The sequence below is a fragment of the Chlorocebus sabaeus genome, chromosome X (genome assembly GCF_047675955.1).
Source record: "Chlorocebus sabaeus isolate Y175 chromosome X, mChlSab1.0.hap1, whole genome shotgun sequence".
Lineage (NCBI taxonomy): Eukaryota > Metazoa > Chordata > Mammalia > Primates > Cercopithecidae > Chlorocebus > Chlorocebus sabaeus.
Window position 1 is genome coordinate 81,982,907 of NC_132933.1, and position 462,303 is coordinate 82,445,209.

General features: G+C 40.3%; 4 protein-coding genes, 1 non-coding gene and 2 pseudogenes across 12 annotated transcripts in view; 3 read left to right on the top strand and 4 right to left on the bottom strand.

Annotated features, from left to right (window-relative positions):
* Positions 1–5,293, top strand: part of SLC7A3 (solute carrier family 7 member 3) — a 5,847-nt gene extending 554 nt beyond the window's left edge. Inside the window, exons 2-12 of the mRNA XM_007992003.3 lie at positions 522–916; positions 1,556–1,714; positions 1,927–2,104; positions 2,305–2,417; positions 2,543–2,765; positions 2,939–3,078; positions 3,178–3,280; positions 3,833–3,999; positions 4,181–4,347; positions 4,696–4,804; positions 4,931–5,293. Coding sequence (XP_007990194.3) covers positions 547–916; positions 1,556–1,714; positions 1,927–2,104; positions 2,305–2,417; positions 2,543–2,765; positions 2,939–3,078; positions 3,178–3,280; positions 3,833–3,999; positions 4,181–4,347; positions 4,696–4,804; positions 4,931–5,061 — 1,860 coding nt within the window. The 5' untranslated portion in view covers positions 522–546 and the 3' untranslated portion in view covers positions 5,062–5,293. The remainder of the gene's footprint in view (positions 1–521; positions 917–1,555; positions 1,715–1,926; positions 2,105–2,304; positions 2,418–2,542; positions 2,766–2,938; positions 3,079–3,177; positions 3,281–3,832; positions 4,000–4,180; positions 4,348–4,695; positions 4,805–4,930) is intronic.
* An 18,754-nt stretch (positions 5,294–24,047) lies between these two features.
* On the top strand, positions 24,048–372,951 carry TEX11 (testis expressed 11). Of its 2 annotated transcripts, XM_007992000.3 has the most exons (30): positions 24,048–24,105; positions 24,950–25,007; positions 56,750–56,871; positions 63,463–63,547; positions 75,802–75,881; positions 84,811–84,891; positions 84,986–85,105; positions 96,942–97,022; positions 114,075–114,160; positions 173,951–174,005; positions 177,482–177,577; positions 186,853–186,934; positions 189,498–189,576; positions 221,722–221,873; positions 223,989–224,074; positions 233,615–233,752; positions 260,957–261,059; positions 274,746–274,870; positions 279,413–279,498; positions 280,329–280,385; positions 299,787–299,827; positions 301,175–301,261; positions 303,319–303,389; positions 304,831–304,947; positions 314,491–314,563; positions 343,003–343,152; positions 344,389–344,497; positions 345,569–345,689; positions 371,896–372,060; positions 372,708–372,951. In XM_007992000.3, the coding sequence occupies exons 2-30, from the start codon at positions 24,971–24,973 to the stop codon at positions 372,798–372,800; spliced, it is 2,778 nt and encodes a 925-aa protein (XP_007990191.1). In that variant the 5' UTR covers positions 24,048–24,105; positions 24,950–24,970; the 3' UTR covers positions 372,801–372,951. The 2 variants fall into 2 exon arrangements, with proteins under 2 accessions (XP_007990191.1, XP_037844828.1); XM_037988900.2 differs by lacking the exons at positions 24,048–24,105; positions 24,950–25,007 and adding an exon at positions 36,882–36,963 and having other exon boundaries at positions 372,708–372,900.
* Positions 60,520–60,875, bottom strand: LOC119620907 (large ribosomal subunit protein eL37 pseudogene; annotated as a pseudogene).
* Positions 78,977–79,544, bottom strand: LOC103232139 (WASH complex subunit 3 pseudogene; annotated as a pseudogene).
* Positions 119,706–119,885, top strand: LOC119620908 (small integral membrane protein 30-like). The gene has a single exon (XM_037988902.1). It carries the CDS (start codon positions 119,706–119,708, stop codon positions 119,883–119,885), a length of 180 nt encoding a protein of 59 aa, XP_037844830.1.
* A 23,782-nt stretch (positions 372,952–396,733) lies between the features above and the next one.
* On the bottom strand, positions 396,734–453,790 carry DLG3 (discs large MAGUK scaffold protein 3). 7 transcript variants are annotated; one of them, XM_007991996.3, is made up of 21 exons: positions 453,069–453,451; positions 450,012–450,065; positions 449,684–449,734; positions 449,164–449,288; positions 448,787–448,956; positions 448,341–448,477; positions 447,863–448,007; positions 446,619–446,778; positions 444,830–444,986; positions 444,307–444,409; positions 422,411–422,525; positions 409,968–410,144; positions 409,656–409,731; positions 408,775–408,874; positions 405,014–405,055; positions 403,653–403,703; positions 402,948–403,049; positions 402,176–402,348; positions 401,645–401,754; positions 401,233–401,324; positions 396,734–400,060 (listed from the first exon to the last, which is right to left on the bottom strand). In XM_007991996.3, the coding sequence occupies exons 1-21, from the start codon at positions 453,423–453,425 to the stop codon at positions 399,954–399,956; spliced, it is 2,604 nt and encodes an 867-aa protein (XP_007990187.1). In that variant the 5' UTR covers positions 453,426–453,451; the 3' UTR covers positions 396,734–399,953. The 7 variants fall into 7 exon arrangements, with proteins under 7 accessions (XP_007990187.1, XP_007990184.1, XP_007990185.1 ...); XM_007991993.3 differs by lacking the exon at positions 408,775–408,874 and adding an exon at positions 406,788–406,833 and having other exon boundaries at positions 453,069–453,446; XM_007991994.3 differs by lacking the exons at positions 405,014–405,055; positions 408,775–408,874 and adding an exon at positions 406,788–406,833 and having other exon boundaries at positions 453,069–453,447.
* Positions 447,626–447,767, bottom strand: LOC119621044 (U4 spliceosomal RNA). Its single transcript, XR_012092101.1, has one exon. It is a non-coding gene; the product is annotated as a U4 spliceosomal RNA (small nuclear RNA).
* Positions 453,791–462,303: the final 8,513 nt, after the last annotated feature.

The window sequence follows — 462,303 nt, forward strand, 5'->3', positions numbered from 1 at the left end:
GTAAGGAGGGATGGAATTGAGTCGGTGCTTACTTTTAATCTGCAGCAAGGTTGGTCCCCTCTCCTTCTGGGGGGTCTGGGGGCTGTGTCTGTTTGAAGCCCCATGGGCAAGCCCCTGGGACCAGCTCTGTTTAATTCCCAAATAGCCACAGGCCAAGGAACTGACACATTAGGTTTCAGGATTCCTGGGTTGAGATTAGGATAAACCCTAACAGTTCCTGGCAAGAGAAAGAGACCTAATATTGATTGAGCACTTACTAGGCGCCAGCCATTCTACTTCAGGGGGCTTTCACGTGCCATTTCTGAAATGAGCCCTTCCAGAAACCTTGTAAGGTATTGTAATTCCTACTTGTATATGAAGAAACTGAGGTCAGAGGTAAAGTGACTTGCCTCTGTCCCTTCCATATCCCCCTCCCCATTTCCCAATAGCTCCTTTGCTTGGTGGAGTGGGTCTTGTAATTCGCTTTCAGAGTTTAGGGATAATGAGCCCTATTGAAGGGCTTTTGTCTTGTTTTTCACCAGATCATCCTCTTCAATTCCTGCTAGAATGCCGTGGCAAGCATTTCGCAGATTTGGTCAAAAGCTGGTACGCAGACGTACACTGGAGTCAGGCATGGCTGAGACTCGCCTTGCCAGATGTCTAAGCACTCTGGATTTAGTGGCCCTGGGTGTGGGCAGCACATTGGGTGCAGGCGTGTATGTCCTGGCTGGCGAGGTGGCCAAAGATAAAGCAGGGCCATCCATTGTGATCTGCTTTTTGGTGGCTGCCCTGTCTTCTGTGTTGGCTGGGCTGTGCTATGCAGAGTTTGGTGCCCGGGTTCCCCGTTCTGGTTCGGCATATCTCTACAGCTATGTCACTGTGGGTGAACTCTGGGCCTTCACCACTGGCTGGAACCTCATCCTCTCCTATGTCATTGGTGAGATATGGTAGGGGAGGGAGGGAACTGCACAGCCAGCAAAGGGGTTTGGGGTCAGGAAATCTGGGTGGAATGGTGAAGCCGAAATATTCTTTATATTATTCACAGGTCCTCAATCTCCCTAAATGTGTGGGTTTGTTGGGGGTCTGGGAGGGTTGAAGGTGTGGAGAAATTGGTCATTCTACCCATCTCCGTCCTGGTTTCCTTAATTAAGTGAATGGTTTTGGTTCTTAAAAAGTAAGAATAGGCCGGGTGCAGTGGCTCACGACTATAATCCCAACACTTTGGGAAGCCGAGGCAGACAGATCACCTGAGGTCAGGAGTTCAAGACCAGCCCGACCAACCTGGTGAAACCCTGTCTCTACTAAAAATACAAAAGTTAGCCGGGCAGAGTGGCTTATGCCTGTAGTCCCAACTACTCAGGAGGTTGAGGCAGGAGAATCTCTTGAACCTAGGAGGCAGAGGTTGCAGGGAGCAGAGACTGTGCCACTGCACTCCATGCTGGGTGACAGAGTGAGACTTGGTCTCAAAACAAAACAAAACAAAAGTAAGAATAGGTGAAAATGGCAGGGACTTGTGTGAGCCTGGGGTCTGGGAAGAAGGGAACTTGACCACATGTTTCTCCCTCTGCTACACCAGGTACAGCAAGTGTGGCCCGGGCCTGGAGCTCTGCTTTTGACAACCTGATTGGGAACCACATCTCTAAGACTCTGCAGGGATCCATTGCACTGCACGTCCCCCATGTCCTTGCAGAATATCCAGATTTCTTTGCTTTGGGCCTTGTGTTGCTGCTCACTGGTGAGGCAAAGAGCAGGATATAATGGTGGGGGGGTTGGGCCAGGAGGAGCTAGGCCCTGGGGCCAGGGATAAGGGTGGGGGATGGGCCTGAGAAAGGCTTAAGGAAGGTGATAATGGTGGGGAAGAAGAAAAGCTGGAAAGGAACCTAGAAGCAGGGCAACAAAGCTTGGACTGAAGACTTTCTGGGAGTACTGAATGTATTTCTCCCACAGGACTGTTGGCTCTCGGGGCTAGTGAGTCGGCCCTGGTTACCAAAGTGTTCACAGGCGTGAACCTTTTGGTTCTTGGGTTCGTCATCATCTCTGGCTTCATTAAGGGGGACCTGCAGAACTGGAAACTCACAGAAGAGGACTACGAATTGGCCATGGCTGAACTCAATGACACCTATAGGTTAGATGGTCACTCTTAGGAGCTGCAGAGCTGGGAAAATGAAGGGGAAGAGGGAGATCTGTGCTGAAGGATTCTGGATGGGGATGGGAAAAAATGGGAGGCTGGACTTTGAAGACCTAGCTAACTGGTTTGACATTAGAGAAAAGACACAGAGTTGGCTGAACACACCCTTACGTTCTCCACCCCTTCTTCCACTCTAGCTTGGGCCCTCTAGGCGCTGGAGGATTTGTGCCTTTTGGCTTCGAGGGAATTCTCCGCGGAGCAGCGACCTGTTTCTATGCATTTGTTGGTTTCGACTGTATTGCTACCACTGGTAACACAGTCATTCCATTCTGTTTGGGGCTTGGGCACAGTGTGTGCCCAGGCTGTATGCAGACTGGGGGTGGTAGAGGAGTGGGCCTGCTTCCCTGATTTAGAAACTTGCAACCCTTCTTGCAGGAGAAGAAGCCCAGAATCCCCAGCATTCCATCCCGATGGGCATTGTGATCTCGCTGTCTGTCTGCTTTTTGGCGTATTTTGGTGTCTCTTCTGCACTCACCCTCATGATGCCTTACTACCAGCTTCAGCCTGAGAGCCCTTTGCCTGAGGCATTTCTCTACATTGGATGGGCTCCTGCCCGCTATGTTGTGGCTGTTGGCTCCCTCTGTGCTCTTTCTACCAGGTCAGTGTCAAATGTTTGTTTTCTTCTGCTGTCAGAGTCTCAGGTTATAGCATTCAGTACCAGAGAATACCCCTTAAAAGGGCTGTGAGGGGAAGGTGGAGACCCTTAAACATACAGGCTTGGGAAGAGAGATCCCCGTCAACTCATGCCACCCTGGACATTCTGCTCTCCAGCCTCCTGGGCTCCATGTTCCCCATGCCTCGGGTGATCTACGCGATGGCAGAGGATGGCCTCCTGTTCCGTGTACTTGCTCGGATCCACACCGGCACACGCACCCCAATCATAGCCACTGTGGTCTCTGGCATTATTGCAGGTAACAGACCCTCTTTCCCTTTCCCTTAGTTGTTTTGCCAACTTCTTTAACTTTGCCACTCCTTTCTCTCATTTCTTGTTTCCTGTCTATTAATTTTAGCATCCATGGCATTCCTCTTCAAACTCACCGATCTTGTGGACCTCATGTCAATTGGGACCCTGCTTGCTTACTCCCTGGTGTCGATTTGTGTTCTCATCCTCAGGTGAGACTCTCTTCCTCTGCATACTGTGATTTGGATTTTCATTCTTGAATGAGGAATGATGGGGATCTGCTGCTCCTCTTTCCTCCTCCGCCTTCAATTTTTTTTTTTTTTTTTTTTTTTGAGACAGAGTCTCGCTCTGTCGCCCAGGCTGGAGTGCAGTGGCGCGATCTTGGATCACTGCAAGTTCCGCCTCCCGGGTCCACGCCATTCTCCTGCCTCAGCCTCCCGATTAGCTGGGACTACAGGCGCCCGCCACTGCGCTCAGCTAATTTTGTTCTTGTATTTTTAGTAGAGACGGGGTTTCACCGTGTTAGCCAGGATGGTCTTGATCTCCTGACCTTGTGCTCCACTTGCCTCGGCCTCCCAAAGTGCTGGGATTACAGGCGTGAGCCACCGCACCCGGCTATTCCAACTTTCTTTGAGGAATCTGGGTATCTCACCCTGCCAAAAGGAACTTCCCTTAACGGTGATGAGAAAGGTTAAGCTGCCTGGGAGAAGATGGTAAAATGAGTAAAGGTTGTTCTTAATACTGCCATCTTACTTTTGCCTCAGGTATCAGCCTGATCAGGAGACAAAGACTGGGGAAGAAGTGGAGTTGCAGGAGGAGCCGATAACTACTGAATCAGAGAAGCTGACCCTACGGGGACTATTTTGCCCATTCAACTCCATCCCCACTCCACTCTCTGGCCAAGTTGTCTATGTTTGTTCCTCATTGCTTGGTGAGCAGTGGAATTTTTCTGGGGTGGCTCTGAGGTCAGCGTGATTGGGTGGAAGCGTGTGGCATTTGGTGGCTGAGGAAGAACTAGAGAGAGCGCGACTCTCCTTGGAATGGGGTTTCTAATGTCTTAGCATGTTGGTCTTAAGAGTTGGTTTTGATGTCCCTCAACTTGACCTTTGAAGCTGTCCTGCTGACCGCTGTTTGCCTGGTGCTGGCCCAGTGGTCAGTTCCATTGCTTTCTGGAGACCTGGTGTCGATTGCAGTGGTTGTGCTGCTCCTGCTGCTCATTACTGGGATCACTATGGTCATCTGGAGACAGCCACAGAGCTCCACTCCCCTTCACTTTAAGGTAAATAAACTCTCTCTTTTTCCCTTGCCAGCCCATCTTGGGAGAATAGGCTCCAGATATCTTGAGGTCTAATAAAGTTTATAGATATTCTTTAATTGAACATGAAAGGGAAGATATAGGAGGTACCTAGGCCAAAGACTTCTTCTCTGTTCCTCTTTAGTTCCTTTCCAGTTCCATTTACCCAAACTGCATATTCTCGAAGTCTCATGAGGTATGCTAAATGAGCAGCCACTGAAATGCAGAGGACAAGTAAGAGTTGGATTCGCCCTTTTCTGGCCTGCATAGGATAGGGATCTCTTTCTAGGTCACCCTGTGGTATATACAAAGAAGATTTTACTTTGCTTTCAGGTGCCTGCTTTGCCTCTCCTCCCACTAATGAGCATCTTTGTGAATATTTACCTTATGATGCAGATGACAGCTGGTACCTGGGCCCGATTTGGGGTCTGGATGCTGATTGGTAGGTATACACTTGGGAAGAGTAGGCTTCTTTGGTGTCCTAGCCCAACTGCTTTCCCTCTTGGTCTCAAGTAGGAGACCTATGAAGCCTTTACACCCCCACCTCACAGCTACCTTTCCCCGCTAGGTTTTGCTATCTACTTCGGCTATGGGATCCAGCACAGCATGGAAGAGATTAAGAGTAACCAACCCTCACGCAAGTCTAGAGCCAAAACTGTAGACCTTGATCCCGGCACTCTCTGTGTTCACTCAGTCTGACATCGTCACACCTAAATGCTGTCTGGTCCCCTGCACAATAATGGAGAGTACTCCTGACTCCAGTGACAGCCAGCCCTCCCCTGTGATGGTGGTGGTGGATACTAATACAGTTCTGTATGATGTGAAGGATGTGTCTTTGCTATTTCTTGTCTATTTTAACCCGTCTGCTTCTAAATGATGTCTAGCTGCTTACCAACTTTAAAAAATGATATTAAAAGAAAGTAGAAAAATAAACTGTGTCCTGTTTTTTGCTTGCTAAAGATGTAGAGCCTGACTTTTAAGAGTGAAGAGCCTCAGAGAAGGGTCCTTTGTGTTTTCTCCAGTTACCACAAAAGCATCTGCTGTGCCTGCGGGTGCTTCTTGTTGAATCAGGGTTTGAGGAGGGTGGTGTAAGTAGGTAGCCATCTGGTCCAGTCACATTTAGAGGAATGGTCTTGAGATATGTTTTCCCCTCATTACACTAAAGTTTAGGCTCTGGATAAGTAGATAGCAACACTTGTCTCTGGGATTGGGGTGGACTCTGATAGCAACACTGACATTGGTTAGGGCCTACACTGAAGCTATTGGCTTCTGTTCCACCTCTTCTAGTTGGACCAGTCCCACACTCCTGTGACTGCCTGAGCATCAGAAATTTTGGCTGGGGTGTTTGGCTGCTGGGAGGGGTGGATGGTCAGGGGATTTGGTAAGGGACCACATATATTAATATATGGGTACTGATTGCTGCAGAAGTAGTAGGAAAATAGAGGTCAGAGCTCTGCTCAGACCAAGAACTATTCACTCATCCATTTATTCAACAAACATAGGTGAAGCTCCTATAAAACGTTAGGTCCTGTGCTGGGTGCTGGGGATACAAATGTGAATAAAACATAATCCCCGCCCTCAAGGAACTCACAATCTTGTGGAGAAGACAAGCAGGTAAACATGACTACAAAACAATGTGATTTGTACCAGGACAGTGCAGAGTGCTGTGGAAGCACAAAGAAGGACATGCTTGACCTGAGTCTGCAGTAGATGGACTGAGGGAAGAGCTTGGCTGTCAGTGTACCGTGTGCAAGAAACCACGGAAGTATGAAAAAACAGATTCAAATTGTGTTTGGGGTGTAGCATACAGTTTAATGTGGCTGGAGGGTAGCATATATGCAGCTGTGGTAAAAGATAAAAGGCTGTATACATGGCCTTGTATACTAAGGAATTTAGATGTTATAAGTGTGTGTGTGCGGAGAAAAAGAGGTGGGAAGGCCAGGTGCGGTGGCTCATGCCTGTAATCCCAACACTTTGGGAGGCTGAGGTGGCCAGATCGCTTGAGCCCAGGAGTTCCAGGTCGGTCTGGGCAATGTAATGAGACCCTGTTCCTAAAAAAAATATAAAAAATTAGCTGGACATGGTGGCGCACATATGTAGTCCCAGCTACTCAGGAGGCTGAGGTGGGAGGGATCCCTTGAGCCTGGGAAGTTGAGTCTGTAGCGAGCTGTGATAGTGCCACTGTACTTCTGCCTGGGTGACAGAGTGAGATTCTGTTTCAAAAAAAAAAAAGGTGGGGAGCCACTGGACAACTCTTAAGCAGGGGAGTGGTTGGATTTGTGAGTGTGAGTCTGGCAGCAGTAAGGAAGATGTCTTGGAAGTGAGTGGGACAAGCTAGAGCAGGAAGATAATAGCTACCATTTATTGAGCATTTATTATATTCCATTACTCTGCATACAATCCCATTAAGTCTTTTCAATAACCCTATGAAATAGATGTTAAGGTAGTTATTTTTTGCAAATGAGGAAACAGGCTTTAGGTGAGAAATATGCTTTAGGTCACATAATGTAGAAAGGTCAGAGCCAGGAAAGAAGCCCAGTTTTGTTTGACTCTGCAGCTTATACTCTAACCACTATGCAACATTCCTAGTACTAATTGGCTATGTCACTTGGGCAAAATATTTCAGAGTTTTGATCAGTTGAATGCACAGGGTAAAAAAGAAGTGAGTGACATCTGGGTAAAGTTTCTAGGTGAATGACCAAACCATTAACTAATATAAGGGAGCATAAAAGGAAAAGAATATTTGGAAAATAATAATTCAGTTCCAGGTATGATGAGTTTATAAACATACATGTGCTTTTCGCTTCATATATAGGTGAAGATATACAGTCCTACAATTGAAATATGGAGCTAGGATAGAGGTCTGGGCTAAAGTTATAGATTTAGGAGTCAACAACTCAGAGGACAAATATAATGTGATAGAGGCTGTGTGGGGCCAAAGATGACCTTTGGGCAAAATAAACTAAATCAAAAGAAGAAAAGTATTTTGCAGCACAAATTGTATAATTTCCTTTATACACAAACAGCTCTTACAGATCAATAGGAAAGAAATGAACAACCTGATAGAAAAATTAGCAAAGGTTGTAAATAGTTTTCAGAAAAGAATATAAAACACCAACAAATAGAAGAGGGATGCTCAACTTCACTATTAAAGAAGTGCACATGAAAACAAACATGAGGTGTTAGTTCTTACCTTACAGACTGACAAACAAATTTAAATGACTAGGCAAAATGAGGCAATAAAGAAAGTGAGGCAAAAGTCAGGGTAAACAGGCAGTCTCATGCATGATTGGTGCTGTACATTCTTGTAACTTTTGTGGCAGGCAATTTGATGATAAGAATTAAAAACACATTCCTTTTCGTCTGACAATTCCACCCCACCACCTGAATTTTTAAAATTTACATATGTATAGGAAAAATTTACATACGTATAAGGATGTTTGCTTTTCTTTTTTTCTTTTTTTTTTTTGAGACCGGGTCTGATTTTATTACCCAGGCTGGAGTGCAGTGGTGCAATCACAGCTCAATGCAGCCTGGAACTCCTGAGATCCAAGAGATCTTCCTACCTCAGCCTCTCCAGTAGCTGGGAAGGATGTTTACTTTTATAGGAATTTAAAAAATTATAGGAATTTTTAAAATTTACATATGTATAAACATTATAAAAATTTACATGCGTATAATAAGGATGTTTACTGTGGCATTGTTAATAACAACATAAAACTCGGAAGCTACCTAATGTGCATCAGCAAGAAACTAGTTAAATAAGTTATAATACATTGATTCTGGGAATACTTACGCAGCCATTAAAAGAACAAGAGAATCATGTGTGCCAATAGGTGACACAAAAGACCTTCAAGACACTCTGTTAAGTAAAAATGAAAAAAAAAACTCGCCGGGCGCGGTGGCTCAAGCCTGTAATCCTAGCACTTTGGGAGGCCGAGACGGGCGGATCACGAGGTCAGGAGATCGAGACCATACTGGCTAATACGGTGAAACCCCGTCTCTACTAAAAAATACAAAAAACTAGCCAGGCGAGGCGGCGGGCGCCTGTAGTCCCAGCTACTCAGGAGGCTGAGGCAGGAGAATGGCGTAAACCCGGGAGGCGGAGCTTGCAGTGAGCTGAGATCTGGCCACTGCACTCCAGCCTGGGCGACAGAGCGAGACTCCGTCTCAAAAAAAAAAAAAGAAAAAGAAAAAGAAAAAAAAACTCAAGGCCGGGCGCAGTGGCTCACGCCTGTAATCCCAGCACTTTGGGAGGCCGAGGCAGGTGGATCACAAGGTCAGGAGTTCAAAACCGGCCTGGCCAAGATGGTGAAACCCTGTCTCTACTAAAAATACAAAAATTAGCTAGGCGCAGTGGCAGGTGCCTGTAATCCCAGCTACTTGGGAGGCTGAGGCAGGAGAATTGCTTGAAACCGGGTGGCAGAGGCTGCAGTGAGCCAAGATCGTGCCACTGCAATCCAGCCTGGGTGACAGAGTGAGACTCCATCTCAAAAACAAAACAAAACAAAACAAAACTCAAGTCACAAGGTGCAGAATATTTGTGAAAGAACAAAAGAGAATGTACTTATACATCATATTTTTTTCTGGAAAAATATATAAGGAATTGTTAACCTCTGGTTTCTCTTCTGTACTTTTTCTTTTTTTTTTTTTTAACTGAGTACAAACAATACTATTTTCATTCCTTTTATGATGATCATAATAGTAAAAGATTAGGGGAACTCTAACATTTAAGGGATAGACAAAGGAGGGGGACTCAATAAAGGAGTTGAAGAAGGGATGACTGAAAAGACAGGAGAGTGTGTGGAAGTCTAGGGAGGAAAGAACTTCAGGAACAATGAATAGGCAATGCCCCAAGTGCACAATGCCAAATGCTGCCTAGAGAGCCGAGTTAAATAAGACAAGGACAGAACAGGGTTCACTGGTTTTTGTTGGTTAGGAGATAGTTGCTCATTTCAAGTATCAGGTGCTGGGGGTGGAAGCTGTGTTGCAGTGGGTTGAGTGAATAGAGGGTGAGGAAGTGGACACAAGGGGCTATAGGTTAGCATTTCAGGCAGTAGCTGGAGGGAATTAAAGGAGAGATTTTTTTTTTTAAAAGATGAGTGACTCTTGCATTTATATACTTAAAAGAAGATTGCCAATAGGGAGCACTGATACATCCTGGTACTGCTGTTTAAATAACTCTCATGTGAAGGAGGAAGTGGTTCTGTGATTTGGTTCTCTAGTCAGTTTTCATTCAGAGCAGTGTTTCTTAGACTTCAGACATCTGAGTATAACCTTCATGAATTTTTCTCTACCTGTGTAATTCCTGTACTGAGTATTAAAAAAAATATATTTTAAAGCCTAGATGTACTTATTTTAAAAGGAAAACATTTTACCATGATAAGTAGAAAAAAGTATTTAATATTTTTCTAATATGCATTTAAAGAAATATCTCACTATTTAAAAATGTTTGACTGTGTAAAATAAACACACATTCCACACTTTGGAAACATTCATACAGTTGGACACTATGCTTGAAGATGGAATTGAAAATTACTTTAGGCATGGTCTAATCTTAATCTCCACAAGAAGACAGAGATCACATTGAATCAAATAAGTACAAAGACATAAAATAGGAAATAATAAATGCCTTAAGAGAGGTATGCATGAAGTACCGTGAGAATTCATGTGATGACGTTACCGCAAGGAGTTCTGGGAAGTCTTCACAGAGGTCAAGGCTTTTAAGCTAAAGCTTAAAGAACAGGTCAAATGTGTAATTTAGTGAATTGGAGTGACAGCATCCAGGAGGATGAAATCTTGTGTACAAAGGCAAAAAGATGGGAAAGCTTATAATTCAACTTGCCCAGAGCCTAGGGATGAAGTGGAATAAGGCAGAAAAGGTAGGTTCCAGTGAGACTCTTTTTTTTTTTTTTTTTTTTTTTTAGATGGAGTCTCGATCTCTCGTCCAGGCTAGAGTGCAGTGGTGCAATCTCGGCTCACTGCAACCTCTGCCTTCCAGGCTCAAGTGATTCTCCTGTCTCAGCCTCCTGAGTAGCTGGGACTACAGGTGTGTGCCACCATGCCAGGCTAATTTTTGTATTTTTAGTAGAGATGGGGTTTTGCCATGTTGGCTAGGCTGGTCTCGAACTCCTGACCTCAAGTGATTTGTCCTCCTCAGCCTCCCAAAATGCTGGGATTACAGGCGTGAGCCACCGCACCTGGCCTTCCAGTGAGATTCTTGAAGATCACTAATTCGAGGGCCTGCAACTGAATGGTAATAAGTGTTCGGATGAGTGTTAAGATATGTGAAGGAGGCAGTGGTTCTGTGATTTGGTCAAATAATTCCTTCCACCTCTGCTACCTTGTTATGTACTCATAGCCTAGATCTTGCAAGAACACAGGCCTCTGAAATTACTAGTTCAAACGTTAAATTCTCCCCAAAAGATCCTGAGTAACCAAAGTAAACTTTTTACCAAAAAGAACAAAGCTGGAGGCATCACTCTACTGCATTTCAAAATATATTACAAAGCTATAGTAATTGTCTTGCTTGGAAAAGTTCAAGATTTGGCATCTGGTAGGAACCTCGGGCTGCTTCCACTCATGGCTGAAGGGGAACCTACACGTGCAGAGATTACATGGTGAAAGGAAGCAAGAGGAGTGAGGGGAGGTGCTAAATTGTCTTTAGCAACCAGCTATCCTGGAAAGTAATAAAGAACTCATTTCCCCCACACCCCGAGGGCGGTAATCTATTCGTGAGGGATGTGCCCTCATTACCCAGACACCTCCCATTAGGACCCACCTCCAACACTGGGGATCAAATTTCAACATTAGATTTGGAGTGGTTCAAGCCTGTAATCCCAGCACTTTGAGAGGCCGAGACAAGAGGATCACTTGAGGTCAGAAGTTCGAGACCAGCCTGGCCAACATGGTGAAACCTCGTCTCTACTAAAAATACAAAATTAGCCAGGCGTGATGATGCACATCTGTAATTCCAGCTACTCAGGAGGCTGAGGCAAGAAAATCGCTTGAACCCAGGAGACAGAGGTTGCAGTAAGCTGAGATCGCACCATTGCACCCCAGCCTGGGTGACAGAGCAAAACTTTGTCTCAAAAAAAAAAAGGGGGGGGGATTTGGAAGAGAAAGGCATCCAAACTATAGCAGTAATCAAGCAGCATGGTATTAGGATAAAAACAGACACATCGACCAGTGGAATTGGATACAGAGCCCAAAAATAAACCCACAAATCTATGGTGAATTAATTTTCAACAGGTGCCAAGAACACGCAAAGGGGAAAGGGCAGTCTTTTTAATAAATTGAGTTAAGAAAACTGGATATCTACATACAGAAGAGTAAAAATGGACCCTTATCCATTATACAAGACTCAACTCATAATGGATTAAAGACTTAAATGTAAGGCTTAAAATTATAAAACTGGCTGGGCCCGGTGGCTCATGCCTGTAATCTCAGCACTTTGGGAGGCTGAGGCAGACAGATCACCTGAGGTCAGGAGTTTGAGACCAGCCTGGTCAACATGGTGAAACCCCATCACTACTAAAAATACAAAAATTAGCCAGGCATGGTGGTGCATACCTCTAATCCCAGCTACTTGAGAGGCTGAGGCATGAGAATCACTTGAATCCAGGATGCAGAGGTTGCAGTGAGCCAAGATTGCGCTGCTGCACTCCAGCCTGGGTGACAGAGCAAGACTCTGTCTTAAAAAAAAAAAAGAAAAGAAAAGAAAAGAAAAGAAAGAAATGAAATTAAAACTACCAGAAGAAAACAGAGGAAAATCTCCATGACATTAGTCTGGGCAGAGATTTTTTTGATATGACCTCAAAAGCATAGACAACAAAAGCAAATGGGGGCTGGGCACAGTGGCTCATGTCTGTAATCCCAGCACTTTGGGAGGCTGAGGCTGGTAGATCAGGAAGTCAGGAGTTTGAGACCAGCCTGACCAACATGGTGAAACCCCGTCTCTATTAAAAATACAAAAAAAAAAAAAAAAAAAAAAAAATCAGCCGGGCATGGTGGGGCGTGCCTGTAATCCCAGCTACTCAGGAGGTTGAGGCAGGAGAATCGCTTGAACCCGGGAGGCGGAGCCTGCAGTGAGCTGAGATCAAAAAAAAAAAAAAAAAAGGAAATAGGATTGCCTCAAACTGAAAAAACTATGCTAGAGTGGAGACAACCCATGAACTGGAAAAAAATTTGCAAATTATACATCGGGTAAGGGGCTAATATCCAAAATATACAAGGAGCTCCAACTGCTTAATAATAAGAAAACAAACAACCCTATTAAAAATGGGCAAAGGATATTTCTCAAAAGATGTCATACAGGCTGAGTGTGACGGCGCGCATCTGTAATCCCAGCAGGTTGGGAGTGCGAGGCCAGAGGATCTCTTCAGCCCAGGGGTTCCAGACCAGCCTGAGCAACATAGGGAGACTCTGTCTCCACCAAAAAAAGAAAAAAGAAAAAAGAAAAAAGATTAGCTGGGCACGGTGGCACATGCCTGTGGTCCCAGTTACTTGGGAGGCTGAGGTGGGAAGATTGCTTGAGCCCAGGAGGCCGAGGCTGCATGATTGCGCCACTGCACTCCAGCCTGGGTGACAGAGTGAGACCCTGCCTCCAACAACAACACAAAAACCCCAAACAAAACAAAACCAAACAAACAAAAGAGATAACATACATATGGTCAATAGATACCACTCGTCAATGAAAAAGTGCTCAACATCTGTACCCATGATCTTAGCCAAAAGGCCAAGAAGCGATTCAACATCTCTAATCATCAGAGAAATACAAATTAAAACCACAAGGAGATATTTTACCTCACTCCTGTTAGATTGTCTATTATTAAAAAGATGAAAGATAAATACTGGCAAGGAAGTAGAGAAAAGGTAACCCTTATAAACTGTTGGTGGTATTGTAAATTAGCATGGCCATTTTGGAAGACAGTATGAAAGTTCCTCAATAAACTAAGAATAGAATTACCATATAATCCAGTAATTCCACAACCAGGGATATTCCCAAAGGAATTGAAATCAGTATGCCGAAGAGATGTTTGCACTCCCTTGTTCATTGCAGCATTATTCACAACAGCCAAGATATGGAAACAACCTATGTATCCATCAAGGGATGAATGGATTAAGAAATGTGGTATACGGCTAAAGTGCGGTGGCTCATGCCTGTAATCCCAGCACTTTGGGAGGCCGGGGTGAGTGGATCATGAGGTCAGGAGTTCAAGACTGCTTGATCAACATGGTGAAACCCTGTCTCTACTAAAAATACAAAAAATTTAGCTGGGCGTGGTGACAGGTGCCTGTAATCCCAGCTACTTGGGAGGCTGAGGAAGGAGAATCGCTTGAACCTTAGAGGCAGAGGTTGCAGTGAGCCGAGACTGCACCACTGCACTCCAGCCTGGGTAACAGAGTGAGACTCCATCTAAAAATATATATATACATATATATATATGTATATATATATTTTCTGTCATTTGTGGCTAGGTGCAGTGGCTCACATCTGTAATCCCAGCACTTTGGGAGACTGAGGTGGGTGGATCATTGAGGTCGGGAGTTTGAGAAAATTCTGTCATTTGTGACAACATGGATGAACCTAGATGATATTATGTTAAGTTAGGTGAAATAAGCCAGGCACAGAAAGACAAATACCATATTATTTCACTTATATGTGGAATCCAAAAAAGTCAAACTCATAGAAGTAGAGGGTAGAATGGTGGTTACCAGAGGCTGGAGGGAGTGGGGAGGTGGATGGTAAAAGGGGAGATATTGCCCAACAGGTACAAAGTTATAGCTAGGTAGTGGGAATAAGTTATGGTGTCCTATTGCATAGCAAGATGACTATCATCAATCATAATGTATTGTGGGCCAGGTGCAGTGGCTCATGCCTGTAATTCCAGCACTTTGGGAGGCAAAGTGGGGAGAATCATTTGAGCCCAGGAGTTTGAGACCACCTGGGCAACATAGTGAGACCCTGTCTCTAGAAAAAAAAAAAAAAATTAGTCGAGTGTGGTGGTGCACATCTGTGATCACACCTACTTGGGAGCCCGAGGCAGGAGGGTCACCAGAGCCTGGGAGATGGAGGCTGCAGTGAGCTGTAATTGTGCCACTGCACTCCAGCCTAGGCAATAGAGTGAGACCCCTTCTCAAACAAACAAAAAACTAATGTATATTTCGAAATAGCTAAAAAAGGATTTTAAGTGTTCTTACTGTGAAGAAATGATAAATATTTGAGGCGATAGATATGCTAATTACCCTGATTTGATCATTCCACAACATATACATGTATTGAAACATCACATTATATCCTATGAATATATACAATTACTATTTTTCAATTAAAAATAAGCCAAAAAACCCCACATCAAGTTCTCTTTCTAAAACTTTCCAAGCTTTTCTAGCTCACTGGCTCAAGTAAACCCACTACAATTCTTTGGCCTCATGAAGTCTTCAATTCACTGCCCCTCCTACCACACACACTTTCTCTCTTTTCATCACTCTTCCAATCTTTTTTTTTTTTTTTTTTTTGAGACATGATCTCACTCTGTCACCCAGCTGGAGTGCAGTGGCATGATCACAGCTCACTGCAGCCTCGACCTCCTGGGCTCAAGTGATGCTTCCACTGCAGCCTTCCAAGCAGCTGGGACTACAGGCACTGGCCACCATGTCCAGATAATTTCTCTTCATGAGACGAGCCTGTTGCCCAGGCTGGTCTGGAAGTCCTGGGCTCAGGTGATCCTCCCACCTCGGCCTCCCAAAGTGTTGGGATTATAGGCATGAGCCACTACACCCGGCCTCCTCCAAACTTTGCTTGCTCCCTTTTTCACTTAAATTCCTGAATTTATTATTATTATTATTATTATTTTTTTTTTTTTTTGAGACGGAGTCTCGCTCTCTCGCCCAGGCTGGAGTGCAGTGGCCGGATCTCAGCTCACTACAAGCTCCGCCTCCCGGGTTTACGCCATTCTCCCGCCTCAGCCTCCCTAGTAGCTGGGACTGCAGGCGCCCGCCACCTCGCCCGGCTAGTTTTTTGTATTTTTTAAATAGAGACGGGGTTTCACCGTGTTAGCCAGAATGGTCTCGATCTCCTGACCTCGTGATCCGCCCGTCTCGGCCTCCCAAAGTGCTGGGATTACAGGCTTGAGCCACCGCGCCCGGCCCCTGAATTTATTATTATTATGACTCTTGCAAATACCTTCAGCTGCCTACACAATAATCCATAGTTCCCCTCCCCCCACCTCCTGGAGGAATCTGCACATTCATCTTCTTTATACTTTAACCTGTATAGTTGAGGATTGGTGGAAGCAATCACACAATGGGCAGGTTAGTGACGATCAACCTTAATCAACGAGGGCTTCAACATAGCTAAAAATCCCCCTTTACTCTTAACTCTCCCACTCTCTAAAACCACTCATTCTTACCTTATTCACATTCTTCAAATCTCTCCCTCCTACTCTCTGCTGTTGACTTTGCCTCATACTTTATTGAGAAAATGCATGCCCATCAGATAAGAACTCCTTCATTTTCCTGTGGAGTTTTAAAAATGAAAATAGTGTCTCTTTTTCTCCCTAATGATAAAAATATGTGTTCATTGTAGAAAATTTAAAAACACTGAAAAATGGGGCCAGATGCGGTGGCTCATGTCTGTAATCCCAGCACTTTGAGAGACCGAGGCGGGTGGATCCCCTGAGGTCAGGAGTTCAAGACCAGCCTGGCCAACATGGTGAAACTCCGTCTCTACCAAAAATACAAAAATGAGCTGGGTGTGGTGGTGCATGCTTGTCGTCCCAGCTACTTGGGAGACTGAGGCAGGAGAATCACTTGAACCAGAGGTGGAGGTTGCAGTGAGCTGAGATCATGCCATTGCACTCCAGCCTGGGCAACAGAGTGAGACCCTATCTCAAAAACAAAACAAAAAAACAGCTGGGCACGGTGGCTCACGCCTGTAATCCCAGCACTTTGGAAGGCCGAGGCAGGCAGATCACAAGGTCAAGAGACTGAGACCATCCTGGCCAACATGGCGAAATCCCGTCTCTACTAAAAGTTAAAAAAAAAAAAAAAGAAAAAAGAAATTAACTGGGCATGGTGGAGTGCACCTGTAGTCCCAGCTACTCGGGAAGCTGAGGCAGAAAAGTCGCTTGAACCGGGGAGGCAGAGGTTGCAGTGAGCCGAGATTGTGCCATTGCACTCCAGCCTAGCGACAGAGCAAGACTTTGCAAAACAAAACAAAACAAAACAAAACAAAACCCAAAAAACTGAAAGAAAGTAAAATTCTCCCAAATCTCACCACTCAGAGATAAACATTGTTAACATTTTGGTAAATACTCTTCCAGACATTTTTGTTTAAATATGCATTCAGTTTTACATAAATACATACCTTTTCTGAAAACATTTTTCTTCTAAAATCTCAACAGTAGAATGTAGACATTTCCCTAATTTTATAACTATGAAATTGTTATAAATTGTTGTCCAGGCTAGTCAAACTCCTGGTCTCAAGTGGTCCTCTTATCTTGGTCTCCCAAAGTGCTAAGGTTGTAGATGTGAGGCATTAAGCCCAGTTGTTTTTGCAATCTTTCGTTTTTTTATTTTTATTTTTATTTTTTATGAGGGGGCACCCTGATTTGAACCATCACACCAGTTTTCCTTTTCCTTTTCCTTTTTTTTTTTTTTTTTTTGAGTTGGAGTCTCTCTTTGTCACCCAGGCTGGAGTGTGGGTCACGATCTTGGCTCCCTGCAATCTCCGCCTCCCGGGTTCAAGCCATTCTCCTGCCTTAGCCTCCCTCATAGGTGGGAATACAGGGACCCAGCACCATGCCCAGCTAATTTTTGTATTTTTAGTAGAGATGGGGTTTTACCATGTTGGCCAGGCTGGTCTTGAACTCCTGACCCCAGGTGATCCACCTGCCTCAGCCTCCCAAAGTGCTGGGATTACAGGCATGAGCCACTGTGCCCAGCCATCACAACAGTTTTTAAAGGTTGTATGTGTATTCCAAACCATAATATATGTTCCATATACAACTAATCTAGTTGTATAACTTCACCAGTAGTCTGCTGGTGAACATTTACGTGGTTTACAATGTTTCGGTGAATGTTTCCGTTAATCTGTCTTTGCAAATTTTTCCAATTTCTTCTTTTGGAAAAATCCTAAAAGGGTAATTGTTGGGTGACAGGGTACACACATTTAAGATTTTGATACATATTGCCAAACTGCCTTTCTTCCAGAAAGTTGCATTAATTTAATTTGTATTCCTACCAACAGTGCCCAAGAGTGCCTGTTTTGTATATTTTGCCAAATTTAAGGTTTTCCTAATCTTTTTAACCTTTGCCAATCTGATAGATTAAAAATTTACCTTGCTTTGATTTGAATATCTACGATTACTAGTGAGGTTGAGTATCTTTTTTATTTTATTTTTAAAAAAGTTTTAATTAATTAATTAATATTTGAGCCAGAGGTCATCTGTCGCCCAGGCTGGAGTGCAATGGTGTGATCTCAGCTCACTGCAACCTTCACCTCCTGGGCTCAAGCAATCCTCTTCACCTCAACCTCCAGAGTAGCTGGGACTACAAGTGTGCGTCACCAGGCCTGGCTAATTTTGTGTAGAGACGAAGTCTCACAACATTCCCCAGGTTGGTCTCAAGCTCCTGGACTCAAGCAATCCTCCCGCCTCGGACTGCCAAAGTGCTGGGATTACAGGCATGTGCCTTCTGGCCCAACTGAGTATCTTTTTATGTGTTTGTTGGTTGTATTTCCTCCTTTGTAGGTTGTCTGATCATGTCCTTTGAGCTTTTATTCACCAGAGTATTTGTCTTTTTCTTTTTAATTTGAAGAGTTCTTTTTACGTTAGAGATGTTAAGTCTCTATCTGTTACATGTGTTGAAAAAGTCTTATTTTAGTCTGTGGTTTGTCTTTCAACCTTGCTTATAGTGCCACTGAGAGGAGTTATTTTTAAAAAATTTTATTTATTTATTTTTATTATACTTTAAGTTCTAGGGTACATGTGCACAACGTGCAGGTTTGTTACATATGTATACTTGTGCCATGTTGGTGTGCTGCACCCATCAACTTGTCAGCACCCATCAACTCGTCATTGACATCAGGTATAACTCCCAATGCCATCCCTGCCCCCTCCCCCCTCCCCATAATAGGCCCCAGTGTGTGATGTTCTCCTTCCCGAGTCCAAGTGATCTCATTGTTCAGTTCCCACCTATGAGTGAGAACATGCGGTGTTTGGTTTTCTGTTCTTGTGATAGTTTGCTGAGAATGATGGTTTCCAGCTGCATCCATGTCCCTACAAAGGACACAAACTCATCCTTTTTTATGGCTGCATAGTATTCCATGGTGTATATGTGCCACATTTTCTTAATCCAGTCTGTCACTGATGGACATTTGGGTTGATTCCAAGTCTTTGTTATCGTGAATAGTGCCACAATAAACATACGTGTGTGCATGTGTCTTTATAGCAGCATGTTTTATAATCCTTCGGGTATATACCCAGTAATGGGATGGCTGTGTCATATGGTACTTCTAGTTCTAGATCTTTGAGGAATCGCCATACTGTTTTCCACAATGGTTAATCCCACCAACAGTGTAAAAGTGTTCCTATTTCTTCACATCCTCTCCAGCACCTGTTGTTTCCTGACTTTTTAATGATTGCCATTCTAACTGGTGTGAGATGGTGGTATCTCATTGTGGTTTTGATTTGCATTTCTCTGATGGCCAGTGATGACGAGCATTTTTTCATGTGCCTATTGACTGTATGCATGTCTTCTTTTGAGAAATGTCTATTCATATCCATTGCCCACTTTTTGATGGGGTTGTTTGTTTTTTTCTTGTAAATTTGTTTGAGTTCTTTGTAGATTCTGGATACTAGCTCTTTGTCAGATGAGTAGATTGCAAAAATTTTCTCCCATTCTGTAGGTTGCCTGTTCACTCTGATGGTAGTTTCTTTTGCTGTGCAGAAGCTCTTTAGTTTAATTAGATCCCATTTGTCAATTATGGCTTTTGTTGCCGTTGCATTGCCAAGACAATCCTAAGTCAAAAGAACAAAGCTGGAGGCATCACACTACCTGACTTCAAACTGTACTACAAGGCTACAGTAACCAAAACAGCATGGTACTGGTACCAAAACAGACATATAGACCAATGGAACAGAACAGAGCCCTCAGAATTAATACAACACATCTACAGCCATCTGGTCTTTGACAAACCTGAGAAAAACAAGAAATGGGGAAAGGATTCCCTATTTAATAAATGGTGCTGGGAAAATTGGTTAGCCATAAGTAGAAAGCTGAAACTGGATTCTTTCCTTACTCCTTATACAAAAATTAATTCAAGATGGATTAGAGACTTAAATGTTAGACCTAAAACCATAAAAACCCTAGAAGAAAACCTAGGCAATACCATTCACGACATAGGCATGGGCAAGGACTTCATGTCTAAAACACCAGAAGAGTTATTTTTTATGTAGTAAAACTTACTGTTTTCCCTTTTTGATTTGGGTTTCCAGATCATATTTAGATCTTGCCGACTAGGTAAAATTAAAAAAAAAAAACTACTACATCTTAGTATATTAATAAAACTATAAGATATTCACACTTATTTTTAATAGAAATTTTATGATTGAATTTAATTTTTGATTAATGTAGAATTTATTTTGGTATATGAAATGAGAGGTAAGGATCTAGTTTTTTTTTTTTTTTTTTTTTTTTTTAACAAATGGCTCTCCAGTCATTTCAACACTTTTTCTTGAATAATTCTTTGCCCCACTGATTTCAATAATTTCTATTTATTTTTGGATCTGTTTCTGGACTCTATTCTGTTCATCTATCTGTCTGCACTATTGCCCCACAATTTTATTTGCAATAGTTTTAATATCTGGAAGAACAAGCTCCTCTTCCTCCCTCCATTAATGATTTTGTTTTTAGAATTTTCCTGATGTAATTGCATATTTATTCTGGAAGTATTTCTCTTCTTTTAACAGGGCATAATGCTACTTTATTAACTAATTTATGTTCTCGGTTGCTTACTGTCTTTTAATCCACTCTATTGATGAGAATTTTAATAGGCTCTCATTAGAGTCCAAGCTGTTCAGCCATCTTATGTACCATGTATTTCACCATTTCTGTAACATTTTGTTAAAGGGTAGGACAGAAAACTTATAGCTTATGTTAGGAGGGTAAAGGAAGATAATCCACAGCATGTTGAGTGCTACTTAATGGCATTTTACTGCTCGCTCTTGCATATCCACCTCAATATGTACCTGCCTCTTTTATCTGCTCTCCTTGTCTTTCTTTCTCTTTTGCTTTTTTCTTCTGTTTCTTTTAATTTTCATTTACTTGTAACATCTAAGAAGACCATCTGGATAAAAAAACAAACAAAAAAATTGAAGATATCCATGCATTATCAGGGTTTTCACCCTTTCTGTATATTTTCCTTTATTCACTGGTCCTTTCAGTGCAATGGTGTCAGCTCAGTAGCCCTAACTTTGGAGTCATATTTACAACCGATATTCATCAATAGAGTCATGTGATTCCTATATGCCTTATATAATCCTGAATAGTATGATATCCATTCTACTACAGACATTATTAGTCATTAAGAACTCTAAGATGCATGTGAAAGGGCTGCTTGTAGTCTTGAGAGCTGAGGTCTAATTATCACCCTGCTTGTTCATCTGTTCATCCATGAACAAAGAAGCTATGGTGGAACCAGGGGCTTAGGTGGGATAATGGAAGTAGGAAGTTTGTCAACCAGGAAATGGGAAATGATAAGGGGAACTAACATTTGTTAAGTGACTACTACTATATGCCAGCCACCCATTGTTCTAGATGCTTTATGTGCATTATTCTATTGAACCAGAGGCCTAGAATTACTTTTATTCCCATTGCACATGTGAGGAAATTGAGGTGCTAAGATTCTTTTAATATATATGTATTTTCTAAAATAGAGGCTGGGCGCGGTGGCTCACACCTGTAATCCCAGCACTTTGGGAGGTCAAGGGAGGTGGATCTCCTGAGGCCAGGAGTTCAAAATCAGCCTGACTAACATGGTGAAACCCCATCTCTACTAAAAATACCATAATTAGCTGGGCTTTGTAGCAAGTGCCTGTAATCCCAGCTATTTGGGAGGCTGAGGCAGGATAATCTCTTGAACCTGGGAGGCAAAGGTTGCAGTGAGCTGAGATCGCGCCATTGCACTCCAGCCTGGGTGACAGAGTGAGACTCCGTCTCGAAAAAAACAAAAAACAAAAAACAAAAGAAAAGAAAAAGAAAGAAAAAAAATTAGAGATGTGGTCTCATTGTTTTGTCCAGGCTGGTCTCAAACTCCTGGGCTGAAGTGATCCTCCCACCCTTGCTTCCCAAAGTGCTGGGATTACAGGTATGAGCCACTGCATTCAGGCTGTTTTAAAATTTTAATTGTTATTATTATTATTATTTTTCGTATAGAGACAAGATCTCACTATGTTGCCCAGGCTGGTCTTGAACTCCTGGGCTCAAGGATTCCTTCTGTCTCAGCTTCCCAAAGTGTTGGGATTACAGGTGTGAATCACCATGCCCAATTTAGATGCCAAGATTCTTAAAACTGGCTCAAGGCCACACAGTATATGGTGCATGGAGAGTCAGTCAGCTGTGGCATACTCCACTGCTCCTTTTCATCAGAATTCTTTCCCTAATATGGCAATTGAGGATTATGAAATAAAGACATACCAAATTGCAGGATGCAAAAGAAGAGGAATTAATAGCAGTACTTTCTGTTTTCCCATTTTTCTTCATTGTACTATGTAATCTAGATACAATTTTGAAGAGGGAAAATAAATTACTTTTAGAAATCTCATCTTGTCCATGAGATCTAATGACTGATTCTGAGACTTTCAGGATCAGGAAGGAACTCTGTTAATGTTCCCAGAAACTGGAGCCACAATCTCTCTTCTTTATCCTGTTAGCCAGCTCCATATCTGGCCTGAGGTGCACAAGGCTTAAAAGAGGGGTGTATAGGAGGAAGTGGGAGGCTTATTAATGCTTTGATTTTGTGTTTGTCTACAAATCTGGAGGCATCATGTTTTCACACTCCGAGTGGAGATTAGCATCATGCTTAGATTTAGCTGGAATCAAATTTTTACTTACATATTCCATCCCTCAAGCCATTTGGTTTGGAGATGGATGGGACACGGGAGCTTGCTGTGAGACTGCAGGGGAGTCTCCTAGTTTCTTAATGATTGGACAAAGGCATGGCAACAGAAATGTCTTAGAAATAAAAGGTTTATTTTTATTTTATTTTATTTTATTTTATTTTATTTTGTTTGAGATGGAGTTTTGCTCTTGTTGCCCAGGCTGAAGTGCAATGGTGTCATCTTGGTTCACCTCAACTTCCGCCTCCCGCGTTCAAGCGATTCTCCTGCCTCAGCCTCCCGAGTAACTGGTTACAGGCATGTGCCACCATGCCTGGCTAATTTTGTAATTTTTTTATTTTTTTTATTTTTTAATTTTTTTTATTTTTTTATTTTTTTTATTTTTTTATTTTTTTAATTAATTAATTTATTTATTTATTTATTTTATTTTTTTATATTTTATATTTTATATTTTTATATTTTTTTATTTTTTTTATTTTATTAATTTTATTTTTTATTTTTTTAAATTTTAAAAATAATTTTGTAATTTTTTAGCAGAGAGAGTTTCTTCATATTGGTCAGGCTGGTCTCGAACTCCTGACTTCAGGTGATCTGTCTGCCTTGGCCTCCCAAAGTGCTGGGATTATAGTCGTGAGCCACCGTGCTCAGCCTATTTATTTATTTATTTATTTATTGAGACGGAGTTTTGCTTTTGTCGCACAGGCTGGAGGGCAATGTCTCGGCTCACTGCAACCTCTGCCTCCTGGGTTCAAGCGATTCTCCTGCCTCAGTCTCCCAAGTAGCTGGGATTACAGGCATGCACCACCACGCCCGGCTAATTTTGTATTTTTAGTAGAGACAGGGTTTCTCCATGTTGGTCAGGCTGGTCTGAAACACCCAATGTCAGGTATTCCGCCTGCCTTGGCCTCCCAAAGTGTTGGGATTACAGGCGTGAGCCACCGCCCCTGTCTTATTTTTTATTTTTAAGAGACATGGTCTCGCTGTCGCCCAGGCTGGAGTGCAGTAGCGGGATCATGGCTTATTGGACCTAAACTCTCAGGCTCAAAAGATCCTTCCACCTCAGTCTCCCAAGTAGCTGGAACTACAGGCCTGCGCCACCACACCTGGATTTTTTTTTTTTTTGGTTCAGGTGCAGTCTGGCTTGTTGCTCAGGCTGGCCTCGACTAGTCTCTTCAGCTTCTAATATTTCTGCTATTTCTGACCTTTGTCACTCTTGCATAACCAGTGATCAACAGTGTCTACTTGCTTTATTTCTTTTCCTGTTCTTTTTTGTGTGTGACGTCTTGCTCTCCTTTCGGCGGTAATCCTGGCCATCTGCACTTTTCCTTCAATTCATTGTCGTATGCTTTCAGTACTACATCATATTTGCTTACTCTCAGTGATTCTCATCCTGAACTCACCCAGTGACTGACTCTCTGAACTGCATCCCCAGGATCTAAGGTCTAGTTTGGGTCGCACGGCTTACGCTCCGTGACACAGGGTAAAGGCCAAGTGGGAGTGGCTTTAGTGGCCTAGGGTGACGCCGCTAACGACGCTAGGGGGCGGAGCTTTCTGAACGTCCTCGTGCGCTGTGGACGGAGGTTGTGGAGAGAGCAGGGCGGCATTGGTGGCTGCGGCTGAGGTGAGTGATTTAGTGGGCAGGAAGGGGTAGAATAGGCTTCAAGCGTAAGTTAGCTGGGTAGTTTATAACTAGCAAGAATATATTATAGCCATTAGGTCAAAACTTTTTAGAGTGGCCCTAAGGCAGTGACTTTGTACTACCGAACTGCTCGTGACTCTCAAGGCGAACGAAGAAGGGCAAACGTAATGTTTTTTGACGAGGATGAAGGAGTATGGGGAGCGGTGGTGGGCCACTGAACACCGGAGATAGTAGTTACTGTAGTTTAGATGCTAAAGGACCTAAAATACGTTGAAGCGGGACTGTTGATGACCGCTGGGGACAACAAAATGTTTTTTGATGAGGATAGAGGAGTATGGGGAGCAATGATGGGCCACCGAAAACCGGAGATAGTAGTTATTGTTGTTTAGATGCTGAAGGACCTAAATTACACTGAAGTGGGACTGTTGATGACCGTTGGGGGCAGTATGCTGAAGGTGCTAGTTTTCTCATAGAGCGGGAAAAAGGACCATGAGTGATTGGATGCTTTGAATGTGCGGTTGGTAGCGGATGTGGATTTTGAACCAATTAGGAAGAAGCAGCGAGACCCAGCCAGACCAATCACAGGGTACCACTCAGCTCCACTTCCCCCGTTGCCAGGCAGACTTATGGTAAGAAAAGGTCCCTTTGATGTAACTTGGCAGCCTGGCCCTGCCCCTCACAAAAGCCCTTTCATGGGCTTTTAACTTTACTCGGCCTTTTTTTCTGCCTTTGGATAACAAGTAACGGGAAACATTTCACTGGAAAGAAATTTGTTGAGAAACTAGAGGATGAAACAGAGTATTAAAAATATGTTGTTATTTCATAGGCTTGAGCCCGAGATTTAAAAATGGACAAAGATGATTTTCTTTACATGGACTTTAAAGGTACGTAGCTTTACGTGGTAGTACAAAATAATGTCAAACTGCTGCTTCATTTAAGATCTAAATATTGCCGGGCGTGGTGGCACACGCCTGTAATCCCAGCACTTTGGGAGGCCAAGGCGGGTGGATCACAAGGTCAGGGGCTCGAGACCAGCCTGACCCAACATGGTGAAACCCTGTCTCTACTAAAAATACAAAAATTAACCGGGCGTGGTAAATCCCAGCTACTCAGGAGGCTGAGGCAGGAGAATGGCTTGAACCTGGGAGGCGGAGTTTGCAGTGAGCAGAGATCGCACCACTGCACTCCAGCCTGGGCGACAGAGTGAGACTCCATCTCAAAAAAAAAAAAAAAAAAAATCTAAGTATTTTGTTTCTGAGTTTTGTCTTTTTGCAGTCTCCTTAGCTCCAGGTTTTCCCATTTATGTACCAGAAACAATGTCGATTTTTAACACACTGGGAACCTTTTCATGAACTAGTGTAGGGAGACAGAATTCATAATTCATAACTTGTTTTTTTTTTCAGGATTTTTATGACATGCAAAATAAAACGTTTAATCTGAAAGATAAATCTATTGCAATAAAAATAAGTTTAAAAAATTACTGCAAGATCTTGGAGTGCCTTTCCATAATCATCTGTGAAAAATAAATTATATCCTGTGTAGTTTTAGATTTAAGTGCATTTTATTGTGTCTTAATTCTTTGGAAAATTGGTAATCCGTGTTTGCTATTTTTGGGAACTCTTAATAAACAAAAACAATTTGATTGATCAGAACACCAGATTCCTCAACTGTGCTAGATATAGGAGAGTTTATAGTACTTTCTTTGTTTCTGGGGAATAATGAGACCTGTGGTACCTTCACATTTATATAATAATGAAATAGGTGGTAAGAAATGTGGCTACAAATCTATGATTTTAAAAAGTTCAGGTCAATATTTTGTTAATACTTGTTTTTTGTTTGTTTGGTTTGTTTGTGTTTTGAGAGAGAGTTTTGCTCTTGTCACCCAGGCTGGAGTGTAGTAGTGCCATTTCGGCTCACTGCAACCTCTGCCTCCTGAGTTCAAGCGATTCTCCTGCCACAGCCTCCCGAGTAGCTGGGACTACAGGCGCGCACCACCACGCCTGGCTAATTTTTTTGTATTTAGTAGAGACAGGGTTTCACCATGTAGGTCAGGCTGGTCTCAAACTCCTGACCTCAGTTAATACACCTGCCTCGGCCTCCCAAAGTGCTGGGATTACAGGTGTGAGCCACCATGCCAGGCCAATATTTGTTATTTTAAAACGATAACAGTAAAACCCACTACTATTTAAGTTTTAAATTAAGATAAAATATCTTAAAGGTATAAAGATGGAATAAGGATTATGATTCCTAAGTAGATAATATTTAATACTTTGTATTTACATAAATATTTGAATCACACAGAAAAGTATACAAAATAACATAATGAACATCTGTGTACCTACCACTGAGTTCTGTCAAATCTTAAGTTTGCCATGTGCTTCAGATATTTCAAAGCACTAAAAGATTACATGTACCATTTTTCTTTTTAAATTTTATATAAATAGTTATTTTATATTTCTTTCTCCTGCAGCTTGTCTTCTTTTTTCCTTTTTTTGCTCAGCATTGTGTTTATATATATATATATATATATTTTTTTTTTTTTTTTTGAGATGGAGTTTTGCTTTTACTGCCCAAGCTGGAGTGCAATGGTGTGACCACGGCTCACTGCAACCTCTGCCTCCCAGGTTCAAGTGATTCTCCTGCCTCAGCCTCCTGAGTAGCTGGGATTACAGGCACGCACCACCATGCCCGCCTAATTTTTTGTATTTTTTGTAGAAACGGGATTTCACCGTATTGGCCAGGCTGGTCTTGGACTCCTGACCTCAGGTGATCCGCCTGCCTCGGCCTCCCAAAGTGCTAGGATTACAGGAGTGAGCCACTGTGCCAGGCTGTGTTTTCAATATTTACCCATATGAATATTTTTAGTTCATTTATTTTCACTGCTGATGAGTAGTTATTTCATTGAATGTAAATGTACCACAATTTATTCATTCGGTCTCCTTTGTTGGACATAAACATTGTTTCAAATATTTGCTTTTACAAACAACAATGCTACAACGAACACTGTGTTTCTGAGAGTTTAGCAGAAATTTAAAAACAAAACAAAACAAAAAAAACAACTGGGTGTGGTGTTGCATGCCTGTACTAGTGTCAGGAGCCAGAGGAGGGAGGATCGCTTGAGCCTAGGAGGTGGAGGCAGCAGTGAGCCTTGATTGCTCCATTATACTCCAGCCTGGGTGACAGAGTGAGATCCTGTCTTAAAAAAAAAAAATTAAAGACCGAGAAGGAATAGAAATGTGTCTACATAATTACACCCATTGGGGCTAAATAAATGTAACTCCTTTTCTGCATGTCATCTTCAACTATTTGAAGATAACTTATCTTTTACCCCGGAAAGTGTCTTCAGATTGAGCATTCTCAGTTTGTTCAAACATTCCTTATATTACCTGGTTTCTAGTCCCGTTATCATTTTGTGTGCTATCCTTTAAACATGCTCTGTTCTTTTCATATTATTTCTTAAAGTGTGGTACCCAGAATAGAACACAATTCTCTATGTTTGATATGATCAGCATAAAATACAGTCATGTGCTGCATAATGACATTTCAGTCAACAAAGGACAGCATATACAACAGTGGTCCCAGAAGATTTTAATGGAGCTGAAAAGTTCCTGTCACCTAGTGATGTCGGAGCTGTTATAAAGTTGTAGAGCAATGCTTTCTTCATGTGTTTGTGGTGATGCTGGTGTAAACAACTCTACTGTGCTGCCAGTTGTTTAAAACTATAGCACGTACATTTATATACAGTACATAATACTTGATGGTGATAATAAATGACTATGCTACTGGTTTATGTATTCACTATACCATACTATGCTATCTTATACTATTTTTTATCATCATCTTAGAGTGTACTCCTTCTATTTATAAAAAATAAAGTTAACTGTAAAATGGCCTTAGGCAGTTCCTTCAGGAGGTATTCCAGAAGGCATTGTTATCATAGCAGGTGACAGGTCCATGCATTTTATTGCCCCTGAAGAACTTCCAGTGGGACAAGATGTGCAGGTGGAAGACAGTGATAGTGATAATCCTGAGCCTGTGTAGGCCTAGGCTAATAATGTGTGTGTTTGTGTCTTAGTTTTTAACAAAAAGTTTAAAAAGTAAAATTAATAATGTTAACAGAAAAAAGCTTATAGAATAGGGATATAAAGAAAGAAAATATATTTGTACAGCTGTATAATGTTTGTGCTTTAAGCTAAGTGTTATTACAAAAGAGTCAAAAAGTTAAAAATAATTAAAAAGTTTGTACTTTAGGAAGCCGAGGCAGGCAGATCACTTGAGCTCAGGAGTTCGAGACTGGCTTGGGAATCATGGTGAAACCCTGTCTCTACCAAAAATACAAAAAATTATCCTGGCTTGGTGGCACGCGCCTGTGGTCCCAGCTACTCTGTGGTCCCAGCTACTCAGTAGGTTGAAGTGGGAGGATCACTTGAGCCTGGGAGGCAGAGGTTGCAGTGAGCTGAGACTGCACACTGCATTCCAGCCCCGGTGACAGAGGGAGACCCCATCTCAAACAAACAAACAAACAAGCAAACAACGCTTATAAAGTAAAAAAGTTACAGTAAGCTAAGGTAAATTTATTATTGGAGAAATAAACGTATTATTTTATAAATTGCATATAGCCTAAGTGTACAGAGTTTATAAAGTCTACAATAGTGTACAGTAATGTCCTAGGCCTTCACTTATGTTCACCACTCACTCACTGACTCACCCAGAGCAACTTCCAGTGCTGCAAGCTTCACTCATGGTAAGTGCCCTATACAGGTGTACCTTTTTTTTATCTTTTAAAAATTTATTATTATTGTTATTTGAGGCAGGGTCTCATTCTCTCACCCAGGCTAGAGTGCAGTGGTGTGATCATGGCTCACCACAGCTTCTACCTCCTGGGTCCAAGTAATCCTCCCACCTCAACATCTTGAGTAGCCGGGAATCACAGGCATGCACCACCATGCCCAGATAATTTTTAATTTTTTTGTGGAGACGGGATCTCCCTATGTTGCCCAGGTTGGTTTCGGACTCCTGGGCTCAAGCGATCCTCCTTCCTCGGTGTCCCAAAGTGCTAAGATTACAGTTGTGAGCCACCGTACCCAGGCATTTTTAGTCTTTTATATCATATTTTTACTTACCTTTTCTAGGTTTAGATATGTTTAGATACACGAATACTTATCATTGTGTTACAGTTGCCTGCAGTAATCAGTACAGTAACTTGAGGTATAGGTTTGTAGCCTAGAAGCAATAGGCTATCCCATACAGCCTAGATGTGTAGTAGGCTATACCATCTTGTGTAAGTATACTCTATGACAGGGGTCCTCAACCCCTGGGCCATGGACCATTACCTGTCTCTGGCCTGTTAGGAACCTGGCTGCACAGCAGGAGGTGAGCCCCCGGGCCAGCAAGCATTACCGCCTGAGCTCCGCCTCCTGTCAGATCAGTGGCCAGCAGCATTAAATTCTCATAGGAGCCCGAACTGCCCACATGAGGGATCTAGGTTGCATGCTCCTTATGAAAATCTAACTAATGCCTGATGATCTGAGGTAGAACAGTTTCATCCTGAAACCATCCCCCCACCATCCGTGGAAAAATTGTCTTCCACAAAACCGGTCCCTGGTGCCAAGAAGGTTGGGGACCACTGCTCTATGACATTGGGACAATGATAAAAATCACCAAATCACACATTTCTCGGAATGTATCCCTGTCCTTAAGTGATGCACGCCTGTAATCTTTCTCTTTAGATTTAGGACTGATCATTTTTCTCTTTAGATAATAATATAACTAAGACTGAATTTGCTTTTTCTTTCTTTCATATCACATTAGTTATTCATTTTGAACTCTGTCCCCCAAAGCCCGTCAGTCTTTTTTAAATATTTATTTATTTATTTAGACAAGGTCTCACTCTATTGCCAGGCTGTAGTGCAGTGGCGCTATCCTCCTAGGTTCAAGTGGTCCTCTCACCTCAGTTTCCTGAGGGAATACAGGCATGTGCCACCATTCCTGACTAATTTTTGTATTTTTGGTAGAGATAGGGTTTCACCATGTTTCCCAGGCTGGTCTCCTGAGCTCCTGAGCTCAAGCGATCTGCCTGCCTACGCCTCCCAAAGTGCTGGGATTATAGGCGTGAGCCACCATGCCTGGTCTCAGTCTTTTAAAAATATATGCTGCTGTTAAGTGACATCTTGATTGGTGCAGTTAGTTTTGAAGACTTACCTGCAGGACTATACTTTTTTCTTACATTAATCCCATTGCTATTACTGGAGATTTAATTTCTGTTCCTTATTATATAATCTATCTTATTTGTGATTTTTCCTCAGCTTCTTCTTCCAAATCATTTACAAAACTGTTAAATAAAACAGGGCCAAGGACAGAATGTTATGCTGTTACAAACCTTACTTCAAGTTGACATCAATCCATTAAGCTTTGGTTATGCTTATGCAGTCTGCCTGATTTGCGCTTGTCTCCAAAGTCTGACAACCATCTCTTGTTCTATACTGGGCATTATCCCTAGGTTTAGAATTTCTGGTTCTCCTTTTGGAAGAGCTCTTGGGGCTCACCATATATCCATTTCTGTTACAAACTCTTCTGTTCACCTTTGAGGCTGCCTTCTACATGTTGAACAAAGTTTGATACCACCCTGTGCTCCTGTTTCTGATCTATGGCCTCCAGGGATTTACTCTCCAAAGCACTTTTCTTTCTCCCCTTCCCTCCTTCCCTTTGTTCCTCCTTCCTTCCTCCCTCCCTTCCTCATTTTCTTTATGATAAATCATTTCTTTCATTTTCTTTATGATAAATCAACTTTATTGAAGTGTAACTTACATACAGTAAAATTCACACGTTTTAAGCGTGCAGGTTGATGCCTTTTTTTTTTTTTTGGCAAATGTAACTCTTCTAAACACCACTCCAATCAAGAAATTGAACATGCTCATTTTCTTAGAAAATTTCATCATGCCACTTTGCATTCAGTCTATCCCTAATGCTCCACCTTAGGCAACCACTGTTCTGTTTTCTATCACCTGTAGTTTAGTTTATAAATGAAATCATACAGTGTACCCTTTTCTCTTTTTCTTTTTCTTTATTTTTTGAGATAGAGTCTCTCTCTTTCGCCCAGGCTGGAGTACAGTGGTGCAGTCTTGGCTTCCTGCAGTCTCTGCCTCCCAGGTTCAAGTGATTCTCATGCCTCAGCCTCCTGAGTAGCCGGGACTACAGGATGTGCCACCACGCCTGGCCAAATACCCTTTTTTCTTTTTCTTTTTCTTTCTGTCCTTTTTTTTTTTTTTTTTGGCTTTTAAGCAACATAAATTTATTTCTCACAGTTCTGCAGGCTTGGAAGTCCAAGATCATCAAGGCACCAACAGATTCTGGCGAGGGCCTTCTTGCTAGATGGCAATCCTTTCTGTGTCCTCACAAAGTGGAAGAGGGCAAACAAGCTCCCTCAGGCATTTTTTAAAAGAGCACAAATCCCATTCGTGAGAGTGGACCTAATCACCTCTCAGAGGTTCCACCTCTTAATACCATCACATTGAGGATTAGGTCTCAACATATGAATTTGGGGCCAGGGATCCATGAGCATTCAGACTGCAGCAAAGACATCTTCATGCCAAATATTCTCTGATCCAAGACCTTGTTCTTGAATGTTGTCTCCTTACCATGGTATTTTTATGTGCTCATTCTCTAGTTTATCTGTGTCCATTACTCCGGGGTTTCAAACACGGTCTCCAAATACAGCATGAGGCTGGGCCTGGTGGCTCACACGTGTAATCCCAGCACTTTGGGAGGCCAAGGTGGGCGGGCCACTTGAGCTCAGGAGCCTGAAACCAGCCTGGGCAACATAACAAGATCCTATCTCTATTAAAAATAAAAACAAAAATTAACCAGGTGGTATGCACCTGTATTCCCAGCTCCTCAGGAGGCTGAGATTGGAGGATTGACCGAACCAGGGAGATCAAGGCTGCAGTGAGCCACGATCACGCCACTGCACTCCAGCCTGGCTGACAGAGCAAGGCCCTGTCTCAAAACAAACAAAATCAAATCTAGCATGAGTGAAGAGTTGAGATGTATTGCATTACTGGAAAGGAAATGTCTAGGTTTCATCTCTTAGCAGTACCCTTTTTTCTATTGCATCTTTCACTAAGCGTAGTTGTTTTGAGATTCATTTATATTGTTCCATATACAAGTAATTAATTCCCTTTTACTGTTTAGTAGTATTCCACTGAATGATTATATTGCAATTTGTTATCCATTCCTCAGTTGATGCACAGTTTTGGTTACTATGAACAAGTTGATATGAATGTTCATGTACAGGGCTTTTTTTTTTTTTTTTTTTTTTTGAGACAGGGTCTTGCTCTGTCACCCAGGCTGGAGTGCAGTGTCACAACGATAGCTCACTGCAACCTTGACATGTATACTTTTTGAAAATGGACTTAGGTTTTCATTTCTCTTGGGGGAAATACCTAGGTGGGAAATTTCTGGGATGTAAAAAGCTTTTGTAACCAGCTTCCAATAGGTTATCTAGAGTATTTTCTTTCTGGAAAACAGGTTTTTATTTAAGCAACCCGGTTTGGCGGTTTCCTAAGCCGTGCCACCTGATTCAGAAAAATTTCTTCATCTTGACAAACGGAAGGCACATCCAAAACAGAAGACGGCTTAACATGGGAAATAGCAAAAAGAAGCTGAAGGATGTTGAAAGAATATTGGCACTGAGATAATTTAGCTTAGTTGTCCTCAACATTAGGGTTAATTTTTCTTAAAGAATGACAACTGTTTATCACACTTTGGAACTCCTTTTCCTATGATAAGTTTGGAGACAAATTCTCATTCTCCTTTATACACACACACACACACACACACACACACACACACACACTTTATTAACTTTTTTTTGAGACAGAGTCTCACTCTGTTGCCCAGGCTGGAGTTCAGTTGCACGATCTGGGCTCACTGCAACCTCCACCTCCCGGGCTCAAGCGATTCTCCTGCCTCAGCCTCCCAAGTAGCTGGGATTAGAGGCACCTGCCATCACACCTGGCTAATTTTTGTATTTTTAGTAGAGTCTGTGTTTCACCATGTTGCCCAGGCTGGTCTTGAGCTCCTGACCTCAGGTGATTCACCTGCCCTGGCCTCCCAAAGTGCTGGGATTACAGGTGTGAGCCACTGTACCCAGCCTTTTTTTCTAGATTTCTTTCTTTTTTTGAGGCAGAGTCTCACTCCATTGCCCAGGCTGGAGTGCAATGGCATAATCTCAGCTCACTGCAACCTCCACCTCCCAGGCACAAGCGACTCTTGTGCTTCGGCCTCCCTAGTAGCTATGACTGCAGGCATACCAGGCTAATTTCTGTATTTTTAGTAGAGACGGGGTTTTGCTGTGATGGCCAGGCTGCTCTTGAACTCCTGGCCTCAAGTGATCCACCCACCTCAGCCTCCCAAACTGCTGGGATTATAGGCATGAGTCACCACCACTGGCCTTCATTGATCTTTTATATATATATATTTTTTCATTTCAATTTCATTTATTTCTATTCTGATCTTTATTATTTCTTTTCTTCAATTAACTTTGGGTTTGGTTTGCCTTTGCTTTTCTAGTTAAGAATCATCATTAAGTTATTTGGAGTTCTTCCTCTTTTTTGATGTAGGCACTCATAGTGATAAACTTCACTCTGAGTAGTGCTTTTGCTGTATCCCATATGTTTTGGTATGTTGTGTTTCCATTATCATTTCTTTCTTTCTTTCTTTTTTTTTTTTTTTTTTGAGATGGAGTCTCGCTGTGTCACCCAGGCTGGAGTGCAGTGGCGCGATCTCGGCTCACTGCAAGCTCCGCCTCCCGGGTTTACCCCATTCTCCTGCCTCAGCCTCCAAGTAGCTGGGACTACAGGCGCCCGCCACCTCGCCCGGCTAGTTTTTTGTATTTTTAGTAGAGACGGGGTTTCACCATGTTAGCCAGGATGGTCTCAATCTCCTGACCTCGTGATCCACCCAGCTCGGCCTCCCAAAGTGCTGGGATTACAGGCTTGAGCCACCGCGCCCGGCCTATTATCATTTCTTTCAAGAAAATTTTAAATTTTCTTCTTTTTTTTTGAGATAGAGTCTCCCTCTGTCACCCAGGCTGGAGTGCAGGTTGCTCACTGCAACCTCCACCTCCCAGGTTCAAGCAGTTCTTCTGCCTTTGCCTCCCAAGTAGCTGGGATTACAGGCACCCACCATCACACCTGGCTAATTTTTGTGTTTTTATTTTAATTAATTAATTTTTTGTTTGTTTGTTTTGAGACAGAGCCTCACTCTGTTGCCTCACTCTGTTGGAGTGCAGTTGCACCATCTTGGCTCATTGCAACTTCCGCCTCCAAGGTGCAAGCGATTCCCCTGCCTCAGCCTCCCAAATAGCTGGGATTACAGGCATGCGCCACCACTCCTGGCTAATTTTTTAAAAAATATTTTTAGTAGAGACGGAGTTTCACCATGCTGGCCAGGCTGTTCTGGCCAACATGGTGAAACTCCTGATTTCAGGTGAGCCGCCTGCCTCAGCCTCCCAAAAATGCTGAGATTAGAGGCATGAGCCACCATACCTGGTCCTTTTTTTTTTTTTTTTTTTTTTTTAATACAGGACCTCGCTTTGTCACCCAGGCTGCAGTGCAGTGGCATAAACATATAGGTATGCACCACCACGCCTGGCTAATATTTGTATGTTTTGTAGAGACTGGGTTTTGCCATGTTGCCCAGGCTGGTCTTGAACTCCTGAGCTCAAGTGATCCGCCTGCCTCGGCCTCTGGATTACAGGAGGTGCTGGGATTACAGGTGTGCTCGAGCCACAGTGCCCAGCCTCTATATTTTCTTTTTCTATTATATTTATGTTGATTGTTAGGGAGGTAGACATTAGCTAATTTGTTTCATCAAGTCTTCAGAATATAGTTCCAATGTATACTCAATACCAGCCCTGTCCAGTAGAAATATAATGTGAGTTAGAAATGTAACTTAAAATTTTCTAGTAATCACGTTTAAAAAGTAAAAATAAATAGGTGAAATTAATTTTTAATATAATAATAATTTTAATGCTATGGCCCAGCATATTCATACATTTTTGTTCCAGCATATAATCAGTATACAAAATTGCTGAGATATTTTGCATTCTTATTTTAAACTAAGTCTTCGAAACCCATGTGTATTTTACAATTAAAGCACATCTTAATTTGGACTAGCCACGTTTTAAGTGCTCAGTAGCCACATATTTCTACCGTATTAGACAGTGCAGATCTAGACTAAAAAGTTTAGTAGGAAAACTCACTCAAGATAATTGGTTTTCACTGAATCTCAAAGGACTTTATTTGGAATCTTCCCTGAACTATCTTTTCCTTTAAATACAACAATGGGATCCTCAGATTAAGAATGATAGAGTTATTAGGAAATATCCCAAGAGAGGGCCACATAGTTTAGAATCATGAGCACACTTATTATACAGCCTGTACAGAAATCTCATTGAGATAATCACTGATGCCACCTGGTATGCACCTGTTAGGGGGAATAATACAGTTTATGGCTGGGCGTGGTGACTCACGCCTGTAATCCTAGCACTTTGGGAGGCCGAGGCGGGCAGATCATGAGGTCAGGAGATCGAGACCATCCTTGCTAACACAGTGAAACCCCGTCTCTACTAAAAATACAAAATATTAGCCGGGTGTGCTGGCGGGTGCCTGTAGTCCCAGCTACTCGGGAGGCTGAGGCAGGAGAATGGTGTAAACCTGGGAGGCGGAGCTTGCAGTGAGCTGAGATTGCACCACTGCACTCCAGCCTGGGCAACAGAGTGAGACTCCGTCTCAAAAAAAAAAAAAAAATACAGTTTATGAAATAAAGACATTGAGTGACCCACAGAATTGAACTTTCTTAGTATGCCATACAGTGTCTTCCAAGTTCTGGCCCCTACATACCTTTCTAATGGTGTTTTCTCCAGCCATACATAACTACTTATGCCTGTTTGAATTCAATGTGCTTTTTCACACCTCTGTGCTTTGCCCTCTGGCGTGTTCTTTTCCCTCAGTATCTGCCTGGAAATCTCTAACTCATCCTTCAGCCCCACCTCAAGTAACACTTCAGTGAAGCCTATCCTGCTATTCCTATATTCCATCCCTCAAATGGGCATTTGTGCAATCCTTTTACATTCTTGTAGCGTCTCCCACTTACAGCACTTATTACATTATATTATAATTTTTAAATTTTTATTTATTTTTAATTTTTTCCCTTCATCCAACTTTGATCTCATGACTGATTACTACTATAATTTTTAGAATTTAATTACCTTTGGTAGTGTAATCCTCATGATGGCATAGACGGCTTCACTTATCTTTATATTCCTAGCAAGATACCAGGCATTTGAGCAATGTTTGTTGAACTAAATTTTACAAGGAGACATGTAGACATCAGCCAAAGCAGAAAGAGTGCGGTTTCCTTGGATTCTGTTCAGGGCTGAGTTGCTAATAGCTTTGATCTTGGCCAAGTTAGTTAACTTCTCCATGCTTTATTTTAATCATTTGTAAAATTAGAGTGTGTTACTGGAATTTTAAGGTGATTTAGAACTTTAAAAAGTTTGTTGATCAATCATGTATGAGACTGTGTCTTGTTCATGTCATATCTTTGGTGCTTAACAACATACTTGGTTATCATTACAGTTTTATTGAATGAATGAATAAAATAACTCTTGTCTATTTCTTTTGTTTTCTTTCCTTTTTTTTTTTTTTTTTTTGAAATAGAGTCTCTGTCTGTCGCCCAGACTGGAGTGCAGTGGCATGATCTTGGCTCACTGCAACCTCCGCCTCCTGGGCTCAAGCAATTCTTCTGCTTCAGCCTCCCAAGTAGCTGGGACTACAGGTGCACGCCACTATGCCCAGATAATTTTTGTATTTTTAGTAGAGACGGGGTTTCACCATATTGGCCAAGCTGGTTTTGAACTCCTGACCTCGTGATCTGCCCGCCTCGGCCTCCCAAAGTGTTGGGATTACAGGCATGAGCCATCGTGCCCGGCCAACTCTTGTCTATTTCATTCATATTGCCCACAAGGATAGTAACACACACATATATATATTTTTGAGATGGAGTCTTACTCTGTTGCCCAGGCTCGAGTGCAGTGTCATGATTTCGGCTCACTGCTTCTTGGGTTCAAGCGATCCTTTTGCCTCAGCCTCCTGAGTAGCTGGGACTGCAGGTGCACGGCACCACATCTGGCTATTTTTTTTTTTGTATTTTTAGTAGAGATGGGGTTTCACCACGGTGGCCAGGCTGGTCTTGAACTCCTGACCTCAAGTGATCGCCTGCCTCGGCCTCCCAAAGTGCTGGGATCATAGATGTGAGCCACTGCATTTGGCCTATGTATATATATTTTTAATTGCTGGTTAATTGTTAGTGGATACATAGTAAGTGTATATATTTATGGCGTGCATGGGATATTTTGATAAAAACATAAAATGTGTAATAATTATACCAGGGTAAATGAGGTATCCATCACCTCAAACATTTATTCTTTGTATTACAAACAATCTGATTATACTCTTTTAGTTATTTTCAAGTGTACGATTAAATTGTTATTGCCTATAGTCATTCTTTTATGCTATCAAATACTAGATCTTAGTCATTCTATTTTTTTGTACCCATTAGCCATTTTCCCTTCCTCTCCTACCCGTCTCCCGCAACAACCTCTCCCAGCCTCATTCTGCGCTCTATCTCCATGAGTTCAGTTGTTTTAATTTTTAACTCACAAATAAGTGAGAATATGCACAATTTGTGTTCTGTGCCTGGCTTATTTCACTTAACATGATGACCTCCGGTTCCATTCATGTTGCTGCAAATGACAGGATCTCATTCTTTTTTATGGTTGAAGAGTATTCCATTGTGTATATATATGTAGCACATTTTCTTTTTCTTTTTTCTTTTTTTAGATTTGAGATGGAGTCTCTCTCTGTCACCCAGGCTGGAGTGCACTGGCACGATTTCAGCTCACTGCTCTGCCTCCTGGGTTCAAGTGATTCTCCTGTCTCAGCCTCCCGAGTAACTGGGATTACATGCATGCACCATCACTCCTGGCTAGTTTTTTTGTATTTTCAGTAGAGATGGGATTTCACCATGTTGGCCAGGCTAGTCTTGAATTCCTGACCTCAAGTGATCCACCGGCCTAGGCCTCCCAAAGTGCTGGAATCACAGGCGTGAGCCACCACACCTGGCCCATTTTTTTTCTTTTTAATTTTCATGGGCACATAGTAGGCTTATGTATTTATGCGGTACATGAGATGTTTTGATACAGGGATGCAATGTGAAATAAGCACATTATGGAGAATGGGGTATCCATTCCCGCAAGCATTTATCCTTTGAATTATAAACAATCCAATTACACTTTTTAAAGTTATTTTATTTTATTTTTTGAAACAGGGCCTAGCTCCATTTCCCAGGCTGGAGTGCAGTGGTGTGATCTCAGTTCACTGCAACCTCCACCTCCCAGGGTCAAGCGATCCTCCCACTTCATCCTCCCATGTAGCTGGAACTATAAGTGTTTGCCACCATGCACAGCTAATTTTTGTATTTTTTTTTGTAGAGACAGGGTTTCTCTATGTTTTCCAGGATGTTCTTGAATTCCTGAGCTCAGGCAGTCACTTTTCGGCCTCCCAAAGTGCCGGAATTACACGCCTGACCTTAAGTTATTTAAAAATATACAATTAAGTTATTATTGACTATAGTCACCCTATTGTTGTATCAAATAATAGGTCTTATTCATTTTTTATATATTTTTTGTACCCATTAACCATCCCCACTTTCCCCCCAGCTCCCACTACCCTTCTCAGCCTCTGGTAACCATTCCTCTACTCTCTATGTCCATGAGTTCAATTGTTTTGATTTTTAGATCCCACAAATAAGTGAGACCGTACAATGTTTGTCTTTCTGTGCTTGGCTTATTTCATTTAACATAATGATCTCCAGTTCCATCCATATTGTTGCAAGTGACTGGATCTTATTCTTTTTTCTTATTCTTTTTTTTTTTTTTTTTTTGAGACAGAGTCTTGCTTAGTCACCCAGGCTGGAGTGCAGTGGTGTGATTCTGGCTCGCTGCAAGCGCTGCCTCCCAGGTTCACGCCATTCTCCTGCTTCAGCCTCCTGAGTAACTGGGACTACAGGCAGCCGCCACCACGCCTGGCTATTTTTTTTTGTATTTTTAGTAGAAATGGGGTTTCACCATATTAGCCAGGATGGTCTCGATCTCCTGACCTCGTGATCCTCTCGCCTTGGACTTCCAAAGTGCTGGGATTACTGGTGTGAGCCACCGTGCCCGGCCTGGATTTTATTCTTTATTATGGCCAAATAGTAGTACTCCATTGTGTATAGGTACCACATTTTCCTTTTCTCTCTCTCTTTCTTTCTTTCTTTCTTTCTTTCTTTCTTTCTTTCTTTCTTTCTTTCTTTCTTTCTTTCTTTCCTTCTTTCCTTCTTTCCTTCTTTCCTTCTTTCCTTCTTTCCTTCTTTCCTTCTTTCCTTCTTTCCTTCTTTCCTTCTTTCCTTCCTTCCTTCCTTCCTTCCTTCCTTCCTTCCTTCCTTCCTTCCTTCCTTCCTTCCTTCCTTCCTTCCTTTCTCTCTCTCTCTTTCTTTCTCTCTCTCTTTCTCCCTTTCCCTCTCTGTCTCTGTCTCTCTCTCTCTCTCTCTCTCTCTCTCTCTCTCTTTTTCTTTTAGGAGGAGTCTTGCTCTGTCTCCAGGCTGGAGTGCAGTGGCACAATCTCGGCTCACTGCAACCTCTGCCTCCCGGGTTCAAGCGATTCCCCTGCCTCAGCTTCCCGAGTAGCTGGGACTACAGGTGCACGCCACCACGCCTGGCTAATATTTTGTATTTTAGTAGAGATGGGGTTTCACCATGTTGGCCAGGTTGGTCTTGATCTCCTGACCTCATGATCCGCTCGCCTCGGTCTCCCAAAGTGCTGGGATTACAGGCATGAACTACTGTGCCCGGCCCAATTTTTAGATGTTTGAAGATCCCCTAAATTGTTCTCCATAGTTGTTGTACTAATTTACATTTCCACCAACAGTGTATGAAGGTTCCCTTTTCTTCACACCCTCACCAGCATTTGTTATTGCCTGTCTTTTGGATATAAGCCATTTTAACTGGGGTAAGATGATACCTCATTGTGATTTTGATTTGCATTTCTCTGATGATCAATGATATTGAGCAGCTTTTCATATGCCTGTTTGTCATTTGTATGTCTTCTTTTGAGAAATGTCTATTCAAATCTTTTGCCCATTTATTGATCAGATTATTAGACTTTTTTTCCCGTAGAGTTGTTTAAGCTCCTTATATCTTCTGGTTATTAATCCCTGGTCAGATGGGTAGTTTGCAAATATTTTCTCCCATTCTGTGGGTTGTCTCTTCGCTCTGTTGATTATTTCCTTTGCTTTGCAGAAGCTTTTTAACTTGATGTGGTCCCATTAGTCCATTTTTGTTTTGGTTGCCTGTGCTTCTGGGGTATCGCTCAAGAGATTTCTGCCCAGACAATGTCCTAGAGATTTTCCCCAATGTTTTCTTGTAGTAGTTTAACAGTTTGAAGTCTTAGATTTAAGTCTTTAATACATTTCGATTGGACTTTTGTATATGGAGAGAGATATGTGCATGTGGATATTCACTTTTCTCTGCACCGTTTATTGAATCCAGTGTATGTTCTTAGCACCTTTACAAAAGTGAGTACACTGTAGGTGTGTGGATTTGTTTCTGGGTTCTCTATTCTGTTCCATAGTCTATATGGCTTATTTTATGTGAGTACTATGCTGTTTTGGTTACTATAGCTCTGTAGTATAATTTGAAGTCAGGTAATGTGATTCCTCCAGTTTTGTTCTTTTTGCTTAGGATAGCTTTGGCTATTCTGGGCCTTTTGAAGCCCCATATAAATTTTAGGATTTTTTTTTCTATTTCTGTGAAGAATGTCATTGGTATTTTGATAGGAATTACATTGAATCTGTAGACTACTTTGGGTAGTATGGACATTTTAACAATGTTGATTCTTCCAACCCATGAACATGGAATAATTTTTCATTTTTTGGTGTCCTCTTTAATTTATTTCATTAGTGTTTATTTATTATATTTTTTAACTTTAAGTTTTGGGATACATGTGTAGAACATACACGTTTGTTACATAGGTATACTTGTGCCATGGTGGTTTCACTGCACCTATCAACCCATCATCTAGGTTTTAAGCATGCATTAGATATTTGTCCTAAGGCTTTCCCTCCCTTTGGCTTCCACCACCTGACGGGCCCTGGTGTGTGATGTTCCCCTCCCTGTGGCCATGTGTTCTCATTGTTCAACTCCCACTTATGAGTGAGAACATGTGGTGTTTGGTTTTCTGTTCCTGTATTACTTTGCTGACAGTGATAGTTTCCAGCTTCATCCATGTCCCTGCGAAGGACATGAACTCATTCTGTTTTATAGTTGCATAGTATTCCATGGCATAGATGTGCTACATTTTCTTTATCCATTCTATCATTGATGGGCATTTGGGTTGGTTCCAAGTTTTTGCTATTGTAAATGGTGCTGCAGTAAACATACATGTGCCTGTGGCTTTATAGTAGCATGATTTATAATCCTTTGGGTGTATAATCAGTAATGGGATTGTTGGGTCAAATGGTATTTCTGGTTCTAGATCCTTGAGGAATTGACACATTGTCTTCCACAATGGTTGATCTAATTTACACTCCCACGAACAGTGTAAAAGTGTACCTATTTCTCTGCATCCTCTCCAGCATCTGTTGTTTCCTGACTTTTTAATAATCGCCATTCTAACTGGCATGAGGTGGTATCTCATTGTGGTTTTCATTTGTATTTCTCTAATGACCAGTGATGATGAACTTTTTTTCATATGTTTCTTGGCCGCATAAATGTCTTCTTTTGAGAAGTGTCTGTTTATATCATTTGCCCACTTTTTGATGGGGTTGTTTTTTTCTTGTAAATTTGTTTCAGGTCCACATTGTAGATTCTGGATATTAGACCTTTGTCGTATGGATAGATTGCAAAAATTTTCTCCCATTCTGTAGGTTGCCTGTTCACTCTGATGATAGTTTCTTTGGCTGTGCAGAAACTCTTTAGTTTAATTAGATCCAATTTGTCAATTTTGGCTTTTGTTGCTATTGCCTTTTGTGTTTTAGTCATGATGTCTTTGCCCGTGTCCATGTCCTGAGTGGTATTGCCTAGGTTTTCTTCTAGGGCTTTTATGGTTTTAGGTTTTACATTTAAGTCTTTAATCCATCTTGAGTTAATTTTTGTACAAGGTGTAAGGAAGGGATCCAGTTTCTGTTTTCTGTGTATGGCTAGCCAGTTTTCCCAGCACCATTTATTAAATAGGGAATCCTTTCCCCATTGCTTGCTTTTGTCAAGTTTGTTGAAGATCAGATGGTTGTAGATGTGTGGTGTTATTTCTGAAGCCTCTGTTCTGTTCCATTGGTATATATATCTGTTTTGGTACTAGTACCATGCTGTTTTGGTTACTGTAATCTTGTAGTATAGTTTGAAGTCAGGTAGTGTGATACCTCCAGCTTTGTTCTTTTTGCTTAGGATTGTCTTGGCTACACGGGCTCTTTTTTGGTGCCACATGAAATTTAAAGTAGTTTTTTTCTAATTCTGCAAAGAAAGTCAGTAGTAGCTTAATAGGAATAGCATTGAATCTATAAATTACTTTTGGCAGTATGACCGTTTTCATGATATTTATTCTTCCTATCCATGAGCATAGAATTTTTTTCCATTTTGCTTGTGTCCTCGCTTATTTCCTTGAGCAGTGGTTTGTAGTTCTGCTTGAAGAGATCCTTTACATTCCTTGTAAGTTGTATTCCTAGGTATTTTATTCTCTTTGTAGCAATTGTGAATGGGATTTCACTCATGATTTGGTTCTCTGCTTGTCTATTATTGGTATATAGGAATGCTTGTGAGTTTTGCACGTTGATTTTATATCCTGATAATTTGCTGAAGTTGCTTATCAGCTTAAGGAGTTTTGGGCTGAGACGATGGGGTTGTCTAAATATACAATCATGTCATCTGCAAACAGAGACAATTTAGCTTCCTCTCTTCCTATTTGAATACCACTTACTTCTTTTTCTTGCCTCATTGCCCCAGTCAAAACTTCCAATACTATGTTGAATAGGAGTGGTGAGAGAGGGCATCCTTGTCTTGTGCCAGTTTTCAAAGGGAATACTTCCAGCTTATGCCCATTCAGTATGATATTGGCTGTGGGTTTTCATAAATAGCTCTTATTATTTTGAGATATGTTCCATCAATACCTAGTTTATTGAGAGTTTTTAGCATGAAGGGATGTTGAATTTTATCAAAGGCCTTTTCTGCATCTATTGAGATAATCATGTGCTTTTTGTCGTTGGTTCTGTTTGTGTGATGGATTATGTTTATTGATTTGCATATGTTGAACCAGCCTTGCATCCCTGGGATGAAGCTGACTTGATCGTGGTGGATAAGGCTTTTTAATGTGCTGCTGGATTCGGTGCTGAGAAGAATGTATATTCTGTTGATTTGGGGTGGAGTGTTCTGTAGATGTCTATTAGGTCCACTTGGTCTAGAGTTGAGTTCAAGTCCTGAATATCCTTGTTAATTTTCTGTCTCGTTGATCTGTCTAATAGTGACAGTGGGGTGTTAAAGTCTCCCACTATTATTGTGTAGGAGTCTACGTCTCTTTGTAGGTCTCTAAGAACTTGCTTTATGAATCTGGGTGCTCCTGCATTGGGTGCATATATATTTAGGATACTTAGCTCTTCTTGTTGCATTGATCCCTTTACCATTATGTAATGCCCTTCTTTGTCTTTTTTGACCTTTGTTGGTTTAAAGTCTGTTTTATTGGAGACTAGGATTGCAACCTCTGCTTTTTTTTGCTTTCCATTTGCTTGGTAAATAATCCTCCGTCCCTTTATTTTGAGTTTATGTGTGTCTTGGCATGTGAGATGGATCTCCTGAATACAGCACAGTGATGGGTCTTGACTCTTTATCCAATTTGCCAGTATGTGTCTTTTTTTTTGAGACTAAGTCTTGCTTTGTTGCCCAGGCTGGAGTGCAGTGGGTTGATCTCAGCTCACTGCAACCTCTGCCTCCCAGGTTCAAGGGATCCTCCTGCCTCAACCTCCCAAGTAGCTGGGATTACAGACGCATGCCACCACGTCCAGCTAATTTTTTGTATTTTTAGTAGAGACTGGGTTTCACTCTGTTGGCCCAGCTGGTCTTGAACTCCTCACCTCGTGATCCACCCGCCTCAGCCTCCCAAAGTGCTGGGATTACAGGCGTGAGCCACTGTGCCTGGCTAGTCTGTGTCTTTTAATTGGGGCATTTAGACCATTTCCATTTAAGGTTAATACTGTTATGTGTGAATTTGATCCTGTCAACCTGATGCTATCTGGTTATTTTGCTCATTAGTTGATGCAGTTTCCTCATAGTGTTGTTGGTCTTTATATTTTGGTGTGTTTTTGCAGCTGGTACCGGTTTTTCCTTTCCATATTTAGTGTTTCCTTCAGGAGCTCTTGTAAGGCAGGCCCAGTGGTGACAAAATCCCTCAGCATTTGCTTGTCTGGAAAGGATTTAATTTTTTTAATTTTTTATTATTATTTTTTTTGCTTATGAAGCTTTTTTTGGCTGGATATGAAATTCTGGGTTGAAAATTATTTTTTTTAAGAATGTTGAATATTGGCCCCCACTCTCTTCTGGCTTGTAGAGTTTTCATAGAGAGATCCATTGTTAGTCTGATGGGCTTCCGTTTGTGGGTAACCTGTCCTTTTTTTCTGTCTGCCTTTAACATGTTTTCCTTTGTTTCAACCTTGGAGAATCTGACGATTATGTGTCTTGGGGTTGTTCTTCTTGAGGAGTATCTTAGTAGTGTTTTCCATATTTCCTGAATTTGAATGTTGGCCTGCCTTGCTAGGTTGGGGAAGTTTGCCTGGGTGATATCCTGAAGTGTGTTTTCCAACTTGGTTCCTGTCTCCCCATCACTTTCAGGTGCACCAATCAATCGTAGGTTGGATCTTTTCACATAGTCCCATATTTCTTGGAGGCTTTGTTCATTCCTTTTCACTCTTTTTTCTCTAACCTTGTTTTCTCACTTTATTTAATTAATTTGATCTTCAATCACTGATACCCTTTCTTCCACTTGATCGGATTGGCTATCGAAGCTTGTGCATGCTTCATGTAGTTCTCGTGCCATGGTTTTCAGCTCCATCAGGTCATTGAAGGTCTTCTCTACACTGTTTATTCTAGTTAGCCATTCATCTAATATTTTTTTTCAAGGTTTTTAGCTTCCTTACGATGGGTTCGAACATCCTCCTTTAGCTTGGAGAAGTTTGTTATTACTGACCTTCTGAAGCCTACTTCTGTCAGCTCGTCAAAGTCATTCTCCGTCCAGCTTTATTCTATTGCTGGCAAGGAGCTGTGATCCTTTGGAGGAGGAGCACTCTGGTTTTTAGAATTTTCAGCTTTTCTGCTCTGGTTTCTCCCCATCTTTGTGGTTTTATCTACCTTTGGTCTTTGATGTTGGTGACCTGCAGATGGGATTTTGGTGTGGATGCCCTTTCTGTTGATATTGATGCTCTTCCTTTCTGTTTGTTAGTTTTCCTTCTACCAGTCAGGTCCCTCAGCTGCAGGTCTGTTGGAGTTTGCTGGAGGTTCACTCCAGACCCTGTTTGCCTGCGTATCAGCAGCAGAGGCTGCAGAACAGCAAATATTGCTGCCTGATCCTTCCTCTGGAAACTTCATCCCAGAGGGGCACCTGCCTGTATGAGATGTCAGTTGGCCCCTACTGGGAGGTGTCTCCCATTTAAGCTACACGGGGGTCAGGGACCCACTTGAGGAGGCAGTCTGTCCTTTCTCCAAGCTCAATCACTGTGCTGGGAGAACCACTGCTCTCTTCAGAGCTGTCAGACATGTTTAAGTGTGCAGAAGTTTCTGCTGCCTTTTGTTCAGCTATGCCCTGACCCCAGAGGTGGAGTCTACAGAGGCAGCCGGCCTTGCTGAGCTGTGGTGGGCTCTACCGAGTTTTAGTTTCCCGGCTGCTGTGTTTACCTACTGAAGCCTCAGCAATGGTGGATGCCCCTTCCCCTGCCAGGCTGATGCCTTGCAGTTTGATCTCAAGGTGCTGCGCCAGCAGTGATCAAGGCTCTGTCAGTGTGGGACCTGCCAAGCCAGGCATGGGACACAATCTCCTGGTGTGCTGTTTGCTAAGACTGTTGGAAAAGCAGAGTAGTTGGGCGGGAGTGTCCCGTTTTTCCAGGTACTGTCTGTCATGGCTTCCCTTGGCTAGGAAAGGGAAATCCCCTGACCCCTTGTGCTTTTTGGGTGAGGTGATGCCCTGACCTGCTTCGGCTCACCCTCCGTGGGCTGCACCCACTGTCCAACCAGTCCCAATGAGATGAACCAGGTACCTCAGTTGGAAATGCAGAAATCTGTGTCGATCATGCTGGGAGCTGCATACCAGAGCTGTTCCTATTTGGCCATCTTGGAATGGAATCCTGAATTAACCTCATTATCATTATATAATGACCTTTGTCTCTTAGTTTTTTTCATGAAATCTGTTTTTTCTGACATAAATGTCAATACTCCTGCTCTTTTTTGGTTTCCATTGACATGGAATATCTTTTTCCATCCCTTTATTTTCAGTCTATGTGTGTCTTTATATGTGAAGTGTGTTTTTTGTAGGCAAGAGATCAATGGGTTTTGTTTTTTCAATTTAGCCACTCTATGTCTTTTGATTGGAGAGGTTAGTCCATTTACATTAAATATTATTATTGATAAGTAAGAACTTACTCCTGCCATTTTGTTATTTATTTTCTGGTTGTTTTGTGGTCTTCTCTTCCTTCTTTCCTTCCTGTCTTCCTTTAGTGAAGGTGATTTTCTCTGGTGACATGATTTAGTTTCTTGCTTTTTTATTTTTTGTGTGTTCATTGTATATTTTTAGGTTTGTAGTTACCATGAGTCTTGCAATACTATCTTATAACTCATTATTTTAACCTGATAGCAACTTAGCACTCTGTATAAACAAACAAGGAAAAAGAAAACGAATAAAACTAATAAAAAGTTTATGACTTAACTTCATCCTCCTGCTTTTTAACTTTTTTGTTATTTTTATTTATATCTTATTGTACTATTTCTGGAAAAGTTGTATTTATTATTTTTCATTGGTTCATTGTTTATTCATTCTGCTTAGGGTAGTTTACACACCACAGTTACAGTGTTAAAATAATTGTGTTATAACAGTGTTACTTTTTTGTTGTTGTTGTACTTACTATTACCAGTGAGGTTTGTACTTTCATATAATTTTTTTTTTGAGACGGAGTCTCACTCTTGTCGCCCAGGTTGGAGTGCAATGGTGCTGACTTGGCTCACTGCAACCACCGCCTCCTGGGTTCAAGCAATTCTCCTGCCTCACCCTCCCAAGTAGCTGGGATTACAGACGTCTGCCACCACTCCCGGCTAATTTTTGTGGTTTTTGGTAGAGACGGGGTTTCACCATGTTGGCCAGGCTCGTCTCAAACTCCTGAGCTCAGGTGACCTGCCCACTTCGGCCTCCCAGAGTGCTGGGATTACAGGGATGAGCCACCATGCCCTGCCCAGATTATTATTATTATTTTTTTATTATTATTATTTTTTGAGATGGAGTCTTGCTCTGTCGCCCAGGCTGGAGTGCAGTGGCCGGATCTCAGCTCACTGCAAGCTCCGCCTCCCGGGTTCACGCCATTCTCCTGGCTCAGCCTCCTGAGTAGCTGGGACTACAGGCGCCCGCCACCTCGCCCGGCTAGTTTTTTTGTATTTTTTAGTAGAGACGGGGTTTCACTGTGTTAGCCAGGATGGTCTCGATCTCCTGACCTCGTGATCCGCCCGTCTCGGCCTCCCAAAGTGCTGGGATTACAGTCTTGAGCCACCGCGCCCGGCCCAGATTATTTTTTATTGCTCATTATTGTTATAAGAGAGGATCGAAATCCTCTCTTTAGCATTTCTTGTAAGGCAAGTCTGGTGTTGATGAAATCCCTCAGCTTTTGTTTGTCTGGGAAAGTCTTTCTCCTTTATGTCTGAGGGATATTTTCACTGGATATACTATTCTAGGGTAAAAGTTTTTTTCCCTCAGCACTTTGAATATGTCATGCCAGTCTCTCCTGGCCTATAAGGTTTCCACTGAAAAGTCTGCTGCCAGACATATTGGAGCTCCATTGCATGTGATTCGTTTCTTTTCTCTTGCTGCTTTTAGGATCTTTTCTTTATCCTTGAGCTTTGGGAGTTTGATTATTATTTCATGCCTTGAGGTGGTCTTCTTGGGTTAAATCTACTTGGTGTTCTATAACCTTTTGTACTTGGATATTGATATCTTTCTCTAGGTTTGGGAAGTTCTCTGTTCTCTGTTATCCCTTTGAATAAACTTTCTATCCCTATCTCTTTCTCTTCCTTCTCTTTAAGGCCAGTAACTCTTAGCTTTTCTCTTTTGTGGCTATTTTCTAGATCCTGCAGGTGTGCTTCATTGTTTTTTATTCTTTTTTTCTTTTGTTTCCTCTGACTGTGTATTTTCAAATAGCTTGTCTTCAAGCTCACTAAATCTTTCTTTTGCTTGATGAATTCTGCTGTTAAAGGACTCTGATGCCTTCTTCAGTATGCCAATTGCATTTTTGTTCTAGAATTTCGGATTAAATTATTTCAATCTCTTTGCTGAATTTAGCTGGTAGAATTCTAAATTCCTTCTCTGTGTTATATTGAATTTCTTTGAGTTTCCTCAACGCAGCTATTTTGAATTATCTCTCCGAAAGGTCACATGTCTCTGTTTCTCCAGGTTGGTCCCTGGTGCCCTATTTAGTTCATTTGGTGAGGTCATGTTTTCCTGAATGGTGTTGATGCTTATAGATGTTCTTTGGTGTCTGGGCGTTGAAGAGTTAGGTCTTTATTATAGTCTTCACTGTCTGGGCTTATTTGTATATGTCTTTCTTTGGAAGGCTTTCCAGATACTTGAAAAGACTTTAGTGTTGTGATCTAAGCTGTATCTGCTTTAGGGGGCACCCCAAGTACAGTAATGTTTTGTTTCTTGCAGACTCATAGAGGAACCACCTTGGTGGCCTTCCATAAGATCCAGAATCATTCTCTAGATTACCCAGCAGAGGCTTTTCTCTCTCTTACTTTCTCCCAGAGTCTCTCTCTCTGTGCTGAGAGCCTGGATCTGGGGGAGGGTGACAGAAGCATCCCCATGGCCACCACTGCCTAGACTGAAGCTAACACAGTACTGGGTCTCCCGCAAGGCCTCCTGTAACCACCTTTGTAACCAAGGCCCGCTGCTACCACCTTTTTTCACTCAAGGCCCTAGAGCTCTACAATCAGCAGGTGGTGAAACCAGCCAGGCTTTTGTCTTTCTCTTAAGGGTGTGGAGTTCTCCCAGGCCCTGGGTGGGTCCAGAGATGCTGTCTGGGAGCCAGGACCTGGAGATGGAAACCTTAGATATCTACCTGGTGCACTAATTTACTGTGGTTGAGCTGGTGTTGAAACCACCAGACAAAGTCCTTCCCACTCTTCCCTCCTTTTTCCCCAGGCAGAGGAGTCTGTCCCTGTGGGGATGAGTCCCAGGCCTGGAAGATTCACCAGAAGTTGACTGAAGAGCCCTTGGGCCTTAAGTAAACATTGGCAGTAGCCTGGCATTACTCCCCATGGGCCATGGGGCCTTGCTGCTGTGGGCCTTGGGCGAGACTCTGAGATGTGTTGGCTTCAGGTGTGAACCACTGCATTCACAGTTATCCTTTAGTCTCTAAGTTTAGTGTTCTGAATGTGACTAGATAGGTTTCCTCACCAGAATCAAGTTGGAAATTCCTTTGTGATTAGCATGATATTGTCAGCTCTTGCCTCCCTCCACCCCCAGCCAATTGCCTTCCAAAACTTAACATTGCTTTATCTTCTCATGAGCCCAGTTTGTAGACTTAGGTTTGCTCTATTCTCTGAGCTTGTTCTATCCAAAGGAAGAAAGAATAGCAGCATTGGTTTGGATTAAGTTATACTGGCCATCAGATTTGAGCTTTAACATACTAGGGGCATATTCTAGGCACCTGTTTAGCTTTGGAGTTGTATCATTTCTTTTTTTTATTGTGGTAAGAACATTTAATATGAGATTTGCTGTCAGCAAAATTTTAAGTATACATAATTATTGACTGTAAGTATAGTATTGTATAGCAGATATGTAGCGCTTATTCATCTTGCTTGACTGAAACTTTATGCCCGTTGCTTAGTAACTCTCCATTACCCCTTTCCCCCAGCCCTTGGAAACCACCATTCAACTCTTTGGTTCTATGAATTTGGCTATTTCAGGTATTTCATGTAAGTGGAACCATGCAGTATTTGTCTTGCGACTAGTTTATTTCACTTAGTATAATGTCCTCAAGGTTCATCCATATTGTCACATATTACGGAATTTCCTCCTTTTTGAAGACTAAATGGCATTTTATTATGTGTATATACCACATTTTCTTTATCCATTCATTTGCTGGTGGACATTTATGTCATTTCCACATCTTGGCTATTGTGAATAGTGCTATAGCGAACATGGGAGTGCTAATATCTCTTCAAGACCCTCACTTCAATTCATGTGGATAAATACCCAGAAGTGTAATTGCTGTATCATATGCGAGTTGTATTTTTAATTTTTTGAAGAACCTTCATACTGTGTTCCATAGCAGCTGCACCATTTTGCCATCCTACCAACAGTGTACAAGAGTTCCAATTTCTCTACATCCTCACCAGTACTTCTTATTTTCCTTCCTTTTCTTCTTTCTTTCTTTTCCTTTCTTTTTTTGTGGCAGTGTCTCACTCTCACCCAGGATGGAGTATAGTGGCACGGTCTTGGCTCACTGCAACCTCTGCCTCCCAGGTTTGAGCAATTCTCCTGCCTCAGCCTCCCAAGTACCTGGCACTATAGGCGGCGCCACCATGCCCAGCTAATTTTTGTATTTTTAGTAGAGACGGGTTTTACCATGTTGCTCAGGCTGGTCTCGAACTCCTGGCCTCAAGTGATCCACCTACCTCGGCCTCCCAATGTGTTGGGATTATAGGTATAAGCCACTGCGTCTGGCCTTATTTTCTATTTTTTTTTTTATACTGGTTATCTTAATGGATGTGAGGTGATATATCATTGTAATTTTAAATTTTAGTTTGCATTTCCCTAATGATTAGTGATGTTGAAATTTTTTCCCATATACCTGTTGGCCATTTGTATATCTTCTTGGAGAAATTTTTGGTACTTTAAAATATTTTCTATCTCTTTGTTGAAATTCTCACTTTGTTCATGCATTGTTCTCTTGACCTCAGTCAGCATCTTCATGAGAGTTGTTTTAATTCTCTGTCAGATAAATTATATAGCTCTATTTAATTAGGGTTGGTTTATGCAGATTATCTTGTTCCTTTGTTTGGAACATCTTCGCCTGGTTCTTCATTTTCCTTGACCCACTGTTGGTGCCTGTGTGTTAGATAAATAAGGCACCTCTCTCATTCTTCATCGACTTGTCTTGTACAGGAGACGGGCCCCACCAATTAGCCTTGCCAGAGATTCTGGGGGCCTCTACCACCTCTTTCTCTCCCCAGAGAGAAGCTGGAGGCTGTGGTTTTTGTCTGCTTGTTCTGGGCTGAGCCAGAGTGGAGAGCCATGGCATGTACCAGCACAAGCCACTGTCTCCTGTTCTCCCCTGAGCACCTAGAGTTTGCCGGACCGATCAGAGCCTCAAAACTAGAGAGATACATGCAAGTTCTTTTGGCAGCCCTGGAGAAGTTGGGGCACTAGAGGCACAGATCAACTCTTTCCCTCCCCACCAGGAAGCAGAGAGCTGGAGCTTTTCATCTGTGGAGGTGTGTCATTTCTGCTTGTCATGATTTTCATAAGGTTAGCCTGCCCTGCATCCATCCCTAGTTACCCTCCAGGATCAGGACATTGCTCAGAACTACAATACACTGCTGTGAATAGATCCGTTGAAACTATGGTACATGCAGTTCCATCTGACTTCTGCTTTATGACTCGCTGCTTGGATTCTCTTGTACCATATCCAATTTGTCATTTGGGACTTCCTGGAACATTATATAGGAAAAATTATTATCTTTGTGACTGTGGATAGAAATTACGATTTACAATGTAATTTTAGTGTAAGACTAAACCTGTTTGCCTGATTTTGCCAGGCCCTTTTGACACTGTTTTGGATATTTTGACTGTCCTCATTCAAACCAACCTCTGCAGTTTGAATAGTTTTCTTTAGCCCACAATCAGAGCTATAGTGTAGTGCTCTGAATGCTTTTGGCTCATTTCTTTCTTCTCTGCTATTTTTCAGTTGTCTGAGTGTCCTAGCTTGTCACTTGTTCCAGATCCTTGCTGATAGAACCAGTATAGTGGAAAATACAAGATTTCAAATCAGAAAGCCTGAATTCAAGTCCTAGCTTACTACTTTCTATTTTATTACCATCAAGAAGTTACTTTATCCAGCAAAGAGGCCTGATTTTTTAAAAAGTCACTTCATTTTGTTAAAACTTAGTTTCCACATCTTATGAAATAAAAATATCTTCCTTACAGAATAGATTGAAGATTAAATGAGAATGCATATGCAAAAGATTTGAGACTGGAAAACAATATGCAAATGTTAATTTTATTGACATTTCTGGTTCTTTTCTCACTAAAGAAGTTGCATATAATTATTGTGACTTAGAGTAAAATCTTGAATTGATCTTGGCAGGTCTTTGAGCTGCTTTGGGTTTTGAATGACTGGTTGAGCTGATGGAGGTCACAGGGAAAGACTTGGCAGGACAGTTGATAGATTTTTGCATGTTGTAACAGAAGCTCCCTTCCTCAAGGACAGGGAAAATGTTTATTTTCTATTATACTGTACCTAGAAAGTTATCTACTTAATCAGCATTAATTGATACAGATTAACATGACTGCCTCAATCGAGTGACCCCTCCAGTTTTAACTAGGATGCATCTCATTTAAATTAAATGGACTGAAATCATGTTGTAAATCATAGTTTCTTTCTGTAACCAGGAAAATAATTTAATGAATTTTTCAAAATGTACAGTCTTGCTTGATAAAACCTTAATACAGTTTGCTGTCTTCTCATCTCAGGAGTAGACTGCATTTTGTATTTGAAACAGAGTCTCTGTCACTCAGGCTGGAGTGCGATGGCGTGATCACAGCTCACTGTAGCTTCAACCTCCCAGGCTCAAGCGATCCTCCCACCTCAGCCACCCGAGTAGCTGGGACCACAGTTGTGGGCTACCTTGCCTAGCTAATTTAATTTATTTATTTGTAAAGATGGGGGTCTCCCTATATTGCCCAGGGTAGTCTCGAACTCCTGGGCTCAAGCAATCCTCTTGCGTTGGCCTCCCAAATTGCTGGGATTACAAGCATGAGACACTTTGCCCAGCCGTAGACTGCATTTATAGAAGTTATTTTCATCGGGTGCAGTGGCACACACCTGTAATGCCAGCTACTCGGATGGGAGAATCACTTAAGCCCAAGAGTTTGAGGCCAGGGTGGGCAACACAGCAAGATCCTGTCTCAAAACAAAGACAGAAACAAAAAAATAGATTTTCTTTTCTGAGCTTCTCCCAGATGCAAATCTCTTCTTTATAGTGTAACTCTCAACCTTTCAGCTGTGTGATCTCTATCACTTACCCAGTTTTGCTGACTGCATTTTATCCTTGAAGGACTGCAATGCTGTCATTGCCTCAGCTGGTGTCAGTGAAGTTGCTCAGCTGAATAACACTGAAAATATGTTTTGAAAGGACCAGAATTATTTAGACAAAAATGAGTTAATAAAACATTAACCATTTAAGAGAACATTCACAAATCAAAATATATGTCTTTATAGTCTCATAAACTAACCAGAAACTATTATTGGTATTCTACAATAATATCTTAGGATTTTTTTTTCTTTTTTTTTTGAGAGACAAGGTCTTGCTCTCTCACCCAGTTGGAGTTCCGTGGCTTGATCATAGCTTAACTGCAGCTTCCACCTCCTGGGCTGGAGTGATCCTCTCACCTCAGCCATCGAGTAACTGGAACTACAGGTGTGAGCCACCACACCCAGCTAATTTTTAAGTTTTTTGTGGAGATGAAGTCTCACTATGTTCCCCAGGCTGGTCTCAAACTCCTGAGCTCAAGCAATCTACCTGCCTCAGCCTCCCAAACTGTTAGGATTACAGGCATGAGCCACCACGGCTGGCCAGGCTGTTTTTTTAAAAAAGGAACTCAAATTAAAAACGTATATTGGTGGCATGTGCTTGTAATCCCAGCTACTCAGGAGGCTGAGGCAGGAGAATTGCTTGAATCTGGGAGGCGGAGATTGCAGTGAGCCAAGATTGGCCACTGCACTCCAGCCTAGGTGACAGAGTGAGACTCTGTCTTCAAAACAAAACAAACAAATGAAAGTTTATATTGGGGTTTTGTTTTCTTCTCAAAAATATTTTTTTAAAATCTGTTTTTAAACAATATTTGTATTTTTAAAAACATCCATTTTAAAATCTCCCTGATTCTGCTATCAATATTTTGAGCAAGGTCTATATAAATATATGTCCCTCAGCCCAATACTTACCTAATCTTAGAGGAGTCAAGATATTTAATAGCAGTCTTTCCATTAAACAACTTATGGGAGACAGAAAGATAGAGGATTTTTTTCTTTTTTCTTTTCTTTTTTGTTTTTTTTTTTTTTTGTTTTTTTAGATGGAGTCTTGTTCTGTTGCCCAGGCTGGAGTGCAGTGGTCAATCTCAGCTCACTGCAACCTCTGCCTCCTGGGTTCAAGCGATTCTCCTGTCTCACCTTCCAGAGTAGCTGGGACTGCAGGCACGCGCCACCATGCCTGGCTAATTTTTGTATTTTTTCTTTTCATATATATTTTTTCACCTAAAGTATTTAAAATATGTGGTATTTTAACATAATTGAACATAATTTGCTTTGTGAAGTCTTTATTTGAATCTGTAGTCTTATGTTTAGCTAGAATTTTGATTTTTAATTTTTATTTTTATGAGTACATAGTAGGTGTATATATTTATGGGATACATGAGATATTTTGATGCAGACATACAATGTGTAATAATCACATCAGGGTAAATAGGATATCCATCACCTCAAGCATTTGTTTAACTGAAATTTTTGTAGCTGATTTATTTTTTATTGTAGCAAGGTAAAAGTTCTGTTTATTTTAGCAGCTTAAAAATCTTTTAGAAGGTGCTTTTATGGTACTGTTATGAATATTAATAACATTTTTGCTAATCTGAGGCTCAGGAATGTTGCAATAAATTAGAACTATGTAGCTTATGGACACTTATGTCACATGAGTTTGAAAAAAATTTTTTGATAATATGAAAGGCATCAATTGAGATTCTACATCATGCTTATTGTTTAGTTTTAGGGTTTTTTTTTTTTTTTTTTTTTTTGAGACACAGTCTTGCTCTGTTGTCCAGGCTGGAATTCAGTGGCACGATCTGAGCTAACTACAACCTCAACCTCCCAGGCTCAAACAATTCTTATGCCTCAGCCACCCCAGTAGCTGGGATTACAGGCGGGCACATCACACCCAGCTAATTTTTGTATTTTTAATAGAGATGGGGTTTTGCCATGTTGACCAGGCTGGTCTCGAATTCCTGGTCTGAAGTGATCCGCCTGCCTCAGCCTCCCAACGTGCTGGGATTACAAGCATGAGCCACTGCGCCTGGCCTAGTTTTAGTGTTTTTTTTTTTGTTTGTTTGTTTTTTGTTTTTTTTTAAATGGTGTCTTGCTATGTTGCCCAGTCTGTTTCAAACTCCTGGGCTCAAGGGATCCTCCTGCCACAGCCACCTGAGTAGTTGGTACTACAGGCGTGGAACATTGTGCACAGCTAATGCTTGGGTTTTAAGGAATTCCATGGCCTAGTAAGATTCAGCTATGTGGAGTCTGGAGCTGAGACCATTTAGAAAATGGTGACATCATTTGTGCAGATTCAATAGCTGGTTAATGTTGTTGCTAATTGAGCATGTCATTTTTTTTTTTCTCACAAAGTAAGGTCAAGACTTCAGAGCCAGCAGTTTGCTATGTCTGTCTAATGCTTGAAAATATTAATAAGTTTTTCAGTTTTACAGGGCACGTATCCAGATCTTTCAGATTTTCTACATTTTCTAGTTTTGAAGACACTGTTAAGTTCAGTTTTGTAGGGTTTTTTTGTTTGTTTTAGAGAAAGGGTCTCACTCTGTAGCCCTTGCTGGATGGAGTACAGTGGCAGGATCATAGCTCACCATAGTCTTGAACTCCTGGACTCAAGTGATCCTCCCAACTCAGCCTTTGGACTAGCTAGGACTAAAGATGTGTGCCACCATGCTTGGCCTGTTTTGTACTTTTAATATTACCTAATAACTTTACTATTAGTGAAGTCAATGCATTTTCCTTTCTGAGAATGAATAATGATTAAGTTATAAACAAGTGACTCCCAAAGAATGCAAATTTTATTTGAAAATTATACTCTCGCTTAAATAAACTTTAAATCTCCAGTTTGGTTTTACTCTAAGGATCAAGTTCCTTCATGCTATATTCATTTGGCCAATGATTTAGGAATAGGTTTAAAAATGTTTTGCTACTTTTAGCCAATGGTAATAGTTCACAGCACATTAATCATCCATTGTTATTTCAGAAGTTGTTGAAAACCTGGTTGCAAATGATAATTCACCTAACATACCAGAGGCAATTGATAGACTCTTCAGAGACATAGCAAATATCAACAGGGAGTCTATGGCTGAAATAACAGACGCTCAGGTTAGTATAAAAATAATTCTGTTTATGACAAGTTTTGATAATTCTTCATTTTAACCAATGTATTATATAGGTAAAAAAGTAGTCTTAACCCTTGCTAAACATATAAAAATCTATTTTTGGATGTTCACACCTAATTTAGGGGAAAAAAATTTTAGAAACCAATGGAAAAATATGTGCTCAAGTTTAAACATTTATTATTTATTAGTAATGTTATATATTATTCATATTTATTAACCTCTCCAGGCTTCAGTTTTCTCATCTGTTAAATGATAATAGTAATACCCACCTCTAAGTGTTGTTGTGAATAGTAAACAAAATAACATACATAAGGTCCTGGGCACACACGAGTTCTCTTTTCCTTCCCTTTGCAGCAAAGTAGTGGAGCCACCCAGTAGTGGAGAACTCAGTTGACTATAAGCCTTCAGAAGTGCTTTTTTTGGGGGTAATTTTCTAATGTTTAAATGAAGGTCTGTTACTTACTTAATATGGAAATTGTCTTGAGGCTTGAAACACTTTTGAGAACATTTACCTTGGGCAAATACTTGCATTTTGGTGATTACTTATATGGAAAGGTGAGAAGAAAGTTTATTGTAAATCTCTCTTCCTCTTTATATATATGTATCTATATATGTATGTATGTGTTTATGTATATATAAATACCTTTATTTAGATATAATTTACATACCATGCAATTCACCCATTTCAAGTATGCAATTCAATAGTTTTTAGTATTTCACAGAGTTGTTGTGCACCTATCACCACGGTTAGTTAATTTTAGAATATTTTCACCACCTCAAAAAGAAACCACGCCCATTCACAAACACTCTCCATTTCCTCCCATCCCCTTCCCTCCCTCACCCTCAGCCCTAGGTAACCGCTAATCTACTTTTGGTCTCTATGGTTTTGCCTAATGAGGACATTTTATATAAATAGAATCATACAATGTGTGGTTTACTGACTGCTTTCACTTAGCCCCATGTTTTCAAAGTTCATCCATGTTGTTGCATGTATTTGTACTTCATACATTTTTATGACTGAATAATATCCCATTGTATGGCTATACCATATTTTGTTTGTCCATTCATCTATTGATGAACGTTTTCATTGCTTCCACCTTTTGGCTATTATGAATAATCCTGCTATAAATACTCATGTACAGATTTTTATGTTTTTATTTTTCTTAGGTTTGTACCTAAGAATGAAATTGCTGGGCCATGTGTTAACTCTAAACTTTTGATGAACTACCAGATTGTTTTCCAAAATGGCTGTACCATTTTACATTCCCACTAGCAGTATAAGAGGGATCCAGTTGGTGGTGACTCATGCCTGTAATCCCAGCACCTTGGGAGGCCAAGGCAGGCGGATCACGAGGTCAGGAGATCAAGACCATCCTGGCTAACATTGTGAAACCCCGTCTCTACTAAAAATACAAAAATTAGCTGGGCGTGGTGGCGGGTGCCTGTAGTTCCAGCTACTCGGGAGGTTGAGGCAGGAGAATGGTGTGAACCCAGGAGGTGGAGCTTGCAGTGAGCCGAGATCACACCACAGAACTCCAGCCTGGGCGAGAGAGTGAGACTCCGTCTCAAAAAAAAAAAAAAAAAAAAAAAGAAGAGGGATAGAGGAATCCAGTTTTTCCACCTCCTTGCTGACATTTTTCATTATTTGTCTTTTTGGTTATAGTCATTTTAGTGGGTTTGAAGTGTTATCTCGTTGTGTTTTTTATTGCGGTAAAACACACATAACATAAAATTTACTGTCTTAATCATTTTTAGGTGTATAGTTCCCTTGTGTTAAGTATGTTCACATTGTGCAGCCATTCTCCAGAACCCTTTTCATCTTGCAAAACTGAAACTCTATACTCATTAAGCAACTCCCCCTTGGCCTCTAAAATTCTTACAAATTTTGAGATCAGCTGGTCAACCACCATTCTACTTTCTGTCTCTATAAATTTGACTACTCTCAGTACCTCATGTAAGTGGAATCATATAATAATTGTCTTTTTGTGACTGGTTTATTTCTCTTAGTATAAGGTCTTCCAGGTTCATCTGTGTTGCAGCATGTGTCAGAATTTTCTTCCTTTTTAAGACTGAATAATCCATTGTATGTGTATACCACATTTTGTTTATCCATTCATTTGTTGATGGACACTTGGGTTGCATCTACCTTTTGCCTATTGTGAATAATGTTGCTATGAGCATTGGTATGGAAATTTCTGATCAAGTCCCTGCATTCAATTCTTTTGGATATACACCCAGAATTGGAATTGCTGTATCATACGACAATTCTGTTTTTAATTTTTTGAGCAACCGCCATACTGTTTTCCATAGCAACTATAGCATTTTACATTTCTATTAATAGTGAACAAGGGTACCAGTTTCTTCACATTATCACCAATACTTGTTGTTCTGTTTTTTTATTGATAGTAGTCATCCTAGTACTGTGAGGTGGTATCTCAGTTTTTAATTTTATTTATTTATTTATTTTTCAGACTATCACATTCTGTTGCCCAGGCTGGAGTGCAGTGTCAGGGTTTCAGCTCACTGCAACCTCTGCCTCCTGGTTTGAAGCAGTACTCGTGCCTCAGCCACCCAAGTAGCTGGGATTACAGGCAGGCGCCACCACACCTGGCTAATTTTTGTGTTTTTAGAAGAGATGTGGTTTTGCCATGTTGGCCGGGCTGGTCTCGAACTCCTGGCCTCAAGAGATCCACTCACCTCGGCCTCCCACATTGCTGGGATTACAGGTGTGAGCCACTGTGCCCGGCTGTAAATCTCTTTTTAGATCATAACCTCTTACTGTACTTAGCTGTTAGTGAAAACAAATTACAAGATTCCAAGAGTTTGGGTTTGTTTGTTTGTTTGTATTTTGAAACAGTGTCTTGGTCTGGAGTGCAGTTGCATAATCTCGGCTCACTGCAGCCTCGACCTCCTGGGCTCAAGTGATCCCCCTCAGCCTTCCAAGTAGCTGGGACTGCAGGCGTGTGCCACCATGCCTAGCTAATTTTTTGTATTTTTCATAGAGATAGGGTTTCTCCATGTTGCATAGGCTAGTCTCGAACTCCTGAGCTCAAGCAGTCTGCCCTCTTCGGCCTCCCACTGTTAGAATTACAGGCATGAGCCATAAGAGTTTGGTCTTATTTTTCAAGAAGATCTACTTGGTTTTGGAAATGCCTTGAATTTATTTTCTTTCTGAAAAGTCTAATCTTCATATTATTTACTTCTGTCTGCAGCATGTATTTACCATGCTTATCATTATACATTTGTGTAAACCTACGACAAAACCTGCCACATCTTAGGTGCTTAATACACATGTGTTGAATAAATATGTTTTGTGATTATGAAGTATTTACAATCATAGTTTATCTTATCCTTTCTAACACAATATAAGAAAGTACAAAAAATTGTTTAAAATCGTAAAGTAACATAACTTTACAGAAAGTTTTAAAAAATGGATACAAAATCACATGCAAACACACACTTGAATATAACAACTATTATTTTAATGTATTTTCTTTAATAGTTTTACTGTTTAAATGTTACTTAGCTATAATTATACGGTACATGTAATATTTCTGACATCATAAAAGGCAATTTGCTCTGTGTTCCCAACATTTTATTTTATTTATTTATTTATTTATTTTGTATTTTTTAAAACCAGAACATTTATTGCATAACTAATCGTTGACATTCTTAAGATGAACTAGATGCTGCAACAGCTGCCCTCTTGTGTTTAGGTGTTGTTCCTTCACAGAATCCATGCCTGAATCTGCGGTATACAATTTTTAAGTGCCTCATTCGGCCAGTTCCGGTGGTATTTCGTCTTTTAGCCTTGGCACTCCAGTTATACTTTCTCTTGCGCTTGGCAGGGTAGCCACATTTGCCACAGGTCGACTTCTGAAGGTGGTAGGCCTTAGAGCCACAGCGGCGGCACAATGTGTGCATCTTGTTGCGACGCTTTCCAAACGATGACGTTCCCTTCGTCATCTCGCTTCTGCAGCTGAGACCAGAGAGCTCAACATTTTAAAATAAACATTTTCAAACAGAAAAGTTGAAAGAATATTACACTGGACACCTCCGTAACAGCCACTTACTTTTTACAGTTGTAAACCTTTTACCATATTTGCTTTATCACATATACATTTGTCCATCAACCCATCTTATTTTTTGGGTGTATTTTAAAGTGAGTTGCTGACAACAGTACATTCCCCCCGCTAAATGTTTTAGTGTGCATATCATTGACCAGAATACAATATTTTATTGAAGTTCTTTTTTTTTTTTTTTTTTTTGAGACGGAGTCTCGCTCTGTTGCTCAGGCTGGAGTGCAAGTGGCATGATCTCTACTCACTGCAACCTCTGCCTCTCGGGTTTAAGCGAGTCTCCTGCCTCAGCCTCCCGAGTAGCTGAGACTACAGGTGCACACCACCACGCCCGGCTATTTCTTTTGTATTTTTAGTAGAGACAGGGTTTTACCACGTGGGCCAGACTGGTCTCAAACTCTTGACCTCAAGTGATCCACCTGCCTTGGCTTCCCAAAGTGCTGGGATTACAGGCATGAGCCACCATGTCCAGGCACGACCACTATTTTAAGTGGATGAATACTATTCCATCAAGAAAGTTTATCATAATTCACCTGTTTATTTCTTTATTATTGGATATTTATATTGTTTCTCTTATTTATTTATTTATTTATTTATTTATTTATTTATTTATTTATTTTTATTGAGATGGAGTCTTGCTCTGTCTTGCCCAGGCTGGAGTGCAGTGGCATGATCTTGGCTCACTGTAACCTTCGCCTCCTGGGGTCAAGTGATTCTCATGCCTCAGCCTCCCGAGTAGCTGGGATTACAGGCGCCTGGCACCACACATGACTAATTTTTGTATTTTTTAGTAGAGACAGAGTTTGACCATGTTGGCCAGGCTGGTCTCGAACACCTGACCTCAGGCAATCCGACCGCCTTGGCCTCCCAAAGTGCTGGGATCACAGGCGTGAGCCACCGCACCCGGCCGAACACTTTTATATATTTCCAAATTGCTTTCCAAAATGCCAAAACAGGTAGCTTCTTTAAGCTATTTTAGTCTGGATGTTCATTTCCCATCATAATATGTCGAATCATTTGTTCTTCTGGGTAATTTGGAGTGCAGTATTAACTCCATGTGTTTTTAGTGATACAAATGAAATAATACTTAGTATGAAAGTCGGCCGGGCTTGGTGGCTCATGGCTGTAATCCCAGCACTTTGGGAGGTCGAGGCAGGCGGGTCACCTGAGGTCAGGAGTTCGAGACCAGTCTGGCTAACATGGTGAAACCCCATCTCAACTAAAAATACAAAAATTAGCTGGGCATTATGACGGATGCCTGTAATCCCAGCTACTTGGGAGGCTGAGGTGGGAGAATCACTTGAACCCAGGAGGAGGTGGTTGCAGTGAGCCGAGATCACGCCATTGCACTCTAGCTTGGGCAACAAAGTGAGACTCCATCTCAAAAAAAAAAAAAAAAGAAAAAGAAAAAAGAAAATCATTTGATCAACTGTGGCACTGAGGATACTATGTGATGGAGATGGACATGATAATTAGCCCCAGAATAATAAGTGAAATGACAACCATGCTGCATTAGGCCATTTTCATTGGTATAAAGGAAATACCTGAGGCTGGGTAATTGATAAGGAAAAGAAGTTTATTTGGCTCATGGTTCTGCAGATCGTATAAGAAGCATGGCACTGGCATCTGCTTCCAGTGAGGGCCTCTGGAAGTTTCCAATCATGGTGGAAGGGGAAAGGGAGCAGGCATCACATGATGAGAGAGGAGGAAAGAGAGAGGAGGAGGTACCAGGCTCTTTTTTAAGAATCAGATCTTGCAGTAACTAATAGACTGAGAACTCACTCATTACTGTGAGGACAGCACCAAGACAATGAGGGATCCACCCCCGTGACCCAAGTACCTCCCATCAGCCCCACCTCCAACACTGGGGATCAAATTATGATATGAGATTGCCAGGGGAAAAATATCCAAACTGTATCAAATGCTAAATAAATCATCTATTTAAACTGAAGCTCATCAGAAAAATGTGGAATGGTAAGTGAGAAAAGTGGCGTGGAAGAAAAGACTTAAAACTAACATACATTTTGTACCACTGCTGTGCATAAATTGGGTTAAAAAAAGAGAACTAAAACAACTAAAGAATAAATGATACAAAGTAATATAATTAATTGCCAAGTTGTATACAACTTAATGAATATATGAATTCAAAGAAGAAAGAACAACGTAGACTGTAAGGGTTGCTGAAAGCTTCATTTATGTTGTTGGTGAGACTGAAATGGATTTGAGTTACAAAAAAACAAAGGGAGGAGGTATATCAGGTGAAGCCAATAGTATGAATAAAGACACATTGATAGGAATGAACAAGTTGTGTTCAGGAAATAGATAATTGCTAACAGTGGGTAAGTTTTTGAGGGGAGAGGTAGTATGGGACTAGATTATGGGGGGCCTGGAAATGACCCATAATAGTTGCATAAGCATACAATATTCAAGAATGAAAATACTGTTGGAGGTGGCCAGTATTTTAACTAGCTAAGGAAATGTTTCTCTTTGACCAGATTGAAGAAATGGCAGTAAACCTATGGAACTGGGCACTTACCATAGGAGGAGGTTGGCATGTAAATGAAGAGCGGAAAATTAAATGTACGTATACATATTGTGACATGTATTATGAGGAGTGTTCTTACTATATATTGGATAGTGTTCCTGCAGTTTAAATAATGTTTTGGCCAGTTCTTAGATAGAGATTTGTTAAAAGACAAACAAAACAACCCAGGAACACTGGTTTCTCAAGCAAATGGCCTCCCTCAGTTTTATGATTTTTTTCAGAGGTTAGCTCCTTATTAACAAACGTTTAAAGGTATCACTGCAAGAAATAGTCTGGAGGAGAACAACAAAGATGATTAAAAGGTGAGACAGTGAGAACTTAAAGAAATGTTAAAGGACATGGATTATTTCTCATGGAGATGATCAAAATCTTCAGGGTTCTGAAGGACCATCAAATAGTAGTTTCCCCTCTATTAATAATAGAATAAGTGTTACCATATGACATACTCAGATTTTAAAAAGTGTAAAGAGTAGTTTCCTCAGGAAGTGGATTGATAAACATTGGAATGAATTACCGAGAAAAACTATGGAAATGATTTCTACCTGTGAGAGCAAACAACAAGAACGAAAAAACAAAAATCTCAAACTAAACTCATCTTCTTGGATGCTTTGAATGTGGTTCACTGTCTGGCAATGTTCCAGTGCTTTAGCTAAATGGGCAAAGTCTAGTGTGCTGACAGTTACTGATTTTCAATAGGCATAGTGACAGCAAATGCATTTATGGGAAGTATATTGCCCATTATAAAGAATACATTGACGTAACAAACCAAAGGGTGAACCTCTGGACTGCTTGACATTGTAAAGACAAATGACTTTTATCTGTATGCAACAAATAGAATTTACTACTAACTATCTTTGTGAATATAAACAAAACTGTATACAACTTCCATGTAGGTATAGGGTAATTGTGCTTAATATAATCAATAATATACTTACTCATGAGTCCACTCTATTAGCATGTTTAGAGAACAGTTCTAGCTCTTTAACTCTTAGATAAATTGATATCATTGCCCCCAGGAGCCTTAGATCCTGTAGTTATGGGGAGGTAAGAGCTAGGAATTTATCAGTGGAAGAAACTTAGTACACAGGTGAACTGTGTGATATTAAAGTGCATTAATTCTTAACTCCTACTGTTCTGCATATGAAGAAATATTGCTTTAGCTGTTTACTGCTTATCAAATAGGGATATGGTAGATGAAGTGGCTGTCACAGCCTCTTCCCATGTACTGTCTCATTTCTTTTCTTCTTTTCTTTTTCTTTTTTAAGGGAAGGCAAGGGGTGAGGGCAGAACCACACAGTGTTGATGGGATTTGGGCCAGGGAGATGAGAGAGCTAGGGAAGAGAAAAGAGAATGTTAAAAAAAAAAAAGCGGGGGGGCTGTAAGAGGAAAAATACTAAACAGGTAAGGAAAGTGGAGAAAAAAGGGGAAGCAAGGAGAGGAGAAAGGCAAGGGGGGAGAGAAGAAGAGGGAAAGGCAAGCGATAAGAGAAGAAAAGGGAAGGATAAGAGAACGGACAAGAGACAGTAAAGAAGAGAGTCCCATGTACTGTCTCAGTTCACATAGCAGTTCTTAATCAGATATTTGGGTGCTTGTTATGTGTATCATACTTTTTTTTTTTTTTTTTTTTTTTTTTTTTGAGACGGAGTCTCGCTCTGTCACCCAGGCTGGGGTTCAGTGGCCGGATCGCAGCTTACTGCAAGCTCCGCCTCCCGGGTTTACTCCATTCTCCTGCCTCAGCCTCCCGAGTAGCTGGGACTACAGGCGCCCGCCACCTTGCCCGGCTAGTTTTTTGTATTTTTTAGTAGAGACGGGGTTTCACCGTGTTAGCCAGGATGGTCTCGATCTCCTGACCTCGTGATCCGCCCGTCTCGGCCTCCCAAAGTGCTGGGATTACAGGCTTGAGCCACCGCGCCCGGCCTCATACTATTTTTGATACAGTGGAGAACAGATTGTTAGTGCAGGAGGCCTCCAAGTTAAAATAATTTTATTTCAAAAATATGTTTATTGGAATATATTTTGTTTCCTTAAAAACAAATTTAGTGTGCCTGGATTATGTGCTATGTGATGAAATAAGTCATGAAGATTTATAAGCTATAATTCGTTATTACTTGGAGGAATTATGGAACAATGAACAGGAAAGTCAGAAGTAGATGAATGACTTGTAAGTTTTAGTTTTAGACCTGTTGCATTTGAGATGACAATAAGGTTGGAGATGTGAGACTAGAGCTTATGAGAAAGATCAGGACTGAGCCTATAGATTTGGCAATGATTTACACAGAGGTGGTAGTTGAAGACAGAAGAGTAGTTGAGTTCTCTGAGGAAAAAAATAAAGAGCAGTGGTTCTTAAATATTGGTATAAATGAGAATCAGGCTGGTCGTGGTGGCTCACGCCTGTAATCCCAGCACTTTGGGAGGCCTAGTTGAGTGGATCACCTGAGGTCAGGAGTTCAAGACCAGCCTGGCCAACATGGTGAAACCCTGTCTCTACTAAAAATACAAAAATTAGCTGGGCATGGTGGTGCGTGCCTGTAATCCCAGCTACTCGGGAGGCTGAAGCAGGAGAATCTCTTGAACCCTGGAGGCAGAGGTTGCAGTGAGCTGAGATCTCACCATTGCACTCCAGCCTGGGCAACAAGAGTGAAACTCCGTCTCTCCCCCTCCCCCCCAAAATCAGAATCACCTGTGAAGCCTGTGAAAAATACAGATGCCCAGGCCCTACCATTGGTGGTTTTGATTCATTTAGGTGCAGGATGAAACCTGGGCATATCTATAATTTGAAAAATATCTCAGGGCTTCTCATGCACACCAAAATTAATCAGTGGTATTGAGAGAAGAACAAAGTAATGAGATTTTAACTCTGAATCTACCAGCTTCAAAGTTAAAATAAAAAGAATAAAGATAGATGACCAAAAGGAACAGTCAAAAAATTCTACACGATATTGGCTGGGTGCGGTGGCTCACGCCTGTAATCCCAGCACTTTGGGAGGCTGAGGCGGGTGGATGACGAGGTCAGGAGATCGAGACCATCCTGGCTAACACAGTGAAACCCCGTCTCTACTAAAATTATGAAAAATTATCCAGGCGTGGTGGTGGGCTCCTGTGGTCCCAGCTACTCAGGAGGCTGAGGCAGGAGAATGGTGTGAACCTGGGAGGCGGAGCTTGCAGTGAGCCAAGATCGCACCACTGCACTCCAGCCTGGGCAACAGAGCGAGACTCCGTCTCAAAAAAAAAAAAATTCTACTGGAGATTTATTAGTCATTTATTGAGTGCGTTCTCCTTATAGGGTTCTTATACCATTTTATGGTATGTAGTAAATGAAAGGGAAAAGGTAAGATACCAGGACAAAGACACCAATCTTAAATTATGCTTGAGGATTTCGGAAAGAATAGTTTAAAGCTAGATAAACAATAATTTACACATTTATAAATGTCAGAGGGTTTATCTAAAGTCAATTCAATTTCAGGCTGTGGGTAGAGCAGAGTAAAGTGGATGTTCAAAGGTATCAGTCACCAATTACCTAACCAAGATGTTTATAATATAGAGGGGTCAGGAACAGGCTGGTGAGAAGACAAGACGGAGCTATGGCAACAAAGAAAACATCTTTATATGGAAGTAGCATTCTGTTTCAGTCTCAGCTGCCTTTGGCTTGAAGACTTATTGGTGATAACTATAAACAGCTGGATTACAAATGTGAGGATTGGAACAGACAAAGTTCTTAGACTAAGATATTTCCCACACAAGGACCAGGATATTTCAGGCCAAGGGAGTAATTTTTTTTTTTTTTTTTTTTTTTTTGAGACAGGATCCGGCTCTGTCACCCAGGTTGGAGTGCAGTGGTGCAATACTGACTCACTGCAACCCCTGCCTCTTGAGCTCAGGTCAACCTCCTACCTCAGCCTCCCAAGTAGCTGGGACTACAAGGCATGCACCATCACACCCCACTAATTTTTGTATTTTTTGTAGATATGGGTTTTGCCATGTTGCTTAGGCTGGTCTGAAACTCCAAGGGAGTAATGTTTTTCAGAAAGGTTATGGCCATTATGAAATGTTGCTCTGAAGTTAAGGAAGGTGATCTTTGAGAGTGCAGTTTTAGTAAAGTGGTAAGGATGCAAAACAGATTGCGGACATTTAAGGAGATGAGTGAGTAGCAAAACAGTAGAGCTAGTAGACAGACTTTTCAGTTCAAGAAGTTTGTCAATCAAAGGAAGAGGAGAAATGGATGCAAATTTGAAGCATAGTGTGGTTAGTTGATTTTTTTTTTTCAAGGTGAGGAGATGGGTACATTTGAAGGTAGAGAAGAAGGAATAAGTTGAGAGGGAGGTACTCAAGATACTTTTAGAAAGGGGCAATAATTGAGAGACCAGAGTCTTTGAAAATACTGAAGGATTAGCAAACTTTGGAACTTTGGAATAAAAAAGGAAACATTTTCTTTTTCTTTATTTTATTTTATTTTATTTTATTTTATTTTACTTTAAGTTCTGGGATACCTATGCAGAACACGCAGGCTTGTTACATAGGTATACATGTGCCATGTGATTTGCTGCACCTGTCAACCCATCATCTAGGTTTTAAGCCTGCATGCATTAGGTATTCGTCCTAATGCTCTCTCTCCCCTTGCCCCCACTCCCTGACAGGCCCCGGTGTGTGATGTTCCCCTCCCTTGTCCATGTGTTCTCATTGTTCAAGTCCCACTTATGAGTGAGAACATGCGGTGTTTGGTTTTCTGTTCGTGTGTTAGTTTGCTGACAATGATGGTTTCCAGTTTCATCCATGTCCCTGCAAAGGACATGCACTCATTTTTTATGGCTGCATAGTATTCCATGGTGTATATATGTCACATTTTCTTTATCCAGTCTATCATTGATGAGCATTTGGGTTGGTTCCAAGTCTTTGCTATTGTGAATAGTGCTGCAATAAACATGCATGTGCCTGTGTCTTCATAGTAGAATGATTTATAATCCTTTGGGTGTATACTCAGTAATGGAATTGCTGGGTCAAAATGGTATTTCTGGTTCTAGATCCTTGAGGAATTGCCACATTGTCTCCCACAATGGTTGAACTAATTTACACTCCCACCAACAGTGTAAAAGCGTTCCTATTTCTCTGCATCCTCGCCAGCATCTGTTGTTTCTGACTTTTTAAATGATTGCCATTCTAATTGGAGTGAGATGGTACATCATTGTGGTTTTCATTTGCATTTCTCTAACGACCAGTGATGATGAGCTTTTTTTCATATGTTTTTTTGGCCGCATAAATGTCTTCTTTTGAGAAGTGGCTGTTCATATCCTTTGCCTACTTTTTGATGGGGTTGTTTGTTTTTTTCTTGTAAGTTTGTTTAAGTTCCTTGTAGATTCTGGTTATTAGACCTTTGTCAGATGGATAGATAGCACAAATTTTCTCCCATTCTGTAGGTTGCCTGTTCACCCTGTTGATAGTTTCTTTTCCTGTGCAGAAGCTCTGTAGTTTAATTAGATCCCATTTTTCAATTTTGGCTTTTGCTGCAATTGCTTTTGGTGTTTTAGTCATGAAGCCTTTGCCCATGCCCATGTCCTGAATGGTATTGCCTACATTTTCTTCTAGGGTTTTTATGGTTTTAGGTCTTATGTTTAAGTCTTTAATCCATGTTGAGTTAATTTTTGTATAAGGTGTAAGGAAGGGATTCAGTTTCTGTTTTCTGCATATAGCTAGCCAGTTTTCCCAACACCATTTATTAAATAGGGAATCCTTCCCCCATTGCCTTTTTTTGTCAAGTTTGTTGAAGATCAGATGGTTGTAGATGTGTGGTGTTATTTCTGAAGCCTCTGTTCTGTTCCATTGGTATATATATCTGTTTTGGTACTAGTACCATGCTGTTTTGGTTACTGTAATCTTGTAGTAGAGTTTGAAGTCAGGTAGTGTGATGCCTCCAGCTTTGTTCTTTTTGCTTAGGATTGTCTTGGCTACACGGGCTCTTTTTTGGTGCCACATGAAATTTAAAGTAGTTTTTTCTAGTTCTGTGAAGAAAGTCAGTGGTAACTTGATGGGAATAGCATTGAATCTATAAATTACTTTGGGCAGTATGGCCATTTTCGTGATACTGATCTTTCCTATCCATGAGCATGGAATTTTTTGCCATTTGTTTGTGTCCTTGCTTATTTCTTTGAGCAGTGGTTTGTAGTTCTCCTTGAAGAGATCCTCACATTCCTTGTAAGTTGTATTCCTAGGTATTTTATTCTCTGTGTAGCAGTTGTGAATGGGATTTCACTCATGATTTGGCTCTCTGCTTGTCCATTATTGGTGTATGGGAATGCTTGTGATTTTTACACATTGATTTTGTATCCTGAGAGTTTGCTGAAGTTGCTTATCAGCTTAAGGAGCTTTTGGGCTAAGACGACGGGATTGTCTAAATATGCAATCATGTCATCTGCAAACACAATTTGGCTTTCTCTCTTCCTAATTGAATACACTTTATTTATTTCTCTTGCCTCATTGCCCTGGCCAGAACTTCTAATACTGTGTTGAATGAGAGTAGTGAGAGAGGGCATCTTTGTCTTGTGCCAGTTTTCCACAGGAAAACTTCCAGCTTTTGCCCATTCAGTATGATATTAGCTATGGGTTTGTCATAAATAACTCTTATTATTTTGAGATATGAGAGCTTTTTAGCATGAAGGGGTGTTGAATTTTATTGAAGGCCTTTTCTGCATCTATTGAGATAATCATGTGCTTTTTGTCATTGGTTCTATTTATGTGATGGATTACGTTTATTGATTTGCCTATGTTGAACCAGCCTTGCACCCCAGGGATGAAGCCGACTTGATCGTGGTGGATAAGCTTTTTGATGTGCTGCTGGATTCGGTTTGCCAGTATTTTATTGAGGATTTTTGCATTGATGTTCATCAGGGATATTGGCCTGAAATTTTCTTTTTTGTTGTGTCTCTGCCAGGTTTTGGTATCAGGATGATGCTGGCCTCATAAAATGAATTAGGGAGGAATCCCTTTTTTTCTATTCATTGGAATAGTTTCAGAAGGAATGGTATCAGCTTCTCTTTGTACCTCTGGTAGAATTCAGCTGTGAATCTGTCTGGTCTGAGAGTTTTTTTTTCTTTTTTTTTGGTTGGTAGGCTATTAATTACTGCCTCAATTTCAGAACTTGTTATTGGTCTATTCAGGGATTCGACTTCTTCTGGTTTTGTTTTGGGAGAGTGTATGTGTGCAGGAATTTATTCACTTCTTCTAGATTTTCTAGTTTATTTGCATAGAGGTGTTTATAGTATTCTCTGATGGTAGTCTGTATTTCTGTGGGATCAGTGGTGATAGCCCCTTTATCGTTTTTTATTGCCTATTTGATTCTTCTCTCTTTTCTACTTTATTAATCTGGCTAGCAGTCTATCTATGATATTTAGTTAATCTTTTCAGAAAATCAGCTCCTGGACTCATTGATTTTTTGAAGGGTTTTTCATGTCTCTATCTCCTTGTGTTCTGCTCTGATCTTAGTTATTTCTTGTCTTCTGGTGACTTTTGAATTTGTTTGCTCTTGCTTGTCTAGTTCTTTTAATTGTGATGTTTGGGTGTCGATTTCAGAACTTTCCAGCTTTCCGATGTGGGCATTTAGTGCTATAAATTTCCCTTTTAACACTGCTTTAGCTGTGTCCCAGAGATTCTGATATGTTGTCTCTTTGTTCTCATTGGTTTCAAATAGCTTCATTATTTCTGCCTTAATTTCGTTATTTACCCAGTAGTCATTCAGGAGCAGGGTGTTCAATTTCCTTGTAGTTGTGCGGTTTTGAGCAAGTTTCTTCATTCTGAGTTCTAATTTGGTTGCACTGTGTTCTGAGAGACTGTTTTGATTTCCGTTCTTTTGCATTTGCTGAGGAGTGTTTTACTTCCAACTATGTGGTTGATTTTAGAATAAGTGCTATATGGTGCTGAGAAGACTGTATATTCTGTTGATTTGGAGTGGAGAGTTCTGTAGACGTCTATTAGGTCTGCTTGGTCCAGAGCTGAGTTCAAGGCCTGAATATCCTTTTTAATTTTCTGTCTCGATCTATCTAATATTGACAATGGGGTGTTAAAGTCTCCCACTGTTATTGTGTGGGAGTCTAAGTCTCTTTGTAGGTCTCTAAGGACTTGCTTTATGAATATGGGTGCTCCTGTATTGGGTGCATATATATTTAGGATAGTTAGCTCTTCTTGTTGAATTGATCCTGTTACCATTATGTAATGGCCTTCTTTGTCTCTTTTGATCTTTGTTGGTTTAAAGTGTGTTTTATCAGACTAGGATTACAACCCCTCCTTTTTTTTTGCTTTCCATTTGCTTGGTAGATCTTCCTCCATCCCTTTATTTTGAGCCTATGTGTGTCTCTGCACGTGAGATGGGTCTCCTGAATACAGCACACTGATGGGTCTTGACTCTATCCAATTTGCCAGTCTGTGTCTTTTAATTGGGGCATTTAGCCCATTTACATTTAAGGTTAATATTGCTATGTGTGAATTTGATCCTGTCATCATGATGCTAGCTGGTTATTTTGCCCATTAGTTAATGCAGTTTCTTCATAGTGTCCTTGGTCTTTATATTTTGGTGTGTTTTTGCAGTGGCTGGTACTGGTTTTTCCTTTCCATATTTAGTGCTTCCTTCAGGAGCTCTTGTAAGGTAGGCCTGGCGGCCACAAAATCCGACAGCATTTGCTTGTTTGGAAATCTCTTTTGCTTATGAAACTTATTTTGGCTGGATATAAAATTCTGAGTTGAAAATTCTTTTCTTTTCTTTCTTTTTTTTTCTTTTCTTTCTTTCTTTTTTTTTGAGATGGCATCTCACTCTGTTGCCCAGGCTGGAGTGCAGTGGCGTGATCTCGGCTCACTGCAACTTCCGCCTCCCGGGTCCAAGTGATTCTTCTGCCTTAGCCTCCCAAGCAGCTGAGACTACAGGCATGTGCCACCATGCCCAGCTAATTTGTGTTTTGGTATTTTTAGTATAGATAGGGTTTCACTATATTGGCCAGGCAGGTCTTGAACTCCTGACCTTGTGATCCCCCCACCTCGGCCTCCCAAAGTGCTGGGATTACAGGTGTGAACCACTGCACCCGGCTGAAAATTCTTTTCTTTAAGAATGTTGAATATTGGCCCCCACTGTCTTCTGGCTTGTAGGGTTTCTGCAGAGAGATCCACTGTTATTCTGATAGGTTTTCCTTTGTGGGTAACCTGACCTTTCTCTCTGGCTGCCCTTAATATATTTTCCTTTGTTTCAACCTTGGATAATCTGATGATTATGTGTCTTGGGGTTGCTCTTCTTGAGGAGTATCTTAGTGGTGTTCTCCATATTTCCTGAATTTGAATGTTAGCCTGTCTTGCCAGGTTGGGGAAGTTCTCCTGGATAATATCCTGAATTGTGTTTTTCAACTTGGTTCCATTCTCCCCATCACTTTCAGGTGCACCAATCAATCGTACGTTTGGTCTTTTCACATAGTCCCATATTTCTTGGAGGCTTCGTTTGTTCCTTTTCACTCTTTTTTCTCTAATCTTGTCTTTATGCCTTATTTCAGTAAGTTGATCTTCAGTCTCTGACATCCTTTCTTCTGCTTGATTGATTTGGCTGTTGATACTTGTATATGCTTCACGAAGTTCTCCTGCTGTTTTTCAGCTCATCAGTTCATTTATGTTCCCCTCTAAACTGGTTATTCTAGTTAGCAGTTCCTGTAACCTTTTATCAAGGTTCTTAGTTTCCTTGCATTGGATAGAACATGCTCCTTTAGCTCAGAGGAATATGTTATACCCACCTTCTGAAGCCTACTTCTGTCAATTTGTCAAACTCATTCTCTGTCCAGTTTTGTGCCCTTGCTGGAGAGGAGTTGCAATCATTTTGAGGGGAAGAGGCATTCTGGTTTTGGGAATTTTCAACATTTTTGCACTGGTTTTTCCTCATCTTTGTGGATTTATCTACCTTTTTGATCTTTGAGGCTGGTGACCTTTGGATGGGGTTTTTGTGTGGGGGTCCTTTTTATTGATGTTGATGTTGTTGCTTTCCGTTTGTTAGTTTTTCTTCTAAGAGTCAGGCCCCTCTTCTGCAGGTCTGCTGCAGTTTGCTGGAGGTCCACTACAGACCCTGTTCACCTGGTTATCACCAGTGGAAGCTACAGAACAGCAAAGATTGCTGCCTGCTCCTTCCTCTGGAAGCTTTGTCCCAGAGGGGCACCAGCCTGATGCCAGCTGGAACTCTTCTGTATGAGGTTTTTCTAGATCCCTGTTGGGAGGTCTCTTCCAGTCAGGAGGCACGGGGGTCAGGGACCCACTTGAGGAGGCAGTCTGTCCCTTGGCAGAGCTTGAGTGCTGTGCTGGGAGAATCCTCCTTGTCTGGATCAGCTGCTCTCTTCAGAGCCGACAGGCAGGAAAGTTTAAGTTCACTGAAGCTGTGCCCACAGATGCCCCTTCCTCCAGGTGCTCTGTCCCAGGGTGATGGGAGTTTTATCTATAAGACCCTGACTGGGGCTGCTGCCTTTCTTTCAGAGATGCCTTGCCCAGTGAGGAGGAATCTAGAGAGGCAGTCTGGCCACAGCTGCTTTGTCACACTGTGTTGAGTTCCGCCCAGTCCAAACTTCACCTTTTCTTCTTCTTCTTTTTTTTTTTTTTTGAGTTGGAGTTGGAGTTGGAGTTGTGTTCTTATTGCCCAGGCTGGAGTGCAATGGCATGATCTCAGCTCAATGCAACTTCCGCCTCCCAGGTTGAAAAGATTCTCCTGCCTCAGTCTCTCTAGTAGCTGGGATTGCAGGCATGCACCACCACTCCCGGCTAGTTTTTTTTTTTTTTTTTTCCTATTTTTACTAGAGACGTGGTTACACCTTGTTGGTCAGGCTGGTCTTGAACTCCTGAGCTCAGGTGATTTACCCACATCAGCCTCTTAAAGTGTTGGGATTATAGGTGTGAGCCACTGTGTCCAGCCAAAAAGAAACACTTTCAAAAGTTTTCAAAACTGGAAATTCAAGTTAGTATAAATATACGATTAGTAATTATTTTACCAAAAGTGTTTTTTAGAACAAATTAATTTTGTTAAGTGATGAATAGATTTTACACTTTATGATGGGCAATAGAAATCTGACCATTTCAATTACCCTGTAATTTCTGCTAGGCAAATCTCTTTTTCAAAGGACTATTAATTAGAAGTGGTGTTAGCATAGGTAGAATGGCTGCTGACATCTAACATAAAGGTAACTAGTTCATTTATTTGTGAAGCTGTTTTTAAAAACTTGAATATGTTTTATGCTGAAATAAACTAGAGAAATAAAGAGGTTATAATTATTCAAATTTCCCTATTTTCAAAGAAAATGAGCTATATAATGAAGTTGTCTGTATTTTCTAAATTTACTTTAAGAACTGTTATGACATCTACAGAAAAGAGTATGTTTAGGCCAGTTGTGGTGGCTCACACCTGTAATCCCAGCACTTTGGGAGGCTGAGGTGGGAGGATTTCTTGGGCCCAGGAATTTGAGGCTACAGCGAGCTATGATCATGCCACTGTATTCTAGCTTGGGCGAGTGACAGAGCGAGACCCCCTCTCTACAGAAAAAAATTATATATATATATTTAGAAAGTTTCACGTTTTAGGAGAAAAATAAAAAACTATTCTGATGTCCAGAGATTTTGTCAGATGTCGAATAGCTTTAGGTCAATTGAATTTAGAATTATTTTTCTGTTAACATGGTATACACAAGAGCATCATGTGGAATCAGGTATTTTTAGTGAGTCTTTGGGACTTAAGGCTTTAAGAAATTAAAATTTAAGTATTAAATATCTCTCTGGGCTGGGCACAGTGGCTCACACCTGTAATCCCAGCACTTTGGGAGGCCAAGGCGGGTGGATCACCAGAGGTCAGGAGTTCGAGACCTGAGTCCCCATCTCTACTAAAAATACAAAAATCAGCTGGGCGTGGTGGCGCACGCCTGTAATCCCAGCTACGCGGGAGGCTGAGGCAGGGGAATCACTGGAACCCGGGAGGTGGAGGCTGTGGTGAGCCAAGATCACACGTCACTGCACTCCAGCCTGGGCGACAGAGTGAGACTCTGTCTCAAAAATAAATAAATAAATAAATAAATAAATAAATAAATAAATAAATCTCTTACTGAAGCATTCAGTAAATGATCCATTTAATAAATTTCAGGTCATTTACTTTTGAAAACTGAGTTTTTAAAAAGGCTTTTACAATTTTTATTTTTAATAACAACAAAACTGGCTTCCTTTCAATCATCTTTTATCTTTATTGGTATATATAAAAGGAGAATGAATGTTTTGTGTTTATCATTGCCTAATTACTTTTTTGCAGTACATTATGTTGCTTGCAAGTTGCTGAGTATGTGTGAAGCCTCATTTGCCTCAGAACAAGGTATTCAACGACTGATTATGGTAAGTCTTAATTTAGGAGAAAGTGGAGATGAAATGAGATGGTTGTTACTTCTATGAAAATGGTTAAAGTTAGTGTGAAACTGGAAGGGGGCTGAATCTTTTAGTGCTATCCTTTTTTGGTGGTGTTCCTTTTATAATGATATATTTACTACAGTTAAAGTTCTCAGAATACTGTACTTATTATAGTGGTTCAATGAACCAAATACTGAACTTATAATTCTGGGTTGATGATTTATTTTTTACTTTTCTCACCTCTAACTTGATAGAGTAACTGTTTCTTCATCTAAGGGAATGGTAATACTCAGTTCTAAATGAGTTTTTCAAATGAAAAATTTGAAGCACTAAGTAAATAAGGAAAAGAGTACAGGATTTGAAGTCTGAAGACCTAGGTTAGGTCTGCCACTGACTAGCTATGTGACATTGGAAGATTACTTAGTTTTCTCATTTGTAAAATGAAAATGGTAATATCTACGTTAGAGTGTTATAGAGTTAAAATTAGAGTTTTTGTGAAAAATGCTTTGTAAACTATAAAATGTATGCGTAAGTACATAGTGGTAGAATTTGTCCATGTAAAATGCTATGACAACAGCCTGATAAATCCTGTATCATATATAATATGATAAAACTGAGTTGAACTCAGGGTTCACCTTGCGTGTTTTCCTTATTTCAAAGATTGTAGCCACTCCAGTGCCTTCACACAGTTATAGTTTCTCCAGCTTTTAGGGTTGTTTAGAGTGGGACAGTCAGTTTGAATTGAGCTATTCCATCATGGCTGAAAGTGGAAGTCTTCCTCTTACATTTCTGTTATTTAGAAGATTAAAAAAAAATTTTTATTTTGAGAAGGAGTCACCCTGGCTGGAATGCAGTGGTGTGATCTGAGCTCACTGCAACCTCCATCTCCTAGGTTCAAGCAATTCTCCTGCCTCAGCCTCCTGAGTAGCTGGGATTACAGGCATGCGCCACCACGCCTGGCTAATTTTTGTATTTTTGGTAGAGACAGGGTTTCACCATGTTGGCCAGGCTGGTCTTGAACTCCTGACCTCAAGTGATCTGCCCACCTCGGCCTCCCAAAGTGCTGGGATTACAGGCGTGAGCCACTGCGCCCGGCCTAAAAGATTAATTTTGTAAACATTTATTTCCACCCCCCAAAATACAAATGTATGTTTATGTAAAATTAAGTTGTTCAGAAAAGTAATTAAAGTAATAAAAAGTGATTTTCTGCTCCATCCCTCTCTATCTGTTCTCTCTCTCTCTTTTTTTTTTTGGACAGGATCTCACTCTGTAGCCCAGACTGGAGTGCAATGGCATGATCTCAGCTCACTGCAGCCTCCACCTCTCGGGTTCAAGTGGTTCTCCTGCCTCAGCTTCCCGAGTAACTGGGATTACAGGTGTGCCACCATGTCAGGCTAATTTTTTTTTTTTTTTTTTTTAAGTAGAGACAGGGTTTCACCATGTTGGCCAGGCTGGTCTCGAACTCCTGACCTCAAGTGATCCACCTGCCTAAGCCTCCCAAAGTGCTGGGATTACAAGAGTGAGACACCGCACCCAGCCTTATCTGTTCTCTTGCTCCTTAGGGCAAATACATTTTTTTAGTGGAAAAATATTTTTCCCAGTGTTTTAAAACATTTTATTTTATAAAAGCTCAGACATATATAAAACAGGTAAGATAGTACAGTGATTCCCCCCATTTACCCATCACTCAGTTAGAGTAATCATCAACTCATAGCCACTCTTGTTTCTTCTATATCTCCTCGACTAGCAAACCCCTGGCCCCACTGCATTATTTTTATTATTTTTAATGTTTTTTTGAGATAGAGTCTTGCTGTGTCACCCTGGCTGGAGTGCAGTGGCATGATTTCTGCTCACTGTAACCCCTGCCTCCTGGGTTCAGGTGATTCTCCTGCCTCAGCCTCCTGAGTAGCTGGAATTACGGGCACCCACCACCACACCCGGCTGATTTTTGTATTTTTAGTAGAGATGGGGTTACACCATGTTGGCCAGGCTGGTCACGAACTCCTGATCTCAGGTGATCCGCCCACCTTGGCCTCTCAAAGTTTTGGGATTATAGGCGTGAGCCACCACTGCGCCTGACCAACCCACTGGATTATTTTTAAGCAAATTCAAAATGTATAATTTTGCCCATAAATATTTCAGTATGTGTTTCTAAAAGACAATGTATTTCTTTTTCAGCTTGTAATGCTTAATTTTTTAAAACATAGAGGAAACTTGGTGGTGTATACATGGCCATTTGATGTTTTTAGAACTAGGAGAGTTCAATCTCTTATAGAATGTAAATGTACCCCAACACATTTATTTATTTATTTATTTTCTATTTTCCCACAAATTATTGGGGTATAGGTGGTATTTGGTTACGTAAGTTCTTTTTTTTTTTTTCTTGAGATGGAGTCTCACTCTGTCGCCCAGGCTGGAGTGCAGTGGCATGATCTTGGCTCACTGCAACCTCTGCCACCCGGGTTCAAGCAATTCTCCTGCTTCAGCCTCCTGAGAAGCTGGGATTACAGGCGCCTGCCACTGCACCTGGTGAATTTTTGTATTTTTAGTAGAGATGGAGTTTCACCATCTTGGCCAGGCTGGTCTTGAACTCCTGACCTCGTGATCCACCTACCTTGGCCTCCCAAAGTGCTGGGATTACAGGCATGAGCCACTGCGTCCGTCCATGAGTAAGTTCTTTAGTGGTGATTTGTGAGATTTTGGTGCACCCATCACCCGAGCAGTATACAAGACATCATATTTATAGTCTTTTATCCCTTGCCCCACTCCCACTCTTCCCTCCAAATCCCCGAAGTCCATTGTATCATTGTTATGTCTTTGCATCCTCATAGCTTAGCTCCCACATGTCAGTGAGAACATAAGATGTTTGGTTTTCCATTCCTGAGTTACTTCACTTAGAATAATAGTCTCCAATCTCATCCAGGTCACTGTAAATGCTGTTAATTATTCCTTTTTATGGCTGCATAGTATTCAGTTGTATATATATACCACAGTTTTTTATCCACTTGTTGATTGATGGGCATTTGGGTTGGTTCCATGATTTTGCAATATGCATGCACATGTAATTCTTATCAAAATTAAGCTTAGTCACTAAAAGAAGATTTGCTATCTGAACTTTGTTCTGCAGTTTTTTCACTTTTGCCATCAGGCACTGGAGTATCTGATGTCTCAAGAAGATCTGGGTCTAGTCCTTCTGATATCATTTTGTTTCTTATTGCCATCACTGGTACACTCACTTGAACCATTTTGAGATATATGACATATCTTGAATCTTTAGCTACAGTTATTTCCTGCTAATACTTGACTTTCCTGTGGTCCAGAGTCTTATGTACTGTCCTGCTGTTATTACCCTGAGGTGACTTCAGAACGTGATCCATTTGTGACATTAGTGGCACTTTAAGGAGATACTTCAAATGTGCCATCATCTAGGCCTGGTATAGATGACAACTTTGCATCTACAATATAATTTTCTGGATAAAAAGATAAAGGTTTGCCAGTTTTTCCTCACTAAATGTAGAAGAGCAGTTAAGGAACTATACAGTGTGCACCACAATTTGGTTTAGAAAAGTCACCATTCTTTTCTGTTGAATAACTGGCACCTTGATCAAGTCTATGCCTGACTCCAACGAGAGGAAGCCCATCTTTATCCATCTCCTCAGCAGGCAGGGGACCCAGGACTCACCCATGAACTCCTACCAGATGGGGCCTGCCCAACCCTGTAATTGTGTCCCAATGCTTCCCCACGTCCCCCAAGACAATGTATTTTTATATTCAACGAACCCAGTTCACTTTATCACACTTGATAAAACCTAACAAAGATTTCCCCAAATCAAATATCTAGTCCTCCCACCCCCTCTCCAATTGGTTTCTTAAAATCAGGACCAAAGATAATCCATACTTTGTATTTTGTTAATATGTCTGTTTTAATGAAACTACATGTTTTCTTCTCTTTTTTTTTTTTTTTTTTTTTTTTTTTAAATCTGTTGAACAGATTTATTTGTTGAAGAAATGAGGTTGTCCTATAGAGTTTTCTAAATTCTGGGTTCTGGTGCATCCTCATGGTGTCACTTAATAGTCCATTGTTTCCTCTAACCCTTGTTTTCTATAAACTGATAATTAGATCTACAACCTTGTTCTGATTCAGGTTTGATATTTGTCAGAATGATTTATAGGCAGTATGTTTCTGAATCCTTGGATTCAACCAATCATGGATTGAAAATATTACCAAAAAGTCTTATAAAGATAACAATACAATAAAAAAATACAAATAAAAATACAGTATAACAACTATTCACATAGCATTTATATTATATTAAATCATCTAGAGATGATTTATAGTACATGGGAGGATGTGTATAGGTTATATGCAAATATTACACCATTTCATGTAAGGGATTATATAATGTATTTTTATATTATATATAAATATATATTATATTAAAATATAAAATATTTTAAAACATGTACAAAATTCATATAAAGTATGTGTTCAAATATAAGCAGGCAAGTATATACTCGTATCTCCCCTCATTCCCCCATTTTCTTAGATAAATGGTAACATTCCATATATACTCTTCTTCACCTGATTTTTTGTTGTTGTTGTTGTTGTTTTTGTTTTGTTTTGTTTTAGATGGAGTCTCGCTCAGTCACCCAGGCTGGAGTGCAGTGGCATGATTTCGACTCACTGCAACCTCCGCCTCCCGGGTTCGAGTGATTCTCCTGCCTCAGCCTCCCGAGTAGCTGGGATTACAAGCACCTGCCACCATGCCCGGCTAATTTTTTTGTATTTTTAATAGAGATGGGGTTTCACCATATTGGCCAGGCTGGTCTCGAACTCCTGACCTTGTGATCCACCCGCCTCGGCCTCCCAAAGTGCTGGGATTACAGGCATGAGCTACCGCGCCCGGCCTCTTCACCTGATTTTTTTCCCCCTAATTTAACATTATATCCTAGAGATTACTCCATAGAAATATGTAGAAATATTCCTTATTTTTTCTCATCTGACAAAGGGCTAATATCCAGAATCTACAAAGAACTCAAACAAATTTACAAGAAAAAAACAACCCCATCAAAAAGTGGGCAAGGGATATGAACAGACATTTCTCAAAAGAAGACATGCATACAGCCAACAGACACATGAAAAAATGCTCATCATCACTGGCCATCAGAGAAATGCAAATCAAAACCACAATGAGATACCATCTCACACCAGTTAGAATGGCAATCATTAAAAAGTCAGGAAACAACAGGTGCTGGAGAGGATGTGGAGAAATAGGAACACTTTTACACTGTTGGTGGGATTGTAAACTAGTTCAACCATTATGGAAAACAGTATGGCGATTCCTCAAAGATCTAGAACTAGTTGTACCATATGACCCAGCCATCCCATTACTGGGTATATACCCAAAGGATTATAAATCATGCTGCTATAAAGACACATGCACACGTATGTTCATTGCGGCACTATTCACAATAGCAAAGACTTGGAATCAACCCAAATGTCCATCAGTGACAGACTGGATTAAGAAAATGTGGCACACATACACCATGGAATACTATGCAGCCATAAAAAGGGATGAGTCTGTGTCCTTTGTAGGGACATGGATGCAGCCGGAAACCATCATTCTCAGCAAACTGTCACAAGAACGGAAAACCAAACACCGCATGTTCTCACTCATAGGTGAGAACTGAACAATGAGAACTCTTGGACTCGGGAAGGGGAACATCACACACTGGGGCCTATTATGGGGAGGGGGGAAGGGTGGATTGCATTGGGAGTTATACCTGATGTAAAGGATGAGTTGATGGGTGCTGACGAATTGATGGGTGCAGCACATCAACATGGCACAAGTATACATATGTAACAAACCTGCACATTATGCACATGTACCCTAGAACTTAAAGTATAATAATAATAAAAAGAAATATTCCTTATTTTTAATACCTGTATTTCAGTTGCTGTATGTACCTTATTACGTTCAACCAGCCTCCCTTGATAGACATTTGGGTGCTGCAATGAATTGCCTTGTGGATATGTCTTAGCCACTTTTAAGGCTATTACTGTAACCATTTCTGTTTCCACTCTCACGGTTCTCTCTATGTATCTTAGTTACATGCTTGTATCACTGTATTGGTTTGGGAGGGCTGCCATAACAAAATATCACAGGTTGGTTGGCTTAAACAACAGATATTTATTTTCTCACAGTTTTGAAGGCTAGAAGTTCAAGATCAAGGTATCAGCAGGTTTGATTTCTTCTGAGTACTCTTTCCTTGGCTTGTGGATGTCCACCTTTTTGCTGTGTCCTCTCACACGGCCTTTCCTCTGTGTGTGCGCATTCTTTGTGTCCATTTGTGTGTCCAAATTTCCTCTGGTTATAAGGATATCAGTTAGATGAAATTAGGGCCTGCCCTAATGACCTCATTTTAATGCAATCCTTTCTTAAAGCCCCTATCTATAAATACAGTTACATTCTGAGGTGTTGGAGGTTAGGGCTACAGTGTAGGATTTTGAAGGGACATAATTCTGCTTGTAACAATAGCTAATTCTTTTTTTTCTTTCTTTTTTTTTTTTTTTTGAGACAGGGTCTCACTCTGTTGCCCAAGCTGGAGTGCAGTGGCATGATCTCAGCTCACTGCAACCTCCACCTTCAGGGCTCAAGCGATTCTTGTGCCTCAGTCTCCTGAGTAACTGGGACTACAGGCATGCACCACCACGCCCAGCTAATTTTTTGTATTTTTAGTAGAGATGGGGTTTTGCTGGTTGTTGCCCAAGCTGGTCTCAAATTACTGAGCTCAGGCTATCCACCCGCCTCGGCCTCCCAAAGTGCTAGGGTTACAGACGTGAGCCACTATGCCTGGCCAATAACTAATTATTGATTTGTCAGCTTTATTTATGATCTATTTATTTGCTATTATAATGGATGAGGATTTATCTCATATTATATCATGTTACCTCCACCATCCTCTCTCAATTTTTGTTAATTATATTATACTATTTTAAATTTATCTGTTGGCTGTCTTTTAAAACTTTCAATTGTATATATTTTATATACACACACATATAATTTTTTGTATATATGTATGTATTTTAAAAGTATACTTTTTTTGAGATAGGATCTTGCTCTGTCACCCAGGCTAGAGTTCAATGGCGCGATCTTGGCTCACTGCAACCTTGGCACCCTGGGCTTAAGCGATCTTCCCATCTCAGCCTCCCAAGTAGCTGGGACCACAGGTGCGCACCACCATGCCCAGCTAATTTTTTTGTATTTTTAGTAGAGATGGGGGGGGTCTCACCGTGTTGCCCAGGCTGGTCTCGAACTCCTGAGCTTAAGAAATCCATCCACCTCAGCCTCCCAAAGTGCTGGGATTACAGGCATGAGCCACGGTGCCTGGCCTAAAATTATATATATATATAATAAAAAATTATTATATATAATATATATATTATATATATAATATATATATAATAAATTATATATATATAAAATAAAAAAAATATATATATATATATATTTTTTGAGACAGAGTCTCATTGCCTGTCGTCCAGGATGGAGTGCAGTGGCGTGATCATGGCTCACTGCAGCCTTCACCTCCCAGGCTCAAGCAATCTTCCTGCCTCAGCCTCCCTAGTAGCTGAGACCACAGGTGTGCACCACCATGCCCAACTAATTTTTAAATTTTTTGTAGAGACAGGGTCTTGCTATATTATGTTGCTCAGGCCGGTCTCGAATTCCTGGCCTGAAGTTATCCTTTCACCTCAGCCTCACAAAGGGCTAGGATTACAGGCGTGAGCCACACCATGCTCAGCCCAAGTCATGTATTTAAACTTTTCTTTCTTTTTTTAAAAAAAATCAGATTTGGAGTTTATCTCTTTACTTGCTACTTTGTGAGGATATTTCCATTCTTTCTATCTCTCTTTCCCTTTAACCTTCCACCTTCTGTCACCTCTAACATTTGCATTTTTAGCTTTGTTGATCTCAAATAATGAAAACTGAAAAGGCATGTTATTGATTGTGACTATTATTTAACTCTGTGGATTATAATTTTATATCTCTGTATGTTTCCATCTGCTAGCTCTCTCAATTCTATTTTCTCAGATATTCTGTTGTTGAGTGTGATGTCCTTTCATGGCATTGGTTTCCCTCAATTGTTTGGTAATTCTTGCTCATATTTGATTTGAAATTCTGTGATGATCTATGAATATGGTGTCACACTGTGTACTATAACCTGAATCCAGTGACTGATGAAGAGGTAGGACTGGATATTTTTCATTAACTTGTGTTGTCAGCCACCTAGAACTCTGTTTCTGTCCAGCCAAAGTAATTGTACTCTCTGTTCCTTTCTGGAAAGGAGGGAGGAAGATCCTTTCTTGGGGAGGCCTACTGCCTGATGTTCCTACTGTTCACATCCAGGGCTGTTTCCACATTTTGCATTTTTGTGCATGTTGGGATATCTACCAGTTACAATACTGTGAGCTCCTTCAGTGAGACTGAATGTAAAGGTACTTAATAAACATTTGTTGGATTAATCCAAATTTTATTGCAGATGGAATTAAAAACTAGAACTCCAGTAGTCTAATGCTTATCATATACCTTTCTTCAAGTATGTGAAGCATTAAGTTTTTCAAAACTTTCTCTTCCTAAGTTACCTCAATGTTTTCTTTTAATATTTCCTCAGAAGATGTGTTTTTAAGTCTATTAATTTCTGCTATTATTTTTGTCTTTATGACCATTTCTCTTAAATTGTGGAGTTCAAAGTAGAACACAGAACTCTAACAAATGCTAACTGTTGCTTTTTGTTTTCTGTGAGTTACATGACTGAATATGGACAGAGGATTCAGTATTTTCTCCAGTATTCCCCAACCAATTTGGTGGAGGTATGAATTTTTTAAAATTATTTTCTAATTTCTCTCTTCTAGATGAATATAAGAATAGGAAGAGAATGGTTGGATGTTGGAAATTTTCTAATCGCTGATGAATGTTTTCAAGCTGCTGTGGCCGTAAGTTACCATTGATTTTTAGCTGAGGCAATTATTAGTAGTAACATCTGTGGTTATTGTCATTGTTACATTGTACTGTGGTTTTATTTTTCAGAGTCTGGAGCAATTATACATCAAATTAATTCAAAGGAGCTCCCCTGAGGCTGACTTGATCATGGAGAAGATTACTGTTGAGAGAGACCACTTCAGAGTGCTTTCTTACCAAGCAGAGTCTGTAGGTATCATGGGCACCAGGGTCTTCCAGTGGGGCATTTTTTCCATATGTAAATGTAAAAGAGATGATATATAACCTATTGGAAGAAAGTCAGATGTCACTGGCCTTTTATAGGATATTAATTTGACCTTTTTATCTCTGTTATATCTGAAGGTGATGTTACTATTGCTGATTGGAATCTATGGGGTGGCTAAGGGTGAGAAGACTGATATACAGTTAAACATCATTTTCACCCCCTGCATGTAACACCTGTCATTTATTTATGGCAGCAGTCCCTACTTGAAACACCTGTCTCTGTGACTCTCTCTTACATTCACAGTCTGCCTAAAATATTTGCCTGAAAAGAGCCTTCTCATTTGCAGTTGTTCTGAGTTGTCTATTGATGCTTTCTAAAAGTCTGCTGCGATCACACACTGTTTAAAGTTATATTTTACCTCTGTTTACCTTGTGGATTTCTTTGTCATCATACACTTAGGTGTGCATTTGAGCTATGATGAGTTTGCTTTCTGTTATTACACAATTCTGGAAATGAAAAATCCTCCGCTGGGCATGGTGGCTTGTGCCTGTAATCCCAGCACTTTGGGAGCCTGAAGTGGAAAGATTGCTTGAGCTCAGGAATTGGAGACCAACCTGGGGAGCATAGTAAGACCCCCATCTCTACCAAAAAATAAAAATAAAAAATTAGCCAGGCTTGGTGGTGTGCACCTGTAGTTCTGGCTACTACGGAGTCTGAGGCAGAAAGATCCCTTGAACCCAGGAGTCTGAGGTTAAACTGAGCTATGAGTGAGCTATGACTGTGCCACTGCACTCCAGCCTGAGTGACAGAGCTAGACTCTGTCTCAAAAAACAAACAAAATAACAAGAAAGAAAAGTCCCCTTTTTATTTTTTAACATATTTATTGAGATACAATTCATATACCATAACATTCACCCATTTACACTGTATAATTCAGTAATTTAGTATATTCACAGAATTGTGCAATGTTCACCACAAGCTAAGTTTAAAACATGTTTGTCACCCCAAAAAGAAATCCCCATCAGCATTAGCAGTCATTCCTCATTGCTTCTGACCCTAGCTCTAGCAACCGTGAATTTATTTTCTGTCTCCATAGATATGCCTATTTTTGACATTTCATGTTAATATAATCATGCAATAAGTGGTCTTTTGCGATTAGCTTCTCTCACTTAGCATAATTGTTTTCAAGGTTCATCAGTGTTGTTGCATGTTTCACTGTATGAATATGCCATGTTTTGTTTATCCATTCATCTATTGATGAACATTTGAGTTGTTTCCAATTTTTGTCTATTGTGAATAATTCTAATGTGAACATTCATTTACAGTGTGTGTATGTATGTTTTTAATTTTCTTTGGTATATAACTAGGGGTGGAATTGTTGGGTAGCATGGTAACTCTAAGTCTGTGTTTTTAACCTTTTGAGAAACTGCCAGAATGTTTTCCATAGTGGCTGAACTATTTTATTACACTTCCCCCAGTAGTATCTGAGGGCTCCAATTTCTCTACATCTAAAAAGTTTATAGTTTTAGCACTTACACTTAGATCTGTGGTCCGTTTTAAGTAAATTTTCAGGTATAATGTGAAGTAGAGATCTAACTTCATTCTTTTGCATGTGGCTATTCACTTGTCCCAGTACCATTTGTTGAGAAGACTATTCTTTCCCCATATTGAATGACCTTAGCACCTTTGTCAAAAATCAACTTATTATAAGTGTAAGGGTTTATTTCTGGACTCTTGATTCTATTCCATTGGTCTATATGTCTAGCCTTATGCTGGTACCACACTTGTCTTGATTACTGTAGCTATGTAGTAAGTTTTGAAATTGGGAATTGCAAGTCCTCCAGTTTTGTTCTTTTTAACGTTTGTTTGGACTTTTCTGGGTCCCTTACATTTCCATATGAATGTAAGGATCAGCTTTTCAATTTGTGCACAGAAGCCAGCTGGAATTTTGATAGGGATTGAATTTATAGAACAATTTGGGGGATATTGTTATCTTACGAATATTGTGTTCTGGTCCATGAACCTGGGATGTCTTTTCATTTATTTAGGTTGTTTACTTTTCTCTCATTTATTTATTTTTATCATTTCTTTTTTGTAGAGACGAGGTTTTGCTATGTTTCCCAGGCTGGTATCAAACTCCTGGCCTCAAGCAGTCCTCTCACCTTGGCCTCTCAAAGTGCTAGGATTATAGGTGTGAGCCACCATGCCTGGCCAGACCTATGTGCAGTATTTTTGTCATTCTTTTAGAGACAGGATCTTGCTCTGTTGCCCAGGCTGGAGTAATGTGGCCCAATCATAGCTCACTGCAGCCTCAACCTCCTGGGCTCAGGGGATCCTCCTCCCTCAGCCTCCCGAGTAGGTAGGACTATGGGGGTATGCCACTGTGCCTGGCTAGTTAAAAAAATATATATATATTTTTTGGGTAGAGGTAGGGTTTTACTATGTTGTCTAGGCTTATCTTGAGCTCCTGGGCTCAAGTGATCCTCCCACCTTGCCCTCCCAAACTGCTGGAATTACAGGCATGAGCCACTGCGACTGGCCAGACCTATGTATTTTAATTGTCCACAAGCTCAAACTTAAATCAGTGATGTGATATAGCTGCAAAAAAAGCTAGCACGGTCCTAGGCTATGTTAATAGATACATAGTGTCCACATCTAGGTAGTTAATTCACATTTTGAATATTGTGATAACTTCTAGACATCACATTTTAAAATTACTGGGTTAGTGTACAAAATATATCATATGAAAAATATTTGGAGAATATAGTGATGTTTGTCTCAGAAAAAGAAGACAGTAGGAATGATAGCTCTCTTTGAATATTTTAAGGACTATTGTATTAAAAAGGAATTAAACTCCAAAGGATAGAATGAAGAACAATGGTAGAAATTCTAGGAAGACGAATTGTGGCTTTATGTAAGTAGCTTTTTATCAGTGATAGTAATCGTATAATGGAATAGCTTTCCTGCAAGATTCTAAGTCTGTTTTCACTGGAAAACTGTAAGCAAAGATGTGAGTATCCTAATAATTATACATTGCAGAAGGAATTCCTTCATTTGGTAGGAAATTTGACTACTGTGATCCTTAAGTCCCTTTTAACACCAAGATCCTATGATTTCAGAAGGTCTTGTAGCATTTCTTCAGTGTGGTGGATGTTGATATCTAAATGGCATCTTCTTTATATAGCTGGTTAAAAGTGTTAGTTGTTATAATCAGTAATGAGAACTATATAATTCTTGACTTTGATAAGTGATGACATCTTCAGAAGTTGAAGTGAAGGCTAATTCCTTTTGCTGTAAGTTCATTTTTCGTTTCTAAGACACTCTCACCATTAGAGTTTATGAGTTTTGTTGATACTTGCTTGGGAGAAGACATCTTTAAAATGGCGGTTAATAGTGGTGTTTGATAATGAGTTTTCTCTGTCCTAATAAAGCTCCTGAGAGGCCTTATCTTTTTCTAGGCACCTACCATTTAACCAGTTAGATAATTGCTTTATTATTTATTAAATTATTCAACAGAAAGGAATATCTTCTATGAACAGACTACTATGCTAGGTTTTGTGGAGTAATGCAAACAATCACATATCCTATCCTCAAGGATTATAGTTTAGTTGGTGAGATAAAGGATGCATATACAAGATAGAAAAAATTGGATACTATAATAGTTGTACAGATAAGTGATCTACATGCAGTGTTCAGTGCTGTGTGTGAGTGGAGATATAATATATGGTCATTTTCCTTAAGAAAATTATAAGCTAGTTTGAAAGATAGGCCATGAGTACATGTTCTAAAACTGGAAAAAGGAAAATATTAAGTGCCAAATGAATGACTTAGGTTAGGTGGGACACAGACTTTGTCTAAAGTGGTCACATCACCTTCCTAACAATTGTTAACATTTTATTTTTCCTCAATCCCTATATCCACTTGCAAGGTGAAGGATACTTTTCTGTGTATGCATGTGCCAGATTATTCTTCTGTAATCTTTCAGAATTGTAAAAATAACTATAGATCTTGGTGTTTCTCCTAATTCCCCATTTCCCTTGGTTACTGGCAGTGCCTCTTTCTGCATTGTGCATCATTTGCAGATGCAAGGATCGTGTATTTTGCTTCTGCTGCCTCCCCTATTTAAAGTGAGACCATTTGTAGAAGCTGACAAGGTCACACTGAGGAAGGGGCTATGAGCTTACCTATAAAGACTATGATGGAGGCTATCCTGGAGACACAAGCCAAGTGAAAGCCAGCTTTCTCTATTATATCAAGGACTTTGGTTCACTATCTTTCCTAGTAGCTAAAAAAGTAGTAATGTAAAAAAAAAATTAATCTGCATTGTCAGCTTCTAGCATAGTACATAGCACGTAATAGATATTATGTAAATGTGTGTGGTACAAATGAATCTGCTCTCCCCCTATTATTCCTTTCTGATCTTTTTGCTCCCCCCCCCCCATCCTATCAAAAGAGTGGCAAGTAGTATGTAAAATGTGAAAGACCGAAAAACACTGGTACAGGCAAGTACTACAAGAGTGTAGAAAAGTGGGGAGATTATTGTGGACTGGGTTGTAGGGGAAGACACAGAGGATTTAGAGCATGATTTGAACTTTGAAGGAAGAAACAGACTTAGGAAAGTGGGGAAGAGGGCACAGAATATTCCAGGCAGAGCAAAGGTTTGCACATGAACAAAGTCATATAAGGCAGTAATGTGCATGCCATGTTTAAGGAAGAGTGTGACCAGTTTATATGAAGGAAAGTATTTTGCAAGGGCACGATAAGTGCTAAGTCTGGAGAAGTAAGTAGGGCCAGGTTGTGAAAGCCCAAATATACCTCTTTGAAAAAATACTTTTGATATTTTCCTAAAGGTACTGGGGTAATTGAAAGTGTTTAGGAAGAGGTTTGGTGGCACCTAGGGAAGAGTAACCTGTAATCATGTTTAGACTTGATTGAAAAGTAAACAGGGCTGGGTGCGGTGGCTCAAGCCTGTAATCCCAGCACTTTGGGAGGCCGAGACGGGCGGATCACGAGGTCAGGAGATCGAGACCATCCTGGCTAACATGGTGAAACCCCGTCTCTACTAAAAAATACAAAAAAACTAGCCGGGCGAGGTGGCGGGCGCCTGTAGTCCCAGCTACTCCGGAGGCTGAGGCAGGAGAATGGCGTAAACCCGGGAGGCGGAGCTTGCAGTGAGCTGAGATCCGGCCACTGCACTCCAGCCTGGGCGACAGAGCGAGACTCTGTCTCAAAAAAAAAAAAAAAAAAAGAAAGAAAGAAAAATAAACAGAATCAAGGCATAGTGTAATCATGAACTGGTGAAAGCCTGGACTATAGTAGTACCAATGAGAATGAGAAAGAAGGGACAGATATAGGAGACATATAAAGGAAGCAATCATTTACGCTCAGTGAGAAGGACTTGAACCATTGAATCTTTGGAGGCAGGAAAGGGAGTATAATAAAGCCTGTTAATTCCACAAACATTTACATGTTGTTAGGAGGTGGGAGAGTACGGTCAAAAGTAGAGCAAACACTGCTAGGCATGGTGGCTCACACCTGTAATCCTAGCACTTTGGGAAGCCAAGGTGGGAGGATCATTTGAGGTCAGGAGTTCAAGACCAGCATGGGCAACATAGCTAGACCCTATCTCTGTGAGAAAAGAAAAAGAAAATTAGGCAGGCATGGTGGCACATGGCTGTGGTCTCAGCTTCATGGGAGGCTGAAACAGGAGGATCACAGGTTGAGGCTGCAGTGAGCCATGATCACACTATGGCACTCCAGCCTGGGTGATGGAGTGAATCCCTGTCTTTAAAAAATCAAATTTAATTACATTAAAATTTCAAAAAGCAGAACAAACAAAAAAGAAGGAATACCAGAGATTAAAGAGGACTAGAACAGTGTGGGTCATCCATGAGAAGAGAGCTTGGAGAACAGGATGATCAACAGTGGCCAGTGCGTCAGAGAAATAAAATAAAATGAGGTTGGAATAAACGGCATTGAACCTGATGTTTAGGAAGATGATAGTGACCATAGAAAGCAGTTTCAGTAGTAAGATGTCTCAGTTCATTTCGTATTGCTATAATGGCATACCTGAGGCTGGGTAATTTATTATTTATTTATTTATTTATTTATTTATTTATTTATTTATTTATTTTTTTGAGGCAGAGTCTCGCTCTGTCGCCCAGGCTGGAGTGCAGTGGCCAGATCTCGGCTCACTGCAAGCTTCGCCTCCCGGATTTACGCCATTCTCCTGCCTCAGCCTCCCGAGTAGCTGGGACTACAGGCGCCCGCCACCGCGCCCGCCACCTCGCCCGGCTAGTTTTTTGTATTTTTTAGTAGAGACGGGGTTTCACTGTGTTAGCCAGGATGGTCTCGATTTCCTGACCTTGTGATCCGCCCGTCTCGGCCTCCCAAAGTGCTGGGATTACAGGCTTGAGCCACCGCGCCCGGCCGAGGCTGGGTAATTTATAAAGAAAAGGGATTTATTCTTGCTCATGGTTCCACACGCTGTACAAGAAGCATATGCCAGCATCTGCTTCTGGCCAAGGACCTCAGTAAGCTTTCAGTCATGCCAAAAGTCTAAGGGGGAGCAGGCGTGTCACATGACAAGAGAGGGAAGAAGAGATACAGGGGAGGGTGATACCAGACTCTTTCAAACAATGCCATCTTACAGGAACTACTAGAGCAAGAACAACTCACTGTTACTGTGGGGAGGGAGCCAAGTCATTCATGAGAGATCTGACTCCATGACCTAAACACCTCCCACTGGGCCTTACCTCCAAAATTGGGGCATCACATTCACATTTCTCTCTTTTCTTTCTTCCTTCTTTTTTTTTTTTTTTTGGGGGGGGGGCGGTATTTCTAGTAGAGATGAGGGTTTCCCCATGTTGGCCAGGCTGGTCTCGATCTCCTGGCCTCAAGTGATCTGCCTGCCTTGGCCTCCCAAAGTTCTGGGACTACAGGCATGAGCCACTGCCTAAATACTTAGTCTTTTCTGATGAAATTGGTGGTGGTGTTAACAAATGTGATTTGATTTGATTTGAGTTTTTTTGAGACTGAGTCTCGCTCTGTTGCCCAGGCTGGAGGGCAGTGGTGCCATCTCGGCTCACTGCAACCTCCACCTCCTGGGTTCAAGCGATTCTCCTGCCTCAGCCTCCCGAGTAGCTAGCTGGGACTACAGGCAGCCGCCACCATGCTCAGCTAATTTTTGTATTTTTAGTACAGACGGTGTTTCACCATGTTGACCAGATATGGTCTCGAACTCCTGACCTCGGGTGATCCACCTGCCTCGGCCTCCCAGAGTGCTGGGACTACAGGCATGAGCCACCATGCCTGGCCAACAAATGTGTTTCTAAAAACTTTTAAAAATTTTGAAATAAGCATAGATTTGCAGGAAGCTACAAAAATAGTAAAGAGAGATCTGTGTATCTTTCACCCAGTTTTTCCCCAGTGGTAATATCTTGCTTACATATAGTGCAATATAAAACCAGGAAATAGACATTGATACAATCTACAGACCTTATTTAGATTTCACCAGTTTTATATGAACTCACTTGTGTGTGTTCACGTATGTTTATATAGTTCTGTACAATTTCATCACATGCGTAGGTGTAGATTCATACCACCACAATCAAGATACAGAACAATTTCATTACCACACAGATTCTTTACATAACCCCTTTATAGGGATACCCCTTTCCCGTCATCCAAAACCCAGGCAACCAAAACCTAGTCTCCATCTCTATAATTTTGTCATTTTAAGAACATTGTATAAATGTAATAATATACTATGTAACCATTGGTTGTTCTCACTCAGCATTTTTTTTTTTTTTTTTTTTTGCGATCCATCCTTGTTGTTTTATGTGTTAATAGTTTGTTCTTTTTGTTTGTTTGTTTGTTTTTGAGACAGAGTCTCGCTCTGTCGCCCAGGCTGGAGTGCAGTGGTGTGATCTCAGCTCACTGCAACTACTGCCTCCCGGGTTCAAGCGATTCTCCTGCCTCAGCCTCCCAAGTAGCTGAGATTACAGGCATGTGCCACCACACCTGGCTAATTTTTTTGTAGAGATGGGGTTTTGCCATGTTGGCCAGGCTGGTCTCAAACTCCTGGCCTCAAGTGATCCGTCCACCTCTGCCTACCAAAGTGCTGGGATTACAGGCATGAGTCAACACGCCCAGCCCTGTTCTCTTTTTATTGCTATGTAGAATTCTATGCTATGGATGTACCAATTTGTTTAGCCATTCACCATTGAAAGAATTTGGGTTGTTTCCAATTTTTGGCTATTGTAAATAAGTTGGCATGAACATTTTCATACAGGTTTTTGTGCGGACATAAAGGGTATATTTAGTTTTTTTTTTTTTAGAAACTGCCAACTGTTTTCTAGAGTGGCCATGCCATTTTACATTCTGTGTTTTGTTTGTTTTGTTTTGTTTTGTTTTGTTGTTGAGACAGAGTCTCACTCTGTCACCCAGGCTGGAATGCAGTGGCATGATCTCAGTTCACTGCAACCTCCGCCTCCCAGGCTCAAGTGATTCTCCTGCCTCAGCCTCCCGAGTGGCTGAAACAACAGGTGTGTGCCACCATGCCTGGCTAATTTTTGTATTTTTAGTAGAAATGGGGCTTTGCCATGTTGGCCAGGCTGGTCTCAAACTGCTGACCTCAGGTTATCTGCCCACCTTGGCCTCCCAAAGTGCTGGGATTACAGGCGTGAGCCACTGCAACCGGCCACCATTTAGATTCTTACCAGTAATGTATGAGAGATCCCATTTCTTTGCATCCTTGCCAGCATTTGGTATTGTGACCAATTTTTTTATTGTAGCTATCCTAATAGGTATATAGTGATATCTCAATGTGGTTTTAATTTGCATTTCTCTAATGGCTAATGATGTTGAATATCTTTTCATTTACTTATTTGCCATCTGTATCTCCCTTTAGGCAAAATATCTGTCATTTTTCTTGTCTATTTTCTATTTCGATTGATCGTTTACTGTTCAATTTACGGGATTATTTATATATTCTCGATATGATTCCCTTGTCAGATAAATGTTCGCGAATATTGTCTCATTGCAGCTTGTCTTTTTGTCCTTTTTAATAGGGTCACAGAATACAGTTTTGATAAAGTCCAATTTATTGATTTCTTTTTCTTTTATGGATCATGCTTTCAGTGTCATGTCTCAGACATGACATTCACCTAGCCCTAGGTCTCTTAAATTTCCATTTGAATTTTAAGATCAGCATGTTAATTTCTGCAAAAAAAAAAGCCAACTGGAATTTTAATGGAATTGGATTAAACTTATAGATCAACCTGGGGACTATTGCCATTTTAATATATTGTCTTTTTTTTTTTTTGAGACAGTGTCTCACTCTATTGACCAGGCTGGAGTGCAGTGGTGCCATCTCGGCTCACTGCAACCTCTGCTTCCTGGGTTCAAGCGATTCTCCTGCCTCAGCCTCCTAAGTAGCTGGGATTACAGGCACGTGCCACCATGCCTAGCTACTTTTTGTATTTTTAGTAGAGATGGAGTTTTGCCGTGTTGGCCAGGCTGGTCTCAAACTCCTGGCCTCAGGTGATCAGCCTACCTTGGCCTCCCAAAGTGCTGGGATTACAGGGGTGAGCCACTGGGCCCAGCCCTGATGGTAGTTTTGACTGCCCAAAACGTACACATTTTTAAATACTGACTTACAGTTTATGAAATGCTTTCACATCTGTGATCCCATTTGATCCTCATAAGATCCATCCTGTATTGTAGACATTACTGTCCCTATTTTATAGTTAAGAAAGTAGAACCTCAAAGAGATTGTGACTTATCTAAGTTCACTGAGCCAAGAAGTGGAAAAGCTGGGAATGCAAAGCTCATATTCTTTTCACTACATCAGTATAGGCAGGACATCACTCCACACCTAATGAATCACAGTCTCCAAGTGGTGAGAGCTGGGCATGTGATTTTCAGAAAGCTCCACTGGTGAGTCTGATGCTCACAAAAGGTTACTACAGCACTGTATTGTGCTGCCTCTTCTTTAAGACTTCTTTTACTTGAAATCTTTATCTTTGGGGCTTGAAATATTTATTTCTAGTCATAAGAAGACGAATAAATTTTCAAAACTAGCCTGAATTATTAGAGCTTTGATTTCTCTAAGATAAAAATCTGAGTAATGATAGACACTACATGAGTTGTTTGAACATTAAAGTCTCATATTGTTTTATATGTTATAAGAACAGACAGCAGCATCTATCCTCTGATATGGGGTTGTCACTCAGCCTTCCTCTTTTATAGTAAGATTTTCTCCACCTTGAATAATGAACTAATCAGCAAGTATTCATAGAATATAGTGTAGAAAGAAAGGGATATTATTTTCTAATCTCTGTATAGAGATTTGGCTTATTGAGGCACTTGTGTTAGCAATTTATTTTCCCCTTTAATAATATCTAGTATTAAAGCCTTATAAGAGAGTAGCTACGGAGCAAGATGTCAGGCTTACTATTCAGCAGTTAGAAGAGAAAACTAGAGAGAAACTGGCGTCTTACGTGTTGTTTATATTTTCTTCTCTCTACTCAATTCTTTTATTATTCAAAGCACAATAATATTTGACACCACGTAAAGAAGAGAAGAAAATAGCAAGTGTAGTACGTATCCACGGTTTTCTTACAAAAATGCTTTGTCAGCCCTTTTTTTTTTTTTTTTTTGGTGACAGAATCTCGCTCTGTCGCCCAGCCAGGCTGGAGTGCATTGGTGTGATCTCAGATCACTGCAAGCTCCGCCTCCCGAGTAGCTGGTATTGCAGGTGCCCACCACCACACCCAGCTAATTTGTGTGTGAGAGAGTGTATGTGTGTGTGTGTTTTAAGTAGAGACAGGATTTCACCATGTTGGTCAAGCTGGTCTCAAACTGCTGACCTCAGGTGATCCACCCACCTCGGCCTCCCTAAGTGCTGGGATTATAGGCGTGAGCCACCATGCCTGGCCAACTAAGTTCTTAAATGACTGAAACAAGCCTCTTCTGTAAGTGCTAAAGTAATGTGTGATTGATGTTTTCATTCATTTGGGGGTGTTCAGTCATAGAATGGTAGAAATGAAAGGGACCCTACAGATAGTCTAGTACAGTCTCCTCACTTTATGAATGAGGAAACAATCTGTGAGAGCTTAAGGCTCAAAGTTACACATGATAAATGGCAGAGTGGCTCTTTTGGCTTCATGATGAGATTGTACTAAGCTGCTTTTCTTTTTCCTTAAAAAACTTTTTTTTAAAGAGATGGGGTTTTGCTCTGTCATCTGTGGCAGGAGTAGAGTGGTATCTTCTTAGCTTACTGCAGCTTCGAACTCCTGGACTTGAGCAATTTTCCTGCCTCAGCCTCTAAAGTAGCTGGGACTGTAGGTATGTGCCACCATGTCTGGCTAATTGATAAGCTGCTTTTTGTAGTGGATATACACAGCAGTTCAGACTATGAGGTTATTGTGAGCTTATTTTAAGACAAAGACTGCTGTTTAACTTAATTCCTCTAATGTAAAGGTGAATACAAGAGCTATTCAAGTTGCAGAAGCATCTAGTAGACCTGGCATTATGTCATAATATAGTAACATAAGGTAGTACAACCAGTTTTTGCATTTCCAGAAAAAAGTAAATGACTCCCAGTTATTCAGTATCAACTCTGTGTCACCAAAGATTACCACTTATTCTTCTGTATTTTGAGCAAACTTTGTTTAGCTCGAACAACTAGTATTGCTAAAAATATTAGAAAACAAAATAAGACTTTTAAATACTAGTTAAAATGCTAAAATCGACTTAGAGACAAATAACCTTGTAATTTCATTTTAACCAGTTATTGACATTCTTTGTCTTTTTCAGGCAGTTGCTCAAGGGGATTTTCAAAGAGCATCTATGTGTGTACTGCAGTGTAAAGATATGTTGATGAGGCTCCCCCAGATGGTGAGTGAAGTCTGCATTCTCCAAGAGTTTGAAAATATGCTATATCAAGTTCCAGGAAGAATCATTACTACTTCATGCAACCTTTTGGAAATTCTGTTTGAGATCAGTTCCACATAAGTAGCTGATCTTTGAAATATTTTACTTCCTTTGTTCTTTACCAGAAAGGGCATTTGAAAAAGCCATATGGAATTTTTTTTTTCTTTTTTTTGAGATGGAGTCTCACTCTGTCGCCCAGGCTGGAGTTCACTGGTGCGATCCCGGCTCACTGCAACCTCCACCTCCCGGGTTCAAGTGATTCTTGTGCCTCAGCCTCCCAAGTAGCTGGGATTACAGGCCTGTGCCACCACACCTGGCTACTTTTTGTATTTTTAGTACAGATGGGGTTTCACCATGGTGGCCAGGCTGCTCTGGAACTCCTGGCCTCAAGTGATCCGCCCACCTCAGCCTCCCAAAGTGCTGGGATTACAGGCATGAGCTACCACACCTGGCCAATATGGAATATTTCTTAAAATTTTCTTTGCTTTATCTTTTATTGTCAAACCATCTTGATAACATTTGCTCCATATTTCATGCTATACAACAAAAGAAAGAAAAAAAATGAGTTTGTCTGCTGACAAGGTTGATAGCAGTTAATCATGTTACTGCCATAGTATTTTTCTATACTGGGATTTGGAGATGTGAGAGATTTGATAGGATAAAGCCTGCATCCTGGACTGGATCTCATGAAAATTCCTAAATACATAGTTTTTTGCTTTTTCATTTTATCTTTCCATTCTTTCTCTCCTATTTCAGTGCCTATGCCTACTTCAGTCTTTACTATCACAGAGGGATTAATAATGGAGATATAATTTGGTATTAGGGAGAATGTTCCCAGTATTGCATACATCGTACCTATTTGTGAGATTGGTCTTATTTTTTCCCCAAATTGGGTGTCATAATGTAGAACTTAATTCAGTAAACATTTATATGTTGCCTGTTATGTGTCACATCAGACATTCTTCTAGGCTTTAAAAACTTTTAAAACAATTTCATATTTATAGAAAAGTTATAAGAATAGTACAAAGAACTCCTGTATACCCTTTGCCTGGAAACGTCATTCAAATTTTCCAATAATGTTCTATATAGAAAATGGTTTCAATCTAGAATTATACATAGTCTTCAGGCTCCTTCAATCTGGAAATCTGGAACACCTCCTCATTCTTGCCTTGCTATTCATGATCTTGGCAGTTTTGAAGATTACAGATCAGTTATTTTGTAGCATGTGATTTAATATGGGTTTAGCCCAAGTTTCCTCATGATTAGAACAGGTTATGAATTTGAGGCCAGAAAATCACGGAAGAGATTCTATGTTCTACTCATGGCTTCCTATTGGGTGGTATACAGGATTGACTTATACTATTATTGGTGGTGCTACCTTTAATCTCTTGATTAAGATCGTGTCTTCCAGGTTTTTTTGCTGTAAATCTGTATCATTTTGTGAGTGATACACTGAAACTATGGAAAATCTAATTTCTCATTCTACTTTCACCAACTTTATTCTTTTTTCCTCCAATTTTCTAACTTTATTGGGGGTATAATTGACAAAATTTGTATATATTTATGATATATAACATGATATTTTGATATATTATACATCATGAAAAGATTACCACAATCAAGCCAATTTATATATTCATCAACTCACACAGTTTTTTTTGTGGAGAAATATTTAAGATCTACTTTCTTAGCAATTTTCAAGTATACAATACATTATTATAATATTAACTGTAGTCACTGTGCTATACAGTACAGCCCCAGAACTTATTCATACAGCCTAAATGAAACTTTGTACCCTCTCTCCTTTTATTTGACAAGATAGAGTTTTGCTCTGTTGCCAGACTAGAGTGCAGTGGCATGATCCTGGCTCACTGCAGCCTCAACCTCCTGGGCTAAAGTGATCCTCCCACCTCAGCCTCCTGAGTAGCTGGGACTACAGGTGCGTGCCACCAAGGCTGGCTAGTTGTTTTTTTTGTAGAGATGGGGGTCTCACTATGTTGCACAGGCTGATCTTGAACTCCTGGGCTCAGGCAGTCCTCTTGCCCCAGCCTCCCAAAGTACCGGGATTGTAGACGGGAGCCACTGTGCTTGGACACTTTGTTCCCTTTGACCAATGTCTCCTCATCCATTCCCCAAACCCATGGCAACCACCTTTATACTCTCTACTTCTATGAACTCAGCTTTTTCAGAATCCACATGTAAGTGAGATCGTGCAGTCAGTATTTGTCTTTCTGTGGCTGGCTTATTTCACTTAGCTTAATGTCCTCCAGGTTCATCTGTGTTACCACAAATGGCAGGATTTCCTTCTTTTTTATGGCTGAATAGTATTCTATTGTATACAAATAGCACATTTTCTTTACCCATTCATCCCTTGCTGGACTCAGGTTGATTCCATAGCTTGGCTATTGTAAATAATGCTGCAGTGAACAAGGGATTGCAGATATCTCTTAAAGATACTTATTTTATTTCCTTTGGGTATATATCCAGAAGTGGGATTGCTGGATCATATGGTAGTTACATTTTTAATTTTTCAAGCAACCTCTATACTGTTTTCTATAGTGGGTGTACTAATTTACATTCCCACCAGCAGTGTACAAAGGTTTCCTTTTCTCCATGCCCTTGCCAACACTTACCTTTCGTCTTTTTGATAATAGACGTTCTAACAGATGTGAGATGATATCTCATGGTGATTTTAATTTGCATTTCCCTGATGGTTAGTGATGTTGAGCATTTTTTCATATACCTGTTGCTGATTTGTATGTCTTCCTTAGAGAAATATCTATTCAGGTCTTTTGCCCATTTTTTCATTGGGTTGTTTACTTCCTATTGAAGTGTTTGAGTTCTTCGTATATTTTGGAGATTAACTCTTTATCAGATGTATGATTTGTGGATATTTTCTCCTATTCTGTAGGTTGTCTCTTCACTCTTTTGATTGTTTCCTTTGTTGCGCAGAAGCATTTTAGTTTGATGCAATCCCATTTGCCTATTTTTGCTTTTGTCACCTGTGGGAGTCATATCCAAAAAAAACCTCATTGACCAGAGGTCTATCTCTCTCTTTCCCTCTAATAATTGCTTTATATATTTGAGTGCTCCAGTGTTGGGTGCATGTGTATGTAAAACTGTTATTTTCTCTTGCTGAATTTTCCAATTTATCCTTATATAGTGACCTTTTTTTCTCTCTCCTTAATTTTTTTGTCTTGAAATCCATTTTGTCTGATATAAGTATAGATACTCCTGCTCTTTTGTGGTTTCCGTTGTCATGGAATATCTTTTTCGATCCCTTTATTTTCAATCTATGCGTATCTTCATAGGGGAAGTGTGTTTCTTGTAGGCAAGAGATCACTGGGTCTTGTTTTTTTTTTTTTTTTTTTAATCCATTCAACCACTTTTGATTGGAGAGTTTAGTCTATTTACATTCAGTGTTATTACTGATAAGTAAGGACTTACTCCTGCACTTTGTTTTTTTTCTGATTGTTTTTGGTTTTCTATTTTTTATTCTATTCCATTTCTTTCTTTCCTGTCTTCCTTTTAGTGAAGGTGATTTTCACTGGTGGTATGATTTAATTTCTTGCTTTTTGTTTTTTGTGTATTCGTTGTTTTTCAGTTTCAGGTTACCATGAGGCTTGCAAATGCTATCTTATAACTCATTATTTTAAATTGATGACAGTGTAACACTGATTGCATTAACAAAGAGACACACACACACATACACAAACTAATAAAAACTCTACACTTTAACTTTGTTCCCCTAATTTTTAACTTTTTTTTGTTTTTCTTCCTTTTTTTTTTTTTTTTTTTTGAGATGGAATCTCCCTCTGTTGCCCAGGCTGGAGTGCAGTGGCGCGATCTCGGCTCACCACAAGCTCTACCTCCCGGGTGTATGCCATTCTCCTGCCTCAGCCTCCCGAGTAACTGGGACTACAGGCGCCCGCCAAGACGCCTGGCTAATTTTTTGTTTTTTAATAGAGACGGACGGGGTTTTACCGTGTTAGCCAGGATGGTCTCGATCTCCTGACCTTGTGATCCACCCGCCTCGGCCTCCCAAAATGCTGGGATTACAGGCATGAGCCACCGCGCCCAGCCTTTTTTTTTGTTTTTGTTTTTCTTTATGTCTTATGGTACTGTCTATGCTTTGGAAAGTTGTAGTTATTTCTGTTTGGTTCATCATTCATTCTTTCTACTTAAGTCAAGAGAAGTTTACACCCCACAGTTTCAGTGTGATACCATTCTGTCTTTTTCTGTGTGCTTACTATTTTTTTTTTTTTTTTTTGAGACAGAATGTTGCTCTGTCACCCAGGCTCTGGAGTGCAGTGGCGTGATCTCGGCTCACTGCAACATCTGCCTCCCGGGTTTAAGCAATTCTCCTGCCTCAGCCTCCCAAGTAGCTGGGACTACAGGCGCACGCCACCAGACCTGGCTAATTTTTGCATTTTTAGTAGGGGTGGGGTTTCACTATATTGGTCAGGCTGGTCTTGAACTCCTGACCTCAGGCAATCCACCTGCCTTGACCTCCCAAAGTACTGGGATTACAGGCATGAGCCACTGTGTCCAGCTGTGTGCTTACTATTACCGGTGAGTTTTGTACCTTCAGGTGACTTCTTCTTGCTCATTAACATCCTTTTCTTTCAGATTGAACAATTCCCTTTAGCATTTCTTGCAGGACAGGTCTGGTGTTGATGAAATCCCTCAGCTTTTGTTTGTCTGGGAAAGTCTTTATTTCTCCCTCATGTTTGAAAGATACTTTCTGCTGGATATACTATCCTAGGGTAAACATTTTTTTTTCTCCTTCAGCACTTTAAATATGTCATGCCTCTCTTTCCTGGCCTGTAAAGTTTCTGCTGATAAGTTGGCTGCCAGATGTATTGAAGTCCCATTGTATGTGATTTTTTTTCTTTTCTTTTACTGTTTTTGGAATTCTTTCTTTATCCTTGACCTTTGGGAGTTTGATTATTAAATGCTTTGAGGTGTTCTTCTTTGGGTTAAATCTGCTTGGTGTTCTATAACCTTCTTATACTTGAATGTTGATATCTTTCTCCAGGTTTGGGGTATTCTTTGATATTATCTCTTTGAATAAACTTCTTACCTATAGCTCTTTCCCTACCTCCTCTTTAAGGCCAGTGGATCTTAGATTTACCGTTTTGAGGCTATTTTCTAGATCATGTAAGTATGCTTCATGCTTTTTTATTCTTTTTTCTTTTGTCTCCTCTGATTGTATATTTTCAAATAGCCTGTCTTGAAGCTCACTAGTTTTCTTCTGCTTGATCAATTCTGCTGCTAAGAGACTGATGCATTCTTAAGCATGTCAATTGCATTTTCAACTCCAGCATTTCTGCTTGATTCTTTTAAATTATTTCAGTCTCTTTGTTAAATTTATCTGATAGAATTCCGAATTCTTTCTTTGTGTTATCTCGAATTTCTTTGAGTTTCCTCAAAATAGCTATTTTGAATTTTCTATCCAAAAAGTCACATATCTCTGTTTCTCCAGAATTGGTCCCTGGTGCCATATTTAATTCATTTGGTAAAGTCATGTTTTCCTGGATGGTATTGATGCTTATAGATATTCTTCAGTGTCTGGGCATTGAAGAGTTAGGTATTTATTGTAGTCTTCTCGATGTAGGCTTGCTCATGCCAGTCCTTCTTGGGAAGGCCTTCCAGTTATTCAGAGACTTGGACCCCAAGTCTAATAATGCTGTGTTTCTTGTAGACCCATAAAGGGTACTTGATGACTTTGGATAACATCTGAAAGAATTCTCTGGATTACCAGGCAGAAGCTCTTGTTCTTTACCCTTACTTTCTCTGAAACATATGGAGTCACTGTCTCTGTGTTGAGCTGGGGGTGTGGTGATGCAAGCACCCTGGAGGTGTGGTGATGCAAGCACTGGGCCTGTGCTGTGTCAGACTTGAAGCCAGCACAGCACTGGACCTTGCCCAAGGAAGGCCCTTCCCTTTAGGATGGTGAGTTCCCCCACAACCCGAGTGTGTCCAAAGATGCTCTCTGGGAGCTAGCAATTGGAGTCAGGAACTTTAACAATTTACCTGATGTTTTATTCTACTGCAGTTAAGCTGGCACTCAAATCACAATACAAAGCCCTTCCCACTCTTCCCTCCCTTTCCACAGGCAGAGGAGCCTCTCCCTGTGGCTGCCACCATCAGTGGTCCATGGGGTGTTCTGCTAGGCTACCACTGATGTTCATATAAAGCCCAAGGTCTCTTCCATCAGCTTGTGAATGCTGCCAGGCCTGGGACTCACCCTTCAGGGCAGTGGGCTCTCCTGTGGCCCAGGATGAGAAATGCTGTCCAGGAGGCTACACCTGGATTTGGGGAACCCAAGAGCCAAGCTGGTACCTAGAGTGCAGTACAAAGTCCTCTTTACTTTTCCTCTGCTTTTCTCAAACAAAAGGAGTCTTTCACTGGTGCCACCACAGCTGGGAATGTGCTGGGTGTCCCCTGAAGCCAGCACTTCTCAGAGCCCAAGGCCCATGGTGTACTCCCTGGGTCATTAACGGTTATTCCAGGGTTATACCAAGGGTTCTTTAGTCAGCAGGTGATGAATCCTGCCAGAACTGGATCCTTTCCTTCAAGGCAGTGGGTTCCCTTTTGGCCCAGGATGTGTCTAGAAATGTGGTTTGAGAGCTAGGTCCTGGAATGGGGGCCTCACTACTCTGCCCAGTGCCCTGTCCTACTGTGGCTGAGCTGGTATCCAAGATGCTAGACAGAGTCCTCTTTACTCTTCCCTCTCCTCTCCTTAGGCAGAAGGAAGGAGTCACTTTCATTGCTACGAGCTTTACTGCCTGGGGTTGGGGAAGGGATGGTGCAAGCCCTCCCTTTGCTGTGCCAGCTGGTGTCTCCCTAGGTCACGTGGCAAATTCACTGGCTCTAAGCCCAGCCTTCCACTAGGAGTTGCCTTGGAATTGCAGTACTTGTGCCCTAGACTGCCATTCAAGTTTATGTAGGACCCCAGAGCACTTCAGCCCACAGTGGCGAGGCTTGCCAAAAAACTCAAGTTCCCACCACTGGGATGAGGGTAATTCTCCTGTGGCTAAGGCTGGTCCAAATGCTCCCTCTGTGCATAGGCGCTGGCTGAACCCAGCATGACTTTTTTCTCCACTGTGACTGTGCAGCACTGAGTTCAATGTAAAGTTTCCCAGCCGCTGTGCTCTTCCTCTGCAAAGTGCACAGATTCTCTCTCTGCACTGCATAGCTGCTGTTAGGGGATGGGGGAGGGGTGGCCTTGGCGATTCAAGACTGTTTCTCCTGCCCCCTTCAATGTGTTTTTCTACAATATGTAGTTAAAACCAGGTACTGTGAGTGTTCACCTGATTTTGGTTCTTGTGATGGTGCTTTTCTGTGTGCAGACAGTTGTTAAAATTTGGTGTTCCAGTGGAGGGGACAAACAATGCAGGCTTTTATTCCATGATCTTGCCCCGCCCTTATTTTAACATTTTTTTTTTGACACGGAGTTTTGCTCTTGTTGCCCAGGCTGGAGTGCAATGTCACAGTCTTGGCTCACTGCAACCTTCACCTCCCGGGTTCAAACGATCCTCCTGCCTCAGCCTCCCAAGTAACTGGGATTACAGGCATGAGCCACCATGCCCGCCTAATTTTTGTATTTTTAGTAGAGACTGGGGGTGGTTTCATTATGTTGGCCAAGCTGCTCTCGAACTCCTGACCTCAGGTGAACCACCCACCTCGGCCTCCCAAAGCACTGGAATTACAGGCATGAGCCTCTGCGCCCGACCAGCATCTCTTATAAGGTGATTATTTATTTATTTATTTATTTTATTTGAGACTGAGTCTCGCTCTTTCACACCCAGGCTGGAGTGCAGTGGCACGATCTCAGCTTACTGCAACCCGTTTCCGGGGTTCAAGCGCTTTTCCTGCCTCAGCCTCCCAAGTAGCTGGGATTACAAGTGTACACCACCACGCCCAGCTAATTATTGTATTTTTAGTAGAGACAGGGTTTCGCCATGTTGGCCAGGCTGGTCTCAGAATTGACCTCAAGTGATCTGCCCGCCTCCGCCTCCCAAAGTGCTGGAATTACAAGCGTGAGCCAACGCACCCTACCCCTATACATTTTCTGTATTACATTTTTGGCTTCTGGGTCTTGTCTAAATTCTGGGGGAATGTTGATATTTTTATTATAGCAGGTAATCAATCTCGTAGATTCAGGTAAATTTTAAACTCATTTTTTTGTAGGTTATGGTTCCAGTGTTGTTTCAATTTTGCAATGCGCTTCAGGTTTGTTTTGCATACGCAACACTCATTGGTCAGTCCTGGTACTTGGCAGAGGTTTATCTGTTAGCTCAGTTATCAAAGTTTTTGTTATGTAAATTAGGTTGAGATTCCTGGTTGTTGAGGTTGTAGGATGAGCCTTGAACTTAATCAACTTTATTTTGTTGCTTTTCTGAGCTCCTCTCTCTCTCTCTATGATCTTCTTGGTAATTTCTGGTTCTCTGAGCTATCCTTTTCAGTCCTCTAACCAGTAACTATCCATAATCTGCAGTTGCACTGTGACTGGGGCCAAGCAATAGGAAGACACAGGCAGAGGAAAAAAGCAGTGGGAGTTTGCCCCATCCTGTGGGAACTACTACTGCACTGAATGGAGAGTAAGGTTTTCCTCTCTCAAAGTTTTGAGTATTATGGTTTCCCCTAGCTACCACTGCTGTTGCCACCATGGGATTGCCTAGGGCCTGAGCACAAGAGAATGGAAGAAAGATGAAACAAAAACCAAAACTGAATATTTGCACTTTCTCTGAGCAACTCAAGCCAGAAGTAGAGAAGCACCCTCAGTCTGTACCACAGCATTCGCTTCTGAGTTTCTGGCTGCATTAAGTTTAGGCTAGGGCGTATTACAGGAAAAGAATGGTAAACTTACCACCAGTTTGGTGTTAATTTGAATTCTGGTGTTCTTCCTTTAAGGCTGTGGTATGGTTTCAATGTTTGATGCCACCCACCCCCGCCAACCAAATCTCATGTTGAAATTTCATCCCTAATGTTGGAGGTGGGGCTTAGTGGGAGGTGTTTGTATCATGAAGGCAGATCTCTCGTGAATGGCTTGGTGCAGTCCCCATGGTAATGAGTGAGTTCCCTCTATTAGTTCCTGCTAGAGCTGGTTATTTAAAAGACCCTGCCATCTCCCTCTGCTCTCTCTCTTGCTTCCACTCTCTAGCCATGTGATTTTTGTGCAGACCAGCTTCTCTTTGCCTTCCACCATGAGTGGAAGCAGCCTGAAGCCCTCATCAGAAGCAGATACCGGCACCACCTTGTACAACCTGCAAAAACGTTAATCAAATGAACCTCATTTTAAAATAAATTACCAAAGGAGTGACAGAAAATGTGAAAAAAATTACTCTTCCTCAGGTGTTCCTTTATAGTGACACAAACCGACTAAGGCCGATGTGTGTGTGTGTGTGTGTGTGTGTGTTTCCTTTTTCCTCTTTCCTTTTTTGAGACAGGGTCTCACTCTGTCACCCAGGCTGGAGTGCAGTGATGTGATCTCACTCACTCTGCCACCCAGGCTGAGTCACCCAGGCTGGAGTGCAGTGGCATGATCTTGGCTCACTGCAACTACTGCCACCCAGGTTCAAGTGATTCTCCTGCCTCAGCTTCCCGAGTAGCTGGCATTACAGGCATGCCCCACCATGCCCGACTAATTTTTGTATTTTAAGCTCACTGCAGCCTCGATTTCCCGGGCTCAAGCAGTCTTCCCACCTCAGCCCTCTGGGACTACAGGCACGTGTGTGCTTTCTTGATCAAGCCATGAAATTAGCTAATTATCTCAGGAGTCCTTATTTATTTTAGTAGAAAATCTTATTTAGAAGCCAAGATCTGGGCATTACGCATCCTCATTGCTTTTGGGATGTCACTGCTCTCTCAGACCCTCACAGTGGAAAGAGCATATGTGTGTGTGTGTGTGTGTGTGTGTGTGTGTAATATACACTTATATACTTCCATTATATTTATCTATATTATTTATTATCTATCTATCTATCTATCTATCTATCTTCTATCATCTCTAATATACTGAAAACCATGATACCGTCTGTTTCAATCCAACAACAAAATATTCATCCTAATTTTGTCCCTTTTCATATTTCTAATTCTCTTCTCCAGTAACAAAAAACTTGGCTTCAATTATCCTTAATGTATTTATGTATTTAATCAGTACCCCTGTATGTTACCAATCTTCCATGTTCTCTGCCACTCTGTTCACTGTGAGGACGCCCTCTTCTCCATGCTCATGCTCTGACTATTCATTTTGGGTTTCTCTCCCTGGGTGCTTACCCTCTTCCTTCTACTCTGACTCCCTTTACCTTACCATTATTTCATGTCTATATTCTCTCACCCTGTTTGGGCTCTGAATCTACATACTCATCTCCTGGGTGGAAGAATAATACTTTGTTTGTTTGTCTGTTTGTTTGAGACAGAGTCTCACTCAGTCTGTCACCCAGGCTGGTGTGCAGTGGCATGATCTCGGCTCACTGCAACTACCACCTCCCAGGTTCAAGCGATTCTCCTGCCTCAGCCTCCCGAGTAGCTGGGATTACAGACATGCACCACGTGCCTGGCTAATTTTTGTATTTTCAATAGGGCTGGGGGTTTTACCATGTTGGCCAAGCTGGTCTCAAATTCCTGACCTCAAGTGATCTGCCCGCCTCAGCCTCCCAAAATGCTGGGATTACAGGCATGAGAATACTTTCTTATACTAGACTGATCGCATAGAATCTTATCGGGGAGACCACTCAGTCCTCAGAATCTCTGTCTCCCTGGAAAATTATAGAACTATAAAAATAAATTTTTAAAATACCTGTTATTCAAGTGGCCACTGCTATAGGAAGAGAAAGTACATAAAGAATGGATGCCAGCCATGGAGTAATGGGTGATGACATCAGTATGCCTCTAATCCTATTGGAGACTATTATTCTAAGCGAAGTAACTCAGGAATGGAAACCCAAACATCGTATGTTCTCACTCATAAGTGGGAGCTAAGCTATGAGGATGCAAAGGCATAAGAATGACATAGTGGACTTTGGGGACTCAGGGGGAAAGGGTGGGAAGGGGATGTGGGATAGAAGACTACAAATTGGGTACAGTTTATGCTGCTCGGGTGATGGGTGCACCAAAATCTCACGGATCACCATCAAAGAACTTACTCGTGTAACCAAACACTGCCTGTTCTCCAATAACCTATGGAAATAAAAAGTTAAAAAAAAATGAAATTTTAAAAAGATGTCTTTAATCCTTTTAAGATGATTTTGTGAAGTCCTTAAAAATCAAAACCAAAAAAACATACTCTTAAGCAAGTCAAACTTAATTAACTTCTATTTTAAAGTAAATATATGCCACACAGCACTTGTAGAAGTTTGACAGAGATGTGAAATCAAGCAATGAAATGGATAGCAATGCAGTAGTCTCCCCTTATCTGTGGGGGACATGTTCCAAGATGTACAGTAGATACCTGAAACTGCGCATAGTACCAAATCCTATATATACTATGTTTTTTCCTATATATACACACCTATGAAAAATTTTAATTTATAAATTAGACACTGTAAGAAATGAATAATACTACTAATAAAGTAGAATAATTATAACAATATCCTATAATAAAAGTTATGTGAATGTGATCTCTCTCTCTTTTAAAATACCTTATTTTATTATACTTACCCTTCTTTCCTTGGGTAACTGAAGCCATGGCAGGAGGGAAAACCATGGATGGGGTGAACTACTGTAATGATTTAGTGTTCAGCTTCTATAAGTTTATAGTAATAAATTTATTAACTGGAATAACTGGGATACAGTAATGTTTTATTTAATGGAACTTCCTGATTTAGTGAGAGTTAGAAAATTCTTTTATTTTGAACATTTATTTAAAAAGATGTTTGCATATACTTACTTTTATAAGTGGAACATAGGATTTCTTTCTTTAATATTTGAGACTCATGTAATTAATTACTCAAGATAATGTTCATGATCTGTGTACAGCCTTGTAGGAGGAGCTACTCATTAGTATGTCTAGTTGTGAGACATTTCACTGCTTTGAAAATCAGTATTCTCATCTGTAAAGTGAGAGTGTATGACAACATGGTCTCAAAGATCACTTCAGTATAAAAATTCCTAGTCCTCAATTTAGGGAATCCCTGAGCCATAGCGCAGAGGGTATGTATGCCTATGTGTGTATTTTTTATAATAAAAATCTCTGGTAGCAGCTTGTTTACTTAATTCTTTACCTCCTTCTCCTGTTAATCAGAATTTTATTTTGAGTAGTTTGTAGGCTTTGGCTTGCTTTTTTATCTTTTATTTCTATCTTTAGTTTCTTCTAGAATTTATCTTCTGTATAGAGTTTTACTTCATTATGAAACTTTTATTTATGCAAAGTAAATGGCCAATTGATGTCTGAAACTCTTTGAAGTAATTCATTCAGGATTCAGCTAGATTTCATTGCTGCTCTATGGGGCACAAAGCTTCTAAATGAGGTCTAGGCTGCTTACTCTTTATTACAATTCTTTTATTCTCTTTTGCCTATTTAAATTTACCATTTTATAGCCAAATATTTGAAAGATAATGTGTAAATATTCTGTACATTTCTCTCTGTAGTAACATTCCATCTCTTGGCACATAAATGAATTACTGCTCTTGACGTAAAACTCAGTTTTCTGCCTGTTATGGGCTAGTAGGCATATAATTGCTTTCTGTAGACCTTTCTGCCCACTGCTTTACGTATCTGGGAGCACCTAATCATTTAAGTTTATTTAGTTTCATTCCAAACTCAAAATCATTTGAGCCTTAAAAATGACTCATTGGAATAGTTGTAACGACACGTTCCGTAAATTTTAAGTGAGTCGTATACTTTTAAACTAAATATCCACAGTATATGGAAAGTTTGGCCAGGTTTGTTCATGTTTTTGAGGCTCTTTATGTAGCCTTTAGAACATTTATGATTCATTCTAACAAATATCAATGTTAATTTTTAGCTCAGGTTGTCACTGTTATTTTTTAAAGTATAGGGTTTACTTTTTTAAAAAAATATACTTTAAGTTCTGGGATACATGTGCAGAATGTGCAGGTTTGTTACATAGGTATACGCGTGCCGTGGTCGGTTTGCTGCACCCATCAACCTGTCATCTACATTAGGTAGTTCTCCTAATGCTATCCCTCCCCTAGCTCCCCACCCCCCGACAGGCCCCAGTGTGTGATTTTCCCCTCCCTGTGTCCATGTGTTCTCATTGTTCAGCTCCCACTTATGAGTGAGAACATGTGGTGTTTGGTTTTCTGTTCCTGTGTTACTTTGCTGAGAATGATGGTTTCCAACTTCATCCATGTCCCTGCAGAGGACATGAACTCATCGTTTTTCATGGCTGCATAGTATTCCATGGAGTATATGTGCCACATTTTCTTTATCCAGTCTATCATTGATGGGCATTTGGGTTGGTTCCAAGTCTTTGCTGTTGTGAACAGTGTTGAAATAAACATATGTGTGCATGTGTCTTTATGGAGAATGATTTATAATCTTTTGGCTGTATACCCAGTAATGGGATTGTTGGGTCAAATGGTATTTCTGGTTCTAGATCTTTGAGGAATCACCACACTGTCTTCCACAATGGTTGAACTAATTTACAGTCCCACCAACAATGTAAAAGCATTCCTATTTCTCCACATCCTCTCCAGCATCTGTTGTTTCCTGACCTTTTAATGATCGCCATTTTAACTGGTGTGAGATGGTATCTCATTGTGGTTTTGATTTACATTTCTCTAATGACCACTGATGACGAGCTTTTTTTCACGTTTGTTGGTCACATAAATGTCTTCTTTTGAGAAGTGTCTGTTCATATTACTTTTTAATGCCTACTTGTTACATGTAATTTTTTTTCAGCGTGTATCTATACATAGTTTAAAGAGCAAAATAACTTTACAGGTCTTGTTACAAAATCACCAGTACCTATGAAAAATTAGCCAGGCTTGGTGGCGGGTGCCTGTAATTTTGGCTATTCCGGTGGCTGAGGCACGAGAATGGGTTGAACCTGGGAGGCAGAGGTTGCAGTGAGCCGAGAACACACCACTGCACTCCAGCCTGGGCGACAGAGCGAGACTCTATCTCAAAAAACAAAACAAAACTAACCCTGAAAAACCAAGATCACCAGTACCCATCCCGACTTTCGGGCTTATTTTTATCTCACATAACAGCTACTTTTAGTTATTTTAGTTGGCTCTTTTTGTATTTACCTCCATGTATCTTCATAGTGTTCTTATACTGTGTGTTGCTTGATTTTTTTTTTTTTTTACTTTTAGATATTATATATTGACTCCCCACTTTAGAAGGTGAATTTAGTTCCTTTTCTTTTTCCCTCTACCTCCAACACATATGCTCACTTCCTGTCACTCCATCAACTCTATACAGTTTACCATAACTTTGATTAGATTAATATTTAGTGTTTACATTCCAGCGTTTATGTGAATACCATCATAGTTGAATCATATAAAGTATCATGATTACTTTTCTTTTCTTGCACAAAAGTTTGTTTTTCCCTGGAGTTAATTGTATTAGTTTTCTTGATTACTTAGTATTTCATTCATGTACTTGGTATTATTTCTTCCCTAATTATGTAAACTTCTTTTCAATATGTTAGAATGTATTAGTTATTTTATCAGTTTCACTTGCTTAAAGAAATAACTGTCATAGTTTCTAATCTCTCATCTGTACAGATTGTTATGAAAGCATCCTGTTCAGTTATTGTTTTGAGATTTTCCTCCTCCATTGACTTGGGAATTCCTTTCAACTCCCTCATAGATTGTAACCCTGTTTCTTGAATTCTATGTCTTTCTTTTTCTGATTTTACTCCCTAAATTTTGGGGGGCATATCCTCCAGTAGCTTCTTGAGAAAGGTTTCATGGGATGAAAACAGTTTGAAGAGTTTGCATGTTAAACATATTTTTATTGTACCATCATAATTTATGCTTTCACTGGATATAAAATTTGGACTTGGAAATAATTTTTGCTGAGTATTTTGAAAACATCAGTTAGATTCTCATCTAGCTTCTGATGTGACTATTGAGAAATGTGTTGCAAGTTTATTTTATTTTACTTCTTTTAAATATAAAATTTTTACATTTTTGGGTATATGATAGATGTATATATTTATGGGGTACATTAAGATGTTTTGATATAAGCATGCGATTGATAATAATCACATCATGGAAAATGGAGTATCCATCCCTTCAGGCATTTGTCCTTTGTGTTACAAACAATCCAACTGAACTACATTAGTTATTTTTAAAAGTATATTATTTATATAATAATAATAATTATTATTATTTTGAGATGGAATCTGTCTTTGTTGCCCAGGCTGGAGTGCAGTGGCGCAATCTCAGCTCACTGCAACCTCCGCCTCCCAGGTTCAAGTGATTCTCCTGCCTCAGCCTCCCAAGTAGCTGGGATTACAGGTGCCCGCCACCACACCCAACTAATTTTTCTATTTTTAGTAGAGAAGGGTTTCACCATGTTGGCCAGGCTGGTCTCAAACGCCTGACCTCAAGTGATCCACCCACCTTGGCCTCCCAAAGTGCTGGGATTTCAGGCTTGAGCCACGGCGCCCAGCTTAAAATTTATAATTAAATTATTATTGACCATAGTCGCTCTGTAGTGCTATCAAGCACTTGGTCTCATTCATTCTTTCTTTTTCTTTTCTTTTCTTTTCTTTTTTTTTTTTTAAGGGACGGAATCTCACCCTGTCGTCCAGGCTGGAGTGCAGTGGCATGATCTCGGCTTACTGCAACCTCCGCCTCCTGGGTTCAAGAGATTCTTCTGCCTCAGCCTCCTGAGTAGCCCGGATTATAGGCACCTGCCACCATGCTCGGCTAATTTTTGTATTTTTAGTAGAGACGGGGTTTCTCCATGTTGACCAGGTTGGTCTTGAACTCCTGGCCTCAAGTGATCCACCTGTCTTGGTCTCTCAAAGTGCTGGGATTACAGGTGTGAGCCACCGTGCCTGGCCTATTCTTTATTTTAGATTCAAGTATATAGTAGGTCTGATGTGCTCAGACATGCATATTGAACTTCTGCTATCTGAATGTACTGTAATTCAAAGGGAAACTTTTTTGAAGCAAGACAGGTCTTTACACATTACTTATTAATAACTTGCTTCAGACCTTGGATTCTTAGTTGAGGATCTACTTCTGTAGTCTTGGGTAAAACTTATAAAGGACTTTTTATGTGGGTATAATCAAATTCTCTAGATAGGTGGTTTCTATAAATAATGAGGGGATATTTGGATAAATTATTAGCATTAAAATTTCTCCTATGCCATTTCCCAGTATTTTGAGAGATGAAAATTATGTAAAACATGGCATTAATGCAGGGACTGAGATGCTGATTCCCAAGGCAACATTCATATACTTGTTCCTAGTTTCATTTCAATGGTAATTTATGTAAAGAAAATGATTGTTGTTGCAAAAGAGTGTCCATGAAACTATTTCTAAATAAGTCTTTTGACTAGATAGTGCTTTGGACACATTTCAGAACTTCAGAATTTTTAAAGTTGTCTCAATTTTGAAAAAAAAATCATTCATTTCCCAACCTCACTCCTCATCAATAGTGATTTTTTGTCTTTGAATATACTCTCTGCTCTAGTGCCTTTAACTGGATCTGGCAACCAAAAGCAGGGTTTTAGCCTGCCCTTTGGCTGGGCAATGATTGGGTTTCTCGTTTCCTGTTACAAAGCATCTTTTAACTTCTATTAGTAATTTATTATAATACTTTTTCATACATAACTAATTCCCCAACCTGAATGTTTTGCAGTTCTTCTTTATACAAATTGAGAGGTTTTGATAAGGAAGCTTATTTTGATGTATAGGACACATTAAGTATGTTTTTGTTTGTTTTTTGAGACGGAGATTTGCTCTGTCTCCTAGGCTGGAGTGCAGTGGCACCGTCATGGCTCACTGCCACCTCGGCCTCCCGAAGTGTGTTGGGATTTAAGGAAATCATGAATCTCATGGATTTTTTTTTTTATATTGCAGACTTCAAGTCTTCATCATCTCTGTTACAACTTTGGAGTAGGAACCCAGAAGAATAATAAATACGAAGAAAGTTCTTTCTGGCTTAGGTAACATAAACAAAAAACTGAATGTAAATTCAGGAATATTATCATAGATGTCAGTTAATATTTACTGTAGAGTACTTTGGCAGTTTAAACCTTCTCTGACTTCAGAAGCCAACATGCTATATTTATTTACTCTTTTAACATGTATTGTTTATTATTTTTACACATTGCCAGTTCATACAAAAATGTGTTCTCCTTCCTTCCTCCCTCCCTCCTCCTTCCTTCCTTCCTTTCTCTTTCTCTTTCTTTCTTTCTTTTCTTTCTTTCTTTCTTTCTTTCTTTCTTTCTTTCTTTCTTTCTTTCTTTCTTTCTTTCTTTCTTTCTTTCTTTCTTTCTTTCTTTCTTTCTTTCTTTTTCTTTCTTTCTTTCTTTCTTTCTTTCTTTTTCTTTCTTTCTTTCTTTCTTTTTCTTTCTCTCTCTTTCTTTCTTTCTTTCCTTTTTTCCTTTCTTTCTTTTTTTCTTCCTTTTTTTTTCAGGGTCTCTCTCTGTCACCTAGGCTGGAGTACAGTGGCATGATCTCTGCTCACTGCAACCTCTGCCTTCTGGGCTCAAGCGATCCTCTGACCTCAGCCTTCCAAGTAGCTGGGACTGCAGGCATGTGCCACCATGCCTGGCTAATTTTTTGTATCTTTGGTAGAGAAGGAGTTTTGCCATGTTGCCCAGGCTGGTCTCAAACTCCTGAGCTCAGGCTATCCACTTGCCTCGTTCTCTCAACGTGCTGGGATTACAGGCATAAGCCACCACACCTGACCAGTGTTCTCTTCTTAATATAAGTGCTTACTCCTCTCTCTCCATTCCTCCTTTATTTCTCTGTCAGGAGTACAGAAAATTTTGTTGTTGCTTTGATACTTATTGTTGTCTGGTAACACCAGAGTATAAGGTGGAGGTGTGATTGGGAGTAGTATTAGCTAAAATCATTAGTCTTAGATGAATTTTGGCATTTTAATATCAGTCAAGTAAGTACGTATTTAACACTGTATGCTGAGTACTACACTAAGATTTGGAGTGTTGTGAGTAATCTGGAAATATCAAGAAAATTATACAAAAATATAGGAACTCTGCAAGAACCCTGTCTTTCACTGAAAACCTAGGCCCAGCACAGATTCTGACACACAGTAGATACTCAATAATTGTTACTTAAATGAATATATGTGAAAAATGTATTTTTGTGGAGATGTCACATAAGGTGCAGTGCTTTGAATATCAGGAGATTATGGAGTAGGCTGGGCACGGTGGCTCACGCCTGTAATCCCAGCACTTTGGGAGGCCAAGGTGGGCAGATCACTTGAGGTCGGGAGTTCAAGACCAGCCTGGCCAACATGGCAAAACCTCGTCTCTACTAAAAATACAAAAATTAGGCAGGTGTGGTGGCACAGGCCTGTAATCCCAGCTACTCGGGAGGCTGAGGCAGGAGAATTGCTTGAATCCGGGAGACGCAGGTTGCAGTGAGCCAAGATTGCACCACTGCACTCCAGCCTGAGCGACAGAGAGACTCCGTCTCAAGAAAAAAAAAATAGATCATGGAGTAAAATATATCCAATCAATTCACTAAATGTTTACCCTTTCTGAGTGTAGGATTAGTTTCTAGTTATTTGGAGATACTCCTATGATTATTTTAACTATAGTCTAACTTTTGTGACTATGATGTTTGTCATTTAACAAAATAAATACAAATCTGGGCACTGAGATTTTAATACTCACAGGCATATCTATCACTAGCAAAATGTTGATGCAAATAACTTATGTAAGAGACTTTTTAGAGCCCAAAGATTGATCAAACTCTATATAAAGAACTCTTCCTAATAGAACAGGCTAGAGTTCTATTCCAGGATTTGACAGTATTTGGGAGTAGAACATTCACAAAGTTTATGGCATCAATGTATCAAAAGACCAGTATGCCAAGAAGGCAGGAATAGGGAGGTCCAAAAAAAAAAGAAAGGATGCTGGTGCCCTGGATGGCTTCTGGAAGCTTAAGACTAGAGGTGAGCTTGGAGTTTATGCCAAGAATGAGGGTGAGTTAGGAGTCATAAAAATAAATGTTCTCCAGGAACAGTAGGCTGAGGCCTGACATGGTTATTTGCACATACGCCATTGGTTGTTGACTTCTTATCTGTTATCATTTTCTAAGGAATCTCATGGAAAGAAAATATGATGATGAGATATTCACATTATAAGCTAGAATATCTTAATGGCTATATTTGTAGGAATACAATCTGACCCACAGTGATATTTTCATAAAAATCTTAAATAAACAACAAATTTATATAGCACCAGTATGAGTCTTTTGTGTTCACATCACTAGAATAATGTTTAAGAAAAGAAGAAAAATTTTAATTTTAGCCCTAGTAATTACATATGATTTTAATCTTTCTGCTTCATTTTTTCTTCCACATCTTTTGGGAATATAAAAATAACCTGGTGAAATATTCACAAATGTCTTTAAAGGAATTATCATATTTTAATGTTTAAAAAGAGGCAAAAATAATTATCAATATTATTAACTGTAGGAATTGTAACACAGTGAATAGTTTTTCTAGTAGTAGACCAACTGTCAGTCAGAATTTGTTGTCATCTAAGGCATTAGTGTTAAATTGTTAAATATTGTGATACTTTATTTAGAATTGTTGTGGGGTTTAAATATGGTAATGCATATATTATAGAGTATTCAGTAACATGCCTGGAAAATAGAAACTGCTTAACAAACGGAAACTGCTGCTGCTATCTTTAGGTGATGTTTGCTATTTATTAGAGATGGACTCTCTTGTGGCCATTCCACCGGTTTATTCTAAAATTTATCACGGTCAGAGCAAGCATGGATTACTTACTAAGTTCCCAGATAAAATGTCGTGAAGACAAACATCTACATCTTTCAATCTCAGGAACAATTAGAAAAAAAATTTTTTTTTTTTTTGTAGAGATGGGGCCTTGCTATATCACCCACGGTGGTCTCAAACTCTGGCCTAAAGTTATCCTCCCACGTTAGCTTCCCAAACTGCTGGAATTACAGGTGTGAGCCACTGCGCCTGACCCTTTGGAATAATTTCTTCTTGCTTTATATCCACGTGTTAAAAAAACTGTTGGCAGCAGTTGCTGATGCAAGCAGAGATGAATAGCTGCTAATTAAGCAACCTTTTCTGTAAATTTTATACCAGAAGGAGGTCATGGAAAATGAGTACACATTCTACAGGCTTAACTCTTTTGAGAACAGTGAATATCTTAGACTAGAGGTTATATATAATTTGGAAGTACCCATTCAGTCTAAAAGTAAAAACTTCATTTTTCACAAATGATAATATATAAAAATGCTGTAGTATATTAGAATTTTGTTGAAATTGAAACCTAGAACAATACTAAATGTAAAGAGTGATAGTGGGTATTTTTTAAAACGCTCATTTATTTCCCTTGATTTTTGTTAACATCTCAGTGCAGGACCTTTCTGCGTTTTTATCACCCTCCTGCCTTTTCTTTTGTTAAGAAAAGTTCATAAATAGCTGCTGCTCTCCTTGCTTTCTGCCACACTCTTTTGATCATGTTCCCTTAGAGATACCACAGTTAAGAGAAAGCTGCTATAATTATGAATGAAATTGAAATTTCTTCAGCTTACTTTACTGTGAATTGTCAACGTATTTGCCTCAATGTATTAAATGACAAATTCTCTTAGACTTTTATAAAATATAATATTTCAGATTTTTGAAATCTGAATGCAAGGTTTGGAAATAATATGTTTAAGAGTTTGTTGTTGTTGTTGTTGTTTGTTTAATAAAATACCATTTTTCCTCCTTCTCCTCCTCTTTTGTAAGTCTTGCAGTATTGAGCTCCTATGTCTGCTCCTGGCAGAAGGCAGGGCTAAGTAGATGAGAAGAGACTGTTGATACAGAAATTTCCCTCACAATCTAGACAACTTGTTAGTGGTCTCCATTGTTCTGGTGGAATTTAAATTGTGTTTAGCTCTTAAAGTCCTGTCTAATGATTAGGACATATATTATGCTGAACTTGGCTTTTCAGAAAAGGTATACAGAACTTCCATTTGAAAATGGAAATACTGTAACAAATTAGTATTCTACAAAGAAGAATCGCATATTAATACAAATAAGTTCAACTCAAAAGGCTTTGGGGTTACATTTATTGACCACAAAGACTTTGCAGATTTTTTCCCCTGGGAGAAAAATGCTCTACTTTCCAAACCTTAGTCATATTCCTAATTCTGGGTGATTTTTTATTTATCTCTAGTAGCTTTATTTCTGTCATTTAACTGTATTCCTTGGCACTGCTGACCTATAGCAATATCAGACATTTCTGCGGCTGATAAACACGTGAGAAGTTTACTGTTTTCCTTTTGCTGTAAGAAGACCTCCTACTACTTTCTTTTCCCCTCAAGCTTCATTGAGATATAATTGACAAATTAAAATGTATATATTTAATAGTGTACACTGTGATGTTTATATATATATATATACACCCTGTGAAATGATTACTACGATAGAGTTAATTATCATATCCATCACCTCACATAGTTACCATTTTTTCCTCACATGCCTTTATAACAGAATTTTATTAGTAATCTGCAAACACACATTGTTCAGATTTCACTGATTGTCTCATAAAATCTTATACAATTTATTTGTCAAGGCCTATGTACTGTGACTGATTAAGGTGTCTCTTATGTCTACTTTAATCCGTAGGTTTTTTCCTTTTTTTCCTTGCAATGTATTTGTTAAAGAAGTCAGGTAGTTTCCTGCATTTTGAATTTTGCTGTTTGTGTCCCTGTTCCTTAACATGTTTATTTTTTCTGTGTTCTCTGTATTTCCTATAAATTAGTAATTAAGATTCTAAAGGCTCTTACCAGTTTTTTGGTAGAAGTTTTTCACAGGTGGTATGGTGTACATCCATCAGGGGTCTTGTATATTAGTTGTTCTGCCTTTTGTGATATTAGCAGCCATCAGTGATCATTGCCTGGATTCTTTATTTCATCAGTGTTTTAAAAATAATAGTATTCTAATTGTGTCATTTTACTTTTCCTTTATGAGCTGGAATACTTCTCTAGAGTACAACTTCCCTTAGCAACTGTTAGATTACTCTGAGGTCCAGTTGTCCAAGTTGCCTTTTTTTGTGTGTGTGTGTGGTGAGAATATTTAATATCTACTCTCAGCAAATTTCAAGTATACAATGCAGTATTATGAACTATAGTTACCAAGCTATACATTAGATCTCCTTGTAAGAAACAAAGAGATAAGAAAGAAAGAAAGAAAGAAAGAAAGAAAGAAAGAAAGAAAGAAAAGAAAGAAAAGAAAGAAAAGAAAAGAAAAGAGAGAGTGTTAATGGAGACAATGCCCCAAAGAAATCAGCAATTTTCAAATGGATAACTCCTTTTAAGACGGAATGACATTCCTGTAATGGCTGTTTCCTGGAAGGCAGTGTCATGTGGAACCCCTTAGCCTCAGCATCCAGAGCTCCAGGAAGGGAACATTTCCAGTCAGATAGAATTATATATATACTATTTCTTTGGAAACTTCAGCCATCAAGATTCAGCCATCAACATTCCACCATCATGACTTCGGTTTCAACACAGTGGCTCTTAGTCCTCATTTTACTGCTTTTGTTGCTGCCTGTTGTCGAAGCAGTAGAAGCCAGAGATGCAATTCCTGTCTTGTTAGGTGTGGTTCTCAGCATTACAGGCATTTGTGCCTGCTTGGGGTTATGTGCACAAAAGAGAAATGGACAGATATGACTTTGAAGGGCATCCCAAATCAAACTTTGCCCTGAAAACCTTTGTACTAGTGAAGCTAAACTTGACCTTTGGTGTTTAAAAGTTTCCAAGAAACAGTAAATAGGGGAGTTCCACATTCTTAGTTGTGTTCCATAAAATGAGAACAAATTGCTATGTATAAGAAAAAATGTTTTCCTTATAATAAATAATGCACTGAAAAATGCAGCCTATAATTTGTATTTGCTGGTTAGAAAGGGGATTCAAGAAGTAAGGTGGCCGACATTTACATAAGTAATATTTCATAGTTTTAGAATTATCTAAGCTGGGCATGGTGGCATGCGCCTGTAGTCCCAGCTACCTGAAAGGCTGAGGTGGGAGGATCACTTGAATCCAGGACGTCGAGGCTGCGGTGAGTCATGGTCACACCACTGCAGTACAGCCTTGGTGACAGAGTAAGATCCTGTCTCCAAAAAAAAAAAAAAAATCACATGAAATAGGAAGAAGGAAGTTCTTGCCCAGAATCCTAAGAAATCACCACTATCCAGTTACAGTCACTGCCTCCAGAATCATTGAGGAGTCCTTTCTCCATATTTTCATTAGACTTTTGTTATTGACCAAGTTAATATTCTATTTAGATGTCAAATAGCCAAACATAGATGCTTTTATCTCTGGAGAAAAAACATTTAGAAAAATGCATTCATTGGGCCGGGCGCGGTGGCTCAAGCCTGTAATCCCAGCACTTTGGGAGGCCGAGACGGGCGGATCACGAGGTCAGGAGATCGAGACCATCCTGGCTAACTCGGTGAAACCCCATCTCTACCAAAAAATACAAAAAAACTAGCCGGGCGAGGTTGCGGGCGCCTGTAGTCCCAGCTACTCGGGAGGCTGAGGCAGGAGAATGGCGTAAACCCGGGAGGCAGAGCTTGCAGTGAGCTGAGATCCGGCCACTGCACTCCACCCTGGGCGACAAAGCAAGACTCCGTCTCAAAAAAAAAAAAAAAAAAAAAGAAAAATGCATTCATTGTATCTCACATTGAAGTGGAGAAAAGAGTTAATGTAAAAAAATCCTTTATTTTTATATTTATCGTTTTAAACTTTTATTTTAGGTTTGGGGTACATGTGAAGGTTTGTTACATAGGTAAACTCATGTCATGGGAGTTTACTGTACAGATTATTTCTTCACCAAGGTATTAAGCCCAGTACCCAATAGTTATATTTTTTACTCCTCTTCCTGCTCCCACCCTCCACCCTCAAGTAGACCCCAGTATCTGTTGTTCTCTTCTTTGTGTTCATGAGTTCGCATCATTTTAGCTCCCACTTACAAGTGAGAACATGTGGTACTTGGTTTGCTTTAAAAAATCACTTTATATTGACATTGAAATGGAGAAAATATTTAATGTTAAAAAACTTTATATTAATTAATTAACATTCCCATGGTGAGAAGTACTATATTAAATATAAACTCATTATGTTGTTTTAAAAAAAGGGACAAAATGATGTTGAAGATGAAACCTGCAGCAGCAGGCTGTACACAACAATTTGTGAGGAAAAAATTAATCGTTCGTGCCCTAATTGAAGAGGAGTGATGATTAATAGTACAAATAATAGCCAACACCATAGACATCTCAATTTGTTCTGCTTATACAAATCTGACTGGAAAACTGAAGTGGAGCAAACTCAATGGGTGCCAAAACCATTGTGCCCAGATCAGTGGCAGATAAGAGCAGAGCTTTCATTGGAAATTTTAAACAAGTGGGATCAAAATCCTGAAGCATTTCTTCAAAGAATTGTAACACGAGACAAACATGGCTTTACCAGTATGATCCCAAAGAGAAATTACAACAAAAGCAATGGCTACCAAGAAGTGGAAGTGGTCTAGTCAAAGCAAAAGCAGCTCTGTCAAGAGTAAAGATCATAGCAACAGTTTTTGGGGATGCTCAAGGCATTTTGCTTGGTGATTTTTCTGGAGGGCCAAAGAATGATAATGCCTGCTTATTACGAGAGTGTTTTCAGAAAGCCAAAATTTTAGGAGGAAAACGCCTGAAAGGCTTCACCAGTGTCCTTCTCCACCACAACAATGTTCCTGCTCATACCTCTCATCAAACAAAAGTAATCTTGTGAATTTCAATGGGAAATTATTAGGCATCCACCTTACAGACATGATTTGGCTCCTTCTGATTTCTTTTTGTTTCCTAATCTTAAAAAAATCCATAAAAGGCACCCATTTTTCCTCAGTTAATGTGAAATGTGAAAAAGATTGCATCGACATGGCTAAATTCCTCAGTTCTTTATGGATGAACTAAATGGCTAGTATCACAAAGGTATCTTAAACTTGATGGAGCTTATGTTGATAAAATTTATATTTTAATCTTTTAATTCAATGTTTCCAAAAGTTTTTTGAAGTCTCATAATATTCTGCAATTCTACAGATTCCACGGGTTGTCTCTTCACTCTGTTAATTGTTTCCTTTGCAGTTGTACATAGTATTTAGTTAGATGTAATTCCATTTGTCTATTTTTGCTTTTGTTGTCTGTACTTTGGGGGTCATATCTAAAGAATCATTTCCCATACAATATCAAGAAGCTTTCCCCCTGTTTTCTTCTAGTAATTTTGCAGTTTCTGGTCTTACATTTAAGTCTGTAATCCGTTTTGAATTGATTTTTTGCATATGATGGGAGATAAGGTTCCAATTTTATTCTTCTGTATGTGAATATCCAACACCATTTATTGGAAAAACTCTCTTTTCCCCATTGTATGTTCTTGGCAACTTGGTTGATCATCAGTTGCCTGTAAATATGTGGATTTTGTTCTAGATATTCTATTCTGTTCCATTGGTCTATATGTCTTTTTAAAATGTCCATACTGTGCTGTTTTGATGACTATTAGATGTCTAGTGTATTTCGAAATCAGGAAATATGATGGCTCCAACTTTTTTCTTTTTGCTCAAGATTGCTTTGGCTTTTTAGGTCTTTTGTGATTCCTTATAAATTTGAGTATTATTTTTTCTACTTCTGTGAAAATGCCGTTGCCATGTTGATAGGGATAGGACTGAATCTGTAGAGTGCTTTAGGTAGTATGGACATTTAAAAATATTAAGTCTTCCAATCTATGAACACACGATATCTGTCCCTTTATTTGTGTTTTCTTCAATTTCTTCAGCGTTTTATAGTTTTCAATGTACAAGTCTTTCACCTCCTTGGTTAAATTTATTCAGAAGTATTTTATTTATTTTTGACACTATTATAAATGGGATTGTTTTCTTAATTTTTGTATATAGTTCATTGCTTGCATATAAAAACTGATTTTTATGTTGATTTTGTTTTGTAACTTTATTGAATTTATTAGTTCTAACAGCTTTTTGGTAGCGTTTTAGGGTTTTCTAATACAAGATTATGTCATCTGCAAACAATTTTACTTCTTCCTTTCAAATTTGAATGCCTTTTTCTCCCCCCTCATCTTGCCTAATTGCTCTGGTACTAAGACTTCTAGTACAATGTTGAATAGAAGTTGTGAGAGTGGGCATCTTTGCTTTGCGTTTTTCCTATGTTAGAGGAAATGTTTTAACCTTTTTACCATCTAGTATGATGTTAGCTGAGGACTTGTTGCATGATTTTTATTATGTTGAGGCATATTCCTTCTATTCCTAATTGGTTGAAATTTTTTTTTATCTTGAAAGGATGAATTTTGTAAAAAAATTTTTTCTGTGTCTATCAAAATGTCCATATGATTTTTATCCTCTATTCTGTTAAAGTGGTGTATCACATGTATTGATTTTTATATGCTGAACCACCCCCACCCTCGTATCTCAGGAATAGATCCTAGTTGATCATGGTGTATGATGATTTTAATGTGCTGTGTAATTTGGTTTGCTAGTATTTTGTTAAGGAATTTTTCATCTGTGTTCATCAGGGATAATTTTTTTGTAGTGTCTTTGTCTGGCTTTGATATCAGGGTAATGCTGACCTCATAGAATGAGTGTGGATAGGTTCTTTCCTCTTCATTTTTAGAGAAGAGTTTGAGAAGGATTGGCATTAATTTTTTCTTAAATATTTGGTAGAATTCACCAGTGAAGTCATTTGGCCCTGTGTTTTCCTTGGTTGTGAGATTTTTGATTACTGATTCAATCTCCTTATCACTATTTTATGTTTCTGTGTTTGTTAACTTAAGGCCTCCAGCTATATCCACGTTGCTGCATAGGACATGATTTCATTCTTTTTTTATGGCTACATAGTATTTCATGGTGTATATGTACCATATTTTCTTTATGCATTCCGCCACTGATGGGCACCGAGGTTGGTTCCATGTCTTTACTATTGTGAATAGTGCTGCAATGAACATACAGGTGCATGTGTCCTTTTGATACAACGATTTGTTTTCTTTTGGCTATATCCCCAGTAATGAAATTGTGGGATCAAATAGTAGTTCTGTTTTAAGTTCTTTGAGAAATCTCCAAACTGCTTTCCACAGTGGCTGAACTAATTTACATCCCCACCAACAGTGTAAAAGAATTCCCTTTTCTCTGCAGCCCAGCCAACACCTGTTATTCTTTGACTTTTTAATAAAAGCCACTTTGACTGGTGTGAGATGGTATCTCATTGTGGTTTTGATTTGCATTTCTCTGATGATTAGTGATGTTGAGCATTTTTTCACATGTTTGTTGACGACTTGTATGTCTTCTTTTGAGAATTGTCTGTTCAAGTCTTTTTAACCCCCACTTTTTAATGGGGTTATATTTTGCTTGTTGAATTATTTAAATTCCTTAAAGATTCTGGGTATTAGACCTTTGTTGGATGCATAGCTTGCAAGTATTTTCTCCCATTCTGTAGGTTGTCTGTTTACTTACTTTGTTGATAGTTTCTTTTGCTGTGCAGCAGTTTGTCAATTTTTGGTTTTGTTGCAATTGCTTTTGCTGTGGACTTAGTCATAAATTATTTTCCAAGGCTGATGCCACAAGGTAGTCTTCTTTGGCTTAAATCTGCCTGGTGTTCTATAATCTGTTGCTTGAATATTGATATCTCTCTAGGTTTGGGAAGTTCTCTGTTATTATTCCTTTGAATAAACTATCTACCACTATACCTTTCTCTGCCTCCTCTTATATTTGCCCTTTATGAGGCTATTTTCTAGATCTTGTAGGAGTGCTTCATTCTTTTTTCTTTTGTCTCCTCTGACTTGTATTTTCAATAGCCTGTCTTCAAGGTCACTACTTATTTCATCTACTTGTTCAGTTGTGCTATTAAGATACTCTGATATCAGTATATCAATTGCATTTTTCTATTCCAGAATTTCTGCTTGATTCTTTGTAATTATTTCAATCACTTTGTTAGATATATCTGATAGGAGTCTGAATTCCTTCTCTGTGTTATCTTGAATTATTCTGAGTTTCCTCAAAACGGCTAATTTGAATTCTCTGCCTGAAAGGTCACATATCTCTGTCACTCTGGGATTGTTCCCTGGTGCCTTACTTAGTTCATTTGGTAAGAGCGTATTTTCCTGGATGATCTTGAGGCTTGTGGATGTTTGTTGGTGTCTGGGCAGTGAAGAGTTAGGTGTTTACTGTAGTCTTCATAGTCTGGGCTTATTTGTACCCATCATTATTGGGAAAGCTTTCTAATATTCGAAGGCATTTGCATGTTGTGTGCTAAGTTTTTGGTCACAGCAGCCGTATCTGCCTTAGGAGGCACCTCAAGCCCAGTAACACTGTGACTCTTGCAGAGTTTTAGAGGTCTCATCTTGGTGGTGTTGGATGGGGCCCAGAAAAATTCTCTGGATTACCAAGCAGAGACTCTTTGTTCTCTTCCCTTGCTTTCTCTCTAGGAAATGGAGTCTGTCTTTCTGTATTGAGCTGTCTGGAGCTAGGGGAGGAGTGATACAAGCACCCCTGTGGCCACTACCCCTGGGACTGTGCTGTGTCTGACCTGAAGCCAGCATAGCACTGGGTCTCACCCAAGGCCTGCTGTAATCTGCTACCTGGATACCACCTATGTTTGCTTAATGAACGAGGGCTCTACAATAGCAGGTGAGGTGATGAAGCTTGCCAGGCTTGTGTCCTTCAATTCAGGGAAGCAAGTTCCCCCTGGCTCCTGGCAGGTGCAGAGATGTTGGCCAGGAACAAGGGCCTGGAGTCAGAATCCTTAGGAAGCTACCTGGTGCTCCTTTTTACTGTGGTTGAGCTGGTACCCAAGCCACAAGACAAAGTTTTTTCCTACTCTTCCCTCCTCTTTCCACAAGCAGAGGAGTATCTTCCTATGGCCACCACTGTCACAGGCCCATGGGGAGTACTGCCAGGCTCCACTGATGTTCACTGAAGGCCTAAGGGCTCTTCAGTCAGTTTACAGCGAATGATGCTGGGTCTGGGACTCATCTTGCAAGGCAGTGCACTTCTCTCTGGTCCAGGATAGGTCCAGAAATGCCATCCTAGAGTCAAGGTCTGGAATTGGGGACCCAAGAGACTGCTTGGTGCTCTACCCTACTGTAGCTCACCTGGTACCTAAGCTGCAAGATAAAGTCCCCTTTCATCTCCCTTTTTCTTTTGTCAAGCAGAAGGACACTCTCCACATAGCCACCATAGCTGGGAATGTGTTGGTTCACACCTGAAGCCAGCATGTTTCAGATTCTCACCCAAAGCCCACCTATGGTATGCACTACCTATCACTGCTGATTATTCAAAATCTGTTGGCTTTCTAGCCAATGGGTGATGAATCCTTTCAGGATCTGGTCTTTCCTTTCAAGGCAGCAGATTCCCTTCTGGCCCTGGGTGTGTCTAAAAATGTCATCCAGTAGCTAGGGCCTGGAATGGGTGTCTCATGACTCTTCCTGGTGTCCTATCCTACCATGGCTGAGCTGTTATCCAAATTGCAAGACCAAGCCCTCTTTACTCTTCCCTTTCCTCTCCTCCAGCAGAAGGAAGGGGGTCTCTTGGAGCTGCAAGTTGTGCTGCCTGGGCTTGGGGGAGGGGCAGGGTAGGCACTCCCTTGGCCACCCAGACTGGTGTCTCACATGCCCCCTAAGTTTATTGGCTCCAAACCCATAAGGACTTGCCTCGTGGCCTAGACTGCCTTTCAGGTTTGCTCTTGCTTCTCTAGTTATTTTAATTGTGATGTTAGGGTGTCAATTTTAGATCTCTCCTGCTTCCTCTTGTGGGCATTTAGTGCTATAAATTTCCCTCTACACACTGCTTTAAATGTGTCCCAGAGATTCTGGTACATTGTGTCTTTGTTCTCATTGGTTTCAAAGAACATCTTTATTTCTGCCTTCATTTTGTTATGTACCCAGTAGTCATTCAGGAGCAGGTTGTTCAGTTTTCATGTAGTTGTGTGTTTTGAGTGAGTTTCTTAATCCTGAGTTCTAATTTGGTTGCACTGTGTTCTGAGAGACTGTTGTGATTTCTTTTCTTTTGCTTTTGCTGAGGAGTGTTTTACTTCCAATTATATGGTCAATTTTAGAATAAGTGTGATGTGGTGCTGAGAAGAATGTATATTCTGTTGATTTGGGGTGGAGAGCTCTGTAGACGTCTATTAGGTCCGATTGGTCCAGAGCTGAGTTCAAGTCCTAGATATCCTTGTTAACCTTCTGTGTCATTGATCTGTCTAATATTGACGGTGGGGTGTTAAAGTTTCCCATTATTATTGTGTGGGAGTCTAAGTCTCTTTGTAGGTCTCTAAGGACTTGCTTATGAATCTGGGTGCTCCTGTATTGGTTGCATATATATTTAGGATAATTAGCTCTTCTTGTTGAATTGATCCCCTTACCATTATGTAATGGCCTTGTCTCTTTTGATCTTTATTGGTTTAAAGTGTGTTTTATCAGAGACTAGGATTGCAAACACTGCTTTTTTTGCTTTCCATTTGCTTGGTAGATCTTCCTCTATTTTTAAATTTTGAGCCTATGTGTGTTTCTGCACGTAAGATGGGTCTCCTGAATACAGCACACTGATGGGTCTTGACTCTTTATCCAATTTGCCAGTCTGTGTCTTTTAATTGGGGCATTTAGCCCATTTACATTTAAGGTTAATATTGTTATGTGTGAATTTGATCTTGTCATTATGATGTTAGCTGGTTATTTTGCCCGTTAATTGATGTAGTTTCTTCCTAGCATTGATGGTCTTTACAATTTGGCAGGTTTTTGCAGTGGCTGGTACCGGTTGTTCCTTTCCATGTTTAGTGCTTCCTTTAGGAGCTCTTGTAAGGCAGGCCTGGTGGTGACAAAATGTCTCAGCATTTGCTTGTCTGTAAAGGATTTTATTTCTCCTTCACTTATGAAGCTTAGTTTGGCTGGATATGAAATTCTGGGTTGAAAATTCTTTTCTTAAGAATGTTGAATATTGGCTGCCACTCTCTTCTGGTTTATAGGGTTTCTGCTGAGAGATCCGCTGTTAGTCTGATGGGCTTCCCTTTGTGGGGGAGCCAGGCACGGGAGGGAATTTCCTGGTCTGCCAATTGTGAAGACTGTGGGAAAGGCACAGTATTTGGGCAGCAGTGTACCGTTCCTCCAGGTACAGACTGTCACAGCTTCCCTTGGCTAGGAAAGGGAATTCCTCACGCCCCTTGTGCTTCCCTAGTGAGGCAATGCCCCGTCCTGCTTTGGTTCTCCCTCTGTGGGCTGCACCCACTATCCAACCAGTCCCAATGAGATGAGCCAGGTACTTCAGTTGGAAGTGCAGAAATCACCCATCTTCTGCATCAGTCAACCTGGGAGCTGCAGAGCAGAGCTCTTCCTATTCGGCCATCTTGGAATGGAAAACCCGGTATTCATTATTTTATAAATGTTTTTCGTGTCTTGTCTTTTGTGTGTGTGTGTGTGTGTGTGTGTGTGTGTGTGTGTGAGATGGAGTCTTGCTCTGTCACCCAGGCTGGAGTGCAGTGGAATGATCTTGGCTCACTGCAATCTTTGCCTCCCAGGTTCAAGTGATGCTCCTGCCTCAGCCTCCCAAGTAGCTGGGATTATAGGCATGTGTCACCATGCCTGGCTAGTTTTTGTATTTTTAGTAGAGATAGGCTTTTGCCATGTTGGCCAGGCTGGTTGCTGGTCTCAAATTCCTGACCTCAGGTCATCTGCCTGCCTTGGCCTTTCAAAGTGCTGGGATTACAGGCATGAGTCACCGTGCCTGACCAAATATTTTTAATATGTGTCTTATAATTAGTTTTTTAAAAAAATGTTTTAGAAATTCAGCAGTGAAACCATCAGGTCCTTGGCTTTTCTTTGAATGAGACATTTTATTACTGGATTTAATTTTTAATCATTATTTGTTCAGATTTTCTGTTTCTTCATGAGTCAATCTTGATATGTTTATATATCTAGGAATTTATCCATTTCTTCTAGGTTATCTAGTTTGTTGATGTATAATTGTTCATAGTAGTCTCTTACAATTCTTTATTCTTGATATCAGTTGTAATGTCTCCTCTCTCATTTCTGATTTTATTTGATTACTCTCTATTTCTTAGTTTAGCTAAATGCTTGTCAATTTTATCCTTTTAGAAAACCAACTTTTAATTTCATTGATCTTTTGTATTTTTTTGGCCTCTATTTTATTTGTTTCTGCTCTGATCTTTATTTTTTTTCTATCTGTTAACTTTGGGCTTTGTTCTTATTCTAGTTCCTTGAGGAGCAACGTTGCTTATTTGAGATATGTCTTTTTTGATGTAGGCATTTATTGCTGTAAACTTTTTTTTTTTTTTTTTTTTTTTTTTGGTTTGAGACAGGGTCTTTCTCTGTTGCCCAGGCTGGAGTGCAGTGGCATGATCTTGGCTCACTGCAGCCTTTGCCTCTTGGGTTCAAGCAATTCTCCTCCCTCAGCCTCCTGAGTAGCTGGGATTACAGGTGCCCGCCACCACTCCTGGCTAATTTTTGTATTTTTAGTAGGGATGGAGTTTCACCATCTTGGCCAGGTTGGTCTTGAACTCCTGACCTTGTGATCCACCCACCTCGACCTCCCAAAGTGCTGGGATTACAGGCATGAGCCACTATGCCCAGCTTCCTATTAGTTTTGGTATGGATTTTTATTTTCATTTGTCTCAAGATACTTAAAAATATTTTTTTAATTTTTAAAATTTGTACATATATATACATACACACACACACACACACACACACACATATGTATATATATTTGTAGTGACAGGTTCTTGCCATGTTTCCTAGTCTGATCTCAAGAAAACCTCCTGCCTGGGCCTCCCAAAATGATGAGATTGCAGGCATGAACCACCTCTAGATGCTTTTAAATTTCCCTTTTAATTTATTCATTGACCTATTGATTGTTCATGAGCTTGATGTTTAATTTCCATGTATTTATGATTTTTCCAAAATTCTTCCTGTTATTGATTGCTAGTTTCATACCATTTTGGTCAGAAAAGATACTTGATATGATTTTAGTGTTTTAAAAATTTGCTAAGGCTTGTTTTATGCCCTATCATATGCTCTATCCTGGAGAATGTTGTGTGTGTACTTGAGAAGAATGTGCATTCTACTCCCGTTGGATGGAATGCTATATATATTTCTGTTGGGTTCATTTGGCCTATAGTGTGGTTTAATTGCATTTCTTCATTATTGTCCTAGACCATTTAGGCCAACCAGTTATATATACTGTAACAAAATACTATAAACTATGTAGCATGTAAACAACAGATATTTATTGTTTACAGTTCTGGAGAATGGAAAGTTGAAGATATAGGTACTGTCAGATTTGGTGTCTGATGAGGGCCCATGTCCTAGATAGGTGTCTTTTCACAGTAATCCCAAATGGCCAAAAAGTATAGGGGTTTCTCTTGAGCCTCTTCTATGAAGGCACTAATTCCATTCGTGAGGGCTCCACACCCATGACTTAATTAGCTCTCAAAAGCCCCACCTTCTGGCCAGGTGTGGTGGTGCACACCTGTAATCCCAGTACTTTTGGGAGGCTGAAGCTGGAGGATTGCTTGAGCCCAGGAGTTTGAGACCAGCCTAGGCATCGTAGCAAGACCCTATCTCTACCAGAAAAAAAAAAAAAAAAACAGCAACAACAAAAAACATAGCCTGGTCTGGTAGCCTGCATCTGTAGTTCCAGCTCCTTGGGAGGCTGAGATGGGAGGATTGCTTGCATCTGGGAGGTTGAAGCTGCAGTGAACTATGATAGTGCCAGTGTACTCCAGCTTGGATAACAGAGTGAGGCCCTGTTTTTGTTTGTTTGTTTGTTTTTTAAAGCCCCACTTTTCTAATACTATCATCTTTGTGGTTAGGATTTCAACATAGGAATTGTGGGGGAACACAAATATTCAGACCTTTAGTACTTACTGATTTTCTTTTTCATAGATCTATTCTGTTTACAAAGTGGGGTACTGAAGTCTCCTACTATTGTTGTATTGCTGTTTATTTCTCACTTCAGTCATGTTACTATTTGGTTTATATTTTAGGTGATGTTAAGTAGATATATATTTACAACTGTTATATCCTCTTGATGCATTGACTCCTTTATCATTATATAATGCCCTTCTTTGTCTCTGGTGACAGTTTTTGACATAAAGTCTATTTTTTTCTGATATAAGTATACCCAATCGTGCTCTCTTTGGTTACTATTTTTACATCCCTTCAGTTTCAGCCTATGTGTGTCCTTAAAGCTAAAGTGAGTATCTTGTAGAAAGGAAATAGATTTGTTGTTTTATCCATTCAGCCAGTTTGTGTCTTTTGGTTGGAGAAATTAATCCATTACAGTTAAATTAATTATTGATAAGTAAGGACTTAACTATTGTTGTTTTATTAGTTGTTTCCTGAATGTTTTATAGTTTTCTTTGCTCTTCCCTTCTTGCTGTCTTCTTTGTGACTTGATTTTTTTTTATAGTGGTATGGTTTGATTCCTTCTTCTTTATTTTTTGTGTATCAGCTATAATATTTTGCCTGTGGTTGCCATGACAGTTATGTAAAACATCTTATACTAGTTTATTTATTTATTTTTATTTATTATTGTTGTTATTTTTTGAGATGGAGTTTCGCTCTTGTTGCCAAGACTGGAGTGCAATGGCGCGATCTCAGTTCACCGCAACATCCACCTCCCGGGTTCAAGCAATTCTCCTGCCTCAGCCTCCTGAGTAGCTGGGATTACAGGCTTGCACCACCATGCCCAGCTAATTTTGTATTTTTATTAGAGACGGGGACTTCTCCATGTTGGTCAGGCTGGTCTCGAACTCCTGACCTCAGGTGGTCTGCCCGCCTTGGCCTCCCAAAGTGCTGGGATTACAGGCATGAGCCACTGCGCCTGGCCACCAGTTTATTTTAAGCTGATAAAAACTTAATTCTGATCACATAAAAGTTCTGCATTTTATTCCTTCCGCGCTACATTTTGTTTTTTGATGTCACAGTTTACATCATACTATATTTTGTATTAATGAACAAGTTAATGTAACTGTAGTTATTTTAAATACTTTTTTCTTTGAATTTTAAACAAATTGAACATAAGCTGGGCATGGTGGCTCCTGGCTGTAATCCCAGCACTTTGGGAGACTGAGGTAGGTAGAATGCCTCAGCCCAGGAGTTCAAGACCAGCCTGGGCAACATGGCAAAACCTCCTTTCTACAAAATAAATAAATAAATAAATAAATAAATAAAAGAATATAACATTTTACATGTGTATGAGGTCCATGTATGTGTTTGTTACATACATAGAATGTGTAATGCTAAAGTCAGGATATTTGGGGTATCCATCACCTTGAGTATTTATCATTTCTGTATGTGGGAAACATTTCAAGTCTTCTAGCTATCTGAGATTGTTGCCCAACTCTGCTATTGAACATTAGAACTTATTCCTTCCAACTATATATTTGTAACCATTAACCAGCCTCCCCTTATCTCTCCTCTCCCACCCACACACCTTTCCCAGATTCTGGTATTATCATTCTATTTTCTACCTCCATGAGATCAACATTTTTAGCTCCCGCATATGAGTGAGAACATATGATATTTGTCTTTCTACGCCTGGCTTCACTTAACATAATGACCTCCAGTTCCATCCATGTTATTGCAAATGATTGTATCTCATTCTTCTTCTTCTTCTTCTTTTTTTTTTTTTTTTCCAAGACAAGGTCTCACTCTGGTTGCTCAGGCTGGAGTACAGTGATGTAATCTTGGCTCACTGCAGCCTCGACTTCCCGGGCTCAGGTAATTCTCCCATCTCAGCCTCCCGAGTAGCTGGGACCACAGGCGTGCACCACCATGCCTGGCTAAATTTTTCTATTTTTAGTAGAGACAGCGTTTCACCATGTTGCCCAGGTTGGTCTCGAACTCCTGGACACAAACAATCCACCCACCTCAGCCTCCCAAAGTGCTAGGATTACAGGCATGGATCTTATTCTTTTTATGGCTGAAAAATACGAAAAGGATATTGCTGCATATCGAGCTAAAGGAAAGCCTGATGCAGCAAAATAGGGAGTTGTCAAGGCTGAAAAAAGCAAGAAAAAGAAGGAAGAGGAGGAAGATGAGGAAGATGAAGAGGATGAGGAGGAGGAGGAAGATGAAGATGAAGAAGAAGATGATGATGATGAATAAGTTGGTTCTAGCGCAGTTTTTTTTCTTGTCTATAAAGCATTTAACCCTCCTGTGCACAACTCACTCCTTTTAAAGAAAAAAATTGAAATGTAAGGCTGTGTAAGATTTGTTTTTAAACTGTACCGTGTCTTTTTTTGTATAGTTAACATACTACCGAATGTGTCTTTAGATAGTCCTGTCCTGGTGGTATTTTCAATAGCCACTAACCTTGCCTGGTACAGTATGGGGGTTGTAAATTGGCATGGAAATTTAAAGCAGGTTCTTGTTGGTACACAGCACAAATTAGTTATATATGGGGATGGTAGATTTTTCATCTTCAGTTGTCTCTGATGCAGCTTATATGAAATAATTGTTGTTCTGTTAACTGAATACCACTTTGTAATTGCCAAAAAAAAAAAAAGTTGCAGCTGTTTTGACATTCTGAATGCTTCTAAGTAAACACAATTTTTTTTTATTAAAAAAAAAAATGCATTTGGAAGATTTAAGGAGTTTTTTTTTTAAAGTTTGTTTTCAAAATAGATTGCAGTTAAAAAAGATTAATAGACTGAAGTAAAGCCAAAGAGTATACACAGGAAAATTTGTAATTGGTGATCTCCTGTTATATTAGAGACAATGAGATAAATTGGTAAAATAACAGAAGACATTTGAATTGGATAGCATCCAAGAGAGCTGGATAAAACCCTGAAGATGTTCTGTAAAAAATAATATAACATTTGCCATAATAAATGAGATTTAATGACATTACTTCTTTGACTTACAGGTCAGAGACTAGGTCCTTATGCTTATAAATTCTTGAAGAAGAGAGTTCTTTGTAGGTTAACAAAGATGAGAGTATTTCTCAATGCAGAGAAAGGGAGCTCTGTGCTGCTTTTCTCCCAATAGGGATACAAACAGATCATAGTTTTTTCATCATCCTTCTTTTATGGTTACAGTTTATATTATCTGTTTTTTTTTAAAAAAAAGACCATAAATTTATTGTTGCTAGATTTGGGGGATGTTAATAAACGATTGTGTAGGCAGCATGTTAGGGAGGAGTAAATTTTTGAGATCCTTTTCCAGCACCATTTAAAATTCTCTAAATACTAATCTGAAACCTGTCTCTGTTGGTAAGTAATGTAGGTTGCTTTCTGTTGGTCAGGGATAGTTTTTTTTTCTTGATGGAGTATCTCTGAGTTCGGAGGGAACTGTGTCTCTTTTCTGCCTGTATAAAACTTATTGTATACCTCTTTGAATTAAAAGAAAAACCCAGCAAAAAATATACTGTTGCTTTCTAAATTCATAGTGCTTAGGTTTAGTAAACCTAGATTATGTAATTTCTATACTGCATTTAAAAGAACTATTATATTTACCCTAAGGATAGCATTTAAATAGGGGATATGCTTATCTATTATTGTTTTGCCTTTACTATATTTAGGTAGGAATATATATCACCAGAGGTCTTATATTGAGAAATAAAGGAAATAAAGAAATTTAAGTGTGTTTACATGCACAAATATTGATGTTCCATCACACAAGACCAAAGGAAATTTGTACCAGTTTTAATGTACTTAATGTTCATTCCTTTATTTTCCCTTCTCTTGTCAGCCTAAGGCCCTGAGAATCTGACATTATTAGGCAATGTGATCTAAGGGAAGGTCTCAGAGCTGGCAGAAAATTTGTTAAAGATAAACTGTGACCTTGAATCACTCAGTTAACTACTATGTACCACAATATCCTCACCTGAAAAATAGGTGCAATACTATGCGTGTCACAGGCGTGGAATGAGGATAACAGAAGAAATATAGTAGCTATTTGAAAAGCTAAGGGTGATAGCTTTACATATACGGTGATAAAATTATTAACAAAATCAGCATATACAAGGTTTATTTTTAATGGAAATCAAGGTATTAGCACCATCTAGTGGAAATATAATGAATTGTATAATGGCAATTTCAATACAGAAAATAATTTAATATAGATAACTCTTTAGAGCTGGAAGAAATCTTACAGATCACCTAATTAGTAATTTAGAGATTATGTTCTGTGGTGTCCTTAGATTCTACCAGAAGAGCCTCAGGACCTCCTTTAAGAGAAAGAAGAGTCTTTTCCACAATTCTCTAAGATTCTCATGTTGCTTCAAATAGAGAAGTTAGGCTTTAATCAGTTTTTTATATAATATGTCCTTGTAAGATTTTGTTTGAAAAAATGATTCTCCTTCTTAGAAAAAGTTTGAAAATGTCTGGTTTAGATTAACTCATCTTTGTACAGATAAGGACATATAAATTTAGAGAGCTTGAGACTTGTTTGAGGGTACATAGTTGGAACAATAGATCTCTAGTCTTTTAGGAATAGTTTTTCTCTAAAGGTCAGTAGTGATGTCCTGTCTTTTATTCCTGATTGTAGTAATTTGAGCCTTCTCTCTTCTTTTCTTGGTCAATGTTGCTAAAGGCGCCCATTTTTTGATATATTGAAAGCATAAACTTTTGGCTTTGTTGATTTTACTCTATTATTTTTTAGTGATCGATTTCATTTATTTCCACTGTAATCTTTATAATTTTCCCCCTCTGTGCTTGATTTATGCTTAGTTTGCTCTTCCTTTTCCCTTTTCCTAAGGTGAAAGGTTAGCGTATTGATTTGAGATCTTTTAAAAATTATTGATGTTTATAGCTATAAATTTTCCTTTGACTGTTGCCTTAGATGTACCTCCTAAATTTTGGTGTGTGCGTTTTCCTTTTTATTCATCTCAAGATATTTTCTAATTCTCCTTGTAATTTTTTCTTTGACCCATTTGGTTATGTAGATGTGTGTTGTTAAATTTTCACATTTGGTAATTTCCTCATTTCTTTTTTGTTCTTGATTTCTAATTTAATTCAATGTAGACAAGGAACTACTATGGCCTTTTATGGCCTAGGATGTGTTCTATTCTGAAGAATGTTCTATGTGTAATTAAGAATTTATAGTCTGCTATTATTGGCTGGAGTGTTGATATGGTTTGGCTCTGTGTCTCCACCCAACTCTCATCTCAAATTGTAATCCCCGTATGTCAAGAGAGAGACCTGGTGGGAGGTGATTGGATCATGGGGCCGGTTTCCTCCATTATGTTCTCATGATAGTGAGTTCGTTCTCATGAGATCTGATGGTTTTATCAGGGGCTCTTCCCCCTTTGCCCTCTCTCTCTCGCCTGCTGCCATGTAACATGTGCCTGCTTCTATTTCTGCCATGAATGTAAGTTTCCCGAGGCCTCCCCAGTCATGTGGAACTGAGAGTCAGTTAAACCTCTTTTCTTTATAAATTACCCTGTCTCAGACAGTTCTTTATGGCAGTGTAAAAATGGACTAATTCGAGTACGCTACCAATGTCTATTAGGTCTAGCAGGTTTATAGTGTTCTTCGAGTCTTATACATACTTTTTGATGTTCTGTCTAGTTGTTCTATCTATTATTATTATTTTGGCCAGATATTTTATTTATTTTAAATTTTGTGGGTACATATTAGGTATACGTATTTATGGGATACATGAGATGTTTCAATTCAGGCATGCAATGTGAAATAATCACATCATGGAAAATGGGCTATCTATGCCTTCAAGCATTTATCCTTTGTGTTACAAACAATCCAATTATACTATTTTAGTTATTTTAAAATGCTCGATTAAGTTCTTATTGACTATACTCACCCTGTTGTGCTATCAAATAGTAGACTTTATTCCTTCTTTTTAATTATTTTTTATAACCATTAATCATCCTCACCTCCCTTCACCAAACCACCCCCCAAACCCTTTCCAGCCTTTGGTAACCATCCTTCTACTCTCTGTGTCCATGTGTTCAATTGTTTCCATTTTTAGGTCCCACAGATAAGTGAGAACATGTGATGTTGGTCTTTCTGTGCCTGGCTTATTTCACTTAACATAATGATCTCCAGATTCATTTACGTTGTTGCAAATGACAGAATCTCATTCTTTTTTATGGCTAAATAAGACTCCACTGTATAAATGTACCACATTTCTTTATCCATTCATCTATCTATGGATACTTAGGTTGTTTCCAAATCTTGGCTATTGTGAGCAGTGCTGCAATAAACATAGGAGTGCAGATATCTCTTCAATATACTGATTTCCTTTCTAATTTTTATTATAATTTAAGTTCTAGGGTACATGTGCACAATGTGCAAGTTTGTTACATATGTATACATGTGCCATGTTGGTGTGCTGCACCCATTAACTCGTCATTTACATTAGATATATCTCCTAATGCTATCCCTCCCCCAGCCCCCCACCCCACGACAGGCCCTGGTGTGTGATGTTCCCCTTCCTGTGTCCAAGTGTTCTCATTGCTCAATTCTCACCTATGAGTGAGAACATGTGGTATTTGGTTTTCTGTCCTTGTGATAGTTTGCTGAGAATGATGGTTTTCAGCTGCATCCATGTCCTTACAAAGGACACAAACTCATCCTTTTTTATGGCTGCATAGTATTCCATGGTGTATATGTGCCACATTTTCTTAATCCAGTCTGTCATTGATGGACACTTGGGTTGGTTCCAAGTCTTTGCTATTGTGAATAGTGCCACAATAAACATACATGTGCATGTGTCTTTATAGCAGCAAGATTTATAATCCTTTGGGTATATACCCAGTAATGGGATGGCTGGGTCAAATGGTATTTCTAGTTCTAGATCCTTGAGGAATCGCCATACTGTTTTCCATAATGGTTGAACTAGTTTACAACCCCACCAACAGTGTAGAAGTGTTCCTATTTCTCCACATCCTCTCCAGCACCTGTCATTTCCTGACTTTTTAATGATCACCATTCTAACTGGTGTAAGATGGTATCTCACTGTGGTTTTGATTTGCATTTCTCTGATGGCCAGTGATGGTGAGCATTTCTTCATGTGTCTGTTGGCTGCATAAATGTCTTCGTTTGAGAAGTGTCTGTTCATATCCTTTGCCCACTTTTTGATGGGGTTGTTTGTTTTTTTCTTGTAAATTTGTTTGAGTTCTTTGTAGATTCTGGATATTAGCCCTTTGTCAGATGAGTAGATTGTAAAAATTTTCTCCCATTCTGTAGGTTGCCTGTTTACTGTGATGGTAGTTTCTTTTGCTGTGCAGAAGCTCTTTAGTTCAATTGGATCCCATTTGTCAATTTTGGCTTTTGTTGCCATTGTTTTTGGTGTTTTAGACATGAAGCCCTTGCCCATGCCTATGTCCTGAATGGTATTGCCTAGGTTTTCTTCTAGGGTTTTTATGGTTTTAGGTGTAACATTTAAGTCTTTAATCCATCTTGAATTAATTTTTGTATAAGGTGTAAGGAAGGGATCCAATTTCAGCTTTCTACATATGGTTAGCCAGTTTTCCCAGCACCATTTATTAAATAGGGAATCCTTTCTCCATTTCTTGCTTTTGTCAGGTTTGTCAAAGATCAGATGGTTGTGGATGTGTGGTATTATTTCTGAGTCCTCTGTTCTGTTCCATTGGTCTGTATATCTGCTTTGGTACCAGTACCATGCTGTTTTGGTTACTGTAGCCTTGTGGTATAGTTTGAAGTCAGGTAGCTTCCAGCTTTGTTCTTTTGGCTTAAGATTGTCTTGGCAATGCGGGCTCTTTTTTTGTTCCATATGAACTTTAAAGTAGTTTTTTCCAATTCTGTGAAGAAAGTTATTGGTAGCTTGATGGGGATGGCAATGAATCTATAAATTACCTTGGGCAGTATGGCCATTTTCGTGATATCGATTATTCCTATCCATGAGCATGGAATGTTCTTCCATTTGTTTGTGTCCTCTTTTATTTCGTTGAGCAGTGATTTGTAGTTCTCCTTGAAGAGGTCCTTCACATCCCTTGTAATTCGGATTCCCAGGTATTTTATTCTCTTTGAAGCAATTGTGAATGGGAGTTCACTCATGATTTGACTCTCTGTTGGTCTGTTATTGGTGTATAAGTATGCTTGTGATTTTTGCACGTTGATTTTGTATCCTGAGAATTTGCCAAAGTTGTTTATCAGCTTAAGGAGATTTGGGGCTGAGACAATGGGGTTTTCTTTTTTTTTTTTTTGAGACGGAGTCTCGCTCTGTCACCCAGGCTGGAGTACAGTGGCCAGATCTCAGCTCACTGCAAGCTCCGCCTCCCAGGTTTACGCCATTCTCCTGCCTCAGCCTCCTGAGTAGCTGGAACTACAGGCACCTGCCACCTTGCTTGGCTAGTTTTTTGTATTTTTTAGTAGAGATGGGGTTTCACCGTGTTAGCCAGGATGGTCTCGATCTCCTGACCTCATGATCCACCCATCTTGGCCTCCCAAAGTGCTGGAATTACAGGCTTGAGCCACCGCACCCGGCCAACAATGGGGTTTTCTAAATATACAATCATGTCATCTGCAAGCAGAGACAATTTGACTTCCTCTTTTCCTAATGGAATACCCTTTATTTCTTTCTCCTGCCTGATTGCCTGGCTAGAACTTCCAACATTATGTTGAATAGGAGTGGTGAGAGAGGGCATCCCTATCTTGTGCCAGTTTTACAAGGGAATGCTTCCAGTTTTTCCCCATTCAGTATGCTATTGGCTGTGGGTTTGTCATAAATAGCTCTTATTATTTTGAGATATGTCCCACCAATACGTAATTTATTAAGGGTTTTTAGCATGAAGCGCTGTTGAATTTTATCAAAGGCCTTTTCTGCATCTATTGAGATAATCATGTGGTTTTCGTCTTTGGCTCTGTTCATATGCTGGATTACGTTGATTGATTTGCTTATGTTGAACCAGCCTTGCATCCCAGGGATGAAGCCCACTTGATCATGGTGGACAAGCTTTTTGATGTGCTGCTGCATTCGGTTTGCCAGTATTTTATTGAGGATATTTGCATTGATGGTCATCAGGGATATTGGTATAAAGTACTCTTTTTTTGTTGTGTCTCTGCCAGGCTTTGGTATCAGGATGATGTTGGCCTCATAAAATGAGTTAGGGAGGATTCCCTCTTTTTCTCTTGATTGGAATAATTTCAGAAGGAATGGTACCAGCTCCTCCTTGTACTTCTGGTAGAATTTGGTTGTGAATCCGTCTGGTCCTGACTTTTTTTGGTTGGTATGCTATTATCACCTTATTTCAGAGTCTGTTATTGGTCTAGTCATGGATTCAACTTCTTCCTGGTTTAGTCTTGGGATGGTGTATGTGTCTAGGAATTTATCCATTTCTTCTAGATTTTCTAGTTTATTTGCTTAGAGGTGTTTATAGTATTCTCTGATGGTAGTTTGTATTTCTGCGGGAATGGTGGTGATATCCCCTTAATCATTTTTTATTGCATCTATTTGATTCTTCTCTTTTCTTCTTTATTAGTCTTGCTAGTGGTCTATCAATTTTGTTGATCTTTTCAAAAAACTGGCTCCTAGATTCAATGATTTTTTTGAAGGGTTTTTTTTTGTATCTCTAGCTCCTTCAGTTCTGCTCTGATCTTAGTTATTTCTTCCCTTCTGCTAGCTTTTGAATGTGTTTGCTCTTGCTTCTCTAGTTCTTTTAATTGTGATGTTAGGGTGTCAAATTTAGATCTTTCCTGGTTTCTCTTGTGGGCGTTTAGTGCTATAAATTTCCCTCTACACACTGCTTTAAGTGTGTCCCAGAGATTCTGGTATGTTGTGTCTTTGTTCTCATTGGTTTCAAAGAACATCTTTATTTCTGCCTTCATTTTGTTATGTACCCAGTAGTCATTCAGGAGCAGGTTGTTCAGTTTCCATGTAGTTGGAAGTGAGCAGTTTTGAGTGAGTTTCTTAGTCCTGAGTTCTATTTGATTGCACTGTGGTCTGAGAGACAGTTTGTTATAATTTCTTTTCTTTTACATTTGCTGAGGAGTGCTTTACTTCCAACTATGTGGTCAATTTTAGAATAAGTGCGATGTGGTGCTGAGAAGAATGTATATTGATTTGGGGTAGAGAGTTCTGTAGATGTCTATTAGGTCCGCTTGGTGCAGAGCTGAGTTTAATTCCTGGATATCCTTTTCAACTTTCTGTCTTGTTGATCTGTCTAATGTTGACAGTGGGGTGTTAAAGTCTCCCATTATTATTGTGTGCGAGTCTAAGTCTCTTTGTAGGTCTCTAAGGACTTGCTTTATGAATCTGGGTGCTCCTGTATTGGTTACATATATATTAGGATAGTTAGCTCTTCTTGTTGAATTGATCCCTTTACCATTATGTAATGGCCTTCTTTGTCTCTTTTGATCTTTGTTGGTTTAAAGTCTGTTTTATCAGAGACTAGGTTTGCAATCCCTGCTCTTTTTAGCTTTCCATTTGCTTGGTAGATCTTCCTCCAACCCTTTATTTTGAGCCTATGTGTGTCTCTACACGTGAGATGGATCTCCTGAATACAGCACACTGATGGGTCTTGACTCTTTATCCAATTTGCCAGTCTGTGTCTTTTAATTGGGGCATTTAGCCCATTTACATTTAAGGTTAATATTGTTATGTGTGAATTTGATCCCATCGTTATGACGTTAGCTGGTTATTTTGCCCATTAATTGATACAGTTTCTTCCTAGCATTGATGGTCTTTACAATTTGGCATGTTTTTGCAGTGACTGGTACCGGTTGTTCCTTTCCATGTTTAGTACTTCCTTCAGGAGCTCTTGTAAGGCAGGCCTGGTGGTGACAAAATGTCTCAGCATTTGCTTATCTGTAAAGGATTTTATTTCTCCTTCACTTATGAAGCTTAGTTTGGCTGGATATGAAATTCTGGGTTGAAAATTCTTTTCTTAAGAATGTTGAATATTGGCCCCCATTCTCTTCTGGCTTGTAGAGTTTCTGCTGAGAGATCCACTGTTAGTCAGAGGGACTTCCCTTTGTGGGTAACCTGACCTTTCTCTCTGGCTGCCCTTAACATTTTTTCCTTCCTTTCAACTTTGGTGAATCTGACACTTATGTGTCTTGGAGTTGCTTTTCTCGAGGAGTATCTTTGTGGCATTCTCTGTATTCCCTGAATTTGAATGTTGGCCTGCTTTGCTAGGTTGGGGTAGTTCTCTTGGATAATATCCTGAAGAGTGTTTTCCAACTTGGTTCCATTCTCCCTGTCACTTTCAGGTACACCAATCAAACGTAGATTTAGTCTTTTCACATAGTCCCATATTTCTTACAGGCTTTGTTCATTTCTTTTTACTCTTTTTTCTCTAAACTTCTCTTCTTGCTTCTTTTCATTCATTTGCTCTTCTATCACTGATACGCTTTTTTCCAGTTTATCGAGTGGGCTACTGAAGCTTGTGCATTCATCACGTAGTTCTTGTGCCATGGTTTTCAGCTCCATCAGGTCATTTAAGGATTTCTCTACACTGGTTATTCTAGTTAGCCATTCATCTAATCTTTTTTCAAGATTTTTAGCTTCTTTGCAATGGGCTCGAACTTCCTCCTTTAGCTCAGAGAAGTTTGATCATCTGAAGGCTGCTTCTCTCAACTTGTCAAGTCATTCTCCATCCAGCTTTGTTCTGTTGCTGGCGAGGGGCTGCATTGCTTTGGAGGGAGAGAGGCGCTCTGATTTTTAGCATGTTCAGCTTTTCTACTCTGATTTTCCCCCATCTTTGTGGTTTTATCTACCTTTGGTCTTTGATGATGGTGATGTACAGATGGGGTTTTGGCGTGGATGTCCTTTCTGTTTGTTAGTTTTCCTTCTAACAGTCAGGACTCTCAGCTACAGGTCTGCTGGAGTTTGCTGGAGGTCCACTCCAGACCCTGTTTGCCTGGGTATCAGCAACAGAGGCTGCTGAACAGCGAATATTGCTGAACAGCAAATGCTGCCTGATCGCTCCTCTGGAAGCTTCGTCTCAGAGGGGTACCCGGCCATGTGAGGTGTCAGTCTGCCACTACTAGGAGTTACCTCCCTGTTAGGCTACTCGGGGGTCAGAGACCCACTTGAGGAGGTAGTCTGTGTAAGGGTAAACTGAGGCTGGAGCCGACCCGGGAATGAAGACACAAGGCAAATGGCAGTGAGAATAGCTTTTATTAGGGCTTGTGGGTGAGGCTCCTCGGTCCAAAGGCGTGGGCCCAGGAAGTCGCGCTGAGGGAGGAGGGTAGGGACTTTTTATAGCCCGAGAGATAGGGAAGCTGGTTGTGCTAACAGGGCGTGGGGGGTCTTGAAACTACTAGGGCAGGAGCTGAGTGAGGGTCATGAGGAAGGGGTCTTTGGAAACTGTCAACCAAAACTGCTGTTTACGAACTTGTGGAATGCAGGTGAGCTGCAGGTCATGGGGGAGTGTGGTTGCCCAGCCAGAACTCTGACGCATGTAAGTCTGCGGGTGTGTATAAGGGTGAAGGGAGTCTTTAACAAAATGCCTGCTATGCCGGGTAACACTGCTATGTTGGGTCTAGATTCCTGCTTAACATTCTGACCTCCTTCTAATAAGAAAATGGGGTGATGTGTTCATCTGGCTGCTTCCTGCTGGTATGGGTCGTCGTGGGGTTCTTCAGAGGTTGGAACTCGGGTATAGGGGTGGAGCAGCATCTGATTGAAAGTGACCTGTGAGACTTCTTTCATGCAGACCCGCTACCTGGAGCATAACCCTGGGCTCAGCGAGAGTGAGAGGGGTCCCCGAGTCTGGGCCTCTTCAATCTTCATCGGAGTCGAGGAGCTGGAAGGTGCCTCCAATACCTGGAGGAGGGTCGTCACGTGGAGGCGCAGCGACCGTCCTTAGGTCGGGGCAGTCTGACTTCCAGTGGCCCATCTGCCGACAGTTCGGACAGGGGCGGGTTGGCTCCTTTGGGTTGGGGCACTGCTTGGCCCAGTGGTCGTCGTTGCCACACTTGAAGCAGGCACTAGGTGGCGCTCGAGTAGTACCTGCTTTCTGGGAGCTCCTGGAGCCGGCTGGTCTCAGGGCTGCTACCAAGGCCTGGGTTTGGAGTTGTACCTTCTGTTTTAGCCTGGCCTGTCGTTGGGCCTTAGCTGCTTCCTCCCTGGAGTTGTAGACCTTGAAGGCCAGTTTGACTAAATCCTGGATGGGAGTTTGAGGGCCGTCCTTTGCCTTTTTTAACTTTTTTTGGATATCAGGGGCCGACTGAGTAATGAAATATGAGGCCAAGACGGTTCCTCCTGTGGGGGAGGCAGGGTCAAGGCGAGTGTACTGAATAAGCGACTCTGTCAGTCGGTTAAGAAAAACAGCCAGATTTTCATCTGAGCCTTGGACTACCTCCTTTAACTTGTTAAAATTGACTGACTTATTGGAGGCTGCCTGCATGCCAGCAAGAAGGCACTGGACCATCATATCTTGGCGGCGGCGGCCTGCCTGACCAACCTGCTAGTCCTAGTTGGGCTGGGCTGAGGGCACCGCCTCAGTGCCAACTGGCATGGTGTAGTCAGTTAAATGAACCTGGTCAGCGTGCTGCCTGGCTGCCACTAGGATACACTCCCGTTCCTCAGGGGACAGGGTTGAGGTCATAACAACATGGAGATCATGCCAGGTGAGGTCATATGCCTGGCACAGGTATCTGAACTTTCTGAAATACTGAGTGGGGTTGGCCGAGAAAGAACCTACACGCTCTTCAATCTTAGACAGGTCTGCCAGCGAAAATAGCACATGGACCCGGACTACTTCTTTGGCGCCTGCCACTTCTTGCAAGGGACACAGGAGGTTGGTCCTGGACCGAGTATGGGCTGAGACAGGCGAGGAAGGGGAGGAGGTGGAGGTAGGGGAGACAGAATCTGTCGGGTTTGATGAGGGCACAGGAGGGGTGGAAGGGAGGGGAGGTGCTGATGAGGACAGGGATAATGGTGGGTCAGGGTAAGGAGAAGGTTGGGTGGGAGACCGAAGGGGTGGCCGGGATAGGGTGTCAGGAGGCTCAGAAAAAGAGGAGGAATCATCCCTTTCCTTGCTCTAGGGAAGAGACTTTGTGAGTAGGACCTGAGCTAACGAGCATTGAGCACAGAGATCTGGGTGAGAACGCAAGTCCTAAAAGGCTTGAACATAGGGTACCTCGTACCATTTGCCTAGTCTCTTGCAGAAGTTGGGCAGATCTGTGAGGATGTTAAAGTCTAGAGTGCCTTCTGCAGGCTACTGAGACTGATTATCCAATTTATACTGCAGTCATGCTACTGTGCAGAAGAAAATGAGCCGCTTTTGTTTTCGGTCTTGGCTGAGACTTAAAGTCTGGAAATTAGCCAAGAGGCACCTCAGAGGGGAATTTTGGTTTGATTTGGACTGGGTAGTTCCCATGGTCCTAAGGCGGGCAGTCCGGTGGCAATGGGAGCGTCCTCTCACTGCCACGCGGAGTGCGGGGTATGGTGGCTTCCGGGGAGGTTGGACATCTCCTAGTCCCCGGTGCCGAGGTCACAGTTGACCGGAGAGAGCCCCTGACGCAGCTGCGCGTTTCAGACAGGGACTCCTGGAGTGAGCCTTCAGGATGGGGGGAAGACTTACCCAGCAGTGATTGAATTGAGTCTTAAATTTGGTGAGACGGCTCCAGGCTTGAGGAGTGGATCCTGGCTCGGGGAGAGGAGAGCCTGCCCAACCTAGCAAGGATCCGGGGAGGGGTCTCCTCCCGGGTTTTGGCACCAAATGTAAGGGTAAACTGAGGCTGGAGCTGACCCCAGAACGAAGACACAAGGCAAGTGGCAGTGAGAATAGCTTTTATTAGGGCTTGCAGGCGAGGTTCCTCGGTCCAAAGGCGTGGGCCGAGGAAGTCGCGCTGAGGGAGGAGGGTAGGGGCTTTTTATAGCCCGAGAGGTAGGGAAGCTGGTTGTGCTAACAGGGCCTGGGGGGTCTTGAAACTACTAAGGCAGGAGTTGAGTAAGGGTCAGGAGGAAGGGGTCTTTGGAAACTGTCAACCGAAACTGCTATTTACAAATTTGTGGAGTGCAGGTGAGCTGCAGGTCATGGGGGAGTGTGGTTGCCCAGCCAGAACTCTGAGGCATGTAAGTCTGCGGGTGTGTATAAGGGTGAAGGGAGTCTTTAACAAAATGCCTGCTATGCCAGGTAACACCACCATGTTGGGTCTAGATTCCTGCCTAACAGTCTGTTCGTTCTCAGATCTCAAACTCTGTGCTTGGAGAACCACTACTCTCTTCAAAGCTGTCAGACAGGGAAATTTAACTCTGCAGAGGTTTCTGCTGCCTTTTGTTTGGCTATGCCCTGCTCCCAGAGTTGGAGTCTACAGAGGCAGGCAGGCCTCCTTGAGCTGCAGTGGGCTCCACCCAGTTCGAGCTTCCTGGCTGCTTTGTTTACCTACTCAAGCCTCAGCAATGGTGGGCGCCCCTCCTCCAGCCTCGTTGCTGCCTTGCAGTTCAATCTCAGACTACTGTGCTAGCAATGAGCGAGGCTCCATGGGTGTGGGACCTTCCGAGCCAGGCGCGGGATATAATCTCCTGGTGTGCCATTTGCTAAGACTGTTGGAAAAGCGCAGTATTAGAGTGGGAGTGACCTGATTTTCCAGGTGCCGTCTGTCACAGCTTCCCTTGTCTAGGAAAGGGGATTCTCTGACCCCTTGCACTTCCCAGGTGAGGTGATGCCTCGCCCTGCTTGGGCTCATGCTTGGTGGGCTGCATCCACTGTCCTGCACCCACTGTCTGACAAGCCCCAGTGAGATGAACCTGGTACCTCAGTTGGAAATGCAGAAATCACCAGTCTTCTGCACATCTCACCCTGGGAGATGTAGACTGGAGCTGTTCCTATTTGGCCATCTTGGAACTGCCCCCTGTGATTTCCTTTCTTTTGGGCATACAAACAGAAGTGGGATTGCTGGATCATATGGTAGCTCAATTTTTAGTTTTTTGAGGAACCTCCAAACTGTTCTCCATAGTGGTTGTACTAATTTACATTCCCACCAACATTGTGCAAGGATTCCCTTTTCTCCATCCCTTTTCTCCACATCTTTGCTAGCATTTTTTATTGCCTGTCTTTTGGATATAAGCCATTTTAACTGAGTGGAGATGATCTCATTGTAGTTTTGATTTGCATTGTTCTGACGATCAAAGATGTTGAGCATCTTTCATGTGTCTGCCTGCCATTTGTATATCTTCTGTGAGAAATGTCTAAATCTTTTGCCCATTTTTTGATTGGATCATCAGATTTTCCCCTATAGAGTTATTTAAGCTTCTTATATATATTCTGATCATTAACCCCTTATTAGATGGGTAATTTGCAAACATTTTCTTCAGTTCTGTGGGTCATTTCTTCATTTTGTTGATTGTTTCCTTTGCTGTGCAGAAGCTTTTAAACTTGATGTGATCCCAGTTGTCCATTTTTGCTTTTGTGCCAGAGCTTGAGGGGTATTACTTAAGAAATCTTTGCCCAGACTGATGTTATAGAGATTTTCTCCAATGTTTTCTTGTAGTAGTTTCATAGTTTGAGGCATTAGATTTAAGTCTTTAATCTATTTTTGTTTGATTTTTGTATATGATGAGAGATAGGGGTCTAGTTTCATCCTTCTGCATATTGGATTCCGCAGCACCATTTCTTCAAGACTCTTTCTTTTCTCCAGTGTATGTTCTTGACACTCAAAATGAGTTCACTGTTAGATGTGTAGATTTGTTTCTGGGATTTCTATTCTGTTCCATTGGTCTATGTGTCTGTTTTTATGCCAGTACCATGCTATTTTGGTTACTATAGCTCTGTAGTATAATTTGAAGTCAGGTAATGTGATTCCTCCAGATATGTTCTTTTTGCTTAGGATAGCTTTGAATATTCTGGGTGTTTTGTGGTTCCATATAAATTTCAGGATTTTTTTTTCTATTTCTGTGAAGAATGTCATTGGTATTTTGGTAGTGATTGCATCGAATCTGTAGATTACTTTGGATAGTATGGACATGTTAACAGTATTGGTTCTTCCAATTCATTAACATGTAATATCTTTCCACTTTTTGGTGTCTCCTTCAATTTCTTCCTTTTTTTTTTCTTCTTTTTTTGAGATGGAGCTTGCCTGCCTGCCTTCCTTCCTTCCTTCCTTCCTTCCTTCCTTCCTTCCTTCCTTCCTTCCTTCCTTCCTTCCTTTCCTTCTTTCTTTCTTTCTTTTCTTCTTTCTTTTCTGTTTTTGAGATGGAGTCTTGCTCTGTCACCCAGGCTGGAGTGTAGTGGTGCAATCTCAGTTCACCGCAACCTCTACCACCTGGGTTCAAGTGATTCTTCTGCCACAGCCTCCTAAGTAGCTGAGATTACAGGCACGCACCACCATGCCCAGCTAAGTTTTGTATTTTTAGTAGAGCCAGGGTTTCACCATGTTGGCCAGGTTGGTCTGGAACTCCTGACTTCAAGTGATCTGCCTTCCTCAGCCTCTCAAAGTCCTGAGATTACAGGCGTGAGCCACCACGCCCGGCCCTCTTCAATTTATTTCATCAGTGTTTTATAGTTGTCGTTATAGGGATCTTTCACTTCTTTGGTTAATTGATAGGTGTTTAATTTTATTTGTGGCTATTGTAAATAGGATTACTTTTTAAATATCTTTTTCACATTATTCACTGTTGGCTTATAGAAATGTTACCGATTTTTTTTTTTTTTTTTTTTTTTTTTTTTTTAATTTATTTATTATTATTAAACTTCAAGTTGTAGGGTACATGTGCACAACGTGCAGGTTTGCTACATATGTATACTTGTGCCATGTTGGTGTGCTGCACCCATCAACTCGTCATTTACATCAGGTATAACTCCCAATGCAATCCCTCCCCCCTCCCCCCTCCCCATGATAGGCCCCGGTGTGTGATGTTCCCCTTCCCGAGTCCAAGTGATCTCATTGTTCAGTTCCCACCTACGAATGAGAACATGCGGTGTTTGGTTTTCTGTTCTTGTGATAGTTTGCTAAGAATGATGGTTTCCAGCTGCATCCATGTCCCTACAAAGGACACAAACTCATCCTTTTTTATGGCTGCATAGTATTCCATGGTGTATATGTGCCACATTTTCTTAATCCAATCTGTCACTGATGGACATTTGGGTTGATTCCAAGTCTTTGCTATTGTGAATAGTGCTGCAATAAACATACGTGTGCATGTGTCCTTATAGCAGCATAATTTATAATCCTTTGGGTATATACCCAGTAATGGGATGGCTGGGTCATATGGTACATCTAGTTCTAGATCCTTGAGGAATCGCCATACTGTTTTCCATAATGGTTGAACTAGTTTACAATCCCACCAACAGTGTAAAAGTGTTCCTATTTCTCCACATCCTCTCCAGCACCTGTTGTTTCCTGACTTTTTAATGATCGCCATTCTAACTGGTGTGAGATGGTATCTCATCGTGGTTTTGATTTGCATTTCTCTGATGGCCAGTGATGATGAGCATTTTTTCATGTGTCTGTTGGCTGTATGAATGTCTTCTTTTGAGAAATGTCTGTTCATATCCTTTGCCCACTTTTGGATGGGGTTGTTTGTTTTTTTCTTGTAAATTTGTTTGAGTTCTTTGTAGGTTCTGGATATTAGCCCTTTGTCAGATGAGTAGATTGCAAAAATTTTCTCCCATTCTGTAGGTTGCCTGCTCACTCTGATGGTAGTTTCTTTTGCTGTGCAGAAGCTCTTTAGTTTGATGAGATCCCATTTGTCAATTTTGGCTTTTGTTGCCGTTGCTTTTGGTGTTTTAGACATGAAGTCTTTGCCCATGCCTATGTCCTGAATGGTACTACCTAGGTTTTCCTCTAGGATTTTTATGGTATTAGGTCTAACATTTAAGTCTCTAATCCATCTTGAATTAATTTTCGTATAAGGAGTAAGGAAAGGATCCAGTTTCAGCTTTCTACTTATGGCTAGCCAGTTTTCCCAGCACCATTTATTAAATAGGGAATCCTTTCCCCATTTCTTGTTTCTCTCAGGTTTGTCAAAGATCAGATGGCTGTAGATGTGTGGTATTATTTCTGAGGACTCTGTTCTGTTCCATTGGTCTATATCTCTGTTTTGGTACCAGTACCATGCTGTTTTGGTTACTGTAGCCTTGTAGTATAGTTTGAAGTCAGGTAGCGTGATGCCTCCAGCTTTGTTCTTTTGACTTAGGATTGTCTTGGAGATGCGGGCTCTTTTTTGGTTCCATATGAACTTTAAAGCAGTTTTTTCCAATTCTGTGAAGAAGCTCATTGGTAGCTTGATGGGGATGGCATTGAATCTATAAATTACCTTGGGCAGTATGGCCATTTTCACGATATTGATTCTTCCTATCCATGAGCATGGTATGTTCTTCCATTTGTTTGTGTCCTCTTTGATTTCACTGAGCAGTGGTTTGTAGTTCTCCTTGAAGAGGTCCTTTACATCCCTTGTAAGTTGGATTCCTAGGTATTTTATTCTCTTTGAAGCAATTGTGAATGGAAGTTCATTCCTGATTTGGCTCTCTGTTTGACTGTCACTGGTGTATAAGAATGCTTGTGATTTTTGCACATTAATTTTGTATCCTGAGACTTTGCTGAAGTTGCTGATCAGCTTAAGGAGATTTTGGGCTGAGACAATGGGGTTTTCTAAATATACAATCATGTCGTCTGCAAACAGGGACAATTTGACTTCTTCTTTTCCTAACTGAATCCCCTTGATTTCTTTCTCTTGCCTGATTGCCCTAGCCAGAACTTCCAACACTATGTTGAATAGGAGTGGTGAGAGAGGGCATCCCTGTCTTGTGCCAGTTTTCAAAGGGAATTTTTCCAGTTTTTGCCCATTCAGTATGATATTGGCTGTGGGTTTGTCATAAATAGCTCTTATGATTTTGAGGTACGTTCCATGAATACCGAATTTATTGAGCGTTTTTAGCATGAAGGGCTGTTGAATTTTGTCAAAAGCCTTTTCTGCATCTATTGAGATAATGATGTGGTTCTTGTCTTTGGTTCTGTTTATATGCTGGATTATGTTTATTGATTTGCGAATGTTGAACCAGCCTTGCATCCCAGGGATGAAGCCCACTTGATCATGGTGGATAAGCTTTTTGATGTGCTGCTGAATCCGGTTTGCCAGTATTTTATTGAGGATTTTTGCATCGATGTTCATCAGGGATATTGGTCTAAAATTCTCTTTTTTTGTTGTGTCTCTGCCAGGCTTTGGTATCAGGATGATGTTGGTCTCATAAAATGAGTTAGGGAGGATTCCCTCTTTTTCTATTGATTGGAATAGTTTCAGAAGGAATGGTACCAGCTCCTCCTTGTACCTCTGGTAGAATTCAGCTGTGAATCCATCTGGTCCTGGACTTTTTTTGGTTGGTAGGCTATTAATTATTGCCTCAATTTCAGAGCCTACTATTGGTCTATTCAGGGATTCAACTTCTTCCTGGTTTAGTCTTGGAAGAGTGTAAGTGTCCAGGAAATTATCCATTTCTTCTAGATTTTCCAGTTTATTTGCGTAGAGGTGTTTATAGTATTCTCTGACGGTAGTTTGTATTTCTGTGGGGTCGGTGGTGATATCCCCTTTATCATTTTTAATTGCGTCGATTTGATTCTTCTCTCTTTTCTTCTTTATTAGTCTTGCTAGTGGTCTGTCAATTTTGTTGATCTTTTCAAAAAACCAACTCCTGGATTCATTGATTTTTTGGAGGGTTTTTTGTGTCTCTATCTCCTTCAGTTCTGCTCTGATCTTAGTTATTTCTTGCCTTCTGCTAGCTTTCGAATGTGTTTGCTCTTGCTTCTCTAGTTCTTTTAATTGCGATGTTAGAGTGTCAATTTTAGATCTTTCCTGCTTTCTCTTGTGGGCATTTAGTGCTATAAATTTCCCTCTACACACTGCTTTAAATGTGTCCCAGAGATTCTGGTATGTTGTATCTTTGTTCTCATTGGTTTCAAAGAACATCTTTATTTCTGCCTTCATTTCGTTATGTACCCAGTAGTCATTCAGGAGCAGGTTGTTCAGTTTCCATGTAGTTGAGCGGTTTTGATTGAGTTTCTTAGTCCTGAGTTCTAATTTGATTGCACTGTGGTCTGAGAGACAGTTTGTTATAATTTCTGTTCTTGTACATTTGCTGAGGAGTGCTTTACTTCCAATTACGTGGTCAATTTTGGAGTAAGTACGATGTGGTGCTGAGAAGAATGTATATTCTGTTGATTTGGGGTGGAGAGTTCTATAGATGTCTATTAGGTCTGCTTGGTGCAGAGATGAGTTCAATTCCTGGATATCCTTGTTAACTTTCTGTCTCGTTGATCTGTCTAATGTTGACAGTGGAGTGTTGAAGTCTCCCATTATTATTGTATGGGAGTCTAAGTCTCTTTGTAAGTCTCTAAGGACTTGCTTTATGAATCTGGGTGCTCCTGTATTGGGTGCATATATATTTAGGATAGTTAGCTCTTCCTGTTGAATTGATCCCTTTACCATTATGTAATGGCCTTCTTTGTCTCTTTTGATCTTTGATGGTTTAAAGTCTGTTTTATCAGAGACTAGTATTGCAACCCCCGCTTTTTTTTGTTCTCCATTTGCTTGGTAAATCTTCCTCCATCCCTTTATTTTGAGCCTATGTATGTCTCTGCGTGTGAGATGGGTCTCTTGAATACAGCAGACTGATGGGTCTTGACTCTTTATCCAGTTTGCCAGTCTGTGTCTTTTAATTGGAGCATTTAGTCCATTTACATTTAAGGTTAAGATTGTTATGTGTGAACTTGATCCTGCCATTATGATATTAACTGGTTATTTTGCTCGTTAGTTGATGCAGTTTCTTCCTAGCCTTGATGGTCTTTACATTTTGGCATGTTTTTGCAATGGCTGGTACCGGTTGTTCCTTTCCATGTTTAGTGCTTCCTTCAGGGTCTCTTGTAAGGCAGGCCTAGTGGTGACAAAATCTCTAAGCATTTGCTTATCTGTAAAGGATTTTATTTCTCCTTCACTTATGAAACTTAGTTTGGCTGGATATAAAATTCTGGGTTTAAAATTCTTTTCTTTAAGAATGTTGAATATTGGCCCCCACTCTCTTCTGGCTTGAAGAGTTTCTGCCGAGAGATCTGCTGTTAGTCTGATGGGCTTCCCTTTGTGGGTAACCCGACCTTTCTCTCTGGCTGCCCTTAAGATTTTTTCCTTCATTTCAACTTTGGTGAATCTGGCAATTATGTGTCTTGGAGTTGCTCTTCTCGAGGAGTATCTTTGTGGCGTTCTCTGTATTTCCTGGATTTGAATGTTGGCCTGCCCTACTAGGTTGGGGAAGTTCTCCTGGATGATATACTGAAGAGTGTTTTCCAACTTGGTTCCATTTTCCCCCTCACTTTCAGGCACCCCAATCAGACGTAGATTTGGTCTTTTTACATAATCCCATACTTCTTGCAGGCTTTGTTCATTTCTTTTTCTTCTTTTTTCTTTTGGTTTCTCTTCTCGCTTCATTTCATTCATTTGATCCTCCATCGCTGACATTCTTTCTTCCAGTTGATCGAGACGGTTACTGAAGCTTGTGCATTTGTCACGTATTTCTCGTGCCATGGTTTTTGTCTCTTTCATTTCGTTTGTGAGCTTCTCTGCATTAATTACTCTAGCCATCAATTCTTCCACTTTTTTTTCAAGATTTTTAGTTTCTTTGCGCTGGGTACGTAATTCCTCCTTTAGCTCTGAGAAATTTGATGGACTGAAGCCTTCTTCTCTCATCTCGTCGAAGTCATTCTCCGTCCAGCTTTGATCCGTTGCTGGCGATGAGCTGCGCTCCTTTGCCGGGGGAGATGTGCTCTTATTTTTTGAATTTCCAGCTTTTCTGCCCTGCTTTTTCCCCATCTTTGTGGTTTTATCTGCCTCTGGTCTTTGATGGTGGTGATGTACTGATGGGGTTTTGGTGTAGGTGTCCTTCCTGTTTGATAGCTTTCCTTCTAACAGTCAGGATCCTCAGCTGTAGGTTGTAGCTGTAGGAGATTGCTTGAGGTCCACTCCAGACCCTGTTTGCCTGGGTATCAGCAGCAGAGGCTGCAGAAGATAGAATATTTCTGAACAGCGAGTGTACCTGTCTGATTCTTGCTTTGGAATCTTCCTCTCAGGGGTGTACTCCACCCTGTGAGGTGTGGTGTGTCAGACTGCCCCTAGTGGGGAATGTCTCCCAGTTAGGCTACTCAGGGGTCAGGGACCCACTTGAGCAGGGAGTCTGTCCCTTCTCAGATCTCAACCTCCGTGTTGGGAGATCCACTGCTCTCTTCAAAGCTGTCAGACAGAGTCCTTTGCGTCTGCAGAGCTGCGGCGTTTGTTATTATTTACTGTGCCCTGTCCCCAGAGGTGGAGTCTACAGAGACAGGCAGGTTTCCTTGAGCTGCTGTGAGCTCCACCCAGTTCGAGCTTCCCAGCAGCTTTGTTTACCTACTTAAGCCTCAGCAATGGCGGGCGCCCCTCCCCCAGCCTCGCTGCTGCCTTGCCGGTAGATCACAGACTGCTGTGCTAGCAATGAGGGAGGCTCCGTGGGTGTGGGACACTCCCGGCCAGGTGTGGGATATGATCTCCTGGTGTGCCTGTCTGCTTAAAGCGCAGTATTGGGGTGGGAGTTACCCGATTTTCCAGGTGTTGTGTGTCTCAGTTCCCCTGGCTAGGAAAAGGGATTCACTTCCCCCTTGCGCTTTCCAGGTGAGGCAATGCCTCGCCCTGCTTCAGCTCTCGCTGGTCGGGCTGCAGCAGCTGACCAGCACCGATCGTCTGGCACTCCCCAGTGAGATGAACCCAGTACCTCAGTTGAAAATGCAGAAATCGCCGGTCTTCTGTGTCGCTCGCGCTGGGAGTTGGAGACTGGAGCTGTTCCTATTCGGCCATCTTGCTCCGCCCCTCTCAATGTTACCGATTTTTATATGTTGATTTTGTATCCTGCAACTTTACTGAACTTTTAAATCAGTTTTAGTAGTCTTTTTGATGGAGTCTTTAGGTTTTTCCAAATGTGAGATTATATCTTCTGCAAGCAAAGATAATTTGACTTCTTTTTTTCCAAAGTGGATGTTCGTCATTTTTTCCTCTTCCCTGATTGCTTTAGCTAAGACTTCCAGTAGTATGTTGAATAATAGTGATGACAGTGGGCATCCTTGTTGTGCTCCAGATCTTAGAGGAAAGGCTTTCAGTTCTTCCCCATTCCTTATGATACTAGCTGTGGGTCTGTTGTGTATGGCTTTTATTATGTTAAGATATGTTCCTTGTATCCCCAATTTTTTGAGGGTTTATATCATGAAGAGATGTTGGATTTTCTCAAATGCTTTTTCAGCATCAATTGAAATGATCATGTGGGTTTTATCCTTCATTCTGTTGATGTGATGTATCACATTGATTGATTTGTATATGTTGAACAATGCTTGCATCCCAAGGGGGGAATCACACTTGGTCATGATGATCTTTTTAGTATATTGGGTTTGTTGTTGTTGCTGCTGTTGTTTTGAGACAAAGTCTTGCTCTGTCACCCAGGCTGGAGTGCTGGAGTGCAGTGGCATGATCTCCATTCACTGCATCCTCCACCTCCTGAGTCAAGCGATTCTCGTGCCTCAGCCACCCGAGTAGCTGGGATTACAGGCATGTGCCACCACGCCAAGCTAATTTCTGTGGTTTTAGTAGAGATGGGGTTTCACCATGTTGGCCAGGCTAGTCTTGAACTCCTGGCCTTAAGTGATTCGCCTGCCTCGGCCTCCCAAACTGCTGGGATTAAAGGTGTGAGCCACAGTGCTTGGCCATATATTGTTGAATTTGATATGCTAATATTTTGTTGAGGATTTTTGTATCAATATTCATCAGAGATATTGGCATGTAGTTTTCTTTTTTTAATGCATCTTTATCTGGTTGGTATCAGGGTAATATTGGCCTCGTAGAATGAGTTTGGACATATTCCCTCCTCCTGTATTTTTCAGAACAGTTTGATTAGGATTGGTATTAGTTGTATTAGTTCTTTAAATGTTTTATAGAATTCAGCAGTGAAGTCATTGGGTCCTCAGCTTCTCTTTACTGGGAGACTTTTTATTATAGCTTTGATCTCATTACTTGTCGTTGGTGTATTCAGGTTTTGGATTTCTTTATGCTTCAAACTTGGTAGGTTGTTTGCTTCTAGAAATTTTTTCATTTCTTTAAATTTTTCAATTTATTGGCATATAGTTGTTCATAGCGGTCACTAATTATCCTTTGAATTTTTGTGGTATCAGTTGTGTCTCCACTTTGATCTGTTATTTTAATGTTTGTATCTTTTGTATTTTTTTCTTAGTCTGGTTGAAGTTTTGTCAATTTTGTTTAACTTTTCAAAAAACTGCATTTTTGTTTCATTGATCTTATGTGTTATTTTCTTTATTTCAATGTTATTTATTTCTGCTCTGACCTGTATTATTTCTTTTCATCTGCTAATTTTGGGTTTGGTTTGTTCTTGCTTTTCTAGTCCTTAAAGGTGCATTGTTAATTTGTTTATTTGAATTTTTTTTTCTCTTTTTTGATGTAGGGAGTTATAGCTACAAACTTCCCTTTTAACTTTTTTTTTTTTCCTGTATTCCATACATTTTGGTATGTGATGTTTCCATTATCATTTGTTTCCAGAACTTTTTCAGTTTTCTTCTTAATTTCTTCATTGACCCACTGGTCACTCAGGTGCATATTGTTTAATTTTCATGTATTTGTATAGTTTCCAAAATTCTTGTTGTTGTTGATTTCTAATTTTATTCCATTGTGGTCAGAGATGCTTGGTATCATTTTAAATTTTTGCATGTTTACAACTTGTTTTGTGACCTAACATTTGGTCTATCTTTGAGAATGATCCATGTGCTGAGGAAAAGAATGTGTATTCTGTAGCTGTTGGATGAAATGTTCTGTAAATATCCATTAGATCCACATGTTCTATAGTGCAAATTAAGTCTGATGCTTCTGTTTTGATTTTCTGTCTGGAACATCTGTCCAATGCCGAAAGTGGGGTGTTGACATCTACAGCTATGATTGTATTGAAGTCTATGTCTCTCTTTATCATTGATAATACTTGCTTTATATATCTGGGTGCTCCAGTGTTGGGTGCATATATATTTAAAATTGTTATATCCTCTTATGGAATTGTTCCCTTTATCATTATATAGTGACCTTCTTTGTCTCTTCTTATAGTTTTTGTCTTGATATCTATTTTGTGTGATATAAATATCAGCACTCCTGCTCTTTTTTGGTGTCCATTGGCATGAGATATTTCCACCCCCCACCACTTTAACTATTTTTAAAAATTTTTTATTTTATTTCAATAGTTTTTTTTTTTTTTGGTACAGGTAGTTTTTGGTTACATGGACAAGTTCTTTAATGTTTTTTTTTCTGAGATTTTGGTGTACCCGACACCCAAGCAGTGTACACTGTACCCAATATGTAGTTTTTATCCCTAAGCCCCCTTCCATCTTCCTCCATCTGAGTCCCCAAAGTCCATCATACCATTCTTATGTTTTTGCATCCTCAGAGTTTAACTCCCACTCCCACTTATAAGTGAGAAGATAAGAGATTTGATTTTTCATTCCTGAGTTACTTCACTTAGAATAATGGCCTCCAAGTCAATCCACGTTGCTGCAAAGGCCATTATTTTGTTCCATTTTATGGCTGGGTAGTATTCTGTGGTGTATATACATTTTCTTTATCCACTCGTTGGTTGATGGTCATTTAGGTTGGCTCCATTTTTTTTTTTTTTTTTTTTGCTATTGTGAATTGTGCTGCTATAAAAATGTGTATGTGTTTTTTTGTATGATTTATTTTCCTTTGGGTATATACCCAGTAGTGGGATTGCTGGATCGAATGGTAGTTCTAATTTTAGTTTTTTGTTTTGTTTCGTTTTTTGTTTTGAGATAAGGTCTGGCTCTATCTCCCAGCCTGAGTGCAGTGGCATGATCTTGGCTCACTGCGACCTCTGCCTCCCAGGCTCAAGCCATCCTCCCACCTCAGCCTCCTGAGTTGCTGGGAGTACAGGCACGCACCACCATACTTGACTAATTTTTGTATTTTTTTGTAGAGACGGGATTTTTCCATGTTGCTCAGGCTGGTCTCGGACTCCTGAGTTCAAGTGATCTGCCCCCTCAGCCTCCCAAAGTGCTGGGATTACAGGCATGAGCCATCACACCTGACCCTCATTTTAGTTCTTTAAGGCAGCGGTCGTCAACCTTTTTGGCACCAGGGACCGGTTTCATGGAAGACAATTTTTCCATGGAGCAGGGGTGGGGGATTGGCGAGGGGGAAGGGTTTCTGGATGAAACTCTTTCATCTCAGATCATTAGGTAGTAGATCCTCATAAGGAGTGTGCAGCCTAGATCCCTTGCATTCACAGTTCACAATAGGGTTCGTGCTCCTATGATAATCTAATGCTGCTGCTGATCTGCCAGAAGGTGGAGCTCAGGCAGTAATGCTCACTCGCCCGCCACTCACCTCCTGCTGTGCGGCCTGGTCCCTGCTTTAGGAGCTTCGACTCCCTGCTTTTAAACTTTTTTTCCTGTTTATATCTTATTGTACTGTCTATGTCTTGAAAAGTTGTTGTAGTTATTATTTTTGATTAGTTCGTTATTTAGTCTTTCTACTTAATATAAAAGTAGTTTGCACACCACAGTTACAGTGTCATAATATTCTGTGTTTTTCTGTGTACTTAGTATTGCCAGTGAGTTTCGTACCTTCAAATGATTACTTATTGCTCATGAACATCCTTTTCTTTCTGATTGAAGTACTCTCTTCAGCATTTCTTGCAGGACAGGTCTGGTGTTGATGAAATTCCTCAGCTTTTGTTTGTCTGGGAAAGTTTTCATTTCTCCTTCATGTTTAAAGGATATTTTTGCTGGATATACTATTTTAGGATAAAAGTTCTTTTCCTTCAACAGTTTAAATATGTCATGCTACTGTCTCCTGTCCTGTCAGGTTGCCATTGAAAAGTCTGCTTGATGTACTGGAGCTCCATTGTATGTTATTTTTTTCTTTTCTCTTACTGCTTTTAGGATCCTTTCTTTATTCTCGGGCTTTAGGAGTTTGGTTATTAAATATCTTGAGGTAGCGTTCTTTGGGTTAAATCTGGTGTTCTATAACCGCTTTGTATTTGGATATTGATATCTCTTTCTAGGTTTGGGAAGTTCTCTGTTATTATCCCTTTGAATAAACTTTCTTTTTTTATTATACTTTAAGTTCTAGGGTACATGTGCACAACGTGCAGGTTTGTTACATAGGTATACATGTGCCATGTTGGTTTGCTGCACCCATCAACTTGTCGTTTACATTAGGCATTTCTCTTAATGCTATTGTATGATGTTCCCTGCCTTATGTCCATGTGTTCTCATTGATCAACGCCCACTTATGAGCGAGAACATGCGGTGTTTGGTTTTCTGTCCTTGTGATAGTTTGCTGAGAATGATGGTCCAGCTTCATCCATGTCCCTACAAAGGACATGAACTCATCCTTTTTATGGCTGCATAGTGTTGCATGGTGTATATGTGCACATTTTCTTAATCCAGTCTATCATTGATGGACATTTGGGTTGGTTCCAGGTCTTTGCTATTGTGAATAGTGCCACAATAAATAGATGTGTGCATGTGTCTTTATAGCAGCACAATTTATAATCCTTTGGGTATATACCCAGTAATGGGATCGCTGGGTCAAATGGTATTTCTAGTTCTAGATCCTTGAGGAATTGCCACGCTGCCTTCCACAATGGTTGAACTAGTTTACACTCCTACCAACAGTGTAAAAGCGTTCCTATTTCTCCACATCCTCTCTAGCATCTGTTGTTTCCTGACCTTTTAATGATCACCATTCTAACTGGTGTGAGATGGTATCTCATTGTGGTTTTGATTTGCATTTCTCTGATGGCCAGTGATGATGAGCATTTTTTCATGTGTCTGTTGGCTGCATTAATGTCTTCTTTTGAGAAGTGTCTGTTCATATCCTTTGCCCACTTTTCGATGGAGGAGTTGTTGTTTTTTTGTAAATTTGTTTGAGTTCTTTGTAGATTCTGGATATTAGCCCTTTGTCAGATGGGTAGATTGCAAAAATTTTCTCCTATTCTGTAGGTTGCCTGTTCACTTGATGATAGTTTCTTTTGCTGTGCAGAAGCTCTTTAGTTCAATTAGATCCCATTTGTCGATTTTGGCTTTTGTTGCCATTGCTTTTGGTGTTTTAGTCATGAAGTCTTTGCCCATGCCTATGTCCTGAATGGTATTACCTAGGTTTTCTTCTAGGGTTTTTATGGTTTTAGGTCTTATGTTTAAGTCTTTAATCCATCTTGCATTAATATTTGTGTAAGGTGTAAAGAAGGGATCCAGTTTCAATTTTCTGCATATGGCTAGCCAGTTTTCCCAGCACCATTTATTAAATAGGGAATCCTTTCCTCATTGCTTGTTTTTGTCAGGTTTGTCAAAGATCAGATGATTGTAGATGTGTGGTGTTATTTCTGAGGCCTCTGTTCTGTTCCATTGGTCTATGTATCTGTTTTGGTGCCAGTATCATGCATTTTGGTTACTGTAGCCTTGTAGTATAGTTTGAAGTCAGGTAGTGTGATGCCTCCAGCTTTGTTCTTTTTGCATAGGATTGTCTTGGCTATGCAGGCTCTTTTTTGGTTCCATATGAACTTTAAAGTAGTTTTTTCCAGTTCAGTGAAGAAAATAATTGGTAGCTTGATGGGGATGGCATTGAATCTATAGGTTACCTTGGCAGTATGGCCATTTTCACGATATTGATTCTTCCTATCCGTGAGTATGGAATGTTCTTCCATTTGTTTGTGTCCTCTTTTATTTCTTTTTTTTAAATTTATTTATTTATTATTATTATTATACTTTAAGTTCTAGGGTACATGTGCATAATGTGCAGGTTTGTTACATATGTATACTTGTGCCATGTTGCTGTGCTGCACCCATCAACTCGTCAGCACCCATCAACTCGTCATTTACATTAGGTATAACTCCCAATGCAATCCCTCCCCCCTCCTTCCTCCCCATGATAGGCCCCGGTGTGTGATGTTCCCCTTCCCGAGTCCAAGTGATCTCATTGTTCACTTCCCACCTATGAGTGAGAACATGTGGTGTTTGGTTTTCTGTTCTTGTGATAGTTTGCTGAGAATGATGGTTTCCAGCTGCATCCATGTCCCTACAAAGGACACAAACTCATCCTTTTTTATGGCTGCATAGTATTCCATGGTGTATATGTGCCACATTTTCTCAATCCAGTCTGTCACTGATGGACATTTGGGTTGATTCCAAGTCTTTGCTATTGTGAAGAGTGCCGCAGTAAACATACGTGTGCATGTGTCTTTATAGCAGCATGATTTATAATCCTTTGGGTATATACCCAGTGAGCAGTGGCTTGTAGTTCTCCTTGAAGAGGTCCTTCACCTCCCTTGTAAGCTGGATTCCTAGGTATTATATTCTCTTTGTAGTAATTGTGAATGATTTGGCTGTCTGTTTGTTTGTACTTGGTGTATAGGAATGCTTGTGATTTTTGCACATTGATTTTATATCCTGAGACTTTGCTGAAGTTATTTATCAGTTTAAGGATGTTTTGGGCTGAGACGATGGGGTTTTCTAAATATACAATCATGCCATCTGCAAACAGAGACAATTTGACTTCCTCTTTTCCTAATGGAATACGCTTTATTTCTTTCTCCTGCCTGATTGCCCTGGCCAGAACTTCCAACATGATGTTGAATAGGAGTGGTGACAGAGGGCATCCTTGTCTTGTGCCGGTTTTCAAAGGGAATGCTTCCAGTTTTTGCCCATTCAATATGATACTGGCTGTGGGTCTGTCGTAAATAGCTCTTATTATTTTGAAATACGTCCCATCAATACTTAGTTAATTGAGAGTTTTTAGCATGAAGTGCTGTTGAATTTTGTCAAAGGCCTTTGCTGCATCTATTGAGATAATCATGTGGTTTTTGTTGTCGGTTCTGCTTATGTGATGGATTACATTTATTGATTTGCGTATGGTGAACCAGCCTTGCATCCCAGGTGTGAAGCTGACTTGATCATGGTAGATAAGCTTTTTGATGTGCTACTGGATTCGGTTTGCCAGTATTTTATCATGGATTTTCGCATCGATGTTCATCAGGGATATTGGTCTAAAATTCTCTTTTTTTGTTGTGTCTCTGCCAGGCTTTTGTATAGGATGATGTTGGCCTCATAAAATGGGTTAGGGAGGATTCCCTCTTTTTCTATTGATTGGAATTGTTTCAGAAGGAATGGTACCAGCTCCTCTTTGTAGCTGTGGTAGAATTTGGCTGTGAATCCGTCTGGTCCTGGACTTTTTTTGGTTGGTAGGCTATTAATTATTGCCTCAATTTCAGAGCCTGTTATTTGTCTATTCAGAGATTCAACTTCTTCCTGGTTTAGTCTTGGGAGGGTGTATGTGTCCAGGAATTTATCCATTTCTTCTAGATTTTCTGGTTTATTTGCGTAGAAGTGTTTATAGTATTCTCTGATGGTAGTTTGTATTCTGTGGGATTAGTGGTGATGTCCCCTTTATCATTGTTTATTGCATCTATTTGATTCTTCTCTCTTTTCTTCTTTGTTAGTCTTGCTAGTGGTCTATTTTGTTGATTTTCAGAAAACCAGCTCCTGGGTTCATTGATTTTTTTTAAGGATTTTTTGCGTCTCTATCTCCTTCAGTTCTGCTCTGATCTTAGTTATTTCTTACCTTCTGCTAGCTTTTGAATTTGTTTGCTTTTGCTTCTCTAGTTCTTTTAATTATGATGTTAGGGTGTCAATTATAGATCTTTCCTGGTTTCTCTTGTGGACATTTAGTGCTATAAATTTCCCTCTACACACTGCTTTAAATGTGTCCCATTGATTCTGGTACATTGTGTCTTTGTTCTCATTGGTTTCAAAGAACATCTTTATTTCTGCCTTCATTTTGTTATTTATCCAGTAGTCATTCAAGAGCAGGTTGTTCAGTTTCCATGTAGTTGTGTGTTTTTAGTGAGTTTCTTAATCCTGAGTTCTAATTTGATTGCACTGTGTTCTGAGAGACTGTTGTGATTTCTTTTCTTTTGCATTTGCTGAGGAGTGTTTTACTTCCAATTATGTGGTCAATTTTGGAATAAGTGCGATGTGGTGCTGAGAATAATGTATATTCTGTTGATGTGGGGTGGAGAGTTCTGTAGATGTCCATTAGGCCTGTTTGGTCCAGAGCTGAGTTCAAGTCCTGGATATCCTTGTTAACCTTCTGTCTCATTGATCTAATATTGACAGTGGTGTGTTACAGTCTCCCATTATTATTGTGTGTGAGTCTAAGTCTCTTTGTAGGTCTGCAAGAACTTGCTTTGTGAATCTGGGTGCTCCTGTATTGGTTGCATATATATTTAGGATAGTTAGCTCTTCTTCTTGAATTGATCCTGTTACCATTATGTAATGGCCTTCTTTGTCTCTTTTGATCTTTGTTGGTTTAAAGTGTGTTTTATCAGAGACTAGGATTACAACCTGGGCTTTTTCTTTTTCTTTCCATTTGCTTGGTAGGTCTTCCTCCATCTCTTTATTTTGAGCCTATGTGTGTCTGTTCACGTGAGAGAGGTCTCCTGAATACAACACATTGATGGGTCTTGACTCTTTATCCAATTTGCCAGTCTGTGTCTTTTAATTGGGGTATTTAACCCATTTACATTGAAGGTTAATATTGTTGTGTGTGAATTTGATCCTGTCATTATGATGTTAGCTGGTTATTTTGCCCATTAATTGATGTAGTTCCTTCATAGCATCGATGGTCTTTACAATTTGGCATGCTTTTGCAGTGGCTGGTACCAGTCGTTCCTTTCCATGTTTAGTGCTTCCTTCAGGAGCTCTTGTAAGGTAGGCCTGGTGGTGACAAAATGTCTCAGCATTTGCTTGTCTGTAAAGGATTTTATTTCTCCTTCACTTATGAAGCTTAGTTTGGCTGGATATGAAATTCTGGGTTTAAAATTCTTTTCTTTAAGAATGTTGAATATTGGGCCCCACTCTCTTCTGGCTCGTAGGGCTTGTGCCGAGAGATCCATTGTTCATCAGATAGGCTTCCCTTTGTGGGTAACCCGACCTTTCCTTCTGGCTGCGCTTAACATATTTTCCTTCATTTCAACTTTGGTTAATCTGACAATTATGTGTCTTGGGGTTGCTCTTCTCGAGGAGCATCTTTGTGGTATTCTCTGTACTTCTTGAATTTGAATGTTGGCCTGCCTTGCTAGGTGGGGGAAATTCTCCTGGATAATATCCTGAAGAGTGTTTTCTGATTTAGATCCATTCTCCCCATCACTTTCAGGTACACCAATCAAACGTAGATTTGGTCTTTTCACATAGTCCCATATTTCTTGGAGGCTTTGTCTGTTTCTTTTCACTCTTTTTTCTCTAACTTTGTTTTCTCGCTTTATTTCATTAATTTGATCTTCAATCACTGATATCCTTCCTTCCACTTGATCGAATCAGCTCTTGAAGCTTGTGCATGTGTAACGAAGTTTTGGTGCTGTGGTTTTCAGCTCCATCAGGTCATTTAAGGTCTTTTCTACACTGTTTATTCTAGTTAGCCATTTGTCTAACCTTTTTTCAAGATTTTTAGCTTCTTTGTGATGGGTTAAAACATGCTTCTTTAACTTGGAGAAATTTTTTATTACCAACCTTCTGAAGCCTACATCTGTCAACTCGTCAAACTCATTCTCCATCTGGTTTCATTCCTTTGCTGGTGAGGAGCTGCAATCCTTTGGGGGAGAAGAGGCACTCTGGTTTTTGGAATTTTCAGCTTTTCTGCTCTGGTTTCTCCCCATCTTTGTGGTTTTATCTACCTTTGGTCTTTGATGTTGGTGACCTACAGATGGGGTTTTGGTGTAGATGTCCTTTTTGTTGATGTTGATGCTATTCCTTCCTGTTTGTTAGTTTTCCTTCTAACAGTGGAGCCCCTCAGCTGCAGGTCTGTTGGAGTTTGCTGGAGGTCCACTCCAGACCCTGTTTGCCTGGGATCACCCACGGAGGCTGCAGAATAGCAAATATTGCTGCTTGATCCTTCCTCTGGAAGCTTCGTCCCAGAGGGGCACCCATCTGTGTGAGGTGTCTGTTGGCTTCTACTGGGAGGTGTCTCCCAGTCAGGCTCCACAGGGGTCTGGGACCCACTTGAGGAGGCGGTCTGTCTGTTCTCTGAGTTCAAACGCCATGGTGGGAGAGCCACTGCTCTCTTCAGAGCTGTTAGACAGGGACATTTAGGTCTGCCAAAGCTATCTGCTGCCTTTTGTTCTGCTATGCCCTGCCCACAGAGGTGGAATCTACAGCAAGGCAGTAGGCCTTGCTGAGTTGAGGTGGGCTCTGCCCAGTTCGAGCTTCCTGGCCTCTTTGTTTACACAGTGAGCACAAAATTGCTTACTCAAGCCTCAGCAATGGCGGACATCCCTCCCCCCACCAAGTTGCAGAGTCACAGGTTGATCTTAGATGCTGTGCTAGCAGTGAGCAAGGCTCCTTGGGCATGGGACCTGCCAAACCAGGCATAGGAGGGAACTTCCTGGTCTGCCGGTTATGAAGACTGTGGGAAAAGCACAGTATTTGGGCAGGAGTATACCATTCCTCCAGGTACAGACTGTCATGGCTTCCCCTGGCTAGGAAAGGAAAGTCCCCAGACCCCTTGTGCTTCCCGGGTGAGGCGAGGCAATGCGCTGCCCTGCTTTGGTTCGCCCTCCATGGGCTGCACCCACTGTCTAACCAGTCCCAATGAGATAAACCAGGACCCTCAGTTGGAAATGCAGAAATCATCCATCTTGTGCATTGATCTCGCTGGGAGTTGCGGACCGGAGCTGTTTTTATTCGACCATCTTGGAAGCCTCCCCACTTTGAATAAACTTTCTAACCTTATCTCTCTCTCTGCTTCCTCTTTAAGGCCAATGATGCTTAGATTTGCCCTTTTGAGGCTATTTTCTAGATCTTGTAGGTCTGCTTCATTGTTTTTTATTCTTTTTTCCTTTGTCTCCTCTGACCGTGTGTTTTCAAATAGCCTGTCTTCAAGCTCACTAATTCTTTCTTCTACTTGATCAATTCTGCTATTTAAAGATTCTGATGTAGTCTTTTTCAGTATGCCAGTTGCAGTTTACAACTCCAGAATTTTTGCTTTATTCTTTTAATTTCAAATAAATTTGTCTGTTAAAACTTAACAAATTTTTGTTAAGTTTATCTGATAGGAATCTGAATCCCTTCTCTGTGTTATCTTGAAGTTCTTCAAGTTTCCTCAAAACAGCTACTTTCAGTTCCCTGTCTCAAAGGTCACATATCTCTGTCTCCAGGATTGGTTTCTGGTGCCTCATTTTACTTGATGTGGCCATGTATTCCCAGATTGTCTTGATACTTGTAGATGTTCTTCAGTGTCTGGGCATTTTAGTGTTAGGTATTTGTTTTAGACTTCACAGTCTTGGCTTGTTTGTATCCACCCTTCTTGGGAAGGCTTTCCCCATATTCAAAAGGACTTGGGTGTTGTGATCTGCGCTGTATCTGTTTTAGGGGGCATCCCAAGCCCACTAATGCTGTGGTTCTTGTATACATGTAGAGGTACTCCCTTGATGGTCTTGGGCAAGATATGGGAGAATTCTCTGGATTACCAAGCAGAGGCTCTTGTTTTCTTCCCTTACTTTCTCCTAAACAAATAGAGTCTCTCTCTCTCTCTCTCTCTCTCTCTCTCTCTCTCTCTCTCTCTCTCTCCCCCCCTCTCTCCCTCTCTCCCTCCCTCCCTCCCTCGAGCTACCTGAAACTTGGGGTTTAGTGACACAAGCACTACCACTTTGACTGTGCTGGGTCATGCTGAAGCCAGCACAGCACTGGGTTTCACCCAAGGTGTGCTGTAACCACTCTCTACCTACCACCTATGTTTGCTCAAGACCCTGGGGCTCTATAGTCAGTAGGTGGCAAAGCCAGCTAGGCCTGTGTTCTTCCCTTCAGGGCAGTGTGTTCTCCCACACCACAGGAGAGTACAGAAGTGCCATTTGGGAGCCAGGGACTAGAGTCAGAAACCTTAGATGTTTACCTGGTGCTCTATTATATTTTACTGTGACTGAGCTGTCAGTTAAACCACAAGATGCAATCCCTCCCACTCTTCCCTCCCCCTTTCCAAAGGCAGAGGAACCTCATCTTGTGGCAACTGCCATCCCAGGCCACAAGGAGTACTGCCTGACTACTGCTGACTACTGTTTCCTTAAGGTCCAAGGGCTCTTCAGTCAGCTTTTGATGAATGCTGCCTGGTCTGGGACTCACCCTTCATGGCACCTGGCTCCCTTCTCACTCACAGCAGGTCCAGAAATGCCATTCAAGAGCCAATCCTGGCATTGGGGACCCTAAGAGCTTGCTTGGTGCTCTACTCCCCTGTGGCTGAGCTGGTACCTAAGATGCAAGACACAGTTCCCTTTACTTTTCCCTCTATTTTTCTGAAGCAGAAGAGTTTCTCCCTGAAGCCACCACAGCTGGGAATGTGTTGAGTCTCACCTGAAGTCAGCAAGTCTCAGGGTCTCGCCCAAGGTCCTTGACGTAGTACCTGAGTATCACTGCTGGTTTTTCAGGGCCCAAGGGCTCTTTGGTTAGCAGGTGATGAATGATTCTAGAACTAGGTCCTTCCCTTCAAGAAAGAGGGTTCTCTTCTGACCCAGGGTTTCTGCAGAAATGTCTGGGAGCTAGGACCTGGAGAGGAGGCCTCACAACCCTGATCCTTGCCCTGTCCTGCTGTGGTTGAGCTGGTATTCAAAATGCAAGACACAGTCCCCTTTACTTTTCCCCCTGTTTTTCTGAAGCAGAAGGAGTTTTGCCCCATAGCCACCACAGCTAGTAATGTGCTGAGTCTCACCTGAAGCCAGCCAGTCTGAGGCTCACCTAATGCCCTTGATGTAGTACTTGGGTATCGCTATTGGTTATTCAGGGCCCACGGGCTCTTTGGTTAGCAGATGATGAATGATGCCAGAACTGGGTCCTTCCCTTCAAGGCAGTGGGTTCCCTACTGGCCCAGGATTTGTTCAGAAATGTCCAGGATCTAGGGCCTGAAAGGGGGCCTCACAACCCTGACCCATGCCCTGTCCTACTGTGGCTGAGCTGGTATCCAAGATGCAAGACAAAGTTCTCCCCACTCTTCCATTTCCTCTCAAGTGGAAGGAAGTGGTGTCTTTTGGAGTCATGTTGAGCTGTGCAGCCTGAGGTTAGGAGAGAGGTGATGTCAGCACTCTCTAGCCACCCTGGCTGGTGTCTCAGTAGTTTGCATGCCCTCCCCACTCCCCCCCTACCCGCCCCAACAATTCCAGTGTCTCTGGGTTTAGTTCAGCACTAGGACTCTCCTAGGAGTTGCAGTCTTTGTGGCCTAGGCTGCCTTGAAGTTCATTTAGAGTCCCACAGTACTTTAGCCCACGGTGGCGGGGCTTGTGGGAACTCAAGGTTTGTCTGCTAGATCAGCAATTCCTTTCTGGTTCGGGCTGGTTTAAACACTCCCTCCACGGACAGGCGTCAGCTGAGCTTGGTCCTGCTTTTCTTTATGCTATAACGGAGCAGCAGTGAGGTCAATGCCTCAGAATTGTTGTGCTCTCCTTCCCCCAGCACACAGCAATGGTCTTTGCACCACACCGCCACTGCCAGGGAATGGGGGGAAGGGTGGCTTCTACGATTCAAGACTGTTTTTCTACCTCTTTAGTGCCTCTTTTAGCAAGTTAAAACCAGGTACTGTGAATGCACATCTGATTTCTGGTTCTTAGGAAGATGCTTTTTTTGTGTAGATAGTTGTTAAATTGGTGTCCTTGCAGCAGGAGGGATAACTGGTGGAGCCTTCTATTCCGTCGTCTTGTTCCACCTCTGGAATTGCTGGTCTTAGGTGAATATTTTATAGTATACTATTTTAAATTGTGTAACATTTTTTGGATTACATTTTCTTGTCTTTTTTTTTTTTTTTTTTTTTTTAAAGACAGAGTCTTGCTCTGTCACCCAGGCTGGGGTGCAGTGGTGCGATCTCAGCTCACTGCAACCTCTGCCACCTGGGTTCAAGCGATTCTCTTGCCTCAGCCTCCCAAACAGCTGGGATTACAGGCTTGCGCCACCACACCCGGCTAATTTTTGTATTTTTGGTACAGAAGGGGTTTCTCCATGTTGGCCAGGCTGGTCTCGAACTCCTGACTTCAGGTGATAAAATCTTTACTACTACATAGCTTTATTCTCTTTTCTTTTTTGGTGATTATTATTATACTTACTATGTCTATATATGTTTAAAAACTCAATAATGCATGGTTATAATTATTGCTTTGCAAAATCTTATGTATTTTAAAGAAGATTAGAGATAAAAGAGAACACAACATATTTATTGTGTTTTTAAATTTTCAACCTTCTTATAACTTTTGGTTCACTTCATTTCTTCTTTTAGATTTGAATTACCATCTGGTATAATTTCCTGAATTTCTTTCCCACCCCATCTACTCCTTTGTGTTATTGTTATCGAACATATTACAAATGTTATGCCCCACTAATACACCTTAGGAATTTTTTTACACAATTGCTTTTTAAATGAATTAAGGAAAGTAGAAGATATATATAATCATACTTTCTTTTTTAATTACCTCCATAATTACTATCACTGTTTATTTTTCATATGAATTCAAATTTTTCTTTAGTGTCACTTGCTTTCAGCATGAAGAATATTTCTTTTGTATTTCTTATAAGACAGATTGGCTAACAAGAAATTCTCTCACTTTTTGTTTACCTGGGAATGTATTTATTTACTCTTAATTTTGAAAGATAGCTTTTCTAGATATAGGATTCTAATTTCACAGATTTTTGAATGCATCCTTTTTGCCTTCTGTACTCCATGAACTCTGAGGGGTGTCAGCTGTTAATCTTATTGTTATTCCCGTTCATGTGATGAGTAATTTTTCTCGTACTGTTTTCAATATTTTCTCTTCATCTTTGATGTTCAATAATTTTCACTCATCATGTGTCTGGATGTAGCTTTTTAAACGCTTATCCTGTTGAATTTCATTGAACTTCTTGGATGTGTAGATTATTGTTTTTCATCAAATTTGGGGAGTTTTAAGACCATCATTTCTTTGAACATTTATTTGTCCTTTTCTTTCTTTTCTTCCTCTGGTACTCTCATTATGTATATGTTGGTGTGCTTAATGGTGTCTTACATTTTTCTGAGCCCCTGTTCATTTTTCTTCATTTTTTTCATGTTTGTTCCTCAGATTTGTATCATTTCTATTGCTCTTCAAGTTAGTTTATTCTTTCTTTTGCCTGCTCAAATCTACTGAATTTTTCATTTCAGTTATTGTACTTTTCAACTCCAGAATTTCCATTTGTTTCTTTTCAAAAAAATAATTTCTGTCTCTTAACTGATATACTCATATTCACCATACAATGAGTCGTTGTTATCAGACCTTCCTTTAATTTTTAAACATGATATTTAAAAATTCTTTGGACATAATTATAAAAGTTGCTTTGAAGTCTTTCTATTCAGTGCAACATTTGGGCCTCCTCAAAGGAAGTTTCTTTTGCTCTTTTTCTTCTGTGTAAGTCACATTTTTTAATTGTATGTCTTACAATGTTTTGTTGAACACTAAACACTTTGGAAAATATATTGTAGCAAGTCTAGATGCTGTTTCCTCTCTTTCTGGGGCTTTTTAAAAAATTGTTTGTTTAGTCATTTATTTATTCAGTCACTTGGCTGGACTAATTTGGTGGAATTTATTTTCCCCACACTGTGTGGCCTCTAATATTCCTGCTCAGAATTTTTCCACCTGTTTTTATCTTTTCATGGCTTCCTATGGAGTCACCTCTGCATCCACATAGTTCACTTACTGGCCAAAGGCTGTGCTTAAGCTCACTTAGCCAGTTAGATTTTTTCATCCTTTCCTGTGGGATGTGTGTTTGTTTAGAGACTGCTTTTATAGTTCGGGGAGAGACTAACTCAGTCAGGGACTAATAGCTTGTAGATTCTTTCTCTGCTCATACCCAAGAAAGCATAGTCTTGGGCATGTGCACAGTCTTCCAGATCCATCAGTATGAGGTCGATTTGATTTTTAAGCTGGCTTCCCTGGATCTTAGCTTAATTTTCAGTTGGTGTTTGGTCAGACGTTCTGCTTAAGCCCCTTGAGCCAATCAGGCTCAAGGTTCTTTGCTGATAGATCTGCGTATGCCTTGGGTAATGCTTTTTAGTCTGCCCCAACACTTTCTCTGATTGTGCGTGAGTGGGTGCAGAATGGCACATGTGCACTGTCTTCTGGATCCCTAGAAGTAAGTGTGACCCCGGAGATTTTCTTCTTGGCTGTTTCCCTGGTTCTCTGGTAACCTTCTGGTTGGTCTACTGTTTCCCTTATTGCTACTATTATCATGGAGCTACCAGCTCCCTCTTAATTGCTCACTACCAAGATCCCCATTGTTTTCAGCAATATCCTTAGACATGATCTTCTCCATGCTCTGTTTTAAATACATCAGTCCCCTCAGGAAGAGATGCAGAGTTCTTCCTCTTTGCTTCTGTTCTTTCCTTCTGGTCAGAACCTCTGTGCCACACGACTAGAACTGGGCTCATGGCGTGCTTCTCTTGAAATGGCACCCCTACTGTATTAGTAAATTAGTAAATTTTGGCGGTAGGTCTTGATCTTAGTGTGCCCTTTTGACACGTAACCTCTGCCTGATGAGCCAACTGGGGTAAAGATGATCAGGATCTCAATATTCTTGACCTGTCATATTTGGGGTAGAATCCTTACCCTAAGAGTGAGAGCTGAGTGGGCAAAGAAATGCCAGTCCTCTCCATTGTACTTGCCCAGAACACTTCCATGACACAGGCCTGAGAATGGCAAGATATTCTGGCAGCCTGCTCCTCCACAGGTGAAACCATAGCCTAGGATTTTAGGAGCTGTCGGGAGAGGGAATTCCTGTCTTCTTGGCTGCACCCATCTGGAGCAGCTTCCATCACATGGAGCCAGTATAGACGGGAGCAGTTTATAGTTCAAATGCCATAGACTCTCACTGGTTATACTGAGATTTAGTTTATTTTCATGAATAAATGTTTTCCCATTTTCTATGTGCCCTTAGGACAATTTCAATTTTCGGAGACTAAGTGGTTGTTTTAATGAATTTTCCAGATGAGTGGTTGTTTCACTGGGGAGAGTGTCTAAAGAGCTCCTTATATCACCATTGCAGAAGTTCCACCCCTCACTGGTTATTTAAAAAACTGGAAGTATAAGATTAATGTACTAAAGGAGACCTCTATGAAATAGGGCTTACAATGACTAAGCCAGCATTATATCTTTGTTAGCAGTCTGAAAACTCAGTTTGGTAGTTCTGGGTCATTTATAGTTTATGTTTGTTTTTATTTATTTGTTTATTTATATTGAGACACAGTTTCACTCTGTCGCCTAGGCTGGAGTGCAGTGGTACGATATGGCTCACTACAACCTCCACTCCCAGGTTCAAGTGATAATCATGCCTCAGTCTCCTAAGTAGCTGAGATTACAGGCACGTGCCACCACGCTGGCTAATTTTTGTATTATTAATAGAGACAGGGTTTTGCCATGTTGGCCAAGCTGGTCTCAAACTCCTGACCTCAAGTGATCCAACCGCCTCAGCATCCCAAAGTGCTGGAATTACAGGTGTGAGCCACTGCGATTGGCCTAGAGTTTTGCTTTTTCGTTTTTTTTTTAAGGAATATTTCAAAGTATTGTCTTCAAGTTAGTTCAGTTCACCAAGATTTTATTGACATACTCCCTTGGAATACTAATTTTATGGTGAATAATCTTTGGTTTGCTTTGTAGGTATTAGGTTTTGAAACCTTGAAACTAGTATTAATATGTTATTTGTGGTTATTGGAATGTCCCATAGATAATATGGTTTGGTAATTAAAGCAGAGAACTGAAAATCAAATTTCTCTACTCCCCAACCCCTCACCCTCATTTTCAGTACCAATCTAGGAAATATCAGATATAATTTTATTTCTATATTGGTTTATTCAGCTGCAAAATTGAACTAATAGTGCTTTAGAAGGGTGGTGTGAGACAATGAATATTACTAAAGCGTTTATTTCTGTGCAAACGACTGTATTTGTTTTATTTTAAATATATATTTATATTTATTCGGGGCCGGGTGTGATGGTTCGTGCCTGTAATCCAACACTTTGGGAGGCTGAGGCAGGTGGATCACTTGAGCTCAGGAGTTCAAGACCAACCTGGCCAACATGGTGAAACCCCATCTCTACTAAAAATACAAAAAAAAAAAAAAAAATAGCCAGGCATGGTGATGAGGTCCTGCAATCCCAGCTACTCGGGAGGCTGAGGCAGGAGAGAATCACTTGAACTTGGGAGATGGAGGTTGCAATGAGTTGAGATCACACCACTGCACTCCAGCTTGGGTGACAGAATGAGACTCCATCTCGAAAATAACTAAGTAAATCATTAATAAATAAATATATATTTATATTCCTTCAACTTTAAATGGCCAACTAAGAGCTTGTATGCACTTGTATTTTAATGCAGTATGTATTATGATAATTTAATGCAGTAAAAAATATATATTTAATGTAGCATATTAAGTTTTATATATTTAAGGGAGTGTATTAAATTATACCTATTTAGTGCAGCATATATTATATATATTTAATGCTATATATAGCCAAATGGAAAAAAGCATCAATATAATTGTAGTGTTGATTTATTGGGTATCTCCTAAGGAAATTGTTTTCTCCAGTTAGAAAGTATTGCTTTATATCATTATATCATATGGATAATAATCTGTTGTAGTGCAAAACAGATAAGTTGGAATAAAGTATGCTTATGCCATGTCTTCTTAGTAATATATAATCTTGAAAATTATATGTAATTTGAAATGGATATATGTTTTTATATATTTTTTTTTCCTTTTTAATGATAGCCAAAGCTATGATATTGGGAAGATGGATAAGAAATCTACTAGGCCAGAAATGCTGGTAAGGATCATGTTAAATATTGTAGAAGTAGGTTGACTAACCTACTTTATGTTATTGTTATAAAATTATAATAGCATACTTCCCATTTATGAGTAGATTAGCTATTGGGCACACCATTGAACATCTCAGTGTATTTGTTTTTGTATATTTATCTAATAATATAATCTAACTCATAGGCATGTACCCATAAATTAATATATGTAGAGTGCTTTGAATAATGTTTGGATATGTAAATTTTAACTTTTCTTTTCTCTGTCTGTGTGTGTGTGTGTGTGTGTGTGTGTGTGTGTGTGTGTGTTTTGAGGCAGAGTCTCGCTCTGTTGCCCAGGCTGGAGTGCAGTGGTGGGATGGCTGCAACCTCTGCCTCCCAGGTTCAAGCGATTCTGGTGCCTCAGCCTCCCAAGTAGCTGGGACTACAGGCATGCGCCACCACACCTGGCTAATTTTTATGTTTTTAGCAGAGACGGGGTTCTGCCATGTTGACCAGGCTGGTCTGGAACTCCTGACCTCAGGTGATTTGCCCACCTTGGCCTCTCAAAGTGCTGGGGTTACAGGAGTGAGCTACCGTGCCTGACCCAGTTTTAACTTTTCTTATTGCATATTTTGAAGTTGCAGATTTTTCCCCAACTACCCAGACAGAACGTGCTTGGATATGGAAATTAATATGTAATCAACAAAATGTGATTGTGTAAATAAATATGATGTAAAATTACTATATTCTATAGCAAAATGGAATTTTTTGAATATCCATTTGATTCTTACTATTACAGCATATTAATCAAAATGTAACTGAATACCTTTTTAATGTAATTACCACTATAATATATGGGGAATAAAAGAGAAGCATTAAATGTAGCTTCTGCCCTTAAGGAACTTATGATTAAAGGATAAAACTAGTACAAGTGAATACAATGAAATATTATCCTGGCTTAAAAAAGAAAGAAATCCGACACGTGCTACAACATGGGTTAACTGTGAGGAGACTCTACTGAGTGAAACAAGCCAGTCACAAAAAGACAGATAATGTATGGTTCCACTTACATGAGGCACGTAGAGTAGTCAAATTCATAGAGACAGAAAGTAAAATGGTGGTTTTAGGGGGTAGGGAGAGGGGAGAATTGGGAACTACTGCTTAATGGGTATAGAGTTTCAGTTTTGCAAGATAAGAGAGTTTTCGAGATGGATGCTTGTAATGATTGCACAAGAGTGTGAATATACTTAATACTACTGAACTGTACGCTTAAAAATGTTTAAGATGGTCATGGAGCCAGGTGTGGTGGTATGCACCTGTAGTCCCAGCTACTCAGGAGGCTAAGCCAGGAGGATTGCATGAAACCAGGAGTTTGAGGCTGCAGTGAGCTGTGATCATGCCTGTGAATAGCCACTGCATTCGGTCTGGGCAACGTAGTAAGGCTCCATCTCCAAAAAAAATTTTTTTTGAGACAGGGTCTTGTCACTTAGGCTGGAGGGCAGTAGTGTGATCAGCTCACTGTAACCTTCAAACTCCTGGGCTCAAGCAATCCTCCCTCCTCAGCCTACTGAGTAGCTGGGACTATAGGTGCACCCCACCACATCTGGCCAAGTTTTAATTTTTTATAAAGACGGGGGTCTCACTTTGTTGCCTGAGCTGGTCTCAAACACCTGGCCTCAAGTGATCCTCCCACCTTGGCCTCCCAAGGTTCTAGGATTACAGGCATGAGCCACTGCACCTGGCCTAAAATTTTAAAAAAAGTTTAAGATGGTCAATTTTATGTTATGTGTATTTTACCACAATTAAAAATAAATTATTTATATAATTTATATAGATATAAATATATTTTTATATAGTGACATTTATATAGATATAATATATATCTATATGAATATATTTATATATAATGACATTTATGTAGATACAAATATATAACATTTATATAAATATATTTTTATATATAGTGGCATTGTCACTTATTATATAGCAGTGAGACTCAATTAATTACAATAATTGCAACGATTTGGATGTTCTCACCTATAATATTGAATAAATGAAGCAAGATACAAAGTAGTACATACTGTATGATTCCATAAATGTAAATGCCAAGAACGGTCAAAATGAATATATGGTGTTGGACGTCAGAGAATTGGTTACCCCTATTTGAAACAGGGTCTTGAAAAGAAGCATGAGGTGAGCTTGTTGCTGTTAATGTTCTGTTTCTTGATTTTTTTGTTGTTAACATACGTGTGTTTACTTTGGGAAAATTCATATAGCACAGAATTCATAAGAGCATAGAGCTCTTGAGATTTTTATACTTTGCTGTATGTCTTTTATACTTCAATGAAGAAAAACAGAATTTAAGAAACACTACTGCAAGTGAATGAATTTGGGAAGATAATGATAAACTTTGTGATACTGACCTGAAGTATGCAGAAGGGCGTGTAGAAAAGGAGATTGTCAAGATTAGCTAGAGTTGTTGAAGGAGCCTTTTGGTAGGAGACAGGCCTTGTTGGGGTCCACACAGTTAAAAGGGAGGAAGAAAATGACTCCAGGCAAGGGATCTAGATGGGAGATGTCTAAGAAGGAAATAAGGATGGAAGATAAGATACAAGCTTAATTCAAATGGAATATTCATATTGTAAGTTTGGTGAGGTAATACTATGCAGTAATTTTTTATTTCATGCCAGCAGTCATTTATTTGAGGTGTAATTTATATACAGTAAACTTCACAAGTCTCAAGTGTGCAGCTTGATGAGTTTTAATATATAGTCTTGTATATTACACCATACAGATCAAGATACGGGAACTTCCAACACCCCCAAAAGTTCCCTTGGCCCCATTCTAGTTAATACCCACCTGTCCTTCCAAGAACAAAAAAAAACACTATTCTGACTTCTACTACTATAGATGATTTTTGACTGTTATTCAGCTTTGTATAGATGGAATCATACAGTTGTCCTGTTTTATGTCTGGCTTTTTCTAAACATACATTGTGAGATTCGTTCATTTTGTTACGTCTTTTGGATGATTTAACACTTTTACGATTATGAAATAGCTATAGTATTTCTCAGAAATGCCATATTTACTCCATAAAAATCATTTGAGGGAGCTTATAAGTTCTTAGAGTTATTCCACGGTAATAATGTGGTGGTAAGCTGATAAAAATAAAACATTGCTCTGCCTCAGTTTCCTTATTTTAAAAGTAGGGATGATAAAATACTTATGTTAAACACTGTTAAGAAAATAATTATATTAACATAATTATATTAAATTTAAATAAGCCAGGAATATAGCCATTACTGTAACATTCTTAGACAATATTTTATATGGGTAGCATAATGATGAGACATATTCCAAGACTGTGGTCGCTTAAGGAAATGCTATTTCATAAAGATGACTTATGTTTGAGAAGATGCCTGTCACTGTGGGAGTGCTAGTCAGCTGTTGTATTGAAGTTTAACCATCAGATATGTGCTTTTTTTTCTATTTTTGTTTTTTACAGGCTAAAGTTCTACAGCTACTAGCCACCAATTATTTGGATTGGGATAACACCAAATATTATGATAAGGCTCTCAATGCTGTAAACCTAGCAAACAAGGTATGAGGTTTTTATTTTTGAATACTAACTTAATGTATTTTTTGAAGTCTTGATCACATTTTGAAATCCAGTTTAGACATTTGCTTCAGCATTTACTCTCACAGATTGTTATAATCTCTTCTGTAGCACGGAAAGGAAAAAAGAAAATATTGCTATAATCTGAATGTTTGTGTCCCTGCAAATTCCTATGTTGAAATCTTAACCCCCAAAGTGATGATAATAAGAGGCGGGGACTTTTTGGTGTAAAATGGACGTAAAAATAAAAGAGGTGGGGACTTTGGGAGATGATAAAGTCATTGGGCAAACCCCTCTTGAATGATATTACTGCCCTTATAAAAGAGGTCCACAGGAGCTTGTTCACCCCTTTTATCATGTGAGGCATAAGAAGGCACTATCTTTGAGTAAGCAGGCCCTCAACAGATACTGAATCTGCGAGCACCTTGATGTTGGAGTTCCCAGCCTTCAGAACTGTGAGAAATCAATATCTGTTGTTTGTAAACTATCTAGTTTACGGTATTTTGTTATAGCAGCATGAACAGTCTAAAACAAATATACTTCTTTGAACACCAGAGATTTTTGAGAAAATTTTCTGTGAAACAGAAAGGGATCTCTCTACTGTGAGTTTTTAGGATGAAGAAGTAAATGATAAAATAGGCAGAATAATGGGATTTAATTTTAAAAACAACTCCAGTGGTTCACTTTCAGCTCATGTTCACACATACATAAAAACATGAATACAAAGCGGGCGTGGTGGCACATCCCTGTATTTCCAGTTGCTCAGGAGGCCGATGTGGGAGACTTGCTTGAGGCTGGGAGTTCAAGGCTGCAGTGCACTACGACTGCACCTACGAATAGTCACTGCACTTCAGCCTGGGCAACATAATAGCAAGACCCCATCTCTAAAACAAGCAAAACAAAATGAATATATATCTACACTCCTGGACAAGGAACACTGAAAGGCTGGTGACCCTTTAAAAATAGATTCAGGCTGGGTACGGTGGCTAACGCCTGTAATCCCAGCACATTGGGAGGCTGAGGCAGGCAGATCACAAGGTCAAGAGATCGAAACCATTCTGGTCAACATGGTGAAACTCTTTACTAAAAATACAAAAATTAGCTGGGCATGGTGGCGTCCACCTGTAATCCTAGCTACTCGGGAGGCTGAGGCAGGAGAATCACTTGAATGCAGGAGGCAGAGGTTTCAGTGAGCTGAGATCATGCCACTACTGCATTCCAGTCTGGCGACAGAGCAAGACTCCGTCTCACAAAATAAATAAATAAAATAAAAAAAGAGAGATTCAATTAGGATCAATGTGTTTTACTTAATAAGGCAATTAAATATACTGATACACTTTAGAGAGGTTTTTTCAACAGAGTGGAAGCATGAAAATGAATAGTTCGATCAACCAGAATATTAAATTTCTCAAACAGAGCATTTACTTGAACTATAATTTCTTGAAATTTGTGTCATGCGGATGGGGTTATTTAACACTGAAAAACTTGTTCAACATTAAAATTTTTAAAATTAACTTAGAAATATTAATAGACAGAAACAATTTCTTTTTTTAAATTTTGCTTTAAGTTCTAGGACACATGTGCAGAATGTGCAGGTTTGTTACATAGGTATACATGTGCCATGGTGGTTTGCTGCACCTATCAACCCATCACCTAGGTTTTAAGCCCTTGCCTGCGTTAGGTATTTGTCCTAACGCTCTCCCTCCCCTTGCCCCCCACCCCCTGACAGGCCCTTGTGTGTGGTGTTCCCCTCCCTGTGTCCATGTGTTCTCATTGTTCAGCTCCCACTTATGAGTGAGAACATGCAGTGTTTGGTTTTCTGTTCCTGTGTTAGTTTGCTGAGAATGATGGTTTCCAGCTTCATCCATGTCCCTGCAAAGGAAATGAACTCATTCTTTTTAAAGGCTGCATAGTATTCCATGGTGTATATGTGCCACATTTTCTTTGTCCATTCTATCATTGATTGGCATTTGGGTTGGTTGCAAGTCTTTTCTATTGTGAATAGTGCTGCAATAAATATATGTGTACCTGTGTCTTTATAGCAGAATGATTTATAATCCTTTGGGTATATACCAAGTAATGAGATTGCTGGGTCAAATGGTATTTCTGGTTCTAGATCCTTTGGGAATCGCCACACTGTCTTTCACAATGGTTGAACTACACTCCCACCAAAAGTGTAAAAGCGTTCCTGTTTCTCCACAACCTCACCAGCATCTGTTGTTTCCTGACTTTTTAATAATCGTTGTTCTAACTGGCGTGAGATGGTATCTCATTGTGGTTTTGATTTGCATTTCTCTAATGACCAGTGATGATGAACTTTTTTTCATATGTTTGTTGGCTGCATAAATGTCTTCTTTTGAGAAGTGTCTGTTTATATTCTTCACCCACTTTTTGATGGGGTTGTTTGTTTTTTTCTTATAAACTTGTTTAAGTTCCTTGTAGATTCTGGATATTAGACTTTTGTCAGATGGGTAGATTGTAAAAATTTTCTCCCATTCTGTAGGTTGCCTGTTCACTCTGATGATAGTTTCTTTTGCTGTGCAGAAGCTCTTTTGTTTAATTAGATCCCATTTGTCAATTTTGGCTTTTGTTGGAATTGCTTTTGGTGTTTTAGTCATGAAGTCTTTGCCCATGCCTATGTCCTGAATGGTATTGCCTAGGTTTTCTTTTAGGGTTTTTATGGTTTTGATTTTACGCTTAAGTCTTTAGTCCATTTTGAGTTAATGTTTACATAAAGTGTAAGGAAGGGGTCCAGTTTCTTTTTTTCTGCATATCAGCCATACTATTTTTCGTAGCAACAGTATCATTTTAAATTCCCATCTACAGTGCACAAGGGTTGCAATTTCTTCACATCCTCATCAGCATTTGTTATCTTCTATTTTTTAACAGTAGATATCATTATGAGTGTTAGGTTCACCTTTGTTTTTTGAATGATATTTTTTCCAGGTGCAGAATTTGAACCAGACAGCTTTTTTTGAGTATTTTAAATATTTCACTCCACTGTATTCTCATTCTGTTGTTTCTGTTGAGAAATATGGTGCCATTCTTATGTTTGTTCTTCTTTATATAGCGTTTCTTCTTTTCTGGATCAGTTTTGGATTTTTTATCATTGGTTTTGAGCAACTTGATGTTATGCTTTTAAGTAATTTTATTTATGTTTCTCATGCTTTTGGATGTCTAGGAGCATAATTTTCATTATGTTTGAAAAGTTTCAGTATTTCTTTAATTTTTGTTTCTGCTTTCCCCCAAGTACTCTAACTATATATTAGGCTGCCTGAAGTTGTGCCACAGTTTACTTACACTCTTTTCACTTAAAACATAATTTGTTGTTTTTGTTTCATTTTGGACTGTTTTGTATTGCTATGACTTTTAAGTTCATTAATCTTTCTTCTGCAATGTCTAATCATCTGTTAATCTCATCCCATATACTTTTCATTTCAGACTTTGTAGTTTTTATCTCTATAAGCTTGATTTGGTTTATTTTTATATCTTCCAAGTCTCTAGTTAAATTTTCAAGCATATGAAATATAGTTATACTTACTCTTTTAACATCTTTCTTTGCTAATTCTAATATCTATGTCACTTCTAGATTAGTTTCTGTCTATTATCTCCCCATTATTGATTGTTTTTGCCTGTCTCTGTCTTTCACTGGGTGCCAACTATTTTACATCTTTGGCTGCTGGATATTTTTGTAATACTATAAATCTTGTTGAGCTTTATCATGGGAAACAGGCAACTTATTTGGAAACAATTTGATCCCGCTGTTCATGTGAACTTCTGACTCTTGCTTAGTATGAAATATTTGCTTCTTTGTTTTGTAATTTTGGATATGTTAATTTATGTTCAGTGAGTGTTAAGCTTTTAGAATCCTATTCAACCTGGATTGAGAGCATGGCCCTACAGAGAAACTTTTTATTGACATCAGCCAGCTGTAGAAGAGTTACCACTTTTTTCGTTACTTTTATTTTACTTTATCAGGTTGGAGGTTTTTGGACCACATGAGTAATGTAAATTTGAACTCCATATCTACATGAAGGCAGAGCCCATTAAAAAATTCTCCAGACCAAAAACTTACCCACACAAACATTTATTTTTATTTATTATTATTATTATTATTAGTATTAGTATTATTTTGCCTCACTCAGAACTTAGCTAGAAGACAAACTTCCTATACCATTAGATAAAAAAAAAAAAAACTCAGGAAACTTACCACCTCCATATGGTTCACTTCTCCGAGTTTTGTTGCCTCATTACAATCTTTCTGTTTTTGTTTACTTTTAAGAGTCCTCATGTTGTTGCTTTTTATATCTTGTTCAGAGTTCTTAGTTGTAATTAGTAGAAGGTATAGGCTATAGTTATCCAGCTTCATCTCTGCTGGAACTGACTCTGATAGTAAATTTTTAAAGGAGAAATTAAAATTTGGGATGCCTATGTTGTTTCACAAAATTACCTTTGAAAATGTATTAGTGCAATGAAATAAATATAAAAGGCATAGGTGCTTAGACACTACACCAAAAACACAAGCAAAAAAGAACAATTCGGTAAAATTAAGTCTCATTAAAATTAAATTTTTTTGCTTCAAAGGAAACCATCAAGAAAATGAAGACACAATCCATAGGATCCTCCCAACAGAATGGGAGAACATATTTGCAAATCATATATCTGTTAAGTGTCTATTACCCATAATATAAAAAAGAACTCTTACTATTCAGTAAGAACGCAAACAACCCAATTGAAAATGGGCAAAGGAGGCAAAGGAGCTCAATAGACATTTCCCCAAATAATTTGTACCAGTGGCCAATAAGTACACAAAAAGATACTCAACATCATTAGTTATCAGGGAATGCAAATTAAAAGCACAATGAGAAACCGCTTTACATCCACTAGTATGGCCCTCCGACTTGTTTGTATTTCAGAATTGTTTTGGCTTTTCTGAATCTCTTACATTTTCATATTTTGGAATCAGCTTGTTGATTTCTGCAAAGAAGACAGCTGGGAATTTAATAGGGATTTTGTTTAATCTGCAGATCAATTTGGGGATTATTGCTATCTTAACAAAATTAAGTTTTCAAATCCAGGAACACTTATTCATTGTGTTGTAGTTTTCAGTAAGTTACTTTTGTTCTTCTTTTGTTAAATTTATTGCTTCTTTATGCTTTTATAAATGGAATTATTTTCTTGACTTTTGGATTGCTCATTGCTAGTATATTGAAATGCCATTAATTGAAAAAATACTGATGTTATATCCTACAATCTTCCTGTACTTGTTCTTTTAGCTTTAATAGCTTTTTTAATGGATTCCTTAGGATTTTCTGTATACAAGATCATATTTTCCGGTCAGATGCGGTGGTTCACACTTGTAATCCCAGGACTTTGGGAGGCCGAGGCGGGTGGATCACTTGGGGTCAGGAGTTTGAGACCAACCCTGCCAATATGGTGAAACCCCATCTCTATTAAAAATACAAAATTAACCGGGCATGGTGGCACATGCATATAATCCCAGCTACTCGGGAGACTGAGGCAGGAAAATCACTTGAATCCAGAAGGGAGAGGTTGCAGTGAGCCAAGATTGTGCCATTGCACTCCAGCCTGGGCAGCAAGAGGGAAACTCCGTCTCGAAAAAAAAAAAAAAAAAAAAAAAAAAAAAAAAAAAAAAAGTCCTATTTTTTGTAAATATAGTTTTACTTCTTGCTTTACAATCTGCATGCCTTTTGTCTCTTTTTCTTTTCTAATTTTTCTAGCAAGAACATTCATTACTATGTTAAATAGAATTGGCAAGAGCAGTATCTTTTCCTAATCTTAGAAAGAGAGCTTTCAGTATTTTGCCATTAAGTATGGTGTTAGCTGTGGGTTTAGTATAGATGCCTTTTGTCAGGTTGAGGAAGCTCCCTTCATTCCTAGTTTTTCGAGAATTGTACAACCACTTTGAAAAACAGATTGACGTTACTTGATAAAATAGAATTTGATCATACTGGACCACCTAGCAACTTCACTCCTAGGTATATACTTTAGAGAAGCGCTAGCATTTGTGTGCAAGGAAAAGTATACAGAATGCTGATTTCAGGATTGTTCATAATAGCAATTGCTTTGGGAACAGCTTAAATGTCCAAAGTAGAATGTGCAAATAAATTGTGATTTATTCATATAACAGAATACTATACAATAGTTGTTCTTAAACTTTAGCTTGTGTAAGTATTACCTAGAATGTCTGTTAAACACAGTTTGCTCATTTATTACCTTAGTAAACAGATAATAGAATTCATGTTGAATTGGAAACTTTCCATAACGCAAATCAGTAATAATTATTTTACACATTTTCCTACACACACGCACACACAATTTGCTAGGCAATACTCCCAGCATTTCTCATTTAGTAGGTTTTGGATGGGGCTTGCATTTCTAACAAGTTCCCAGATGGTGCTGATTCAGGGACCACCCTTTGAGAACCACGCTATATAGTAATGAAAACAAATAAGTTTCACATATCAACATGGATGAATCTGAAAAAACATGATCTGAATGAAAGAAGTCACAGAAGAACTTAGATACTTTATGATTCTGTTTAAGTGAAGTTCAAATGTAGGCATAGCTAAATAATTGTGTTGGCTAGCTTGAGCTGTTATAACAAAATACTATAAACTGTGTGGCTTAAACAACAGAAGTTTATATCTCACAAGTCTAGGGACTGAGATGTCCAAGATCAAAATACCAGCCTTTTCGGTTCCTGGTGAGGGCCTTCTTCTTGGTTTGAAGATGGCCACATTCTTTCTATATCTTCACTTGGCAGAGAGAGAGAGAGAGAGAGAGAGAGAGAGAGAGAGAGAGATGAGAGAGATCATCTGTCATCTCTCTCCTGCCTTTTCTTATAAGGGCACTTATCCCATTCATGAGGGCTGAGCCCTCATGACCAAATTACCTCCCACAGCCCCCACCTCAAAATACTATCATATTGGGGTTTAGAGATTCAATCTACGAATTTTAGAAAGACACAAACATTCAGTCCATAGCAACTATATATTGTGTATATATAAAGAAAAGCAAGGAAATCACTGCACAAAATTCAGGGTGGTGTTTACCTCTGTGAAGTGAGGAGGATGCATATGGGTAAGGATACATTTGAGGCTTCTTATGTGGCAATAATCTGTTTCTTAACCTTGGTAGTGAGGACACGGGTGTTTGTTTTATTATTATTCTGTAAACTTTACATATACATTACACATACATACTTTTTATATACTCGTGTGTGTATGTGTGTGTGTGTATGATACACTTCACACTAGAAATGAATACATTATCTTTAGAGCTTGCAAAATATTCAGATAGTGTAGTAATGCCTGCCATGATAGAGCTTCAAGGGAGGCAGCATATTATAATGGAAAGATTATGTCCTTTAGAGTCAGAGAGATCTGATTTCAAATTTCTGCTCTACTACTTACCAATTGTGTGACCATGGGTAAGTTACTTAACTTTATTTGGGCCTGCAAAACAAGATTCAAAATACTTATCTTGTATGTTTGTTGTACCTGGAGCCTGTTTCTCAGTAACTGATGATAAGAAAAAAATTAGCAAACAAAAATCTGAGGAAGGGAGCCGGGCATGGTAGTTCATGCCTATAATCCCAGCACAATGGGAAGCTGAGACAGGAGGATTGCTTGAGCCCAGGAGTTCAAGACCAGCCTGGGCAATAAAGTGAGACCCTGTTTGTACCACTGCACTCCAGCCTGGGAGACAGAGTGAGACTCTGTCTCAGAAAAATAAAAAAACCAGATAGGCCTCGTGGCTCACGCCTGTAATCCCAGCATTTTGGGAGGCTGAGGCAGGTGCATCACTTGAGGTCAGGAGTTCGAGACCAGTCTGGCCAATATGGTGAAACCCCATCTCTACTAAAAATACAAAAACTAGCCAGATGTGTTAGAGGGCGCCTGTAATCCCAGCTACTCGGGAGACTGAGGCAGGAGAATTGCTTGAACCTGGGAGGTGGAGGTTGCAGTGAGCCAAGATTGTGCCACTGCACTCCAGCCTGGGCAATAGAGTGAGACTCCATCATAAACAAACAAACAAACCTATGAAGAATGAAAAATAATGGTGAGAAAAGTTACAGAGAAGACAAGGATTTTGATAGTAGGGAGAAAGCTGATGGATTTAGCAGGCAATCTTCATGACTTCTGAAAGTGTATTTTAAGAGACAATAAGGATGGACAATATACAGTGCAAGTGTTTATAGAAGTGAAGACCCGATGATAATAGAAGCAAAATGCCCATTATCTGGAGTTGTTTGGTAATGAAATCAGTGAAAATCATATCTGGAATTCTTTGGTTTAAAAAAAAAAAAAAACCAGAATGTTAAACTTGTGTGAGAATAGCAGACTCAAGGAAAACAGATGTTGCCAAGATCTGGAAGACCTCTATGTCTCTGAAGATAAAAGGGAATTGAACCCAATACATACTTCAACAAACCTGTAGGAAAGATGGTAATGCAATAAATCAAAATTGACAACTTCAGTTTATTCTTTGTACTAGTGTCACCTATATTTGCAAGCCCTTTTAATATCAGTGTTTACTTTCTCCAACTTTCTATTTTTAAGGCATCTCACACATGAATACCTGTAATTGTGTGCAGAGCATGGAGCTAATGAGTACAGTGTTCATGTAGAGGTTAATTGGCTTTGTAGAGAGAAAAGTTCTGTTCTGTGGGCCTAGACTGTACTTTTAGTCTTAGAAAGTTGTTTAAAGATGTACCCTGTAAGGTAAAAGTGGAACCGGGAAGATCACAGATGGCTTAGGGCCAACTAACAATGATTTAGAAACATCATTCAGAGTACGTTGTTATTCATGGTAAACACGACAGGCATATCTTACAGAAAAGACAATACGTTTTCTATTTTATTCTACCATTGTTTGTAAAGGACCTTAGTTGTTAAAATCTCAAAAGAAAATAAAATTAGCTGGTTTGTGGTTTTGCTTACAAAGAATATGGCCTGAGATTTGTACAGTTTAAGTGTTAATCTTGTCATTAAATGTTTGTCACTCATTGGAAATATTTACATGTTCTTTTCCATATATTATTTCATTTAGATTGAATAAAATATTGGGAAATATCCTCAGGGATAGAAAGAATGCTATGATATAATCTTTTGTAATTTCGATTTCCTTTGATTATGAGTTATCCCAAGATGGTTGAATAAAGCAGGCAATTACTTGAAAATTGTCTTTTACATTCCACAATTGTAATATCATTGTAATTTCCTTGTTTAAAATAGGAACATTTAAATTCTACTGGGCTTTTCCTAAAAATGAAAATCCTCTTGAAAGGCGAAACATCTAATGAAGAACTCCTTGAAGGTATGATCTCTATATGTGAAGAGCACACCATTTTGAAACATCACTACAATTTGTTAAATATGAGATCTTTTGTAGTATACTAACAATAGGTGTAATTTGATGGTGGCTGAGAAGGAAAATGATCACCCAGGAAAGGGAAAATATTGTCACCCAGGAAAAAAGAGAGAAAGAAGAAAAAATAGTAGCAAATTTAAAAGGTTTTTTTTTTTTTTTTTTTTAAAGCTGAATAAAAGCAATCAGTTTTCTTTTAGTCCAGCAGAGAACTGTAGCTACCCAGCCCTTCTGAAGTTGTCTACCACCATGAAGAAAGATTACTTCTTAATGGGAAAAGCCTTTGTAATTCTGTGATTTTTATAATTACTTGTTTATAAACATTGCTATTTATTTTTCGTAACTCTCCAAGGACCAGAATGTATGCTGCACAAGAGTGGGTCATTGGGCAAGTCACTTAACTTTGCCTTGTTTCTTCATTTAGCAAAAGAGGTGTTATTATTATCTACCTCATCATGTTGTTTTGAGAATCTTATGAGAAAATGTGTATAAAGCATTTAACACCATACCTGGTGCATAGTGTGTAATATATGTTACCTATTACTGTAGTTATTATTATTACTGTTATTACTACTATATGGATGCATTACATGAAGCAAAACTATGCACACTAGCCCTTAACATTTCAATTTTGTTTAGTCATAAAAGCTATTTATTCTAATTCTTTTAATGTTGTACATGCTTTTTAGTAATCTTTAGAGGCTGCATTATTTGTACTATGCAAAATTATATGTTAGTATAGTTACTGATAATCCAAAAAATAATAACAATTTGTTATAGTTAGAACTATAATTCAATTTGGCAGTAGCCCTAAATTTAGTACTACTGAATCTTTCCTTGGCCTCTAGAATTTTAACCAATCACTTAAGAGACCTCAGAAGCTCAAATGTATTGGGCTTCTCTAGGCAACAGTATCACCTCAGCATACACAGGTTGAAAAATGTTAGAAACCAGGAAGACAACTCTACTTTTTTGCATTGGGGGAATAAACAAACCAACTAACCAACTAAAAGAATACACTTACTCAAACTAAGACAACACAGGAAGACCAGAGAGATTATTGGAGTCACCAAGTTGAAGTAGATTAGTTTGAGATGATAATTCCTCATGACAGTGTTTATCCAAATGTAGGTAAGAAGCAGAGTTTAAAATGAAATTGTTCTTTATTCACAGATTGTTTTTACTTAACTCAATCTAGATACTCCTGAAGTTGTAATGTCAGTCATTGTTTGATTACAGATTAGGAGGCTAACCCAAATCTAAGTTTTTTTGTATTTAAAAATAGTAGGTTTTTACTTTGTTGCATTGAAAGAATATATGAAACTTGCATTTTTATATTCTGTTTGTTGCTTTGCTGGTGAAAATACTTTACTCTTAAAATGGTCAGCCTAACTGCTGGCATTATTTCACTGGTATTTTTTGTAGTAGAAAGATTGACATTTAAAAATAAACATTTTTCATCATGAAAAGATAGCACATAATAATTTAAGACATTTTTGGAAAACACTAAAAGTTCTCATGGTCCTACCATCCACTAGAAGCTCCTTGACAGCAGGAATTTTTGTTGTGTTTTATCCACTGCTGGGTTCTCAGCACAAAGCACAATGCCTGGTACAGATAATATGCTCATTAAATATTTGTCAAATAAATAGAATCTAAACACAATCACTTTTAGAAATTTGATCACTTATTTCCAGTATTTTTTCTCTTAGTTTATTTTGCTTTTATTACAGAATTGTAACTGTATAGTACATAAAACTTTGCTTTCTAATTTTTCACTTACTGATCTTATACATTTTTCATATCAGTGTATATTCATTTTTTTCCATGTTATTTCATACTCAACAATTTTAATGGTTGCACAATAGTTTATTGCTACCCTGTAATAGATATACAGTGTATACTTCTTTTCTATTATTATCATAATCTACACTACTTTTAATATTTTTGTTCATAAATTTTCCCCATATTTATTCCAGGTGACTTTTCAGAAGCACAATTTCTCTAAGGGAATAATAATAGCAGCTGCCATTTATTAAATGCTTACTAAGTGCTGGGTTCTTTGCTATGTAATTTCCATACATTACCTCAGTTAATCCTCTCAACAACCCTGAGAAATTGGTGGTATATTCTCCATTTTACAGGTGACAAAACTAAGAGCTTAACTTGCCTATGGCTATACAAGTAGCAAGTGGTTTCAAATTTAGATCTGTTTGACTTCAGATAGCAAACTCTCTACCCCAGTGTTCTTAGCATATAGTATTGCCAAGTTGCTTTTCGAAAGGATTGCACCAGATTACTTTGCTATCTGTGCAAGAGTGCCTGTATCATGACACTCTCCAGCACTGGATGTTAATACTTTAAAAGAAGATTTTGATAAATTGTTAGGCAAAACATGGTATATGGCAAACATTTAGTGAGTAGATTTTGAATAGAGGAAAATTATTGAAAATAGCTAAGCTTCCTCAAAAATGAAACTGATAATAATTATTTCATTTTTTCATCTTGTTAGCTGTCATGGAAATACTACATCTTGACATGCCCTTAGACTTCTGTCTGAACATTGCTAAACTGCTGTTGGATCATGAAAGGTACAGAATTGATTTCCCTTTCTCTAAAGACTGACAGTTTTTGGCTAGGCACCGGTGGCTCACACCTAGAATCCCAGCACTTGGAGAGGCTGAGGCGGGAGGATCCCTTGAGCCCAGGAGCTTGAGACCAACCTTGGCAACATAGCAAGACCCCATCTCTACAAAATATTTTTTAAAAAATTAGCCGGCATGGTGGCATGTGCCTGTAGTCATAGCTACTTGGGAGGCTGAGGTGGGAGGATCACTTGAGCCCAGCAGTTCAAGGTTACAGTGAACTATGATCGTGCCACTGCATTCCAGCATGGGCAACAGAGCAGGACTCTCTCAAAAATAATTTTTAAAATTTAGTCCCTCCTTCATGCTAGCCACGTATCAAATCCAAATAGCCACATGTAGCTAATGGCTGCCCTATTGGACATTACAGATTTAAAATATTTCTATTATCACAGGGAAGTTCTATTGGGCAGCACTGGTTTAGACCCTCTATTTCTTTTAATACAGACAACATTCAAAATAGCTCTTTTCTGGCAGCTACATCATGTGGTTAATTTCCTGGGCTCTTGAAACTATATCTTTACAATGTCAGTTGCTCTTAATGCCTCATATCCTCGACTTTTATGGTTAAGTACCCATTAACCATGCTTTACAAACTATTAAATTTCAGCCTGGTTGCTACAGCCTATTTTTCCAGTTGTTCTGATCTTTGTGAATTTCAATTTTATCATGCAATGTATTAACTATTCCTCCCAGTGTGTGTCATCTTCAAATTTGGTATTGCCACCTGTCTTCATCTAATTCAGGGGTCTGCAAACTTTTCTTACAGGGTAAGATATAAGTATAAACTTTGGGCTTGTGGGCCACACAGCCTCTGGCACAACTAGTCAACTCTGCCATCGTAGTGCAAAAGTAGCCATAGACGAATCATAAACAAATGTGTGTGGCTTTATTCCAGTAAAACTTTATTCATAAAAACAAGCAGAGCAGCTGGACTGCAAGCCATAGTTTTCTAACTCCAGATAGTTTGATAAACAGGGCAAAACTGAGGCCAGAACCTTCGTGGCAGCGTGGATTAATCTCCAGGTTAACATCAATCCATTAATCGATACTTTTTAGTGTACAATCGTTGAACCTGTTATAAATCCACCTAATTATACAGCCAGATGACCTAATTTCCTTCATCTTGTTCACAAAAATTTCATGGAACTTAATTTTTATTTTTTAAAGTTTTGGTTGTTTTTAACCTTCCTCCTTCCAAAAAGAATTTGAAACTTCTTCTATTCAAAGCTCTGAAAATTGAAATAGAAAATCAAAACCCTGAAAAGGAGGAAGCAAACATGCAAAACACAATGGCTAGTATAGTTGCCGTGGTAAAGCATTCAATTTAATAGTAAACTTTCTTGCAGCCAGGGAAAGGGGGCTATGTGATATTTTATACATTTTTCATTATTAAATAACAAAAGCTAACATTTGCTGATACTTGCTTTGTACCAGGCACTATTCTAAATTCTGTACATTATAAATTATGAAATACCTCTAAGGTAATTTGATTAACTCAATTTTGCAGGTGAGAAAAATGAGGGTTAGATAGAAAAGTAATTTGCCCACAGTTGCATAGCTAGGAAGGAGCAGAGCGGAATTTAAACATGTTTGCAGAGCTCACACTTTTTACTACTGTAGTAGAAGGAATACATTCAATACTACATTCCAAAGCAATTAATCACTAGAAAAAGTTTACAAAGTGGTGGACTGTGGGCTGGGTGTGGCAAGAGATGTGTTGCATATAGTTGAATTATTTGCCAACATTTAACATTCAGGAAATTTCACATAAAAATTTGGTTTTTTATATATATATATATATATATATATATGGTTTTCTGATTTCTCTTGCAAAAGTTGAAAAATCTGGAAACAATTGGCCGGTATTTCCACTAAGCAACCATCAGTTGGAGCTAAGTAGCAGTTGCCACCTTCATACATAGGGCGTGTGTTCTCCAGTTTGTCACAGTCCCCAGAATTCCTTATTTTTTCCCATATGTTGTACATCAAGTTGCCATTTATCTTTTTTTGTTTGTTGTTATTATAGCAGATATAAGAGGAAAATAAAATATGGCACCCACATCTCTATCCAAAGTAGAATGAAAGCTAGACTGAGAAGATGTTGCAAGAAAATGGAAAGAATAAATTCCTTTCTGATAGAAGTAAAAAAGATTCTGTGTTTAATATGCAAAGTGTGTTTGCATCAATGAATACAACCTAAGAGCCCATTATTAAGCAAAACATAGTACAAACTACAACCAGTACCTAGAAAATCTGTGTAATGAAAAATAATTCAAAAAGAGGACTGAAATTTCAACTGGGTTTATTTTGGAAAGTGAATAAAATAAGCAATCCTGTTGTAAAATGCAGTTATGTAGTTATATATTAAAGGAAAAGATTGCCCAGGCATTAGATCTTTTACAGATGACAGCTTTACAAAAAAGTGTCTACTGAGTCACACAATGTATTCTTAAGTTTCAAATCCAAATCTAACCAGAAATGCTGTTGTTTGGCACATTGAAGATACAGCTGAGAATTTATTGGACAAGTTACTCAAAAAGGGTAATTTATTTTTGGTGTTTTCTGTTCGTAGACATAAATAATAGTGCCCAGTAAAGCATATTTATTTGTGGTGTCAGTGAGAATTTTGATATGATAGAACTTTTGAACACAGTGCCTGTGTCTTAAGTTTAATGTAGACTGGTCAAAATAACTTAAGTATGACTACAGAAGCTATTTCTGCAATGGTTAACATAAGACTTGATATGATGCTTAAATCCAAGGTGGCAGTGTTTTTAAACATAAAAACTTCAGTGTATTAATTGTATTAATTCACCAGGAAACACTGTCCTAAAAAGATAAAAAATGAAGCATGTATATAGTAACAATATATGTATACCAGATATTCTTCTGTGGCTTCAACCGAGATTATTGCTTCTTTTGGATGGTTTGGATGCACAATACAGTAGTTGTGTCTGCTTCTTGTAGATTAGGAGGCTTAGTTGTATGTGGTGTTGTCACAGGTTGGGTTGCCCTGGAAGCAAATTTTGAGAGGGAGGTTAACGTGAAGATAATTTATTAAAGTGTTCTTTCAGGATCAACACCTGTGAGGGGAAGGGGCTGCAGCTGGACTAATGGGAGAAGTTGGCCTAGGTATAGTCAGAAGGCCTCAGCCTTACTTATTGGGAGCTCTGAAGCTGGGATGGTCCCTCCGAATTGTCCTCAGCTAAGGTCAGAGGGCCGGTCCTTATAGCCCAATGTTGACTAGTCTCTGTATGCCAGTTATCCTGGGAAAGGAGAATGACGTTGGGTGTGGCAGCTTTTTTCAGCCTAGCAAATTCCTAAAGAACAACTGGGGAATAAATACTTCAGTTCTGAAGGGGAGTTTTGGGGATGTAGTGCAGCATTTATGTCAGGTGCTGAAGATATATTTTTTGAACTGTTGAAAGAATTCAACTTGTGCATGTCATCCAAGAGAAAATCCCTGACTCAGTTCAATGATTGACCTTTTTGGTGAATATGATAATCCATATAAACACTCTGAATCTTTCTCTGCAAAAGTGCTCATAAGTAGTTACACAGATGTAAAATTTAATTCACGTGGTCTTAGTGAAGTCATTTTTTGGGGAAATGCTTTTGGCAAGGAATAATCTGGCTTACTTTTCTGTGCTGAAATTGGTGTCCAGAGATGGAAGTGATTGCTTAAACTACGTATTCACAACTGTAGGTTTAAAGAGTGAATTCCAAAAAGGAAGTTTTCTGATTTCCAACATTATGGTAATGAAAAATATTGCCTATTTTGTCTTTTTCAATTAATTTTACTAATGTCAATAAAGAACTACAAATTGAAGAAATTGAACTGCATTGTAGTGTGGTACTGAATCCTAATTAGACAACTTTGGAATATCAGTATGTAGTAGACATTTGCTGCTTTTGGCCATCCATCATTTTATTCATTCCACTTTCCTCTTGATACAGTACCCAAATTTCCACTTAAGTATCTGCTTCTCCCTATCAGCCCATGTGGACATTGACATATTGGTGTAGAGGAAAGGATTTTAGCTTTCTATTTACAAGTCAACAAAGTAATCAATTTCAAAGGAAAATTTGATAAATTATTTATGTTTTTAGATTTCAAATTTAAAATATAGCTTCTCTTTTCCTACCTGTTCGTACTATGTGTTAATGTGCTTATACCATCGTTCAGTTAATGATTCAGTTTAATTACATATCTGGCAGTGGATTTTTTTGCAGTCTGCTTCACTCATTTATGTTACATATTTGGCTTCTGTAGACAGTGTAGGAAGTTGCATTATATAATGGACAATGCTTTTAGTAATTGTATTGCAAGAGCATAAGTATATTTTACACAGTAAAGTTTTTTTTTTTTTTTTGCAATGAAAGCTAAGCATGCAGAACATTAACTGTTAGAAAGTGAATGAAGTGGCCAGGCGCGGTGGCTCATGCCTGTAATTTCAGCACTTTGGGAGGCCGAGGCAGGTGGATCGCCTGAGATCAGGAGTTCAAGACCAGCTTAGTCAACATGGCAAAACCCCGTCTCTACTAAAAATACAAAAATTAGCTAGGTGTGGTGGCAAACGCCCGTAATCCCAGATACTTAGGAGGCTGAGGCATGAGAATCACTTGAATCCAGGAGATAGAGGTTGCAGTGAGCCGAGATCGTGCCACTGTACTCCAGCCAGGATGACAGAGCGAGACTCCATCTCAAAAAAAAAAAAAAAAGAAAAAAGAAAAAAGAAAAGAAGGTGAATGAAGTTCTGTAATGGACTAAGCTAATGTAGTTCAGACCTAGTTTTCCAATGATCCACCTTGATGCAAGGATAAAATTTTGAATATATAGAATAGATGGAAATACTATGTCTCTTAAGCAATTTTTTAAAAATTTCACCTTTTACAGTCAAGCTTCATTAGAAGACAGAGAGCAGACAATTCCAGGTTATATACTTATTAGGTCCTAGTAATATCTGGTACTATTTAAGGGAAAAGCATATGCTTTGGATTCTAGAAAAGCAGGTGAATGGCTTGATACTGTTATTGAGTCATTTTTCTGAATTTGTTAGATTATCAAACTCTCTGACATTAACATTTAAGTAAGCTTGCAAAAGATAAGATTAATTTGCTATGTCTTTCTCAGTGAATCCTTGTTGCTTTATGTTAGTGCTTCTCAAACTTTAATGTGTATATGATCGGCTGGATCACCTGAAGATCTTGTTAAGGTGCAGATTCTGATTTGGTGGGTCTGGAATGGGGCCTGATCTGCATTTCTAACAAGCTCGCAGGTGATGTCAATGCTGTTGGTCTGTGGCCCATTCTTGGAGTAGTATGGTTTGGGAATCCACTGCCTCCTAAAAAAAAAAAAAAAAAAAAAAAAAAAAAAAAAAAAAAATCAGAACTTCTCCTGTCCCCAGTCTTCATCACCCCTCCAGTTATTCATAATTCCTGAAAGACTCCTTTAATTTATAAGTCTCATCTACAAATTATCTTAGTTCTAGATGTAAATTTATTTGATCCAGGGGTCCTGAACACTTTTATGGCAACTAAGTTACTGTTACTCCTAACCTTGGACTTTAATCCTTTTTTAAAATTTTGTATCTATAATATGGTGATGTACTGATGGGGTTTTGGTGTAGGTGTCCATGGATGCAGCTGGAAACCATCATTCTTAGCAAACTATCACAAGAACAGAAAACCAAACACCGCATGTTCTCACTCATAGGTGGGAACTGAACAATGAGATCACTTGGACTCGGGAAGGGGAACATCACACACCGGGGCCTATCATGGGGAGGGGGGAGGGGGGAGGGATTGCATTGGGAGTTATACCTGATGTAAATGACGAGTTGATGGGTGCAGCACACCAACATGGCACAAGTATACATATGTAACAAACCTGCACGTTATGCACATGTACCCTACAACTTAAAGTATAATAATAATAAATAAATTTTTAAAAAAATTTTGTATCTATTAAAAAAAATTCTACAAACATACTATGACTGTAATGAAAATTTTAAAACAAAAAAGATCACATCTAATATTATTATCCTAACAATCTACTTTTAGTTTTTTCTTTCCTTTAACTCCTTATCAGTATTGGTGCATAATTTTTCCTCGTTATAATTTTAGCATTTGTCATATATGTTGTTATTGGTGAAAGGCGTCAGCCCCCCGCCTTTTTTTGATGCTGATTAGGTAAGCTTAATCAGTTACTGTTTATTCCAGTGACAAGAATACTAAATCAAATAAACAAAGGGATTTTGAATTGCAATTAGACTACCAAGATAGAATCAGAAACCTAGAGATAGTGATCTGGGAAAGTCAATGCACCAAATAAAAATACAGAACAAGAATGTAGGAGATCAGATTGACATTTCCAAACTAAAATGAAGAAGAGAGGAGAGCAGCAGCAGGCTTGTGAAGTCAAGATCAGAATCCTTGGAAGTCAGATAAGAGATACAGGGAAGCAATTTGTTCAGGCTCATCAAGTAAAAATAAAGAACAGAAAGCCTTGCATCCTAACCATTATATTCCCAGCCTTCCTGTTGCATAAAGCCTGATATTGTTTTATTAATATAATAGTTTTTGAACACACTGTTGAATGTTATAATAAAATATTTCAGAGATATCTAGATTCTACACATTAAATGAGTTCCTGAAAAGTTCTGTTCAGAGAAAATTTGATATGGTATTATTTTTCCATAAACTTACACTATACAAATAAAATGATTTACCTCCAAAAAATGTTTGGCTCTAAAATATAATAAAATTATACTTAGGAATGTAGCTGAATTTTACGATTATATGTTTAAATGAAATACATTCTTATGGTAATGTAATAATAAGTACTTGAGGTGGGTTGCAGAAATGGCATGCTAGCTGAGTGAGATAATATCCTGACAATACAGAAAAAGAGATAAGTACAATATTGAAGACCTCATACTCAATAATAATTCCTTTCTGGGATAGATCTAAAAGGTTATCAGCCACTGAGAAATAAAAGCAAACATCAACTGACCCTTGGGATTTTAATTAATCATGTTCATTCAGATATTCCCATGTGACAGCCACTATCTGAGCTCAGTATTGGTAATTGTTATCACCCTAGATCTTTTCTCTTCTCCTGTTTCAGGTTGAGTATCGCTGTAATGTACTTTGTAGGACATTCGTTTTTTTGTTTTTGTTGTAATGAGCATTCCTTATGAGTTTATTTTTAGGAATCATAGTTGCAGTCTGTAGGAAATGAAGGTGGTACAGAATACACACCCAGTTCCTGAATCTTCAGTATAGATAAGTTTTGTTGAGATAGATAAGCCTGTGGCTTTTTTCCCTAGGGGGATTGGTTTTAGGGTATTTGAGATGGGAAAAGAAGTTTTTTTTTTAAATTACTTCAACTTTTATTTTAGATACAAGGGATACATATGCAGGCTTGTTACATGGGTATATTGTACCCTAGTAGTGAGCATAGTACCCAATAGGTAGTTTTTCAACCCACATGCTCTCCACCTTTCCCCCCTCTACTAGTTCAGTGTCTATTATTCCCATGTTTATGTCCATGTGTGCTCAATGTTTAGCTCCCATTTATAAGTGAGAACATGGAGTGTTTGATTTTCTGTTCCTGTTTCAATTTGCTTAGGATTATGGCCTCCAGCTCCATCCATGTTGCTGCAAAGGACATGATTTCATTCTTTTTATGGCCATATAGTATTCCATGGTATATATGTACTACATCTTCTTTATCCAATCCACCATTGATGGACAGCTATGTAGATTCCATGTCTTTGCTATTGTGAATAGCACAGTGATGAACATACGAGTGTATGTGGGGTTTTTGTGTACAATCTATTTTCCTTTGGGTATATACCCAGTAATGGGATTGCTGGGTCTAATGGTAGCTCTGTTTAAAATCCTTTGAGGAATCTCCAAACTGCTTTCCACAGTGGCTGAACTAATTTACATTTCCATTAATAGTGTATAAGTGTTCCCTTTTCTTGCAGCTTTTCCAGCATCTGTTGTTTTTTGACTTTTTAATAATAGCCATTCTGACTGGTATGAGATAGTATCTCATTGTGGTTTTGATTTGCATTTTTCTTGTGATTAGTGCTGATGAGCATTTTTTCATATGTTTGCTGGCAGCTTGTATATCTTCTTTTGAGAAGTGTCTGTTCATGTCCTTTGCCCATTTTTTAATGGGGCTATTTGTTTTTTGCTTGTTGATTTTTTAAAAAATCACCTTTCTGACAAGCTTGTTAATTTTTTTAAAGTTCCTTATAGATTCTGGGATATTATACCTTTGTTGGATGCATAGTTTGTGAATATTTTAATATTCTTTTGATAGTTTTTTCTGCTGTGCAGAAGCTCTTTAGTGTAATTAAGTCTCACTTGTCAATTTTTGGTTTTGTTGCAATTGCTTTTGGGGACTTAACCAAAAATTATTTGCCAAGGCTAATGTCAAGAAGGGTATTTCCTAGGTTTGTAAAGGTTGATTGCTCTTGGAGAAAGAGTTCAATTTTCCTTACCTCATTGTGTGCACTGACATTCATTTTATCAACAAAATTTGTGCCTAGTGCAACATGTTGTCTGGGGTCTGGTTGTAGATACAAGAAATGTAAGAAACATACATTTCTCTAGTGAATTTATAGCCTACTATAATAAATTAAACATATATATGCTTGATCAGTTGAGTAACAATAAAATTCAGAATATGAGAAATGTATGGTATAGGCAAAAATAGTATATGAATTTAGAGAGAGTGAAAGATCACTGTTAGCTCTATTAGTCAGAGAATGCTTGATGGGGGTTGGGGCCTTAGAAATGGATAAGATTTGCATAGGTGAAGGAGTAGGAATGACTAGCAGGAAGATCAGAGTGAGCACAAGGCAGATGTGGGGACAATAATTTAGCCCAATAAAGTATTTAGTATCGTTTATGCAAAGGGTACCATGTGGAAAACATAGGCACCACTTGCAGAGAATTTACAAGTCTTACTGGAAAGAGGGTATATGTAAAGATAACAATATAAGACAGCACATGGGAAATGGGGGTAACTGACAAATTGGTGTAGGAATTCAGAAGAGGCCTAGATCATCATGGACTAGGAACATCAGAAAGTCTTATTTGAAGGTGAGGCTTGAGCTGGGCTTTGATGGTGGAGTAGGATTTAGAATAGCAGAAAGGAAGAGTTAGGACATCTGTGGTAGGGGCTATAGCATAAGTATATATGGGGACAATATGGTCTATTTAGAATATGATGACTAATGAATCCGAGAGGATTTAGCATAAGTTTTATACAAGGAGTATGAGGAAATATAAAGTTAGAGAAGTAAATTGGAATCATTTATTAAAATCCTTAATTATTAGGTTAAAGGACTGTATGATATAGGCAAAAGGGGATCCACTGAAGTTTTCCAAATAGGATAGTGATATGCTAATAGCAATAATATACAAGAATTTGAGAGATAGGGAGATTAACTGAGTTGTTGCAAGTAGTGCAAATATGAAGTAATAAGAGCCTGAAACTAGGTTGATAGTAGTGGAAATTCATTCTTTCACGTTTGAATTCCTACAATGTACCAGTCATTTTGTTGCTAGGCATTGAAGATGCAGAGATTAAATAATATGCTTGTCCCTGGTGGTCACAAGGATGTCACTACTTAATGGGAAAGATAAGCTCATAGTTATGAAACAAATACAATCACAGAGTATTTTTATATCATCAAAGTGGGGGAGGTTAGAGGATAATTTATGAAGACAAAACTATTCTACCTCTTGCCTACCTATTTGGCATTAGAATTAATACAGTTGTGACTGACTTGCCAGCCGCACACTATCCTTAGGACCTATCTTTTTTTTTTAAACATTTCCTAGTAAAGCCATAAACCATACAAATTAGCACTTGTCATAAACCATACAAGTAAGGAATCTTTCTCTCAGATTCCAGAATAGGAAATGGAAAGAAGTGATGGAAATGAAAGACATTATGATGGAAGAATCAAGAAGATTTGTAACTGGGTATATGGGGTGGGGAACAGGGAGGCAGAAGTGGATAGATCGATGGCAACAGACACAAGATGATGCAGTGTCCTGGAGGAGCTGGTATAAATAGTATAGAATGTATGTATAGAATGTACTTGAAGAGTAAAGGATGAAGATTGAGAAAAAGAATAATGATTTTGAATACTGGACTCAGTAGTAACTTCAAACATCTTTATAATAGCTATCATTCACTGAATGCTTACTTTGTACCAGACACTATTCTAAGAGCTTTTAATTTAATATATGATTTAACCTTCCACAAATACTCTGTAAGGTAGGTAGTATTAGCATCTTCCATATTATACAGATGGGGAGTATATTAATCCATTCTCACATTACCATAAAGAAATACTTGAGGCTGGGTAATTTATAAAGAAAAGAGGCTTAATTGGCTTATGGTTCCACGGGCTGTACAGGAAGTGTTGCTGCATCGTTTCTGGGGAGACCTCAGGGAGCTTTTACTCATGGCAGAGGGCAAAGCAAAAGCAGGCATCTTACATGGCAGGAACGAGAGAGAGAGAGAGAGAGAACACACTTTGAAATGACCAGATCTCATGAGAACTCCATCATGAGAACAGCACCAAAGGGATGGTGCTACACCATTCATGAAGGATCCACCTCCATGATTCAATCACTTCCCACTAGGCCCAACCTCCAACACTGGAGACTACAGTTGAATGTGAGATTTGGGTGGGAACACATGTCCAAACCATATCAGGGAAGTTAAGAAAATTGACCAAGGTCACAGAGCTAGTAAGTAGTGGAGCAAGGATCCAAACCCAGGCTGGCAAGTTTCAGAACCTGTACTCTTAATTGCAATGCAATACATACGGCCTATCTCAAGCAAATGTAGAACAGACAGGAGAAATGCAAGAGATAAAGGAGATGTTAGGAATTAGAGATAGCTGTAGTGGATCACCTACCTGTTTGGAATATTTTGGCAGTAAATTGGAAAGAAAGGATAAAAATGGTAGAGGGGACAAATGGGAAAATCCAACCCCACTAACACCAGTATAGGGGAGATTGTGCATGTCCAAGGCAGAGAAAAAGAATCCTGTATGGAGGGAGGTATCCAGAGGGCTAAAGAGAGGGTGTAATTGAGAAAGTTCAAGCTCCTAATATTCAATGGAAGTAGTATACTGATGGGGAGAGAGCACTAGCTCTAGGATCAGTAGGCCTGGTTTCAAATCTTAGCAATTCTCTTTACTAGCTGGCAGGTTGCTTGTACCTCACTTGCCACATCTGCAGTTTTCTTATATGTAACATGAGATATGATATTATAACACTTTCTAGGGTTGTTGTCAGATTACATGAGATCATGTACATAAAACATGTAGAAGTTATAATCTATGATAGGTATTCACTAATTATTAACTTTTTTGATTATTATTTGTTGAGAGGCAGTATTGTGTAGTGGTCATGAGTATGCTGCTTAGATTTGAATCCTTGTTCCACCATTAACCAGCTGTATGACTTTAGGTAAGTGTTTAACTTCTTTGTGCCTCAGTTTCCTCATTTTAAAAATGGAGATATCAAAGTACCTACTTCATAAGGTTGCTGTGAGGACTAAACATATTAATATTTGCAAAGTGTTAGAATTGTGCCTGATGCATAATAAGCACTATGTAAAGTTTGCTACTATTGTGATTTGGGGAGCCCTTCATATGTAGTGGACAATAAACCTTGTCTGTTATGTGTATTGCAAATATTTTCCCCATTCTGTCTTTTACCCTACAGAGGTCTTAAAATTTGGTGAGGATGCTGAGTGAAAAAAAAAAAAAAAAAAAAAAAAAAAAAAAACGCCGATCTCAAAAGGTGACATTATGTTAATCTATGTAACATTCTTGAAACAACAAAATTATAGAGATGGACAACAGATTAATGGTTGCCAGGAATTAGGGATGGTGGGGAGAAGGAGAGAAGTAGATGTGACTGTAACAGGGTAGCATGAGGGATATCTTTGTGGTGATAAGACAGTTCTTGTTTGCCACGGTAGTTGCATGAATCTTCATGTGTGACAAAATGACATAGAACTATATGCAGGCAAACATCTCAGAGATGTGCATTTGGTTCCAGAACACTGCAATAAAGCAAATATTGCAATGAAGTGAGTTATACAATTTTTTTTATTTCTCAGTGCATATAAAAGTTAGGTTACTATATATTGTAGTCTATTAAGTATGCAATAGCATAATGTCTTAAAAACCAAATGTGCATACTTTAATTTTAAAATACGTTATTGCTAAAAAAAAATAATCTGAACCTTCAGCGAGTTGTAATCTTTGTGCTAATGAAGGGTCTTGTCTCGTTGTTGTTGGCTGCGGACTGATCAGGATGATGGTTGCTGAAGTTGGGGTGGCTATGGCAATTGCTTAAAATAAGTCAGCAGTGAAGTTTACCATATTGATTGAGTCTTCCTTTAATCAAATATTTCTGTGCAGCATGCTGTGCTGTTTGTTAGCATTTCACCCACAGTAGAACTTCTTTTAAAATTGGAGTCAATTCTCTCAAACCCTGCCACTGCTTTATCAACTAAATATTATAATATTCTAAATCCTTTGTTGTCATTTCAATAATGTACACGGCATCTTCACCAGGAGTAGATTCTATCTCAAGAAACCACTTTCTTTGCTCATCCATAAGAAGCAACTTCTCATCCATTCAAGTCTTACCATGAGATTGCAGCAATTCAATCGTATCTTCAGACCCCAGTTCTAATTCTAGTTCTCTTGCTATTTCCACCACATCTGCAGTTACTTCCTCCACTGAAGTCTTGAACCCCTCCAAGTCATCTTTGAGGGTTGGAGTCAACTTCTTCCAAACTCCTGTTAAATGTTGATATTTTGACCTTCTTCCATGAATCACAAATGTTTTTAATGGCATCTAGAATGGTGAATACTTTCCAGAATGTTTTCAATGTATTTTGCCCAGATCTGTGAGAGGAATAACTATCTATGGCAGCTATAGCCTTGCAAAATGTATTTCTTAAATAACAAGACTTGAAAGTCTAAATTACTCCTTGATTCATGGATGTTGTATTAACAGGCATGAAAACAACATTAATCTCTCTCTGCGTCTCCCTTAGAACTCTTGGGTGACCAGATGCATTGTCAATGAGCAGTAATCTTTTCTTCTGAGCAGTGGTTCTCAACAGTGGGTTTAAACTATTCAGTGAGCCATGCTGTTAGCAGATGTGCTATCATCCAGGCTTTGTTGTCCCATTTATAGAGCACAAGCAGAGAAGATTTAGCATAATTCTTAAGGGCCCTGGGATTTTTGGAATGGTAAATAAGCATTGGCTTCAACTTAAAGCCACCAGCTGCATTAGTCTCTAACAAGAGAGTGAGTCTGACCTTTCAAGCTTTGAAGCCAGGTATTGACTTCTCTCTAGCTATGAAAGTTCTAGATGGCATCTTCTTCCAATATAAGAATGTTTCATCTACATTGAAAATTTATTGTTTAGTGTAGCCACCTTCATCAGTGATCTTAGATCGTCTGGATAACTTGCCGCAGCTTCTTCATCGGAACTTGGTACCAGAGCTACCAACCTTTGGTAGCTTCAGATTTTGCTTCTGAAGCTTCCTCACCTCTCTAAGACTTCATAGAATAAAGAGAGTTAGGGTGTCACTCTGGATTAGGCTTTGGCTCGAGAACATGTTGTGGCTGGGTTTGATCTTCTATCCAGACCACTAAAACTTTGTCCATATTAGCAATAAGACTATTTTGCTTTCTTATAATTTTTGTGTTCACTGGAGTAGCACTTTTAACTGCCTTCAAGAACTTTTTGTTTGCAGTCGCAATTTGGCTATTTGGCACAAGAGGCCTAGCTTTTGGCCTAGCTTGGCTTTCAACATGCCTTCCTCACTAAGCTTAATCATCCCTGGTTTTGATTTAAAATGAGAGATGTGTGAATCTTCCTTTTACTTGAACACTTAGAGGCCATTGTAGGGTTATTAATTGGCCTAGTTTCAGTATTGCTGTGTCTCAGGGAATAGGGGTGCCCAAGGAAAGGGAGAGAGATGGGGAATAACTAGTCAATGAAGCAGTTAGAACACACACATTTGGACTTAGTTCATGGTACCCCAAAACAATTACAATGTTAACATCAAAGATCACTGTTTACAGTTGTAATAATAATGAAAAAATCTGAAATATTGCAACAATTACTTAGAGAGAGTGCATGCTGCTAGAAAAATGGTACCTGTAGACTTGCTTGGTTCAGGGTTGCCACACATCTTCAATTTGTAGAACAAACAAACAGAACAGTATCTGGTGGCACATGCTTAGAGTTCTAACTACTCGGGAGGCTGAGACTACTCAGGAGACTTGAGCCAGGAAATCAAGACCACAGTGAGCTATGATCACAGCACTTCACTCCAGCCTGGGTGACAGAGTGAGACCCTGTCTCAAAAACAAACAAAAAACTAGTAACTGTAAAGTACAATAAAGAGAAGTGCAATAAAATGAAGTATGCCTGTTCACACATCGTACCAATGCTGTTTCCTACTTCGATATTGTTCTATAGTTATATAAGATTTAACTATAGGAGGAAATTGGGTGAGGGTACATGGGACTTCTTTATATATATATATATTTTTTTTTTTTTTGCAATTTCCTGTGGATCTATAGTTATTTCAAAGTAAAAGTTAACAAAGTTTTGATGAAATTAAATTTGTCAGCCTTCTTTTTTTATACTTGTGGATTTTTTGTCATGCCTAGAAAGGCCTTTTGTAAACCAAGATGATCAAAGATATCTCAAGCAACAATCTATTAGAAAATGAGGATGAGGATGATGATGATGATGATGATGATAAACAGATCCAATGCATGGTGACAAACATTTTAAAGGCTTTTATTGTTTGTTTTCTACATTTACTTTCTTTCCTCATGGGTCACTTTGTTCATTTTGGTGCTTCTCTTTAAGGTTATTCATTTTCTTCAAATGTGTAGTTTCTTCAGATGATCTTGATTCTCTTCATGTTTTTAAAAGAAAAGATCTACTACCAGTAGTTTGTGGTTTGATCCTTTGACATCCCTTGGAATAACTCCCCACATGAGTGTTCTGGCTAGCTGCAGGTGTCTCCACTCTGTCATGTAGACAGGTGGGATTTCTTTGGGTCTTTGGGTTATCTATTGTTGTGTAGCAAACAACCCTAAGATTTAGCAGTTTGAATCACTAGTTTATTATTATCTCATGGTGCTGTGGGTTGATTGGGCTTAACTTAGGTGATTGTTGCCTGGAGTCTTATATGGTTGCAGTCAGATAGTGGCTGGTGTTAGAGGCATCGAAATTTTAGATTCTAAAGCCTTGGCTGGGCTGAACACTCTATGTTTTCTTCACTCATGTGTCTGTTGTCTAGGCTGGAAGTCACTGGTATGGCTGGATGCTACCCAGACATCTCTGTCTCTTTCTTCATGTGTCTAGGTTAAAATTCCTCCCAGTGTTACATCCTCAGGGTAGTTGGACTTCTTACTGATAATTAGCTTCATCCAAAGTTCCAAGAGACCAGGTAGATACTGCAAGGCTTCTTATGTCTAATTAGAAGTCATGCACTGTTAAAAGCAAGTCACAGAGCCAGTCTAGATTCAAGGGGAGAGGACTACACAAGGGCATGAATACTAGGAAACATAATTTATTAGGAGTACATCTTTAGAGACTAGCTATTACAGTGGGCTAGAGACACTAGCCCCCCTCTCCATCTTGATATGCAAAGTAGGAAATTAGTTCTCTTGCTGTATAAGGATTTTCACTACTGTGCTGATTGATTTTCCTCTTTACCCCTTTTCTCATATCTACAGTCTTCCTGTCCCTTATACTCAAGCTGGGAGGTTCCCATAACTGATCCCTTACATGATTTAGAAGGTTTGACAGCAGAGCCTGGGGTCAAACATCAATGGCCTCTACACGTTGTGTGCACAACAGAGAATTGGAATAGTTTCTGCAGTTCCTCTATGACCATCACAAATTTTTCCTGTCCCCTACTAATTAATTTCTAATTTTGTGGGGTTTCCTAGGCTGTTTTTTTGTTTTGTTTTGTTTTGTTTTTGTTTTTGTTTTTTGGCGGGGTGGGAACCTATCTATTTCTTCAATGGCCTCCTTTTTGGTTTCTGTTGGGTTTCAGGATTCTCACCTCTTGATTTTTCCATCAGTCTGATGGCTTTTAATTATAGAAATTCTTTAAAGTTTCTGACCAAAGACAATATATTTTCCTGCTCTCTGGCTCTACTATATATTTATTCTTACATTCATTCTATTTTTTTGAGGTAAATAAGTGGACTCAATCTGCTGTTTTAAACTGAAGGTTAGATAGATGGAATAAAATCTAGCATTCAGTAGCATGATAGGGTGACTATAGTTAGTAATAATTTACTGTATATTTTAAAACAACTAAAAGTGAAATTGGGACATTCACGACAAAAAGAAATGATAAATGCTTGAGGTAATGGGTATCCCAATTACCCTGAATTGATCATTACACATTGTATGCTTGTGTCAAACTATTGCATGTACCCCATAAATGTGTACATACTATGTACTTATAAAAATGTACATATTATTTACTTATAATAAGAAATAAAAATAAAAGGTAAATCTAAAACTTCTTCAGAAATAAATAAATAAATAAATAAATATTCAGTATTCATCCAGTATAGAATAATTTTAAAATGTGGACTTCGGAGTCAGATTACATGTTTTCAAGTTCTTGTTCCTCCACTTTGCAGATGCTTAACCTTATGCAAATTATTTAAACTATATATGCTTCAGTTTACTATTAAGGAATAGTACTTACATGTTGGGGTTTTCTGAAGATTAAATAAGGAATGTAAAATTCCTGGCATATGATAAGCATTCAACACTTTAGCTGTTATTTCTGGAAAAGCGTTAGAACTAATATAATAAACATAATATTTCATTCCAAGTTGAGCTGTATGTCTATGGAATAGAATTCAAATCCATCATTTTACATAAGGTTAGTATTCCTGGACATGATCATGCTGCATTTAGCTTCTTTAGCAGTTTTATCAGCACTTGTGAGCTATGTCTAAGAGTAAATTGCAAGACAGTTTTACTAACACTGAGCCCATTTACAGGCATTAAAGTGATGATTGCTAAAACGCCATTTAACATGATCAGTGAGTATATGTCAGTAAGAGGTGACATGTGGTATATTGGAACGAGTCCTTGCTACTAACTAAATGACCATGGGACCTCAGACAAGTCATTTAGCTTCTCAGGGCCAGTGACAAGCAGAATAATGGCCCCAAAGGGGCTTCCATGCCCTAATCTCTGGGGCTGTGAATATGTTACCTTACATGGCAAAATTGATTCTGTATATATAATTAAAGTCACTAACCAGTTGAATTTAAAATAGGGAGATTATCCTGGATTATCTAGGTAGGCCCAATATAACCACACAAGCTCCTAAAAGCAGAAGAAGAATACAGAAGAATTCAGATAGATTCAAAGCACAAGAAGTATTTAGCACACAATTACTGGCTCTGAAGAGAGAATGAACCACAAGCCAAGGAATACAAGTGACCTTTAGGAGCTGACACAAATCGCAGCCAACAGCCAGCAAGGAAATCGGACCTCAGTCCTAGAACCTCACAGAACTGAATTTTGCCAATAGCCTGAATGAGCCTAGAAGTGGATTCTCCCCCAGAGCCTCCATATAAGAGTCCAGGATGGCTAGTATCTTGCCTTTGGCCTTGTGCGAGCCTAAGCCTGAATAGATTTCTGAGCTACAGAATTGGGAAATAATAAGTGAGTATTTTGGGGTTTTTTTGTTTTGTTTGTTTGTTTGTTTGTTTTTGAGATAGAGTCTTGCTCTGGCACCTAGGCTGGAGTGCAGTGGCGTGACCTCTGCTCACTGCAACCTTGACTTCCTGGGCTCAGGTGCCCCTTCCTTTTCAGCCTTCTAAGTAGCTGGGACTACAGGCGCACACCACCATACCCAGCTATTTAAAATTTTTTTTTGTGTGTAGAGACAGGGTCTCACTATATTACCCAGGCTGGTCTTGAGCTCCTGAGCTCCAGTAATCCTCCTGTCTTGGCCTTCCAAAGACCATGTCACAGACATGAGCCGTCGCACCTGGTGAGTTTTGTTTTAAATCACTAAGTTTGTGGCAGTGTTTTACAACAGCAATAGAAAACTAGTATGAGGCCTTAGTTCCTTTTGTAAATGATGGAGTAGGAGGCAGGGTGGAGGAAGTTAGAATAAATAAACTTTAAGGTTCCTTCTAGCTCTAAATTCTATGATTGCAAGATTCTTATTCAGGTGCTAGTTTGTGAACTAAAGTCCAACAACCATAAATAGTATGGATACACACACACGTACACACACATATATACACGAGCACTTTCAAGGATACATATGAATATGGCAAAGCTAAAGTTTTAGGGGACTCCATAGTGGCAGATCAACCAGATAGATATTGGAGTGGGTTTTGCAACTGCAAAGCAAATAGTTGCAACCAGAGTTAAGGTTTTTCAGGTAGAGCCTAAAACTAAGAATCAATGAAAAAGTGACTTTATATGTGCACAGTTTTTATACCCTGAAATGGAAAAATGACCATTATCATTAAACCAGAAGGTCAGTGATGTCTGTATTTGCATTATAACAATTTATAGTTCTTATTCTTTTAAAGAATCAATTATGTACCCTATATTTATAATACGTAGTGAATTCTCACAATTTGCTAAATTTGCAAACATACTCTTTGTTTTCTATGAAACTAACTCCAAGAAGCTGAGATTCCAGTATAACTTGGAAATGAATACTTAGTACATTCCTTAGAGATGTAAACTTCTTTAGAGCAATCTCCAGGGTTCTCTATGCAAGTTGACACTAAGTTTATAATGATACTTCTAGCTGGCCTTCCCACCCACTTCTAGCAATTATGCAAAGAAATGCTTAATTTTATGTTATATTGTTATTTTTAAAACAGCTTTATGAAGGTGTAATCAACCTACAGTTAAATGCATATATTTGGAATAAGTGTACAGTAAGCTTTGATCACACATACGTACTTATGAACCCATTATCGCAATCAGGATAATAAACATATTTACCACCCCCAAAAGGTTCCTTGTGGTCTTTTGTAATCTCTCCCTACCTCTCCTTCATCAGACAGCCATTGATCACTGAATGTCACTATAGCTTCATTTGCATTTTCTAGATTTTTATATAAATGAAATCAAGTATACTTTTGAGTCTGGCTTCTTTAACTCAGTATGATTCCCTGAGGTCCACCTATGTTGTTGCATGTATCTATATAGTTTATACTTTTTTTATTGCTGACTAGCAGTCTGTTGTATGGATAGCCTACAATTTGTTTATCTATTCAGCTGTTCATAGATATTTTGATTGTTTTCAGTTTTAGGACATTACAAATAAAGCTGCTGTGAGCATTCATGTGTGTCTCTTTGTATGGACATTTGCTTTCATTTCTTTTGGCAAATACATAGAAGTGAAAAGTCTGGTTTGGATGGTAGGTAGTGCTGTGGTTTGAATATGGTTTGCCCCCAGCAAAATTTATGTTTAAATTTTATCTCCAATGTGGCAGTGTTAGGACGTGGGAGGTGTTTGGGTCATGGGGGTCATGAATAACTTGGGGCTGTTCTTGCAGTAGTGAGTGAGTTATTGTTTCAAGAGGCTGGATGAGTTCTTACAGGGATGAATCAGTTGCAAGGAGAGTGAGTTGTTATAAAGCCAGGATATCACTTGGGTTTTGCCTCTTTGCTCCTATCTGCTTCCCCTTTGAACCCTCTCCACCAAGTTATGATGCAGCACAAAAGCCCTCACTAGAAGCCAGGGCCATGCTATCATACTAGAACTGTGAGCTAAGTAAACTTTTCTTTATAAATTACACAGCCTTGAGTATTCTGTTACAGCAGCACAAAACAGACTAAGACAGGTACTGTGTATTTAAATTTTCAAGAAATGGCCAAGCTTTTCCAAAGTAGTTACAACATTCATTTAACATTCGTATCAGCAATGTTTGAGAGTTTCAGTTTCTCCACATTCTGGCCCATATTTGGTATAGTCAGCCTTTTAAATAGGTATGATGTCTCATTGTGGCGTTAATTTGCACTTTTATAATGACTAATAATGTTGAGCATTTTTTTTCATTTGCTTTTCTTGTGTGTATCCCTTTTTGTGAAATGCCTGTTCAAATCTTTTGCCCTTTTTTTTTTTTTTTTAAAGTATTGAATTAGAAACTCCTTTCAGGCTTGGCACGGTGGCTCACGCCTGTAATCCCAACACTTTGGGAGGCCAACGCGGGCAGATCACGAGGTCAAGAGGTCGAGACCATCCTGGCCAACATGGTGAAACCTCGTCTGTACTAAAAATACAAAAACTAGCTGGGCATGGTGGCACGTGCCTGTAGTCCCAGTTACTCAGGAGGCTGAGGCAGGAGAATCACTTGAACCCGGGAGGTGGAGGTTGTAGTGAGCCGGGATCACACCACTGTACTCCAGCCTGGCGACAGAGCGAGACTCCATCTCAAAAAAAAAAAAAAAAAAAAGAAAAAGAAAAGAAAAATGAAACTCCTTTCAATATTTGGGGTTTTTTTTAACTTTTATTTTAGGTTCAGAAGTACATGTACAGGTTTGTTATACAAGAAAACTTCCTTTCAATGTTTTGTAAACAAGATCCTTTTTCAACTTTATTGAAGTATAATTGAAAAATTGTATATAGTCAAGGTGAACAATATATTTTGATATATGTATGCATCGTGAAATGATTACCACAAGGAAGCCAATTAACATATCCATCACCTCACATAGTTACTTCTTTGTGTGGTAAGAATACTTAAGATCTACTCTCTTAGTAAATTTCAGTACATAATATATTATTGTTAACTATAGTCACCATGCTGTCACCAGAACCTATTCATCTTGCATAACTACAAGTTTGTACCCTTTAACTAATATCTTCCTACCCATCCCTCACTCCAACCCTGCCACTACTGCCCTTAGTGACCACCATTCTACCTTGTTTCAATGAGTTTGACTTTTTGAGAGACCACATATAAGTGAAATCATGCAGTATTTGTTGTTCTGTGTCTGGCTTATTTCACTTAACATAACATCCCTACAGCTTCATCCATGTTTTTGTAAATGAGGGAATTTCTTTCTTTTTAAGGATGAATAATATTCCATTGTATATAAATATATACCACATTTTTTAAACGATTAACCACTAATCATCAAGGAAATACAAATCAAAACCACATGAGATATCACCTCACACCTATTAGGGTAGATATTATTTTTAAGAAAAGATAACAAGTGTTGGCAAGGATGTAGACAAGTTGGAATTTTTTTTTTTTTTTTTTTTTTTTTTGAGATGGAGTTTTGCTCTTGTTGCCCAGGCTGGAGTGCAATGGCACGATCTCTGCTCATTGCAATCTCCTTCTCCCAGGTTCAAGGGATTATCCTGCCTCAGCCTCCCAAGTTGCTGGGATTACAGGCGTGCACCACCATGCCTGGCTAATTTTTTGTATTTAGTAGAGACAGGGTTTCACCATGTTATTTAGGCTGGTCTTGAACTCCTGACCTCAGGTGATCCACCCACCTTGGCCTCCCAAAGTGCTGGGATACAGGCATGCGCCACTGCGCCCAGCCAGAAGTTGAAATTTTTGTACAGTGCTGATGGGAATGTAAAATGGTAGAACCCCTGTGGAAACAGTATGGCAGTTTCTCAAAAAATTAGAACTACCATATGATCCAGGAATTCTACTTTTGGGTATATACCCCAAAGAACTGAAAGTAGGATCTGAAAGATATATCTTCACTCCCATGTTCATTACAGTATTATTCATATTCACTAAAATGTGGAAAGCAAACCAAGTGTCTATTAGTGGATGAATGGATAAGCAAAATGTGATATTTGTATGTGTATATATATATATACACATATATACATATATATGATGGAATATTATTCAACCTTAAAAAGAAGGAAATCCTACTATCTGTGACAGCATGGATGAACATGGAGGACATTTTGTTAAGTGAAATAAGCTAGTCACAAGACAAATACTGTGTGATTCCACTTCTGTGAGGTATCTAAAATAGTAAAACTAATAGAAACAGAATAGAATGGTGGTTACTAGGGGCTGGGAGGTGGGGGAGAGGGGGTATTGTTGCTCAATATGTATAAAGTTTCAGTTACACAATATGAAAAAGTTCTAGAGATCTGTACAATGTAGTGCCTTTAGCTAACAATAAAGCATTGTGCCCTCAAAATTGTGTTAAGAGGGTAGATATCATGCTAAGAATTCTTACACCAAAAAACAAAACAAAAAAAGCACAAAGAGACCCAAGGGAACTTTTGGAGGTGACTGATATATTTATTACATTGATTGTGGTGATATCTTGAGTGTGCTCATCAAATTGTATACATTAAACATGTGCAGTGTTTATTGTATATCAACTATACCACAATGAAAATAAAAAATACAGCTGCACCTACTTTTGATTAATGGTTTCATGGTGTATTTTTTTTCCCAAACTTTTATTTTCGACCCTCCTATGTCAGTTTTTTTGGAGTAAGTTTCTTGTACACACTCTACAGGTGGGACATGTTTGGGACTTTCCCCTACCTTTTTGAGATATAGTTGACAATTAAAAATTGTGTATATTTAATGTGATGTTTGATATACCTTCATATTGTGAAGTGATTACCACAACCAAGCCAATTAACACATATCCATCACTTCATAGTTTCCTTTTTTTATAGAGAGGATACTTGAGATCTGTTCTTAGCAAATTTCAAGTATATAATACATTATTATTAACTACAGTCGCCATGTTGTACATTAAGTCTCCAGATCTTAATCAAGTTATAACTTAAAGTGTATATCCTTTGACCAGCATCTCCCCCATTCCCCCACCCACCAAACTCTGGTAACCACCATTCTATTATCTATTACTATGAGTTTAAACTTCTTTTTAGCCTTCACATATTAGTGAGATCATGTAGTATTTGTTTTTCTGTGTCTGACATATTTCACTTAGCATAGTGTCCTCCATGTTTATTCACTTTGTTGCACATCACAGGCTTCTCTCATTTGAAGGCTGAATAATATTCCATTATATATATATACACACCACATTTTACTTATCCATTCATCTGTCAATGGACACTTGGGTTACTTCCACATTTTAGCACATGTGAATAATGCTATGAATATGAGTGTACAAATATCTGTTCGAGACCCTGCTTTCAATTATTTTGGATATGTACCCAGAAGTGAAATTGCTGGGTCATATGGTAGTTCTATTTTTAATTTTTTTTGAGAAACCACCATATTATTCTCCATAGTGGCTGTACCATTTTACATTCCCACCAACAGTGCACAAGAGTTCCAATTTCTTCACATCCTCACCAACACTTATCTTTTGATTTTTTCACAATAGCCATCCTAACAGGTGGTTTTAATTTGCATCTCCCTGATGGTTGGTGATTTTGAGCATCTTTTTAATATCTTCTGGCTATTTGTATGTTTTCTTTGGGAAAATGTCAGTACAAGTTCTTTGCACATTTTTTTTTTTTTTTTTTTTTTGGGACGGAGTCTTGCTCTGTCACCCGGGCTGGAGTGCAGTGGCCAGATCTCAGCTCACTGCAAGCTCCGCCTCCCGGGTTTACCCCATTCTCCTGCCTCAGCCTCCCGTGTAGCTGGGACTACAGGCGCCCGCCACCTCGCCCAGCTAGTTTTTTGTATTTTTTTAGTAGAGACGGGGTTTCACCGTGTTAGCCAGGATGGTCTCGATCTTCTGACCTCGTGATCCGCCCGTCTCGGCCTCCCAAAGCTTTGCACATTTTTAAATCAGGTGGTTTGATTTTTTTTCCTCGAGTTAAATGAGTTCCTTACATATTTTAGATATTAGCCTCTTATTGGATATATGGTTTGCAAATATTTTCTTCCATTCTGTAAGTTGCCTTTTCATTTTGCTGATTGTTTTCTTCGCATATTTATTTTAGTCTATGCTGCCAATTTCTTTCTTTTAATGGGTATATTTAGACTGTTTACATTATTTGTAATTATTGATGTGTTAGAGCTTAAGCGTGCCACTTAAATTTTTATTTTCTGATTTATTTATATTTTTAAAACCTTTTAAAAAATGTTTATTTATTAGAGACAGGGCCTCACTCTTAGCACCCAGGCTGGAGTGCAATTATAGCTCACTGTAACCTCAGACTCCTGGGCTCCAGTGATCATCCTGCCTCAGCCTCCTCAGTAGCCAGGACTATAGGCACACACCACCACACTCAGCTAATTTTCTTTTCCTTTTTAATTTTTTTGTAGAGACGGGGTATCTTACTATGTTGCCCAGGCTTATCTCGAACTCCTGGCCTCAATTGATCCTCCCGTCTTGGCCTCCCAAGGCACTGAAATTACAGGCGTGAACCATTGTACCTAACCTCTGCTTTATATTTTAGTTTACTTTTAGGTTTACAGAAAAATTGAGAAGATAGTACAAGGAGTTTCCATATACAGTGTACACAGTTTCCCCTAGTATTGCCATCTTATATTACTGTAGTACCTTTGTCATAAGTAGTGGACCAATATTGATACATCATTATTATTAACCTATGGGTTATTAACCTATAGTCAGTTGTTAATTCCAACTTCCTTTGTTGTTACCTAATATCCTTCTTCTATTCCAGAATCTTACCTATGATATCACATTACATTTAGTTGTCATATCTCCTTGGACCTCACTTGGTCATAGTAGTTTCTTAGATATATTTTTCTTTTTGATGATTTTGACAGTCTTGAGACTACCCATCAGGTATTTTGTAGGATACCTATTTATTAGAATTTTTCTGATGTTTTTCTCGTGATTAGATTGGGGTTATGGGTTTGGGGAGGAAAATCACTCAGGTAAAGTACCATTTTCATTACATCGTTATCAAGGGTGTATATTGTCAATATGATTTATGTCTGTTGATATTAACCTTGATTAGTTGGCTGAGTATTCATCAAGTCTCTACACATTGAAGTTATAAATTTTTCCTCTTTACATACTATACTCTTTGCAGTTGTGGAGTTATGCTCCCTTGCTTAAAGGCATAGTTATCTAGATAAATTATTTCGAATTCTTCTACATGGGAGATTTATCTCTTCTCCCTAATTCATTAATTTGTTCAATCATTCTTATATCAATACGGACTTGGGAATATGTATTTTATTCTTTAGGTTATAACCCAATACTACATTTTTGTTGTTCAGATTGTGTTAGCTTTGGCCATTGGGAGCTCTTTTAGTTGACTCCTGCACCCTTTTGATATACCCCAATCAATGTGGGTGGTTTTATTTTTTTAAAGCAATTCCTTTCTTTCTGACAATACAAAATGTTCTAGGTTCATCTTGTGCATTTCTTGCTACACTCCTGGAATCAACCATTTCTCCTAGGAGATCTAGTTCCTCTCACTTGCAAAGTATATTAGTAACCAAGATCTGAATGTTAGTTGTGCTTGTTGCTACTGGGGTGTCATTTCTTCTAGGCCTTATTAGTTGACAGAGCAAAGAAAATATATGTGTGTATACTAATCTGAGTATATAGACATATATATAAATATTTTGGTATGTAAACATCTGTATCTATATTAAGTTAAACATAAGTTCTTACTGATGTTTCCTATTCTAATTCATTACCACTTAGATCATTCTAGCCTTGCTTGCAAATTACCCTTGCTTATCTGTTCCCAATCCAACAGTGGGAAACCTGGCTCTTACCATCCATCATTCATTTACTTAATTTTTAATTGTTCAATTTTAGTATGCATGTATAGCAGTATCAGAATTGTTCACCTGTACCCTCATGGGAAACAACTTTGTCAACTAGAGTACAGTGCTTATGTGCAATTCCTTTTGCCTTTATTCTCACAGACTCTATTTATTTCCAGAGTTACTTAGGTCAGTATTTAGTCCTCCCATTTCCTTTAGGGAAGTTGTTTCATACATTTGTTAGAGTCTCTTGTCACAGTCTGTATTATATCTGAGGATTCCCCCAATCTCCCAAATTATACATATATATAATATCAAATTACATATAATATCAAATTATATATTATTATATATAATATCAAGTTATATATAATTTGTATGCATTGAAATTGACTTGTTGTGTGGTAAAGTCCTGTAGATTTTGACATACATAATGACATGTATCTGCTATTATAGTATCACACATGGTATTTTCACCACCCTAAAAATCCTCTGTGCCTTGCCTCTTCATCTTCCTGATATGCTGGCAAACACATCTTTTCACTCTCTATTTTTCTTACTGCCCTTCTTTTTGCTTTTGTGCCATTTCTGCAATGTCACATAACTGGAATCATTCAGTATGTAGTCTTTTTAGATTGGCTTCTTCCACTCAGCAATATGAGTTGCAGGTTCCTCTATGTCTTTTCTGTGACTGATAGCTCATCTCTTTGTTTATCTGTTTACCTATTGGAGGACATCTTGGTTGCTTCCCGTGTTTGGTGATTATCAATAAAGTTACTGTAAACATTCACATGAAGATTTTTGAGTAGATCTAAGTTTTCAAATCAAGTGGGTAAATTCCTAGCAGGGAAATGGCTCCTGTAGGTAAGATATCATTTCTCTTTCTGTGCATTCAATATTTTTTTCTTTGTCTTTGTTTATCAAAAGTTTGACTATGATATGTCTTAGGATGGAATTTCTTTGGATTTATCATGTTTGGAGTTTGCACCACTCTTTGAATCTCTAGGTTTATGTTTTTTTCCCAAATATTTGAGACGTTATTTCTTTGAATATTTATTTGTTCTGCCTCACCTTTCTTCTCCTCTTCCAGGATTCTGATGACATAATATACATTTTTTGTTGTCCTACAGGTCGCTGAGGCTCCATACAGTTTTTTTTTTTCTTTTTCTTTTCAGTCTGTTTTCTCTCTGTTGTTCAGATTAGGTAATTTCTACTTTTTAATTTTTCCTGACCTTCCTTCCTTCCTCCCTCCCTCCCTCCCTCCCTGCCTCCCTCCCTTCCTTCCTTCCTTCCTTTTCTTTCTTTTCCTTCCTTTCTTTCTTTCTTTTCTTTGAAACAGGGTCTCACTCTGTTGCCCAGACTGGAGTGCAGTGGCATAATCATAGCTCACTGCAGCCTCAAACACATGGACTCAAGCAACCCTCCCACTTCAGCCTGCCAAGTAGCTGGGATTACAGGCACCAACCACTGCACCTAGCTCTACTTTGTTTCAAATTCACTTATTCTTTCCTTTGTCCTCTCCATTCTGGTGTAAGCTCATCTGTTGAGTTGTTTTTAAGATTTTGGTCATTGTATATACTAGTTTTCTGAGTATTGTAACAAATTACTACAAGTGGGATGACTTAAAACAACAGAAATTTATTCTCTCACAATTCTGGAGGCCAGAAGTCCAAAATCAAGGTTATTTGTTGGCTTTTTTTTTTTAGATTAAAGAGATTTAGTTATTTTAATCAATTGAAATGTATGAATCTTATTCAGATCCTGAGTCAAACGCTTAAAATCAATAATATATGAGACAGTTACATAAATATGAACAGTAATTAAATACTTAAGAATATTGAGGATATCTTGTTAAGTTTTAAACTGTAATGATAGTATTATGTTTATGATTTTTACAAAAAAAGAGTTTCTATCTTTAAGAGATAGATAATTAAAATACTTGGAAGTGGATTAATAGGATGTCTGGAATTTACTTCAAAAGCATGAGTGTGTGTGTGTGTATGTGTGTGTGTGTGTGTCTGTGTGTGTGTGGGAATGAGGTGGAAGGATGGATTAAATAAGATTGGCTTTGATGTTGTTACAGCCTGATAATAATGATGTGTAGGTTCATTACATTATTTTCTACACTTTGGTATATATTTGAAACTTGTGTAGCAGAGAGCCAAGGAAATACTTACTGATTCAAAGTAAACCGATCTAAATCACAACCCTTGTAAATGGATGTCTACCTATGTGTAAATAAGGTACTTCTTTTTTTTTTTTTTTTTTTTTTTTTAAACTATGGGTCTCTTTTTATTAAGGTGAGAACTCTTGCAACTGATGTTTCATGAATAGAGTTGCCAGATAAAATACAAGACTTGGTTAATTTGAAATTTCAGATAAACAATGTCTAGTATTTTAGAATGAGTACATCCCAACTATTGCGCTGACACACTAATACTAAAAAAAATAGTTTTTGTTTGTCTGCAATTCTAATTTTACTGGGGCATTCTGTATTTTTTTTTTTTTTTTACTTTAAGTTCTGGATACATGTGCAGAACGTGCAGGTTTGTTACATAGGTATATGTGTGCCATAGTGGTTTGCTGCACCTATCCACCCGTCACCTAGGTTTTAAGCCCCACATGCATTAGCTATTTGTCCTGGTGCTCTCCCTCCCCTCACCCCCACCTCCTGACAGGCTCCAGAGTGTGTTGTTTTTTCCCCTGTCTCCGTATGTTCTCATTGTTCAACTCCCACTAATGAGTGAGAACATGTGGTGTTTGGTTTTCTGTTCCTGTGTTAGTTTGCTGAGATGGTGGCTTCCAGCTTCATCCATGTCCCTGTGAAAGACATGATCTCATTCCTTTTTATGGCTGCATAGTATTCCATGATGTATATGTACCACATTTTCTTTATCCAGTCTATCATTGATGGGCATTTGGGTTGGTTCCATGTCTTTGCTATTGTGAATAGTGCTGCAATACACATATGTGTGCATATATCTTTATAATAGAATGATTTATATTCCTTTGGGCATATACCCAGTAATGGAATTGCTGGGTCAAATGGTATTTCTGATTTTAGATCCTTGAAGAATCACCATACTGTCTACCACAATGGTTCAACAAAAGCTAAAATTGACAAATGGTGATATGATTAAACTAAAGAGCTTCTGCACAGCAAAAGAAACTATCATCAGAGTGAGCAGGCAATCTACAGAGTGGGAAAAAATTTTGCAATCTACCCGTCTGACAAAGGTCTAATATCCAGAATTTACTAAGAACTTAAACAAATTTACAAGACAAAAACAAACAACCTCGTCAAAAAGTGGGCAATGAATATGAGCAGACACTTCTCAAAAGAAGACATTTATGCGGCCAACAAACATGTGGAAAAAAGCTCAACATTACTGATCATTAGAGAAATGCAAATCAAAACCACAATTAGATACCATCTCACACCAGTCAGAATGGCAATTATTAAAAAGTCAAAAAACAACAGATGCTGGCGAGGCTATAGAGAAATAGGAACACTCTCACTGTTGATTTGAATGTAAATTAGTTTGACTTTTCATTATATTGAAGTTTTCTTTGCAGTGCAGAAGCTTTTTAGTTTGACAGTCCCATTTGTTTGTTTTTGCTTTAAAAAAATTTTGCCTTTGCTTTTGGTGTTCTATACAAAAAATCCTTGCCAAGGTCAATTTCAAAGAGCTTCTTTCCCTGTTTTTTTCTTCTAGGAGTTCTACAGTTTCAAGTCTTACATTTAAGTTTTTAATGCATTTTCCGTTGATTTGTGTGTGTTCCGTAGGATGTGTTCAATTTATTCTTTTGCAGGTGGATGTCCAGTTGTCCAAACACATTATTTTTTTGAGACAGAGTCTCACTCCGTTACCCAAGCTAGAGTTCTGTGGCATGATCTTGGCTTACTGCAACCTGTGCCTCCTGGGTTCAAGAGATTCTTGTGCCTCAGCCCTCTCCACATAGCTGGAATTACAGGCATGTGCTAGCACACCCAGCTAATTTTTGTATTTTTAGTAGAGACGGGATTTTGCCACGTTGGCCAGGCTGGTCTCAAAGTCCTGGCCTCAAGTGATCCACCAACCTTGGCCTTCTGAAGTGCTGGAATTACAGGAGTGAGTCACTGCGCCCAGCCCAAGCACAAAAGAGACTTGTTTTTTTGTTGTTGTTGTTTTGTTTTTCCGGGCTCTCGATTCTGTTCCATTGGTCCATATGTCTGTTTTTATGCCAGTACCATACTGCTTTGATTACTATAACTTCATAGTATAATTTGAAATCAGAAAGCGTGATGCCTCCAATTTTGTTTTTGTTTTTAAGGTTGCTTTGGCACAGAGTCTTTCGTGGTTCCCTACAAATTTTAATATTAGTTTTTCTGTTTCTGTGAAAAATGCCATTGGACTTAAGATAGGGATTTCCTTGCATTTGTAGATCACTTTGAGTAGCATGGATATTTTAATAATACTAATTCTTTCAATCAATGAATACAGGATATCTTTCCATTTATTTTTGTTTTCTTCAATTCATCAATGTTTTATAGTTTTCAGTGTACAGATGTTTCACCTACTTGGTTACTTTTATTCATATATATATATATATTTGAGATGGAGTCTTACTCACTCTGTCACCCAGGCTGGAGATCTCAGCTCACTGCAACCTCTACCTCCTGGGTTCAAGTGTTTCTCCTGCCTCAGCCTCCTGAGTAGCTGAGATTACAGGCACACACCACCATGCCCAGCTAATTTTTGCATTTTTAGTAGAGACAGGGTTTCACCATGTTGGCCAGTCTGGTCTCGAACTCCTGACCTCAAGTGATCCACCCTCTTCAGCCTCTCAAAGTGCTTGAATTACAGGCGTGAGCCACTGTGCCCAGCTATTTTATGTATTTTTGATGCTATTGTAAATAGGATTGTTTTCTTAATTTCCTTTTTGGATATTATATTGTTGGCACAAAGAAACGCTACTGGTTTTTGTATGTTGATTTTGTAACCTGCAACTTTACTGAAGTAATTTGTTAGTTCTTAGAGTTATTGGTGCAGTCTTTAGAGTCTTCTATATATAGGATCACTTGGTCCCATGGAAACAGTTTTTTAGCTCTTACTTTTGGGTCTTTGATCCATTTTGAATTAATTTTTGTATATGATGTAAGGTAAGAATCCAATTTCATTCATTTGCATGTGGAAATCCCGTTTTCCTAGCACCATTTGCTGAAAGGACTGACATATCACCATTAAATGGTCCTGGCACCTTTGTCACAAATAATTTGATGATATATGACAAGATTTATTTCTGGGTTGTCTATTCCATTCAATTGGTCTATATGTCTATCTTTATTGCCAGTTCCACATGTTTTCATTACTATGACTTCAAGTTTTGAAATCAGAAAATACAAATCCTCTAATTTTGCTCTTTGTCTTCAAGTTTGTTTAGGGCTTTTGGGGTCCCTTGAGCGAAGTCCATATTACTTTTAGGATGGATTTTTTCCATTTCTGCAAAATACATCATTGGGATTTTGGGGTTTTTTTTGAGACAGGGTCTCAGTCTGTTGCCCAGGCTGGAGTGCAGTAGCCCGATCACAGCTCACTGCAGCCTTGACCTCCCAGGGTCAGGCAATCCTCCCACTTCAGCCTTACTAGTAGCTGAGACTACAAGCATGCGCCATCACGGCTGCCAATTTTTTGTAGAGACAGGGATTTGCCATCTTGCCCAAGCTAGTTTCAAACTCGTAGCCTCAAGCAATCTGCCCACCTCAGCCTCCCAAAGTGCTGGGATTACAGGCCTGAGCCACCACACTTGGCCTGGGATTAATAGGGATGAATATTTGTAAATCTGTAGATCACTTTGGGAATATCAACATGTTAACAATATTTAGTCTTCCAACCCATGAACTGTTTACATTTTTAAATAGAAGATATTTGTATTATTTGTGTAATCAAACACAAACAAGTTTTTAGAAAGACGTTTTGGCAGAGGAACTAGTAAATTTCTCATGTCATTTCATGTAACTTCACTGGATCTCAGTAACCAATTTTTAAAGCTTACAATCAGTTCTGGGAAAAACATAAATTAGATATTAGGAGAGAAATGATTATCTGACTATAGGTGTTAATAGAAAATGTTTATGGCTTAATAAACTGAAATTAAATTAAATCATGTAATATTGACAAATTAAGCTTATTTAGACATTTAATAACATTACCTGAGTTCAGATATGCTTTTATCTGGCTTATTTTGTTCACACTGAAATACATTTTAGTCCCATTGATCAATAACCAGTTTTTCTGTTCACATTGCTTAAAATTGTGTCTCTTTGTACAGAGAATCTGTTGGGTTTCATTTCCTGACGATTATTCATGAACGTTTTAAGTCATCAGAAAATACTGGAAAAGTTCTGCTACTCTATATTGACATGCTTTTACAAAGGAAGGAAGAACTGCTTGCCAAGGAGAAGATTGAAGAAATCATTTTAGGTCAGTAGGATTTTCGCAAGTGTTTTAGAAAGGTATTAATTTGTGTATAATTCTTAGAGGTCAGAGTAGTAGCAAAATCCTCAAGTCAACGGATTTCTTCCACTTTCTTTTTTCCTTCCTCCCTAATGGTCTTTTAACAGTAACACCTCACCTGTCCACATCCCACAAATTGGGCAAGTGGAATGAGAAACTAAGCAAAAATAAGAGAACATTGAAAACAAACAAACTTCTGAGCTTAAAGCTCACATATGGTGGGATATTGTAATGTTACAAGCCTAATTTCATATCTCTAGTTTGATCTCAATTTAGCTGTGTACCTTTGAACAAGTCAATTTCTCTGGACCTTGATTATTTTCAACTATAAAATGATGATTGTGAACTAAACTCCTGGTTTCTAATTTCTTTTCAGCAGCAGCATCCTTTTGTGATGCAGTCTTGTATGAACCCCACCCTGAATGGAATAGATTAGAGTTTTTCTGGTTAAAGCAGAGATGTAGAGCCAAATCAGCTCAGCATTCCCCTAATCCTCTGCCTCCCTGCAGAACTTCTGTACCCTGAAGAACATAGATAGTATGATCCCTTTCTTAGAAAATTATCTTCACCACCTTGTCTTTCCAACTAAGTGCATGTAGAGATATAATTGGATTGATAGTCACTAAATGTTAACTCTGGGGTTTATTCTGAATGGTGGCATTTTAGGTGATGTGTTGCTTTCTTCTAAATACTCTACCATATTGTTTGAATTTTTATAAGCACGAATCATGTTTCTATAAAAACAAAGTCATTACTTTTTTAAAGGAAGTCATCTGACTAGATGATCTCTAAGAACCATATTTTACTGATAACACCCTCCCTCCAAAGCGTTTACCAATTATTTTTAGACCCAGTTTTGATAAACTTGGTTATCCAGTTTTCCTACTCTTAGCATTTTAATGGTAGCACTTTGCAAATAGAGAAAAGGTTTAAAGGGAAGTATACAGCTAGCCTGACCATAGGGAGGAAAAAAACTTTATCAATTTTATAAAACAGATACAAATTTTTTAATACAGCAATCTGTACTGTATAACAACTCCCAAAGGCATTGCTGTGATATATTAATAGTACAATACAATAAAATAGTTGTTAATGTTGACCTCAAATGGTCAAGAAAAAGTTAAATTGTGCTTAAGAAAACTAGGAAGTTTGTTTACTTTTTAGAAAATTTAAGAACTTTCATGAAAATATTTAGACTTTTTAAATTCAGAAGTGATTTTTATTTAAAGAAAGTAAACTGCCAGTTAACCAGAAAACTTGATTGTAGAGAATAACTCATTTTCCTAAAATTCCACTTGGACTAAGTTTTATTGTGACATCTAATTTACACTTACACTCTCAAAGTATTATAATATTTCAAGTAGACACATTTAGTAGCTGTTTACTCTCATGTGAGTGTTTTTAAGTAAGTCATGGAACAAACTACATTTGCTGACTGGGCTAGAGGGTCAGAGATTCTTAATGTTCTAGTCAAGACTTTTGTGGAAATTGATAGTTTATGCCAAAGGGCAGAAGAGGAAGTACAGAATTCTATTATAGTTTAGACTTTACCTTAATGTGCTAATGTATTTGAACTCTGTAAATGTCTAGATCAGAAACAATCAACGCAAGTTAAGATTTAAAGTAATAAAGTTTATGTGTAAGCATGGTCTTAAAGTATTTTACAAAGGCTTTAAGGCATAATTGGCCTTTCTTGTGAACTTGATCTGATCTATTTAGTACATAATAATATAAGCACTTCTTACTAATGATTTCTGGCATTGCTGTCTGCTCATTCACAATAACCTTATTAAGGCACCAGATGATAATCTAATTTGGAATGTGGAAAATAAGTTAAAAAGAGAGTAGGCGGGAAAACTATCACAGATTGATGGGAGAATGACTGTGATTCTAGCAAACTCTGATTGCATTATATTATCAATTATGGTAGTAATCCTAAAACTGATGGTGAAAACCTGTCTGAATTTTTTTTTATGTAGCTATTACTTAAAGATTATAGGTTCTGAGTATAGTTAGCACTCTTTACTTAATGTAATAGACCTAGATTCTTGTTTTCAGAGCTTTTTTTTTTTTTATTTTCAGCTCACCAAACAGGAAGACAACTGACAGCAGAATTAATGAACTGGTTACACAACATTCTGTGGAGAAAAGCTACCAGTAGTTTTGAGGTTTGAGAATAATCTCCTTTTCATTCTTTACATTATTTCTCCACTGCAACAAAAAGTAGTGCATTCACTATAAAAATAAAAGAGCATCAAATACTTTAATAATCTGTCTGTTTAGATACCGTATATTTATTACATATTCACAATGTAGAGTGTTAATGAGCATTGTGCAAGAGTTTATTAAAAATAATAAGACATGATTCCTCTCCATTGAGGGCTTACAGTGTAGGGAAATGTCATTGCTGATATTAACATATAGGAATGTAATTTTTTAAACATGAGGGCTGAGAAAGAGTTTTATTCCCTTTAAAAAGTTGTGGTGTAATAATAAAATGGGGAAAAAAAGCCTTTACAAGACAACTCAGGTTTCCTGCAAACTTAAAAATAATTTTTTTTAAAGCAAAGAGCAATCATTTATAATTTTGGTATATTTCCTTCTAATCTTTGTGTATTATACATTTATGTCCCTGTGTATATAAATCAAATGGGACGTACCATTAAAAAAAAGTTGTGTTTGCTTCCACTTGCAATTAATATGTAGTAACAGGGACTGTTTTATGTCCCTTCTTGAACAATAAATCCCTCTCCACAAAGGACAAGATAAAATAGACGAAAAGAAAAAGCAATGACTTTTATGGCACTGAACAACAGGTAATGAAGGAGAATGGTCCCTGGGAGATAAGAAATAAAGTGAGCATTGGCCGGGCACAGTGGCTTACGCCTGTAATCCCAGCAGTTTGGGAGGCTGAGGCGGGGAGATCACAAAGTCAGGAGATCGAGAACATCCTGGCTAACATGGTGAAACCCCGTCTCTACTAAAATACAAAAAATTAGCCGGACGTGGTGGCGGGCGCCTGTAATCCCAGCTACTCAGGAAGCTGAGGCAGGGGAATCGCTTGAACCCAGGAGGCAGAGGTTGCAGTGAGCTGAGATCGCGCCACTGCACTCCAGCCTGGTGACAGAGCAAGACTCTATCTAAAAAAAAAAAGAAAGGAAGGAAGGAAGGAAGAAAGAAAGAAAGAAAGAAAGAAAGAGAGTATTACAATTGTGCAGCTTACTGCTTTGAGTTTCCAGGATATAGCACAAGAAGGGGATCTGAAGCAGAGCCTGGCAAGCGTCCTGATTTGAGATGTAGCTGAATCTGAGGAGACTAAGGCAGCCGGAATTTATAAGACAAAGTACTGAAGAGGACCACATAGCATAGATTAGGCATTGTAGAAGAAAAGATTGATAAACTTGAAGTCAGAGCAAAGAAGCTATTCAAAATTAAACACACTGAATAAAAGACTTAAAAGAGCTTCAGTGAGATGAGGGTCCTCTTCCAATGTTTAGCACAGTTCTGATCAGGACATACATGAAGCAAAATTACCTGAAGCTAGGAGAATAACCGTCTAAAAATATTAGAGGGAACAGTGCCTAGCACTCACATGGGGTTGCAAATAAGGCCTGTTCTTATCACCTAGTCTGGAAAACCTCTAATTCATGGGGCATTGGGTAGAAAACTCAGAAGTATCTTGTCTCAGAAGAGGGGAATAATTAGTCCTACACTAAAGTCCTGCTCCAGAACTACCTTAAAAACTATAAAAGTATGGTGTGAAAAGATCAAATTGATCCCAAGGAACTTAATTGCTTCCCAGAGCAGAGTTCAAGAATATTTATAGGAATATAAAACTGTACAGCACCCAACAGGATAAAGTTTACAATGTCTGGCATCCAGCAAAAAAATTACTGAGCATATGAAGAGGCATGAAAACACAACCTATAATGAGGAGAACAAGCAATCAATTGATACTGACCCAGAACTGACGTAGAAGTTAGCATTAGCAGAGGACATCTCTTATGATTCTATTTCATGCATTCAAAAAGTTAAGTAGAGGCATGGAAGATATATAAAGACCCAAATCAAACTTCTAAAGATGAAAACTATGTTTAGGATGAGAAGTACATTGGATAGTATTAACATCATATTAGACATTGTAGAAGAAAAGACTGATGAACTTGAAGTTATAGCAAAGAAGCTATTGAAAATGAAATACACAGGGAAAACAAACCTTAAAAAAATTAAAAGAGTTCAGTGAGGCGAGGGACAATTTTAGGTAGCTTAATATATGGGTAACTGGGATTCCCAAATGAGGATGGAGATAATAAATATTTGAAGAAATAAAACTTTCAAAACTTAATGAAAACTCTAAATGCACAGATAGAAAAGTATTAACAAACCCCAAACACAAGAAATACAAAACGACACCAACGCACATAATCAAAATGCTCAAAACCAATGATAAAGAGAATGTCCTAAAAGCAACCAGATAAAAATGGCACCCTATATACAGAGGAGTAAATTAAAGAGAACGTCAGATTTCTTGTCGGAAGCAATGCAAGCAAGAACTCAGTGGAGCAGCATCTTTAAAATAATGAAAGAAAATAAAAACCTGTCAGCCTAAAATTCTGTATCCAGCACAAATATTGTTTAAAATGAAAGTAGTTGGTACAAATGTGAAATAGTGTAGCCACTATGGAAAACAATATGGCAGCTCCTCAGACAATTAAAAATGTTAGTACCATATGATGCAGCATTTTCACTTTTGCTTATATATCTAAAAGAATTAAAAGCAAGATATTTGCACACCCGTGTTTATAGCAGCCAAAGGGTGGAAGCAACCCAAGTTCCATCAACAAATGAGTGAATAAAAAAAATGTGGTATACTCAAACAATGGAATATTACTTAGCCTTAAAAAGCAAGGACTTCTGATACATGCTATAACATGGATGAGCCTTGAGGACATTATGCTAAGTGACGTAAGCCTGTCACAAAAAGCAATACTGTATGGTTCCACTTACATGAGGTACCTAGAGTTCAAATCTGTGGAGAAAGAAAGAGAATGGGCTGGACGTGGTGGCTCACACCTATAATCCCAGCACTTTGGGAGGCCAAGGTGGGTGGATCACTTGAAGTCGGGAGTTTGAGACCAGCCTGGCCAACATGGTAAAACCCCGTCTCTACTAAAAATACAAAAATTAGCTGGGTGTGGTGGTGCACACATATAGTCCCAGCTACTCAGGAGGCTGAGGCAGGAGAATCACTTGAACCCAGGAGGCCCATGTTGCAATGAGCCAAGATTATACCACTGCACTCCAGCCTGGGCAACAGAGCGAGACTCTGTGAAGGAAGGAAGGAAGGAAGGAAGGAAGGAAGGAAGGAAGGAAGGAAGGAAGGAAGGAGGAAGGAAGGACGGAGGGAGGGAGGGAGGGAGGGAGGGAGGGAGGGAGGGAGGGAGGGAGGAAGGTAGGTTTCCAGGGGCTAGGAGAAGGGGAAAATGTGGAGTTGTTTAATGAGTATAGAGTTTCAGTTTTACTAGATGAAAAAGTTCTGGAGATTGGTTGCAGATTAGTCAATTTTATGTTATGTGTTTTTTACCATAATAAAAATACGTTTTTAAAAAATGAAAGCAAAATAATCTTCCAGACATTTAAAAGCTGAAATAACTAATCACTCAAAGGTCTACATTACAAGGAAGTCCTCTGAGCAGAAGGAAACTTACACCAGATGGAAATATGAATCTATACAAATGAATAAAGAATACCAGAAATGGTACTATATGAGTAATAGATAAGATTTTTTCTTATTATTGCAGTCTCTTTAAAAGATAGTTTATTGCTTAAACAAAAGTAATAACATTGTATTCTACAGTTTATAACCTGTAAAAGTAAGATGCATGACAAGAACATATAGGCCAAGAAGAGAGAAATGGAAGTATACCATAAGTGAGGTGGTGTAACATCACTTGAAGATAGATGATAAGTTAAACATATATACTATGTACCCTAGAACAACCATTAAAATAGCAAAACAAAGAGTTTTTTTTTTAATAAGATAAAATCAAATCATAAAAGTATTCAAATAATCTAAAATAAGGCAGAAAAAGGAAGGAGTGATCAAAAAAGGTGGCACAAATAGAAGACAAATAGCAAGATGATAGATTTACATCTAAGCATATTTTTAAAAAACCACATTAAGTGAAAATTACCTCAAGACCCCAGTGAAGCCGGGCGCAGTGGCTCAAGCCTGTAATCCCAGCACTTTGGGAGGCCGAGACGGGTGGATCACGAGGTCAGGAGATCGAGACCATCCTGGCTAACACGGTGAAACCCTGTCTCTACTAAAAATACAAAAAACTAGCTGGGCGAGGTGGCGGGTGCCTGTAGTCCCAGCTACTCGGGAGGCTGAGGCAGGAGAATGGCGTAAACCCGGGAGGCGGAGCTTGCAGTGAGCTGAGATCCGGCCACTGCACTCCAGCCCGGGCTACAGAGTGAGTCTCCGTCTCAAAAAAAAAAAAAAAAAAAAAGACCCCAGTGAAAAGGCAGAGATTGTCAAACTAGATAAAAGAGCAAGACCCAAGTTTATGTACTGCTTAAAAGAAATGTACTTTAAATATAAAGATATGAATTGGTTATAAACAAAAACATCAGAAAAATATAGAGAGACAAGATTATTCTAAAATTTATATATAAAACAATGGAATGAAAATAGCCAAGACATATTATTAAAAAGTCAAAAAATAATAGATGCTGGCAAGGTTGTAGAGAAAAGGGAACACATACACTGTTGGTGGGAGTGTAAATTAGTTCAACCGTTGTGGAAAGCAGTATGGCTATTTCTCAAATAACTAAAAGCAGAACTGCCATTCGACCCAGCAATCCCATTACTGGATATATACCCAGAGGAATATAAAGCATTCTATCATAAAGACACATACATGCAAATCTTCGTTGCAGCACTATTCACGATAGCAAAGACATGGACTCAGCCTAAATGCCCATCAGTGACAGACTGAATAAAGAAAATGTGGTACTTATACACCACAGAATATTATGCAGCCATAAAAAAGAAAAGATCATGTCTTTTGCGGGAACAACGATGGAGCTGGTAGCTATCGTCCTGAGAAAACTAGCACAGGATCAGAAAACCAAATAATGCATATTTTCACTTATAAGTGGGAGCTAAATGATAAGAACTTATGAACACAAAGAAGGAAACAACAGACACTGGTGTCTACTTGAGGGTGGAGGATGGGAGGAGGGAGAGGAGCAGAAAAGATAACTATTGGGTACTGGGCTTAATACCTGGGTGATGTAATAATATGTACAACAAACCCCTGTGACATGTGTTTACCTATGTAACAAACCTTCACATGTACCCCTAAACCTAAAATAAAAATTATAAAAAGAAAATAGTCAAAACATCCTGAGAGAGAATAGAACAGAAAGAATTACCCTATTCAATTTCAACACTTTTAATATAGCTACAGTGATCTAGACTGTGTGGTATCATTAGAGAGACAGAACCATAGATCAATGGAACAGAATGGAAAACCAAAAAATAATCCCACACAAATACGCTCAACTGATTTTTGAGAAAGCACAAAAGTAATTCAATGGAAAAAGATGGTGTTTTCAACTAATGGTGCTGGAGAAATTGGACATCCGTAGAAAAAAAAACCCTTGATCTTAACTTCACACTGTATACAAAAATTAAATACCTTACAAAATTAGATGTAAAATGTGCACCTATAAAACTTTTATAAAAATACATAGGAGAAAATCTTCAGGATCTAGGCTAGGCAAAGAATTACTAGACTTGATTCAAAAGCATGATGCAAGTAGGGTGCAATGGCACATTCCTATAGTCCCAGCTACTTGGGAGGCTAAGGTGAAGGATTGCTTGAGCCCAGGAGTTTGAAGCCAGCCTGGACAACACAGAGAGACCTGGTTTTTTAAAAAATAAGTAAATAAAATTTTAAAACATGATGCATAAAAGGAAAAATTAATAAACTGGATTTCATGAAAATTAAAAGCTTTTGCTCTGTGAAAGGTCCTGCTCACTCTCAGGTCCTCACCTCCAAGATTGACAAAGAAAGAAGGAACAGCAGTTGTGCCAGAAAGGGCTATGGCCATGTGCAGCCTATTCCCTGCATGAACTGCACCTGATATGTGACTAAAGACAAGGCTGTTAGGAAGTTTATCATTCAAAATATAGTAGAAAGCCAAGTGTGGTGGCTCATGCGTGTAATCCCAGTGCTTTGAGAGGCTGAGGCGGGAGGATTGCTCGAGCCTACGAGTTTGGGACCAGCTTGGGCAATATAGAGGAACACCATCTCTACAAAAATAAAAAATTTAGCCTGGTGTGGTAGCATGCACCTGTAGTCCCAGCTACTCAGGAGGCTGAGGTAGGAGGATCCTTTTAGCCCAAGAGTTTAAGGCTGCAGTGAGCTGTGATCATGCCACTTCACTCCAGCCTGGGTCACAGAGCAAGATCCTGTCTCAAAAACTAAAAACAAAGAAAACAACAGAACATAGTAGAGGCCACAACTATCAGGGAAATAGCTGAAGCCGGTGTCTTTGATGTCTATGTGCTTCCCAAGCTGTTTGTGAAGCTACATTACTCCATGAGTTGCACCATTTGCAGCAAGGTAGTCCAGAATCAATCTTATGAAGCCCGTAAGGACCAAACACCCCAACCCTGATTTAGACCTGTGGGTGCTGCCCACCAACCTCCACCAAAGCCTACATATGGAGCTGAGTCCTTAAGGACTGAATAAAAGCTATCCTCTGAAGAAAATAAAGCGAAAATTATACTTAAAAAAAAAAAAAAGAGAGATCCCATTTAATGGATGAAAAAAGCTACAGACTGGGGGAAAATTTTTCATACCATGTGTACAATAATGGGCTAACAGCTCAAACGAACTCTCTAAACTCAACACATAAAGAAAAACAACTCAAAAATTAGCAAAGGATATGAACAGACATTTCACCAAAGAGGGATATGTGCATGACAATGAGCACACACAAAAAAAGATGACTTGTGAGTCATTAGGGAAATGCAAATGAAAACCCCAAGGAGGTACCAATACATCATTCTTAGAAAAACCAAATGGAAAAGATTAACCATACCAAATGCTGATGAAGATGTTGAGGAACTGTAACTTCATGGTGGAAATATAAGATAGTACAAACAGTTTGGAAAATAGTTTGGCAGTTTTCTAAAATGTTAAACTTGCCCCTACCATGTGATCCAGCCATTTCAATCCTATGTATGTACTCAAGAGAAAAGGAATTATTTATCCATACAAAAACTTGCATGTAAAAGCTGATAGCAGCTTTATTTGTAATAGTTAAAAACTAGAAACAGCCAAATGTCCATCAACAAATGAGTGGATAAACAAACTGGTATATCCTTCAATGAAATACTACTCAGCAATGAAAAGGAATGAACTATTGATAGATGCAATAATGGGGATAAATCTAGAAACTGTTTTGCTGAGTGAAAGGAGCCAGGCAAAAAAAGTATTATTACATATTAGATGATTCAATTCTACAAAAGCCTATAAAATAAAAATTAATAGTTACAGAAAGCATATCCATAATTGCTTGGGGGATGAGAGACCAGAATGAGCTGGATTGAGGGATTACAAAGAAAACTTGGTTGTGATGGATGTGTTCACTCCCTTGACTGTGTTGATGGTTTTAGCTATATATATATATATATATATATATATATATAATTGTACAGTTTAAATATGCATAGCGTTTTGTATGTCAATTGTACCTCAATAAAACTGTTTTCCAAAAAATGTTATGGTAGGTTTTATAGGAGAAAGATGTGAAGAGAAAAAAGGGAACAAAGTTTGAGAAACAAAGAATTAGACCCAAGAGAAGGAAAGAGAATCCCTTATAAGAGCATGTAGAGACCTAGGCCTTATGGTTAGGCACTGCAAGATAGAATGATACTCGTATTTTCTTTTAGAAAGCCTTTATTTTTTTACTTAATAGGTGAAGAACTACTTCAGAATTCCCATTCTTCTATTGATTATTTTTCTTTCCTCTCATTTTCCAGTCTTGCTGAATAATTTTCTTTTTTTTTTTTTTTTTTTTTGAGACAGAGTCTCACTCTGTCGCCCAGGCTGGAGTGCAGTGGCCGGATCTCAGCTCACTGCAAGCTCCGCCTCCCGGGTTTACGCCATTCTCCTGCCTCAGCCTCCCGAGTAGCTGGGACTACAGGCGCCCGCCACCTCGCCCGGCTAGTTTTTTGTGTTTTTAGTAGAGACGGGGTTTCACCGTGTTAGCCAGGATGGTCTCGATCTCCTGACCTCGTGATCCGCCCGTCTCGGCCTCCCAAAGTGCTGGGATTACAGGCTTGAGCCACCGCGCCCGGCCGAATAATTTTCTTAAAACATCCACTTCCAACACTGGAGAGGAATGTAGTCTTAGTTCTAATTGACTATTTCTAATATGACATGTTTCTAATGTACTATGACTAATGTAATAGTCAAAGGCAGTGTTTTACCTATTCAGGACAATTATTTCTAGTTGAAGAGGATGTTTTATTCTTTGAAGGTCCTAATGGCTCCTATTCTTAATTGGAAAATATGAAGCTTCTTGATAGGGTACGAGGGAGTCATTTACCTTACCTTGGTTTATAAGCAGTCTCAGTTTTCTTAGATTAAGAAATAATTATCCAGGTTATTTCTATCAGATTTTCCCTAGCTAGCTTCTTACCATTGAAAATTTTAAAGTTACTCAAGAGAAAAAAGTACTTTTGTATAAAAATACAGCAGAATCAATTACAATAGTAAAAACCCTGCAAATTCACTAACTAGCTAACATTAAGAAAATCATTATATATTTGATTAAATGTTATGTATCTCTTAAAATTGATTACTGTGAAAACTACATAGCAACATAGATTAATATGTACAAAACAAAATTAAATGGAAAGAATAGTACATGAAATTCTATGTAAGCTGTGATTACAACTAGGTAAATATACAAAAGAATAAAGTTAAAATTGAACATAGATAAATGAAAATAGCTACATTAACACGGTGAATTATGGGTGTTCTCTTTCAAATTTTTTTTTTTTTTTTTTTTTGAGACGGAGTCTCGCTCTGTCGCCCAGGCTGGAGTGCAGTGGCCGGATCTCAGCTCACTGCAAGCTCCGCCTCCCGGGTTTACTCCATTCTCCTGCCTCAGCCTCCTGAGTAGCTGGGACTACAGGCGCCCGCCACCTCGCCCGGCTAGTTTTTTGTATTTTTTAGTAGAGACGGGGTTTCACCAGGTTAGCCAGGATGGTCTCGATCTCCTGACCTCGTGATCCGCCCGTCTCGGCCTCCCAAAGTGCTGGGATTACAGGCTTGAGCCACCGCGCCCGGCCCTCTTTCAAAATTTTTATCGTTGTTGTTTTAATAACTTTTAAAATATATTTTAAGTTTTCTGGGGTGGTTCACTACACTCTTAGAGTCTTCATCCTATGCGTGAAATTTCTAATGTGTAGGAAAAAGAAAGAATATTGATTGCCACTTTATCTAAAACTTATGTTGACAAAGACTGATAATAAAATGCACTTAGAACCCAGTATAAAGGATATTGTGTTTTGGTTGCCTAAAAAAGAAACCAACAGCATCTTTTATTTGTTTCTAGAGGTGACTTGGGAAAGGTAGGGTAGCAACATCGCTGTGATTTTGTTGTTTCTTTTTAAACTTTAGGTACAAAATTACGCTGATGCTCTACAATGGTACTATTATTCTCTGAGGTTTTATTCACCTGATGAAATGGATCTGGACTTCGCCAAGCTGCAGAGGAACATGGCTTGCTGTTACCTGAATTTGCAACAACTTGATAAGGTCCTTTGATTTATCTATTTTCAGATGTAGCAAATGTTCTTATGTGCAGTGGCAGAGAGATAAATGCCCTGCTGTGACTTCTTGGCTGTTAGTTTAGGATGTTTGAGAGTTCCCTCATATAGAACAAGGTCAAATTGACATTTTCTTGATTTTCACACTGAAAACATTGAGTGAAACTTCCCAAAGAAAGACTTTGGAGTACTATTAATTCTATTACTTACCCTTTATTTTTCACACCCTATTCTGAAAGGTAATATACCATTGGAACTCCTGAACAAAGTTATCTGCTACTAATCATCTGTAATATTGTCCTTTGCAGCAAACTAAATTTTGAAGTACACATTTTTGTCAAGCATTCATTGAGACCAAATACTTGGATGAAGTGGCCATTCTTTCACTTTCTAGGTTATCTCTTGCCTTTCCAACCACCCTAGAAAATGTTCTTTAACTGATTTCTTATCAGGACAAAATTCTAGAAGGTAAAGAAGATAAAAGCTTGTTTAAAGATAGAAAGTAAATACTTTCCAAAGCAATTAGGACATTTCTTCCTTTGGGTATCATATGGTATACATATAATGAGGGGTATTGGCTCTTAGAAGGACAAAGAGCTGGAAAGACAAGTGTGGACCCAAATGAAATATAAAGGTTTTTGTTGCCTTTCAAGTTTTAAATGACAGGTCTAACCTTTGTTCACCTAGTTGATTAAGGGTAATGATTCCAGATATTTTCTTTGAAGGTTTATTTTTGAAGGGTTGTTTATCTGAGTTAAATACTTTAGATTTTCTTTCAAGAAAATATTTGCTATTTAGTTTATATGTTATAAATTCACAGCCCTGGAAGAGAACTTGAAATGTTGCTTAATTCATCATAGTGTTGCACAGGCTAGCATTTAACTGTTTCAGAAAATAGTTACCTACAGTTTAAGATCTAAAAGGAAGATGATCATGTAGATTTTGTTACCTAATTCTGCACAGGACAGCACTTTTTCAGAAAGGTAGTTGCCTACTGTTTACTTAAAGACCAATAAAGAAGGCAATCACAGAGCTTTTATAACTTCCATGATTTATGACACAGTGAGCCAGGCAGCTTGGGAAGGACCTATATCTGGATGTAGACATGCTAGTTGGGGAATGGGTGCATTTACAGGTCAAGGGAGGATATCTAATCAGCCAGTCAGGAAAGAAAGAAAGAACACAGTACCAGACATTGTGCTAGGCTCTGAGGTTACAGAGACGAACAAGGTATAGTTGCCTTCAACTCACCCAAGCAGCGGACATCATGGTATCCTAATGGGCAGATAAGCAGAGCATGGCAATGAGAAAAATCTAAATGTTGGAAATATTCGCTAAGTCAAGCACACAGGTGGTTGGCATCACATAAATATAACAGCAGGGAACAGGGTTTCAATCACAGAGATTTGGACTGTGAGACAGTACACACAACTTTGAGGATTGGGAGTGTGTGCAGACATACTAGAAAGAGCAAAGCAGATCTCCAAACCTAAAAGGACCAGGATATGAGACTGTTTTTAAGAGCATAGCCCCTGCATAGAGCCAAACAGGGAAGCAGTGACCAGAAGAGGAATACAAGTTGACTAGATACAGTTTTCTGAGACTTGAAGCAATGCTACTTACATCTCTTCTAATGTCAAGTTTGGTCCTAGAGCCTAGTATAGGGCTGAGTTTATAATTGGAAATTCAAGTGGTATTAATAGTGAGGTTAGGAAGAATAGGAGAACAGTAAACCAGGCGTATTTTAATGGTGTGTACTCAATATGTAACTGTATCATTTATGGCCAGATTAGTGGTGAAGCCAAAGGATATTTTGAATATGTTCAAGGTAACTTTGTTGATTACTGTCAGTATATTTCTCCATTTCATCCTTCTTGTCTTGAATTTAGCAGACATTGATTGGATACCCTCCATATGCAATGAATATCCTCTTATGCACTAGGACAGACAGAAAGATGAAAAAAATACACAGTCCATCATATTTTAATAATCCCACCTCACCAGTGTCTGACCTTTGTTAACTTTCATTGTCTTTCTTCACTCCTTCCTTTGAGCTGCTTGAGCTTTGTTGGGAAAATTTATGAAACCATGTTTATTGGATCTGCTAAAATTTCATGTTTTTTCAGCTAGGTAGTCAATACTGACTCTTGTTGAGTTTTTATCACATTCCCCACAGTGGTAATTCCAAAACATCTTTTTCTGCCTTAAGCACCCATGCTTTCTCCTTTGTTGCAGCAAAAGACCTTATTGTGTGATTTGCTGAGCTTGTAGCCACTGACATGAACTTCATCAGTTTCTCACCTCTTCACCCATCCTTTCTTTTCTCTTACCTACGAGAAAGAAGTAACTTTGTCTGGGGACCTTAATCTACAGATCTCAACCCTAGCTGTTTAATAATTCTCTATCATTCTCTACTGTTTCTTTTGTTTTCTTTCTTTTATTTATTTATTTATTTATTTTTGAGACGGAGTCTCACTCTTGTTGCCTAGGCTGGCGTGCAATGGTGCTATCACAGCTCACTGCAACCTCCGCCTCCCGAGCTCAAGTGATTTTCCTGTCTCAGCCTCCCGAGTAGCTGGGATTACAGGCATGGGCCACCATGCCTGGCTAATTTTTTGTATTTTTAGTAGAGACAGGGTTTCACCATGTTGGCCAGGCTGGTCTCGAACTCCTGACCTCATGACCTGCCCGCCTCGGTCTCTCAAAGTGCTGGGATTACAGGCATGAGCCACCGCGCCCGGCCTACTGTTTCTGTCTCCTGTTAATATAATTACCTTGAAGTCTTCTTTATCCAAAAATCTTCCTTCAACTTTGTAATCCTCCTCAAACTTCAGTTCTGTATCCTTCTTTTTGTTGCCAAACTTTCTAATCCAAAAGTACTGTCTATATTTTTTACTGTTCATTCATTAAAAAATATTTATTTATTGTCTCCTATGTGTTAAGTACTGTTGTAGGCACTGGGGATATAGTAATGAATAAAATATATAAAAACCTTTATCCACATGGACAAATACTGCTGTCCCCATTATTTTTCACTGGGAGAGGCAAACAATAAAAAGATAAATAAGTATTATGTTATATTATAGGGGTCAACAAACTTTCTGTAAAGAACCACAGTAAATATTTCAGGTTTTGCCGGCCATACAGTCTGTGTTGAAACTAATCAACTCTGTTGTTGTGCCTTGGAAGTAGCCATAGACAGTATGTAATCAAACTGGTATGGCTGTGTTCCAATAAAACTATATTTTGGAATACTGAAATTTGAATTTCATGTAATTTTCATGTGTCATAAAATATGATTCTTTTGATTTATTTCAGTCACTTAAAATGTAAAATTGTTCTTAACTTATGCCCAAAGGCTATAGTTTGTTGACTCCTGGTATATTAAATATTGATAAGTGCTAAGGAGAAAACTAAGCAGGAAAGGGTGACATTAAATGTTTTGGAGGAGGGTGAATGGTTGAAATTTTAGATAGGGTGGTCAGGGAAGTCCTCACTGAGAAGACTGTTTTTAAGTAGAGACCTGAGGAAAAAGAGCATTCCAGACGGAGGGAATAACAACTGCAAAGGCCCTAGGGTATTAAAGAATGGCAAAGAGACCACTGTGGCTAGAGCCGAGGGAACATTTGGGCAATTAGGAGATGTGATCAGGGAAGTAGTGGTATCTTAGTCTGTTTCGTGTTGGTATAATAGAATACCTAAGACTGAGTAATTTATAAAGAAAATAGGTTTATTTAAGCTCATGATTCTGCAGGCTGGGAAGTTCAAGGGCCATGGTGCTGGCATTTGCTTGGCTTCTGGTGAGGGCTTTTGTGCTGGATCAAAACATAGCAGAAAGTCAAAGGGAAGTAGATTCATGTCAGGAGACATAATCCAAGGGGCTTCCTGGGTTTATAACAACCTACTTTCATGGAAACTGTTTCTGTTTTATTTCCTTGTATACTATGTTTGTCCTCAACTGGCGTACTTGCTGCTTCCTAGCCATGATCTATGTTTTCTACCTCAGTATCTTTTTTCATGCTTCTTGATTGCAAATTACCTCTTTCCTGCATACCTAAAAATTCCCTTTTCAAAGCCTAGCTTAAAATTCCCTTTTTCAAAGCCTAACTCTTAATGACACTCTTAGCTTCCTGAGGAAATTTCCTTGTCTTGCCTTTCTTCCAAGACTTTGTAACAGTTCTGTTTATCCCCAGATACTTACTTTCTGCATTATATTTTAGTTATTTCTATACCTGTCTTAGTCATCTATTGGACTGTCAGTCACCTCCTTGAGGATAGAGACCATATCTTATCTTTATTTGCCCTTGTACCCAGCATAGTGCCTAATGCATAGTAGATGCTCATTACATTAAAAATAGTTATAAAGACTCAATAAATACCTGTCAATCAACTTCTTCTGATAAAGGAATTCCATTTCCTCATGCTATTTCTGTCCTTGCTACTATGCGTAATTGGAAATTAATAGTGATTAAGATCTGTGAGTGCTCTTTGATTATCAGAACTGAATGGGATTGTATTATTAAAAATCATCCCACTATAACTTTCTCCAGCTCAGCTCTTTTATCTTTTGAGGATGAGGAGAACACATTTTATTTTGATTTAAAATGAAATATTGAATCATAGGTCAGAAGTTAATTTGGGCAGGCAGGCCAAAGGAGTTGGGAAATAGATTCCTCTGAACTTTTAGTAGATTAGGTTACAGATTCATTAGCTCACACACTTGGCAACATCTTTTTGAGATAGCAATGCTAATTATAGATCATTTCTTTGGTTTGTTTTCTAAATTGTATAAATACAAATTTTTAAATTGCTATTATCCATTCAGATATCTTCAGTACTTTGCATGAGACAATATTGAACAATGTCGTTTCATAGGTATCGACTCTGCCTTTGAGGTGTTTGTAAGTGCCTTAAGCCCAGTAGCATGATTTTGCTATATTATTTTTGAGGATTTAAAAATGTTTGGTTTGTGCAAGTCATAGGCTTGAATGGATTAAGGATGAGGGAAATGAACTTGGGTTCTAAATACAGAAGAAATTTATCACACCTTGGAATTTTGCTGCAAACCATAATAAAACCTTAATGTTAGTTGACAGATGGATAATGACTTGTTTTGGTGATAATCTGTGTAAGTTAATGGGAATGCACAATTGGGTACTCTTTAGCTCGGTACAGAAGTCCCATCCTCAGCTTGCAACTGCAGTTTAGGTACATGAATGTCATTAGTACTACTATAGTTTGATAAAACTAAATCACACTCTCAAACCACAGAATGGCCATAAGACTTACCACAGCCACAAAGATGAGACTATTCATAGAATATGTGACCTAAAGTGAAGACAGTTATGTCTCATGTGCTGATTATATATTGTTTCTCTTTACCATATAAAGTTCGAAAAATCATGCCCTTCTATTATAGGACCAAAAATGAGCTTGGGACCAGCAGACATAAACTAGTGATATTCACTAGATGGCACTGTGGCCTCTGTACTTCATCAGCTTGTGCTTGACTGATTGTGAGTTTTGTTTTGTAATTCTTAGGTAGATGTACCTTTCCCACAAATGCATCTATATGGATGTAAAAAAAAAAAAAAAAAAGCACTAAAGAAACATCAGATGAAGGTCAGCTGTGACTCATTTGATACAGCTATACTGTAAAAATACCCTAATTGAGATTTCAAGTCAACGAATATTGAATGTCTAATCTGTGCCAAGCACTATAGAATAAATAGAAGACATGATCTATTCTGTAAGTGAGCCTAAAATATTAATGCAGAAACAATATTTACATATATAAAATAATTAGAAAACAATAAAATACTGTTCAATCACTCATCATTGTATGGTATATACCAGATGAACTTAGAATAGGACTATATAGATGAGGACATTTGTGAATATTGATTGAATGTACATATGATGTGAAGCTGAAAAGAGTAACTGATTTGTTAGAAGATAGAGTCAGATCTTAAGGGACCTTAATAGGTTGAAATGATGAGCCTATTCTAGCAAGACCAAGACAAACAGGAAACAACAAAACATCCTCTAATTGGATCCCCAAAACCAATTGTACAAAAACAAAATAGATAAAATACGGCTTTAACAGCAGCATATGTGAATCACTTGTACATTTGATTGACTATAAGCACTGCATAAGCCAAAAATACTAAGAAAGTTTACTCAAATTAGGTTGAATCAATAGAGATTTAATGTATAGAAGGAGAAAAAGTGGCAATTACCCTCTATTCTGCTCTGGTTAGAATATATCTGAAGTACAGATTCAATCAAACGCAGACTGAAAATATTCAGAAAAAAAAATTTTTTAAATAGCAATACAACATAGAAAATAATGCAAATATAAAACAATACAGTGTAACAACTATTTACAGAACATTTACATTGTATTAGGTGTAAGTAATCTAGAGATTATTTAAAGTCTACAAAAGGATGTGTGTAGGTTATATGCAACTACTATAAGGAACTTGAGCATCTGCAGGTTGTGATATCTGAGGGTGTCCTGGAACCAATCCTCTACAGATACGAGGGAACAACTGTATAGACAGCTCTTGACTCACAGGGGTTCGATTTAGGATTTATCAATCTTACGATAGTATGAAAGCAATACTCATTCAATAAGCTCCTGAAGTTACCATGGGGTTATGTCTGGATAAATCCATCATAAGTTGAAAATGCACTTCCTACTTACGATATTTTCAGTTTACCATGGGTTTATCAGGATGTAACCCCATCATGAGTTGAGGAGCATCTGTATTGTATTGGATTGAGGGGCACCACTTATGAAGGAGGATATTGACAAACCCAAGTGTGCCAAGAGGAAGGCACTCAGGATGGTGAGAGCACTAAACACCATCTTAAGAACAGTTAAAGGAAGTGTGGATGTTAAACTTGGGAAATGGAAGATTTAGGAGAACATGATAGCTTTTTTCTAATGTTTGAATGACTGTCAGGGAGTAACGAAATTAAATTTATTTCATGAGTGTTTCCTTGGTTGAGACCTACAAAGAGTGAGATTTTGGATTATCATAAGGAAACCCTTTCTAATGATTTGACATACCAAAACACTGAAATGGATTTTCTTAAAATAGAGTGAATTCTCTCTTCTTGAATATATTTAAGTAAAGACTGAATGACTTGGTATAAATGTTATAGAGGAGATTCAAGCATCAGAAGAATTTTTTGACTAAGAGAACTTTGAGGTATCTTCTGCCCACATTTTTCTAAAATATCAGTATAACCTGATAAAATTTATTATAGTCAAAGAGGATTTTGTGGGGGACTAGGCTCATTAATCACTGAATTTTAAAACTAAAGGAACCCTTACAAGTCATTACTAATTTATTTTAAAATGAATTTATAAAAATATAATTTACATACAAAAATGCATTCATTTTAGGTATAGTTCGATGATTTTGACAAATTTATACCCCAAATTTACCCACTACCATGGTCTAGATATAGAAGACTTCCATTATCCCGAGAGATTTCCTTGTGTTCCTTCCCAGTCGATCCTCACCTCCACTCCCAGCCCCAGGCAATGACTGGCATGCTTTCCATCACTATAGGTTAGATTTATCTTTCGTAGAGTTTCATATAAATGGAATTATATGGTATGTACTTCACCTGTTTTTAAAATCTGGCTTCTTTCACTCAAGTTTAGAATTTTAGAGAATCACCCTTGTTGTTGAATATATCAATAGTTTTTTTTTTATTGCTGAGTAGTAGTCCATTGTGTGGATATACCACAATTTGTTTATCTGTTCATCTGCTAATGGGTATTTTTGTTGTTTTCATTTGAGGCTATTATGAATAAAGCTACTATGAACATTGAAGTACAGGTCTTTGTGTGGGTGTTTGTTTTGGTTTCTCTTTGGAGAAACCAAAGTTTCTAGAAATGAAATTGCTGGATCATATGATAAGTGTATTTTTAAGTTTATAAGAAACTGTCAAGCTGTTTTCCAAAGCAGCTGTACCATTATACATACCTACCAGCATACCAGCAATGAATGAGAATGCCAGTTCATCCACATCCTTGTCAACATACGGCATTTCCAATCTTTTAAGTTTTAACTGTTCTACTAGATATGTTATGGGTTTTCATTTAATGAAATCAAATTTATTATATTTTTCTTTTATGGTTTATGTCTTATTGTGTCTTAGTTAAGAAATCTCTGCTTACATCAAAATGGCAAAAAAAATTCTTCTATGCTTCCTTCTAAAAATTTTATACTTTTAGCTTTTGTGTTTAGGTCTGTGATCTATCTTGAATAAAGTAAGTGTGTGTGTGTGTGTGTGTGTGTGTGTGTGTATGTGTGTGAAATAGATCGTTTCATTTTTTTTTTTCCATGTAGACATCACGTTGTTCAAGCACCAGTATTGAAAGACTATCCTCTCTCCATTAAATTGCCTTGGCACTTTTGTCAAAAATCAATTGGTCATAAGTGTTTGAATCTGTTTCTGGACTGTATTATATTTCATTGGTTCTAGATATCTATTATTATGGTAATACCTCATTCTCTTGATCATTGTAGTTTTTTTTGTTTTTGTTTTTTTTAACAATTACCACTGTACTTTATTTTCCTATGCCCTTCTAAATTCATGTACCTATGTACATATACATATACATAGTTAATAGCATAAAACAGTATTAATATTTCATGGCTGTATTTTTTACTTAGAATTTAGTAAGATTTCTTTTTTTTTTTTCTTTTCCGTCTTTTTTTTTTCTTTTTTTTATTTATTATTATTATTATACTTTAAGTTCTAGGGTACATGTGCATAACGTGCAGGTTTGTTACATATGTATACTTGTGCCATGTTGCTGTGCTGCACCCATCAACTCGTCATTTACATCAGGTATAACTCCCAGTGCAATCCCTTCGCCCTCCCCCCTCCCCATGATAGGCCCTGGTGTGTGATGTTCCCCTTCCCGAGTCCAAGTGATCTCATTGTTCAGTTCCCACCTATGAGTGAGAACATGCGGTGTTTGGTTTTCTGTTCTTGTGATAGTTTGCTAAGAATGATGGTTTCCACCTGCATCCATGTCCCTACAAAGGACACAAACTCATCCTTTTTTATGGCTGCATAGTATTCCATGGTGTATATGTGCCACATTTTCTTAATCCAGTCTGTCACTGATGGACATTTGGGTTGATTCCAAGTCTTTGCTATTGTGAATAGTGCTGCAATAAACATATGTGTGCATGTGTCTTTATAGCAGCATGATTTATAATCCTTTGGGTATACACCCAGTAATGGGATGGCTGGGTCATATGGTACAACTAGTTCTAGATCTTTGAGGAATCGCCATACTGTTTTCCATAATGGTTGAACTAGTTTACAATCCCACCAACAGTGTAAAAGTGTTGCTATTTCTCCACATCCTCTCCAGCACCTGTTGTTTCCTGACTTTTGAATGATCGCCATTCTAACTGGTGTGAGATGGTATCTCATTGTGGTTTTGATTTGCATTTCTCTGATGGCCAGTGATGATGAGCATTTTTTCATGTGTCTGTTGGCTGTATGAATGTCTTCTTTTGAGAAATGTCTGTTCATATCCTTTGCCCACTTCTTGATGGGGTTGTTTGTTTTTTTCTTGTAAATTTGTTTGAGTTCTTTGTAGGTTCTGGATATTAGCCCTTTGTCAGATGAGTAGATTGCAAAAATGTTCTCCCATTCTGTAGGTTGCCTGTTTACTCTGATGGTAGTTTCTTTTGCTGTGCAGAAGCTTTTTAGTTTAATTAGATCCCATTTGTCTATTTTGGCTTTTGCTGCCGTTGCTTTTGGTGTTTTAGACATGAAGTCTTTGCCCATGCCTATGTCCTGAATGGTACTACCTAGGTTTTCTTCTAGGATTTTTATGGTATTAGGTCTAACATTTAAGTCTCTAATCCATCTTGAATTAATTTTCGTATAAGGAGTAAGGAAAGGATCCAGTTTCAGCTTTCTACTTATGGCTAGCCAATTTTCCCAGCACCATTTATTAAATAGGGAATCCTTTCCCCATTTCTTGTTTCTCTCAGGTTTGTCAAAGATCAGATGGCTGTAGATGTGTGGTATTATTTCTGAGGACTCTGTTCTGTTCCATTGGTCTATATCTCTGTTTTGGTACCAGTACCATGCTGTTTTGGTTACTGTAGCCTTGTAGTATAGTTTGAAGTCAGGTAGCCTGATGCCTCCAGCTTTGTTCTTTTGACTTAGGATTATCTTGGAGATACGGGCTCTTTTTTTGTTCCATATGAACTTTAAAGCAGTTTTTTCCAATTCTGTGAAGAAACTCATTGGTAGCTTGATGGGGATGGCATTGAATCTATAAATAACCTTGGGCAGTATGGCCATTTTCACGATATTGACTCTTCCTATCCATGAGCATGGTATGTTCTTCCATTTGTTTGTGTCCTCTTTTATTTCACTGAGCAGTGGTTTGTAGTTCTCCTTGAAGAGGTCCTTTACATCCCTTGTAAGTTGGATTCCTAGATATTTTATTCTCTTTGAAGCGATTGTGAATGGAAGTTCATTCATGATTTGGCTCTCTGTTTGTCTGTTACTGGTGTATAAGAATGCTTGTGATTTTTGCACGTTAATTTTGTATCCTGAGACTGCTGAAGTTGCTTATCAGCTTAAGGAGATTTTGGGCTGAGACAATGGGGCTTTCTAAATATACAATCATGTCACCTGCAAAGAGGGACAATTTGACTTCTTCTTTTCCTAACTGAATACCCCTGATTTCTTTCTCTTGCCTGATTGCCCTAGCCAGAACTTCCAACACTATGTTGAATAGGAGTGGTGAGAGAGGGCATCCCTGTCTTGTGCCAGTTTTCAAAGGGAATTTTTCCAGTTTTTGCCCATTCAGTATGATATTGGCTGTGGGTTTGTCGTAAATAGCTCTTATTATTTTGAGGTATGTTCCATCAATACCGAATTTATTGAGCATTTTTAGCATGAAGGGCTGTTGAATTTTGTCAAAAGCCTTTTCTGCATCTATTGAGATAATCATGTGGTTCTTGTCTTTGGTTCTGTTCATATGCTGGATTATGTTTATTGATTTGCGAATGTTGAACCAGCCTTGCATCCCAGGGCTGAAGCCCACTTGATCATGGTGGATAAGCTTTTTGATGTGCTACTGAATCCAGTTTGCCAGTATTTTATTGAGGATTTTTGCATCGATGTTCATCAGGGATATTGGTCTAAAATTCTCTTTTTTTGTTGTGTCCCTGCCAGGCTTTGGTATCAGGATGATGCTGGCCTCATAAAATGAGTTAGGGAGGATTCCCTCTTTTTCTATTGATTGGAATAGTTTCAGAAGGAATGGTAACAGCTCCTCCTTGTACCTCTGGTAGAATTCAGCTGTGAATCCATCTGGTCCTGGACTTGTTTTGGTTGGTAGGCTACTAATTATTGCCTCAATTTCAGAGCCTGCTATTGGTCTATTCAGGGATTCAACTTCTTCCTGGTTTAGTCTTGGAAGAGTGTAAGTGTCCAGGAAATTATCCATTTCTTCTAGATTTTCTAGTTTATTTGTGTAGAGGTGTTTATAGTATTCTCTGATGGTAGTTTGTATTTCTGTGGGGTCAGTGGTGATATCCCCTTTATCATTTTTTATTGCGTCTATTTGATTCTTCTCTCTTTTCTTTATTAGTCTTGCTAGCGGTCTGTCAATTTTGTTAATCTTTTCAAAAAACCAACTCCTGGATTCATTGATTTTTTGGAGGGTTTTTTGTGTTTCTATCTCCTTCAGTTCTGCTCTGATCTAGTTATTTCTTGCCTTCTGCTAGCTTTTGAATGTGTTTGCTCTTGCTTCTCTAGTTCTTTTAATTGTGATGTTAGAGTGTCAATTTTAGATCTTTCCTGCTTTCTCTTGTGGGCATTTAGTGCTATAAATTTCCCTCTACACACTGCTTTAAATGTGTCCCAGAGATTCTGGTATGTTGTGTCTTTGTTCTCATTGGTTTCAAAGAACATCTTTATTTCTGCCTTCATTTCATTATGTACCCAGTAGTCATTCAGGAGCAGGTTGTTCAGTTTCCATGTAGTTGAGCAGTTTTGATTGAGTTTCTTAATCCTGAGTTCTAGTTTGATTGCACTGTGGTCTGAGAGACAGTTTGTATAATTTCTCTTCTTGTATATTTGCTGAGGAGTGCTTTACTTCCAATTATGTGGTCAATTTTGGAATAAGTGCGATGTGGTGCTGAGAAGAATGTATATTCTGTTGATTTGGGGTGGAGAGTTCTATAGATGTCTATTAGGTCTGCTTGCTTCAGAGATGAGTTCAATTCCTGGATATCCTTGTTAACTTTCTGTCTCGTTGATCTGTCTAATTTTGACAGTGGAGTGTTGAAGTCTCCCATTATTATTGTATGGGAGTCTAAGTCTCTTTGTAAGTCTCTAAGGACTTGCTTTATGAATCTGGGTGCTCCTGTATTGGGTGCATATATATTTAGGATAGTTATCTCTTCCTGTTGAATTGATCCCTTTACCATTATGTAATGGCCTTCTTTGTCTCTTTTGATCTTTGATGGTTTAAAGTCTATTTTATCAGAGACTAGGATTGCAACCCCTGCTTTTTTTTTTGTTCTCCATTTGCTTGGTAAATCTTCCTCCATCCCTTTATTTTGAGCCTATGTATGTCTCTGCTTGTGAGATGGGTCTTCTGAATACAGCAGACTGATGGGTCTTAACTCTTTATCCAGTTTGCCAGTCTGTGTCTTTTAATTGGAGCATTTAGTCCATTTACATTTAAGGTTAATATTGTTATGTGTGAACTTGATCCTGCCATTATGATATTAACTGGTTATTTTGCTCGTTAGTTGATGCAGTTTCTTCCTAGCCTCGATGGTCTTTACATTTTGGCATGTTTTTGCAGTGGCTGGTACCGGTTGTTCCTTTCCATGTTTGGTGCTTCCTTCAGGGTCTCTTGTAAGGCAGGCCTGGTGGTGACAAAATCTCTAAGCATTTGCTTATCTGTAAAGGATTTTATTTTTCCTTCACTTATGAAACTTAATTTGGCTGGATATGAAATTCTGGGTTTAAAATTCTTTTCTTTAAGAATGTTGAATATCAGCCCCCACTCTCTTCTGGCTTGGAGAGTTTCTGCCGAGAGATCTGCTGTTAGTCTGATGGGCTTCCCTTTGTGGGTAACCCGACCTTTCTCTCTGGCTGCCCTTAAGATTTTTTCCTTCATTTCAACTTTGGTGAATCTGGCAATTATGTGTCTTGGAGTTGCTCTTCTCGAGGAGTATCTTTGTGGCGTTCTCTGTATTTCCTGGATTTGAATGTTGGCCTGCCCTACTAGGTTGGGGAAGTTCTCCTGGATGATATCCTGAAGAGTGTTTTCCAACTTGGTTCCATTTTCCCCCTCACTTTCAGGCACCCCAATCAGACGTAGATTTGGTCTTTTTACATAATCCCATACTTCTTGCAGGCTTTGTTCATTTCTTTTTCTTCTTTTTTCTTTTCGTTTCTCTTCTCGCTTCATTTCATTCATTTGATCCTCAATCGCTGATACTCTCTTCCAGTTGATCGAGTCGGTTACTGAAGCTTGTGCATTTGTCACGTATTTCTCGTGTGATGGTTTTCATCTCTTTCATTTCGTTTATGACCTTCTCTGCATTAATTACTCTAGCTATCAATTCTTCCACTTTTTTTTCAAGATTTTTAGTTTCTTTGCGCTGGGTAGGTAATTCCTCCTTTAGCTCTGAGAAGTTTGATGGACTGAAGCCTTCTTCTCTCATCTCGTCAAAGTCATTCTCCGTCCAGCTTTGATCCGTTGCTGGCGATGAGCTGCGCTCCTTTGCCGGGGGAGATGCGCTCTTATTTTTTGAATTTCCAGCTTTTCTGCCATGCTTTTTCCCCATCTTTGTGGTTTTATCTGCCTCTGGTCTTTGATGATGGTGACGTACTGATGGGGTTTTGGTGTAGGTGTCCTTCCTGTTTGATAGTTTTCCTTCTAACAGTCAGGACCCTCAGCTGTAGGTCTGTTGGAGATTGCTTGAGGTCCACTCCAGACCCTGTTTGCCTGGGTATCAGCAGCAGAGGCTGCAGAAGATAGAATATTTCTGAACAGCGAGTGTACCTGTCTGATTCTTGCTTTGGAAGCTTCCTCTCAGGGGTGTACTCCACCCTGTGAGGTGTGGGGTGTCAGACTGCCCCTAGTGGGGGATGTCTCCCAGTTAGGCTACTCAGGGGTCAGGGACCCACTTGAACAGGCAGTCTGTCCCTTCTCAGATCTCAACCTCTGTGTTGGGAGATCCACTGCTCTCTTCAAAGCTGTCAGACAGAGTTGTTTGCATCTGCAGAGGTTTCTGCTGCTTTTGTTGTTGTTTAGTTGTGCCCTGCCCCCAGAGGTGGAGTCTACAGAGACAGGCAGGTTTCCTTGAGCTGCTGTGAGCTCCACCCAGTTCGAGCTTCCCAGCGGCTTTGTTTAGCTACTTAAGCCTCAGCAATGGTGGGCGCCCCTCCCCCAGCCTGGCTGCTGCCTTGCAGTTAGATCGCATACTGCTGTGCTAGCAATGAGGGAGGCTCCGTGGGCTGGGACCCTCCCGGCCAGGTGTGGGATACAATCTCCTGGTGTGCCCGTTTGCTTAAAGCGCAGTATTGGGGTGGGAGTTACCCGATTTTCCAGGTGTTATGGTCTCAGTTCCCCTGGCTAGGAAAAGGGATTCCCTTCCCCCTTGCGCTTCCCAGGTGAGGCCCTGCCTCGCCCTGCTTCAGCTCTTGCTGGTCTGGCTGCAGCAGCGACCAGCACCGATTGTCCGGCACTCCCTAGTGAGATGAACCCAGTACGTCAGTTGAAAATGCAGAAATCACCGGTCTTCTGTGTCGCTCGCACTGGGAGTTGGAGACTGGAGCTGTTCCTATTTGGCCATCTTGCTCCCGATCATTGTAGTTTTATAGTAAGTAGAAAACTTAAGCTGTGTAAATCCTTTGTTCCTTTTTGGAATCATTTTGACTATTCTAGATTATGTACATTTTCATTTAAATGTTAAAATTTGCTTGTCAACTTCTACAAAAATGCCTGCTGGAATTTCGATTGAGATTGCATTGAATTTATGGATCAATTTGGAGACAGTTAACATCTTAACAGTATTAATAAGTATTCCAATCCATTAATACAGTGTAGATCTCTACTTATTTAGGTCTTCTTTAATTTCTCTCATCAATATTTTGTAGTTTTCAAGCACAAAAATCTTGTATATATTTTGTTGATTTTATCTTAAAGAATTTATGTTTTTGATGATATTGCAAATGATCTTGGTCTATTAATTTCCATTTCCAGTTTTTCATTGCTAACATATAGAAATTCAATTGATTTTTTTCAATTGTGGTAAAACATATATATATATAACATAAAATTTACCACTGAGAGTGATTTACAGTTAACCATTTTAAGTATACAGTTCAGTGGCATTAAGTACAGGCACATTGTTGTAAAACCACCACCACCATCTGTCTTCAGAACTCTTTTTATCTTGCAAAACTGAAACACTATACCCTTTAAATAAAAATTCCCCATTTCCCCTCCCCCTAGTCCCTGGAAACTACCATTCTATGTTCTGTCTCTATGATCTTGACTATTGTAAGTACTTAATATAAATTGGATCATGTAGTATTTGTTCTTTTGTGTCTAGCTTAGCAAATTGTCCTCAAGGTTCATCCATGTTGCAACATGTGTCAGGATTTCCTTCTTTTTTAAGGTTGAATAATATTTCATTGTATGTATATACAGTCACGTGCCATATAACATTTTAGTCAATGATGGAACACATATACAACAGTAGTCCCATAAGATTATAATGGAGATGAAAAATTCCTATCACCTAGTACTTGCTATACTATACTTTTATTGCCATTTTGTTTTATTTTATTTTATTTTTTGAAATGGAGTCTCAGTGGTACAATCTCAGCTCACTGCAACCTTCACCTCCTGAGTTCAAGTGATTCTCCTGCTTCAGCCTCCCAAGTAGCTGGGATCGCAGGCGTGTACCACCACACCCGGATACTTTTTGTATTTTTAGTAGAGACGAGATTTCACCATGTTGGCCAGGCTGGTCTTGAACTCCTGACCTCAGGTGATCCTCCCATCTTGGCCTCCCAAAGTGTTGGGATTACAGGTGTGAGCCACCACGCCCAACCTTTTATTGCTATTTTAGAGCACATAAAACAAAATTAACCATAAAACAGCCTCAGACAGGTCCTTCAGGAAGTATTCCAGAAGAAGGCATTATCATAGTAAGTGACAGTTCCATGCATGTTATTGCCCCTGAGGACATTCCAGTGGGACAAGATGTGGAGGTAGAAGACAGTGATACTGATGATCCTGACCCTGTGTAGGTCTAGGCTAATGTGTTTGCTCATGTCTTAGTTTTTAACAAAAAAGTTTGAAAAGTCAAAAAAGATTTTAAAATGTTAAAAATCAAAAATCTTATAGAATAAGGATATAAAGAGGAAATATTTTTGTATAACTGCACAATGTTTGTATTTTAAGCTCGGTGTTATTACAAAATACTCAAAAAGTTTTTTAAATGTTAAAAAGTTTATAAAGTTAATGTAAATGACGAGTTAATGGGTGCAGCACACAAACATGGCACATGTATACATATGTATCAAACCTGCACATTGTGCACGTACCCTAGAACATAAAGTATAATTAAAATAAAAAAATAAATAAATAAATAAATAAATAAAGTTACAGTAAACTACATTATTGAAGAAAGAAAAATATCATTTTATAAATTGAGCATAGCCTAAGTATACAGTGTTTATAAACTCTATAGTAGTCTACAGTAATATCCTAGGCCTTCGCATTCACTCACCACTCACTAACTTACCCAGAGCAACTTCCAGTCCTACAAACTCCATTCATGTAAGTACCCTATACAGGTGTACCATTTTTTATCTTTTATACTCTATATGTACTGTACTTTTTCTAGGTTTAGATATGTTTGGATATACAAATACTTACCATTAAAATTGCCTACAGTATTCAGTACAGTCACATGCTGTAGAGATTTGTAGCCTAGGAGCAATGGGCTATACTATATAGTCGTGTATAGTAGGCTATACCATCTAAGTTTGTGTAAGTACACTATGGTGTTCGCACAAAGATGAAATTGCCTAATGGCACATTTCTCAGAATGTACCCCTGTTGTTACTGTACCACATTTTGTTTATCCATTCATCTATTCATTGGACACTTGGGTTGCTTTGACATTTTGGCTATTATGAGTAAATACTTCTATGAACATAGATATTACAAGTATCTTTTTGAGTTCCTGCTTTCAGGTTTTTTTTTAGTATTTACCTAATAATATAATCTTTGGATCATATGGTAATTCTATGTTTAACATTTTGAACAATCATCATACTTTTTTCCACAATGGTTGTACCATTTTACATTCCCACCAGTAATACACAAGTATTCCAATTTCTCCACATCCTGGTCAACACTTACTATTTTTAAGTTTTTTGACAAAAGCCATCCTCATGGGTTTGAAGTGTTCTCTTATTGTGTTTTTGATTTGCATTTCCCTAATGACCAGTGATGTTGAACATATTTTCATGTGCTTATTGGCCATTTGTGTATCTTCTTTGGAGAAATGCCTATTGAAGTCCTTTGCCCATTTTTAATTGGGGTTTGTATTTTATAGTGGTTGAGTTGTAGGAATTATTTATATATTTCAGATATTAACTCCTTACCAAAATATGACTAGCAAATATGTTTTCGCATTCTGTGGGTTGTCTTTTCCTTAGTGTCTTTTGAAGAGCAGTAGATTTTTAAAAATTTTTGATGAGGCCCATTTATCTGATTTTTCTTTTGCCGACTGTGCTTTGGGTGTCATATCCAAATCATTTCCAAATCCAATATCATGAACATTTTCGCATGTGTTTTCTTCTAAGACTTGTGTAGTTTTAGCTCTTATGTTTACACCTTTAATCCATGTTGAGTTAATTTTTATGTGTGATATAAGGTAAAGATCCAATTTCTTTCTTTTGCATGTGGATATCCTGGTTTCCCAGCACCATTTGTTGAAAAGACTGTCCTTTTCCCATTGAATAGTTTGGGAACCCTTGTCAAAAACCATTTCACCATATATGTGAGGGTTTATTTCTGGGCTGTCTATTACATTCCATTGGTCTATATGTCAGTCCTTATCTCAGTACTATACTGTTTTGATTACTATATCTTCATAGCTAAGTCTTGAAATCAGGATCCCTTGAAACTTCATATGAATTTTAGGATGGGTTTTTGTATTTATGAAAAAAAAAAATGCCCTTGGAATTGTCACAGGGATTACATTGAATCTGTAGATCACTTTGGGTATCTTGATTTTTTAGTGTTTATCTTTTACTGTGGTAAAATATACATTATCTTCATTCCTTCTTAACTTCAAATTTTTTCTTCTTTTTGACTTTTAGTCTCTTTTGGCATTATTGGCTGTATTTATTTACTTTTGACTTTCTTCTTGTTAGTCTTCATTTCTGAAATTACTTCTTTTACTTCTAATATTTTCCTTAGCTCTACCACCTCATTTCTGAGTTTTTCTAATTATTACTATGGTTTTGTTTGTTTGTTTGTTTGTTTGAGACTGAGTCTCGCTCTGTTGCCCAGGCTGGAGTGCAGTGGTGCTATCTCGGCTCACTGCAACCTCCGCCTCCCAGGTTCAAGCAATTCTCCTCTCTCAGCCTCCCGAGTAGCTGGGATTACAGGCACCCGCCATCATGCCTGGCTAATTTTTTGTATTTTTGTAGAGATGAGGTTTCACCATGTTGGCCAGGCTGGCCAGGCAGAGCTCCTGACCTCAGGTGACCCACCCTCCTCAGTCTCCCAAAGTGCTGAGATTGCAGGTGTGAGTCACCATGCCCCGCCTCTAATTCTTATTTATGTTGATCTTTCATATCTTGTATCATTTTTAAATGTGTTTAGCTCATTTTGAAATAGTCAGTTATGATTTTGACCTTTTTCTTAAGCACATTTTTGTGACATGCTTTCATTTTCTGTGGGGATACTTTGCTGCTGCTGCTTTTTTTTTTTTTTTTTTTTTTTTTACAACTTTTTAGAGTATTTACCTTAAAGCTTTACTGTTTCTCATTTTGATGTGAAATTAGTTTTCCTTAACTTATAAAAAGGTAGACATTTAGAAAGTGTTACTACTTCACAGAGCTCCCTTTCTTGTTTTCGGTTTGGTTTGGTTTGTTAGTGTTTAAAAATAAGGCAACTTTTTTTCTGAGATTTCCTGGCTCTGCTTCTCCCTGTCTTTTGGTGTACACCCACACTGTCCAATGTGATAACAATGAGGCATGTGTGGCTATGCACATTTAAATTTAAATTAATTAAAATTAAATAAAGTTATAAAAATTTATTTCTTCAATTGCAGTAGCCACATTTCAAGTGCTAAATAGCCATGTGTGACTAATGACCATTCTATTGAATAGCACAAATATAGAACATTTCCACCATCACAGAACTCTATTGGACAACACTGATCTATACCTTTTCTTTCATCTTTGTTGTCACTGTCCTGTTCAGTTTTTTATTGTACTCTCAGCAGTTTCTCCTTAGTGCGGAGCCTGTCTCAGAGGCATATATATATATATATATATATATATATATATATGTGTGCCATATGTATATATATGCCATATATATATGCTCATATGGCATATGTATATATATACACAGCTACCTTTGCTAAAGTCTCTTAATAATTGTAATAATTTGCTTATAAATTCTCCTGGGTTGTCTGCATATCCAATTATATAAGTTGACAATTGTGTTTCTTCTTTTTCAATATGCTTTATATATTTCTTGTCTTATTTTGTCTAATAATTCAACTACTATGTTGAATTAAAGTGGTGTTTCGGATTTAAAAGGTAAAGCTACCATAAATTGCCATTAAGTATGATGTTTGCTTTAGGGTTTTTTTTGTGTTGTTGTTGTATAAATATGGTATTATTTCCCTAGGGATGCTATAACAAAGTACTACAAATTGGGTGGCTTAAAACAACAGAAATGTATACACTTATAGTTCTGGAGGCTGGAAGTCCAAAATCAAGGTGTCGATAAAGCTATGCTCTCTCTGAAGACTTTAGCAGAGGATTCTTCCTAGACTCTAATGTTTGCCAGTAATCCTTAACTTGTAGGTTCATCACTCCAATTTCTGCCTCTGTCATTGCATGGTGTTATTACTGTCTTCTGTCTTCATATGGTGTTCAACTATCTGTGTCTGTGTCCAAATTTCCCTCTTCTTATAAGGACACCAGTCATTGGATTAAAGCTCATCTTATCCATTATGACCTCATCTTAACTTGACTATATCTACAAAGACCTAATTTCTAAATTAGGTTGCATTCTGAGGCTCTATGATGGGCACGAATTTTGGAGGGGACAATATTCAACCCAGTACAGATAACATACATCAGATTTGGGAAGTCCTCATCAATGGCTCATTTGTTAAGAGGTTTTATGTTTTGTTTTGTTGGGATGATCATATGATTTTTTTTTCTCCTTTATGTCGCTAATGTGTTGAATTATATTGATGGAGTTATTTATTGATTTTTTTTTTTTTCTGAGATTTGCTCTGTCAATCTGGCTGGAGTGCAGTGGCACAATCTCAGCTCACTGCAACCTCTGCCTCCCGGGTTGAAGCGATTCTCCTGCCTCAGCCTCATGAATAGCCAGGACTACAGGCACGCACCACCATGCCCAGCAAATTTTTGTGTTTTTAGTAGAGATGGGGTTTCACCATTTTGGCCAGACTGGTCTCGAACTCCTGACCTCAGGCGTTCCGCCTGTCTTAGCCTCCCAAAGTGCTGGAATTACAGGTGTGAGCCACTGCGCTCGGCCAGTTTTTGGTTTAAGCCAACCTTTCAATCCTGGAGAAAACTCAGTCATGATGTTATTCTTTTCCTACTTTACTTGGTTTGGTTTGTAAATATTTTGTTTAGGATATTTGCATTTCTCTTTGTGAGTGAAATTGGTCTCTAATTTTTATTTTTCATGTTTGTCCTTATTCGATTTTTATATGAAGGTCATGCCAATTTTATTAAAAAGTTGCAGAGCATTCCTTTCTCTGTTCTCTAGAAAAGTTTGTAAAACTTGAGTCATTTCTTCCCTAAAATGTAAAGCTATCTGGAGAGTGATGCCAGTAAGATGGAGTAGGAAGCCCTGAACGCCCCTTCCCTCAACAAGCATACTGATTCAGCAATAATTCATGGACAAATTCTCTTTATGAGAAATCCAGAAACTGATCAAAAGACTCCTGCTCTCTGGGTAAATGTAAAACCAGACTCACCAAAGCCTGCATGGAGATTCAGGAAACCCTCTTACTAGAATCCCTACTCCTGGGCACAACATATGATCAGAAAGAGACCCTTTAGCTCCCAAGTTCAACCATGGGAGAGAGAAAATTGGTTCATGTGTACAGAACTCCAACTTTTCTGAGGGGACTCACCAGAGGACTGGCTTCTGTCCTGCCAGTGTTGGAGCTCTCATAGGCCTGGCACAGTCTAGCCACCTGGAGGAAAATAGATATAGCAGCTTGGACTGGTCGACATCATGCTTCTCTGCCCTAGGCAGCACAGAGTGAGCAGATTAAAAATTCCAGCTCTCAGCTTCCCTCTGTGGAGAGAAAGAATTGATCTGGGGAGAGGAAGAGTATTCAATGCCCCAGCTTCTCTGGGGTTACCCCAAGATCTGGCATCTATCTTGCTAGTCTTGAAGCTCTGACAGGTTTAGCATAGTATAGCCAGCTGGGGAGAATGAAGACAATGGCTCGGGCTGGTAAATACCATAGTTCCTACCCCCCAGCTCATTACAGAGTGAACACACAAAAAACACAGCTGCTCTGCTTCTTTGTCAGGAGGGAAAGAGTTGGTCCAGGCATCTAACACCATTACTTTTCCATGGGCTACCGAAATGACTGGCCTCTGACTTGCCTATCCCAAAGTGGTGACGGGACCTGGCATTATCTAACCATTTGGAGGCAAGTGAGAGCAGAGATGGAGATTTTTTTTTTCTTTTTTTGAAACAGAGTCTTGCTCTGTCGCCTAGGCTGGAGGGCAGTGGCACAATCTCGGCTCACTGCAACCTTCACCTCCTGGGGTCAAGCGATTCTCTTGCCTCAGCCTCCTGAATAGCCAGGACTACAGGCATGCACCACCACACCCAGCTAATTTTTTTATTATTATTATTAGTAGAGACGGGATTTCACCATATTGGCCAGGCTGTTCTCAAACTCCTGACCTCAAGTGATCCACCCACCTTGGCCACCCAAAGTGCTGGGATTATAGGCGTGAGCCACCGTGCCTGGCCAGAGGTGGAGATTTTAGCTGGCAGTCACCATAGACCTCCCTCTCCTAAGTTCAGCACAGAGCAAGTAGACAAAAATCTCCAGCTCTCAGCTTCTCCCTGGGAGAGAGAAAGAGTTGGACAAAGTGTCTAACCATCCAACTTTGCTGGGAATCACCCATGGAACCGGCTTCAGTATAACTTGTCCCAGTGCACTGATGTGACCAGGCATACCTTACATGCCTAGGGGCTGAAAAGAACAAAGCAAGCAGGCTGGACTAGCATGAAGGTTTGAGAGGCCCCCAGAATCTCTGACTGTGCTGATTGGTGGGGGTCTTTTCCTGTACAAGGAAAGTTCATGAAGCCTAGGAGAGGTGGCCACTTCATCTAATGTGGAGATACCAACACAGAGACTTAATGGAAAATGAAAAATTCGTGTTCTCTGGAGAACACTAATACATGTAATATTTTTATTATTATACAATTCAAAATGTTTTCCAATTTCCCTTGTGATTTTTTCTTTGACTCATGAATGATGTAAAAATGTTATTTCTGAATTTTGAAACCTATGGGGATTTTCTTGGCATTTTTTAAGTAACTTATTTAGTAATTGATTTCTAGCTTAATTATAACATTGTAATTGATTTTAGACTGAAATAAGTTGAGATTTGCTTAATGGTTAGGTAAATGGTCAGTTTTTGTAAATGTTCTGTGTGTGCTTGAAAGGAATGTGTTTTCTGCAGTTTTTAGGCACTGTGTATGTACATATATGTACAAATGTTCCTTGACTTACAATGGAGTTATATCCTAATCAATTTATCGTAAGGTGAAAATGCAGTTAATGCTGGCAAAATGGCAGGCATCTACAACTTATGATGGTTTGACTTAATGATATTTTGATTTTATAATGATGTAAAGGCAATATACATTTAGTAGAAACCATAACCCCATCACTAGTTGTGAGGAGCTCCCAGACTTACGATGTGGTTACATCCTGAAAAACCCGTGGTAAAGTCAAAAAAGCATAAGACAGAGACCACTTGTGTACATACATGTATAAATTTAGATTGTTCATTTTGTTTGAATCTTCTGTATCCAAACTCGTATTTTGTGTGCTTACTCTATCACTTACTGAGATGAGGTGCTGGAATGTCCCTTTATGGTTTGAATTGATCTATTTGTTTAATTTTATCATTTTTGCTTTATATATTTTAGGCCATACTATTTATACATACAAAATTGCTACTGTAATATATTTGTTTGTTGAAGTTTTATTGTTATGAAGTGATCTTTATATCTAGTATTATTGTCTGCCTTAAAGTCATTTTTGTCTGATATTAATATATCCACACTTTGGTTAATATTTTCCAGATAGATCTTCTCTAATCCCTTTACTTTGAACTTTTAATATATTTATATTTTAGGTGTGCCATTTCTAAAGAACATGTAGTTACATAGTTTTAATCCAGTCTGACCATTTTTGTTTTTTAACTAGGGCATTTTGTGTTTATACATTTAATACAATATTGGTATATTTGAGTTTAAATCTATAACTTACTTCATGCTTTCTATTTGTCATTTCTTTTTTCTATTTCTTTTTTCTTTTCTTTTCTTTTCTTTTTTTTTTTTTTTTTTTTTTTTGAGACAGAATCTCACTCTATGCCCAGGCTGGAGTGCAGTGGTACAATCTCTGCTCACTGCAACCTCCACCTCCCGTGTTCAAATGATTCTCATGCCTCAGCCTCCCAAGTATCTGGGATCACAGATGTGTGCCACCACACCCAGCTAATTTTTATATTTTTAGTAGAGATGGGGTTTCACCATGTTGGCCAGGCTGGTCTCAAACTCCTAATCTCAGGGGATCCGCCCGCCTGAGCCTCCCAAACTCTTGGGATTACAGGCATGAGCCACCATGCCTGGCTTCTATTTGTCGTTTCTATCCTGTTTCTTTTTCTCTCCTCACTTGCCTTCTTTGGGATCAATGTTTCTAAATAATGGACTTTACTTGTTACAGCAGTTTTAGGTTTACAGAAAAATTGAGTAGGAAACAGAGAGAGTTTTCATATACTCCCTCACCATTCTTCACATACTCAGTTTCCCCTGTCATTAACATCTCGCACTAGTGTGCTATATATGTTACAATTGATAAGCCAATATTGATATGTTATTTTTAACTAAAGTCCGTATTTTACATTATAGTTTAGTCTTTGTGTTGTATATCATATGTGGTTTGATGAATGTATAAAAACGTGTCTACCATTATAATACCATACAGAGTAGTTCAACGTCCGGTGGTTCACCTATTCATCCCTTCCTCCCTCTCATTGAACTAGTGTCAACCACTGATCTTTTTACTGTCTCCATAGTTTTGCCTTTTCCAGAATGTCACATAATTGGAATCGCGCAGTATGTAGCCTTTTCAAATAGGTTTCTTTCACTTAGCAATATGCATTTAAGATTCCTTCATGTCCTTTTATGGGTTTGTAGTTCATTTTTTTAGTGCTGAATAATATTCCACTATCTGGATATATTAGTTTATACACTCGCCTATGGAAGAACATCTTGGTTGCTTCCAAATTTTGGCAGTTATGAATAAAGCTACTATAAATATCTTTATGTAGATTTTTGTGTAGACATAAAGTTTTGACACATTTGAATAAATACCAAAGGTGCAACTGCTAGATTGTATGGCAAGAGTATGTTTAGTTTTGTGGGAAACTGCCAAACTGTCTTCCAAGTTGGCTATACCATTTTTCATTCCCACCAGTGATGAATGAGAGTTCCTGTTGCACCGCATCCTTGCCAGCATTATATGTTGTTAAAGTGTTTTGAATTTTAGTTACTCTAATAGATGTGTGGTGGTATCTCATTGCTGTTTTAATTTGCAAAACCCTAATGACATAAGATGTTAAGCATCTTTTCATATACTTATTTGCCATCTGTATATTTTATTTAGTGAAGTGTTTCTTCATGTCTTTTGCCTATTTTATACTTGGGTTGTTTGTTTTCTTATTGTTGAGTTTGAAGAATTCTTCATATGTATTGAATACCAGTCCTTTATTAGATATGTGTTTTGCAAGTATTGTTTCCCAATATGAGGCTTTTATCATTATTCTTTTAATGATGTCTTTCACAGAGCAGTTTTTAATTTTAATGAAGTTTAATTTACCAGTTTTTTCTTTCATAGATATGGTTTTGGTGTTGTGTCTAAAAAGTCATTGCCAAACCCAAGTTCACCTAAAATTTCTATGTTATCTTCTAAGAGTTTTATAGTTTGGGGTTTTATATTTAGGTTATAATCCATTTTCAGTTAATTTTTGTTTGAGGTTTATGGTCTATGTCTAGATCTACTTTTTCACATGTGGATGTCTAGTTGTTCCAGCACCATTTGTTAAAAATACTGTTTTCGGTTTTTTTTTTCATTCCAGTCTTCCCCTTCTACTAGTGCGAAAATTACTTACTGCTTCTAATCTTTTAGTGGCTATCCTAGAAAGTATAGAATCCTTTCTTAACTGTCTTCCATGTTTGTAATCGCTCTGTGCTACACTTTGGCTATTTTATTCTGTTTTATCTTTCAGCCCACTAATTTTCTCTTCACCTGTTTCTAATCTGCTGCTAAACCTGTCTATTATGTTTTAATTTGGGTAATTGGGTTTCTCATTTCAAAAAGCTTCTTTGTTTCAAATCCCCAAGGTCACATTTTATGGTCTCTGTTTCCTACTACTAACTTCACTGATACGCGAAGTATTTAATAACTTGTATGGCACAGGCAATAATGAGACAGAATGGATACCATCTAGAAACAACCACTATAACTGCATTAATTTGTACCACTGTGTATCAACGCACATACATATATTTTGAGCATACATTGTATTTCTTTAGACTTTGAAAGCATAGATGTTTTATGACCAGTTTTTCATAATTCTAGTATCTGTATCTTGAGGGTCTGCTTCTGCTATCTCTTGTTTTTGCTGTTTATGGTACCTTGTTTATGAGTGTGCTTTGTTATTTTTGTAACATGTACAACTCATGGTTCTTGAAAAATTGTTTATGGAATTATTTTGAAGGCTAAGATAAGGTGCTTTCCCCCCAAGAAGAATTTACATTTGCTTCTGTAGATGTTTGAGAACTATCTAAACTAAATTCTCAGCTTTAGGTCTTTTAGCTTCCTGTATAATGTAGTTTGGGTCAGTGAATACATGAGTCTCCTAGTATTACACCTCATGGATTGTTTCCCTGCACCCCATTGTGCTGCCTTCTATCCAGCACTAAGGTAATTTTATTTGCAGTTAGTTTTCTAGGAATGTGGGTAGGAGTGGGTTTACTTTTGGCTTGTCCCTAGTCTAGGAGTGTGATCCCTTGGAACTTGATGTCTGTTCCCCTGACTAGTGATGTCCCTCAAAACGGAAGTTAACATTTGGTTACATTTGCAAATGCTTACCAGATAAAAGTGACTTTACTTTTCTGTTTACCTCTCTGAGACCTCAGTTTTCCTTAGATTTTGCCTTGGTAATTCTTTTACTATCTTTTACTTGGTAGTTCTTTTACTATTCTTTTACTTGGTAATATTTTACTATCTTTTACTGTAAATTCATTTACAGTTGTTCTTTTATTCTTTCTGGAAAAAATTAATATATCATCCAACATTTTTGGCTGTTTTCAGCAGGAGGGTTGGTCTGACATATCTAACTTACTCTATTTCCAGAAGTATAACTCACTGTTACATTAGCATTCTAGAAGAGCAGTTCTGCAAATATTTTTCTTAGATTCATATATTTTCATTGTGAGTATCCCTCAGCCATTTTGACTACCTTAATGATATTGGTAAAATATGGTAAATCCTTCCTTATAGATTTGATTTAAAAAACCCAATGTTTTTCTTTTCAGGCCAAAGAGGCAGTGGCAGAAGCTGAACGACATGATCCTAGAAACGTTTTCACTCAATTTTATATATTCAAGATTGCAGTCATAGAGGGCAACTCTGAAAGAGGTATAAATTTTATTTGTAACTTATATTTGGCTATTAACACAAATAATAAGTAATCCTCTTCAACCACAATGGGAAAAGAACATTGTTTTTAAGACAATAGAATTGAATATACGTTCTGTATATGTAAAGATGTATGTGTAAAGATGATACAATAATGCAAAAAGAAACTGTGGAAGGTTATATAAAAGTAAAAGAACAGTGGTTACCTATTGAGGGAATAGGAACTGGGCAAAAGCCAGATAAGAATTGGGGGAAAGTCTTATCGCTATGAACTTGTTTATACTTTTATTTAAACCAACCTATTCAAAAATTAAATTTAAAAAGCTGTGTGTGGGTGAGGTTATACTAAAAACCCATATCAGTTAAGAATTGTCTTCAAAAAATGAAAGTTGGGGTACCTTTTGATTGTTTTCACTTATTTGGAAGGTGATTGGTGAGAGATTTGGCCTTGAAATGGAGTTTCTGTCCATAGAGTGGACAGTGTTGGAATTTCACACATGACCCTCATCCCATTAGTGTTGAGGCCTTTCCATTAAGTTAAGCATAGTTTCCTAGCTGGTGTGTCTGCATAGGCACATATATGTTGAATTGGTTATAGATATGCCTTTGCTCAGATATTAATGCCTTCAGCCCTCAGGTAGCTGAACTAATCCTGAAGGAGTCTGAGCTCCAGACTGGTTGCCATTTGTTTGGCAGAAGTTAAGAAGCTTAAATTAATGAATCCAAACAAAATGTATACGAATCCAATTAAGCAACTGTTTATGGACACCTACTAGGTGCAAGGGACTCTATTATTCACTCCATAAGAAAAAAGATCATTTATTTTACATTAAAAAATAAATGTTCCAAAATAGTAAAGTATATCTGTATAATAATTAAGGAATAGTAAATTAGAGGTTAATATTGCTGTCTTGTTCATCATCAAAGTTTTCATTAGAGACTTTTAGGCATTTGTTTTACTTGATATACTATGTTTAAGGATAAAATAACTTGAAGCTTTTTGCCAGTAAAAATGGTAAAAATATTAGTAAATTTCCTGTTAAATCTTTTGTTTTAACATTATTTTTAAAAAATTATTTTACTTTTTAAATACAACATCAGATCAACCCTTTTATTTCTTCTTCAGTTGTCTGTGACCATTTTTTAAAAGTCATGTATATTGAAGACACATGTAATAAATTTATTCTTGCTAGTGTATGGTCGTATGAGGTTTATATATGTTAAAAATTATGAGTTGTGATAAGTGCATACAGTCATGTAAGTACCACCACAATGTAGAAAAAAAATACCCCAGGCCCCTTTACTGTTACTCCTTCTCACCACTTTCAGCCCTGGAAATCAGTGATCTCTTCTATCTCTAGTTTTGTCTTTTCCAGAATGTCATATAAATGAAATCATATAGTATGAATCTTTTTGAGCTTCTTTCACTTAGCTTAATGCATTTGAAACTCACCCATATTGTGTTTATCCACAGTTTGTTCTTTTTTATTGCTATGTGGCATTCCATAGTATGGAAATACCACAGTATGGAAAAATTCATTCACCAGTTGAAGGATATTTGAATGGTTTTGGGGGTTATTTTTTCACCTCTGAGACAAGTTCAAAGTTTTCAGTTTTGACAATTGTGAATAAAGGTGCTATAAAACATCTCTTTACATTTTTTTGTGTGATAATAATATTGTTTTTTTGAGATGGGGTCTCGCTCTGTCACCTAGGCTGGAGTGCAGTGGCATGATCTCAGCTCATTGCAATCTCCACCTCCCAGGTTCAAGCAATTCTCCTGCCTCCGCCTCCTGAGTAGCTGGCACTACAGGTGTGCACCACCACGCTCAGTTAATTTGATGATAATATTTTACTTCTGTAGGGTAAATATCTAGGAGTGGGATTGTGGACTTATATGGTAAATATATGTTTAACTTTATTAGAAACTGCAAAACTGTTTTCTAAAGCAATTATACAATTTCACATGTGAACCAGCTATGTTTAAGAGTTCTAGCTGATCTATATCCTCATCAGCACTTGAAATTGTCCACTTAAAAAAATTTAGCCATTCTGGGAGATTATTAAAAAGTCAAGAAACAACAGATGCTGGTGAGGCTGTAGAGAAATAGGAATGCTTTTACACTGTTGGTGGGAATGTAAATTGTTCAATCATTGTGGAAGACAGCATGGTGATTCTTCAAGGATTTAAAACCAGAAATACAATTTGACCCAGCAATCCCATTACTGGGTATATACTCAAAGGAATACAAATCATTCTTTTATAAAGATACATGCACACATATGTTCATTGCAGCACTATTCACAATAGCAAAGACATGGAACCAACCCAAATGCCCATCAATGATAGATTGGATAAAGAAAATATGGTACATACACACCATGGAATACTATGCAGCCATGAAAAGGAATAAGATCATGTCTTTTGCAGGGACATGGATGAAGCTGGAAGCCATCAACCTCAGCAAACTAATGCAGGAACCGAAAACCAAACACCACATGTTCTCACTTATAAGTGGGAGATAAACAATGAGAATACATGGACACAGGAAGGGGAACAACACACAGTGGGGCCTGTTGGAGGTGGGGAGGGGAGGGAGAACATCAGGACAAATAGTTAATGCATGTGGGGCTTAAAACCTAGGTGATGGGTTGACAGGTGCAGCAAACCACCATGGCACGTGTATGCCTATGTAATAAAACTGCACTTTCTGCACATGTATCCTAGAACTTAAAAAAATAAAAAAGAACAAAAATTTAGCTATTCTGATAGTGGGTAGTAGTGTTTTGCTGTGGCATTAGCATTTCCCTAATGTTTAATATTTTATATCCAAGTATCTTTTTTGGTGGAGTGTTTGTACAAATCTTTTTCCCAGTTTAAGATAGGGTACTTTGTTTTATTATTATTGATTTTTGTCAGTTCTTTATATATTCTGGATACAAGTTGTCTTTTTTAAAAACTTATTTTTTAATTGGCAAATAAAAATTATATATATTGATCATGAACAACATGGTGTTTTAAAGATATGTGTACGTTGTGGAATGGCTAAATCAAGCTAATTAACATATACATTACCTCATATCCTTTTTTTTTGTTTTTTTTTTTTTTTTGAGGCAAGATCTTACTCTGTCACCCAAGTGGAAGTGCAATGGAATGATCACGGCTCATTGCAGCCTTGACCTCCAAGGCTCAAGTGATCCTCCACCTCATCTTTTTTTGTTTTCTGCACAGATGGAGTCTCACTATGTTGCCCAGGCTGGCCTCAAACTCCTGGGCTCAAGCAATCCTCCTGCTTCAGCCTCCCAAAGTGCTAGGATTACAGGCGTGAGCCATCACACCCAACCCTACCTCACATGCTTAGCATTTTTTTGTGGTGAGAACACTTAAACTCTCAGTGATTTTTAAGAATAGAATACATTGTTATGATCTATAGTCACCATGTTGTACAATAGATCTCTTGAACTTGTTCCTTCTACTCAACTGAAATTCTGTATTCTTTCACCATCTCCCTAATCTCCCTGACGCCTTAGTCCCTGGTAACCACCATTCTACTTTGCTTCTATGACCATTCTACTCTGCTTCTATGAGGTCAGCTTTTTTAGATTTCACATATGAGATCATGTGGTATTTATTTTTTTTGTGCCTGGCTTATTTCACTTAATATAATGTCTTCAAGGTCCATACTTTTTTTCATAAATGACAGGATTTCTTCCTTTTATTGAGGCTGAATAGTATTCCATTGTGTATATATACACACCACATTTTCTTTATCCGTTTTCTACTGATGAAGAGTTAAGTTGATTCCATAGCGTGGCTATTGTGAATAATGCTGCAGTGAATATGGGAGTGTAGATATCTCTTTGACATATGGATTTCACTTTTTTTTTTTTGGATAGTCTACCATGTAGTGGGACTGTTGGATCATATGGTAGTTCTATTTTAATTTTTTGAGGAACCTCCATACTGCTTTCCATGATGGCTATACTAATTTACATTCCCACCTACAATATGCAAGGGTTCCCTATTCTCCACATCCTTGCCAACACTTGTTGTCTTTTATCTTTTTTATCACAGCCATTCTAGCAGATGTGGGGTGATGTTATCATTGTGGTTTTAATTTGCATTTCTCTGTTGATTAGTGATGTTAGACATTTTTTCATATACTTGTGGACCACTTGCTCATCTCCTTTTGAGAAATGTCTATTCAGGTCATTTACCCATTTTTAAATCAGGTTATTGTTTCCTTCCTATTGAATTGTTTGAGTTTCATATATTTTTGGATGTTAACCCCTTCGCAAATGCCTGGTTTGTAAATATATTCTCCCATTCCATACATTGTGTCTTCACTTTGTTGACAGTTTCTTTTGCTGTGTAGAAGCTTTTTAGTTTGATGTAATCCCATGTGTCTACTTTCACGTTTACCAATGTCATGGAGCTTTTCCCCTATGTTTTCTTCTAGTAGTTCTACCGTTTCATGTCTTATGTTTAAATCTTTAATCTATTTTTAATAGCTTTTTCATATATTGTGAGAAAAGGATCAAATTTTATTATTCTGCATGTGGGTATCCAGTTTTACCAATACTATTTGTTGAAGAAACTGTCCTTTTCTCATTGTGTGTTCTTGACACCTTTATTGAAAACCAATTGACTGTAAATGTGCAGATTTATTTCTGGGCTCTCTATTTCCTTCCATTGGCCTATGTATCTGTTTTTTGGCCAATACCATGCTATTTTGATTAGTATAGCTTTGTAGTTTATTTTGACTTCAGGTAGTATGATGCCTTCAGCTTTGTTATTTTTGCTCAAGATTGCTTTAGCTAGTCAGGGTCTTTTTGCTTCCATGGAAACTTCAGCATTTTTTTTTTATTAATTTCTGGGAAAAATGTCATTGGAATTTTAATAGGGATTGCATTGAATCTGTAGATTGCCTTGGGTAGTATGGACATTTAATGATATTTTTCCAATCTGTGAACATGGGATATCTTTCCATTTCTTTGTGTTTTCTTCACTTTCTTTCATCAGTGTTTTATAGTTTTTAGTGTACATGTCTTTCACTTCAACATTAAATATGCTTCTAAATATTTTTGTAGCTATTGTAAATGGAATCATGTTCTTGATATTTTTTTCAGATAGTTTGTTGTTAGTATATAGAAATGCTACTACTTTGTGTATGTTGATTTTCTATCTTGCTACTTAATTGAATTCACTTATTGGTTCTAAATTTTTTTTCATTGCATCTGTAAGGCTTTCTATATATAAGATCATGTTATTTACAAGCAGACAATTTAACATCTTCCTTTCCAACTTAGATGTGTTGTGTTTTTCTCATGCCTAATTACTCTGACTAGGGCTTCCAGTAGTATGTTGAATAGAAGTAGTGAGAGTGGGCATCCATGTCTTCTTCCTTATTTTAGAGGAAATGCTCCCAACTTTTCACCACTGAGTATGATGTTATTTGTCCATTGGTCATATATGGCCTTTATTGTGTTGAGGTACATTCCTTATGTACCTAATTTGTTGAATTTTTTTAAATCATGAAATGATGTTGAATTTTGTGAAATGATTTACATTTTTTGGAAGAATTTGAGAAGGATTGGTATTAGTTCTTTAAACGTTTGGTAAGAGCAGTGATGCCATCAGAACCTGAGCTTTTCTTACATAGAAGATTTTTTGTTATTCATTTAATCTCTTTATTCATTATTTGTTCACATTTTTCTGTTTTATGATTCAGTCTGGGTTTTATATGTCTAGGAATGTATCTCTTTCTTCTAGATTATCCAATTTCTTGGTGTATAATTGTTCATAGTAGTCTCATGATTTTTTATATTTCTGTGGTATCAGCTGTAACATCTTCTCTTTCATTCCTTGTTTTATTTGTGCCTTATCTTTTTTCTTAGTCTAAATAAAAGTTTGTCAATTTTATTTATTTTTAAATTTTATTATTATTATTATTATTATTATTATTATTATTTTGTTTTTTGAGACAGTCACTCTGTCCCCCAGGCTGGAATGCAGTGGTGCCATCTCAGCTCACTGCAACCTCCACCTCCCGGGTTCAAGCAGTTCTCCTGCCTCAGCCTCCTGAGTAGCTGGGGCTACAGGTACATGCCACCATGCCCGGCTAATTTTTGCATTTTTAATAGAGATGGAGTTTCACTACATTGGCCAGGCTGGTCTCAAAATTCTGACCTCAAGTGATCCCCCACCTCAGCCTCCCAAAGTGCTGGGATTACAGGCGTGAGCCACCACACCTGGTGATTTTGTTTATCTTTTCAAAAAAACTAACTGTTAGTTTCTAGTAAGACAAGTCTGGGTGGCAATGAACTCCCTCAGCTTTTGTTTGTCTGGTAAGCCTTTCTCTCTCCTTCATTTCTGAAGGATAGTTTTACTGGGTAAAGTATTAATTGGCAGGGTTTTTTCTCTTCAGCACTTTGAATATATCTTCCCACTCTTTCATGGCCTGTGTTTCTGCTGTGAAGAGCACTGTTAGCTTTATTGGAACTCCTTTATATGTGATATACTGCTTTTCTATTGCTACTTTCAGGATCCTCTCTTTTATGTTGATTTTTGACAGTTTGATTATAATATGTCTTGGTGTTATCTTGTTTGGATTGAATCTTATTGGAGACCTATGACCTTCCTGTACCTGTATATTTATCTTTCCCCAGCTTTGGAAAGTTTTCTGTTGCTATTGATTGAAATGTGTTTTCCAGCCCTTCATATCTCTCTTCTCCTTCTTGAACTCCTATAATTCAGATGTTTGCCCTTTTGTTGCTGTCACCATACTGTCTTCCACAATGGTTGAAGTACTAATTTACATTCCCACCAACATTGTAAAAGCATTCCTTTTTCTCCACACACAACCTTGCCAGCATCTGTTGTTTTTTGACTATTTAATAGTAGTCATTCTGACTGGCGTGAAATGGTATCTCATTGTGGTTTTGATTTGCATTTCCCTAATTATCAGTGATGTTGAGTTTTTTTTCATGTTTGTTGGCCACGTGTATGTCTTCTTTTGAGAAGTGTCTGTTCATGTCCTTTGTCCACTTTTTAGTGGGTTTTCTTTTTTTTTTTTTGAAATGGAGTCTTGCTCTGTCGCCCAGGCTGGAGTGCAGTGGCATGGTCTTGGCTCACTGCAACCTCTGCCTCCTGGATTTACGCCATTCTCCTGCCTCAGCCTCCTGAGTAACTGGAACTTATAGGTGCCTGCCACCACATTCAGCTAATTTTTTGTATTTTTAGTAGAGACGGGGTTTCACCGTGTTAGCCAGGATGGTCTCAATCTCCTGACCTTGTGATCCGCCTGCCTCGGCCTCCCAAAGTGCTGGGATTACAGGTGTGAGCCACCACACCCAGCCTTCTTTTTTTTTAATTTGCTTAAGTTCCTTGTAGATGCTGGATATTAGGCCTTTGTCAGATGGATAGATTGTAAAAATTTTCTCCCATTCTATAGTTTATTTGTTCATTCTGATGATGGTTTCTTCTGCTGTGCAACAGCTCTTTAGTCTGGGAAGGCACTTTATTGGCCTATCAAGGAACTATGGGTAGGCTGTTTTGCATGGTTCACAGGTGGGCTGACTCCTGGAGCCTTTTGGCAGCCTGGCCTTGTTCCTAGATTAGCAGCCGGGTGGGCCTGAATGCCTAGGTCCACGGGGTTGGATCTGGAGCCTATATCTACTGAGGTGGACTTCTTGATTGGGTCTGAAGGATTGGGTTTGGAGCCTGTATCCAGTGGGGCTGGCCTGAAGTTTAGGTCCCCATTGGCTGACCAAACACTAAAGTGGGCCTTGAGCCTGAATCTGCAAGAGCCAGCCAGGTACTGGAATGGCCCTTGTGCCTGGGTCCCCTGGGATAGACCTGGAGCCTGAGTCTGTAGGGGTTGGCCTGGCACTGGGGTGGGCCTCAAGCCTGAGGACTAGGGCGGCCTCAGTCCTAGGTCAATGGGTACTGGCCTGGAACCTCGGTTTGTAGGAGTGGTTTTGGAGCCTCAGTCCATGGGGGCTAGCCTGGCACCTGGGTCTACTGGGGTGGTCCTAGACCTTTGGCCTACTGCAGCAGGCCTGAACCCTGGGTCTACTGGAGCTTTGGGCCACTGAGACAGTCCTAGAGCCTGGAGCTGGCCTGGTTTTGGGGCAGATGTGGAGCCTCGGGCCATAAGGACTGGCCTGAAACCTGGGATTGTGGGTACTAAATTGCTATTTGGAGACACACTGGCTGGCCTAGAGTGTGAGGCTGTGGGGATCTGCCTGGGGCCTGGGTCTGTGGGGTTCAGCCTGGAGGATGGGTATGTGTGTGCTAGCCTGGAGGCTAGGTCTATGAGATCTGACCTGGGTCCTGGAGCTGCGGGAGCTGTCCTGGAACCTGGCTGCATAGGGGAAGTGCTGAAGCCTTGATCCATGGGGAACAGCCCAGCCCTAGGGTATATTTGAATTGGCTTGGACCCTTGGTCTGCTGGAGCAGACTTGGACCCTGGCTCCACTGGAGTGTGGAGTGACACAAGCAGGCATGAAGACTGTGTTCATGAGTGCCAGCTTCGTACCTATGGCCAGTGGTACAGACCTGGTATTGGGGCAGGCCTGCAGCCTGGGCTGTGTGGGCTGACCTAGCTCTGAGGTGGTCTGAAAACCTGGAGTATGCCTGGATCCTGGGGACTGCAGGGGCTGGCCTGGCACTGAGTAGGCCTGGGTCCTATATCTACAAGGACCAGCCTAGAGGCTGGGTCCATGGGTGCTGACCTAATGACTAGGGCTGTGGGGCTGGCCTAGTGCTGAGGCAGACCTGAAGCCTGGGGCTATGGGGGATCCAGCTTCCTCCTGGCAGCAATCTGGTGCCTGGAACTACTGATGTCAGCCTCGTCCTAGGGATGGAGGCTGCGACTAAAGCCTGAGTCTGTTAGGACTGCTATGGCACTGGGACAGGTCCAAAGCCTGGGGATAATGGGTCTGGTCCAGCACTGGGGCCAGTCTGGAGCCTGAATCTGCTGGGGTTGGCCTGGTGATGTGGCAGTCCTAGAGACCAAGTCCTTTGGGCAGGTCTGGAGCTGGGTCTGCAGGATATGACCTGGAGTCTGGGGCCATGGGAGCCTGCCCAGTGATGAGTTTTACTGCCGCCAGCCCATTGTTGTGGTCTGAGGTAAATTCCAGTACTCACTTTCCTCTTCTTCCCCTAAGTGGAGGGTATCTGTCTTCATGCTTTATGGCCTGGGGTTGGGGGAGGGATGACATGGGTATTAAAAAGCTGTTGTTTTTACACTCTTCAATGCATCTTTTCTATTTCTGTGCCACAGCCAGCTGCTGAAATCTCTCACCTAGTTTCCTTAGCTCTTGTGGAGGTATTTCCATGTGTGGATAGCTGTTCAAATTGATGTTCTTGTGGGGAATGAGCGCTGGAAAGTCCTATTCCACCATCTTGTTGATGTTTAGTGGACACAAGCTCTTTATCAGACATGTATTTTGCAGATTTTTTCTTTTTATTAACACCATCTTTCATGAACAGAAGTTTTAAATTTTGACATAGTCCTATTTATTTTTCTTCTTTTATGAATTGTGCTTTTGCCATTGTATTTGAGAAATCTTTACCTAGTGCAAGGTGACAGAAAATATCTCATGTTTTCTTCAAGAAATTTTACAATTTTAGGTTTACATTTATGTCTGTGAACCATTTTTAGTTAATTTTTGTACTTGGCTCAAGGTATGGATTGAAATTTTTTTTTTTTTTTTTTTTTTTTTTTGCACACGACTATCCAATTGTTCCAGCATCATTTGTTTAACAAACTATTCTTTCTCGATTAAATTGCCTTTGTGCCTTTATCAGAAATTAGTTGTCATGTATGTGTGGATCTCTTTCTGGACTCTGTTCCATTCCATTCTTCTATTCATCCATCCTTACACTATTCCCATTCTGTCTTTATTAGTGTAACTATGTAATAAATTTGAACTCCAACTTTGTTCTCTTTTCTAATTGTTTTGGATAGCCAAAACAATTCCAAGGCCTTTGTATATCCATATGAATTTTGGAATCATTATTTTAAGTTTTGCATAAATGAATTTTGATTGGGATTACATTGAATCTATAGATCAGCTTTGGGGATAACTGACATCTTAATGACGTTGCTGAGTCTTCCAAACCATGAGTAACTTACATACCTCCATTTATTTAGGTCTTTAATTTCTCTCAACAATGTTTTCTGCTTTTCATTGTACCTGTCCTGTGCATCTTTTGTCAGATTTATCCCTAAGTACACTATATTTTATGCTATCTTAAATGGCATTTTTTTAAAATTTTGGTTTCCGATTGCTTATTGGTGATATGTAGAAATACAAATGATTTCTTGTATATTGGTCTTATATCCTACAACTTTGGTAAACTCACTTCTTAGTTGCAGTACAGTACCTTCCCTGTAGATTCCATCAGATTTTATTTTATTTTTGTTTTGTTTTGTTTGTTTGTTTTTGAGACCTGTTCTGTTTCGAGACCTGTTCTGTCGCCCGGGCTGGAGTGTGGTGGCGCGATCTCGGCTCACTGCAATCTCCACCTCCTGGGTTCAAGTGATTCTTGTACCTCAGCCTCCCAAGAAACTGGGATTACAGGCATGCACCACCACACCTGGCTAATTTTTGTATTTTTAGTAGAAATGGGGTTTCACCACGTTGGCCAGGCTGGTCTCGAACTCCTGGCCTCAAGGAATCCTCCCACCTCGGCCTCCCAAAGTGCTGGGATTGCAGGCATGAGCTACTGTACCAGCCCCATCAGATTTTCTAAATAGACAATAATGTTGCCTGCAGGTAAAGATAATTTCACTTCTTTTTCAATCTGGGTGCAATTTATTTTTTTCTTGCTTTGTTGCTCTTGTTAGATTCTCCAGTAAAATTTGAATAAAACTGATGAGAATGGACATCCTTATCTTTTTCCTGATTTTAGGGGGAAAGCATCGAGTCTTCCACCAGTAAATATGTTAGCTGTAGGTTTTTCACAGATATCCTTTATCAGGTTGAGGGAGTTCCATTTGGTGGTGGGAGGGGTAAGGAATGGATGTTGAATTTGGTTGTATGGTTTTCTGTATCTGTTGAAATGATCAATTTTTAAAAAATTTGTTAATATAGTCAGTTATATTAATTGATTTTCAAATGTTAAACCAATGCTGTATTTCTGGAACGAGCCCCACTTGATCATGATGTATACTCCTTTTTATATAATTTGATTTGCTAATGGTTTGTTTAGAATATGTGTATCTATGTTCATGAATGAAAATGGTCTGTAGTTTTATATTCCTGTAATGATTTTTGTTTTGCTATCAGAGTAATACTGACTTCATAGGATGAATTGGGAAGTATATTCTCCTTTTCAGTTTTCTGAAAGAGTTTGTGTTGAATTGATATTATTTCTTCCTCAAATGTTTTTGGTAGATTTCACCAGTGAAGCCATCTAGGACTGGAGTTTTCTTTATGGAAAGGTTTTTAATTATACATTAAATGTCTTTAATAGATACAGGGCTATTCAAGTTATCTGTTATTTATTGATTTAGCTTTGGTGGTTTGTGTCTTTCAAAAATTTGTTTCATCTAAGTTGTTGAAATTATGGGCCTAAAGTTGTTCATAATATCCCCCATATTTATCCTTTTAACATATGTAAAACTTACAGTGGTGTCACCTTTCTTATTCCTGATATTTGTAATTTATGTCTTCTGTATTTTTCTTCCTGGTCAGTGTAACTAGAGGATCAATCAATGTAGAAGGTCAATTTTATTGATCTTCTCAAAGAACCCAGCTTTTGGTTTTACTAATTTTTCTCTATCAGTTTTTGTTGTTGTTGTTGTTGTTGTTGTTGGTTTTGTTATTTTTTGATAGAGTCTCAAAAAAAAACAAACACAACTCACTACAGCCTTGGCCTCCCAGGCTCAGTTTATCCTCCTGCCTCATCCTCCCGAGTAGCTGGGACCACAGGTGCATGCCACTACACCTAGCTCATTTTTAAATTTTTTTGTAGAGAGAGGGTCTCACCATGTTGCCCAGGCTGGTCTCAAACTCCAGGGCTCAAACGATTCTCCTACCTTGGCCTCTATTGTTTTTATCTGATTTCTATTTAATTTATTTACATTCTTATCTTTATCATGTCCTTTCTTCTGCTTTCTTTGAGTTCCATTTGCTCTTCTTTTTCCTATTTCCAAAAGTGAACACTGAGGTCATTGATTTAAGACCTTTATTCTGGTCTATCTGGACAGTTAATGCTACAAATTATCATCTAATTACTGCTTTAGTGATGATACACAAATTTTGATATGTGATGTTTTCATTTTAATTCCGTTCAAAGTACTTTCCAATTTAACTTTTGATTCCTTTTTAAACTTGTGGATTAGTTAGATGTGTTACTTATTTTCCAAATATTTGCAGATTTTCCAGAGAACATTCTTTTGTTGATTTTTAATTTCATTTCATTGTGGTCAAAGATTATACTTTGTATGACTTTAATCCTTTTAAATATATTGAGACTTGTTCTAGGGCCCAGAATATTGTTTTTCTTGGTAAATATTTCATGTGCACTTGAGAGGAATGTACATTTTGCTGGTGTCGGGTTGAGTGTTATAAATGTTAGTCACATCAAGTTGATTTAGTGTTAAGTGTACTGAATCCTTGCTGATTTTCTGTGCTATCAGTTATTGAGAGAGGATATTGAAATCTTTGACTATAACTGTGGATTTGTTCATTTCTTCTTGCAGTTCTACCAGCTTTTGCTTCTTATATTTTGAAATTTTGTTGGGTGCATAAGCATCTAGAGTTATGTCCTCATGATAAACTGATTCCTTTATTGTCTTGAAATAACCTTTTATTGCCAATAATATTCTTTGCTCTGAAATTCACTTTATCTGATATTAATATAGCCACTCCAACTTTCTTTTGATTACCTTCACTTTAGTGTATATTATCCCATCCTCTTCTTTCAATCAATTTTGTTTTTATATTTCAAGTGTATTTCTTGTAGGGGGCATATATTTAAAAGTTTTGTTTTGTTTTGTTTTCAGTCTTACTATCTCTGCCTTTTAATTGGTCATTTGGTCATTTATATTTAGCATAGTTATTGATACACTTAGATTTAAATTTAGCATCTTATTATCTTCTGTTTGTCCCATTTGTTCTTTTTCCTTTTTTCTGCTTTATTTTGGATTAATTGAATTTTTATGATTACATTTATCTCTCTTTTTGCTTATTAATTTGAACAAATATTTATTTGTCTATAGTACACACATTTAACTTGTCGTATTCCACCTTTAAGAATATAATGGAATACAACACACAGCTACTCAATTTTTTATTTTATTCTGTATTATATTTCAAATTATGGATGTACCAAAGTGTGTTTAGCCCATTCATTATGATGGAATTTAGGCTGATTTCGTATTTTACTCTTACAAACAATGCTGGATGAACATCCTTATGTATATTTGTTTACTTTTGCAAATATATCCATAAGATAAATTCACAGAAGTGCAGTTGCCCAATTGGGCGTTTTTCTGGTGTTCAAGTCCTCCTCAAAAGTTTAGCAACTCACATTACTTTAAGAATACTAATATTTTAAAGATATTAATGTTCTTAAAATAAGTTCCAAATTCATTGTGGCATAATTAACCATAGATATGTAATTTCTTTGATTAGAGTATATCATTTTTTAATTGTTTTCTTGTTTTTCAGCTTTGCAGGCAATAATTACTTTAGAGAATGTATTAACAGATGAAGAGTCCGAAGATAATGATCCAGTTGCAGAGAGAGGTTCACCTACCATGCTTCTAAGTTTAGCTGCCCAGTTTGCTCTAGAGGTAATTCATATGTATTCATCTACTCGATTTTTATCCCTTTTCCTTTTTGAAAGACAATTAATAGAATCATTATCAGTTAGACACAGGAGAGACCTTTACCATTTGTTTTGCCTCATACTTTCAGGCCAGACTTGGTTGCAGAACTGCTTTATTTCTTCTCATTTCGCTATAATGCAGACTAAAGTAAATGAAACAGTGAGGTAACAGAGTTGTGCTCAAAACAACATAAATATAAACATAGCAAAACATTAATTTTTAAAAGAAACTCCAAATTCAAAATGCCATACCATGTCAATAAATAGCTATCTATATAGAAACTTATCTTTCTCATCAATTTAAACAAAATGGTTTAAATTTCTGTGAATCCTTTGAGTTCATAACCACAAAACAATGTTAGTTTAGAAGTAATAAATAATTGTATCCCTGTTTGTTACTTACAGAATTCTGGTTTTATTAATATATTGAATTAGGAAAAGCATAGTAGCATCTGTGGAGCTCTTAGACTAGGTTTGAATACTGGCTCTGCCATTTAATATGTGCTTAACTTCTTCAAGTCTTAATTTCATCCTTTGCAAAATAAAGATAATACCTACCTCCAGGATTGTTACGAAGATTGATTAAGATGGCTGAAAATGTGATTTATAAACTGTTAAGTTTATCTTCTTTTTAAAACTACTTTAAATAGGAAAACCATCTTCCTGATCAGAACTACAGTTCCATAATTCTTCCAGCAGCTCTCTTCGGCTTTCTACATCAAATGTATATTTATAAACCTTCCTTTAAAAAGATAATTGCCTTTGGGTTTCCTCTCTTTCATCTTCTTCCCCATTCTTCACAAATACATTCCATATCTGCATCTGCCAAATACTTTTCTTCCTTCAGGAGTTCTATTACCCTACTCATTGACATCAAAATACATATCATTCAAACTGTATTTAGCAACTACTTTGGGCAAGATATTGGGCTGGATGCTAGAAATATGTTCTTCCAGGATCTCACAAGTCAATTTGAACAGACAAGCCATGCATTAGGAAAGTAAGTCTACAGAATATAGAATTCTATGTAAGTATATAGAATAAAGACCAAATAGCTAATGTATATGTTAAAAGTTACCAAAATTCAGAGTAGGAAGAGAGCACTGAGAACCAGAATTGATTTGGGAAGACTCTACAGTGGAAGGAAACCTTAAGTTGGGTTTTGGAAAGGGTGGCATTTACATAAGTAAGAATGTTTTTTAAAGGAAGGGGTAGTATAAACAAGACATGGAGAAAGGAATGTAATTGGCTTGAGAGACACAATGTTTGGTTAAAGTGATGGAGGGCTTATGTTTCCACCATTCCAGATGTTTTACCTGATGTAATAGTGGCTTTTTTTTTTTTTTTTTTTTTTTGGACAAAGTCTCACTCTGTCACCCAGGCTGGAGTGCAGTGGCATAATCTCAGCCCACTGTAGCCTCTGCCCCCCAGGTTCAAGCGATTTTTGTGCCTCAGCCTCCCAAGTAACTGGGATTACAGGTGTGCGCTGCCACACCTGGCTGATTTTTGTATTTTTAGTAGAGGCAAGGTTTCACCATGTTGCCCAGGCTGGTCTGGAACTCCTGGCCTTAAGTGATCTGCCCACCTCAGCCTCCCAAAGTGCTGGGATTACAGGCGTGAGCCACTGCGCCCGCTATGACTTTTATTATTATGTTGATACTATAGGGGAGGAGTATGAGATAATGTAGAAGAAGTAGCTGTGACAAGATTATATATACATTTTATTCTCTAAACAATAAGAAAATATTGATGGTAATTTGTGTAAAAGTAGTGCTTTAGGAAAATAATTTGGGTTGTGCATGGGGAAATGAATGGGGAGAAATTATACGTAGGACAGAATGGGAAACGGTGATAATAATCCAGTTTTAAAATAATGAGAGTCTAGACAAGGGAGTGAGAGTGGGGTATTAAGCAGGCAAAACATTGCTTTCTCTTCTTTTAAAATAAGCTACCTTATCTTTAAATCCCTTTACAAAATTCATTGCCCCACCTCCCAAGAGAAAATGTGGATATTCTAGGTTCTGAAAACTGAAGCAGTCAGGAAGAGAACTTCCACAGATTCCTACTACCACCTCTACTCGCACACCAGCAATCACACCACATAGTCTGTCTTCTCAACTGCCACCATAGATGAGCTATCATGTTCCTTCCTAAAGCCAGTCTCTAAGCTTACACACTTGTTTCTATCACCTCTTGCCTTTTTCTCACTCACTTTGTCAACTTTTTATTCTCTTACTGGTTTATTCCCATCAGTATATGAACATGCTCATTTATCCCATATCAAACAAACAAAAAGGAGGAAAACCTCTTGACCTTCCTTCTGTCACCAACTACTCCCCAATTTCTCTTCTTCCCTTTGTAGTTAAACTCCTCTAAAGATGTGTCTATATTTACTGTCTCCAATTCTCTCTTGAGCTTACTCTAATCAGGCGTTTGCCCCACCACTCTAACAAAACTGCTTTTGTCAAGGTCACCAATGACCTCTTTATTGTAAATTGCAGTGGTTAATTCTCAGTCCTCATTGTATTTGACCTGTCAGCAACATTCAATGCAGTTAATCACTCTTTCCTCCCTGAAACACAGTCGGCTTCCAGGACACCACATTATCCTTATTTTTATGCTACCTCGTGAGTCACTCTTTCTTTCTCCTTTGCTAGTTCCTCTTTTATTCTCAACCATTCTCAGTCTCAAATTCTGAGCTCAGGAGAGGAGGTATTAGGGAGTTGAGAAGAAGGGATAAGGTATTAACTATTCATCCAGGAAAGTAAGAAAGTGAATGACTACGGAAGTGTGATATGCTTGCCGGTAGCACTAAGGCTATTTGATGAAGTTTTAAAATAAAACAAGTAGTTGTATGTATTTTTTTTCTGGCCACATTCAGCTGAATGGATGTAAGCACCAAAATCAGTAGAAAGTTGGACTTAATCATAGTTGGGGTTTTGCCAGATGAATACAATAAAGCAAAAGAAGGGCAGGAAAATCAAGGAACAAGGGAGTGGTTATAATTAATCTCCATGGAATTTAAACTGGGTATGCAGTAAAACATCAAGGGGATGAGGGACAGTGAAAAACTGGCGGCATCAGTGGGTTGGGGGTCTTACTGCAGTTGAAGGATTGCTGGAGTCAGGATAATAGAGGTATCAAGTTGGAAAGGTAAGAGGCGGTAGACAGAAAGTAGAATATGTGAAAGTAAGAACTGGGGTGGAGAACTAGGGGGAGGGAGGGAGACACCTAGGGCACAAAACTTAAGGAGGAACTTATTCTCTGGGTAGTACAAGTAAAGGCTTGGTACTTGTACAACACTGAGAGCCTCCTTAAATTTTTCACCCTAGGTGCTTCACTCACCTCACCTGCCCCACCCTAGTCCTAGCCCTGACTGAGAGTATGAAATGATTGCAATTGTTAGTAATGACAGAATCTAGTGAATGACTGTGGGACTGAACGGCTAAGGTAATTGTTAGAGTAAAATTTCAGGAACCAGGAAACTAGAATATTGGGAGGATCCTCTACCTATGTATTGAAAATGCCTAAAATATGCCACGCGTGGTGGCTCACGCCTATAATCCCAGCACTTTGGGAGGCTGAGGTGGGTGGATCACCTGAGGTCAGGAGTTCGAGACCAGCCTCGCCAACATGGTGAAACCCCATCACTAAAAAAACTACAAAAATTAGAAGAAAATGCCAAAAATTAAGACAAGAGCAGTTTTTGGAAAATATAACTGAGCAATAAGTAAGTCACCAAAAAATGAGAAGAAATGACCTGGGAGCTAGTAGGCCACAGCAACAATGAAGGGTAGTGGGTGATATAGTCTGGTTATAGGAAATTCAAAGTTGAGGATTTTAGGGAATAGAATGGGAGAATAATTTTAAAATGGCAATGAAGAGCAAAGAAAGACACCTACTCCATCTCCAGGCCTATGGGTAAGCTAGTGAGAGCAAAAACAGCCACCGCTTAAGAGGGCTTCAGTGGAAGCAGCATCCTTGGCAGAAACCTAGATTTCCATTAGAGCAAGAATGTGGAGGAAACTTCTAGGGAAGAGGTTGCTGGTACAGGAGATTTTGCTGAGAGTGGACTGAATTTCAGAGAGCATAGTGGAATGGTTGGAGGTGTGGGGGAGAGATAGAAAAAGAGGACAGAAGAGGGGATATATGGAGACTTTTGAGAATAGAGTGCTGGAAATGAGGGTGACCTGACAATCTGTGTTTCTTTTGTTTACTACTAATAAGTAGGGGATAAAGAGCACAATAAGATTAGTCCTAGTGGACTAAGGGTAGTATTGGCAAGTATTTGTGAATAGGGAGGATTCAGTTTCTGGGGCTAATACAAATGTGTTCTGTTTTTGTCAGTGAATTGTATCTTTATTCTACTATCTTGCAGTAGCTTTTTTGAGAATGCAAAAGGAACATGTTTAGATATTTGTCTTATCTTTAATGAACAGGAATATAGATAACATTTTTCAGTATCACTTTGAGATGTAATTTAGCATATTATATTTGTTCTTTTTAGAATGGACAACAAATTGTGGCAGAAAAAGCTTTGGAATATTTAGCTCAACATTCAGAAGACCAGGAACAAGTTCTTACAGCTATAAAGTAAGTAACCTACATCCTGTGGAAGAGAAAGTATTTCCTCTGCTCGTCTTGCTCTTGGTCAATAAAGTTTGCCAAAATCGTGCTGTTGAGATCAAGGAAACTTTTGCATAAAATAGCGAAGCAGAGGAGGGTGAGGTTGGGACTTGATAAGTACTTAATGGTATGACTGAGAAAATGCCACTGTGAGAAATGAGAAACCAGCAGGATTCTAGAGTGGTTCTCCTGTTGGTCAGTTACACTTGAGGCCACATTTCCAAAGGGGAAATGGAGTCACATAAATAAAAGAGTCAGAGGAGTCTTGAGATACTTGCATCCCTTCAGTAAGGAAAATATTTAAAAATCATTCAGGACAGATAGTATTTTTTAAAGCTTTTTAGGTTTTAAAACTTTACCAACTACCTTATTTTGTCAGTTTGCCATTATGCTGCCAGATCCCTTCAAAGAATAGTGATCCCGGTTTAAGACCCAAAGGCCAGTTCCAGTTCCTTTACAGAAAGAAAAATATAAAGACTGATTTACCATACCTGATGTTCTAGCCGGTGTTTTTGAGCAATGATATAAACTGTGGAACCATTTAAGAATTTGTTATAAGCAACGCTTTTGTTTTAAAATTCTTTTATTAAATTCCTCTTTCAAAATGATAAAATTGGTATGTTTTCATTGCAACTGTTAAAACAATTATATATATATAAATAAAATAAGATTAATCTCCCCTTTACCCTCTCTTTTCTCACTTCTCCCTCCCAGAGTAATCAAGGTTAGTAACTTGGTATGTATTCATTCACACGTTTCTTCCTAAGAATCACTTCCAATATTACTTTGTCATACAGGTGTTTGCTTCGTGTTGTTCTTCCAAAAATTGCTGAAATGCCGGAATCTGAAGATAAGTGAGTTATTCCAACAAAAGTGATGTATTCTCCATTAGACAAATTATAGTAACTTACAATATAAATCGTATATTAAGAGATACTTCGTGTAGTGGGTAAGATCAATACAGGTTTTGGGGCCAGTCTTCCTGGGTTCATATCCTGGCTCTGCTACTTATCAGATGTGTAACCTTGAGTGAGTTCCTTTTTTTTTTTTTTTTTAAATTTATTTATTATTATTAAACTTCAAGTTGTAGGGTACATGTGCACAACGTGCAGGTTTGCTACATATGTATACTTGTGCCATGTTGGTGTGCTGCACCCATCAACTCGTCATTTACATAAGGTATAACTCCCAATGCAATCCCTCCCCCCTCCCCCCTCCCCATGATAGGCCCCAGTGTGTGATGTTCCCCTTCCCGAGTCCAAGTGATCTCATTGTTCAGTTCCCACCTATGAGTGAGAACATGCGGTGTTTGGTTTTCTGTTCTTGTGATAGTTTGCTGAGAATGATGGTTTCCAGCTGCATCCATGTCCCTACAAAGGACACAAACTCATCCTTTTTTATGGCTGCATAGTATTCCATGGTGTATATGTGCCACATTTTCTTAATCCAATCTGTCACTGATGGACATTTGGGTTGATTCCAAGTCTTTGCTATTGTGAATAGTGCTGCAATAAACATACGTGTGCATGTGTCTTTATAGCAGCATAATTTATAATCCTTTGGGTATATACCTAGTAATGGGATGGCTGGGTCATATGGTACATCTAGTTCTAGATCCTTGAGGAATCGCCATACTGTTTTCCATAATGGTTGAACTAGTTTACAATCCCACCAACAGTGTAAAAGTGTTCCTATTTCTCCACATCCTCTCCAGCACCTGTTGTTTCCTGACTTTTGAATGATCGCCATTCTAACTGGTGTGAGATGGTATCTCATTGTGGTTTTGATTTGCATTTCTCTGATGGCCAGTGATGATGAGCATTTTTTCATGTGTCTGTTGGCTGTATGAATGTCTTCTTTTGAGAAATGTCTGTTCATATCCTTTGCCCACTTCTTGATGGGGTTGTTTGTTTTTTTCTTGTAAATTTGTTTGAGTTCTTTGTAGGTTCTGGATATTAGCCCTTTGTCAGATGAGTAGATTGCAAAAATTTTCTCCCATTCTGTAGGTTGCCTGTTCACTCTGATGGTAGTTTCTTTTGCTGTGCAGAAGCTCTTTAGTTTAATGAGATCCCATTTGTCAATTTTGGCTTTTGCTGCCGTTGCTTTTGGTGTTTTAGACATGAAGTCTTTGCCCATGCCTATGTCCTGAATGGTACTACCTAGGTTTTCCTCTAGGATTTTTATGGTATTAGGTCTAACATTTAAGTCTCTAATCCATCTTGAATTAATTTTCATATAAGGAGTAAGGAAAGGATCCAGTTTCAGCTTTCTACTTATGGCTAGCCAATTTTCCCAGCACCATTTATTAAATAGGGAATCCTTTCCCCATTTCTTGTTTCTCTCAGGTTTGTCAAAGATCAGATGGCTGTAGATGTGTGGTATTATTTCTGAGGACTCTGTTCTGTTCCATTGGTCTATATCTCTGTTTTGGTACCAGTACCATGCTGTTTTGGTTACTGTAGCCTTGTAGTATAGTTTGAAGTCAGGTAGCGTGATGCCTCCAGCTTTGTTCTTTTGACTTAGGATTATCTTGGAGATGCGGGCTCTTTTTTGGTTCCATATGAACTTTAAAGCAGTTTTTTCCAATTCTGTGAAGAAGCTCATTGGTAGCTTGATGGGGATGGCATTGAATCTATAAATTACCTTGGGCAGTATGGCCATTTTCACGATATTGATTCTTCCTATCCATGAGCATGGTATGTTCTTCCATTTGTTTGTGTCCTCTTTTATTTCACTGAGCAGTGGTTTGTAGTTCTCCTTGAAGAGGTCCTTTACATCCCTTGGAAGTTGGATTCCTAGGTATTTTATTCTCTTTGAAGCAATTGTGAATGGAAGTTCATTCCTGATTTGGCTCTCTGTTTGATGTCACTGGTGTATAAGAATGCTTGTGATTTTTGCACATTAATTTTGTATCCTGAGACTTTGCTGAAGTTGCTTATCAGCTTAAGGAGATTTTGGGCTGAGACAATGGGGTTTTCTAAATATACAATCATGTCGTCTGCAAACAGGGACAATTTGACTTCTTCTTTTCCTAACTGAATCCCCTTGATTTCTTTCTCTTGCCTGATTGCCCTAGCCAGAACTTCCAACACTATGTTGAATAGGAGTGGTGAGAGAGGGCATCCCTGTCTTGTGCCAGTTTTCAAAGGGAATTTTTCCAGTTTTTGCCCATTCAGTATGATATTGGCTGTGGGTTTGTCATAAATAGCTCTTATGATTTTGAGGTACGTTCCATCAATACCAAATTTATTGAGCGTTTTTAGCATGAAGGGCTGTTGAATTTTGTCAAAAGCCTTTTCTGCATCTATTGAGATAATGATGTGGTTCTTGTCTTTGGTTCTGTTTATATGCTGGATTATGTTTATTGATTTGCGAATGTTGAACCAGCCTTGCATCCCAGGGATGAAGCCCACTTGATCATGGTGGATAAGCTTTTTGATGTGCTGCTGAATCCGGTTTGCCAGTATTTTATTGAGGATTTTTGCATCGATGTTCATCAGGGATATTGGTCTAAAATTCTCTTTTTTTGTTGTGTCTCTGCCAGGCTTTGGTATCAGGATGATGTTGGCCTCATAAAATGAGTTAGGGAGGATTCCCTCTTTTTCTATTGATTGGAATAGTTTCAGAAGGAATGGTAACAGCTCCTCCTTGTACCTCTGGTATAATTCAGCTGTGAATCCATCTGGTCCTGGACTTTTTTTGGTTGGTAGGCTATTAATTATTGCCTCAATTTCAGAGCCTACTATTGGTCTATTCAGGGATTCAACTTCTTCCTGGTTTAGTCTTGGAAGAGTGTAAGTGTCCAGGAAATTATCCATTTCTTCTAGATTTTCCAGTTTATTTGCGTAGAGGTGTTTATAGTATTCTCTGATGGTAGTTTGTATTTCTGTGGGGTCGGTGGTGATATCCCCTTTATCATTTTTAATTGCGTCGATTTGATTCTTCTCTCTTTTCTTCTTTATTAGTCTTGCTAGTGGTCTGTCAATTTTGTTGATCTTTTCAAAAAACCAACTCCTGGATTCATTGATTTTTTGGAGGGTTTTTTGTGTCTCTATCTCCTTCAGTTCTGCTCTGATCTTAGTTATTTCTTGCCTTCTGCTAGCTTTCGAATGTGTTTGCTCTTGCTTCTCTAGTTCTTTTAATTGCGATGTTAGAGTGTCAATTTTAGATCTTTCCTGCTTTCTCTTGTGGGCATTTAGTGCTATAAATTTCCCTCTACACACTGCTTTAAATGTGTCCCAGAGATTCTGGTATGTTGTATCTTTGTTCTCATTGGTTTCAAAGAACATCTTTATTTCTGCCTTCATTTCGTTATGTACTCAGTAGTCATTCAGGAGCAGGTTGTTCAGTTTCCATGTAGTTGAGCGGTTTTGATTGAGTTTCTTAGTCCTGAGTTCTAATTTGATTGCACTGTGGTCTGAGAGACAGTTTGTTATAATTTCTGTTCTTGTACATTTGCTGAGGAGTGCTTTACTTCCAATTATGTGGTCAATTTTGGAGTAAGTACGATGTGGTGCTGAGAAGAATGTATATTCTGTTGATTTGGGGTGGAGAGTTCTATAGATGTCTATTAGGTCTGCTTGCTGCAGAGATGAGTTCAATTCCTGGATATCCTTGTTAACTTTCTGTCTCGTTGATCTGTCTAATGTTGACAGTGGAGTGTTGAAGTCTCCCATTATTATTGTATGGGAGTCTAAGTCTCTTTGTAAGTCTCTAAGGACTTGCTTTATGAATCTGGGTGCTCCTGTATTGGGTGCATATATATTTAGGATAGTTAGCTCTTCCTGTTGAATTGATCCCTTTACCATTATGTAATGGCCTTCTTTGTCTCTTTTGATCTTTGATGGTTTAAAGTCTGTTTTATCAGAGACTAGGATTGCAACCCCCGCTTTTTTTTTGTTCTCCATTTGCTTGGTAAATCTTCCTCCATCCCTTTATTTTGAGCCTATGTATGTCTCTGCGTGTGAGATGGGTCTCCTGAATACAGCAGACTGATGGGTCTTGACTCTTTATCCAGTTTGCCAGTCTGTGTCTTTTAATTGGAGCATTTAGTCCATTTACATTTAAGGTTAATATTGTTATGTGTGAACTTGATCCTGCCATTATGATATTAACTGGTTATTTTGCTCGTTAGTTGATGCAGTTTCTTTCTAGCCTTGATGGTCTTTACATTTTGGCATGTTTTTGCAATGGCTGGTACCGGTTGTTCCTTTCCATGTTTAGTGCTTCCTTCAGGGTCTCTTGTAAGGCAGGCCCAGTGGTGACAAAATCTCTAAGCATTTGCTTATCTGTAAAGGATTTTATTTCTCCTTCACTTGTGAAACTTAGTTTGGCTGGATATAAAATTCTGGGTTTAAAATTCTTTTCTTTAAGAATGTTGAATATTGGCCCCCACTCTCTTCTGGCTTGAAGAGTTTCTGCCGAGAGATCTGCTGTTAGTCTGATGGGCTTCCCTTTGTGGGTAACCCGACCTTTCTCTCTGGCTGCCCTTAAGATTTTTCCCTTCATTTCAACTTTGGTGAATCTGGCAATTATGTGTCTTGGAGTTGCTCTTCTCGAGGAGTATCTTTGTGGCGTTCTCTGTATTTCCTGGATTTGAATGTTGGCCTGCCCTACTAGGTTGGGGAAGTTCTCCTGGATGATATCCTGAAGAGTGTTTTCCAACTTGGTTCCATTTTCCCCCTCACTTTCAGGCACCCCATTCAGACGTAGATTTGGTCTTTTTACATAATGCCATACTTCTTGCAGGCTTTGTTCATTTCTTTTTCTTCTTTTTTCTTTTCGTTTCTCTTCTCGCTTCATTTCATTCATTTGATCCTCCATCGCTGACATTCTTTCTTCCAGTTGATCGAGTCGGTTACTGAAGCTTGTGCATTTGTCACGTATTTCTCGTGCCATGGTTTTCGTCTCTTTCATTTCGTTTGTGAGCTTCTCTGCATTAATTACTCTAGCCATCAATTCTTCCACTTTTTTTTCAAGATTTTTAGTTTCTTTGCGCTGGGTACGTAATTCCTCCTTTAGCTCTGAGAAATTTGATGGACTGAAGCCTTCTTCTCTCATGTCGTCAAATTCATTCTCCGTCCAGCTTTGATCCGTTGCTGGCGATGAGCTGCGCTCCTTTGCCGGGGGAGATGCGCTCTTATTTTTTGAATTTCCAGCTTTTCTGCCCTGCTTTTTCCCCATCTTTGTGGTTTTATCTGCCTCTGGTCTTTGATGATGGTGATGTACTGATGGGGTTTTGGTGTAGGTGTCCTTCCTGTTTGATAGCTTTCCTTCTAACAGTCAGGATCCTCAGCTGTAGGTTTAGCTGTAGGAGATTGCTTGAGGTCCACTCCAGACCCTGTTTGCCTGGGTATCAGCAGCAGAGGCTGCAGAAGATAGAATATTTCTGAACAGCGAGTGTACCTGTCTGATTCTTGCTTTGGAAGCTTCCTCTCAGGGGTGTACTCCACCCTGTGAGGTGTGGGGTGTCAGACTGCCCCTAGTGGGGGATGTCTCCCAGTTAGGCTACTCAGGGGTCAGGGACCCACTTGAGCAGGGAGTCTGTCCCTTCTCAGATCTCAACCTCCGTGTTGGGAGATCCAGTGCTCTCTTCAAAGCTGTCAGACAGAGTCGTTTGCGTCTGCAGAGCTGCTGCGTTTGTCATTGTTTACTGTGCCCTGTCCCCAGAGGTGGAGTCTACAGAGACAGGCAGGTTTCCTTGAGCTGCTGTGAGCTCCACCCAGTTCGAGCTTCCCAGCAGCTTTGTTTACCTACTTAAGCCTCAGCAATGGCGGGCGCCCCTCCCCCAGCCTCACTGCTGCCTTGCCGGTAGATCACAGACTGCTCTGCTAGCAATGAGGGAGGCTCCGTGGGTGTGGGACCCTACCGGCCAGGTGTGGGATATGATCTCCTGGTGTGCCTGTTTGCTTAAAGCGCAGTTTTGGGGTGGGAGTTACCCGATTTTCCAGGTGTTGTGTGTCTCAGTTCCCCTGGCTAGGAAAAGGGATTCCCTTCCCCCTTGCGCTTTCCAGGTGAGGCAATGCCTCGCCCTGCTTCAGCTCTCGCTGGTCGGGCTGCAGCAGCTGACCAGCACTGATCGTCTGGCACTCCCCAGTGAGATGAACCCAGTACCTCAGTTGAAAATGCAAAAATCACCGGTCTTCTGTGTGGCTCGCGCTGGGAGTTGGAGACTCTCCCTGACTGTCTTAAACCATTTCTCCTTCTGGGCACATGATCGAGTGAGTTTCTTAATGTCTCTGGCCTTCAGTTTCCCCATCCATAAAGTGGGAAAAATAATAATACCTATGTCATTGGGTTGCTGTGATGACTCAGTGAGTTAAAACATCTAAAAGGCAAAAGACTTATGTGATCTGCAGAGAAACCAGAGTATAAGTTAATACATGTAAAACATTTAGAGTGTCAGGAACTTAATAAGCCCTCAATAATATTATCTATGATAGAATTATGATATTGCATCTGTTCCCCCTTTCTTACAGATGACTCAAATATAGACATATCTTTTACTTTGCCACAGAACATACAACCTGGATGGCTTGTTGGTTATGATTCTCTATCAGGTCATCTGAGAGTATTCAACTGTACTTCTGTGCACAATATCTTTGGAATAAGATATTAAAGCGTAACAATTCGTTGAAGACTTTGGTCACCAATTTTTCATTCACAAAACTCACTACCTCCTGATTATTTGAAAGAAAACTCTACTCAGAGTGTTGATTAGGGATAACTTTCAGAGAAATATCACCCATCTCTGCATTCTCTTCTTAGACAAGAAGTCTGTAATAGTTCCTTCTACTTCACCAGAGGCAATATATTTTTTCAAATAAATTCTTTTGGAAATATCTTTGACTGAGATAACATAGGACAGATATTTATAACTGTCATTTTCGTAATGCAAATTTTACCCAATTGCATATTATAAGTTTTGCCTTTTCTTTATAGGCTTCATAAATCCATTAGAAGGGAATTCAAACAAACTTAAAACAAAAGATGAAGCAATTGGAATTTTGTATAATGACCAAATATTTGCTGATACTAAGAAATTATTAACTTTTAAACATGATAATTGTAATGTGGTTGGTTTTTTAAAAGATTGCTTATCTCTTACAGACACATCTTGAAATATGTATGGATGAAATAATATGATGTCTGGAATTTGCTTCAAAATAATATGAGAGAGGAAGAAGTGGGTGGAGGTATCAAGGAGATAAGATTGATGATGAGTTAATAATTATTGAAGCTGTGTGATAGGTGCATGAGGATTCATTATGCTTGTCTGTTAACATTTGGACATCTTTGAAGTTTTCAACAATAAGAAGCTTTTTTAAAAAAGGACTAAACCATGATAGCTACTAGATTGTAAGAGTGCCTTGAGGGCTGGAACTATATTTGTATTTATCTTTGCATCACTGAAACCTAGGGCAGTATCTGACACATAATTGCCACTCAATTTATTTAAATGACTGAATATTAGTTATTTACAATATCTCCAGCACTGGACTTAAAGGTGCTTCATATTCCTCATAATTGTGGCATACAGTCAAACCACACACATTAAAACCAATTGGGAAATGGGGTAAGGGAGGGAATCCTGTTTGAATTAATGAGAAATTACAAAACACTTTTAAATACATACCTTCACTGTTTTCAAGTAAATGTAGTGATAGAGAATATCCTCTAGCAATGTTTTCAGGCAGAGGTTAGAACCTGATTTAACACATAGATTAGACTAACTTGTAAAAAAATATATATAAGCGCCTAATTCAATGAGAGGGCTCAAGAGAATTGAATTATAAGTTCAACTATTTCAATAAGTTTTGGTTTACCGTAGGCAATGGCAACTTCTTTAACTTCTCTAAGCTTTATTTTCCTCATCTGTAAAATTTTAAAAACTGGACTGGATAATTTTTATAGGCCTTTTCTGTTCCAAAATTCCTGTGGTTATAAATGAGCAGCATCTACCTAAGTACTAACAACTCATATGCTGAATTTTTTAAAAGCAGTTTTTCTCTAAATAGATTATACATTCCTTTGTATGTCTTCATTCTTATTTGTACTGTATATTTTTATTAATGGACTCTTCCTAGATTATTTGATATGGAGTCACTGAATTAAATAGTAAAGAAATCAACTTTAGCTCAGCTGAAATTCAAATTAATAAAATTTACTCTAAGAAGTTACTTTATATAAACCAGACTTCTAAGATTTATCCCTGAAAATTCTGCTACTTTTCCTGACCACAGTCTTTATATGTTAGACCCCTACTGATAAGGCCAGTCTTATAGTATGTTCTACCCTTCTTCCTGTAAACTTCTTTAGTTGAGTTTGCCAATACTTCCATATTCATTCCTTTGTCTGCTTTAAATTTTTACTTCACTTTATTTTTCAATATTTTATTTGTATTTATATATTTATTTAATTTTTTATTTTGAGATGGAGTTTCACTCTTTCGCCCAGGCTGGAGTGCAGTGGAGTGATCTTGGCTCATTGCAACCTCCACCTTCTGGTTTCAAGTGATTCTTCTGCCCCAACCTCCTGAGTAGCTGGTACTACAGGCGTCCACCACCACACCCGGCTAATTTTTGTATTTTTAGTAGAGATGGTGTTTCACTACGTTGGCCAGGCTGATCTCAAACTCCTGACCTCATGATCCTCCCACCTCAGCCTCCCAAAGTGCTGGGATTACAGGTGTGAGCCACTGTGCTTGGCCCTAATATTTTATTTTTTTTAGTTAAATTTTAGGTTCACAAAAAAACTAACAGGAGGCACAGAGATTCCCATATGTCCCCTCTCCCCACCACATGCATAGCCTCCTCCATTCCCCACCAGAGTGGTATAGTTATTACAATTGATGAAGCTACATTGACATATCATAATCACCTGAAGTCCATAATTTATATTAGGGTTCACTCTTGATGTTGTACATTCTATGGGTTTGAACAAAGGTATAATGGCATGTGTGTATCATTACAATATCATACAGAGTATTTTCACTGCCCTAAAAATTCTCTGTGCTCCATCTATTCATTCCTCCTTCATCAACCCCTTACTGTCTCCATAGTTTCGTCTTTTCCAGAATGTCATACAGTTGGAATCATACAATATGTAGCCTTTTCACATTGGCTTCTTTCACTTAGTAATATGCGTTTTAGGTTCCTCCATGTATTTTTGTGTCTTGATAGCACTGACTGATATTGTATTGTATGAATGTATCACATTTTATTTATCCATTCACCTCCTGAAGGGCACCTTGATTTCTTCGAAGTTTTGGCAATTGTGAATAAAGTTTCTGTAAACATTCATGTGCAGGTAACTTTTTAGCGCCTTTGGTAAATATTAATACCAAGGAGCATGATTGCTAGGTCATATGATAAGACTATGTATGTTTGGTTTGTGAGAAACTGGTAGACTGTCTTCCAAAGTGGCTGTACCCTTTTGCATTCCTTCCTGCCCCCAATGAATAAGAGTCCCTGTTGCTGTGTGTCCTCACCAGGATTTGGTGTCGTCAGTGTTTGTGATTTTGGCCATTCTGATAGGTATGCAGTGGTAACTCATTGTTTTATTTTGCATTTTTCTGATGATGTATGATTTGGAGCATCTTTTTTATGTGTATTTGTCATCGTATATCTTCTTTGGTAAGATTTCTGTTAAGGTCTTTGGCCCATTCTTTTCTCCCAAGGGTTTTAGGACCCTTGTGCCAGCAACCTCAGACCAAATACACTTCTAATTATACCACAGTATAATACCACAGTGTAAAGATCCCTGGTGTTTGACCACAGATCCCAAATACAACAAAAGGATCATAATGGTTAAAAGATACTGGCACATGGCTGGGCGCGGTGGCTCACACCTGTAATCCCAGCACTTTGGGAGGCCGAGGCGGGCGGATCATGAGGTCAGGAGATTGAGACCATCCTGGCTAACACAGTAAAACCCTGTCTCTACTAAAAATGCAAAAAATTAACCGAGCATGGTGGCAAGCGCCTGTAGTCCCAGCTGCTCGGGAGGCTGAGGCAGGAGAATGGCATGAACCCAGGAGGCGGAGCTTGCAGTGAGCCGAGATCACGCCAGGGTACCCCAGCCTGGGTGACAGAGCGAGACTCCATCTCAAAAAAAAAAAAAAAAAAAAAAAAAGATACTGGCACAATGCTGGAGTCCCATTCAGTCATTAATAATTTGTCCAGTCCATCATTATATCATGAAATTGTCTCCCAGGGCAAGGCCACTGAGGTTTCCAGGCTTCTGTTTGGTCAGATTCCAAAAGCAGGAGTGGTCTCCACAATATATGGCTTCACCTTTTCAGGCATCTGGTATAATTGAACTAAGAGACAATATCATCTTTTGCTTTGAGACTCTTTCGAGGTACTGATGTAATATTGGATTTCCCTTACTACATAACCCATTTGTTCATTTCTTACTCTCATCTACTATTCCTCCTTTTTTCTATTTATAACCAAACTTTTCCACATTTGAAAGAATATTAGGTGCTAGTCCAGATTACAGGCAGCACTACTAATCTAGCGAATGCCTCCTGCTCAGTCCATTCCCATTTATATAAGGTAGGGTTTTATAGATAGAGAATTGGTGGACTATCTTGACCATTAAGCAATACAACTGCATTTACTCTTAACCCCAATTTTGCTAGATAGGGTAAAGACACAACCTGCCCCCATGAGGCCCTTAGGAATTCTGACATAAAGATTTAAAAATATAGTTAGGTTTCTTGCTTAGGAATCAGCCCTGTTTCCAACATTTGTAGTTGCAGCCATGGTCTTGCACATGTTTCATCAGGTAGGAAACATAAAGTTGAGGTGATATGAGGAGGAAAGAAAGAAAGAAAGAAAATATTGTCATCATACCAGTGTCCTACACCCTGGGGAAGAATTGCAGTCATACTAGCATCCTTCCCCAACTCCTCTTCCTCAGACTCAGCAGAAAAACAGAGGAGTCTATCTAGTGGGGACACTTCTTTAGCCCCACCCCCCAATATTGAGTGTGAGCTTGTGAAGGCATGTAAGCCTATCCTTCATTCCTATGTCTGCCCCCATTTTAGACAACCAACGTTTCAATTGCTTGTTCCGACTTCCCTTTCTAACTATTATTCTAAGGAGGATATAGCTCTGCCCATTGTTGGACATTATGGGTTGTAAAGTGTGTTTCTTGGTCTGAAAAAAATGTGACTCAGCAGCCCAAATTGGTGCAATATATTCTCTTCCAGTTCTTTTATTACATTCTGAGCATTTGCATCTACCACTGCGTAAGCAAAGGCCAATCCAGAGTTAATGTCTATTCCTGTCGAAACTCATACCCTGGGGCTATCAGCATCAGTCTGACTTGCTAGCTGTGTCTAGGGCCTTCCCCCTGAGGAATCTGTCACATAGCCACCTTAAGTCTCTGTCTCTTTTATTGAAAAACAGAACAGTTATTGGCATTTTGTGCTTCAGAAGGTACAAGAGGAATATGTCCAGGTTCAACTTCAGAGGGTACAAGAGGGATATGTCTAGGTTCAACCCATCTCTGTATTGCTGAGGCCCCAGATGCCCACTAATTTCATGGACCCAGGCGGCCGCCTCAAGGGAGCACACAGGGATATCCACTTGTTGATTCTCATCACCTTCCAAACCTGGAAGGGGATTCTTCTGATGGATATCAATATGTTCTACATTAATGCACCCCTCAGATTTCCATAGTGATTTTTCATAGAGTCATACACCATACAAACATCCTGTTAATGGGCCAGTTTTCCATTTCCCTTCTGTAAGACTGCATGGCCAGGTCATTGGCCACTGCCAATGAGTCAGTCAAAACCCAAACCTAGGGGCTTTTACCACTGTTCAATTCTTCCTTCACTGCTGGGAAAACAGCATGCAGTTCAGCTTGCTAAGATGATTTGTTTTTACCTTCCTTGATCAGATGGTAGCCTTCCAAACAGAATATTGTTTGTTCACCTTGGAACTGCCATCCATAAATTAAGCAGCTCCTTGTCAATCAGTTAAGAACTGTTTATAGGGCACTCTCCCAATGACAATAGAATCCAGCAGCTCTTCATGCATTTCCAAAGTCAGTCCTAGGGGAAATGAGACTCTCTGCTCATGAGTACCTCCTCCTTGCATTCACAGGTAGCATGATCATGTATAAACCACTTCCATTTTATTATGGAGTTTTTCTGGGCACTGCCCTCCCCGTTAGAGTGTTTTTCCAATATCACCCAAGGCATTATGGGTATTTCAGGTTTCAGGATTATTTTCCTCCACCATCCTTCCCATCCTTCCAAGTCGCCAATGTCTATTTTATCCCTTTCTGTGTCCATGTATACACATTATTTAGCTCCCACTTACGCTTGAGAAGATGTGGCATTTGACTTTCTGCTTCTGAGTTATTTCACTTAAGATAATGGCCTCCAGTTCTATCCATGCTTCTGCAAAATACATGATTTCATTCCTTTTATGGCTGAGTAGTATCTCCTTCACTTATTCTTCTTTTGATGCTTGTCCTATCTTTATGTAGATCTGAGTTTCTGACCTATATCATTTTCCTTCTCTCTAAATAACTTCTTTTAACATTTCTTACAAGGAAATCTACTGGCAACAAATTCCTTCAACTTTCTTTGTCTGAGAGGTTTTTTTTCTTTTAATTTAATTTTTAATTTTTTCTGAGTACATAGTAGATGTATATATTTATGGGCTACTTGCGATATTTTGATACAAGCATACAATGTGTAATAATCACTTCAGGGTACATGGGGTATCCATCACCTCAAACATTTATTAATTATACACTTTTAGTTATTTTTAAATGTACAATTAAATTACTTTTTACTATAGTCATCTTGCTGTGCTAGAAAATACTAGGTCTTATACAGTCTTCCTAACTATTTCTTTGTACCCATTAACCATCCTCCCTTCCTTCTACCCCCCACAACCCTTCCCAGCCTCTGGTAGCCATTGTTCTACTCTCTATCTCCATGAGTTAAATTGTTTTAATTTTTGGCTCACACAAATAAGTGAGAACATGTGAAGTTTGTCTTTCTGTGCCTGGCTTATTTCATTTAACATAATGACCTCCAGTTGCATCCAAGTTGTTGAAAATGACAGAATCTCAAGTCTTTTCTATGGCCGAATAGTCCTCCATTGTGTATATGTACCACATTTTCTTTATCCATTCATCTGTTGATGGACACTCAGGTTGCTTCTGAATCTTGGCCATTGTGAATAGTGCTGCAACAAACATTTGAGTGCACATATCTAGTTGATACACTGACTATCTCTTCCTTCCTTCTGTTCGGTCTTCCTTTTAGTAAAGGTGATTTTCTCTGGTGGTATGATTTAACTTCTTTATTTTTTTGTGTATCTGTTTTATGTATTTTTTTTTATTTGAGGTTATCATAAGGCTTGCAAATAATATCTTATAACCCATTATTTTAATCTGATGACTTAACACTGCTTGCGTAAACAAATTAACTACTGACAAGCAAAAGAAAAAACTAATACAAATTCTACAGTTTAACTTCTTCCCCTCACTTTTTAACTTTTTGTTGTTTCTATTTATATCTTATACTGTCTATGTCTTGAAAAGTTGTTATATTTATTGTTTTTTGGTTGATTCATCTTTTAGTTTTTTCTATTTAAGGGTAGTTTACACACTATACTTACAGTGCTATAATATTGTGTTTTTTTCTGTGTATTTGTATATTACTAGTGAGTTTTGTACCTTCAGATGATTTTTTCTTGCTCATCAACATCCTTTCATTTCTGATTAAAGTACACCCTTAACATTTCTTTTAGGACACGTCTGGTGTTGATGAAATCCCTCAGCTTTTGTTTGTCTGGGAAAGCCTTTAATTTTCCTACATGTTTAAAGGATATTTTTGCCAGATATACTACTCTAGGGTAAAGGTTTCTTTCCTCCAACACTTTGAATACGTCATGCCATTGTCTCCGTGCCGTAAGGTTTCCACGAAAAAGTTTGCTGCCAAGCATATTGCAACGCCATTGTATGTTGTTTCTTTTCTGTTGCTTTTAGGATTCTTTCTTTATCCTGAACCTTTGAGAGTTTGATAATTAAATGTCTTAAGGTAGTCTTCTTTGGGTTAGATCTGCTTGGTGTTCTATAACTTTCTTGTACTTGGATATTGATATCTTTCTCTAGATTTCTCTAGTTTTCTGTTATTATCCCTTTAAGAAACGTTCTACCCATGTCTCTTTCTCTGCCTCTACTTCAAGGCCATTAACTCTTACATTTGCTCTTTTAAAACTGTCTTCTAGATCTTGTAGCTGTGCGTCATTTTAAAATTCTTTTTTCTTTTTTCCTCTCACTGTATATTTTCAAATAGTGTGTCTTTGAGTTCACTGATTATTTCTTCTACCTGATCAGTTCTACTATTTAGAAACTCTGACATATTCTTGAATTGCATTTTTCAACTCCAGAATTTCTGCTTGATTCTTAATTATTTCAATTTCTTTGTTAAATTTATGTGATAGAGTTCTGAATTTCTTCTCTGTTATTTTGAATTTGAATTTCCTCAAAACAGCTATTTTGAATTCTCTATCTGAATGGTCACATATCTCTGTTTCTCCAGAACTCGCCCCTGGTGTCTTATTTAGTTCGTTTGGTGATGTCATGTTTTCCTGGATGGTCTTGATGCTTGTGGGTGTTCATCAGTATCTGGGAATTGAATAATTAGTATTATTGTAGTCTTTGCATTCTGGGCTTATTTGTACCTGTCCTTCTTGGGAGGGCTTTCGTGGTATTGAGAAGTACTTGGGTGCTATGATCTAAGCTGTATCTGCATTAGGGGACACCACAAGCCCAGTAATGCTATGGTTCTTGTATACTCATAGAGGTACTACCTTAGTGGTCTTGAATAAGATCCAGAAGAATTCTCTAGATTACCAAGCAGAAACTCTTGTTCTCTTCCCTTACTGTCCCCCAAACAAATGGAGTCTTTCTCTCTCTCTCTGTCTCTCCTGAACTGTCTGACATTGGGGGTATGTTGATACAAGTACCCCTATGGCCATTACCGCTAGGACTGCACTGGGTCAGACTTGAAGCCAATGCAGCCCTGGTTCTCACCCAAGGCCCACTGTAACCACTTACCTGACTACCACCTATGTTGTTGGTTCAAGGTCCTAGGGCTCTGCAGTCAGTAGGTGGTGAAACCAGCTAGGTTTGTGTCCTCTTCAGGGCAGCAAGTTCCCCCAGGCCCCAGGTGAGTCCAGAGAAGCTGTCCAGGAGCCAGGGACTGGAGTCAAAAACCTTAGAAGTCTACCACAGATGTTCTATTCTACTGTGGCTGAGCTGGTTGTCAAACCATGAGACACAGTCCTTCCCACTCTTCCCTTCCACTTCCACAGGCCCATGGGGAGTACTGCCAGCCTACCGCTGATGTTCACTTAAAGCCTAAGGGATTCTTCAGTCACCTTGTGGTAAATGCTGCCACCTTGTGGTAAATGCTGCCAGGCCTTATTTCACCTTTCAGGGCAGTGGGGTCCCCTCTGGCCCAGGGCAGGTGCAGAAATACCACCCAAGAGCCAAGGCTTAGAATTGGGGATCCTAAGATCCCGCTTGATGCTCTACCCTACTGTGGCTGAGCTGGTACCTAAGGCATAAGACAAAGTCCTCTTTACTTTTCCCTCTGCTTTTCTCAAGCAGAAGGAGTCTCTCACAATAGCCGCCATAGCTGGGAATGTGGTGGGTCTCACCTGAAGCCCCCACAGCTCAGAGTTTCACCCAAAGCCCACTGTGTACTACTTGGGATCACTGCTGATTATTCATGGCCCAAGGGCTCTTCAGTCAACAGGTGATGGATCCTTCCGGGACTGGGTCCTTCCCTTCAAGGCAGTGGGTTCCCTTCTGGCCTGGGGTGTGCATCAAAATGTCATCCAGGAGCTACAACCCGGAATGGGGGTCTCATGCCTCTGCCCAGTGCCCTATCCTACTGTGGATGACCTGATATCCAAGATGCAAGACTAAGTCTTCTTTACTCTTCCCTCTCTTCTCTTCAAGCAGAAGGAAGGGGTCTCCTTTGGAGCCACAAGCTATGCTACCCAGGGGTGGGGAGGGGTGGAACAAGCAAAGCTCCTCCTTAGCTACCCCAGCTGGTGTCTCAGTAAGTTGCATGCCCCCAAGTTCATTGGTTCTGAGCCCAGCTCAGCACTAAGACTTGCAGTCTTTGTGGCCTAGACTGTGTTTCAAGTTTATTTAGAGCCCCAGAGCACTTTAGCCCATGATGACGAGGCTTACTGGAACTCAGATTCCAACGATTGGGATGGGAGATTCCCCACTTGCTACAGCTGGTCCAAATGCTCCCTCTGTTAGCGGAAGTTGGCTGTGTTTAGCCCAGTTTTCCTTCCTGCTGTGACAGGGCAGCACTGAGTTCAATGCAAAGTCTGATAGTCTCTGCACTCTCTCTCTCTCTCTCTCAAGTGCACAGATTTCTCTGCACCAGGCAGCTGCTGGGGGATAGGGAAGGGGTGGCATTGGTGATTAAAGACTGTCTTTCCTACTCTCTTCAGTTCCTCTTTCAACAATGTGAAGTTAGAACCAGGTAATGGGAGTGCTCACCTGATTTTTGGTTCCTATGAGAGTCCTTTTTTGTGTGTAGACAGTGGTTAAATGTGGTCTTCCTGCAGTGGGGGAGGATGATGGGTGGGCCTTCTGTTCCATAATCTTGCTCCACCCCTGTGTCTGAGAGTCTTTCTTTTCCTTCACTTTTGAAGTATAATTTCACAAGGTACAAAATTCTGGGTTAGTGGGATTTTCTCTCAACATGTAAATAATTTGCTTCAGTCTCTTCTTGTTTGTGTGGTTTCTGAGCAAAAGTGGAATGTAATTCTTACCTTTGTTCCTCTTTAGGTAAGGTATTTTTTTCCTCAGACTTTTTTCAGAATTTTGTCTGTATATTTTATTTTCTGTAGTTTGAAAATGAAATGTCTACATGTCATTTTTTGTCATTTGTCCTGTTTGATATTCTGAGCTTCCTGAATCTGTGATTTTATATATATGACATTAATTTCGGGAAATTCTCAGTCATATTATTTCAAGTACTGCTTCTGTTCCATTACCTATTCTTCTCCTTCTGGTATTCCCATTACACATATGTTACACCTTTTGTAGTTGTCTCACAGTCCTTGGATATTCTGTTCTATTTTTTTTAGTCTTTGTTCTCTTTGCTTTTCGGTTTCGGAGGTTTCTGTTTATATACCCTCAAGCTCAGAGACTTTTTTCCCTCAGCTTTGTTCAATCTACTAATAAGACCATCAAAGGTTTTCTCATTTCTGTTACAGTGTTTTTGATCACTAGTATTCTTTTTTGGTTCTTAGAATTTCCATCTCTCTGATTACTTTGCTAATCTGCCCTTGCATGCTGTTTACTTTTTATCCATTAGAGCCCTTACAATAATTATCATAATCATGACCAATTATCATAGTTGTCTTAAATTCCCAGTCTGATAATTCCAACGTTCCTGCTATGTCTAGTTCTAATGCTTGTGCTGTGTCTTTCAATTGTATTTTCTGCCTTTTAGTATGCCTTCTAATTTTTTCTTAAAAGCTGCACATGATGTACCAGGTAAAAGGAACTACTACAAATAGGCCCTTAACAATGTGGTGGTGAATTATGGGGAGAGGGGAAGCATTATTATTATTATTGTTATTGAGATGGTGTCTCTTTCTGTCACCCAGGCTGGAGTGCAGTGGCATGATCATGGCTCACTATAACCTTGACCCCCACCCAGGCCCAAGTGATCCTCACACCTCAGCCTCCAGAGTAGCTGGAACTTCAGGCATGTGCAACCACACCTGGCTGATTTTTACATTTCTGTGGAAATGTGGTCTCACTATGTTGCCCAGACTAATCTCGAACTCCTGGATTCAAGCAATCATCCTGCCTTGGCATCCAAAATGCTAGGATTACAGGCATGAGCCACTGCACCTGGCTGGGAAACATTCTTTAGTCCTATGGTTAGGTCTCGGTCTTTTAGTAAGCCTATACCTCTGGACTGTGAACTTCACAAGTGCTTCTCAGGTTTTTTTCTCCCCCATTTAGTGGGACAGGATGGCTAGAGTGGACTGAATTTGAGTATTTCGCTTCTCCGAGATCAGTTAGGCTCTGATACACCCCAGAAGGTCAGGCTGTAGTTAAGCAGCTTCTTGGAGGGCAAGATTTGTTAAGAACAGGGTGCTCTGGCGTGTTTTAAAGTGTTTTGTTTCCTCTGCCCCCTGCAAGATGCATAAAGAGATTTTGCTCCAGTGTTCTCTGGGTAGCTAACCGAGCTCCTGGAGGCAAAACTCACAAAACTGTGGAGGCCCCCTATGACTGGGTCCTCCTGAGTCTTTTAATTCAGACTTGTCCACACTGAGCCTCCAGTGATTTGTCAGTTACACTTCAGGTTTTCCTCTCCAGCATTGGGTATCATGGTAGTTTCCACTTTTGAATCTCTGCTCTAGTAAGCTGTGACTCCCTATCTTTGCCTGTCTCTCCAATCTTTGTGGCAGTGGTTTTCCCTTTTTCCTCTCCTCTCTTATAGGTCCAAAAAGAGTTACTAATTTTTCAGTGTGTTCAGCGTTTTACTTGTTAGGAGACGCTGGCAACTCCCAAGCTCCTTACATGCACAACTGGAAACCGGAAGTTCTCTGTTAAACTTTATATGCTTAAAGAAGCTTGACAGAGGGGTCAAGAAACCTGGGTCTACTCTTTTCTTCATCTGTAAAATGATGTGTCTGTACAAGATAAGTTGTTTTTTAAACCGCATTCCTCAGAACCCTGGAAATTTTGTGGCACTGCCTCAGGGACTTCCAGGAAGGTGAAGCTCCAAGCCTCCACCCACTCCTCGTTCAACCACAGCAGCTCAACTTTTATCTTTTATATTTTCTGTATATTAGACTTTTATACAATTTTATTTGAAATAAGGATTCTAGTTCCCCCTCTTCAAAAAAGCTTATAAATCACAGAGATCACCACCTTCTCTCAAGTATTATGACCCTACAATATAAAACCTTGACAGTCATTGAAATCCTTTGCTGAGGGTATATGAAGAAGTAGAAGAGAGAAAAAATATGAGGGCACTGGAAATGAATAACTGTATCCTACAGTGGGAAAGAAGATTGTTGAAATGGTAGATTGGAGTCCTGAGCAAAAAACTTCACAATTTTGCATTTTCTTAGCTCAATTCTCAGGCACAAATGGTGTCCCTTTTTAGTTATGTTTTATAGTAAAGATTTGGAACAGTTGGAAAATATTCTTTTCTTTATTTTTAGGAAGAAAGAAATGGATCGACTTTTGACTTGCCTGAATAGAGGTAAATATCTCCCTGGTTATATTCTTCATCTTGCCTCTATTCTCTATTGAATTCTCCAAGTACACTGAGCACACTGACTTTAACCTTATGTTTGAGTTAAGCTTCATGCTCCTTATTAATGTTTGCCACAGGAATCTATTTTGGTTTCTTCATTCACAAGCAGAGAAAAGTGTGTCATCATTAGCATTCATCTCCAAATGTGATTTCAGTTCTGTTTTAATTCCTATTTGTTTTAAGGATATTTCCCTCCCTCTCTTCCTTCCTTCCCTCCCTCCCTCCCCTACCTCCCTCTCTCTCTTCCTTCTTTCCTTCCTTCCTTCTTTCCTTCCTTCCCCCTTCCCTCCCTCCTTTCCTTTCCTTCTCTCCCTTCTTCCCTTCTCTCACTCCCTGTCCCTCTACCTTTCTTTTCTAGTAGCCACTTGATCCTAACCTAAGAATTGAACAAGTGAAAAAGGATCAAGATAAATAAAAATACTCTGAACCCTGCTATTTTTCTTCATACCCTCTGAATCAAATTCAGGTTGTATATTCTCTTATTTTGAAGCTGTCCACCCAAGTCTGTGCCATCTCCTTTATCTACTAATAATTTTTCCATGTCCACTTTATTCAAGCTAATCTCCTAGTTATATCACATTTCTTTTTCTAACTACATGCTTTTTTACATGGCATCCTTTTTAACAGATCTCCCATTTTTACTGTCCATGTACCTCTTTCCTTATGTCCAAAACACACCAAAAAATTCATATCTTAGAAATTCTATCCTACTTATTGCAGTAGTTCAATTTTATGCCTCAAATACCTGTCAACAGGGTGTTAAACATAGCAAAGTGGTATAGAAACCAAACCACTTCTTTTCAAAAGAGAAAAACTTTGCTGGTTGGCATTCTTATATCTCAGAAGGACATGGGATATGTAAATGCCTTCTGATAGTGATAGCACATTCTGGTTCTGTCCTGAGCTTGCTGGCTCAGTAAATATTATGCCAGCATGTTGATACTCTTCTAATTCTCAATATCCAGTTTCGTCTTTTAAATGATTATTTCTATTCTATATTTCAACACATATAAATCATATCTTTCTACCTCAGGTGGTGAATGATTGCACTAATTAAAATTATAAATCTCTCCAAAGACATGTTTGTTTCCCAGAATTTGAGTTAACAACTTCTTGGAACTTGGTAATGCTTTTTGTCATTTTAATTACTTCTGGTATGCACCCACACACACATACACAAAAAAGAACTTTCTAAATTCAAACTCCTGTGAGACTGTTCTTAAAGCAGGATTAAACAACTTTGCTAGAGTGTAAAATAAAACTATCAGTATCAAATTTTCCTGTTTGATGCAGCCTTTGTGAAACTTTCTCAGCCTTTTGGCGAAGAAGACTTAAGTTTGGAGTCAAGAGTTAATGAAGCTCAGTGGTTTCGAAAAATAGGTAAGAAGAAATTCTGTGGCTGTGGGAAACATTGTGGGGTGGTGGAATCACCCAGATGTGATTTCAAATTCTGGATCTTTCATTTGTAGCTGTGGGTACAGAGATAATAATCTGTTTTGTTACTTATAAAATGGAAATAATTATATATACTTCATGCAGTTATTAAGGGTTTTAAATGAAACAGCATTTGTACTTTGTATCATAGCAGATACTCAATGGACATTAGTTGTGTTCCTTTTCTATAGAAATGGGTCTAAGATTAAACTAATGAACTATAACTACAGATCCCCAAGGTTGTGCTGCTAAACTTGGTTTAGAATACTTAATTAATTAATTTTTTTTTTTTTTTTTTTTGAGACAGAGTCTCGCTCTGTCGCCCAAGCTGGAGTGCAATGGCGTGATCTCGGCTCACTGCCAGCTCCGCCTCTGGGGTTCACACCGTTCTCCTGCCTCAGCCTCCCGAGTAGCTGGGACTACAGTCACCCACCACCACGCCTGGCTAATTTTTTGTACTTTTAGTAGAGACGGGGTTTCACCGTGTTAGCCAGGATGGTCTCGATCTCCTGACCTCATAATCCGCCTGCCTCGGCCTCCCAAAGTGCTGAGATTACAGGTGTGAGCCACCGCACCTGGCCTGGAATACTTAATTTATTTCTAAGTGTGATTTACCAAAAATGAACTATATACAAAAATATGGATGAATCTTACAAACATAATGTTGAGCAAAAGAAACCAGATATTGAAGAATACATATTGTGTTGTTCATTTTATTTATAATTTTTAAAATGGGCAAAACTAACATTTGGTGTTATAAGTCAGGATAGTTGTTACCCTGGAAAAGGAGTTGGACTTGAAAGTTGTAGGAGCTTCAGGGTTTCTGGTAATGTTCAAGATCTTTCTTGATGTGGGTGCCAGACGCATGGATATGTCCACTTTGTGAAAATTCATCAAGCTGTACAATTATGAGTTGTGTAATATACTTTATAACAGCTCTATTTCAATAAAATGATTTTAAAACTTGTGGAGGCAGTTACTACAGTGATAAGTAAGCATGAGCAATTAAGCAGCAGTGCCACAAAGTGGACCTATTCTACATGAACTTTTCCCTGTGTTATGAGGTTTAATAGGGTTTTAATCCTTGGAGAAAGGGAATGAATACTGCAATCTGACTTCTAAGAAACTGATGCAAATAATGAAAAATAACAAACATCTAAAATATAGACAAGTTTGGTGACTTTAATCTTTTGAAGGTTTGAAAAGGAATGTTTTTACTTTTACTGCATTTTGATTTGGATTTTCCAAGGGGAACGTGATGCTGACTGTTGCCTGACGAGGGCTTCTACTGCTCTTTGGAAGATATGAATCTTTCCAATAATTTTTCTCAACTCTTGATTCTAGTGTACCTTGTTCTTTGCTGAATTTTAACTTACTTTCACCACTGAGAGTTGGTGAGCTCTATTCATTTTGATCTTCATTTTTAGATAGATTTGTGTCAACTAAGAATTTTTTTTTTTGAGACAGAGTCTTGTTGCCAGGCTGGAGTGCAGTGGTGCCATCATAGCTCACTGTAACCTCAAATTCCTGGTGTCAGTCTTCTGGGACTATAGTTGTGTGCCACACCTGGCTAGTTTTGTTTTGGTTTGGTTTGGTTTTTAATTTTTTTGTATAGACGGAGTCTCTCTCTGTTGCCCAGGCTCGTCCTGAACTCCTGGCCTCTAGCAATCCTCCTGTCTTTGTCTCCCAAAGTTCTGGGATTATAGGAATGAGCCACCAAGCCTGGCCTCAGCTACGAATTCTTATTGCATGTCCCCAATTTTTAAAAATTCAGCAATACCTCCCTTGGTCATTGGTCTGGTGTTGAAGATTGGAATTGACGAGAGTCTCTAAATTTACCTGGAAAAATTCTTTAAAACCTAAAGGTAATTGTTTAAACCTTGAGAAATCCCTTACCGGTATATTAATATCAAAGGCGTAAGTATCAGAAATTGTAATGGTACAGACTAAATGGTAGATTTTCATAATTTCATATTATTATATTATTTCATGTTAATTTCCAGCTTGGAACTTGGCTGTGCAATGTGACAAAGATCCAGTGATAATGAGAGAGTTTTTCATACTTTCTTATAAGGTAAGTTTCTTTTAGTAAGTATCTCATGTATGGACCACAACAAGGCTATAACCACTATGGCTATAGTAAAGGGCTAAATATGGACTAGGATTGTCTCTTGATCTAGGAACTTTTAATATATATGTAAGTGGGAATGACCTAAGAAGAATTTGTTCCTTATAGGGTATAGCGTAAGAACGCGGGGCATATCTCTGTATACCAAAATATCAGAAACATTCATCAGGGAGGCTAAAGTTCTACCATTTAAGACTTATTTCTTTGCCTTTGAAGGGATCTCAGCCTCCCAAAGTCCTATATTAAAATGTCAATATCTTTAGGAGGGGAATACTCTAAGTAGTTGTTAATTACCAACACATTATGAAGAGTTATGGAAATAAGTCTACAAGAACATAGAATAAGTATCTGGGGACAGCAGGGGCTGAAGAAAGAGATAAGAAACTTAGGCCTCCTTTATAACTTTCCTATAGCAGATCCTGAGTGTAGTGATTTGTGAGTTTGTTATTTAATTATAAGCATTTTTAAATAGTCGTTGGCCTCCAAGGTAGAGGTTAAATGCCAGAAAAAGGACCAAGTATTGACAGGAGGATAAAAGGAGAAGGGCTAAAAGAATATCCTTCATACACATTCAGGAATACACAGTATGATATGTTGAGATCAATTAAATGTTAAGAATTTTAGAGCTAGAAAGAACTATAAAGACAATCTAGCACAACTGCTTCATCTCACATAAGAGTAATCAAAGACCTAAAGAGATGGGGTGTCTTTAAATGCTATTAATTTAATAACAATGACAGTTATGATCACTGAATATTTGGGGAGATTAAGAAATAGTCTTTGCAAGTTTAGGCATAACTGCCATTTTAATTAAGTGAAATAAATTGGTTTTAGTTTTGGCATTTGTGATGGGACTTGTAGGATTGGCGTGTAAGAATCCAAATGGCCTAGAGTTTTATTGTGGTAGCTGGGAGTTTTTCCTAAAACTAGACAGTGTTAATGATGAGGTCATGCCTAATGCCTGTCAAGATTTGCCAATGCCTCTTTCAACCATGACAATATACATACTAATTTTGGCTCTATTCAATACAAAGGGGGAAATCTATTTGCCAGGGGAAAAATCACTTAGAAATTATAACATAAACCAAGAAGTAAATCACTAGATAGAAATACAAGGGCAAATGATACTACTTGTCACTGGAAAAGATAGGAATACTGTGAAGAAATGAAGTTTTTTATCTCTAGGAAGGTACTAAAAACAATGGAAAATAATATAAAATTGAAAGCATAAATCAGTATTATAATTTATATCATTTCTATGGTGACATGTGCTTTTCCAGCTGAATTTTCTCATTCAAACAGGAAGTTGCTGATTTTCATTCCGATTGTTTGTGTTCACCTGGCAGAATTCTCACTATTCATTGATGTTCTGGTTACTTCTTATCAGATGTCCCAGTTTTGTCCTTCTGATCAAGTAATTCTGATTGCACGGCAAACATGTTTACTTATGGCAGCTGCAGTTGATCTAGAGCAAGGCAGAAAAGCTTCAACAGCTTTTGAACAGGTAATGTGCAACCTTCAAAGAAAAGACAAGAGTTCAGTGTGCTATTTGTTATGTTTGCCTTCCCCGATGCAGTTCTTTTTGATTCTCTTTAGAGAATCCTTTTCTCTACTCCAGCATCATCTTGATTTCAAAAGTTTGTAATGGCTAATTCCTTCCTAAGCAAAGGTTACTTTTGGCATAGCTCTTCTTTTAAGAAGATTAGATATCTCTTCTTTTAAAATTCCCCTTCCTATGGACCACTCTTTCCAAAAATGTTTTTAAATATGTTTTATGTTTATTGTCTGCCTGTGATTATACACGGGTTTGGACTTCACTTTTGTTTCTTATCACATGTTCTAAGGAAGAACTCATCTATTTCCATAGCTTTGATAGCCATCTGAAATTATTACTTATCTTGTTTTTCTTCTCTCAATTGCATTTGCCTTCTTTTCCCCACATTCTTAAGTATCTCATTAACTTAATTTCTACAAGACAGAATTCCTTACCTTTGCCTGAATTTCCCTATCAGATTCTTAAATGTTACCCCTTTTAGGAGCTATCAATATCACCATCTCCCATACAGCAGATTATTGGTTTGCTTTTAGCTGTTTACCTTTCTTCTTTCAATCTAAGAAAATTGTCTCTAAATCAGATCAATAGCATTTTTGTATGATTTTTAAGATTTAGATCGCTCTGCTTGGTTTCTCTTACCTGGACAAAGAAAACTTCCTAATTTCTCATACTTGTCACTTTCTCTCCTCTCCAAGAGATATAAACCCCTTGCTGTTTATTCTCTTCCTCCTTCCTCTTATTTCATATTGTTCTTTGGATCTGGAACAAACTCTCACCAGATCTATGCCAACTATTTTGCTTCTTTTCCCTTCCATTGTTGAGTGCAGCTCAAAAAACATTGGCGCACCAGACACTTTTCTAGGTACTGGGGATACAGAGATAAAGAAGCCAAAGTCCTTGCCTCTGAGGAGTAGAGGGCCCTCTTTTAAGAAGTGTTTTCATTTTAAAAGAAGATGGGAAAAGACTCTACTCGCCCCAGAGCAAAATAAACAAACAAAATTTCTACTTAACAGACAAAGGTAAATGTAATTTAATTCTCAATAGGGACTTTTGCTTTACTAAAAAATAGTAATAACATCTTATTTTTATATAGTGCTTTTCAATTTCTAAAAGTTTTTCCTTTTTGGTTGGTAATCCTGAGTTTAATTTTTTATCTTAGTGAAAAGAGATCAAATTGATGTGAGGGAAATTTCACAAACTCTTAAGTACAATCATTATTTTGTTTGTTTCTAACTACCATTCTTTTTTATTCTGTGTTCTTTCTCATGTACACCTCTGTGTTTCCTCAGAACTCTCTAATCTAGTAACCTTTCTATAATCTTCTTTCCTTTTGAAAGGATGTCTATTTAGATAATTGAAGATGCACTTCTGCCTTTTATCATCTAAGTGTGGTCCCTATGAATCAGACCGTGGTACTCTGTCTCTCTAAAGAATACCTGTTGATTTCTGTTGTATACATCTGCTCCCTGTTCTCTAAACCCTCATAAATGGGAATATTTCCAAATAAGTAACTGATGAAGGAATATAGATGGACTGCATAGTTTTATCAACATTGTCTCTACCCTTCTGAGTATGAGTTAGGGGAAAGTGAGGGATAGGTAAAAACACATAGTAATTGTAATTTGTCAAGGAACCACATCTTTTCCTAGAGCAGGAGTGGGTAAACTACTGCCAACTGGCCAAATCAGGCCGCTGGGAGATGTAGTTGAAAATAAAGAAATATATGTCAAAGAGAGTGTATATGGCTAGGAAAGCCTAAAATATTTACTGTCTGGCCTTTTATACAAAAAGTGTCCTGATCCCTATCCTTGATTATATTTTAACAGACTTATTGAGGCATAATTCACATACCTTACAGCTCACCCACTTAGGTATACAATCTATTGGTTTTTAGAATATTCTCAGAATTGTCCGACTATTGATGCAATCTAATTTTAGAACATTTTATCACCCTAAAAAGAAACCCCTTACCCATTTAGCAGTCACTTCTCATTGCCTGCCACCAGCACTAAGCAACTGTCTACTTTCTATCTGTATAGACTTGCCTGTTCCAGATATTTCATATAAATGTCATCATCATCATATTTTATACAAATGTCAAATGTTTTTTGTTCTGTACTCTTTTCTGACTGGCTCCTTTTATAAATGCCTAAATAACATTTTCAAGGTTCTTCGTGTGGTAGCATATATCAGTGTTTCATTTCCTTTTATGGCTGAATTATATTCCGTTGTATAAACATATCACATTTTAAAAATCCGTTCATCCATTGATGGACTTTTGGGTTGTTTCTGATTTTCAGCTCTTGTGAATAATGCCATGATGAACATTTATGTACAAATTTTTGCGTGGAAATATGTTTTCATTTCTTTCAATATGAAATATACCTAGGAGTGGTATTGCTGGGCCATACAGTAACTCTATGTTTCATCATTTGAGGAATGCTGGAGGTTTTCAAAGCATCTGCACCATTTTACATTCCCACCAGGACTGAATGAGGATTCTAATTTCTCCACTTCCTTGCCACCACTTGTTATTATATCTTTTTAATTATAGCCATCCTAGTGAGTATAAATTGATACCTCATTGTGGTTTTGATGTGCATTTCTGTGATGACTAATGATGTTGAGGATCTTTTCATGTGCTTATTGGCCATTTGTATATCTTGTTTGGAAAATATCTATTGAAATCTTTTTGCATTTATTTATTTATTTAGAGATGGAGTCTTGTTCTGTCACCCAGGCTGGAGTGCAGTGGCACGATCTCAGCTCACTGCAACCTCTGCCTCCCAGGTTCAAGTGATTGTCCTGCCTCAGCCTCCCAAGTAGCTGGGACTACAGCCACACGCCACTGTGCCCAGCTAATTTTTGTAGAGACAGGGTTTTGCTGTGTTGGCCAGGTTGGTCTCAAACTCCTCACCTCAAGTGATCCACCCACCTCGGCCTCCCAAAGTGCTTCATGCTCATTTTAAATTAGCCTATTTGTCTTTTTACCACTGAGTTGTAATAATTTTTTATACATTCTTTATACTATACTCTTATCAAATACATGATTTACAATTATTTTCTCCTATTCTGTGGTTTGTCTTTTCCATTTCTTGCTAGTGCCTTTTGAAATACATTTTTTATTTTTATGATATCCATTTTATTTATTTTGTTATCATATCTGAGACCATTTTGTAATCCAAAGTCATGAAGGTTTACTTCGATGTTTTCCTCTAAGATTTTTTATATTTTCAGCTCTTACATGTAGGTCTATGATCCATTTTGAGTTAATTTTTGTGTATGGTATGAGATAGGGGTCCAACTTTATTGTTTTGCATGTGAATATCCATTTGTCCTAGTACTATTTGTTGAGGACTATTTTTTTTCCCATTGAATTATCTTCGTACCATTGTTGAAAATCACTTAACCATAAATGAGAAGGTTTATTCTCAATTCTATTCCGTTGACATCTATGTCTATCCTTGGGGCAATACCACATTGCCTTGATAATTATAGCTTTATGTAGTAAGTTTTGAAATAGGAAGGCGTTAGTCCTCCCTCTTTGTTCTTTTTAAAGATCGTTCTGGCTATTCTAGGTCCCTGGAATGTCCATTAGGACCAACTTGTTTTTTTCTGCAAAAAAGCCAGCTGTGATTTTGATAGGGGTTGCATTGAAACTGTAGATCAGTTTAGGGAGAATATTAAAGCCTCTGATTCATGAACATGGAATATCTTTCCATTTATTTAGGCTTTTCACTTCTTTCAACAATGTTTTATGGTTTTCAGATTATAAGTTTTTCACTACTTTGTGTCTATTAAGATTTTGTGTTTCCTCTTGAGTCAGTTTTAGTAGTTTATCTTTCTAGAAATTTATCCATTACATCTAAGTTATTGAATTTGTTGATTTACAGTTGTTCATAGTATTCCCTTATAGTCCTCTTTATTTTTGTAAGGTCAGTAGTGATACCTCCTCTTTTATTCCTAATTTTAGTTATTTGTGTCTTCTCTCTTTTTGTTCTTGGTCAGTATAGACAAAAGTATATCAATTTTGCTCTTTTTGAGAACCAACTTTTGGTTTCATTTTTTCTATTGCATTTCTAGTCTCTATTTCATTAATTCCCACTCAAATCTTCCTTCTGCTTACTTCCAGTTCAATTTGCTTTTGTTTTCACAGCTTCTTAAGGTAAAACTTGGAGTTACTGATTTGAGATATTTTTTATTTTAGTATCAACTTTTGCAGCTATAAATTTCCCTTTAGGGACTGCATTAACTGCATCCCATAAATTTCGGTATGTTGTATTTTTTTCATTCATCTCAAAATATTTTCTAATTTTCATTGTGTTTTCTTATTTTACCCATTTATTATTTAGGAATCTGTTGTTTAATTTTCACATATTTGTGAATTTCCCAAATTGTCTTCTCTTGCTGATTTTTAATTTTAGTCCACTGTGGTCAGAGTACATACTTTGTGCCTTCAATTATTTTAGATTTATTTGAAGTTTGTGTTATAGCCTCGCATGTGAGCTATACTAGAGAAAGTGCCATGCACGAGTGCTTGAGAAGAATGTACATTCTACTTGGGTTAGTGAAATGTTTTATGGCTAGTAGGTCTTGTAGGTTGATAGTGTTGTTCAAGTGTTCTATATCCTTGATGGTTTTCTGCCTACTTATTCTATTCATTACTTGAAGTGGGGTATTGAAGTCTCCAACTAATAAAAGTTGAATTATCTCTTTCTTTCTTCAATTCTACCCAGTTTTGCTTTATATTTTTGGGGCTCTGTTGTTAGGTTATATATATTTATAATTGCTATATATTTCCAATGAATTGGCCCTTTTAACATTATAAAATTTTCTTCTTTGTCCCTAGTAATTTTTTGTTTGTTTGTTTTAGAGTCTATTTTTGTCTGATATTAGTAGTGTTACCCTAACATTCTTATGGTCAATGTCTCCATAACATAACTTTTACTATCCTTTCACGATCAACCTATTTATTTGTCTTTGAACCTAATATATATTTCTTGTAGACAGAATATAGTTGGATCATCTTTGTTTCAATATGATAATCTTTGCCTTTTATTGGGTTGTTTAATGCAGTCACATTTAATGTTACTATTTTTATGGTTGTGTAGCAGGGCGAGCCGCAGACAAAACTCCTCAGACACTGAGTTAAAGAAGGAAGGGGTTTATTCGGCCAGAGGCATCAGCAAGACTTCTGTCTCAAGAGCTGAGCCCCCCAAGTGAGCAATTCCTGTCCCTTTTAAGGGCTCACAACTCTAAGGGGGTGCGTGTGAGAGGGTTGTGATTGATTGAGCAAGCAGGGGGTACATGACTGGGGGCTGCATGCACCGGTAATTAGATTGGAACAAAACAAGGTAGGAATTTTCACCGTTCATTTCTATACAATGTCTGTAATCTATAGATAACATAACAGATTAGGTCAGGAGTCGATCTTTAACTACCAGGCCCAGGGTGCGGTGCTGGGCTGTCTGCCTGTGGATTTCACTTCTGCCTTTTAGTTTTTACTTCTTCTTTCTTTGGAGGCAGAAATTGGGCATAAGACAATATGAGGGGTGGTCTCCTCCCTTAGTTGAATTTACTTCTGCCACTTTACCTTTCCATTTCTATATATCTCATGTATTTTTTATTCCTGATTTTCTGAACCTTTACTCTTTTCTTTTGCATTAAGTGAATGTTTTCTAATGTAACATTTTTGTTCTTTTAATGAGTTTTACACAATATTTGAGTTATTTTCTTAGTGGTCACTCTGGGGCTTACAATATAGATCTTAATTTATCAGAATCTACATCAGATTATAAACCCAATTTCAGTGAGATATAGCAATGCTATTCCTATTAGCTGTGTTCTCTTCTCTTTTTTAATGCTATTTTGTTATACATATTACATCTATATATGCTCCAAACACAACAATACATCTTATAGTATCACTTTATAGAATTTTAAGTATTTTAAAGAAACTCAGAAAAGAGGCTGGACGTGGTAGCTCACACCTGTAATCCTAGCACTTTGGGAGGCCGAGGTGGGCAGATCACTTGAGGTCAGGAGTTCAAAATCAGCCTGGCCAACATGGTGAAACCCCATCTCTACTAAATATACACAAAAAATTAGCTGGGCATGGTGGCAGGTGCCTATAATCCCAGTTACTCAGGAGGCTAAGGCAGGAGAATCACTTGAATCCGGCAGGTGGAGGTTGCAGTGAGCCAAGATTGCGCCGTTGCACTCCAGCCCGGGCAACGGAGCGAAACTCCGTCTCAAAAAAAAAAAAATAGAAACTTAGAGAAGAAAGTATATATTATGGTTTCTTATATTAAGCATGTTACTTACCTTTTATGCTTTTCCTCATTTTTTCCTGTAGATTAGAGTTACTGTATGGTCTCTGGATTAGTCTGTTCTCTCACACACTATGAAGAAATACCTGAGACTGGGTAATTTATAAAGGAAAGAGGTTTAATTGACTCATAGTTCCACATGGCTGGGGAGGCCTCAGGAAACTTAGAGTCATGGTGGAAGGCACCTCTTCACAGGGTAGCAGGAAAGAGAATTAAAGCAGAGTGAAGTGGGAAGCCCCTTACAGAACCATCAGATCTTGTGAGAATTTACTATCACGAGAATAGCATGGGGGAAACTGCCCCCATGATTGAATTATCTCCCTCCGGGTCCCTCCCACCACACATGAAGATTATGGGAACTACAATTCAAGATGAGGTTTGTGTGGGGACACGGCCAAACTATATCAGTCTCATTTTCTTACTCCAAAACAGCTTTTTTTATTGTCAAATACATTTCATTTCTATATGTTAGAGGCCCAACAATACAAATACATATTCACATATATGTCTATATATATTTTTTTTAAAAAAACAAGAGAAGAAGAAATATACATTTATATTAATACTATCTTTTGTAATTATATAATTAATGTTACCAGTGCTCTTTGTTTTTTCATCTGGATTCAAATTACTGTCTGGCATTACTTGCTTTTCAACCTGAAAGATTGTCTCTTAGCAATGAATTCTCTAAGCTCTTGTTTATCCAGGGACATCTGTATTTCACCTTCTCTGAATAATAGTTTTGCTAGGTATTAGATTATTAGTAGATTTTTGTTTTTCTTTGATCACTTTGGATGTGTTGTCCCACTGCCTTCTGGCCTTTATTGTTTTTAATGAGAAATCAGCTATTAATCTTAATCACTCTTATATGTGGCGAGTCATGTTTCTCTTGCTACTTTCAAATTTTTCTTTGTCTTTTACCATTTTATAATGTATCTGGGTTGGATATCTTTGTGTTTCTTGATCCCACCTAGAGTTTTTTGGGCTTCTTGAGTGTGTAGATTATTGTTTTTCATCAAAATTAGGGAATTTTCAGCCATGTGTTTGAAATATTTTTTCTCTTTTTCTCTCCTTTTGGTAATGCCATTATGGGTATGTTGGTGTGCCTAATGGTGTCCCATGTTTTACTGAGGCTTAGTTTATTTTTTTCTTTTTCATTCTGCTCTCATATTTCATAATCTCTACTAATCTATCTTCATGTTTGCTGATTGCTTCCTCTGCTAAGTCAAACCTAATGTTGATACCCTCTAGTGAGTTTTAAAATTTCATTTATTGTAGTTTCAACTCCAGAATTTCCGTCTGATTTTTATAATTTTTATCCTTTTATTGAGATTCATTTTTGATGAACATTTTTTTATCATACCTTCCTTTAAGTGTGGTTTCATTTAGTTATTTGAACATATTTAAAATAGCTGCTTTGAATTCTGTGTCTATTAAGTTTAACATCTGGGCCTTTTCAAAATCAGTTCCTGTTACCTGTTTTTTCTTATGTAGAGGTCACACTTTCCTGTCTCTTCGCATATCTTGTAATTTTCTGTTGAAAACTGGACGTTTTAGATCATATGTTGTAGTATCTTTGGGTACTGATCTCCCCATGGAGTTTGTGGATGTTAGTGTTTACTTCTTTATTTGTTTAGTGAATTAGCTATAGGGAAATAGTGAAGTCTATTTTCCCCATAACTGATGTCACTCCTTGGAAGGCACAGTCTTTGCCTGTGCAAAGACTGCTTACACCTCCCTCTGGTAAAGGATGACAGTGATTTTAGGAGGGTTCTTTGTTACTCTTTTCCTGATCTGACCTCTTAAGCTTCTAGATGACCTTCTTCTATTAGTAGCACATGCAGCTGTTAGTCTTGACTAATTGCTAGGTGATTACTCTGTGTGTGTGTGTGTGTGTGTGTGTGTGTGTGTGTGTGTGTGTGTGTTAAAGTGCTCTTGTGCATAAATTGCCCCACGGCCTGTTCCAATTAAAATAAGACCCCTTTGAAGGAATAGAAATCTTAGCTGTCTCTTCACATACTTCTCTCTATAAACTTCTAGTTGGTCTGTTATTTTCTTCTTAATATCATTGAGCTACCAATATCCTCTTAATTGCTCACTACCAAAATCTCCATGATTTTTTACAGTGTCCTTAGACTTGAACTTCCCCACGCTCTGTTCCAACTAAAGTCATTTCCTTTAGGGAGTGCTATAGATCTATAGGGAGTGCTATAGATCTGCCTCTCCTACTGGGCAGAAACTGAACCACTGTTTTGGAGCTAGGGGCAGGGACAGTGGCCCACTTCTGTCAGAGTGACAGTCTAACTGTATAAGTGGAAGAGTGGGCAAGAGTTATAGTCCCTGATATTCTTGACTTGCTGCTCCCAGCGTGGACACTTTAGCCTATAAGCAGCTGAGATGAGAGCTGAGATGAGATGAGATTGAGACCCAGGATCCTGAACTTGCAATGCCTGGGATAGAGCTTTTGCCTTACAAATAGAGGCTGGGTAGAGAAAGAGAGTTCTAGGCTTCTGAGCTATGCTTGTTTATAATAGAGCTTCTACAATAGATATCTGGGGGGATGAGAAGTGCCAGCAGTCTGGCCCTTCAGAGAATCCCTAGCCTAGAAACTGGAGGTAGAGAGAGTCCTATCTTCTTGGCCACACCCACCTAAAGTAGTGCTTACATCACACTGAGCTGGCGGATGGTGAGTGAATCATGGCTTAAATGTCACAGGCTCTTACTGTTCTTACTAAGACTTAGTAGATTTCCTGTAATAAATGTTTCTTCATTTTCTCTACACCCTCAGGGCAATTTCCTGAGCCTTTACATGATTATGTTTTCTAATTTTCACTAGTTACGATGATTGCTTTGCTGAGGAGAGGATCCGTGGAGCTCCTCACGCAACTATTCTAGAAGTGTTTCTCTTCTGTTCTAGATTGTTAAAGAAATTGATAATGCTCAAGATTTTTTATTTAATCCTCATTTTTCTGAAACAATAAGGAAATGTGCAAATAGAGGCTAATATTTCTACATAAATTCCAAAATGTTCAGTTTAAACTATCATTTTTCTATTAATTTATTTTTACCTGTTTTTGATGAAAATGATATGAGATTATATTAATTTGCTTAAAGTTTTTTTTTTTGTTGGGACTAATTATTGTGTTGCATTGTTGCCAAACAGACCATGTTCCTGAGTCGTGCACTTGAGGAGATCCAGACATGCAATGACATCCAGAATTTCCTGAAACAAACAGGTACAGTAGGAACTGGAAGTTTGGTAACACAGTTTGAAAGGAGCTTAGAATCTAAATAAACAAGTCTTTTGTCACCAGAAATTTGTGCCACTGCAACTTGATAACCAGTCAAATAGGTTTTTTTTTCTGTTGTTTTGTTTTGTTTTTTTGAGACAGGGTCTTACTGTGTCACCCAGGCTGGAGTGCAGTGATATGATCTCGGCTCACTGCAACCTCTGCCTTCTGGGTTCAAGCAATTCTCCCACCTCAGCCTCCTGAGTAGCTGGGAATACAAGCATGCACCACAACGCCTGGCTAAACTTTTGTATTTTTTGGTAGAGATAGGGTTTCACCATGTTGGCGAGGCTGGTCTCGAACTTCTGACCTCAAGTGATCTGCCCACCTCGGCCTCCTAAAGTACTGGGATTACAGGTGTGAGCCACCACTCCCAGCCCCAATGATTCCTTAAGAGCTGATTTTTTCCCCACTCTATATCAGTATTGACTCCGTAACACACTACTTAGAATAAGAATATTTTTTACTTTGCTTTATATGAAAGTATAGCATTAAATATTTTATTATTGTTCAACATATTATTAATCTTAGATCACTAGATTTAATGTCTAATTTAATCAAGCTTTAACTTTGACTAAATGTAGGCTAGTCTTCACAATCAAGATATCAGATACTGCTAATATTTTGTTATAAAATTATCTAAATAGGCTGGGCGTGGTGGCTCACATCTGTAATCCCAGCACTTTGGGAGGCCGAGGTGGGCAGATCACCTGAGGTTAGGAGTTCGAGGCCAGCCTGACCAACATGGAGAAACCCCGTCTCTACCAAAAATACAAAGTTAGCCGGGCATGGTGGCGCATGCCTGTCATCCCAGCTGCTCAGGAGGCTGAGGCATCCTTGAATCACTTGAACACAGGAGGCGGGGGTTACAGTGAGCCGAGATCGCGCCATTGCATTCCGGCCTGGGCAACAAGAGCGAAACTCTGTCTCAAAATAAATAAATAAATAAATAAATAAATAAATAAATAAATAAAATAATCTAAACAGTAGTAAACCTTCAGAAGTTATATAATATCTTGATACTATTTCCTCATTAAATGTGGTATTGGCTTTTAGGTTTAGACCTGAAGTTTTTACAATGTGTTTTTCTGTCCCTGTTTCAGAATTTGTTAAAATCAACGAATATTCAATTGAATTACATGCTTTTTCAGACTTTATGGAGATAATCATATTTTTCTCTTTTGAGCTATTAATGTACTGAGTTACAATAATAGATTTTATAAAATTAAGTCATCATTTCATTCCTGGAATAAACCCTATTTGGTCATGGTATGTTATTATTTTAATATGTTGATGAATTCTGTTTTCCAACATTTAGAAATTATTGGTCTGTCACTTTGTTTTTGCTTATGTGTTATGTCTTTGACAGTTTGAGTATCAAATTATAGGAATTATAAGGAAGAACATAAACACATAAAATTTAATTTACTTCTCTTAGTCTGTGACAGTCATTTAAATGAATAAAAACAGCAAAAAGTAAGGATAGAGAAAACCCAAATAAAATACTTATTATAGAAGATTTAATAGAAGTAAATTCTGTGGCCTGAAAATATACTGTGTATCCTGAAAACAGAAAACATATCATCTTTTCGTGTGCCTTTTGAAGTTTTACAAAATTGGTGTCAAGGAGGGCCTGAATAAATTCTAAGACATGTAAATAAAACAAACAACATCGTCTGATCACAATGCAAAAACTAGAAATTAATAACGGAATCATTTTTTTGAAAAACCCTACCACCTGGACATTTTTTAAAAACTCAAACTACAGTATACCTAGGATCTAATGGTAATGAAAATAACTCATGCTAGAATTTAAAGTGCTAAAGCAGTGCTCAGAGTGAAATTCATTGCCTCCGTGACTTTTCTTTAAGTAAGTATGTCAGGGCCGGGTGCAGTGGCTTACGCCTGTAATCCCAGTACTTTGGGAGGCCGAGGTGGGTGGATCACATAAGGCCAGGAATTCAAGACCACCCTGCCAACATGACAAAACCCTGTCTCTACTAAAAATACAAAAACTAACCAAATATGGTGGTGTGTGCCCGTAATCCCAGCTACTTGGGAGCCTGAGACACAAGAATCACTTGAACCCCGCAGGCAGAGTTTGCAGTGAGCCTAGATTGTCCACTGCACTCCAGCCTGGGCAACACAGCAAGACATTGTTTCCAAAAAAATAAAAAATAAAAAAGTACGTCAGAATGCTAACTGTCCACCAAAAGAATGAATTTCTTCTTTTTTAGGGATACAACTAGACTATAGATAGAGTAGAGAGAGAGATACAGTGAGATAGAGATAAAGGTCTCTCTATATATACATATTATATATAGTCTAAGTATATTTTTATATATACACACAGCTAGACTATATACAGATATATGTGTGTATATATATATTCTATATATAGACTTCAGGCAATCTTCAGAGTTTTATTTTATTTTTTTTTTACTGTCTATACATTACAGAGATTTAATGACTGTAGTTAATTAAGGTGACTAACATCAGAATGAAGGAAAGTAAAATTCCCTATTGGAAAATAGTACCTTATTTCATGAAAGTTTTGTGGTAAAATATATATAACATAAAATATGCTATTTTAAGTATTTTTAAGTGTACAGTTTTACAACCATTACCACTATTTTCAAATTTTTTCATCATCCCGAACAGAAACTCTGTACCCATTAAAGAATAATTTCCCCATTCCCCCTTTCTCCAGCCCCTGGTAACCTCTCATATGCTTACTGCCTCTATGAATTTACCTATTCTAGATATTTCTTTTTTTTTTTTTTTTTGAGTTAGAGTTTTGGTCTGTTGCCTAGGATGGAGTGCGGTGGCACAATCGTAGCTCACTGCAGCCTTGAACCCTGGGCTCAAGCTATCCTCCCACCTCGACCTCCTTAAGTGCTGGGATTACAGGAGTGAACCACCATGCCCAGCCCTAGATATTTCCTTTAAGTAAATCATACAATATTTGTCCTTTTGTAACTGGCTTATTTCACTTAGAGTAATGTATTCAAGATTTGTCCATGTCATAGCATGTGTCAAAATTCCCTCCCATTTTAAGGCTGAATTATATTCCATCATATGGTGTATTAGTCCATTTTCATACTGCTATAAAGAACTACCTGAGACTAGGTAATTTATAAAGGAAAGAGGTTTAATTGACTCACAGTTCAGTATGGCTGGGAGGCCTCAGTAAACTTACAATCATGGCAGAAGGCGAAGGGGAAGCAAGGCACCTTTTTTACAAGGCGACGGGAAGGAGAAGTGCCGAGTGAAGGAGAAGAGCCCCTTATAAAACCATCAGATCTCATGAGAACTCACTATCACAAGAAGGGCAAGAGGGAAACTGCCCTGGTGATTCCGTAACCTCCACCCAGTCTCTCCCTTAACACATGGGAGTTATGGGGATTACAATTCAAGATGAGATTTAGGTGGAGACCCAAAGCCTGACCATATCATTCCACCCTGGACCCTCCCAAATTTCATGTGCCTTTCACATTTCAAAACCAATCATGCCTTCCCAATAGTCCCCCAAAGTCTTAATTCATTCCAGCATTAACCCATAAGTCCATGTTCAAAGTCTCATCTGAGACAAGGCAAGTCCCTTCCACCTGTGAGCCTGTAACAGCAAGACCAAGTTAGTTACTTCCTAGATAAAATGGGGGTACAGATATTGGGTAAATACACCCATTCCAAATGGGAGAAATTGGCCAAAACAAAGGGGCTACAGGCCCCATGCAAATCTGAAATCCAGCAGGGCATCAAATCTTAAAGCTCCAAAATGATCTCCTTTGACTCCATGTCTCACATCCAGGTCATGCTGATGCAAGAGGTGAGTTCCCATGGTCTTGAGCAGCTTCACCCCTGTGGCTTTGCAGGGTACAGCCTCCCTCCATGAAAGTGGAGCTTTCATGGGCTGGTATTGAGTGTCTGTGGCTTTTCTGGGTGCACAGTGCAAGCTGTCAGTGGATCTACCATTCTGGCGTCTGGAGGACGGTGGCCCTCTTCTCAAAGCTCCGCTAGGCAGTGCCCCAGTGGGAACTCTGTGTGGGGGCTCCAACCCCACATTTCCCTTCCTCACTACCCTAGCAGAGGTCCTCCATGAGGACGCCACCTCTGCAGCAAACTTTTCCATGGACACCCATTTGTTTCCATACATCCTTTGAAATCTAGGTAGAAGTTCCCAAACCTCAATTCTTGACTTCTGTGCATCCGCAGGCACAACACCACATGAAAGCCACCAAGGCTTGGGGCTTGCACCCTCTGAAGCAATGGCCTGAGCTGTGTGTTGGCCCCTTTTAGCCATGGCTAGGATGTGGCTAAAAGTCACAGTTCCAAGACTACACAAAGCAGAGAAGCCCTGGGCCTGGCCCAGGAAACCATTTTTCCTTCCTAGGCCTCCAGACCTGTGATGGGAGGAGCTGCCTTGAAGGTCTCTGACGTGCCCTGGAGACATTTTCCCTATTGTCTTTGTGATTAACACTGGGCTCCTCGCTACTTATGCAAATTTCTGCAGCCAGCTTGAATTTCTCCCCAGAAAATGGGTTTCTCTTTTCAGTTGCATTGTCAGGCTGAAAATTTTCCAAACTTTTATGCTCTGCTTCCCTTTTAAACATAAGTTCCAATTTCAGATCATCTCTCTCAAGTTCATAGTTCCACAGATCTCTAGGACAGAGGCAAAATGCCACCAGTCTCTTTGCTAAAGTATAGCAGGAGTGACCTTTGCTGCAGTTCCCAAGAAGTTCCTCATCTCCATGTGAGACTATGTCAGCCTGGGCTTCACGGTCCATATCACTGTAAGCATTTTGGCCAAAATCATTCAACAAGTCTCTAGGAAGTTCCAAACTTTCCCAGATCTTCCTGTCTTCTAAACCCTCCAAAGTGTTCCAACCTCTTACCTGTTATCCAGTTCCAAAGTCACTTCCACATTTTTGGGTATCTTTATAGCAGTACCTCACTCTACTGGTACCAATTTACTGTATTAGTCCGTTCTCGCCATTTTACATTCCCACCAGCAAATGTATCTTAATTTCTCCACCTCCTTGCCAACACTTGTGGTTTTCCATTTTTTATTATTATAGCTATTCTAGTAGGAGAAATAGTATCTCATGGTTTTGATTAGTATTTCTCTGATGACTAAAGTGTTGAGCATCTTTTCATGTGCTTATTGGTTATTTGTATTTCATCTTTGAGGGAGGGAAAGGACTTGTCTATTCAAGTTCTTTGCCCATATTTAAAATTGGGTTGCTTTTTGGTGTTTGAGTTTTAGGATTTCTTTATATATTTTGTATATTAAACCCTTATCAGGTATATGATTTGCAAATATTTTCTCCTGTATGTTTTCTTTTCACTTTCTTGATAATGTCCTTTGATGTAAAAAAGTTTTTAACTTTGATGAAGTCCAATTTATCTACCTTTTCTTTTGTTGCTTGTGCTTTCAGTGTCATGTCAAAGAATCCATTGCCAAATCCAAAGTCATGAAGATTTATTCCTATATATTCTTCTAAGAGTTTTATGGTTTTAGCTCATATGTTTGGGTAATTGATCCATTTTGAGTTCATTTTTGTATTCAATGGTGTAGTAGGCATCCAACTTCATTCTTCTGCCTGTGGAAATCCAGTTGCCACCACACCGTTTGTTGAAGAGACTATTCTTTTTTTGTTTGCTTGTTTGTTTGTTTGTTTTGAGACGGAGTTTTGCTTGTTGCCCAGGCTGGAGTGCAATGGCACAACCTTGGCTCACTACAACCTCCTCCTCCCTGGTTCAAGCGATTCTTCTGCCTCAGCCTCCCAAGTAGCTGGGATTACAGGCATGCACCACCATGCCCGGCTAATTTTGTATTTTTAGTAGAGGTAGGGTTTCTCCATGTTGGTCAGGCTGGTCTCAAACTCCTGACCTCAGGTGATCCACCCACCTCGGCCTCCCAAAGTGCTGGGAATACAGGTGTGAGCCACCACACCCAGCCTAAAGAGACTATTCTTTGTCCCATGTAATGGTCTTGACACCCTTGTTGAAAATCAGTCTGCCATAGATGTATAGGTTTATTTCTTAACTCTCAGTTCTATTCTGTTGGTCTATATGTCTATCCTTATGGTAGTACCACACTGTTTTATTACTGTAGCTTTGTAATAAGCTTTGAAACAGAAAAGTGTTGGCCCTCCAGCTTTGTTCCTTTTCAAGATTCGTTTTGAACTATTGGGGCACCTTACAATTCCATATAAATTTGAGAATTGACTTTTTCATTTTTGTAAAAAGAGGCTGATGGAATTTTTATAGGGATTGCTTGGCATAATATAAATTTTGAAGTGTTGACATCTTAACAATATTAAGTCTTCCAATCCATAAACGTAGGCTGTCTTTTCATTTATTTAGGTCTTCTTTAATGTCTTTCATCAGTGTTTTATAGTAGTCATTGTACAGATCTTCCACCTTCTTGGCTAAATTTATTCTTTTGAATATTATCGTAAATGAATTGTTTTCTTAATTTCCTTTTTGGATTGTTCATTGCTGATGTATAGAAACACAGTTGATTTTTGCATGTTGATCTTGTACCTGCAACTTTGCCGAATTTGTAGCTTTCTTGTGGTTTCTTTGGGATTTTCTATACATAGGGTCATGTCATCTGTGAACAGTGAGAGTTACACTTCTTTCTTTTTACTTTGGATGCCTTTTGTTTCTTTTTGTTGCCTAATTTATCTGGCTAAAACTTCCTGTACAATGTTGAATAGCGGTAGTGAGAGAGGGCATCCTTGTCTTGTTCCTGATCTTAGGGGTGAGCTTCCACCATTGAGTATAATGTTAACTGTGGAGTTTTTTTAATGCCCTTTATCAGGTTGAGGCTATTCCCTTCCATTCCTAGTTTATCTTGAAAATATTTTGGATTTTATCACATGATTTTTCTGCATCAGTGAATATGACCTTTTTTCCTTTTTTTTATTGATGTGGTATATCACATTAATTGATTTGCTTATGTTGAACCACCCTTGCATTCTTGGGATAAATCACACCTAATCAGATTGTATAATCCTTTAATATGCTGTAAGATTCGGTTTGCTAGTATTTTGTTGGCATTTTTTATTGATATCCATAAAGAATATTGGTTTGTAATTTTCTTTTCTTTAATGTCTACATTTGACTTTAGTATCAGGATAATGCTGGCTTCATAGAAGAAGTTAGGAAATATTCCCTCCTCTTCCATTATTTGGAAGAGTTTGAGAAGAACTGCTGTTTATTCTTCTTTAAATGTTTGGAAGAATTCACCAGTGAAGCCATCTGGTCCTGGACTTTTGTTTATTGGGAGGTTTAAAATTACTTATTTCATCTCTTTACTTGTTATAGGTCTGTTGAGATTTTCTATTTCTTCTAAAGTCAATTTAGTAATTTGTGTGCTTTTAGGAATTTGTCATTTTATCTAAGTTATCTAATTTTTTGATGTACAATAGTTCATAGTAATCTCTATTTGTGATTCAATTTTTGGAAGGTAAAATCAAGAGTTGTTAGAGGCAAATTGGGCACTTGATTAAAATAGGGTCTGATAGTTCTGTTTTTAGTTTTTTGAAAAATCTTCACACTGTTGTCCATGGAAGCTCTACTGATTTACATTCCCACCAGCAGTGTAAAGCATTCCCTTTTCTCTGCATCCTTGCCAACTTCATTATTTTTTGACATTTTAATAATGGACATCCTGACTGGTGTAAGATGATATGTCATTGTGGTTTTAATTTGCATTTCTCTGATGACTTTTCAATCCAGCATTCCCACTACTGGGTAATCTACCCAAAGGTAAAGAAATTATATATTGAAAAGATACCAGCACTCATGTGTTTATTGCAGCACTATTCACAGTTGCAATGATAGGGAGTCAACCTACGTATCTGTCAATGGATGATTGCACAAAGAAAATGTGGAATGAAGATATACACAATTAAGTAGTACTCAGCCATAAAAATAGAATGAAATCAGGTCATTTGCAGTAACGTGGATGAAACTGGAGGCCATTATCTTAAGTGAAACAACTCAGAACCAGAACGTCAAATACTGCATGTTCTCACTTATAAGTGGGAGCTAAATAAAGTATGCACATGGACACAGAGGGTGGAGTAATGGACACTGCAGACTAGGAAGGGTGAGATGGTGGGAGGGGGTTAAAGGATGAGAAATTTCTTAATGGGTACAATGTATATTATTTGGGTAATGGTTATAGTAAATACCGAGACTTCACTACTGCTTAATATATCCATGTAACAAAACTGAACTTATGTTCTTTAAATTTATACAAATTAAAAATAAAATAAATAAATAGGATCATGAGTGCCCAATAAACGATACTTGGTTACCTATCTAAACAAAGTAACAATCAAACATTTAAAAATAAACATAGGGCCAGGTGCTTTGGAAGGCCAAGGTGGGTGGATCACCTGAAGTCAGGAGTTCGAGACCAGCCTGGCCAACATGGTGAAACCCCGTCTCTACTAAAAATACAAAAATTAGCTGGGTGTGGTGGCACGTGCCTGTAATCCCAGCTACTCGGGAGGCTGAGGTAGGAGAATTGCTTGAACCTGGGAGGTGGAGGTTGCAGTGAGCTGAGATTGTGCCACTGCACTCCAGCCTGGGAGACAGAGTGAGATTCCATCACAAAAATAAATAAATAAATAAATAAATAAATAAATAAATAAATAAATAAATAAACGTACATAGGAGGTAACACCATTCTAACATAGGAGGTAACACAATTCTAAAGAACTTTAGCTCTTTGACAAGTGAGAAACCTTTGTTGTTTGTTAGTTTGCCACTAAACAATCAAAAATAAAGAAAAAGACAACATAAAGCTCAGAGAATTATGCTTGTAAAACACAGAATCTCCTATCTAGGCAGATTACACAGAAGATAAAGAATAACTTTTGCATTGTGGTGAAGGCATTAATCAGCAAACTAAGGAAGCAAGCCCATCAAAATTTAGATAATGTTGCTATGATTTTAACATATTGCATAGCTTTATTTCAGACTTAGGTTTAAACCAGGGCAAAAAAATTTCACTTTCCCAGTTTGTCCTTCATTATGTTATTTGATGTTCTGGAACGAACTGACCATCTTTCAGAGCATCCGCTAGGTCAAAACTGTTTTCATAATAATACTAAAATGTGTAGTTTTCCAGAGACAATATGATGTGTGATACTGTAATAGATTGAATGCAGAAGCAAATAGTAGAGACTAATTATTTCTATTAAGTTGGGCAGTAAGGAACTTTACAAAAATGTGAAGCAATCTTCTTATTTTTAAAATAAAATTATTTTTATTAAAATTGACATCATGCAACAGATTCATCTCAAATCAATTCAGTCAATAAATATATTTAATTTTTCTGTTTTAATTTATAATATGGTAAGTATTGATAGCTACAACATAACATACATGCGGAAAACCTCTTTGGAAGTCCTTAGTAATATTTCAGAGTACGAAGGGGTCCTGAGAACAGAAAGTTTGAGAACTCCTGTCTTAGAAACAAACTACCTATCCCTTTAAAAACAGAAGCATATACCCATTTGTCACTCTTGCTCATAATATAATCTCAACCACTTGTTTTAATTTTAACTTTTAACCAAAATAATATCTATTTCAAAGAGAAAATTTGAGGGCTGCAATTGAGAACTATCTCTCACAAACATTATAGCAGATTAACAGAGCTCATGAACACATGTAGCGCTTTCGATGTACACACCGATCCCTTTTAAAGAGGAAAATGAACACAACCATTAACATGACCCAAAGATATTGCCACTTTATAGCATATAAAAATAAGAAGCAACAGTATATAGGACCAGGTGCGGTGGCTCATGCCTGTAACCCCAGCACTTTGGGAGGCCGAGGTACTTGAGTCACGAGGTCAGGAGATCAAGACCAGCCTGACCAACATGGTGAAACCCCATCTCTACTAAAAATACAAAAAATTAGCTGGGCATGGTGGCACATGCCTGTAGTCCCAGCTACTCGGGAGGCTGAACTAGGAGAATTACTTGAACCCGGCAGGCGGAGGTTGCAGTGAGCCAAGATCACACCACTGCACTCCAGCCTGGGTGACCAAGCAAGACTCCATCTCAAAAAAAAAAAAAAAAAAAAAAAGAAGCAACAGTATATAAACTTAAAACTATGCTTAGTGAGGCCAAGGTAGGAGGATTGCTTGAGCCCAGGAGTTCAAGACCAGCCTGGGCAACATAGGAAGACCCTGTCTCTATAAATAATTTTTTAAAGAATTAACCAGGAATAGTGGCACATGCTTATACTCCCAGCTACTCGGGAAGCTGTGGCAGGAGGATTGCCTGAGCCTGGAAGGCTGTAGCTACAGTGAGCCATGATTGTGCCACTGCACTCCAGCCTGGGTGACAGAGTGAGACCCTGTCTCAAAAAAAAAACAAAAAAACTATGCTTAGTAATCAATATTTAAGCAGTCTATTAATTAAAATTTATGTAAGTATCCAATGATTATTCATTAATGAACTCAATTTAATATCAAACCAGTGCTTTAAGTTAATTAGATTGTCTTAAATCTAACATACCACAGAATAATTACTGGTGAAATGAAAATTTGTCAGAACAGGGATTCAATTTCAGTTGAACACAAATTTACATCTTTCATAATCTTAAATATTACATATAAGTAACATTATCTTATTTGATTAGTAAATCTGTATGCATTTAGGAAAAACAGACCCAAGTAAAATAAAATGTTTGCTTGTTTTATACAGTACATAAATAAATCACCAAAAACGACATAGTTCTTTTAAATAAAAATTATTTTTAATGTTTTGTTTTTAATTTTTGTAGGTATATTATAAGTGTATCTATTTATTGGTTACATGAGATATTTTGATACAGGCATGCCATGCATGATAATCACATTAGGGTACGTTAGGTAGCCATCACATCAAACATTTATCCTTTGTGTTACAGACAATCCAATTATACTCTTTTAGTTATTTTAAAATGTACAATTAAGTTAATACTGACTGTGGTCACCCTGTTGGGCTAGCAAACACTAGGTCTATTCACACTTTCTATATTTTTTTACCCATTACCCATCCCCACATTCTCCCCTACTACCTTTCCCAGCTTCTGGTAACCATCATTCTACTCTCTATTTCCATGAGTTCAGTTGGCTTAATTTTTAGCTTCCACAAATAAGTGAGAACATGCAAGGTCTGTCTTTCTGTGCCTGGCTTATTTAACTTAACATAATGACCTCCAATCCCATTCATATTGTTGCAAATGACTAGATCTCATTCTTTTTAATGGTTAAATAGTGCTCCATTGTGTATATGTACCACATTTTCTCTATCCATTCATCTGTTGATGGACAGTTAGGTTGCTTCCAAATCTTTGCTTTTGTGAATAGTGCTGCAATACATAGGGGAGTGCCAGATATCTCTTCAATATACTGATTTCCTTTCTTTTGAGTGTACACCTAGGAGTGGGATTGCTGACTCTTCTCCATAGTGGTTGTACTAATTTATGTTCCCACCAGCAGTGTACAAGGGTTCCCTTTTTTCCACATCATCGCCAGCATTTGTTTTTGCCTGTCTTTTGGATATAAGCCATTTTAACTGGGATGAGATGATATCTCATTGTAGTTTTGGTTTGCATTTCTCTGATGATCAGTGATGCGGAGCACCTTTTCAGTTGCCTGTTTGCGATTCGTATGTCTTCTTTTGAGAAATGTCTATTCAGATCCTTTGCTCATTTTAAAAATTAGATTACTAGATTTTTTTCCTATACAGTTGTTTGAGCTCTGTATATATATCTGCTTATTAATCCCTTCTCAGAGGGGTAGTTTGCAAATACTTTTTCCCATTCTGTGGGTTGTCTCTTCAGTTTCTTGATTTAAACAAGAATTATTAAACAAATCTCATTTGCCAAAGGTTTACCTTAATTTTGGATTCTTAAAATGTTTGAGTTAGCAGAATTTTTGTAAAAATATTTTTAGTTTAGTACATTTTAGTGTTAAAAGTTCAACTTCTGGCCAGGCACAGTAGCTCAAGCCTGTAATCCCAGCACTTTGGGAGGCCAAGGTGGGTGGATCACCTGAGGTCAGGAGTTCAAGACCAGTCTGGCCAACATGGCGAAACCCGGTCTTCTACTAAAAATACAAAAAATTAGCTGAGTGTGGTGGTGGGCACCTGTAATCCCAGCTACTTGGAAGGCTGAGGCAGGAGAATTGCTTGAACCCGGGAGGCGGAGGTTGCAGTGAGCCAAGATCGTGCAATTGCACTCCAGTCTGGGCAACAAGAGCGAAACGCTGTCTCAAAAAAAAAAAAAAAAAAAGGAGAAGAAGTTCAACTTCTTTTTTCTTGGAATTAAAAAAAAATGTATGTAAGTTCTTATTTATGTCTATAAATTAGAACAGAGCTCCTTTAATTTAGGAAATTTTATAATATAACTTATTAATACTCCCCAGAGATAGGAAAATATTTTATACTTACACAATGTGAGGTCAAAGCCTTTTTCAGTTGTAGACACATAGACATAGATAAAGTGATCTTATGAATGCAGATCTACAATTTCAGCTACAAGTTGAGAGTAAACACAGAAATACGTCAGTACAGATATTAAAGTGTTCACCTTCCCTGTGGACATGAAATTACTGATTAATTTGAGTCCAAAATGAACAAATAGAACAATATAAAAGACAAATTATCTGTTATTTCCCACCCATCAGTGACTAGATAAGTGACTAGATGATCCAATAGTCCAATTGCAAAGACCACCAAATGGTCAGACCATGTAATCACATTCCCAGTCATTGCTGCTATCAAGGAAGAATATAACTTACTGACTATACACAAACCAGAAACTAAAACAAAACATAAACTCAATAGAAAAGAAAAAAGCAGAGATTCTACAAAGTTCTGCTGCCACTTTGGATTCAGTCTGGAAGTCAAGAAAAGATTAATGTAAACAGTCTATGACTTACATTTCTCCAGTAACACAATTTACTTGTGTTACAATTTACAATACACTTGGCCCTGTCAGGAGTATCCATTGAGCATCTCAGTCAGTACTTTTAAGATATAACCTTGGCTGGGCGTGGTGGCTCATGCCTGTAATCCCAGCACTTTGGGAGGCCAAGGCAGGCAGATTACCTGAGGTCAGGAGTTCGAGACCAGCTTGGCCAACTTGGTAAAACCTCATCTCTACTAAAAATACAAAAATTAACTGGGTATGGTGGTGGGCACCTGTAATCCTACCTACTTGGGAGGCTGAGGCAGGAGAATCGCTTGAACACAGGAGACAGAGGTTGCAGTGAGCAGAGATCCTGACACTGCACTCCAACCTGGTGACAGAGTAAGACTCTGTCTCAAAAAAAAAAAAAAAAAAAAGATATAATCAGGACTCTCTTAGGAATATTAAATGAACACATCAAGGATTTTATTTAATTCATTAACTGATGAGGAAACCAGGAAGACATTACAACCAATTTCAATTGTCATTTCATTTTCCTGTTTTCTGTCTCTTACTGTTTATTCAGTGGTGTCTGTTTTCCTTTTTGCTGCTTCCACTTCCTTTTGCTGCTTCCAGTTTTACCTTTATTCCTGTGATGGCTTTATTTTTTTCTTTCCATTTCCTTCTTTGTCTCTGAAATAGCTCATATTCCATTTGCTTTTGCGTCTACCAACTCTTTCCTGAATTCTAGCATTTCTGCTTTATATTCTTGTTTTATAGAGATGATTACTTAATTAATATTACTGAATTTATGCTGATATGTTTAGTCACAATTTTAATCTGCGTATGGCAACATTTCTCTGGTGAGAATTCTCCATCTGCCATTTTTTTTTCCTGTTTCTTCCATCCCATTTTCATGTAGTATGTTTGTGTATAAACTGTGCTGGAGTTGTTTGTTTTGTTTTGCTTTGCTTTGCTTGATAACATCTTTAATTGCAATGAGGTCTCTTTAGACCTTCTACTTGCAGATGATACATGTGGAGAGGAGATCAGGATCTGATCAAGGATAATAGAAATTTTTACTTAAGATCAAAGGTTGTTGTGTATGTGAGTTCTGGTAGGCTCCACATCATCTCAGCCAGTAGATATAGGCAGCTATGGGCTTCTCATAACAAAGACTCTTTCCTCCCCACTGCTTCACTGACCTGTTGCTCACTCTTTCTTCTCTGCTTCTCAAAACCAAACCAAGTCCAGACAAGTTCCCTTTACTAGCCTCTAAACTCTTTTCTTGTTATTGTAGATAAAGGATTTGCACTTCAGGGTGTGCTCCTCCCCTTGGAGTGCTGTACTTTTGCTGACTTTTTCTGATTCTATTTTTATTTTTAAAACATATGTGTGTATGTATACACAAATACCCTAGACTGTAAGCTCCACAAGGACAGATACTGTGTCTGATTTTGCTTACCTTTGTATTGTGCACCTAGCACATAATAGGTCTTTAGAATATACACACATATATATATTCTTATAAAATGTGTGTATACGTATATATATTTACGAATGTATATATCACCTATAAAGCCTTGAAAGGATACACACCAAACTTAACACTTGATAGCTCTTGGAACAAGTATTAGTGTGTTTAAGGGACTTTCACTTTTTATTTTGTTTCTGCATTTGAATTTTTCAATGAATATATAGTACTTTAATAATTAAAATGAAAGATACATTTAGAAAAATTATTCTGACTTGTTAAAGGTTTATGTTTCTTGAGATTATGTATTTCCAATGAACTATTGCCTAAAATAATGAGCCCAGTATGTCAGTAATGTAAATAAATGATTAAGCTACCAACTGCAAATAGATACATTGAGGGAAACTACAAAGCCAGTGAATCATAAATTACTCTTGAGGGAAAATTGGAAAATGCCATCCTTTTAAAAATCTACTCCAAATCAGAGTTAATTAAGAGCTGTATAAACAGTGACTAAAATTTTAGTGCTATGGGAATTGGCTTTTACAAAAGGATTAACCCTGACATGCCATTATATTAGTGACCTAAGGAAAGCAGCTCACCACATTTATTCTGCAAAGTATTTATTAAATTCCTAAGGGCTACTATGTATTGTGGAAATAAGGAAATGTGTTACTGTCTCTGTCCCTAAGAAATTTACAGTAAAGAAAGTAGGTCAGAAACGTAACCAATTACACATATATAAGACAAAATGAAATAACTATACTAATAGGGATACAGAATATATGGGACCACAGAGGAAGAAATGATCTATTCCGAAAGGTGATATTTGAACTTACTCTTCAAGAATAAATAGAATTTTAATGGCAGGAACCAAGTGAACAGAAGTCAGGAGTAGTACAGGAGAACATTGTTAGTTTGGGGATTCTCTCTTATTCAGGGGTTATGTAGTGGGGGATGAGTCCTTATCTTAGTCTGTTTCTGCTGCTGTAACAAAATACCTCATGCAGACTGGGTAACTTACAAAAGAGAAAAATTTATTTTCTCACATTTCTGGAGGCTGGGAAGTCTATGGTCAAGGCTCCAACAGGTTCAGTTTTCTGGTGAGGGCTGCTTTCTGATTGCAAGATGATACCTTGTTGCTGTATCCTCCAGAGGGAAGAAGCACTGTGTCTTCACGGGGAGGAAAACGGAAGGGCAAGAAAAGCTAGTGCTGTGTGGAAGCCTCTTTTTTAAGGGCCGTAAGGGCTATCTGTAACCCCGTTCATGAGGGAGGAGCCCTGTGGGCCTAATAAGCTATTAAAGATTCCACCTTTTATCCTATCACATTGGCCATTAAGTTTCAACACCCGAATTTTGGAGCGGACACGTTCAAACCACAGTAGGCTGAAAGTAATGTGATTTGTGATGTGCCCATTCTCAATAACAAATTAGGCTACTAGTATCACCTAGTTTCAAGCTATCTCATGTCTCACTTGGAACACTGCAATAGTTTCCCAAGCATCCTCTCTGCTGCAACTCTTGCCCTCCTAATACACTCAATACCCATACAGCAGCCAGAGTATTATAACATAAGTCAGTTCATGTCAGTCTCCTTGCACTTCCCATTTAAATGGTTTTAAAATAAAATCCCAAGTCCTTACCATAATCTACAAGGCCATAGATAATCCGGCCCTTGCTACCTCTCCTGCCACTCTGCCTCATAGCTCAATGTACTCTAGCCCTACTATGTCCTGATAGCACCTTGTACTTCCCTGCTTCTGGGCCTTTGTATTTGCCCTTTCCTTTGCATCAAACACTCTTGTCCTAGATATTCATATGCCTTGCTCCCCAACTTGCTCAAGTTTTACCCCCTCAGAGACCACACCCTTTCAAAAATAGCAACTTTCAATACTATTTACCCCCTTAACCTGTGTGTTGACTACTTGACATATTCTATGTTGTTTATTGTTTGTGTCCCTAAATAGAATCTAAGTTCCATGCAGGCAGAAAAGTTGTCTGACTTGTTCATTCTTTATCCATACCTCCTAAATTTTTGCCTGGCATATAATAGGACTCAATAAATATTTATTAAATGAAATCCTGCTATAACACCAGAAATTCTATCATTAGAGAGTCATTTATTTTAGTTTAGAGCATTTTGATCTTAGAAAACCCTCTATGCAAAGATCCTTGGGAGAGGTCACAATTTAGTCATTATCAGCGTATACTCTGGGAGAGGAACATTTAGAAAAAATACCTAATGGAGATTGAACTTGGGATTTGGAGCAGAGAAGGGTAGGTTTGCAGGGGGGAAAAAGGAAATTTAAGGGGAAGTTGAGTTTGTACCAAAGATGACTTCGCTTACAGTGAGAAGATACTCAAACCTTTCTAACTTGAAGAAGCTCACAGCTTCTGAATCTCTCTTTCTGGCTGTGAAAAGAGATTTCCTCTTTTGGGTCTCCATTGAAGATTATCATTTTTGGATGTTGCTAAGAGCATCCTTGGAGTCAGAGTCTCTATATATAGCGAATCATCAAATGTTAGGGCTAGAAGTAATCTTGGTGATTTGGTTTCTTAAAACTATTTATTTTATAACATGAGTTAAACATTTATCACAAAAACAGGAAGATAGAGAAAAGGCTTTAGTTTTTGTAGGTCATTGCAAGGAAGAATTTCACTTATCTCCAGTACTATAATTTTTACTTTGGTATAAAGTATTCATCAAGTGTCATCGTCGAAATTATTAGTAGTTATGACAAACAAGGCAAACCTCCTGAGAGCTTTAGAACAAAGCCCAGCATGGATGCTCTGCCAGCAGAAATGCAGTTCAGCTGGCAGGGCAGAGGATTATCTACGTTTTTATATATTACGTATTACATATTTATATATTAGGGTCTCCTCAACCCATAACTGGAAAGATCATTCTAATTTATCCAAATACAGTTGATAAAAGTTGCCATTTAACAAGGCGCATGCTAGAAATAGAAATATTTTTTGTCTTTTCCATTGTACACACCAAAACTAGGATTGAATGCTTATTCCTTTGCAGGCAGTCTTTGCTTGGTTCCTTCATTGGCTTAATACAGCCATCAGTCATGCATTACTTTTGTTTCAGAGATTAATTCTCGTGGATAAGAAATTTTCAGTGATGAAAGTTTTGAGATCAGCCAAGAGAAAAGGCAATTGGAGCTCATCCTCAGGCACATTAAACAGAATGGCAAAACTTGAGTAGATTTTCTAGTGTACATTTTGAGCCAGAACTTAGGCCACAGAAATAGGAGAACCTGAGTTTAGGATTATTTCCTGGAAGAAAATTAAACAATTAGCTGGAGATACCCAAGCATCTCTGATAAAAATTGATCCTAAAAGTCTTCACTTTTGGCAGCATTCCATTTAAATCATGCCTCATAGTCAGCATAAGCTTACCCTAATGTTGCAGTCCAAAGCCTTAATGGCAGTGAGTAGAGACTTTGATACAGGGCTATAGAGTCACTGAAGAAATATAGTAGGGGTTCCAGGTTGAGGAGACAGGTTTGTTATGGTTCCCAGATACTTACGGTGATATATACTATTCCTTCTCCCAAGTGCCTGATCTAATTAGGAATGTCAGTCCAATCTCCCCGTTCCCAACATATATCTTATTATGGTTTGTTTTTACGAAGGACAAATGTGAATCTGGAAATTTTCTTGTACAGTTATCTTAGCACAATGTCTCCTGATCAGAATAAGTTGTGTACTATACCTCACCTACACATTCATTACTTATTTTCACAAGATTTCCCAAGCTTTAAACTTCAATCCACCCCTAACTGATTTTACATATATATATATAAATAAATATATATATATATATATATATATATATATATATATCACAATACACATTCTTTTCAAGTGCACTTGTAACACATACCAAAATAGAGCATATGCTGGACCAAAAAGCAAGTCTCAACAAGTTTCAAAAGATTGAAATCATACAAGGTATGTTATCCAAAGTATAATCAAATGAGAAAGCAACAACAGAAGGATGATTAGGAAACCCCCACTGTTGGAAATCTAAAAGAAACACTTCTAAATAACCCATCGGTCAAAGAAAAAATCAAAATGAAAATGATGGAATAGATTGAACTTAACAAAAATGAAATGTGACATCAAAACTTGTTAGATACAACTAAAATAAAGGAAAAGACATAGCTTTAAATGCATATATTAGAAAAGATTAAGGATTGAAAATTGATGATCTAAGCTTCCAACTTGAGTCTAGGGAAAGAACAGCAAATTAAAGATAGTAGAAGGAAGAATGTAACAAAGATAAGAGCAGAAAACAAAGAAATGAAAAACAACATGCAACACAGAAAATCAGGCTGGGCACAGTGGCTCATGCCTGTAATCCCAGCACTTTGGGAGGCCAAGGCGGGCAGATCACCTGAGGTCAAGAGTTTGAGACCAGGCTGGCCAACATGGTGAAGCCCCGTCTCTACTGAAAATACAAAAATTAGCCAGGCGTGGTGGCACATGCCTGTAATCACAGCCACTGAGGAGGCTGAGGCACGAGAATCACTTGAGCTTGAGAGGTGGAGGTTGCAGTGAGCCAAGATCACGCCACTACACTCCAGCCTGGGCAACAGAGCAAGACTCTGTCTCAAAACAACAACAACAACAACAACAACAGCAACAACACAGAAAATCAACAAAGCCATAGGTTGCTTCTTTGGAAAGATTTAATACAATTGCTAAAAGTCTAGCAAGATGGATCAAGAAAGAACACAAATTACCAATATCAGTAATTCAAAAGTGGGCATCACTACAAATCCTTCAGACATTAAAATCACAATAAAAAGGATATTGTGAACAACTTTATGCCAATGAATTTGACAGTTTAGACAAAATGGACAAATTCTTTGAAAAGTACAGCTACCAAAATTACTTTCTCGCCCCCCATTACTTCTCAGCCTTTTCGCTAAGATCAAGTACAAAATTACCCCCCAAAAATAATCTGAATAGTCCTATTTACACTCTTTTAAATAGTCATAAACCTACTAAAGAAATGAAATCTTAAATACCTTCTCACAAAGGAAATGGCTTTAACAGTACATTATTCCAAATATATAAGAAAGAAATAATAGCAATATTATACAAATATCTCTTATGGAAAATAGAGAAAAAAGTAATACATTGATTTTATGAGGCCAGCATGCTTCTGATTCCAAAAACTAAAAAGAAAAGTACAAGTCAGTGTCAGTGTCTTTTTTGTTTGTTTGGTTTTGGTTTTGGTTTTTTTTTTTTTTTTTTTTTTTGAGAGGAAGTCTCACTCTGTCGCCCAGACTGGAGCGCAGTGGCACGATCTCAGCTCACTGCAACATTTGCCTCCCGGGTTCCAGCGATTCTCCAACCTCAGCCTCCCGAGTAGCTGGGACTACAGGCATGCACCATCACGCCCGGCTAATTTTTGTATTTTTAGTAGAGATGGGGTTTCACCATCTGGGCAAGGCTGGTCTTGAACTCCTGACCTCAGGTAATCCACTCGCCTCGACCTCCCAAAGTGCTGGGATTACAGGTGTGAGCCACCACACCCAGCCTCAGGCCAGTATCTTAAACGATAGATGCAAAGATCCTAAACACATTTTAGAAAATTGAATCCAGCAATATATAAAAAGGATACTGCATCATGACCAATATTGCTTATCCCAGAAATTCAACATTCAAAAATGAGTGCACATTAACAAAATAAAACAGGAAAATATAATAATCTCAATAGATGCAGAAAAAGCATTTGAAAAAAATTCCACACCCATTCATGATGAGAACACTCAACAAACTAGGAATAGAAAGTCACTTCCTCAATCTGATAAACATTACTTGAAAACAAACTACTCCTTATTTTGTATTTAATGGTAAAATATGAACACCTTCTCACTGATGTCAAGGAATGAAACATGGATATACACTATCACCACTTCCGTTCAACATTATACTGGAATAATTCCAGGCCTCCTAGTAACCCATTTCACATCTTAGGTCTAATTGATCACTCTCTCCATGCTGCCTCTTAAAGATGATCTGTTCTTTTTTAACTTCAGTTGTAAACCCTTTATATGCTTTAAGACAGTTTCCAAAGCATTTGTTAAGCTCTGTCTTCTTCAGACCAACTATTTCAGAAATAGGTTCTATTTTCCAACCTTCTAGTCATAGCCATTCTTCTCCTCTACATGTTTCCACTACAGTAGTGGATTGTGAATCAGAACATGTGGGATTAGAGTCCTGGCTCTCCATTAATTTGCTGTTTCTATGGGTAGGAACAACATTTAGTTTCTCAGCCATAATCTTCTCATCTGGAAAGTGGGGTTAATAACCCCTGCCCTGTGTGTGCATTAGAAGGGCATTTTGCCTATCCGAAGGACTCACAATAATGGAGCAATTTCTAAACCATGACTTTGAAAGCACTGCAGAGACCCAGTCAATCTACCATTTCCGGGAGCTGACAACATAATTCCAACAAGTGTAACCTGAAATAGATAAGCAAACTGTACATCTCTATAATGGAATCCTACTCAGAAGTAAATGAATGTTAAATGCATTTGCCAAGTGAAAAAAGATAGACCCGAAAGGCTATGATTCCATTTATATGATATCCTGGAAAAGGTAAAACCATAGGAACAGAAAACACATCAGTGGTTGCGAGAGGTTGGACAGAGGAGTAGGAGTTCCCTATAAAGGTGTAACATGAGAGAATCTTTAGGATAATGAACTGTTCTATAAGGAGCAGTGATAGTGGACACACAATTCTATGCATTTTTCACAACCAATAGAACTATATGCCACAAAGAGTAGATTTTACCGGATACAATTTTAAAATAAATCAATCAAGATGTGGAGGGAATCCCAGATGGAATTCAGACTGTGACAAATGAATCTGACCGTATTACGAATGAATTACATAGCCACATGGAAGGGGGTGAGGAAGAAAGAAGCTGATTTAAGTAACTTTGAAAAACTCTGTTTTGATTAGATGCAAGGCTAAAGACAAAAAGAACTATGCAGAATACCGCATTCTAGTTGGTAACTTTTTTCATGTGGTTATGGGTTAGCAATGATGAAAATACTTTACATGTTTAGTCAGTTTTGCTGTTACATGGCATATGCGTGCCTAAAAATTATTACAGTATCCAAAATTGTGTAACAAAGACCACAGGGCTTATGGGAAAAAATGGGGTTGGGGTATAACACTAAAAATATTTGGTCTGTGACATATTAAAAAAACATAAGAACCTAATAAAATGACAGCATGGCTTTGTATATGTTAAATTACTAAAAATATATGAATACTACAATAAATATGGCTTTTTACCTTAAAAAAGACCTGGCATTTGCTTATGGAAGTGAATATCAGAAGGATTGCAGCTTGTGAGATTCTGTGAAGTGGTGGGAGGCGGTTGTCTGAAATCTGATGGAAAGTTATAGCAACAGATGTGGATGAGTGTGGCCCATAACACATTCAGTGAACTGAGGTAGTGGATAGAAGTTTGAGTTGTGCACATGTGTGTGTTATTCATATTCCTATACAGCTTGGTTCAGCCAGATGCTGCTTTTTGCATTGACTTACTATTTCACATAGACTAAATTGCACATAAGCAAGTACTTAATTTACATAATTTACATTAATTGTTACCTAATATATCAATCATGTCGGAACAAATTCACATTTTCAAAACAAACATTATAACGGAACTGTATGCGTGTGTGTATATATGTATGTATTATGTATATGCAAACAGACATGCATGTAATATGGTTTTCTTTATCTGTGATTTGGAATAAAGTTTTAAAAATAAGTAAATTTGGGCCAGGCACTGTGACTCACACCTGTAATCCCAGAACTTTGGGAGGCCAAGGTGGGTGGATCACGAGATCAGGAGTTCGAGACCAGCCTGGCCAATGTGGTGAAACCCCGTCTCTACTAAAAATACAAAAATTAGCTGGGCATGGTGGCGCATGCCTGTAGTCCCAGCTACTCAGGAGGCTGAGGCAGAAGAATTGCTTGAACCCAGGAGGTGGAGGTTGCAGTGAGCTGAGATCACGCCACTGCACTCCAGCCTGGGCGACAGAGTGAGACTCTGTCAAAAAAAAAAAAAAAAAAAAGGAAATTGGTATGGTTGTTGGATACAGGTTTATATATAAATAATTGTATTTCTGTATACTAGCAAGAAATTGTTGGAAATGACCTTTAAAATACAGTTTTTGATAGCATCAAAATCCATCAAATGCCTAGTAATCTATAATGAAAGATGTGTAAGACTTCTGCACTGAAAGCCACAAAACCTTAAAACATGGCTGAAATAAATTTTTAAAGGCCTAAATAAATGCAGATATATGCCATGTTCATGTATTAGAAAACTCAGTATTGTTAAGATGTATCAGTTTTCCCAAATTGATCTATAGATTCAAAGCAATCCCAATCAAAAGCCCAGCTGGGGCTGTGTGTGGTGGCTTACAGTACTATAATCCTAGCACTTTGAAAGGCCAAGGTGGGAGGATTGGTTGAGCCCAGGAGTTCAAGTACTGCCTAGGCAACATGGCGAGACTCTATCTCTACAAAAAAAAAAAAAAAAAAAGCCCAGTGTGGTGGCATGCACCTGTGGTCACAGCTACTTGGGAGGCTGAGGCAAGAAGATCACTTGAGCCCAGGAATTTGAGGTTACAGTGAGCTATGATTGCACCACTACACTTTAGCCTGGGTGACAGAGTGAGACCCTGTCTCAAAGATAATGAAATAAAGTAAATAAAAAATCCTAGGAGAATATCTTCATGACTTTGTGGAGACAAAATATTACCAACTATAAAAGAAAATATTGATAAAGTGGACTTCATTACAAGTGAGAACTTTGGTTTGTCAAAAGACACTGTTGAGAAAAGAAAAAGACAAGCCACAGATAGGAAGAAGATACGACAATACATAAGCTTGACAACTTCCAGAATATATAAAGAATTCTTACAACTCAACAAGAAAAGACAAATAACCCAATACAAAAATGGACAAAAGAACTGAATGGCTGGGTGCAGTGGCTCGTGCCTGTAATCCCAGCACTTTGGGAGGCTGAGGCGGGCAGATCACCTGAGGTTGGGAGTTCGAGACCAGCCTGACCAACACAGAAACCCCGTCTCTGTCACGGTCAGCTGAGATCATGCCATTGCACTCCAACCTGGGCAACAAGAGTGAAAATCCATCTCAAAAAAAAAAAAAAAAAGAATTGAATGGAAATTTCACCCAAAAAAAATGTATAAATGGTCAATAAGCAAAGGAAAAGATGCTCAGCATCATTATTCATCAAGAAAATGCACATTGAGAAGCCACTGCACCCTCACTGAAATAACTAAAAAAAAAATCAAGTGTTAATAAGGATGGGAAGGAACTGGAGTTCTGGCACTCCAGAGTGGAAATGTAATTGGTACAACCACTTTGGAAAACTGTTTGGCAGTATCTGCTAAAATCAAACATGTTTCTATCCCAGCAGTGACCGTGAAATATCCCTTTTATATATATACTCAGGTGAAATGAGTGCATCTGTTCACCAAAGTATGTACAGGAATGTTCAAGACAGCTCTATTCATAAGAACTAAAAATTTGAAACAATATTACTGTTCATCAGCAGAATGATAGATTAAATAAATTGTGGTATGTTCATACAATGGAATACTACAAAGCAATGAAAGGAATGAGCTTCTGATAGCATACAAAAATATTTATGAATATGACAGACATTATGAGTAAAAGAAGTTGGTTCCAAAAGAATACACAATACAAATTCAATTTTTCAAACAATTTTATTGAGATATGACTCACATGCCATGCAGTTCACCTATCAAAGTGTACAATTCAATACACTTTAGTATATTCACAGATATGTGCAACCACCATCGACAATCAATTTTGGAACATTTTATTACCTCAAAAAGAAAGAAATATACCCTTTAGTTACCCTTGCATTTCTCCCACAAGCCCTGAGCAACCACTAATCTACTTTCTGTTTCTATAGATTTGCATATTCTGAGCACTTCATTTAAATAAAATTATATAATACACGGATTTTGTGACTACCTTATTTCACTTAGCATATTTTTAAAGTTCATTCATGTTGTGGCACGTGTCAGTACTTCATTACTTTTTATGGTCAAATAATATTCCATTGCTTGGGCATACCATGCTTTATTCATCCATTCATCAGTTGATGGACATTTGGATTGTTTCCATCTTTTAGCTATTATGAATAATGCTGCTGTTAAACACTTATGCACAAGTTTTTGTGTGGACCTATTTTCACTTTTTTTTTGGTATGTACCTAGGAGTGGAATTGCTAGGTCATATGGTAACTCTGTGTTTAATCATTTGAGGAACTGCCAGAGTGTTTTTCAAAGCAGCTGCATCATTTTACATTTCCACCAGCAATGTATGAGGCTTCTAGTTTCTCCAGCTCCTTCTCAACACTTGTATTACCTGCGTTTTTTATTCTAGCCATCCTAGTGAATGTATAGTGATATCTCATTATGGTTTTGATTTCCTGATGACTAATTTTCCTGATGTCCAATGGTGTTGAGCATCTTTTCAGATGGTTATTGGCCATTGTATATCTTCTTTGGAGAAATGTCTACTCACACCCTTTCCCAATTTTTCATTAAGCTGCCTTTTATTATTGAGTAGCAAGAGTTATTTATGTATTCTAGATACATGTCGTTGATCAGATATATGCCTTAATTTTGCCCCACTCTGTCAATTGTCTTTTCTCTTTCTTGATCATGTCCTTTGAAATACAAAATTTGTTAACTTTGAGGAGGTCCAGTTTATCTATTTTTCTTTCATTGTCATATCTAAGAATCCATTGCCAAATCCAAAGTTATGAAGGTTTACCCCTCTGTTTTCTTCTGTGAGTTTTATAGTTTAGCTCTTATCTTTAAATATTTGATCTATTTCAAGTTAATTCTTGTATATGCTATGAGGTCAGGGTCTAACTTCATTCTTTATCATGTGGCTATACAGTTGTCCCAGAACTATTTGTTTAAAAGACTACCCTTTCCCCCATTGGATGGTAAACTTACACACTAAAAACTATAAAACATCATTGAAATAAACAAGATGTAACAAAATGGAAACATATCCCATGTTCATGGATTTGATGATTTATCATTGTTAAGATGATAACACTCCCCAAAATTATCTATAGATTCAACACAATCCCTATCAGCATCCCAGCTGTTTACACTAAAAACTATATGTTTACACTAATTCTTTTCCTTTCCTTTTTGTTTGTTTGTTTTGTTTTGTTTTGTTTTGTTTTTTGAGACAGAGTCTCACTCTGTTACTCAGACTGGAGTGCAGTGGTGCAATCTCGGCTTACTATAACTTCTGCCTCCTGGTTCAAGTGATCCTCATGCCTCAGCCTCCTGAGTAGCTGGAATTACACACATGTGCCACCACACCCGGCTAATTTTTTTTTTTTTTTTTTGTAGAGATGGGATTCTGCCATGTTGGCCAGTCTGGTCTCAAACTCTTGGCCTCAAGTGATCCACCTGCCTTGGTCTTTCAAAGTGCTGGAATTACAGTTGTGAGCCACTGTGCCTGGCCCTTGTTCTTTATTTCTAAGTGTTTTCTTCTTTTTGATGCTGTTATAAAGGGACTTGTTTCAATTTTATTTTCAGCTTACTCATTGCTGCTATATAGAATTGGCCAGGCATGGTGGCTCACTTTGGGAGGCAAAGGCCAGAGTATCACTTGAGCTCAGGAGTTTGAGACCAGCCTGGGCAACATAGTGAGACCTTGTCTCTAATAAATAAATAAATAAATAACTGATTTTTGTATATTGATCTTGATGAACTTGCTGATTAGTTATAATGGCATTTTACTGGATTCACTAGGAATTTTATTCACAAGATTATGTCATCTTGTGAATAAGATTGTTGTTTTTATTCTTTTTGATGCTATTGTAAATGGAATTGTTTTCAGAGCTTCAAAACACTTAAAGCAAAAACTGCTAGAACTAAAATGAGCAATAGACAAATCCATAACTACTTGGAAACTTCAATATTCCTTTCTTAGTAATCAATAGAATAGGTCAACAAATATTCAATAAAGATATAGAAGACGTGAGCAACACTATCAGCCAACTTGACCTAATTGACATTTAGAACACTCTACCCAACAATAGCAGAATACAGTTTTTTCAAATTCACAAGGAACATTCATCATCATAAGCCATATTCTGAACCACGAAACAAACTTCAAAAAATTTAAAAGTATTGAAATCATAAAATTATTGAAATATCCAAGTATTTTCTCTGACCACAATAGAGTTATATTATACATCCCTAATAAAAAGTTATCTGTAGAACCTTCCAATATTTGGAAATTAAACAACATACTTTAAAATAATCCAATGGACCAAAGAGGAAGCGACAAGGGAAATTAGGAATTTTTTTTAATTGAATGAAGATGAAGACACAACATATAAAAATGTTTAGGATACAACTAAAGCAGTATCTAGACAAATGTGTATAGCATTAAATGCTTCTATTAGAAAAAGAAAAAAGAAAGGTCTCAAATAATCTAAGTCTCCACCTTAAGAAACTAGAAAAAAATGAGCAAATTAAACCCAATCAAGCAAAAAGTAATAAAAATAAGAGCACAAATCAATAAAATTTAAAACAGAAAACAGTAGATAAAGTCAATGAAACCAAAAGATTTTTTCTTTTGAAACAATCAATACAATTGATAAACCTCTAGCCAGGCAAATCAAGCACAAATTAACAATATCAGGAATAGATGTGGAGACCTCACTAGAGATCCTACAGACATTTTAAAAGGTAATAAGAGAATATTATGAACACTTTTATGTCCATGAATTTAGAATTTTAGGTGAAATGTACAAATTTCTTGAAAGTCACAAACTACCATAGCTCCCTCAAGAAGAAATATATACTCCTATGCCTATTAATTAAATTCATAGTTTAAAATCTTCCAACAAAGAAAACTGCACTGAAGAATTCTACCAAACATTTAAAGAAGATGTAATACCAACTCTATATAAACTCATCCAGAAAGGAGGGCACAATTCCCAGTTCATCTTATAAGACTATTATCCTGATACCAGTAGTAGACAAAGACAATGTAAGATACTGCAGACCAAGATTCCTCATGAAAATAGATGCAAAACATAGATGCAGAAAAGTAAAGATAGTTGCTACCTTGGTTGGATGGTATTGACCGGAAAGGAGCACAAAGGAACCTTCTGTATAGTTTTAAGTGTTTGTTATCACAATCTAGGTAGTTATTACACGGGTTTAAACACATGTAAAAACTCGTCAAGCTGTGTAAGGTTAGAGTACTTCTTTCAGTTTGTTGTCTATATGTCATACCTCAAAACATTTTTCAATGTTCAATCTACCAAGAAGGATGAATGAAAACTGTCTCACATAGTTTGGTGTATGACACCTGACATGAAATTTTTTCTATGCTGATGCCCAAGAAATTCTGTCGACTAATGAAACAGTTTGGAAACTCTCCTCTATTCTGCTTAAAATAAAATCACTGTTAGTTTATACAGCACTGTATCTTCTGGTTAACTCAACCATTAGAGTGAGCACCAGCCCAGTTGAAAGTTCACAAGAAGCAAGTAAACATTGGATTTGAATTAGAATCAATAATATCTGCGGGTTTTCTCAGGCTGATTAGAAGCATCGTGGCAATTGTTTGAGAAAATATAGGTAGTTCTAGTGAATGCACTACAGAATGTTGGAAGTAGTGGTGAGCTTGTAGATTTAAAATGTGTTAGAATCAAATAAAAAAACAAAAATAAAATTTAGAATCTGTCTACAGCAGTGAAGTTGACCTTCAAATTGTAAGTAAAATTAATTTTTCTTAGAAGGAAAACCTCTCCAGTTAGTGAGATTACAACCAAAGAGAATAATAAATATAATCACAAAGAATGTTGCATTTTTGCCTTTTTCTTAGGGACCTTCTCAAATGATTCATGTGAGAAATTGCTTCTGCTGTACGAGTTTGAAGTTAGAGCCAAATTGAATGATCCATTACTGGAAAGCTTCCTGGAATCAGTGTGGGAGCTGCCTCATTTAGAAACTAAAACATTTGAAACAATTGCAAGTAAGAGCTGTATTTATGCTTTTGTAAGGCTGGTGGCCATTTCTATCGTATGACTTTTTTTCTTCTCTTTACTCTTCTTTCTTACCTCCAGGTAGGAAATAATTTTTCCTCATAGCACTTTGTTTCTCCTTCTCTAACGCCATTCTTAGACTATTTTGTATTATGATCATTTTTGCATTTATTTTCTTCACTCTATGAGATTATAATCTCTTTAGGGTCATAAACAATAATTATTTAATTTGTACTTACAAACCCTAGCGACGTTCATTGCTCCTAATAGGTGCTCAAATTTTTTCTGTGTGGAATTTAATTGTGTAACTACACAATAGGGGGAGCTCAAACTTTAGAAAGTTTTTCTGGGCTAGCTAGAAATAACTGAATGCTTCAACAATCAAAAGTGATGCAATCTTAGCAGTTTGTTGAAATGTACAGAGAAATACTGGTAATATTTTTTAACACAACTGCCACTCTCAAATTCCAGCCTGAACTTTAAGTAGGTTTGGGGGCTTAGAGCCTCTTTGGGAGTACACTGCAGGAAACAGCCTAATTTTCTTCCCTTTTTGTCTCTCACCCTCTTCAGGAGCATGTGTGTGGTTAATAAAAATATTAGGTAGCTCCAAGTGCACAAGAGTCACATTTGCCTTTCCTTGGTCTTGCCAAGACAGAATTCCTAGAGCCATGGAGCAGATGATATATACTTTATAGACATGTGACAGTGACCACTGCTCCTTGTATAACGGAACTCCAATTCTAAAAATCTGTTAAATGCATGTGGAAGTCTTAGGGTTAGTTACCTCTGATACTCCCTTGTCAAGTGTTTCCTATTTTTAGTATCAGATAAAAATAGGACATTTTAGTACAAACCTGTTTTGATTAGTGCCCTTTCACTGATCTGCTTTCTATTTCCTTCTTAGTGTGCCCTTCCTTGACTCTCATTCATAAGATTATTGCTTCACCTGTATGACTGAGTGCAAGGTCATAGAAACAGTAGGTTTTCTGTTGATGTTTGCTGAAAAAAGGATGTTACCTGGTAATCCCACCATGCTACTCTGCCCAGAAAATAGAAGCTATTTCCAAAAGCAACTGTAGATTTATCATTTATAAAATTCATTGTTGTTTATTTTTGTTCATCTGTTTCAGCCCAGTTTCATTAGAGAAAGCAAGTGGTAGCCTGGGATGAAAAGTGTGACGGGTGACATTATGATGTTCCCAATCTTTTTCCTTTTCTTCCTCTAGTAATAGCAATGGAAAAGCCTGCACACTATCCTTTAATTGCTCTCAAGGCCTTGAAAAAGGCTTTATTGCTCTACAAAAAGGAAGAATCCATTGATGTATCACAATACAGGTTAGTAAATACAATTCAAAACTTAATCCAGCCTTTTTGATAGCCAAAAGAACTATAGTCAATGCCTCATAAGTAACCAATCATTCTTAATTGACCCAACTTAAGAGATGATCTGGGGATGATCTGGGGGCACTCCTGTGGACAGCTCCATACTGAGAGTTGTATTACAGACCAATAATCATTTAGCAAAGTCAAGGAGCTTGCTTTTCCCAAAGGAGAAAAAAAAAGGGGAAAAGTTGCTTCTTTGTGTGAATCTGTGTATATAATAAAACTGCTAAGTACCTTTCTTTCTTTGTTTCATCACTAAATAATATTCCAAATGTACAGAAAAGTACAGAGGTTAATATAACAAACACCAACGTATCCACCACCCAGATGTATTTGTTTTATTTTTAGAGATGGAGTCTCGTGTTGTTGCCCAGGCTGGATTCAAACTCCTGGGCTCAAACGATTCTCCACCTCAGCTTCATGAGTAGCTGGGATTACAGGCACACAGCACCCAAATTTAACAAATGTTAACATTTTGCTATGTTTGCCTCATTATTTTTCTAAGCACTTTAAGCACCGATAAGTGCTGTATAAAATATTATCTATTGGAGACTTTTTTGTTTTCTGTGTCCAGACATGGGGAAAAATAGATGTTGTGTGACTTTTTTGTCTGGAAAACATCATTACAGTCTCCCTGTGTTAAGGCACGAAAGACAGTTCTTGTGGAATCGTTCCACTTTAAACCCCAGTTCCCTTGCCCATTTGAGGAAGTACCAAGATGCTTTAAAATGCCTGTAAATTGAACCAGCTCATAAAATATAATAGACAGCCACAACTCCTTCGTGCGGGAAACTAAAAAAAGAATGAAAGACAACCATAGGCATGAAAAAAGAAAGGATTGGTCAACCTGTTTTACAGCTTCAAAAATCTGTCTTCTGAGGTTGGAGGCCAGATAAAACCGAGGGAAGAACAGAAGTGTTTTGAAGCTGTTAGTCTGGGATGAGATCCAGATTTTACTTATCTTAGCCATGAAGCCAATGATTTCTTTCCTTATGGGATGAGTTTTCTCTTTTTGATTTTCAGCAAATGTGTGCACAACTTGATTAACCTCTCAGTGCCAGATGGGGCGTCGAATGTAGAGCTCTGTCCCCTGGAAGAAGTTTGGGGCTATTTTGAAGATGCTCTGAGCCACATTAGCCGCACTGTAAGTCAAATAGTGATATTAAACTTTCAGTTAATTTTAAAGAACTGAACTGTCTTGTGTACTATAAATTATATACAATAATGCTTTCTGATATGAGTTTTATGATAAATTCATATTACAATTTTGTAGTTACACACTACAGAATTTTCCTGGGTTTTCTGAAATATAAATAGTTGAAAGTAGACATTTTCTAACACAAGTATATTATGGATTAGGTCCAAATAGCAGTACCACCAGGCATTTTGAATTATTTTATATTTTCAAATCATGGTGGGATGATTACTTCCTCTGTGATGATATGAACCTTTTGAAAAAAGTTATTGCTATTCCCATCCTTTCCCAGAAGCAGGTGATAGAGTAGAAGGAACATTGAAGACCTGTATTCTAGTCCCTCCTCTGCTGATTTCTTTTTCTTTTCTGTGCAGGTTTATTCAGTGGTTTTAAAATTAGGTTTCTTGAGGTATAATTTACATATCATAAAATTCACCATGGCTTGTGCAAAATTCAGTAAATTTATAGAGTTGTGCAACTATCACTACAATCCAGTGTTTTTTAATTTAAAAAATGTTTCATTTTTAATTTTTGTGGGTACATAGCGGTTTATATGTTTATGGGCTACATGAGATATTTTGGTACAGGCATATAATGCATAATAATCATATCAGGATAAATGGGGTATCTGTCACCTCAAGCATTTATCCTTTGTGTTACAAGCAATTCAATTATACTTTTAGTTTTTGAAAATGTACAATTAAATTATTGTTGATTATAATCACCCTGTTGTGCTATTAAGTACAGATCTTATTCATTCTATTTTTTGTACCTATTACCATTCCCACATTTCCCCCACCCCTCCTCTGGTAACCATCTCTCTATTTCTCTCCCCAACAGTTCAATTATTTTAATTTTCAGCTTTCATAAATAAGTGAGAACATGTGAAGTTTGTTTTTTTTTTTTTTTGTACTGGGCTTATTTCACTCAATATACTGATCTGCAGTTCCATCCATGTTGCTGCAAGTGACTGGATCTCATTCTTTTTTATGGCTGCATAGTTCTCCATTGTGTATAGGTACCACATTTTCTTTATCCATTCATCTGTTGACGGACACTTAGGTTGCTTCCAAATCTTAGCTATTGTAAACAGTGCTGCAACAAACATAGGAGTGCAGATACCTCTTTGATATACTGATTTCCTTTCTTTTGGGTGTATATCCAGTAGTGGGATTGCTGGATCATATGGTAACTCAATTTTTAGTTTTTTGAGGAACCTCCAAACTGTTCTCCATAGTGGTTGTACTAATGTACGTTCCCACCAACAGTGTGTGAAAGTTCCCTTTTCTCCACATCCTCACCAGCATTTGCTATTGCCTGTCTTTTGGATATAAGCCATTTTAACTGAGGTGAGACAATATCTCATTGTAGTTTTGATTTGCAGTTCTCTGATGATCAGCGATAGTAAGTACCTTTTCATATGCCTGTTTGCCATTTGTATGTCTTCTTTTGAGAAATGTCTATTCAGATCTTTTCCTTATATTAAAACTCGATATTTAGATTATTTTTCCTATAGAATTGTTTGAGCTCTATGTATATTCTGGTTATTAATCCCTTATCAGAGAAGTAGTATGTAAATATTTTCTCTTATTCTGTAGGTTGTCTCTTCGCTTTGTTGATTGTTTCCTTTGCTGTGCAGAAGCTTTTAAACTTGATGTGATCCCATTTGTCCATTTTTTATTTGGTTGCCCATACTTGTAGGATATTGCTCAAGGAATCTTTGCCTACTGCAATATCCTGGAGAGATTTCCCAATATTTTCTTGTATTAGTTTCATAGTTTGAAGTGTTAGATTTGAGTCTTTAATCCATTTTGATTTGATCTTTGTATAAGGCAAGACATAGGGATCTCAAGTTTCCTTCTTCTGCATATTGGATATCCAGTTTTCCCAGCACCATTTATTGAAGAGACTCTCCTTTTCCCAAAGTATGTTATTGGCACCTTTGTCAAAATTGAGTTCACTGTAGATGTATGGATTTATTTCTGGGTTTGCTATTCTGTTCCACTCTGCTGAGCTGCCTGGGGCTGGAGGAGGGGTGATACAAGCACCCTTGTGGCCACTACCACTGGAACTGTGCTGGTCAGACCTGAAGCCATCACAGCACTGGGTCTCACCCAAGGCCCACTGTAACCACTACCTGGCTACCACCTGTGTTTGCTCAAGGCCTTAGGGCTCTACAGTCAGCAGGTGGTGAAGCCAGTCAGGCTGTGTCCTTCCCTTCAGGGCAGCGACTTCCCCCTGGCCCCAGAGATGACATGCAGGAGCCAGGGCCTGGAGTCAGAAACCCTAGAAGTCTACCTAGTGCTCTATTCTACTGCAGCTTAGCTGGTATCCAAACCACAAGACAAAGTCTTTCCCACTGTTTCCTCTTTCCACACGCAGAAGAGTCTCTCCCCATGGCCACTACCATCAGGTGGTGTGGGGAGTTCTGCCGGGCTACTGCCAGTGTTCACTTGAGGCCCAAGAGCTCTGCGGTCAGCTTGTGGTGAATGCTGCCAGGCCTGGGACTCATACTTCAGAGAAGTGGGCTCCTCTCTGGCCCAGGACAGATACAGAAATCCCGTCCAAGAGCCAAGGCCTGGAACCAGGGACCCTAGGAGCCCACTTGGTGCTCTAACCCACTGTGGCTGAGTTGATATCTAGGCTGCAATACAAAATCCTCTTTACTCTTCCCTCAGCTTTTCTCAAGCAGAAGGAGTCTCTCCTCATAGCCACCACAGCTGGGAGTGTACTGGGTCACAACTGAAGCCAGCATGTCTCAGAGTCTCACCTAAGGCCCACAGTATGTACTGCCTGGCTACTGCTGCTGATCATTGAGGACCAAAGTGCTATTTAGTCAGCAGGTGATGAATCCTGCTGAGACTGGGTCCTTCCCTTCAAGGCAGTGGGTACACTTTAGCCCAAGGTGTGTCTCAAAATGTTATCTGGGAACTAGGGCCTAGAATGGGGCCCTCATGACTATGCCAAGTGCCCTATCCTACTGTGGCTGAGCTGGTATCCAAGATGCAAGACAAAGTCCCTCTTAAGCTTCCCTCTCCTCTCTAGTCCTCTAGTAGAAGGAAGGAGTCTCTTTTGGAGCTGCAAACTGCACTGCCTGGGGTTGAGGGAGGAGTGGTGCAATCACTGCCTTAGCTGCCCTGGCTGGTGTCTCACCAGGTTGCATGTCCCCCAGATGCACTGGCTCCAAGCCCAGCACAGCACTAGGATTTGCCCAGGAGTTACAGTCCTTGTGGCCTAGACTGCCTCTCAAATTTATTTAGAACCCCAGGGCACTTTAGCTCTCAGTGGCAAGGCTTGTTTGAACTCAAGTTCCAACCACTGGGATGGACAATTGCTCTCTAGCTAGGGCTGGTCTAAATACTCCCTCCATGAGAATCAGTTGAGTTCTGCCCAGTGTTACTTTCCGCTGTGACAGGGCAGCACAGAGTTCCAAGCAAGATCCCACAATCACTGTGCTCTCCCTTCCCCAAGCACACAGATTCGCCATGCCATGCAGCCACTGTTGGGTCATAGGAGGGGGTGGCATTGGCAATTCAAGATTGTCTTTCCTACACTCTTTAGTGGCTCTTTCAGTGATATGAAGTTAAAACCAGGTGCTGTGATCACTCACCTGATTTTTTATTCTTAATTTTTGTGCAGATAGTTATTAAATTTGGTGTTCCTGCAGAGAGGATGATTGGTGGAGGCTTCTATTCAGCCATCTTGCTCCATCCTTCCTCCCACAGTCCAGTTTTAGAACATTTCCATTACCCTAGAAATTTCCCCCTTGCCCATTTACAGACAATTCTTGCTCCCACCTTCAGCTCCAGGCAACCACAGATCCGCTTTCTGTCTCTGTAGATTTTCTCTTTCTGGACACTTCATATAAATGAAATTATATCATACATGGCCTCTTGTGTCTGGCTCATTTCATTGAGCATAATGTGTCTGAGGTTGATCCATGTTGTGGTATTATCAGTATTCCATTCCTTTTTCGTTTGCTGAATAACATTCTAGTGAATGGATATAACACACTTTGTTTATCCATTCATCAGTTCATAGATATTTGAGTTGTTTCCACTTTTTGGCTATTATGAATAATGCTACTATAAACATTCATGTGGAAGTGTTTTTGTGAACGTATGTGTTTAATTCTCTTGAATATATACCTAGGAATGGAATTGTTGGGTCATCAGGTAACTCTAGATTTAACTTTTGGAGGAGCTGCAGTCTGTTTGCCAAGGTGGCCATACCATTTTACATTTTCACTAGCGGTGTATGAAGATTCCAATTTCTCTACATTCTCAACACTTATTATTGTTCATCTTTTCTTTTTTTGTTATAGCTATCCCAGTGGGTGGGGAGTAGTAGCTCATTGTGGTTTTGATTTATATTTCCTTGATGACTAATGGTGGTGATCATTTTTTCATGTACTTATTGACTGTTTGTGTATTGTGTTTGGATAAATGTCTATTCAATTATTTTCCCATTTTTAAAATGGAGTTTTTATTGAGTTATAAGAGTTCTTCATATATTCTAGATACAAGTCCTTTACGAGATATATGATTTGGAAGTATTTTCTCCTAGTCTCTGGCTTGTCTTTTCATTTTCCTCAGGGTATCATTTGAAGAGCCGAAGTTTTTAATTTTGATGAAGTCCAATTTATCAATTTTTTTCTTTTGTGGGTAATGTTTTTGGTCATGCTGAGAAATCTTTGCCCAACCCACGTTTACAAATATTTTTTTCCTATGTGTTTTTGTAGAAGTTGTATACTTTTATCTCTGACGTGTAACTCTATAATTCATTTTAAAGTTCATTATAGTGTGAGGTAAGGGTCTAAATGATGTTTTGTTTGTTTCCTGTTGCATGTTAGTATCACTCCTCTGCTGTTTGACTTCAGTTTTCACATTTGTAAAGTGGGAATAATACCTGATCTGACTCTCCCACACTGGAGTTGTAAGGATCAATGAAAATAATATATGTTTTGTAAACTTTAACAGCTTGTATATATGTAAGGCAGTATTGTTATTATAAGAGAGCTATAAAACATTAAGAACACTACATGCCTTGCTTAAAGTTCCACAGAAAGCCATTATTTGAGTCTATGTTAATATCTGAGGATCCTGACTGCTCTTGACTCAACTACTTCTTAATATATAAATATAGTCATGTGCCACATCATGACATTTCATAATATATAATGGTGGTCCTGTAAGATTATAATGGAGCCGAAAAATTCCTGTCACCTAGTGACATCGTAGCCATCATAAGGCAACACATCACTCACATGTTTGTGGTGATTCCAGTGTTAACAAAACCTACTGAACTGCCAGTCATATAAAAGTACAGCACATAAAATTAGATACAGTCCATAATTCTTGTTAGTGATATAACAAATTACTATGTTGCTGTTTCATGTATTTACTATACTTTTATCATTATTTTAGAGTATATTCCTTTTACTTATAAAAGAAAGTTAAAACTGTAAGGCAGCTTCAGGCAGGTCCTTCAGGAGGTATTCCAGAAAATGGCATTATCATCCTAGGAAATGACAGCTCCATGTATGTTTTGCCCAAGAAGCCTTTCCAGCAGGACAAAATGTGGAGATGGGAGACAGTGATATTGATGATCCTGGCCCTGGGTAGGCCTAGGCTAATGTATGTGTTTGTGTCTAGTTTTTAACAAAAAGTTTTTAAAGTTTTTTAAAAAATTAAAAATAGGAAAATGCTTATGCAATAAGGATATAAAGAAAATATTTTTGTACAACTGTATAATGTATTTGTGTTTTATTTATTTATTATTATTATTATTATTATACTTTAAGTTCTAGGGTACATGTGCATAACGTGCAGGTTTGTTACATATGTATATTTGTGCCATGTTGGTGTGCTGCACCCATCAACTCGTCAGCACCCATCAACTCGTCATTTACATCAGGTATAACTCCCAATGCAATCCCTCCCCCCTCCCCCCTCCCCATAATAGGCGCTGGTGTGTGATGTTCCCCTTCCCGAGTCCAAGTGATCTCATTGTTCAGTTCCCACCTACGAGTGAGAACATGCGGTGTTTGGTTTTCTGTTCTTGTGATAGTTTGCTAAGAATGATGGTTTCCAGCTGCATCCATGTCCCTACAAAGGACACAAACTCATCCTTTTTTATGGCTGCATAGTATTCCATGGTGTATATGTGCCACATTTTCTTAATCCAGTCTGTCACTGATGGACATTTGGGTTGATTCCAAGTCTTTGCTATTGTGAATAGTGCTGCAATAAACATACGTGTGCATGTGTCTTTATAGCAGCATGATTTATAATCCTTTGGGTATATACCCAGTAATGGGATGGCTGGGTCATATGGTACATCTAGTTCTAGATCCTTGAGGAATCGCCATACTGTTTTCCATAATGGTTGAACTAGTTTACAATCCCACCAACAGTGTAAAAGTGTTGCTATTTCTCCACATCCTCTCCAGCACCTGTTGTTTCCTGACTTTTGAATGATTGCCATTCTAACTGGTGTGAGATGGTATCTCATTGTGGTTTTGATTTGCATTTCTCTGATGGCCAGTGATGATGAGCATTTTTTCATGTGTCTGTTGGCTGTATGAATGTCTTCTTTTGAGAAATGTCTGTTCATATCCTTTGCCCACTTTTTGATGGGGTTGTTTGTTTTATTCTTGTAAATTTGTTTGAGTTCTTTGTAGATTCTGGATATTAGCCCTTTGTCAGATGAGTAGATTGCAAAAATGTTCTCCCATTCTGTAGGTTGCTTGTTCACTCTGATGGTAGTTTCTTTTGCTGTGCAGAAGCTCTTTAGTTTAATGAGATCCCATTTGTCAATTTTGGCTTTTGCTGCCGTTGCTTTTGGTGTTTTAGACATGAAGTCTTTGCCCATGCCTATGTCCTGAATGGTACTACCTAGGTTTTCTTCTAGGATTTTTATGGTATTAGGTCTAACATTTAAGTCTCTAATCCATCTTGAATTAATTTTTGTATAAGGAGTAAGGAAAGGATCCAGTTTCAGCTTTCTACTTATGGCTAGCCAATTTTCCCAGCACCATTTATTAAATAGGGAATCCTTTCCCCATTTCTTGTTTCTCTCAGGTTTGTCAAAGATCAGATGGCTGTAGATGTGTGGTATTATTTCTGAGGACTCTGTTCTGTTCCATTGGTCTATATCTCTGTTTTGGTACCAGTACCATGCTGTTTTGGTTACTGTAGCCTTGTAGTATAGTTTGAAGTCAGGTAGCGTGATGCCTCCAGCTTTGTTCTTTTGACTTAGGATTATCTTGGAGATGCGGGCTCTTTTTTTGTTCCATATGAACTTTAAAGCAGTTTTTTCCAATTCTGTGAAGAAAGTCATTGGTAGCTTGATGGGGATGGCATTGAATCTATAAATAACCTTGGGCAGTATGACCATTTTCACGATATTGATTCTTCCTATCCATGAGCATGGTATGTTCTTCCATTTGTTTGTGTCCTCTTTTATTTCACTGAGCAGTGGTTTGTAGTTCTCCTTGAAGAGGTCCTTTACATCCCTTGGAAGTTGGATTCCTAGGTATTTTATTCTCTTTGAAGCAATTGTGAATGGAAGTTCATTCATGATTTGGCTCTCTGTTTGTCTGTTACTGGTGTATAAGAATGCTTGTGATTTTTGCACATTAATTTTGTATCCTGAGACTTTGCTGAAGTTGCTTATCAGCTTAAGGAGATTTTGGGCTGAGACAATGGGATTTTCTAAATATACAATCATGTCATCTGCAAAGAGGGACAATTTGACTTCTTCTTTTCCTAACTGAATACCCTTGATTTCTTTCTCTTGCCTGATTGCCCTAGCCAGAACTTCCAACACTATGTTGAATAGGAGTGGTGAGAGAGGGCATCCCTGTCTTGTGCCAGTTTTCAAAGGGAATTTTTCCAGTTTTTGCCCATTCAGTATGATATTGGCTGTGGGTTTGTCATAAATAGTTCTTATTATTTTGAGGTACGTTCCATCAATACCGAATTTATTGAGCATTTTTAGCATGAAGGGCTGTTGAATTTTGTCAAAAGCCTTTTCTGCATCTATTGAGATAATCATGTGGTTCTTGTCTTTGGTTCTGTTTATATGCTGGGTTATGTTTACTCATTTGCGAATGTTGAACCAGCCTTGCATCCCAGGGCTGAAGCCCACTTGATCATGGTGGATAAGCTTTTTGATGTGCTGCTGAATCCGGTTTGCCAATATTTTATTGAGGATTTTTGCATCAATGTTCATCAGGGATATTGGACTAAAATTCTCTTTTTTTGCTGTGTCTCTGCCAGGCTTTGGTATCAGGATGATGTTGGCCTCATAAAATGAGTTAGGGAGGATTCCCTCTTTTTCTATTGATTGGAATAGTTTCAGAAGGAATGGTAACAGCTCCTCCTTGTACCTCTGGTAGAATTCAGCTGTGAATCCATCTGGTCTTGGACTTTTTTTTGTTGGTAGGCTATTAATTATTGCCTCAATTTCAGAGCCTGCTATTGGTCTATTCAGGGATTCAACTTCTTCCTGGTTTAGTCTTGGAAGAGTGTAAGTGTCCAGGAAATTATCCATTTCTTCTAGATTTTCTAGTTTATTTGCATAGAGGTGTTTATAGTGTTCTCTGATGGTAGTTTGTATTTCTGTGGGATCGGTGGTGATATCCCCTTTATCATTTTTTACTGCGTCTATTTGATTCTTCTCTTTTCTTCTTTTTTAGTCTTGCTAGCAGTCTGTCAATTTTGTTGATCTTTTCAAAAAACCAACTCCTGGATTCATTGATTTTTTTTGAAGGGTTTTTTGTGTCTCTATCTCCTTCAGTTCTGCTCTGATCTTAGTTATTTCTTGCCTTCTGCTAGCTTTCGAATGTGTTTGCTCTTGCTTCTCTAGTTCTTTTAATTGCGATGTTAGAGTGTCAATTTTAGATCTTTCCTGCTTTCTCTTGTGGGCATTTAGTGCTATAAATTTCCCTCTACACACTGCTTTAAATGTGTCCCAGAGATTCTGGTATGTTGTATCTTTGTTCTCATTGGTTTCAAAGAACATCTTTATTTCTGCCTTCATTTCGTTATGTACCCAGTAGTCATTCAGGAACAGGTTGTTCAGTTTCCACGTAGTTGAGCAGTTTTGATTGAGTTTCTTAATCCTGAGTTCTAGTTTGACTGCACTGTGGTCTGAGAGATAGTTTGTTATAATTTCTGTTCTTGTACATTTGCTGAGGAGTGCTTTACTTCCAATTATGTGGTCAATTTTGGAATAAGTGCGATGTGGTGCTGAGAAGAATGTATATTCTGTTGATTTGGGGTGGAGAGTTCTATAGATGTCTATTAGGTCTGCTTGCTGCAGAGATAAGTTCAATTTCTGGATATCCTTGTTAACTTTCTGCCTCGTTGATCTGTCTAATGTTGACAGTGGAGTGTTGAAGTCTCCCATGATTATTGTATGGGAGTCTAAGTCTCTTTGTAAGTCTCTAAGGACTTGCTTTATGAATCTGGGTGCTCCTGTATTGGGTGCATATATATTTAGGACAGTTAGCTCTTCCTGTTGAATTGATCCCTTTACCATTATGTAATGGCCTTCTTTGTCTCTTTTGATCTTTGATGGTTTAAAGTCTGTTTTATCAGAGACTAGGATTGCAACCCCTGCTTTTTTTTGTTCTCCATTTGCTTGGTAGATCTTCCTCCATCCCTTTATTTTGAGCCTATGTATGTCTCTGCATGTGAGATGGGTCTCCTGAATACAGCAGACTGATGAGTCTTGACTCTTTATCCAGTTTGCCAGTCTGTGTCTTTTAATTGGAGCATTTAGTCCATTTACATTTAAGGTTAATATTGTTATGTGTGAACTTGATCCTGCCATTATGATATTAACTGGTTATTTTGCTCGTTAGTTGATGCAGTTTCTTCCTAGCCTCGATGGTCTTTACATTTTGGCATGTTTTTGCAATGGCTGGTACCGGTTGTTCCTTTCCATGTTTAGTGCTTCCTTCAGGGTCTCTTGTAAGGCAGGCCTGGTGGTGACAAAATCTCTAAGCATTTGCTTATCTGTAAAGGATTTTATTTCTGCTTCACTTATGAAACTTAGTTTGGCTGGATATGAAATTCTGGGTTTAAAATTCTTTTCTTTAAGAATGTTGAATATCGGCCCCCACTCTCTTCTGGCTTGTAGAGTTTCTGCCGAGAGATCTGCTGTTAGTCTGATGGGCTTCCCTTTGTGGGTAACCCGACCTTTCTCTCTGGCTGCCCTTAAGATTTTTTCCTTCATTTCAACTTTGGTGAATCTGGCAATTATGTGTCTTGGAGTTGCTCTTCTCGAGGAGTATCTTTGTGGCGTTCTCTGTATTTCCTGGATTTGAATGTTGGCCTGCCCTACTAGGTTGGGGAAGTTCTCCTGGATGATATCCTGAAGAGTGTTTTCCAACTTGGTTCCATTTTCCCCCTCACTTTCAGGCACCCCAATCAGACGTAGATTTGGTCTTTTTACATAATCCCATACTTCTTGCAGGCTTTGTTCATTTCTTTTTCTTCTTTTTTCTTTTGGTTTCTCTTCTTGCTTCATTTCATTCATTTGATCCTCAATCGCTGATACTCTTTCTTCCAGTTGATGGAGTTGGTTACTGAAGCTTGTGCATTTGTCATGTATTTCTCGTGTTATGGTTTTCATCTCTTTCATTTCGTTTATGACCTTCTCTGCATTAATTACTCTAGCTATCAATTCTTCCACTTTTTTTTCAAGATTTTTAGTTTCTTTGCGCTGGGTACGTAATTCCTCCTTTAGCTCTGAGAAGTTTGATGGACTGAAGCCTTCTTCTCTCATCTCGTCAAAGTCATTCTCCGTCCAGCTTTGATCCGTTGCTGGCGATGAGCTGCGCTCCTTTGCCGGGGGAGATGCGCTCTTATTTTTTGAATTTCCAGCTTTTCTGCCGTGCTTTTTCCCCATCTTTGTGGTTTTATCTGCCTCTAGTCTTTGATGATGGTGACGTACTGATGGGGTTTTGGTGTAGGTGTCCTTCCTGTTTGATAGTTTTCCTTCTAACAGTCAGGACCCTCAGCTGTATGTCTGTTGGAGATTGCTTGAGGTCCACTCCAGATCCTGTTTGCCTGGGTATCAGCAGCAGAGGCTGCAGAAGATAGAATATTGCTGAATAGCGAGTGTACCTGTCTGATTCTTGCTTTGAAAGCTTCCTCTCAGGGGTGTACTCCACCCTGTGAGGTGTGGGGTGTCAGACTGCCCCTAGTGGGGAATGTCTCCCAGTTAGGCTACTCAGGGGTCAGGGACCCACTTGAGCAGGCAGTCTGTCCCTTCTCAGATCTCAACCTCCGTGTTGGGAGATCCACTGCTCTCTTCAAAGCTGTCAGACAGAGTCGTTTGCGTCTGCAGAGGTTTCTGCTGCTTTTGTTGTTGTTTAGCTGTGCCCTGTCCCCAGAGGTGGAGTCTACAGAGACAGGCAGGTTCCCTTGAGCTGCTGTGAGCTCCACCCAGTTCGAGCTTCCCAGCAGCTTTGTTTACCGACTTAAGCCTCAGCAATGGCAGATGACCCTCCCCCAGCCTCGCTGCTGCCTTGCAGTTAGATCGCAGACTGCTGTGCTAGCAATGAGGGAGGCTCTGTGGGCGTGGGACCCTCCCGACCAGGTGTGGGATATAATCTCCTGGTGTGCCCATTTGCTTAAAGCGCAGTATTGGGGTGGGAGTTACCCGATTTTCCAAGTGTTATGGTCTCAGTTCCCCTAGCTAGGAAAAGGGATTCCCTCCGCCCTTGCGCTTCCCAGGTGAGGCGATGCCTCGCCCTGCTTTAGCTCTCGCTGGTTGGGCTGCAGCAGCTGACCAGCACCGATTGTCCGGCACTCCCTAGTGAGATGAACCCAGTACCTCAGTTGAAAATGCAGAAATCACCGGTCTTCTGTGTCGCTCGCGCTGGGAGTTGGAGACTGGAGCTGTTCCTATTCGGCCATCTTGCTGTATTTGTGTTTTACGCTAAATGTTATTACAAAAGAGTCAAAAAGTTGGGGTTTTTTTGTTTTGGTTTCGTTTTTTTGAGACAGAGTCTCACTCTGTGACCCAGGCTGGAGTGCAGTCTCGGCTCATTGCAACATCTGCCTCCTGGGTTCAAGCAATTCTCCTGCTTCAGCCTCCAAATAGCTGGGACTATAGGTACGTGCCACCACACCCAGATAATTTTTGTATTTTTAGTGGAGATGAGGTTTCACCACATTGGCCAGGCTGGCCTCAGACTCCTGACCTCAAGTGATTGGCTCACTTCAGCCTCCCAAAGTGCTGGGATTACAGGTGTGAGCCACTGTGCCTGGTCAAAAACAAATTTTTTTTTTAATTAAAAAGGTTTTTTGTTTTTTGTTTTTTGTTTTTGCGATGGAGTCTCGCTGTCACCCAGGCTGGAGTGTGAGGGCGCGATCTTGGCTAACTACAACCTCTGCCTCCCAGATTCAAGTGATTCTCCTACCTCAGCCTCCCAAGTAGCTGGGATTACAGACATGTGCCACCACGTCTGGCTAATTTTGTATTTTTAGTAGAGACAGGATTTCACCATGTTGGTCAGACTGGTATCAAACTCCTGACCTCAAGTGATCCACCCACCTTGGCCTCCCAAAGTGCTGGTATTACAGTTTATAAAGGAAAAAAGTTGCAGTAAGACAAGTTCGATTTATATTTACATATTTTTTGAGACAAAGTCTCTCTCTGTCACCCAGGCTGGAGTGCAGTGGCACGATCTCAGCTCACTGCAGCTTTGACCTCCCAGGTACAATCAATCCTCCCACCTCAGCCTCCCGAGTAGCTAAGACCATATGTGCGCACCACCACACCTGACTAATTTGTTTGCATTTTTAATAGAGACAGGGTTTCACCATGTTGCCCAGGCTGATCTTGAACTCAAGTTCAAGTAATCTGCTTAAGTAATCTGCCTGCCTTGGTCTCCCAAAGTGCTGAGAATACAGGTGTGAGCCACCACGCCTGGCCAAAGGTTAATTTATTATTAAGAAAGAAAAATACCCTTTAATAAACTGAGTGCAGCTTAGGTATACAGAGTTTATAAAGTCTACAGTAATGTACAAGAATGTCCTATACCTTCATGTTCACTCACCACTCACTCACTGACTCACCCAGAGCAACTTCTAGCCCTGCAAGCTCTATTCATGGTAAGTGCCCTATAAAGGCATACCATTTTTTTTATCTTTCATACCACATTTTTCCTCTACCATTTCTATGTTTAGATACACAAATACTTACCATTGGGTTACAGTTGCCTACAGTATTCAGTACAGTCACATGCTGTATGGGTTTGTAGACTAGGAGCAATGGGCTTTACCATATCGCCTAGGTGTGTAGGAGGCTATACCGTGTAAATTTGTGTAAGGACACTTCTATGATATTCACACAATGATGAAATCACCTAATGATATATTTCTCAGCTTGTGTCCCCATTGTGAAGCGAGACATGACTATCTGCAAATCACAACAGATGGTGGAACATTATAGCAGGGTGACAATCTGATACAAACTAGCATTGACTTACCAAAGCCTAGAATTCTCCTGGAGATGTGTAATTATGGCCTGTGTGAATTTAAGTTTAAAAATAAAAACTTCAACATTGGACATTTGGATTATTTATTTTACTGTCTTCTCGGATGAACAGGAAATTCTATTTCTAAGCCATGAGCCTCCTCTGGACCTTTCAGGTGTGTTTGCCATAGTGACCAATACAAACTGAAATTAGATTGTACTATAACTCCAAGTTGATCAATTTCCATAGTCTCTCTATAAGGCCAAAATTTCTCTGTGCATTTTGTTTTTGCCACTTTCATTCTGTCCAATATATTGCAGTTCCAATTCTCTGGCTCTTGGTTTACCTGTTAGAGAGCTTAATGTTTTTCTACTTTTCTCATGAGTTTCCCATCCATTTATTGCTCATCCCCTGAAACATGACTGGATAGTTAGCTTTTAAATGCAGTGATTAATTTTTTTTTTTAATTTTTTTTTTTTTTTTTTGAGATGGAGTCTCACTCTGTCACCCAGGCTGGAGTGCAGTGGCGTGAACTCGGCTCACTGCAAGCTCCGCCTCCCAGGTTCACACCATTCTCCTGCCTCAGCCTCCTGAGTAGCTGGGACTACAGGCACCCGCCGCCACGCCCGGCTAATTTTTTTGTATTTTTAGTAGAGACGTGTTGGCCAGGCTGGTCTCGAACTTCTGGCCTCAAGTGATCTGCTCACCTTGACCTTCCAAAGTGCTCACGTACTCTTTACCCAGTTCCCCCAACAATAACAAAACTAGAGTACAATATCACAATCAAGATATTGGCATTATCAGAATCAAGACATAGAGCATTGCATTTCTGTCACCACAAGTATTCCCCATGTTTCCTTTGTATAGCCCTCACACTCTTCTCTCCCACTCGCAGCTCCTCCTTAAACCCTGGCAACCACAAATCTATTACCAATTTCTATAATTTTGTCATTTCAAGCATGTCATATAAATGTGATCAAACAGTATATAGCTTTTGAGATTTGGAATCATATAGTACATAACTTTTTGAGATTGGCTTTTTTTGAGACAGGGTCTTGCTCTGTCACTCTGCACGTGGAGCTCATCATAGCTCAGCCTCAGCCCCCCAGGCTTAAGCGATCCTCCCACCTTAACTCCCTGAGTAGCTGGGACCACAGGCATGCACCACCACGCCCAGCTAATTTTTTAATTTTTTTTTTGTAGAGATGGGGGTCTCACTATGTTGCCCAAGATGATCTCAGACTCCTGGACTAAGCAATCCTCCCTCCTTGGCCTCACAAAGTGCTGGGATTATAGGTGTGAGCCACCACACCTGGCCAAGATTTGTTCTTTTCACTTAGCATAATTCTCTAGAGATTCATCAAGTTGTTGTTTGTCACAAAAGGACAAATATCATACATATCCTTCTATTTATATGAAGTACCCAGAGTGGTCAAATTCATAGAGATGGACACCTGCAGGGGAGGCTCCCCAGGAAGAGCTGACTGGGTGTTCATTGGACTCTTCTTGCAGGCTCAAGATTGGCCTTAGCTTGGAGTCACTGGGCTTGGGCTTCTATTTGCCAGTCAGGGTTGTTCACTCAGTTTTACATGAATACTGAATACTGAATACTCAGTGTTTGAAGAATCCAGCAAAATTACTCAAACTCAGTGTTTATGGAAGGGAATAAAATAGTAAGGCATTTACATTTTATATCTCCATAAACAAGCAAAAGTGTCTATCTCTTTCAGACAACAAACATGTCATTTAATTATCTCCATAATAAAAAAAATTATTTAATAAACAATTGAAAAAAAAAAGAAAGTAAAGTGGTGGTCGCCAAGGACTGGGGTTATTATATAATAGGCACAGACCTTTAGCTTTGCAAGATGAAACTGGTTCTGGAGATGGATGGTAGTGAAGGTGGCACAACAATGTGAATGTACTTAATGCCACTGAACTGTTGACTTAAAATCGTTAAGGTGGTTAAATTTTGTGCTATATGTATTTTACCCCATTTTTTTTAAGTCATAGAAAAAAGATCTTTGTCGGGTATTGTAACATTTCTGTCATCTCAGTGTTGGCGTCAATTCATTGTCTTTTTCATTATTTGAGATCTTCCTGGTTATTAGTATAATGAGTAAATTTGTTAAACCTGGACAATTTCATATTTTGTTCTGAGACTCTGGATCTCATTTAAACCTTCTGTTTTAACTTGGTTTCTCTGACCTGCTTTAGCAAGGGAGTGGGCCCAGCCTTGTTACTTCCAGGTAGAGGTAGAAACGAGCCTAAGTTTCTAACTTGGCCTCTGTCATTGATACTCAAGGTAGAGGACTCCTTTTTACTACCGGTCCCTTGGCTAGAGACAGCAGACTTTTCTTGGGGCTTTTTTAGTTTTTTCTTTTTCTTTTTTGGTCTATGTCTGTTGGCATCTCTAGCACCAAGTTTGGGGTATATGAAGCAAAAAGAAAACCCAGAGAACTTACCACTGTGCCAATCCTTGGCTCCAAGGTCTTCCCTTTCTCTACACCTTTCAGAGGTTTCTTATGTTTGTTTTATGTATAATGTTCAGGAGTTCTATTTAGCAGGAAGAATAGGGATAAGTACATCTATTCCATCTCATGGAAGTGGAAATTTCTTGGTTCATTTTTAAGAATATACAAAAGCTTAAATAATGGTGGAGGGAAACCTACACTTAAAGAGAAGGGACAAACCTAATCCTCACAGCTGATGTCAGAGTCATAGAGTCACAAAGGCATTTTGTAACCAAGAAGCCCAGAAGAACACAGACTCTTTCCTTTTACAAAGGAAGCTAAGGTGATTCAAACTACTGAGCTACATTCTCTAAGAGTTTGCTTCGCAAAGCATGATCAGCATCCCCTAGGAGCTTGTTAGAAGTATGGAATCTTAGGCCCCAGACCTACTGAATCAGTCTGCATTTTAACTATATTTTCGGCCGGGCACGGTGGCTCATGCCTGTAATCCCAGCACTTTGGGAGGCCGAGGCGGATGGATTACTTGAGGTCAGAGTTTGAAACCAGCCTGGCCATCATGGTGAAACCCCGTCTCTACTAAAATTACAAAAATCAGCCAGGTGTGGTGGTAGGCGCCTGTAATCCCAGCTACTTGGGAGGCTGAGGCAGAAGAATCGCTTGAACCCAGGAGGTGGAGGTTGCAGTGAGCCAAAATCACACCACTGCACTCCAGCTTGGACAACAGAGTAAGACTCCATCTCAAAAACAAACAAACAAACAAACAAAAAAAAAAAACAATATTTCCAAGGGACTTGTATGCACATTAAAGTTTGAGAAGGTCGGTTATCAATACCTTTGTCTCTTGTTTGGCCTTCTACTAGTTCATTTCATCTCAGTTCCTACTTCTGCCAATCTTATATAAGTTCATAGATTAGGCAATTGGAATCTAAAGGAAGTATAAGGTAAAGCTTCATTCAATGACTGAGAAAATTTAGAACTGGAAACTAACGATCTTTGCAGTTACCTAATTTAAGCTCATTATTTTGCAAACTGAGGCATTTAAAGGTTAAATATCTGACACAAGGTCATACCACTATATAATGGCAAAGCTAAAAATTGCACCCCGTGTTCTTTCTTCATAGGACAATGGTCCTTGGGTTTCTTTCATCTATTTTTTAATAAAATTTTTTTAATTGAGAGGAAGTCTTGCTGTGTTGCCCAGGCTGGTCTCAAATTCCTGGGCTCAAGCAATCCTCCTGCCATGTCCTCTCAAAGTGCTGGGATTACAGGTGTGAGCCCCTGCATCCAGCCTTCTTTCATCTAAATCTTCCTCCTTCCAAGCCTCACGTCTCCCTGAGACTGGAATTGAGGTTCATACAAAGGCATCTTTGAGTCAAGCTTTGATATTGTGTCTCTCCTACAGCTTTGTAGTTTCCTAATTGGTCTCTGGCTCTTCCTTCTCTTCTCCATTTTCTCCTGTGCATCCCTATCAAATATATCTCCCTAAAACGCAACCTTTGCTCTATCACTCCCTTTCCCTCAAATCTTTTAACAACTCTGTATTTCCCAAATCCTTACCTAGACCCTTAAGGCTATCTATCCATAACCTCATTCAACCCCAAAAACAAGACAGAGTTTTTCCCAGGCACTACTCAATATTCTCTTTATCATCAACCTTCACCTCCTTCTCTCCCTTCTTCTTAGAACAAAGCAGAATCTTCCCTGAAGAAAACGTGCCCCTCACTACCAATTTTTATGGAGGTCTCATCTTTTCCAACTCCCTTTTTCTCAGCAGAAGGGACTAAATTACCTGGATCTTTGCTCCATGGTGGTACTTTGTACTGTTTACATACCACCTTCCTATGGCTTCTCTTCACTTAAAACCTATATATCTTAATCACCAATGTTGTCATGTCCTGGACCCACCTTTTCCTTCCTTGGTAACTTCATTGTTATTTTTTATTCTAAGTGACTTTGGCATCCATGTTAGCAATTCTTACACTTCACCGTTTCTGTTTTTTACCCTTTAGCCACTGTCTACATCCCATATAAGCCACCCACTGTGGCACTGCTCCACCTTCAAGATTGGTAGCTAACACAACACTTTTCTATTGAGTATAATCTCCCTTTACTCCCCCATATCTATTCTCTGTTCTCACTTGAACTTCAAATCACTCGTCTTTTCCCACTCTATTATAGTCCAGTCTAACCACCTTTTTTTCTTTTTCTCTTTCTTTTCTCTTCTTTCTTTTCTTTATTTCTTTCTTTGCTTCCTTCCTTCTTCCCTCCCTCCCTCCCTTCCTTCCTTCCCTTCCTTCTCTCTTTCTCTCTTCTTCTGATTATTCCTGCCGTTTCATTTTTTCTCAAACCTGATACCTTGCCACCATCAGTTCTTCTGCTCCTGATCTTGAGCAGCAGAAGCACTAAAGAAAGTTACAGAACCACCTAGATCTGGCCCAGTACAGATTCATTCTGTTACGCTTTCAATGGGTTCTCATTGCTGCTCAGAAATACTTTTATTCCTGTCAACTTTTTGGCAAACTCAAAGTGGCTGCTTCAAACCTTTTCTAACCTCATAAAAACTTAAACCTACCTCATTCCCCATTAGATGATCTCATCATATCATTCCAGTTGAGAAGATCAAGGGCATCACATATGAGATCCCTCACTGGCCCAGGTCTCAACCATAACATTCTACCACTGTACCTATCTACTCACCTTTCCTCTTTTTTCAAAATAAATTTTCTCGACCTTGCACTGTCAGTTCAATCCCCTTCTACTTCCTAAGGCATTTTACTGCCTGTCTATCATTTTTACTCTCTGTCTACAGATTGTTCCATTCTGCTTTCAAGAATGCATAAGTCGCAAACAAATGGAAATATATACCATGTTCTTGGACAGCAAAGCCTTAACAGTATGAAGTCAGTTTCCCTAAATTCGATGCAATAAATTCAGTCAAAATTAAAATCTCAATAAGATTTTTAATGAAACTTGATAAGGTGATTCTAAAATTCTTCCCTGAAAGAAAATGAACCAAAATATTTTTTGTGAAAGAACAAGGAAGGACTTGCCTTATCAAATACTTTTAAAACTATAAAATGATATTAATGTTAAAAGTATGGTATTAGTGCCAAAATCTACAAATAGATTAATAGAACAGGACCGAGCCCAGAAGGAGATCCACATATCTATGAGAATTTTGTATGCAGTAGAGGAGGTATATCACATCACTGAGGGAACAATTGGTAAAATGGTATTGGGACAATTTAAAAAACAAAGTTACATCCTTATTTTTAAACTGAGGGGCATTATAGCATAGTGGTTAAGAGAACAGAATTTGGAGCCACATAGCCAGTTCAAATAAATTCTGGCTACACCATTTATTAGCTGTATGACTTTGGTCTTATTAATTAATTCTTTATACCTCTGTATCCTCATCTGTAAAATAAATATAATAATCATCTCAGTACTTTGGGAGGCGAAGGCGGGAGTATCGCTTGAGGCCAGGAATTCGAGACCAGCCCGGCTAACATAGCGAGACCTTGTCTCTATGAAAAATAAATAAATAAATAAAAGCTTTAAAAAAAGTGCCTACCTTACAGTATTATTAGTGTTAAATAACGTAATATATATAAAGTACTTATAGCAGCACATAGTAAGTACTATATAAGTGGTAGTATTTTTTTTTTTTTTTTTGCCTTATACCATGCAAAAAAATAAAGTCCAAAAGGAAGAAATAAAGAAAATCCAGATAAAGAGCTAAATATAAAATCAAAGCTATAAAAGCATTAGGAAAAAACAGAGGAAAGCATGTTTTAAAATCATGGAATGGAGAGGACCCACTCAGAAGCTGTACAGGAAACAAATAGATTTGGTTACATGAATTAACAAATAACAAAAGATACCACAAAACATTTTAGGCCTGGTACAGTGGCTCATGCATGTAATCCCAGCAGTTTGGGAGGCCGAAGTGGGAGGTTCACTTGAAGCCAGAAGTTTGAGACCAGCCTGGGCAACAAAGTTACACTCTGTCTCTATGAAAAAAAAAAAAAACACACACACACACACACACATTAAGTTTTGTGGGCTTGTTTTGAAATGGAGTTTCACTCTGTCACCCAGGCTGGAGTGCAATGGCATGATGATGGCTCACTGTAGCCTTGACCTCCTGGGCTCAAGAGATCCTCCCACCTCAGCCTCCCAAGTAGCTAAAACTACAAGCGCATGCCACTACACCCAGCTAATATTTTCTATGTTTGGTAGAGATGCGGTTTCGCCATGTCTCCTAGGCTAATCTCAACCTTCTGAGCTCAAGCAACTCACCCTCCTTGGCCTTCCAAAGTGCTGGGATTATACGCATGAGCCATCACACCCAGGCAGATATGTATTTTATACATATGTAATACAATATTACTTTATTTTATTGTTCATATTGTTCTAGCTTTGAAAAAGTCTGGCAGCTTCCCAGAAGGTTAAACATAGTTACCCTATGACCCAGAAATTCCACTGGTAGGTGTATACCCAAGAGAAATGAAAACATGTGTCCAAAGACTCATAGCAAATGTTCATAGCAAAGTTATTCATATAGCCCAAAATGGAAACAACCCAAATGTCTGTTAGCCAATGAATGGGTAAACAAAATGTGATATTTCCATTCAATGGAATATTATTTGGCCATTAAAAGGAATGAAGTATTGACACATGCTATAACATGGATAAACCTTGAAAACATGGTTAGTGAAAGATGTCAGTCACAAGGGCCCACATACTGCCTGGCCCCGTTTATCTTAAATGTCCAGAAAAGGTCAATCTATAAGAGACAGAAATGAGAGTAGTGGTTGCCCAGGGCTTAGTGGGGTAGGGGAGGAGGTTGAGAGGAAATGGAAGGATATTGGCTGGGGGCGGGGGGAATGTGGAGCCAATGGGCGTGGGCTTTCTTTTTGGAGGGATGAAAATATTCCATAATTGATTGTGGTGATGGTGGCAGAACTCTGTGAATACTGTGAATATACTAAAAACCACTGCATTGTGCACTTTAGGTAAACTATGCTTTTTTTTTTTGTATCCTATTTTTATCCTATATTTGTATCCTATTATTTAATTGTATCAGTTTTATAACTGATGCACATACTATTTACTTTGGGAATCTATGGAGAGCCTAAAAGGAGAGGCATTTGTGCTCCAGAATACCTACAATTCAGTTAGAGATCTACATGGCTGCCATATGTATTAAGATGTTAAGGACAGAGAAAACTGGTTTCAAATATGAGGCCCCAAAAACCATCAGAGCAAACACCTCAGTTTGCTGGCATTGATTTGTATTACATGTAGGCAAGTCCGTGTGGCTTTGAGGTCAGTAGCTGTGTGGATGCATTTCTTTATTGAGGATTAATGATTTTCATAAGCAATGCTGGGCATGAGTGCAACTAATGCAAATTAAAATAAAACTCTAGTGTTCCCTAACTCATTGAATGACACCATCATTCTTCTGGTTGCCCAAGCCAGACATCTAGGAGTCATCCTCAGCACCTCCCTCACTCCCACTTCTAATCTATCACCAAGTACTATCAATTTGACCTCCCAAATATCTCTCAAATTCACCTACTTCCTCCTTTCTTCCACCATCAATAACCTAATTCAAGTTATCACCTTTTATCTCAGCTACTTTAGTGATCTCAGGAACCTTTTAACTGGTCTCGTGTCTACTCTTGCTTCCTTCCTTCCTTTCTTTGCCCAGCAACCAAGGTGTTCTTTCCTTTTTTTTTTTTTTTTTTGAGACGGAGTCTCGCTCTGTCACCAGGCTGGAGTGCAGTGGTGCGATCTCAGCTCACTGCAACCTCTGCTTCCCGGGTTCAAGTGATTCTCCTGCCTCAGCCTCCCGAGTAGCTGAGACTACAGGTGCGTGCCACCATACCCAGCTAATTTTTGTATTTTTAGTAGAGATGGGGTTTCACCATGTTGGCCAGGATGGTCTCGATCTCTTGACCTCATGATCCGCCCACCTCGGCCTCCCAAAGTCCTGGGATTACAGGTGTGAGCCACCATGCCCGACCAATCTTTTACATTTTTGAGTATGCATGACCTTTTGAAATCCTCTTTAGTAGTTTCCCATTGCTCTTAAAGACCAAAATCCTGAATGTGGTATACAAAGTCCTGCTAACCTATCTGTCCTCATCTTGAGCCATTCTTTCCCTCACATTCTGCACTGTCAGCCACACTTTACAAGACCACAAATTACCACCTTCCAGGCAAATATGATGGTCTCTTTTCCCTGGCCTTCATTATTGGCCACTGCCTCCTTATTGAAATTCTGTTTTCCTTTTTCCTTTATTTTCTCGCCATTCCTCTGCGTTCTTCTCCCTCTTACCACCCAACTATGAACATTTCCAATATTCTCTACTCTTTGCTACTCTGTATTCTGTACTCTGTCCTTTAAGTGAATTAATGCACTTTAACTATTACCTGAGTTCCAGTCCATATCTGCAACAGCCTGCTTATCTCCAGAGTTACCTCAAGCCAACATGCTTAAAATAGAATTTATTGTTGTCTTTATCCCTTATCCCCAGAAACATGTCCATTTTTTTCTTTCAATGATACCAGCATTCTTTCGGCCAAACTTAGAGCCATTTTCACTTGACCTGTCATTCCCCATATCAAATCAGTTACCAAGTTCTATTGATTCTTCCTTTAAATGATTCTTACATCTGTCCATCTAAATTGTCACTATTTTAGTTCTGACCCTCATCACTTCATTCTTAGATCACACAACTCCCTTTATTTTATTTTATTTTATTTTAATTTATTTTTAATTTTATTTTTTTTTTTTTGAGACAGAATCTCGCTCTGTCACCCAGGTTGGAGTGCAGTGGTGCCATCTCGGCTCACTTCAAACTCCGCCTCCCTGGTTCACGCCATTCTCCTGCCTCAGTCTCCCCAGTAGCTGGGAATACAGGCGCCCGCCATCACGCCCGGCTAATTTTTTTGTATTTTTAGTAGAGACAGGGTTTCACCATGTTAGCCAGGATGGTCTTGATCTCCTGACCTCGTGATCTGCCCGTCTCGGCCTCCCAAAGTGCTGGGATTACAGGCACAAGCCACCACACCCGGCCTCTATTTTATTTTTTGAGACGGAGTTTGGAGTTTCGCTCTCGTTGCACAGGCTGGAGTGCACTGGCATGATCTCAGCTCACCACAACCTCCGCCTCCTGGGTTCAAGCGATTCTTCTGCCTCAGCCTCCTGAGTAGCTGGGATTACAGGCATGCGCCACCATGCCTGGCTAATTTTGTATTTTTAGTAGAGACGGAGTTTCTCCATGTTGGTCAGGCTGGTCTTGAACTCCTGATCTCAGGTGGTCCGCCCTCCTTGGCCTCCCAAAGTGCTGGGATTACAGGCGTGAGCCACGGCACCCAGCCACAACTCCCTTTAAACAAGTCTCCCTGTCTGTGTTTTCCCACACGGAGGTCTGTTCTAAACACCACTGGCATTTCTATCTTATTAAAACTACACTTGCATCATATCACTCTCTTTCTCAAAAAGTTTCAGTGCCTTCCCATTGCCATCAGGATAAATTTCAAAATCTGAAGCCTGTAATGCAAAAACCCTTAACACTCCAGCCCACAAGGTGTTAACAAACGTTCCACATGCCCTGGATTAGACAAAGTTCCGTGGTTTCTTTACTGTAAAACTTCCTTAAACTTTCAGTGAACTAATGTGCATTATAATGCCCCAAAAGGGTGATATATAGAATGCGGCATTTCCAAAATGTATTTGACTAAAGAACTCTATTTTCATAGACCATCTGTTAACATTTCTCATGACACTAGTGTTCTGAGGAAGAACATTGAGGAAAGGCTTAGGAAGCCCCATCCTACATTTCCAGTCTTATTTCCCATTAACACCTCTACATAAATCATCTGCTTAGGCCAAACAACTCTTGGTCTTCCTAAGACATGCTTGTTCTCAGGTACAATCCAAGTCTTCATTTATTCTGTTCTACCCACATGGAATGCCCTTCTCTTTCTCTGAATATCTATATTTTTCTTTTTAATTGAGATTTGGTTCATATATCATAAAACTCACATTAAGGTATACAGTTCAGTGAGTTATAGTATATTCACAAGATTGGGCAACCATCACCATTATCTAATTCTAGAACATTTTCATCATCCCCAAAAGAAACTCTATACCCATTAGCAGTCCTTCCCCATACCTCTCTTCCCCAGCCCCGGGCAACCACGAATCTCCTTTCTGTCTCTATGGCTTTGCCTATTCTGGACATTTCATATAGTCTCTGTATATGTAGATCCTACTCATCTACCCTAAGATCATGTTTGTTTGTTTGTTTAAGTCTTTTTTTTTCATTCATAACATTAAAATCACAACACTCATACCCTGCATCAGACACTGTGCCAAGCTGTGGATATACAAAAGCAAATGTCATTTTACCTTCAAGGGGCTCCTTGCCTAGTGGGGGATACAGGCAGTGCAGTGTTCAAAGTACTATTATGGTGCTGTGAACAAAGTACCAGAGGGGCAAAGAGGTTTGAGCAAGAAATTCAGGAGAGCCAGGGAAATCCTCCCTGAGGAGGTGGCATCTGACTGGATTTGATTCATTTGTTCATTCATTCATTCAGCAAACATCTGTTGTGCCTCTCTTATGTGCCAGGCACAATGCTGGACTCTAAAGAGACAAAAATGCACAAGAAAAATTCCCTGTACCGGCCGGGCGCGGTGGCTCAAGCCTGTAATCCCAGCACTTTGGGAGGCCGAGACGGGCGGATCACGAGGTCAGGAGATCAAGACCATCCTGGCTAACCCGGTGAAACCCCGTCTCTACTAAAAAATACAAAAAAATCTAGCCGGGCGAGGTGGCGGGCGCCTGTAGTCCCAGCTACTCGGGAGGCTGAGGCAGGAGAATGGCGTGAACCCGGGAGGCGGAGCTTGCAGTGAGCTGAGATCCGGCCACTGCACTCCAGCCTGGGCGACAGAGCGAAACTCCGCCTCAAAAAAAAAAAAAAAAAAAAAAAAGAAAAATTCCCTGTACCTCAAGGAACTCAATAGTCTGGAGGAGATACATATATAGCATTTCAAAACAATATGATGTAAGTTATATTAGAGGAATGGACAGCTCGCTGTGGAAACAGACAACTAACTCTGCTTGTGAATTTGAAGAAAAAGTATAAGTCTACGAACTGGACAAGGATGAGGGGTAGTGTTTCAAGCAGAGACTAGACCGCCTCTGACTGGGATATCCCAGTGCTCATTTCTTTAACTGAATGGGAGCACCTAATGTTTGTGTCTCTTAATCACATACCTTGTGAAGTCGTCCTTACATGTGGATGCCTTGTGTCCCCAAAAGCATTGCGCAACCTTTAGGATAAAAGTTTTGTCTTTTCCCTCTTAGTGCCCTCATTATCACAGTGATTTATGTATAGGAATTTCTTTTTGGATCCAAATGAATGAAAGGATGGCAGCTGAGACAGCATTCTTGACACTCTCAAAAAGCTGCTGCCTAATGTGTCTCCTATCACATTTCTCCCTTCTGGGGCTTTAACATGAATGCTTTCTTTGTGTTCCATCTCCTATGCAAGAACCAAGAAAGTAGCTTCTTAGACTAATACTTTTCACTATTGCAAAGTGTTGTGAAGAAGCAAATATAATCTTGTGATTAGTCGTGTTAAAGACCACTGATAAGGCTAAGGGACCATCTTAGAAATGTGTGCTGTGTTCATAGCTAGGTAGATATTGTTAACTCTGAAGATGAATATAATTTCTACTCCAAATATGGACTAATTCTGGTGACAGAAATTAAGAAATTCAATACAACTGCTTCTTGACAACTTTCTCCAAAAAGTAGAGGTAGGTATTAGGGAGATGATTGACTGAAGACAGAATCAAGGGAAGCCCCAAACAGTATACAGGTTTTTCTCCTGCTTCAGGGAGATTAGGAATCTTTCTAATTCTTTCCTTCAGTCAAAGAGGGCCTCGGTTTATGTTTCTTCATGAGATCTTGCTATGGAACATTCTACAGCTGACAAACCTTCAAAGTGCTCTCCTCCTACACTCTCCAGGAGCACAGACCTTCCTCAATGTCAGCCGAGCTCCCACTGTTTGTTTAGTAATAAAGGGAATGGCATGGATACAGGTAGTGCCACAATGAACTGTGACAGTAATCACTGCAAAATTTCTGTTCTTGGATTTCAGAAAGACTACCCAGAAATGGAGATTCTCTGGCTGATGGTCAAGTCCTGGAATACTGGAATACTTATGTTTAGCAGGAGCAAGTATGTATCTACTGAAAAGTGGTGTGGCCTGGCCTTGCGTTTCCTTGACCACCTTACCTCCTTCAAGGAAAGCTATGAAACTCAGGTGAGGAGGGAGAGGGCTAGGGCAGATGACATGCCCTAGGGGGCAAGAGGTTGTGGCTGGGCTCTCCACAAGGACTCAGCCCCATCCTCCTTGGCTAGGAAAGGATCTTGCTCATTGTTCCTCTCAGTGGTTCCACATAACCTCAAGAATTAGGAGACCATAAACAGTAATTCCTTAGAGCAAAAACCAAGAAGGACAGAGAACAGGGGGAAACTTAAGGATAGCAAATAGAATCTAATTAAGAGGAATGCCAAGAGTGAGCTCTGGAAAGATGCATCACTGTCAGTGCCAGTGCATGTGGGAAAGGACTGGCCTCTGCTCAAAGCAATAACTGTTGAAAAAGGCATCTTCTCCAGGAACTATTCTCAATTACAGAGTTCTGGGCCATTGGCTAACCAGGAGAGGTTTGGTGGAGAAAAAGCCTTGTTACCAAATAAAAGCAAAGGATATTTTATAGTTAAGTATCTTCTCCCTTATAATAGGGGATTCCTTTTCCTCAAGAGAGGACTGTATTTTCTCCCCAAATCTGAGATGCTTCAGATCTCCAAAGGTAACAGTCAAACTTTCATGCCTTCACCATGGGTCTGGGAAGCTTTCCCATGTTTCCTTTTCCCTTCAAGAAATCTATTTGTTGTTCTCTTTCCCAGATGAATATGCTGTATAGTCAGCTTGTGGAAGCAGTGAGTAACAACAAGGGCCCAGTTTTTCATGAACATGGCTACTGGAGCAAGTCAGATTAGGCAAGCTCACGGCCACATGAAGAAGATACGTTGTCCTGAGATGCTGTTTAAATTTTTGCCAGAGTTTCTCTTGAGCTTTTGTTTCTGTTTCCTCAGACCCTGTTTTCATGTTGTTGAATAAACTTTCTAAAATAAAAGCATGTTGAATTTACCTTGGTGACCAGCTCATTTCTGGGGGACAAACAAATTTTCCAAAGTGCTAAGGATGATATTGAAACAGACCATGTGAGAGCAAGATGGTTTATGCCCCATGTGAACAAGAGAATGTTCATCCCAGTTCAACACAGATCGCATTTTATTCCCAAAGTGCTCAAATTCCCAATCCCTGAAGATAACAAAGAATCCCAGACTCTTATTTGGAAGGACCTTAGTGGTCACCAAGGCCAGCATTTATCTGGTTCATGAAATCTCTCTGACATCCTTGAGAATCAGTTGCCCAGTTTCTAACAGAACTTATCCCAGGCCAGGCGTAGTGGCTCTTGCCTATAATTCTAGCACTTTGGGAGGCTGAGGTGGGCAGATCACTTGAGGCCGGGAGTTCAAGACCAGCCTGGTCAATATGGCAAAACTCCATCTCTACTAAAAATACAAAAAAAAAAAAAAAAATTAGCCAGGCATGGTGGCACGTGCCTTTAGTCCCGGCTACTTGGGAGTCTGAGGCAGGAGAATCGTTTGAACCCAGAAGGCAGAGGTTGCAGTGAGCTGAGATCGAGCCATTGTACTCCAGACTGGGTGACAGAGCAAGACTCCATCTCAAAAAAAAAAAAAAAAAAAAGGAACTTATCCCATGACAGGGAAATCCTGAGATAGCTGAACCCACCTGTTTTGCTCTCTAATGGGTAAAACGCCCCACCTCATACTAAACAGAAGTCTGTCTCCCTGTAACAAATCTGCTTCCTGTGTCACAGATGCCTCTTGGAGATGCCCCTGAAGACAGAAGCCAGGCTCATCTCTGTCCTCCAGGCTCTTTCTCCTTTGGGATAAACATCCTCAGACACCTTAGTTGTTCCTCATGTGCTCTGGTCACCTCACCTTCCAAAAGCCAAGCCCCATGTTGCAGTGAGGTCTGACCAATACAGCTGAGCAGCCTCTTTCTGGGTAGACGGGCATTAGTGTACTGTAAGATTACACTGCCTTTTCCCCCAGTTGATTTGTATTAACACTTTCAAACTTTTGATTTTGACATAGTTTCAGACTTAAAAAAAGTTGCAACCAAGCACAAAGAATTGATATATACCCTTTATCCAGTTTCCCTATTTATTTTTTACCACATTGCCTTGCTGTCACTCTCTCAGTTTCTTTCTGAACCAGTTGAGATTAATTTGCAGACATCCTGCCCCATTTCCCCTTAATGCCTCAGTGAGTATTTCATAAAAACAGGGATACTGTCCTACATAACCATCAAAATTAGAAAATTGACAATGATTCAATTCTACCGTCTAATCCACAGACCCCATTCAAATTTCACTGATTATCCTAGTAAAGTCCTTCCTAAGTTCAGGATTATAAATTGTATTTAGTTGTCATGTCTTTGCCATCTCCTAAAAAACTGAAATGGTTCTGCAATCTCTCCTTATCTTTTATGACCCTGACATTTTTGAAGAGTACAGGCTAATTACTTTGTACCATGCACCTCAATTTAGGTGGTTCTGATGTTTCCTAATGATTAGCTTCAGTTTATGCGTTTTGGGTACATGTACCACAGAAAAATTATGTGTTCTCAGTGCATCATACCAGCAAGCACACAATGTCAATTTGCCCTGTTACTAAAGTTAAGAAGGTGTCTGCCAGGTCTCTCCAATGGAAACTTAGTTGATAAATATTTTGTACTTAGTGGTTAATAATTAATTATGAGGTACTTGGTGGAAGATAGTTTGAGACTAAGTAAATACCACGTTCCTCATTAAACTTTCACCACTAGTTTTAGCATCCATTGGTGATTCTTGCCTGAACATTTGTACTGTGATGGTTGCTAAATGTTGATTTTTCTGCTTCCATCATTCCCTGTTCGTTTATTAGCTGGCATTGGTAAGGCAGAGGTTTTTCTTCTCCCCCATTTATTCATGTTTTTAAAATGCATTTTAGTACAGACTAATGGACACCTATTTTATTAAATGGGTTATAAGCCATTATCATTATGTATTTTGCTGCCCAAGGCTGGGTCCTACCCCCATTTGACATGTCCCCATCATTGTTTCAGCACTTCCTTATTTCGTGGCACAAAAAGATGCACCGGGGCTTATCTTGTACTTTCCCTGTGCCAGATCTGGAATCAGTCATTTCTCCAAGGAGCCATGACGCCTTATAACAGAGTGGTAGTTAGTGTCCAAGATCTTGGTCCTAGAAGTGTACTCATTGTTATGGGGGTGACATTATTTCTAGGTCCTCTTAGTGGACAGAGCTGGGACATAAATGTGTGTGTGTGTGTACATACGTATAGATGAATGTATACATATACATGCATAGATATAAAATCATGAGTTCATACTGATAGCTCCATTTTCTTTTCTTTTCTTTTTTTTTTTCAGATGGAATCTTGCTCTGTTGTCCAGGCTGGAGTGCAATGGCACTATCTCGGCTCACTGCAACCTCTGCCTCCCGGGTTCAAGCGATTCTCCTGCCTCAACCTCTCAAGTAGCTGAGACTACAGGAGTGTGCCACCATGCCGGGCTAATTTTTGTATTTTTAGTAGAGATGGGGTTTTGCCATGTTGACCAGGCTGGTCTCGAACTCCTGACCTCAGGTGATTCACCCACCTCAGCCTCCCAAAGCGCTGGAATTACACGCGTGAGCCACCACACCTGGCTGACAGTTCCATTTTCAATCCAACGCCAGTGGATTTATTCTAGCTGTCTCCCCTTTCCCTATTTGTAACTCTTTCTTTCAACATTGAGAAGCCTGGCTGATTAACCTCCGATATTCACTTATTGGCTCGTTCTCTCTATATGATCCCAATCTTCTAGTCATTTTGGCTGTCTCTCCAGCCCTAATCTCACCAACCTGACCAACAGGCTGCCCCTTTGGCCCAAGCCCCAGTGAACACTCTGGCCAACTTATCAAGGGAGCCTCCAGTCTAGAGAGCAAGCAAGCTGAGTCTCTAGCCGAACCCACCACCAGGCCCTGACCCTGACCCCAGCCACGCCAAGGAGAAGGGAAAGGAACCACATGGCATTGAAGCAGGCCCTTCATGTTGTTGACTCACCAGGCTCACTGTTTGCTCTTCCCTGCCTTCACCTTAGTTTACTCCTACTTATCTTTGAGAAGCCTGCTCATGTATCAGTGCCTCAGAAAAACTTTACCTGATTAGGTCAAGTTCTCTTACTCTATGCTCTCAGCATTGTTTTATTCTTCACAGCTTCAAATAAATAGATTTGTTTGTGGAATAATTTGATTAATGTCCACTTCCCTCAATAGTCTTTAAGCTCCATGAGAGAAGATGGTGTGTTTTCCTCACCATTGTATAATCCCAGGGTCCAGCACAGTGCCTGGTACACTTTTTTTTTTTTTTTTTTTTTTTTGAGATAGGGTCCTGCTCTGTTGCCCAGGCTGGAGGGCAGTGGTGTGATCTCAGGTCACTGAAACTTCCGCCTCCTGGGCTCAAACGATCCTCCCATCTCAGCCTTCCAAGCAGCTGGGACTACAGACAAGTGCCACCACACTCAGCTAATTTCTCTATTTTTTTGTAGAGATAGGATTTCACCATGTTGCCCAGGCTGGTCTCGAACTCCTGAGCTCAAGCAATCTGCCCGCCTCTGCCTCCCAGAGTGCTGGGATTACAAGAGTAAGCCACCGCACCTGGCCTGCCTGGTACTTCCAATAAATATTTGTTGAAAGAATGAATGAAAACTTCTAAGTCTTTTTTCTACAACATACGGCCATTAATTAATGTTTGTGCTTGTACTTCCAGGTTTTTGTGTTTACTTTTGAAACAGGATTTTCTCTGTCACCCAGGGCACAGTGCAGTGGTGCAATCATAGCTCACTGCAGCTTCAAACTCCCAGGCTCAAGCATCCTCCTGCCTCAGCCTCCCGAGTAGTGGAAACTATAGGCGTGCACCACCATGCTTAGCTAATTTTTTAATATATATTTTTAGTAGAGAAGAGGTCTCACTATGTTGTCTGGACTGGTCTCAAACTCCTGAGCTCAAGTGATCTTCCTGCTTCAGTTTCCCAAAATGTTGGGATTGCAGGCATGAGTCACCAAGTCTGGCCTACTTCCAGGTTTTAAAACATCTAATTGGCTTGGTGCGGCGGTTCACGCCTGTATTTCCAGCTCTTTGGGAGGCTGAGGCAGGCGAATCACCTGAGGTCGGGAGTTTGAGACCAGCCTGATCAACATGGAGAAACCCCGTCTCTACTAAAAATACAAAAATTAGCCAGACATGGTATGCATGCCTATAATCCCAGCTACTCAGGAGGCTGAGGCAGGAGAGTCGCTTGAACCCGCGAGGCGGAGGTTACAGTGAGCCGAGATCGCGCCATTGCACTCCAGCCTGGGCAACGAGTAAAACTCCATCTCAAAAAAGCAAACAACAGCAGCAACAACAACAACAACAACAAAAATCTAATTGATTGTATCACTATTAAATTGCTCTTGCCAGCTAATCTTTTTGGATGCAGAGTCTGTCTTTAAGTATGTTACTTATCCTTCTCAGGCTGACATCACCTGCACATTTGATCAGCATGCCAGCTAATGGCTTTAACCAAGTATATGACAAAACACTGAACAGGAGTGGGCTGAGACAGAGCTTGGTGAAGTGCTTTGCAGTCTTACTTCTGGGTTATTTCATTCATGCAACAAATATTTCCTGAACACTTCCTGTTAACGGACTGGACACTCCATGGTACAAGGGATAAAGTGGTGAACAAAATAGAGGACCAAGTCTCTCCTTCAAAGAGCTTACATTCTAGCGGGAGCAATAGATAATAAACTAGTATATAAATAACTTAAACATTGATCCATTAATAGCAGACTTTGGGATGATCATTTGCCTGCTCAATAATTGTACTGCCTACATTTTTTCCAGCCTTTTCACAAGAATGTCATGAGTGATTTTTGTCAATGCTTTGCTGGAACCCAGCTACACTTTACCCATTTTCGAAGCTTTACCCATTTATTTTGATTTACTAAGCTCATTTCAGAAAAGAAAATGAGCTTACTCTATCTTAAGCTATTCTTAGGTAGAGTGTTTATAAACTCTTTGGGACCACTAGATCCCCTCTAAAGACTCTCATGCAAACCATTCCTTCCAATAACGTATTCCAGAGACTTTCTTGGGATTAAGATGAAACCTTCTTGTCTAAAGCTTGTGAAATCTATCATCTTCCCCCAGCAAAAAAAAAAAAAAGGGGGGGGGGGGGCCGGGCGCAGTGGCTCACGCCTGTAATCCCAGTACTTTGGAAGGCCAAGGCGGGTGGATCATGAAGTCAGGAGATCAAGACCATCCTGGCTAACACGGTGAAACCCTGTCTCTACCAAAAATACAAAAAAATTAGCCGGGCGTGGTGGCGGGCGCCTGTAGTCCCAGCTACTCGGGAGGCTGAGGCAGGAGAATGGCGTGAACCTGGGAGGCAGAGCTTGCAGTGAGCTGAGATCGCACCACTGCACTCCAGCCTGGGCAACAAAGTGAGATTCTGTCTCAAAAAAAAAAAGCATATATCCTTCTCTAGACTTTGGGGCATCTCTCATTCCCCGTGATTCCCCAAAGGTTACAAACACCAGTTTAGCAATCTCACTATAGGTTCTCTCAACATCCTGACATACAATTTGTCTAGGTCAAGAGACTCATTTAAAGCATCTTGGTGCTTTCTTACTTACCATGATCCCCAGTTGCCTCTTGCCAATGTCTACTTGACCCTTTCCAATCTAATGTTCAGAATTTAGATGGCAGAGAAGACCAAAGCAAAGTAGGAATTACAGGGTCATATTTATCTTTGTTGTCTGGTAAGCATTGCCCCATTTTATTTTTCATTTTATACCCTGTGGTACTATTGGAATTTTTTTTACATGTGCTTATATTACTTTTATAATTTAAAAAACTGATTATGATTAAAACATACTATGTGCCCCCAATGGACTTTAAGGCTTCCTTGATTTGTTTTTTGATGCAAACTAAACTGTAAACAGCCTCTTTTTTTTTTTTTTAAACTTCTAGAATTAGCTCATTTTGGGCCAGGCCTTCCTGACATGACTTTGGCAGTTCCATGTTACCATCTTATATTCTTCCTTGGTCAAATGCTCTTCTTTCTATCTTTTTAATGTCTCATCATCAAACAACCCTCTGTCGGCCAGGCACGGTGGCTCACGCCTGTAATCCCAGCACTTTGGGAGGCTGAGGTGGGCAGATCACCTGAGGTTGGGAGTTCAAGACCAGCCTGACCAACATGGAGAAACCCTGTCTCTACTAAAAAAAAAAAAAAAAGAAAGAATTACAAAATTAGCCGGACATGGTGGCACATGCCTGAAATCCCAGCTACTAGGGAGGCTGAGGCAGGAGAATCACTTGAACCTGGGAGGCAAAGGTTGCGGTGGGCTGAGATTGCACCATTGCACTCCAGCCAGGGCAACAGGAGCAAAACTCCATCTCAAACAAACAAAGAACTCTCTGTGTGTTTGCATCATTTTCTTTAGATACCTCTCCTTTTACGTGTTCCTTAAAATGATTCACACATACATGGTCAGAATTTAGTTTTTAAGGGCCTTTCAATGCTTTTGGGAAGGCAGCCAGGTAGAAAGTGCACGAAAACTAACAATTAATACCTATCCACTAAGTGCTAAGCACTTAAACATGTGTTATCTCATTTAATTGGCTAACAACCCTGTGAAGTAGGTGATTCCATTTCATTCCCTCCTTCTTTCACTCTCTCTCTTCCCTTTCTCCTTAGTGATTCCTGTGAGAAAGTGAAGCTCAGGGAGTTTAAGTAACTTAACCAAAGTAACACCACTGGTAAATGGCATAGCCATGATTTAAAGTCACATCTGGCCAGGCGCAATGGCTCATACCTGTAATCCCAGCATTTTAGGAAGCTGAGGCAGGTGGACTGCTTGAGCCCAGGAGTTCAAGACCAGCCTGGGCAACATGGCAAAACCCAGTCTCTACAACAAAATACAAAACTTAGCCAGGTGTTGTGATGCGTGTCTGTAGTCCCAGCTACTCAAAAAGCTGAGGTGGGAGGATCATTTGACCTTGGGAGGCAGAGGTTGCAGTGAGCTGAGATCACACCACTGCACTCCAACCTGGGTGACAGAGTAAGACCCTGTCTCAAAAACAAAAAATTTTTAAGTCACATGTATCAGACCTGTCCTCACTCTTTTCCCTCTTGCTACCTTTCTTTTCTCTGAACTTTGAAGTCTGCCCTCTTAAATTCTTAGGCAAAATACCTTACTATGTCTAGCCTTATGCTCTCACAAATTGACATCATATGGTTCCTCAAGTTTCCACTTCACCCATCAGTTCTTTGTTAATTGGTCAGAATTTGGTAATAAACAGAAAACAGTCCCTCTTGTTGATTTCTTTATGTTCTGAAGGGTAATATTGTCAGCAAGACAAGTAAAGAATTTCTAGGCCAGGTGAGGTGGCTCACACCTGTAATCCCAACACTTTGAGAGGCCAGGGAGGGCAGATCACCTGAGGTCAGGAGTTTGAGACTAGCCTGGCCAACATAGTGAAACCCCATTTCTACTAAAAATACAAAAATTAGCCGGGCATGGTGGAGGGCACCTGTAATCCCAGCTATGGGAGGCTGAGGCAAGAGAATCATGTGAACCTGGGATACAGAGGTTGCAATGAACTGAGATTGTGCCACTGCACTCCAGCCTGTGAGACCGAGTGAGACTTTGTTTCAAAAAAAAAAAAAAAAAAAGGTCTGTTCCAAGATGGCTGAATAGGAATAGCTCTGGTCTACAGCTCCCAGTGTGATCGACTCAGAAGACTGGTGACTTCTGCATTTCCAACTGAGGTACCTGGTTCATCTCACTGGGACTGGTTGGACAGTGGGTGCAGCCCATGGAGGGCGAGCTGAAGCAGGGTGGGACATCGCCTCACCCAGGAAGTGCAAGGGGTCAGGGGATTTCCCTTTCCTAGCCAAGGGAAGCCATGACAGACTGTACCAGAAAATCGAGACACTACCACCCAAATACTGCGCTTTTCCAACAGTCTTAGCAAACAGCACACGAGGAGATTATATCACATGCCTGGCTCGGAGGGTCCCACGCCCACGGAGCCTTGCTCATTGCTAGTGTAGCAGTCCGAGATGGAACTGCAAGGTGGCAGCCTGGTTGGGGGAGGGGCGTCTGCCATTGCTGAGGCTTCAGTAGGTAAACAAAGCAGCTGGGAAGCTAGAACTAGGTGGAGCCCACCTCAGCTCAACGAGGCCTGCCTGCCTCTGTAGACTCCACCTCTAGGGGTAGGGCATAGCTGAACAAAAGGCAGTAGAAACTTCTGCAGACTTAAACGTCCCTGTCTGAAAGCTCTGAAGAGAACAGTGGTTCTCCCAGCACGGTGTTTGAGCTCTGAGAAAGGATAGACTGCCTCCTCAAGAGGGTCCCTGACCCCCATGTAGTCTAACTGGGAGACATCTCCCAGTAGGGGCCAACTGACACATCATACAGCCGGGTGCCCCTCTGAGACGAAGCTTCCAGAGGAAGGATCAGGCAGCAGTATTTGCTGTTCTGCAATTTGCTGTTCTGCAGCCTCTGCTGCTGATACTCAGGCAAAGAGGGTCTGGAGTGGACCTCCAGCAAACTCCAACAGACCTGCAGCTGAGGGACCTGACTGTTAGAAGGAAAATGAACAAACAGAAAGAAATAGCATCAACATCAACAAAAAGGACATCCACACCAAAACCCCATCTGTAGGTCACCAACATCAAAGACCAAAGGTAGATAAAAACCACAAAGATGGGGAGACACCAGAGGAGAAAAGCTGAAAATTCTAAAAACCAGAGCACTTCTTCTCCTCCAAAGAATAGCAGCTCCTCACCAGCAACAGAACAAGGCTGGACAGAGAATGACTTTGACGAGTTGACAGAAGTAGGTTTCAGAAGGTCGGTAATAACAAACTTCTCCAAGCTAAAGAAGGATGTTTGAATCCATTGCAAGGAAGCTAACAACCTTGAGAAAAGACTAGACAAATGGCTAACTAGAGCAAACAGTGTAGAGAAGACCTTAAGTGACCTGATGGAGCTGAAAACCATGGCACGAGAACTACACGACACATGCACAAGCTTCAGTAGCTGATTCACTCAAGTGGAAGAAAGGGTATCAGTGATTGAAGATCAAATTAATGAAATGAAGCAAGAAGAGAAGTTTAGAGAAAAAAGAGTAAAAAGAAATGAACAAATCCTCCAAGAAATATGGGACTATGTGAAAAGACCGAATCTATGTTTCACTGGTGTACCTGAAAGCGACGGGGAGAATGGAACCAAGTTGGAAAACACTCTTCAGGATATTATCCAGGAGAACTTCCCCAGCCTAGCAAGGCAGGCCAGAATTCAAATTCAGGAAACTCAGAGAACACCACAAAGATACTCCTCGAGAAGAGGAACCCCAAGACACATAATTGCCAGATTCACCAAGGTTGAAAGGAAGGAAAAAAATGTTAAGGGCAGCCAGAGAGAAAGGTCACATTACCGCCAAAAGGAAGCCCATCAGACTAACAGCAGATCTCTCAGCAGAAACTCTACAAGCCATAAGAGAGTGGGGGCCAATATTCAACATTCTTAAAGAAAACAATTTTCAACCCAGAATTTCATATCCAGCCAAATTAAGCTTCATAAGTGAAGGAGAAATAAAATCCTTTACAGACAAGCAAATGCTGAGACATTTTGTCACCACCAGGCCTGCTACAAGAGCTCCTGAAGGAAGTACTAAAAATGGAAAGGAACAACCGGTACCAGTCACTGCAAAAACATGTCAAATTGTAAAGACCATCAATGCTAGGAAGAAACTGCATCAATTAATGGGCAAAATAACCAGCTAACATCATAATGACAAGATCAAATTCACACATAACAATATTAACCTTAAGTGTAAACGGACTAAATGCCCCAGTTAAAAGATACAGACTGGCAAATTGGATAAAGAGTCAAGACCCATCAGTGTGCTATATTCAGGAGACCCATCTCACCTGCAGAGACACACATAGGCTCAAAATAAGGGGATGGAGGAAGATCTACAAAGCAAATGGAAAGCTAAAAAGAGCAGGGGTTGCAAACCTAGTCTCTGATAAAACAGACTTTAAACCAACAAAGATCAAAAGAGACAAAGAAGGCCATTACATAATGGTAAAGGGATGAATTCAACAAGAGCTAACTATCATAAATATATATGCAACCAATACAGGAGCACCCAGATTCATAAAGCAAGTCCTCAGAGACTTACAAAGAGACTTAGATTCCCATACAACAATAATGGGAGACTTTAACACCCCACTGTCAACATTAGACAGATCAACGAGACAGAAAGTTAAAAAGGATATCCAGGACTTGAACGCAGCTCTGCACCAAGCAGACCTAATAGACATCTACAGAACACTCCACCCCAAATCAATAGAATATACACTCTTCTCAGCACCACATCGCACTTATTCCAAAATTGACCACATAGTTGGAAGTAAAGCACTCCTCAGCAAATGTAAAATAACAGAAATCACAACAAACTGTGTCTCAGACCACAGTGCAATCAAATTAGAACTCAAGATTAAGAAACTCACCCAAAACTGCACAACTACATGGAAACTGAACAACCTACTCCTGAATGACTACTGTGTAAATAACGAAATGAAGGAAGAAAAAAAGATGTTCTTTGAAACCAATGAGAACAAAGACACAACATACCAGAATCTATGGGACACATTTAAAGCAGTGTGTAGAAGCAAGTTTATTGCACTAATTGCCCACAAGAGAAAGCAAGAAAGACCTAAAATTGACATCCTAACATCACAATTAAAAGAACTAGAGAAGCAAGAGCAAACAAATGCAAAAGTTAGCAGAAGGCAAGAAATAACTGAGATCAGAGCAAAACTGAAGGAGAGAGACACAAAAACCCTTCAAAAAATCAATGAGTCCAGGAGCTGCTTTTTTTTTTGAAAAGATTAACAAAATTGGTAGACCACTAGCAACACTAATAAAGAAGAAAAGAGAGAAGAATCAAATAGACGCAATAAAAAATGATAAAGGGGATATCACCACCAATTCCGCAGAAATACAAACTGCCATCAGAGAATACTATAAACACCTCTAGGCAAATAAACTAGAAAATCTAGAAGAAATGGATAAATTCCTGGACACATACACCCTCCCAAGACTAAACCAGGAAGAAGTTGAATCCCCAAATAGGCGAATAACAGGATCTGAAATTGAGGCAATAATTAATAGCCTACCAACCAAAAATGTCCAGAATCAGAAAGATTCACAGCCGAATTCTACCAGAGGTACAAAGAGGGGCTGGTACCATTCCTTCTGAAACTATTCCAATCAATAGAAAAAGAGGGAATCCTCTCTAACTCATTTTATGAGGCCAGCATCATCCTGATACCAAAGCCTGGTAGAGACACAACAAAAAAAGAGAATTTTAGTCCAATATCCCTGATGAACATTGATGCAAAAATGCTCAATAAAATACTGGCAAACCGGATTCAGCAGCACATCAAAAAGCTTATCCACCATGATCAAGTGGGCTTCAGCCCTGGGATGCAAGGCTGGTTCAACATACACAAATCAATAAACATAATCCATCATGTAAATGGAACCAAAGACAAAAACCACATGATTATCTCAATAGATGCAGAAAAGGCCTTCAACAAAATTCAGCAGCCCTTCATGCTAAAACTCTCAATAAACTAGGTATTGATGGAACATATCTCAAAATAATAAGAGCTATTTATGACAAACCCACAGCCAATATCATACTGAATGGGCAAAAACTGGAAGCATTCCCTTTGAAAACCAGCACAAGACAAGGATGCCCTCTCTTACCACTCCTATTCAACATAGTGTTGGAACTTCTGGCCAGGGCAATCAGGCAAGAGAAAGAAATAAAGGGTATTCAATTAAGAAAAGAGGAAATCAAATTGTCCCTGTTTGCAGATGACATGACTATATATTTAGAAAATCCCATCATCTCAACCCAAAATCTCCTTAAGCTGATAAGCAACTTCAGCAAAGTCTCAGGATACAAAATCAATGTGCAAAAATCACAAGCATTCCTATACACCAATAACAGAAAAACAGAGAGTCAAATCATGAGTGAACTCCCATTCACAATTACTACAAAGAGAATAAAATACCTAGGAATCCACTTATAAGGGATATGAAAGACCTCTTCAGGGAGAACTACAAACCACTGCTCAACGAAATAAAAGAGGACACAAACAAATGGAAGAACATTGCATGCTCATGGATAGGAAGAATCAATATTGCGAAAATGGCCATACTACCCAAGGTAATTTATAGATTCAATGCCATCCCCCTCAAACTACCAATGACTTTCTTCACAGAATTGGAAAAAACTACTTTAAAGTTCATATGGAACCAAAAAAGAGCCCACATTGCTAAGACAATCCTAAGTAAAAAGAACAAAGCTTGAGGTATCATGCTACCTGACTTCAAACTATACTACAAGGCTACAGTAACCAAAAGAGTGTGGTACTGGTACCAAAACAGAGATAGAGACTGATGGAATAGAACAGAGACCTCAGAAATAACACCACACATCTACAACCATCTGATCTTTGACAACCCTGAAAAAAACAAGAAATGGGGACAGGATTCTCTATTGAATAAATGGTGTTAGGAAAACTGGCTAGCCATATGTAGAAAGCTGAAACTGGATCCCTTCCTTACACCTTATACAAAAATTAATTCAAGATGGATTAGAGACTTAAATGTTAGACCTAAAACCATAAAAACCCTAGAAGAAAACCTAGGCAATACCATTCAGGACATAGGCATGGGCAAGGACTTCATGACTAAAACACCAAAAGCAACAGCAACAGAAGCCAAAATTGACAAATGGGATCTCATTAAACTAAAGAGCTTCTGCACAGCAAAAGAAACTATCATCAGAGTGAATGGGCAGCCTACAGAATGGGAGAAAATTTTTGCAATCTACCCATCTGACAAAGGGCTAATATCCAGAATCTACAAAGAACTCAAACAAATTTACAAGAAAAAATCAAACCACCCCATCAAAAAGTGGGCAAAGGATATGAACAGACACTTTTCAAAAGAAGACATTTATGCAGCCAACAGACACATGAAAAAATGCTCATCATCACTGGTCATCAAAGAAATGCAAATCAAAACCACAATGAGATACCATCTCACTCCAGTTAGAATAGCAATCATTCAAAAGTCAGGAAACAACAGGTGCTGGAGAGGATGTGGAGAAATAGGAATGCTTTTACACTGTTGGTGGGAGTGTAAACTAGTTCAACCATTGCAGAAGACAGTGTGGTGATTCCTCAAGGATCTGGAACTAGAAATACCATTTGACCCAGGGATCCCATTACTGGGTATATACCCAAAGGATTATAAATCATGCTACTATAAAGACATATTTACACGTATGTTTATTGCGGTACTATTCACGATAGTAAAGACTTGGAACCAACCCAAATGTCCATCAATGATAGACTGAATTAAGAAAATGTGGCACATATACACCATGGAATACTATTCAGCCACAAAAAAGGATGAGTTCATGTCCTTTGTAGGGACATGGATGAAGCTGGAAACCGTCATTCTGAGCAAACTATCACAAGGACAGAAAACCAAACACTGCATGTTCTCACTCATAGGTGGGAATTGAACAATGAGCACACTTGGACAAAGGGCGGGGAACATCACACATTGGGGCCTGTCGTGGGGTGGGGGGAGGGGGGAGGGATAGCATTAGGAGATATACCTAATGTAAATGACGAGTTAATGGGTGCAGCACACCAACATGGCACACGTGTACATATGTAACAAACCTGTACGTTGTGCACATGTACCCTAGAACTTAAAATATAATAATAATAAAAGAATTTTTAAATGTCCTGCTTTGTGTGTGTGTGTGTGTGTGTGTGTATGTGTGTGTGTGTGTGTGTGTGAGACCGAGTTTCACTCTTGTCGCCCAGGCTGGAGTGCAATGGCATGATCTCAGCTCACTGCAACCTCTGCCTCCCAGATTCAAGTGATTCTCCTACCTCAGCCTTCCAAGTAGCTGGGATTACAGGCGCCTGCCACCATGCCCGGCTAATATTTGTATTTTTAGTAGTGACGGGGTTTCACCATGTTAGCCAAGCTGGTCTTGAACTCCTGACCTCAGGTGATCTGACCGCCTCGGCCTCCCAAAGTGCTGGGATTACAGGCGTGAGCCACCGCACCCGGCCAAATGTCCTGCTTTTAAGCAAGGGAAACTTATAGCAACTCTGAGCAAAGTCCCTCATTGCTGCTGTATCTTGCCCTGTGCCATTTTTGTAATGTGCATCAGGAGTATGTCACCCACTTCCTCCATTTTGCAGGGCAATGGTATGTTCCACTATATAACCCCTCTCTTTCTTTCTTCTGTTTTTTTTTTTTTTTTTTTTTTTTTTTTAGATGGAATCTCACTCTGCCGCTAGGCTGGAGTGCAGTGGCGCGATCGCAGCTCACTGCAACCTCCACCTCCCGGGTTCAGGCAATTCTCCTGCCCCAGCCTCCCGAGTAGCTGGGACTACAGGGGTGCGCCACCACGCCCGGCTAATTTTTGTATTTTTAGTAGAGACGGGGTTTTACCATCTTAGCAAGGATGGTCTTGATCTCCTGACCTCGTGATCCGCCCGCCTTCGCCTCCCAAAGTGCTGGGATTACAGGCGTGAGCCACAGCGCCCGGCCCCTTTCTCCTTTTAACATCACCAAAACTCTATAGAGGGCTATGTCCCACCTTTGTGGATTTCTATGCATATAGCACAATGTCATCTCCCATTCTAAAGGACGTCTTCTTAGGCTTCTTCAAATGCCAAATTCCAGTTGTAAGTTTCATTCCTCCAAATCTTAGTGATACCTCTTAGCTGGTATTTATTACCGTGAGTTAAAATTTCAAGTTCACTCTATAATATTAAGTTGAACCATATGAGGTCACCATTTTTGTAGGCCAAAAACAGCTGGATAATGGCAATTTTGTATGGTTCAAACTAATGCATGTGCTGTGTATTGATACCAAGACAGCTGAAGCTGTACGTTCTATTTATGACTCTTTTCCAAGATATATTCTTCTGTGCCTTAATGGGCACCTCCCCCAGTACTGTTCTTGCTGTCGTATCTGATATCATTCCAGAGCAATTGATTTTATGATATTATCAGGACACTTTTTTCCTTTCCCTTCCATTTTCAATTTAAAGTTCTCTTTATCAGATCAACACGGCTCTCAGTAAACACATTTTTCCCAGTTATCATAGAGAACTCTGTCCTTAGCCAAGAGCCCAGCAATCCAGTATTTTAAACCATGCTCCAGACAAAACAAATCCTATTCTAAAATTCCATCTCCAGTGGAGCACCCCACTGTGCCCGTATCCCAGCTACTCGGGAGGCTAAGGTGGGAGGATTGCTTGAGGCCAGGAGTTCGAGCCTGCAGTAAGCTATGATCCTGCCTGTGAATAGCCACTGCACTCCAGCTGGGACAACATAGGACAACCTCATCTCAAAAATAAATTAATTAATTAATTTTAAAAATCCCATCTCAAAAGGCAGCCATTTCATTTTTTTTATATATATGTTTTTTTTGGGTTTTTTTTTTTTTTTTTTTTTTTTTTTTGAGATGGAGTTTCACTCCTGTTGCCCAGGCTGGAGTGCAATGGCGTGATCTCAGCTCACTGCAACCTCTGCCTCCCGGGTTCAAGCAATTCTCCTGCATCAGCCTCCTGAGTAGCTAGGATTTCAGGTGCCCGCCACCACGCCCGGCTAATTTTGTGTTTTTAGTAGAGACGGAGTTTCTCCATGTTGGCCAGGCTGGTCTTGAACTCCCGACCTCAGGTGATCCACCCACCTTGGCATCTGAAAGTGCTGGGATTACAGGCGTGAGCCATCGTGGCCAGCCTATACATTCTTTTCTATTCCAAATACCAATTTTCTTGTGTAAGAGGAAAATAAAACACCATCTGGTCCCCCAAGTCCTTGAATTTTCTGCCCACAACTTTATAGTCCTTGAAGATCATTTCCATGTCCCCTTTGGTGTAGCCACTCATCCCTACAAGAGGGACAACTGCTAGAATAAGAGGTGGAGGAAGGTGGAGATGGGCAGCATTTATTGGCTTGATGGGTTTCCCACAGCTCTTTGTTAAATGGCAATGAAAATACATGATCAAAAGCAATAGTCATGTCATGTCTGCATATTTACAGCCCTCTCCATATCATCAATCAAGAAGTCACCAACTTCATTCATTCATTCATCTGTCCGTTCAGCCAGTGAATGACTGTGGTTTAGATCCTCAATGAGCTTATAGTCTGATAGGGGAAGGGGTTAGGCTTCCATTTATTGTATTAGAATGATTACAATATTAAAGATAGAGGGTGGGAGCTATGAAAGTGGGGGAAAAGTACTGAGATTCCAGAGGAGGGAATAAGGAAATGCTTTGTGGGCAGGGCACTGAGTCACTGCTCATGCCTGTAATCCCAGCACTTTGGGAGGCCGAGGCATGAGGACCACTTGAGGTCAGCAGTTCAAGACCAGCCTGGCCATCATGGTGAAACCCCGTCGCTGCTAAAAATACAAAATTAGCCAGGTGTGGTGGTGTGCACCCGTAATCCCAGCTATTCGAGTGGCTGAGGCATCAGAATCGCTTGAACTCAGGAGGTGAAGGTTGTAGTGAGCCATGATCACACCACTGCACTCCAGCCTGGGCGACAGAGCGAGAGTCCATCTCAAAATAATAATAATAATAATAATAATAATAATAATGAAATGCTTTGTGGATAAGGTTGAACTGGGCTTTAAAGATGTATAGGATTTGGACATAAGGAAGGAAAGGAGAGGTATTCCAGGCAAAAGGAAAAGCATGGCAAAGGTGCATAGCTTTGTGTGAGGGGCAGTGGGTTCAGTGTATTTGCAGCATGGAGTCCTTAAAGGGGAATAGTGGGAAGAGGTTAAAAAGGCAGGTTGGAAGCAGACTGTGGAGGGTCTGGAATATCTGCCTAAGGAGTTTAGACTTTACTGTGTAAGCCACTGAAGGAGTTTGAGCTGGGGAGTGGCAGGGTCAGAAACGGACCCCAGGAATATTAACCTGGGCAACACTGGGTAAATTGGATTGGAGAAGGGAGAGGGTAGAGGAAGGAAGACTAATTTGGAGGCCACTATAATCTCCCTATGTTGCCCTTTTTTCTTCTTTTCTTTTCTTTTTGTCTTTCTTTTCTTTTCTTTCTTTCTTCTTTTTTTTTTTTTTTGAGATGGAGTCTCACTCTGTCACCTAGGTTGGAGTGCAATGGTGTGGTCTTGGCTCACTGCAATCTCTGCCTCCAGGGTTCAAGTGATTCTCCTGCCTCAGCCTCCCAAGTAGCTGAGATTACAGGTGCCCACCACCACACCCAGCTAATTTTTGTATTTTTAGTAGAGATGGGGTTTCACTATGTTGGCCAAGTTTGTCTCAAACTCCTGACCTCGTGATCCACCCTTTTGGCTTCCCAAAATGCTGGGATTACAGGCATAAGCCACTGCGCCCAGCCCTATGTCACCCTTTTATAAAGGTCCACATTTTCATGAACAGCATTTATCAGTTTGTGTGATTATTTATTTAATATTGGACTAGCTCCAAGACAGTAAACTCCATAAGGGCAGAGGTCGTATCTGTTTTGCTCACTATTGTATCCACAGGGCCTGACACATAGAATTACGTGTTTGTTGAATGAATGGAAATAGTGAAGAATTGAATTGGGGTAACTGCAGTGAAACAGTGAAGGTGAATGTGAGGACTGGTAGACATAATTGGAGATGGTGTAAACGTTTCAACCCTGGGTGAGGAGAATGTTTTTGGACTTATATGAATATTGAAGCCACGAAATCTCCAATGAATTGCATATGGAGGAAGAAGAGAGCCAAGAACAACTTTAACAAACATTTAAAAGGGAAGGATAAAAAAAGGAACTGTAAGGGGCAGAGGAGGACAAATAGGAGAGATGTAGGAGAACCAAGAAGGTAGTGTCACTGAAACCAAGGGGAAAATTTTAGGAGGAGAGAATAATTGACAGTGCCAAATATAACAGAAAGGCTGATGGGTATGAGGTCTGTGAAGGCATAAGATCTGGTAACTTGGGACCGGGTGCAGTGCTTCACACATGTAATCCCAACACTTTGGGAGGCTGAGGCGGGTGGATCACTTGAGGTCAGGAGTTCGAGACCAGCCTGGCCAACATGGTGAAACCCCGTCTCTACTAAAAGTACAAAAGTTAGCCGGGCATGGTGGCGGGCACCTGTAATCCCAGCTACTTGGGAGGCTGAGGCGGGAGAATTGCTTGAACCTGAGAGGCAGAGGTTGCAGTGAACCAGGATCACATCACTGCATTCCAGCCTGGGTGATGGAGTGAGAAACTCTCTCAAAAAAAAAAAAAAAAGATCTGGCGACTTGGAAGTCATATTGATTTTTAGGCACAATTTCAGTGGGGTAGTGAGAGAGCAGAAGCTAGACAACAAAGAAGGACAAGGTGGAAAGTAGCAGCAGAACTAGGCAAGGCAGCAGAGCACAGGCACCCACACTGGAACCACATTGTCTGGGTTCAAACCTTTGCTCTCCCACTTGGGAGTTATATGACCTTGGGCAAGTTATTAAATGTCTGCAGACCTCAGTTTCCTCATCTATAAGATGTCCGCAACTATCCTCACAGACTTGTAAAGAGAAAGTGAGTAAATACACACAAAGCTCTTAGAGTAAGACCTGACACAGAACAGGTGCTTTAGAATGTTTGCTGTCATTATTCTGCTCTTGCTGTCTGGCAGGGTCACCTACAACCACTAAATCTTGACATTTCTCTCTTCATTATCTCATTCCCCAGATCGCTATGCACCGCCTCCTGGAAAGGCTTCCGGCCTATGATTACAGGGCGGCTCCAGTCATGTAGGGAGTTTTCTCTCTTTTTTTTTTTTAGTCCTCTACTCATATTCTTGACTCTGGTTTTTATTCCCCTTTACCTCCACTATTGTTTATTATTTCTTCTCTAGAATGACCCAATTCACCCTTAGTGACGTGAACTCTAGTAGACCCTGAAGCGTGTGTCTGTCATTTCCTCCTTTGACATTCCTCTACTTAACAGCAGGATCTGTTTACTTTTACCTCCTTATTTTTTTTAATCCTTTTTTTTTTTTTTTTTTTTTGCATTTCTCCCAACCTCTCTGATAAGCCAAAAGAAAGTGGCAGTTTGCAAACCTAGTTTGCGAGCCTTTTTATTTCCTCAAGAAAAGATGAAAGTTGAAAAGCTTCCATTGATTCTAACAGCCACAAAGCCAGCAATTGCTCCAACTAAAAGACAAACCTGGTTTCTCCACTCTGCAGGGCACAGGGGCAGTTTCCACACCTCCTAGTTATGGCTCCCACCTGTGACTATGCTCCGATGTGCCCAGCCCCCACACCACCCTCCCACCCATCTCAAATGCCTCTCAGCAGGAGCCACTGGGGGCACCTCGACTCTACTTAGGAGTGGTTCCATCTTGTGGTTCTTTTGGCACCTCCATTCCCATGTTTCCCTAGCACCATTTCGTTGCCTGACTGAAAGAAGTGATTCTATCACAAAGTTGTCTATTTTGTTCAGCTGTCCTGGAATGCAACCCTTCTGCCCAGCTAGGAAAAGGCCATTTCCCCTGGTCTCAGTCCGTGCATGTCCCAGGAGTTCTTTGCTTCTTCACAGCAGGCACCAAGCCTGTCCGTCTGTAGTGTCTGACTGTGTATAAACCGAATGTGCTCAAGCGCCATGTTCTTTGACAGCTCCGTTTAAACCCTTTATGTCATCTGCATCACCATTTGGATTTTTTAACTGCAAATTCACAAAAAGTGTGAACTGGCTTTTTGTGAGGGATTCAGCATAACACATGTCCTTTAGAATTCTACTATTTTATCATGATCATTAAGTGTGGGAGCTGGGAGAGGCTTTGGAGATTATTTGTCCAACTTCCTCATGTTTTAGAGTAAGATAGTGAGGCTCAGAAAGGGGAAGTTCATTCATAAATCATTTATCGAGTATCAATCATGTTCAAGGCATGTGCTGTGAGGGATACAAAGATACACTAGATACAATCCCAGCTTCTAGAAGGTTTTTGACTGGTTGGAGAGTGTATTATTGACAAATTGCTACCCTGCAACAACAGAGTGTGTTCAGTACCAACTGCTAGAGCAGTTCAAAAGGAGGGAAGGGGAAGCTCCTCTGCAGTGATCAGTGACATGATCATGGAAGGTGACATTTGAGCTGGAGCTTGAAGGGTTTCATTAAATAAGAGATGGGGACTGAACACACTCCAGACAGAGGGCTTGCTCATGGGTAAAAAGTCAGAGTCTAGATTGGTTTGTAGAGAAGTATCAGGAGATAATGCTGGACAAGCAGATTAGGGCCAGTGGAGTGTGAAATATTTCCCTCCCGGACACCCATGTCCCCTCCCCTACCAGGCTGGTCCTGCTTATCTCACAGGTCTCAACCTGAATGGCACCTCCTCAGAGAAGCTGTCCCTGGGCACCTTTTCTAAGTATTAGTCTCTATCATTGCATCCTATGTACTTCCTTCATGGCATTCACTCAAATGTGTACTTATGCATTTAGTCATTTCCTGCTTTGCTGTCCCCTGCCCCCAACTAGATATTTCAAGGTCCCTTGAAAATAGGCTTTATTTGCCATTGTCTTTCCAGCACCAAGCACAATGCTTACCAGCAGGTGCTCACCAAGAAGTAGCTCTTGTCACTATCAGGGTAGGGGCAGTGATAATGACAACAAAGGACTGGATTGAAAAGACATTGCAAATAATCCACACGTTTTGGTAGGAGATCGGATGTGATGACCAGAGTGGGGAGATCAGGGCTTGAACCTGGGTGACTAGGGCAATGGCAGCACTTAGGGGTGGGGGAAGAGACAGAGTAAAGGGATCAGAGCTGTAGGTGGGAGGAGCCCATGGAAGGGGTGGGGCAGGATGGGAGAGAGCTGAAGTCATCAGGGAGAGCAAGCACGTGGCAATTTCCCATCTAGGTTCCTGGAATTTCATTCTTGGAAGGTAATGGCTGGCCTTTGAGGGCTTCTAGATGCTTGCTCAACTTGTGTTGCATAAACGAGTGATGGTTAGTAAAAGAGAGCAGGGTAGGTAGAAGGTTCAGCCCTGGGTGAGAAGACAGCAGAATGAAAAGAAGGGGAAGGAGCAATAAAGGATCAGAAATGGATGAAGAAGATGAAAAAGAGAGGAGTCATAATGATGGAGTGAAATTCCAGAGGAAGCGGCAGTGGCTCCAGAAAGGAAGCTCTCCATAAAGCAAACCAAAATAATTCACACTTGCCACAGGTTTGGACCTGGTCAAATCACTTCCCTCCAAGCTGGAGCCAAAGACCAGTGCAGCTCTTTTCTTTTACTGAGCATCTACTATGTGCCAGATACTGTACTAAGTGCTAGGCGTATAAAGGTGAACAGGACATAGTCTCTGCTCTCAAAGAGCAGTCTAGGAGAGGAAGACAGATGCAAAGAGATGGGGCAAGAAAATGTTCTAAGCAAAGTGAGACCTGGGCCTGGTGTGCTGAAGAGCACAGCTGCTACAGCCAGACAGCCTGTTTTGGGCTCATAGCTCTGCTACTTATTAGCTGTGTGCCTTGGTTTCCCCATCTGGGAAACAGGGATAGTAAGAGTACCTGGCCCAGGTGCAGTGGCTCATGCCTGTAATCCCAGCACTTTGGGAGGCTGAGGCGGGTGGATCACTTGAGCCCAGGAGTTCCAGACCAGCCTGGCCAACATGGTGAGGCTCCGTCTCTACTAAAAATACAAAAATTAGCCGGGCGTGGTGGCGTGCGCCTGTAATCCCAGCTACTCAGGAGGCTGAGGCAGAAGAATCGCTTGAACCTGGGAGGCAGATGTTGCCGCAAGCTGACATCGCGCCACTGTAGTCCAGCCTGAGCAACAGAGCGAGACTCCATCACAAAAAACAAACAAACAAACAAACAAAAACACAGTACCTGCCTTCTAGGGCTGTTTTGAGCAACAGGTGAATTAGTATGCGTACAGCACACAGTAAGCAGGAAATAAATGTGAGCTGCTACAGTGATGACCAAAGTCCTTACAGGGTATAATACAGCAATCAGGGTGGGAAGGTCAATTCTACCTACAGGGTGACAGGGAAGAAGAGGTGGTGGTTCAGTAAAGTGAGCACTGAGAGGGGAATTCTTGAACTGAGTCTCGAGATATTAAGAGGAGGCCAGGCGTGGTGGCTCACGCCTGTAATGCCAACACTTCGGGAAGGCGAGAGAGTAGGGGGGTCGTTTGAGCACAGGAGTTGGAGACCAGCCTGGGCAATGTGGTGAAACTCCGTTTCCACAGAAAATACAAACATTAGCTGGGCCTGGTGGCACACGCCTGGGGTCCCAGCTACTCGTGAGGCTGAGGTGGGAGAATCACTTGAGCCTGGGAGGTAGAGGCTGCAGTGAGCTATGATCACACCACTGCACTCCAGCCTGGGCGACAGAGACCCTGTCTCTCTCTCTCTCTCTCTCTCCATCCCCCGCTCGGTCTCTGAGTCTTCCAGGTTAAGCAAGATGGGGCAGCAGCGAGGGCATTTATGGGCACACAGAACAGGGCTGTGGTGCATTCAGGGAATTCAAATGCCTAGAACAGAAAGGGACACAGCAGAAGAGACAGGAGAGAAAGCCTGGGGCTGATGGTGGAAGGGCTATGCTAAGGAGCTGAGACTTCAACTTCTCCCTGTGGGTGGCAGGACCCATGGGAGGCGTAGCGCATGAGACAGATGATTCTGTCATCTTGGGCAGGACTGGCCGTAGGCAGACAGGAAGGCCAGAAGACAGAGTATCCTCTCACACATGCGCTTCACTGGGAGAACGCAGGTCTGAAGCCCATTCTCAAACCACCCACTTTCCATTTCTTCCAAGTGTTAGGTATGTATGCTGAGACTACCAGCAGAAATGGTGGAAGGAAGGAAACACGGGTAGTTCATTCAAGCTAACATGGAAGAAGTCAGTGGGCATCACGTTGTGCACAATGGGAACAGCTCTGCAGATAAAATCCAGTTGGGGCTTGTTAAAGCAGCTTTGCTATTTTCTGGCAAAGAAATGAGGTATCGACACCCTATTCACTGGGGAGGAAGCGAGGTATGCAGGAGCCAGTACTATTTCTTGGAAGTGACAGGGGAAGAGGCTTTTGAGGAAACAAATTTGAGCTTCAGAATGTTATTTGCAATGATGACAAAATGTCCTAGAGGTGCCAAGGAAATGGCTGGATGGATAAAAGGATTAGTGGAATCAGGGCCATGAAATCCTAGGTGGGAACAGGGATGAAATACAACTCGGGAATGCTGAGACTGAATGAACACTTCCAAGGCCCAGGTTGAGGTTGTCAGGCATCCAGGATCGCTTTTGACTTCAGTGCTAATTTGTCAGCTTTGCCTTGAGAAAATTCCCAGCTCTCTCAACACTTTCTCACCTAACTGCAGTGGTTAGTATTAAGCAAAGACTATCCCTGCAGAAAGGGCTCCACTGGCCTTTAGTGCTGGCTTTTCTGCTTGAGCTGGCACCCCTTCTCAGTCCCACTCTTTTTTGCCTGGCCTTGGCCTGCTTAGGATACTTTCCCTCCCCTCTAGTCTCCTCCCAAACCTGCGGCTCAACTCCCACTTGCTTCTGCATCTTTATTAGGGCCGCCCTTGAGCCACTCGACTTCTACACTTGCTGCAGGTAAGGATTTTGTTTTCATTCACTGATTTCTAGAAGCACTTTCAACTTAAGACAAAGCTGGTCGTTTGTGATTGAACAAATATTTTATTTATTCATGGGTAGACCATAGGTTTGATAATACAGTTCTTCCTCTGTTAGAGATGAAGGAGTCAAGGCATGATCAGCTGCAATGTCAGCAACAAAACCAGGAGGAGATAGGGCTCTCTCCTCCCTCAGGACACGGCACAGCACAGCACGGCACAGTGTTAAGGGTATGTCTCCTTTTGGGGTTTCCAAGTTGCTCTGTATCTTCTCGTGCTGGGGCTGAATGTTCTTCAGCTGTACCTCCACTAGGAGAACATCAGCTGTGAAGACAGAGCCTCAACAGTGTAACCATAGGCCAGATCTTTGTTCTCTTTGCCCTCAGGAGATGAATTTTCTTAAGCTCTCATGGAGCTCTTTGGGGACTCCCTTTTGTTGGGCTGCCTTCTAGCAAATGAGAGAATGTGGGAAAGCAAGCAACCTGCACACCAGAAAGCGCCACAAGCAAGAGGACTCACCCTTCCTGTGGCTCAGCCCACACACATTTCAGGTGGCTCATTCATCCAGATGTTGCTCTTGACCTTATGAATTATGACAGCACTTCCTAAGACTCCTCCGCACAAGTTGCAATGGCGCCTGCCACGTCAGAACTGCCAGAACTGCCTGCTCTAAGCACCCCTCCCCTCCTCAGAAGGCGATGGGGATGACTGCTGTCCTGCTCTGCAACTAGGCCCATCCCACCCTCATTTTTGGAAACACTGGTAGCTGGCAGGTCACTTTCTCTGGCCATTTTTCTCACCCAGTTCTCTACTACTAAATCAGGCCCCTGCTTTCTCTAACACACACCTTTGCTATAGCAGGCCTCTCCCACCTTGTGTACCTCTTGGGAAAATGTCAGCATTTTGCCACCACAGATGTGGACTCCCATCTAGTTGGTGCTGTTTGAAGCAGTGTCTGGGGCTGGGGTGGAAGACCAAGCACCCACCTTTCACAAAGGGCCTGTCACCACCGCAGGGAGCTGTACCGATCCTCAGGACGGCCCAGCTCAGCTAGCTCATCATCACTAAGGAGAAAGCCCTCTGGCCCCCAAAAGTTTGGGATGTTCTTCCCACTACTTTGCCCACGCCCTCCCTTCTCAACTACTTCAAGAAGGTCTCTGAGCCACAGTTCATTGCAACTATCGTTTATTAAAAAATATATGTCTCCTTGGAAGGAACACTGGTAAACCAACTAGTGTCATGCTTACTTTGAATCTTTGTTTCTCTTCCCTGGGAGGGGGGAGGGCTGAGCATGGCTGAGACTTCGCCACATAGTTAACAACAGAGAATCAACCTCTCTGCTCACCCCTCCTCACCAGAGTCACAGTTGGCTGTCACTTTATCCTTCTTTGCCTTCAAGTCAGTGTACTGCCCAGGGAAAGCCACTGCCCTTTCCTTATCCTCATCCTGGGTCCCATGCTTTATACAGTTAGCCTCATTCTGCTGGTTGGACAACTGTTAACAGAGTTCCCGGATTTGGCTGGTAGTGCTTAAAGCATCCTCAACATTGCCTTGCTGACACCAGCCCTAACCCAGCGGGCTAGGAAACAAATGCCTCAACCCTAGGGCCAAGCACTTCTCTGTTCTCCCCTGCATCGTCCCTCCAGTATGGAGGCGAGGGAGGCACGTTGGCTTCAAAGGAGCACAGTGGGGTGGGGGAAGACCTGAACCACACCTGCTGCCTGCACTTGTGGTGGTGAAGATTCCCTTGACCACAGTCACTGCCATCAGACTCTGGGAAAAAGCAACAAGGTTTCACAGCTCACCAGCAAGCGAATCTTAGCTCTACAGCTCAAATGTACAGCATAAAGTCTACTTTCCTCTTGAAGAAACCATAAGCTACCAGCTGTTGGGGAGGGGCTGGAGCAGAGCATATGAAGCAGCTGCAAAAAAAAAAAACCAAATCAAACTCACGACGCGGCTGGCCAAGCAAGCCAAGTGCTGTCCCGCCATCCCAGCACAGAACTGGAAGGCAAATGACTCCCTGTCCCTGTTGGTGGAACCCAGAAAGGAACCTCAGTGGAGTCCTGCGTGTCCTCCTCTCAGCCCAGCCCCTGCTCTCCCTTCTGCTGACAGGACAACCAGGCCTGTGTCACCTACTCCATCACAAGGCCTGGCTCCTTCAGGACCTCATAAGCCTTTAGAACCTTGGCAAACTGGATTCTATGCATTCACTTAAATAGTAAAAGTAAAATTTGCAATAATGAAAAGGCTGACACAGTAGCACAACATGGTTTTGGTTTAACAGCAGCTTAAAAAGGAACAAAAAGGAAACCTCTCATGCAGACACATCAGGTGGCATAAAACAATAGGCAATTCCACGCGGAGCATCATTAGCCATTCTCTCTGTCCACACACAGGACTGGCTGCACCTCAAGGGCAGCAGCTGCTTTCAGGTCAAGTCTCTAACCCTCTCACCCCAGGCAAAAGCCCTTTCTCTCAGGCCTCAGGCTGACCCCTCCTAGCTCTCAAGAGAATGACCAAATGCGAGTGCCCTTAGTGCAGCACTTGCTACCATCTTCAATCCCTTCCCAACCAGCTGGGATAGAAGATGCCATCTGATTGGAATATGAAAATTAAAGCATTTCTCTAATAACATAGTACCATTGATGAAGTCTCCATAGATTTTCTAACCCAAATGTGTGTGAATATATATATATATTATATGAGAGTGTATAATATATATATATAATAATTTCTATATATTTTATATAAATTACATATATATATCTATATATAAATAAGATACTTTCTGTCGCCATTACGTTGCACCGTTCAGAGCTGCAAGACAGCAGTACAGATAGGGAGAAATGCCCAGGAGCATCTCATCATGTGGTGCATTTAGCTCACTTCACAAGCCGTGCAGCTGTCCAGAGTCTGTCTTTCCATCAGTCCTCCTCTTTTCTCTTCACTTCTGCTTAGTTTTTATGAAAACAATGGCTCTGATGGATTTTGCACCTGTGCTAGCGCTTGGGAAAGGTCCATGCAGGAATGGGCACAGTCACATGATGAATGAGATGGCATCATCCCAAAAAATAAACTGAAACAAACAAAAAAATTTAAAAAAAAGAACAGGACTAGAAAACTCAATTTTTTTTTGACATATCTAAAAAAGGGGACAAGAACAGTAGCATTTGTTCTCCCCATGGGGACAGGAATGAAGAGGGAGGAGGGAAGAGGGACTTGATTTCTTCTGTTCACAAGAGAATGGTTGGAGGGGATTCTTCAGAGTTTTTCAGGGGATGGGACCCAAATGTAGTGCCCAGACTGGTCCTCAATGATTTGTTTGATTTTGTTATAAATCTCTTCCAGTGAGTCACCCTGTACAATGGCTAAAGTGAAGAGGAAAACAAAATTATTACTGTGGTCCACAGCACATCCCCCAAACCCAGCAATCCTGCCTCTCCCAACAATCCTACAAGTCCCCCCTCCACACCCCCAACCCCTCACATGAAGGACATGTTCCCAGGAGTATGGGTTTGGGCTTGGGTTCACTGGCTGGCTGCCTGTGTGTTCAGGGCAGTAAGGGCAACCAACTAGGTGCCCCAAGCCCAGGGCTTGAAGTCAACTCACTGAGACAGTGAGACTAAGTAGTAATGACCAGAAAAATGTGTTTATTCAAAAGATGTTTATTGAGCACCCACTATGTGCCAGACCTTGCAGTTCATGTTGCTCTTGGGTGCCATAAGGCCAGCAGCTTGTTATTCTAAAGCAGCCTTACTAAAAGATTTGGAAAACTGCAGTTCTCCACAGAAAGAGCTGAAAGCCACAATTTCTGGCAAGAGGCAGTGCTCCTGGGCCCATTGCATCTGCTATATGTCAGAGGTCAGCCCAGCAAACAAGGACATGGATGCTGATGGTAAAGGGAGCTCTGAAGACCCAAGGTGTGTGAGGACATTTATGAATTCTTTACACAGTTAACCTAGTGTCACCACCAGCTAGAATGGATTCAGCACTGCCTTGCATGCATATATGTATCTATCACTGTACTTCAAAAGGTGAAGAACGTTATTACATAGAAACCTTCCCAATGTTTCAGGAACTGACCTTCTAAAGTAGATGATCACACACACACACACACACACAGAGACAGGCACCCCAACAGACAACTTGAACACCACACTGAGGAATCATCATCATCAACAAACGTTTATTCAGCACCTAAACATGCAAAGCAAAGTACTGGGGGAGGGAGAGGGGAGCTGAAACGGAGGGAGACAGAGTAATACAGGGAGACCACAATCTAGTAAGGACAAGACAAAATGAACAAACCAACAATTCAAGGAAGCATTTGGTGAGTGGTTTATGCTATAAACTGGCTGAGCTGCTATGGCTGGACACGGGGAACTTGAGTGCTTTGGAAAGGTTTGTGCTCAAAAGCTTAAAAGCAACTGGAAACTCCGTGCAAGGTTTCTACATTCTGTCTACACCGCTTTGAGACACTTATAGAAACAGGTACCTGGCTAGTCCCCCAGAACCCCCCGCAGGGCAGCAGGAGTCTTACCCGTAAAGTACTCTCCAAACTCCTGCTCCAGTTTCATGGCTTTGTCATAGATCTTATTTGCTTGTTCATATGTCTGCCTTCGGTTCATTTCCCTGCCAAAGACAGAAGAAAAATAGTTCCGAACCAGATCTTATGTTCTGATTAACCATAAAGGATTACTCCAGGATCCCTAAAAGTCTGCTAAGCTGCCCTCTCAGAGCAGCAGTGGCCCATGGCTAACTCCTCAAACCTTCTGCGTTCAAAAGTCCAACCGAGAACATATGCACAAGCCCTCAAAACAGGAGCGCCCAGTGACCAGAGCTGGGGCACAGAGTTTCTTTCAAGTTTCTGCCCAGCAAATCACTTTCTTCTCCATTTCCCTTCCAGACCCGATCTTAGCTTGGTGTGTCTGAGTTCTCAGTTAAACACTTACATAAGGGCTTCAATGGACTTGGGCTTGATGAAAATGGCAATGGGGTAAAGTTGTGCTTGCTGCAGTCTCTTGATAGCATTGCCGGAAACATCTAAGATGCAGTGCTTGCCCTGAAAAAGCAGAGATTGTATCAGCCCAGTCACTCCCTATTCACTGAGCCCCAAGCAGAAATCCAGTGACATTCTAAACATCCACCTTGGCTGGGGGTGGGGTTGAGGGGAGGGGCACCAGGGCCACCCAAAGTGGCCTAAAACACTGGATCCCTGAAGTAGACAGGCCCCACTTTTTGCTCCTATTACCCAGAAAAGGCCACATCTGTCCAGGGTCCCCTATTCCCTGTTGGGTGATGCTCTGGGGTGAGTTGTATGAAGGAGACAGATAGCTTCGTCAAGGGACTGGGAGTATGCAGAGGTGCTATGGCTTTGGTCAGCAGCACTGTTGGGCAGCTCCTGTGTTGGAAGGATAAGGATCCAAGTGGAACCTTGGCGTGAGCATTGGCCTTCCCTTTGAGGCCATCTCCTCTACACTTACCCTCTCTGCAACTGCCCGCACTGACTGGATGCTGGTCCCATAGAGGTTATCATTAAATTGGCCTGCTTCAATGAACTTGTTGTCCTGAATATCTTTCTCCATTTGTTCGCGCGACACCACAAAGTGGTAGTCTTGTCCATCCACCTCATTATCACGTCGAGGTCGGGTAGTATCTGAAGGAAAAAAGGAAATGCTTTGTAGCCCAGGGGCAATGATCCACCCCAAGTCAAAAAATACTGAGTGGTCCATTCTCATCTGGGTGGGTCACTGGGCCACTCCATTTTTTTTTTTTTTTCCTCAAGTAAGTGGGAGAAAACAAGCAGTTGGGAAACAGTTTGTCTGGCCTACTTCTCTTCCAATCTCCAGGTCTCACACAGGGGGCTATTTGCTTTAGCTTAAACTGGACCAGAAAGGTGAGCTAAGGCATGGCAGAGGGTGCCAAACTTGGTAGAGGAGACAATAAACCTAACAAACTGTTCATGGAGTCACATCAGCACCACTTTGGCTGGGCCTCCCTATTTGTCCAACCATTCCCAACCATCACCACTGAAACTTCCCCTCAAGAGAGTGAGCAGCCAAGCCTGATGGCTTAATCTCTCCAACCCCATCAGCTTTTGGGGAATATATTGCCACCTACTCTTTTCCAGGGTGTCAAATGTACCCTGTCCTCAAATAGCCCTAGAATCTGATCCCAGACCTTTTCCATAAAACATTACAGGAACAATTCCCAGGGCACCAAGCCTCAATCCTCTGGGCCTTCCTGGACTCTTACGTGGCACACAGGATCCAAATTTATGTGGAAATTCGGAGATCAGGTCATCATTGACTCGGTCCTTCATTGGGCCCAGGATGATCACAGGCCTTGCATAGTGAACTAGAGAGGGAGAGCATCGAGACAGTGAACAGAGGCCCCCACCAGACAGCCTGTCCTACCCCTGAGTCTGGCTAGAACACAGAGGCTCTGGAGCAGAGACTCAGACAGGGTAAAGCATCTTCAGCCATTGTCTGGCTTTTCAACAAAAAGACATCAAAGAGCCTTCAATTTGAGAATATCTAAGTTCAAGGCAAGTCCGAAACCGGAAGCTGCTCCCCTTCTAACACAGTCAGAAAGAATCTCTGCACTGACACCAGTAACTGAGCAAGGTTTTTGCAGAGCAGCCACTGAAGGGAAGAACCTGGACCTCTCTTTTAGCAGTGGCTACATCTACTGAAATAGACCTTCCTTGTAAATTTGCCCCCTCCTTTGGAAGGTGTCCTGGCAGCAGGCAAAGGCACAGAGAGAAGTGCACACTGGATGCACCCCCTTCCCTATGACACTAGGAAGAAGCAGAAGAGAAGAAGGAGCCCATGGGCTGGATGTGCCATAAGTCGAGCCTTCCTCCTCCTCCAGGTCCCTCCCTCTGCTGCCATAGCCACCCACTGTATTGAGCCCCACGACCAGACCAGCACAAAGACAAGGCTCTCAGAGGGGGCTTACTTTCTTGCCGTGTCACTGGCTCATATGACAAAATAGCGTCCTCTTGTCCTTCTGCAACAAAAAAGGGAGATAGGTTAGCACCATATGATCTGCCTTCTTCTGTACAACACTCCCCGCACTCCTCCCCTGTCAGGACACAGCCTTATCGGGTGGTCCTTGCTACCACCTGTGATCCTTTCTGTTTTCTGCTGGTGAGAAAGCACAGGAAACCCTTCACTGGCTCTGAGACAGGAGTCAGCAGTTATCTTGCTCAGTGAAATATCACTGGGCAAGGGGCCAAGGGGCCAAGGCCCAGAAGCCATGAAACCTCCACCCCAAACCACCCCAATTTCTGAGGAACTCTTCTTGTAGGTAACAAGTCAGCTGTGTGCAGTAGCCCCCTCGCTCTAGTAAGAATGACAGGGACGCTTCGACTGGTTGAGATGCTTGCCTGAGTCCCCTTCATCTACATGCAGGGGAGTCAGGGCACATACCCAGGTCCCCAAAGCTGCGGCCTAACTTTGCCCTTTTAAAGGTCTACTGACCCACCTCCTGCATTGGAAGCAGCATCCAGAAAAGTGGCACATGGCTCTGCTAAGGTCCCCAGTGCCCTTTAAGAGCAATGCTGAGCCTGCTGTCTCTTTCTGGTGGAGCTCCATGTCGAGCCTAGCAATGTTAAGGTTTTCCTAAAACAGTCATTAAGCCACTTGGTGCTGGGTGCCTGGAGGTCCCAAAGTGGCTGATGGCAGTCCCAGGGAAGACAGTGATATTTGCATCAAGGCACACAATGCTTGCTAAAAGGCTTCTTCTGAGCCTAAGACTCCTGGGCAGATTTTACAAGGCTTCTAGCCACCATAGCTCCTGAAAGACCAGTGCTCCCAAAGTTCATGAGGTTTGAATTATGGTTTCTCTGGTCTGGTCACAGGATCTCCCAAGGAGAACTTGGCAATTACCTGATCCTTTAACTGGCCCCAAAGGCAAAGAGGTCCTAATGACCTGGAAAGGCAGATTTAGAGCAGTGTCCTATAGGAGCCATTTTTCTTTTGGTCTCTGAGCAAATCTATAAATCTGGCAGCACCTATGGCCCACAGTAGCCATGGCAGCGATTTACTCTTTGGCAGTTTACCCTTTCCAGTGCCAAGGATGCTTTTAAGTCAGGTCCTGGCCAGAACTCTAGGGCTTATACTCTCCTTTAACCCATGGGGTGAACCCCAACCCATAAGGAGAATGAACTGGCCACAGCATTTCCAGGATCTCAAAGTGTACATGGCTAAAAGAAGCACCAGCCTCTGAGCAGCAATGGCAGCTGAGCGACACTGGAATGAGGATGGCTGGGATACACGGTGGAGCTACATGACATGGAAGGAATGACACACACTTACTGGAACTGCTTTCGCTGTCACTGGTGTTGGATGTCACTCCCTCTGCAAGCCAACAAGAAAGAGACTCCAATTCAGAACACACCACTGAGAGGTCACATGCAGCACAAAACTCAAATTCTCCAGGAGCGAGACACTAAGCTGCCAACTGAGTCAGGCCACAGGAGGCCTGCCACATCCAGGCTACCAACTGGAAGGCACAGCTCCAATCCTGAGCCCCTGGCCCTCTCGTACTTGTCCCCAGAGCCCTCTTGGTCTGCCAAGTCCCTCCCTATGCGCTACAAGTCATACTTCCTTCAGCAGCATCCTCTTCACCTGAATCAAACAAATTGACCTGGATGGTTTCCAAGTCCTATTTCAAAATGCATCGCCCAAGGCTAACAACAGGAAAGAAAAGGCAGTGACAGGAGCAAAGAGAAGTCCAGGGACCAGTCTGCTCATGGGTGTCCCCCGCCCGACAGAGTCCCCGAAGTACAGAACCATGTGGCACTCCACAACTAAGAGGCCAAACACTGGATGGGTTAAGCAGACACCAGGCAGCGCTGCCCCGACCATTCGGTGGGATCCCCAGCCTTCCTGCCACCACTCCAAAGCAGGAGAGCTTGGCTTCAGTGGTGAGAGGGGAAGCACTTCCATCCACCACCAGACACATGTCAAAACACAGACAACAAAACCAACAAAAACACCTTGAGGACAAGACAGCCCTCCTGTCTCACACAGCTGGGATCTGCCCATCTCTTAGCGGTGAGGGAAAAGAAAGCTCAAGCGGAGGAGCAGCGCTCACAGGAGGCACAAACAAAGCCCGCCCATCCAAGATGACACGCGAATGAAGATGAGACATGGACACACCAAACTATGGAGAGAGATGCTGCTCATTTCAGCCAAGACCACACTGTTCCAGACCATGATATGCTGTGGCCCCCCCCAGAAAGGACTGGCTGAGTTGCCACACATGGCTAGTTCCTGAACAATCCCCATAGGCAACTCCTTTGCTTTTGGCCTTCATTATTTATTGAAGGAGAGTATATGCTGACAGAACCCATTCGGCAAGGCTGCATGTCTGTGCACCCTTGCACACGGCAGGATGGCCACTAAGCCTCATCATCTAGGTCTTTTTCATTTTCCACTCTAGGATTCTTTTCCAGAAAGGAAAATGAGGTCAGAGTTTTCCTGAGATAAAGCACTAACTATATATGGTCCATAAATGGTGCCGAGGCCCCTAGCAGACCAGCTCAACCCCTTACAGGTGCTCTGTGGGAAGCCCACCGGTGCTGTTTGCTGAGGCCCTGGATCTGCTGGGACATCCCAGATGCGGGTTGGGAAAAGGGGGTCACAGTACCCTTGCCCCTAGTTAGAGGGACTGTAAGAGCTGCAGTTCCTACACCCAATTCTTTAGCGTGGTATCACTGGAAGAAGAATCCAACCAGCAGGACCCCTCCCTTCGACAATAGGCTAGAGATTAGCTGAGTGGTTACCTTGGAGAAATATTTCAAGCCCATTTCACTTCTAAGGTGGGACGCCAAGCTCATGCCCTGCCACTTTGAGTAGCAAAAGGTAAACAAAGGCATGAATGATAGGGACTTATTTGGGTACTAGGGATCCAGAGCAAACATGTAACATTTGGAGCCACATGCACTTCTTCCTGCTGTGATGTCAGAGTGCTCACAAACACTGCCCTCCTCTCACCCTTGACCCTCACCCATGTCCCCAATAGCCCCACCCCCACTATCTCCATTCATGCCACAAATACAGTGAACGGTGTGTAAGTTGGACTTACTCAGGTTCTTTGCTCCATAATAATCGTCACTTAACCCCGGGAAGTCCTGATTTCACAGACAGCAAGGGCGGAGAGAGGACGAGCGGGAGAAGAAGAAGGGGGAAGGGGAAGGGATGGGAGGGAATGGAAGAGAGGGAGAGATTTGGGGAGAAGAGAAAAAATAGAGAAAAAGACAAGGGGGGAGGAAGAATACAGAGGCAGGTGAGCACTAGTGACAGAATTATGAAACACCATGAAGACCTAGCACTATAGTAAGGCCAGGAACTTTGCCACAGAAAGAACATCCCAGGGCAGATAAGACATCAAGACTTCATGCTGCCCAATTCGTTGCCAGAGGGCCTTGGAGTAGACTAGCTTTCTGAGGTGTCTACGGCTATAGGCCAATGGGACAGGACAGGTGACACTCCAAGGCTTAGAGCACCTGCTTTGACCAAATTTTGGTTGTGGAGCCCAGGTCTCTGTTTGGCCCTGAAATCACCATTTCCCTCCGCAGTGCGTGAAAGAGCAAATGCCCACGTGTGCCAGGTAGGCAGACAGAATTCCCATTACCTCAAGAAGCTTTCGCTCAATACTGATTCACTCGGTTCAAACTCTTCAGGAAAATTTTCGCATGGTGTGGGGTGTGGCCTCCAAAGCTGCCCTGAGCCAGGCAGACCTTGGGGGATGAGCTCAGCTTCTGGAGAAGCACTAGGCACTTTCAACTCTGTCGTCCAACAGATACCCCCACCTCGCCCACCAGGCGGGACCACTGAGCAATGAACATCCCCCCAAGGCTGGGCTTGGCATGGAGGGACTCTGGGACACTGGGACTTATCTGATGAAATTATGGTGACATCACCTCAGGCCTCTGACTCGGACTGTCTCCTAACTGCTCATGAGCAGAGCCACCTCATCTATGGCTTCTCATTGAACTACTCCAGGACGATGAGCTGTGGTTGCCATCTGGATGAGGGCACCCTTTTGTCCACCAGGTACCACCCAGATAGCAACGACTTACACATACCATGACCGTGGACCAGGCTGGCCTGACAGAAGGACATTTCCTATCAGAACCAGTCAGTCTCCTGCCAGCCCCAATAGCCCAAGACCCCAAGATCCCTCCATGTAAGTCAGAGGAGTCACTGGTAAATGAGAGATGTTTACCACTCATGATGAGACAAATGAGAAAACATTTTTCAAGCCAGACCTGGTGTTTAAGGTTAGGGTTGGAGCAGTTAATTGCTGAGGCACATGGTAGAGCAAGAAGATTTATCAGGATTAAATTTCTTCTTCAGTTGAATTTAGCTCAGTGTGACTGCTCTTCCTACCAAACCAACTTTGTGTTTTTCAACAGATCTTTATTTGAACAATGTGGAGCAACACTCCTTCCGTGTCAATTCATTTAAGCAGGAAGGATTCTCCTGGGGAAACTGGCTCTGTAGGCACTCTAGGATGACAGCAAGTCTGCTGAGAGTTGTGTGGATATCCTGTATGCTTATGCACGTGCCTGGGATTCCGGAAGTAGCCCCAACTCCAGGGATCCTGGGAAGAAAAGGCTCTTCTCTTGACATACATGAGTGAAGTTAAGGGAAAGAAAACACAAGAGGAAGAAACCAGGAGAGCAACACCGAGTCCCTAGACCTCGTTCTCTTGAAAAACCATTTTCCTGACCCTGACACTCTAGCTGAAAAACCGTTCCTCACCACCACAGCAGAGCTCTGTCTGGCACTTCCATTGCTAGTGCCAAGCACTTCCTGGGACCCTGGGACCAGTCCCACCTCAGTGCCTTCAACATTCATTCTAACTGAGGAGCAGGACAAATAAAACCCAACATCTTCTTATGTAGACCAATTTCTGCCCTGACTCTGTAGATAAGCAGGTGCACGCACACACAGGCATGCACGGGGCCACACGTGGCCCTGCCCAGGCTTCTCCTGAGGGAAGGGCAACTGATGACGAGAGGACAGGGCTGCAGACGGCCTGCTCTCTGGACTCTGCTGCTACTTACGTTCCTGTATGCTGCTCTCCTGGGCCATGTTTTCTTTGCTCTTGTAAAATGGAAACTTTCGAGAGAGGCGGAAACTCTTTTTACGTTTCTTTTTGATCGACTGTGAAAGAACATGAAGATGGAGGGGAAGGACAGAAGAAAAAAAAACAGAACAATGGATTTTAAAGCATGCAAGAAAAACTAAAATGGAGACAACGGTGAGCTAAATAAAAGACCATCTCTCACAAATGGAGTCTATGAGATTAAATGAAAGTTGATGTAAGAGGAAAATTATGTTTACAAGAAAATGTTGTAGGGATGTTAGAGGTTTCTACCTAACCCAGACTCATAACACTCACTGGTACTTCCTAAAGAACAAAGGTCACTGTAGCCTCCTGGACACATGCCCTAAGGTACCACTGATATACACAGAGTCATCTACTCCACGTCTCTCTTCCCTCTACTGCTCCAGAAGTTCTTTGGCCTGTGAAGCTCATAGAAAAAAAGGGGTGAATAGAGAGCCCCCCTGCCTCAGGTGGTCTGAAGGGAGGTGGGAGCTCTGGGACTGGGCTTCTTGGCTGGATGCTCTGACAGGATCTATAGCCAGGGAGACACCCATGAGTGGCTTCATTTTCCCCAAGCAAGTCAGCCTTCCAGACAGTCCAACTCCAACACATCTTCAAGAGCCAGTACCCAGGGGGAAGGAGCACAGACTAGCTGTGGACTTTAAGAGCTCCCTCTCTGCTTTCTGAAAAGCAGTCAATGTTCTGACAGGACAGAGCCAGCCCCCTGAAAAAGAGATTTTCTTTTGTGTTCCCCAGTTCTCCTACACATCAGACTAAATTCCAAGCTTCTCGCCCCTCTTTACCTACTGGCTGATTTCCTTGGGAATCCCCACTTACCCTGTTAGACTCAATCATCCCCGTCCTGGCATGGAACTTCACAGTTTTCAATCGAGCTCTTTCTTTCTTTTCTACCCTGTTTTAGAATCAGAAAGAAGTCCTGTTACTGCCAGTAAATGGTCCAGCAGTGGGTTGCAGCAGGCACAGCAGCCATTTTTTTGGCTCACTAAGTAAAAACTATGTTGAGTACCGACTCTACCAAAAAGGAAGCAAGGCACAAATGTTGTTCTCAAGCAACTTCTAATAGGAAAACAAGAAAGAAATACCAGCAAGAGGGCAGGAAAGGCCTTGCTCATGATCATGATGACTCACCTCTTCTTACTGGGGATCACACCGATCTGCTCACTTTCTCCGTGTGGGGTCACCAGCCTTGCCTGCCACCACTCATCATCAGAGGCATTAATGACATGAAGAATGTCACCATAAGAGAAGCTGAGCCCCTGGCTTGGCAGGCAGCTGTCCCGAGTCCGATCATAGTCAAACAGGGCCCTGAAAGGCACAGTGAAAGATGAAGTGATCATCCAACCCTAAATGCCAAGACACTGGCACCTTGAAAAGATGGAAGGCCAACCCAAACAGCACAGACATAGCAGCCTCACAGCATACTAGAAGGATGTCTCCAGGAGACCACATCCTTCTTTCTGTGCCAAAGTGGTAAATATGCACTCCCTTTCAAAGAAACATCTCATTCTCCCAATAAGAAGCATAAGAGAAAATATTTTACAAACCCCATTTCCTCTTGGCTTCTGGATGCAAGACAAAAGTTCAAAGTAGAACTCATTCAATAGCCCTCTCCCTCACCCACATCCTAGGAAACTAGCTCTAGCAGGGAGCTTTCTCAGTTCACAAACATATCTTCAAAAAGTAGCTAAAGACAGGACAAAAAAATGTTAACTACAATCCCAAACAATGACTGGTAAACACTGCCGAAACACTAAAGAAAGGGCCCTATGTCCTCGGGAGTCCAAAGAAAAAGCTAAGACTGACGCTGACCCACACAATGGTAGGGTTGAAAAGAACCAATGGGACCCTAGAAGTGCAGTCTCTTTCTCTTACATATGGGGAAACAGAGGCTCAGTGAGGAAAAATAGTTTGACCTAGATCACACATCTAACCAACCTGGGACAAAACCCAGGTCTTCTGACAAGACATGCTGTTGTGACATGCTATAAATGATGCAGAGTAAAGAAGTAAAAGGCAAGGTGGGAGAAGGTGCGGAGGGAGCTATACAATCCAGGTTTATGGAAAAGGACACTAGCTTGGCTGCTGCTAGAAGTCCTAGGAAATGGTATTGGAAATAAAGGTCTGAGGCAAATTTTGGAAGCCCTTGAATAGACATGATTTAGCAGCCCCTGGAAATCTGAGAAGAGTGACACATCGAAAGAGCCTTACGAGGTCGGGTGCAGAGGCTCATGCCATTATACTTTGGGAGTCTGAGGCGGGTGGATCACCTGTGGTCAGGAGTTCAAGACCAGCCTGGCCAATATGGTGAAATCCCATCTCTACTAAAAATACAAAAATTAGCTGGGCGTGGTGGCACACGCCTGTAGTCCCAGCTACTCAGGAGGCTGAGGCAGGAGAATCACTTGAACCTGTGAGGTGGAGGTTGCAGTGAGCCGAGATTATGCCACTGCACCCCAGTCTGGGTGACAGAGTGAGACTCTGTCTCAAAAAAAAAAAAAAAAAAGTTTCTACTTTTCACATCCAGTGGAACCTGTCTTTATATAGAGTCACCACAAATGGGTGATTTCAGTAAGAAGTTTGTGTTTTTCTATCTGCAATCTAGGCTCTCTTCTTCATATTCTCTTAACAGAGGTGTTTTCACACCTTTGCACACACAGCCCAAAATCTAGTTCCAAGACTTCGACTTCTACCTGCAATACTGTGGCCTTTGGCTCAGTTGGAAGTTGCAAGTAAAACACACTATCTTACCATATGCAAGCCCAAATGAGATAGGATGTAGCAAAACCATGAAGAGTGAAATACCCACCTACTGCTTAAAGTTCTTGAAACAGAGTTCTTAAAAATCAGTGTCAGATGATTTGAAAATGAAAATACCCAAACCCTAACAAAAAGCCCCTTTTTTACCCTCAGTTTACACACTCAAAGCAGTCAGGAGAATGGCAGAGGCAGCAGACAAGGAGGTGCTGTCCAAGAGGTGCATTCTGGGCTATGTGTGACAGAATCAAAACTGAATGCATTTTCACTGCCTGAGTCCTGCATTTCCTAAAGCAAGGAAGACATTCTGTCAGTCACTCCTACTAAGAAGAGCATCATGAAGCAACCTCATTCTCAGTGACAATGAGAAACACTGGATGTTATTATGGGTTTCAAAGATTAGAACAAATACAGTAAGGAAAAGAACAGAACTTGAATTAAGCACAAATTAGTTTGGTGAGGGAAGGAAGGAAGATGTTAAAATGAATTTAGGAGGCTGGGAGCGGTGGTTCACACCTGTAATCCTAACACTTTGGGAGGCCGAGGTGGGCAGATCACTTGAGGTCAGGAGTTCGAGACCTGCCTGGCCAACATGGCAAAACTCCACCTCTACTAAAAATATAAAAATTAGCCAGGCAGGATGGTGGGTGCCTGTAGTCCCAGCTACTCGGGAGGCTGAGGCAGGAGAATAGCTTGAGCCCAGGTGGCAGAGGTTGCAATGAGCCAAGATTGTGCCATTGCACTCCAGCCTGGGTGACAGACTGAGACTCCATCTTCAAAACAAAACAAAACAAAATAAAACAACAAAAAAATTAAAACACATACAGCACAAGCTAAGTAAAAACAAAATAAACACAGATCAAAGTCAAAAAGATTTTGCCAGTAGTTAACTCTGCACATTGGGAATTGTACTATTTGGGCTTGTGTTTTTAAGCACAGCATGTGTTCCTTTCACAATTTTCAAAAAACATTAAGTCAATTAAAAAGAAAAAGTGGGGAAGCAGATATATCAAGCACTGGTGTGAGTCATTTACTTCAGATGAGGAACACGTTTGGTTCTAAGTTCCCTGGCAAACAAGGCAAAAAAGGAAGTTGTCTAACTCTAACTTCCCAATAAAAAATGGTACCCAAGTCTATCTGGATTTTGTTTGATGAATTTACGAATGCTGAATGAAGAAGAAATATGAACAGGATGGACAATGCTTTAAGCTATGGTTTTGTAAAAGACATAGAAATGTAGTATCTGAGGTCTGAGATTCTGAACTGGACTATCATTCACAGTTGAGAATGCAAAAAAAATTGAACAAGAATTTCCTTTTCTATCAATCAGAACTGCAAATACAAAAAGAATTTTGCAGACTGCTAAAGCCTCAGAGGTCATTTTGTCCAACTTTCTATCTGATAAAGGAAATCCCTTAGATATTCTCTAAGTTTCTTTCCAGCTCTAGCATTTAATGAGTCTGGGTCTTTCCTAGATCTTCTCTACCAGGCCTAACATTCCCAATTCCTTCAACAATTCCTTTGTCGTAACTTTGATTTGTTTTCCAAACCCGTGATGTGGATTTTCCCTAAATCTACTTTGCCTCTTTTTCCTGCTGAAATTTTGTTCGACTAAGAGCTAGAAAATTTCCTCAAAGACAATGAAAGTCAGGTCCAGATATGCACACGGCCTCATCTAGAACTGCATGCTGGGTGACTCTCAGACCAGGGCTCTTCTATCTCAGAAAATTTTGTAAGGCCTAAGTCACAGTCACATGTTTTTTTTTTTTTTTTTTTTTTTTTTTAAAAAGCTAATTCTTGGCTGGGCATGGTGGTTCACATCCGTAATCCCAGCACTTTGAGAGGCCGAGGTGGGCAGATCACAAGGTCAGGAGATGGAGACCATCCTGGCCAACATGGTGAAACCCCATCTCTATTAAAAATACAAAAATTAGCTGGGCATGGTGATGCATGCCTGTAGTCCCAGTTACTCGGCAGGCTGAGGCAGGAGAATCACTTGAACCCGGGAGGCAGAGGATGCAGTGAGCCGAGATCACGCCACTGTACCCCAGCCTGGTGACAGAGCGAGACTCCGTCTCAAAAAAGACAAAAAAGCTAATTCTTCACTCGGCTATGTGTGGAAAAATACCATTCTTCCACTATTTAAATACTTATTCTGGCCTGGCACAGTGGTTCACGCCTGTAATCCCAGCACTTTGGGAAGCTGAGACAGGTGGATCACCTGAGGTTGGGAGTTCAAGAGCAGCCTGACCAACATGGAGAAACCCGTCTCTACTAAAAATACAAATTAGCCGGGTATGGTGGTGCATGCCTGTAATCCCAGCTACTCGGGAGGCTGAGGCAGCAGGAGAATCGCTTGAACCCGGGAGGCGGAGGTTGCAGTGAGCAGAGATGACGCCATTGCACTCCAGCCTGGGCAACAAGAGCAAAACTCTGTCTCAAAGAAAAAATACTTAGTCTTCTTTACATGGAGTATGTGTTAGATACATGGGAGATACAAGAGCAAAGTTTATTGTCTTGTGGAGCTTACTAGGTGACAGACGGTATAGTATACTAAGGATGTTGTAGCAAGAAGCCCAAAAGGAGGACAAACCAAGGCATAGAAGGATTCACAGGGAGTACAGATCACATCTAGTTTGTACAGATCACATCTAGGGAAGCTACAAGGAGATACTGCTTTTTGAATTGGTTCTCAATGAAGATTTAGGATTTCAAAAGGTAGAACTGGGGAGAGGCCCTTCCAGCTAAAGGGAACAGTGTAAGCAAAGGTCTGGAGGCAAGAAGCACAGGGTATTTGCAGGGATCAGCCGTGCATCCAAGTCTGGCTGGGCCTCAGAGAATGGCAGGTTGGGGCCTGACTGTGGACAGCCTGTATTGTCCAGCTAAGGAGTTTGACATTCATTTAGTAGACCTTATGGGACCAACTTCATTACCTCAGCTTTCTTATCCCATTATCAGGCTAAACTTCCATGTGGAAAGAAAACCAGTAAAAGAGAACAGGCCAGCGAACTAAAGTCAAACTTCTCCCATGAGATATATTTCATGTAATCAAAAAAAGTATGTAAATTAGACCTTAATAATTTTTAAAAAAGTATTGACTACTTTCCTAAGATCTTTAAGAAGCAGCTAAACTGTGGCCATCTAGCAGTAACAGTCTGTCTTAAGAACACCCTGGAATCCTAATGAAGTGACAGGGGCTGGTACCTTCTCACAAATAAATGCCTCATGGTAGGCTTGATGAGAGGAAGAAGGAATACCTTTCTCTACAACACTGATAAATCCTCTTCTTCCTCTTTTTATCCTTAGGGTAGGCACTAGAGAAAGTCAAGGCAGATACTCCCCTTTCAAATCAGGCTGAACCACCGTCCGAGGATGGAAATCCTACACATGCAAGGCCCACATGACATAGCAACCAACCACTTCAACCTGACTCAAAACTAGAGAGCATTAAAAAAAACAAAAAAAAGCACAACGTATTTGTCTCTCAATACCTAAAGAAAGGCCATAATTAACCAACTGCCACCCTGGTCTCACTATGTGTATAGGTTTGTGTGTGTGCGCATGTGCACACGTGTGCACATGTGTGTGTTTCAGCTTATCTGACAAGATAATGTGCTGAGAGAGTAGAAGGAAGTCTCAGAAACTCGTTATTCCTTCTGCACTTAGATAAAAATAATTTAATTGAAGCCTCCAAGTTAGGGACTGGTCACATCAGAGAGAAACACTGTGCCATGAGAGAATAAAACTCATGGAAATAAATTACCATCCCCAGCCTGAAGTCACAGTGCTTGATCTACAAGAAAGATGATCTGCCCCTGAATATGTTACTCGTTAGTTATGGCCACGTACCTCTACGAAGCCAGGGAGAGCCAGAGCCTGGGTATTCCTGCAACTTTTCAAACATTGAGGCCAAGCCAGAAAAATATTACATTATTTAAGAGCAAGGAAAATAGTGTAGCCCAGGGAAAATGTGACATGTAAAAACAAAGTGACGGTAGGCTACAAAGCAGCTTTCCAGAGCCATCATACCACCATGAAGAGCAGATGCAACTTCTGGGGGATGTGCAGGTTTGAGTTCTTGAGCTGATCTTCGGCACTCTAGCTCTCAAGGCTGCTGCCTGTCTCTCTAAGGAGAAAGCGTTTCCAAAGGTCTTGAAAGACAATGTTGTTTAAGAGGTGACTTTTAAAAATATCCTCGAAGGGATGCATGCGCCCACCCACAGGGATAATGTACATGCTCTAGAGGACTCTGTCCAGTCTTCCTTTCAGCTGGGTCCTCTCTGCTGGATAGAAAAGCAAGAATATAACCAGCTCAAAGTAAACAGATTATCAGGCAAAAGTCCTAGTAGTTGAGATCCTAAATTGTGAGATTTGGGTTGGAAAGATCCAGAGAAATTATAAGCACCTGGCACTGCCACTGTGATGTCTTAATGAACCGGAACACAAAGCAAATGGTAACTAAGAAGGAAACTGGTAAAGCAGGTTTCTCAATGCAAAGCAAATGAGCATTTTAGCGCTATAGCCTCAAAGGCAAGGGGTTGCTTCTGCTAAAATAACCTAGTATTGTGCCCATCTCTCTACCTGTGGCTCGAGCCATCTGTCTATAGCCTGAGATGCTCTGTCAGTCCCCTCACCCTGCTCAGCAATTCCTCTGAGGCCCAGCCCAAGTCTCTCCCAGCTTTGTGATCCTGCCCACTCCAAATTTCCTTCTTCCAAATCCATACCATATTTGCTACCACATTTGGCAGCAACCTTTCTTTTTATTTTCTCCTTATTGCTATTTAATTCTTGCAAGGTTTTTTTGATGTTTCATATTACACCGCCAAAGTGGAAGCCCTTTGAAAACTGAGACCATGTCTTACGCTTCATGTGGGATTCTGAATCCTTGTGAATCGTGGGTGAGACCTGGCTACAGGGGATGGAGTGTCCACAGAAGACCCTCCCAGTTACTCCCTAGTTACTAACCCTGAGAGTGTTCCCTCCCATAGTAACTGGGGTCTAAGAGATCACTTTATTCCTTTGGCCAGAAAGTATTGGATAAAGGCCACACATTATTTGACAACTAAGCAGCCCATCCCTTGCCCAGTCTGTATAAAGCATGCACAGAAAGTTATAAAGCAACAGTCACTCATCAGCCCTTGACCTTAGTAAGAGTTCAATTTCCAGCAGCCTCTGAAGAGCAGCCTAACAGCACAAACCCGAGCACTCAGACAGGCACAGTGTAGGTCAACACAAAATGAGTGAATTGGGCCTCCCTGGTGTATCTTGAAGAAAGGTACATGGAGAGCAGGTTAAGAGCACCTTCCTCCTTTGTCTGTCTCAAAGTGTCAGGCCTTATGGCAATTACGACGTTGGAGAGGCATTCAAGGACCAATTAGTCCGCAATGAGTGACTGTTTGGGGCTCACAGCACTTGCAGATGATAGGATCAGCTGAGGGATAATGAGTGCAAGCCCAGGACTAGTGTTTGGGAATAGGCAGTTCTAGAAATCACTGATGTAGGAAGCTCTGCCCCACCCTCTGGTAGCCCTGAACACTTACATATATTATTGTTGTTTTTTAAAATGCATATTATTCTCGCCCCCAAATTCTATCAGATAGTGAAGCCTGCCAATATTTCTCCATTGGCATCTTAATCCACTATTGAAACTCATTAATAAACAAGACCAAGTCAGGCTTCACCAAGCACCACCCTGGGCAAAGCAGAGTAGTTGCACAATTAATGTCTGCTGGTTCACAGGAATGAGCATTCTCCAGCCTTCTTTAATGACCAAGCCAGTATGTCTGACATTGTTTCTTGAATCAAGACTACAGATGCTCCAACATGATTTCCTTCCTAGAGTGGGAAGACGACTAAGATGGCAGATGGCCAGTCAGGAGGCCGGGACTCCCAAACTACTTGAATGCTATCCTGTGGCTGCAAAGAATGCAGCCAGGCTAGCCTGAACAGACTTTCAAAAGCTATTTATACAACTGTACTCTTGAGTCTCTTGGCAACATTTGGAGCACAAGGTCTTTCCTTTACTCATTCAATAAATAAATTAAATTAAATTAAATACCAGTATAGAACAAGGTCATCCCTGGAACTCTAACCTACCCAGTGTCTTTGTACTGCCTTCACATCAGAATGGTCTGAGTTAAACATCTACCCATTCCAACCCTGAGCAAGAAGTTGAAGAGAGGTTTATTTCTGTGGACTCTTCCAGGGGGCAAGGCAAATTCTCCAGCAGAGCAAAAGCCCTAGGCTGGGCAGACTGAGGTGCTGTGCTCATTCTGGTCATCTACTTAAGAGATGATTCTAGCACAGTGAAGTATGAGGAAGGTCCTTCCAAATAAGTCACTGATGACTTTAAAATCAAGTTTCATTTTCCAAATACTGCTCTTTCCTTCTTCCTCCTGCTCCCTGCTCTACAAACCCCATGTCCCCTGTGGTTGGTACAGCTGCAGCTCCCTAGGGTTGCACCTGTTAGAGCCTCTGTTGCAGCTCTGAGAGGGTGTTATTTACTTCAAAATAGCTTTGCAAACCCATGCACACCAAAGGTGGATAGATACTCAGGGGAGGGGAAGGAAAGCAAAATAATTATGTCATAGGGGAAGTGACAGCAAAAGAGAGGTGACACCCAAACTGAAAAAGGGTTCCCTCACTTTAACCACCTTCTGCTTAATCTTTTCTGGGTAGATGGCGAACTGCCAGAGGGCAGGGACCATACCTGCTGCTTCCTTGAATCCACCCTGCAACTGTGCCCAAATTCTCAGCCTTGTGTTTTACTGCTTTCTACATAGTAGGAGCTAAAGTAAGTGTGACGTTTATTTTTTATAATTTTTTATAGAGACAGGGTCTTGCTCCGTCACCCAGGATGGAATACAGCGTCATGATGACAGCTTACTGAAGTCTCAACCTCCTGGGCTCAAGTGATCCTCTTGCCTCAGCCCCTTGAGTAGCTGGGACTACAGACACATGTCATCACACCTGGCTAATTAAAAAATTTTTACTTTTTAAGAGGGGTGCTCACTATGTTGTGCAGGCTGGTCTCGAACTTCTGGGCCCAAGCAATCCTCCCACCTTGGCCTCCCAAAGTGCTGGGATTACTGGTGTGAGCTGCCACACCCAGCCTTGATTGCTTGTTAAAAACATGTGTTTTCCTGGGCCGGGCACGGTGACTCACACCTGTAGTCCCAGCACTTTGAGAGGCTGAGGCTGGTGGATCACGAGGTCAGGAGATCAAGACCATCCTTGCTAAGATGGTAAAACCCCGTCTCTACTAAAAATACAAAAAATTAGCCAGGTGTGGTGGCGGGCGCCTGTATTCCCAGCTACTCGGGAGCCTGAGGCAGGAGAATGGCGTGAACCCAGGAGGCAGAGCTTGTAGTGAGCCCAGATCGCACCACTGCACTCCAGCCTGGGCGACAGAGCCAGACTGCGTCTCAAAACACACACACACACACACACACACACACGTATTTTCCCAAACCTGGTGAATCCAAAGCACTAAAAAAGGAGCCTGGGAATCTGTATTTTTACTAGCATTCCAGCTGATTCCTATGAGGAAGTTGGGGAAACACTGAAAGAACCACACTTTATAGTCAGAGCAGCCAGGTTGAAGTTCCAGTTTTGGAACTTCTTAGCTATCTAACTGGAGTCGCAGTTTTCTCATCTGCAAAATGGGAATCATAATATCTACTTTGTAGGATTATTAAAGGGATATTAAAAGCCATTTAAAGAGAATAACAAAGGTCTTGATGTACAATGTGTTCCCTAAATGTTTGTTCCCCTTTATCCTGAAGACACTGAGGAACTAGTGAAAGCTTTTGAGCAGATCATGTTCAGATTATTGCTTTAGTTTCAACCCCCTCTGCAACACCCAGGCAAATGGTTTCCCAGCCTCTTCTGTAACACCCTGAGTGACAAAAGATCGAATTTACTATATCCGGAAGCAGTCCATTCCATTTTCAGACAGTTTTAATCATTAGCTCTTCCTTCCTTATGTTGAGCAGAGATCTGCCTTGGGTGACAGAACAAATCTAATCCCTTTTCCACATGATAGGGTGAGGCAATTAACTTAGATAAGGAAAGCACATGCTGCTTGTTTGAGGCACTGAGAGGGCAGTTTTATTTATGCACATATCCAGCAAGTAGTTGATGTGCAGGTCTGTAGTTCAGTAAAGAGATCAGGAATGTCATTTATATGGCAGGATTTGAAGCTATGAAAATAAATGACATTGCCATTTAGGGGGGCAGAACTAATGAAAGTATTAAGGAATAGTAAGCAGGGTAGAAATGGAGCCTTTAAAGAAGAAAGCAGGTAATTCATGGAAACAAATGTGGTGAAGAGGTCAGAACAATGTCAGAGAACCAGCGAACCAGTCACTAAATTTGAAGACTAAGAAGTCACCCACTGATCCCTGACAGAGAGTCAGGCTTCTGCTCCCCTGGAGCTTTCCAGAGCTGCTCAGAGGCACACTACCACATTGAAAAGCAGATGCACGCTTCCTTTTGGGCTAAAGAGAGGTGATTTGAAGCAGGAGCAAGTACTCCAACATTTCCCAACCTGGATGTTGACATAGGTTTCTCAAATAAGGCTCCCATGCTCTATCTTTGGGGAAACACTGCCTAGTACAGTCCTTCCTGAAGATTAATCACAGGCAAGAGCCCCATTTTCCTCTGTTTAAGCCTGCATTTGCCCAACTTACTAAACCACTGATTTTTCACACAATATTACTGATTATTTTGAGGAGCTAGTGTTTTCTGGCCAATAATTTGGCAAATGCAGTAAGCAAAGGGATACAAGACAATAGTTTAAGGGACTATTGGTACCAAGGGATATATTTTTCTTTTTAAGAATGGAAGAAGCTTAAATATGTTTACATGCTGAAGAAAAGGAACCAAGTGTAGAGTGAAAGGCCAAAAGCAGGAACAAAAGGGAAGACAGCAAGCCAGGTTCCGATAAAGGGGTTAGCTTAGCAAAGGGCCTCAGCTCAATGTTTAGCCATAAGACACTAAGTCCCCTGATTAAATCTAGTGATCACAAATGGTTACTATTTTCCTAACCACATCTACTTTCCTCAGAGGATACAGACAATTTATCTAGAGAAGGTTACGGGCAGATTATATAAACTGATTCACTAGACACAGTCATGGTCTCCACCCTCGCCTCAGAGTTAAGCTGAATGTATCCCCTTGAATTCCCTTGCCTGGGCCAGGGAAGAGTGCTCCAGATTGGGAGCCAATGCCCCATTCCCCCTGCCCAGGCAGAGAGAACTCTAACACAGGATAGGCGGAGAGGGGAAATCTAAAAATAAAGCTCTCCAAAGAAACTGTCTTGCCTAAAGAGCAGCTTCCCACGCACACTGGAGTGCCACATCTGCGGGGGCTGGAAGCACGGAACGGAACAATCCTGACCAAGTCATATAAGCATTACCTATTTTAGGGGGTCAACAGTGCATTTCTGATTTCCCCCATCAGCACGGAGCAAGGGCTTTAGTGACAGAAAACAAAACTTTCTTTTCCAGGGGACTGGAAAAATGACCAGTGACTAGTCCAGCCTTCCTACCATCCTCCCTTCACAGTGTGAGGTAAGCATAGCAAATGCTTTCAACACACAAGGGGTGGAGTTGAGGGTTCACATTAGAGAAGACTGTGAAGGGTTCTAGTGGGCTTCAGGCTCACAGATGGGCTCCCTCAGCTCCACTTCCTGCCATAGAGTCAGGGACCACCAACTGAGGAAAAAGAAAAGCAAGCACCATGAGAAAAATTGCAATTAGCATTGACATCCCTTCGCTATTGTCATCTCACACCCCAAGGACAGAGCAGTTGTCACGTTGCCAAGCAACTAGCAAGCACAACTTCCAGGCCAGGTATCAGAGGCCACTAGAAAAAGTTCAGCCCAAGAGTTTGATATGACCCCACACCTAAGCATTAAACACAATACTGTAGCGACTTCTGGCTCAGGAGAGTAATCCCCACCACCTTTCGCTAAGGGCTTTAACCTTGGAGAGATACAATGTACTTGGCACCAGATTTTGGAGTTTTGCCAAGAAGCCAAAGCAGGAAGAAGGAAGCTATCCCTAATTCTGTGAGGAGTCCACAGTATTTGCTTGGCACTCCAACTCCCCAGGAGATTTGTACTTCGACCTGACAAAGTATTATGCTATGCCTCAAGGGTCAGAGAAGCTCAACCTTGGAAATATCTTGGAATAGCTTTCAGGAGCAATATACTCCATGCTACCTATCTGTTCCCTCCACCCCCTCCCTCTTCCTAGGGCACATACACTATACATCCCATGATTCATAGATACAGCAGACCAGTGCAGCGGGTGGTGAGGGGGGAATGGAATCACAATAAAACATTCAGAATGCAGCAACCTGTCAGTTCTTCGGTCTCTTAAAACAGACCCTGTACCAGAACACTGCGATAGTTGCTATGCTCAGATACAAATCCTGATGTCCATCTTGCATACATGGAAGGGGATGGGGGGGTGGCAAGTTTCCCCTCAAAGCACAGATTGCAAGCAAAGTACTTTGAACATTTGACTGATATTTGAATGCTGACTAGCAACAATCACCTAACAGTCTTTTACAATTATAGCAAACTGAAATTTTCCCATACTGAGTCATTCATGAGCGAAAGGGAAGAAGCCAGCTCACAAAAGGGAGGAGACACTGACCATAAAATACACAACCTAAGCATACAGTGAGAATCGTTATTTTAGTACTGGGAGTACATACTCCCTAGCTCACTAGTTAAATAAGAAGGGCTGGGTTGAGCATGGAGCTCTCCTCGTCCAGCACAAGGGCTAGTGCTCTGAAGGGCAACTTACCTGACATACAAGGACCTCTTCTCACTTGTTCGGAGGGACCCAGATCCAGAGCTCATGCTGCTGTTCATCATTTGTTCTCGCAAGTCATGTATCTTCGATTCAAAGCGACTGTATTCTGTCACGGAAACAAGGGAAAAGACAGGAAAAGAATGAACTCAAGGAGCTCCCCTGAGGTTGCATGCCAGCAGCCAAAGAGCCAGAAGGCCCCTTGGCTTAAAAGCAGCCAGAGCCAGCCCACTCTGTCTTTGCTTTGATAAGCAAAGTCCCTCCTCCTAACCACAGAAAGACAGACTTCCCTTTAGCCCCAGACTAACAGAAGGAAAGAATGCACCTGAAAAGGGAGTAGCATTTGGGCAGGTCAAATGCAAAAAGCTCTTACCTGCCTCAAAATCTCACTGATCCTTTAAAAAAATAACAACTGGAAAGAGGTTCCAGTGCAACCTTTATAAATCTTTAGAGCCGACAGTAAGGCCCAAGGAGAGCAGATGGGAAAGGAGACTTTCCCAAAAAGCGGATTGCAGAGAACAGATGGCCCTGAGATGCAGAGCAGAGGGGCTGGAAAGGACCTGAGGTCATTATATCATTGTTAGGCAAGAAGACAATTTTTTCACGATGACTTCTTGGCTGGGGTGAAGGGGGGTGAAATTGGAACCCAGTACAGAGGTAAAAACAAACAAACCTGACAACCGTAACAACCATATGAGGAGAATTAAAGCTCTCCTGAGTTATTTCCCTTTTAACCAATAGCCTCTTTGGCTTCAGTAACACACACTAAAATATAAATTCTCCCAAACCGAGAAGTCGGCGGACACCTCTCACCTCCAAAATCATCTAGGCATTGAGGTCATAAGTCCATCCCTAACCTTACAGCCCAGTGAGACCATCACAACAGCCGGAAACAGCCTTATCACTCTGGAAATGTAATACAGGTTTATGCCCAATTTAAGAAAACCTGATACACGAAAATTAACTCTAGCTGTACAATTGTTATAAAAGGTTTTTTATAGGGCTGCTTTGCTGTGACATTCTCCAAGGACATTTAAAATACAATATTCACACTTACCAAACACACAATTACACATTTTCCAGGCCTATAATTGCCACATAAAATGGGGTATTATCTAAGGCCACAGGCTGTGGAAATACTGGAAAACAGGCACACTTCACTATGACAAGCTGACTTTAAAGGAAGCCAAAATTTATAGTAGGGGTTGAAGGTTGGGAAACTGCTTTAAAAAACACACTTCCAGAGGAAAAAATTCCACAAAAGCAATTTCGTGCACCATAGAGGGCTGGCAAGAAGCATCCCCACCTAGTCCGTATGACTCTACAGGAGAAAACAAAACACCTGTTCCAGCACCTGACACTCCCCTTCCCTCGGCAAAGCAACCGGACTGACCTTCAACTGGGTGTAAGGGGAAATGCTAAAGCCTAAAGGGGAAGGAATGGAGTCAGGCAAATAACCTCCTCTCAACAAAGTTTCTTTTGTTCATTGTGGTATCAATGTAACCAACTGGTTAAATTCGTGCGCTCTTTCATTCATCACACACCGGTGTTATGGTGATTTGTCTTCATTACCTACTCCTGTTCCTGAAATCCTGGAGGAAGCAGTTAAGTCACTGCCTCACCCATTAAATGTTGCAGGGGGGTGGTGGGTAGAGAGACAACAGCTGGACAATGTTCCTGTTCTGAGGGTTACATAGCAACCCATCAATATCAATGAGGTGCCCCAACCTAAAGGTAGGGGGTTGTGACCAATTTGTCACAGAAGCCCTGGACTGTCATAGAGCACAGCAACAAGCCAGTCTACCTCTGGAGACCGCCTGGGTGCTGGCCCCACCCCAAGGCTTGGCCCTCTACACTGGGTGGGGATTGTTTCTCATTCGTTCCTTTCTGGCCCTCCTCTGAGCTCACTGGCTATGGGCAGAACCATGTGAGACAAAGATTTCTGACCAGGCAGCCCTTTCTTAGGGGAAGATAAATAAAAGAGACAAAGAACTATGCATTGAACTGTGAACAAAAAAGTACACCCAATCTATCTTTAAGCCATGTTTTCCCCTTCTTGAAACTTGTTTATATATTCCCTTCTTTGGAATTGACTTGCCCGCTGAACTCCAACTCAGCAGCAGGTCATGGCGGTTGCTTAGTAACTACATTTCTTTAAAAATCCTTTAAAAAACAACCACCAAACCACCATTTCCTCAAAGCTCCTAATCCAAGGCTGATAATTCTGGGCCAGAGGGCCCACTTAAAATAGACTACAGAAAAAGAACAAAGCTATTGCTTCAAGGCATACACTTTTTGTTTTTACATGTGCTACTAAAATTTCAAGTTTATTAAATTGTGTTTTATTCACTTTTTTTCCATTTGGATGATCCCCTTAGAGTTCCAGCTCCCCATCAGTCTCTGGCTTTTATTTGTAGATTTATCTAAAGTCTACTAGGCAGAGCAGCCTTTGAATAAATGATTGTTGGGTAAATGAGGAGCAAATTAGAAAACTGTGTCCAAGTTGACACTTCTATTCTTAAACTAATAAACTTAATGGTTTATTTAACTGATGGCTGCCAGCTTCACTGAGGGCTTAGAAAGGTAGTTAAGAAGCATTCACATTTACTTTTGTTCCCAAGGTTAACTGTTGGGAGCAATTGGGGTTTATTATTTTTAAACACCCTTTTGAGATGTTAACAACCCACAATGGGCAGCTGATTAACAGACTTCGTATACAACAAAGAAAAATCATTCTAACAAAAAACTGTTTAGAATAGACTTAGATACTACCTCTTCTTAAATATTAGAGGTATCATTTTCCCAGGACAAAAGCTTCCCTTAAAAAGCATCTCAGTTCTAAGACTTCAGGACTCGCCAAGCTCCCTCCTTCCCTCTGATTTGTCACTAACACAGCCATCACAGCCAATGCTGGAGGACATCTCCTAGGCCAAAGTCACCGCCTAGGAAGCCCACCTGACCAGCCTCTAACCCAGAGGGCCCACTTCAAAGAAGCAACACTTAATAGTATACTAAAATCTCAAGTCTACTAAACTGCTCTTTGTTTTTTCCCATTCAGATGAACCCAACTGTTTGTGACCCACAAAGATATCCATACAGTCATCGCCCTCTTTCCTTTTTCCCAGTTAATCACAGAGAAACAAGTGGGAGGGGGCACAATCAGAGGTCAGTACCAAAGAAGGGTTTTGCCCCAGTCACTGACAAGCTGGTATGCCTCTAAAAGATCAGGATTTGGCACCCCATCCCAGATACACAGAATCAGAACCTACTAAGCAGGGGCCCAGGAATCTGCATTTTAACAAGCATCAATGTGATTCTGATAAAGTTTGGAGCCGCTGGTCTTAACTTACAGAATTGGATCCTGCAGTGTCTCTCAAAAGGAAGATGGGGCCAGAGAGTGGATAAGCTCTCAAAAATAAAATTTGGCAATACAATTGCAAATCCTTCAGGAAAGGAAAGCCCTAAAGATGCCACAGTCTTATATGCCTGCAAAGAAAGCTGCTGAGTTTACACTTTTTAAAAATTCTATATCACTTCTCCATCCCACTCCCCAGAAGATACCACTGTTGGTATTTTTAGTATGTGTCCTTCCAGACTTACTTCTATGCATATATGGTTTATATACATGTACTCACAATTCACACACAAGCTTTTTTCATTTTCTGACACATCATGAAAACCCATCCATGTTGGCCAAGCATGGTGGCTCACCTGAGGTCAGAAGTTCAAGACCAGTGTGACCAACACAGTGAAACCCCGTCTCTACAAAAATACAAAAATCAGCCAGGTGTGGTAGCACATGCCTGTAGTCCCAGCTACTCATGAGGTTGAAGCAGGAGAATCATTTGAACCCAGGAGGCGAGGGTTGCAGTGAGCCGAGATCACGCCACTGCACTCCAGCCTCGGTGACAGAGCAAGACTGTCTCAAACAAGCAAGCAAACAAACAAAAAACCATCCATGTCAGTATACAGACCTCATTTTAATAGCTGCATAGGATTCTATACTATGGACAGACCGTAATTTATTCAGTCATATTCCAATTGATACACATTTAAGTTGTTTACAATTCTTAATATTACAATCAATGCTGCATTGTGTATTTGTGGGTTTTTTTTTTTATATATTTTATTTTTTGTAGAGATGGGAGTCTCACTATGTTGCCAGGCTGGTCTCGAACTCCTGACCTCAAGGGATCCACCTGCCTCGGCCTCCCAAAGTGCTAGGATTACAGGCATGAGCCACCGTGCCCAGCCTGCACTGTATATTTGAGCATTTCTGTTGCACAGATTACTAGAAGTGAAACTGCAGGGTCAAATTATACGCAAATTAAAATTTTTGATTAGCACTACCAAATTGAACCCCAACATTCTGAAACCCTTCTGACTGAGAATAAACTACTATTCCAAAGCTTCTAGTACTTTTTCTGTTTCTGAAGTGGAGGCAGAATTTACCTTTGAAGACAAATTGATTTTTTGTTTAGAGAAAAACACTTTAAACGACACCCCTTTTTCCCTGCATACAACCAGTGTTTCTCAAATTTTGCTGATGTTTCTTCCTAATTGCTTCCTCAATCTATTTCTTTATACCTTTAATTGTCATTGCCTTACTGTTGTTTTCATGTCTTAATTTTCCCTTGACTATTTTATTATCTCTTCTCTGGGCCACTGCTATATCTCTCTAACTGGTCTCCTGCCCCAAGGCTTTACAAACTCAAATCCAGATTAGACTCTTATTTGAAAAGCTTCCCTAAAGCTTGAATTTGTAGCCCCCCATCCAAGTATCTATAATGACTCAATGAGCACTAAATAATTTTACTTTTAATATGTCAACTAATCTTTCAAGGACTGCTACAACCATCCTCCCATCACACCCAGCCTATCTAGCCCACATCTTAATTACACAGGTCTTCTTTTTGAGCTAGCCTGCCTGGACTCCTTGAATACAGCTTGTTCAGTTCTACCTGTTATTCCCTGCTCCTGAAATATTTCTCCCCTGCCTGACGCTAAACAACCTTTACATTCTTCACCATCTTTCCTACCTCATTTCAAGAAGTTTTATTCATTCATTTATTTATTCAAATATTTTCTAAGTTTGGGCGCAGTGACTTACACCTGTAATCCCAACGCTTTGGGAGGCCAAGGTAGAAGTATTGCTTGAAACCAGGAGTTCAAGACCAGCCTGGGCAATATAATGAGACCCCAATTCTACAAAAAATTCAAAAATTAGCTGGGCATGGTGGTGCACACCTATAGTCCTAGCTACTTGAGAGGCTGAGGTAGAAGGATCACTTGAGGTCAGGAGTTTGAGGCTGCAGTGTGCTATGATCACACCTCTGGACTCCAGCCTAGGTGACAGAGTGAGACGCTGTCTCTAAAAAAAAAAATTACTGAATGTCTACTGTGTATCAGGTATTGTGCTAGCTGCTGAGAATATAATGGTAATCAAAATAGTCCCTAGAAATTACAATTACAAAACAAACAATTATTTCATTACAATTGTGATAATTGTGATGAAGAAAATGCTAAGAGAGAGACTAATAGGGTGACTTAACCTACCCGTGGGAGGGGGGTGGAGTTCAACAAAGGTTTCCCTGAGGAAGTGACATTTAAGCTGAGTCCAGGGAAAGGGCACTGGTGAAGAAAGCATTCCAGACAGAAGGAACAGCATTATGTAAGGGTACAAAATGTATGGAACATAGGAATGTAAGGGGATACTGGCAGGAGATAAGACTAAGAGGTAAGCAGGGGTCAGATCATATAAGGCCTTGTAGACTATGGTAACGTTATTAGCTTTTTTTTTTTTTTTTTTTTTTGAGACAGAGTTTCGCTCTTGTCACCCAGGCTGGAGTGTAATGGAATGATCTCAGCTCACTGCAACCTCCACCTCCTAGGTTCAAGCGATTCTCCTGCCTCAGCTTCCTGAGTAGCTGGGATTACAGGCGCCTGCCACCACTCCCAGCTAATATTTGTATTTTTAGTAGAGACAGGGTTTCACCATGTTGGCCAGGCTGGTCTCAAACTCTTGACCTCGGGTGATCTGCCCGCCTCGGCCTCCCACAGTGTTGGGATTACAGGCGTGAGCCACTGTGCCCGGACAGGTTATTTGCTTTTATCCTAAGATAAATTCTTTCTCAATGGAAAGAAGCCATTGAATGATTTTAAGGAAAGGAAGGACATGATCAGGTATGTGTGTCACTTTGGCTACTGTAGAGAGAATAAGTGCAGCGTCTTATATCTACATTTAAGTTTCTTGACCGACGAAGCACATGCTTTCTATGTTTGTGTATCCTCCACAGCCCATAGTATAAGAAGCCCCTGCTTTTACAGCATCCAAACCAGCTAGCCCTTCAGCCTTTGCTCAAACATGTCCAATACTGGGAAGCTCTCTAATTCTTTTTTTTCTTTTCCTTTTTTTTTCTTTTTTGAGACAGGAGTCTCGTTCTGTCACCCAGGCTGGAGTGCAGTGGTGCGATCTCGGCTCACTGCAGTGTCTGCCTCCCAGGTTCAAGGAATTCTTGTGCCTCAGTGTCCCGAGTAGCTGGGATTACAGGTGCCCACCACCACATCCAACTAATTTTTTTGTATTTTTAGTAGAGACGGGGTTTCACCATGTTGGCCAGGCTAGTCTCGAACTCCTGACCTCAAGTGATTCACCCACCTCAGCCTCCCAAAGTGTTGGGATTATAGGCGTGAGCCACTGTACCCAGCCGAGAAAATTTTTTGGTTCAGCGCCATCCCTTCTGCCAGCTGGTCCTAATTTTCGTGTCTAAAACAGCATAAAACATGATGGGTTCTTTCCTTCAAAACAGTGTGAAGGAATAGTTTAAAGAAGGTCAAAGAGTTGGAAAAGCCTGGAACAAGACTACTGAATAAAATGGGAGTAGATGGCAGAGTGCAAACAGGGGAAGGGGAAGTAATGGTAGGTTGCAGGCCAGATTATAAGTGCTTGAGATAGGACTTTTCTTACTAGGGAATGGGAACTGCGTTTAAGTGTTTAAACAGGAAAGTAATACAATTAGAACTAGGTTTGAGGGAAAATTATTCTGGGGGTGTAATATAGAATGGAGGACAGAGAGAGAGAGATAACAGAGAGCAGGAAGCTACTCTACTACTACAGACAATAATTATAAAGGCCTGACATTGTATAAGGGCAATGAAGACAGAAGAGACAGGAATCAAGAAATACGTTGGATCCTTCAAAAGTGGAGAAAGACAACAAAGAAATATATTGGAGCTTGAAGGGAGAAAATTTGACATCTGATTGGATGTAGAGTGAGAAAGGATCAAAGGCAAAGAAGCTGAGTTTTTTTCTGGGAGACATGGAAAAGGTGGGATATCAGCCATAATGCAGAATGATCTCAAGAATGTCCTCAAAAAGTTACATCTTCTCCAGGTTAACTGTTGTTATTTCCTTAACCATTCTCCATCCAACATAGTTTCCAGACCCTCCACTACCTCACCCTTGTAAACTCTAGTGCTCAGAATTAGTGGTGATGTCGTTTACTAAAATATAAGCTCCTTGATGTGGTTTTTGCTTCCTTCTCAAGGTTTAGTGTGGCGATCTGCACCCCTGTTAAGTCAACATTTATTGAATGTGCCAACTGGATATAGAGGTCTGACAGGACAAATCTGGACTCTGTAATTCTCAAATTTTGGCTCCTCAGGAACAAATGGGAGAAAAAAAAGAATACAAACTTTCTCCTTTCACATGCCCAAACATGCTAAAAACTGACCAACAAAACCATGAACCACTTCTGCAAAACACTAACATGTCAGAGGTTTCAAGATATACTTAACAGCCCAATAAAGCATCAAAGGGGACTGAAACTACAAAGTTCACTATTGCGAACTGGACACACACCCAAGCTTCCAAGTCCATCTCTCCTCTAAGCCTCTGCTTGCAAATCCATCTACCTCCCTAATGACAGGAGAATTGTCAAAAATTAAAAATGACATTTTTATTAATTTGGAAAGCTGAGAGGTGCTCAGTTTCTCAACCTGTATTGTTTATTTGGTTCTATTTGATAATAGACAGGAAAATATTGTAGAGACAGGAAACAAGTGGTAGCAACAGAAGATATTTATTCTGCATGTAGTATAGACTACAAATGACTCAAATGAAGATATAAAAGGCAAAAGTTACAAAATAACATCCTGCCTATCAAATTTAGAAATGATGCTGGGTGCAGTGGCTCACTCCTGTAATTCCAGCAATTTGGGAGGCCGAGGCAAGTCGATCACTGGAGGTGAGGAGTTCAAGACCAGTCTGGCCAACATGGTGAAAGCCTGTCTCTATTAAAAATACAAAAATTAGCCAGGCGTTGTGGCAGGCACCTGTAATCCCAGCTACTCAGGAGGCTGAGGCACAAGAATCGCTTGAATTTAGGAGGCGGAGGTTGCAGTGAGCTGAGATCGTGCCGCTGCACTCCAGCCTGGGTGACAGAGTGAGACTCCATCTCAAAAACAAAAACAAAACAAACAAAAAAATACCTGGTCTAAAATGACTGGAATGAAAAATGCCTTGATCTCACATCAAACTAAGAAAAAGTATTCACAGGATCTTGCCTTCTCACCTATTCCGGATCACCCAGCAGATCAGGGTAAAAGCCTCAAATAGGACCTTCTCTATATCTAAAAGGAATTTCATATAGCATACTCAAATGAAAGATTAACAGAGTCTTTGGCTCCTGCAACCCATAAGCCAAAGTATATGTAAAGACCACCAAGACAAAATACCTCATCCAAAAAACATGAGAATAAAGACAGATTTGTACCTTTTCCCTGTTCTCCAGGTGGTGGGTACACTTGTTAAGAATAATCTTTTCCACTTAACAGAGATGCTATAACGCACTAACTAAAACACACACATTTTATGATGAAGTTTGACAACTTGAGTTAATGTAACCAATTGCTATGTTTTACCAGGTCAGTGGAGAGTCTGGATTCAAATGTTCTTCACAGTTGTCACACCCACAGGATCACAAACTCAACTGAATCTCCTTTAGGTCAAGTTTCTGTGGAAAACACTCAGAAAATGGGACCTGGAGAAATACTCTTCTCATCTAAGTTGTCAAAACACCTATGGTCATTTTCAGTAACTGATAATCCCAGTGTAAAATATTAAAGTCCAAATCGTGTGTGTATATAAAATAATTTTATTTACAATAAAGGTGGTACTTCAAAAATGCAGAGAAACGATGGATTATCTAACAAACGGTACTGAGGTAATTCATTAACATTTGGAAGAAACTAAGTTAGTACCCTACTTTACATCACAAATCAACTTCAGGCAAGTTAAGGTTTTAAATGCAAAAACAGGCCAGGCACAGTGGCTCTTGGCTGTAATCCCAGTACTTTGAGAGGCCAAGGCAGGAAGATCACTTGAGGCCAGGAATTTGAGAGACCAGCCTGGGCAACACAGTGAGACCCCATCTCTACAAAAAAACCCACAAAAATTAGCTATGCATGGTAGCATGTGCCTGTGGTCCCAGCTACTTGGGAAGCTGAGGCAGGAGGATCACATCAGCCTAGGAGTTTAAGGTTGCCGTGATCTATGATTGGGCCACTGCACTCCAGCCTGGGTGACAAAGCCAGATCCTGTTTCTAAAAAAAAAACAAATACAAAAACAAAAATATTAAATAACTAGAATAAAACTCAGATGGTATTTTTTGCCCTCGGGTAGGGAAAGCCCTTCTAAACCTCTGAGCACAGGCAAAATACACAAAACATTAATAGATTTGACCACATAAAAACATATAAAACATCTGTACATCAAGATAAAATTTAAAAAACAGGCTGGGCACGGTGGCTCATGCCTGTAATCCCAGCACTTTGGAAGGCTCAAGTGGACAGACTACTTGAGGCCAGGAGTTCGAGGCCAGCCTGGCCAACATGAGGAAACCCCCTCTCTACTAAAAAATACAAAAATCAGCCGAGTGTAGTGGCGCACGCCTGTAGTCCCAGCTACTCGGGAGGCTGAGGCAGGAGAATTGCTTGAACCTGGGAAGTGAAGGTTGCAGTGAGCTGAGATCGCACCACTGCACTCCAGCCTGGGCGACAGAGCAAGACTAAATCACAAAAAAAAAAAAAAAAAGAAAGAAAGAAAGAAAGCAAACTATAAACTGGGAGAAGTCTTTGCAATATATGTGACAAAGAATTAATATTCTAACCATATTAAAGATTTTATATATCAATAAGAACTGATGAACACACCCCAATAGCGAAATGGGGAAAGAGTATGAACAGGCAATCCACACACACACAAAAATGACCAAGAAACACTTGCACACAAATGTTCAACTCTATTATTAACAGAAGAAATACAAATTAAAATACAAATTAAAGAATAACATTTTTAACCTATCAAATTTGCAGAAATTGTCTTAAAAAATAATACTCCATGTTAGTGAGGATCTTGAAATAGACATTCTTATACTGTCAGTGGAAATGGAAGCTAATTTGGCCAAATACATCAAAAGCCTTAAGCATATTTATACCCTTTGATCCAGTAATTCCACCTTAAAAAAATCTATTCAGAGCATAATCAGAGATTCACAAAAACTGTATACAAGGATATCAATCAGAATGTTTTGTGTAATATCAAAACATTGGAAATAATCTAAATGTTCACCAACAGGAGAATGGTTATGCAAATTATGGCACACACATGATGAAATATTATTTAACTATTAAAAATCATTTTTTCAAAAAATATATAGTGATCTAGGAAAATGTTCATGACATATGTTAATGGGAAGAACATAAAACTGCTTAAAGTCAATGATCTCATTCTTAAAACAGATAGATACAAACATATTATATGATATATGTAATATAAATATATAAAAGTTTAGAGGGAAATACACAGAAATATACACATACAACAGTGGTTGTCTCTGGATATAGTTTTACAGATGATTTGAATTTACTTTACTTTGTATTTTTCTGTATTTTCCAATTTTCTACAAATCTAAATGTAATATACTTTTAAATACAGGAGAAAAATATAATTTGAAGAGAATGGGAAAGCAGACTTAACATGATAGGCTCAAGGACAAAGCCAGGACACACATGCACTAGAAACTTCTCTCCACACTGCTCCTGGCTTCATTAATCATTTTCCTCTGGGACTATTCATTCAACCAGTTCCAGACAAGACCAGTTAAACATATCACTATTATCACCCAGCCATCTTATCCAAAAGTAGACCAAAGAAGTTTTGTGAATGCCTTGCAGAAATCTAAATATAGTGCATTTACCATATTTCCCTAATCTACAACCCAGTTAACCCTGTCCATCAAGAAAATTTGGTCAGGCTGACAAGACTTTTTTGTCCTTGGTGAACCAATACTAGCTCCTAGTGCTCACCACTTCTTTTTCTGAATATGTACAAAACAACTCTTAATCTACCCTGGAATGTAACCCAAAATTTGCAAAATTCTCTCCTTTTTGAAAATCCAAAGGATGTCTACTTAGGCCCCTAATGTACATATTTATAAAAAATATGTTAATTTTCTTCTTTTGGTCTAGTCAAATTTTTTATCACTTAATTTCATCAAGTAGAAAGATCATAAAATCTCTAGGGCCTTTGCTTTTTTAGCACAGTGGTGCCATCCCGGCTCACTGCAACCTCCACCTCCCGGATTCAAGAGATTCTCCTGCCTCAGCCTCCTGAGTAGCTGAGATTACAGGGGTGCACCACCACGCCTGGCTAATTTTTGTATTGTTAGTAGAGATGGGGTTTCACCATTTTGGCCAGGCCTGTCTCAAATTGCTGGGCTCAAGTGATTCACCCTTCTTGGCCTCCCAAAGTGCTGGAATTACAGGCATGAGCCACCACGCCCAGCCTGCTTTTTTAAAGATACCTAAATTCAGCAAAAAATAAACAAAAGTCCATTTCACGAGGGGAAGACAAGACCCTCATAAAAGCAAGACTGTTACTAGCTCAAGACTCTGAGTCTTGGCCTGGGTGGTGGCTCAAAGCCTGTAATCCCAGCACTGCTGGAGGCGGAGGCAGGGGAATCACTTGAGCTCAGGAGTTCAAGACCAGCCTGGGCAACATGGCAAAACCCAGTCTCTACAAAAAAAATACCAAAATTAGCAGAGTGTGGTAGCACGTACCTGTAGTCCCAGCTACTTGGCAGGCTGATGTGGGAGGATCACTTGAGCTCAGGAAATTGAGGCTACAGTGAGCCATGATCATACCACTGCACTCCAGCCTGGGTGACAAGGCGAGACAAAAGAAAAGAGAAAGAAAACAGAAAGGCAAGAGAAAGGCAAGGCAAGGCAAAAGAAAAAAGGACGGAAGGCAGGAAGGCAGGAAGGCAGGCAGGAAGGAAGGAAATAAAAGTCTACGCCGGGTGCAGTACCCGTAACCTTAGCACTTTGGGAAGCTGAGGTGGAAGGACTCCTTGAGCCCAGGAGTTCAAGACCAGCCTGGGCAACGTAGTAAGACCTTGTCTCTATATAAAAAAATAAAATTAAATTTAAAAAGGGGCTAAGTGCAGTGGCTCACCCTTGTAATCCCAGCACTTTGGGAGGCCAAGATGGGTGGATCACTTGAGTCCAAGGGTTCAAGACCAGCCTCGGCAATATAACAAGACCCCATCCCTAATTTAAACAATAAAAAAGAGTCCAGGTACAAATAGGAACTTGTAAATTGAATTCACAACTCACTACCACTTATCTGACACAGAATTTGAGTTAGACATTAGTGATCATTTTGCACAGTCTCCTCATTTTATAGATTAAAAAATTGAGTCCCTAAGAGGAAGGTTGACTAGTCTAAGATCATTCAGCTACTTTAAGTCAGAACCCAAGGCCTTGGCTCCTCTGCCAAGATTTTATATATATATACATATATATATATAATATGTTTCATACATATATACATTCTTATATAAAAGGAACAAAACCAATATATTTTACAAAAAACAATTACCCTATTGTGGAATATAAGACTAAAGCTTTAAACAAAGGAATAGTGTCAATATCAGAGTCAAGATTTCAACAAGCAACATATTAAACAAAAGAGAAATCCTAAAAAGCTACAATTAAGTAAGAAATAACTCATTCTCAGGCTTGGCACAGTGGCTCACGCCTGCAATCCCAACACTTTGGGAGGCTGAGGCAGGTGGATCACCTGAGGTCAGGAGTTCGAGACCAGCCTGGCCAACATGATGAAACCTCATCTCTACTAGATATAAAAAATTTGCTGGGCGTGGTGGCGCATGCCTGTAATCCCAGCTACTTGGAAGGCTGAGGCAGGACAATCACTTGAACCCAGGAGGCAGAGGTTGCAGGGAGCTGAGATTGCGCCATTGCACTCCAGACTGGGCAACAAAAGTGAAACTCTGTCTCAAAAAAAAATTAAAACAAAGAAATAACTAATTCTCATTACTGTTATTCTAATAATTCTACCCTATCAGGAAGAAGTGATGTTTTACGGACACCAAAGCTCCTAGGATTTTGCCTCAAACCATTTAACGAAGACAAGAAACCATCTAACGAAGACAAGAAAGCACCTGACCAGCTAAATACAGAGTGCTTTACTAAATCTAGCACCATGTCCTTGGGTTACATGGAATAAAGAAAAGCCCAAAACAAACACACGCATATGAAGTTCAGCTCCAGGGGGCAAAACTGAAAAGAAAACTTAATTTTTTTTCTCTTCTAAGTATATAGAACAGGGCTGGGCCTAAAAGGGTGTAGCCACTTTTTTAAAAAGCCAGGCAGTTCCTCAAAAATCTAAACACTAAGTTACCTATGACCTAGCAATTCTATTCCTAAGTACGTATCATCTAAGAGAACTGAAAACATGTTCACATAGCAGCAGTATTCACAATAGTCAAAAGGTGGAAACAACCCAAACGTCCATCAACTCAAGAATGGATAGACAAAATATGGCATAACCATAGGATGAAATATTGTTCAACCATAAAAAGTAATCAAGTGGCCGGGTACGGTGGCTCGCATCTGTAATCCCAGCACTTTGGGAGGCTGGGAGGCTGAGGTGGGTGGATCACCTGAGGTCAGGAGTTTGAGACCAGCCAGGCTAACATGGTGAAATCCCATTGCTACCAAAAACACAAAAAATAGCTGGGCATGGTGGCGCACATCTGTAGTCCCAGCTACTCAGGAGGCTGAGGTAGGAGAATCTCTTGAACCTGGGAGGCGGAGGTTGCAGTGAGCTGAGATCACGCCACTGCACTCCAGCCTGGGTGACAGAGTAAGACTCTGTCTCAAAAAGAAAAAGAAAAAGAAAAGAAAAAGAAAGAAAAAGGAATTAAGTATTAATACATGCTATAACACACATGAATCTTGAAAACATTATGCTAAGTGAAAAAAGCCGAGCACAAAACACCACATATTGCATGACTTCATTTTTATGAACTGGCCAGAATAGACAACTTTATGAAAACAGAAAGTAGATTGGTAGTTGCCTGCTTAGGGCTGGGGGGCGGGGGGGGGGGGGGTGGGCAGGGGGCAGGGAATGAGGAGTGATTGCTAATGGGGTCAGGGCTTCTTTTTGGGGTGAATATGTTCTAAAATTGTGGTGACAGTTGCACAACTCTAAAAATTGTAAAAATTGTTGTACTCTTTAAATGAGTGCATTGTAGCATGTGAATTATATCTCAATCAGCAATTTTTTGTTAAAAAGGTAGGCCCCTGGCCGGGCATGGTGGCTCACGCCTATAATTCCAGCACTTTGGGAGGCCGAGGCAAGCGGATCACCTGAGGTCAGGAGTTCAAGACCAGTCTGGCCAACATGTTGAAACCTCGTCTCTACAAAATATAAAAATTAGCCGAGCATGACGGCAGGTGCCTGTAATCCCAGCTACTTGGGAGGATGAGGGAGGAGAATCCCTTGAACCTGGGAGGCGGAGGCTGCAGTGAGTCGAGATTATGCCACTGGACTCCAGCCTGGGTGACAGAGCGAGAATCTGTCTCAAAAAAAAAAAAAAAGTGGGCCCTATCATTTTTATCAGATCAGCATTCCTGAGCTAAAATTATCTATGCCCAAAGCCTTAAACCCCTCCAGCACACAAAGCAGTCAGAGTGAGAAGCTGTTATCTTCCTGGTTCTTTCTAGTTGCCTAATAACATAGCTGGCTTGCTCTGGTCTCAAGTCAATTTGGAAACAGAGAGAGAATCAAGAGAATCAAATCAGGGGACCAAGCGAAACAAAAGTGAACAGCAAACAATAAGCATATGAAAAATGCGCAACATTAGCCATGGGAGAAAATTCAAATCAAAACCACAATTAGATACCACTTCACACCTACCAGGATGGCTAGAATCAAAAAGACTGACAATAACAAGTGTTGGGGATGATGCGGAGAAATTGGAACCTTTACACACTACTGGTGGGAATGTAAAATGTTGCAGCCTAAATGTGGAAAGCAGCCTGGCCATTACACCAAAGGTCAGAGTTGTCATATGATCCAGCAGTTCCACTCACAGGTATATATACTCAAGAGAAATATAAACATGTCCATGCAAAAACTTGCACACAGATGTTCACAGAGCATTATTCATAACAGCAAAAAAGTGGAAACAACCCAAATGTCCATCAAACGACAAACAAAATGTGGTATATCCATATAATGACATATTATTCAGCTATAAAAAGGAATGAAGTATTGATACACGTACAACACAGATGAACTTTGACAATATTATGCTAAGTGAGAGAAGCCAGTCACATATTATATGAATTTAGTTATATGCAATGTCCAGATTGCAAATCCATAGAGACAAAAAGTATAATAGATTAGTGGTTGCTTAGACATGAGGGGGATGGGGAGATGAAGGGTGACAGCTAAAGTGTACAGGGGTGATTAAAATTCTAAAATCAATTGCGGTGATGGTTGCACAACTCTGTGAACATTCTAAAAACCACTGAAGCTCTTAAATGAGTGAATCGTAAGATCATAAAAAATGAATGACAAATACAACTCCATTTCACTTGAAGAATTAAAAAATGCTTGCTTATTCCATTAATATCCTTCTGCAGAAGGAAAGTGGATTCGGGAAGACTACCAGGGAATGATACTGTTGGGGGAACCCCAGGAGGAGCCAAAAGATGGGAGTTGGTTTACCTGACTTAATAGTAAATGTGTGCAGGCTTAAGGCTTCCCAGCAGGCCATCTACCCTCAAGTTACTTCTTCCTTTGGGGCAGGAGTTTACGGTCATCAAAACTAAAAAGTTGAGATTTGGGAGTTCTTTCCCACCCGAGACGGAGTCTTGGCTCTGTCACCAGGCTGGAGTGTAGTGGCACGATCTCAGCTCACCGCAACCTCCACCTCCCGAGTTCAAGCGATTCTCCTGCCTCAGCCTCCTGAGTAGCTGGTACTACAGGCACATACCACCACACCCAGCTAATTTTTGTATTTTTAGTAGAGATGGAGTTTCACCATGTTGGCCAGGATGGTCTCGATCTCTTGACCTCCTGATCCACTCGCCTTGGCCTCTCAAAGTGTTGGGATTGCAGGTGTGACGGCCATCGCGCCCGGCCTGGGAGTTCATTTATACTCCATTTGTTGACAGCTTCTGGCACTTGAAGAGTCTCAGAGTGCTATCTTCTGTTGTAGCCAGATGTATCTGGGTAGGGAGATAGTTGTGGCCTAGTGACAAAAGCCCTGGACTCAAAGAAGTTCTCCAGAAATCTGTACTCAAACTTTTATTCTGTCCCTTACAGACTGTGTGACCCTGAGCAAGTCACTCAACCACTCCGACCGTCACTTTCCTCATTTGTAAAATGGGGATAATACCACCTAATCCACAGGGATATTCTGAAGATTAGTGCTTATAAAAGTATCTGAAACAGAGATAATAATTCAACAAACTATTTGCCAGGCTCCATACTAGGGGCTGGGGACACAAAGATAAATGTAATACTAGCTGCCTTCAAATTGTTCACAGTGTACAAATGCTGATGATAGGAAATCATTTTCTTTCTTCCTTACCTTGCCTTCTTTTAGGATGGCAATAGGAATTTCAGAACTTTGATTCTCTGCCTTGGTATACTCTCAACTTTGTGCTTTCAATGCTGATAGGATAGCAGTTACGTTTACATCCTTCATTCTCAAAAAGGGGGAGATGGAATGGTTACTTAAATGTTATGGGGAAAATATCCCTTTTATGCTTTCAAGTTATTATTACCACTGATTTCTAACTCTTCCAGGCCTTACCCAAAGGTGTTCCATGGTAAAAGTATGCTTATTCACACCTTAAAATAACTTACAGAAATACTCCCATTCTCTCTCACTCCTTGTACCCCCAAGCCTGCCTGGCTTTACATTCCCGAAAAGACTGGTCACAAAGGATCATTTCCCAGTTAGGCTACCTTAATGACCAATTTCTCACTCACCTCCTGTTTTTGAGATCAGTTTCTACTCTAAAAACAAAAGAGCTTTCAAGAAAAATACTAGATCAGTTTATAAACAGAGGTTGACATAAAGTCACTACAAGGAAAATGTAGATCTCAAAATGTTCTAACACATAACCCATCCTTCCCTTGGTGGGACAATTTCACAAGTCACAGAAAAATATTTTTCATTTTAGAATAGATTTTAAGAGAGCCTTTGCCAAGAGCCAGTTCTTTAAATGTTCAGTTGAATTTTAAGCAGTATTATACATGTCCAAGAACATCATGCTATTTTTAGCTAACAGGTAGGGTTGCCGTGTCTACAACCGTTTGGAGCAATCAGGAATGAAACCATTAAATAGCATCTCTCACTGTGGTATCTTATCATTTAGCATTTCTATTTCTATTTTAATATTTTCCAAAGCCTTATCATAAAAAACACCTGTAAAGCACCCATGCTAGGCACAATACAAAGTTCAAATAGAAAGAAACAGTTCCTATACTTCATTATGGGTTAAACCCACATTAAGCAAACCAGATATATGAAAGAATCTTGGCTGGGCATTATGGCTCATGCCTGTAATCCCAGTGCTTTGGGACGTCGAGGTGGGAGGATCACTTGGGCCAGGAGTTCGAGGCCAGCCTGGGCAACATAGTAAGACCCTGTTTCTATAAATAAATTAACAAATAAAAAAAAAGAATTTCACAGAGCATTCTCAAGTTGCCACCAACTTCCTAAGTGTCCAGGGGAGAAACATTAGGAAGCAATTGTCCTAAACCCATCATCTTTCTAATGCTTGCACACCTTTTATGTATTAAAAGAAGAGGGGCAAGGAAAATGTTCTAGGCCAGGAGCGGTGATCCCAGAACTTTGGGAGGCTGAGGTGGGTGGACTGCTTGAGCTCAGGAGTTCAAGACCAGCCTAGGCAACATGGCAAACCCCCATCTCTACTAAAAATACAAAAATTAGGCTGGGCATGGTGGCTCACACCTGTAATCCCAGCACTTTGGGAGGCCAAGGCAGGAAGAATGCTTGAGCCCAGGAGTTCAAGACCAGCCTTGGCAACATGGTGAAACCCCATCTTTCCAAAAAATACAAAAATTAGTCAGGCGTAGTGGCACACACCTATAGTCCCAGCTACTCAGGAGGCTGAGGTGGGAGGATGGCTTGAGCTTGAGAGGCGGAGGTTACAGCGAGCCGAGATCGTGCTACTGCACTCCAGCCTGGGAGACAGAGCCTGACACTGTCTCACGCACACACAAAAAAGTTCTAAAACTTACTGTGGTGATGGAGGCACAACCATACCTAAAAGCCACTGAAATATATACCTAAATGAGGGAACTGTATGGTAAATGACTTCTATCTCAACACCATTTTAAAAAGGAGACAAATTGTCTTACTCTGATTGTTCTAATTAGTCAAACCTATTTTTGAAGCTCTCATGCTAAAGGCTATCTAGGTAAAGGCTGCACTAGTTTGGCAAGGGCGCCTCAGAGGCCACCATGGAGATCACTCTAACCTTCCCCTCCATGTCCATCTTTCTTTCCCTTACACTCTTCCTAATCTCTCCTCTGTTATTTCCCCAGTCTCCTTGCTGCTCCTCCACTTTTAACTAGGTGTTAGGTTCCTCAGGTGTTCACAAGCATGGTCTGTCCCAACTAGTAGACCTCAAGATTAAGCTGATTTGCTGACCCTCTGATGCTGACCTTCGGTAACTTTCCCTTCCTAGGCAAGTTATATCTTGGTTCTCTTGTCATTGTTTCAGTATGGGGAATTGGACCACTTGATCCTTTCCAGCTCTCACGTTCACATAAAGAAAAAAAATTCAAGTAATGAACACTTACTTGGCCAATCACATGCAAAGTCTCTTGCCAACCGACATACATGTATTTGGATTATTCACTTTGTAAATACACCATGATGCAATCCTCTGAAGAACCACACTTATTTATAAATTGATCAACATGGAGTCCTTATTTTTAAAAACTAGCACTTTATCAAAGAAAATTTAGAGCCCAACACAGAATGCTTGACAATCCCTCTGGACCAGTCTCCAGGGATCTGTTTTCAAAGGGGGGGAAAAAATAAAAGCTTTTGCATGTTGGGGACTTGTTGGATTTACCAAACCAAAGGAGGAAGTAAGATTGATTGGGGTGGCAGAGCCTTAACAACAGTGGTTCACCTAAATCCTAAAAGAAGAAAGGCCTTATTTGGCAAGTGGTAGAAAGAACTAGCATAAAACAGCACCTCCACCTACATTATAAACTCTCAGAAATATGCTCAGAGAGCAATAAACACTGCAGGAATCCCCTTACCCTGGACAACTTGCAGCTTTTATGCAAACCAGTTGCATTCCCCCAACAAGTCATAGAAATATGTAGTCACTAGTATCCAGCATACCCCACACACATTCACAGTATTGTTTCCATGTGCCCAACATCAGAGAGCAAAACCGAAAGAAACATCCATTTCTCCTACAACATACACACACAAATATGCAAGAAAAACCATTTCCTTTGCAGAACCTGTGTTGTCTAAGTTGTGGGCATGAAAGGCATAAATATTAGTTGCTCATAAAAATCAGACGGTTAGCTCTGTACTGGAAAGCGAACAGCACACACATAAATCATAAAAAAACAATAACCCTAAGGTGCGTTCCTCATCAGTAAGCTGAAAACCAAACAAGGAGAGAAATGACTCCAAGTGTCCATGTGAATCCCTCTTTCCCATTACCTCAGACCAACAAGCTCTCTCTCCTGCGAGTTACCTCCTTACACTTCTGTCCTCGATCAGAAGAGCCTCGTGGAAAAGGTCGCAGGCTCTCTCTTCTTTCCCTTCAGGCTCTTGAGGCACTGAAGGAGCATGGGGGGAGGGGAACGGAAAGGACAAAGGTAGGCGCTTTCCATCCCTCTCAGCTTGGCGACAGGGCTCCCAGCCTCTCCCCCCTCTCATCACGGAAATAGAGCACCTGCCAGGGAGAGGTCAGTCCCTTCCACCTTAGTAACCGGCCCACAGGGCCTAGGTGTCCCAGGAGCCCAGGCGCTGCAGCCCTAGGGGACAAAGGGGAGGAGGCGAAAGAAGTCGGGAATGGTACGAATCCCTTGCAAACAAAAGGGAGGGGGCAGAATACCAATCCGTTCGCGGCTGTTCTCAGAGGTGGCCAGGTTGGGTGGAGAAATGGGTTTCGGGGGAGGGGAAGATTTAGAAAATTCCTCCGGGGCAAGGGATTAGGGAGCTGCTTGGGGGCGCAGCAGCCGGCAGGAAGGGGGCTGAGACAGGACAGAGGCCCTGGGGCGAGAAGGGGGCACAGCTCGCGCTGGGGGAGAGGTGACGGCCAAGAGGTGAAGGCCAGACTGGGCCCAGTGTGGGGTGAGCGGCAGCAGAGCCCCGCGCGGCGCTCCGAGGGGCCCTGAGGAGGGTCTCAGAAGGAGGCTGGGGGCACGCAACGAAGGCATTCGGGGGAGAGGGCAGAGTTGGGGGACACAGTGTTGGAAAAGAGGCTGAGAACAGAGCCGTAGAGAGGTTAGGGGTGACTGCGAGGGGGCCTGACCCCCGTCCGCCCCACCTCACCTGGCGCCGGGTCGGAGTCCAGGTCTAGTGCTGAGAAAGCGCCAGCTCCAGCCAGTCCCTCCGTCCCGCGCGGGAGACCACGGACACAAAGCGGGGCGCGCGGGAGGAGGGGAGGAGAGAGGAGGGGGAAGGAGGGAGGAGGAGGAGGAGACGCCTGAGGCGCGCGAGTGGGGGAAGGAGGGGCACCCGCCGCCCTCCTCCTGGGTCAGGGGGCGGGGCATGCGGCTGGAGGCCGTGCTCAGCCGGCCAATGGCCACTCCACCCGCCCGCAGGCTAGGGCGCGCCTTCCCGCGGCTCACCTCGGCACCTGGGCCTCGGTTGGCCCCAGCCAATCAAACGCCTTTATTTGCAATGACCAGCCCCGCCCATTCGCCCCAGCCAAGGGCTGCTCACTGAGAATACAAAGAAGGCCCCCCGGAGGGGAGGGAGTAGACTCCAGCTCGCCTATCCCAAGGGCATGGTATCACCTTTTCAGCGCGTTTATGGGTCTTTCACGGTCATCTTGAGGGGAGGGGAGTGGGGGGTCACAGAGGTTTGGCCCAAGATCACTTAAGAGGTCGGATCTCTTCTACCTGAGGTCCTTCTAACCAAGAGCTGCTCTCCTCTTCCAGGGAACACAGTTCCCTGTCTTCTCCTGTGGGCCCTCCGCCCCCTCCCCTTTTTCCAATCGCCCTAATCTTTGGATGCTGCTTCCCGTAGGCTGCTGCCCACTACTGGCCTTCTCCTGCACTGCAGCCCACATCAGCAGGCTCTGAGCACAGCCTTAATTGATGCTTCCAAGCTGCCCAAACCAACCCCTATCCAGAAGGAAAAGGAGAGAGGAAGAGGTTACTGCCCTAGGGTAGAAGGGACCTGGTCAAGTGGCTTTGTTACCTAGGATGGCAAAAAGCCAGCACGTAATGTAAGTCTAACTCCCCCACATCATCTCTTCCCACCTTCCCTTCTCCTACCTTCAGGTCTGTACTGGGCCACAATGGTGACTGACTGGCCGGCCCGTTTCAGAGCAGCCGCAGCCTGCTCATGAGTTGCATTCCTCAGATTCACTCCATTCACCTGTCCAAAGAGAGAAGCTGTGAGCCACCCCAAAAGCAAGAAAGGGGGTCCTCTGCACTAGCAGTTAGGTGAGGGAAATGGGTACCCCACCCCTAAGCCTGTTTAGATGCCTTTCCCAATATTCCAACCTTGCCCCTAAAACAAGGCCTAAAGGATACGACATCTCTAGTGTAATAATTATCTTCATAAAGGTCGAATGCCAATCAGGGTTAAGATCCAAGAGGCATTCATTTCCTCCTCAAAGATAAGTCTGGTCCTGGTCCCTGTCACTAAGGATGTCTACAAAAACAAGATAAGTTTTCTCCAGTCCTTAGCCCTCCCCTCATCTCAAGAAGCATTCCTCGGAGGAAGTAAGGTCTCTCGCTCTCCAGTTTACACTGGCACAGTTCCCATCCTCCCACCTCTCCTTTGTCTCCTCACCGATAAGATCCGGTCTCCCCTGCGCAGCTCCCCACTCAGGTCAGCTGGGCCTCCTGCCAGGATGAAGGAGACAAAAATGCCTTCTCCATCCTCTCCTCCTACGATGTTGAAGCCCAGGCCTGTGGAACCTTTGTGCAGGATGATCTTGCGGGGCTCTCTGGTGGGAAAGGAGTGGAGGAGTAAGGACTAGGTAGATACGGACTGTTGTCCTTTGAGGGCCAGCCTGGAACAAGGTCCATACTTGCTGTAGGGAGTGAGGATGTGGTTCCCTGTGTATGATACCCAGAGCCTCCCTTTGTCTCCTGAAACCTGCTTGGCTGCTGTTCTGTCAGGTGCCAAGTTTCAGTTCCTCTTCCCTCCCTTCTTTCCAAGGGCTTGCAGTCAACTTCCCAGTGGACAGTCCCCTACTCTCTCGGGTCAACAAATTCCTACCCCGAACTTCAGAGACCAAATCTCAGAGCCCACTCACTGGTCCTCTTCCTTCCCAGATACTCCTATCCTACCAATCCGTGTGATGGACCCTGGACCACAAGAAGAGGAAGCAGTTGGGGCAGTGAAGTCACCCTGGGGTTGACTGCACTCATCATCCACAGGAAGTGCACACTTACTTCACAGATACTCTTCTGCAGTCTCAAAATTTCACCCATCAACTATGACCCCTCCTACCTGCTGCCCCAACAACATATTTAATCAGCAGCTAACACTATGTAGTCCCAGGGGGTTGCAGCGCCTGGGTTCTTAGGGGGACCCCAGGTTCCCAAAAGGAGTTTAGAAGCCAAACTGAAGACAGCAGACAAGCACATGAAAAATGCGAGTAAAACTAACCACATCTAACGAAGCCCTCTGTAAAAGGTCACAGTGCCATCAGCCCAACTCCCAGGGCACGTTCCCGGCCCACCGCCTTCACTTGTTACAAGCATCTTTCCTCGGAGGAGCCCAAAGCCCCAAGCAAGACTCTTCCTTTCTTGCTCCCAGTCTCAGAGGCGAGGCTCCCTCCCTGAGTTCCAGATGCTCTTGCTCCTAGCCCTCCACTCCTACCTGGCATCCCCTCCGGGCCGCAGGGAAAGGAGCGGCCAGGCCCACCTCTGCGAAGCCCTCCTCCAGGCCGAAGCGGAGGCGGAGCCCAAGCCCGTGGCCAAGCCGGGGCCCTTGGAGTACTTGCGGGCCCTCTCCATAGCTCCTCTGTCTCTCCCCCGGCCGCCTACCCTTCCGGCTCCACTGCTGCCTGCCCGCCAGCCTCCCGGGCCCCACCCTGCAAACCTGTCCCCCGGAACCCCGGCCGGCCCGACCAGTTCCAGGCTCCGCGCAGCCGCCGCCGCCGCCGCCGCCAGCGGGGCGGGGCGGGGCCGTTGCCGGCGAGGCCACCGGGCCGGTCAGAGTCCCGCCAGCCTCACCCGCTGAACTACTTTCTTCCCTAATTTGAAATGGTTGCAGCAGAGCGGGCTGCAACTATCTCAGGGCAGGAAACTCCGCTGCCCTCACCTCCTCAGCCCCCTAAACACTCCACCCCATCGTTTCTTTATCTGCACTTTTGGACCGGGGCCACTCACTCGGCACTCCCCCTGATGGTAGAACTTGTCCCTGCAGCCACTTCTGTCCCTCTCTAGGTCCCCAAGGCCTGAGAGAGGGCCTCGGACCCCAAAGCCGGGAGTGGTGAGGGTCTTACCCTCTTCTTTTCCATACTACAAGGAGCCTGTGGCCGGCCAGACACGGAGAAAGGGATTCCTCCCCTCCCCAATTTCTGGGTAGATTGAATGGGATGTTGAGTGGGGGTGGGGGGTGGTCTTACCTGGTGAAGTCCTCCTCAGCCAGCATGTGCCTGGGAATAGGAGAGTAGCGGGTGGGGGGAACCTGAGGAGGAGCAGGGTAGCTGACCTTGCTCTCCACAGCCCCGAGATAACCCAGGCTGGAATTATGGCTTATGTGGTTGTCAGCCAAGGCAGTAAAAGCTGGAATCAAGAAAGGGAGACAAAAGTTCAGAGACTGGTCGAGGCAGGTACCCCAAACTCCTCCAAGGACTTTCCCCCACACCCCACTTCAGGTGCAAAAGAGACCCAGGGATGCTGATTCCTCAGGCCGCACCTCCCCACTCCATCCACCCGCCACCCAGGGTTCCTCCTCCGCAGTCCCTTTCTAAATCCTTGGCTCACTCCTGTGAGTCTTAGAAAGAGCTGAAGTCAAGGCAGTCTACAAAGAAAGGCATGACTAGAGGTGTGACTAATAATAATCCCTCACATCTCTATAGCCTAATACAGTTTTCCAAGGGCTTTCTCATCCATGATCTCATTTGATCCTTGCAGCAGTCCTATGAGGAAGGCAGCACATACATCATTAGCTCCTTTTTGCCAAAGAGGAAACAAAAAACAGGTGAAAGGGACTTGTCTAAGGGAACCCAGCTCTAAGGGACAGAGCTGGGGGCCAGGCATGGTGGTTCACGCCTGTAATCCCAGCACTTTGGGAGTCCGAGGCGGGCGGATCACGAGGTCAGGAGATTGAGACCGTCCTGGCCAACATGGAGAAACCCCGTCTCTACTAAAAACACAAAAAATTAGCCAGGCGTGGTGGCAGGTGCCTGTAGTCCCAGCTACTCGGGAGGCTGAGGCAGGAGAATTGCTTGAACCTGGGAGGCGGAGGTTGCAGTGAGCCAAGATCGTGCCACTGCACTCCACCCTGGCAACAGAGCGAGACTCTGTCTCAAATAAACAAACAAAGAAACAAAGACAGACCTGGGATCCGGACTCAGTTCTGTGCACTATCCTCTGCAGCTTCTCTTTTTCCTCTTTTTAAAATTCACTGTCCATAGAAGTTGTCAAAAATTGCCAATGCTGACTCTATGGCAAGTCTTCACGGTGGGGCACTGAGTAAAGTTTTCAATGAATAATAATGGCACCTCAGATAAACCTTATTGGCTGCTACAGTGCCACCACTGAGCAAAGCTGCTTGGCCTGTCTTAACAAGGGGTATGAACTTCTTCCCCTCCAGAAACCAGGGGACAGAGCTTTAGGCCAGGGACAGGGGCTGATGAGTACGTACTGCTGGCGTAGTCAGGGGGAGCGTACATGTCGTTGAGGTGGAGGCTGCCTGGCTTGGCCACCTTCAAATACACCATATCAGATGTGTTCTTCAGTGAGGCCACAGCTTCCTCGTGCCTCACATCCTGCAGATTGGTGTTGTTCACCTAGAAGACGAGAGGCCTCAGGCTGGGACTTGGGAGAAGGAGAGGCTTCTCCAGGGAACCCGAGGGATGCCTTTTCAGTGAAATTCAACAGCATGCTAACAGAGGCCCAAGTATAGCGCTGTGAGGAGCAGAGGCAGGAAGTAGGGGATAGGGCAAGACCCTGGCCACAGAAAGAAGTAGGGCCTTTGTATCTGGGCAAACACAACACAGATGATAACTCTTGAAATTCCCCCATGATGCCTCATCCCTGAGTGAGGTTTAGGCAGAGTGAGGGGTACTGGAGCTCCTCCTCCCTACCCTACCATTTGGGCATCCCCGTGAAGTCTGTCTCACCGCCAGCAGCCGGTCCCCGATCTGTAGGCGTCCATCCTTCTGAGCAGCACCCCCCTCAATGATCTTGGTGATGTAGATGCTGTTGTCTCCTGGGATGTGCTGGTTGCCAATACCCCCAGCAATGCTGAAACCCAGGCCTGAGTGGAAGCCAGCAGGGGGTAGGAGAGGCCCACAAGGAGAGGTTAAAGTGTTGTCGATCCCAAATCCAAGCCCCCTCCCCCAGGCAACCCACTGGCCCCACAGGAGCTCCCTCCAGGGGATCCAAACACTAAGCTGCCATCCCCAGATGAGTAAGGGTGAGGCCTGAGGTCAAAAAAGTAGGCTGTGAGTTGGAACAGGGGGAGTCAGGCAAGGAGTAAGGCCATTCCCTTCCAATTCCCTATGGGGCCAGATGGGATCTGGGGCCTTGGGCTCTGGCTGGAGCACAGGAACCTGGAGGGCCGCACCTTTGGGCCCTTTGAGCAGGTTGACCTCCATGATGGTCTCGGGTGGAGGCTGTCGTCTCCGCACCACCAGTCGCACCACAGGGCCTGCCTCCTTCAGCGCCTCCACCGCCCGGCTGTGTACCACCTCTGACACGTCCACCTCATTCACCCGCAGCACACAGTCATTCACCCTGTGGGGGAAGCCCGAGACGCATGACACTGTGCCCCCACCCCTCCACTCCCTCTCCCGCTTCCTCCCACTTCTCTGTCCTCCCCTCCTCTGCCCTCCCACCCTGCCCTCAGATCTAATGGAAGGGGTCATCCTGCCAGGCAGGCTTTCCTCCCCTCATCTCTATCCTGTCCTTGCCACCCACAACCCTGCTTCCAGGCCATCTCACCCCAGCCTCCCATCCATGGCAGCTGCTCCACCAGGGATAATCTTGGTAATAAAGATGCCAGGGTCATCAGGGACATGGGGATTGTCGATGCCACCTGCAATACTGAAGCCCAGGCCAGAGTTGCCCTGCAGAAGTGGGAAGAAAGGCACAGTCTGTTCTCTCTGAGGGCAAAAAAGAGAGTTCTGGGTACCCCATCTCCCCTTATGTCCCAGAGCTAGTTCTCCCGGTCTCAGAAGGGGCCATGGCAGGCTGGGCACATTTGTCAGAAACCCAGCCTCTGCTGACCATTCTGGGAAACCCATCCCCTCCCCAATACCCCAGGCCTCAGTGAACAAGGTCAATTAATATTTGCTAGTGAGTTGATTGATTGATGCAGTGTAGCGGCCTCTGAGGGCCGCTGTTTCTCCATCTTCTTAATGCAGGTCCCCCCATGGGTCTTGAAACCATGATTCGGGGGTCTCCCCTCTCCTGGCTCCAACCCTCTCCTTCCCTTTCCGCTTTTCCCCACTGGCAGACTCACCCGCTCAAGTACAATTTCCTCATATTTGAACATGCCATCGCTGCCATTCACCTAGGAGGAGACACAGGCAATTCCCTCAGTGCCCCCTGCCCTTCCAGTCATCTGCCCCTTGGTCAATCTGCCTCCTCCCCTACTCCCACAATGTAGAAGAACCCAAGTGCACCCCAGGTCGCCTCTTGGCCACAGATGAGGACAGGCTAACCCAGAAGAGGCCACTCCCCACTCACCCCCCACCCCTGCTTTGCTTCCAACCATATCAGGCCAAACCCAGCCGCTCATTTAGCCCAGATCAATTGTCTGAGACTGAGCCAGCCAGTGATGCACTCACCGAGAGGCTGGGCTTCAGTGCCTCGGGGTTCACTAGGAGGAGTGCAGGGCTGGCCTAAGGGGGATGGCAGAGATGGAGCATGGCGGGCAAACCATGCCACACCCAGTGTCCATAGGGGATACCCAGTGGCCTAGACAGATAACCCTTCCCCTTCTGAACCACAGTTCTCCCTGACTGGGGGATCATAGACTCCCACTGTGCCCAAACTGGAAGGACAGCAGACATCATCTTGTCTTATCCCCTTCATGTGACAGTAGGTGACACGGAGGCGCAGAGAAGACATGGGATGTGCCTAAGGGCACACTGGGAGTTAGCGGCAGAGCAATGGGATCTCTAGGTGTTCTTTTGATTACAGTAAGCTCTTAAGGCCCTTGATGTTTTGGTCACTCATCCCCATACCCCAGCAGAGCTCATGGGAGAAAGGACAGTTGCCCCACTTTGGAGCACCTCGTGAGTCTTCACTCTATACCTCCTTCTTGGACTCCAGGAACCCAATTCCTCGAATAGGCAGAAGGAGTCAAAGTCCTAATCCATTTTCTACCAAAGGATTTTTGGCCCTGAGCCCTTTGTGTTTCTCAGCAGAAAGGGTGAGGGTGGGAGCTGGTCAGGAGTCAGAGACAAAGCCAAGGGTGGGACTGGAGCAAGGTAAACAAGATTCTCCATGAGGGAGAAGTTGGTGACCCACAGACTGACTGGCAGCAGAGTCCGTGGTCTTCAATATGCAGTAGCCATGCAAGAAGAGGCAAGGGAAGGGGTCAGAAACACAGGGGTGATTTGACCAACCCACAGAGATGGCCTCCCAGACAGGACATGTGTGTATCCATTTGTCAAGTGAAAATGTGATTCTGGACATACAAGCAGCACCTGCCTGCTAGCTCTCACTCTTACCTCCAAGAATGGAAAAGCCCCCTTGCCTGTCTCCCCAGGTATCCTGGCACCCCTCCCCCACCTTTCTCTGGCTATGTTGTCCCTTCCCTGACCTCTGGCCTCCTCCTCAGAAGCGGGGAGCTGGAAACCAGGGTGGGGGCTCCTCCACATGTCCTGCTCTGCTTCCCCCATCCCACCTCCACCCCACACAGCTTTGGCTTCAAGAAGCAGAGAGGAGGAGAGGGGGAGAGGACTAGCTTGTCATGCCTCCACCATTTCTGGGCTGGCCCTACAGCTGTGGGAGTTGGTGGGAGGACTCCAGCTGCAGCCTTACCCTGGTCTGTGACCCCAGGAAGAAGAACTGAAGGCTCTTTAGAGACCCGAAACCAATACAGCTGCCTTAAGTACCATGCAACAGACACAAGCAAAAGGACACCCATGTGGCTCTTGTGTGCATTTGGTGTACCATGTGTGCCCACATGTGACAAGCCAGGCCTCAAGCCCAGCCCAAGTGGTACCCAGAGGCTTCCCGTTCCCAGTGGTACACCCTCTAGCTCCCACCCCGACTCAGGGACCTTGTTCTCAGGGCCAAGAGCCATCCAGGGATCAGCCCTGGCAAAGAAACCTTGGCCAATTGACCCAGCCTGGGATTGCCACCTGTCTCCCAGCCAGGCAGGACAAGCATAAGAGGGTGTTTGCAAGGGAAAGGCCTCCAGGACAGAGGGGGCAAAGGAGAGAGAGGGACTCGCTGGAAAGGGCAAGAGGCCAAGGCAAGGGATGTGGGGAAGCAGTAAGTGTGGACAGACAGAAGGTCAGAACCGAGGGCTCTTCTCCCCAGGAAGTCTCCACCTTTGCCTCTGAGTCAGAGCACATCCTATCCCCAGAGGGCAGAGGCAGCCAGAACGGTCACCAGCTTGGGGAAGTCATCACCTGCCCTCAACAGCAAAGCCTCCTCTTCCTCTCTCCCCATCCTAGGAGCTGCAGAGCCAGATAACCAGACAGGCCCTCCGCCTTGCGTGCCAGGGACCTGGCTCTGCCAGCCCAGCCTCCATTTTGCTGCTTCTCCCACAGATGCTCCTTCCATTTTCTAAGCTGGCAGTTTAGGCTGGGAGTGGAAGCCGGAGTTGTGCCCAGCACCCAGGGGCTCCCAAGCTGTGCCAAGTCAAGGCTGGGGGGGCTAAGCCCTCTCACATCTGGAGGTACCCAAGGGGGACATGCCCCACTGGGGCCAGTCCCTGCACCAGGGCAGCTGCCCCTTGCCGGCTCCAGACACCATGCCTACTCTAGAGCAAGGAAGCTTGCTTCAGTTCCTTCAGATCTCCCCCCCGCCACCCCACCCCGGCACACACACTTCAGAGCTGCTTGGACAAAAGAGTCTGTCCTTCTCAGCAGCCTCTCAGCCTTGCTTGGGACGTGTCTCTCGCCTCCTTCCTCTCCCCTCCCTTGCCTGTCAGTCGCCTCTCACCAGAGACAACACACACACACACACACACCAGGCACACGCGTGCACACTCTTGCAGCCACATGCTCACACACATATACATGTAGCCACACACACAAACACAGCCATCCCTGCAGCCTCCTCTACAGACACCTCTCCACATTCAGAGTGACATCTCCACACATCCATGTGCACATCCACACACAAAGGGACTGGGACGGAGGGGGACTCATGGCATCGAGGGATGAAGCTCAGTGAGCCGGGCACATGGGCTCCTCCACACGGATTCCCGGCAGCTCCACTGTCTTCCTCCACACACCCCAACATACATACACACACATATGTCCCCCCTACGCAGAGCACCATGCCCCCTCCTCCCCTCCTGTGGAGACACACACCACACACAGCCCCCGCAGAACCTCCCGCCCCCTGCCAGACACAGAGACATTGCCAAACCCCCACACTGAGACAAACCCAATTCCCCCACACAGGAAAATGTGCCCCTCCGCCATGCCCTTACCCCCTGACACACACGGCTCCTCCCAATCTCCTTCTAATGAAGACCCCCAAACAGACACACACAGGGAACCACACATTTCCCACCACCTCTCTTTGCCCAGCTGCAATGCTAGGGCTCCGGGTCCACAGGCTTGGAGCCCCAGCGACTCCTACTGCATCCCAGGCCTCTAGGCCCCCACTCTCCAGCCCTCCTGGGTTGCCCCACCGCTCCCCCCGCCGCTGGTCCATACCTGCTCATACCAGTCCCGGTTGGTACAGGTGCACTCTGGCCACCAGCTGGGGCCGCTGCCGTTGAGTTTGGGGGTGCTCTTGCCCGGGACTGGCTTAGGAGGCACCGGCCCCACATCCCGGCCGGTGGGGATGAGCTTGGCCTTGGTGCGAGGGGTGGGGGTGGCCCCCGCCTGCGAGGGCAAGGTCTGCGAGCTGTAGCCCCCATAACCCGCGCTGGCGCCGTTGCCCCCACCTGGCCCGTAGGGGTCGGGGACCTGCCAGTCCCCGTAGCCCGGAGGCTCGAGGCGCCGCAGGGCGGCCAGGCGGGTCACCTCATAGCACTCAGGGCACTTACAGCAGTGCTGGTGCTTGTGCATGGCACTGCCCCCCGCGGCTCGGACCCCCCAGCCCACGCCGGTTTCCACGCCGCCGCCACCGCCGCCACCACCGCCGCCGCCGCCGGGCTCCCGGGCACACTCACACTGCTCGGACCAAGAAGGGGGGGGCACCCGTGGGGGCGCCCGGGCTGAGCGGGGCCTGGGGCCGGGCGGGCGTCCCGGGGCCTCGGCCCCCACGCTGCCCCGCACCCACGGCTCCCCCTCCAGCACTGGCGGCTCCGTGTCGCCCGTCGTGGCTCCTGGGCCGAGGCCCAGCGGCAAAGAAGAAGCGGGAGCTCAAGCAGAGACTGGGTGCTGTGCGGACCGCTTCTGCTCTGGTCCCCAGGATGGATCTGAGTGGAGTCAAGAGCATCTCTCCCTGGCTCCCTTCTCAGTTGATTCCAGCCAATCAGCGCGCAGAGGCAGGCAGCGGCAGCGGCAGCGGTAGGAATGCTAAACAGCGGCTCCTTAAAGGAACAGAGGCAGTGGCGCCCCCAGGCTCAGCCCCAGTTCCCCCAGTCTCTAGGGAACTGTTGTCCCCAGGGTGGGGGCAGAGGACGTGGGCCACCAGAGAGCTCAGGCACCCGATCTTGTGCCCTTATATCGCCAATTTTATCCTGTCCTCTGCCCACTCCACCCCATCCCACTTCCAAGAGGGAGTTGCAGGGAGATGCTCAATGGGTCCCCAGGCTTGCTCTGAGCTGGGGCCACCAGAAGTAAAGACGAGGTAGCAGGATGGACAGAAGGGACGTTGGAGCAGAGTGAGGGAGGTGCTTTCTCTTACAGGGGACCAAGGAAGAAAGCAGCATATGAGGCCCGCTGTCCTGTCAATACCTCCTCCACAAGACTATTGTTCTATCTCTAGGCCCTGAAATTACTGTGACCTCACACTTGACCTTCTACCATCACCAGTAAGGAACTCAACCCTAGAACAGGGATTAACACAAAGCTCTAAGTCCTTGTCCCTGGCCCACAAACCCCTATCTCCTCCACTCCACCCCTGCATGGTTATGACGGGGGAAGGAACTTCAGGATATCAAGATGAGAGTCCAGGACAGGTGAAAAGGTAAGAAGGGATTTGAAGGAGAGAAACCCTTCTGTGGGTCTGGAATTGAGCTTAGGAATACTTGTCCAAGGACATCTCCTCACCTTCTCCTGGCTCAGCTTGTCGAGGGAATGGAGGAAGGATGACGTACATGAAAGACTATCTTTTTTGCAGTTCTTGTTTTGTTTTTAGCTACCAATTATTGGGTCTTTACAAAGTCCTAAGTGCATAACATGCAAACCCAAATCCTACCAAGCTGATGCTATTATTATCTTCATTTTACCAATGAGAAATTGAGGCTCAAAGATATTAACACAGCTAGGTAACACAGCTGGAAGTGACAGAATCAGGATGCAAATCCTGATTATTTAACTCCAGAGTCCATGCTGTGAACCACTCTAGTACGACAGGTCTATTCTAAGTTCTCCTGCAGAATTTACATCTCAGTTAAATTCAGCAAATATTCATTGAGCACCTACTCCATGCAAGACCTTGACCTAGGTATTAGGGATACAGAGATTCTTTTCTTTTCTTTTTTTTTTTTTTTTTTTTTTGAGACGGATTCTCATTCTGTCACCCAGGTCGGAGTGCAGTGGTGTGATCTCAGTTCATTGCAACCTCAGCTTCCCAGGTTCAAACGATTCTCCTGCCTCAGCCTCCCGAGTAGCCAGGACTACAGGCTCCTGCCACCATGCCTGGCTAATTTTTGTATTTTCTTTGTAGAGACAGGGTTTCATCATGTTGGCCAGGCTGGTCTCGAACTCCCGACGTCAAGTGATCCACCCACCTTGGCCTCCCAAAGCGCTGGGATTACAGGTGTGATCCACCATGCCCGGCCCTCAGAGATTCACTCTTAATTCAACAAATATGCATGGAACACTTGCTATGTGCCAGACACTGTTGTAGGATTTGGGGATATAGCAGCAAACAAAATAAAACAGAACAAACAGAACAAATCCCTGCCCTTGGGGAGCTTACCTCGTAGTGAGAGGACACAGACAAAACTAAACACAATAAATAAGTGAATTATGTAGTACAGTACGTCTTCATTTAATGTTGTTGGTAGATCCTTGGAAACTGTGACGAACTGAAACAACGCATAACAAAACCAATTTTACCATAGGCTAATTAACATAAACAAGAGCTAAGTTCCTATGGCATATTTCTGGTCACAAAACATCACCAAGCTTCTAAATAAAGACCCAAAACACTTCTGATATTAAACATTGAAATAAATATGAGCTATGCACACATATAGAAAGATTAATAAAAATAAGTAAATAATTACCTAATTTTTGGTGAACCAGTGAGTGACAGCAGTGGAAGTGGTGGTGGGTTGAACCAAGGAATAAATGTATGCAAAGTGAAAATTGTAAGGAGCACCTCCCTACCACCATGCACTTCAAAAGCAAACAATCACAAATATGGTGGACTCGATGAGCACTTTCTTACCTCATAGTTTATTGTGCATTTGTATGATTATCAACTACTTTACACATTTTTATTTTACAATACTTTGTATTCATCCATCCATCCATCTATCCATCCTTCCATACATCCATCCATCCATTCATTCATTTTTCAATCTGCTTATTTCAGTTCAGGGTTAAGGGTGGCCAGAGCCTATCACAGCAGCTCAAGGTACAGGGCAGGAACCAATCCTGGACAGGATGCCATTCCATCACAGGGTGCACTCACATACACACCCACACTCACTCACACTGGGACAATTTAGACATGCCAATTCACCTAACGTGCACTGGGATGTGGGAGGAAGCGCAGTACCCTGGAATACCCGGAGAAAACCCACACATACATGGGGAGAGTGTGCAAACTCCACACAGACAGTGGCTCTGGCCAGGAATCGTTTTAGTTTTTTTTTTTTTTTTTCCCCTCATCAATGTTATAACAAAATGATGTTGAAGAAAACAACATTATTCAAAGACCTGCTGTGTATATGGTGATAAGTGCCACGGAAAAAAGAAAAAGTAGAGCACGGTAAGATGGATTGGGAAAGGTAGGGGAGGATACCAAGTTGTGATTTTTTTTCAAGTTTTTTGCCCCCACAGTTTAATATGAAAGTTTTCAAACATACAGAAAAATTCAAAGAATTTTACAGTGAACACCCAATTACCCACCGCCCAGGATTCTCATTAACATTTTGCTATGCTTGCTTTATCATATATCTATCCTCCACATATCTTCTCCAACATTTTTAAAAATGAAAATTTACAAACATACTAAAATATTGGAAGAATAATACGGTGGGCACCACTGTATGTCTTCCTTATCAAGTCAACAATTTGACTTGTTTTGATTTGTTATATTTGCTCTATCTATGTATCTATGTATCTATCTATCTATATTTTTTGAACAGTAGGTGTTGCTCACTCACTCAGGCTAGAGTGCAGGGGTGTGATCATGGCTCACTGCAACCTCAAACTCCTGGGCTCAAGCAATCCTCCCACCTCAGCCTCACAAGTGGCTGGGACCACAGGTGTGTGCCACCATGCCCAGCTAATGCTCTATCTATCTATCTATCTATCTATCTATCTATCTATCTATCCCTTTTTCTGAACCATTTACATGTAAGTTTCGTTACATGTAAATGGTTCCATTATTCATCTGTAAGTTTTGATAACTTCCTTTAGCCATTCTTTGTTTGCTGGCAAGAAATTCTCTTAGCTTTCCTTTGTCTGAGAATGTCTTGATTTCCCCCTCATTTCTGAAGGATATTTTCACCAGATATAGCAGGCTGGAGTGCAGTGGTGTGACCATAGTTCACTGCAGCCTCGAAACTCCTGGCCTGAAAGTGATCCTCCTGTCTCAGTCTCCCAAGCAGGCTCCTGAGTAGGTGGGACTACAGGTGCACACCACGCCTGGTTAATTTTTTTATTTTTAGTAGAGACGAGGTCTCATTATGTTACCCAGGCTGGTCTCAAACTCCTGGCCTTGGGTAATCTTCCCGCCTTGGCCTCCCAAAGTATTGGAATTACAGGTATTAGCCATTGTGCCTGGCCACATTTGAATTCCTTTTCCTCTGTAGGTAAGGTGTTGTTTCTCTCTTGCTGCTTTCAAGTTTCCCATCTTTAGTTTTCAGAAGTTTGATTATGGTGTGCCTTGGGGTGAATTTGAGTTTATCCTATTTGGGGTTTGTTCAACTTCTTGAACATGTTCATTTATGTCTTTTTCCAAATTTTCAGCCATTATTTCTTGAGTAATTTTTTTTAGCCCCATGCTCTTTCTCTTCCTCTTCCACATCTCTAATTACGTAAATGTTAAGTCCTTTGTTATAGTCCCAAGCATCCCTAAGGCTCTGTTCATTTTTTTTTTCTTTGAGACTGGGTTTCATTTTGTCACCCAAGCTAGACTGCAGTGGCACAATCACAGCTTACTACAGCCCCGATCTCCGAAGCTCAGGTGATCCTCCCACCTCAGCCTCCTGAGTAGCTGGGACTACAGGTGTGCATCACCACATCCAGCTAATTTTTGTATTTTTAGTAGAGACAGGGTTTCGCCATGTTGCCCAAGCTGGTCTTGAACTCCTGGGCTCAAGTGATCTGCCCACCTCAGCCTCCCAAAGTGCTGAGATTACAGGCATGAGCCACTGTGCCCAACTCTGTTCATTTCTTTCTAAGTCTATTATTTTCTCATTGTTGTTCAGATCGGGTAATTTCTAATGTTCTATCTTTATGTTCACTGATTCTTTTCTCTGTCCTCTCCATCCTCCTTTTGAGCTCATCCACTGAGTTTTTTAGTTTGGTTATTATAGTTTGTTCTAAAGTTTTATTTGATTCTTCATTATATCTCTTATTTATTTGCCAAGACTTGCTTTTTTTTTTTTTTTTTTTGAGACGGAGTCTCGCTTTGTGCAGTGGCCGGATCTCAGCTCACTGCAAGCTCCGCCTCCTGGGTTTACGCCATTCTCCTGCCTCAGCCTCCCGAGTAGCTGGGACTACAGGCGCCCGCCACTGCGCCCGGCTAGTTTTTTGTATTTTTTAGTAGAGACGGGGTTTCACCATATTAGCCAGGATGGTCTCGATCTCCTGACCTCGTGATCCGCCCGTCTCGGCCTCCCAAAGTGCTGGGATTACAGGCTTGAGCCACCGCGCCCGGCCAAGACTTGCTATTTTTAAAATTTGTTTTAACCTTGTTTGTAATTGCTCATAGATTGCTCATAGAAGCATTTTTTTTTCTGTTGGCCACTTTAGAATCTTTGTCAGATAGTTGAAATCTTTCTCTTTCTCATTCAAATTGAAGGTCTCCTGGTTCTTGGTATAATGAGTGAATTTTTTTTTTTTTTTTTTTTTTAAAGACACAGGGTCTCACTACATTGCCCAAGCTGACCTTGAACTCCTGGGCTCAAGTGATTCTCCCAACTCAGCCTCCTGAGTAACTGGGACTATAGGTGCTGGGCTTAGATATGGAGTGATTTTTATTGAATCCTGGGAATTTCTGGATATTATAGTATGAGACTCTGGATTTCATTTACATCTTTTGTTTTTGGTAGGCTTCTTCTGACACCATTTTCATCAGAGGAAAGGGCCACTGCCTGGTTACTGACAGGTAGAGGTTCAAGTTCAATTTCCTTCCTTGGCCTTGGTTGGTAGGTGTAGTGGGGGCTTCTCCTTTTTACCGTGCAGGGGTAAAAATTCCAGCTCCCTACTAGGCCTCCACTGATGCCTCCCTAGAAGGGGCAGAAGTGCCTTTTTACTGTTCCCCAGGTGGGCTTCCACTAACACCACAGTCAGGAGGTAGAGAGATTTTGGGAGGGGAGGAGAGGGAGGCTAGTGGCCTCACTAAATGATATGTTGTGGTGAAAGTCCTGACTCACCACCAGGTCTCCTCTGACACTGACACCACCCAACAGGAAGGGGGTCTTGTTATCCCTTGGGGATGGAAGTTTAGGCTGTATACTCAGCCTTCTCTGACACTACCCCAGAGTACAGGGGAGGCTGGCCAGAGTGAAACTCTAGGTTATCTACTTGGCCTTTGCTGGCTTGGGTGCAGCTACAGTTTTGTTTTTGTTTTTTTTTTCTGTGGTGTGTGGTTGCAGTGGGTGGTTACTGTCTAAGAGTTTTCTGTCTGGCCAAACTCCATTTCCTGGTCTTATGGCTAGAGAGAACAGGCCAGTTATTGGTGTTTACATTTTTTTTTTTTGTCTGTGCCCATTGGCATTTCCAGGCTGCTGGCTTCTCCAGTACCTGGTCTGGAATATTTGATGCAACAAGAAAACCCAGGGAACTCATCACCTCGAGTTCAAGTCACTGGGGTTCCTAGTTAGTCTGCCCCCTTCCTCTTCTTTCATAGTCTTCTTATGTTTGTCTTATATATAATGTCCAGAGTTTTAGCTGTACTTAGTGTGAGGAATAGGGAGAGGTGTGTCTATTCTAACTGGGTCCATAACTGGAAGTCTTCCATCTTTTTTTAAAAAATTAACTACATCAAGTTTTTGAAGAGTGCCAGTCAATTGTTTTGGATTTGTCTTTTTCCTCATGGTGTCATTTATCTCGTTCCTTTATACAGTACTCCCCCTCTTATTCATGGTTTTAACTTCCCATAGTTTCAGTTACCCATGGTCAACTGCAGTCTGAAAATATTAAATGGAAAGTTCCAGAAATAAACTTTTTATAAGTTTTAAATTGTATGCCGTTATGTAATGAAATCTTGTGCTGTCCTGCTCCATCTCACCCAGGATGTGAATCATCCCTTTGTCCAGTGTATCCACACTGCATACACTACACACCTATAAGTCACTTAGTAGCCATCTTGGTTATCACTTCAGAAAAATACAGTATACATAGGGTTTGGTACTATCTGCTGTTTCAGGCATCCACTGGGGATCTTGGAACATATTACCCATGGATAAAGGAGGACTACTGTACCCTGTATTTACTGTAAACTGGAAATTAAAATAGAGGGAATCTTAAATAGGTTGGTCAGGGTAGGCTTCACCAAGAACGTGGCATTTGAGCAAAGAATTGAGGAAGGTGAGGAAGTGAGCCATGCAGAAGAGTAAACCTGGCAAGGGGAGACCAGTGCAAAGGTCCTGGGTAAGGAGTGCAAAGGTCTTGGTAAGGAGTGCATCTGGCTTGCTCAAGGAACAGCAAGGAGAATCAAGTGGCTTTAACAGAGAGTAAGGGAGGGGAGAATGCCAGGAGACGAGATCAGAGATTTAATAAGGGACTAGATTGTGTAGGACCTTGTAGACCAATGTAAAGATTTTGGCTTTCCTCTCAGAGAGATGGAGTGCCATTGGAGGGTTTTGTGCAGAGAACTGGCATGATGTGACTTGGGTTTAGCAGGATTGGTATAGCTTCTTTGCGGAGAATAGGCCATGGGGCGAGGGTGGAAGCAGTGAGACTAGTCAGGCAGCTGCTGAAATGATCCAGCTGAGAGGTGGTTGTGCCTTGGACCAGCATAGTAGCACCAGAGATGATGAGAAGTGGTTGGATTCTGGGTGTATGTTGAAGGGAGAGCTGAAAGGATTTGCTGACAGATTGGATACAAGGTGTGGTTCCAAGGATTTTTTGCCAGGACAACTGGAGATGTGAAATTGCCATCAATTGAGATAAGGACAGTTTTAGGAGAGGTCATTTTTTGGGGAAAAGGTCAGCTGTTCAGAAATGAGCATGTTGAGTTTGGGATGTTTATGAGATATCCAATTGGAGATGAACACAGGCCCTGTCACCAAGGTGCTCAAAGTGAGAGAAATGGAAATATGGAAGCAGATCATTACCATACCCGTGAAAAGTGGTATTTCAGGAGGGTGTATAGAAAAGCAAGTTATCAATTCTGCTTGTTGGGGGGAAGGGGACTTAAGAAAAGTTTCACAAAGGAGATGATATTTTCAGTTTGGCCCCAAAGGGTGACTGGGCGTTCATTAGGCAGAAAAAAGAAATGTATTGTTTTCTGTACTCCTAGAACTGGCACACAGTGATTGCTCAATCAGACCCAATCCAGTCACTATTTTTGTGAGTTTGGACATCACTTAACCTCTCTGAGACTTGGTATTGTAATCTGTGAAAAGGAAATAATCACAGTGTTCTTGTGAGGGTTGAATGTAGAACACTTAGCACACTGCGTGGTACATAGTGGGTTAGTGTTAATTATGGTCAAATGAATGAATGAATATCTTCCTTAATGACCAAATCTAGGCTGGGCTGGTAACCCAGGAGCCTAGTCTTTTATATGATTAACAGTTTGTCAATAGAGATTGCTAGACTCCTTTCAACCTCTGGACTGCTCTGATTGAAAAATAAGCATTGATAAGCCTCGATTGAATGGAGAGGGTCAAACTGCCCTCCTCAGGCCCCTTCCTTATCCCTTTTGTCCTATCCCCTTTAACAGGTTCCTTCCTCCCTTCCTCCCACCCTCCCTCTCTCTTCATTTTTTAATGATTGTGAGCAAAATCCCTTCAGATTCATAGTGAGCTTCTCCTCATTCCATAGGCTCCCTGCCGCTCAGACTGGACTGGGTTGACAAGGCTGGGAGGAGGTCAGCCACACTGAGACACTGTGACACTTAACTAGGGAACCCCCCTCCCAACTGCTAGGGCTCCAGTCTGAGACCCCAGGGAGACAGTCGCCCCCTACGGACCAAAAGCAGCCCCACACCGCTGCAGGCAGCTCTGGTTGCTAGGCAACCAGGCGATGGAGGACTTCAGGAAGGGATTTTCAAGCAGAGAGACCGTTTCTCTCCCCTTCCACCGCCTCTTCTGCTCCTTCAGCAAATAGACGGGGTTGGGACCGCGGTCCGCTGCTGTCTGATAAACTGGGCTCCTTCTTGAAAATAGAGCTTCACTGGGTGACCTCCATTTTGTGTGTGGTGAAA

Excerpts from the sequence above, each read along its gene's own strand:
- TEX11 (XM_037988900.2), top strand. The coding sequence starts at position 36,882 with ATGATCTTGGCTCACTGCAACCTCCGCCTCCTGGGCTCAAGCAATTCT. Across the intron at positions 279,499-280,328 it reads CAAGTTCTTACAGCTATAAA|GTGTTTGCTTCGTGTTGTTC; the intron begins GTAAGTAACCTA and ends TTTGTCATACAG. Across the intron at positions 372,061-372,707 it reads AGGAAAGCTATGAAACTCAG|ATGAATATGCTGTATAGTCA; the intron begins GTGAGGAGGGAG and ends TCTCTTTCCCAG.
- LOC119620908 (XM_037988902.1), top strand. The coding sequence starts at position 119,706 with ATGACTTCGGTTTCAACACAGTGGCTCTTAGTCCTCATTTTACTGCTT.
- DLG3 (XM_007991996.3), bottom strand. The coding sequence starts at position 453,425 with ATGCACAAGCACCAGCACTGCTGTAAGTGCCCTGAGTGCTATGAGGTG. Across the intron at positions 444,987-446,618 it reads GCTGAGGAGGACTTCACCAG|AGAGCCCCGCAAGATCATCC; the intron begins GTAAGACCACCC and ends CTTTCCCACCAG. Across the intron at positions 410,145-422,410 it reads AAGAGGTCCTTGTATGTCAG|GGCCCTGTTTGACTATGATC; the intron begins GTAAGTTGCCCT and ends TGTGCCTTTCAG.